General features: G+C 37.8%; 2 protein-coding genes across 7 annotated transcripts in view; both read right to left on the minus strand.

Moving 5' to 3' along the window:
- Positions 1-31,011: 31,011 nt before the first annotated feature.
- PTPRM (protein tyrosine phosphatase receptor type M) lies at positions 31,012-476,394 on the minus strand. Of its 6 annotated transcripts, XM_053979813.1 has the most exons (33): positions 475,958-476,394; positions 375,688-375,810; positions 341,185-341,450; positions 329,009-329,087; positions 325,936-326,051; positions 310,062-310,236; positions 302,191-302,484; positions 242,842-243,150; positions 239,633-239,742; positions 237,154-237,355; positions 233,389-233,491; positions 206,673-206,946; positions 205,508-205,544; positions 200,292-200,366; positions 182,654-182,786; positions 125,027-125,178; positions 122,401-122,475; positions 122,147-122,173; positions 117,472-117,659; positions 92,341-92,428; positions 86,319-86,395; positions 83,505-83,541; positions 65,720-65,817; positions 52,755-52,871; positions 48,234-48,388; positions 47,766-47,901; positions 47,041-47,190; positions 46,399-46,572; positions 43,510-43,641; positions 40,335-40,460; positions 38,377-38,540; positions 36,164-36,299; positions 31,012-31,964 (listed from the first exon to the last, which is right to left on the minus strand). In XM_053979813.1, exons 1-33 carry the CDS (start codon positions 476,028-476,030, stop codon positions 31,911-31,913), a joined length of 4,455 nt encoding a protein of 1,484 aa, XP_053835788.1. In that variant the 5' UTR covers positions 476,031-476,394; the 3' UTR covers positions 31,012-31,910. The 6 variants fall into 6 exon arrangements, with proteins under 6 accessions (XP_053835788.1, XP_053835806.1, XP_053835798.1 ...); XM_053979831.1 differs by lacking the exon at positions 200,292-200,366; XM_053979823.1 differs by lacking the exon at positions 122,147-122,173.
- Positions 476,395-575,859: 99,465 nt separating this feature from the next.
- The window catches only part of LRRC30 (leucine rich repeat containing 30), a 1,029-nt gene continuing 172 nt past the window's right edge, over positions 575,860-576,716 (minus strand). The window contains exon 1 of the mRNA XM_053997463.1: positions 575,860-576,716. This exon is cut by the window's right edge and continues 172 nt beyond it. Coding sequence (XP_053853438.1) covers positions 575,860-576,716 — 857 coding nt within the window.

Below are 576,716 nucleotides of genomic sequence, written 5' to 3' on the forward strand. Positions count from 1 at the left end.
TTTTGATTCATTTAAAGAGAAATAAGCTTTGAGGTTTGATAATCAATATTACTAATTATTGTGATTAACTTGAAGGCCTTGATTTAAATATGGAAGGATTACAACTAGATTAAGACATAAAAATACTTTGCTCACTATAAGGAGTAGCAGATTTCTTTATAAAGCATGAGGTCTGTATATGGGTTGCCTTTATTGTAAGCAATAACTTTTAAAAATGCAAGAGTTTTTTCTGTCTTGTATTTTTCTGTGAAATAGTAAAGGATAAATTCACTCTAGATAAAGATCTAGATCCCTGAGAAAGTCAAAATTTACTGTGAAGAAAGTGATCTGTTTATGCATTTCAAGACCACTAGGTGCTGCCTATTCACTGCAGCAAATGTTACAGTCTCTTTTATAGTGAGTTAGAGGAATTATGTGAATTATTCATAGTATCAAACTGAATTTAAGACCTTTTGCCTCCCATTGTAATCCAAATAACTGAGAATAAAGCTAAAAAATATGGTAGAGGGCTTATGATGTCTATTCAAGAGAAGCATTTTCTTGGCCACTTAGTTTTGAGCCCTCAATAACTGACATGGTGTATAAAAGGTATCAAGAAAATCCTGCAAAAAGCCTTGGCAGTGTTTTAAGAAAGGAGAACACCTAAAAAGGCCTCTCGTATTCTAGTCTGACTGGCATAGGAGGGATTTACTGTCAGGCAATTACTGAAAATTGAAAAATGTAATTAAGGTTCACTTAAAAGTTTATAATCTCACTTTAGCTCTGATGCTCATTATCATCTTAAATGCGACAGCTATTGTTTTATAAACAACATGGGAAGAGCTGGTTTCTTACAGTTAACAGTCAATCCTTCCTAATACATTTCATTAGCTGCTGATTCTGTACATGCAACTGCAGATTAAGGACAGACAGGAGCAGAAGAATAGATTTTTCTGCTTGGTTATAATAGAAAAAAAAAAAAATAATGCAGATCTCTAGCTTTAAACAAGCCTGTCCAGGATAGTTGTAAATAATGCTTAAGAATGAAATGCCAAGAACAATCACAGCATGTGAGTCACCTATCTACAGACAAATGGAATTTCATGGCTGCATCAAATTTCATGGGAACAGTTGTGGTTTTGCTGTGTTTGACAAACCTGTATTTCTGTGTTCTACAAGATGGACTGCTGTATGAAGTTCAACACCAACTGTATGAAGTTAAACAAGGACCAGTGCTGGATTCTGCAGCCAGAGCAGGGCAACCCTGGATGAATGTACAGTCTGGGGAATGAGAGCAGTGCCAGGGAAAGGAACTTTGGATTCCTGGTCATTGGCAAGTCAGCAATGAGTCAGCAATGCCCTTGCAGCAAGGAGGGTCAACTCTGTCCTTGGGGGGCATCAGGGACAGCATTGCCAGCTGGGCAAGGGAGGGGATTGTCATGCTCTGCTCTGAGCTGGGGCAGCCTCACCTCCAGTCCTGTATGCAGTTTTGGGAGCTACAATAAAGGAAAGATATTGAGCTCTTAGAGGGCATCCAAAGGAGGGTCAAAAGGATAGTGAAGGGTCTTGAGGAGAAGCTGCATGAGGAGTGGCTGAGGTCACTTGGTCTGTTCAGCCTGGAGAGAGGAGGCTGAGGGGAGACATCATTGCAGTACAGCTTCCTCAGGAGGGGAAGAGGAGGGGCAGGCACTGATCTCTGCTCTGTGCTGACCAGTGACAGGATCTGAGGGAATGGCATGAAGTTGTGTTAGGGGAGGTTTAGGTTGGATATCAGGAAAAAGTTCTTCACTGAGAGGATGGCTGGGCACTGGAACAGGCTCCACAGGGAAGCGGTCACAGCACCAAACCAGAGTTCAAGAAGCATATGGACAGTGCTCTCATGCACATGATAGCACTCTTGGATTGTCTTGTGCAGGGCCAGGAGCTGGACTTCGATGATCCCTGTGGGCCACTTCCAACTCAGGACATTCTGTGATTCTGTGACTAGTTCAGAAATAAATATGGGACAAGAAATAGAATTAAAGAGCATTGATAGTTTGTCTATATTAGCATATTATGATAAATGAAACATTGAAATAAAATATGCAGTATGCAGAAAGCCTGGTTATTGTTACTATGTGTGTTTGATACCACTTTCTGTTTTCTAATGAAGAAGAGATGAAATTTCATTTTTCCTTTGACTCAAGCAGACCATTTTTCAGTAGGAAGAATAATAAAGATATGAAACTGATGTTGAAAAGCAGAACTAAGCATTATCCAAAATTTTGGAAAGATTTAGATAAAATTGTTCTCTTTGTTCTCTTCATGTTAGTGAAATGACTCTAAGAGTGAAGCTGTATGCGCATTATTTTCAAAGTCTGGAAAGAAAAGTAATGCTTGAATAAACAATGCAATAAAGAAAATTAGTAGTCTAGGTGAAGAGATTAATCACTTCTATAAAATATCTTTCTATTAATATTTCATATAAAGATTGTCATAAGAGAACATATATTTAGGTGACAGCCCAAGGGAGCAATGTCATGGCAAGAGTATGGGTAAGATTCTGAGGCAAAGTTTAGAAACCATGAACCCCCTGCATGTTCAGCTTTTCCTTTCCCCTCTTTTTATTTGCAAGGTGCAAGTCATATATCCCAGAACAATTTTATGATCCAGAAAATTTAACACGAATCAAAACACTCTCAGTGTTCTATTTTTCAGTGGTAAATCCCAAATCCATTTAAACTAATGGGAGGTTAGTTTTTTCCACCTGTAATTTCAGTACAATGAAAACCCATCAGTGTTTTGTTTTAACCACTGGCTGGGAAGTGCAGGTTGCTACAAGTTGTGTGGAAGAGGCATGATATTCCCTTCTATGTTTCTGAAACCCTTGTTTTTCACAGCCACTGCCAGGTTTGGGGCCATCCAGTCAGTCTTCTCTGCTGCAGATTTCCTCTCCTTTTTCAGAGCAAGAGACTTGGCATTCACTATTCATTCACACTGGCAGCACTGTGTAATATTCACTAGATAGAGTCAAAACAAAAATGTTACGTACTGGAGGTGGGAAGTGTCATGCTCACCTGGTCCTTGTCACTACTTTGTAGCGCATGTTTCGTTTCCCAGCAGTAAAAATGAGAATGATTTGGGGAACACTCTAATGGCTTGGATAATTTCCTTCTCTAGAGATCTGCCAGAAAAGCAGCTTTTTATCATGTCTGGGGTTTGGAAGAGACGCTGGGACAGAGACTGCGCCAGTGAACAGTGACCAGCTGTGTGGGGTCAAAGCTTTAAATTCTGAATTCCTGAAAACCATCAGTTATTTAATGGTGTTATTTTTCAGCTATGCATGCCAAGCCTGACCAAAGGACCTGCTTAGTGAATGTCTCTGTTCAGAAATTTGTGTGTAAATAGCAGACATGTCTGATCACACAGTTGCCCAAGTTACAAGGTGGAGACTTTTATTTGTAGCGAAGGTGTCTTCTTTATGACAATAATGACAAGATCACCACAACAAACATCTAATTTTCCAGATGGGACAGAACTTTACTTTACCTGAGGAAGGTAGAAAGGAGAATATATGGTAGCATCTTTTAAAATTAAATATATTTATATCAATAATTCATGTGCTGTAAAGTTCTTCTTGAAATAGTATATTAAATAACACTAATTTTCAAATTAACTTGGAAACCAGAGGACACGCAAGTGAGGATTCCCAGCTTCGTTTTAGAGAAAGGGAAGGAAACTTGAGGATGTACTTATTTGCTTAAATCCCATGCAATGTAAAAAAAAAAAAAAATTAACAATTAAAAAAAATTAACAATAACATCATAAACTGTCAATAAGTGTTACTTCTACTAGTGGAAAATAGAAACTTTTGAAACAGTCATGTTTATTTCATAGTGAACTGTGGGTTCTGGAACAAGACAGCTGTATTGATATGGTAGTGTAAGAATTCTCCAGTGGGTTTGATATAATAAAGCACACTGAAAAAAAAAGGTTACGATTCTCATGGGACAACCAGTGTACACACCATGTAGAATTAAAGTTAGATTTAAGAGGTCTTGAAATGCAGCTGATAGCAGGCTGTCAGAGCTGGGTGCCTTGAGCAGGTTCCAAAGGGGTCATTAAAGTACTTCAATGCTCTTTTTAAAATCAATTGTGTAGATGATGATACAGAATCCTCGCCTGGATGGTTTAAAGATGACATAAAGATCGACCAGGGAGTATAATGAATACAAGTTGCTTTACAGAGAGCACCTCATTACCTAATTAAATGCAATTACAGAGTCCAAAGAACTGTGATTCAGAAGAGACACATCTATAACTAGGAGTCATTACAGTTCACAACAGTCTTTGCCAGCACTGAGTATTCTTCAGTAGGGCTACCTGGTCTTGGCATGTGGTTTTGGCTGTCCACTGTATTCTGATTCACTCTTTAGAGGCCATCTCAGGCATGTCTGAATTGGATTGGATCCAGCTGATTCCAATTGGATTGGATCTTGCTTTACTCTCTCTCTTGGTAGATGAGGGATGCAAAGAATAGCTGAAAGTTCAGTGTAGGTGATCATCTCGAAATCAAACATTAAGGTTATGTTTTAGGACGAAGGAGCAAAGGGAAACAGGGAAGTGACTTTATCAATAGGAACGGCATTACTAGAATACTAGTCTTAAATTTTCATAGCTATGCTATGAAATGCATGTGGAGATATGACTGAAAGATGCAGAAAGGTACAGGGCAATGCCAGCATGAGGTCTGTAGATATCCCTGCTCAGTTTATTAACTCCTAATTCTTAGGGAATTTGAAAGAAAGGAGAATACCTTTCCAGCTGTAGCCTGTGTTCATAGCTTCACTTCCAAGTTCATTACTTGCTTAGAGAAAGTCTGGGCTAAAAGCATTCAGCATTGTTCTGAGACTCACACCTGCCTCTTGTAGATGTCAGCAAACCCAATGGGAAGAATGATGATGTCTGATTTAGTTCAGAAGGCTGAATGATTTCTTTATTATAATTATGCTATAATACATTAATATACTATATAAAAGAGGATACTAAAAACTACATGCTACTTTCTCTAACTATCATATCTAACTACTCACAACTCGTGACCCTGTTCTCCAGAGTCCAGACACAGGTGGATCCGATTGGCCATCAGGCCCAAACAATCCACCATGATCCAACCAAGCGATCACTCTGAGCAAACAATTCTCCAAACACATTCCACAAGAGAAAAACAAGGAGCAGAAATAGAAATTGTTTTCTCTTTCGTTTCTCTCTGTGTGCCTTTATGAAAAATCCTGAGAGAGAGAGAAATGTGCTTGCCACATCTACCCTCTCTCCAGTCTGTGCACTGAAGCAGTTTCTCTCGGTAGGCAGATAGACTAGGTGATCAGTGTAGGTCCCTTCCAAAGGAAATATTCTAATCTAATACAGACTATTCTGTTCTTCAGGGTCAACTCTTTTTCCTTGGGCTTCCCCCTCCCCCCTTGAGCTTGATTTTTAAGTAGTTCATATCCTGTGACTATTTTTAGTGAAAGCCTATTGGCCACCTGGAACAAATATCAGACAAGATGAGCAAAGGAGACTAACTAAATAAGTCCTGCAGAAGTAACTGCATAATACTGTGGGGTTTCTTTTAGAAGTTAAAGCTGAATGATTTTGGAAAATATGTTAGTCATTACTCTAAAGACCCTCTATAATTACCTTTTCATTTTCACTGACTTCACTGATAGCAGAGGGTGGACCACTAATGATCTTTGGTACATGGTGCTTTTTTCCTTTCAATGAAAGGACAATAGATAATTACAGCTTATTAATGGACAAGAGAACAGTTATATATATACAGGAAAAAAATTTTAGGGTCTCATTCAAAGATGCAGGGGGAAATTTTCAATGCATAGAGGCATTCTGTTTTATCAAAGGACTTGTTTATTTTCTTTCCTCTAAACACTGATTCTTTGGAAGCTCAGTGATGTTTTGCACGCTGCATTATTTTGTTATGTAGCAGTATGCAAGGATTTGCATCATATGGAAGGAGGAATCTGCCAAAATTCAAAGATGTTTCTGATTTGGTTTATTGACTCTAGTACAATTGTGTTGATCTTTTTCAATTAATTGCAGATTTGAAAATGGGAATTTGAAATGTGATGTCAAATGTCCCTGCCACTGGAAAACTCTTGTAATCTGTCAGCATTCTGGATGACATTTCAATGTGTACTTTTGCTATTTTTAAAAATCAATTTTTTATATAACTTCAGTGACAACAAATTTTATTTGAATTTAAATTGTTTCCAGGATATTTTATAAGTCTTGTGACTGCAAAAAATCATATGTCTCATTAATAGAGCTAGACCACCTGCCTTCTGCTTTGATCAGTACATTGGGTTTTAGGAAGGGATAAAACTGTGCTGTAAATTGTAGTTATTTTTTGCACTACAAACCTTTTTTTTTTTTTTAAGGAAGAGAAATATGTCCTTTTCCCCAGTCCATAACAAATACTGCTATGACTCAGAAGTGCAATTTGAGATTCGGTTATTCCCATTTCAAAAGGAGTTTTGAGAAGGGTGGATACATGGAAGATGCAAACAACAAATTCTGAACTGTAATAGACTGGGTTGTTTTTTTTTTTAATTTATTTTATTATGTATTACTAATAAGATGCACCACAAGATGGCTCTCTAACAACAAAAATAGTCACGAAATCCAGCGCTCGTTCTAAAAATAGTTACTGAGCTCTAAGTGGGAGCAAATTCACCGACACAAACCTGTGTGTGGCGCTGTTGGAACTGAGGAGAAACACTTTAACCACACGGAACAATGCCACATGGATCCTTGTTTTTTTTCTTGCAGGTTGGTATTTGCTTACAGGAAGCAAGTAGAATATACTAGCACCCTCTTAAAAGTTCAACAGCAAATAGCCATGGCTACAAGTCAACAGTGTATTTATTACATGGCAGCTGAGTGCAACAGCAGAACTCAGGGGCATTTTTAGCTAAGAACAATTTCAAAATAATTTATACCAAATTTTGTGTGAAAAAAGTAAAGTATTTGATCTTAATTTGCAGAATACTATTTTCTACTCTACTGTCCTTTTCAAAGGAAGATAAGCATGTTCCAAACTTCCATTTATTTAAAAAAAAAATGTATGTATGTATGTATAGCGCTATTATTTAACCAGCTTGCTTGCTGGAAACAAAAATTTGTATGCATGCTAAAGTGAGGGGAGAACTATGCATGTGGAGAATGAATAGCAAATAAATGTACATCAATGGTAACTTGTGTGCAATAATAGACAGAAGTGACTAGTGGGAAAGGCCATCTCCCAGGAAGTATGCACTGACTTTACTGAAGATGAAGCACCAAACTTTTGTATTCTTGTCTTTCATTTCATAGGTTACCACCAAAAAAACCCTGAGTTTTCCTGCCTGTAGCAAAGGCTGAAACAAACTTCAGATTTTTTAAAGGCAGCATCTGTTTTTGGAGATCCATTGAGTAGGTGTAGACAGTCCCAGCACAGGGCATTTCATGCCCCAGGCAAACAAAAGACAAAGACACTAGTCTAACCTTACTAGTTTAGTCGAGTCAAGCTCTCCTTGGAGATTAAGTGCAAATTTCACAACCCAGTAGAAGAAAGAGTTCTTGCTGAGCAGATCAGAACACGTGGAGGAACCAAGAGGAGAAAGTTGGAAGCTGACCTTAGCTGCTCCTCATCTGTTAGTCATGGCCAACACCTGCAACTCAGTAATTGCCCATGTGAGCACTTAGGAATTGTGTTAGGATGAAAATCAGCTTGAATTCATTCAGCTGCTTGAATTTTCCCATAGATGGAACAGAAGAGCCCCTGTAGCTAGTTACCAGCTCTCAGCCAGGAGTTATATATTATCCAATTCATAGAAGGCAAAATAACAGATTAGTTTGAACTATCTTCAGCAGCTTGTTAAGATAACATGTCTTGAAATGAAGTGCTCCCATAGTCAGGCACAGCAGAGATATGATGCTAGAATATCTTTTACCTTCATTTTCAGCTGCTAGCAGCTGCCTCAGACCCATACCTGACTGTGGAAAGGCTTAGGGGGTACTAATAAATCAAAGGCAGCCACAGATTTAATGTGTTAGTGGGTTTGCTGTGACTGAACTTGGGATAGAGAGCTTAGCCACAACTCAGTGTTATTATGGTTCTGATAGAGACCACTTCACAGAGGCTTGTGGTGCTAGTAATGAAATATAAGAGGATTACTGTTTTAGACAGAGATTTATATCTAGTCTTCCTAGTTCTAATAAGAAATGTTCCTAAGCCACATAAAATGGGATTTAAGACTTTTCTAAAGTTTAGTTGTGTTCTGAATGGGGACTTTGGTTCAGGGGAAGTATTTATAAACTTACAGATCCTGGAATGTCTGCTGTCTGAGACTCCCTTGCTCTCTCTATGGCTCCCTGTGGAGCAGTCCAGCAAAATTACTGTGATGAAAGTTCTGCCTTGCAATTCCTCATTCCTAACCCTGTCCATGTTTCTTATAAAGGGCTCTTGTTGCTGAGTTGGGCTCTTTGGTTATTGCCCCTTGGGTAAGTTATCTTTCACAGGGTGAGCTAAGGTCACAGACAATGCCAACAGAGTTCTCCTAATTTGTTATGATGTGACCATTGTTTGACTGCCCTTGTGAAATCATGGGATAGACTGTGTCTGTTGACTGACGCCAAGTGAGGTGATGCATTAGACACTGAAATGGCTGGATTAAACTGGAAGTCATGGCTGATTCCTTCCCTTATCCTGATCAGTCTCTTCATTGGAAGCGTAACCTCCAGTTACAATCCAGTTGCAAAATTTTATCTGATTAAAACAACCCATTGTAAGTGGTAATGAAATAAAAAAGCATCCCTAAATCTGTAGAATGGACCAGCCAGATTGTATCCATTGTTACAGAATCACAGAATGGATGAGGTTAGAAGGTACCATCCCAGGAAGTGTTCAAGGCCAGGTTGGATGGGGCCCTGAGAAATCTGCTTTCGTGAGTGACATGCCTGCCCATGGTAGGGGGGTTGGAACTAGGTGATACTTAAGGTCCCTTCAAACCCAAAATACTCTATGACCTTCAGGTCCTACCCCATTGCTCACCCATGTCTAGTCAGACCTTGAATTTCTCCACAGATGGAGTATCCACAACCCTTCGGGGCAACCAGATCCAGTGTTAGGCCTCCTTTGTGGTAGAAACGTGTTTTATCACATTCAGATGGAATTTCATGTAGTTTAATGTGTCCTTTGACTCTTCTCTCATCACTGTGCACCACTGACAGGAACCAGGCCCTGTCTTTTTCACTTGTTCTCATAAGATATTTATATAAATTGATAAGTTACCCCTGGGACTTCTCCAGGCTGAGCAGTCCCATCTCTCTCAGCCTTTCCTTATATGAGAGATCACACCATCCCTTCATCATCTTAGTGGCCCTTAGCTGGACTTGCTCCAGAAAGTCAAAATCTGTCTCCTACTGGTGAGCTCAGAAGCAAACCCAGCATGCCAGGTGTGGTCCCATCAGTGCTGAATACACAGGAGGAATCATTTACCTGCTGGCAACATTCCTCCTAATGCAGCCCAAGACACTCTTGGCCTTTTTATTGCCTAGGGTGCACTGCTAGCTCAGGGACAGCTTGTTATCCACCAGGAATCCAAGTTCTTCATTGGCAAAGCTGCTTTCCAGCCTCTTGCGCCCAGTGTGTGCTGCTGCCTGGAATTATTTCTCTCCATGTGTGGGACTTTGTACTTTCCCTTCATGAGACTTGTCTCTACTCTGTTCTCCTGCCAAAGTCCCTCAACAGTGGCACAACCATCTGGTGTATCAACCACTCCTCTCTTTTATATCATTTGTGAACTTGCAGAGGGTGAATTCTGCCCCATCACTGAGATCATTAATGAAGGTGTTGAACAATATTGGCCCCAGTATTGAGCCCCATGACTTGTGCCACTAGGGATTTGTCTCCAGCTGGACATCTACTTGGTTCTAGTGCTCCCATAACTGCTCCTCTTCCACTACAGTGAGTCTTCCTGGCCCCAGACTTTTCGTCTGGTCTTAAGTGCCTGGCATTCCTGAAGGAAAAGAGACTTGGGCAAAAAAGGCACTGAGTACCTTAGCCTGTCTGCATCATATGTCACCAGTTCCCTTGATCCATTCAGCAGTGAGACCATGTTTTCCATGATGTTTATGAACTTGTAGAACCCTTTCTGGTCGTCCTTCATATCCTTTGCCAGACCCAACTCCAAGTCAGCCTGTGTATGTCAGACTCTATGTTCCTCCTGGGGTATCTGCCTCTGCTTCCACCCCTTGTACACTTACCTATCATAGCCATGTACCTGCTGAAAATGCTTCAGCAGACATGGAGACAAGCAACAATTTTCTTCATTCTCCACCAGCCTTTTGCAAGACAGGTTGTGCTGAGTTTGTCAGCTTCTCCTTTCATTTGCTTGCACCTCTGGGTTTAGCATGGCTTTCACACCTAATTGCTGTCATCAGTTTCTGCCCCAGACCGTGTGGCATCACTGGACTTTTTTGCCTTTAGCTGTATTACAAGACCAATGTATTTTTAATATATAAAGGATAAGGATAAAGAACACAATGAATATATTGCACATGTTGTTTCATTTATTTCTGTTTAACAATTTGTTATTGAAACTCAAAATTACGAAAGTGACTTGGCCAGTCAGAATATGCAATCCACTGTATTGATCTTTGGCAAGTGATGGTTTGGGATGCACAGGGCACATTATCATTGCAGTTAGAATACCATGGAGTCAACTGGGAAAGACACCAGACAAAAGAAATCTCTTGATCTTGTTCTAGGTTAAAATTTACAAATATTTGCAGATTTAAATGAAGGAAAAACATTGTTGTTTTTTTTTTTTCCTGAAAGATTAAACTATAGAACATTAAAAATGAAAACAATAACAATGCTTTGGAAATAGATGTGTAACAGTATACTCAGTGTATTCTCAATAGTTAGCAATTTGAGTAAATTTAATACAAATGAAAATAAAACAAAATAAATTTTGTCTGTGGTGTTCAAATGTTCTACTGCTGTCTTGTGAAATTTACATTCCGTGACTCAAGTAATAATACTTGAAAGTCTTAAGTGATAAAATAAAAAACAGTGGCTCATACAGAACACAGAAATTGCATCAACATGCACTCAACAAGTACAGTCACGATAGGGAACAACAGGAAGGAAAATTATGGATATGCCATCATTGCTTTTAGAGACAATGTGGGGATGGGAAGACACCTTTTTGCAAAAATACTTCATTAAAAAAATATCTATTGACTTAGTCAGCAGTGAATAATCTTTTTGGTGTGTTAAAGCATCAACCACCATATTTCATCTTGTGAGATCTGTATCATTAATTCATACATGCCCTCAGTGCAATACTAGGTTATGTAGGTGCATGAGGTTTATCAAAGTGTGCAATATTTTCTTAGATCTGGCGGTCTCTGAGATGTCACACCACTAACTGGCATTAGAAAAGGCAAAATTTTTTCCCTCTCCATGTGGGGAGTTTATGTTCCTGGACAGCTGGCAGGACACCAGAGACTTTGATTTTCTCATTATTAAGCTGAGTGTGCCACCAGCACATGCCCAGTTTCAAGTGAAAGATGAAATTCAAAGCTCATGTTGATAAAGATGTTGGTCAAGAGATACACTGAATGGACAATTTAACTTCCAAGTATTTGTGCAGTTGGACCTGCATTGGAATCAAGGGTGCCTGTACGTCCTCACCAACATCAGAACTGTTGACTTCCAGTGAGAATTTGAAACACTGAAGGTCGGGCTGCCAACACACCATTGAACCATCAAAGCACATGTTCCAACAAGATGAAGATCAGCATCAAGCTGCCCTCCTGGTTTTCTCTTGCACTCATCCAGCTAGGAGAGATAAAGAATAGCCCTGAGGTTGTAGCACCAAATCCTAAAGTTCATTTCTCAAGAAAGCATAAATGTTTTCTAATGTGCACCATAAACTCCTCATGGGTGAAAAGCTGTCAGTGTAAGAATTGAAGTTCAAAATTCCCAGGCTTTAGCCTGCTTGCCACACAATATCTTTTTGTGTTGCATACAATTATTTTCCTACTGGTAAATTTAAGGACACACATATGCAGTGTCTGCATGTCCTGAAGTAGATTCTTGCACCTGGTACTGAGTATGGCAGGAAGAGCATGTTGTCTGGTTCTCTGTTGTTGTGCCAAGCTTTTCAGATGTTCCTTTAAAATCAGTGGTCTATCAAGGTGTGTTCAGTACAAGCAATGTATTTAGTTGTTTCCTAGTGAGGATGTAGCTATTAGTGCAGGTGGCAATAAAAATGCTAAAAAACAATGAAAAAATCTGTTCATCTGGCAACAATATCTTTCAGGCTTGTATGGTACCACACACACTCATAGCTGGTCTTCCAGGGCTAGTCCTCTGAGCAGGGTTGTGGCAAGCACATTTCTCTCTCTCTCTCTCAGGATTTTTCATAGAGGTGCACAGAGAGAAAGAAAGAAAAAAAAAAAAGATTCTATTTCTGCTCCTTGTTTTTCCTATGTGGAATGTGTTTGGAGAATTGTTTACCTGGGGTGATTGCTTGATTGGATTCTGGTGAGGATTGTTTGAGCCTGATGGCCAATCAGATCCACCTGTGTCTGGACTCTCGAGAGAAGGTCACAAGTTGTGAGTTAGATATGGTAGTTAGAAAAGTAGGTGTGTAGTTTTGGTATCTTTCTTTATATAGTGTATTAATGTATTATAGCATAGTTATAATAAAGAAATCATTCAGCCTTTGAACTGGAGTTGAACATCATCATTTCTTCCCACTGGGTTTGCCTGCATTTTACAATACTGGGTGCATGAACTCCTTAATACTGATAGGCAATCTGCAGCAGAACTAGTCCTCTGGAAGGAGTGACTCCCATGTCTTAGTGTGAATAGGGCTCGGCAGATCTGTATTTGCATTGTGCAGTTGCAAATGCCAAGGTGAAAGCTATTGTAGTGGTTAAATTTTGGCATGAAGGAGATTCCATAGCACAGTCATAGATATCTGTGCATTGGACCAAGGCAGTGTTTTCTACAAAATTCTGAAGTAAATTATAATGATAATACCTTATTTGCTTAATGTCAAGCTATCATCAATCCCATGCAAATTGTTAGCTATGCAACAAAACACCATGTAATTGTCACTACAATCTTAAGCCTCAGCAGTCTTGATTTTCAAAATACTAGTTCATCAATAAACAATTGTAAAGGCTTTAAGCTACAACAGGAATGCAGTAAAGAAGCTCTTTTCATCTGTGATGTCAATAAACTGAGATGAGAAAAGAAACTAGATTCATCCAAATGACAAGTGGAGATATATATTTTAACCATAATGAATATATGACATCCCTATTAATGATTTATCTGCTTTCAACTTTAACAAACAGTTCTAGTGATAACAACTAAATTTTTTTCTTTGCATTAGAAAAATAAACTGACACATAGCTAACATAGTCAATTAGAGCCTAGTTCGATATTCATAAATGCTAGCTTAGTGTATGGAAATTGTGTTGGTAATTACAACCAGAACTATTCATTTTCTTTTTTAAGAGTAGATATCTAGGAATGCCATTTAGTCATTACTCAGAATTACTTGTTATCTTTGATGAACTTAGTCTGTGCTTTCATCTGGTACCAGACTGCATGCTAATGCCAATCAACAGTGTAAATATGCAAAGAAAAAATATTTGGGATGCAAATTTTAAATAAGCTTGGTGTCATTTTCATTCTGATCCCATTGAATCAGAAACTGCAATGGCAGCACCCTCTTCAAAAATGCTACCACTGGGGCAAAAGGGGATATCATCATGCTTAGAGAAATTCATCTCTATTCTTGTGACAAGAAATGCACTGCAAATGGGCATTTTTCCTATCCCTCAGTCCATTCCATTTGTTCCTATTCTTATACCAATTTCGAGCCACTCACCCGTATCCTGCCCATTAGAGCTGGTTAGTACGTGCTGTTCATTTATCATACAGGAAACAGGCTGCTTCACCAGTCAGATATTTTTACAGGAAGGTATCCATGTCAGCAAGGCTTTTTCTGAAGGCTTGAAAAGCGAGAGAGTAGAGCCCTGTGTCCCATGGCAGCCTTGCCATCGCCAGGGGCTAGGCGTCAGAGACTGAAACCCAGCACTTATGTTTTGTGCAAACAACGGAAACAGGTTGTTTTTGTCCCTGTACAGAGAAAAATGCACAGCAGCAACAATAAATGTCAGAACCTGAAGAGCTGCCACAAAACAGAAATGTCATCCTCCGGTCAAGTTTTGGAGACATTTAGTGTGGGGATCTAACTCAGCATCAAAGACGCACGCGCGCGCACACACGCATATACAGAGAGAGAAAAGGATGATGCAGCTGTTTTTCTGCAACTGGATTATATATATATTTTTTGACATCCTTATATTTAAAATACCTGTCTTAAACTTTCCTGTAGTGTCTGTCATAAACCCCTTTAGGTACTGCAGAGGAAATTTTGAAACACAAATACTCAATAATAATAACAACAATAACAATAAATATGAACGTCAGAAAGACAGTTATTCCTATTTTTGACTTCGAAAAGTTCTAACACTTTATCTATAAACATCCCCAGTGTTTCTAACCTCAGTGCATTTATTTGTAGGGAGATTAATGCTCTTTTGAAGTTGTGGGTCATTTTTCAAAATGTTGGTTTCCTCCTGTTTTCTCTTCATTTTCTTCAAGATGCCTCTGCTCTACGGAGATGCTAGTTAGTACATTAGCTCTTTGCCTCTGAAGAGCTAGATGAAAGATTTTAACCTTTCACACTTGTCCCTTGTATTTACTCAGTCATAAACCACAGAACACCTACCAGAAAAGCAGGAGGAAACATAGAGCAGAGCTGGAGCACATGGCTGGATAATGTTAGTACAGCTGCGAGGGGAACACTCACTAAAGCCAGCAGATCTGGTTAAACCTGAGTTAGGCTTTCAGCACTGAGGTCAATGAATAGTCACAGCTGGACCAAAGTGAAATCAGGACTGAACCTCTTTTTTTTCTGCTGGTTGCAGATTCAGTGCCTCATTCTAGCAAGACTGTAAGAACTCTCTCCCCACCTTTGGAGAAAAGACATTAACCTTGAAGGATAGCTATTTGCATAAAATATGTTGCAAATACTGGATTTCTGAACACAGGCTTCTGTTACATATTTCAATGGAAGCACATTTAAAAAAAAGATGGGTATTTGGAATTGTCACGCATTACAGTGAATACAAATACACTTTTATAAATGAATAAAATGCTAAAGCTTCTTATGTTAGGATCTGTCACTCAGTCTCAATGGAACTTTATCCTCGTAGTAAAGGCTTAAATTTTCTACCAAAATAAATATAAATCAGCGCCTCATTCTAAGTCATTGAAATGGTGGTTTGCTTTGCTTTTCTTGACAAAAATCAGATGGGAGCCAGCTAGCAAGCTGGTGCTAAATGTCTTAATGGTCAGACTAATCACCTCTAATCATTTCAAGCCCTGAGCCACTCCGACATAAAAAGGGAAAATCCAGGCATTACTGTCTGCACCTTTCTGAGAAAAAGTGTCTTTGGGCGCAAAGCCCAGTAGAGGCCACAGCCTTGGAAAGAGGGGCCAGAAGAAATAATACAGTGAGTTTAGCCTAGCCTGAAAATGTTCTTTCTCCTGGTGGGGAACTCCCATGGCTCAGAAGAATGCTCCTGTGACCCTTCAGGCATGCTTTAACCTAACTGGAGAGATGCACATGAAGCAGGGGGAAAAATGATAGATAGTCCCTCCCGTCATGGTGGGTGATAGGCTGTGCAAGTTAGCAGAGTGGTGCTGATCAGGAGCTGCAGAAAGAAGGCTTTGAGTAGCTGTCTGGCAGGAAGAAGTGAATGTATTGTGTATGATGGCTTGCTCCCCGGAAGAGGGCCCTCAATCTCTTTTCCAGTGAGGGTCTCTTATAGAAAGTCATAGCAAATACCAGACCAGGCATCAGACAGTTCTGTGGTCTCACTGTCCTCAGATTTCAAAAATAGCGTGTATAGGCCATTTTGCTATTTACACTGGAAATCACAGCTTCCTAGCAGAGACTGAGGAGGTTAAGTGAGATTTTTTATCTTCTCTGGGAGTCCTGCTGGGCTGAGGTCCATGGTCTGCATGCAGGTGTTGATAGTGTCTCTGTATGACAAGGAGACAGCAGATAGAAATCAAAATGGTTTTTCATTGTGAATGTGCTTTGTGACCACAGCCTCTGCAGTATGCATGAACCATCTCTGATCTTGTAATAATAAGATGTAGAGTAAAATTTCCTTTGGAAAAAACGAAGTTAACAGAGCTTTTAAAGTCAAGTCTCTACCCTTTTACCCTGCTTCTTTCAGTTATTATAAGAGTTGATAAAGTCATATTTGCTTCTCCCCTTCCCTTCCTCTTTCTGCTCTTTCTCCCTGCTCCTCAAGCTCTGCTAGGACCCGTCTGCTGTGCCTGAAGTACTCTTGCAGCTGACTGCTTCCAAACAACACTTAGGAAAAAGTTTCTGGACTGGGACCAGAAAAAAGTGAATGGAAAGGAGGGGAACAAGGTATGTGTTACAGACCATTTGTTTCCAAACTTTTCTGTCCCCTACAACATCATGCAATGAGATATTGATTATCCACATTAACAGAGACTTAAAACAGCTTGTATAAAGCAAAAATATAGCTAATGCAAACCATATGGCAATTAGGCTACCAGAACATTGAGTGAAAAAATAATGGGGAAGGGAAATAAGGCCAGAAAAACTCTCAAGCCCCTTTAAACTGGGATTTCAAATTATTGATTCCACTCTGTCTTCTCTGTGGGCTTCCAGAAAAAAACGTTGTCCATGTTCAGCAAACAGCCACTGCAGGTTTTGCCCAGTGGTCAGCCTGAGGGACAATACCTGAAATCACAGCAGGTGAACACCTGCTAAGGCTTGAAACATCCCACCTGTTTAATGCCCTGGCTGAGAAATGAAAAACCTGGAATCAGAAAAAGTTCCTGACTGATGAACTGAAAAGGAGTGCCTTTGAGCAGTTCATTGTTTAGTTGCCCCATCAGGCTTCAAAGTGCTTTTCTCACCTGGAAGATAGACCTGAAGAAGTTCATTGACCAAGATGTGTCAGAATATCTCATTTGTTTGCAAGTTTATCCTGACCTAGTACACTCCATTTCTCAGTGAAAGGAAATAAGAAATAATTCCTATTTAAAATGTTTCTCTCAAAACCCACTGTCTGCTGAGAATTTGATCAAGGTATAAAAATCCCCTTTCTGTTTGGGAACATTAAGTGCTACCCTATGGGATTAAAAGCAAAGACTCTGAAATGCATCATGAGATGGATTCTGGGATTTCAGGACATGGCAAAAACATTTGTAGAACTTATATGCAAAGCTATTGGGAGGGAAAGCAGTAATAAGGACTCTTACAATGGTAGGACTAAAACCACCAGATTCCCCATGTGTTATGGGTCCCTTGGGATGTCACTTGTCTTAAAATCTAGCTTACTGATTCTCACTGTACTGCGGTGGAATGACTGTAAGAATTCTGCATCTTCTTACCTGCCACAGCTGTCAGAGTTTGTCTTCTGGTGAATCTAATATCAGACTGTTGTTCAGTAATGAAATATTAAGTGGAAAAGAACTCCATACATCTCTGGGCAATAGAAAACCTCACGGAAAAAAAAAAAAAAACAGTGCACGTTCACAAAGAACAAATTGTACCACCCAAGCTAGATTATTTTTTGATAGAATTACTAAATTAATGGATGATGGGAATGAAATCGATTAAGCGTTTCTGAGCTTTCAGTAAGGCTTTTGATATGGTGTGTCACAAAATCTGGTGTGAAAAATGAGTAGCCATCTGAGCTGCAAAGAAACTGTCATGGATTGAATCAAGGACTTAAGGGGAGGGAAAGAAAGTTCAAAAAATAAATGGCAATGACAAACCAGAAGGACGTATTTGCTCTGGGCTCTCCAAAATGTGGTGTTCATTTCACTGGTATTTCATGCCCTATTAGGGAGCTGTTACAAAAGGTGGAGGTGACAATAAATTAGGAGGTTCAACTGAGTTAGAAATATGAGCAAGAATTAGTAGAAAGATGAATTTCCCCTCAGCCTCAGATTCACTCAACATCACTGCCACACATGCACTCCAGACCCGCCAGAAAATATTGAATCACACCTATTATGGGAGAAAGGGAGGGAAACACAGCAGGACTGGACTGTGTGCCCAGAAGGAGTGGCATGGCAAGTTCAGTGCAGACCTTAGTGGAGAGACCTCTTGACCACCTGAGTGCATCCAGCTGGTGACCTTCTGGGCTGTGGGTTTGGTTCTCCCACAGCTTGCTTTGCCTGACAGCTGTACTCTGCTTGGAAGGTTGAAAAGCCAGCAGAGACCTCAGAGATGGGAATTGAAAAAAAAAGAAAAATTGGCAATCTGACTCACATAGCACAGAAAAAGGTTATTTTAAGGAATGTGCAGGAATGTTTCATATCATGTCACAGGAAGATCCTGTCTGCACACTGATGAAACTAGGCTTCAAATTCAGTTTTGCTGTACTGATTTTTACTCCAGTTTCTGTGTCTCTTCAATAATAACCTGGAGAATTGAAGGTGACACAATCAAGCTAAAGGACCAGCAAGGGTCCATGACATAGCCTAGGACAGATCCCTAAGTCCTGAGTGCCAACATCAGTTTTTTCTACCTGCTTATAAGCACTTAACTCCCTCCCACCCTCTTAGTATTAGCATTTACTTCTAAATGTTGTTGGATGAAACCACTTGAAGACCTGGAAAGCACCTTTTATTCCTGTATATACATTGTAGCAATTTCTGTTCTGAAGGTCTCAGACCTTCTGTGACTCGTTTTCTCAGGTGATTTCAGATTTTTGAGCAAGTGAAGTAGTGAGCATGAGTGATAGCAAAACTTTGCCAAACAGAGAGGCTAATTTTCTTCTGTTACAGAGATTAATGTGATTCTTTTTGGATACCAAAGAAATACCCTGGCTGATGAACTTTGCTCTGACACTGGGTGGGAATGGCTCCAGACTGTTGTTATTCTCCCTCTTTCCCCAGAATCGCTTTGCTCAGCAGCTATTTGTAGGATACTGAACAAGCCAAGGAGCTGTGCCAGTTCCTGCTGAGAATCAGTGATCAGCTCTTGTGCTGGGGGAAAAGGCAACAGGAACCGAGCCCTTCTGAGGGGAAAGCTGCCTTGTTAAAGACCTCTCAGCTGCTGCCAAAACCAACAAGGCAAATAGCCCTCATGGGCATCTGTGAACCCATGGGGTGGAGAGGTCTTTGCTGGTGGCGCAGTCCACTGACTGAGAACACCTGCGGTTTGAAGGAGCCAGCAGTCCTTTCTGATTAACAACCTCCTACAAAGCACATTTTCATCTAATTTACCTCTTTTGGCTTTCAAATAAGCAAGTAATGTCACACCTGCTAAGCAGCTAGAATTATGCAGCATCATAAATTAAACTTTTTAATTTGCCAAGATTCCTGGCTTATACCGTTTATCATTCAGAGTTATCCTTCAGAGAGGCAGGAGTGTTTCCTGCATGGCTGCATGTGAGAGGGGAATCTTTTTCCCTAGTCCTGCAGCACAAGAGGAGGCATGGGTGGCAGTGAGCAGGGGGTGCCAGCACTAGGAGCTCTCCAGAAGGATGCATCATTAGCACAGTCATTAACCCAGGACACTTGTGTGGCAGTGCTGTGTTTTGCACCATGCACCCCCACAGCTGCTGGAGGCTGAGTGGCTGGCGAGGTCCTTCTGTTTGGGTCCCCGTGGCGAAGACCAGAGCCCTCTGTGACTCAGGCACTTTTGGTCAGCAGGGCAGCACTGAGGAGCCAACAGCTTTGCTGCTGTCTGGTACTCTGAGAAGTCCTTACACACAGGAGCATGATGCTCACATTAGTGCTGCTGTTCCAGCTGAGTAGGCTGGCATCAACTTCAAACATTCTGCTGTGCAGGAAGGGAAAGTGTCCTTATGAAGCTGGGTATTTTTGGCCTCCCTCTTCCCATCCCTCAAGGCCCTTTGGACTCAAGGCCCAAAGCTCTTTAACACATGAGAGAGGGAATCAGTGAAGAGGATCCTTCTGTAAATGCATTTCACTGATGGAAGCTGGCTTTGGGAATTATTATCTCTTGAAAATTATTTAATGCAGTGAGTATCTGTTGGAAAAGTATTGATGAGACTGGGTTTTACATAAAAGTGTAAAGTGGTGCTGCTGCTCACCACAGGTTCCCTGGAGAAGAAATCAGAAATGTGGGCTAGTCCCAGGTCTGGTAATTCCAGAAAAAATGGGGTGACTGTACTGTCTTTTCCAGTGAAATTTTTCAATGGCCTTTTTCCTAAAGCTGATTCCTTCTTATTGTTTGGTGAATCGTGGTAGGTTCTCCTTCTCAACAAGAAATAGACCTATTCAGAACAGTTTGAGGTCAGGGAATGTGGAATGAAAACACTAAAATGAAAAAATAGTTTCCTTTTGAAGAAATATTTGAAATAACAATAAATTGGTTTTTGAACAAATCTATGAAGAGTTACCTAGGCAGCAAGTCATACAAATGAGTCAAACTGCTCATAAGCATTTAACCTTTTTCATAAGTGAAAAATCTGTATCAAATTAGATACAGATATACGTGGATGTCCTTAGGGAAAAGTAAATACATTTAAAGAACTTAACCCAAAAATAGTAGCACACATAGTCTAGGTGTTCTAGCATCACAAATAGATGCTAGAAGATGAGGGTGATTTGTGGTACCTTGCAGAGAGAGAGACAGAGAGCTCAATTTGGATGCTATCCCTTCTTTCTGTACAACAGATACATAGCTGCTTGAAAACAAGTTGGGAAGGAGCCAAGAAGGACAGCAGTCAAGGCATGAACTCCCTAAAGGGAAAACAAACTTCATCAATTGTGTTCAGCACAGCTCAGCTTTCCCTCTCTGCCGTTGGCTTTGCTGGGGCCAGCAGCTCAGCCTGGGGCCAGAGGGCAGAAGGGAGATTTCTTCTGGAAAGCCTTCTCCCAGTGAGATCCTGGGCTTGTCAAGGGAAGAGCAAAAGAGCTGTGAAGGCTCAGAAATGTACCTGCTTATATGAGACACCAAAACTGCTCTTTGCTATCATGCAATCAGGACAATTCATGGAGGTTTTGTTTGTCTTTCTGAGGAAAGACAAACTCTTAAGTTAAATGTGCACATTGCCTATGCAATACTGATAAAGAATCTTTTACTCTCTATCCCTGCTGTTAAGGGATATAAAAATCCTTTGTTTAAATGAAGACTACATTATTAGTGTTCACATCTAAATTAAAGCGTGGAGACCAAGTCTGGAGTTGTTACACACATCTCTCCCCAGAGGACTTAGCCATATTTAGTCAGTGTAGGGACAGATGTGGGAGGCTCAGGGTCTGTAATAAGCATATCCACGGCTTTGATGTGCTGGCACCACTTGGCCTTTCTCAGTCAGCAATGGGAATGCAGCTTATGGGCAGGAGACTGTGTCTTGCTCCAGCTGGGCCTGGAGCAGCAATGCCACTAACTCCAAGTCCAGTAGGAACAGCCCATCCCCACAGGTCAGTAGAGTTAAATGTCTTCTGGAAGCCCAATCAGTTGGATACTGCATTACCATGTGAAGTGTATTTAGAACTTCACACCTGCGAGTTATAATAAAAAAATATGCTAACATATACATCAACAAGGTGTGAAATGTGATGTTAATCACTTTCCCATCTATACATTTACTGACAAAATACACCACATAATTTATGGAATTGCTTTAGTGCTCAGACCACAAACAGCATCTCCTGATTGGTTCAGTTCGGTGCCATATGTTATAGAGAAAATATGTGTATACTCAACGAAGATGTAAGTTTTAAGGAAACCTTGAGGAAAATGATAAAATTATAAACATGTTTTCTGCCTGTTGAACACAGAATTTATATTTCTAATCTTATCTGAGTTATGTTGCAACAGACAGCTTGTCTTTTGTTTTCACCCCTTAAGGCTTTCTTCAAATATTCCCATACTAGAAATGTTTTCTGAAGCTCTACAACCAGACAATTAAGTGAGTACAAAGAGCACAATAATTACTTCACACAGTAAGTATTGTGTTGTGTGTGGTAATGCCTTTCTTCCTTTCAGTTTTTCTTATCTAGAGATAAGTTACACTGACAGACTGGCTTCTGAGTCCATATCCAGTTCAGTTAGGATCAGTTTTAAGAGAATATTGCTTCAGAAGATACATAAATGCAAATGCTTGAGGGCTGGAAAGAGTTAAAGTGATCTAGGAATTTTTCATTCTCACTAATTGATGAGAGCATTTAAATTTTAAACTCTCCTGCTATTATATATATATATATATATATATATATATGTATTTAAACTCAATTTCCTCAATTGTTTATGTTATATTATCATACAGCATGTTACTTTAAACAGGTTTCTCCTTTCTGAAAGAATTTATGTGTAAAATATGTAAGAGGAGAAGAGAGGTGATGGAAGCCCATCTTACAGGGACACCATCATTGTCAGTTTGTGAAGGCAGACAGATCTCTTCAAGATGACTCACCCCATGGCCATGGAAAAACAATTTTGGGGCAGGCAGGCTCCTAGCAAGGTCCTCAGATGGCCATGATGAGTCAGAGCCTTGGCACATGTGTTTTATTTGAAATGCAGATTTCTTACTATCCTGGTAGACATTGGCCAAGCTGGCCAAGCTTTTTTTCTTTCCTACCTCCTTTCCATAGAGAACTGAAGATGCATTTAACTGCTGCCAACTTTATTAGCTGATTGATGGTCTTGCTGGCTTGGCTGAGCACTGCTCTGGAGGTTAGGTTTCCTGAAAGCAGAAGCAAAATCCCCCCATGACCACTCTGGCACTTGTAGAACAAGCAATTTGTCTGACTGGCTGCTGTATGTATTAATATTTGAAGTTAATTTGTCTGCTTGAATAATCTGGTGCCAAATCATGTAGCCATTTATCAGTTGTAAAGAGAAGACACTGCTCTTGCCCAACCACTTCTAGAAAGTAAAACCACCATAACCTTGGTACATTTGACACAGCTGATCATGGAAAATTACACTGCAATATTGTTCTGACTGCTTGCTAACAAGAAGTATTTAGTAGTCTTATGTTCAAGGTTGGACTAAATTATATCTTCATTGTCCAGAAGAAATGTAACATATGAATTTGTAGTTGTATTAGCAGTGCCAATTATGCAAGGGTATCCAAGTCTTCCTAAGAGTCTCAGCTAAATGGAAATCTCATGCAACAAGTACATGCATTGCAAGAGAGCATTCTCAGCAGAGGTCCTGGGAGGGGAGAGAATGCTCTATTTAAAAGCATGGAAGGTAAACACCACCCAAAGCAATACAACTCTTCCCACCTTCATCAGATGATGCCCTGCCCCCAGCTGAACTGCTGACAGATGGTGGGATGGCAAACGGGAGAGCAATGCTGCCAGCCGGAATGTGAGAGCCTTCGCTGGAGGACATGGGTTTGGCAAAGCTGCCTACCAAACCAGCCACAGGATGACAACAGACTGATCCTTATGTGTTGTCAGATACCCAGAATGGAGGTCAGAGTGATTTGGCAAGAGGGAAGGCTGGCAATGGGAAGGGAGGAAGGAAGAGAGGAATGCCAACAGAAGGAGAGAGAAGCTCTATTGGACCAGCAGGCTTTGTCATCTGATAGAAAGACAGTACAGTTTAATATATCAAAACCTTTCATTTACTAAATCAAAGGCTTTTATTCAAATAAATTACAGCAGCATTATTGCTGGGACCTTTTGGCTGCCAGGCTGAGCCGTAGCTCCATGCAAGGCTGTGTAAAAAAGGCAGAAGACAGACTGATGTTGCATTTCATTTGTTGATTGTCATTGGAAGAGATACAGATTTGTGCATGTGCTATTTTCTTGCTAGGTCTCGACAGAGGTTGCTACAGTCAGGCTTGAAGAACCAGGATGTGAAAAGTACCTAGTTTGGGTGATGGCTTGTATTTTGCTCATATCCAACCAAGAAAAAAACCCAACCTGAATAAAATGAAGCAAAAGTATTGCAAGCCATTGGCAGATGGTTTTTTAACAGTGCTGCCTCTATGGATTTGCTCAAAATCTGGTTTTCAGATGTAGACTGTAATCATTCCAAAACACAGGGCTGCAATCCGTGACTGCAATTCAGTGTGGCTGAATCTGTGCTGATCCCTGTGTAACAGCAAAGCTATATTTTGGTTTATGTGGTATGCGATGCTGATTAAATTCCTGTCCATGCCCAACAAAGGTAATGTCCCTTATGACTGGGTGTGCAAGAGTTTCCCAGGTGTTCCCACCTAACTGTGCAGACTGGAGAACACTGAGATAATGAAATCTTCAAGGACCAACATAAAATGTCATCCCACTTCTCATGTGGCAAGGCAGTAACTATATTTCACTCCCAAGACTTTTCATCCCCAAAAGGTTTATATTATAGGCTGATTGTTATATACCATATAAATCAGAATTTCAAGAGGACACAACAGCAGGTTAGTTCTCTAGGCATTCAGCTCAGCTTTTAAGGTTACAGAGTGTAATGAGATTGCATACATAGCAGTGTCTCTTCAGAGGCTGTCATTGTTAACCTCACGTGTGAAAGGAGTGTGAAGTATGTGATCCAGCATGGTGCTCTCCCTTCTGAGTTATCTGAAGGTAATAGTTTCTGGAGGAACAACTCATCAGGGTCAAATGGCACCTCCTTGTACAGTGTCTACAGTTGTGCAGCCTGGAAGCTCTCAGGAAGGGCTCTGCTGCACTTGTAACATTCATTCATGGCATAGCAAAAGCACTGGCAGAGGGGTTTTAGTCATAGTAAGTGCTGGTTATAGACATTGTTTAAAATGGACAGAATACTACAGTACAGAATACTACAGTACAGATAGAGAGGGCCAAACCTCTGCCCCAAATTTTCTGCCACACACAACTAACTTCCTTGTTTTTATCACTTTGAATAAGTGGGCCAATCTGCTCCATCAGTTTAGGTTCATTTTTAAAATGTGCTCTTAATGACATACATCATGTGCTTGAGCACATACACAACCCTATTCATTTTATGACAAGTAAGCTCCTATGTAAAGTTTTTTGTGGAAGCATATTGTTGACTAATGTCTGGAGACCTTAGTCCTATGAACCTTTATGTGCTGTGGTGGACTGACACCAGCCAGCGGTTAAGTCTCCACAAAGACACTTGCACAGTCCTTCCAGAGAACAGCAAGGGCAAAAGCACGATAAACATGTGAGTTGAGATAAAAAGAGTTCAAGAAGTGAAGGAAAGTGGAAGAAGAAAGGGGAAAAAAAGGATCCAAACAATGAACGTAAAAGCATTCACTTAGCACCTCCCACAGACAGACCAATGCCCAGCCAGTGTCCTAGCAATTGCTTTCCCCTCCTCCATCCCCCTTTTGTTGCTGAGTGTGATGATGTGTTGTATGGGACAACACTGTCTTTGGTCAGTGGAGCTCATCTGTCCCTGCTGTGTTCCCTCCCACTCTGACTGGTCTTGATCACCCCCAGACTACTTGCTGGAGTAGAGGCAGAGTGAGAACCAGAGAAAGTCTTGATGTTGTGCAAACACTGATCAGCAATAGTTAAAATATTGGTGTGCTATCAACACTGCTTTATCACAAGTACAAAGCACAACACCATATGGGCTGCTATAGAGAAAATTAACTTCATCCCAAACAGACTCGATATAGCATCATGACAGGACATGCAGAAGGACCAATGAACTCATATATGTATAATGTGCGTATCAGAATGATTTTTTTTTTTTTGTGTATGTTGGACTAGACAAGAATATATGGATGTAAATGTTTGTAGGACTGGGAGTTCTGATTGCATTTACTCAGGCCTGGCAGCAGTATTAACGTATGTCTAGCATGAAAGACACTTAGGCTTTAATTGTGACCCCCCAAGCACATCATCACAAAACCCCTAAATTGCTAGAAATATCACAACTGTAGAGAACAATTAAAAATCTTCTAGCTGCTACTAAAAGCACATCAATACAAGAGTTTCAGAAGTAAAAGTACCATTGCTTGGAAAGACTGTCAGTGAATGTGAGATATTAATCTCCCCTGCCATATTCCAAACAAGCTACAGCAAGTATCATTCTCACTCTTCATATCCAAGGCCCCTCTTTTCTGTGCTTGTGTACATTGAATCCTACCAGCAACATTAAAAAAATAAAAATCATGGCAGAATGTTTGTAGACCCCAGCCCTGCCCCCCACCCCCTTCAGCCTCAGATCTTCCTTCCACTTCTCTCAAGTCATATTACTGAGAAAGAATAGCACATGCTGTGATGACAGGACTGGAAGGGAAGTGAGAGCACCAGAGGGCACTCCATCTTCCAGGAGGGCTCCTGGAGGTGGAGGTGTGACAGCCTTGCCCTGAAAGTAGGTGAAAAATCTAGAGAGACAGACTGGAGGAAGTGTGGGCAGCAGGAAGTGGCTTTCATGCTTGAAGCAGGTGAGTCCGGTGAGTCGGGAGAAATAACCAGGGCAGGAGCTGCCTCTCAGCCTTCCACAGAGAAATCTGCTTGGAAATAGCAGCAGGAGTGAAGAAGGCATTTTGCTGCTGCTGTTTATTGCAGTTTGCAGAGGGCTGATAAGGCCTTAGAAAGGTTTTTCCATTAAAGTGGGCTAGGATGCTGAAGGGGGATGCTGGCTGCTGAGCAGGGGCGTGCAGAACTATCTCCCTCATGCCAGTGGTGTATGGAAAGCTCCCACAGGAGGAGCATGTGAATGGCTGAGGCAATGTAAATGCACCCATCAGTTTATAATTTCTCCATATAGACAAGGTCTAAGCTACAAAAACCAACCAAACAAATGGGCTCCATTAGAAACAGCATTATTTTTCACATGATCTGTTGGGTTTTACTGGTAGTGCACCCCAAAATTGGTAGTGGTCATTGTCTTCCCTAATAAGCATCACACAACAAACCTAAGCTGTAAAATATATTTTTTTATCCCTAATTTAATTTTTCTTTTAATAAAGCCCTGTGTCTGGCATGAAATATAGGATGCACCAGATTTTGTAGGGCAAGGCTCCAAGTTGATAAAATAAGTGTAAAGTCAACAATAAATCCAAAATGATACGACGAATCATTCTGTTACAGTGATCTGCATATATAACTTGCTTCCTCTGAAATCTAATGCACAAATGCTTTAAGAAGTTACTTTGGGAGGCAGAGAAAAGTTTTCTGATTTCTTTTGAATCAGAAAACTAATGAGGCTGTAAAAGCTCAAGTAAACTTTAAATTTACGTACTTTCCTTGAATCAGTCTTGATATGGGGGAAGGAGCAGGGGAAGAAGAGACAAGACTCAAAACAACCATGAAAGGAGACTCAGCAGATGATCCTACTCAGTTTTGGAGTGAGTTATGCCAAAAGCTTTATGTTTGCTACTGCTATTACAGCTTCCTGAGGCCTTCCCAAAGGAAGACACTTGGAATAGCTGTTGCTGGAACTGTCAAATTATCTCCATTGCCACACCTCAAAGAACAAAAGTCTGTTTGTGTCTTTGCTACATGTTATTAAAAAATTGTGAAGGGGCTCATACAGTAAGCAGTTGGATGTGGGGACCCACATACAATGAAACAAAGAGAAAACATTTCAGAGATATTAAAGATGAGCAAGAACCAGATAAAGGAGATACCCTAAATAAAGATGGTCTTGATGACACATTACACCTTCAGATCAAGTCTTTGTGGCACAGACACCTTTTAGAAACACACTATTGTAAAACTGAGTAAGAAGTTTCTTCTATTTTATTTTTTATCTTACTAGCTATAGACCTTAAACTGTTAGTACTCCATGAATGTATCCTGTCAGGGACAGACTAATTTTGCTGACAAAGAAGCCCAGGAAGCTGTCAGGAGTATTGCTGTTATAAAGATACAGATTACCTGCATGCCATCACCTCTCTCACGATCCCCACTGCTACTCTTTTGGAATAGCTTAGCAAAAATCACCTACCTCAAGTCCTGGAGAGATGATGAGTTGGGTGATACCACAAATGGCAAACCATTCAAAGTATCTCTTTATTCATTTATATACCGCTTATATACTGGGTATACTGGGCATTGAAGAAAGCATCCTCCCTCTGTTCCAGACTGGGACTGATGTCTCCCAGATTCTGCAGCTCTACTGGGCCTGTATTTGTGTAACTTTCTTCTGAAAAGGGAGGTTAGATTATCAGTGATTTACAATGGCTGTCACTGCTGTTTTCTTTGTCTCCTCTAAAATGCCACCCTCCAGATAACTTTCAGAGTTCTGGAATATCAGCCCCTCATGTTTGTATCTTCTTTCTCCTCCTGATTCCTTTTATTTTCTCCATTCCTAACTCCTGAATGAATGGTGTGGGTTGGAGCACACTAGTCCAACCCTGCTGCCATAGGCAGGAACACCTTCCACTAGATAAAAGTTGCTAGAACCTCATCCAACACATCCTTGGATGTTTCCAGGAATGGGCATCTACCACCTCTCCAGGCAACCTGTTCCAGCATTTTTCCATCCTCACTTGAAAAAATTTCTTCCATCTAATCTAATCTAATAGTCCCTCTTTTAGTTTAAAACCATTACTCTCCATCCTATTGCAACAGGCTCTGCTGCAAAGTCTGTCACCACCTTCCCTGTAGACTACCCTGAAGTACTGAAAGGCTGCAATGAGGTCTCCATGGAGCCTTCTCTTCTCCAGAGAACAACACCAGCTCTCTCAGCCTTTTCTTATCGGAGAGGTGCTACAACCATGTGACTTCATCTGAAGTCCTCATCTGTTTTTTCTTCTTGGCAAAATGTTGTTTTGCCTAAGCCTGGATTTTTCTATAATTTGTATGGATTGATAGCTGTAGTATGAGAGTGAGGACACAAAGCTGCTTGATGTGCTTTCTTTGGCTGGCTCCAGTTTTATGGCACTGAAGTTCGCAGAATGCCTTTTGGAACAACATCAGACAGACTCTGCAACATAAACTCTATGTCAGAAGAACTAGGGAAAAAAAGACTAGTATCAGTAAAATAATAAGAAACATTGCAGAACTCTTTCCTCCTCATCTCCTTTGACCCCTTGCCCCAGCCCCCCAAGGCCTACCTGTGCAACATATGTCTGCATGAGTGCAGCAGCTGAAATAATGTCTGGTTGACACTGGCAATCTCTGTCCTTGGGAGAGGAATCCATGATTCTTGCTGCATTTCACATTTGGGATCACACTGCCAGCATCACCTTCTGTCCAAGGGCTCCATTGGCACACATATCTTAATGCTTTTTGAAACACTGGATGTGTCCATGTATATTTCAAAGGATAGATCACAGAACACAACTTTTTATGGTCCCATAATTATTACAAAGAACTGTGCTTGGCTGGCATACCTGACCTGTCAAGCTGGTTATGAGGAATATGATGTTGGAGGTTTGGATTTTGTTTCCTAACACTAGGGTTTTAAAATGAGTAAGAGCACATTCTGCAACAGGCTGAAATGCTACAAGGTTTATCCAGGGACCATCATTCTTCTCAGGACTGGGACTGTATTTCATAAGTTTTTCAGTACCGCTGTTCAATTTATAGCAATGGCCCATAGCTGGCAGCTACACTTTAAAAGAGATGCTTTCCAGATGCAGATCAAACCTGTCTTTGTGCCTTCAGATCTGAATTTTAGAGTGGTTTTGAACTGGGAGTTGACAACCTGTGAGTCATTCTGTCCAAGCTGGATCTGTTAGATTTAGAGCTTCTCAAAATATATCAGGTTGACTGACACATTTATATAGATACTGCCCCCATTCCAGACAGCTTAGCAGGATCATTTAAGAGCTGAAATACTGTGCAGTTGGCCACATTCTTGAATTGGGTTTCCCATAAAGCTTTGGAAGCATTGAGCAGTTGCTCTGCCTGCAATGTCTCCTTGAAACTTCTGGGTGAGAAAATGTTCTGTGGTTCCAACAGATGGCTCAGCAAGCCATTGCTGATTCATTCCCCCCTTTTGCTGCTCTGTTGCTGCAACAAAGGCAATTCCCAACATATTCACTGGTCAGTGCTTCCTAGAAAGGGGAACCATCCAAACAGCATGGAAAATCAGTACAGCCATTCTCAGGAGCTTTAATGATGTAAACCTGTCCACTGACAACAGCTCTAGTAACGGAGCAGTTCCATGATTTTTTTAGTAACTTCCCCACCAGCCATTCTAGTATTGGTGTCTTTAACATCTTTAACAGAAGGAATTACATCCCCCTCATAGCAGTCACACATCTCAAGAACAAGAGCAACCCTTCCACAGGAGCAGCAGGCACAGAGGGAATGCCAGGGAATGCCCAGGGCTGCAGAGGGTTGCTGTGACAAGACCAAGTGCTACCAGCACAACACCATCTCTTCTTCAGAGGAGGGCATCTTTCAGGTTCTGCATTTGTGCATTTTTAAGCATACAATTCACCTCTTTCATATACTGGCACAGCATATCTTACTCCACTTTGGTGAGCTGTATCCAGCTCCAGAGATCCCAGCAAATGCTACGAGAATTTGCTTTGTTCAGCCTGGAGAAGAGAAGGCTTCAAGGTGACCTAATTGCAACCCTCCAGTACCTGAAGGGAGCCTACAAGAAAGATGGAGATGGACATTTTACAGGGGGTTGTAGTGACAGGACAAGAGGGAATGGATTAAAACTGAGAAAGAGCTGATTTAGATTAGATATTAGGAAGAGTTTTTCACTTTGAGAGTGGTGAGGTACTGGAACAGGTTGCCCAGAGAAGCTGTGGATGCCCCATCCCTGAAAGTGTTCAAGGCCAGGCTGGATGGGGCTTTGAACAACCTGGTCTAGGGAAAGGAGTCCCAGCCCATGGCAGGGGGTTGGAACTAGAAGATCTTTATGGTGCCTTCCAACCCAACCCATTCAATGATTCTGTGATTCTATGATCTCGCTATTGGCTGGATCAACCCTGGATCACACAATAAACACTCACTGGAAGTAGCTCAGTATTTACTAGATTTAATGTAGAAAAGAGGCTTAGTTGGAGGCACTCAGATGCCAAGAGATATTAAATTAAACAAAATTTTTATCATGTATGTAATTATTTATTGAGCTGAGAATCCATACAAGATAAACAAGGTAAACAAAGTTTACACTATCATACAGTAAGCATTTCCAGGGCTTAATAAAAATGATTGTCACTCACTGTGCTTCACCAAAAAAAATCATTTTAATGAATAAATAATTTGATGAAATCAAAAAATATTTACAATATAAACAAATGAAAAAGCTTTGGATATATTAATCTGAGCATCCTGTCTTTTGCATTTTTAACTGCATTTCTATCAAGATTCTCTCTATGAAATGGTACAAAGTGGATAGAAATTACAACTCAACAAAGTTATCATGATTTGGTACATGTCTTTCTGTTAGTTCAGATAAGCTACATATGATTCCTTTATTATGCACATGTTAGAATACAAATATAACTAAAATCATATATTATCAAAATGCCAGACAGCATTCTCCACAGAACAGAAATGTACACTAGGCTGTGACAAGAACTGAGAATCACAGGCAACGAAATGTAACAGAAAAAGTACAAATTCCTTCATAAGAATATAGTTGTGCTCTCTTATTTACCAGAGGACTATGCTGCTTCACCACATCAATGGCTGAGTATGAATACGGTGTTCAAGGAGTGCCACGTGGTTCGGTGTAGGCTCACAGGGGTGCCAAGCAGCAGCTTCTGAGTGGGAATCGGGCAGTGCAAGCGGTTTTATAAACATCTTTTGGGGCTCTTAAAAAGAGCCAATTATACAAAGCAGTAGAAGCGTAACACTGAGAAGTCTTCATCTCATTTACACAGACATCATGAAGTGACTTGCTTTGTTTGTGGTAGTGAAAGGAGGAGCTTTGTCTGTGCTGTCTAGACAATCAGCCAGAATTCAAGTATTCTAAAGCCACTTCGTAGCAGAATTTGTATTGATCCTGAAAAATCAAAAGAAAACCACAAAGTCAATTACTGAAGAAACTTAATTAAAGAGGTCAATATTTCTCTCCTGTTAAAATTATTTACTATCAGCTGTTGTCAGTGGGAACCAATTTGCAAATCCAATTTATGTTCAGGTAAGAAAATCTTTATATTAACCAGACAATAGACACTATACATAGTAACTTATGGTACTGCTCATGTTAGATGAGTATTTAGCTGCTGTAAAACACTTCTATGAGAAAAACTGATTGCATGTAAGCAAATTGACTTGCAACCCTCCTGTCATCTGTGAAAATGCTCATGCAGCACTCAGTGAGAGTTGGACTTATTGAAATTCCTCCCTGGAAATGTTTATCTTAAAATAGACCCAGTGTTTAGTGCTTCCCAGATTGCAATTTTTATTTTAATGTCATTCAGACACTTGCTGCATTTCAGGGCAAGAGTACTTACTGTTGGTCCTCTCTGCAGCCCAGACCCAACCCACAAGACTGTGCAATAGCCTTGTGAGATGGGGCCTGAGTTAAATTAATTGGATTAATTCCAATTAATTTTTAGCAACTGCCAGTGATGCTCAAGTTAGCCTGGGTAACAGGAGAACTGTAAAGAGCCTAAGTCTTCAGGAGCCAGCCCTGTGCTTCAAACACAGACCTGCTGGTTTTATTTGTAACTGCTTGGAAACAGAGCAAGTCCCAGGGAAAGAAATCCCCTTCCTGAGGGGATGCAAACCCACTCTGCATCTCTGGGGACAAAGGGTCATGTCTTGGCCCCTTTCACGTCTTCAGTGGAATGGAGAGGACAGATTTGACTAACCTTTGTCCACTCTGAAACTTTTAAATGGTGCAGTCACTGGTGACTTCCCAGCTTTATGTGCATACATACCCCTCTCCTGTTTCTGTTCTTGCTACTCACAATGCTCAAAAATACTACAAATATTGAAATGAAAAAAAAGCTGAAAGAAATACTAAGTGCAGGTTCCCTGAATCTAAGGGCTCTGGCTTCTGAAAATTCAATTTGGGAACAATTGCCAGTTTTATGACTATTTCTGTTACTGAAATGCCTCTTTTGCTTATGCACTTTATTTGATTAATAAAGGATAACTAAGCACACATTGCCATTTAGGAACATTCTAAAGGATTAAATCTTTTGGCCTGTACTTGTGATTTTGGGTCACATTTTAGCTGAGAGTCCACTTAACATGCAAAAGGCCATATACTATTAATAAAATCAAAAAGCTATTAACAAGCATGGATAATTTAGAAGTTCTTTTGTATAGAAATGTCACATCATAAGAAAACAAGTCTTAGGTGCACATATAACCTAAGTGATGAGTGAGTTGTATGCGAGGGTTTAAAATCCTGCAATGTTCCATAAACTGCTTGTGTCTTCTTCAGAATGAGAAAAGAACAAAAAAAAAAAAAAAAAAGAAGAAAGGAAAGAACAGAGTATTATGTAAATTCCTTTTCTGCTTTTATTGCATATATATTTCTAAATAAATGCAAATTGTTCTATAACTACATAACAGATCAAAACAAGAGATCAACCACTCATCCATTTCTTCTCTTCCATGCTCATTTTATGCTGATTTACTGATCCAGCAGAATAACTGTCATTTTCAGTAAACTGAATACCTGTCTTAAAGAGCAGACATACCTTATTTCCCACTGTGTTCACTCACTAGTGTCCTTTGTACATTTTTATTATTCACTTGATGGTGGATATTAAAAGTCTCTTTAGACTAGCTAGCTTCAGAGAGGTATATTTAAATTTATTTTCTAGGACACCCGTGGGTAGGCCCAGTAACATTTCTCACCAAATGCTTCGGGCATTCCATAATAGATAGTTTGCAATATCATGTGTTACCTTTGTATGATAGTTGAAAAAAATCATTAGATTTCCATACTGTAGGGATGTGGCATTCAGATTTTCACACTTGGAGGAAAACCAAAGGTTTCAGTGAAATTAAGAGATGAATCTCTAAGTATGGATGGCAAAGACTGCCTTTTAACTAGTCAGAAAGTGCATGACGTGTATTGATAAAGCAGTCTTAAAACTGGTTTTTGTGAAACAATGTCATGATTTTGAGCATTTAATCTTTTACCATAAAATTTTACAAGGTAGATGAATATTACTGTTCTTCTTTTTCCAGTAGAGGAAACTGAGGCAAAGACACATTAATATAAGAAGGGTCATAAAGGATAAAGTCAGTAACAAGATCAGGAAAAGAACTTAAGTGTCCCAATTCCCTTTACCATGAAGCAATCTACATGGAAATTGAAACCTGGCTAATTCCAATATTTGTTCCTACGAGGTGGCAGACCACAACTGAAGAGCTGTCATTTTAACTCTGTGTCAGTGCATTATGTGATAATGGGAAAATTCCTGGTTGTACCTTGCCTTTATTCCTCTGTCTGTTAAAATAAGGAAAACAATACTGATCTCCTTCACAAGTGCTTTGAAATTTCCTAATAAAAAAGGCCCTACAAGGCCTTTCTATGCCTTCCAGACATTCTCAATACCACTCTCAATTTACTAAAAGGTACATTTTCATCTAAAATAACACATTTAGCTTTTTTGATTAAAAAAATTCTCAGCTGAGAAATGGAGACAACTGCCTGACAAATCTGGAGAACTGTCACAAATGGGAATTTATAGAGAGCATTTTCTTTAACTGTACTTCTACATTAGTAATTTTCTTTTTATTTCTATAAAATAAATGAATAAGAGATCAGAGAGTTCTGTGGGCTTAAGCTCTGGGAGGATGGAGAACAGCAGGCCTGCCAAATCCCTGTATAAACTATACTACATGAATGAAGTAGAAGGACATTTTTCTTAATGTCTAGGAAATAAAAATGTATGGTTCTCAGCACAATGATTCTTCTCCTGAGAATACAAACTAGAGGAAAAGAAGCCAATGAAGCTGCTCCCTCCCATCGCCGTGGAAGTTTGATAGTTTCTCACTGACACAAGACTCACAGTTCCACACTGCTGGCTCATGGCCCTGTGGTGCAGCTCGTGAACTCCCTCCTTGCTTTGCACAGCTGACAGCATCTGGCCTTTCCCCACGTGCCTGGCCAGAGCTGGGCCTAGGGGAGGGTTTGGGACTTCAGAGGCAGGCTAGGAGAGAGCACTGTGATGGGGAATGTGGTGGGAGACACTCTCCCCCAGGAGAGAGGAGGCACAGCCATCCATGTGGTGGAAAGGTGCCTCCCTACCTGCCTTCACCTGTGTGTCAAAGCCTTGCTCTTTCTGCCTATTCTCCCGTGTGTGCCACACTCAGTTCATCTGAGGGGGTCCTCTCCCAAAATTACAGCTGGTTGGACCAACTCAGTGAGATGTCTCCTGCCTCACCCTGGGCATGCTATAGAAAAGATGCTGAAATGACTCCAATTTGTTTAACCAGAGCTTGCAAAACTGGCTCAGATTGGGTTAATATCCCTAAAAGTGCCCAGATGCTGCTTCTTCCTGCTTGTGATACTAAATCAAATGCAGCTGCCTCTTAAGCAGCCACCTCTGCAGCAGGATGTTGTAAAAGTGTCTTTTATAGCCCAGGCTTCAGAACAGGGCATCAAGCTACACCCATCTCCAAGTACAAAACTACACACTAGAGTGTAAGAACCTGCTGGTTTAAGCTGTTCTGCAGCTCTTCTGGCATAGCAGCTGGCACTTCAGCAGTTCTCCATTTAGGAGAAAAGCTCATAAAACACTCTCTAGGAAAATAATTGCACATGGCCCCTTGTTTCTGAACTTCTTTAATCTTTCTATGAGATACAGCAACCATAATTAAATGCAATATTCTGGATGTCAAACTGAAATTCATGGCTTTGATAAATATTAGGCGATTAAGCTATTTATAAAATATATAATTTGAAAATCTGGCATTTAATTTTACATAACTATTATTTCTACCGTGCAAGGGCTGCTCTCCACTTGGTTCAGCCTGCTAGAAAAGAAAATTAATATGGATGTTCATCTGAAAGTTTAAAACTCTTAAAAAATTCAAACGAACAGAGACAAAGTCTCCTTGGGAAGAAAGCAGTGTAAAAATACTCTTACAAGTGAAGTGACTTCATTATCCCCTTTGAAAATGACTTGCTTGCTTTGTGAACAACTCCCACTGCAAATCCTGGAAATCTTACTGACTCTTCTGAGAAAAAGAACATTTTCTATTTAATGGTGCAGTTAAAAAAGCTCATACCAGAAGGTCCACCATGTTAGGCTTATTATTCCTCAGTGTCTTCACAGCATGGAATACGTCAACGGCCCTCTGATGTCGAAGCATTTCACAAACAATACTGATTGCACAAAATGTCCCACTGCGGCCACCTCCATTCCTGCAGTGAAAGCGATAAAACGGCTCCGTTACAATGGACTCTGTGTCACAAGTTTGTACAGCAACAGGGATGGCTCCAGAAGGCATGAGTTCCAGCAGGGAGAAACCACAGAACATTCCTGCCCCAAAGGCTGCTGAATTCTAGGCAAAACATGATTTTTAATTGGAATTGGCATGCTGAAAGATCTCAAAGCTATGATTCAGAAGTCAGCAGGCTGAAAGCCTGGAGGGAATTGAATGGCTGAGTTTTGCACCACCCTTCAGTGAACACTGGAGACAGCACAAAGAGGATGCTAAAATAAGGATAAAGTACTTTTAGTTTCAGTTCAACACTGCTTTGCATTGTAAACACACATGGCTGTAATGAGCATCAGGCCTGGAAATGCCACACAGAAAGCGAATCTTTGAGTTCTTTTATTCCAGATTCTGGTGCTTTCCTCCTGGACACAAAGGCATTTTGGAGGAACTGCAAAAGCACCAGAGGTCTCATTTGGGGGAGTCCTGGTGGCTGCACTTGGTATGGCACTGGGTGGTGCTGCCATGTCTCCCTGGCTGATTATCTCAGCTCCTGGCAGTAGGAAGAGGGGCTGGCTGCCTGGCAAGGACTGTTTCTAAAGGCAGATGTATTCCCCCTCCACCCACAGTTATCAGAGGATGAGAACCCGAAGCGAATTCTTAACAAAGTAGCCAGGCACAAATGTTCATATACGCGATCAAATACAGTATTTAATAATACTTTATCCCTGATTATTTTTAATCTTCAAGAGAATCTCTTTCTTTCTGGAAACCCCATTATTTCTACACTTATTCTAATCAGAATCTTTAGGCTGTGCTTCACTGGAAATAATAAACCTTAATAATTACCAGAGTGCAGACTAGTTAGGTAGCAGGTCTTTCAAACAAGCTTTGCAAATGGTTGATTTTCAAAGGAAGATACAACGTCGCACATCTGTCACATCCAGGCACTATGAAAAGAATGCTCTCTGCTGCCAAAACAGTGCCTATATTGTGGGACTGTTTGAGAATTTTAATTAAAATAAAGTCATTTAAAAGGATTATATTAGAGCTTTTTCTTTCTTTACTGCCTGGAAGTGACGCATGTGTGATGTTGTACAACTATTTAATATCATCAGCCACCTCAGAGATAACAGTAATTTGCACTTCAAAAGGGTCTTTTCAGCTAAAGATCTCAAAACATTAATTAATCACACTGCACAATGCTCCTTTGATGAAAGTATTATTATCCCCATACTACAGATGGGGAAACTGAAGAGCAATGACTTGTTCAAGGTCAGTGATAGTGGGAATTATTAATACATTCTTAGATTTTCCTCCATCGTTCTGACACAGGATCACACCTTCTGAACATGGTTTTCCTGTTAGCAGGTCCCTTCTCTATCATGGCAACATCTTTAAACAGATGTTTAGAGGAAGACAAATACAACGTCAACCGCTGAAGACTCAGCCTCAAAACATCAGGTACTTCTGAGGGCAAAAGCACATACAAGTATTAAACTGTATCAAAAGAAGGATGGTGGCAGAGTGGATGAGAGTCTGCATCAGTGGAGCACAAAGTCACAGGAGGACAAAAATATATACCATTATTAGAGAAAGGTAAGGCAATTACAGGATCATTGTAACTGGTCTATCATACCACTTTTACTCCTGTGCTTTATGCCTGGAAAATGAATCACCCCTCCAAAACTACTTATTTCTATGGTCCTTATCTGCAGAAATAAATGGTACATTGTTCTGAAGGCACATTTTTGATTTACTGCGAATAAGTATGCAACTTTCCCATTTGCAAGAGTCACTGGACATTTTTATATAAAATAGAGTTAACTCGAACCCATCATCTTTTCATAGGGCTCTAACAAAGGACAGATGGGGAGACTCATGAATCTACATTAAAATTACACAATTCCTCTTGCATTCGAAGCTTTTAAATGAGCAGTTGTATTATTTATTCAGTTACAGATTAGATAGATGCCTCTTCACCTCGTTACAAATCTTCTAAAGCCTGGCACAAATTTGGTGACAGTATTCCCTTATTCCTCTCTTCCGTTTCCAGTACTTACAAGCAATGTACGACTGTGCGTCCCTCTCCCCCGTTGTATTCCTCCTGCCACTTATCCACCTGACGGATGAGCTTCAAGAAGGAGCGTTTAGAAACTGGAGTGTCCCTGTACATGGGCCATCCCAGGAACTGGAACTGCTGCACCATCCGATAGCCATCCTGGGGCTGCAGAGATCCGGACAAAAGCAGGAAAAGTAACAGGATTTTGTTGGCACGTAATTTAGGTATTTGCAGCACTAAGGGAAGTTGTTGAAGCAGATGATTGCTGACAAACTGCTAATGTAATTTCAACTGCCCTTGAGGATTTATGACTTTCAATTTCCAATGGATTTATTAGAACAAGAGTTTTAAAACAGACTGCTATACAATAGACTAAAATATAGCAACAGTACATCTGCACAATCAAGCAAATAATTAATTAATAAGATAGGAGGAACTTGGTAGGAAAGACACAGCTGTGACTTAACTTCAATTATATACTGTTTTCATATATAAGCTTCAGTGTTTTTAAGAACGTTTATGTGTTTCTGTCCTTTTTTTACAAGAAAGGTCAAACCCTCTCAAGATATTTTGAAGCAGGAAACATTAAAAAAACCAAATGGAATCCTGAGATGTTTGTGGCTTATAAAAATATCTAACTACATTTTATTTTATTGTGTTCTACTGCAGCAGTCAGAACCCCTCTGGTGAAACGCTACTGAACGGTTGCTTTATGGTGATTTAAAATAAAAAAGGAGCACAGAACAAGTGATAGTGGCAGAAAACTACAGTCCTTTGAAAAGGGCATAATAAACATGCACATCAAAACTGGTTTTGTAGTCTGGAGTTTGCCACTTCTGTGCAAAGTGAGGGCATTTTAGTGCCACTCCTAAAATGAACAACACACAGAAATGTTGACATTATATTTTATTCTGTAGAGTAAGAAAGAGTTAACAGAGAGGATGTAAGATTAACACGATATGGGAGTAAACAAAACTGGATGCAGCATTAGGGTGTGCTCTCTAATTGGTTTTGTGTGCTTTATGTCACACTCTAGAATCTACTGATTTCCTGTCCTGTTTCTTTCAGCTGATGGACCCTCTTCCCAAAGCAGATCAGCCAGACCCAGTGCTTGCTGAACGTCACAGCCTGCTGGAGACTGTGTTTTTTATATTGTCACATTTACTGCAAATGCCAGGCCTTCAAAGTATTAAAGAAGTATTTGAAGCTTTAAAATCTGCTTCCCTGTGTGTATATTAACATGTTTTTGGTGTCTTTCCCTGTCCAGTGAGCTACCAGGTCCCAGGGAAGTTCTTGATTTTTTTCTGAAGGGAGTGCTGCTTATTCCTAACTACAGTTTTTTGGTGGTTGATACGAGTCCATTGCAAAGGCTCCCTGAATGGGAACAGGTACCTGGTCTGTGGTGGAATCTTTTCCCCACTTAGCTTTGAAGGACATGCCTTGTTTAGTCTTCTGTCAACTTTATGGGAGCATAAAAGCTGGATACAAGAACAATCTGCTTGCCCTTCTGAAGTGGTTACATATGTTATGAAGTGTGGTTAGTGGGAGAGGATCTTCACTAAGAGGCTGGGATTGCTATTGAAAACCATAACTAGCATTGGTGCACAGCTTTCTTCGCATAACACAGGATACAAATATACAAGATGGCTAATTTCAGACTATTGAAAACAGCACTGATTTCAGCATTTTTTGGATATCATAAAATCTGAATAGTGCATTTATTTCATTTGCATTTAACAGATTTGAGATATGTATTAAATTTTTTTTTTACTTATATTATACATAGAAGCCTTTTTTCCTCTCCATGACTGTGCTGTGACTCAGTATTGCGCCATTGCTTTCAAATAAATATGCTGAAAAATGAAGATGGTTCTATGTGAGTTTAGCTTTCATTTCTATGATTTGAGTAGACTCAACTCATCTACTGAGACAAAATTGTTTTGCAAATAAGATCCTTACTCTGGCTGCATTATAAATTCTGAATATCCGGCTGATGATGTCTTCTTCTAAGTCAGCCGATACAAACTCCACCTGAATAGGACCATGCCGGTGGACTCCATTTTCTGGCCAGTACTGAGGACAGAGCTATAGGAGACCATGGACAAAAAAGAACACAGTTAATCACCTTAAATTTCATGTTGCTTCAACATACTTTTCTGTATTTTAATCTGTCACACATGTACTACTGGAATTCTTGCACAGTATCTTTATAAAATACACGATGCACCAAGTTCGGTTTTGAGCACTCTGCTTTCATAATGCTTTTTCATGTACCTAACATGCTGTTCCTTGCTGCTGTACTTTCAGTGTCTGGTGTTTGGAGTAAAACACTTCTGACACTCAATGTTAGTTCTACAATATATTAAGACAAGACAGGGAGAGGCTGACAAATATTGTTGTATCTTGGAGGCAGTGGAGGCTAAAGACCAAAGGCCTGGGACCTCCAACTGCCCTGAATAGTTGCTAATAATTCAAACTGCATGTGACTTATACTAGGAAAGGTACATAAATTCTCAAAACTCAGGATTTAACTTTCACATGTTTCACCCGTGACCAATGATATTGGCTAATATTAGCATTGCATTAAACTTTCAATAATTGCTTACTTTCATCTTATTAGCAACACCTGAAAATATTAATTATGCTTTCTTCAGTTCTCAGAAAAAATTACTTCTAGGTATCTAAAGATCACAAAGTAAAATTACTATTATCTTGCATGGTTTTAGTGTCTAATAATATGACAATGGCTTAATCCAGGAACCAATTACCATCTGTGTTAATACTTTAAAGATTGAATCAACACTTTGCAAGAAGGTTTTTGAAGCTAGAATCTGCCTGTCCATTTTTTTTTCATGAAAATCGTAATGATTTTTTTTTTTTTTGCCAGGGATATTTAGAGCAGTTCGAGCATGTAGCTTTTGTAAGCATCCACCAAAATTAAATATGAACTCATTAAATTTTGTTTGCTTGCAGAAGCATTGATGTCATATTTGGAACTTTTTATTTCAATCCAGTAAAACAGCTGTCTTCATTCTGCTGCATTACTGTTGGTGATCCAGAGCTGAGCTGACAAATCACATTTACTCCAGATGTTGCTTTGCATTTCTTACAATACTTAGTCCTCAACAAAGCTGTTTAGAGATGACTACATTTTAGGAAAACATGATAATTTACTACACCAATTAAAAAAGAAAACAGGGTCTGATTTACAGGAGATCACTTTAACAAGTTAAACCCAGAAATTTTAAGCAGGAAAATATATTTTCGTTTTTTTTAACCCTCCCTATGATGTGGTCTGCTGAGACAATTGCTTTCCAAATATTGTCTAAATCTTACACAATTTTTTATTATGAAATATGCTGGTGTACAGGATAGCAAAATGCAATGCATACAACTGTTGCAAATGCCAGTGCTCAGATCATTTAACATGTGCACAGTTTAGTACACATCTTTCAAATACACAGGAATACAGTTCTAACAGATCTCTGAAAAATGCTTAAATGATAATAAGCAGAGCTGTTTGCTGGGGCTGTTTTAGGAAGCTATGATTTTCAAGTTCTAAAGAAACCAAAAGCATTTAAGTCTGCACATTTTGTATGCAAGTGATGCTAGCAACTCTCTTCAAGTCAGAGCCACTGTGAAGGGTTGAATTTCATTTCCCAACAGAGCACAACAATCCACATAAATGGTAATATCTAAACAGAACTGTAAACACTTCATATATACATAAATAATAATCATAACAGTAATTATTAATAAATCTGAATGTAATGTGTGTTTTTAATAAGCTTTGCCCTCTCTCCACTTCTGTTTGCTCTGAGGGTTTTGAGATTTATTCCTAATGAAAAGATTGTTACTCACATTAAGAGGTAAAAGGTTTAACATACTGCACAGGCAGGTGCATTAACTGCATATCCCAATAGTTTTTAAATCCTGTGAGGCTAATACATGCTTGGAATAGCCATGCCCTATTGTAAATTCAAAACACAGCCAACAAATTAAAAAACACTCTGTTCAGCAGTCCCTAACAGTCTGTCTCCCTTGAGTCTTTCCTTATTCACTCAGAAAATAATCTTAGATTCATGAATAAAAGTTTTGTCTTTCATTTCTATTTTTCCTCCCTGTAGACAGTGCAGGGCTTAGAATCAGAAATTCAGTCTTTAAAACAGTGTGTGGAATTCCTACATGTTTCTTTGAAAGACCAAAAGTAAGATCAGTATCTTTTAAAAAAAAATTCTACATGTTAAAAAGAAGAGGAAACATTTTTTAAGTATATGCAATACCAAACAAAGGTAAAAAGATTCTTGATCATTAAATGACCTGCAGTCTGCTCTAAAAAATTACAATTGCTCTTAACCAATAATTAACAAATATTTACATATTAAGAATCCAGATTACCACCACATTATTCCAGCAGAGGGCTGGTGCAGTTTGTTGGAACTAAGGAAATTATATCTTTGTAAGAACTTGGAATTGTGCAGTTGTGAGCCAGGCTCTGGGACACTTAGTGATTAATCCTAGTGATTAAATTGCCAACCAGTAGGTTCAGTTTTCCAATTTTCTGAACAACATGTACAGCATGTGCAACTCTTTTGTAAGGTAATTACATTCCCCTACACGTTTTGTTGCCCTCTTTTCTGCTCCAAAGGACACTTAGTTTCCAATCTTTAGCTCCTCTCTCCTAGTTTACTTCCTATCTCCTTGCTAATGACATCATTTTGTACAACACGCAGCACAGATTTTCACACTGGGAACACCAAGGTGACTGACCTGTTTCAGGCAGGCTAAGGAATAGCTGTTGGCTTCCGTTTATGATTTTGTCCACTAGAGCATTTTTCAGACTTGAGTCAGAATTCTACAACCATAATTTTTGGGTTTTAGCAGCCCTTTCCGAAACATGTTCTCTTACAATAACTTATAGGTGCATGCACTTAGGTGTGTGTGCACTAACAGTTTGGAGGAAAAGCTGCTGATTTATTCCTCTTCCCCTGTGAGTATCTGCAAGCTACAAATCAGTGTTTTAGTGTGTAAGTATTTAATGTTGTTTTTACAAAACTAATTACATCCTAAAGCTGTTCTGAAATGCTGAGGCACCAGCACTCATCTTTTAAATTAAGCATTTTTCTGGACTTACTTGTGCAGGATCCACATCATTCAACATAACTACTGAAGTGCAGTGATAATCTAGGACCAGCCTCCAGAAATCTTTGACGGTATTTGGTAAGGGATGCTGTGTAACTATAAAAGCTGATGGTTGCTTGTAGCTCTGCAAAGAAGTAACAAGATGATGAGAAGAATGGCAAGAGAGAAAAAATCCATTTAGCAGAATGTCAGTCATAGCCCCAAAACTTCAGGACTGAAAGCATTATTTCTATTTTCTGTATAATTAATATATTGTTTTCAGCTCTTTCCTGAGATCTTATATGCTTCAAAGTTAATAAACTGTATTTGGGCAGGATATAACTTCTGCAAACGTTATATTTCTAAAATGTATTTCATGCCACAGGCATAAAATAAAATCATCAGAAGCTTTTGCTTCCAATGTAACTCCTACAAGATTTTGAGCAACGGGTTTGTTTTGAGCTGTTAATGGACAGATTAATCTCAGCTGTTTGCATTTAGCTCTAAATTTGAATGATGCCTGTGAAAGGAAATATCTAGTTGTTCTTCAGAAATATTGTTGAAATTCTGGTCTATCTGACAGCAGCGAAGATACCCAGGGGATAAATTTCAGTGCTCTTTGTTTCTTTTAGTACCAGAGTATGTCATTGACTGAGCTGTTTGCTGGAACTTTTCCATTGTGGATCTCAAACCAGCATTTTCACTTACATCCTTCTGAGTGTTGAAAGCTACCATGGCCATACTGGGGCAGTTGTTGGGAGAGGGTGCCACTGCCTTCATTAAGGAGGGTGGAGAAGTCTCTACATGCCTTGAACTGAACCATTTGCAGATCCAGTCAGATCAGCTACTGCAGGCAAATGGTTGCATTCCTGGGGCTGTCCTGTGCAGGGCCAGGATTTAGACTTTGACTAGGCAGGTGCCAAGAGGATGGTGCCAGACTCTTTTTGGTGGTGCCCAGAGAAAGGACAAGGAGCAATGGCCATAAGATAAACCACAAGAAGTTCCAACCTCAGGGTGAGGAGGAATTTCTCTATACTGAGAGCGACAGAGCACTGTAACAGGCTGCCTAGGGAGGTAAAGGAGTCTCCCTCTCTGGAGACATTGAACATCCACCTGGACACGTTCCCGTGTCACCTGCTTAGGGTGACCCTGCTTGGGGGTCAGACCACATGATCTCCAGAGGTCTCTTCCAACCCTAGCAATTATGGGATTCGGTGATCCTTGTGGTCCCTTCCAACTCAGGATATTCTATGATTCTATGATTGTTCTTTTCACAGACAGTCACTGAAGAAACCACAAAAAATGATTCCACTGTGTTTTGGGTACTGATGCAGACATGCAAAATTTTGGTTCTTTGTTTCAGCACATGGCAACCAGTAGGTAATGATGCTGCTCCTACATTAGGCAGATGCTTTCTATCCTACAGGTACTGCCTTGCTGGAAGGTTCATGCAGATGAAAGATGTCCAAAGGGGTCTCCATTAATCACTCAATTAGAAGCCTCAGCAGTTTTTATGGGAAAACTATTCTCAAACTCATTCTGATACTGAGTAACAAAAACTATCCTTGCTACCCCTTTTTCTTGAAGTGAGCTCTAAAACGCTTAAATGAGGTGATTCAACAACACCTCAATGGATCCAAGTGGAGAGAGGGAAACAATCTTGCTTGCTGGAGATTGAGTGTTCAGAGAGATGGACAAATGTTTGCTCTTGTCCATCAGTGCAGGGATGCTGCAGAAGCATGCTTCAGATGGAAAGCAACCCATATCACCTCCTCCCTTGGAGCCTTTTGCCCAGACACAGGTCTGTATGTAGCCCATCATTTCAATAGTGAAGAAGGGAAGCATCTTCAAATAGAAGCATCTTATTAAGGCCCTGCTCTTTCTGAGCATTAGTTAATTCACAGAACAAAACAGGACTGAAGTCTCCAGGAAAGAAGACAATGTAATGGCACAGTCACAGACCGCAGATTAAGGCAGCTCTGTTCTAATATGAAATGTCATTGACCTACCGTGAGAAGCTAGACAAGTCAATTACACTTCTGTTCTCAGTTTCTCTATATAGATAAACACAAAGACAAATTTTCCTACATTTTCACAGGAGTGTTTTGAACTTCAGCTTATTTTAGGAAAAGGCTTTGAGAACTTGGAAGGAAAGAAATGAAAAAACTGCAATAAACTGTTATTACTCTAGCTTCACTTTTTAAAAAGGCCATTTACAATGTGTTCCTCCCTTACTAACCTCTGTTTTCTTGTTGTTTATGTGTTTGACAAACGTAATGACTATAGCTGTAAATTGTCAAAAATAGGCTATAAATATCTACAGACTGTAAAGGCAGTTTAAGTGTCTTTTTACTGTTACTCCATTACAAGGATTACAATTGCCATAGATGCATTTGGGAAAAAACTCCACACACACATGAAGAGGAACCATTCATTCAAACAGAAATAAACAGGAAGGTCTAAAGTAATGGCTTGTGTACTATCTTGTGTTGACAGACAATTATTTTTTTTGTTAATTACCATTTAAATTATAAACAGAGGGAACTGAAATATTGCTGCAAACCTTATTATTCTATTTAACTGCCTGTATCTCTTAATAGGTAACTCTTGTTTTCCTAGGCCAGATGGTTAAAAATTCAAGCACTAGGGAGAAATCCAGACACATTTAATTTATCAGAACTCCCTGAATTGCTCTCTGAGCATGGCTTTGGAACCTTGGCTGTGACATAACATATGTGTGATCCTAAATGTACTTGGGAGTTTAAAGATTTTGTGCCATGCTTCTGGGAAACAAAACAAGCTAGAAGGTTTTCCTTCTTATGCTGACTCCATTTTCTAGCACGGCTCAGTTTGGAGGGCTGCTTATTGCCGTTTTATTATTAATGATGTGGTGGAGACTTACATCCATCAGTGCAGCATTGATGTAGTTACTGCTTTCCCCATCTATCGTGATGAGGAAAGGCAGGCATCTGTCTGGAGGCAGCACATCCATACAGCGATTCTTTTCGTGGTTTCGCGGCAAAAGAGCGATGCTGCAATCTTCAACACGCAGCGTTGGAGTCACCATATTTAAAGTCTTTCAAAGAGAGTAAACAATGCAACGGAAAAATTAACACAGCAGTGAAAGCAACACAAAATATTTAAGAATAGATCAGCTCAGCCTTCAGCTTCAGTGGGAATCAATATGCAGAGAAATGAAAACACATCACAGTCAGCAGGGTTTGGAAGCAGAGAAAGCCTGGAAGCACACGATTATGAAAAATAATCTCAAAGACAGCTGCGGAATAGCCTGCCTTCTGGAGAAAGGACAGTGGAAGGACTGACATGCTTCCCTTGAGTAAGAAGAATATTTTACTACTACCCCACTGCATTATTTTATGATTCAGCATAACTCAGTAGAGATGCGTGACATGCTATTTTTCCCTTTTTTGCCGTCTTTCCCTCATAGACCTGTTACAAAATTCATATGGCTATAAAAACTTAAGCATAAGTCTTCACTATAGCTGAACTCTACAGCTTCTAAGCCATGTAAGCCACTACTTACCCTAAATTCCTCTTTGATCTGGCTCGAGTTTGTTTGAGGATCTAGTTTATTCATTTCATAGTAAGCAGACCTAACTTGAGAAGCTGGAATAGATGTGTCCCCACAAAGACAGGCTTCCAGGATAGCATCATGGATGAATACATATTGTTCCTGGTTAAGCAATTAAAATAGATAGTTACTGACATGAACTGCATAGACCATTAGTATTTTGGTAAATAAAACATAACAACTAATATGGTTGCTACTTCACTCTTCAGTTTACCAGCACTGAAGCAAGACCAGAAGCAACAAGCACAGTTAAAAAAACTTTATCTCACTCATTCAGAAATGAATATATAAAGATTGGCTTAAACTAGCTACAAGTAGTTAGAGAAGTGCAGTAACACTCCATAACAAAACTCATAATGTTTCTGGTTTCCTCATTCCCCTGGATGGTTCTGGAGATGCTAACATGAAAATAAGCCTCAACAGATGTACTCCAGAATGAATCCTTCCCAGAGAGGAAACATTCCTGATTTTCCTTATTTTTTAGGAAATTGTGAACCTTCAGTGAAGCATAACTGTGTGCTTGTCTGGGCAGGGGCTCTTCAGGTTTGTGTGGAGATTATTTTCTTCATGTGACTGAGTAAACAACTTTCTGCAGGGTGACAACTACGAAGCTCTATCTTTATGGGCCAGAAGAGTCTTTTTTCTTGCAAAGCTGTATTCCAGTAAAGAAGCAATACCTCAGTCTGCACCATGTTAACTCTCCGGGATCGAAGCTCTCTCACGCAGTTGTAGATGTCTACAACGCCTTCTCGTTCTGCCATATCTAGCATGATGTCAATGACAATGAAGCATCCAGTTCTACCAGCACCAGCACTGAAGTAGAAGAAGAGCACAGTTAATGTGCAGCAGTGTATCGGAAATGTAAAAGGTGTAAGGGTTCATCTCACAGCTGCTTGATCAATTGGACAATTACTGAAATTGAGCTGGGCATTTGCAGGACTTCAGACTCAGCTTTTTTACTCTCATTTATATATTGTCTATATGTTTGTTATATATACCATATACGTATTCTTGTTTACAGATAATTTTTGAGTACACCTCCAGTGGCTTCAGCAGCCTGTGTGGGGGATACACAGTAAAGGAGAAGCAAAAATAGGTCTTGAGTTTAATGCAAACCACAACAGAGAGATTTCTGTTTTACCTACCTGCAATGAACAACCAGAGGCCCAGCATTTGGTGGACTCTTGGATTTGACCTGCCGTACAAATCCCAGCAGGCCCGTGGCATGGTATGGGACACCATGGTCTGGCCAGCCCGTGAAGTGGAACTGACGTATTTCCCGAATCTCATGAGCACCTCTCTGTTGAAAAGACAAGGGTTGAAATCTTCAAAAGCCTGAGCCTTGCTGAAAAGCACCCTCTACCAACACAGTCTGTACAGACTGCTGCAGAGCTTCCTCGTAGAAGGAGAGCAAGCTCAAAGGTCAGATATTAACTGGTTTCAAAGCCTTCCAACAAAATTAAGTAAGTAAGCACTAGATTGGTCAGAAACTTTTAGCAATGAGAGAAATGCTCATCTCTACATTTAAGTACTAGGCTGCTTTGCAAACTGTGGCCTTAAGATGCATGCCATGTTCACAGAACAGGTCAGCAGCAAGGCTGAACACAGAGCACAGATGACTTTTTTATTCCCACTGCCCTCCACAGGGGTTTTGCTGCTGACTTTAGGGCACTACAGCTTCAGCATAATTTTCCTTATCATTTGTCTCCTTCACTGGTCTGAAAGAAAAAGCAGAATAATAGGAAATCTTTCTGCACCTTCAATCATAGGGGTTGTGTTTGTAGCCCTCCACATGCTCACCCTTCAGGTGATTTGCCACAGTCTACAAGGACATGGATATGGTGAGACAGGTATGAATGAGAAGCTGATTGTGTAAGTAATTTCCCATGTGACTTTGGGGAGCAGTCTGGATATTAGAAGTGTGTATGATAAGTTTTATTTTCTTACAGCTTGTATTTTCCCTTCCCCCTCTAAAAATGTAGCTGCCAGTATTTTATTCTCCTTAGAAATCCACAGACTGGAGGCCATCATACACAGTTCATATGCAAACAGCAAAATTATGGCACATCATGTCTATGCTGGACTAAATGTCAACAATATTAGTAACTGCTAGTTTACAGTTTTTCTTCTTAAAGATGTTATTTCCTGTCTTGAGACGGTTTGCATATAAAAGATTTTATTCTCTTTGAATAATAAGTGATATAAGCTTCCTAAGTTACTGCTATTATGCATGAGTCTGGGATTTTTAGTGGTGGAGAAATTTTGGACATGCCAGTGCTACAGGACTAGAGAGGACTTAGTGTATGTTGGAGTCTTTGATGCTCTGACAGCTCAGGCTGGGGGTCTGTGGAGACAGGGCATCTGCTCAGAGGAATATCTCATCTCCCCTGGAAACTGACACAAAAAGGCAGGCAAGGTAGATGATTAAGAGCATATGAGGCAGTGGTGTGGACTAAGGAGATCACACCCTTGAAACAGAAATTATCTTATATCCTAAAACCCAATTTTAAAGCATAATGAAATCCAGGAATAGACCAAACAATCTGCATTTTAATACAGTCTAGCAAACACATTTGAATACAATTTGGTCCCTGCTCTTTGGGGATTTTAGAGTGTGTTAGTTAACACATCTCTGCTACTGTAAGCAAAGCCTTCAACTCTGTAAATAGCTCTGCTTAGGTGAAGGTAGTGCCTCAAACACTTATATTGCTTGTAACAACTGCCCATGACCCCCAAAGAAACAAAGATGCCATAGAAAAAAGCAATGCCATGACTGTACAAGCTGAGGACTGAAGTGAGAATCCCATACAAATTCTTCAAGCAGTATACAGCTGAGATTTTTAAACTATTTATGAAAAACAAACTGCCCCTCCAAAGCAATGTGCCTGGCTGCTACACATATCAGGTTATGTCCTGTACATCCTCTGCCTTAGTTGTGAAAAGGCTGTCTGTCAGGCTGACTGCATTTTTGTCTGTCATTGTTAACAGCTACTTAGGAAAGGTTTTGCATATAGGATACTTTTATAATGAGTTTTCTTAATATATCTACAAAGGAATGATTTTTATATCTAGCTTTCCTGCTGGTTTCTAAACCCAAAATAGCACACAACTGCATGAATCATAAAAGCATATACTCATCTGGGAAAGACTATACATCTGAAACAAACAGAAAATGGTGTACAGTGCTAAACCCTAGGATGTTAAAGAATTCTACAAAAACTTATGCTGCTGCTGTATGTTACTATTCATGCATGACTTACTCATCTGAGTTAACTGCTGTGCTGTAAAGAAACTGCTCCAAAGGAACTGCTTATTCACACACTGCAAAGCATATCTAGGAAACAGTCTTCAAAATCAGACTGCACTTTTGGCTTCAATTTTCTCAGCATTATCCCCCTATTACTCAACATCCATTTAAAAAAAAAACCCAAAAAAACCAAACGAAGACTGAAGTAAGTGATCAATTTATCTTCAAGCAAATCAACTTCTAAATTGTACTTTATGGGCAGGTATGAGATATTCATCAACAAACAGAAAGGACGGTTAGAAGGGACTAGAGGTCTTGGAGAATTTGATTCCTCTGATTTTTTGAACATTTATGAGGTACCTGCAGGCTACAATTAGATCCTTCTTACCCCTCCTTCTCATCTCTACCACAATGGACAAGGCCAGATCTCTTAACTCCACCCTTGCAGTTCATATGTGCTAAATCTTTAATCATTCTGGATTTCAGATGCTGTCCCCAGAACTCACACTGTACTGACACAGGAGGTTAGGCCACCTAAGGCAAAGAACTCTGCAATTTTTTTCCTGTTGAATTACTGTAGTTCCTGTTAGTGAAATCTGCAAGTCCTTTGGAATGGAGGCTCCAGTGTTAAGTGTTACAATACCACCTTTCAACTAGTATTATCTGCATGTTTGGTTACGGTGCTCTCTGTCACATCATGCACCTTGACTTTGGGATGGGGAAAAGTACCAATCTCAGTACATCAAAAATATAAATTTGAGAGAATTATGGTGAAAGAGATGTACAGACTTGATGTTCCAGTACCATTGGAGGAGTTAAACAATATGGAAAATAGAGTAAAAACAAATGTACTTCACTCAAACTACAGTGACACTGCTTTTAGAGGCTTACTGAAAAACTACCAACTATTAAAAAGCAGTGTCTAAATGAAATCTTTCCAGATGGAGATTTTTAAAAAGAAATAAAATGTTTAGTGCCTTTTATCTCTATCTGTTCTAATGCACTTATTCAAGACAGTTTGGTTATGTTCAACTGTAAAATCCTCTAGGTCTTTTCTTCAGTCCCAGTTAAGAAGTGAAAAGCTAACATCAAAGCATGAGCTTAAAATTTGCAGAATAGAAATCAACCAATGCTTCATCTACTTCAAAGTGCAGCCAACATTTCTCATCTATTTATTAAAAATACCTAAATGCAAGGAAATAACAGGCTTGAGTGAATTCAGTCTACAATATGTATAGTGGTAAACATGATACAATATTTCAATTCATTCAAATCACGTAATTCTATTATCATTACCCTCAGGTTGCTGTATTGATGCATATTTAAGTATTAGATTGAAGAATAAAACAGGAAAAAAAACCCTAATTCCTTTGTTACTCTGGATGTGTGTACAGAGACCCTGTGGGGTAGTCTTTTTGGCAGTTTCAGGTACGTGGGTGCAGGATTCTTTGATGCTAAATATTATGTTCTTCAATCCCATAAATGAATTCTAATTCATCATTAGAGAGAACCAATAAATCATGGGTACTGCAACTAAATCAAAAGCAGCTTTCTAAGCTAATTAGTTGAAAATCTACTCATGGTGATGGAGCATTACTTGGTGTGCCATTAGGAATATCTAGTCTTACCAAGGAGGCCCTTTCCTTGGTGTTCTGCAACTCAAATGGGTCCTGATACATACAATTAAAACATTCCTGTTCTTCAATGAATTCTGAATGAAACTGCTGACTTGACACAAAATGCATGGTATGCTTCACTGTTGACTGACCCTGCGTGTTCTCGCTTTCAGTGAGTATCTTATTTGTTATTTCTGTGTTTTCCATATATTGCAGCCGGGGAACTGCAAGTTCTACAGGCTACAAAGCATCAAACAAATGCATGGCATTACTCTAACGAACAGTAATACAGCATGCTGACTGGAACTCTCCATGTAGGGATGAATTCCATGTGAAAAGGGGAATTGCCTTGAGAAGAACAGTCATTTGTTACAACTCTGTCTCTGCAGACCAGGCGTGCCCTGGCCCAACAAAAAATCGTATTCTCTACCACAGACTTCTGAATAATGCTGCATGCAGCCTCTGGTACAGACAGAAAATGATAGTGGGGAACGTAAGATGGGAAAGCAGCACAAATGTGTTTTTCAATTGATTGCTGGGAGGGAGGCTTCGATTTCTCCTAGGTAAGGAACATCACTTTTTCTAACTCAGGCAGGGGCCAACAGTGATGAAAAGCACAGAACAGCTGCTGCATTTGAAGAAGAAAAACACAGATTACCATAAGAGGGCGGTAGTCGTTTACCCGAAAATACCTACAAACCCAGGATGACAGTCAAAAGATTTAACTTTCCCTTGCTGAATCTGTATGTAAGTTACTTTGGCAGATACCAATGTATTTAAGAAAACTGAATTTGGAAACTTACCTTTTCTACAGCAAATGTTCGAATCACATATTCAGCCAGCAGCTCCGTTTCTATTAGGGTAACTTTAATGTCTTTATATATCTCTGTGTCATCTGGCCAGTACTTGCAGCATTTGACCTTTAAAAGATACAAAAGAAATTAAGGTTCATTTATTTTAGAAGGTTCATACAGAATCCATTTTGCATTCTGTGTAATGATTTCTGATTTAAAGTGCAATCATGCACAGAACAGTCACATTTTCTGCACCTGTAAATGTTTGAGGGACATTGCCTCTTCTCTTTTTAAATCAGCTTTCAGAGTTTCACATGAGCTTTGTGTTGTGCTTAGTGAAGTAAGGCAAATTTGTTTGGAGCACAAAGGATATTTATGCCCTGCACCGTTTTCTGTTGTGGTAACTGTTCATTTCCTGTGCTTTCCAAAGCAGAGTGTGCCCAGAAGGACAAATACCACCGGAAGTATTTTCCCCAAGCTCTACTTGTTGATTTGTCTCAAAAATACTTTTCTACCTTTTAAAATAAAAGTGTTGTGCAGACAGGAAGGAGACCTCATGGCAGTTCACAACTTCCTCCTGAGGGGAAGAGGAAGGACAGCCACTGATCTGTTCTCTGTGCTGACCAGTGAGGGACCAAGGGAATGACCTGAATCTGTGTCAGGGGAGGTTTGGGTTGTTTATCTGGAAAAGGTTCTTCCCCCAGAGCATGGCTTGGCACTGGAAGAGGCTCCCCCAGGGAAGTGGTCACAGCACCAAGCCAGACAGAGTTCAAAAAGCATTTGGACAGTGCTTTCAGGCACACAGTGTGACTCTTCAGGATGGTGCTGTGCAGGGCCAGGAGCTGGACTTTGATGATCCTTGGGGATTCCTTCTAACTTAAGATATTTATTGTATGATTCTCTATTTTTAGAAAACCACCTGTTTTCTCAGATTAACTTTCCAAAGGAACTGATGAGAGGTCAAATAGCAAAACTCAGTGCATGAAGTCAAGAGCTGAGTTTTATGCCTGGGCTTTAACTATTATAACTCCACATAGCTTAACTACTAATTCATGGGATAACTCTAAACATTATGGGTAGGATTCATCTCACTTAGCTCAACCTAAACTGCTAGTTTTTAAAAGTGGGTGTTTTGAGGACTGTATATGATGATGTAGATTACTGACAGACTTAAGAATTTTCTCCTCCTTCCCATTTGTGTGGACAAAGTGGTGGGCTGGGAAGCTAGCACATTACTTACATCTCTCTTTTACTCTGCTTTATCATGGTAATAGCTACGCTATCACCACTGCATCTGGCCATCATCCAGTAGTGCAGTACATGCTAGGAGCGGCATCTGTTATACATCTGCTGCATGGAACAGTTTCTCTCCTTATCTCACCAAAGGGAAAATTTAAAATTATCTTTTAATACATGTAAATCTAGTTTACCTAAATATGCACTTAAATGAGTCAGGTAAAAAACCTGAGTGCTTTAAATATTCAACGGAAAACTGATAGAAAAAAAAAATTAAACTTCATAACTGATAGGAGTATTTCTCAGACCTATTTTCATGCAAAAATATTTGGATTACTACCATGTTTAATCCTGAGCAAAAGGTAAAACAGATGAATGTGTGTATAAACATACATTGAAAACTGTAATGCAGGATTCAAATTATTTATTTATACAAACTCCAGGTTCAGTATAGAAAGGATTTTGCAGAGAATCAAACCCTGTTCTGTCAAGAAGAAAACACATTTTCTTAAGCGTTTGTTTCCAATGTTGCTGATAATTGTGTACAATCCTTCTTTACTGTCTGGATAGATGGGAGGTCTTGCCACATAACAGTAATGACATTGGCTGATAAAATAAAAAGTTTGTCCAGGCAGGGTCAGTAGTTCTGGCCCTTTTTCTGGCTCATTAGCAGGATAAAATTTAAATTTGAATCGAACTGAGTTGAAGGGCTGGCAAAACACAGCCCCACATCAGGATCCTCTTCAGAGAAAAAGAGTAGCCTGGTCAGAAGCCCTGGCTCCCAGCCACCAAATTATACAAGCACCCTAACAGCTTGTTCCTGCTTACACAGCTGATGGAAAGCTCCTAGAGCAGAGCTGAAGTTCAGGTTAGCATTATAAGCAGGTTTTTATTTATTTTTCTGTGCTTGCCTTCAGACCTAGTAACCACAACAGTATTGGCTAAAAAAATTTCTTTATAGTCTTCACATTTCCTCTGGTATTAAGGGTGGTTTCAGGACAACTGGCAACACCAGAGTTCCCTTCCATGGTGAGAGGCTTGGAGCTGGGACCCTGGACAGTGCTCGGCACTAACAGAGCAAGGGTAGCAAGACTGCTCCCCCCACCATGCTCCAGAGCCAGAAAGCTGACAGGATGCCAGAGAGGAGAAGGATTCCATCAGCCAAGGACCAAGCTGAGGGCCATTCCCAGGATCCCTAACAACAGGCTCTCTGACAAATGAGTATTCATCTCTAAAACATGTCTATCCAGTGTAAGCAATGAATAAACATTGCAAAAGCATTATACATTGCTGCAAGCAGTTTAGTAGTTATTGCTGCTATCTATTGTTGCATCTACTTGATATTTATTCAGATCTTATTTTGTTCAGATGTATTTCCAAAAATCCTCTCATAGAAGCTAAGTGAAAAACATTGAATGCTCATTGTTTTGTCTGTGTTGTTAAAATAATCCAGAAAATTCACATTGTTCAAATCCCTCAGGCCAGCAAACTGACCCTTTTACAGCCATTGCCAGAAGCACTTAGAAACAGGGTTTTCCCTCCTATGGTTAAGATGACTTTTTGACTCTTCATGAAGAGTTAAGACAATTCACACTGCCTCTGGGCTGGAGCAACACACTGACAACCCCTTCTCTGGAGCGGGTTCCCTTTTCCTGCCTGTTCACATATCTGTTCCATAGGTGGAACCTGAACCACATGGAGAGGGCCAAGGCATGTAGGAAGGGAGCAGCTGCAGCCGTGATCCCAGGCACAGCACTGCTCATCAGCACGTCTCTTGCTTGCTAACTTTAGCCTCGTTTCTTTCTGATGGGCGCCTGCCATCCTTGAAACAGCTCTAGTTTAGCAAAATAAACAATTGTGGAGGGGCTGGGAAGCAATCTTTGCTGAATTAAATTGCTCTTTCCTTGAAGGAAAACATACCTGTTTCTAACTTGGTAAATCCAGACTGTCTGGATTACGGCCAAGAACTAGGGACAATTCGGAAAGAACAATTTAGAACAGCACGGTCTCCGTGTTCTTATGCCTCAACTGCTGGATTTGATTCCACTCTTTTTTAATCCTTATTTAAGATGATACAGTGGAATAATTAGGGAAGCATTGGGAGATGTTGCACAGAAGTTATAGCCTTTGTGCCTCATGCAGCTTGGGCCCGCCAGGGATTTCTTACTCTGCTGCACAGGGGATTTTGGGCACGGAGCAGACTGGAGCTGAGCAGAAGGATCCATGACAACACAATTTCCTGAAAACTCTCCCAAGTGGAATAGGGGCTGTGAAAGCCATAGGAATTGTGCCAGAATTCAGTCAGAGCCACAGACCAACTGATGATTCACTCTCTAGCAGAGGAAAAAAGACCCAAACCCAACTTTATTTTAATTCTGGCTTTTCTCCTACTTTTGGCTCTTGTTCTGCAATGCTCTGCATGTGCTGAGCTCTGGACTTGAGAACTCAATGGACACCTGGCGAACCAAAAGTCAAGTAAATTCATAAATATCCATCTCCCCTCCTCTAGGACCACCCAAATAAATGCAAAGGTGTCTTAAAGACAGAAGTAGATTAACTAGTGTAAATCAAAATCACATTTATAAATGCTTATTGGATCAGGGCCTTTATTTGTACAAGAAAAGACAATTGCAACAAAATAGAATATGGTTTTACTCATTGAATATGAGAAACACTGCTGGTAGCATATGTTCAATTTTTCTTTTTATCACAGCTTTAGCTACCATATCTTGACGAATCTCTCTTCCATTTTATAAACATTTGGTACGTGTTTTACAAAAAAGTCTTACTAACAGAAGGTTTAACTAAATAATTGATACATAATTCCAGAACTGAATATTAAATGCACTAGATCTCTTTTTTCCACACAGTTGCTACCATAACAGTAAGTATCGTCCACAAAGCAGAAAACATAATTTTGAAATCTCATCTGAGCAGAATTATAATTGAGAGTTTGTTCACATACACCCCACATTTATATCCTACCAACATGCCAAAAAATACAGATGTTCATCACAAGATGAGATAAAAGGATGATTGCCAAAGACATAATGAAAATGCTCTGGTTTAATCTATTCATCCCAAGGTACACTGTCCAATTGTTTCAAACATGTTTATTTTACTAATAATTTTAGAAATGTGGAGAAGAGAATTACCTACTTCCACCCTCTAGTTCCATCCCTCAGTAAAATAGTCTAACGTGTGGAACTTAGAATTAAAAATGAAGGTGGAAAGTTGTTGTTGCTAGTTCTGAATATAACAAATAATGTAGGCCGTGGATGGCTAATGAACACAAATTGTGACTTCCAAAGCTGTATATTTAACCATTTGCAATGTGACACGTGTAGCTAAAGGCAGTAGGAAAGTCAGGACAGTAATTCATTTACCTAGAATGTTGGAATAGGAGTAATATTACAGGCTTAATATGTGAGCTGGCTGTGAAATACACTTTGCAGTCCATACAGAACAGTTTAAATAACACTGATTATTCAAAGTTTCCAATTGCCTTTGATTCTGAAATATTCTTAGCAAAAGGGCGATATATGTAACTGACTATGCCCTGCATGGATTGTCATTAGTGAAGAGCAGTATTATACATTCTAATCTAAAATTAATCCTGAACTAAGTAATGATGGTAAGTCACACATAAATTTTGAAGTGAAACCTCTTGGCTATAAAATGAAACAGCCAACCATGCTCACTGGTACAATTTTTAACAGATTTTACAGATGCAGCTCGGATAACAGATACTTTTACTTGGCTGACTTGAAGTAAAAGAACATCCAATAATTGAAAGTATTTTTATTTAAATACTTCTCAAACAAAAAATGTATTACAATATAAGAACATTTTGTATGTTATAAAACAACCTTTGACAGGAGATAAAACCCAGTCTTTCTTTTTTCCATTTTCTTTTGTTTGCTTTTGAGCAAGTCTGTTATTAATTTTATACCTCATTCTACAGTTTTCTAAAAGAGGTGTGGAAGACTATTGAGAAATACAATATTTGAGATACTGTTTGGCACCATCAGATGAATGGGTCTCTGTGAAGTCAGCCAGAAGTCTTTGTTCAGAACTGCCAGGGTGGGGAAAGATGTCTCCATGAATTTTACTAGCTCAGTCTAACTTCTTCCTGGGATGACTCAGAGCTGGCATAGTTCTCCACCTTCTGCTGCCCTAAGCTGCTCCAACAGTGCAGCCCTAAGTTGCCTGGTGAGTGCACTCTCATTCAGCTTCTACCCAGAAGAGCTGGCTTTCTGGACATGTCCAGCAGCAGCCATAATCGAATGCTTTCCACCTGAAAAAATGAGTGTGACCCTTTGTTCTTAAGACTCAGGTATTCTGTTAGCATGCCATCAACCTGGCAGAGTGGGTTAGATGAAATTAAGATAACAGGCCCAACCCATGGTGTGGCCTTCTTTTGACCAAAAAGAAGATTTGGTCTAGAAGAGCTGCTTTAGGGTAAGGCAACCCAAGGTAAAACTGTTCCAGCGCTCCTGCCTCCATTGTTAATACCAACAGAGGAATATGGGTTGTCTCTGTTTCATTGCTTATGTTTAGGCAATTGTGTGCACCTCAGTACAGCCCTGGAGGAGAAAAGATGAGCACAGAATACATGAGAAGGGTGGTCCATGCCAAGATGAAGGATGGTTAGATAGAGCTCCTCAAAGCCTATCTTAATTCCTGACACAACTGTGAAATCATGGGCCTTCTCTCAGATCCTGTGCTCCAAGGACCTGATGTGTCTGCATCGAGCAGCCCAGCCTGTGCTCTGAACCATGCTTCCCTTCCAAGATCAAAATCATGCCATTAGCTGGGTACAGAGCACCATCTACTTAGTGGATTGCCTTCTGGCTCTAAAACCTGATCAACTGATGTTAGCATCGGCAGCTCTACATGGTACTCTACTAGGTAAAGTAAAACTGTGTCAGTACCTCCAGGATATTTCTCCCTTCACAGAGAGACGGAGAGATAATTTCAAGAGACTGCTGAGGCGAGGAGACTTGCAGTTATGAAGCTATTTTGCTAGCTCTGACATTTCAAGTAAGAATGTGAAGCCCCCCCTCTTAGCAAACTGCACCTAAAGTTGCATCCTACACCTTGGTGGCACTTCAGTTAGTCCAACAAAGGGGTCAGTGCATTTGTGTATCCTTAAACCTCTTTTGTTCGTTTCTCAAAGTGAATTATCTCAATTGGATTAGTAAGCATTAAGATATTAATCTGTTTTGATTAACATTCTTTGAAACATGGCTTTTACTGGAGATGAGAATGCAACAAAACACTGAGAGTTGAAGCCACGCCTGCTCTGAGTGACATGGGACATTGCTGAATGCCTCTAGTTTGATGTTCTGTTTTGTGATGCTAACATTGCTAACCTGGGCACATCTTTTTTAAACAATTACAGAGTCCTTCCTTCTCTTTCCTGGAGAACAACAAACTAAATTTTCCCTAAGGGCTTCTCCCTTATTATGCATAATGTAGTAATATAAACTTACTATTTCTGGTTAAAAATCTAGAAAGATGAAATCTGTTGTGATGACTAGAAAGGCTCACTGACTTGAAAGATTAATAATAGTTTTAAATTTTGATTGGTGTTTCTCGGGGTCTGGGTGTCGGGATGACCCCGGAATGTAAAAGTCCTTGTTCTCCCAGCCTGTGCAGCCAAAGAAGGAGTTGGAATGCGTAGGATCAGCTTCTCAAGGTTGTTTATTTTTTCTTATCTATAACATTCTTTCTATGACCTGCTGAGTTCTGTCTAGCAAGTCGGCCATGGCATTCTGCGTGCCTCCTCGGGCAGCGTTTATATTTTATACTCAAAACTACATGTACTATGTTTATAATAATGCGCCAATATCTATCACTTATGTTAGATAGTGTGTCTCTACCTTAAACCAATAGAAAAGTGTCACCATCACAGCAAGACATGGAGGACAAGAAGGAGAAGAAGGTCAGGACAAATCCCTCCATCTTGTCCCCTGAACCCCATTGTAAAAAAACCCCAAAATTCCACTTTTTCACCCTGTGTTAATTCAACTACTACACTACTCAAACCCTTGTGACTTGTAATTCCTCATACAAAGTTGGCAGCTTTTTCCACGGGCTAAAATCGAAGCCACAGGTGTTTTTGACTTTGTGCCAAGGTCTCTGAGCCCCCTGCCAAGGTCTTGAGACAGCCAAGGCAGCCAGAGGGATGTCCTGGACTCTGACAGGTTTTCTGTTTTTCTCATTGATATTCTGTAAAAGTATAAACTGTCCTCTACCCAATAAGAGATACTGGAATTACAGTGAAACCGGAAGTATAACAACAGAATATAATACCTTGTGCTGATGTACCATAAGCACAAGTCCCATTTTTGGGGGGTAAACAAGATTAGGAAAAAATAATCAATGGATAGGGAAGGACAGTGTTTATATATTTAAGAAGTTTGGACTAGAATTAGCTTGAGGAAGTGAATGGATTCATATAACAACCTTTCTCCTTTTATTTAGAAGCTGTGGTTTCTTTCTTTCAGTAGAAAAGTTAAAATGAAACCTTAGTCACCAGTATGCATACAAACTCTTTGGCACACCTCCTAAGGAGCATTAGCACCAGTATCCTGAATTAATTCCAATGTAGGTAATTTGGCTTATTACATTTAGAGGCAGTTTCAATTAGACAGAGTGTTCTTCCATTTATACGAAATACAAACGTGCTGTTTGTGAGACATGCTGAAGAGTCACTGTGTTTCACCTCTGCAAGATCACAGTATTGGGTGATCTGAATCTTAAATACAATTTGAGTTCACCTTCGTTTATTAGAAGCATCTTCTTCATGGAAGATTCTCAAAAACTTGTAAAATGTATAAGTACAAATTTGTAATAGCTTTGTGATAAAAAAAAAAAATCCATTTTCATTCTAAGCATATGTGTTAAGTCTGTTGGAAGTTTCACACAGTTTTTTTGTTGCTGAAATTTCCAGTGAAGATTTTGTTTTTTTCTTTTCATCTGTTTCCAGTAAGAAGTCTTTGGACAGGGTTTTATTTAGCAGTTTTTCTTGGATGTATAATCTCTGTTGGTAACACAAATTATTACGTAGATCTGAAGAATCTGGTTCGTCATAAAGACTTTTGGCTTTTATTTGTTAAGGAAACACCTGTTTAAGAAATGTCTCTTGAATGCTGACCAGTGCTGCACATCCTGAGAACCCAAAGACATGAACATATGACCGCTTAGGGCTGTGACCATACAGGCTTTCCTAGGAAGAACAACCCTTTTCTGACACCATTTATCTCACAAGTAATGCTTTTTATAGCAAGCCAGCATCAAGGAGATATTCCCTCTGTCAGAAGACTGTTGTATGAATCTCCTCGATGTCATGTGGAACTCTTTTAAGCAGGAAAAGTCAGAATTATCCCCATTTTTGCAGAGAAGTGCCACATATATAACACGTCAAGCACAGGTCCAGGAAAACAAGCCAAGGAAAAGTTAAACCACCACTGTATTCTTCCTTTTCCCCTATGCAAATACAGCCCTTCTGGCTCCTGGGAGGGAAATGTCACCTGGGAAGAGTGTGAAATGACTGTTAGGAAAGCATACCACTCCTGAGGGATAAGATGGCAGGGAGAGGCAGTTTGGGTAGCACAAAGGTGTGAGCACAGGCATAGGGGCTGTTTACCAGATCGTGGCTGACCTTCATTTCCCTTTGTGTCACATCCATTCTGTTGTAGTCAACCTTGTTCCCTTTCACAAAAAGGGTCTTTTGTGTGCTTATTAACACTATTAGCACTGGCTGTTTTCTAATTCCGAGTAATAATTGAGAAACTCTAATTACTGTAATTACCACGCTCCTGGGGTGAGGTTTTATTTTTTATAATTATTTATAGTGATTTTGTTTGTGAATACTTTGTTATATTAAAAGCGTGATAGACAATCATAAGTCCTTGCAGTGCATTTATTTATAATCACCTCTACTGAATTTTGCAGCATTTTGAATTTTTCAGCATTTATTAATCAGTTATTACTAAATTTCTTCTGTCTGAAGCAAGTGGGAGAGAAAGTGACTACTGAAAAATGACAAATAAGGTGTCATACCAAGTTTGAGTCCGCCAACTAGTACCAACCCAACAAGAGCAAAGATGGAGGTGACAGCTAGATGGCACAATTGAATATATTCTAAATTTTCCCACCATGCCTCTTTAAGGAAGACAGAAATGTTTCAATGTGTGCAAACACTGAAACAAATCAAGAACCACCTGAGATTTTGGACAGCACATAAACACCTTGATCACATTCCATTGCTTGTCTGGGTCTTTGGGAGTTTGCCCTCCAGAGTGGTCTCTTGGAGTAAGCAAGATGTTCTTCTGTGTCTCCTTTATGATCACACCATGTGATCATAACATCATCACACTGCTGGATAAAAATTTTTGTTTCTTACAGAATAATCCACCAGATTATGCTAAATCTCTCAGGTAAAGATGCTCCTGGAAATTACACTATCTTCAGTTCCTCTACCATTTACAGATGTGGCCTCTTGCATTAATGTAATCCAGAATACATTACTTTGAAACAGCTTGTTGTCACACTGATGTAATTATACCAGTCTTGATTCTCCTTTATGCTTTTTATCCACTAGTGTGTGGCTTGGAAAACTCTGACTCGTGGATCATTACCATTAATTACTTGCCATTTTCTTTTTGTGAACTTCATTGTGAGTGAAAAGCTGTTGATCCCAGCATGAAGAAGACAGAGACCTTTTTTCAAGGTTGCTTCAAGGGCTGCTTATTTGTTTAGGGTTTTTTTTGATAAAAGTTGTTGTCAACCTAGGCCAACCTTAACCAAGTGCCACTTCATCATCCTTTATCAAAGCACTATTCATGCAACTCAGCAATGCTTTTTCTAAATGAGAGACCTCAATTTGGTTTTTAATAAACAGTCACATTCTAATGAGGTCTTCATAAAACTGACTAAATATGTTTAGAAATCATTAGCTTAAATTATCAGTACAAAAGTCTCCTTAGGGAGCCCTGCAGATTTTGTGGTAAGACTCCTGGCAGATGGATTAGTGTAACAGCCCAAGCTAGTTCTGAATTTCCACACAAGCAGTGTAAATGTGAGTGACTGGGTAACAGGCTACTAGATAAAGAGCTAAATGTCCCTCAGGTGGGTTCATTAAAGAGAGAAAACAATCAAAACACATTTCAGTGCCATTTAAATACCAGGTGCACAGCAGTCTGCAGGTGCCAGAAACACTGACAAGGGTCCCTCACTGGAACACACAAGAGCTTAAAGGGATGTGCAGTTCTGACAAGTGTGCCTCAGATAATGACAGATATTGGCAGATGTACCCGGACCCTGCTGGAGGGTAATGGGGGACTGAGTCATTTGCAGCAGGTGCCTGCATTAGGGACAGCCTCATGGTGATTCCTCTAGCAGCAATTAAAACAGTCCTGATGCATAATGCTCCAGGGCAAGAAGCAAGTTCCTAGCACTGATTTAATGACTATCCAGCCAGTACTGGAAAACAAATACACATACGCCCCCTCAATGATTAATTCATGAAGGCTGTACATCGTGTGGGAAACATGTTAAATTTTGAAAATTCCTGTTTCCTGAAAATGCAGAAGAATTTTCCTCCTTGGCTCACTATGGGTCAACATGGTTAAAAAGTACAAATAAGAAACCCCTATCAATCTTATAGCAGTGATAGAAATAGAAATAGAAAACCTCAAGTTTGGGAAGGTTATAAAGGTAGCCCTACAGGAATGCTACCAAAAGTCTATTAAAATCATTACTACTCAAGGTAGCACAGAGTTTGTAATAGGGGTTGCGGGACAGATGGTGTGTTTGTAATTTGCCTCCTTGTTGCTGATGATTCCAGCTCTGGGAGTGGCATAAAAACACCAATGGAGGAGTGAGTGCATTGTTCTGTGGCTCATACGATTTTATTTCCATTAAAAGCTCATTTCAATTTCTGCTCTCTGATTTCACCTATGCTGGCCTCCAGAGGAAGTGAGAACAAAGTCATTTCTACCACTGCCAGAAACAACAAAGCTGCAGATCTGTATCCCACTAGGACTCTTGCACCCTGAAGAAATCTCCAGGGTGGCAAAAACCATTCCTTGCTGCTGTGAGAATGTGCTGTGCACCTAAATGCTGTGAGCAGAGGCTGCCAGCACTGGCACCAAGACTGGTGTCTCCCTTGCTGACATCCGACAGTTCACTCTAATTGGTGCTTCTAAATACTGACTTTGGGAAAACAGCATGTGGTTTCATGCAGAATGCTGGTTTTGCTCTCAGGCTTGTTTATTCATACCCAGAAAACATTCCCTTTTAAGTTGCTCGCTTGGGCACTTATGAATGTGTATAAAGCTTTAACAAAGAGGTTTTCTGAAGAGCTTCCTATTCTTACAAATCCACCCATTTTGAATTGATACGTGACCATCCAGCTATTTCTACTTTCTTCCTCACTCAAGGGACTGCATTTTTAAAGCAGCCTCCATGATTCCTCTTTGTCTCTGCAATTAGTACATGTGTTCCTGCAGCAGGTGTTAATTGCAGTCACAATCCCCATCTTTTTTACATCTAAAAATAATACTGGCACCTGATCTGTAAGCAGGCTTGAGCACACAGATATCTAACTGTTAGGATTTATATTATCAGTTCACAAAGGACATATGGAAGAATAACTGAGACTGTGAAACTGGACTTGCTCAAAAGGACTTCAACTCACACCACATAAACAGTGCTCTCTCCTAATGCAAATGCCACAGGGCAGAGGGGTATCAGACACTCCACCAGTGTGTAATTAAAAACATCTCTTAAAACTGTGCTGCTCAAACCAAGCTGTGTGCACTTGACTTCTTATTTCAACGATTTGATTTACAATAATTGCAGTAGTTCCCAAAAAAGCAGTGCAATTTCTTTTTATATCAAATGAAAGCTATATGCCAAATTCCTAAGCAAATTTTCTTGAAAAAAACATGCCAGATGAGAACTAAGACAGCAGTGCACAGACAAAGCAGTAAATGAAAAGACTCACTTACTGACATTTGTGTGAAACACAGAAAAAGGTTCCATTCAATACTTGCTGAAAACAAAATTAGCCAGAAAGACTAGAGTAGGAGGCCTACTTTAGAAGCTACCAAGCAAAGAAAGAGAAGTACACAGTATCAATCAGGTAACTCAAGCTTTCCTTTACTATCCAGCTCCTGAACATGACCTCCTGATCAACAAACAGTGCACAAATGTGTAAAACTAATTTTTTCTGTTTTAGTCCAGAAGGCTTTCAGGAAATAAAACCCAAACAAGCCAGACCAATTTAGACAAATATACCAAAAGCATTTTCATAGTTTAACTACTTTTCTCAGACATCTGTTTCAGAATGACCCCCCTCCTTAGCCTTCCTTAAAAAAAATAAAGAGATTATTCCATACCTTGTCCTGCAACAAATTTACTGATTTTCTAAAGAGAAATGGTATCTCTGAGATATGTACAAACATATGACAACTCCCCTCTTTGTCAGTCTTTGCAGACTGCTGTACAGAATGCAGCTTTATCAGTTTTTCATTGTGCTAATGGTAACAAAGCCAAGCATCCAAGGCATGTTTAAAAATAATTGATAACAAACCTCTCAGCACAGGCAGTCATACATATTTTATGTGCTATACTTAGTATGTAAGAACCTTGTTGGTCTGTTATTTAATTTTGAAAAGCAAACACCTTGGACGTCTTTCATCTTTTTAAGTACAAAAAACACTTACCCTTCCCACTTCTACGAGATTAGTAACCATGATTATGCTCGCTGTGTTTTCATGCCATACCATTCTCCAGAAGTCATATATTGTCTCCTGCATTGGTCCTGAAACAATAAATCATATGAAAGGTTACTCTCTGAAAGTCTCGTGATTGGAAGCTTGTCCCTGGGGAACTTTGTGAAACTGTGACTGTACACATATATTCTTATCACTATCATCATATTTTTCATTTAGGGTCGGTCAATTCCTTTTCTGTCATCCTACCTATCTGCATTTAAGTATTTTTCTCCTGAAATAGTGCTCTGAAAGAAAGTTAGTTCTCCAGCACTTAGGTATTTATCTCCATAATACCCAGAAGTGGAATTATAAAAAATGGGTAACATCACTCTTTCTTTTAGCAATTGGATGATAACCTAGGGAAGGAGTATTTGGAATGAAATGAGCCTCAATGGAGTATGTGGCCTTTCCTGGTTTCTAATATTTTTCTTAGTATATACTATTCATCAAATTAGCCCAGCTCCTAAATTGTAGTTCCTGAAGTGAGACAGAAGTTATAATTTTTTTTTGCTGCAGTGTATCACTTTGCAAAACACTGAGGAAAGCGGCAAAGAAACCTGACGTGCCATGGCAGCAGATTCTCTGCAGTGCCTTCCCCAACCTGTCTGCTTCTGTTCATGAACGTACAGGGCTTCCTCCAGCATCGTGCTGAAGCTGGGTACCAGCTCACAGGAAATGCTACAGAAATGCAAAATGTTGAGAAAAAACACATCTCTTTGCGTGCACCTGGTCCTGTCTGTTTGTAGCCTACACATCTTACTCATGGTGCTCAGTGTGCCACCCCAATTTTAAACCAGTGCTTTAAAATCACTGAGCCAGTAAAGAGTAAACAATATAAACTATAAGCTTAACATCCATACTGAATCCATTACTGAACTGTCACATTGCAGTAAACAATTAGGGGCTTATTTAGAGGAATGACTTAAATCAGCTAATTGGAGAACAAATGGATAATGCATTGCCCTAATGTTCCTCTAGTAAAGAAGGCAACACTCTTCAAACATTACCAAACCATACACCGACAGATTTGGGCAGTTTGGCAGTCATGTTGTGTACTTTGATCTCCCTTTGAAAATAAAATCTTCACTCTGAAATCAAGCATTTTAGTGGAAAATGTAGTAATATATTATTACTATATTGTCACGGCAGAGGGCTTGGACCAGATGGTATTTAAAGATCCCTTCCATCACAAACTATTCTGTGATTTTGTGACTCTACGGTATTAGAGGCAAGCCAAAACCAATTCACTAGGCAAATAACATCACAGTTATGGCATAACTTAGATCTGAAATTTAAGAAAAAAGGTAATAGACTAAAACTCTTGAATTTTTAAAAAGCTGTATTTATTTACAGCAATTCCAAATTATAAATTTTCCACCCATAATTTGCATAGATCCTTTAAAGAAGCTAAGAAGCTATGTATTCTCCCCCTTATTTTATCTGTCTTTAAAAATGATGCATATATTATGATTTTCACAGGTCTCCTTATAGTTTTTGTTTCCTTATAGGTTTCCTTGAATTGCTTTCATTGTTCATGTAACAGGAGAAAAATCCATTTAAAACAACAAGAAACTATGACTGTTAGAACACAAGAAATGTCAGAAGGCCTTAAGAGTAGAATTAACAGCAGAATATCAAGCTATAGTTTCTTAAAGTCCTAAATTCAAGATGATGTTATAACTGAAACACCTTTCTTTTCTTCTTTAAATTAACAGCATAGAACAGGTGATACTTTTGTGAGATTTCATTCTGAATTTCAACCATAGTTTAATCGCTCTCCATCGTATGGAAATTTACAGCAAGTATTTTTCTTCTACCTAAGTGTCCTGGATATGTGATACAGTCATGGCCCAAGTGCAATTTTGAATGTCACAGTAATGTAATTAGTATATATTCTAGTGAAAGTTTAGCTTGTTTGTGTTTTAATGTTCTAGGATTCAATGTAGCTTTCTTTTGCAATTAAAGTCACGACAGCACTAGAAAGGTTTTGTGCCAGCCTCTCCTACTGATTATAAGGAATCAGAGTATTCCACTCACTCTAGGAAAATACTGTCTCTGTATAGCTTCTCCCTTCCCCTCAAATCTGAAACAAATATTCAGCTCATTTACTACTGCTATTATCTTTCAAAAAGCATAGCTAAAAGTAGGATTCGGGAAAGGTGGTTTTCCACAGAGTAGTGTCCTGGAAAAAGCCTTCAACTTCATGACACATTATTAACATTACACTTGATCAAGGACAAAAAAATAACAACATTATTGCTTCAAGAATTCTGGTTTAATGGAGAAAATCTAGATGTCTCCCCTGCATTCTGTCTTCACAGGACTGTGTGATGTTTCAATAAATTTAATCTGAGCATATTTTTGGTAATGCTGCAGGAAAGGTACATGGTCTATGCATCTACACAGGTCTTGTCCCCTTGCAAGAAGCCAGAATCTTTGAGAAACTGTGGGGCAATGTAGCAAGTTTCTTTATATATTAATTCTGTTTTCTTTCCCACAGATTCACTTGAGATATGAGACAGTTGGGCCCTACATTGTAACAGTAATTTCTTTTTGACAGCTCTGGGATAACCTGCAATAATTTAATCCCAATTTCTTTTTTTTTTCCTACAGACTGCATAATTTGTGCTGTGATTTAAAGATTCCTACACTTCAAATCCAGAAATCACAAATTACAACTGGGAAGAGATCCTAAACACTAATTTATTCCTGTAGATTATGAATTTGTCATTCCCTATAAAGAAAAAAAGACAATAAATTATAAGAAAAAGAAATCTTTAGGAAAAGTAATGTTGTTTTTTGCAGGCCAGAGAAAGAGCTGAGCTATAACAAGTTTTTCAAGCTTGATTCTAAATGTACTTCTAGAATAAATGTCCTATTCTGCAATGCAGAGTATGCTCTTGTCAATTTTACTATCCAAATAAGACAACCATAATTAAAAGTGCTTGACAGGATTTCCTGCTCTCCCTTCATATTCTCACACATTTTCTTGCTTTTTGGGTTCAATTCTTACATGTAGCCTCCAAACTTCTTTCAGGTTCAAGACAATGAAAAAAAAAACCCACCCCAAAACATACCTTAAAGTCTTAGAAAGTAATTCTTCTATATCCCATTTTTCTTTTCTTCGTGACATTTAAAAAAATATTTTCTGACATATTAAAAAATGATTACTTGTCTCCAACAATAATTGAAAAGCATTAGAGGCTAGGTAGGGTTGTGGGATTTATTGTCCTGAAGAACTAAACAATTTGATTCCAGAGACTTGTGGAAGGAGGAGAAAGAGGCTATAATTGTTCTAAGCATCAGCTTAACAGATGTGTGCACAATAGGCAGAAAGGTTATTCTCAGCAGTTGCCCCCTTGCAGGAGGAGAAAGTCTGAAGAGAAGGTACTGTGCTACTCTACAGAATGCCTGCGGCACACCCCATTAGCTCCACAATACAGTACTTGGTATCAAAGATCTCTGCTGTGAAAAAAAAGAGATCACCAACATACTGCAACCAGAAGATGAAAAGCAAAGGAAGATAAGAAAAAGAAATCAACCCTCCAAACCCCTAGCTAATTAAATGCATTATTGAAAAAACTCAACAGAAACAATTGTTTGTGTATATTACAACCATTGGTTCTATTACCAGCAGTAGTTAGTTGCTGCTCTGGGAACAAAAACATATTAAGAAATGGAACATTACACAAAACATAGGTTTTATGAATGGTTTAGACTCTTTAAAGCTGCTTTTGTAACCAGAGTTTTCTAGTTCCTCTATTTCTGCTTCCTGTTGTGAAACCCACTTCTAAAAACTGGTATTGCTACTGGGGTATGTGATCAATTTGAATGTGATGAACTAGCCAGAATACAGGAAAAAGTGTTTGGATGTAGGGAAGAAGGAAAGCACATGAAGAAACAAGTAAAGTCTGAATCCTGAAGCATACATAGCACTTACTCACACACTACTTCTAAATCTGTGGGTCTTTTTTAAATTTCTCAAAAAGTAAGCAGCTTAGACAAGGAACAAATAGTTTCTAAAATATTGTTCTATCATAGAGTATCAAATGCACAAGCTAACATTTGGTCCACCTGAGACCAAATTCAGTGATAGATATTAAAGCTAGAAATGTGCAGAAAATGAACAGATACCCTTAAGCTCCAGAGGCTCCCCAGGGATAGTGCATGGGCAGTGGGAGCCATAAAAATGTGCTGATAGAGGCAGGGGACTGACAAGATGCAAGACTTATACCTGCAGCAGTTAAATTCCATCTTGAAAAGAGAGCAGAAAGGCCTCTTACAGTGAGTAGCCACAACCACACTGTATGAGGAGGTGATTAGAAAGTGGTCCATTCACCTGCTGGTTAGTGCTGTGACTGCCTACAGCTGGATTACTGAAAGACACTTAGCTAATATACTTATTTAGAGGGAGCTGCATTTTAGCTCTCATTCTTTTACTATATATGTTCCCTTCAAAATGAACTTGAGATACAGTGAGTGTTTTCCTATTAAGAGATACAGCTGCACGGCAACAACAATAACAACAAAAGCCCAAAAGCAATGATTCCCTTTGCAACTACAGTGTCAAAACCCCCCAAACCCATTATGTAGCAGAAATTGTCTAAAATACACTCAAAATCATAAAACCAGAGGGGAATACTGGGAGAGGATGTAGTAGATTAAAACATTCAAGAACTCTTGTTTTCCTAATAAACCTTTTGGGACAGATGTACCTGTTAGTAGGATAATTCATTTCACAGGAGGAAGAAATTTGCACTGCCAGTCCAGAGATCTGATAATCCACAAGAATATTCTATTTGCTCTTTTAACCATGCTAGAATTTGGAGATAAATACCCCTTCAGAAAAAGGTATGTAATAAACTGCAGCTAATTGTCACTTTGCACTATCAATGTCACTGACTGCAGGCAAGGGAACATCTCCCATAACTGGAATACATTTTCCCCTACTCAATAAGGCAATGTGCCCAAGATTTTTACCAAAAGGAATCTGCAGGTGCATCATTACGTGACCAAGCTTTCATGACTGTTCAGTTCTGTTAGTCTCCCAGTTACCTCATGGGAAGCTCATCACTGGTCAGCAGCTCTGCAAATCTGGACACCTCCTTAGGTGACCGGGTGTAGGCTAAGGAGTCTTAAGATTGAATCCTACTTTTTCAGAAAGTAACCTGTCTTCTTTCTATCTAAAATAGTCAGCTTACTATAGAAAAAAGGTACAGATCCCAGTTGTGCTGACTTAGCCACTTGCTGGTTCAGTATTTTTTATAATTCCATGGCCACACAGCAGTACAGCTGTTGCTGAATCATCTTCACCTTCCCAAATGAGCTGGTTTCTGAATGGAAGGTACTTTTAAGATCTGCTCAACTGCTGATAATCTGATTTGTCAGGGACAGTCTTCACCATGTGCTTGTTGAATAGTTATGGTAGCATGTGTTGAACTTTCACTCACGCTTCCAGGAGCTCTTAAGGATTTAATGCCTCTGTGAAGTCCAGAACAAAATTATGCTAAAACTTCAAAAATTCAGGCAAAGATGATGCAATCTTTTCTCTCTCAAAATAGGTTTAGACACTTGTTTTCTACTGCAACATACACACTTTAAAGGTTTACACAAGAGCATCTTCATAGGCACAGTATGTGTGCTCCTATTATATAAACAATTTTGATATATGAGATAAAGCTGAAGTCAAGTTATCACTACACCATATGGGCCCACTGCTCACCGCTAGCTATCAAAATGCATACAGATCAGTCTTTTGTGTTTTTAGGTCTCAAGAAAATAATGATGAAAGAGAATCAGGTCACATAACCTGGAAGTCTTCTAAATGCTTTAATAAAGTTCTCCCAAGTCTGTTCCAGAAACTAAAAGAGCTTTGAGGGTAAAAGGTACCCCAGTGCCATCCACCTGTTCACTTCTACTGAAGTCTCTTCCAGGCCTATCACTGTAAGAATTAGCACACTAAAAAGCAACAAACATTTGTACTGGCAAAATTTGGCCACTAATGCTTTGGTGGTATTTATTAATTGCTCGTTTCTAGCTGTCATACACATTTTATGCACTAAAGAATCTCAATGAAATAAATAAAACCCCTGTAATGAGCTGAAAAAACCCATGTTTTTGCTTTTATCCCTTTATTTCATTTGAATTCATATTTAATTCCAATGTTGAGTGTGATGACATTTGAAAACTACTTTCTAACTTTAGCCTTACTTATGTAGTATTAATTACTACATAATCTTTAACAGGACTATATTGTAATTATACAGCTATGATGGATTTCCTGATAAAATCTTCCTTAAAAATGTCTCTTGCCTTGGAAAAAATATAAATAAAGTTGTGGATGGCTTACTAACGAGGCTGGTTCCCTGTATGTCTGTTAGACCAGCAAGGATGCCTGAGGCTATGGCTACTCTCATGTGAGGTATGGAAAAATCTTCTGCCCCAGTCTTAGACCTTATTTTAACAATTCTTTCATTGTAGTAGTTTCAGAGAATGCACAGAGAGAATCCAACTGCTTGCAGAGGCAGTAATGGCCTCATAGTCAGCTGAGAAAAGATACCATTTTGTAAGCAAAAATTCTACTAGAACTTAATTCACAAGCAAATAGAACTGTTTGTTTTCTCTTGACACTAGTTTTAACCCAGGCTTCAGAACACACCATGCATATCAGGTATATCTGAGTTGCAGCCAGTCTGCCATTTCTTTTTTTGGCCTTTTGCAATACCACCTTATAATGCTTACCCTCAAAAAAACAGTATGCAGCAACACTGTTCAACTGTAAGTCACCTCAGCTACACTCAAATGGGTTAATCAGGACTGAGATACAAATTTAAAATATGCTTTTCATTATTTCCTTACTTAGATGGATTGTCAGTAAGAAACAGATCTGACTAAATCCTGTTAGCTGGACATTTTTGGAAAATGCTGCTTATATAGCAAGCTGAAATGCTTTACTGGGACAAATCCTGCCTAGTGCAGCTACTGGCAATGTAGAGGCTTTCTACTGTATCCTTTGCTCTGGAAAAACACAGCTTTCTCTCATTACCAGCCAAGGGACAGCACAGTGAATAGTAATTGGCTGATTTTCAAGCACAAACTGAATCCTACCTGCTTTGAGCTAGCCAGTCAGCCAGCCCTGCTGCCTGCACACTGCTATATGTGAAAATTGGCTTTCAGAAAATGAAATGTTCAAAGTGCTTTCAAGTCCCATTAGCTTTCAACAAGGCTTAGATTACTAAGTGACTGTGGAGCATGTGGAAATTTTATGTATAGCTCCCACGAGACTGACCAGTGCTTTGGCTGGCTTTCTATACCACCTACTCCTATATTTAAGGAGTCAGCACTAAACCTCTTACAGTAAGAAGAATATTGCTATTTACAATGTACACTAGTGGGGAGCCAGAGTCCCACTGTTGTATGAAATAATGCAAGTGTTTCACAAATAGCTAAAATAAAAAAAACCTCTATTCTGAATTCCCAGATTAATATAGAGATACTTAAAAATATTATCCTTTGAGCAATGATAAAACTGATTACTCCAGAGATTTTTTCCTTTAAAATTCCTCATTTCATAAAACTAGATAATCAGTTTGAAAATGCGTATTTTCTAAATGTATGTATATTCACATACACATCAACTGTTGGCAAGAGCTGGATAATTCTTCTTGTTGGCATTTCCTCTGATCCTATTTTGCAACGATTCTGTGGCTAATCAGATGGAGGAATGTGGTATTTATTCTCTGGAATATCATATGCCATTTTCTTTATTGATACAGATCTAACTGGGCTGGAACAGTGCCCATCTCAGTGCATTATTTTGTCTGCATTATGGTACTATCTAGAAATCTCCAGGCTGGGACTGGAGCTCCATTGCAGCAGAAGTGCATCACATACATAATGCCCATGAATACACAAAGGTGTTCATGCCCTCACAGTCATAAGAAGCCAAACACACCTTGAAAGACAACAGAAGCAAGGTAGGGTTTGAATGACCTGAACAGTCTTGGTACAAGACACAGCAACCACAACATGACAGCTTCTACCGTTCCTGAACAATCTTACCTGCTCCCACTCCATGTTAGTATTTCCACCATTTTCAGAAACAAGTCATTGCTGAATTTATTTTAAAGGCTGTGACCACACTTTATTTGTGCACTCTTGACAGGTGCTATTTAAGACATTTTTATACCACTACAGCTAATGCTGCCAGCTAAGTTTCCATCTAATAAAGTGTTACACACTTATTGATTGACATTTCTCCACGGTTAGATTTCCAATACTAGCTCAGTTTGTTCTATTTGAACAAAATAAAATGAAAATGTCATATGGCTTTCCAAAGAATAAATAGCACATTTCCACAACACCTTTTGACTACTCACAGAAGTACTGCAGACTAGTAACAGAGGAAATGGCAGCAACAGAAATTGCCCAGATTTACACAGTTAGCCTGAGATGAGACAAAGCTGAATGCAATAAAAGCGGTGTACATAGTACTACTACTGTCTATGTATGCACCCTTATGCCACTCAAGAAAGCTACTTTTTCTGATCTTAATTGCAGAAACTAAAAAAAAACAAAAAAAACAAAAAAACAAACAAAAAAAAAAAAACAACATCAAAACAATCTAGTTGTAGTTGAATGTTCTTCATCCAGTCTAATTGAAGAACTCTTTCTTTCATATAATTTGCTTGCCCCACAGCAGAGGTGTTAAATGGTCTGTTCCTCTCATTAACATTTTCTCAGACTGCGTAAATCCAGTATCTTCCAAAATCTGAATGACATGTAGCACTCCTGGGGGTTAGGAATTCCCTAGTGAGGGCTATGTGGAATACCTGAATAATGCCAGAGCCTTGAATCTTTACCTTGCAGCTTTCAAGACAGCACTCTAGACAGTGGCTTGCAGAGAGTGTGTTTCAGGTTTTTATTCTATGAAACAGAAAAGCTTTGAATAATGTAATTGTGACTAGAGGCCTTGATGTATTTTCCAATGGCTTGCACTGGCTACAGAGAAGTAGGTCTCACTCATACATGGACCTTCTTTCTCTCTATGTACTACAGATACTTTAATTGCTTAATTATAGTCAAGCATGTGAGAAGAATGATGGGTGACTCATTTGGGAACCTGAGACACAGGTATGAATACATCAGATGGGACAGCAAAGAGAGGTATTGGCTCTCTGCCTGAGGTCACAGCTCTGATTGAAGGGTTATTCCAGGAGGCTTAAGACCACGGTTCAAACTTGAGCTGTCTTTGTGAGAGCAGTCCAACAGAAAGTTTCAGTTGCTTAATCAGTGTTTTCCACCAAAAAAGCTGTTTATGTTTCTAATTTGTGCATTCTTAAAAAGTGTCATTTGCATCATGGAAATATGAATACCTATTAATCACTCATTCTAAACAGCTCATCTGAGCTTGGAAAGACTAACACATACAGATTTTTTTTTTGTAAAAAACATGCTGCATCTAACATTTCCAAAACAAAAATCTTAAGTAATTGACTTGTTGGACTGGGCTCTTCATATCAACTTGTAATGCAGAATCAGTTTTGATGATGGATGAGAAGTTTAAGATCATTTTATCCCCTTCAGTAGAAGGTACCTTAGGGAATGGACAAAAGAACCTAATTAGTCTTTTGCATTTCTACTTTCTATTTCCATGTTGAGTCAATCATAAGCATCAGACTGTAATAAAATCGTCACTATTCTCTAGCTCAAAAATACGAGTTCATTTTGGCTACTTGTTTCTTTTATTTTTCCCCAAGGACTTATTGTGAAGGAATGTTGCTCATGCCTGTAAGATATTCAGATGCTGTATTTTTTAAACTTGTACTGGGAGTTTAAGTGCATTAGCATGAACACTTTACCTAGATGAACAAACAAGATAATTTAGTCTACATTAAAGCATAAGTAAAAATGCTAGAAAAAAACTTCATCATAGTTTTATTGTCCTTAAGTATCTCATCAGTGAGACGTATCACTCACAATCTATTTTTATATTTAAGGGTAGAGAACATCAGTACATTTATTTCTTCCTCACAGAAATAGTCAGTATCAAACAACTATTAGTCAGATCAAGATATGTACAAAAGTCATTAAAAACAGATGTTATTTGATATTTTAAAATGATATTTTTCTTTTCAGTGTCAAGATAATTATGATTAAAAATCAAATCTATTTAACCAAAAACTCAGGACTATTATTTGTTGTTATTTTTGGGGACCACCTGGTTATTTTCATCACTTTGAGTAGGAAAAGGCAATGTTAACATTTTAGTTCTGTTTTTTCATTATATTTTATGGGAGACTGCAGTATTTGATGTACATTGTAAACAACGAATGCCATTCTAACATGCCAAGTATTTGTGCTCAGTACAGACATAATACATGAACATGTTTGCAAAAGAATGAGATTTAGAAGCAGCAGAGGGAATCTCCACAGTCTACATCTGAATATGCAACTGCATGGAAGATTACAGATGGACAGGGAAAGAGATTAACCTAATAAGCTTGTATCTTTTCTTGTTTTCAAAGGCAGTGCTTCAAAATCACCCGGACTGTCATGCGCATTGGTGGCCATATCAATATACTGATTTCAGCTGCCACCAAAGGATACATAAGAGAGAAAAGACAACAGACTTCAAAGATTTGGATATGGGCACAAGACAAAAACCCAAACCAAAACAAAAACAATCAACCAACCAAAAAACACACCAAAAAAAAAAAAAAAAAAAAAAAAAAATCCCAACTCCCCAAAAAATCCCAGACCACACAAAACTGCCAAAAAACCCCAGCCTTATTTGTTACTTGATACATTTATTTCTGAGCTACATTTTGTTTTGTAAATTTGCTACACTACTTTTTTTTTAATCTAGCAGATGAAAAGACCAAAAGCCTGCTTCCTCCAGACTGCTGAAGACCATCTGGTGAATAAACTTCACAGAAAAAATGATGCCCTGACTATGTGATTTTTCTGACAAACTGCATTTCCAGGCCTCTATTCTGCTTTAGCACTAGGCTTCACTCATTAACAGGTGTGTTAACAGGACCCTGTCTAGCACCTCTGGGTGCTAGGTACTCTCCCCACCAAGCCAAATTTATGACTGATCTTTTGTCAAAGATGGAAAACTTCTCATCACAGATCAGCTTTTCATAATTTGCCTTCCTCTAAAATACAGACATGCAGGTGAATTTGTACAGCTGATGCTGTACAGATCTTCCTTGAATAAAAAATGGATTCTAGTGCATAATATAGGCAATTAGTAGCCAGAGCAGCCCTAAGAGATGGTGACCTTTATAATGTTCTTTTCTGGAAGTGTTTGGTTTACAAGGACAGTGTGCTCAGCTCTTGAGTTTCAGAAAGATGACAATTTCCCTGTTTGCAGAACATATCTTAAGTTACATATTTTTGAAGAGGACAAATATATTACTTTTCACAGAATCTTCTATTTTCTACATTACAATCAAGAAACATTTTCCTTTTGCCTTATTTGCCCCTAATTATTTACTGCAGACTCTCATTTCTCTTACTTCTTTATTCTGATATGCAAAGATCTGTTGTAACATTTCTAGTCTGATTTTCACAACACAGAAATCAAACCAAGATCTTATATTTGACACAGAGATCTATATATTCTCTGAAGTCCTTTACATCTGATTTACTGAAGCTCAGTCTGTGTGGGGAAGTGGATAGGAAGAATTGCTTTTTCTTCCTCTGTGGCTTTGACAATGGACTACAGAAAAATCATCATTTTCTCAAACTTGTTTCAAAAGTTGTTGTAAATAAGCCACATTGACAAGCAAGTGAAAGAACAGCCTGCATGGGATTTCGGAATTTATACTGGCAAATAAATACTAAATAATTATTTATATAGTATCTAGAGCTTGTTTGTACTTTCAGAGAACTTCCAAAGGTATATGAAAGGTGGGCATGTATTACATGCAAAATGTAGAAACGTGAAAAATGCAAGTGCCTTCACCTAGCAATGAACCTATCAGCAGTTTTCTAACACTGCTCCTATTTCACTTGGTCTGTAAACAAAGACCCAGGGAAATGAAACACTGCAACAAAGTCTAAGTCAACTTTGTATCAGAAAACCATGCTAGCTCTGCATTTACAACCTTCCACCTGAATGGGGTGTCTCATTCCCTGCACAAATAAAACTACCTAACAGCTGATTATGACATGGACACAAAAATACAGAAATGATGAAAATGGTGAAGGACAGCTGTTCTGACAGTTATCACTAAACTCTCCTATTACAGATGAAGACGCAGAGAGAAACTCTGGTATTCTCGTGTACCATAAAGTGGTAACTTGTAAAAAGCATTGACTTTGATGGTTACCAAGTTTTTAGTACACGCTGTTTCTTTTTGTCCTCAACACCAGGAAAAGTACAAATATTTAACAGATAGTCAAACATAATAGCAATCATGAGTCTTTGGTGGGTAATGGTAGCAAGTGAGCTAAGATGAATTTACCATATGGCTTCACAACATAACCTGTAGATGTTACTCTCACACATAAAGGCTCTATTCTTTCTGTACATGTTTAGGTAGGGGCAAAAAGTAACTTCTTTTTCATTTGTCACCACTATTGCAAAACAGGTGAACTTGGTTCTATAAAGCCTCACCTTTCCAAAGGGGGGGGCTGAGAATGGGCTCATCTCTCTGACTGAAGACAGATGGCTTCAACCGCCATTTTAATGTTTTGAAGATTAAGAAGTAAAAACAGCAGCAAAACCAGTTGGATCTTCAAGATTAATACAGGTACACAGAATTCAATCGCTTAGTATATATATCATAAAAACAGCCTGGCTATTTTCAGTCCCACATCCTGCAAAAAATGACAGCATCTATGAAACTGAAAAATTGTGGACAACTCTTTTGCCTTGCTGTTATTTAATTCTCCCTGAAGTAATTTCACATTTTATTATTCATCTGAAGGCTAAAACCACAGAAGCAAAAGTTTCTTTGTGAAGAGAAGTGTGGAGCTTCCACACTGCTGTAGTTGTGACAACTTTTTGTGACATAAAAACAAAAAAACATGCCAAGGAAGTTAAGAATATTGATTTTCAATGCATTATTTCTGCTTCAGATGCCTAAAAGGGAAGTTTCAGTTTGAAAGAAAATATGTTTTTGTTTCTGAAAACTCTTATTAAAATGTTCACACAGCACATGGAGTTGTGCGTGGAAGAAAGACAAGTATTTTGCAGAAAAGAGAAAGACTATGAAAGGGGGTTATTAGAGAGGAAACATTATGCTGTTGGTAGTGAAGACTGTAAACATTTTCCTTGTAAATATTGATTTTCAGAAGTTTCTAACTTATACCTAAAACCTCCTCCTGACTGAAACTTGGCTCTATGTCTCTCCATAACAAGCAATACAGAAAGCAATTTTGCATCTGCTTTACAACTGGATACAGAGGGAAAAAAAGAAACTGAAAGGCTACACTGCAACATTGTATCTAAAATTGTTTTATTTTCAAGAGTCACTTTTTACAGTCATTAAGATATGCTCTGAAGTATTTCCACAAAACATCTCAGATCCAGCTGCTCTGCATGCTGCAGCAAGCAGAGACAATTTGAACTGTGGGGAGCATTCAAAAATCTAAGAAGCACAAAAGAACATACTTTGTATATAAAGACATGCAGCCTGCATGTGAGATATCTGCTGTTTCACACGACTGACCTGCTTGAAAACCTGCCCTGGTGGAAATGGCCATGAGTGACGCTGTAGAACTGTGCTAACATTCATTTGTCACTCATCATTTACAGCTGCTGGTGCTATGGAGGAGGAAGCATCCAAAATCCTTGATAGAGACTCACTAAAAGAAGCTACAACATAGCTCAGTAAACTACCTGAGCTTCAGGAGACACAGAACAAATAAGTACAAACCCAATTATTTTCTTCCTGCTCAGTAATCAAGGTGAGACATCCTAGATCAGAAGTCATACAATAGTCAGAACATCCAGCACTCTGTGTGAGAATAAGAACTGTACAGATATTCAACCTAATGCTCTCACAGAGGGACCAGGTTAAAATTCATTGATTACCTAACTCCTGCAAAATAATAACTCTTAGCTGCCAGTAAATTGAACAGATCATACAAGAACATTATATTCTCCTATAAAAAGAAGAATTATATCTATGGGAACAAGGGATATATAAAGCAAAATAATGAGTTTTAAATTGCACCAGCCTGCTGGTTCTGCATGACCCAATATGCTGGCTTTTGACGAAGGATTCTTTTTAATCATGGTGACTCAGGTGCAGATCCCATCTGTTGATGCCAATTACAGCAGATCACCAAAAGTCTTTATTAGCTGTAAATTCAGTCTACCACTCACATTATACTTATCACATAAAGGAAAATTGGTATTGATTTAGTAATTGAAATTGCACATTCTGAATGTATTACTCTTAAAAGCTGAAGTAAAATAATTTTTAGTATTTAGTTGAGAAAGCCTCCATTAAGAAATTCTTTTAAAAAACGTTTCCTCCTCTAATTCAAGGTAGCAGCAGGATGCTATGAATGCCAAGGTGGAAAGCTACCAGTCTGCACGTCAGACTCTGGTTAGTATGGAAGACAGTAACACTTCAATAAACAGGTGATTAGGCAACTCCCAGCTCTGTTAAAAGCAGATTGGTAGTCTATTACAAACTGATTAAATTTGCCACTTCTTCACTTCAAACAATTATATTTGCTCATTAACACTTGATATGTTGAATGCAGCTTAAGAACATAGGAAAATTAAATATCAATCATTCTAACTCCTCAGAGATTTAAAAATGACTCACATAATGATATTTTCCTTCAAAGAACAATAGGCATGTGCACCTGTGAAAGCTGCTGTGGAGGAGAAAAGGGAGGATGAGAAAAGTTATTTAAAGATTGATGAAAAGTAGCTATCAAGGGAATTGAACATGCAGCTTAACTGTCGTGCTGCACTGATGTGTTCGTACATACCTGATGAAACTCTGTTCTAAAACAGAGCATGAACATCGCTGGCCACAGCACAAGCTATGGCACACGGCATGCTTGTTAGGCTGACCTAGAATAGAATCATGAAGTATCCTGGGACCTACAAGGATCATCAAGTCCAACTCCTGGCCCTGCATACATCAGCCCAAGAATTCCACCATGTGCCGGAGAATGTTGCCCAAACGCTCCTTGAACTCTGGCAAGCTTGGTGCTGTGACCACTTCCCTGGAACATATGGAGGCATACTTTGACATGTGAAACAAATGTGTTTCTTTCATAGTTAATGTTGAGTCCTAAAGGAGTTCTGGGGATTATTCCCAGTTACTTTATCACCTTTGCAAAACACAGAGACTGCATCTTACTGGAAGTGTGCTTTGTCAGGAAGCCGGGATACTGGAGAGGAACACTAACTAGCCTTTAAACAACTGCATCTATCAGGATATGGCAGAGAACCATGAAAAGCAGAAGAGTATTTTTAACCCTATTGTGATGATGGGAAAGCTAAGATAGAGGAGGGAAAAGAAACTTTCTCATGATTCTTCATCGGGCCACAGACAAAACCAGACAGAACACACAAACTTTTGAGATTACTGTTCTTCATTCCTACAAACTAGAGGTACAAACTCTCTTTCCAACTGACCTTAAAAAATAAGATGTTAAAGATGTAAACCACAAAAAACACCACAGCCAGATAATTTTGAGCTTGCTGTAAATTGCATGCTTATTTTAAAATTAATTTTACACTCTTCAGAGAATCTGTTACTCATTACACCATGGGAGGAACGGGTTAGGCATCCCTACGTGCACTTAGCTGCACCTACATTGAAGATACTGCTGTGACGCACTCCCAAAATTGACAGCTGCAACAGTCATATATCCTTTACATCTTGGAAGAACATTCGTTTCTACTCCTCTTATTCTCTTTCTTGACTAGGTATGACATCATATGAGGAAAAAAAACCTCTTGACACCATTTGAGGAAAACACATGGCAAAGAAACTGTTGGGACTTGCTGGTGGTTGTGGTAAACAGACCTTCAGCACATTATTCATACATAATTTCATACTTGGTTTTAAGACCTGAAAGTAAAAAACTTAAACTTGATATTTGCTATTCAAGTATTATGATGATTGTGATAAAAATGATGATAAAATTATGATAAACACTGTGATAAAACAGTATTTAAACTTTAGGTGGGGACCTATGAGAAAGGTATCTAGGAGATCTTCTGGTGAACTTCCTCATGAAAACTTACTGCAAACTACAAGTTAAAGGCCAACTGTTTATCTTTTTATTTTATGTTTCAATTAAAAGTGAAAAACAACATCATTAGGTAAATGTTAAACGGAACAAACCATTTCGTCTTTGAAGAGGAGGGTGTAAAAGTCCAAAAGGAATAAATCAAACGCTGCATTTTTGTTCCTGTCTTCCTATCTGGCTGAAACCATGACACTGGCTTGTCTGTAGAGACTGTGGACTAAGGAACATGGTGGGTGGGCAGCGGAAGTGGAAGATGAAGCACTTTTACATGGCTCATATTGTAAGATCAGAAATTCTGAAAGTATAAAACTCTGTTCCAAAAGTGTAATGTTGACACTAGTGAATTGTTTCTGGAAATAACATCTGTACCCTGCCTCACTGTCATCTGACATGAAGCAGCACCACATTTGAGACTGAGGTACAGCAAAGTATAGATATGAAACCTCCCACTGGTTTAAGTGGGGACTGGAGGCAGCTGACTCTGGGATATTTAAGAAACAAATTACAGCAAGATGCCTTATTTGACATGGTCAACATTTTATTTGCTTTGATAAAAAAACATTAAAAAATATATGATCTCTAAATCCAACTCATGTTAAGATTATTCTGAGCATATTACACCCAGTACTCCAGCTGGGTCCCTTTAAAGGTTAAAATAACATCTGTGAGTGGAGCTCATCTTTTTTAGATCCATGGGTGAATGTAGGAAGCTCTGTCACAGACTATCTATTACAAAAAAGATTCCCTCCAATCAGTGGAGGAACAATCAAATTTTCACACACGCTATCCAAGCATAGGTAGAAGATTGGCATATTGTTCAATATTATGACTAAGTATTCACAGAAGACTCATTCTTCCCATTTGTTCCAGCTCTGAACTTGACCAAAAAAATAAATAAGGACTGCAACAGAATGCACAAATTATGTCTTTGAAGACAAGTACAAATTGAAAATTAATTTGTGTGTTGATAAAAGAATAGGCTCTTTTTCTCAAGCAAGCATTTAAATGACGGCCTGTAAAACTGTCTCTGTAGAACCCTGCGATGAATCCTCCTGCCACTGTTTAGATGTCTTTTGCTTCTCTACCAGAAGTTGCTAGCTGAAGAGTTTGGTATTTTAAGGACCTGGAGGCTAGTTATCATTGAACAATTAAGAGAACATACATTTTCATGACAATGTCTCTCTGAACAGGTACAAAACATTTCTACCATGACTCATTTCTTTTTTCCTGAGTAACATAATGCTGAGTAACTTTGAAAAAGGATGCATTTAGCTTTTTTACTCAAAACCTATTTTAACACAAAGGTAAAGGACTGCTCACTTGAAATACCTGAAAATTTGGTAATAATTCAGTTTCCTTGCTTCTACCTAAGTGATTGAGCCAACTCTACCCTGGATATTGACTGTGGCAAGAGTTCACGTTAGAGAGAATGAACTGCAATCCAAGTACCAAAACCTCTTAGCCTCACATAACAGGAAGGAAAGGGTGATAAACTTACCTTGTGTAGCAATGTAGTGATTTGGTCTATGATAACCCTAGAATAAATTGAAAGGAAAAAAAAATTCAGCAATTTGCACCTTAGCTATGTTCCTATGAGTGAAACTTCATTTAGGATAGTATTCAGTAAATGTCACAACAGTACAAATAATGTATTAGATGCAAAAGTTCTTTTCAGCTGGGGAAGGGCAAGTGAGAAGGGAAACAAAAGCAAATGTGTTTTCTGCAAAATACTTAAGTTGCAGCCTCGTACATTAGGGGCCAGAAGTAATATGTTCTTTCAGTCCCTTGTTGGCTCTGCTGAAAATGAACAGCATGAAATCCTCTCTAGCCCTTGCAGTTAATGGCACCAGGTGCTCATAACGTCTGAGATATACCTTCACCTATTGCTGTTGACTGTAAAGCCTGTCCCTTTTTTAACAGTTAAAAAATGTCAGATTCGCATTCAGCCTGGGGAAGGCAGGAGGGCATGGTGTTCACTCTGATCATGGTGGTTTGTTTATGTTTTATTTCTCCAGAGTAAAAAGGACGGTAAGTTCTTTGATTAAATCATTTGTTATGAACATACTGTTTCAAGAAGAACATAATACAACTCTGATGACAAGAGCAGCTTAATCACAAGTTGGCCAAGCAAGAAAGACCAATACTCTGTGCATTCTTTGCAACATGGAAAAGGTTGCCAAAAATTAATGATAGCATTTTTACAGTATTTGAATTTCTGATGTGATGGGACTGTCACCAAATGTTTAGACCAGTATGCTGATCAATCCAGTTGTAGGAGTGTTAATATTTGAATAATGGTTATGATGCATTGTCAGTTATCAGCAGGAAGAACTTAAGGCTGTAGCAAGCATGCCATTGCAATTTCCTTGTGAAAGAGCAACAGGAAATGCAGTGATACAAGGTGGGAATGAATCAAAACAACTGAAGATACTTTGAATATTACAGAAAGAATAACATGAGCTACAGAACTGATTTCTTTACATGACACTGAAGCAAAATTTGGAAGTCTGTGAACTGAGAAGTGTTCAGAGAGCTACAGAGTGAGGGTTTTTTTTCCTGCTATGTGTTACCTAATCCTTAGTGCCTGGGATCAAACACTTCCATTTCCCAGTGAAAAAAAGAATGGGAAGAAATACATCATAACCATTGTGTCTATGATGGTGCCATTCCCTTATTAACGTGTTATACTGACAGCATGACGACTCCAGTAATAACTGCATGCAAGAGCAAAATTAAAGCTGCTGCTGTAGTAGAAAAACCAGTGTTTCCAACAGAAACCTGACTAGCAAGATTATAAACAAACATGCTTTGTTTTGTGGCAGAGTTGTCTTTGGAGGATGCCTCTAAGCTTTGCAATGAAGCCATCTGCTGAGGATGAGGAAAAGACATTTTTTGTTTGCTGGCATTATTTCTTCTAGGACTACATTCTCTCCATACATTTGTACTCCATAAGCAAAAAAAAAATAGTTTCTATGCAGATAACTATCAGCATTTTATATGAAACTGTATAATCCAAATCTTTATTTCTCATATCTCATAATATTTTAGAGTAAGATCCAAATCTGACACAAGGACATACTACTAGCCTAAAATGAGAACAGTCCTGAATGCTGGAGAAAATGTGAAAGTGAATTAAAATCTAAGTCCCCAGTGTGAACTCTCTCTTTCCTTTCATGACAGATTACTCTCTTCAGAGATTAGCATGGCATATAACTAAATATATTTCCATATGTGCCTTCACTGCTTTGTGACTGTGCTACTCTTTCAAACAGCAAGGGACTGAGCAGAAATCTGAGCTTAGTCTAATGATTCTTGAATGTGCTTATATAAACATCAGTAACAAGAGAGATCTTCAGAAAGTTCCCTCAGACTTCATACTGTTACAACTGAAGTACCTACTTTTCTTGTATAGCTCTAGTTCCTCCATATTCTGAGAAAAAAAGTATCTGTTACATTCCTGTTTCATACTAGTAATTAAATTTGAACTGCAAAATCTGACACCATTTTTTCAAAGATGTAACTGCTGAACAAGAAATCTTTAGCAGGCACAGTTTCCCATGAAGCAACAATTGTTTTACTTAGCCTAAAATCCATGTGAACAGTAAAATTACTAACTTTGCTATCCATAGACTTCTGGCTTTAGACAAATAATATTGGCTTTTTAAAGATTTTCAATTCTACATTTGAGCTCATTCTTTCAGCCAAAAACACCTTGTCTCTTAAAGAATTTATTTTAATGTAAAACATTAAGTTAACATGATGCAGAATGAACAAAGAAGCCACTTTCAATAATTAAACAGCCTACATATTTAATGAAATGTCTTGCTTGCATTAGAAATATTGGTTAACAGCTGCAGAATATACTTTGAAGGCGACTTAAAAGTGCAGAGATGACAAGAGACTGCAAATCTCTGCATTAGGCATTACAGAGTTTTGTCACATTAATATGCAAACAGCTTTCTTTTAAATGTGGAATGATGCCAAGCTGTTGACAGAAAGAAAAAAACAACATTTTTCCAGCCCATATAAGCACCAGCAGGCAAAGTAGCCATACAGCGCTCCTGGCAAGCTTTCAGTCTAGTGGCAGTTGGAGGAAATGACTAATTTCTTTTACTGATTGACAAACCTTTGAGGCTTTTCTCTTCCTTCAGTGCACACCTAGCTTCCAAAGATAGCACTCTCCAGTGCTGAACAATGTTAGCAGCTGTTATTAGCTGTGGTATCTATTATAAATTGTGAATACTGTGAGAATAAGAGTTCCCTCTTTGACTGAACACAACATTAAGCTTGTTGACTACATCAGGATACGCACATCAATGTAATTCCCATTGATGTAATCGGAACTTGTTTCTCCTTCAATAGGCTGCAATCTCACTCGAGAATGATCATCTGAAAAGGGAATAATGGAGAGGAAAAAAAAATAATTAAAAATATATTCAGTAACACAGGCCTAATCAAAATATTCCTTTATAGTCAAACTAAAATCTTAGCAATTACAAGTTCATGCTTATTTTGTTGGACATGAAAACTGTATCTACATTTAATTCTCATTTCAGTCATTCACAGGCTTTCCAAATCCCCTCTAGTTTTCAGTATGAATTTCTTAAATTTTGTAATGTGAAACCCATTATAATTATCACTTTTGCCTTGACTCCCTGCTTTTGTCAATAAAATAACATTAACTTGTCAAAGGTTTATTCATTTGGAAATGCTTCTGCCAGTACTGAGGGGGAGCTGAAGTCATTCAAGACATACTGAAACCTCAAGAGTTTTTGAAGGAAACTCATTATCTTTTCAGTAACACAGAAAGCAAAACACAGTAATGGCAAAACCCAAGCAGTAAGACAATGGCTTTCTCACTGAATTTTGCTCCACTGTGGTGTATCTATCCAGGACTGTGAAAACACTTCCAACTTTATTTTCTAAATTCTGCTGCGAAACATCATGGCATGAATTCATCTCATGACAGCTGCCTCATCTTCTCTATGATATAGCAACTGCTAGAGGCTAGTTCCCACTCTGCACAAGAATATCTGTAAGCTGGCAGGGATCCTTCTTCTCTGAGACTTTGTAAGCTCCTCTTGACTCTCTTAGTTCAAAAGCAACAACGAACAATGGCTTTTTCTGAATGCTGCACGAGTTGTAGATAAAACAATTTGAGGGTAGGATCTCAAGGATGGAGAGATGGTAAGCAGCCACTTTATTGCTACTTTGTTTATGAGGTACTCTTGCTAATTAGATACCTGTGTATTATGGTTTGCTGCCTGCCTGCTGAGCTGGTATTACTTGCAGCTGATGATAGACCTTCATGACTGTTGTTATTGTGTTGCAAATGTAAATAATCATTAAAACACCCAAAACTTGCCAACCGTGTTCTGAACAGCTATTTCTGAAGCTTTAAAATTCCTAAAATATAGCAAACAAATGACAGAGCATGAAGTAGCTTAAAAACCCAACTTCATTATAAGTAGCATAATTTCGGCCCACATTACAGTGGAGGAAAACCAGGGCAAGTGCTTCTTAAAATAACGTTGTTTCAGAATTACAAGTCAAGAGAGAAAGTGGTCAAGGTGAATTCTTTACCTCTTCCTTTTATCCTCCAAGTCTTAGAAAATAGAGACCTCAGAGCCTCATTTATTTCCCTGGGATTCCCTTGAGAGAGAAAAAGGGCATGCTACAACCCCAACATAGTAAATCAGAATAAATTAAAATTCCATCTCCAGGTTCCACACAGGTCTTACATTTCTATTTTCTTGGAATTATTTCATTCAACAGTCTTCAAGAATGAGGTTTTCAAACATGCCGGAGTATTTGAATCAGTTATGTTAATCAGGTCAGCCTCTTCACCCTCTTTATTCATTTTTCCAAGAATAAAAATTTATAGAGCTGTGACTTTCCATTACGTAACCCCTGCTTGTCTGACTCTACCAAGCTATGCTTATCCAAGTGCTTTGCTATTCTATGCTTAATTAAGCTATTTATCAGTTTCTTCAGAACAGAGGTTCGGCTCACAGGACTTTAATCCCAGACATCCATCTTACTTAAGAAAGATACTAAGGAACTTTCTAAGCTCCAGCCATGGCTGCTGCTTTTACAGTTTTGGGACCTGATCCAACTTCTGCTAAAGTCACCAGACTCAGAAGTCAAGCTTGCTTGGAGTCATGGTGTATCTTCATCTATATTTTCATGATTTCCCACATTGTTGCCTTACAGGCATTCTCACCAGGACAATTCCGGCTAGTAAAGATCTACACTTTCACATTTCTTGAATCACAGAGGGCAAGGTTCAGTTGTCTAAGCACAAAACATCTCATGGCAATTTATACAGCCACCAGGATATACTGCCTAGCTTTCACTGCCACTGTGGAATAACACGTCTCCCATATGTACTGTGCTACATTTGTTGGTCTTGCACAGATGTCTCGGGCCACCTGAAATGGCCTAATCACATGTCTGTATTTAGGTAACTGAAACTCCTTTTTGATCACTTGCCTAGAAATAAGTTCCATATTGGACAAAACAAGCTTAGCTTTTTCCCTCTAAGAAACATCTTAAAAATGTAACTTCCTGTAATTTGACTGATTTATACAATCAAGCAATATGCAGTATCTTTTAATTTCCATTATTTTGTTACTTTTCTTACAATAACTCTTTGCATTAAGCAAAATAAAGAAGTTACTTCATACCTGCATCTTCATATAATCTCTTTCCCTTTTATCTTCTCATGTGAATTTTTCTTAGTACTGCATTCTCAGCTAAGTTTCTGGGAATTCTGGAGGTAATGGACTGTCCAATACCCGTTTATCTGCAGTGGCACTGGAGTGACTCCCTTTTTTTTATTGCTTTGAGAACTCAAATTAACTCCTTACTGCATGGGCTTGTTAAAATCAAAGAAAAATCCTTATGTCAACAGAAAGAAATGTTACTGTGTCTGGGCTTTGCTTATGTCAAGCAGATTTAAAACTAAGAAGTACATGAGCCATATTCTTCAACATGTGTGTTGATTCTTAAATAGTCTCTAGATTAACTGTCTATGTTTTTAAGGTATTTTTTTCCTTTATACTTCAGCTGGTCTTGACAGTTTATGCAGCTTTTAAATACTCTTTTTTCTATCTCATTGTTATTTGGATGCCCTTCCATTAGGAGATCTAATTTAACTTTCCACTGATCACTTAAGCTTTCAAAATTATTTATCTTAGAATAAATTTGTCTTTGTGGAATATGGTAATAGGTAACAAATATAAGCATTTTATTCTCTCTTGCCCCATGTTACCTACAACATGTGTATGCCAGCCTGCAGACTGTGATCTCTAACAAGCCCCATGAGCACCTGGTTGATTAGCATGCCTAGCCAATGACCCTTTCTTGGGACATACATTCCTGATTCTCTGCAAATCAAACCTTCTATAAATGTCTCACCTAAAATCTTTAGCTGCTTTTAAAAGCTGTGATCAATACTCTCTTCTCATTTAGTCAATATTGAGTTAGGTAAAAATAAATACAGAACCCCCCCATTCTCTCAAGGTCTCTCCTGAGGAAAAAACAAATAAATTTTACCAAAATCCATGCCTAGCCCCACACAGTTATGGCAGAAACATAATTTTTCTTAGGTGATGAAAGATTCATTTAGCAAGTTCATGCTGGGTATAGTTTGTAATGAGAACACATGAATGTTTTTTGTCAGTAAAGAAAGAACATGTTTTCTTTGGGCGACTGGACTGTGATCATGATTCAACTTTTTGTAGCCACTGTCATAAAGTGGGCAGGGCACACTTGTAGCCAATTAAATGTACATCACTTGGGTAACATAAAGCATACTACGATTCTGACAAGCTCCTGCAATGCTGGATGCTTGTTGCTATTGTTTAAACTCCTTTTGAGAACAATAACAAATACAAGCAATAATATAACAGTAGTATCTTGGGAAAAATTAAAACAAAGAGGGTAAATGGATAGAAAAAATATGCTATGCAACAAAAATATACATTTCATTATAATCATGTACCCATAGTTAGCAGCATCTAAACCGCTGTATTTTTAAATGTTTGAACATAGCATAAAAGAGCAATTTATTAAAATGCTTTTAAGCTAAAGCATATACTTTATACAATTATCTGGGACAAATTTTCAAATGTAGACCATTCAAATTGTACCCTCAGAGTCTGAGAAATGCAATTATTTATCTAGGAGAAAAACACATAAAATAATTAAAAAGTTAACTACCCCATTTGTATACACATATTTAACAACAACAAATTGAATGACAAACTGTGGGCAGTTTCAACTTTTCTTTTAAGATAATGCCTTTAATTCTAGTAGATCTTAATTTTATCTTGAGTTGTCTTTGTTTTCACAGCCACATAAACAGGAAGTGTTATTGATAAAAACTCCATCCAACTCTCTCCCTCTGCTAAATACTGAGGACATTTCAAGTAAATTGAGATCTAAATGTCCTGAGTTATATTTCGCTTCTTAGAAAGCCTTCAGTATCACTTGTAATTGTCATTGATTTGTGTATCTAATATCTTTTATGTGTTCTCCTTTGGCTATTCATCACTTGATTACCTCAGACATAAAGCACTAGCAACTTTCTACGACCAAAGGGTGTCAAAGTTTAAGGCAGTGTCTAACATGACATAAAAAGAGGGGAGTGACACACTACCTGTCTACAAGGGAAGATCTATTGTAATAGGCTTGGACTGGAAAAAAAATCATAAAGCAAGGATAAGCATAAGACTACTTTGTATTTCTTATTTTTGGCTTTGATATTTTTACTCAAATGATTAGCTGTTACTCATATAATGAATTGCTACATTCTCACAAAATAACAAGTTTGTTACACATTAAATATTGCTGGGAGGGAAACAAGCAAAACCGTATCTAGTTAACTTATCTGGTTTTGCATACGCACCAGCCCATCATGATAACCACATTTCTCTAGAAGATTTAATTTCCTTTTTCAGTATACAGCACAGTGTACACCCAAAATACACAGCGATACTATCATGTCCACTCAAGACCATGTGGCAGATCATCTCTTGCTGAATTTGCCTCTGCCTCCATGTGCATTTCCTGTGGGTTCTCATTCTGCAGCAAGCAACAGAGCTGTTTTCTCTTTGCAGACAGTCTCAGCCTCGCTGGGCCCTATTCATGTCACTTACTGTAGGTCACTAAGTTGGGAGCTGCTTTCTCTAGACACATGCACTGCAGAGAGGACCCCCTGAGGAGGTGACTCGGAAGCATACAAGTGGGCTCTATTTCAGGACGATTTCTCTGCAAGACCTGTCCTTTTCTCTTTCAAGTCCACATGATTCACTGATGAGGAAACCTAGGCAGATACATGCCTGGACAAACACCTAGGATAGGTGCTGAAATTTGTGCAAATACGCACTAACATACCCCTTCCAAAGGATTAATGTTCAGACAATCAGCATGGATTATTCTTCTCTGCTGGGTTCTGTATGATATCTGAACTCAGCAGTATCATTAAATGATCCCTCCTTAAAGACCACCCTTCATTTTCATGCTTACAAAACAAGGTGACGGCTGCTTATTTCTCTGCTTTTACCTGCTCATGGTTTATCTGGCTGGCTGTTAAAAACACATACACTCCCCATCTTAAATTTTAAAGTGAAAAAACAGGAAAAGATAATCTCCAACATACACACTTTAAGTGCAACAAGAGCAGTGTGTAAATAATATAATTTTATTGAACTTGATACATTTCCTGCCTCCACGTTCATGTGCAACATCTCTAGTCACAATGCTTTGGAACTCTCATAATGCAAGATTTAGGGGTCACTCACCATAGCCTGTTATCATCTCCTCAAGTTATTTGATTATTAGTGTGTCTAATCCTTTTTAAGCCTGGAATTTTTAAGTAAAACATATGGGTTACCTTTTTTTTCTTGAAGTCTGTCTAATACAAGCCAGGAGAGTTGTCTCTGTTACTGTGGAACACTTAAGCACCAGTACTGTCTGCTCCTAAAATAGCCAGAACCTAATACCAAGGTATTGATGTGATCATGGGTAGTCTTGTGCTAAGCTGACAGGAACAGTTTGGGACCTGTTAGAGCTGAGTACTGGTTAAAGGTGTTGCTCTCCTTTAGCCATACACTGATCACAGGATGGAAGGTAGACAGAAGGGCAGTTGAGAAAACACATTAAATCTGACAGTTTTCTCAAGGAAGAAAAAAAAAAACATTTTCCCTCATTTTTATCTTCTTAATTAGGGAAAAGGAATACAAGCCTGGTGAGAGCACAAGGCTGGTGGTCATTCTTATCCAGATCTGAAGGGAGTTAATGAAGTGCACAATTATGCTGTCAACACTCACATGCAATGATATTCCCGTATCTATTTTTCATTCTGTTCTCATCTTTCTTAGCTGAATCCCATGGTGCAGACTGTCCTTCAAAGAAACTCTAAAAAAAGGAAAGAAAGTGACATTAAGAAAAGCATGCAGCAACAGTTACCTTATGGCTAAACGAAAGAGAAAGGCAAACAGTAGTTGTGGGCATTGTTGTTGAAGTCTCATTTAAATGATTCATTTATTGAGCAAAAATATGAGTCTACTATTTAAATGGTATTTATGCATAGCTCCAGATGTTACTTAAAATTTGACATGAGATTATCTGTATAATAGCAAGAAGAATTATTTGCAAGTGAAGTGCTATTAAACCTTTCCAAATCTGTGTTCTTGCAACACTAAGAGTCCTTCACTTGTGATCTCCAGATTCCCCATATAGTTCTCATACACACACATGAAGCTGAAGCAGCTTCATCATCAGTGTTGGAGCTGCTCCAGTATTTGAGTGTAGAAATTACAGATTGTACTGGTATGTTTTATTTTTGACATATCCCAAGTTTCATTTACTTGCTGGTAAATGACCTCATGGATCAAAACACACACAGGTATTTAGAAAAGCATGGATTCAACTAGCATATGTGTCTTTTTTTCTCTTAAGCACAATTTACAACACCACTATGATGATTATTTTCTCAGAGAGTAAAATCAATGTGATTTTGTGAAAGATATCTCATATTCACCAAACTGCTGTCCTTTAGCTAGTAAATCTCATGTAAATAAGAAAGTTGAAGGTGCTAAAAGTTTATTTTTACATTAATAAAACACAGAAGCTGCCAAAAGGGCAGCAAGCAAGTTGTTATGCCCTATATGTCCTGTGCTTTCTGTGGTGTAAAAGAGCATTTGCACAATCTCCTAATTTATGCACTGTATCCATAAGTCATATGATGGAGATACATTTTAAAATTTTGTATTGAAATATTAATCTTGTGTTAAAAAATACTTTGTTGCCAAGCAAACTACTGGAATTATATCATGATTATGACCAGTCCTAACTCATGTTTTCGTCTTTTTACTAGACTGATCAGTAGATTAAATCTTTTGTACCACACTAAATAGAGAAAACACTGTGAAGTTTGTATCTCTTGCAAGATCTCAAGACATTCTGAGTGTTTAAAACAGATAATGTTTATAAAATCATCTACTATTACTGTCTTTTGCCTTCAAATTTAAAAAAAAAATTGTTTTTAGAATCCCGATGTTTCCAATAACAAAGTCAAACCAAACTCTTGATCTCTTGCTGAAGTCAATAGGACACAAGGATATTCAGTGTCTAAAATGGTTATTCTTTTCACAAGTTTCTTAGAATGCTTGTTTCCAATTTATGACCTAGAAATTCCTGGGAATACATGGACTACTTCTAAAATGTTTATAAATAATAACTCAAGAAAACTGTAAGCCTTGTCAGTGGCTTCAATTTGTTTTTCCTTCATCTCTCCACACCTCCTTTGAAAATTTTTAATGGTTTGGAAACTGAAATTATTAAAACGTATTAATACAAATAAATTTTTCCTTACTCATAACATACTATCATTGGGTACAGCTCTGAGAAACACTGATTGCTACAAGGATAGAAGAGTGTAACCCTGTGAATCCTAAGATGATTTACAGCTTTGGGGCTCTTTGCCAAAAAGGCGTCAATCGTTATCTGATTATAGATTTGCCAATGGCATCTAAAGCAAGCAGGCCCTCCAACTCTAGAGCACTCTCAGCCCAGATTGGATGGAAATTACTCTTCTAGTAAGTCTGACCAAACTGCATAAGGAATGACTCTCCATGGGCAATGATCTATGCCTCAATTACTTGCAAAGTTCAGACTCTCAGACAATGCTGGGTGATGAACAATTAAACATGGTTAAAGGCAAAGTAGAAATGGAAATGGTCAGCAGGAAAGCTCCAAAGACACAATAAATAAACAATTCATTTGATCGAAAATTTGATGTGAATTTCACATTTCAGACAGCTAAGCAGACTACTGAAAATTCTAGTTTTTTTACAGTCCTTCTCCTAGAGACTAATGCACAGAATTGATCCATAAGAGACTACCAGCAAGTGGTTTTGAGTTTAATTCAGTAAGCATTACATGGGCTGTTACAGAGAAAGAGTCCTGCCGACACAGCTTCTGAGTCTACACCTTGAAATACAGAAGACCCAAATATTCTCCAAGGGACATCTTGTTTCTCTCTGTCCCACTAATGAACTTTTACAAAATTGCTTTAAACCAATCAAAGGAAGTAAATCTCTGGAAGCAACTGGGAAAAATTTAGGTGGTGCTGAATTTAGGGAAGAAATACACCGGGCAATGTACTGCTTTCGGAAACTCGTCTGCGTCTCAGATGCAATGTACAAGTTCTACTTCTCCCAAGTGTTTGGAACTTCTGAAAACAATGATAACTTTAATGAGCCTTATAGATAAACCATCTTCTAAAAATTTATCTGCAGCAAAGATAATTCTATTCCGTAGAACATATATATATATATCAAACCTCACAACAGCAAAGACCAGGAAACAGATTTACATTTCCAGCTACTGCTTACTGACTTCACTTTCTTTATTAAAAATGTATTACAGAAAAGTAACTTCAGATATTTATTTTTGAGTTTTTGTCAATAAATTAGTGAATGGAATAAAACATATCACACAGGGAAAGTAAGACACGATTTATGTATATCCATTTTTCTTTTTAATTCATTTTGGGATACACACTGGTATTACGGTGAGAGGAGCACAGCAAAGATAACTGAAGGAAGAGGTATTACAGTGCAAAAGCATAAAAAATCCCAGTTATTGTACAAGACAGCTGGAGTGTCACTTCCTAAATTCCCCGTGTGCTGCCATTACACAAACTGCAACAGAATGATAATCCACAATGTATTGTAAGGAGAAATCTCATTTGTCCCACAAGTAAAGAACAGAGCAGATATTTCATAACAGATGATCTGTCAAGATCTTTCCTTACTTGTGAGAAATACATGTTTCATTACAGAAATTTTTTAAATCTCTTTTCTGACATACCACTCTCCAGGGATGCTGCTGCACAGCAGCCCACACATTATCTTTGTGGCTATTCATTCTAATTCATCCTTAGAAGTTTCTTAAAACTGTGGACTGTTAGGAAGAAATATGGCCCCCAAACACTTCACCAAATGCTTGGCAAGGGTAATGGAAAACCAAAAAATGAGTATAGGACTTTTTTCAAATAATTTAAAATAGGTATTTCTTCAACTCCAAACCACACAGAACCCTGACTACCCAGCCTCTGTGATCTTCTTGAAAAATGAAATGCTCTTCCACCCAGCTGTTGTTACAGCAGACATTTCAGTATGCATGTCAACTGCCATTCTGCTAGTAGAAAATATTACAATAATTAGGATAAAAACACGTTCTGAAGAAAAATTAATTACAGAGAAGTGCTTTATATGCAGCATGAAAACTGGTCAGTGATGCAGCAGTAGGATCATCTTAGGAGAAATGTGATACTTTTGTGTGGTTTAACTCAATACTGTAGTGGTTTCCATTAAAAATTAAATATTTGCCAAGGGCTAATTCACTGTGACCCTCACACTAGAAAAATAACTGCAATATTTCAAATGAGAGGGGGAGATAATCATTGCAAATACAGATTTTTTTAGATTATTCCCTTTCCTAATTTAAAATTCGTAAGGCAAAAAAAAAAAAATTGGAAAGGATCTATATAAAAGTACAGTTTGAAGAGGCTGGTATGTGGAGAACAGGGTGAGATCGTCAGAACAAAATTTGTATCTCTGTTGATTGTCATCTTTGCCAACACACTTTCTATCCCAGATTTCATGCTTCCAGATAAGGATACTTAAAAAAAGAAATCTTTCTAAGTGCTTTAAGGTCTACAAATGTAAAGTGTGGAATTACTATTTTTATTATTAGTCAAAAACCAAGCAGCAAATTTCCAAAAAATACTTAGTAGTTGCTAGGTGACAACAGTGTATTCTCTTACGATTTCATTTACAAAATGCAAATTCTTATGTAAAGAATTGAGAAGTTAAGGGTATCATAAATCTCTCTCTGCCTACTTAATAAGCAAGAATATTAGTTTTAGGTACAAAGAAATGCTATTGCACTGTGTAACAGTCTTAAGTTTGACCTGTGGATTTATTTTTAAATGTATCAGTCTTTATGGTATCTGATTTTCTCTACTGACTCTGAGTTTCTTCACTGGTAACATTCATTTCCCATTGCCATTTCTAAGTAACCAGATTATGATGCATTTTTACAACATTAGTAATTTGATGTATTCAGTTACAAATACCTCTGGATTTGTTTTTAAGTTACATGCAGAGAGTTATGTACACTGTCTACTTTAAGCCAGACCAGACAACTAACAGTGATCCTAATGGAGGTCCTTGTCTAAACTCAATTAGCTAGAGAAGAAACTTACATTTCTACAATAGCCCTTTGAGTTGCAGCTACATTAGATGCCTAAAATGCCCTGAATTTGATAGTGAAGATTCATTACTAGTTTAACACTAATGCTTGTCCATTTTATATGTGGAGATTACAGATGGGATAAAATGCATCCATTAAAGTCTGAATTAAGATCCTAGGGTCACATTAGACTCTTTGTATTTACAAACCCTAGTAAATACACATTTAAGCAAGTCCATAAATGTTTGGAGGACAAGGATCTTCAGGTTCATTTAATGAACACTGCAAGATTTGTGAGTGCAGTAAATCTGTCAGTTCATTGGATTTTCAGTATTCAGAATCTGCTAAATATCTGGCATATTAGGATGTTCTTGTGATAACAACATTAACTGTTTTGGTTTTTTTAAACAGAAAATTGAAATAATCAAGTTCTGTTTGTTGGTAACTCAGTATTTGGACTATTAAAGAATTAAAAAGGATCTCTGAAAGTTATGTTAAAAGAAATCTGCTAGTCACTTTGAGGGAAGCTTTCATAATTGAAAATGCATCACCTGTAGCTAATAGATCTCCCCAAGTGTTTGTGAGCAGTGGTAAATGATTTCACTGATGGCAACCCACAGTATGCAAGCAGCTCTTCATACTTCAGTCATTACTTTGGTCACTGAGAGCATCTGTGGATGACAGCCTGCCACTAGAGAATATATTCACCATCAGCTTTTCCTTCTCTGTCAGCTTCAATCACTGAGAATTATGTCCAGTTTTCAAATAATGGAATTTAAAAAAACATTTTACTGTGCCTGCCCTTGAAAAGTGTCTGTTGCAAGAGCCAATGTGAAAATCTATCTCATCAATGTAAACTGGCTTCAGAAGCTATAAAGCACTTACTGGTGTGTTACTGTAGCCGAAGTCTGAACACAGAAGAAAAAAAACCCGAAGCCCAGTAAAGACTGTTGCAAATATTATGTTATTGCTAAAACTCCCTTGCTGTGTTCAGATTTTTCTGGTAAAATTAGGCTGATAGTTTACATAAGGTTTTCTATGTGTGATATCTAAGATGCAGATCAGTTTTAAAGCAGATACAGCGTTAATAGCCTGAGATACAGCAGCTATCTAGTACTGTTCCCAATGGTCCTTTACATGGTTGTTCCTCCTTGAACTGATGAACAAAAACCCAGAAACACCCACTCAAGGGTTTGCATAGCCAGAGGTAGGAAACAGTCTTTTCTTTCTCAGGTGAATTTGGGTCAGTCTGCATTACACATGAGAAGGGAAAGCAAAAGTCCTTCTGGTCTTTTGAGACACTAAACATCATACTCACTGCCTACATTAAATGCTGAAATGAAGGGGAACTCTTACCTCCTCCACTGACTAACTACAGCATGCCTCAACACTCGGATTTCAAAACAAGGACTAAAACCACACAGGTAAGACAAGATCTGGTACTAATTCTGTGATTACATTGGTGTGCTCATTTTTCAGAGGCGGTGCTTTCAGTCAGTGCATTTCCTAATATGTTTGTATTTTTAAAGTCACAGGCTTTTCTATTCCCTGGACAACTGGGCAGTCCAGTCAACCTATAGAAGCATAAGGAAAATATACAAAAATGATCAAACTGCTTCAGTATTGTACTATGAATGACATAGGTACCTGCACCACTTATCATAAGTTAGCTCTAGTTGACAACAGCATTGGGAAATATACATGAAATTCAGTTAACACTATAGGACACGAGAGTAGCTCACCAGCTCACTAGAACAGAGAAGTAACTTAAGTGAAAGTGACTTGTCAGTCACTGTAAAAATTGTGAAGATGTTGCACACCTTCAGGAATAGCAGGTCGTGAGTAGCGGCCGTGCTGAAGGCTGGTTTTTAGGTGCTAGAAGCATTTGAACAAAATAATCAAGAATAAGTTTTTTTTTTTTTTTCCTACCTAGTCCTATATTTGACAGTGTCTAGAGTTGCTTGGGGAAAGAACCCAGGGGATGAGGTGACCTGAGACACTGCAGGAGAACACATGGCATGGCTGGAACCACCACACAGACCCACCTGAATTCCTTCCTGGAATGTGTCCTCTCCCACTTCCATGTGGAATGGAAGTTGTGTGATTTGTAAAACTGCACATATTGGTGGCTGAAATATTTTGGTCGCTTAGTACATTTAGTCTCCAATAACCAGTTGTCATTTGATCTTAAATCATGACAAGGCTGCAAAAACAGAGTGTCATAGAATACTTCTGTAATAACTAACGAAGAACTACTTTCCACATATTTTTAACCCACCCTATCTATGACATCTGTTGGTGTAATTTATTTTCTTGCTATCTAACACTGAAGATAATACCTGAAACTCACCTGTAGTATTAAACAGCAGGAATAGAAATCTTTATATATTCTGCAGAGCAGTCTGAAGATTTCACAGATTACCTAGTTTTGATAGGCTTTCAGAACTATTTCCATTTTACCTACTTAAGTTTTAAAAACTCCATTACTTTAATTCCTTTAAAATTCTTTAATACTACCATATAAGGAAAGATTTTAGAAATATGGTGAATTAGTAAGAGGACTGCAATACAGCATACAATTAAAATTCTAATTTAGAAACTTATTCCCTGGCATACTAGACAGCAATAACTTAACCTCATTAATCTTCCTGATTTATCTCCAGTAGAAAAATATAGTATGCTGATAGGATTTCATGATTCTTTTTTATAGAAAGGACCCTCTGGGTACAATATGCACACTTGTACTGTAACTAAAGTGCAGGATACATTATTTTTTACTTCTGTGTAAAGGAAAATAAATTTGGTCTCAAGCAGTGCTTATTTCCTCATATTAAAATGTATTTCCTGCTTTTAGAGGATTTAATGAATACTTTTCATGTCCAGCATGTGGGGTTTTCTTATCTTCCCATTCCTCCCCATCTTTTTTTTTTTATTTTCTTCACACAGTATGTAATTAAGAGCATGAATCTGAGCAATTCTCATGACTGTAATGTCTGTAAACATGAAGTGAATGAACACAGGCTACTCTGAATACCAAATAGTTCTGTGCTTTAATAGGGAACCAGAGAAAGACTTGGACCACCACACAGGCACAATCTATCCTCTTGTGAACAAAACTATCTGCATTATTGTTCATTAACTGTGTCATCTCCTTGCTTCCTCCCTATGCTGTTCCAAAGGATGTAATTCCACATGTTAGTTGTACACACATGAGTAAAAAATGATGCAGAGTTGTTTATTTCTTAATGAGAAATCCTACCCACCAGGACACAGGTATTTCTTCACTACAAGGAGGATGAGGCACCTGAACAGAGAAGTTGTGGATGCCCTATCCCTTGAAGAGTTCAAGGCCAGGTTGGAAGGGGCTCCGAGCAACTAGGGAGAGATGTCCCTGTCCATGGCAGGAGGGGAGGAACAAGATGATCTTTTATGCTCCCTGCAACCTAAACCATTCTGGGATTCTATGATTTACACAAAAGAAGCACGACTCCAGGTCACATACAGTCCACTGAATGTGTAGGCTAGGTAAATTCTAAATTGACTTCTTTATACCATCTTTGGAAGGGTAACATGTAAATACCTCAGAAGGACTTGGACAGAAAGAAAATACTCACCCTGGTTACTATGACATGGTTTGAATGAGGCCAAAAAAAAGAGGTGTCTTAAAATGTTGTATGAAGGCAGAGACATTAAATTTGAACTAATGTAGGTCTCCAAAGTACCATTTTAACCAGATTTTGCACCTCTTGTTTTTAATTTCCAATTTATTCAGGAAATTATTTTTCAAGTCCCTTTCTGCCGAGTGAAGCATTCCTGCCACAATGCTACTTAGACCTCAGAGGTACATCACTCCTAGATTTTCTTTAATGTACTCAGAATGTTAGCAGGCAGATGGTTTCTAAAAACTGGTTTTATGTACCTGACAGCTTTGAGAAAATTATTTGGAATCTTTTTGTGCACTTTAAATTTTAATTTTAAAAACTAATAAAAGATGTAAATATTTTTTCTGAGTCTAGTCCATTTTTCCTCCTAAAGATTAGCACTTTGATATTTGATTTACGCTACAAATAATAAAAGCTTTCCCCAGGGAATGGTTTCAAAGAGCTAATGAAATATTATTAAAGTAGAGCATAAAGATACAATGTGCTGTGAAAAAAGAAGGCAAGGACTGCACATTTTTTCTTCCTACAGTAAAGAGTTTGCAATTGGTTTAAAATATAATAAAAAAGAGAAAACAAATTGAAGAAAAGAAAAAAGGAAATTAAAATGAAAAATTCACAGTGAGACAGAGAGGGGGAGGAGAAGAAGAAAATACAAAAAAAAATCAGGTACCAAAAAAATTCAGGCACCAAAGTCTGTATTTGACTGAAGTGGTAAGCTTTGTGTTGCAGTTATTAAAATTTTCTTTTCACTTGTGTTTTACATAGTGATTGATGAGAACTATTTCACTTATTGCCTAGATACGCTATGCAATGAACAAAACAAGGCTTAAGGATTCCAAGAAACTTTTCTGAAGTAGGAAATACCTTCCATGGGAAAATACTTATTTTCCATGACTTGACTGACACTGTAAGCCTGTGACATTAATCTTTGAGCAATTATATTATTTGAAAAGAGACTATTTAATACCTGTGCCCTTCTACTTACTGAAGATTATTCTTAAGAGAGGTGATCAACATTAAACTGGTGGACACATACACTGATAAGAAAGGTGACTTCTGACACATTTCTAGGTAATCCAGTAATATTTTTGTCTGATTTTATCTGAATACATCATTGTAATTGAGACAGTGCTCTGAGCTCAGAATTCGTAAGAACTGCCTGACTTTAAATTATCAGCTAACTCAGGCACAGAAAACCTGATATGATCTTCAAATCCCCTGTAAAAACAAGCTGTTTGTGATTTAGAACCACACAATTTGGAAAAACCTTCAATGTTATAGAATTCCCTGAAGCAATAGAAAACATATGGAAAAACGAAACAAAAGCAAACAAATGTTGAATTTGAGAAGTGAATAAGCCCCTCCCCTATCTTCATCCAAGCTGTAACGTACACACAGCTGATGTAACCTTTCAGAAGTGATAAAGCACCCCTCAGATTTGGCTCAATAAGTGGGCCTCGAGGGTTTCCATGAGTGTACCTCGGCTGCCCTAGTTAATATAGTTTGAATAGAAGATAACAGAGAAACAAAGCTCACATAATAAGATTTTAATTCTGCTACAAGGCAACACTGACATCACATTTAACTACAAGATAAAAGCCAGAATACACTGGCGTGCACAGATGGAACACAAATATTTTGCACACTGTTGTTTTTCCCTGTAGATAAGATAGAACTTTTCAAGGGAAATAAGAGCAGTAGGGTGTGCTAAAACAGATAAAGGTCTACTTGCAGTGCCCTTTCAAAAAAAGGATAGCACTCCACTGTGCTGGCTCATTACATTTTTTGATCTTCACAGGAAGCTTTGGTGCCTTGATGTCTACTTTGCTTGTTTGCAAATACACTATTTGCTAGCATATATAAAGTCAATCAGTCACTCCTCTGGGCTTGACTTTTAGGCCAGCAGTTTCCTTGTTCTAAAGAAAAAGATCTATCTAAAAGCTGCATGTCTGTTTACCACTTTTCCTGGCTGGCATCCAGTCCCTGAGCTGATCATTTGGTACACTTTTTGCTTTGGGGAGAGCAGTAGTGGGTCACAGTAAAGCCACTGAGAACTTCCACAGCAATGGGAGCTCCCGCTACTTCACTGTTCAAATATCCTGGCTCTGGGTTTTAAAGTTATGTTCCCTTTTCCCTCTGCAGGCTCTTACTCTGTAATTGCTTCCTGTCAATCATCTTCCCTTTGGACAACTGCACACTTACTGGAAAGGTGGATAAAACCTTCAAAAACATGGTGTTGGTCCTAGACGATTTCCCATCTGTCTGAGAAACTACTCAAAGAATAATACAGAGTATTTAAGAGCATATAAAGATAATCAGCATAGAAGTAGAAGAGGTAGTAATGGGATTGACAATGACGACAAGTGTTGCTGTCAGTTGTTAACCTAATTATTTTTAGTTTGCTCACTGTACACTGAGAGACAGCAGACCTTCAATACAGCCCCAAGACTACTCGTTAGAACAAACAGTGTCTGCTTAGGCACACTAATGAAGAGCTGCAGCTCACCAGCCTGAATTGCCTTATTTTGATGTTTGAAATGTATATACAGCACTTCCTCATTCCAAGAGAGGTAACCATGCAGAAGTTCATCAACCAGGCTTAAAACCAGACAGTTCACTTAAATACATAATGCACTGAATCGAGGCTATTCAAACGACCCAGGCTCAGCTAATGGATAATGTGTAGTGGAAGTTCTCTGTGGAAGTTAACAATGAGGGAGTGACAAAAGGGGTTGCTGTTCCTAAATGCTGTTATTTGAAGAGCAATTCTGCATCATTCATCTAACATCAAGTATGTGATACTAGTATATTCTCAGTAGCAAAATACAATGCATATGTGACAGTTCCACTACAGCATGTATTTACAGGAGCTTATTGATGGACATTTGGATTGTCCAGTTCTCTTTCCATGTAATCAGCTATTATATTCCTGATGCCCAAGAGAGAAATACTCAAAAGACCTTTGAAAAGACTTCTGAACTTGTCCTGACCTTGTGCAATACAATAGGGACCTCTGAATGTCCCAGTGCAAATATCTCTTTCTTCTTCTATATCACTCAACAGCTACATTCAGAGAATATACTCTGCAAGTGAAGTAAGTACTGAACTAACTAAAAGAAAAAATCTATCTCCAGCCATAATGATGAAGATGGGAATTTGAATCTCATTAGTTACTTACTGGGCAGATGTGCAACAAGAATGTCTCTTCTCCTCCAGTTTGGTGGTGTTTTAAAATTGCTATGTACAAGTAACAGCACAGTTTAGTAAATTAACAACCCAAATGTAATACTCACAGCAAACAGACTCCAAGAAAAAAAAAAAAAGAAAAAAAGAAAAAAAAAAAAGGAAAAGTAGCATTTTTTGACAGAACAGTCTTTTTCCTAAAGGACAATATGGTGAGGACATGAAGTAAAGAGAGCTACCTGAAAAGTTACCAAGTCTATGTTAACACAAATGTATTATGAGGCATGAAACTTAACAAAGAAATAAAGGGTTAGTCACGAAGAGAAAATCAGTGCAAAATATTGTTTATATTCAGAGCCTTAAGAACAGAAAAGGAGCAATCATAGTTCTGCACTTAGATCACACCTATTACATTAGTCTGTGGATTTTTTCCTGGGGTGCAGGACTCTTCTGAACATGTCACCTAGCTACTCTTTTGTTCAGATTCTGATCTTGCTGAGTATCAAAACATTTCTTCAGTAATGAAGATTGAGGTTTAATGACTTGATGTGTAATTTTGGCTTCTGCAATCTGCTTCTTGATTTTATCTTTTGCATAAACTGAACAAAACACAGCAATTTATCAGCTATCCGTGAACATTTCAAGATTTATATACATTGCAGCTCTAATTTTTATTCTACATTTCCTTTCATTAGAACACTGCACTCAAGCTAGATTCATTGAGGCAAGCCAACATTGTAACAGCTCTGTTGAATAGCAGCAGATGCCTTAATTTTCTGCATCCCTCTATAAAACAAAACTTTTAAAAATTTGAATCTCTACATAAATATTTCCCTTAGAAGACAATACAAAGATTCCAGGCATCTGTTTCTCATTAAGCCAATTACTAGTAAAGTCCATATTTATTAGATTTATTAATAAACTCTATGAGCCAAATTCTGCAAATGGAGGAAGATAAAATGATGAAGAGTGAGCTAGACAGACAAGAGTGACCTGGCACTGAAATGTTCCAATCCTGACATTAGGTGGAATAATCAATATCCAATCTAAATCTCCCCTGGCACCAACTTGACGCTGTTTACTTTTGTCCTGTTGCTTGCTAACTGGGAGAAGAGACCCACCCCCACCTGGTTACAACCTCATTTCAGGTAGCTGAAGAGAGAGGTAAGGTCTTACATGTCCCACTCTGGCTCCCTACCCTATGTCAACCTGAATCTTAGTTCCATAAGAATATATTTAAAAGTATATCTGAGACAATACCTCAAAAGAGTATGGTTTGGGGTTTTTTTTGTATTAGGTACTTGAATTTGGAAGCTATCATTCTCTATAACTTCACTGGAATCATAATAGCTGGCAACTAAACTTGTCATATCACTTAAAACACAAACACTTAATATGATAGCAGATCAAACTTGAATTCTGACATAAATCAAGATAAATTTTCTGTTTTTCATTAGAAGATGCTGAAACTTTTCCAGGCGTGGGCAGAAACTGTATGGTGAATGGAGTACTTCACTGCTTTATGCACATGAATTTCAGCTTAAATGGGATGTGTATTAGTGACAATCAACATAGTACTTTCTATAGAGTACTTTTTTCCTTTTTCTTCATGAAAACAGAGAGGAAACCAATCTTTTTAGGAATTTTTTTTCAGTATTTTTGCACTATTAAGCTTGAGCACTCCAAAACACTGCTATTCCACACTAAAACACTCATATGGGTAACACTATCCAAATATTTCATGACACCAAAAAAAAAAAATCATCTTACTATTACACTTCCAGATCTGTCAGTCAGGTTTCCAGGGACTCTGGCAGGGAGTGAATGTAAATACTGATGAAGCACAAGCAGACCTCTGTGTCAGTTAGACAAAAAACTTAGTAACTCCTTTAGTTTCTAGGCCCTTGGAAAAGGATTATTTAGAAAATATTCAACCTGATCCCCTACAAGATATTTAAGGCAACTCCACTGTAGCACACGTCAGCTAAAAGAAAACATACTCCTAGTTAAGTCAAAATGAAAGACATACTTCCCAACTAGACTGTCTTTCTACCTCAGCAATGTTCAAATATTGATTAATGGCAGGAATAAAGTGTTTTTAAAAAAGGTCATAAAAATAAGAAACACACAGTCTCAATAGCAAGAAATAAAAAGCAATCCACAAAATAGTTAAACTTCAAAGAAGCTGTAAATCCTGCACATAGCACAGCTTTTCTAGCTTTGTGTGCCAGAGATACATGTGCTTAGTAAATACCAGTAAAATAAACACAAATGCTGTGCAAAAAACTGACAAATGGAGGGAAAATATGTCAATCTCAAACTAGATCTACAATTAAACATATAAAAAGCATGAGCAATTTATGTGATTTTCTTTGTATTCAAACAGTTTTCTATGTTCTAGCTACTGTCGCTTCTATAGACTTGATTCACAATGTAACCATCAAAACTCAAAATTCAAGCTGCTGATGTAGTGAAAGAAGAGACAATTAAAAAGTCAGTGGCAAAACTGAAATGTGTAGAAAACTACTAGGAAAGCAGCAAGACACCAAATTTTCTTAGATTTTAAATGTATTTCCCAGTGCAATACCAAAGCAAATGCTTTGGTGTGGTTTGGAAGCTCAACCTGTTTAACTTCGAAATTCAGATAATAGTGCCCCTTTTGCTCTCCAAAATACGAGAAGAAGTGGTTTACTGCCCACACTAGGAGTTTCATTCCACTACCTCAATGTACTCTATATAATACAACTCTCTTGAAAGGGTCTAATTAATGGAAACAAGACACTTTGCAGAATAAAGAACTGCTCAGAATAAAGGCTCAAGGATTAGGCTTTAGCATAGCAACTACATGCATTTTATATAAAAGTATTTAACAACTGAATTTGTTTTATTTTTCCTCTTTCCCTTTACAGCACTATCAAGCTGCAGCCCCAGTCCCCAGCAGTTCTGCAGTCCACCAGTAAGGCAGCAGACCAGAACAACTAGTAAAAGAAAATAACTAGAAAACACTGAGGATGCTATCTGATTTAAGAAGCAGTTTGTTCTTTATAAACTGATGTTAGTTCTATAAAACTGACTACCAGCATGGGGGAAAAAAAATATTACTATTTCACATCACACTGTTTGCTGTGTATATACAGGAGCATTGATTTCTTTTTTTTCCTTTTGATGTGAGTTAACAGCCATACTGGGTCAAACCAGAGGTCCATACAACTGATTCGTTTTTCTACAACAAAACTAGTTGCAGATGTTTACAAAATAGTATGAAGAATAGAGCAAATAGGGAGTGAATCTTTCCCCAGCATACCCTTTTAGCTTCTAGCAATCAATGGCTTTCCTGAGCAATCTCTTCCTCAGCCAGAGACTGCACGCAGCCATTGTGTTTAATAATGAATTTTTCTAGCCCATTTTTTAACCCATTTATAATTTTGGCTTCACAGCATCTTGAGGCAATGAGCTCCACAATGTAATTATGTACTGTGTGAAAAATATTTCCTTTTGTTCATTCTAAACCTGCTGCTTAATAGCTTTGTTGGGTGCTCCTGATTCCCTCTATTATAAGGAATAATGAATAATTGCTGTTAGCACTGCAGAAGTAACACTGATCTCTGGCACAGCTCAGAATATCCTAAGGGGGTATAACAGCAGCCAGGAATGAGTGATATTTCACTGCCCTGGAAAGAAAGTAGAGACTTGGTACTGGACCTGATAAAGTGGCTCTGTGTCACTTTTAAGGATTTCCTTACTCATGTAATCTTTACATAGTTTATTATGCCAACCTTAGGGAAGCTGTGTACAACAGTGTTACACAGAGCATAAAAGCTGGAGTTGAAGTATGAGTGGGTGAATGAGCAAAATGATAAACCCAAAATGCAGAGTTTTATTTTACTTTTTTTTGTCCAGATTGACAACAGACACCAATGAAAAACAGAAACAGCTGCAGATAAAAAAATCAAGGCTAAGTGAACAAAAGCTCAGCAGATATCACAGCCTAATGCAGCGGACACTGTTCTGACATACTTTTCAGGCAAAAAATACACTGAAGTGTTCTGGCAATGACTAATGGTTGACAGCACATGGAAGAGCAATACTGGGGTCACAAAAGACTGAGGAACTGTTGCATGCAGACTTTCTCCAGATTAAAAAGCATGTGTCTCAACTTGACAGTCATGCTTAGATTCAGAGGACTTTGGAAGGATAGAAAAATCTAAAAAGAGCTTTGCACTACAAGCTTTTCCCCATCTATTTAAGTCTCCTCTGTTCTCTTCTAACTATTCATGTGGGGTTGGAGGTGGCTGCTTTTACTGCTATTTCCTGAGTAGAGGATGCAGGATCTGACCTACCTTTCTAATATTTGTTATGTCATTCTGGTAATCTGTTGCTTGGCCATCATTTTTGCCAAGGAAAAGCAGAGAGATTGCTCATGTAGATATTTAGTGTAAACAATCGGAATGGTAATATTATCTCATATCAAAACTCTAAGTTCTGTGATACAACCAAGTATTTCAGCATCAAAGGCAAAGTGTTCCTGTGGTCATCTCCCAGACTAATCAGAAACTATGCTTACTTCAGGAACCAATACTGTACTGTGTGGAAGCTTTCACCGTCCCAAAGCAAGCAGTAGGAGGCATTCTATTCAGAAAGGAACCCTTTATGTATAGGACAGGGACAAAGATCTACAATTTCACAAAAAGAGCTTATGCTCCCTTTACTGCAGGCTCCCTTTGTTAGCCAAAGGCAGCCATAGCTATGTCTGCCTCTGAACAGCCCCAGCCCATGCATCAAGGAAGGTCCTCACTTCTTTTTATTCCCTTTGGTGTGTGGTGTAAGAGCAGAGATTGCCTGTCTCTTGGAGACCCAGACCTCTCTCTTGCAGACACAAGAACTTCTTTTCTGTAATATATTAAGAACAGTTATTATAGCACAGGCAAACACCTTAAAGCTAGATGAGTAATAGCTGAACTCAGCTGATTTTAACAGAAACATGTGCCATTTATTTTTAACACAGACCAAAGCAGAGCACTGCCAGTCATGAATCTTTTTAAGATCTTAAGGGGAAGAAACTGCACCATTTCTGAGGATGGATATTCAAGCTTCTTCACCATTATATGAGCATGCCTATGATGTCCCTTGTGTGGCTTCCATTTGTAAATTGTAAAATGTAAAAGAGGAAAGAAGGTATATTCAAAGCAACTTCAAAACAGTCCCTTAAATCCCTTTCAAACCAACTGAACTTAAACAGGTGCTTAAGGTCTTCCCTGTCTTGGCTTCCAAATCATGTTGTAGACCTAAACCTTTCAGCTTTTGTGTGTGGATTTATGTCAAGTGACTCTGACTTGCTGTTTCTGTCTTGTGAAGAAGTGTCAATATTATGGCTTTTCATCAGTCTTGAACTGAGCTGCACACCCAGAAACTCCAATAATTTTACATGGTTGATGCTGCCATAATGTCATTTCTGAAACAGTGACTCTCACTGACGGTATTTCACAAGTCCCCAAAGCCAGCCTGCTTTTCCTTCTGCTCACCTCCTGGTCTGCTTTGTTTCCATGGGTACTCTGGACTTCCCATCAGCTTTGCCCTGGATTTTCTGCCCATCGTTACCCTGCTAATCTTTGCCTGACCAGGGTGCCTGCATCTTCTCACAGCTGTTTAGCAGGCCATGTCCCCTGCACCTCTGAAATGACTTGCTGTGCACCCAGGTGACCTCACTGTTAATTAATAAGAGAGATGCAGAGACGTGCAGCTCAGAAAATGGCTCAGCCCCACAACAGTGCAGGCAGGGGCATCACGGAGAGCCGGTGTGATGGGTAAACCAGGGGAGCAGCTATCACACAGAGACAGAGGCAATGGCAGGAAACCAGCAAGAGAGAATGGAAGCTTGCCAGCCCCCTTGTCTGCCCAATTATGACCTGGCAGATTTCCAGTGGACTTAACACTTCCCACAGACTCTTTTGGGCCCATCAAATCAGTATGCTGTAACAAAACAAAACAAAACAAAACAAAACAAAAACAACAACAACAACAAAAAATTCCTGCTAGAAAATGATGAGCATCTGTTCCATTGACAGGACAATCACTAAAGCACTACAGGAAACATGCAAGAAGTCGTCTTGTATTCCAGTTAGAAAATGTCTTAAAAGATACTCTGAGCCACAGGCTACATAAAAATACAAGTTTTCATTTCCTGAAAAATTTGTAATGGCTACTTTAACTTATCTAAAACAAATGCATTATAGAAAATATTGCATATTTTACATAGGCTGTGGATAAACTGATCCTAAATGAAAACCCCAATAGCTAAATTATGCTAATTTGATTTCAAAAGTGTTCCTCTTACTTTACAAGTAATAATGCTCTGGTCATGAGACCAGCAATGGACTGAAATGCCTAATTATTTGTAGTGAATAAATGCAATCTGTAGAAAACACATAGTGTATATATAATTAATAGATTATAATTGCATTTAACATCATCTGCATAATTTAAAATGGAATAACTACATGACTGATTTTTTATGTCTTTTTAAAGGGCACTAATAAAATATGAAGAAGGTAAGAAGGCTTATATGAGTAGGAAGTAATGAATAATATCTTGAACATTAAAGCACAATATATTATTCCGTGCACATAAATAGGACCAATTCATTTTTGCAGGTGCAATGGGAAAAGTACGGTACATCAGCACTTTTTCAAAGTAAATAATATGTTAACTGAAGAAGGGATTACAGATTCTGATCAAATATTCAATATCTTACTTGAATAATTAATAAGTCAGGCTGGTGCAAATATGCAGCAAATGGCCTGCAACGTTTCAAAAACTTTTCTTTGTTTCAAATCATACTTGTCACTAGCATTTAAAATGTTTAACCTATCACCTTACTGTTTTGAGCATTAAAGCCATTCTTGCAGATTTCCCTCTGGAAATTCACACTATGACTGAAATGACGTTCAGTGACCTAATTTAGTTTCCTACTGTCGTGTTCAATAGCCCATAACAATACATAGATTGGCTAAATCTGAAATTAAACCCCGATTTCAACAGGTACAGAGAGCATAAATTTGATACTAGCAAAAGCATAGTAGCAAGATCAGCTGGCAAAAATGACTTCACTAATGGACAGTCAGAGTAAAATACACTGAGAATCTGCTTAGTACAGTTTGACTTTCTCAACCTGTGGCTGCCAAAGGGGATGAAGACAAGACCGGCAGGAGAATAATGTTCAACAGATTTCACATGCTAAAATAGTGAAATGATGTGTGAGTGTTTGTTATTAATAAGAATATACCTCTGTGTACATCCAAACATCTAGGAAGAAAGCAGTATGATGGAAAAGGTTAATTCTTTCCATTAATATTATATAACTCCTCTGTTAATTACTTGGACTTATCACATGTGGATACAGGATTTTCAACTATCTGCTTGGTACAAAGTTGACAATAATCACTGAAACTTTGAAACTATTTCTTTTATTGCTCTAATTTTACATTGCACACACCTACAAATATTTCAAGAATAAACTGAGAAAGATTTTGCAATGTCTTCAGAGAATAAAAGATCCTAATGATGGAGTCATAGGTCAGTAAAAAGGGGAGGAAGATTAAAACCAGTTTTGAAAGACTGTTGTGATGGCTGGACTCAAGATGGGAAAAAACCCCACAATCTCCTAAAGCAAATGGAAACTTTATTAGCATGGGATAATGAAGTGCCAGAGGCACATCCACAAAACTGCATGCAACAGTTAAAATTACCCATTTTAAATGCTTATGCAGACTCACTCATTAAGGATCAGGAATAACATCAGAGGTGCTTATCACGCTTTAAATTTGCCTTAGATTTTCAGTCCAGCTATGCTGAGATACAAAACAAATGTCTGCTAAATATCTGATCATGGAAAAGACTCCCAGGGCATCTTCAGGACCAAGAAAAATAACATGTTACAGCACATTTTTTCTTGTTGACATATTTTGTACTCATTCATATGTTTGGCTCAGCATGAACCAGGACTACCAGACTCAGTAGAAGCAGTGAATGATTGAGATAGCTGCCAGAGTTTCTACATAAGAACAACCTGCACTTGTTTCTCCATCCAACTGATCAGCTTAAGAATCTATATGTCATCACTTCTGAGTGGAGCAACATTTTTGAGTGGATCAATACCACCAGTTTCTGTTTTAACTGTTTAGAGAGATACAATGGTCATCAAAGACGACCTTAAAGCTACCAGGCTTTCCTTAAAACACGGTCTAAACTTTACATACAAGACTAAGTATGGCAGACTTTCATGAAGAAAGACATTTGGCTGAATTAGGCATCCTTGTTCTTGTTAAGTGTCCTTGCCGCCTGAGATCACACACAGTTCACACTCTTTAGGCTGCTGAGAAGAAGAAAACAAGAGGTCCATACCAAGTAAATCACAGACTGATCAGTACCAAAAATAGCTGAATCACAGCATAAGCAAACAGCTGCCCACACCCCACTGAGAGTAATCCTAAGGATACTGGAAGTGTTCCTCTTTATACACCTCTGCAATTTTATTATTCAAACAGATAAACGCACAAAGCCTTTCTAATGAAGCCATGACCTGCCTAAATCTATTTTCTGTGATAAGAATAAATTCTAATTAAACCTGCTTAAACAAAACAAATTAGAGAGCTGTTTCTGCATATACATGCACTTTCATTTAAATTGGAGGAAAATGCATTTAGGAAGAGTGGGAAACTGTGTGATTTAGAAAGTTGTGGGACATCTTGATCACTGGGCAGTTAACCACACTGACATAAGGCAGTGTCATGTGTATGACATTAAGCACTATGACAGCACTTCTCATCCATGTGAAATCTGTTAAGAAGAGAAATTTAGGGTGATAAAGGATAGGTTGAATTGCATAAAAAAGGATAGATAGAATTGCATAAAACTCGCTGACAACAACAGACATTCAGCAAACTAAATGTCCTTCCTCTGAATGGAAAAAAATCCCAAACCGCCATTCAGTTAAAATTGTTGACAACTGATTCTTGATGATCAGCAACTGGAAGGCACCCATTCTTCTACAAGATTTAAATGGATATTGCATGCACTGGAAAGCTGTCATTAAACACAGGCTATTCACCAATGTATGTCATTTCAAGTTTGGGATTACTTTATTTCAACAATTTGGTATTGATCTGGAGTACCTTAGGATTTACAAACCAAAACATGGTTTGTAGATAAGGCAGTTGCTTGTTTTTACTATTTCTTTCAGCCTCCCTACATATGATCTCCACAGTACCAAGTTTTTCCAGTGCTCAACTATCTGGGATAATCCCAACCAGGAAAAAGTTACCTGGCATTGTTGGAAGGCTTTTGCAAATCCCATAGCAGTGTGAAGAAAGTGGTTATGTTGAAAAAAGTTCTTTGATAAAGGAGGAGTACCTGCCTCGTGTAAAGGACCTCTGTACCCCATTTTTTGGGGTTATCCCTTGTTGTGTATGAGAGAACAGTTACATAGTAATATATAGCTTAACCATACCACAGCAACTTCCCAATATTAAAGATTAACCATTAAACTGGGCATTCTGTGATTGTTCTGAGCTCCATCTGAACAGATTAAACTTGAAAAAAAAATAATAGCTGTGATCTCTTTGGATGAATATTTCTAACAGTGTTTCATGCCATTTTCACTGGACAACTTCGCACTATTTCACTTCTATCTCTATCTCTGTTACATTTATAATCCCTAATGAGTTTTCCTTACAAAAACAGAAAGAGAGAAATAGTTACCTGGTCCTGGTTCTTGAAGACAGAGATGCTGTCCTTCCTGTATTTACACTGTGGATTAATGCCCCCATCCTCACCCAGTGTTCCAGAATCTTTCTGTTTTCTGTGTAACTTTTGTCTTGTGGGATAGAAAATAACCTGCACTAATTATGGTATTGACTGTGTCAGCTGGTGTTGCAGAATATCAAATAAAATCGAGAAAAAGGTGTGATAAAAATGTACAAGTTGGTGGTGAGAAAGATTAGTTGGAGTCACAAGGAACATGCAGGGAAAAACAGGGCTAGCTGGGTCCTAACAATAGCTATAATAACGTAACATTAAAAAGATACTCCATTTTCCTACTATTTTCAAGATTTCAGAACAGGGCCCCAGAAGCACAAGTCTTAAAAGTGTCACATGGCAGCAAATTTGTCTTCCAGCCGGGACCAAAGAGAAAGAAAAGATGCGACTGGAGACTGGATTTGAGTGACAGAATTCTAGTCTGTTATGGCTTTGCATGACAGCAGAAAATGGAAATTATGTCAGACTTCTTTCAAAGTCAGACATTATTCTAAGAGTGGTTTGGAGAAAAAAAATGTCAAAGTGGGCACCTATGGGGCAAACATCTTTCATGAAAAATTTCCTGCTTGTCTGCAATATTTTCTGCCTCTCCAAACAAGGATCTGTATTTCTACTGGTTTTAGAGAGTTTTCCCCCTATTTTATTTCTTAAAATAATTTTGTATTTATCTCAGATATTCCACTGGACAATCAAATTTTTTCAGTGAGTTGGGTTTTACTGATTACCACATCTACCTTAGCATATCTACATTAGCATATCTTCTGAAGTTGCACTTAAATGAATACACTGCTATTAAGACAGAATTTCTTTCATACCCCCAATTATTTTCAACACTCATCTCCAACTTCTCTTTAAATTATCCATCTTTTTATGATATTTTTAAATACTATTTGAAAATACTTTTACCAGTCTCTAACAGGTACTCAGAAGTGCTAAACTGAAATGAACTGTTTAACACACATTAGGTAATATGTTTCATGTTCCTGACCTTGACAGGCACCCATAGCCTGTATTCATCTATTTAACTATGATAATTTAGACATTAGTACAGTTACATTGGTGCAACACATCAAAACGAAGGCCATGCAGCACAGAAGGAACATATTCAGTGCAGTTTATCTTGACAGTATATAACATTATTGTATTTTAAATAGTATTGGTTTAATGATGTAATTTCCAGACTGAAACAGTTAACTGCAAGAAAACCTTGAGAAAGGATGTGCTCGACAGAAGGGGGGGAGAGGGAAGGTGAGACAGATGATAGGGAGGAAAGCCTTAAAGATAAAGCTACATGGAGGAACCTTTTTTTTAAATTCTGTTATTGACACAGTCCTGTTAGCGACAGTAAGTGAGGCTGATCTGAGCAGGACACCCTTTGCAAATCTCGGCTTTTCAAAGGAACCTCTGGTTTTGAGATAATGGAAGCTCAGAACTCCCTGTCATGGAACATAATGTGAAATTGATTTTTCAAGGCTTTATCTACACAAAGTTGCACTGGTTTAATTAAAGGTGTGTTTCCAAATCAATTTTGTTAAACCAGTCCAAGCTCCGGTGTGGACACTCTGAAATTGATTTGGAACTGTCTTATGTCAACTAACCTTAATTTGGCAAAGAACTACTTTACACTGAGTAGTCACCAATTTAAGTTGATCCAAAACCAGGGTTAAAAATAAGACTTATGTGAAATTGTAAGACTTTAATGAATTTATCTGCTTCTGCCCTAGCTATGCCAAACCATTCTGACCTCCAGTAGCCTAATTGATCTGTTTAGGAAGCAGATGAACTCATTACTTGGATTTATGGCCCTTTGACAATGGACATTTTTGAAGAAGGATATAGTGAAATCCCTGTGAAAGCACTGAGTCTAAAACCAAAAGGTGACATATATAAGGAGGAAGACGTGATGAATTGAGGAAACCACATTTCCCTTTTCTAGTTACTTTGTTTCTTTAATGCAGAAAGAAGATGAGCAAGGAGGCTCCTTCATGACCAGTAAAAGCTCTCCCATGTAGTACTTGGGAACAGATTAAATAATCCACAATCAGTGTAGGGGTACTTGGGAAATCAGGCCAATGAGATCCTGTCAGTCTAACATCTAACACCACTGGAACCAAGCGAAAACTTCTCCTTTCTTAAGGGTCTGGCAGGGGATAGAAAGGACTTTAAAGATCCACTGCAGACTAGCTATGTGGAAATTTCCCCGAGTTTCAGGATTTCTGCACAATCCCGATCATTCGTACTCCACTAGGCTACAAATGAAGGTCTGCACTGAAGTCCACAGCTTACAGAAATACATTCATGTTCTTTCCACACCTGAGAAACAGATGGGAAAGCAGCAGTGAAGTCACCACTGGTGTGGCCCTAAGGACATGTCTGCATGTGCTCTGGTTCTACAGACAAGCACAGTATCGGTCTCTCCTGCCAAGAGCAAGGGCCTGATCCTGCTTGTGGGAACAGGAGCCTTCTCCCAGGAGAACAAACGGGTAAAATCCTGCAAACAGGGTATTTCTCCAAGTCCTCGACTATTGGGAGCTATAGGCACCCAGTAACCCAAGTGGGTAAATCCTAATGCAAAGCTGAGCAGTGACCAAGGAAGTACCAGCCTGCCATTGCTCAAAGAGGATTCTTCAACATTTATCCTTTGTGTCAGTTATGCTACACCAAAAACTTCTGCATGACACCAACAGGACTTAAAATTACATATATGTGCTTAGATGGTAAACTATAGCCTGAACGATTGAGAATAGTGACACTAATTATTAAGTTTTATTTTAAAGCACTTAAAATTATGCATGACAGCAAGTGCTCTGTATCCTTACACTCCTCTGAAGAGCTCTTAATGGGCAATATGCTACTTTACTTTCTGTTCTGTTCCATAGATTTATTTTCATAGTGAATCCTGTGTGAATTTCCCCTGAATCAAACTCTTTCCCTGGTGAGACTATATAATCCTGCTGTCTTGTTAGAGCAAAAACCATCTATGAGACACTTCATTCAAAACAAATCCCCTGTCAAACTATTTCTTCCTTTTCATTTGGACATTTATCCTCCTGATAATACATAAGGAAGAAATTCTTTTGTTACCTAGTTCAAATTTGTAAAGAGGACAGTATCAGTCTGACAGAAATGTAAACAAAGAGATTTGCAACCTTTGCAGTGCTAGAATATATTGGGCAGTCATTCACTGCATCTGGAGGAAAAACAGCATTACTGAAGTTCAATGGAAAAAAACCCTCAAATATATGGCTAGTTATAGTTCATTCTGATTACAACGATTTCCATATATAAAGAGTTTTTCAGTTCCAGCTTTACTATTTTAAGTCCTCCTTCCCTGCCACTATTAACAAACTGCACCCTGATGTATTGCATCTACTGGCATTAGTCATGACTACACCTACTGTCTATAATGGGATGACATTCATCAGCCTGGTAGGCTGAAAATTAAGTGATTTTCCTGGAAATTGCTTCTCAGCAGAATCATTTGATCCACAGTAGTTAAAAAGCCATGTCATTGGCTGCACTACAAATTCCATTTTACGGTCTTGATTTTATTTTTTTTTAATAAATTAATTGTAGTTTTCCTCTAGGCTTAATGTTGGTATAAAAGGTTTTGGCTGATGAGCAAATCTTTTCCAAACACAAGAATTTTCAATTCCATCACTTTTAAGTAACAGTGGCATAAAAAAACCTCACAGGAACAAACTTCTTTAAGTCAGCCGCACAAATGAAAGTCGACAAGTGATTAGTCCTCCTGGGAATGAATTGTTTTCTATGTTCCAGGGGAAAAAATGTCATCAGTGACTTTGGAAGTGGCCTGAAGCATGAGTTTCGGAAATCTAATACTACAAACACCAGTTTAAACAATTATATATTTAAGCAATTTTTATAATGTGAAGTTGGCATGACAAAGCGTGAAGTTCAAAAAAACACTCTCTCTTGTAAAATGCAAGCAGTATGCACACTGGTAAAATCTCAGCATCAGACTCATATAACCAACGGTGCAGAAGACATAATGATCAGATCCTTAGACCTGACACTTACTTCATACTCCTCTTTAAATCCATAGCCTTCTGCACACTTCATCTGGGTGATGTGCTGCAGCAAGTCAGCTACACGGATGGCTGGATGGAGCTGTCCCGTCTGGTAAGGCACATCCACTGGATCTCGCTTCTTGTAGGTATGGGATTGGACCAGGCTGCTTGTGTCACTGACCATCGTGTGGGTTTCATCTACAAAAAGAGCATCTCATCACATACTGGCTCATTTTCACTTATTAGAAGAAACAGAAACAAGGAAGATTTCTAGAGGAATGGCAGAAATCTGACACCATCAGCACTGGTTCTGTCTGTGAAGGCTACACCAGAAGAACAATAAATCCATGAGCAGTTTACACACGGAAATCGCAAGACTGATTGGAATGAAGCAAAGTCCATAGTTCTACAATGGAAGCATTGCAGAGCAGTCCAAACTCTAATATTGTTTGAAATGTTGCTAGCTGATTGCAAATAAATTTTAAAACAGGCATTTTGTTTTAAACTGCATAGAAGTTTCATTCTGAAACTTCAACAAGTCCATTGGAATGAAACTGGACTTGTATTTTTCATAGACTACTAAAGTGCTGTATTTTACACTGCAAATTTAGAGCAAATGTTTGGAGTGAGCAAAATAAAAAGATGCATAAAATGGCTTATGGTTTCATCAAGCTAGGACTGCAATGGAAATGTAGATCTGAGAACGACACTTGGAGACAAACTACAAGAGGACAAATGCAAAGGATCATCTGGTAAGGAAAAAGGTCTTGACTGACTGATGAACATGCTTTAGGACCACGGTGTATCATGAGCCACCACATTAGGCATGGAAAGTTATATGTCAACTGACATGCAAGCCAACAAACAGGAGACCCCCGTGGGCTGGTTAAAATTTTTATGAGACACATACTTCTCCCAACCCTCCACATCTCTTCCATGGGGCAAATGGGCAACTTACCATTGATTGGCACTTTTAAGAAGATACATATCAGGAGAAAAAAAGAGGAGGAGAAAAAGGAAACAGGGCATAAGCAACAGTACTACATTAATAATTACAGGTAATTTTATGTTTTTAATTTAGTCTTTACAGAATGATTCCCTAAATGAGTCAGATTCTGATCTCAGTTTCACAGTAAAAATTATATTTACTAAAACCAAGGTATACTGTGAGTCAATTCACACAGATGGAACTGAGATCAAAACCTCTACTTATAAGTAAACAGATGTGAAAGTGCACTCTACCTAAGGAGGCAATATGACTTGCTTCCTGTATAGACGGAATTCTAAAAACTTATTCAGACTTGACAAGAGAAAAAACCCGCCCCAAATTCTAAGGTCCAAGAATCATCACAAATATTTAATCTATTTACTCAAATAATAATTTTATGTATCTGAGAGTTTTTTAATTTTAACCAAAATTGTTAATACGGTGCTTTGATTTATTCAAGCTATTCCTCCCTGAGTGAACATTGAAAAAAATTACTAAATCTGTATCATATTTATAAAATAAGGCATTTATAAAAAAATATTACTTTTTAAAATAAGATATATGAAAGGGAAGCATTAAAATAATATTTCCACATCCGTAAGTTAGATATATTATAGCAGAAAGTTCCACAAATATGCTGTATGAAAGGGTCCCAGATTCTCAAGTACACACCAAAAATATTAACACACCTTGGTAAAGGTGAGACTCTGGTCTTAGTTGTACTATTGAAAACTGACATTAAAGCCAGAAAGCTCAGTGAATCATATTTCAAAGATGGTTTGAGGCCCTCTCAATTCCCACTAAGACAAATGAAATCCAGTCCTCACTAAGCATACTGTCAACATGAACTGTGCATTGACACCAAAATCAAAAACAGCAGAGAAAAATGTATGGTTATGAGTATGGCCATTTCACTCCTTTTCCTGTCAGTCTGCTAATGTGGTCTAATGCAGAGGAAAGGGATTAATCTTCTAGTAATAAAATTTTACAACTTCTGTCTGATGTGGTATAAAATTGTACTGCAAAGCACCTCGAGATGCATGGCATGAAGCGTGGTATACAAGTGTAGGTACAGTATGTTGCTGCTGAAATGGCACCTGAAAACTACAAGGTGGCTAAGACACAAAAGACAAAAAAAAAAGTGTAAAAAGTTGATAATGGTTTTTTGGGTTGCTTATTTCAGTTTTAGAAACAGGTTAGAAAACATGAGGTTTTTTTGTTTTTTGTTTTTTTTTTTTTTTTTGCAAACTGCAAAATTCTTTGCAACACAGACTGTTAGTAACTAAGATGAAGGCAAAGTATCAAAGTCTTGTACTATGCAAGCATCAGTTTAATAATTATGAATCTCTTTCCTGCAAGCTCCCTAGTTTTAGACTAATTTTTCTCTCTCTATTTCTTTATCTCTTATAGCTGCCTTAATACAGAAGGAGTTATCATTTAAGCTTTTTAAAATAAAGTGGTTTTAATCCTTGGTTTATATAGTACACTAGGAGCCACACACTACAGGTTTTTATTTTGCCTCTGAGCACTGCAGCATGAGCTTTTCAGGCTGTGACTTCTTCAAAGGGTGAGCTCCTCCAGATGCAGTGTTCATGTGCAATGGGAAGTTTGCCTGGCTTAAATACTCCTACAGCTGCAGTTGTCCTACCGTACACTTAGAGCTATACAGCATTTATTAAATAATATATTTGGAAACAGTAAGAGTGCTGTGGCTTTTCTATCAGATTTTGAAAGCTGAACTTAACCATTCACCAGACTTGTACCTTTCCTAGGAGGTCACACAGAGAAGATCATGTAGTTCTAACTACAGGCTTGATCCTGCAGGTTAACACAACTTCTTCGGACAGTGGAAGACAGCAAGAGCAGGTATTACTAATTAAAACCCTGCATACTTTGTTAACAGCTGTATTCCTCTACCAGCTCAAGCATAGTTAATTTGGTTTACCTCAGATACAACACTATTTCTGTACAGAGGGTCATAAACACATACTGGGAGAGAGATCTAATCTGAATGGAACACTGGTCATAAAATGGTATTAAATTTTTAACATGTAAAGTTAAAAAAAATATTTATTTCATGCAGTGAAATAACCAAAATAATTTCTGAGATGAGTAAACACAGATTTGCTGTAGTAGGCCATAAAATACATACCTAACTAATTAGAAGATTTTACAGACTTAGTAAAATCAGAGAATTTATTTTTCCCAGTGTGTGTTTGCCTGATAGCTGAACTACTTGCATAGAGATTATTTCTTGGGGGAAAAAATAATTTTACCATTGTTATTATATAGAAAAGGATCGCAAAAATAACTGAAGAAAGCATTAACTACATAATACAGACAGGAAATCTCAAAGTTTTTCTCCTGATAATAGTACTTTTCTCCTTGCCCACCCACAAGGTCATAAAGAACATCTAGTGCATGAAGTGCTGAATGAATGCTAAAGCACACAAAAAATCGAACATCTCAGGCAGTTAAAAGGCACTGCAAATTTCATTTGCATGCAGATTATTACATTGTTACAGTCACTACCATTACCTTCTTCCAGATTTACATAATGTATAAAACCAGCAAAGTTCCTTCTCAAAGTTTTCACATCGAAGTGCACTGAACTAAATATTCCTTCACAATAACAATTTTCAAGATCACTTCCTAAACTTTTACTTATATGCTTCAGTCTATGTAAGCCTGTATAATTTACAGTTCAAGGGCAGGAATCAGTTAAGGGGTCTTCAATTTTTTACAGTGATTGGAAGAAAAAAGAGGAGAAAGGAGAATACTTGTTGTGAAAATATAGATTGGAAAACAAGTAAATGAATAGGCTTAACACTTAAGGAGTTTGATTTCCTGCAACAGTGCACTGTTATGTTTTGAATTACTATTTAAAAACTGCCCCTGTTTAGTTTAAAGCTAGCACGGGAAGGAAGTGCAAATGAATACAAGCCACAAAGGGGTTAAAGATAAGCACTGAAAATGCAATAGCGCCTCATGCTTACTTCTTATCACTGTGCAGAAACCTCTCTCTTTTTGACATTGGACAATAACAGATTTTCCTACATTCCAAGTGGAAATGCTTTACATTTTAACTGTATGTTTTTAACCTACAGTTTTACTGTTTTATTTCATCCCTGTGACACCTTGTGCATAATAAACTATATACTCTAAGTGTCATGTTATGATTTTGCTGTTCTAAAAACAACCTCCTCTCTGAAGCTTCACTTTCTGACAAGCACATCAGAAACTCTGCAGAACTGTCAGAAGGCATGATAGCTGGTAGATGGTCAGAACAGTATTTTGTCTGATTTTCTGTATCCTGAACAGTTTAACTAGGAAAAAAATTATTTTTAAGAAGTGACACCTTCTTAACACCTCTGAGATAAAACAGAAAAAAAAAATGAGGAAAACTATTTCAATTGCTGTGATAATCAAATTCTTTTGTGTCACTCCAAATACATGCATAAACATTTCCTTGCAAATCCACTTGTTAAAATAATTTCTGTCTTTTCTCCCCTGACTTGCATTACGACAGCAGTAATCAAACCTGACAACTGCCCTTAGCACCTCAGTGTAGCCAAGTTTACCACCCCTTCCTTTAGCATAAAGCTCCAGCATTTTGCATACTGTTGTCTGCTCCCCAAAATCTGCAACTTCCAAAATTACTGCAGCAATGAACTTTGATAAAGGGAAATGTTCTCACCTAAAATTGCAGTTGGCACAAATGGATCTGTCATACATCATAAGCAGGTCAATGCAGGAAAGGTAAAAAGAGAGAGAACAGTAAATGATTGATACATGTTCCCGAGTTTTCTTTCAGAAAGCTGCTGTTAGCAAATGGTATGTTTCTTATATATACATTAAATGTTGATGGCAAGAAGTATAATAACATAAATATGTATGCTTTTATTATGGAAAGGTCTACAGAGGGTGGAAACCAAGAAAAAAACTGGTTACCTGGGTAATAAGAATTAGGCACGGTTGTGCTCAGTGTGTTAGTTTTCATTGTAAATGAAGATGGTGAAGATACAGCTGCAAAGAGAAACAAAGCTGGTTAGAGACAGAGATATGATACTCAGCTACTTAAGCTGAGTGACACAGCAGATGGTATTGACTTGACTTAGAGTTGATCCTGCTGTATTTCTTGCACTGGAATCAGGACCTAGGGAAAACCAGGCAAGTCTAGTGAATGAAATAGCTCACTGAATTTGATCAATTCTCTGAAAAGAAGTATTGTTGTAGAAAGCATTTTGATTGCTGATGGGAAATATACTTCTGAAATCACTAGATTAGACTGAATACTGATGCTTGAAACAACATATCACAACGACAAGAGGTGTTTTTGACAGAAGCTTTGATCATTAATAAGTTTTCCTTATAACACTGTAAATACCTTATGCAAATATTCTACTGTAGTTTATTTTTTCCTCTCCTTTTTTTATTTGATTTGTTTAGACAGGTGGATAGTATGCATAGAGATTCTAATAGACCCTGAATATTACTCTTTGTTTAAAGGTGGTTTTCAGGGACTGATATACGGACCAATGCTCACAGTGGTATTTAATCATAAACCATTTGTAAAACCAATGGGAACAATTAAGTTCAGTTTGCCCTGTTCAGTATACAAATATCATGCAAATTACCATTGTAAACACAGATACATTTAACAGGTAGGAGTTAATCACAACATTTTACAGGATGTTCAGCCAAAGAGTCATCAGAGGCTTTTAAGCAAAGCTCCTTGCAAATTCCGCCTTAGCTGCTTGTCTACACATCTCAAATTCAGTCTGACCAGTGAATGTAAGCATATTCTGGATACCTGTAAACAGACTAACAGGAATGTGTGAAACAAAACAGATTTGAGGAATACAGGATCTACTAGATGAGGAGTGAGATTACTCCTGCTGGCTTTCATCCATCTTTTTTCTAGTTGATCTTTCAGGGCAAACAGTTACCAGCCCTTGTTAATATGGGGACATCTCAAAACTGATTTAAATAATGCTGATAGTTATCCTTTATCATATAAATTATTATATCTGAGACCATGTTCCTTCGATTATGTCTCCAGAATGAGGCGATTACATTTCCTTGATGTTCACAACAGAGTGATACTTCTTTTGGGTATGGATACAGAGATTAGTTGAAATCAGGGCTGCTGCAGGTAATAAAACTTGCTAGGTAGAGAATGCAGGCAGGGTAGTGAACTTTCATAGGAAGTAGGAATGTTCTAAATCTCTCGTGTACAAGGTCTTACACAAAGATTATTCCTGAAGACTGTCAGGGTGCACCTTCTGGTGACCACGTTTCTTATGGGAAGTCTAATTAGCGGTTCTAGGTTCCGAGCAGCATAAAATACTTGTTATGGCAATAATTTCAAAGAGGTTTGAGGTGGTTTACATAAAGAGGATTTAGTCCCAGGAACTCATTGCAGCTTCATTTGTAGTTATGACCATTCAGTAGCACCACTGGAAAACTGTACTATGATGATAGAAGATGAAGTAAAACCTCTTGATCTCTTCACAGAAATAAGCAATCTCATTAACTGCAAGGGTATATTCTCACCAGAAAGACAGGTCTGATTTGAAAGATCTATTTCAGACCAATTTCAAAAGTAACTCAAATGCAAATTAACATTGCAAATTCTGAGCCTAATGCTGCTGAGAAAAGTCTCACTGTATAAACCTCACACCGTGTTTGTACAATTGAGCTCATCAAAAATAAATTCTTAAGCATATTATTAAAGCGTGGGAGCTGGGCCTTGCATACTGCTAGTACTTGAAAAAAATTTAAGCTTTGACAAATTCTGAAGATGTTAAAAAAACCACTGTCATACAAAAACCCCTTAGGTTCCTTAAGAACCAAAAATAAAAAATAACTTTTTGAACCCAGTCATTCTTTTAAACAATTATAAAAACCTATTGTTTTTTCACGGTCTCTGCTTAGTGCCAACCCTCTGACAGAAGTGAGACCTTGACTAAAATTGTAATATAGGAAATTTTATAACCCAAATCTTATTTATTTTCAGGGTAGATCCAAGAAGACCCAGGATATTAGAGAATCTCTTATGAAATTGCAGAACAGATACGTCCACTGAGATTTTCCTTTGTACAAGCAACAGAAAGAGCATAATCTAGAATTGCAAATAGTAAAACAATCAGATTATCATTATTAAGTTGTTATATTCAAAAATAAGTTTGTACTGTCAAAAAATATGTGAGCAAGGGAAGCATTTGAGGGACAGCATGAGAGATATAAAATTTTCAACATAATGGAGACTGGAGAAAGGTAAAACTACTGCTTCAGCAATGTCACTGTTCTTCTGCAGAAGAAAAGGATGGACAGAAAAAGGCTCAATTATCCTTATTATTTTTAAAGCAGTCTATACTTGACGTCTGACTGTCTTGCTCATTTGAATAGACACTGTAATGTGCTGCACAGTGGGAAACTCTTGGTCCCATGGATTTTCCATGACTGAGTAATGAGGAATATTTTAAAAACCATTTGTACCTTTCTTCCACCTTCAGGAAAAAAAAAAAAAAAAAAAAGAAAAAGAAAAGGAAGGAAAAGAAAAGAAGAAACTTACATCTCCCATTTAGATTGTGCGTGTCCATGAAAGAGAAAGCTTCATCACAGTTGGTGCCTTGCTCAGTGTAGCTTTTATCCATTGAATTCACCATCACTGTCATTTCCTGCCGAGTACTACTCAATGTCTCTTTCCGCTTTTTAGCCAATTTTCTTAAGAAATGAATGATGAGGGGAAAAAAGGAGAAAAACAACTCTCAGTAAGCAGACATAGTTTTCATGCCGTTTACATCAGTACTGTAGTTTGTGACTATATTATTAAGTAACATTTACATTTGTTTCTGCATTTCTGGAACCCTAAATTTATTTTACTCTCATCTCTTTCAGTCTGATAATCAAGGGATAGTTGACAGTGCACTGACACGTGGTCAACAGCACCTTAATCCTTGGGGACCACCACTGAATTAAAGGGGACTACTTGGATATGAAGGTGATGTGAACTACAGTATCAGAGGCTACATCTGATTAAACATATAAACAAAAATGAAAAGACAGATTTCACTGCGACTGTGAAATCAGTACCACTGTTCACGTGCATAGAAGAGTCTGGAGAGGTTTTATTGAGACCCTGTGTAACACAACAATCTAGTTTATATAATACTGTATAGTCTCTGTTGGAGCTTTGAATACACACTGCACACTCAAGAGACATCTCAAATTGACTTGTATTCCTAATGACTATTTTCTGTTACTCCTAATTTCAGGAGAATTAGTCACATGAATTAGCTGCTTCTCAGCAGGAGTGGTCTGTCAGAGACAAGATCTTAAATCTGATACTACAATAGTGATTCATTAAACTACAGAATTGCCTCGGATGCATATACCTCTTTAGTTTTTCTAGATCTGTCTGCTTCAGTCTAAAGTCTCACTGTCTCCCCCATGAGTTATGCTTAGCTATATCAGAAAACAACATGTCCAAAACTCTTGATTTTTCCTTCAACCTCTGTGAGGCATCTGTGATCCTGATGAGAGTGGATCCCATGACTATTTGGCTTGTTTCCCTGGCCCAGGACACTGTCTGAGACCAAGCCTTTCTCCAAGTTCTTGCCTTGAGCCTTAATTTAAATTTTCCAGATTCCTTCTGAAGACTATCGTCAAGGTATGGGTTTAAAAAAAACACAACTGCTCCACAGACTTTACTTGTCCTGTCTGTTAATTTAATGACTTTTCCTCTGGAAAACACAATGAGACTGCTCATATTCATCTGCCAGAACAATCTTTTACATATCTTCAACTAGAAGTTACAGGAGCTTATTATCTCACCTAGGTTCCTTTTACTTCTAGAGGTCGAAAGTATCAAGCACAACAACTTGTGTATCAAACACAACTTGTGCTAACTTTCAAAGCCTTTCTGTTTATTAAAAGATGGCTCCCACCACAGGCAAAATTTTACACTAGCCTCCCCTAGATTTTCAAACATTTGTCTCCTCTCACGCTACACAGGAGGGGCTTTCTGTAACTCTCCTGACTGATATCTCACTCTTCCACTTCAAATCACTACTGCCTCAGCCTCCTCATGCTCCCCATCTATCCACCTGTTATCCCCTACCTTTCACCTAGATGAGAAGCCATTTGGGCAGGAGTTGTGGTTGTGTTCTGTACCAATGTGGTACCAAGCTCAGCAGTATCTTAATCCATGAATAAAGGTCAAAATGTCTTTGAAATTAAAGGCTTGATAACAATAAAAGCAGGACTAGCAAGTGCAGGCATGGTATTAAGTCACTGGACAGATTAAGGATCACATTTGTCTCTCAATAAGCTGACAGATTGCCACCCCAATCCTGAGGGCATGTCCCCATGACTGAAAGTGAATGAAGACACTGCCTTAAACACCTGCTGCAGCACTTGCAGCAATGAGCAGTGTTATGCCTTTGCCCATCCCAGCTCAGGAGGCACCTGTGTTTGCTTGAGCCTTTGCTTACTCTGTAGACTTGATAAGGAAACTGGTTCTTTATTACTCCACAGTGCATAAATGCACAAGGGAGCGTGGTCTGAACTCTGTCATATCACAGACAGTTAAATTTAATTCAAGTACCATAAGTAAACCAAAACTCTTAGATCTTTGCATCCTTCAATCTCCCCCCTCCTTCATATCTAATTGTAATGAATAAGTAATATATTATTCAAAGTAGAATCTGAGACTTATCACCTAATACATGAATAACTTAATGGAAGTCCTTTGTAAGGACAAGCTTATCAAAGTGGTAACATGAAATGGGTATTTTTTTTCCTCTTTCACCCTTAGATGACAGTGCATTTAGATGGCAGTCATGCATGATTCCCCTTCCAATCCTTGGGTCCCATGATCAAGCTAAAGAAGATTTATTTTTTAAGACTATAACAACTGTACAGTACTCCTCAATTTGAATCTAATTCTGGAAATAGGTCTTGTGGGAAAAGTTCAAATCTGAAACAACTTACAGGAACAGAGCAATACCAGCCAGACTTCTGTACTGTGAACAAAAACACCCACTGGACTCAGTCACGTAAACTTTAGCTGAATATAACATTTCTACAATCTGCAGTTTTTAGATTTCGCTGAAAGTGTTGCCAGGGCTGCAGTCTCTGCATCTCATCCATTCCTTGGATCTCTCAATCCCCAAGAGGGTCTAGCTATACAAGATTTAAGAAACTCATAAAACCGTGGCTCCTCACATCTCCACCACCACTCATACTCTTATACTTGAAGTAAATTTTTGGGGGAAAAAAAAGGTTTAAATATTTGATCATCCTCACTCATGGAAAAGACACTTCATAGCTACTATTTGATGTTTCATCCTTCTTAAAGGAAAAGAGATCTACAATCAAAGGGAAAACATAAAACAGATGGAAGCTGCTAAGATTAAATTATTTTTTGTAGGGAAAGCAAAAAGATCAGCTTATCACACAAATAGTGTTACCATTACTATATGAGGAAAGAGAATGTGCTATCTCAGTCCCAGGAAAGAGGAGCCTGATATTTAGAAAAATCTCAAGACTAGCTAGGAACTGTTGGAATTTCAAGGCACAAGAAATAGCAAGAAGTGAACTGGTGCAATGATTAAAATATGGTAAAATGCAGAATAGATAAAGTATGGACTTCCCCTGCAAAACTGTGTGGGATTTTGTGTATCATTTACTCTGCTCCATTACAAATATTAATAAAAACAGTCCAGGAAAGTAATAAGCTAAACAGCTCATCACAATCTGTCCCCATTTTATCTACCATGACAAAACTCTCCAATGATGCATCTTCTCCTGTACAGTGCCTCCTTGTTGAAAGGCCCACTCTATAAAGCCTGTGCAAGCCTAGCTCAGTGTCTCTCTCAAAACCCTCCTCCGTGACTTCTACCTCAAACCCTCCAAGAAACCAACACCAATAACTGCTAAGTTGCTACTACATTGTCAGCCTCTTTCTAGCTCATTTTCCATCTCTTTTCCTGTATCCCTTTTCTCTGTTCTGTCTTGACTTAAATATCAAATTCTTTTGGACCTAGCTTGCCTTTTCTCTTCCGGCTTAAAAAGCACTGGGCACAAAAATGAGGCACAATGGGACACTGCCAGAGTTAGAGGAACGTAACAACGTAAAAATGACATTTTAAAAAAAATTGTCACTGGGGTTGAAATGAACTCAGGCCCTGCCAAAAACATGCCTTCCATTTTAACCTAGGAACAGTGAGAAAAGCATATTAATTTGAATCTAACAAAAACTTCCTGCTTCCCCATTCCATGCCGAATGGTACTCTCCTTTCTGTATCAGTAAACCTCCCTTCTCAGCAAGCAAAAAAAGGAGAACAAGATGCTAGCACTTTCCACAGCTCCAGCAACACATTACCATCACCAAGATATTAATAAACAAAGTGAGATGAAATTTGTAATTGTGCTGCTTAGGGAGTTGAGCTGAATTTTTTTCTTTTAACTAATGCATTGATCTACTGCACTTACTGTAACTCAAGATAAAACAACTGTTTCTTACATACTTATTGTTTCAAATTTTACTTCTCTGCTTGTGGACAAATCACAGAAGTGGTTCAGATGAAGAAAGGATTGGGGGCTTCCATGTAGCCCAGTAGTGCAGTGCACTTATAGTTGCAAAAGCCTTTTAAGAGTTTGCTCACCAAACCTCTAAAGGAATCTAAACTACAGTAAGAATGATCTTTTAGTAAAATGCTTTAGCAGCTGGTTAGAAAGATGTGATACCGAGCGTAGGGTTAAGTGGTCATTTTTTCACATTACTAGTGGCTATCCTACATAAGTGCATGTTGTTATTTGCACTATTTACCATATACACTCTGACCTAGAAAATGCCCAGAATATTTTTCAACAAAACACAATTTTTTAAATTGTAGTAATAATTAGAAATAGGGTTAAAAACTTACAGATTTATCTCATGAGGCAGAGTGATTGGATATTCACTTAAGGCGAAATTCAGTGTTGAAAGATACAAAGGCATGCATATGGGAAAAATAATCCTAATTATACACACACAATACTGCATCTAAATGACTTCATAAAATACAGAAGAAAGAAATCTGATAGTCACTGATTCTTGAAGACAAGAAGTTTAACACTATGTACAGTCAAAAAGGCAAAAAGAAGTCAGAAATATCTATGTAAGGGATAGAGAACAAATTGGAAAATGTGATTAAACAATTGTATAGATCTATGGAGCTTCCACATTTTGAACACTGCATGCAGTTCTGACACATGCCTATCCAAAAAGATTTTCACAAAGAAGAGAACATATACAGAGAGGTGATAGGAAGATCAGGGGGGCAGATCCTAGCAGAAGAGCAGTAATCCTTCCATAGATAAGGAGTTCTTAGTTTAAAAAGGAGGCAGTTGAACTGAGAATATGATAGAAGTATATAATGAACATGAAGAAAACTGAGAGATTACAAAAAAATTTGTATTTCTTAACAATGAAAGAACCAGAAGCAGAGAGTATATATATTTTTTAAAATATAAAAGTAAATATTTTCACAAAACCCAGAAAATGCTCTGCTCTGCCTTGCCTTGAGTCCCGTGTGCATTTTTGGGCACCACAATATAAAAAAGACATTAAGGTATTAGAAAGTGTCTAAAGGAGGACAACAAAAATGATGAAGGGCCTTGAGGGGAAGCTCTATGAGGAATGCCTGAGATCACTTGGTCTGTTCAGCCTGGAGAAGAAGACACTGAGGACAGACCTTATTGTGGTCTACAACTTCCTCATAAGGGGAAGAGGAAGGGCGGGCACTGATCTCTGCTCTGAGCTGACCAGTGACAGAACCCAAGGAAATGGCCTGAAGTTGTGCCAGGGGAAGGTTGGGTAGGACATCAGGAAAAGGTTCTTCTCCCAAGGTGCTTGGGCATTGGAACAGGCTCCCCAGGGAAGTGGTCACAGCACCAGCCTGACAGAGCTCAAGAAGTGTGGACAATGCCCTCAGGCACATGGTGTGTCCCATGCAGGGCCAGGAGTTGGACTCGATGATCCTTGTGGCTCCCTTTCAATTCAGGATATTCTATGAAAATTTTGTAACATATCAGCACTAGGACTCGTGATATCGAAAGTTAGTATTGGTGAAAGAAAATTTGATTAAGGGCTGAGTGGAGGACAGTGAATGCATTACCTTTCTTTCACTCTGTTTCTGTATTCATCTAATGGTCTGTCACTGGCCATTATCACAGACATAGTGTGGACATTTTTTTCAAAATTTGATTCCACAATTTTTTTATTGTATTAACAATCCCTTCAACAGATAATGCAGGAAACAGGATTTGAATACATTATTTGCTTTTCTAACCTTCAGAACTACTCACTTTTTTTTTAGTCTACTTACAATACTAGCTGTATTAATCATTATTATTATTATTATTAGTAGTAGTAGTAGTAGTAGCAGTAGTAGCAGCAGCAGCAGTAGTAGTAGTAGTTGTTGTTGTATATAAATTAAATTAATTACCTTGCCCATCTATTTTGGCTTCCTAGGATATGCTAAAAGAAAACTCATAGCTAATTTTGGGAAATCTGCTTCAACCTGAAATAATTTAATAAGCATAACTGATTCAGCAACATTCAGCATGAAGATGCAATGTGATAAAAGCTCTCCACAGGAAGTGAGTAAAAATGTGCAAAGATAACAGACTTGTTCCTTGTTTATTGATTTTTTATACATTTTTCCAACTTATGTTGAAATTATTTTTTCTTGAACAACAAAACAATTCTTCTCAATAACTGTGATTGCTTTCCTGTCCTCAACAATGGGTCCGCTAAGGCAGAGACAAACCCACACATCACATATCATCGTGAGAATTGCATGTGTGTGAGCTGGTACACATTTGTTAACACTAGGTATTATTCTAATCTGTATTAGAAAATTCAAAATGCTACTTTCTATTTTTAGAATTTATTTTTTTCTTTATTGGGGATACTTTGAATCCCCAATTTGTACTCTTTATGTTGCTTTTTATTGTTAAAAAGTCCTTTTAGAAAACAAGCTTTCAGAACCTGAATATCAAATCCAATTCAATCAAAATGGTAAATTTCTTTAGGTGTTATTAAAGAACTGTAACTACAAGTAATTAGTATTTTAGTCTACATTTCTTATCAAAACAGCAACACTCTGCACAGAACCCTTTCTATCTCCCCCAAATGGACTGAGCCACAAATATGAAGCAATTGAAATGAAATAACGAAATGAAATAGAAACAGTGTGGCATTAGTGATAGTAAAGTCACCTGAACTTCTGTCATTCAATTTAACATTTATATGTCTTATATTGAAATGCAATATGCTCAAGACTTTAATTTCACAGTGACATTAAACTGTGTGTTCTGACAATATTCTATCAGACAAGAAATAAGATTTGGAGAAGTATTTTTAAAGGCACTACAATTTGCAGCAAGAACTAGAGAACACTTAATAAAATATTTTACAAGCTGTCCCCACTTCAAGGACTAACATTTCTAGAGAACAACTTCAGGAAAAGTAGTTGTTAGGAGAATTATAAAAAAGTGAAAGGTGGGAGGATAACACTGAATTGTGTAGTTCCTTGCTTATGATCTCTTAGTATGCAATCCTGTATTAGATTATAAATTATTCTTTGTCCTAGGAAGTTTAACATCTATTTTGCATTGACATAGAACAGTATGGAAGACTGATTTAGAGATTACAAATATTTTAATATAGCCAAGGGTGCATAAGCCTTTTCACGTCATGTACAAAGGCGTAGTTTATTATGATTTCTTTTAGGTGCCTTCTCTTTGTTCTAATTATCAGCTTCCTGCTTCAAAGCAAATGCTAACATTATTCATTTAATTTTCATCACGCTCTTGCATTCTCTGATAAAGAAAACAGAACAAACTTTAAGAAAATGCTGTGATGATGCTCAAATTCTGGAAATGGTGTTCTTGATACCATAGAATTTAATTTTCATCCCTTTCATTCACTATGGCTTTCATTTTTTTGCCACCAGGACATTGGATGAAATTTCAGACCAAGACATTCCAATACTACCAGGACTGACTGTAAAGAGAGAAGGAGAAAAGAATACAAGTAAAGGGGTGGGGAGAAGGATTCCTTTGACTTACAGAGATAAGGGAATTGAGTACAAAAAAGAGTGCAAATGTTTTACAGTAAGGTGGAGGTTAACAAAACTGGCTTTGATTTTTATTACAATAAACAAAACCAGTTTTGATTCCTGTGGTTCTTTCTTAACTTGGCTTTTTGCTAACTGCCTGTAAGAACTTCAGTGTTCTTTTTGCACTTTTTTATTACTAGAAGTTTAGTTCATTAACACCACAAGAGATAAGAGCCAAAAAGTTATTTGGAAAGATGCCAGTATCACTTGTAGCTCACAGGGAAAGTATGGCATAACTTGAGAAACAGTGGCTGAGAATATGGAGATGAATGGGAAATGAGGAGGAAAAGATGACGGAAAAGTAAGGTATAGCTGCAGTCAGAGACACATATCTCATCTACTTTTGCTCCTAAGCATTCTTTCTTGAATTCAAGTGCCCAGCACATGCTTTGAGATTTGCTTACAGTGACATCATAAAAAACTCTGCTTAGTTGTTTCTCAGTTTCTGCTTTGTATGAACTCCACATCAGGTTATCTGAGTTTCTGCAAGTGAGGGTTATAGCATCAAACCCAAGAACACCTCAGGTCAAAGGAGGCACTGCACTGAGAGACCTTGCTGATGCAGAGGAGGAACACTGGTGATTGACCGACTGCAAAAAATGGAGCTATGCCTTGGTGCACCAGATTAATGTAACAACATTTATTTGAAATGGGCTGACTCTTGTCTTAGCTCTCAGATAAAGTTATATTTGTGATTACAGTTTAGTTCTTGCATGTCCACCCAAGAGGACCTCGATGCATTTTAGCATGATTGATAGGTTCTTCAGGGAAGGCTCTAGGCTATGGCAGTAGAAGGGAATTGGAGAAGCTATGGCAGAATTCTGTGTCTGCAAAGCTGTTGGCTGCACTATTTTTGGCTTAAGTTAGTCACTGCCCTTGGTCTTCAAAAAATGCACCCACACAATTAAAAAAAATTCCAACAACCTTCTGCCTCCCCAAGAGAATAAAACAGTAATGAGATGTGAGCAGCAATATTTCCCATAATTTACTATTATCTAATCTTGACCACGATCTTGAATACTGTAAGCAATGAACTGGGCAATACATTGTCCCATTCTTAGCTAAATTACGGAAGGAAAAATGAAAAGTCACAAATTCTCTCAATTTGTTACAAGATTTAACAATTTTGCAATATGAATTTTTATTTGTGGTTTGCTTCTTATGATCCTCAAATTAAAAAAGAAAATAGTGAACACAATGTTTAACTGACCTATAGGTCCTCCTGAATTACTGGGGTGTCTAAAAAACCCACACAGAATATTAAAACTTGGGGGTTTTTTCCCCACAAGTTAATTACAAGGCAAATGATTATGAATCTGTTCATTTCACTAAAGATTTATTTACTCAAGTGATTAGAGCAGCCATGTAGAATTATTTGCAAGATAAGGATCAGGGTGCCACTTGGATATGGAAGAGACCAAAGTGTGGCAAATCCTTCATGAGCAAAGGGAAGAACCCAGCAGCCCAACTGCAATGCTTGAAGGCCTTTTTGGTAGGAAAGGAAATGGACTTTTAAATGTTAAGTGACTGAGCAGGGAATTCAGTCTGGACTTCTCTCAGTAGACAAATCCTGGACAAGGAGAGAGCTGTGCTAGCTCAGCCTGGATAAGAAAATGCTCACAGGGGATTTTAGTGTTATTTTAACAACCTAATGGGAGCATATAGGGAAGACAGAACTAGACTCTAGGAACAAGGTGAAAGGACAAGACACACTGGACACAAATTGCAATTTAGGAAATTCCTGATAGAGGAAAGTTTTTACCATTGGAGTAGTGAAAAAGTGGAACAGGTGCTCAGAAAGATGGGATCTCAATCTTTGGAAATACTCAAAACCCTGCTGGACAATGTCCTGAGCAACTTGATTTATTCTAAGCCTGCTTTGAACAGGAGGTTAGAAAAGATGACCTCTCAAGTTCCCTTCAGATCCAAATTATTCTAGAATTCCCATTAAGTGTTCTAGGAATAGGGCTTTTTCATAAAAAGGAAGACATGGGGATTTAAAGCATTACAGATTTGAACACAATCCTCAATTGAGCCTTTCCTTTGAATAGTCCTACATGTAAGATGCAGTCACAACCAATATAGAATAATACTAGCAAAATTACAAACACTCAAATAATTAAATATGATGATAGATATAAATTCATTTTAGTTAATGATTTAATTCTTTCAGCATTATTCTCTGCCGCTTGTACTAAACCACCTTTTAACATAAGGACTGAAGCTTGTGTAAATATTTTTATCAACAAAGCTTTTTCATTGGAGAGCTAGTTATATTCACATTGAACTGCATAATGAGAATGTAAAAATTTTCCATGAAAAAAGACAAATTATGTTTTGATTCTCTAAAATGGCATTAATAATGTGTTCTTACTTAAATGAAAATGAAATGTTCAATTTTCCATTATGTTTTATTTGTATTAATTTCTGCTACATTAATTGTACATAAATGTAAAATGGCATTACACTACTTTACAGGCTTCTATGACATTATTTCAAGTTTACTGAAATTAGGTATTTGAAGTCTTTGAAGAAATAGTTTTCTGAAATGTATGGTCACAGGAAAATTACATACCTGACCTTTCCTTTTGCCTGAGAATACTTTCTCCCCCACAAAAAAGAAATAGCATTCTCTCAGCTAACTCTTGTTTGAAGAACATGAAATGAAAATTTACATGGAACACACACTTTCTCTTTTGTTACCATATATGGCATTTTGCTTAGACTCACAGACTCATTAAGGTCAGAAAAGACCTGCAAGATCATCAAGTCCAAGCTCTGACTGACCACCACACTGTCAATTAAAGCACAGCACTAAGTGGCACATCCTGTTCTTTCTTGAACACTTCCAGGGATGTTGACTCCACCCCTTTCCTGAGCAGCCCATTCCAATGCTCCACCTCCCTTTCAGTGAAGAAATTCTTCCTGATGAACCTGAACCTCCCCTGGCACAGCTTGAGGCCGTGTCCTGTTGCCTGGGAGAAGAGGCTGAACCCCACCTCACACCACTGCAGGGAGTTGTAGAGAATGACAAGGTCTTCCCTGAGCCTCCTCTTCTCCAGGCTAAACCACCCCAGATCTACATTTAAACAGGAGTACCTAGGTTCTTTTGTATGTAAATTAATATACATACCTGATCTTGTTTCAAAAGCTAAAATTTTAAAGGAACCTATGTAGATGAATGGAAGGTGTGTATATCATATTGGGCTCAGAGTATTTTCTCCACAGTAGTGTGTAAATGCATATTAAAGATAGTGCATAAGGTAGAAGAATGCCCTATTTATAACATATTGTAAAATACATATTTTGTATTTGACATTGCAATTCCCCTTTGTCTCAACAGCTTTTCTTTTTCCTCTTTGCCCTCATCATATTATCCTGTGATCTGAATTAAAAAACTAAACAGACAACACCGAGACCTACTCAGGAGGAGGTAGTTGTGTGATGTGTAGTGCCAGACAACATGAACATGAAAGCTTTTCACAGGAACACATCCATGACAGATTTTGAAATTCTCTTTCTGAAACTAATTACTATATTAGAAAAGGCTGGCTAATGATGAAAGAAAACACCTTCTTATCCCATAGCTGTCAGGTTTAAGTAGAGCCTCACACTCTCAGGCATAGTATGCACTGTAGGTGTCCAGAATCCCTCTTCCACAAACCAAAGCAAGAGGCAGTGTTAAACTAATGCAAATTTATTTTGAGATGGTTTTGCCCACACCAAATTTTTACCGTGTTTTCTGAGGTGTTGTAAGCATGAGGAATATGAGGAATTACAGAGATGTATGGCAGATGTGTCTGTTAAGATACATTAGCCTCTATCTATGAGGTTTGCTATGATATCATCAAAGTACTTAAGCATGGCCAGGCAAATGTCTTTCTTTAGAAGTCTATCTGCCACAAAAGCATTTCCTTACACAAAGAGAAAATCTCTAGTCCCACAGTGCATCGCTACCTGAGGCTGATCTGGGTATGGAACAGCTGTCTCTAGGTGAAATATCTTGTTGCTTGAACTATGGGGTTAGAAAGTTTGTCTTGCAAATCCTAGTGGAGGAAGCATATCCCCAGCTGTCTACAGCATCTAACAAGTTAGTTCTATGCTTGCAGAGGTTCAAGTTAATAGAAAGCAATAGCAACTGTGACAATTTTAAATACAGGAGATGTATTTAGGTCTTTATAAAGATCCCTTTCTCACTGGCCAGAAACTAAGGCATTTGAGGGCAAATTGTCTGCTGGGTATACAGCAAAAGAAGCAAGCTCGTGACAGTCATGGTCCTGTGAGGCCAGACTAGACGGGGCTTTGAGCAAGCTGATCTAGTGGAAGGTATCCCTGACCATGGCAGGGGGTTTTGAACTAGAGATATTTAATGTCCCTTCCAACTCAAACCATTCTATGATTTGGCTTTATCAGTATAAGGACATAAAATGTCACCAAAATAAATAACTTGAAGTTCTCTGAAACTTCCTTTAAAAGGGATGTTTAGCATATTTTAAAGGAATCTTTAGCGTATTTTCTAATTAGGTATATGTAAATATATTGTATATATTGTATCTATTATATAAATGCATGTTGACATGTAAACATATAATTAAATATATGTAGTGGTGTACTGCAGAATCAAAAGGAAAGGTTTTGACAGGCTTAACCTAACACAACTCATTCACTGTTTTGCTGTATCCAGTAGTGGGATACAAAAGAACAAAAGGCTTTCTGCTGCTGAGAAATTCTGTCGTGTTAGTCCAGATGTTGTGTAAACAGATAAGCATCCTGACCTAGCTCCTGCGTAAGTCCTGTGGTGGCATGTACTTTTCAGTTCATGATATAATGCCCTCTGTGAAAGACAGAGTTCCTTGCTCACATTGACTTTTGATCCACAGCCCTCACTTGAATAGGAAATTTTTGCCTCTTTGTGTCCTAATACAATCAGCAGCCTGTAGAACATACTTGCTAGTGCTGGAACTGAGCATTCACAAATTTGCACATAACTTTTTCTGCACTACTTACACTCTATCATGTGCCTTTCACTTTTTCAAGCAATTCCCTCCTTCAAGACATCTGTAATATTCAATATACCTCAGCAGTTCAAAATATCCAATGCAAAGAGTTTTAATCAGTCTTTTAGGAGCCTATCTTTCTTTGCTTCCACAAGAAGTATGTGTCTCAATGGAAGTTGCTGACTAAAAGCTCAGAATAGGCAATGTTCAGTCATGTAACAAAATTTCTCCTAAAGGGCTGCTGAAATTGTGCCATCCTCTTAGGGCAGGTAGAGTAACTACTGGGATGCATGAGGATACACCTGGAGCATTTTTGGAAGTGCATCAGTGCTCCGTGCTCACTGTGGAAGGCACTAAAGAGTGGACCTTAGCAGCATGTAGCTTGTAAACCATTCAGTGCTCTCCCAGGCCATGGGTATATCATTTAATTGGCAGTGGGAGCGTGGTGGCAGGTGGACTGCTGCTAATCCAAAGGCACGAGCAGAGGAGGAAGCGCTCCAGCTGAGACCTTGTGTGGCTGACACTGTTTGGTCAGCCCAAGATGCAGCTGCACGCTCAATCCAATTCTATCCCACACAGCAGAATGTGACTTCTGGGAGAAACTGTCATCTGTCCCCTGTATAAAGTGCTAATGAAGTTGTCCAGCCCCTACTTCTCTTTTAGCAGGTATGTGTGCTGGGGCCTTTTGTGCAATGTTCAGTGGCTCATAAGGAAGATTTTAATGTGAGGCTGTATGGCAGGGAAGGCTGATTAATCCACTTTAGGGGCTCTTTGCAGCACACTGGAAAGGGCAGCTGATGCAGCTGCATACCATGGTGGCTTTATGTAAGAACATTTCAAATATTTAGATACCTTCATTTTTAATTCTGGCAAACTTGAACCTATTAACACCAAAGGCTTTCTTAATTAAAAGATGTAAGAAAGGTGTCAAGGAAAGCTTCTCTAAATCTTTCTAATACAATTTCATCTGAAAACCACAATTGGTTTTCCAGCCACAATAACTTTAACATTTGAAAAGAATTTTAATTAATGATTGCATATAATACAGGATTTTCACTCAGAGCTTTGCCACCCACAAGCAGAATGATAATCCAAAGACTTTTGAGGAATCTAATTTTGCATGGCACTACACTACCTTTAAGTCTATACCTCTGTCACAGACACACAAAGGAAAAGTGAATGCCTTGTACTCATCTAATTCTAAATTCTATGAAAATACACTTTCAAAGACAGAACAACATCTTTTATCCTTGGAAAAACCTGAAACTTCTAAACAGAACTTGCATGGTAAAGTTTCTTTGAGCAGAGTCAAAGCAGGAAATAGTCATACCCCTTCCCCTGATGAAATGATGCATCACAAAAAATAGTATATGTAAAAAAGAGAGCTGCTAGGTACTGAGCTGTTCTTCAAAAGGCTACAACCTCAAACAACTAAAAAACTACTGTATCATTAAAAACATCAATTAGAATTTGCAATTTTAAGAGTAATGATACCTGCTGTTTTTACAATACACAGTCCAGTAGTTCAAATATACTGAAGCATTACAGCTTACAGTAGTGATGTAATACAGTAAATACACTGAGATTTAGAGATACAGAGAACTGTCTGAAGGGAGGTGGCCCTGAGGCCATAAACAGAACTAACAGGCTTTTGTGTTGAAAATAACAAACTATTCCTTTGCAATAACAGACAGTGGTTAAGTTTCTAAGCTATAATCATTTACAGACAAAGGATACAAACTGTAACAGTTGCAAAGCAAACTGCTTGCTCTTTATTAAAAAAAAAAAATCAACAAAAAACCCTCATCATAATTTGTTAACAAACAAAGCATACCTCCTTGACAAAACTTAGATGAGTTCCATCAAAATGATTCTACACCCCTGAAGAATGAAATAGTTAATAATATCCCTTCTGAGATTTTAATGAATAATATAGCACAGAATTTGCTGTCAAAGCTCTTCATGGTTTGGGAGTGGGTACTTGAGAGGGAGTAACTTAGTGTCTGTAATAAACTGTAGGTTAGGTCAAGAGACAGGTCTGGGAAGGAGCCCCATTAGCAGAAATCAGGAGAGAGAGGTTATAGGAGATTAAATTGCAAGACAATACTACTGGTCAATAACATTTGGGAATATGTGGATATTTTATCCTCTTGGAGAACTTGCCAAATCTTTCTTTGCATTAAAAACAAAAAGCAGTGAGCAGGAATCCTTCTAAAATAGTATAGCATTTACTGTGGAACAGATTCTTTTCATGTTTTGGTACAAATGTTGGTATATTTTCTAATGCAACAGGGTAAGTAAGCCATAATAGAATATATAGCTATGTAACAATACAAAAGTGAGTACCTGAAAAAATCTGTAGTGTTATAACTATTTTCCAGACCTAGTAAAATATGAATACACAATGGCAAGTTTCCCACATTCATAAACTAGATCACAGCAATTTCTCTTTAACATACTGTGTGATTCAAATTATAAGTACCTTAGGATCAGATGTCAAACAAATGTTTTGAATAGACTGATGTTTACTAGCCTATCTAGACAACTTGTTCAAAAGGAGTGTCTTCCAAGGGAAATTACGAGACTCCTTAGAGCCGACTTCAGTAGACAGTTATGTGAACAAGGAATTCAGAACAGTACATTCCAGTCCTGCCCTTGGAGAAAGGAGTGCTCTTTCAAGAGGTTACCAGGCTTCCACTTGCTAACTTTTACTTGTTTGAGACCAAATGTAAAAGCAGGAGCTCTTGTACATCCATTAAACTCAGTCACTTAGTAAACTAAGTAATCAAATCCTCTCAGTGAAAAGATGACCTCAGTGCTGCATCATGGGCACTTGCAAGAGCATTATAGTAATTAAAAATTACCCCCCGACTGAGGGTAATGTGGTTTCATGCAAGTCACTGCATGGAATGACATTACCCTCCATCAGGGGGTAATTTTTAACAGTCATTAGTCATCTTTAAGCTTACAAACACTGGATAAAAAATAGTACTGTGATAGTTTCTTCAACAGCAAGGAAATAAGCAACTTGAAAACAGATGAGTGGACATCTGTGCAATTCATTAGGGACACGTTCACTATTTAAACAGTGCCCTCCTTTAAAGCACTGCAACACTATAAATAACAGTAAGAGTGGGCAGTGGCATTGCAGTAGGATTTTGGCATAGGTGAATTACAGGTGAGGAGACTCTAGTTGAACTTAGATGGGAAGTTATGGTAGCAAGAAGCTAGATAAACAAGAGCTTTCTCAAAATCCAGACTCAGAAATGCAAGCTGAAGAAGATACACAGACATCTAAATCGAACACTTGGACATAAGTCTGGGTAAAATTTAAAATGCCAGTAAACCAGCATTTTCTCTATCTGACAGCTGATTTCAGAAATTAGGTAAAGTTTATGAATTATTGCCATGTGCAGGTAAAACTTAAAAAAAAAAAAACTCTGACAGAAGCAGACAGAAATGTTTGCATAACTTGGAAAATTATGTATTGAATGTCAAAAGACCTACAGATAGCAATGCATTAATATTGTGGCTTGAATCTGACAAGGACAGCTTACCGCCCCTCTGCAGTCCCAGCCTGAATTTGTCTCTGCCAATTCTTTATTTTTTTTCCACTAGGATCTATGAGGTTCGTGTTCCTACACAATAAAATACTCTCAATGCTGTTTTTCCACTTTGCTAATATCACTCCTTTCACTTGAGGAGTTTTAAATATTTAATGGAGTTTTGCTAATTAAAACTTCCATCACCCCGTGTGAAATATGTATGGTAAGGGGACAGACAAAAACCACGTCACTCATCAGTAATATGGATCTTGGAAGGAAGTTAGCAGTAGGCTGACAGCAGTGCTATTCTTTCCACAGAAGATGGAGAAGACTGTTCCATTCAGCAGACAGTTGAAAGGATTTCAGCAGGATGAATGTTATCACCTAAATGGAGGGTTGGTCCAGGAAATGGAAGCTCTGCATTTTTAAACAACTCTATTTATGTGCAACACATCTAATGGATTCAAGTTTTCTATGAATTAATGTCCTGTGCTCCCCAAGTACTGTGCTCCCAGATCTCCTCTGGGTCCACAGCACCTGCTCCCCAACATCTCCCAGCTACCTCTCCTATTGATATAATGAAGTAAGTAGCACTAATTGCTAAACAGCGAGAAGGCTAAAAATTGGATGTAATTTAAAAGTGTCTCCAAGTATCTGTAAATTCCTCATTTAAGATGATCCAACAGATGGGCAGCGTCCCTCAGTGCTGCACTGGGACAATGACTCAAAACAAACGTATGGATTTTCAACTTAGCTTAGAATTTAAAGAGACGTTTGCAACTTAAACTCGATTCAGGGTTATGTCTGAAAGTTCTAAGCTGTAAGCAATCACATGATCACAAGGTTTATGGCAGTCATTGATCACTCTCACTGACAGAGTGGGAGCTAAGCATGTCTTGCTGTATTTATTATTTTATCCCCTCCATCTAGTGCCCCTCTCTTAACTTACCCTGCCCACCTTTTCTGCCTGGTATTTTGGATTTCAAGTTCAGCAGTGGTAAGATCTTCACTAATTAGGTGTTTGAACATCTAATGTAAAAGTGTGACATGAAATAGCTTGAATGGTCTTTAGGTATTTTTTGCTAACAATTTAAAATTAAGTAACAGGCAAAAATATCATAGTATGTAAGACCTAAGCTCAGTACCCTCTGGAGGTTCCCATCTCTCTCTAGTATCTTACAATGGAAGCCAGGGATAGTAAAATATTGTGTTTATTTATTTAGGATTTAAACTAGAAGGAAATAATCTGACTCCAATGACTCTAGAAGTGAGGGGCACATTAATACATCACTTCTCACCTGCTCCAAGTAGTTCAGGTCTCAAAGTAGTTTGGGGCACAGGCAGATTGGCAGACACATTCATAATATTTTATTTCTGCACTCATCACAACACTTTTCCTTTAACTGCCAAATAAATCGCAATGACTGGCTTAGGTTCACATGCCATACTAGTGCTTCCCTGCTAATAAACCAGGTCCTAAAAAAATCAGTCAGAGTAACCTCCTGGTAATTTGAAGAACTATTTTGCATGCATGTGAAATATTTTTATTTGCTTCTTGGATCTAATGCATTTGTTACATGCAGGTACTGTCAATACCACATGAGTTATTAAGAAGCAGGAGATAAAAATAAAAAGAAATAAACTGCTCAATTTCTTCTTCACTGTGTGTCCTCACTGTACTGTCTTTCTACTGGTTTCATAAAGAAAGAGAAGGGGTGTAATGGTTAATCTATTGTTTATTCAAAACCACCAACAGAAGTTAATAGACAGTTATAAACTAATTGAGTGCGTCTGTAGTGCTATCTCCTCATTCATCGCACTTATTCGATTTAGCTCTGTTAGTGTTCCATATGGTACAGTGCCCCTGCTGCTAGGAACAGTCATTCATTGCAAAAAAAACCCCTGTAACAACAGGAAGCTAATAGTTTAACTGTTCCTCTAAATTTGTTTGACAAAACTGACATTTAGTACGCCATGTCACGTTGTCAGTAATCTGCAATTTACCCTTAGGCAGGCAGTGGATGCTCATTTTATTTACCTCTCGTAGTTAAAAGCATAATTAATATTCTACTCTGAAACAAAGATTAGAGATTTGACAAACACTGCAATTTAAATTCTCCATTATAGCAAACATTAAAATCAAACATCTTTCACACACACCACTGCATAAAGGACACGTGTAGCTGTAATTTAACTTTTTAGTCTTTAATACCACAAACTAATTTCTGCTGTCAGTTTAATGAGGTGGAAAACACAAATCTTGTTGCACTCTGTGCACACAGGCTGGGACAGTTAGACTGCAGAGAGCTTGAATCAGTTTGCCTCACAATGTTTCAGTCAAAATCCCCAAAGTACTGTGAGCCTAAAAAAGAAATCGCCTAAAAAAAGACAAAAGGCTTCACCAAGTATTTCAGGAACAAAGATAGTGTAACACCACAGCAGTTTTGTTTAGCATTGCTGAAAAACTTCCAAGAACTGTGGTGAGGGCTGTAACTTTGCGTCAGTGCTACCCGCAGCACAAAGCCCAGCTAAATTCTCCAAAGATTGCATAAGGCTGCATAAGGCAGGTGTGCTTCCCTCCCTACTGCCTGACTTCCTTCACCCCGCTTTGCACACAGCTGAGGTTAGGCAGCCATTCAAGTCATCTAATCACGGGCTTAAGGTAGAAGCAGTCTGCAGTGATTCCTGACCTGGGTCAGCTGCCAGGCTGGAGGCAGGGGCTTGGCTGGCATTGTCCCTGCCCCCTTCCCAGTACCTTCTCTGCCAGGCTGGCATACTCCTCCTCCTTATACTCCTTCAGCTTTTGCTCTGTGCCCATGGATTTTACACATATAGCAAATGCAAACCCAACTGCAGTGCCTGCTGCTCCCAGTAGTTATGCTCTGTGTGCAAGTCTCACACCAGGCTGCTCAGTGGCGTCTGTGGAACCACTGATTTATTGTGCCAGATTCTGCGACAACAGGGCACATAATCAGACTGGCAAAGTAGGGGGAGCTCTCAGAGAAATAAATGACTGAGGTTTTAACTCGTGCTAATTTCAATTGAAATTCTAGCTCCATAAATTCTGTGTGACTGATTAAAATTATTAACATGTAGAGCACCTTTAGGCAACCATGCTGGCTCATTAAACATGGAAGCCTAGAATTATCTTCCACTGTAACAAATGTGCGTGTAGATGTCTGTGTTTCAGAGACATACATCAGGAATTTTAAATTTTTTTTTTGAGATTTTCTTCACAGAAGCAGTGATTATGCCAAAACAAAAAAAAACAAAAAAAAAAAGGAAAAAAAAAACAGCATAAATTGAACAAAGAGGCTGCTGTTACTGTCTTCTCAATCCATCCTATGTAGTAACCCACTGACTCCTGACTCCTTCACAAGACTTCATTAGTCACTGCCAACTTCAATCTGCTTCAGTTATTTTGCATTCAGCTCCCAAAGGAAATAACACTCTCCCCACTGATCACAGGCTAAACTAAAGATAAAGTGGCTCATTTTATAACACATCAAGCTAACATGTCCTGAATCACACTAACATTACAAGCCAGGAAAGAAATCTCTGGATACATCTGACCATGTAACAATATTAAATAAAAGATATGCACATTTCTAACACTGGGTCTCCAAGTTTTAGATGCAGAGTGGTTGGTGTCAGCATATTATTTCTCTCCTACATACCACAATGAATGCCTGCATGTAAAAAACCAATCTTAAAGCAGTATTATACTTTAGAAGAGCGCTGCTGATGTACTATCTGAGATTCTGTGAATAAATTATCTGAATGAACAAATATTTGAAAAGGCTATAGTAATTGCATGGAAGTTATTTAGATTTTTATTTAATCCTAGATGAGATGCAGGTTATGAAGATGTATAAATCAGGAGATAAGCAGCAGAGCCACAACGGTCAGAATGACAGCTGTTGATAAAGGGAACCTCATTAATCATAATGTAAGAATTGCCAACTGTTCTTATATCCTGCTTCCATGAACTTCTGGATGTTTTAGGGAAAGTGTAAGAGACACCATGAAATGAAAATGTGGAAAAAACCTGTTTCCAATCCCCCATCAGCAAGAGATTGTTCTAGATTTTGAAATGTCAAGTTTTACATGCCTTCCAAAATGCCTCTTTTAGCAGTATTTACACCTGAATTTTAACAGGTTTACCTCTAAATATTCTACAAGTCCACAACGATGTCCAGTGCACCTTTGAGTCTTACTATAATCTTAGTTCAAGCAGCACCTGTTTCATAGTATAATCAGTTTCATAGTATAATTATGCTTTCCCTTCTCTTTTAAATGCAGCTTAATTTAAAAACTATTTCCTCTGTGGTTGTATTAGCTGACTTATGGAGAATAGAAATTACTGGTACAATTTACAATTAACTGATTTGTTTTTACTGTACCTATTTTTAAGTTTTTCCTTTCATGGTCAATACCCAGTGTTTCAGTCCCTGCTTATGTACCTTATTCTGTACCTGACTCTGAAATTTCTTCCCCCCTTCATTATTTTCTTTTGGATGAAGATTGATCAAATTAGGAGCAGTTTAGAGGTTTACAACTCAGATGCTCATTTGGCCCTTCTAGGTTGAATTCTTTCATTATTTTATGCTAAATTGGATTCTTCCACTCTGTTTTGAGATTGATTGCAACACAGACTCTTGAGAAGCCACTTAAAAGCCTTTTGTGTTTCTGAACTGGTCTAACGACAATGGATGGATTTTACAAGAGCAAATTAAGACAGAAACTTGCATGACAAGATAATTTATTTCTTTCCAAATTCTAAATAGCAACACTTGACACTGTTAACTTTTCCAGGTAAATGGAAAGACAAGATGGCTTTCAAAGAAAATCAAAGAGGCACAAGCACATGTTGGTAGCTCTCTCATGTAATTAGTGTGTTCCAAAGGCTCAGCATTACCATAGCAAGAAGAGGAAGGGGCTTCTTCCCTTGGGAGTGTCTAGAATGACATAAAATCCATTCCATCCTCAGGGCATCAAATTTTCCATAGACAGGGGAAAATGGGAAAGCCTGACCTTCATTTGAAAAGCTAATAAATGTATAGGGAATGCTCTCAGCTTTCTTACTTGTGTCAAAAGTGAAGTCTCTAAGTGTCAAGGTATGGTAAAATCTGGTTTGTATCTGTGGTGGAGGTAGAGATAACAAGGTTTTCTGTAAACTATTCTGGGCTGCTTTTGTTTGCCTTTTGAATTGGCCCCTAGGGTCAGCCTAGCAGAATTCAAATAAAAAACTACCAGTGTTCTTACCAGAATCTTTGTGATTGTGTGGTGAGGTTTGCTCTGTGCATCAGAAAAGTCACTGCAATTATTTTACCTGGGCTTTGGATGGCCCTCCCTCTCCATAAACTTCCTTGCTCTGATTATGCTACATTAGTTGGAGAAACCAACACAGGTTGTCTTTCTCAGTCAGGACTTTTCTATAGCTTCTTAAGAAGGAGAAAAACATTGAGCACATTGCATGCACTTATTTGTTTTTTTCTCCTTGCCCTACTTTTAAAAGAGAAATAAATATACAACAATTGCTGTGGCAACAGAGCAGCGATAATTCAATCCCTGGCATTTTCATGCTCTTCTAAGTGATATGCTCTAATCAAGAGACCTTTAACTTCTGTGAGCATGGTCTTCAGAAGACACAAAGACAACTGTGAATAAAACATCCAGTTTGAAGGTTCTGCTTGAAAAGCTCCTATCTCTGAATGATGCCTAAAATTTGTTTCAACATTTGCACTCGAAATGCTGAGATGAAATTTATGAAGAAAAGTCTAGTGGATTCTAATTAACACAGATTTCTGGGATTTGTTTTTTGCCTAATTTAGACAGCACAACAAAAGCATGTCTTATTTCCTGAGTCATTCAAGAAGCTCTTGACTCTACCTGTGCCAGTCTTTTGAGGTATAATCAACAGAATTCATGGGAGCTCAAGAAATCATAGAATACTTACTGATAATGTCTTTTCAGCCTAGTATGAGGGAATCTACCATCAAAACATTCAGCTTACTTTCTAACTGTGAGCCATTGCAAATGTTTTGCTAAAACTGACAGAACTAACTTAGATTTATAATCTTTTGCCTTAAAGCTTCTTCTCAAAGAAATGCAATTTTCTCAACATGGAAAATGTCACTTAATATAAGCTCCACTTATGAAACTGAAGTTCATTATACACCTAAAATGAGACTCTATCATATTATACAGAGTCTGCCAACATTATGTCCACAGATGACTAGGTAGGCAATTAAATATGGAAGCTAACTGAATAAACAGAGGTATTTTTGACAGTCTAGATCACAGCTAAAAAATGTCTTTTTTTTCTGATCTGTCAAATTATTTTCATACGTATGTATAACACAGATCAGTATATATGTATCTTTCTGCATTACCAGACTAATGGTACAGGGCAACAAATTATAACAAGGCTTTCTGTATTTCTCTTCTATAACCTCTTAAACAACCTTTTCCAACTATAAACTCATATTATATGCTAAAAGACAGTTAACTGCCTTTACCATTACATGTTTAATTTGATGATGCATATGGCTTCTTTTTAAAACCTTTCCCACTGAAACTAATTCATTCCATAAAATTAAATGTGCTCTAGGACATTGCTGAGTTGTAAATTGTTTTTTTCCTTCAAAAAAGTCTATTAAAAATATTTGAATTGGCTCTGCCATTTACATTTGGGGATAATGAGTGAAAATTTTGCATTGGTAACTAACTATATGAGTGGGACCTATGTGTGTAAATGCTTGCCACATCTCAGGAATCTGTCAAATCCTTTATGAGAAAATTTGCTGTTATAATAGGTATAGGTTCTTGAACTTCTCTTACAATACTAAACTATTCATTCATCCCACTTATCAATTCTTTTAAGAGCATTTAGGAATTGAACAGATTTTTCCACACACTCTCTCATATTCCTTTAGAACATGTGATTTACAAACCCAAAGTCTTGGTGAGAAGTGCACAGAAAGCTCTGAAGGAAGTGTTTTACAATCCAGAAAGGCTAATTTACACATCTATCACTGCAATAGGTAAGTCAAAAGCACTTATTTATTGTTCAGAAATTTTGGAAACTTTATGATTTAACTGGTTGTATCCTCAAAGAATTGGCACAATCGGAGCCATGGTATTATTTTAAGACTTCCAGAGGTGATTTGTGTCAGTACAAATATAAACAAAAAATCTTGATTTGCTGTGAAGGTGGAATTATACTATCTATCAGTTCACTGCTTTATCCCAAGAAGGGTGGGAAATTGAAGCTGTGCTGATTGGATTGGTCACAGATTTGCGGTAGAGAGCGACATAGTTAAAGTTTCTCATCAGAGGCCTCTTCTAGTGTAAATACATTTCTATTTTATCTCTAGGTGTTTCTAAAGTTCCTGGGATTCTGTAGCTTTCTAAGATGCTTGGCAGCTAGTTGAAAGCTGGAAAATTTGCAAAAAGCTCTTGCTAGTAAAGTCCTACTGTGTTTAGGCTGTGTATAAACTGTGGAAATGTTTGTGTGTCTGTGATGGATGAATCATTAGGTAGATAAAGCTAATTGAACAGTATAGAACTGCTGTGCTGAAAAAATTAATTTTGCCTGTTTCAGATAGCACCAAAATGTATTTCCTTGACAAATGAGTACAGCTGTGATGGTTCAGTGTACAAGGCTCCTGCCAGATTTCAGTCTTTAAGGGATGCTGTACCTCAGTTCTGTGAATGCAGCAACTGTCAGCATTTGAAAATAATCACTACATTCCACTGGGCAAGTCATGAGGTTTGAAGTCCCATAATCCAGCAATAGAGCACCATTCCAGAGTCTCCAGCTCTGAGGTCCCCAGCATAAGAAGGACCTGTAAAGTGAATCCAGAGGAGGGCCACAAAGATGATGAGAAGGCTGGAGCACCTGTCCTATGAAGACAGGCTGAGAGAGCTGGGGCTGCTCTGAGAAGAGAAGGCTCTAGGGAGACTTCATTGCAGCCTTCCAGTACCATGGTGGGGGTGGGTACAGAGAGTTGTGGCATGTAGCGATAGGAAAAGGGGTAATGGCTAAAAAATGAAAGAAAATATATATAGGTTAGATGTTGGGAAGAAATTCGCCACCTAAGGGTGGTGAAGCACTAAAATATGTTGCCTGGAGAAGCTGTGGATGCAGGCAGTGTTCAAGGTCAGGCTGAATGGGGCTCTGAGCAACATGGTTTAGTGCAAGATGTCCCTGCCCACAGCAGGAGCATTAGAATAAGATGATTTTTAAGGTCCCTTCCAACTCAAGCCATTTAATGATACTATGATTTTGCTTTTTTTGGCTAGAATACTTACCTAATTGACAAGTAAATTCAATAAACTCTGAAGTATTTAACTTGGTAGTATTTGGGTCAATAACAGCAGCAACCCCACTCAATAAAAGCAGCAGTAAAGTTAAAAGCAGGACAGGTACAAGCAACCTCAGAAATTAGGTATCTTTTGAAGTTTTCATATAGTCTTTTTGAATACTGTAGCTATCTCCATTACTAGACTTGAGCACCACAGATCACAAAGAACTAAGGGAATTCAAAGGAATAAAAGTAACTTAGGATGAAAGAAAGTTGAAAAGAATAAATCAGCATGCATGGAATAATAGGCTGAAGATGATGTATAGATATGGAACTTCCAATCCAATAACTCTTCTGAATCAGATGCAAATATAATTCACGTAAGTATTAAATGAACTGCAAGGACTGACCTTTCTTACCACACCTTCCATTCAGCTCACTTTACTGCAGATACCAGTCTGAGAATCTCCTTTCATCTCTGGATCTCTCCCTCCCTCCTTTCTCCCCTCCTGTACACAACCCCCACCCCAGAAAACTGTTACTGAATCAAGGTATGCTTGTCCCTTTTTTTCCAACATTTTGTAGTCTGTAAGCAGCCATTGTGCTTTCAAAACTAATCTTCTTTCTATTTATATATCAATAAAAGAAAGCCTAGACTGCAGCATTTCACTAAACAACTTCAGGGATTTGAAAAGAAAACAAGCCTATTTCACTTGTCAAGATTCAAATGTCAAGATTCAATTCACCCTGCCATGTTATTCAGCACACACAAAGAAGGGATAAAATATATCCTAAAGTGTCGTGAGCAACTACCAATCAAAAAATGTCACATTTAGGTAGAGAGCTATTGATAAACCTGGGGGAAGAACAGGAAGAAGTGGGTACTAATGACAACAATTATACACATACACACCCCTGAGGGGCAGGAAAAAAGCGATAATTAAGACTGTAATCTGTGTATCTACAATAACTATGAACTGACACTAAAGCAAGGGAAATGAGTTTGCTATTGTCTCTGTTAGCATCCACAATACAGTGATAGCATTTGCCTGTGTTCTGTTCCTACAAAAATAGCAATGGCAGTTGAAGTAAGTGGAGAGACTGTTTGAAGATTTTTCAAGTTTTTTTTTTTCCCCTTTTTTCTTCTATCTTGGAAGAGTGCCTCTATTCTAAGGAGGTGATTGCAAAATAATCTAAGGAGGACACTTTCAACTTCAACACCAGCCACAAGAATTCCTCCGTGTCTTTTTTCTGCCATTTTCATGACAGTATATTTACTAAGAATGAATTCACAGACATAAGCCAAGAAATAATAAATCACTCCTATGTATATAATGAAGATTGGTCTTTAAAGCATAATTTTGAACAGTCTGCAAGGAGCTAAACATTGGAGAAATGCCTTTCAGCTATTAAAGGTATGCTCTATATAATTTGCAATATTTAATTAGTTGCTTATTTGTCACATAAAAAATGCTAGCAAAAACCTCTGCTGTTTTAATGCAAAGATATTTTGATCACACAACATGTTTTCAGTACACATATACTGTACAACTCAGTGATTTATTCTATTCTTGTTTGCATTGTGTTGTAATGATTCCAAGCAGTTCAAAGGAGTAATCTAAATACTGCAAAGCACATAGAGATTCACGATTATTTTCTGCTGTCAAAATATCTACCTTTAACTTAGCTTTAGATTAGCACAAGACTGTACATACAGGAGAAACAGGAGAGACTATCTGGAGGAAGACTGCATGTCAGCTAAATAAACAAAGATGGAATCAGAGCAACTTGCTTCTATGAACCAGTTATGCCTTCTCCTCATCACTGTGAAACCTTCATGTCTGAGTGACGATCCAGGACTGCAGGAACAGTGATTATAACCTCTAAGAACCCACATATCAAAGGACAACACTGACAACCAGAATGCCATGCCACCTCTTGGTCTCCTAGACAGCAATTACTATGCATACTGTGCATGCTAAAAGGCATTCTCTATGAGATTGCCTTTTTCTACTATTAAACTCCACCATCTCCTCCCCAGTACTACAGTCCCCACTTCATCCTCATTTCTCTGTCCTCCAGGAATTTATAATGCTTGCTACCCATCAGTAAACTTCATTAGCACAATTCTGGGTCTTTCTGTGACACAATAAATAATGGCTGATGAGTCTTTAGAGCAATACTTAGGAAGCTTCTATGTCAAAAAAAGGGTTTTGCCACTAATATAACTAATCATTGCCATCTCTCCTTTGACCACTTTGTGTGATTCCATTTCTGTAATAATTGCCATCCTGCCCAGTTCAAATGGTACTGCACCTGTTGTCTTACTGAATACCAGACAGACTGACCAATTACATTCCTAGAAGAAGATGTGTAGGAGATCATTTATACTATTACATAAAAAATTCCTATTAATTTAGCATGACCAGATTTGGAAAATCTACTTTCATATGATTTACCTTTAATTTCTTTTTCAATTAATTTTAATTAAAAAATGCTCTAAGGTCTTTAATAAAAGTAGGATTATCTAAGACAACAGTTGCCCATGGGGTTTTTTTCTTGAAGACAGGGGCTACATTCAGTATTTTCCACTCACACGCAACCATTCTGATTCAATAACTCTATTAAAAGCTTTTGCCAGTGGACCTGTCATTCCATCTGACACTTCTTTTGGAATTTGAGAAGGTGCATCATTTGATTCCTCCAGCTTGGGACTCTTGAATTTTGCTTCCACCATGCAGTGGTAATTTCCATTTAAAAATTAATTTTCTCTATTTTACTTTATTTTATTTATATGTTAATTTCCATACCTTCATTCATGGCAGTCATTCTTCCCACAGTCATTTATCCCCAAGTTAACCACGATCATAAGATATAAACATAGCCTTTGTTCAAGGAACTCTTTTCAGCATGGAGACCAGGAAGAAATAGCATAAGAAAGATAAATCATGCATGCAGAACAGATATTATGTTGTATGGCTCAAATGATTATACTCACATCTTTGATGATTTGCTTGGTGAGTTATGTAATAATTGAACCTTATGGTAATAACCTTAATTCACAGCTAAAAGAAATTATTTTTGAAGAATACTAATTGTGCTCATTTTGTGGTATCAATCATCCCTATGCCTGAGTTTTTACTGATTTTACATCAGTGCTGGTGCTCTGATATAAAATATCACGCTGCTCTGTTCCAGAGAGACACAGAAAGTCTGACTTGTCCCAGGACATGCAGGAAAGGTTTTAACAAAGGCAGAAATTTTAACACAGCCTTGGGATACAATTTGAAAGTAAGTCTTCCTTCTTATTCTATGTCCTGTCATTTAATATGAAGTTACACGCTTACTTTAGTATCAAGAATTTCTGGTCATAGCTGAAAGCACACTTAACAAAGAAGTAAAAAACCTTTGTATATTATTTATCATCAGATTATTATAATACATCAATAAGATGCAGCCTTAAAGAAGGAAATTCAGTTCCTGACTGTAACAGGACAGACAGTTCTAGAGACAGAGAAGCATTAATGTCAGAATTGTCAGCGTACAAAGCACTGGCAATAGCTTATCTAGACTTTCCAGATTGAAAAAAAAAAACAACCCAAAACTCTCTTGAACTGGATTAGATACAAAGAAGGAGTTCTGGGTTATCCAGAGCAGAGGCCTTTTTTAACAGAGGAGAATTTTCAGAGAGCTCATGTGAGGAAATGAGTTCCCCCTAGGACATATACAGATATTACATAGGACAGACACATGAAGACCACCTATATCTAGGAAGAACTTCATGTTTTTGTCAACTAATAATGTGGAGATAAAGAGAACCATATAAATTAGAGGTCAATCTTGTCATAAAGAAAAAAAAATTCTTATGAAGTGTTTGTGCTGGAAGTAGTCAAATATGGACCAAAGTGGTCAATGTATGGACCAGACTTCAGAGCAGAGGAAGCTTCCCAGTACATATAAAATTTGAAAGCAATTTTATGACATTATTATGGAGAAAGTGATAGGATTTGATGAACCTTCTAGATTTAAGATCCTACATTCTTAGAAGTTTATCTGATGTGCTAATCAGAATACCAGGAGCAAAATTTTCATGCATGACATTGTGCACATGGTTTTCTAATGATTTATACAACTTGGCAAAGTAAGACATTCCATATCAAGATGAAAGGTGCAATCTTTCTGTACATAAAATTTTTGTGGAAGGATAAATTGTATATTTTTCTGTTGGAATTTCAGTGGGAACCACTATTTGGGTATTAAATAACCATGCAAATTTGGTGCATTTTAACGAAGTTTTTACACTATTACAAGTTATTTTCTCGATAAATCAAGAAAAAGCCACCCAACATGGGCCAAAACTTGATAGTACATTACTAATAAAGAGGCAGTCAACAAAAGTAGAAAGAAGGCAGAACATAGATAACATGTTAAACCTTTAGCTTGTGACTTAGCTTTTACTCATCATCAACAATTTTTGCAACTGAATTAAACTGAAAGTAAAAGAACCTAAAGGAAAAGTGTTTGGGTTACGTGGAGCTGCCCATCCTGGTTAGGTGGAGGAGCTTTACAAAACAAGGGCAGATGCTACCTGCTCACTCTATACTTCCCTTGTCTGATTTATTCCAAACAGAAGACTTGTAGTAAGAAGGTAGTGAGTACGACTCTCTGTGACAGATTTCAGCAGAAACATGTCTGATCTTCAGACAGATGTGAGTGCCCAAGACAGTAGCAGACATAAACAAGGTATGAGTTAGGCAATGCTGATCACACTTAAGGTTCAAATTCAGTTCCATTTGCTGCACAAGGATGTAATTTAATGTGGTACATCAAGGGACATGTTATGAACCCCTGCATCTCACAAATGCCTTGTCTGAAAGGTCAGGAAAACAATCTCTATTTTTAGAATGGATCATACTGTATCATACTAGAATGTGATCTGTGTATTATTAGTTTTTAAAAAAAGGTGCATATTAGGCTGAGAATTGCATATTTACAATCATCACTGATTTATTACTGAGAGTTACCCACACTCTGCTGCCTGAGATAGAGTGTGAAGGGAGGTTGCTGATTTAGTAATACTGTAAAAAGGAAACCCAAGACTGAATCCAGCTGTATCTGAACAAGAATGTGCTTCCTAAGCTGAAGCTTTGGTGTTTGGTCTTACTTCTAGAGTTTTGTGCCTGTATTAAAGAGCTAAAGTGGATTTGGGATGCATACAAAGATGTGATTTAGGCCTTCCATGACTAAGCTGGCTATTTTTTCACAGGAATCAAGGAGAAAGTTCCCTTCTTACTCCTCAGGAGCAGAATGAGAGGATATTAGAAGCAGAACAGAATTGTATTTCCACTGCCTTTGCAGTGGACAAAGATAATCTGAGCTAAGGCTGGTTGTAAATGCTTTACTTCTGAAATACTTAATATAAAACAGTTGGATCAATAAATTTTGGATGTGTTTTTCTGCTTTCACAGTGGAAAACTAACATAAAATTGACTTAACTGGGTAGTTAAGTCCAGTTAACAGCTAGTTTGAATCTCCAAAGCATCACAAAGCAGTTGGAGTGTACTACTGAATCTGGCATTTGCAGTTTTATTTTGTCTTTAATAGCAACATGCTAATGAGGTTCTCCTATGCCTAAAGTATATTTGTTTTTAACATCAAGTCTGTCTTGAAGTATTTTGGGATAAATTTATGATGTTGAATTGGATTTTGTGATTTAAAAAAATCCAATTAACAAATAAAATTCGTTTTCTCCTATGAAGCCCTTTTTCCCCCCAATAAAATCACACAGTTCATATTTTATATAGTTAATATGTACACATGGTATCTTAGTTTTTCAATTTTTTTTCCCCCACCTCTTCCCACCAATGGCAGGAGCAAGCAGCTATTTTTTCCAGATGTTGCAATTTAATGCTGAAGAATATATCAAGTGCTGGATTATGAAGTCTAGTGATTCAGATATAAAATGGAAAATGGTTTCTCAAATGTATAATTAAGAGATGGTAAAAAATAACCCTTAATAGAGGATATATTTTAAAATTTGCCTGAGTTATGTACTTTATTTTAAATAGGGCAGTTTTTAAAGGTCAGTGAATGTTGGTCTTTAATAGGATTATAGCAACAGGGGGCAAATTGCAGAGGCAGGTCAAGATGCAGGAAATCTGCAGGACTGTCTGGATGATGGACCCTGAAAACATCTTGTGAGATGTCTGCTTACATAATGTATTGCCATGCAAGGGTCATTTGCAAATTAAAAGCATGAAAATGCTGATGCTACTCAAAACTGTATTAGCAGAACCACAAGACTGCATGTGGCCCAATTAATCTTGTGAACTTGGCATTAACATATTACTAGATCACAATGTAGATTACACATTTATGGGCATATCAACATCCAATGCTGAGTAAAGTATGCCCTGGAGGACCTCTGAGTGTAATTTTCTTCTTCAAATAAAAACAAAGGTTTCAGAGCAATGGCCAGTAGCACCTTCAGGCTCAACAAGAAATACTGTGATCATATTACTTCCAGTTGCCACAAATAGCTGCTTCAAAATTCTAACTCCAGTTTCAAATTAAACCTATGATTACAACAATTGAAAAAGAGAATCTGTCTAGAAGGAATTATTCACGACATTTGGAATTTAACATTTACCATGTACACATGATGGGGTGCTGTTGATCACTGAAGGAAAGCATACCCATATATCCATATGCTATTTAAATGGTCTTTACGTTCCAAATTAAACAAACAATAATGACATCCTGAATTCCATGGCCGAGTCCTGTGATTTCTAACACTGCCTGTAAGATTGGTACTGCCTAATATTACTTTCCAACTTTACTGTTGATTAGTGAAATACTGAACAGATGGGTAACTATCAAATCAAAGGCTGAGAAGGAACACAATGTATGAGTCTGGGATCTCAGATCATGCTTGGTATAATCTTGATATAATACTCTTAATATACCTCAATGCAAAGATACATTAACTCTTTCTTGCTCTAAAGTGATTATCACTCTTTTTTTTCACTATTTTTTGAATCAAAGAGCCTCTGGGCACAACATAACTGCTTTGGGAGTGGGTCACTGAAAAGCAGACATTCAGACCTCCCTGACCAGTTTCCAGGTCCACAGCCACAAAAGGCTCCAAGATCTGCAATGATGAACATGATGAACACACCACTTGCTCTGTATGCACATCCATACATCTGTATGCAGATGTATACATGGACTTACTGCATGGGCAACAATCATGCTCAGTGTTTATAGAAACCTTCAGGCAGTCCAATGACCCGTGAGACAGACTGGCCAGTGTCAGAGAGTCTGACATAATTTAGAGCATGGAAATTTTGTCTTGTCCTTAGTCCAGTTTAGCTCTAGAAGACCACAGAGTATCTATGATGCTCTTCCATCTAGAACTGATAACAATTACAGATAAAACAGGAGACTTGGAAACAATTTTAGGGTCCTCTCTTCTTGTGCAGATCTTGAAACTATACTGAATTGCACCAATATAATTCCTTTCACTCTTTGTGAAAACAGGTTTCATGGAAAAGGAACATGGAAAGATCTGGGTCAGGAGTCCCATAGTATATGCTCCTTCAAATCAGCTAGCATGGTTCATTCTGGAGGAGAGCTCAGACTCAGGATACATCCAGTCCAGAGCTATGGGGATGAAAAGATGTTCTTTCCATTGCACTTTCACAAGAGCTTCCTTGAACACATACAGAGGACTTGCTGAATAACTGCAACACAACTGATAAGATTTTTCACATTTCATTTAGTGAAAAAGCTCCATGTAACTCAGCTGTAAACTGATGACACAGACTCATCATCTAATAAAAAAAACCAGAGGAAGTAAAGGTTAAAGGTACTGTTCGGGAGGGATAAGTTTCAAAATAATTTTTGAAAGGTCATTTGGAAGGACAAAAAGTTGCTGAGGTTACTTCCTACTTTATTTCTAAATATCTTAGGATGTTCTGCTTACAGAATACATATCACAGCTGCTCCTATCTTTTGTCAGAATGATTTACTGTGCCAGATTCCAAACACCTGTGATTGCTCTATCAAATGCATTTCTGAATATAACAGGACATTTTGCTAGAATGGATCCAATGATTTCCATATGACGATGTGATGTGGGGATAAGTGTCATCAGACCAGCTGTCCTCACAAGGTTTCTTCCACCTTAAATTATTCTGTAAGCCTGTATCTGCTTACCTACTGATACTTCTAAAGCCCAGAACAGCCTGAACTTATCAAAGAAATGGCTACAAGTAAACCAAGAATTATAAAAAGGCTTATCATGAGTTTCACTGCTCCTCTCTAGAGGTCTGAATATATGGTAGGAATTGGTACATAGCTGATACTTCAGACATGGGGGAGAAAAAGAACTCAGAAAAAAAATTCCCTGTAAGCTACAAAAAAATGCCTATGCCATTTTCAGACTGAGCAGACAATGAACAATTCCTCTGCTGCAATCACAGCAAAGAAACAATTGCTACTTTAGCAATAAATAATAATATTTAGCAATAAATAATATTGCTCCTTTAGCAATAAATAATTGCTTATTTAGACCATTGCTACTTTAGAGAAGTCAAGGTATTCCTGTTCACAAAGCAGTTGATGTATATTGTTTCCATCATATTGTGTCCTTGTAATTCATAACAGAACAGACAAAGAGCATTCTATTTTTTGCTTTCTTACTTCCTAATGGGACAGGTGTTAACTGTGGCATTACATAAGTTATGAAACATTATATATTTGTTTTGGATTTCTCTTTTTTTTGCTGTACATCTGCTGACATTCAACTCCATTATTAAAAATTCAGTTTATACTTGGCTGGCATAAAAAATATGAACATATTTGATGTGAAAATACCATTTACACAACTGATCTTCAAATAATTAACTGTTTTCCAAGCAACAGAAAAAATAATCTCTGTGAAAACACACTGCAGCTTTGCTGTATCACCAAGTGTTGTGAATATCTCCAAAATGAGGGGTTTAGCAAACAAAAAGGAAAAAGACTGAGGACTAAGTCTAGCTGAAAGATGAGATACAGCCACCTGACTTTAGAAATAGCCTATTAACTGCCAACTGTATAATGAGTAAATATCAGGTGAACGTGAACTTGCTGACAGTTACGGAGAAAAAAACAGTTGTGTCAAAATAAACGGGTACTACAGAACTGACATGGTAGGCTGCTTTTCTTAATAAGTTGTGCTGGCTGGATTTATCTTTTCTGCAATTTACCAGGTCTCTTCAGAAAGATGGTCTGTTTCTTTGCTAAAAGTTACCTAGCAAATAGTTGCCTGAATGTGAGGTTCATCTGCAGCTCTGGTTTATCTTAGATCTGTTTGGCGTAACTGCATATGAGAGAGTAATCATTAGGTGCCTGAAACAGTGCTGCATCTATCTGAATGGAGCAAAAGGGAAGAACCTTCCTTAAGAAAGCGAGGTACAGTACTGATAGTCAAGAATTCTCTGTTCTTGGAGTCAATGCTCTTATATTTGGATGAAAGTTGACCCTTGAATAAACTACACTATGTGCAAGCCACACATACGTGAAAAAAAGAACACCTGATGGCTGAGGGACACATTCAGCTCTAGTATTTTTTTCTTTTTTAATGTGAAAAACAGACTAAGATACAGAATTCCGCTTCTAATTTTGCTTCTAATATTTTTTGTGAAACACTATTCTTTTAAAAATTGTTCATGGAATTTCTTCCTGAGATGCAGCTTTCTATACTGCTGCATCAACTCTACTTCTGGAAGCTCATTCATCTATCACACCTTTAACCTTGTTATCACATGTAACCAAGTAAAGGTAAGAAAAATGCATTTTCTGAAGATGAACGTTATCTTCAACTCCAGGACCACTGAAAGACTCAAAGTACAGTGCTCTTTCCTTTTCTTATGGCTGCAACATCATTTTCTTGGGAACTACTCATCCTTCTTGCTCCTTGTAAACTCATTTAACACCTGAAAATGCCACAAGATTACGGTTTTTTACCATTATTTTTCCATGTTGACGTGAAAATGCCATTTCCTTTAACATTGTTGCCAAGAATGAAAAAAGATTTCGAGGCCTGGTTCAGTATAGAGTATCAGTATTCACATGCACATTTCTGGCAGAATTTGCTGCAAAATTATGGGTTGGTTTAATGCTATGGAATAGAAAAATGGCAGCTGCTGCTGCTACAATAAAGGGTAGCAAAAATTCCAGCTGTGGATATGCAATCCCTCTTTCAGTGTAATACAAGAAATGATATTTCCTATGACTAAATGCAATGTGCAACTTTGGCTTGTTTCTCTCTAATCTCGTGTTTTCAGCTACTTAACTTTCTTCAGGACTGAAAAAAACAGATGCTCAATGCACCACTCCCACAAACAAAAGTATCCATGCAATAATTAATGAAAGCTGTGTAATTTCTTTTTTCTGTTTGTGAATCAACCCATAATTTCAATCTCTTCTGATTTCTGTATAAACATTTATTTTTAGCTTCAGAGATGAAAAGCTGACTGGCTTGGTAAAGAGACATTCAAAAGAAATAAGGCATAGGAAAATTTAATAGCTATTAGATATAAGCATAAAAATGCCATCTGTATATAAACTCCAAGCAGCATATAAGAAGAAAAAAAAAAAAAAAAGCTGACATGTTTGAATTGTCTGTATGTCACTGGTAAATTAGCTACTGTAGGAATTTTCCAGTACTAGTAATAAAAGATATGACACTGTCTTATCGTGGAGCTGATAGATGGTGAAAGAAACATAACACAGTCCTGGCCCATTAGATTTGCAAAGACAGAATTTAATAACAGAATGTCTTGTTGCATTATGTTACAGACTTAACCACCAAAAACTGCAACTTCAAATCTGGACCATCCTGAAGCTTCTGTGGACCTCTGCCACCTCCTTCTTCAAAGCTTTTTATACCGTTTATGGAGAAAGAGTAAGTTACATTATCACAACAAACCACAACAGGTGACAGGTCTCAAGTTCCTGCTGTAGCCATCTCCACTTCAGCAATACTAGAATGGTGCCATGTGGTACCAGCTAATTATTTTTCAGGTTGAATGGATACGTGTAGATGTTAGGCTGTAAGAGAAATTTGCCAGCAGCTGAGGCACTGTCAGATGAATGCTTTTCCTTCTACTGAAAGTGCTACCTCTGTCTCACAGGTATTTTCCTTCACTGTTTTGCCTCCTGGGATGTTTCCTCAGCTATTCCTTCTGAGGGCACATTTGTTCCTTGATGAAGCATATAGCTGTGTCCCAGCTTATGGCTAAACTGAGGAAACCAGGATTGCTCATTTGTCCCAGCAGACTGGTGCATACTTCATCCTGGCTCTCAGGTGAAACTGAGAATGATTACCCCAATGTCCAGAGCATTTGGAATCCAAATTAACCAGCATACCCAAAAAACTAGTGCATATGTTGTCCATCTGTCTTGCAGTGGAGCTCCTGCAAGAAGGACTTAGTGGCCAAGGATGTGCTGGTCTTGCAGGAAAGCAGCAGAACGTGAGTGGGATGATACTGCCCATTTGTTGCTAGCAGTTCACAGTCATTTATCTCAAGTCTTACTATCTGGTGTTCACGTGCTGCTTCAGCTGTCTCCTGTAGCAGAGATATGGAGCTGTAACTGCCTCACCTCCTGAGACTTGTTACAAGCAGAATGAAACCCTGAGGCACCGTAGCACCAGCTTCCAAATTTTCTTCTCAAAAAGTTTTGCTGAGTTACAAAACACCATGTGAAGAGCTAAATTGCTCACTTTTTGAAGTTCATCCATGCAGAGATACTAATACAAAAGGAGGGCGAAAGCTTGTTTGAAGATGAGGTCATAGCAAGCCATGAGCTCTTCTGCAGTGAAGTTTTATAGCTTGTTACATCATCTTAAACCCATAAAAAGCCTACTTCAGGACAAGAGAGTGAATATCACTCATACTGTATTACTTCCACAATAGTCTGTACTAATGATGTTATTAGAGAAAAACACAGGACTACATCAGCATCCTTAATTTTGAAAGCTTGTATACGTGGATTATCAAAATGTTGGCAACTAGATGTTAGTAAGACTTCATCCAAAAAAAGTCTCAAAGTGTCTTCTTCAAAGCTTGATAAAAAGCCACACCTCAAAAATCAACAAACGGAAAAGACTCCAAGGAGGCACTTGTTTACTAAGTATTGGGACAAAAACCAGAGGAAGTTCATAGTGCAGAGCACATGTACACGTACATTTAGAGAGCTTCAGATTACAGCTTGCATAGAGGGACAGAGGTATGAAATACCTGATACCAGTACTCTGGCACTTCACTTTCCTTCACTTCACATTTTCAAATGATATAAAAATAGACTTGCATTACTTTGACAGGACCAAGGTTCTTCAGTTTTGATCTACATACAACGACATTAATAATAGATTAAGGGCTGCTATCAAAGCATGATCACATGCTCCAGAAGGAAGAAACTACAAAGTATAGCTGTCGAATCACTCTCACTAGCTAAAGCAAGGGCAAACTAACTGCATCTGAACTTCTAGGACATTTGCTGGTCTATTCAACCTCTCTTTAACATTTCATTCCTGACTTGCATGCACATGACACAAACTAGCATTCTCCTTCTTACTGACCTTGGACAGATAAGGAAAGCAAAGACTTTTTTCTGTAAAGATGACAGTATCATAGTAGGACATAACTCAATAAAAGAAGCGCCTGCAGAGAGCAGGAGAAACTGTGACATTAATATTTTGTTAGTTGATACTGAAGAAGTAACATGTGACAGGTTTAGTTAGTATCTCAATTCAGTTTCTCAAAGATTACTCAAAACTGAGGGGATGGTATCACTTCAAAGTGCAAAAACTAGAAGCAATCATTTAACGACTTATTGTTTCCTTGCTAACTATGCTGCTATCTTAAATATGCAAACTAGTCTGTTTAACCTGATTTTCAAAAACAGCTGTTTTGATTTAATTTCTGATAAGCATCCAAAAGCAAAACAAGCTACAAAAAAAAAAAAGACAGTCCTTCACTGTCTTTCCTTCTGTCAGAGTTCACTGTAAAGTCTGCAATGTGGACATTTCTCAACACCAAAGAGAAACCAAGCGCACAGAACCTCGTAAAATTGCAACAAATAGCTGAAATTTGCATGGAGATCCCCTCTGTCACAGACATGATCTGCATGAATATTTACAGAGAAACATAGAATTGTGAAGGCTGGGAAAGACCTCTAAGATCATCAAGTCCAATGGCAAAATCCTTGATCACAGGTACTCTGGAGGGCAGTGAGATATGGGCAAGATGAAGACAGGCCAAAATAAATCTGAACTTTTGGTGACTCATCAGCAATCATGAAACAGGACAGTGAGCTTTCCTGCTAAGTTTTGTTCCTGGTTAGCTACTCCAATATATACACTTTTCTTGGCTCTCAGATGATGCAAGAAAAGTATTTCCTTCAAAGGAAATTCACAAGTACCAAAGTAACATCAAATGACTCTTGATAGTGTATTACAACTTCTTGGACTACTGCAATTTCTTACCCATATTAAAAAACCTTGAAAAAGAGAACTGATTGGAGTATAAAGGTCTAAATTTTCCATGAGTAGAAAAATACAAGAGATATATTATGAAGATTACACCCTATAAATTAAGCCTGGATTTTCACTAGACTCTGGCAGGACACAGCAGAAGAAAAACCCATTCTCCCAGGAAAGTCTACAAAATGAAAATAAACCCAACATAAAAATAGCAGAAACATATGACCAAAATTTTAACCTGTTGTCAATATTTTTAACGCACCAGGCAATAAAGTAGTGATAGGAAACACAAGAGATTAAATTACATGGAAAACGGCACTTCTCAGATGAACCTGTTTACAACAGAAGAAAATAGTGACAAACCTGATAGAACATTAAATGGAATGAGCACTAGGACCAGAGTAGGTATTTCTTGTGGTACTAAAAAAACAGTGTGAGTCAAAAATAAAAGGAAAATAAGTTTTAATATTTGCATCCTGTATTAAGAATGTGCATTCCTTTGTAAATAATCAGAATGGCAGTTAAATGCAGATTTTGTAGCTGAAAGATGTGATTAACCAAGAGTGGCGTAACGTGGAGTGCTCGTAGTGGACAGTAACCTTTCATTTAAGATTGAGGTTAACTTCCATTTCTGAGGGTCACTAACTTAATCATACTTGCTTGAGTTAATGTTGATCTTCTATAATCATAGCAAAAAAAAAAAAGTAATGCTTGTCTGAATGGAGCTAATTTAATCATATGACCTTCTCCATCTTATTCTCCATCACCCTATGGCTATATGACTTCTTCTAACCAGACAGCAAATTACTGGACTCTAAGTGGCACAGTATGCTTAGCTAATTTACTCATACATTTCTGAAAATTATGAGATGCTAAATTAGTGCATTATACTGTTTTACTGTTTCCATACCTTTTATCAAAAGGAACTTACTATTGCAGTATCTGGGCTTTACATAATGAGATCATTTTCTTTGTTAAAAGAGTAATCCAAATGCCAAAGAGTTCAAGCAGTAAAGCTTGGATGCTGATTATTGCTACTGTGGGAAAGGCAGCTCTGCAGCCACTGGAGTGTCAAAGCAGCTACTGTCAGAGAAAACACTTTACACCTCCCTTGGCGCTTTTGCAAGGGCTACTCCTAAGAGAACATGTGTTTCTGCAAGTGTGTGTTGGTAACCCTGACTTAGCTGGTGATGTCTCCATCACTGATTTTCAGGTACTAATATTCCAGCAACTTATATATTCTGGCAGTGCTGGCTCCCTGTTTAGAAACATAAAGATCAAATCTTCTCAAATCCAAGAGATGGTAAAGGAATCATGAAGCACTTAGCCTCTCTGACTATCAGACCTCTGATAGCTCTGATACCACTGCTTTGCAGCAGTTAATAGCAATCAAAATGTAATTAATGTGGAGAATATGGTACCCGAAGAACTTTCATCAGCACTGGTAGCAGAAACCAGACTTCTTGATTCCCATGCTCCTTCCATAACCTATTTGGAAGCTTTTTTTAAAATCAATTAGATTTTTATGTCAGGAAGAAGCTTTCTGGAAAGAAGTGAACAACAGGATTTCTGAAAGGATAACTTCAAACAATTGCAAAGCTATAAACTGAATACTGGTCTGAAAAGTTCTGCAGAAGTATTAAAATTACAAAACCTCTGGAAATTGGAGGAGGGGAAATTGAAGGGCAAAGACAGACTTTCACTGACCAGCCAAGTTTTTTATCTGGCACCACAGCTCCCTCACTCCTCAGTTCATTTCTCTTATATTGAATGCCAGCAGTTATAGCAATATTTAGAAATCATCAAAACTCACTTTAATCAGCTATTAGATATAGTAACAGCAATAATATTCACGGTGACTTTATTGCCTTACCAGAACTGTATCTCTCTTTGTATTTAATAGAAAAAATGTACCACTAGGCCATGGATAATTTTCAGAAGTCAATATATAGGACAAAAGAAATGTCCCTTATGAAACAAAATGTACATTCTACCCACGTATGCCTTGCAGCATCACATATTTATATGAAACACAGTAAACCAGCTAATTTTTTACAAAACACAAGACAGTGATTTATTGGTCCTTTGTCAAGCTGCGAGAAAATCTGAAGTCTCTCAAATTTTAGTCTCACAGAGTTAGGTTTTGCAACACCCTAGCAATTCTGTCCAGTTGAATGTTGCACCTGATTCCAGGCAGAACACAACCCTCTAATCATCAGGCACAGAGAAGATGGATCCCTATTCTTTAACCTTCAATTAGCACTTAGCTACAGTACCCATGCCGAGGCCAAGATTAGCCACAAATGCTTCCAGGGGCACCGTACCCTTACTGGTAACCTCTGCACGTAGAAAATATGTATTTCACTCAGAACCAGCAAGTGGAAAAATATGTAGCAGAGAGGGTTGGACAGCATATAATTAAACTTGCTTTGCATATTAGGTGAGAGACCAAAGAAGAAGCCATCACTCTCTGTCTGCGAAGCACCTCCCAAGGCTGCTGCAGCAGAACCACAGAGCTTTGTAACACCACGTAGGTACAGGCTGCATGTGATCAGTGAAACACAGGCTTTGTGTTCTGGCAGGGCTGAGACATCCAAATACATCCAAATGTAGGACCAGATTCTGCACAGCGCTTAAGTCAATGGGAAGTGAGGGTATTCAGCACTTAAAGGAATTCACACAGCAGGCTATCAGAGCGAGCCTTGTTTTAGCTATTTTAGGCAATCAAATTTAAGTGGTTATGCTGGGTTTGTTTTACTCATTTGATGTTGACTTTATCATTCCAGGATTTAAATGCAGTGAAGCTTTCCACTGCCTAGTCAAATTACCAGATATAATATATGATATTTTCTTTAAGGATATGATTTTAGGGAGCATGCTGGTTTCATTACATTATACAGTGGGGGAAAATACATATTTGTAATCTTAAAAATCTCATCTAATACAAAGCAATCACACCCTGAACAACTAAAGCAGTATGCTTTACTGAACCTTTCAGTGCTTTTTTCATGTGTATGTCAGCATGTAAAACTGAATGAATCATCATGGACTCACGCTTACTCAAGCTATGAGTGTTTTCTGTGAACAATACTTTCAACTTCTGGAGTCTATGTCACTGAAAAGTCAACTAATAGTGATGCTTAGCAATTAATTTATTTCAGGTATGCTGTAAGAACCATAATCAGCCATAAATCCTTTTGCCCTATTTGCATTTGCTGAATTTGCCTTAATTATACTGTTGCCTAATTATGAAGCTCAGTCTAGAGGGGAACTCGCAAGAAGCAATGATGCAGAAAGCAGAGGACAGTTTATTCCACTTCATGGATTTACAACTTTCTGCTACCGCAAACCATTTGGAACAGACTCTATTTGTGAGGTCATTAACATGTAAACAGTGTCACACTGAAGATGCATGGCAATGACCTACCATGCTAATGAAAAGTGATATTGAGTTTGCTAATTCAGATAAGGGTACACAGATTGCCTTTTCTCTAATGTGCAAGGGCCTGTCACAGAAATAAATGCATGGTCCTTGTTGCAATTAATTTGATTCTTGTTCTTTTAAAGCTTTACTTGTAGATTTAATTAAAGCTTTCATGCAGCACACACTTTCAGGAAGTATCTATGTTTAATGGCTTTTTCTCCTAAATTAAAGAAATGAGTGAAGGTTAAGATTCAAAGAAGAACAAGAGAGCATAAAATGAAAAGCTGTGCTTAATACAGTAAGCATTACCTTGTTTTGACATAAGCAAATATGCAGTATTTATATACATTTCTAAAATTAGTGTTATATTGCAGCTTTCATGGTGAAATAATTTTCAATTGCTTAAGATAATTTTTAAGATTTTTGAATATAAAATATTGCACACTATGTTTCAATCTGGAGATAAATATTTTAAAGGCCTAAATCAGTTTTTAGATAAGAAAAAAAGAAACAAATAAAATCAGTGTATAGTTTTCCCAGGAAACTAAAGAAACAATCCCCAATGCAAAAATCCCCAAAGAAAATGCAGAGCACAGAGAATGAAAATAAGGCAATCCTAAAGAAATATTTTTCAGGGCATGACAGACATTACCGTATCTGGGGCAGGGGTAAAGGAAAAGGGGATAAAGAATAGGAGTAGTAAGTGAAAGGAGGAGCAGAGTAAGAAGAGAAACAGATGAAAAAGTAAATGGCCAGGAGAACAAGGAAGCAGGCTTAAGAGCTGGGCACATTACTGGACAGAGGTCTGGACAAGACACTTCCATGAATACTCAGTACTACTCCCTCAGAATAGGTTTAAGATGCTTTGCATTCCATCGAAAGTTGAAACTGCATTTACCTGTTAATAAAAATATATGCTTTCTGTTCTTGCTGGGAGCACATTATTATCAATATGCAACCAATGAATTATGTTCTCTAATTTATTTTTTTAGAGCACAGAGTAGGTAATCCTTTTGGTTTACTAACACTCTTATAGGTTTCTCTTCTTTTGTTAGTTTAAATTATCTTATATAACCTTAATCGTATTAAAGTGCAGACATGGTTCCTCCCCATGTAGGTAAGCAGAAAGGAAAGTCCTTCTGCAAGGAACACCTGGATATTACAGCTAAGGAACAGAGCTGTAATCTACCATGTATCAGAAACATGACAATCTGACCTGAAAAAAATCAGTAAACACAAAGCATGCAGTATTTCATCTGCTTTCAAAAATACACTGTAAGCCATGAACTTAATTGATCAGAAGTGACCTTTCCACTGACAACTGCCAAGCAGGACCATAAATAGCAAAATACAAGCCTTTATACCTAAAATGTAAACAAAAACTATGTAGCTGCAGCAAATATTGTAAATTGCATTGTTATACTCAATAAGAATGTGTTGATGAAATCCATACCTGAAGGTTTTATTTTGGACTACTGACATCAACACAAGAGGAAGGAACACTATCACTTTGAAATAGGAGGTGCAGAGGGGCATAATTGCTCTGAAACAGCTGATTCTCTCATTCCTGTTCAACTGTGAAATGCACAGGTTGGCAAATGTTTTCCTTTGCCTTTCCTTCAGACAAGACATGTCTCTGGTAGCTCCAACCTTTGTTTTCATGATCAGAGGAATCATGGAATGGGAATGAGGGAGAGAAGCTACCTCCCTCTGCATGTGAACCGAGTATAATCAAGACACCACCAGACATTTGGTTCAAAATCTCACCAGGAGATCTCAGTTTAAACGCAGAAACAGCCCTGAGCTACAGCCACTAAAAAGAAAAATAAACGTGCGTCTTTATGTTCACCAGCTCAGTACTCACAGGAGCAGATATTTCATAGCACAAGCCCTACAACACTCTGCTCTGCTCAAACTACTGCTTCTTTTTATTTGGATCACTGTGTCTGGTTGGCACAGGAACTGACAGAATTGGGCAAGACTTTCTTGACAGTCTTAGAGATTTTTCTCAGTAGCATACACTAAATGTTACAGTCCAATAATAATAGCAGTAATAACAAATCCTTTCTTGCACATCTGTAAATGAAATGGAGTCATGATTCTAACATGTTAAGATAAATCTCATAAAAGATAGATACTTTTGCAACAGGGTGTCTGGAGCTGAAGAAATGCCAGGCAGGCTTTGCTAGATATGCAAGCACACAGCACAGTCCATTCCTCTGGTTCCTTGCTTGATGAGTTTTTGTGGTGTTCAGTTTCAAAGCTGATGCAGCCTTCCCAGCTACACTTTACAAGTGCAATATTGCCCTGAAATTAGGAAGGACCCTGGTCAGATGGAATCCTTGCATAGACTCTCAAGCGGAAACAGAATGTGAGAGTCATCAGGAGTAGCAGAAGAAAGCACCTAAGATATGGTTCCTTATTCTCTCATGCCAGAAATATGTAATTAGTGCAGGAAATCAATGACCAAAAAAAATGACAGGAAGAAAATTTGGAAATTAATAATGATTTTGGTGATCTAGACATCACAGAAAGCAAACAGGCACTGTTCTTTCCTTTGGGCACCTGTCAGTCTACTCTTCAAGGGAGCTCAAGGTGTACTTCAGGTAAGAAAGGAAATGTAAAGGTAAAAGTAAGAAAAGAAGCCAAGACTAGAACATTTTCCTTGTGAATTTAACACTCAAAGAGTGATGGATGCTGCCTTGAGGTGGATCATCATTAACCTGGCCATAACCCCTGCAGATAGGCTCAAGAAATATACTTCAGGTGAAGCATCTCCCAGGGGATTCAGCGATAGAGAACAGATTTCAGATAACAAGCTATACCAAAAAAATATCACTCAGTAGAAGCTATCACAATACTAATGACTGCAACACCTCAGTGCCCTGTGCTGGCATCACTCAACAGACATCAACATCTTGTTAGAGCTATTCTTATCTGCACCACGGAAGTGACTAAGCCTGTGGCTTACTGGAGCTACAAAGTCTTAGGGTTAGATTCACTGTATGATTTCTTCTACCCCTTTTTCTTTAAGCATTTTTCTTCTGCTTGTCCTCTTGAGACCAGGAGAAATACAATGCATCCTTCACCTTATTCCCTGTAGTCCCATTTTTTGCAGACATATTCTGTCAATCAGTTCAATATTTCATAATGCCATTTTGAAAACTAACACTTCAATCTTTTAGCAAAAATACAGGCCAACATAAATTATGAAGTGAGTTTTGGTCTTAAACGCAGCATAAATTCTCTACTTTCTGTTAACACATTTACAATCACATAAACTGTAATGGCAGGTTTGGCTTTTAGAGAAACTAAGATTCCAACACCATTATTCCCTTGTAAAATAAATACTAAAATATGAAACTCATTTTCCTATTTGTGTATTTACAATGGAAGTATTTAAATTAATTTTTGAGGTATCTGTGTACATAGAAACGCAATTTCACAGTAAAAACCACATAAACAACACCTTTTTTTTCCTGAGAGAAAAGTCTGAAACAAAGTGAATGAAAATTATTCACCTTTTACTGTCTTTGAAAGTATAATTCAACAATGATGGCTGATAATGGCAAAATCTCAGTTCCGAGAATGACTGCTGTTGACAGAAAGCATGATTGATTTGGGAACAAAATTTTTAAGAAAACTAAAATCCAGTGTCAACAGGCAAATTAAAAATTGATTCAATACACGGTTTTATAGAGAAGACAGGCTGCTCTGGTAACAGTACCTCAATAAGAGCCACATGGGATGGTAACACAAATACTCAGATACAATGGTAAGTTCTTACATACACTTAGCTGTCACTATCATCTCTTTCTCTCCCAAGTGCATGTATCGTGTCTCAGTGTTATACATAAAAAAGACAGGCTTTCAGGCTTATCCTACAGGAGTATATGGATCCACAATTTCTAAATGCAATCTCAGTATTCAATTCAAATCCCATGTATTACTTTAGAAAACAACACAAAGCTTTTAACATCATGGAAAGAACAGAGATGTCTCTCTAGGGTGCATAAGTATTTATTTTTTCTACAGTTACATACATTGTTTCCCTCATGAAATGTCTGGTAGCTTCACCAAACAAATAGTGTCCCCTCTAAGGACAGAAAAATCTCCAAACCTCAGCTCATCTGCACTTTTATTGCTTGACACTAATGGATAGTAATTACAGATAGTAATTTGTGTCGTGGTTTAGGAATGGCATTCTCCAGTTTAGTGTTCCCACTGAAACCACTCCAAATCAAAGAGACATTCCTTCACTCCCAGCTCCCCACTCTCTCCCCCTGGGGTGGTCAGGAGAGCAGAAATGGAGGCACAAAAGGTAAAGGTTGAGATAAGAACAATTTACTGGAAACAGCAATGAGATAAGAAAACAAACAATAACAGCAACAATACTAATGACAGAGGGTACAAGAAAGAGGAAACAGAGACATGCCCCTGAAAACACTGGCAGCTCCCTAATACACTTCAGAAAGAGACAATAAAATAAAAAAAAAATACAGTGTGTTAATGTTTATTTACATTTTTTTCTACAGTGAAATGGAAATGTAAGCCTTGGCTATAAAGCAATACAATCAGATCCAAAAGAATCAGAAAATACAAGGAACCAGTGTAAGAAATAACGACTTTAGATAGATTAAAAAAATATGTCATGTATTTTAATTAAAAATAAAATCCCAATTCTGACCCTGTTTGCTATCTGTGCATGAAAACTAGATATTGCGTATCTGTACACAAAGCATACAGCACATAGCACAAAAAATGTGTTTTTAGTAATGGTGATTTAGTAGAACACCCTCTTTGCCTTATTTTGGACACTAAATATTATCCAAAGATTTCAGTATGTCGGCATTGTAGACTTTGCAACATTCAACAAAACTCCTGGGATATTCCCATATCATTTAAGTCTAGCTTACAAGACAATTACAGAAATCCACCCATATTTTTGGTTACAGGATTCTACGATACAAGCCTATGTAACTCTGAATATTTAAAGATGCAGAAGAGATCACAGGTGTAGTCTAACAGATCAAACAGCTCAAATACATTCGTGTTTTTCTGTTCAATCTCTCCTCCACCTACAAGATACAAACACAATCTTGTTTCTGGTTCTAGGAGCAGCTACAGATGAGAAAACAGGACTGTTTCTAACCTCTTTCACTATTTTTGAATTACTACAGAAGTTTTAAACGTGATGACCGCATATTCTCTGGCATTATCCAATAATCACCCTTAAGGGTTTTGACAGTACTGATTTTTTTGAGATATTATTAATTTAATTATTAGGATCATTTTGCAAATCTAACCTTGTGCTTTCTGCTCCAAGTACTAGGTCAATGGCAGTGGGACTGAGCAAACAAACTAAAAATTAAGTCTCTATACAGAGATACAGAAGCCAACACTGAGTATCTGTTAGTGAAGCAGGAGAACTAAACTGAGAACAGACTGCCAGGCTCCTGAGATCAAGCTAGATACACAAGAAAAGCATACTGCAACTGGGCCCCAACCTACCAAATTCTCGTGAAAAGCAGGATATGTTTTCATACACATTTATATGAAAAAGCTCAATGTTTGTGGAATTAGCTTTCTTGCAGGAGGAATTTTGTCCCCTGTGTCACACATCAAGTACCAGGCAATAGAACCTGTAGTCCTATACAGTCTATTACATTAATATTTTAATATAGTATTAGACTTTGGGATTGAGATTTCCATATAGACGATGCACCTGTGATGCACTTCTGTACTAGGGCACCTAACTAGATTATTAGTGCTGGGACACATAATAGCAGATTCCACACTATTAAGATCTTAACATGATTAGCACTGTATAAGAATATTTGGTAATAATTGTCTCCTATTTTCCTACTTCACCTTTCACAAGCTGAAATGACATGTGAAAAGGCACAAAAATATAATAACATTATACACCTAACTGCTGTGCAGCACTGTTGTTGCATAAGTACTTAATTTCAACCATAATCATAACATATCATTTTTATATCAAGTTCAAACTGAGGAACAGCATCAAAAGCTGCCTTCACAACTTTGCATTTTAATTTGGTGTACATCCTACTCATAGCAAAATAATGATATCTTTTATAGAAAGGAACTTAAAAAAAAAAACTACAGTCTGTAACTATCTGCCCAAGAATCTGGGGTAAATTGAACTGGCCAAACTACCAGGCAACAGCGTCTGGAGTAAAGTCTGATGGTCCAAGCACTCAGTTTGTTTTTCTGATGCTTTAATTTTCATGAAATGTAGTTGTTAGCTCTTGACAAATGATTAATGACCTCCATGGGCATAATCTTCATAAAAAATAAAATCTCAAATACAAAAAGCCAATGGTCTGCACAGTGGCTGGCACTCATTGTCACCTCAGCAACAGGCTTGCCTAACCATAATTACATAACAAAATACTAATGCACTTTTCCTTCTCCAGCCCATGGCACAGGGGTTTTGCCCATCAGAAAATGTGTCAGGAGCAAGGAGTTGTGCCAGTGCCACCTGCCATGCTGAGAACATCACTCATTGCCAGTGTAACAAATGACACCATCTCCATTCTTCTTTTTTCCCACCTGGAATCAACTGCCAAGCCAAAAGACCTGCTACAGAATTAATGAGCGCTATGAAATTTGCTCTAATCTTAAGAACAAAGGAAGTCATAGAGGACTAACTATGTCCAGACAAAAAAAAAAATCTGCTGCCTGACTGAGGTGAAAGGTAAAATTGCACCAGATGTCAGGAATGCAATAGTGGGAGGAAAGACTGGCAGAAGTACTTAGGCCCATTAGAAAGAATTCTCAATAGCAGTACTCAACTCTTTTTTCTGTAGTATCTATTGACTGGCTAACTAGTAAACACAAGATAAAATAGAAATAATTCTCTGCCAAATATGCACAGCTGTAGGTCCACCTCTGATGATTCATCAGCAGCTCTAGGCATCTGCCAATTTTTTCTTTTTAAATTTTAATTTAGGACGGATCTAGAAGTGGCAGAGATTGCAGTCTGCTAGGGAAAAGGAGCCCACAGCACACAAGGAAAGCAGCACACAAGACAATAGTAACTATTTCAGTGCATAGATGCTCACTTGGATGTTACAGCTTGCATTTACAATGACTAATCAGTAAATTTGAATATGATACTCAGTATAGAAGTGGTAAATTAGCAGTGGCAGAGTACTTGAAATTATGTTTCTCAAAATATAGAACATTTTATAATCCATACCAACTTCCTCAGCTAAAAATAAAACTGTAATGAATCCTGCATTCATCTAAGATTTCCACCAATTTCAGTGAAATTGTGTGATGCGTAAACAGGTGGGGAATTTGGTCCAAAATATTTCCTCCTACTGACTGCCAATCTTGACTGCACTTTTCAGGGCTCTCACTTTGCCAGATGGGGAACAAAACACTATGAGGTCAAAATCCCACATTTTCTTCTGGAAGAGTTAATCAAACCAATCTACAAAGTTACTGAATTTGTATCACACTAACAGAAAGATCTTTTCTTGAAGTCACTAGGAGAGTACTTCAAATAATCCTGAGATGTCCTACTCCATCCACTATTATCAGTCTCTGTGATTGCAAAACTAGGAACAAAACCTGTTTGCAAAACCTAAAGAAACCATTTCAATTCAGGCATTTTCCTTTGTCTGTGGAAAAGAGAAAAAAATATAATCCAATTTATCTAAATAATGAAACAGTGTTTCATTAAATGTTCCATTTGTTTCAATTTTGTTTTTGACTTAGCCTTGAGACATGAATCATATTAAAATATAAATTTATTTGCTTATTAAGGCAAGACCACGCTACATTTTATATTCTTTTGACATTTTGAAGAACTACATTTAAATGTTCCCAAACGGATTTTTTTTTAAAGGTGTATTTAATGGAAAATACGTCTTTTCATCTCAGCAACAGAAACAAATTTTGGAATACTGTATCTGTGGAAGAGCTATTTTTTTCTGATCTCCACATTAATACACTGCTTCAAACAACAGTTTAAAAAATTGCACTATACATAAAGTGTCAAATAAGGTAATATGAAATCTGAATTACCAACCACATAAGCAGTTTCCATATATTGTGAAGTCTTAGAGAATTTCAGTTATGAGGTTTAAATTTTAGCTGCTTTAATTAATTTGAAGAATGGTTCTGCTTGGTTTCTTGAAGATCAAGTGTTCAAGATAGAAAACATTTAATAGTTTTTCCATAAATTCTATAAATGAATGTTTGATGATTTTTCAAAATATGAACGGAAAAAATATGAATTTAAGAAGTTTGAAGAGCAACTAGAGGGAACATGATAAACTTTATATTGCATTTAAATAAAAAAAACATTACTGAAATGTGTTCCTTTCAAGAGCATGCTACCACCATATATACTTAAAAACTGATGCTAAAATTTATCTAATGCAAGTAACACCCCAACTTCTGTAACTATGTAAAATATCTCATAGGTTCTTGTGACTTTTAAATCTAGTTTTAAAGAAAACAGATAACTCCTGGACAGCTGATTTTTGTTTCTGGCCAACAGGATTATACAAGATTAAATGCATCTCATTTTGCAACTAAGCAAGACCCCTAGTATTTTGCTAATCTATTATGTACTCCTTGTACCTGGAAAGCAAGAAAAAGTGAACAGCCTTAGAAAGGGATTTTCTAAATTCACAGAAGAACCCTTCTCATTCATCACCTGCTGACAACAGGGAATGAAGCGAGGCTTTGGGTAAATAAAGAAGCATATAATGGTACTACTAAGGACTGTATTAAAAAAAATTGTTGGTTATTGAAAGTTATGCTTCATCCTGCCCTCATTTTTTAGTCCTCTCCCCTTTGAAATTCACTCCAGAAATGGTAACTTATGATGTTTATGCATGATAAATTTTTCATAAAAAAGTAGTAGTATGTACACAGCAACAAATGGAAATGCTTGTACATGTCTAACCAATGCTGTAATTTCAACAGTACAAATGAGGAGGAAAGTAGTAAATAAATTCTAAAAATAGTTATTTAGGCATGAAAATTTCTCATTGACATGGTAGTAATATTTATACCTACTATTTCTCAAATAAGAGAATTCTTTACATAATGTAAGGACTCCAATGCACAGTATGAGACATAAGAAACTCTTAAAAAGCTAAATATTTCATTACATTATTGACCATGTTGTTTTTATCTCGGTGAAACTTTTACAAAGTATGTTTTTATAAAGGAACTTTCAGTATTAGCATTCACTACTGAGGCATGGAACAACATGGCAGATAGTGTGTCTCTGATGACAAAGAAGTTACTTACAGGTAATAAGTGTAGGAGTGATAGCTTCTTCTGCCATGATGGTGGAAGGATTAGGCAGTGGTGGAAAAGATGAAATGGAAGGAAAGAAAAGTCAAATATTAATGTATGAAAAATCAAGATGAAACTGAGACCTGAACTGGTGACACAAATGAAAGGTAGCAAGAATGTATATCTGGGCATATCATGCAATGTTTCTGGAATAGACAGGTGACACATCTAATCTCCATAAGACTTTGAGCAATACAATATATAATGCATCTCCAACTGTTAAATCACACCACCTTAAGGTACACCTACTAAGCAATGTTATGTATTTAATGTCTGTTCATATCTGCATACACTACACACACAAATATTCCCAATTAAAGTGATAAATCACTTCTGATTACACCTCAGCTGCATTAGGAATAAGGATATAGAAATTCTAGCATGGTGTTAGAAGCTTAGGAATAAAGAATTTCAGAATACACTTTAAGCAGCTCCTCTTCCTGTCATAGCACTGTAGAATCTTAGCCTATCCCTTTTTTTTTTACTTAAGGCAGCGAGTTCTGCCTTTGAAAGGACTTACTTCTAGAAGGGGAAAATCAGCTCTTTTAATATTTCAATTTTTAAATAACCTTTTAAATTCAGAAGGAAAAGATACTTACTGTCATACAAATAAAAATCTGTCCTTCTGGGCTAAAATTGTATTGGTGGTATTTCTCCATGTGGCAGAGATAAAAATATGAACCGATCCTGTATCCATGTTATTCCTGCCCATGTGAATGCCACAAAGATCAACTTGGGAGACCTAGCACCACCACCTTGACAAATATGGGCTCTGTCAGCCTTGCATAATCTCTTGGACAGACAGATACTCCACCGAGACATGCTCTGTGTGAGCACAAAGTATAGAAGCCCTCCAGCTATGCTCTTCTGCTTTACATCCTTCCCTCTCTCCCTCAGTTATGAGCCCACTACAAGCAGGACTGCAACCCTCCAGAAAGGGCAAGTTTCAACCCAAATGAATTCCATATATTGAGTGCAATTAAAAGAAGGCTGGAGATCTTAAAACATCTCTGAGCATAATGTCAACTAGCATTCACATGTTGGTAAGATAAAAGACTGAAAGGAACCATGTAGGCATTTGTAATTTTTACAGCACATGCATACAGCCCTTTGACTACAGAGGAAACATGTAAACAGGCCTTGCAAAGGACTATAACTAATGTTAACTTGCCTCTGGCTACATGCTTCAGGCATCCCTTTGAAAACTAGGCTTTCATCAAATTTTCTCTCTCATCTTCTTTGTGTGAAGATGCCGTTAGAAATATTTCCCAGTTTTTATTCCCATTTTTCTGATGCAAACAGTATTGTTCAAACACAAGACACTACACGCTGCATATTTAATCACATGGCACATCTGGAAAATGTATACCTGCTAAAGTTGAGTTTTAAAAGATAACTAAGAATTGAGTAGGGGGCAAGCTGCAAAACAGTTGTAAGCCTCTTTGCATTCCATAGGGAACATGGGATCGGGTCCTATCAAAGCACTTACCTGCACTATAAGCAAGTGGTTGTTTTCTAGTTCAGTCATAATTCTATTTCCCCCTACCTTTCTTTTCAGAATTACTCATTCTCTCACTTTGATTTAGAATCTCATGACATTGCCAGCCCTGTTTCTTGCCATATGTTTCCATGAGAGAGATTTAATGTAATTAGTACAAATGTTCTCATACTTCTAAAAGATGTATAATAATTTGAGAAACAACAATAAATACAATTAATCAGTGAAGCACTGCTGGTACTTATATGCAGAATTCTGCCAAATATGTTATAGAGATAAATTATTCCTTATGAAAAAAATGCTGAAAATCCAGGAACTTTATTGTGTGTAAATGTCCCATTAAGCATTTGTGTAACATGAGAAAAATTGGAAGTCTCAAGCTCCAGCTATTTTTATATTGCTACAGTTGTGAGATTTTCCATATAAAAGTCCTTGAAAAAGAGCACCAAGGTTTTGACTCTCAAGAATACCATACACTGAAAGAAACAGGTAAAAAGAGTATGTTAAAATCCTGCAGAAAGTTTTGTACTTGCAAGTTTTATACAAGCATTTCAGGCCACATGCTAAAGCACCATCCATAACTGAATGGATTTAGCTTTTTTAAGTAATATGGACAAGCTCAATTTTTTCTCCTACATAATGAATACAAACTAAAGTTTCTGTCTGTGTATGAAAAGTCTTTTAAAAAAGACTGATGGAAAGATTTTGGCCAACTTAGGCTGAATTTTCTTATGAGCATAGCTCTTCAGTGACTTCCTGGTAGTAAGGTTATTTTATGTCAATAAACTGTTTCGGCATATACTGGCAACATTATGAACTTTAACTCCTTTAGGACTGAATACATAAATTAATTTCATGAATACCACTTGAAGAATAAGGCCCCACTATAAAATTTACCAAAACAGCAGAGGAGGCTGGCTGCAGAAGGATTAACCCATCAGAATGGAAACTTTTGGAACTGTGTCATTACTTCAGTGTTTTCTTCCATCATCCCTCATTTATAGTTGGCCTACAGGGAAAAACGCGGTTCAGGGAGAGGAGACTGGAATTTTCCTTCAGCCTTATTATCTTCAGTTTCTGTCCTAAGTGTTTGAAATTGTTGGCAAAGGTGTATGTATAACTGAACAGCCTGATTTGCTATCAGGGAATGGGAACAATGTGTTCCCAGCCCATCTCCACTGAGTGCAAAACCCTTCCTTATGCACAGCCAAGAACCAAGTTCTCTGACTTAAACAAATACCACAATTACATGCATTAGAAACTCATGGAAGGCTCAGGCACAGGGATAGCTGAAAACAGAAACTATAACTCGGCAAAACAAAATAGCCTTTTTATGATCAGAAAAACTCCATTCTACAACTGAATCAGAAGCCAACGGACTAAAATTTTAATAACTGCTTCGTTACTGCACTCCCACTGCAGCAACAAAATGGCAGTCCCAATGGAAACAGCTGCCCCAAAGACATATAAAGTGCTTTTAAGCAAATGTTGGACCACTAACTTACCAACTTAGGCAAAATATAAAAATTTAACCTAAATAGAATATTAAAAAAAAAAAAAAAAAAACCACAACAGGAACGGAGAAAATAAAGCAGTATGGGTCTAATTTATGTTAGTCTTGATTAAATTGCTATTGCTGTTCCAAAGGTTGTAGCAACAGTACTCTCATTTTCACTGCTCCACTTTAAGTTGAAGTTACTTGGTGCATTCTTTATTTTTAATGTTTTTATAAAATCTTACGCAAGTACATCAACAACTGGGTCTTGCCCAAGATTTAACATTCAGGATCAGATTCAAAATCCACTTTATTGTAGATCAATTCTAGGGAAATTTTTGGATGTCTTGTTTTCATCTAACTTTGTGTTAATTCTTATGTGAGAGACACAGAGCAGATCTGAGGAGAGGAAAGCCTACTGGCACTATTCTAATTTCACAGAGAAGAATCATTTAATTGATATGACCATACTGCAGTTAGGAACAGCTTGCAGGTTCCTAGATTACATTACACAACACTTTATGCAGGAATGCTAATGGATAAAGAAAAGATAGAACAGAATGGATGAAGAACTATGAACAACCAAGTGGAGAGATAAAGAGGAAAGCGCTAACAGTCCTCCCCTGCCCCAGGTGCCAAGTTTACAGATTTGGTTTACTTTAGTCAAAAGCTGAGTGTCCCTATACAAAATGCTTCAATATCCACCATGTTTCTACCCTCACTAGTGATTCCGAACCATACACTGAATTGCTAGGCCACCTCATCTCTCTGGTTTATGATATAACTGCTTCAGAAGACAATTATATAGTGAAATCAGTAATTCTGCTTAATGACTACTAATATTTGCAGAACTTCTTTACATACTGTTTTGATAATGGGTGTTTCCAAAGCACGTCTCTTTTGCACTGAAAACCTCCTTGAATGTTGGTCTTCTCTATTTGGCTACTGAATTAAAAGCTCAAGAGTCTGATCTGTGAGAATCTGTGGTGCCTGGCACCAACCAAGCAAAGAATGGTTGTTGAGTGAAATGGAGTGGCTACTTAAGCAATGTGCTGGACAAAATCATGGTTGTAACACAAGTGAAACTGCTTCCAAATCTCTTGACAATGGAAATAAATGGTTTGATATTAAGTTAATCAAGTACTGTGAAGCTCCAGGGACAGAGTCTGTTTCATCTACCGGTACGATCTGAAGATCAAATACACAAGCCTCTTTTCTGTGGAAGAATGAATAACACATTTGCTTTGGGATATGCCTTGGGATAGCAGGATGTGAATGGCATTTTGCTGTAGCCAACTCCAAACAAGACAAGTTTCAAATCATGTAGACTCAGCATAGTGAAACCCACCATTGTAGCCCAGAGAGTCTGCACATAATAGTGCAGAGAACAAAGTGCTTCTCGGGGGAAAGGTGCCACTGAATTACAAGGTGCTATTTTATTTTTCACTCAGATCTTTACACCAGTAAAGCTCCTGATAAAGTAAATTAAATAAAATGATCAAGAGCAGAAGTCAAACGGCTCACTAGCTTGATAACACTGTTTCCCAAAGTAGCACCTAAAATATTGCAGAACTGCAAAATCACTACAGTCACGCTAAGCTTGTGGCATGATTTATAAGTTTTCTTCAAATGCATAATGTATACACAGTAACTGAACCACGGTGAAACCATAGGGGCCCTCAGCAGCCTAGTGAATTAATGCACCAATAACAATCTATTGAATAATCAGTTCATCTTCTGCTTAAGTCATGAGTGTAATTGTATTCAAGATCTTCTATGCTACAGCGGATGCTTTAAGAGGCTTGGGACCCAATATACCCACCTCCCGAAACTCTCATTAAAGCCTAGTCACATCCTGTTACACAAATGAACCATCCTTACTTTTTAATATTCGCTTCAACTCATTTCAGTTTGTTTTGTTCAAGGCTGCAGCATCATTCTGAGACATATTTAAGTTATTGGTATCATTCTTTCTGTACTACACAATGAAATTGTGTGTATTTGGCAACAGAGTTCCTGGACTTGTATATTCAGTAGTTCCATCTCTGTCACAAGCAGGTTTATTCCAAAAACCAAGGAAGCTTACATAATGCACTTTTTCTCTAACAACAGAAGTACTATGAATAATAATTACTCCACTGTGGTAGACAGAAGGAATCAAGTATCCTTCTGCATTAATGCAAACACTTAGGATCTGAGCTCTCCTGTTTCTAATAATTAGATTATCAAAGAGTTTTTCTCTAGAGAATTAAGCAGGAGCTGGCATAGCATCCATTTAGCTAGAGACCCTGACACCTTATTCACTTTGAAACTATTTGGATCATTTTGCAATGTTCTCCCTTCAAGATTAAGAATAACTTGTCTCCCTTGGGTGAATACATTCTACCTTTGGCAGAAACACTTAAGGAGAGGCTCAGAACTGAACAGAGAGAATAATGAATGTTGGTCAGGTATTGTGTGAAGAAGGATTGGCCAGAAAATCCAAGAAGCCTTCCTCCCTGCATGCCAAGTGTTGTGTCTGGCCCTAGGGAGGAGTTTGAGAGTTCAGCTGTTAAAACTGAAGGTATGAATGATGCAAGAAATTGGAAGTGGGAAGAAAAAAGTACTGCAAGGCCAGAACAGACTTCAACTGTGTTACACTGTACTTTATTGAGCAGACTTGGTTACTGGGTCAATTCCATTGTCCCAGTCAGACTCACCCTGGGGCTTAAGTCCCAGTCTCTTCTGTATGGCAGCTTTTGAGTGCTTTTCATACCTCTTGTCACAACCTGGCCCCCAGCCCTGGCCACAGCTCGCCTTTCTCTCCATACAGCCCTTCCATCTCATGGCCCTGCCTCTGCCTTCAAGGAGAATGAAAAGCAGCTACTTCTGTTGCCTGCCCTGAGGCACTGTCAGACAGCTGCCTCCTTTGCTGTGCACCTCCACTGTTCAAATTCTGGAAGAAATTCAGGCAGCTCAGGGGTTTGGACTATCTCAGACCTGCCAAACTAGTTAACATACAATTAAATCACACAGGGTTGGGATAAGCCAAATCAGGCCAGGATTGCTCTCAGAGGAAAAAAGGGGATAATTCAAGTGGAATAGCAAGGAGGTGAGGGTTTATGGGACACAGTAAGGAGACTGTGGCAGAAGTGGAAGGAGAATTTGTCACTCAGTCCCTTTACACAGCACTTGCACATTCCCAACCCCACATCTAATGGGCAAATCTCACACTGTTCATTACAGAACCGAAAACCTTAATTCTATTTGCTAATTAATTTCTCCCAATCTAGACTAAGCTTCTAAGATCAAATGGAGTTTTTTTCTTATCTGTGCCACCTCCCTAGCTATAGTTTTCCTGGTACTATTTTATCTGTTACAGTGTTGAGAAAGACAAACAGTTTTAAAAGCCTTACACTTCTAATAATGTAGCAGTTTTGAAATTATATTCAAGGCAAAACAATCTCAGTGTGTGAGTGTGTTGAACCAGCATTTGGAAACATTCAGCACCACTATAACATTTTCCATTGTTTCAGGAAATGAAGGTTATGCAGAACAATACAGACCTCATTTTAGAACAAATTACCTTAGCTCTAGCTCCTGTTTGACTAAGGATTTCTTTTACATGCAAAAATGAAACTACATCCAGCATCCAGCTGATCTGTCAAATAGGGTGAAGACTCACACAGGACCAGATACTCTCTGATTATTAGAGTCCATCATGCAGTACTGACGTAAGAAGTGCTAGAATCATTAACCTCGAGTTGTTATATATAAAACAGAGACACAAACATTAATTCTCTGTGGATACGAAGGTGGCTGGATACTTTTACCAATATCAAATTGAGTACTGCTGTAGGAGATGCAATATGAATATGGACATAGAAAGCATCCACTAATTGCTCACCTTTTCTTCATTACCAGCACAACTCCCAAAAATATAATGACGAACAGCAAGATGCCTGCAATGACTCCAGCAATTTTAACAGTATGGTCTGTCTGCTTCTCAGGCTCTGGGTCTGGTTTTCGAGTGGCAGCCCCTATGGAATTGACAAAAGAAAAATAGGAATGAGGAAAAGAATAAAGGTGTTATTCTTTTGATGTTTATACACTTAACCTACTAATGTCATTAATCTTATCCAGGACCAACAGATATCAATGCTTAGTCTTTTAAGAAAAAATTCTCTTTCATATGCATTTCCGGGAATATAATTCTTTATATTGTTCCAAGACATTCTGCAGGACCACAATACAGGTGGGATACCACTGCCAGCCCTGACCCTTCACAGGAGAATCTTTTCACAGATTCACAAATTTCTATATTTTTATTATCTGTGTTGGCTCCCTTTTCTTTCTTCCATTTAGAAACTTGCTAACAACACAATAACTATACTAAGCCTTTATCCAAATTTGATTTGCTGGAACATTTTCCTCAATTATTTTTCATAAATGAAGCTGTAATTCTGTAACATATTAGCTTAAACACCTGGAAAAGTGAGATAAGCTCATTTACCATGCATTTTACCCACAATTGTTTTTTTACACAATAGGCTTTTTTTTTTTTTGCCTTTGGAAATCTAAATCTAGGTCACATCTGGTAGGAAAAAAGACTCCTTCTAAGCAATTTATTCACAAAGTGGGAAGCAGCTGATGATCACACCACTGGCACCTACATTTAATATCTGCTTAAATGAGATAACCAGTGCCTTACAGAAGCTACTGTCTTAGCTCCTCCAGCTTCTCCATTAAAAAAAAATAACATCATTTGTACTGTTTACTGTATAATGTGATGGAACGTCAAATCCATGTCTGATGAAATATCCATTTCCCCTACTAAATGAGTTCAGGATGAAAAAATGTTAAGGAAGCAACATTCAATTCACTAAGCTGATTTTATTTTTTTATAGACTTCCATTTTTTTTTTTTTAAATCAAAATGTGGCAGCATTCATCATTTGAGGCACCATGCCATAAAGCGGACACATGGATTTATGGATTGCTTTCCTGCAATAGCTTTTTTGGGAAGGGAGAATGAAGAGAAAAGCCTAAGTGAAGTGTAATCTACAAGACCATGTTCTTGTACCACTAACTGGGATTCAAAGAGGATTCTGACAGAACCAAATATATTTTACTTGTTTCTTCACTTTCTCTTTCTGGAAAGGAGGTAAATTAATGACCAATCTACATGAAGAGCTATTTTCTGAAAAACAGAATGAAAACATTTCCAATGTTTCTTCTCAATTTTAACCAGGATATTCTACGATGAAGTGTGCTTCTGAGTGCCCACAGTTACACTTCTGGCCTACATCTTCAATACTCCTTGCCAAGAGGAATGCCAGAAAAACCTGCCAGGAAAGGTGATAACTATTAATCAAATAATATCTAGAGCTAACTGCAGGAACCAGGATCTCTGGAAAACTCTGGCCAAGGTACTTTACATGAGTGCTAAATCAGAGAAGACGATGTGCTTGCTGTCCCTGTGCCCAGTCCCACAAGAATATTAGTTTGATAGAAATACACACACACTTTTCCGAATTGGTAAAATCCTTACTTTGTATGAATAAAGGATGATTCATACTTTGTATGAATAAACAGTTCTATTTTTATTTTCCTGTATCTTATATAAAAAAAATTAAAAATTCTATACTGCTGTACTTTTCACAGCACTCAAAATTGCAGTAGATATTCAGAAGACGTCTAGAGCATGTTCATGCATAAAGCAGCTATTGAGCTGCACTTGGCCAACAGGAAGCAGTGAATCAAGTATGATGCAAAAGGACTCCAAAGCTCTCTTTTAAATCTAAAACCCAAGAAAGAAAGAATATTAAATCAAGAGCAAGTAGTATCTTTTCAGATGTAGCTTCTAAGACTAGTTCCTTCCAAAGCCTATTCTTCATTATCTCCTTCAGGTTACCCTAGCCAACTGGAATACTCACCAGTAATGACTTGCTAGAAACAGTTTCTGCCTTATGGTTAAGGCTTCCAGCATTAGTTTTGGGAATATGAGTGCTAAACAGTGAAAGTAAGTAAAGGTACTATCACAGTACTATCCAATATGTTCTATCTCAGTGCCATGTCACTTTTTAGCAGATCATGGTCCTCAGTTAAGGGAACCAGTTACACTTAAACTACGCAGAGGAGATAAAATCGTATTCAAAGCACACCCATCTTCTGCATACGATACAGCGCAACCTTCATGAAATGCCTTCCATCACACAAAGCATTATCCTGTTGGGAGTATTGAACAAGCTGGCGAATCCACCACTAATGCAAAATCACAAAAGAAAGCCTACACAGGAAATGGCACAGAGCCTAACATCAGGACACTCAAACTCCCATATTGCATCATTTATTGATTATCCGAATGAGGAATCATCTCAAATTGTCTATGAAAAGAATTGTAATGCCGAGTTAAAAATAGGATACAGCTTCTCACAGTGATGGACTCAGCCTTACTCACAATAAAGGTTAAACTTCCTTAAACTGGAAGCATGATGTTTAACAAGCCTTTTAAAAACCCCTATCATTAATTATTATAAAATAATACTGGCATTACCTCAATTCTCCTTTCTTTCCATTCAGCAGCTTATTTATTTGCTGACAAAATGTTGCTTCGCTATTGTTCTTAGTGGTTTCCAAAATCTATTTGGGTAAATGAAAAGAACTTTCATCTTTCTTGAACATTCCTTGAGTCATTTAGCATTAGACATTTGGGAATACCTTTCTGCATTTTATTTAATGCTGCTTATTCATTTAACATACCTCAGTTTTTCTACAACTGGATTTCAGAAAATTGCTGTGTTCTAATGCACTCTTTATACTCCTTAGCATTCTGTTTGGTTTTATTTCAACATCAGATGTATACTGGAAATTTTTTACTGTGTATTGTTTACAGTGAAACATGCATCCCTTTCTTCAGTGAAGTGTTCAGCTTTGAACCCTTTACAAGTTAAAAGCCATTCAAATTTACATTTTAGCACTTATCGAGACTGAAATTTGAGCTGGTACTACGTCTTCATTCAGTTTGCTTTTGTCCCACTGAAATTCTTCATAGTCTCATGTGAATTCTGCTAACTTGTACCATCTAGCATTCTAATCAAGAGCTGCTGCCCTGACACTGACTCTTCCAGGCATTTAATTAACATACCATACAGTATTTTGTATTAAATACTAAAGTGCATTAGCTATGAAAAGCAGTGTCACTTTACTTCTCCCATGTTTCTGTCTGATAGGTAGATGTTGATTGAATGATATTTGCCTCTAACCTCATAATTCTTAACTGACTTTTAACCCCTATTCACACAGGCAATTGCACTGGCACCATGGAGAGAAGGGTGACCTGTCCCTAAGGGGAGCAATGCAACTCAGGGCAGTAGTTCTGAAATTCATTTTGCCTCCTGAAAAACTGCAATGTCCATTTGTGCATTTGGTTTTGTTTGTATGTTTTCAAGAGAGATGTGGAAAAGTACTATTGCAAGCCTAAAGAAAAAGAGGTGTTTTGATTTTTCTCCTACTCTGCTGTACTGACAGATGCTAAAAATACTGAGTGAAATGTAATCTTTCATTACCGAAACAGTGTTACCGATACACTATTTTATCATGGTGATCTAGTCTTGGTGGTTTATTTCTTTATTTTATTACTGTACTTGCAACCTCTTTGTCTGACACAGTAATTTTAATGTCCTTGATTGCCCTGGAGCCTTTAAGAATGTATAACTACGAGACTAATTCTGTGCCTTCAGTAAAATATCTGTATGTAATGCAAATAAATAATTAAGCTGATGCCAACAACTGAGCTATGCCCACTGCATGTTCCTCGCAACACTGGACCTAATGACTTGGATTTTTTTGTTTGTTTTACTTTAAAGATTTTGATTCTACCCTCGCATATGATGACTGACTTCAAGCCTTGCATTAAAAACCCCCTCACTTCTGTTTTCTGAGATTGTCTGGTCTAGTGGATCTGCAAGAATCGAGGCTAAACTGACATATACACTGTGGTGCACCTCTGGAAAGACAATAGGTCACTAAAGAGCAGTGAGTGCAGGATAGCTCAAGGGAGCTGCATAGAAAATGAAAGGACAAGGAGATGTTTCCTGCCAGTTTAAAAAAGATTAAGGTGCTGACTTTGGAAAGTCTTCACTCGATGAAAACAAACTAGAGTGCTTCCTGCCAGAAGTGAAAAACAGAGAAACACTTAAAGATAAACCCTGAGGTGCTGCAAAACCCAGCAAAGCATTTCCCCAGGCTTCCTGTGCTGAATACAGTGGAAGACAGTCACATTGCTTGGTTCCATACCCTTAGATATTTACTTTTCTAGTTAATATCAGCAACTAAAATTTCCCTTTTACTGAATGACTTCCCATTCCTTGTGGCTCTCCCAACAGAAGCATTTAAAATGGGAAATGTGCTTCTTTTCCTTCACTTAGAAAGAATGGCATTCAGCCTGACTTTTCCTCATGGATCCGGTTTTGTTCCATCCTTTGCAAGCCTCAGTGATAATATTTTTAAGTAGTACCCATGAAACATCCAAAGATAGTATTTCACTTAGTTTTTACTCTCAGACCTATTCCATTAACCTTTTCTTAATATTGGAATCTCCTCTGAAGTTTAGTCATTACTCTGCCAGTTCATGGCATCTTACTTCCTCTTCAGAATGAGAACTGAATTATATTCTAGTTGCTGTAGTAGCATCTGCCAGAGTTTGAATTCCTAAATGACTTTGTGCAGCTAAATTTCTATTTCCACACAACAAGTTAGAAAAACGTGTAAAAAAATTCCTACTCTCTCTTTGAAGTATTTCTAGTTCTACCACTTCCTTTGGTGGAAAATTTTCCTTTCCTTTCTCACTCAGACGGCACAAGTATCATGTTATCATCAACCTCAAAACTTCATAAAGAATAATCTCTTGAAGGTAGCTTATGGATAGAAAAGGTTGCAGCAGAACTACTTATCACTCAAATAAAAGCTAAGGTGAATGAATTATGTGAGCAAGATAATAATTCCTTTAACTCTGAGGCAAGCATTGTCCTGTTTTTCAAGAAAATGAAAATATTTTCCAGTAAAAGAAATGGACCTCTACGAAACTGAATAAACTCTCTTTCTCCTTCTCTCTTTGTAACTGAACAAACTTTGGACTTGCTTTTCAATATTTCTTTCCCCCCAAAAATGTACTTAGAAATGATTGACCATTTTAGAGAATAGAATAATGAATTAAATAATCCTGGCTCCAAATTCTAGGCACTGCTGGTTATACTTACAAAGAGAGAGGTAAGATTTAAGCTGTTACTAGTAAAAACTACTTAAAGGTTGCTTCCTCTAAAGCAGTCTTTTAAAATTCCAGATGTTTTTTCTTTTATTTGAGTCAAAAAATAATCCCTTCCATTAATCAACTAGACTAGTTTCATTTTATTTCTCCCACTCAAGGCTGACCGTAGTTCCTACCTTTTGTACTTCCTTTCTCCAGCTTTACACTCTCTAAAGGTACTTGCTTGATAAGATGCTTGCAAGCCTTTCCAGCTGCATTTCATCCACAGGTGTTCCAGTTACTGATGTCATGGCTAACCTTACAAGGCTTTAAGGTAGTAATACAGTTAGTCCAGATCATCCTATTTTCCAGTCAAATTTGAAACCAACTTTTGAGTTAGTAACTACCCTGTGATTTTTTTATGCAGGCAGTGAGATTCAACTATCCCATCTTAGCACCTACTTTTGAGTTATTCCACAGAGTGAGTCAGGAAAATGAAACATTATATCCATGTGTGACAGCTGCACCGTGATGAGCTGGCAGAAATCATACAAAATGGTACAAGGCAGAAGAGAGGCAGAGAGATATGATGCTTCCTTGGAACACCCATCACTAGGCTCCTACTGCCACAAAGTGAGAAGACTGAAAAGATCAGAGAACTCGGCTTTGAAGACTCTACCCATGCTCTCCTTGGACAACATGAATTACAGAGGCTACTATCATTATTACTTCCTATTATTTGTATGACAGTAGGAGCTAGAAGCTGTAAATCAGACTGGGAGCCCCACTGTGCTAAGAACAGGGCAGGCACACAGCTAAGTAATCTTTGCCACTAAAAGCACAAAACCTAGCTGAGCTAGGCTGTAGGAGGCAGGTGCAGCAATCACAGGGGAAAGGGGGAGCAAAAACCCATAAAAGACGCATTTGCAATACCCAAATAGTTCTACTCTTCCTGCTCTTTTAACTAGCTGGTATCACTCAGCATTTCCAGTTAGCAGAAACAGATATTCAGGAGTTATTTGAGGAACTTACAAATGTTTTAATTGATGATGCTGGTTGGGGTGTTTCAAGGAAGGAAGCAACATAAGGTTCATTAACATAAAGGTTGGAAAAGCAGAGTTCCCAAAAGTAAAGGGCTGAGATAAAAGGCAGTATGACAAAGTAAGAAAGAATGCTGATATGTCTGTCCTGGTATGAAAACAGGTGCTTCACAGAGGTAGGTCCTTATAAATGTCAAATGACCAACAGGAAACCTAATCCTGAATCACAAAACACACTGCAACAGGGCAGCAGTGCAAAATGTCCTATTCATCTCACCCACAACTGCAAAAAATGGTACCCTTATTTATAAATCTGTAGCAGCAGCATTACTGATGCTGTGAGAGACAAGCCAGTCTGACACGCTTTCAAGTTCATTCCAGATGCCAAAATTTGAGCCTGTCTTGGAGAAGACCCAAAACACATACAGATCTGTAGATGAAATGAATTACCACACTGGCTCTTCTGTTTATACTGTAAGTGACTGGCATTCAGTCCTCATCTGCTAGCCAGCACGTATTCTGCTAACAAAGTCTTTGTTTTATTATTCTTGGTAGAAATCCAGCTAGGAGAGTGAGTTCTCCCTTGCCATCCTCATTGTTAGCTTTCCAATCAGCGCTCCTCGTTCTCCTTCAAAACTGCAGGTTTTTGTCCATATGGTAGAAGTTATGAGGTGTTGTTGGGCAGGGTACACTTTGTGCCAGAAGGTGGTTTTGATCAGCATTTTTTCAGTTTACTCTCTACTCCATGTCTTGAATATATTAGTTTGGGAAATGTCACAAGAGTAAGATCTGTTTACTTCTCTTCTTACAATATTCTTCCTTTCTGTTCCTGGTTTCTCTTGGAAATGCTCATGTATAAACTGCTTTTTCTACATGGCAGAGACAATGTTTTCTTTCTATTTTGCTAAGCACAGGAGTTGAAGTGTTCGTGTTTAAGTGTTGAAATCAACACAGTCTGATTTTCCCTCCTATGACGTGCCGACCACTCTATTTTTTTTAAGTCTGGGAAGGAGGGGAAGCAGCACTTATATTTTTAGCAGGAGAGTATTTTCTTTGTAATTTATGATCATCATCACAATACACATTGCTGTGTACAGATCCTCTTTTTCCAGAAAAAGGTTTCTGTATTTCCCTAAGACCACCATGTTGATCTGGTATATTTTTTATTTGGTGTTTTTTAAATACAGGAAAATACAGACTTGTCAGAAGTCTGTGGTAAGAAGGGAGTATCAATGTAAGGCTCTGCTGTGTAACAATACTTATGAATTATTAATTTTGTTTGTGATATTCTTTAGGAAAATGTAAATATAAGTGACAAAGAACTGCATGAAAAGACATGCAAAGAACTATTTCACTGATGAATACGACTCATTTAACTGACTATCACATGAACTGTGTCTCTCACTGGTGGATGATTCATGTTGGTGCATGTGAGCAGAAAGACTTTTTTGGTTAAACATCTGCATTTCTGGTTGTCAGGAATAACAACAGTCTTTACAAAACATGCCTAAAACAAATAACGTTCCCAGTTTGACTAGTGGTCTCATCACAATCTATTATTAACAGGATTTTAATCCAGACTATTTAGACTGGATTTTTTCCGGAGACTGTGTTTTCAAAAAAAAAAACAAAAAACAACAAAACAACAACAACACAAAAAAAAAAACCACACAAACCCCCCCGCAAAAAAACACCAAAACCCCCCCCAAAGCCCCCCCACAAACATAAGCAAGTGTTGATAAACAGCTTTTATCAATAGTGTTGATAAAATTTCTCCTTTGAAACACAGCCACCATCTTTTCTACTAGCTCTTCTTTGCATTTTCTTTTAAGCAAAGAAACTTAAATAATTAAAATTCAGAAAAATTTTCCTCTCTAGTGAGCACCCAAGGAGTTGGAAGCCCTCATTCATTCAGGAAAAAAAGCGTAAGCCCTCACACTTTAACAGCACTGAGATCATTAAGGGATGTTTAAAGCACACTCAATAGCTGTACCATAACCAGAAATTATTAACAAGTCTCAAATATATTCTCCTGGAAGTAAATAATTTACTAAGGAAAAAAAGTTAAAAGTACTTGGAACTTTAAGCTTTCAAATGGCTGTAAAAGCTTTAAAGGGTACTTCCACACACTTTAGTCTATTTTATGAAGAAAAAGGGATGGTTACATATTTATAAGTACTCTCGATGTGTGGCCAAAGAAGTGGCCACAATGGTGCACACCATAGACCTCTATGCCAACAAATGGAAAAACCACGGCAGCATATCTGAAAACTGCTCCCACCACTAAAATAAAAGTTGCAATCCTCCTTACTTCTGTGGAAATATGAAACTGGGCTTCTTTACCAATTACTCTCTGACTACAAAACACAACAATGACCAATATGACAAGACACACATTTCTAATCAAGGTTGACTGAGGAGTAATGAGAGTATACTTGCATCAAATTAGCTGTATGCATGTAGGTACCATACTGAATCAGGATGAGGAGGTCTGAGAAAAGAAGCACCAAGAAGGGCTGAAACTGAAGGTGTCCCAGTACTTTGAATGTAGGGCTTGTTGCCAGCTGATGCTCTGTGAAAGATGCCCCAGTTGCAGCCATTGGAAGTGCAATTGCATCTTATAGCCCTGAGTTCTGTGAACAAGAAGTTATAAAGGTACACAGTGTACAACTATGGTAGCCTTTAGACCTAAAATGTTGGATTTTATGGTTCTCTACACAACCTCAAACCAACAGTACTCATGGTAGAAGAGTAACACTCTCAAATTAGCTCTACGGAAATGAAAGCAGACAGTCTGGATTGATCCTGTCCATACCTAATATATTTTCTAAGCAAGCCAGCAACACTTTCAGGCCATTCCTATAGAAGAAGTGGACAACTTATCATCAGTCCCACCAAGGATATTTGACTTTCACCTATTGCTGAAGGAGACATTTTGTTGACTCCCATGTTTTCAACACTAGATCTACTCCTGAAATTATATGGAGACATGATAAGAAATACCAGACACCACTGAGAATTTATTTCATCTGTTTTCTAGAAACAGAGGACTCTGCCCTCTTCAGGGGAGATAAAATGCGGTTCTCTAGTACTCAGCTGGCTTATATCAAGCAGGGAAGACATGAAATCATATCACAGTAATGTTTCTGGAGCTGACCTACTCAGGGTGAAACTCAACTACAAAACTAGATGCTTTTGGCCTGGACAAACACAGCTGTTTTATTTTCCATCCCTGAATGCAAGGGATCCCATCCAGCATGGGAACAAAGCAACCTGAAGCTATGGGCAAGAAGTAGCAGAGTGAGGCATCATCTTCTGATCTCACTGTCAACCAAGGACTTAAGCAGAGGAACACTAATGAACAGTTCCAAATGGAAAGTCGGTGAAGGCTTGGTTACTTTGCCATTAGGAGGAGAGGTACAGAGACTAATGCCCTCCTGTGGGAGGTCTGAACACCCAAGGATGTTTTAGTCTGTGCTGCCACTGGCTCACAGATGAGGCTGACATTCCTGGTGACTTCCACTACTAACCTCCCTTCACACTGCAATCCTTATGAAGGATTCTTCAGAAATCCTTCAAAAACAATCACACTTGGAATTTACTTCTCATTTTTCAGTACTTATACATTTTCCTGGAAGAAAACATAACATAGTTCATTCTACTAACAAATAAATGGAATTATACATGTAATGATGCATGAAGAAATATAAAAATATGTTTGTGATAAATTTATAAAAAGTAGGAAAAAGACTCAAACCTTTTTTTCTTTTAAAGCATTTCAGAGTCAATGCTGTTTTAAGGCAGGAAGGTCAGATAGAGGAACTGGAAAGGACAATCAGCACAACAAAGGAAATATAATTTCACAGAATTCTAAATCTGTCTTTGTGCTAATACAGTGTAGCAGTTCTTTTGTTTTTATTGCAGAAAATTTTACAGTATTGCCAATAAACAACCTATTCAGACTGAAATAATGTTGAATGTACCAATATTCTAGTACAGGGACAAGAATAGACTAGGCCTCCTCTGAATACTTATCATTGATTTACATTTTGTTTTTCATTTTTTTCCTGGAGGTTTTAGGGGTTAAAGGAAAATCTCCACTTGTCCTACTTGATAAAGAATGCCTTGAACAGTAATTTTTATAATCAGCTCTTTTTACTTTTAATTATTGACACATTCACTCATAACCAGAAGTGGTCTAATTCAATGACAGCCTACTGAAAAGTGCAACTATTTTGCTTCAAAAAGGTTTATAGAATACTTTGTTTGCTTCTGACCAATTAGAATTAATTATTTCTCCTGTTTCACTTTGTGCTTCCAATATGAACTCAGAAGTTTAAACAGAACCTGAATACTTATTTTTCTTCTTGACAGCTTAAAACCATGCAAGACACCAACTTCTGTTCACTTTTATGGAAAATTGAGACTCAACTTCCATTTGCACTGGAATTTTCTATGTACACAAAAACTTCTTAGTGCTCAGCACTGACAGAGAATCAGATGAAAGGAAGGAAATGAAAATTCAAAATTTTTAAAAAATGAAGACATGAAAATGCACAGATACGCCTGAGTGCCTTTCTCAGAGCTCTAAAATCATTGGTTCTTACAGTCAAACTCCCATTACTGCAGAAAAGAACATTTTCAATACATTGTCTGAAGAAGGTGTTAAAAACTCGTCGATAACTACAGTTATGGCTTGCAGTGTTGAATTGTTACTCCAAGCAGACAAATGTAGCTTAGATACTTACTAAGATTTATTTCAATGAAACTGAACTGAGCGAATTGCTGAAACATTATTTTGCCCAAGACAGTATGTTCTGTAACTTCTGCTTAAAGTTGACAGTATTACTCTACTCATTGCTGCACTACTCTGTTTAACTGCAACACATTTGAATGCTCACCTATACATTTAAACAGAGGCAATAAACAAAATATTGCCTTAAACATTTGTCAAACTCTCCAGGGGTACAAACACCAGATTTGCAGACTCCAAGATTGTTTTACCCATAACTGGTCCCACATTTTATTTCAACTTAAAATTCAAATTGCATAGCATTTTATGAATACAGTCAAAAACTAGAGATGGGAAACATTGAAATTCACAGGGTTTTTTAGTTACTATTTATATCTCTGAGTTTCTTTGTCTTTCCTTGTCTCTCCTTAATTTTTCATTGTGATACATACAAAACATGTTCTGTTTCAAATGTAAAAATCAGAGGCATATTTTTTTTATACAGAAATTAAATAGCACACTATATGACAGCTATGCTCTAAAAATTACCTACTGGTATTTTTGCATTGTTTCAGGTTTTATATTCTCTGTACATTGCTGATGTTGAAACATTTCGAAGCAGGTGTGATACTGACCAGTACCAGTACTAACAGATGGCAGAGATTCCTTCAGTTTGTTAAGAATTTATCCTGGTCATTGCATTCATATAATTACTTTCATGACTGGATTTTATGCTTCCATTCTCTGTAATGTGATTAAGAAAAACTCCCTCTCCTCCCAGCCCAACCTCAAACAGCCTCACAGATATCCTGACATAAAGATTACACATTACTAAGAGAATAAATTCTTTTTCAAGATAGGATGAACCAAACAGACCCATCTTGCATTACATTAAATTTGGATTATTCTTGTCATGAAAGAGATATTTGACACTTGGAATATATTTTTCTCCCAGGTATGAACTGGAATACTCAAACTTCCAGATGGGTTTTGTACTTGGGGGATGCAACACAGCTCCTGCAATGACTATTACTTCTGTGGTAACCAACTCCCCTGAATAAAAGACAAACTGTTTCTACAGTGGAAAACATACCTAATTAGGCTACTTGTCCTTCCTAAAGGGTAGGGAAAGGTTAATACTTTCTTCTAGCTCATGGGATCTTCTCCAGCTGTTCCTGTCCCACATCTGTAACACAGTGGCTCTGGCGATGCAGCGCCAGGACAGCTGAAGAACCCAAACCCCTTGGCCAACCAGAAGCATCAATGGCTGGAGAGAAAACTGCTGATATGACCCTCTGCAATTTCTCCTCTCTATTCTCCTACTTATGCATGGGAATTGGACAGGTCCCACTTCCAGAGAACATTAAAGCAACTATTATTTTAAAACAAGAAGTGGAGTATTTAATATAACTAATATAATCACACTGATAATAGACTTCTAATCAGGTTGGGCTCTTTATTGTGTACAGATGGCAATAGCTTGTATTTGTATTACAGGTTATTTCAACATTTGGGAAATGTTATTAGCATTATTTTTAGGCCTTCTTTGTCTTATTGTTTAACTTCAGCTCTTCTTCAGTTGCTCTGTGGAAAATGTACTTATGCTTAAAAGCATAGATGCTTTGGCTGCACTGTCTTACAGAAAGCCTGACATTTGACTCTGTAACGTACTAGGGGAAATAAAAGGGAGAAAAGGAAACAGCAGCTCCCATGGCACTCCTGTATCCTCTTAACATTTTCTTGTAACTATACTGTTTTATAGATGAAACTGTCACTGCAAAAATGACAAATATAACACATAAAAGAACAAAAATGGGCAATAAATCACAAGTGACACCTCAGCCCATTGAAATGCATTCAGCCAGTACTGCAGAAAGTAGGAACATTTCCTTGTTTTGCATTCTGCCCAGCCAAGCAAGAGGACCAGAATCCTTGAACAACTGGTACAACAATTGTTGGGGGCCATCACATAAAAACAGGCTTAGAATTTCACTTTGGAGAGTCAGATCCATTCTCATTCTGCTCTCCTTGACACTTGATCTTGCAACAGCACTGCAATGTGGCTTTGACTTTACAGCACATAGGTGCATATTCTCCCCTGGATAACTATCCACACCTCCAACTAATGCAAATGTTGCCCAGAAGTAGCAAGACAAGGATAAACTTCTAAAATAGTGTATTGAACCTGCAGACAGATACATCTGCACATAGGCTTGTTATTACAGACTCAACTAGGAAATTGCCTGAACTAGGAAACAGTGGGTTCTACATTGCCCAAAATAGCACTTCAAGTTTTAGCACGTCAGAATACATATAAATCAATGTTACAGGGTCCAGGATGGAGGAAAAATGAATGTAAAAGTCTGTCCAGCACATGCTGTTATACCTCAGACGCATTGTAAAGCAGAACAATCGAGGTAAATAGCAAAACACTCTTTCTCAAATTTATGCTGTTGGTTTTTTTGTTAATAAACAAACTGTGTTTTCAGTAATGCAGTACAAAACTGGAGTAAATCTCCTGACGTAAAAAAATACCATGAAGTTGTGATTTAATCAATCAAAATTTTCAGTTTATTTTTTCCACTTTTACAGTGGAATTGCTGAGAACAGAATGTGACCCAGAACACTGCAATAAATCTTGCTATGTACTGAATGCCCATCTTAAGAAATGGGTATATTTTATTATGGTGCTGACTTCATAAGGGAGAAGAAACCGACTGGGATTATTTTATGACTGCTTTTAACTTGTTTATAAAATATGGTGATCATCTAGACCTTAAGGTATGTAGGATAAAACTAATTTATCTTTTAAGCATTTGCCCCAATCTTAAAAAAAAAAAAAATCTGCCCAATTGTTAAGTATCAGTTACTTTACAAAACTTCTGACAGATCTTGCTGCATTTGATTTGTACCAAGAATTTAATGTATGAAGAATGTACAATACAGAGCTCTCTCTTGCAGCTGGATGTGTAATTACAATGGGTCATAAAAAGGGCGTTCTATGGAAATCAGTCTTAATAATATCCAGCAAAGTAGTGGCTGCTCCACTAAATCACAAATGGAAATACTTTAATTTAAATACAAGTAGCTCAGACATATTTCAACAATTAAGAAAATGCCTGACAGAATAGAACACCCTAATCATGATTCCACGCATGCTGTTTTATCAGAATGCAGAGAACAAAACATATGAGGGCCAAGTGAATACCAAATATGGCCAATTTAAATCCATTAGATGAAGTGTCTCTTACAAAATACTGAAACAAACTGCAAATTATTTCAGTCTTTCTCAAAAAGATGGATTTTTTAATTCAACTTTGAAGTTAAGATCAAACAATCACATTTGTATGTGGTAAGTTTTTTGATAACATTCTACATGATTTCAATTGTATGTTAAACTGTATTTGTTATGAAAACATGGGGACAGTATCATAAGTACTACTATGCTTCATGCATACATGATCTTTTTTCCTCGCAGACAGGTGTAAGATATTAGATATTCTCCTTCTGTTGAAGGACAAGGTCAACTGAGTGGATTTCAAGTTACTTACTTTCTGTAAGGTAACACTGAAAGTTAAACACTATCCCCCAAATTTGAATTCCTTAGCTGCTACATTACTGGATCACTGATAAAAATGTATTGACTAAACACTAATTTCCCTATTTTGACTTCTAAGAGTGCAACTGCTGCTTTTACACTAGGTTATCTTATGCTATAACTCAAGGACAACTACACTGTAGGTATTTAGGTGCAACTGCAATGAAAAGTTCTCTTCGCTATGGGCTGCAAAGGCAACCTGGAGTGGCTGTCAAGATATTTAGGGCAACTAGCCGGTAATCCTATAAATGGAAGGCCTTGTATTTTTATATGAAAAAGGAAGGAGAAAGGAAGGACAAAGAGAAATTAATAATGCATTGTTTATCAACGGCACCAGTAAGAGGTAAGATGAATTGGTGACAAGGATGGAGGAAATGAGTGCAAGCAGAATTGGCTTGAAAGCTGAGCTGTATTATCATGATATTTGTGAAGAGGAAGACCTTTCAAATTTGGTAACGATATTCAGGAATGCAGCCAAGATTTTAAATTTTCATTATGCAAGAAGCATCAACTACCAATGTAAAGAAACCCGAAAATGCCATCCTTGACCTTCCCACTGCTGCTTACGTATCTCCTCAAATGCTAAAAGATGAAAGTAATTTCTTCATCTCAAATATAATTACTTTGGTTCTGAGCAAAGAAGTGAGTAAAAAGCACTGAACAGAAAATGCTAAGTGACATTTAACAGTTACAGCTGTAGGGCTTGTGGTAACTACAGTTAGAAACAGCCCTGTACTTTCACATAAACAAATCCTTTTACATGTAAATCCTTTCCACAGTCTTGAAATTTACAGGAGAGAAATGTGGGGACAATGTGTATCACTCTCAGCTCCCTCATGTGTGGTCCAGTTTCTGTAAACCTCCTTTATGAAAACCTTTGTTCTCCTCATGGGTACTGCAGTACTGCTGTACTGCCCTGAAGTTGAAAAGCCTGCCCTAAGGACCCCTAGACAGGATGTCTCCCTAGAAAAAGAGGAATTCTTGTTGCTGTCATGGGACAACCATGTGGGCTGGGTGAGGTTTCTTTGCTTGTTACTGCAGTTGTGGCTAACAAGGAAGAAGATATTTCTTTCCTTTTGAGCACAGTCTTTCAAGCGTGGGGTGGGGGTTGGGAAGATGATGAGGGTATTCCAAAGGCTCTCTAATACCTTTCACAAATAGCTATAAATGCTGTTGGCAGGTATAATGTGATACGTTCTTTTTTCACTACAAAATTAGATTCTGGTAGAACATTTTTATTTTCTTTTCAAGAAAAAGGAAACAAATTTCACAGATCTGACAGACAACCACAAACTGCCAAAGCCACCAGTGACAAAGCAATGAAATAAATCCTATGTTAGCCAGCTATCTTATGCTAGGCATATCTCTTTTCTCTTATTGTTAAGTACTGTGGCCATCTTCTTGTGGAACAGGCGTATCTCCAGTGTTACCAATAACTGCCCAGTTTTGCATTGAAACAAATAAAAAACCCCAAAACATGAGAAGAAAAACATTTCAATCTCCACATGGAAAAATATAGAAGCTTATTTGAATCCTGTGATAAAGAAATCAAAACTTGTTGAATTTCAAGGATATGGAAGAGATCCTGTCTCTTCAATGTTTTATTTGAATTGTCAAGTAAAAATTAACTGAGGCATAAAAATGTATGCAGGCACAGCTTCTGCCAAGCAGCAGTAACAAGAACAAGCTACTTAATGGCATCATATAAGTATGTTATTCTGGTTAGTTCATAGGTTATTAGAAATTAAAAGTATACATGCAGCAATTTTGTTTTGATTGACAAGGTAACTTGGGCCTTATGGATCACTCAGCTTTGCTATTATAACACATACCCCAGAATAAAAAGCTAGAGCAGACATGTCACTAATCCTCTTATCTTGAGATGGATCATTTAACTGCCTCTTATTTACTGTAGCAGTATCCAGATACCAGACATCTGAACTCCTCTCTTGGACACCCTGGTAGCAACATGGTAACAATGTGCTTTCCCAAGGAACTATGCCAGTATTCTTCAAAAAGGCCAAGATTTATCATATGCTAAAAGCTGATGGACTAGGTTTACTTCCCCCATTAGATATTTAATCACTTCAGGTTCTAGAGTTTTTAATGCTCTTTGGTTCTCTTTGAAAATAAATATGTTTGCAAATCCCTGAAAGGTTTTAGGCACAGGTTTATTTTCTAACAAAATCAATCATTTCCCCAGGTTCATAAAGGTTTTCTAGCATATTCTGAGCCATCCTTCAAGCCATATAGAGCGTAATAATGGCTCCACTTGAATACTGAGTTTACTGTGACAATTAGATTTTAGATCCTTAAGTCTTGCTCATTCTCATATGTCACATGCTAGGTTGTTTTATTTTAATCCTAGAACTCATGTATGACATAATAAAAAGGAATATTTTTATTTCTATATTTTAATTTAATTCATATTGAAATGTTGCCAGAAAACATAGTCTTCCTACCATTACACAGGAAAAAAACCCTGAATCCACTAATACTAGATCTTTGTCCTAACTTGCACATGCAACTTTTGAGCCTCTATTATTTAGAAATTCTAGTGTCTTGATCTAATAACAGAGAAAAAAATAAACAGGTACACAGATATATATCTATATTCAAACTTTCATTTAATTTATGGATGGAGCAAGACGAGATCTCTTTACAACATGAGGCTTGAAGGAACATTCCACAGATCACACACAATGGGCACATGCAGTGGAGTCGTACATACAGGGATGTGTGTGTGAGTTTTGGTGCCAAGCACACCACTGAATTTAATGGAGCTGAGGAAAAAAAATTATAAACAGAAAGGAACTTTTAACACAGGAAACTGTTTATGAGCAGAGAAGGAAGAAACGGTCAGGGAAAAGGAGCCAAAGAGAAAGAGACAGAATGGGCATGGTGACTTATCTGTACTTGAACATCTGACCTGTTAGTTGGTCGTCGCCTGCAGCAGGGGCGATGCGAATGTATGGTGTTGTAAGCTGAGTCACGATTATCGCAGCTAAGGCAAAGGAAGAGTTCCAGGTCAGCATGCATGAGGGAAAAAAAAGCCAGACTGAAGCTACGCCAGCAAGAAGAATCCTGGTCAGTTGTTTATTGTCTGAACTTCACAAATAAAAACCAAAAAACTCCCACAAGTTCCTTTTCATCTTCAGTTGTTAGTGTGGTTATTCTGCAAATTAATAAGCTGTTGTGTGTGACTTTCATTCAGGAAAAGGACTCGAAGCACATTATTTACTGCATTTGAGGAAACTGGAGACTCTTTGGCTCTGCTAGTCAGGGCGCTAATTTTTCTAAGTGAAAACAAGCTGATTATTCAGAGTACTCTCATATCAACTTCTCCACATAATTTGAGCTAGTTTCATTTTTATTTTCCTATTTCATAATACTACATTTTCCTACCATTTTTAAAAGACAGTTTTTATGTAAAGCATTTTTGAGCTAGTTAAGATTAATTTTTCTTGTACCCACTTGGGTCACTGTTCTAAAAATGCATGCACTACCCATATACTTAATGTTCAGCATACAGAGAATGACCGCTGAGAGGTGGCACACTTTTATTAGGTAGGTGTGTAACTGTCCCAGGTCTGAGTTTCAAGTTCACAAGAAAAAACTGAAAACCCTGACTTGTTTGTGCCCTGAAATATCCAGACTTTTCTAACACAGTTATAACAACGACTTCCTGCTACAGACAACTATTACTGTGGCTCACATTAATAAAATTTGTTATTTCTTTGTTTTCCAGCAGTTCTATGATTGCCTCTAAATGGTTAAGCACGCTGTGATACATATATATTAAGGAATATTAAAAAAATTAAAAGGTCAGATCCAACACGATGCAGCTGGAGAATGATGCAAAGAAAAAATATTGGAAAATTAAGGACAAAATTATATGAAAGATCACTCATTTACATAGAACAGCCTGGGTGCTATTAGAAATGTGGCAGCGAGAGAGGAAAATAGATCATCTACCATCTGCAGACAATTAAACTCAAAACTGCTGCTGCATAATATTTGGAAATATCCCTCAGCAACACTGAAATGCAGTGTTGATAGTAGCTTCTAGAGTACTGTTGCTATTGGATTTAAAATATTATAATATCCTTTTCTCTCTCATAATTAATGAAAGCCTTCCAATATTGCAAAATTAGAACAATGATGCCTCCCTCTTGAGAACTGCATTCCTAGGAGATAATCAAGATGTTTCTATCCAGACAGTGTTGTAAGTCATATCAGAAAATATAGTCTTAATATAAATCACAAACCACCACAAAGTTGATAGTAATAAACTTGGAGGAGTTTTGGAATGTTTTCAACTTAGTCTGTTGAGATTTTACAGTCATTTAGCTTGAAGAAAGAGTAGGAATATGAAAGCTATATTTCAAGCAATATATGACAACCTTTATTACCACTGGTACAAAAAGCTATTCCGGATTTTTGTTTGTTTGTTTGCTTCATTATCTTGTCAAAAATAATGGGAGTGGAAACCCTGCAGTCTCCCCATTTGTATATACACCAAATAGTCACAGAGGTCCCAGAAGCCTTTCTCTACAGAAAACTGAGATCAGGAGACTCCACGTCATAATAATGTGCTGCATGATCCTTCTACTAACAAAGTCACTGGCAAAGGCTTCCACTGACTTCATCAGAAGCAGAAGGAGAACTTTCAGCTCTACAAAATCAAACATTCTCATCCTAATTTATACTTGTAATCACTGCAATCAGGATTTTTATATGATCTCTAAAAGAACACATTTAACAAGAGATTTCGTTTGTAAAAATGTAATGGTCATAAAACAAGATCATTTTTTAAAAGGGTACAAACTGAGGTTGTTTAAAATACACTTGATGAAATGAGAAAGTATTATCTAGCTACTGAACCCATACAGGCATTTGACCCAATAGAATTAGGCTGCACTTTTCTGGAGATAGGCTGTACTCTTCTAACAGGAAACCTGTCAATATGATAATAAGCTATGCTGCACTTGGTCTCTGATGCAGCAACAAGGTTTAATGTCTGCCAGTTGAGCACATGCATTATTCCTGCTGACATCAACAGGAGGGAAGAGGGTACTCAAGGTACAGAACAGTTCTGCTGAATCTGGGACACAAACATTACATTTATATTACAGTTACGTATTTTTATTTTTACAAAAAATTAAAAGGTGTATGGTGGGCCATGGAATGAACACTGCATGACAGTGATAAAACCAACTCTCAGTGACCTTAAGAAGGTCTTAAGGGCACCAACAAGTTTATTATCTGGAGGTGAGATAATTAAAGGGAATGTAACTAGCAAGTTACATAGCTCTGCTCGTGAAATGTTCTGAATCCCCATATTGGTCCTCAGGACAGACTTCAAACAGGCTAAACACAGTGAAGTGGCTTGACCAATCTCAGGTAGCTCAGTGGAGCAACTTGAAAGTTGCCTTGAGTGACCTTGATTCTAGGAATGGCACAGGCCTGTGTGTCCAGTAAAATACTTAGATGTCTATTTTAAGATGGAATAGTTGTGAAGTAGTCAATGAGATTATTCTCTGTGTGCAAAAGTAAGTACATGATTGACTTGATTAGGGCCTAGCTGGTCAGAACATGGTGCTAAGAACACCAAGGTTGTGGGTTCAATCCCCATATAGGCCATTCACTTAAGAGCTGGATTCCATGATCCCTTGCAATTCAGAATATTCTGGGATTCTGTGAAACCATATGGCTTCTCACATACATAGTAAAATCCACATTGTGTCTACTGATTTCAATGGCCTACACAAGGCTGTAGGTATTTTCAGGATCAGACCTTAAGTCAAAAGAAGATTGCACCAGTTTTATACATGAATGGCCTGAACCACTTCCTCTAGCTTTAAAAACCACTGAACATGAACTTGTGAAGATAAGAGAAGCCCAGATTACAAATATTTCAGGAATGTTACTGGTACGTGAAAACTAGAGGTAGTACTGCAGAGAGTTCCTAATCTTATTTGTCAGGAGCACTACAGCACATAAATAGATGGACATAACAAGCACATAGAACTTAAGTGGCTTACTATCTAGTAGCTACACTGTAGTCTCAAAGCTCAGAGGAAAATGGTGCAAGTCTAAGAAATCTGGCAGAGTGGTCAGAGCTGCCGTTACTTACTGGGGTACAAACAGTGTGAATGCACTGAGCTGTACCAAGCTGTTCATGGGGATTAAACAGAAGGAGAGGAGACTGGGAGAGGACAATTTTATGTCTTGTCCCAGTGCAGGTATAATGATTTCTGACCTACACACACAGAGAATTTTTGCTGTTTTCTTCTAATGCAAATGTGAGAGGTCCAGAGAGGGCACAGAATTCTGCTTTTCCCTTAAGTATCTCTGTTAGATCCAAAGGGAAAACATCTGTGCAGACAGCTACTTTTAATACCATATTAAAATATGTCATGGTCTCCACTTAATCTTTTTAAATTAATACAGATTAAAAATACAATACAAGCATTCAGTTTAAAATCACGGAAATCAGTGCTTTACTGTAGCCCCTCAAGAATTTTGCACCAGAGACTAAAAATACCATCAAAGATACCTCTGGTTTAAAAAAAAAAAGTCCTCACAGTAACCTCCAACATTATTTTATTATGAAAAAATCTAAAACATGCTTTCAAAACAGGAATGTAGGGAGATTTTTTAAAAAATAAAACCTGCATTTCTCATATCTCCATTGCCAAATGGGTTAGCTCAAAGTAGCTTGTTGCTATGGGAGCTATTCCAATCCACAAAGTTACCCTCGCTTCTCAAATGGGAAAGTAAAAATTTTCAGTCAGTCAAGTAATTTAAATAGTTGAACATCCATTAGTGATCAGGAATACAAATCTTCAAAAAATTTAAAATCCATTCCTCTAATCATCTATTATGATTTCTGATGTAACCTAGTTCACTCCTGATATCTCTGAAGCTACTTGAAAACAATACAGGATTTCACTTGCGTCTGGAATTAAACTCTCATCTGTATTATATTTGGGTTGAGTTCAGATTATTTGAAATATTTCTATGGTTTAGTACCAGTCAGTTAGTAAATTAAACTACTTCCTTTGGTTTGTAAAAGAAAAGAAGCCAGGAATCAGTTCAAAGAGCCATAAAAATGTCACATTAGGGAGTATCCAAACTTTCAACAGGGGTAACTTTATGCTAACATTTCTGTTTACTTTTAAATTACGACATTCTCATCCCATTTAGACTTAGAGGTGGTGATGAAATTGTGAAGTCTACATGTAAAGGAAATCATGGTGGAATCAGTTCCATTAGGGATAGTCACTGAGACAAGCATGATCTCCTGCAAGGTGCAGTGGTATAGGGATGAAGCAGTTTTTGTTTCATGCTCTTGTCAGGTGCCCAAATTGCCAGGTGGTTTTACCTGTTCCTACTCACAGCAGCACGTTCTTTCCTGCTCCTTTACTACAATCTCCAAGTAAATTGTACTATTCCATCACTTCTTTTTCAGGCTTTAAAATTGCCACCAGCTAAAGGTACTAAGAAGGTGAGACTACAAAGATAATCACAGACAGATCTAGCCCCCAAAGATAAATAGATCACCAGTGTGTTTATGTTTCCCCGTTTGAAGACAAAACCTATAGCCAGTACTGTCTCAACTATACATATTTGTCTCACAAATGGTAGTATCATCTGCTGACAGTCAAGTAAATATAGCTGATCTGTCTCATTAAAATGAAGAACATGATTTCTCTACTTCTCTTTTACACAGCAATTAAGTTAAGGTAATTGCTTACAAGTAAGGGGCAATTTTTCACTATGGATGTATAAGCAGGTGGTATGTACTCTGCAACTGACAATCTTACAACTCAATCTTACAACATACATGTATGTATGTAAGAACAAAATATTTATTGTGAGATCATATAAAAACCCACAGAATATATTTTAAAAGCCCTGTGTTCAAGCAGACAAACAAATGTAATTAATACATTTATAATTACAAACAAACAAACAAATGTCCTAAATCTTAGCTAAGGATGCAAATTATTCTATGAAAATTCTATAATATGTTTAGCAATCTGTTTTAGCAATATAAACACTTCTGGAAGTTTCCAAACACCATGTGAGGGGAAGGTCAACAAGCTGAAGTACAGAATATATGACATAATCGAAACATACCTTTTGTGGCTACCCTGACGCAGTCGATTTTAGTTTCCTGTGTCAAACAAAGAGGAAAAAGGTCACATCTTGTGTTTCTGGACAGAGAAAGTCATCCATTATTCTAGTCTTAAAATTACTGATAAAATGTCAGAGCAGAATGTGCCTCATTCCATATTTAACTGCTTATTAGTTAACTCAAAGTGCATTCATAATATGGACAAGCACTACTTGGGTAAGGTACATAAACATTTCACTTAACATTCCTCTGAAAGTAGAAAATGTGAAAGATATTTGCAGGAGCACAGGCAAGTTTTCTGCTTTTCAACTCTGGCAACATAATGACCTTGGGAGATTTTTCTTTTTCTTACAGAAAGTATAGTTTGAGGCATCATGTTAGACAACTTTAGGAAGAAAAATTAATCAATAGTGTTTCACATTTGTGCACTGTCGGTGCACTGTGAATGAGGGAGCATTATGGTTTCTGGCAGAAAACATTTCCAGGCTGTCAGCACAGACAGCCAAAGCTTATCAGGAATTGAAGGGCTCTGGCTAGGTCTGTCCAGGAAATGAAAAACAATTCCAGGAAGAATTAGTCTCATGAAACATGATCTGTGAGGATCTTTTTACACACTTTTCATTTCAGTTCCATCTACTTCTTTTTCCTTTTATTTTGTTTGCAGAAAGGGACAAAAAAAAAGAGTGATTTCTAATTCAATCACGGCACCCAAGTGAGAAAAATGGAGAGCAAGATGTTACAAACTAAGGTAACAGGACTGGACACGCTTAAGACAGACGTGCTAAAAACCCACAATTGTGTTTGGCTTAAACGTAACAAAAGAAATCACATTTTCTTGTTCAAAGCAAGAAAAATAACAAAAAAGAAGAAAAAAAGCCAGTCAAACACAATCACTGGACAGCTTTTAGCTAATAAGACGGAATGGTAACATACTACTTTGCCTGCTCACTACTGACAAAACGTGTGGTTTTCCCCTCCTCTTTCCCTAACCTTTAATCATTAAGCAATATTGTGTTAGGAAAACTGCTATTTTTTAAACTTAGTGTGTTAAATTTCACGGTTACTTCATTTTCTCATTAGCAACTAAATTGGGTATCCTGCTAGTTGATGCCAATCATTTATTTACAAACAAACACTGTTTAAAATCACGTCTGTTGCAAGACCTACCCCATTGGCTCTGCTAGCAGCTTGAAAATAGATGCTGTAGCTCTTATGAGGAAGAAGAGGAGTATTCCAGAAACCACTGTAGGTTTTGTTATCACCAACAGTAAAAGGCTGAGCAGCTAGTAAACCATTGGCTGGAATCTCTGCAGCGAAGTAGTACTGGGAATTCAAGAGTGAGGCATTCTGGAAATGAATGGGCACTGGGTAGCACTTTAGGATTTCAGTTGTCTTTTTGGTCCTCCGTGGGCGCTCTCCCTCAACAACGATTTGATAGACACTGAGAGTGTAGAAAGGAAAGAACAAAAGAAACAGTGGTTATTTTAAAACTTGGGCAGTCAAACCATCCTAAAACTATAATAGTGTACCAGTATTTACTGGAAAAAAACAACTGTTAAAAGCAAAGAACACAGGAAAAAAAAAAGACATTTTAATATTCAGGTGTATAAATTTGTGGAATAGATTCATGCTTTCAAATTAATTTTGCTCTGGAAAAACAAAAATAGCCATACATATCACAGCTTTTCACACAAGTGAATGCACAGCACATTTTCTTGTTCAAACTCTTGTACAGAAAAAGTGTGTTTAATCAGTGCTAAATGTGGAATTAAGTATTATTTTGTTTACAAAAGTGAGCATAAAGCTATAGAGTCCCTTCTCTAATCTGTTACCTTACCTAAATGAAATTAAATTCATACTAAGATAAAAATGAAGACATAATTACAGAGAGACAGGGACCAGTATTTGCTTAACTGTTGACATTATAAGTATTGATAAAAGCACAAAGTAAAATTTCAGTGGCATATTGACTATTGCTGAGCAAGTATAAAACACTTTTTGATGCAAGTTATCACTCAGCAAAGCACTTTTGCACATCTCATAGATAACCGTATTTTTCATTTTCTGAATTCTGCAAAGCAAGTCAGTTTGCACTTGCAGTCTCTGCTGTACTGGGACCTACAGAGAACAGTCCATCCCTCTCCACTGTAAAGGTGCTATGGACATTCAAACAGGAACAAAGAAATTGCAATTTCTGCTGTATATGCAAACAGTGTAATCATTATACCCTGGCAGTTGCTGTAAAAGACTGAGTCAGTGCTTTTAAATTTGTGATATGGGGAAGTCCATGTCTCTAAAGAGGACTGGCTTACAAGTTTATTGCTTCACTGGGGACCAGTGATTCTTAATCAGTATTTGTCTCCTGGAATCCTGAATCCCAGTAAACAAGTCAGTCTAGATAATTGATGTCAAAGTGGCAATGTGTCCATGTTTTTGTGTATCATCTACATCCAGTAACAATTTATGATCTTTCAAGTTGACAGTTCATAGAAACCAGCAATCTCTGCATAGGAAGTTTCTTAAAGATGAAATATCCAGAGCCTTCTGACGTGTTATTGTTCCGACATCTGTAGGTAGAGAATTATGTTTACAGAAAATTCTGCCTGAAGTACAGGGACACATGAGCTGAGCTTCTGCAGGACCATCTCAGTCTGGACCCAAGAGGATTTTATTGGCTTAGTCATATCCCTGCACAGCTATGGTTACTTCCCATCTGAAGGCAAATCTGGCTTAGAAATAGAGGGATGAACTGTCCAATGACAGGAGGGATGGTGCTTTAAGCAACCTGGAGGGCAAGACATCCCTTGACCAGATTAGGGGGTCAGACTAGATAATCTTTAAAGGTCCCTTCCAACCCAAACCATTCTATGATTCTGTGACACCACCATTTAAGGTCTGCAGAGTCTTTATAGTCAAATAACACCAAGGGGCAGAAAATGGCAATTTTCTTGACCATCTTACTGTTTTTTTACCAGACTTACTGATCATGTGCCACAGACCTTCTTGACTGTATTTTTACGATCTAGCATCTCCAGTGGGAGATGCTGGACTTCTGTGCTCACAAAAAATGTCCAGAAAATTAACATGGAGAATGTTGCTTTTCATTCTTATGCAATAAATACTTTTCCTTCTGCCTGATTTGACTTTTAATATGGTGGAGCTTTAGTTCAGTGTTAACACACTTAAGCCTATCTGCCTTGATGAAGAGGTCTACGCATCTACAGTTCTCAGAGAATTGAGCAGAAAGAAGGTGTCCACTTTTAGGTCAACCTAATTGCTTCCCAGACTCCATTGATTATAATAACTAAATACTCAGCTCACATGTAGACATCTTGAAGTGGACACTCAAATTTAAATGTTTTAATTTAATGCTGAACTTCATGAAGATATCTAACCATGCATAAATTTAGTACAGCCAGGGACACAGGAATGTCTTGAGGGTTCACTTGAAGGCCTCTGCTTGTAAATTTTGCTTCATATCAAGCAGAAACGTTTTCATTAGCTGATTAATTCCATGCTGAGTAGTAAATGAAGGTCAATCCACAGCAATCTTTCTTTGATCCTGTGGGAACTGATTTGTAAAAAAACTAACCATGGAGTATCTACATTACAATCTTGTTTTTTTCTTACAAATCAATTTTTGACATATTTTTCACAATTAATTTTCTAGAACAAAAGAGAGTTGCTTAGAACTGGGATTCCAAGCTACTTTGAAGACAGCATGTTGCCTCCTCTATTAATTTGCAGTGAATCTACAATAAATACCATTTGTAAACTTAAATGGAGTATTGGAAAAAATGCAGAAGATGATGTAAACATTTATTCTTACAAGACAGTGAAGCTGGATATGCTTGCCTAATACTGCAGCAAATACAAGAATCCTACAGTTTCACTACAGCATGATGGATAGTAAACTAAGTTACTTCTTTCTTGCAGCAGGCCTGAATATAAGAGGGACTTCAGACCTGATGAGATAGTATGATTTGTTTCAGTACTGGCTGAAATGAGGATTCTCTTAATTTTTCACTCTGTGATTAAAGCTAAAGACAGTAGACATTTTAGAAACAAATCTGTCATTAAAATGCTTCTTTTCCTGTGGTAAATCCATATTTATTTATACTACATGCACTACTCCTTGTATACCTTTTAGATGCCTGCCATCTACTCATTTTCAGATACTTTAAAGAAAGAAGTAAGTTAAACTGGAGCAATTTCAAACTCAAAATGTCTCTTAATCCTTACTCCACAAGACAAATTAGATTTGCAAGCATCTAGACCTCAAATCTATTTGCTCTTTAATAATTTAAGCACTGAAAGGTCAAACAACTCTTTTCTGTTCCCCTTCATCAAAGTCCAAATGCTAATGAAAAATAACTAAATCCTATCTGCTGGCCAATTTCCACACACTGCTGTTTCTCTGATGTAAATTAACACATTATGAGCACCTGGGTCAATGGAAACCTGACAGAATTTTACCAGTGATACTTTTTACATTTGTACAAATGAGATCATCTTGCTAATGAATTTTACAAAATTACCCCAATTACAATTATAATCCAAAAGCTTTCTCTAGGTCTTACAATTAATATTACTTTCTTTAATATGTAACAGCTGGACTACGCTGAAAAGGGTTCAAGCTCAGTGAATTGAGCTAGCACTGTGCCACTCTTACATATTAGCCAGACTTCTGGCTGGTCTGATGTTGCATTATTCCTTTTCCACTCCTCTACGTTTCAGAGAATAAAGTCTTCCTACCTGTAATCCAGAAAACAAGTTCTACACTACAGTGAAATGTGCCAAAAGCATATTGGTTATTGGCAGCATTTAGACTGATTTTCCGGAAGCAAAGAAATGTAATTTAAGTATAATTCATGTTCCACAATTCTACTATAGAATTTCAATGCCTTAGAAATTAAATACAAAATTAATTTTTATAAATAAATAGTTCGGTGTTGCATTGAGAAAGGAACACATGGTAGTTATTTTTAACCTAGGATTCAAAGGATTCAAATTTGGAGATTAAAAAAGATGTATGGAAAAAGAAAAAAAATTATATTATTCTTACACTGCTTTTTATTCTAACAATTCCAAACCAGTTCCAAATTTAAATGATTATGCAGAGATACAGATCTGAACACAGTACTTTAATTTTTGTTAGAAATTAAACATAGCAGGTCTCTCAGATATTTATTGAATTTGGATTGCTTAAATTGGAATGGTGTGTCAATGTCTGATAAATACACTATTTTTTTTCAGAATTGAAAAAGAGACATGAAAGCAGAAAGAAAATGTATTAGCACAGTAATAAAAGATGCTCAGAGTACTTAGACAAATGACAATTTCAAAGAAGACTTGTATATATGTAGTCTTAACTACATGAAATGATAGGTTTTGGTAACCTCCTGAATCAGGACATTACTCCACATTAGTGGAATGCTGCAAATCGAATTTTAATTAATCGAAGTCTCATTCAAAGTTACAGAATAACTTTCCAAGAAGGACCTATTGGATGCAAACGTGAACTTCAGAAGTCTTTATACAGGAGTATGTACAGGTACATACTTAACATGTACAATCTAGTCATTTATTGAAACTTACTAATCTATAATTACACCTAATTCCATAGTAATTCCAAACTACAAACAAAGGGAAAACAAGCTTGATTACTTCATTATTGAACTGTCAGCTCTATTTTGTCTCTCTGAAACAGTCTTGATGCTTTATATAACTGAAGCATTGAAGAAATTTTTAGAATTAATTTCACAGAAGGGAGATGGCCTAAGGAACTGAATAGAGACAAAGACTATCTGAATTTATTTACTAGTCTTAATACAGCTGCTGTGTGTGATCCTAGCCAAGCCAATCAACTGTTACAGGCCTCAGAAATCCAGTTGTAAAATTAGAATAAAACACTTTCTTATTCCTGCTTCAATTGTTTAAAATGTCTTCAAGATCTTATTATCCTTGATTTCTTTTTGCCCCTAAGAAATGCACAAAGCCTGCAAAGCTCTTAAGGTCCAATAAGAGTGCCCTAATGAGCTGTGTAAACTGTTGGGCTACCTCTGTAGACTGTCATGGTAACACTCGTGAGCCTAATTTGAAGTTTTCTGCTGACTGTTTTAAGTTCAGGCTTTATTAGAAATATAGGAAACCAGTACTTTTTATAGATCTATTTCTGTATTTTGACCTGCATGCTTACTTTGTTTTAATGCTTACAGACTCAAACAATAGAATAACCCTTAATCTACATATTGACCACTGTTACTCATTCCCACAGCCCTATTTATCTGCATGCTACAATCACTTTACTGCATTCTTCTACTAAAATACCAGTTCCAATAGAGGGCAAAATTAAGAAACCCAAACCCCACCCCATTATCACAGCTCTAAATCCATGAAGAACCTGATTGCTCAAACCATAAGAGTCCCCAAAGTTTGTAGGGTCCCCAAGGTTTCAGCATCTTCTGTAGACCCTGAAAATTCTTCTATCATACTGACATTAAGATTTTTAAAATGTATCAGTTGTTTTGTTCATGTTTTGCATCTGAAACTTCATATATCTTTGCTCGTCATGTGTTATGCAGGTTTATTGCCTAACAATGCTTTCTGAAAAGAATACAGACTTTGGACAGTTTATTCTATGTAATATGCAACATAACTTCATCTTTGTCATCAGTTGTCTCTGGCGTGGTCATATCATATTTATATGGATTAACATTCGAGATACATATCTATTTCTCCATGCCCTTATAATGCACTAGATTCTTGTAATTCATCCTGTAACTTCAAATTTTAAAGTTCTAGAAATTATATGTAATTATACATATGTAATGCACCTTGAAATGGAAGAGGGAAATTACTCTTTAAAGGACAGGAATTAATAATTTATGGTTAGCAGGCAAATAGAAAAAGGCTACAAGAAATTGCCACTAACTCTCTTCCTACTGTGCAAGAGCCTGTACATTTATTATAGGTGGATTAAACAAAGGTGATGAACAACCCCTGATTTATCAGGTGTCTCACCATCACAGCTACACAGGCCTTGCCAGTGGGTCAGGAGTTCTAGCAACACCTAATATACAGTGAATAAAATATACTCTGTGTGCAGTCATTTCCAGAACAGAATAAATGCCAGAGAATCAGCTGAATAGCAGTCCTGTCCTGCTGACCACTGTCCCTGTGACCACTCTGCATATTTTATCAAAGGGGAGGCACACGTGGTTCAACTGTGGACTAGAGGTAAGACCAGGAAGTTTTTGATTAGCAGCAGGACAAATGAGTATACCTACTAATGATGGACAAGACTGTTTAAGGTAGACACCTCTATTTCAGGGATGTTTTATTTGGGGAATCAGAGATTTTCTGGGCTTTATGAAAATACAGCATCGCTCACTATAGCTTCTAAAAAAAGGTGAAGAAGCTTAAAAAAAATCCCTCGTAGGAACATAATGTTCAGATATGAAAATATAGAACTTAGAGTGAAGAAAAACAAGCAGACTAAATAAAACCTCTAAACTGACGTTGCTGTACCAATGCCAACAACAATGCCAACAAGTAGGTTTAAAATCACACACTAATATGCAATTTATATGGGGGGAAAAAAGTGATTTAGGCAATGCTGCAAATAATATGCGCACAACACCTAATCATCAAAATTCTTGCAATGGTTCCCATTTAAGCCCTTGACGTACCAGTTTTAGAGGTATATTGCCTGTTTCTTTGGGTGAGCAAAGGGAATCTTAAATCCTTATAGCTTTTCCGAGTGAAGGGAGTCTTAAATCCTTCTATATTTTTGTTTGCATCTTTTCTTGAAGCTAGGAGGTTCCATGTAAACAAAAGATTCATCATTTCTTTGGCAGGTTTTTCACTCTGTGGAACAGTTGTTGTCTCACAAATGTAGAAAAGATGCTAAGTAAATAAAATACTTTGCGCTACCAGCTTGTTCAAACTTGAATGGAATGATTCTACTTTCACACCTGCCTTCATTTACTAGCTTTGCAGGCCAAGAGATAGGTCTGGTTAGATTCTCCAAGGCAAGGCCTATCTTCACTCTCAGGAAATACTATTACTGGCACCTGAAATTTTCAGCCCATGGGGAAAAAATAAAATTCAAGGAATCTTTTGGAATCAGAACTGGCATGAACACAAGAGAGACTAATATTATACAACACCTCCGTTGTCATGCAAGGAGCCCTATTTCTCAGATCAATCACAGCAGAAATAACTAAACGGCTGTAAAGGAGGAGATAAGACAGATTAGGTTCAGTCCCTAGAGATAGTGCCAAATGTAAACTCTCAGGTGTCATAATAAGCTTTATCTTCACAGACCCAAGTCCACTGGGGAACAGTATCCAGGTTTTAATGTAAAACTCCTAAGCTGCTTTGTGACTGCCCAACTCTTTTGTATGGATGGTCTCAAAGACTTAAAAGTCAGTGTTTACAAAGGAGATTTTCTGGGAAAAATACATCCAAGGAAACCTCTCCTTAGCATTCCTATGGTTTTATAAAGGAAATCCTGACAATTTTTCAAATGGAAAGCATTATGTCACTGGAAGCTAAAGGTATTTTGCTTGTTCTTTCCTCTAGGGACAGTCACCAGGGAAGGATATGACAACAGATTCAATTCTCTTGAGAAGGAAAACATCTGCTACATAGTATCTCAATTGCAGAAGAGACAGATAGGCTCTGAAAACAGTAATTAAATGGCCACCATTAAGTTCCTAACACATTCAAATTCTTTTTTCCAGGTGCAGAAGAAAGAATACATTTCTCTTTTGCAAATCTGGACTCCCTAGGATTGGAGGGACACATTAGAGCTTTAGCTCAGAAAATTGCACAAAGAAAATCTGCAAGGAAAAGGAGACAGTGAGGCATGCTCCTTCCAGTTTCCAGTGGCGAGATGGGTGCCACCTAGTCCTGATGACATTGGGTGTTTGACTTCTTGTCTCATTTCCTAGTACAGAGATTCATTGTTTTTGACAATCTAAGCACGCTTGTCAGGGGCAGAGAGTGTCCAGCAGATCTTCAGCCTTGTAATTGCAGGCAACCATAATACCATTCAGGAAACCTTTCTAAAATGTTTCTGCCTTTAGATTCAGTTATCACAAATGACAATCCAAAATGCAGCTTTATTTTGTTAGTAGAGAAGGGGAGAGAGAGAGTGAAAAATCTTACAAGGATTTCAGTTTGTAATACTTTGTTATTTAGCAGGACAATAAAGATTGTGGCAGTAGATGATCTGTGCTTAGTTTTACAACATATAGCCTGCTGATGGACTGCAGCTTCAGTTTTGTCCCATCCATCCTTTGCAAAAAATCAATAAATTCAATACATATGCTAACCTACACTTATTCAGAAGAAGTATTAGCTTACTACTGAAATAGCATATTAAAATTCATAAGACCCATTTGCCCAACAAGTATATAAGTGGTTGGTGGTTATACTTAACACCAACAATAATTACTGCACAAGAGACTGCTCTGTTGTTAACTGAGATTTGTGAACCGGCAAGGGAATCAAAACTGTTCTCTCAACCCTCCCAACCCCCCTAATCTTTGATAAAAGGATAAATATTGATGACATGATATTTTTTTCTCCCTGAGGAAAAAAAAAATTAACCATTGCATGGTTAATTATTTGTAACTATTTAAATCCTGGTGCCCAACTAGGACTTGGGAGTGTTATTACTGCACTGGTCTACAAGAGTGATTGTCATAATTACCACAAACAAGATGACAAAGATGACAGGATGCAACTATGTTTTCACAAGTGTTATGTACATTGCTACACCTGAAATTCCTTAATCATCAGTTTCCCTACCCCTATTCTCCCAGGGGCTGCGTACTGCTCTATACTGATATGATCCATCTTATGACACACAATGTCTTAGCAACTCTGCATACTTAGAAATAACCACGTAATCCTACCTGACTTTTTCTTCTACAAGGTAATAACACACGCCTCTTTGTTATTTTGCAGGGGAAGTATTTAATTATTGTTCTTCTGCTGAAAAAATTAAATGTTCTAAAATATTGCAGGCCACAAAACCCCCCTATGATCAGAAACATACTTTTTCTGAAACACTTAAAAACTTCATTGTGGCTTGTACTCTCCATGCTTAATATAAATTTATGTATTTGGCTGCTTTTTCTTCAAACTCAAAAATGTCAAGAAAATACATAAATTTTGTACGTAGTCTGTAGACCTGCACAATACAAAGTGAGTACAAAATGTATATAAAATTAAGCCTGCTTAAAACAGTACTGTTTCACAAGGAGTTCAAAGTAGTTTTCTACAGGTTTCTGCACGTGTAAGTAATATGATACAAGAGAGCATTTGGCTCTATTTTCCTAATTTATTTCAGCTATTAAATGCTGGACAAGAAAAGGACATCTTTGACTACAGAGCTCCCCTAATGTGCCACAGACAGTATCAATGAGATCAATCTACTAAATACAGGCTGCAAGTGCAAACTAAGAGGGGCCCCAGAGTCCTGGCCATGTATTTCAGCGGTGGTGGTTTTTTTCCCCTTGGGTGTTTTTGAGTATTTTTTTTGTTTGGTTGGAGGTTGTTTGTTTTTTTTTTTTTTTTTTTTTTTTTTCTTTTTTTTTTTTTTCTTTGTTGTTTGGTTAGTTTTTTTTTTCCCACAGGAAAAAAAGAAATGCTGCAGAAAAGCAATTGTGTATATGAAAAGAGAAAGAGACAAAACAAAGCTAGGAAAAGATTGAAATATTCAAGAATACAAAAGTTTACACAAGGCAGGAATGTACAGAAAAAGAAAATAACAGATAATGTAGTGAAAACAGCTTGACATGTATCATCCTCTTTGCTAAATAAGAGGTGAAAATAAAAAGCAGTAGGAAAGATAAAATAAAAATGAAGTCTATCTAATATAGATACACTTTAAACAAAGCATTTTTAACAACTTATACCCAGCTACTTTTTTATAAATTACACACAGTATGTTTGTAAAAGATGTTTGATTTCACAGTTATATTATAAAGTCAAATACCTTTTACAAACAAATTGTGCATAATTTATAAAATTAATTTATTTCATAATAGAGTTGAGAAATCATATTATGTACTTTCATAGGATTGGAGGGGGATTGTTATCCAAGAATGACTGCCTACAAGATCTCTTTACACTCACTATGATCTACTGAGCATTTTTTAAAATTGCTCTACCAACTGACACTTGGCTTCTTCCGTAAATAACTCTGATAAACATAACCTTATAATCTTTTTGGTAGGTATGCTACCATTAACATTTTGGCAACAATAAAACATCTCTGCTGACAGTTCTTTCATGTTTAAGGGACAAGAACATCCCATTTACATTGACCAGGTACTGGGTTTTTTAAAGGCCATTTGAAACAGAAGATGCATCAAAGCCTTATAAATTAAGACACTACAAGTTTTACTGCAAGAAATCCAGAATGTTGTAATCCTATCTCTATTCCACATCTGTGATAACCAGCTCCCACCTTCAATATGCTCAGCTCCTTTTAGTATCTCCCGAACACTGGCTGGAAAAGAGGAGACACATGCTGTGGCTGCTTCTGGGCTCCATCCTGGCTTGCTGCTATGTGAATTGTAGCTCTCTGCTGATGGCCCACATGAAATCAACTAACTCACCCTCCAACATAGCCTAACTCCTCAGATGCCAATCTGGGTCTTTCACAGAGATGCCAAAGTATGTGAGAAACTCACTATTTATGCAACATTCAAACTATTGCTTGAAAATTTCCAAGAGGTCCTCTGTTAGTGAGGGAAGGAAGGAACATACAGGCAGATGAACAGGATGATATTTAAGACTGGTGTTCTTATGAAACCAGGAAAAAATCAGGTGTAACTTTAACTTATTTATGAGTCAGAAAGAAAGTCAAAATCTTGGACATGTAATATAGCACGCAGAAGACAAGGAGTACTCCCTTTCTTCATTTTACCAGTGAAAAGTTTTATTCCTACTGAGTAATGACTCGGTCCCTCTAGGAAACACACTATTGATCTCACTCCACATGGCTTTATGCTCTTAATTTAAACCCAAGCAGCAATATCACTAACTTCAATGATGCTGGTCTAAACTGAACTAACCTAAAGCTTTATATCCTCCAGGGCTTTGAGACCGACTTCATTACCAAGCAGTACAAAACAGGGATGCCTCCTACTTTATTTCTGGTCTTCTCACAACTTGCCTTTAAAATGAATGCAAACCACAGAGATTGTGAGGTTACTAATCCCACAAAATAGTCCACAAAGCCACTATTCTGAGATCTTCTGGCAGTCAACATGGAAAAACTGAATAAAAAATAAATAAATAATTTTCAGAGAGTGAGCTATACATTCAGCTGTTTATTACAACACTCCTCACCATTGCCAAGTTGTTTACAATCATATATAAGTACTCTTTTTCTTTAGAATATTTCCAGTTATTTTGAGATACAGGAATGGAGAAAGCACGATATACTGACTTGGAGAAAGCTAAACAGATTGTCCCTACCTCCATCAGAAATAAAACTGCGCTCTCATCTGCATCGATCCCCAGGGTTTGACCTTCTAGGCCATCCTTCCCACCACTACTTTTCTGTAGCCAGAAACACACTGCAGTTCCTCTCCTGACTGTGTGAGGAGGCTTAGCTCTTCTTCATCTTTGCAACAGAACTCTCCCTTGGGGAAGAACGACCTACTCATTTCCTAAGCAACTTCGTTGCGTATAAACAACTAAAAATCATTTTAAAAGAAAGTTGCAGGTATGGATTTCAAGAGGCAATTTCTGCTGTTAACAAACAATGAACAAACCATTTCAAGTGCAGAGCATGTTCTGTACTATCCTGCTACTGATCTGTTCTTAATTTGAGTACTTTCTTCCAGTAATCACCTATTCAAAGCAGTGAGGTAAGAAGGAAGAGGGTGAGAGGGAGATGGGGAGGAAGAGGGATGCAGAGGAAAAAAGGGAGAGACAGAGAGGGAGAGGCAGAGGAGGTGGGAGACTTCTGTGTAAAATCCTGCTGAGAAGAAAGATGCCAGTTAATCACAAGTTATGTGGGAAGTTTTTATAATGAAAATCACCCATCATCAAAATTATCTAGATTTATGAAATACTTCTCTCCAACCTTGTTTACAGATATTTATATGATAAGACTCTTTCCATCTTTCAAAATTTGTATTAAAATACCTTATTTCCATCAGAGTAGCTTAGAGTAACTCCCACAATCCCCTTGGTATGCAGTGTAGCACAAAGAAATAATTTTAGTTTATTCCAGTTTAAAGGACAAATAGGAAATCAACTTAGATGTTCAGATTTTTGCATTTGTCATGCTGTGGAGGTGTTTGTGCTTAGCAGAGCTCAGAGGACAGTGTGTAACTCTTAGTACAAAGAGCTTATGACCTCAACTGGTCTTGCTCATAAAATATAATAATGAAAACAGTTAATAGCTGGTCTTGCAAAGACCATTTTTGTTAGATGCCACATGTCTGATATAACAACATAACACTGAATATTTCAGTCTTGTAACTTTAATTTCTCTTTGTCCTGGCTTGATCAAGATAAGATCAGTTCTAAATTGCTTTGGAATATTAGCTGGGTACCATGAATTTATTTTTCAGGCTCTCAACCATAACTCATTACAGGGAACTTGCTTGGCATCAGTAAGTCACTATGGCTTTTGTGTGTGTGTGTGTGTGTGTGGGAGCGTGCGTGTGGCTCAATACCCTGCTGCTAGGCTATTTAGTGATAAAATCTGATACAATAAAATATTAATTACAGCTGAAAGGTTGGGTGAGAAATATGAACTCAATTACAGTCCCACATTGTGAACAAAGGGCACGGTGAAAAAATCCTTTAGTTATAGATGTTTGGGATAATAAAAGAACAACTAGAACATTAGACTCAAACTGAGTGCTCCCTAAAAGGCCACCTGTTATTAATCTTCACATCAGGCATAGAATTTCAAGTAAATTAGGTCAAGATGAAAGACTTTTGCTGCTGATTTTTTTTACTTAACTAATTTAAAGCTTTATCTGAGTATTTTTTCTTTGATGTTACTGCAATTTAGTAATTAGAAATTTGTAACAAGCATAAGGACACACCAATTGTAACGAAAGTTTAGATATCATATATATTATGCAAAATGATCACCTTATATTGTGGCAAGAATTAGCAGTTTATTCTAGAAGTCTTCATTGCAGTCAGATTGCCAGTTTCTCAGAACCAAATGTAAGATGATGTGGTTATACCATCTTAGACAGCCTCTTTTTGGTTTGTTTGTTTTTCAAAAAATACCAGCAGTGGAATATAAGTTATTCTAAGACTTCTTAATACATACATTTTTGTTTATCTGTTTGATTTACCTGAGTGTGAAGTCATATGCATTACCAAAGACCTAAAAGAATGTGACCAGATTGCAAACAAGCACAACTGTGATCCTAAGTTAGTGCAAATCAAATAATATGACCTTGAAATCCTATGTTTAATAGCGAATCATAAGAACTAAGAAATCTTATCTATTACTGCAGGCTAAAATGTGCCATTAGATCATAAAATAAGATTCTCATTGTCTGATGAACTGTGTTCTGTATTAACATTGTTTTCTATTTCAGCAAATTTTGCTGAAACTATGGCAATATATTTTGGTACCAAGCCAGAAAAGAGACTTCCAATGAATTTACATTTATGATACTTGGAACAATCCAAAGACCATTTCAAAGCTTCTTAATCAGCTTTATTCTTTGCTTAATTTCTTTTTAAAAAGAACACAGAAAAATGATAAGTTCATAAGTATAAGATAAAAGTTTCTTGGTACAGCAAGCAAAGTGCTTTTATAAGCCAGTATTACACCATTTAACTCACCAGTTTTCAGGTTGCCAAAGCCAATTTACAGAACAACAGGAAAGCATGGAAAAAGGAGTAAAGTCTTGTCACAGTTTAAAATAAATTAAAGAAAGCAAAACTGTCTAAAAGAATTAGTCTAAAAAAGAACAAAGTTAGAGGGGATCTGAAGGAAATATTCAAAATGGAAAGCCATATCAAGGCTGACTGTTCCTTTCTTTTCAATCTGTCACAGAGAAAGGAAATGCTGATGCACAATGGTACTGCAGTACAGATCAATGAGGAAGATACAAAAGAAAATTCCAGGAGTCTGAATACATGCAAACCAATATGCAACAGTCTGCAAGATCACACAGCCCATCTTATCAGAATCAGAAGCATCACTTCTGCAAGTGTATGCCTAACTTTCTGATACTCAAAGACAGCTCACTGCTGCTTGAAAATTGTTTATGACTGGAATGCAAAGATTCATTACAACACACCCTCAGCTCCAGCGAAGTTGTTGATGGCACCTAAACCATCAGATTTCACCTGGTTCCATCCTGCTATGTGATGCAGGGAGTAACAAAGGAACAGACTAGGTATTTTTCTTATTATAGAATAAGATGGAATGCTGTTACCCTGTCTCACAAATTATGTAGAAAATAGATCTAGCAAGGTCTGAATGACCAGTTTACTTGGATTCTCAAGAAAAGAGGAAGGTCAATTCCTACCTAACAGAGGCAATTGTACTTCTTTAAGTTTAAATGGGATGAATATGTTATGTCATCTCCACTAAACAGTTCTGAGATTCAAGCATCTGTTTTTAAATTAATACTATAATATGTTGTTTTCATTCTACAGTCTTCAGAGTAGCTGGATATGATACAATAAAATACTCTACTGGAGTTAAAAGACACGGAGTAACACAAAAACCCAGCAGTCTTCATGCAAGAACCTGCCCAAGTAATACCTACTTTCAAAGAAATCTAGGGCCACTTTCAAACGAGATTTCTTCCTCAATAGCCATGAAGAAGATCAATAGCTACACAAAGTTAAATCAAAAGAGCAATGAAAAAAAACACCTTGAGAAATGATGTGATGTCCTTAAGGAATAGGAACATTCCCTCAGATCTAAATCCATGCATAAATGACAAAGACACTGTTGCTCAGTCTCTTGTATTCAACTCCCAATTTATGCATGTTATATGTGATGCTGCCTCCTAGAATAGTGGTTTTCATTCTGTTCTCCACAAACTTGTAGAAAATGCAGTTTGCAGAAGGTAAGAAAAACATACAGCTTAGGGACTTCAAATCACAACAATTAGATCTGCATGTACACTGAAATATCTTCAAGGGTTTATAGATTAAAAAAGTAATTTTATTAAGAGAAACTGATTATAAAGATTACAATTAAGTGATATTCTAGTTCAAATTTGTCTAGTACACAACAGACTACTGCAATGCTGTAACTATGTCCTGTAGAGTGTCCATGAGGTGTGGACAGTCTGCAAATGCACCAGTGTTCATGGGCATGACTATGGCCAGTTGCAGAGCTTTTACTTATGAATGTGAATTAATATGCACATGCAAATTGATCAAGGAGCCTGGATATTACACAAAAATTAAGAAGTAGGATTTAGAGCAGGAGATCTGCTAATGGATTAATAACACTGTTAACAGTAAATATATCCTACATCTTCTACAAAGCTGTGCACTGGAAATTGACTACTGAATTGAGCTGAGGAATTAAGAAAATAGATATATCAAAATGAGCAGTTTATAAGTAGAGGGAGAATGCTTATTTTCTCCCTTTATTCAAGGATGCTTTGCAATCTGCTGGTTTGTGTACAGCACAGGAAGAAAAATATTTGCTGAGGCAGCTGACTGAATACACAAGCCAATTTCAACAGGTTTTGTGATTCAAAGCTTGAAAACTGTTTACTGCTCATTAAAGCACTCACAGTGGATATGAAGTTTTTCATCTATTCAGTGAGAGGATTCAAAGTAGAGCATGGAGAGACTAGCTCAAACAGATCCACTACAGTAGTTTAAGATGTGGTCTCATTTGTTCATTTTCTCCTGGCCAGATGCTTTGTTTACATGGGAAAATTGGTGGGAAGCAGCACATGCCTGGGCTTCAGTTGCAACTGCAGAAGCCAGTGTTATCACTTAAGCACCCAAGGCACAGGCACATTTTCTCCTGCCAGCTCTTCTGCAGAAGAGCAAGACCACAACAAAAATAACCACAACAGAATTCTCGCCTCTCAATGCTATCGTCTCTTTCCACAACTTAAATGCAGTGGGTTCTGGTCCAGCAATTTGGAAACGGAGATTACTGTCATTATCATTTTCATTCTTTCTTCCCTACAAAAAAGCTCTGCAGGGCACTTTAATCAGCAGTGCAAAATGATGCACAAAAACAAGTCAGTTTTTGTGGCATTGTCCCCAGTTTTCAGGACTTCTGTGGATAAATACAAGGCTGACCTTCTATTCTGTCAGTGAAGGTATAACTCTTCCTCCTCCCTGCACTGGGAATGACTCTGGTAGGATTAGGTAGCATAGAAACCTTGGCAGCATGACATTGTACATCTCTTCCCACAGGAAATCTGGCCGTAGATAAAAGATTCTGCACAGTTCAGGATTAGCACAACTGTTAAATACAGATGAGATTTTGGCCTTGTGCTTCTACTACCCTATGAGGTTAATCTTGAAAACAGCTTCAACTCCAGATGGGACAATGCAGTTAATTCATCTGTCCTCATCTGATTTCCCCATGGAACCTTCTCCCTAAATTCAACATTTTTATAATGCCTTACACATCTATCTTACCACTCTCTGATGCTGTTTTAGGCTGAGGCTTTTACACTTCTCCTGACTAAAGAGCTGCTGGTCTCAGTTGTAGAGCCCAGTAAGTGACTCTAATGTTTCTTTGTGTCATTTAATGTAATCCAGTTGAGCAGATTAGCTTTTACTTAGCAATGCTTTAGAGTCATGATGCTTGTTGTAAATGCCAGTGATTTCCTTTCCTACCTAAATGAACAGTATAACAGAAAGTTTACATGCTAATATTCAGCAAAATGAATAGCCCTTCAGCATCAAGTATGGGGAATGACAGTGTTTCACTTGGAATGCATCTATAGCTTTTCCTCCTCTATCCATTCAGCACTCCTCTTTATCCTTTTGTTTCCTTTAACATTACTTAGTATCAAATAAAAGCATTTATCTGATTGCTTGCAATGCGTGATCAAAATGCTTTAGTACAAACGGCTCAATGGTTTAGAATGGTTCAATGAAAAATTTATACTGAGAGCTAGGAATTGCCCCAAATTACTTTGTTCTGAAAACCACAGTCCTCCTACTGTACATTTAAGTATTAGCAACATGTTTTTTTTAATGCAGCCATTTAGTGTTTGCTAGTGAATAAAGGGCTCATGCAAACTTGCTCAAAATGCACAATACTAAAGAAAAATTCCTAAGGTCAATGGAAGTATGGAAATGCACCATTGTCAAAGAATCTGTAGAAAAGCCAGTTAAAGTGGTACTGATTACTACTGTGTTGCAACTTAAATTATTAGAAAAAGCCCGCTGACTTTTTTGCTCCTTGTCACTCAGACAACTCTGATCCATGTGATAATCTTGACAAAAGTCTGTGCTCTTTTGGGGGTTGTCATGTACAGAACACTGAAAAACATACTTTTGGCACCATAGTGCTATGTAACTTTAACTAGCACCACCTTCTTGACAGGTACGTATATCTGTTCTAATTCACCACTGCCTAGAGTAATATATGTGGTCTCTGAACTAAAATTGCCCTCCTTCCCCTCTGAAGTTTATTCCTCTGATGCATTTTTAGAAAATAACCATTTCTTCTCTTGGCCTTAACTGGCTAGTTCTCTCAACTCCTCCATATGTAACAACAGGTTTTCCATGATCATTTATGCCAAAACACTCCACTGTTGTAGTGCCAGTACAGAATTGATATTTCTTGATAGATCAGAAGAAGGCATAGGAGCTCACACGAGGTCCTGCCAGTGTCTTGTACAATGATGCTGATAGCTTGTCACCTTTGCTGGAGACCCCACCTGCTGAGTACAGTCTATTTGCCTATTTCACAGCCATGCTGTGTTTTGATGATTCACAGTCATACTGTGAGCCATACACACACACACTTTCTTCTCCTCTGTTATTTCCAAAAATGAGCCTCTATCTTACAACATGCATGCTTCTTATTAGCTCATAAAAGGCAAACTTTGCATCCTACATCCTGAAGGCTATTCAGTGTTTTCTGTGCAACATTCTAATCCAGTGCTGCAGGCAGGATTACTGCCAAATGGATCAAAATGTTTTATATTTTAGATCTATAAACAAAACAGGCACTGGGTCACTTCTCAGTTGATAATTCAGTATGTTACTATACAGCACAGTGAACATGTACATGTATCATAGTCTCTGTTTCAGAGCTCTCATGAACCACTTAGAAATACATATTTAATTCAAATACTTATGAAAGAAAAGGAACTGAATCTTGAGAATCACAAAACCCAGAAAGTATATGGCATAGCTAGAGCATATAAATATTGATGTGCAACACTGCCAAGGCTTCAGCACTAGCAGGGGCTAAGCGGACAGGGCTTCCAGTACGACCTGCAAGCCTGACCTGAGCACTCATTTAGTCAAACGAGTGAACCAAGAAGACCAAAGGTGACACCATACTTTTCATTTGGGACACCTCTCTTTGGCATCTAGAATTTGAGAGGAAAAATACCGATGGGATTCAAACCTTCACAAAAACAAAGAACTGAGGTAAGATGACAAGCTACAGTAATTTCACATGGACAAGGATATGGGAAGTGCACATACACAATACACATTAAGGTGAACAGTGAAAGCTCCCGGAGAGAGCAATGGGTTATACGTGTCTGACAATTCCTAACCACAGTTTTACAGGAATTTAGAATAGGTCACTCAGCATTGTGGGTACAACTAACATACATGTGATGCTGTCAGAACATTACTTTGAAATGTCTCCACAAAGTACATCCCCACATAATCCTGTTCCACAACCACCAGGGTAAACATAAATGGCCCACATACTATGCCTTTAATCCTTCCACAGCACACAGTAAAATGAAAACAAATCCCTGGCACACTTCAGTAAGCACAGAGCAAGAGCAACTCTTTCTCACATTTTCAAGGAGTGCTCTGTTGTTCTGCATTTGAACTTGGGTATGTTTAAACTGAGTACTCCTTCAAAAATCATGCAATGCAGTAATTTCCACTGATGTCCATAATTCCTTCACTGTGGTCCCTATATTAAACACCTCCTTCTCACAAGGCAAGGACCCAGAAGGACATTTGAGCCCCCCTAACACACTCAGTGGAAGAAATATGCCTCTACAACTCCAGAGGGCTACTCTGACATGAAGCTAGGATAGCACCTCTCACCACACTGTCTCTACGGGATAATCAATGCCCCTAATCAAGGACCTTCCTGAACTCAGACAGAAGTAGGTGATTACATTTAAGGACCTAAAATACACTTTATTTAGGATTTTTACTGTACAGGTCTACATCTACTTAAGATACAAGTGTTTGAGCTCTCTCAGGAGAGAATGCGACATTCACACCAGCTTTCTCCATAATAGCCAAACAACTCCAGCAGGTTTGCAGAAACCAGAGGCTGGGTTAAATACTGTTTTCAAACTGAGAGGCTTTCACCACACTGCTCCCACACCCCAACCATCTGTACAGCATTACTGTGGTCTCCTGCTGAGGTTGGCCTAGCATGAAAACACAAATACAAGAAAAATCAGAGAGCCAGGAGAGTGTACATGATGAAACCTGTCGAATCAAATGGAGACTCTCTTTCTTCTGTCCATTATTTTTGTTTTTATTTAAATACCATCTAAATTGTAACACACCAAAAGTTCCATGAGAAAATAACATGGACTTCAGGTATCTTGTTTGCCTGAGAGGAGCTTCAGGAACTCTGTACTTCTAGTTAGAGGTTTCTGCTGCTTTATTGGAAACATATGATACTTGAGAACAGGTTGGTGGCTCAGACTTGCTAACACTGAGCTGCTTAAAATCCATCTAAGCTATTTATGCAACACTGTCCTCCCTGTTAAATTGCTGGAAAGGTCCCCAGCAGGGCTGTGGCACCAGCCCGCTACCACTCTCCCCAAAATTCCCAGACCTGAACCAGGGCCCATCCCTGAATGGCAATCTGTTAAGGGGTCCTAGTGCCTGGGAGCTCTGCAGTATGAATATAGACTGGTTTTAGCCAGTTGGCCTCAGCATGAGAGAATGGTACTGGACATACAAATTTCACTGGTAAATATGCACACCTGAAGTCTGAGCTCAAGTACATTAATCTGAACACTGAGTAGCCATCCCTCTCAAAGGGATCATGAAAATATGACCCCATTCTGTTCCCTGAATACTCAGAGACTGAGCTGTTCATTTTAGTAAGTAGATTTAAGAAAAACATGTTTTATCAATTCTGACTTAAGTTGGCAATCCAGAGCCAGCAAAACAAGTGTGAGTTCCATGAGTTAATGATTCACTGGTTGAACTGTTGATGGACTTCAGCCTTCATGAGGAGATTGGAAAAACCCAGTGCTTCAAAGGATCTTAACAAAGAACTGGTATATATGAACTGGACTATCACACTGTCAGAATGAGAGGTAAACAGTCCAGAGAAGACTATCAGAAGGGATTTTACAAATATATGGTCTCCACTGCAACCTACTTAAGGACAGCATGTAGAAGGAATGTAAAAAAAAAGAGCAGAGCCTCCTAACAGTGCAGCAAATTTTTAAGTTGTTAATTATAACCAAAATCTGCGAGAAAGTATTAGTGAGTTATGAAACTGTAATTAATCTCTTCGCAGATATGGAATAATCTTTTCTCTCTTTTATTCTTCAATTGCACTAGCTTGCTTTACTTATTATGGATTAATTTCTATTAATTGCTAAATGACAGGTGTCATTACATGCTGAGTTCTCAGTGAGACAAATTAGTACTTGAAGAAATCAAGGATCAATACTCCTTTTATCCAGGGACTATGTGAGAAGTCACAGTAAAAGGACCATGGAAATTTCTGAAGCAGTTAACAGGACATGTTAAGCTGCACCACGCATGTCCAGGCAACAGGTACCATAAATTCTAGTTCAAGTCACAGTAAAAAATCCAAGGACAAGTTCTACTGCATAACAAAAAAGAATTACAGCAGTTTATAGCATAAGCAATTACTGCACTGTTCCCTCAATGAAACAGAAATTGACCCTTCTGCTGTAAATAATTATACTTGTTGCTATAAAGAAGTGACAATTATGGGCATTAATAAAACCCAATCCCTTCTCTACCAGAGACATCCTCAAACAACTTTACAGGTTGTAAAACTATGATTTGGAAAGAGCTGACCCTACAGCACACAATTCAGGCCTTTATGTTTACAGACCCTTAAGAAATAGAAAGGATGCTCATAGCAAGCAAATCAGAGTTCCCTTCATGCTCTTTAGAGCCAGTAGTCTCAAGTAATTTGAAAGGCTGTATTTTGAACATGGCATTCCAGAATATTAGTGAGTTAGTAATGCTACTTAAACATGTATAGTTACATTATTTCAAATGCCAATTTCTTTATGATAAATACACCCAATATCAAGACTGCTTTATCTGTGAGCTCTTGAAAGGCCAGAGTTCACTCTTCATTTTATTGAGAAGCTTTCCAAATTCTGCTGATTAATGTACAGTTCTGATACTTCTCAGCTGTGTCTACATGGGTTTTTCTTTTTTCTCATTACTGTGTTACCATGTAATGCCACTGGGAATAGAAGGAAATTACAAAAACATGCTAGCATTACATGCAAAGCAGGAATTGTGAGAGGATATAGCTAAAAATGCAGATATTGCAATGTCCTTATTGGCATGTGCTGTTGCCATGTTTTTGCCTGCACAGAACACTAACATCACTTATTGTGCCAATCAGCATTCTCCCATTTCAAAACTCATTGCTCTCATATCCTGAATTTATAATTATACTCATGATGTCTGCCTTCATAATTCATGCACAGTAATTAATTCTGCACTCTTACTATGCAACACAGAAACTCAGACAGAGATAACAGGAACTTTGAGAAGTGGATTGTAACTTTGAGGCCTGGGCCTGTGGCTACAACATACTCACAAGAGCAATGCAAGTGTCTCATGAACTTTTCACAGTAGTGGAAAGTATCCTGAAACTTTGGTATTCAGAGTGTTTGAAACCTTGCTGCTTTCTGAGTTCCAATGATATCTGCATGTGATTCCAAACAACCTGCCTGGCTTCCTAGTTTTTGTTTTTAGTTTTTTCTCCTGACCAAGTGAGTAATTTTTGTAAAGCTAGTACATTTCAAGAATAAAGGCAGGCAGTGGCTTTTCTGGAAGGCTCTCAGATTGGAGAATCCTGAAAAAGTTCTCTCAGGCTTCAGATTACTCCATTTCTTCATATGGAAGCAGATGGACAGTGCTGCATGACCTAACTTACGTGGCACAAGAGTGCCAATGCCTGCTGCCAGCTTATGAGGAAGGGAGTGGACAAAGTGACAGAGAAGAGGTGATGGGCAGACATGAGGAAGGCTGATCCTCACAGCACCAGTCATGCTGAAGGAAAGAGATGAGGCCCTAAGACAAATCCTCCTGCCCTGTAATGTGTGTGGCAGGCATGGGAAGGCAACTGTGACCTCTGCTTGACGCATAGCATGAGGTGGTTCTGTGGGGAACTGCTGCATTACATACAAGTCTTTGCATTTCAAGGTGACCCCGTCAGATTAACTCACTCCATTCTTCTACTGTCAGTGGGTAGGAATTAGGTGTCCCCTCTCATTAATTTAAAAATTATTACACTCTGAGTGCTGTTGAAATGGCTAAGCTACATACAGAATTAAGTATTCCTTGAACTTGGGCTGAAAAAGGTTTCTTTACACCATTTCAACTTCCTGTAAATCACGCTGTTCCTATGTCGGGGACCATGTGCAGACAACCTTCATTCCAGCTGTGACAATGAACCAATGAATCAACATGATGCCTTTAAAGGTCTGGATAAGCCAATAAGAAATGTACATTCCTGTGAAATTTAGGCAATCTCATGTGTCCCTCTGATGATGTAGTAGAAAGGAGTGCTTATTGCTTTAGATAACATGTAGTTTGAAATTTCTATGGTAGTTTCCAGTTGTACTGCAAAATATTATTTTATTATGGCCTTTTGAAGTATAATAAATGCTACTTCTTCGAGATAGAGAGATTAAAAGTATGTGTCAAAATTAAGCACTTCAAGTAAAGAGATGTTTGCTTTATTTTCCCAGTAGAGTTCTTATTTATGCAATTGGAAGAAGTTGGGCACACAGGTGATAAAGGGCATGCATGGAGACTGCATTCACTCTAGAATGTTTAGCTTTCAGCTTACATAATTCAAAGTTTATTTCCTTCCTTCTGTATGTTTTCTTTAAGATATTTTAAAATTATACTACCTGGCAACTGCTGCAATTCTCTCCCTCTCATTGTGTCTGGGCTTTGCAGCCCCAGATGCAGCTGGACTGATCCCACATACTCAGAGCACTCGGAGCGGGAAGTACTTTGGTGTCCCAAATGCCAAGTATTGCATCCACAGGGATTTGCTAGCTGACACATTTGGTCATCCTGTTCTTTCATTTCAGACTGGAATAGGGAAGTACCAAATGTCTGTGGTGTCTGTAAGAGTAGAAAGGTTGGCTGAATGGGCCATTAACTGGCCCGAAGAGTTTAATGGGACAAATCCAGCTGAGCCAAACTCTGTAATAATGTAGTATGAAAAACAGATCATGAGGCAGAGTCGAGTCTGAATGGTCTTGCCTTCTTTCTTATCCATTTTGCTCCTTTTCCAAGTCTGCTCCTCACAGAGACTTGCTATCACCAGGTAGCTCCAGTGTTATCTGAGCCAAAATCTTTGGGATGTTTACTATTACGACGTTTTGAGGATGTGGCACAGAATAGCAGGAAGAGGGTGGTATGGAGACAGCATTTTGCTGCTTATGTAAACAGATAAAAGAAGTGGAAACACTTGACCTTTATCATGGCAAGACTGAATAGAAATAGGTTCAACAAAGAAAACTTCATTCTCCTGCTGAAGCTAAAACCTTGCAAGACAACTTTTTTCACAGGAGGTCACAAGAACCTTTTATAATGCAACGTGACAAACAATCTAAAGTTCTTTCTAACATAGATGAATGAATAAATAGCACTAAACGCATGCAGTAACCGAGCATTACAGTTATCATTCCTGTGTATGAGTCAGATCTTTGCAATAAATTAGCATTCCTTGGCTGAGTATATGGCACTGACCAATTTATACATTTGCAGAAAATTTGGCCCCAGGGTCTTCTAAACTTTAGGCTAACTTGCCCTGGAGAAGTAAAATATACAAACAGTATTGCCTTGGAAGAGTGAGTCCCCCCTCAACAGACGTTGAAGAGCCCTCATAGAAAATATATTTGCATTTGTATGCTTTTTATGCAAATTCTTCAAAACTTTACGCACTCTTAAATTCAAATATCTGAAAAAAGAGAGTTTCTGCAGTAAGACATATATTACACAATTTCCACAAAGGGATCATCTTAAATTAAACATTTTTTGTTTCATTTAAGCCTTGCAAATTACAATAATTCTAAAAGTCAAAATAGCTTAGCCAGCTGTTAAAGAAGTACATACATTCATCATTACTGAAAGCATTACTGCTTAAAACATATATAATTCCAAAATAATCTCCTTGAAGCAAAGACAGTAACAGCCATAAAACATGCTGGACCTGAAACCTGAGAAAAAGCAAGCAGTATTTGTTATATTAAAAATCTGACAAAATACATTTCAATCATGTCCAGCCCTATGAATTCTAAAACAACCTGGAATGCCATTTGGCCCTCATGATTATTGTGTACTTAATCATTGTAAACAGAGCTTTCCGAACATTTCTATAAACTCTGTTTTTGTGAATCAACATTTAAGCAATCAGCATTACACCTTGTCCCCTTTGATGTTGTGCTGCTTGTGTACAGCTTCTAAATGGCATACAGTATCAGGATTTTTCTTATTTAAGAAGAGAAAAAGAATTGAATCACAGGAAAAAAAGCTGGACTTCAGAATGACCTCAGGTATCAGCTTTGTTGACGTGAATGGCAGAATTTGTGCTCTCCTTTCCCATCTCAGGAATTGAAGAATTTTATGTGTCATGGTTGATGTGTTGATCAATAAAACAACAACTGTCTTTTACACTGAAAGTTTAGAGCAGTTTCAGATATCTGCATTAACCAAGCTGGTAGCTGTAGCAGAATCAATAGACAAGGCATCTTGCCTAGTGGTGTGGATAAATGAAGTATGACTAAACTTTCAACACCCAATGAATACAGATAAAGATGATAAAATCCATATGCAGAATATGTTTTGCAAGCAGTGTGCTTGGGAGTGGAATGCACTATAAAATGTTAGAAGTATTAAGAAATTCTAACTTTCATTTTCAGTCTGCTTCACTCAGCATTTACACGCTAAGTTTGCAGTCAGGCTTTATTTTATTTTAAGACCTGTTGCAAAGGTCGTCGGTAAACTTGCTGCTCTGTGTTCATCTGTCAGTTCTATAGCTTCATGTCACTTTAAATCTCTCCTCCTATTTCCCTAACCACTCATCCACATATTTAGCACACTTTCATCTCCTAATGAGCTCCTTTCTATTGTCAGTGAAGTTTCTGTTATGTCACTACTGCTATAGGAGCCAGTCATCTTTAGTTCACGATGCAGATAAAAAGAATGAAACCATTTTTTTTTTAATAGCCTAATACATTCATGTTTAAACAATGACTCCAACTTGTATAATTTTCATCCAGATGCTTGAATTCAGAAGGACTACACTAGAGCTTTGTGAGATAAAGTCAGACAAATATCAAATAATTCTGTTTCTATCCAATCTGCTAAATCAGTTTTATTAAACGTGCTCTAATATTTGCTGCTTTTTCTCTTGGGTGGTTCAGACTGACTTCTGTTACATTTTCTTTTTAAAAAGATGTCTGAATGAATGACTGGATAGCATTTCCAAAATGCAGACCTATGTACATATAGTATATATAACTAATACTAAAAAGTCCTAATTATATGAATTGTGTGAATATTCTGAAGAAACCCAAAGAACATTCATTTTCTTTTATGCAGATACAAGCATACCAGATCTGTATTTCCCAGATGAACAGAAATTATCAAAAACTTCAGCATCAGGATGAAAATATATGATGGCCACTCAGTATAGATGGAAACACTTCCTAAAGTAATGAAAGCATTAAGGAGGATACACAATTGGCCAAAAGGAAAAGCATCCTATAGCTGTGAGTACAGAGCTCATTATTGGTTCTCAGTTAAAATAATCTAACAATTTCTCTCTCTTCCTCACTGAAAATCAGGCATCCTTTATACTAATCATGAAGAACTTATACAGTACCATTACCATGCATCTGGCAGGGAGATGAACCTCTGAAAACTGGAGATTCATTAATGGATACTATATAACACTGAAGAATCCAAGATACTGGTTTTAAAGGTTGCTTGTTTAAATTACTATTTCTGATATCATGGTCAAATAATGTAAATTTATGAATGTTACAGTACATACTGTTTAAATTGGCTAACTTAGTAAGAGTTGACTATGTTAAATCTGTGAAGTAAACAAGAAGACTGAATATTAAAGACAGTAGCTCAGCATAAAAAATGTGATATGCCCTTGAACTTATAACACTGCAGTAAGCAATTACCTTAAAGAAGCCACCCACACAACAGAACTATGGCTTTGTTCCTTATCTTCAAAGAACAAGCCACTTGCATCTGGATCAAATCCTTTAAACAATACATGAACACTCAACATCAAAGCACTTTCCTTTTCTTCAGTTATTTAATTTAATTACAGCTAATACAGACATGAATTTAGACACTGATTGCTGTGTAGAAAATCCCCAGAAAATACGTTCAAGAAATCAATCAATTTGGTTTTTAATTTCATAAAGAATTTTTCACCCAGTACCTGACAGGAGCGCCTCTGCTCTGTGCAGGTTTCAGCAAGACTGTCACAGTGCTGTCAGTTTGATTCAAAGGTGTTTCAAGTTCATATGGTGGCATAGAGGGTGCTAGAATAAGAAAAGAAAAGAGGCAAATAAAATCATTATTCCTGTATTTCTTCTTTCAAGAGCTGTATCTTTATTTGAATATGCAATTTTAAAGGTTTCTTCAAATACTAAGACCATACTACAAGTCTAAGATGCTTTCTGTTACAATGCAAGTGTGAGACAACTGTTAAATAGCTTCAGAAAAAGAAAAAAAACCCAACAAATCCCAAATAAAGAAATACCAGCTCACTCCCAGTTTCAAGACAGGAAACAGAAACTAGTGGGAGTAACTTTGCAGAAACTATTGAGAATCCATGCCTTGGAAATGAAAAGTTATCTTAAGAACAGCATCTGCAAATGTGCATGCTGAAGTGACTATTGTTTTTGAAACTGAGCCCAGCTTTCTCAGTATCACAGCTGTATCAGGATATACTCTCATAATTTGTTTTTCCTGGAATTTTAACTAGTGCTGTAACTGTCTTGGGTCTATTGTCCACCAAGACAAGAATTTATCTTAGTCGGAAGCCCCACTCAGCACTTTTGCAAACTGTCTTCATTAAAGATTTACAGTTGTGATTAAAACAAATGATGCCTCAGTTACTGCCTTTTACTGTTGCTGCTTTCTTCACTGCTATCATCTACTACATTTGTATCATTACAACAGAGGGAAGACTACTCAGTTAATTGGTTATTTGACAGGCTGCTGTATCCTTATTGCTCACTTGTTAATGGTGATGCACAATTAAGAGATTTAAAGGCTAGAGAAGCAAAAAGTGGTCATTGCAATGGTCTCTTCTGACTGCAGGAATAATGCAGGGCAATTAACTTCGCTAAACTAATTCCCACTTGAAAGGGAAAACATGTTTGGGAAAACATCTCCTCCTTAGAAGATTCTTCCAAAGATTGATTTAGTTCATCTCAATTCATTCAGTTTCATCTTACTGGATACTTTGCATGTACCATACCAATCGAGTTTATTATGCCCCACATACAGATTGTAACAACCTCTAGGAAATTATTTTCAAGTGTATTTTCCAATAATTTTCATTTTTTTCCAGTATTATCTACATCTACTTGAAAGGCAAATGAATTTCTCTCTCTTTATCCATAGTGCCCTACATATCCAAGTAAGGATTGCGTGAAGAATTGCACTGTACTCCACAGTTCTTCAGACTGCTGGGAAAACATTAAAATCTTCATTGCTTTGCATTGCTATTCACCAGTTTTGAAATGTTTCACAAATAAAAAAAAATAGTCTTCAAAAACCTCCTTGTATGCTGAGAAGGTTTTATTCCGTTTACAATCCTCAATATAAGGCACAAATATTAAGACTAATCATTTTAAGTAATTTGGGTACCACTTAAGTCATACTATTAAACACTACTTTAAAGGTTCAGGCACACTCTGCAGTTTTGAATATTCAGAACTTGTTCACATAATGTCCTATTCTCAACCTGACCATCCTGAAAACAAGAATGGACAGGAACTGTATCTCTGAAAGTTGTATGAACTCTGAACATTTTTTGAGTACTCTGTCATTTCTTGTTCTTGTTCTACTCCCCACATCTTAGCAAGTCTTTTGATTTTCTCCATTTATGAGTCCTAAGTCCCTGCTTGCTCTCCTTACTAATTTTACTATCCCTACAGAGACCAAGACTGTCTCCCTGTCCCAGATATGAGTTGTGGTTCTCCCAGTCATAACCTTTAGTCCTGGCTACTTTTTCTCTTCTTTGTCTACTTTAGGACTCTTCCTCCTCCACACTGCCTACATGTAAAGAAGGAACTTATTAGTAAACAGAGAAAACAAGAAATATTCATGTAATAGTAAAATAAAACACAGCAAATATTTCCAGTACATAAGAGTACTATTCAAAACCATTGACAGGAAATTTGGAGGTTTTTATTCAGAAGAAAATGCAGTCCAGAATTAGACAAGAGTAAAATGCAAAAATGAGTCAAATTGCACTTAATCTGTTCTAAAAAATAGTGACACCTTTCATCCAGAAATATTCAGAAGTTCTATTTCACATCTGTCCAAAATGGAGAGCACTGTCCACATGAAAGAGCCTCAAAGCTTTCCAGGGAGACAATGAGATCACAGCACTGCAAAGAGGGTTCCATATTCAACAGCTAAAATGGCAGTTGCAACTTTTCAATTTTATTAAAAAAAACCCAAACATTTTGTTTCTATTTTAAATTAATCAGAGATTGGTTTTAATTACCTAAGGACAAGGCATAAACGCTTCTTGTTAGTACAGTAACTGAGGAAGCAATGAGAGAGTGGGATGCAGACAAGACAGTTTGCAGAACCTTGCCACACAGAGATTTGGAGGTTTCCCTCACCCTCAAGCACTCCTGAAATGCCTGTTCCCATCAATTTTTGTTGAAAACAACAATTCAAGATCCAGTACTATTCCCAAATGTCCAGATTCTCATCCATACTCAGTAGTCTCCATTCCTCATTCTAGTAAGGGGTGATCTCATCACCCTAACTGATATAAAGTTTTGCTGTGTCAGAAATTGATTTTTGACAGAGAAAATATCTACTCAGTATAGGAGTAAACTCCATCTTTACTGATCAGTGTTACTTATGTTTCATGTTCCATACAGAGTTAATTGTCTAACTTGAAAATTAACAACATTTTTGTTTCTCTACAAACAGCTGTGTTGGCAGTAATTTCCACCTTGCATTAGCTGTCCTCTCCAATAATAAGATAGGCAAAATCATTCTGTTTCTGGTAAACACTTTTCATTTTTTTTCATTCCAGTGAGGACAGAAAATGAGAGATGGGGGAGAAGAACACAGAATGACAGTAAGAGAAAAAGAAGATTTTGTACCCAAATGCTTTCTGGAAAGTCCAGTTGCCCACAAATAGGTAAGGCAATTTTCTATAAATATTATCAAGGGGCCAGTTTATTATTGAACTGCCAGTTTAATTCTGAATCACACTGTAGAGAAGTGAATAATAAAGGAACTTCAACCATAACTTTCCCAAACATTTTGTCATGAATTAGATAAGCATTTTGGAGGATGCAATAATATTCCATCCCCTCAATGAAAAGTTCCTCTGCCTCAAGGGAGGGCTTGAAATATTGGTCAAGGATCTGCAGAAGTGACAGATTCATGCTGCTGTTATCTGAAAACCACTAGTCCTGATGTTCTTGTCTAATATAGTTTCCTATCCACTTCAGTCCCCATGCCTGTTAGAACACAGGCAGCCTGGCAAGCTAACTACAGTTTCTAAGAGAGCTCTAGATGTACAGCATCTCTGCTCTACTTTCATTGTTCATGGCTCATTAAAGAGATTTTCCAGCACTGTTACTGTTCTAATTTAGAATCATGTCAAGGCTGACTAAGCTCTGAATGAAACCCTCATCTTCAGGTCCAAAAAAACCCTATGCTAAATGTTGCAACTGCAGCTGGCACTGGCTGCAAACACATAATTCACAGGGGTTCCTTGAGTGGTATGTTACAGTTGAGAACAGGAATTTCAAAATACTAGCTAATATTTAAGCACTTGGAAGTTCTTCAGGGATGGTAATATATGTCACTTTGACATCTTCATGGAGGAACGTGTTTCTTCCCTTTTTCAATTTGCGGCTTGTTAAATTCTAAAGAAGTAAACAACAAAAGAATTACCCAACTCATTATCATAAGGAAATAATATTCTTTGATCAAGTACCTGATATTTTAGTCGTGAACTGATTTGTTATTGGAGGTCCGAAGCCTTTAGCTGTGCTGGCTCTGATGGTGAAAGAGTAAGTAGTGCCAGGATACAGTCCAAAAAAGAGATAGTGCGTTTCATTTCCTAGCTTTGAGACTCTTCCACTTTGATTGGATAAATCTATTTCTGGGTCAAAGGAACTGACTGCCTTGTAGGTGATCTGCAAGAGAATAAGAAAGTTATAAACTGCCTTGAGCAGATGGACAGAGATTGCATCTTTATCCAGTAAACCCTTTTGATGTATGCGCTGTCAGACATTTTATGATAAGCTATCTTACTCTCTTATACTGTTCAAATTCCAAATCCCAGGAAGGAGCACAGGAACTGAGTCGTAACTTGTATGAGTTATTACTTTTATAGATATTGAGACTTAGAGGCAGCTAGATTACAACTCTAAAGGATGGGTTCAGGCTTACGTTAATTCCTTCAAGATGCTGCCTTTAACAGTGTCACATTTTGAATTCATCTTAATGTTGGTTTTGATCAGCACCAGTAACAAAACCAAAACAAATGGGTAAAAACTGAGAAGTGACCAAGAGGGCGTGCAGCCCCCCAGATCCAGCTGACTTTACTATAATTACACTTTGCCCTGAATGAGGTTATCTGTTAAAGACGATAAGGGCAGCTTAAGGCAAATTTTTCAGAAATTGGGTAAAGCTTCTATTTTAGTCTGAAGCTTAGCTATTACAATTGCTAATTTGGATTTTTTCAGGTTATCGTATTGTACCTAGGTCAGATTCTCATTTGGAGAGAAGATAAATGTTAAGTAATATATGCAGTGTATATTGTATCCTCAGTTCCTTCCTTGATTCAAACAGTATTTTTAGTTTTCATTAGAAATGTTAATGTAAGTTCACAGTAAAATTTGATCCAGACTTCTTCTATTAATTACTGATTTCTATGCACCATAATGAGAATTTAAAAATATGAAAGCCGTTTAAAAATATGAAAGCCATTAAAAAAACAGAAAAGTAAAAATGATTCACCCCTCCTTTTTGCTTTTAAAGTTTCATTTTCATGTGAGTAATTCCACAACCCTTATTATATAAAGTGATAATTGCCATTCTTTTTGCTAAACTTATTCAATATAATTTTAATTAAGAGGACCCATAATACAGTACATAGACACATCGAAGTGTCAATGTTACACACCTTAAACACTTGCAATTTCCTAAAACCTCTGACCTAAAGAAAATTGATTTTTATATGAGCCATCTAATATAACATCAATGAAGGGCTGAAAATTAGTAATAAAAACTTTCATACTATTCAGATAAACCCCAACCTTATTACAGTAGATACAGGCATATCCTCTACAAGTCCTCATCCATAAACTGAAATCAAAGTACCTTAAAAAGCACCCAACTAACCCTTCTAATTCTATCAGATGACAGAAGATTAAACCACCAACTGTCTGAACTTTTATCAGGAAAGAAATTAAGGTGGCATATTGCTCACATGAATCTCCCTATCTCAATCCAGCTGATGGAGTCATGTGTGTGTACACATTTAAGGAGGAACTGCCTGGATACAGTGGGTGTACTCCTCAGCAGTGGAATTAGACACACAGGCACGCTCCTAGGTAGAAACCAGATCCACCACTGTGTGTTTCTATGCACATAAATCTAACAACACTTACAACATTAACACTTAATTAAAACATGCTGATCTCTGAACACAGGCAACTGTCATGGTAGCTAGAAAGTTGTTAGCTTTACAAAAAATCAGCTCATACTTTTTCATAACATTTTATCCTCTTACAATAAAGAAGTTTTCAAAACAGTATCAATAGGTTACTATTCAATTTAACTTTTCTTTTACACTGTGTTTAGGTGGGTTTTTTTAAACAAAGCATTTCAATACCAATTTTGTAGTAAGGTCAGGTAAGAAGCTTAACAGTGATTACTGTCTGACAGCTTAATCTGTGCAGCCTTTTGTCAATTTTTCTAAGAGGTATTCAGGCAGAGCTCCCACATGAGAAAAAAAAGTGATTTTTAGACATCTAACAACATACAATTTTGTTGAATTTGCATTTTTAAAAAGCTAGATTTTTTAAAATTATGCCTTGCTTGTTTCTATTACAACAGGCTTCCTATAATGATGCCTATCTAAATGTGACGTTGACTGTAACCACTGTCTTATGTCTCTAATTTTTTAAGGAATTTGCGAAGATCTGTCTTTCAATCTTTTAAATATTTGATCTAGAGTACTACATAGAATGCTGTATCATGGTTCTACATATAACAGATTTCTTAAAGTTGATAACTTGAGGACGTGCTGCATCCTGTGTAATTCACTCCTACATCATACCTACTTTGAAATGGCTACTTTTAAAAAAATTAAATTAGTTTTACATAAACTGTAAAAAATGTTTTTTTATGATTATGCACTTTGGAAAATCAAAATTAGACATAAAACATGGCAAATTTCTAGATACCTCATACAAAGTAATCACACCATATGTTTGCACTGGCTCCCTCCACTGAAGAAAAATCTTCTCTTCAAAGGTACTTCCTTGAATGGATTCAAGTGGCACAGCACTCGGGACTAACAGATTAAAAAAAAAGAAGTGGTTTTAAGAAAAATCTCAGAAGGACATGCTCTGTTTAAATATTTGTACTGCTGAGGCATAAAAACCATCCCACCATAATTTCCCCAAAGACTGAAGCAAAGGCCAGGCTAGCTCAGGAGGAGAACGATTTATTTAACAAGACAGTGCCATTATGTGACACCTTCACTGTAAGAACGAATTAGTGAGCATCACACATTTCCTGGAAACCTCTACAGATAATTTAAGAAAAGGACAAATCAGTTTTTTATAAGGTAAAATCTACACAAGTAAACACAAGTAAACAAGTAAAATCTACTTGTGATATCTACTTATCAACAATGTTACTTCCCAAAGTGGAAAACATATTAGACATTCATATATGAAAATGGACAAGCATTGAATAACAAGGTATAGTTTCACAGGAAAGTTATATTGGAAAGATGAGCCACATATTGCATTGAACAGCAATGCTCACTGACAGAAGGCCTGAAAACCTACAACAGGAGGGACATAAGAAAAGTATGAAACAGTCAAGGTAAAAATATGACATTATTAATTTTTCTTAAAATCTCTTAATGTGGAAGAAAGACCTGTGAAGAGTCAGGGATGCCAGAAGGTTCTGATGAAAGGTGTGCAAACTGCTCTCAGGTATCTATTTTTGTTTCCCATTTGTTCTGCAACCATTGCCTTATCCCCAAGACAACACAATTTTTAGAGGACAAATGTAAAAAGCATGTAGATTTTATTTTGTAACAACACTGGCAAAGTAATGCAAAAAAGAAAAAACTCCTGAAAAATGCACACAGGACTGTTGTGAAGCAACAGGTATTATGGCATTAGCACTTCGACACAAACTCCACGTGCAAATCCAATAGAAAGATACACATAACATTTTCTACTTGCCACAGAAAGAAGGTGGAAGCCATTTGCTGCAGTGGTTGAAATAACTTCTCAGACCCCTTCCTGAGATTTACTCAAATGGTTAAGGAATAGAAAAATCTGCAAGCAAGACATTTGGTGACTCCTTCCTGTTGGCACTTCTGGTACAGAACTTCCTCTTTATTTCTGCTATATTTCCATGCTGTTGCTGTGGGAGTTCACAAGGTTTAAGGCTTTTTGATCACCACTCCATAGCTCTCCAAAGAGCTCCTTGCTCTACCAAGTGGAAGCTCCAAGGACACAGGCTGTGAACTGGCTTACCAGTCCTGTGTGCACCAGTACAATGACACCTTTAGGGCAATCTTAATTCTGGGCACTAAATCTTGCTTCCAAGTAGGAGAACTGGCAAAACTCACTTGGAATCATGAGAGTAACGATTTATGTGTAAAGGAAGAGGAATTAAATATAGTGTAAATAAGCTGGAAGTAGAGCAAAGCACTGTAACCTCTCAAATTATCTGAAGGTCATAGACCCTGAGCAGCTGTGCCATACGGGGCAGATTCAAACACTGGCAGAGGTAACCTGGAGATGTACTCAAACTCAACTGTACAAGGCCTTGAGCAATCTGCTATCACCTGATCTTCTGTGAGCAGATGGTTGGACTAAATGAGCTCTGGAAGTCCCTTCAACAAAGAAGATTGTGTGATTTGAAAAATTATGATGATTATTTGGGTCAGTATACTCTGTTGTTTAACATTCAGACTTATATACCTCACTGAATGTGTAGAGTACACGAAAAAGTTGTCTTTTTTTTCAAAGTATTCTCTCAGACAGTGACACTGGTTTTTAATAGGTTGTGAAATAGCATGAGGTTCCAGAGGGACAGGAACAAGAAATTTTAGATAAAACACATAAACATCCCAGACAACAATAAGCTCTTTAGTGCTGTCATCCTACAATTGAACCGAATTAAATTTAGAGCATGACAGCACAATTAATTCTAATTAAACATTTCTTTTTGTTAGCTATGCTTTGCTGAAAATGTTGCATTAGTAACTATATATTCCTAAATTGTTTAATTTATTCCCTCATATATTTTGATTAGAAATTAGTACTACATAAAACCAATGCAGCATGTATTAAATAATTTAATAGGCTTAAATGACAGACTTCAAGTATTTATTATAAAAGGAGCTCATCACTGCTGAAATTTAAACTAGAAATATTTCCATCATTTTTTAAGGAAATCTATCATTGATGTGGAAGAAAATACAAATCCATTTCTGATCAGATTTCAGACGATAAAGATGGAAGGTGGACAGATCTGTGATAAAAAGCAATGCCAAGTCATCTGACAAGGTTCCTTTGAACTGTATTCACTTAAAAGAACCAAAACCAAGGTCAAAAAAACTAAGGTACACTTGTAAGGGGCTATATATCAGCAGAGAGTATTCTGGAAAGGTGAAACTGATTCCTGGTGCTTGACCAATTCAACAAGGAAGTTGCATTTCGGTATTGTAGCTAACAGCTGCAGTAACTCTCTGCATGTGTAATCAAAATAATATCACAGAAGACTTGGGTGGATGCAACCTTTTTAACCTTTTCATGCAACATTATTAGAGCATTGCAAAGACACATTATCCAACTCTGCTGTCTCTGTCTCAAAAAAGACATTAGCTATTTACATTATTTATTTTATTTATTAATAATCAAAATAGAGTACTTTTAAAGAGATCTGAAAACCCTACAGGAGTTGAGAATTATTAAAAGGAAGGAAATATCTGTATTTTTCAATGTCTGTATATGGAATATAGCATCTGAATTAGCAACTAATAGTGTCCAGTGGTTAGAAAGCCAAAGACAGAGAATCTGAAACTGCAAATCAAATATTTAGTGCAGAGCACATCACTCAGTAGAGGAGCTTCCATGAGGATACTGCTGACAATCACCTGGAATTTCTTCAAACCGATACTGGAACTTTAAAGAGGCAGAACATAGTTCCAGCAGAAGTTACAAGTTTAAGGATGAAATGATTAAACTATCGTGGGATGTTACAGGTTATGTGAAAGATCACTCTAATAATGGAGATTTACTCCATTAATGGTGAGGTCAGTGGAAGGTCTGTTACAAATTTTAGTGAAAGCAGAACATGCACTTGCACAGAAAATTTATACCATCAGGTCATATACCATGTATATGTAAATACAAAAACTCACCATCTTCATCAGTTTGCACTACAAGTTCTTGGCTTTCTTTCCGTCCTTCGGGATTCATTAATACTAATTTGATGCTGACATTTGTGTATGGTGATAGGTTGGTAATTGTGTGCTGGGGATGTGAACTTTCTGTGTCCCAGCTGACTTCCTCTCTCACTTGCTCCTGTCCTCCAGCCTGGTAGCGGTAATGGACTGTGAGGTTGTAGCGATGGCAACGTGTGACATTATATCCAAAGGGCTCCCAGCAAATAGTGATCTGTCTAGATTTGATCTCCACAACCTCCAGTCTTCGGGGCCCACGCATCGGATCTGCAAAATTACCAATATAAGTCTGGTGTGATTACTTATTCATAGTATAATAAGTTGTACAGTTCTACAAGTACGCCAGAGGAGCAGAAACAGAAATCCATTGCTGTATAGAATCATAGTATAATAGAAGTACAGTCTCTGAAAAAGCAGGGAAAAATGGAGAAAAGAGTGAGAAGTGTCTGCTGAAAAATGAAGAGCAAACAAAACACTAAAAAGTTCTTATGATTCAACTCAAATTGCATGATACAGCTGAAATGACACTTTTTAACCTATTTGTTGCTTGCCAAAAGTAAGCATGTCCAATTTCTTTTGCACAAGTTATTTGTATTAACACTTTTAGAGCAATAACCTGCACAAAACAAGTATCTAAAAAGAAAATGTAATTTCAGGGTAAACTTGCAAATATATGTTGATTTTCTTGCAGGACTGTTTATACAAAGGCTAGATAGATGGTTCTTCAGCTATTTCTTATTCATTTGTTTTTAAGTTAGACTGAATGCAATTACTCAATCTCTATTTGTCCGGGACATTAAGTTAATATTCCAATTTCTTTAAAATAGACCATAGGGTTGTTTTCCACAAAAACATTATCTGTTAATAGTGCAAATACCTCAATTTGTTATAGTGGTTTAGCAAAGACACAAAATAAACAAGATATTCTCCTGCATCTGCGCTTTTCTAGAGATCTCCCAGATGAAAATGAGCCATCAATCAAAACTATGAAAATATATACACAAGCACCAAAGATTGTGGTTGATAAACTTAAATTTTCTTCAATCCTACTGGTCACAGCAGCTAAGATAGAAAAGTGCATTAAAATTTCCACCATATTACAGCAGAACCACTGAGCTGACATACCTCCATATTTTCAAAACACTGTCATTAACAGAGCTATTATACATATTTAGCAATAATCTGGTTTTTTTTCATATTTGAGTCCTCAAAAAGATTAAAGACAATGTCAGGCTTTATCCACTGCTTCACTAGTTAAACACTTAGAAGACTTTTAATGAGTTAGAAGACTCTTGTACGTAAACAAATTAATATGCATCTTCCTCCTTTTATGTTTATTAATCAACATGTCTTCACTAGGAATGTTCTAAACAATTTACACAGGATTTCATCTTTTTACTTTTTAACATAATCCCTGCATGCTTGAAATATTTGTTCAAAGATGTTATTCATCTTAACTCCTTGAAGAAAAGGTGTTAAGAAATTGCTTGTTCTAACATCTAAAAAGCAGGTTATTTTTTTCCCCTTTTAAATCATCCAGCTGCTTTTTAATTTTTTTAATTAATTTTCACTGTCAAACAATGTTGATAATCACTATAGAATATTTGGCAATTGGTGAAAAATGAAAAAACAAACCAAATTCTAATCCTGGTCTCCTTTCTAGCGACTTGACTGAGAGGTAAAAATGTCCCCAATAAGGATAAATCACTATTGAGCCATTTATCTGCTTCCATGCCCAGGCATCCCAAATAAGAATTCTGGCATCTGGGAGCTTTGCCACATTTCTGTTGCTACAATCATTAAAATTAATATGAAGCAAACCTCAAGGACTGGCATATGGACTCTATAACTTCCTAAACATTTACTTCTGTGTAGTTCAGACTTAAACTTCATGGAAAATGAGTTTTCCTATTTTGTTTTTTTAATTTCATTCCAGCTTCTAAGAATTTCTTGTTTTAGGTGACATGATGAACAGCAAAGGATATTTGAGAGGTATTGTGTAACTGTAATTGTATCTGAATGGGCTAAATCGAAATAAAAACCCAACAAAATTGAGGTGACCCTGATATACAACATTAAACAACTGAACAAAGCTCCTGCTGCAAGAATATGGAACAGCCTGCTTAGTTCCACAGTGGGCACATCAGAAAATTCACAGGGGAGCTGAGAAATCATTTTGTTAGAGACATAAAACTAATTCATAGCATTTTAGAAGAAAAATTGAGTGGCTGTACAAAATACCTGGATCAAAACCTAACCAAGATTTCTGCCCAGGAGGAAGGTATTCTTATGTCATGTTGCCTTAAGAAAAAGAACAAGTTAGCCCTCTAGTTAAATCTATGAGAATGACAGATACATTTTCACCTCCAACAAAAGAGACAAGGGAAAGAAGAGTTGAGATTGTAAAAGAGACAATACAGCTTCCCTTGATATTCAAAGGACAAAGCTCATCAGACAAGGCTAATACCGTGGTTGCTTTGGCTCCTGACTTGATTCCATAACCTATAGCATCAGACAGGTACACAGCTCATATCTATTTTTCCTACCATTCATTCAGAGATTACACAACTAATAGGGGCCTAATGAACCCTGTTGTCAACAAGTGCTTTTACCCTACTTTTAACTAGGAAAAAAAAAACTGGATAAGGTAACAATGGAATTTTGGGATTAAAAAGAAACGTGTGGCTCAAAACAGCCCTGAAAAACAGCAGTTAAAAAGCTATAAAACTAAGTTTCTAGCACCAAAAGTTATAAAACTAAGTTTCCATTTGATCAATTTAGCAACTAAATTGAATTTCTGTGGAGGTACCACTGTATATGACAGAGGAAATATTTCACAGAATAGAATCACAGAATCATCAAGGTTGGAAGAGATCTTTAACATAATCAAGTCCACCTGTCAACACAGCACTGTCACTGTAACCCCTAAACCACTAAACCACCTCACCAAGTGCTAGATCCAGATTCCTCTTAAGCACCTCGAGGGACTGTCACTCCCAACATCTCCCCAGGCAACCTATTGCAATACCTGACCACCCTAACTGTGAAAAAAAAAATTCTGATTATCTGTCTACCTATCGTCTGTCTATCTATCTATCTATCTATCTATCTATCTATCTATCTATCTATCTATCTTTAATGTAATATGGGTCTGAGAGCACAGCACATCACTTCTAATACAGTGGAAGGTATATGCTCTTCATCAGGAAGGACACAGGATGCTTGGGAAAGGAAACTGCTAAGCAGCACTAAAAGAATGACAGCTAATGACTGTGATTTAAAAGGGAAAGCTGAATTAATTACTAGGGCACGATGACTTCATTTAGTTGATTTTATTTTCTGCAGGATTTATCACTTTCCCATGGTGAGGTCCCAAGTTTAAGTGTAGAAGCAGGCATCCTTCAGAGATGCTGCTATTGGGCTCATGAGACTTGCACTACCTATCCCTGTGAAGTGGAAGGTTGTCATCCCAGCAATGGTCTGTTGTTGTTACCTTGCACCAGGTATGGTAAGTGATAGCTACACAGAGAAGTGTCATTCCACAGTGCTGCTGATCACAGCTGAAATCACACCTTTTAGAGCAGAAGAAGAAGGAGTTCAACACACGACGCCATGAGTGCTATTTGCTAAGTCTCTGCCTGCTCCTTACTTGGCAAATGCCCACCTCCAGAGGTTACACAGCCAGATCTCTCCACCCACTGCAGTTTTCTAAGTGAACCGAGCCTCTGCTGCTCCTCAGTACTCCAGCTATTTTCTTACTTCTTACTGGTACAAATCATGAGGCAAATGGGGAAAATGAGGCCGCCCGACTCGAAAGAGAAGAGGTTTTCCTCCCAAAGGAGCACACTGCCTGTCAAGCCTGAAGCCTAGCCAGGTAGTTCTTTACCCATTCCCCTGCTGGTGCCTGCAGCATTTTTCATACTGCTCTCCTTCTGCCAGGTTCAGCAGGGAATCAGGCAGTGAATTCTGACAGTTGCAGCTCTGACCTGAGGGACCAGCAAGCCTGGTTCTAGCCCCTGGCACTTTAGCATCCCATTTAATCGGTGATCCTGGCTCCTTCTCTGCTCCACTCTGTTTTCCTGAGAATATGGAGCACAGACTGACAGGCAGGATCAATTTCCATTGCAGCTGCAATTCACAGCTCATTTCTCTGGAACTTCACTCTTTACCTTTTACCATAAGTACAATGCTTTTTCAGAAACTCAATTTCAGAATCACAGAGACATTTAGGTGTATTTTTAGCATCTTGTCATTGATCATCAAAACTTAGGTTTGGGATGAAAACTCAAGACTGGAAGATTTGTCTTTTCATCACAGCCTGCACAGACCTTCTGAGATAAGAACAAGAAAGGAATGGCATGGTGATTTTATGCCACTCCATTTTACTCCAGTAGCTGCACACATCTGGTCTGTGTTAGATACTATTTGAAAGGCACCTAACAATAGGAATTAAGAATTTATTTCTTGTTGAGGCAAACTATTAGTAGAGTTGAGCTATGCAACAACTCTCAGGACTGAAATTTCAGATCAGACTTTATTGTCCTTCCACAGGAAGTATGGGATAAATAGAACAGGAAAATAAATACATAATGAGAACTGAATATTTAAGATATTATCCACAAAATAGCTTTTTAAAACATAATTAATGATAATTAAAAGTAAAGGCTTCACTGATTGCCTAAGCAGACTTGTTCAAAACACTTAACATCTTTTCATATCAATTCCCTCTGAGTAAAGTGGGAGCCACAGTACTGTAGCATCAGTATCCAGTGGTGTCACAGAGAATTTCATGAATGCCTGCAAGGAACTTGCACATTACAGTGGTGGAGACCACCTACAGGGGAACAGAAAACATGGCCTGTGAGCCAGCTGCTATCAAAGTAACAACATTTGGTTTGTTTCTAGAAAACAAATCTCCTTCTTTATTTACATCTACAGTCAATGCCAAACAAGAATATAGGTAAAATAATTTACTTGTTTGGCTTATCCTCATTTGATTTGAAATCGACTCTACACATGACTACTAACAATTTGAAGTTGTTTGCAAACTTGGTAAGACAGTTCTGTAAAAGATCATGTTCCACTGTGATGGTGTGGTTTTTACACTACTATTATTTTTCATCTGAGTTCTTCAACAACAGATTGAAGTTCAAAAAGAGCTCTTCTTTGCTCCAAATGCCACATGATTTATCTGATCTGGTAACAGATCAGGGTTTTTCAAATTCCAGTTTGCCAAAAACTGCAGAATGCAGTTGATGAAAGAAACAATGAGCAAGATTTTGTGTGGTGCAATTTTGCAATTTTTAACACATTTTTTTCAGTCAGATTTGTTAATACAAAGAACTGCTTTACAGTTAGGATTAGAGGAAGAAAAAGAACACTTTAACCACATGATTTTTCATACTGTCCATTATTTGAGTTATAAAAGAAAGTATTCAAACAAAGAGAGGCAAACAAAGAAACAAAGGGACAAGTGACTCATGAACAGAATCAAAATCCTAATATGATGATGGTGGTGTGATTGTACTGCCTAGTCCCACTATTTAAAAATTAAAACAAAGACAAAGCTGCCAGTGTGCACAAAACTGTTGAAGATCCAGAAACAACCTTTAAGTTAAGAGCAGCACATTAGAGGTTGGTCATTTTACTCATCTAAGAGCACAGAAGGAAACAACCAAAAATGTTAAAAACCAGCCCATAATAATTGTAAATTTGTGAAACACTGGTGTCGTATGAAATACCTCTACTTCCTGTCATGGAGCAGCCATGGAAATTGATAGCAACAGTTACTAAGGTTATTCAGGTAAACGCAAAAGACCACAGAAGATATCCAACATCTCCACAAAAGATTTCAAATGATTGTATTTAAAATTCTTACCAATAATTCATAATACTAATGGATAACATTTCCAAAAGAATACATTTCTGCTTTTGCAAAACCAGATGCCTCCCACAGAAAAGCAGCACTTCTATCAGTCCCTGACACTTGAAAAAATGTTGGGATGCAAGACCTGCAGAGTTTCAGTGCTAATGAAAGAAAGAACGAACAATGAGACAGCAAAACTGAAATCGTAGTCACCCAGAATGCCACAGAGGAAGGAATAATCAGGTTTTCTTATATATATAAAATATATGCTGAAAACTAGACTACGAATGTTTGTGCCAATTCTGGGCAAAATGGTTTCTTCTTAATTGTATTATTTTTAGAAAGATTTTCTTATTTTTTATTATATTCTTTAAATTGTATTATTTTGTCTTCCACAGTCACAATGAGACAGCAAAACTGAAATTGTAGTCACCTGCAATGCCACAGCGGAAGGAATAATCAGGTTTTCTTATATATGTAAAATATATACTGAAAACTAGACTACGACTGTTTCTGCCAATTCTCAGCAAAACGTCTTCTTTTTAATTGTATTATTTTTAGAAATATTTTCTTTTTTATGATTATATTCTTTCAATTATATTATTTTATCTTCCACAGTCACAATGCCAGTAAAAGAAGATGACCAGAAGGATGTACATACTCTAATGTCAGCGTACTAGCTTTGAGCAGCAGCCTGTGGGGATCCTTCTGTACCCTCGTTATTGCAGACTCAAGAGCACTGAGAAGCAGGAATAAGCCTCCTGCACACATTTCCCTCAGCACCTTTACTATCATGATCAGCATCCACAGTGTCACAATGGTCAGAGAGAAGGTATCAACAGGACTAGATTGAAGTAAAAAAAAAAAATCTCAGTGTACCCGCTACCACAGATAGTTTTCTTTCTCTGGACTAAACCACTTCCCATCATCTGAGAACTGGGAGATTCACATTTAGAGCATGTGCCCATACTCAGCCTGTTTCCTGGTCAAGATGCCAACTGTCTACGAGATGAAAGAGAAAAGCCAGCATCACCCAAAGCATCGCCCAAACTGCCGTGCTGCCAGAAAATTACAGCGAATGCCATTCTTCTTCAGCATGGAACCAGATGCAAGATCATGCTTCCACTGATTTTATTATATATACTCTAAGTATTGTGCAGGTAAACCTTATGTATCTGTATCAGGTATGACAAAACATGTTCCCCCAGTTTATATCCAAAGAAACTGAAACTGAGAAGAAATTGAATTGCCTGCTGAAGGCTGCAGTTCATCAGTTCAAAAGCCACAGAATCCTAGTTCTCAGTCTCATTTCTGACCCATTAGAACACCACATTGAAATGTGCTTTTTTTCCTCTGTACTTTGTGGCCAAAAGAAGTTAGTTCCAAAATGTGTGAGCTCAGAAACCAATAAAATACTCACAGCAACAAAATGAATAGGCCAAGTTCTCATAATAAGCCAGCTTGAATCCTCACTCACTTCACGAATTCAAATGTGAGATATAGTAGAAGTCTGCTTTTACCAGGAAGGGTCCTAAATACTAGCATCACATCATTACTAAGAGAATTTTTCTGTGCTATTTCTACATAAGACACAAGCTAAGATATAGGAATTGTTGGGAGAGAACCATAATATTTAGCCAACTATAGAAGATTAATGGAGAGCAAATTCTAATAAACATCTAAGGCATCAGCTCACTGCTTACAAAAACTAAGTGTAGATGTTGCTTGAAACCAGATCAGGAATTTTATTTAAGTTTTTAGTAATATATTATTACAACCACTTGACACAGAAACATGAATGAGTGATAAAATCATGCAGGAGAAATTTTCTTAACTTTTTATCTCTTCTCCAATTCATAACTACATGTATTCCATGAGGCCTATGTCTTCAGGCTGACATTCACAGTAGCAAAATATATTGGTCTAATCATCAATAACACCCTTTTAATCATCCATTACATCATTTTAAAGGTAGTAACATTTCGAAGTGTTGATTTCTATATAGTATTTTTTTCTAGAGAGGGCTGATATGAATAGTTCACTTTATAGTAAAATTTAAATCTGAACCCATGTAAATTGAATCTAATATTTCTTTATGTTGTCATTTTATAGGTATACTCTGAATGGTAAATAATTTAAATTCTAATACATTTAAATAAGGTATGAAAAAAACATCATTTGATATATTTTTGTCAAATTACCTACATTACATGATTACTCCTCCACAATCAAAATCAGATTTTAAGTATGAATGATACAAACAAGATTACATTCCAAATCTGCAACACAGATTTTAGTTGCTTGTTTAAAATGACATACCTAGCTATTCAGTAATCACTTTATAATAACCCCTTTCATTTCTAAATCTTCTTAGCCATCAGCCACTAGTGAGGAAAATGCTGGCAGTGGTTTTTACAACTACACATTAGTTTTATACTTCATGACAAGCTAATTCTACAGAGTTTGAAAGACAGACAAGCATATGTTCTTAAGGTATTCTTTCTTTTGCATGAAGAAAGCACACATCTAACAGAGGAATGAAAAATAAAGAGTGCAGACATATACTTTCCACTTCACACACATGGCAGTAACAATTTATCCTAACTTCACCCTGGGAACTGCCATGAATATGTAAATCAAGAATTAAAAGGTGGTGACAAATAATTCTTGGAAGAATTGCCATAGTAAGATTGCAAATAAAATGCCTACTTCTGGTAGAAGCCACCTTTGATAGATCTACCTTTGAGAGATGCTGGATCAGAATGATCTTTGAGGAAAATTGAAGTCAAATGAACTGTGATGTATATACTGTCCCTCTTGATTGAGCCTATCACAAGCATTTAAATTTAACCCTTTGAGTTACCACATGACTGCTTTACAGTGTCATTGTTGTCCTTTTCTATAACTTCATCATTTTTTAACACAGCACATCATCATCTGCTGACCTGACACAGACACATTTAGGTAGACATGCACCTCCACACCTGTGGCACCTTTCAGAAGCTGGAACAGACTTACAAACCAATTTATACAGAATGCAGATCAGATGCTGTTCAGATTTGAGAAGATGCAGGCAACACAAAGGAAGCTGAAGGCCTGAGGAATTGCTTTTGTGGCCACCTTCTTCACACATTTACCATGAGACACAACTGTGTTCAGTGAACATAAAACCATCTGGTTTCCTTGGTCAATACACAAACTTTCAGATATCTTAAGGAATGGTGCAGGTGGATGGCTCATAATTAAGCATATTCACGAGAACAACAGACACAACTTGACCACACATGGTAAACAGGGGAAATTACATTGATGTAACAAACACTCTTCTACTCACTGCTCAAAAAATGGGAACCCAGGAGAACATTATAAACATTTAGATGTTATAGTGTGAGGGGAGAATCCAAAAGAATTTTTGTAGCCCATTTTCCTAGAAATGGCTGGAATACATCTTACATTGTAAGATGGTAAACCATTCTCTCCATATGCTAATATGGTACATGTGTTTTTTACAGTGCCCCAATCACCTTCTGAGTGTGACTAGTATTAATGGCAATGCCATACACTGTTGCTCTGCTGTGTGACAGATTAGCATGCTCAAAATCCTTACATTTTATGGTACAGCTGCCTGAGTTACCCCTAAAGCCAAACAGAGAAAAGATAAACCATCGTGTAAATTAGTGAAGGTTTCAGCTGTTCAATACCTGCCCTGAAAGTAGTAGCCCAGAGACTGTTTATTATGTTGCACAAAAGAATAAATGGGCAATGCTGTTTCACAGATCAGTCAGAGTAAGATGTAGCAGCGTGTTCTGGTTATCACTGCGGCCTATTGCCACTGACAAATCACTTCATCTTAGAACTGTTACATACAGCGGTGGTAGCTAAATTGGGGATTGAAAACAGAACCTAGATTGAACCTTGATGACAGGACAACATGGTCATATAAATCTACGTACAAGAATCTAAGTAAAATGTCACCAATCAATGTTACTTATCTAAAGAGAGTATTTACCATTCTTTCTAATCTGACATGTGCAATGAACCTTAATCAAATGATGTACAGTGGGATCAGTTCTGAAAAATAACTCTCAAATGCATAAACCTGATGAATGAATCATATTCTCTTAACAACTGGTAAAATAAACTTTGAGCTTACATATATTTCAAAGGGGTACAGAATATTCTGTCTTCCTACTACCCTATTATGTGCTAACTACTATAAACATGTAAGAACTGTAAAGTTGATAAGATCATCTGTTTAATTTGTGACAAGACTCACTTCCTGAAAGAATCTTCTATGTATTTGCTACTCAGTCCTCATGTTAGGTCCATCCTCAGGACTTTTATAGGAGCTTCATCCAAACCCAAGTAGTACTGAGTAATTTAAGATGTTTTTTCACCCACAATCTCAAATACCATCTTTGTCTTTAATACTGTCACTAACTAAAACATTTGTCTTCAGTATCAGTTGCAACATTCAACTGTACATAGTATTTTATAAATTAAAGTTTTTGAAAAGTCCCTACATTAAGAGGATACATTCTTGATTTACTGGTTGAATATATTCAAACTTTTTTCCTGCTATATCTAGAAAATACTCCAAGAAATCCCGCACATTGCTCCCTCTCTTGTAGATGTCTTTGAATTTTCCTGTAAAAGATCAAGAAGTTATTTACCACCAGTCTTCTTTGCTATGCCACTCCCCATAAAAAGCAAACATAAGAAACTATGCTTGCTGATGAAGGGAATTAATATTGTTACACTGAAGCATGAAACACAGAAGAAATCAACCCATCATTGTTAATGATACATTTTAGTAAGACAATAAACTGCCAGTGGAGGAGAAAGGAGAACAGCTGGGAAAAGGGGGTGTACCGGATGGTAAACTGCTTCGAAGTTAATTCTTTTTAAGATTTAACAGAGTCCTAAGATTCCCACAAAAAGGTATATGACTGGGAGTTTGATATCTGCCTCAATACAGAAATATATATTAAAAAAAATATGGATAAAAAATCACAAGCATGGGATAAAGAAAAAAAGTAAGAAAATAAATATTCTTTTGTGTAATGTGTATCACATATTAGTCAAGCCTATGTTATTTCCTTTAAACCATGCTGTATTTCCATACATGATCTTGAGCCTGTTTTGTTTATTTCCTTTCTCTAGTCCTAAAGATTAAACATTTATCAGGACTACATTTCCCTCTGTTGCCTCCAGCATCCTTTGCTTTAAACTCTACATGTCACTTTGCATTTGGCTATGTCCTTTTGTTTCCTTCCCCTCCTCTAAACTTGGTCCTGTCAAATGGATTAAAGAACCTGTGCATTTATGCCAGAACCATAGCTGACATGGAAGAGCACAAAGCAGCAATCAAATATTCAGAAAAGCAGAGCTGATGGGAGGTTGCTGAAGTACCTGTGAACATGAGCAAAGGAGAGGGGCCAGGACTAGATTACAGTTTCACTGGTCCAAGGAAGTTGCTCTTCTGTTGAGACAGAAAGAGATTGCTTTGCAGATCACTCAGGAGCCCTGGATCACAATTTTACCACACAACTTGAGGAGAACAGAGTAAAAGTGCAGCAGATATAAGATGGTGTGACAAACTACAGAGCTGCATGTGACAGCTATTAAATAAATCTGAAAACTATCTAATTCTATCACCAGTGACTTGGGATTCAAAGTCCATTAAGCACTGTTTTTTTCCAATTGAACTGAACTAATGGAAAATAATTCCTATGCTGAAAAAGGTCATACACCAAGTAATAAAAACAACTACTGTACAATCACTATTCGTAAGTTACTCTAATTTGAATTTATAAATTGATGACATCTGTTATAAATCATGCAGTTTTCTTCCAAGCACAGAAATTCCTCATTGTCAGCTTTACCCTGTCTTTATCACAGTTATGAAACTGAAAAACTCAGGATAATAAGTTACACAGAGTTTGTGAAGTGCTGAGAGTTTGCGAAGTTTTAATCTTTCAGCATGCTTTTCCTAACAAAACTGGAAAGAAAGTAAAGAGGAAGCAAAAAATCATAGAATCCAAACCTACAGAAAGCAACGAGTACCTACAATATCTCAAAAACAGCAGTTCCCAAAGTTTTAGGTCAATGAATAACCACAAAGATGTCCTTATTTAAAATTGAAAATAAAGTTTTAAAGCAGTTTTAGAAAGTAGGAAATATTCAGAAAGATATAAACCATATATTTTAAGAATCAAAATTTGCATTTGCATAATAGAAAATATAAGCTCTTATTGTAACTCATAATTTAACCAAATGAGAAGGCAACAATAGAAGAGCTCCTGCTTTTGAATTTGCAGAATGGTGCAAGGGTCGTCCACTATAATCTTGAATTATGATGATGGTTATTTTTTTTGTCAGTAATCTATATGCAAATAAAAATGGTTTGCTGGATTTAGTATATATATCCACACAAAAGCTAGAATATTTTACAATGCATAACCAACTTAAACTAGAAATTTCTTGATAACTGAGCATCTGGTTTATGTTTGTTTATGCCTGCCAGTAGGACAACTGCATTTTAAACTGTTTCTGTAGGAACAAATAATTTCATTGACTTGTAATAAGGATTGTGATATTTAGAACTCCATTTCCAATAGGTAATCTATGAAAACAGATAGTAGCCATTAATAAGGTATTATAAATATTAATTGATCTTGCTGTACTAATTCATAGAATCATAGAGTTGGAAGGGACCCACAAGGATTAATCTAGTCCAATTCCTGGTCCAGACAACACCCCAAGAGCCACACCTTGTGCCTGAGAGCACTGTCCAAATGCTTCTTGAATCCTGTTAGGCTTGGTGCAGTGACCACTTGCCTGGAGAGCCTGTTCCAGTGCCCAGCTACCAATTCAGTGAAGAACTTTTTCCTGATATCCAACCTAAACCCCCCCGGCACAACTTCAGGCCATTTCCTCAGGTCCTGTCACTGGTCAGCACAGAGCAGAGATCAGTGCCTGCCCCTCCTCTTCCCCTCATGAGGAAATTTTAACTGCAATGAAGTCTCCCCTAAGTCTCCTCCTTCTCCAGGCAGAACAGAGGCCCCAGGTGTTCCCCTTATGGCTTCATCATCTTTGTTGTCCTCCTATGGACACTCGAATAGCTCAGTATCTTTCCTATACCGTGGTGCCCAAAACTGCACACAGAAGTCAAGGTTGCGCAGTACCAGTGCAGAGTAGATGCAAACACTCCCATGAGGTTCTCCTGACTGGATCTCAAGGGTAAAACCACACACACAAAATGGAAAAGAAAGTCACAGAAAGATAAAATCACAGAGACTCAAAGTCCTCAAAAGCTTGTTTGCCAGATCCAATCCATCATCTAAAGTCTGTGTGGATCAGTATTATCCACAGAGGTAAGTTTTAGTGGCAAGATCCCTGTACTGGAAAATTTGAAACCTTGGCTCAATTTCTGACTTAGGTGCTTATCACTGTAAGATCACAGAAATCCCATTCAATAACTCCAATCTAAATAACTAAATCCTCTGTGAAGTACTTTGATATTTATAGAATCATAAAACAGAATCATAGAAAAGTTAAGTTTGGAAAAGACCTCTCAGATCACTGAGTCCAAGCGTTAATCAGCGCACTGCCATCACTACACATCATCCCCAAGTGCCACATCTACACATCTTCTAAATATCTCTGGGATGGTAACTCCATCACTTCCCTGGGCAGCCTTTTCCAGGGCTTGACAATCCTTTCTCAATTTTCTTTTTCCTGATACCCAATATAAACCTTCCCTGGAGCAACGTGATGCCATTACCCCTTGTCCAGTCACTTGTTACCTGAGAGAAGGGACTGAAATCCCCTCCCTAAACCCTCATTTCAGGTAAGTGTAAAGAGGGATAATGTCCCCAGCGAGCCTCTTTTTTGCCAGGCTAAATTATCTCAGTTTCCTCAGCAGCTCGTCCTAAGATATGTGCTCTAGACTGTTCACCAGTTTCACTGGTGTTACACTGGAAGCAGATATTGTTACTTTTCCAGTATTCTCTGAAAGCTGAAAGAAAAGCAACATGAAGATCAGGGTATCTCTAGCTATTCAAATGCTGATGGCACTTACCAACCCATACAACTGTGTGATTTTCACCTTTTGTGCCTCCAGTTCTCAAAACCCTGGATTAGGAAGGTGGAGGAGAAAGTGGGTCTGGTTTTGGAAAGTCTTGGTGGGCGGACTAAACTGGGGAGAACCTTTCTCAAACCATGAAACAGGTAAGTTAGGATGGTGTCCTGGGTCAGCTGCCCTATCTCTAGGGCAGCCTCTGTGAAGAGATGCCAAGTTCCAGCTGGCTCCAGCCAACACACTGCAGGACATGGCTCTGAGGATGGGTAACTTCACTGTTTCTATTTATCTCTGTTTCTCACTATTCAAGTCTATTTCAAATCACAAAAAATCCTATTAATTCTTCCCAAGTTGAGTGTGTTTTGCATCTGATGGTGACTGACAAGAGATCTACTTCTCTTTACCTTGATGAATGACCTTTTCCACCTTATTTTGTCCCTCATCCTGTTGAGGAAGGACTTTGAGATAGCAACATAGCCAGAGCCAGCCAAGGTCAGCCCACCACAGATTAGTTTGGTATTTTGACTATTTTCAGTTGCATTCAGGTATAGTGAATGTTCCCTGAATGCAGAACACAATATCAAGGCCTCCACAGACAGCAGCCTAAAACAGACATGAAATTTTGCACTACGAATTTTTTTTTATGTTTAATTTTTGATGAATTCACACTGCATTAAGTATTGGAGCAGAAAGCAATCGTTTTAAACTCTATCAGCACTAGCAGCATGTAACCATAGTAATTAAAACAATATTATTTTTTAAAATTACAAAAGACTACTCAAGACACATGAAAAGGAAGTACCCAAGAAAGAACATCTTTCTTCCGATAACTACAGCTTGTTAAGTCTGGAAAATTATTAAGACAAAGACATTCTTTACTCTTGCTAAACAATTAGTTAGATATGCCAGAGAGTAATGATTTTAATTAAGAATTAAATTAAACAGGAGTTTCCATGGACAGAACTTTCAAGAAGCCTTAAAGCGAATTATTGTTAGATGTCTAAGAATATTTTGGCTAGAATTTTTCCTTCCCTTTGTTTAAATGAAGATTTCACTCCCTCAATTCATATTTACAAGTTCCTAACTGGGAAAATACTACACCACCAAAACAATAGAAAATTCATTCTTTTACTAGCTAAAGCAAGGAGTGCTCACACGATGGTTCAGAAATATGTAAATGCACTTCAGCCCTTCCACTGAACTGAACATCTAATGCTACCATAAAGAATACAGGTGAACAGGGGTTGGAGGGACTGGTCCCTCATACTGCAGTCCTTGCTTATGACAGAAGAAAAAACTCAGAAGGTAACAGCAAGGAACCACTTCAGCATTAATTTTTATAAAAATGTTTAGCATGGTATAAAAGCATTCTTGATTTAACTCACTGATCTGAAACTTCCAACACTGGCTTCTGCCAATAACAAAAAAAGATAAATTCTTGGAAGTGTTACAGTTGTTCAATATGGCAAGACTATCCCTGCAGAAAATCTGCTTTCAATTATGAGCTAAAGTAAGAGAAGAAAAGTCTTTCTGCAAGCCCAAGTGTAGTTTTCTCTCTGAATTCATGAGTGAATTCAACCACTGCACAGCCATGATATGTGGCTGTCATAGCAAAACTTCTGTAGCTCAGTACACTGAAGAAAGATCTGCAAGTTCAGAAGACATGTATCATCTGCCCTTTCCAGCATGCTGCAGAACAACAATTCCCCACAGGATCATACAGTGCACAGGACCCCTGTATGGGGGATTCCACTTACAGCAAGGGGACCTGAAAAGCTCCCAGACATACCTGAGGCCCATTAGTGAAAGCAAATTGGCAAAGGCCTTAAGTTTTGTCTTTGTTGGACAGAAGTGTGGATGACATATTCCTGGTAGGTGAAAGCAGTTAACAAAGACAAGTCTCATGTGTTCTCAAGTTTCCCATCAAATACCAAATTGTCACTGAAGTCAAAATACAACACTTCCACTACCAACAAGAGATTGGAGCATTTAAGTTTAACCTCCTATCAACATTCAGGATGATATCCTATCATCTTTCCCAATTAGGGTTGTGTTTGAGCATGCAAATGCTCTGGAAGAGATGTTCACCATAGCATTATCATGTACCCCTGTGCATACATCCAATATTATGACATGTCCTATGCTTTAGATGTATCCCAAGAACTTCCATCCTTGCTGTCTCGCTTTCTGAGTGACAGGTGCAGTACAAGCTGCTGGCTGACACAAACAGGAAAACACACTTTTGGTTTTCTTCATTTCCCTCCACTGCCCTTGGCAAAATGCAGCAGGAAGTGGAGATTGGAAGAGAGGCTTCAGCTATTCTCAGCTGCCTACAGGAAGCGTGGGGGACCCACAGCAGACAGACATATAATTGGATAATGAGGGACCCCAAGGATGCAAGAAACCTTTGGTTATTCCTACAGCATGCAGAGACGTTTAGCAAAATCTTCAAGTTACCCAGACACCCTGATAAGAAGCAGAAGTGCCTAATGTCTCATCAGGAAGTCTCTTCTTGGTACTAGTTGACTGTTTAGCTTAAGCAGATTCAGGGCATATGAAAAAACAGATGAATAAAAACAAAGTTTGATGATATGAATCGGACTTTGGCTCAGAATGCCACCTATCACTAGAGGGAAGCACTATGTATCAGTGCTGTAGGATAAAGACAAAAACAGGTAGTGTTTATACATGCTGTGCAATGCCACCTTACATATTTTAAGAGGGCTTTAAAACCACAAACAGAAAGCTTAAAATCTGAACTTATTATTATGGCGATTTTCCTTTCTAGCACAAGGAAGTCTAAAGCATGCATTTTTACAAGTTTATGCCAAATCACTTATCCAAATTTTCTTTAGATAAATTTGCAGTAACAAGACTAAAAACACATAGAAGAAGTTAGGTACAACTGGCAGTACAAACCCTAGGAGACTTCTGGCAGCTTTACAGGCATTAATTACGGTCCATACAAACTTATCCCCATGAATTCACATAAAATAAAGCACTAATTCGATCTACAGTTTTCAAAGGCATGAAAAAATGACTCAAGATTCAACCCTATTGTTTATGACATTGCTAGAATCTCTTGATAAAGGTAAAGCCTAATGCTTGTAACTATAGCCACATTATTTTTTACAATATGTTCAGCAGGTCATATGATTACCTACATGACTGCATGTTGTTGAAACAATTTTGCTCTCAGTGCAACTGAAAAGCTATTTAAAATTCAAACAAATAAACCCATCAGATTCAAAGACTTGGCAACTCATTTCAATTTTTAAAAACAGAAATAGTTCTACATAATGATCAGGAAATCTACCTCCTAAGTCCAGAGAGAAACATATGGACAAGAAAACGAATACAGCAATACTATGGAGACAAAAGAAATACGTGCAGGACGGCTGTCATATATATATATATATATACACAGTATTTTATTTTTGCCTAAGGCACTGTCTGGAATATTCTGAAATAAAATACCTAATACTTGGTTTAATTTTTCTCCATTTATTTTAAGGAAGAATGAAGAAGAGCATCTGAAACATTCTGAAGGCAATCTACCAAAACCACTAATAGAGAGCTCCCCATGTAACACCCAGCAGTCAATTATAAAGATCACTGTACATACAAAAGCCATTATGAAAACATAACAGGAACAAAAATGCCTGACAGCATCAAAGACTACACTAAAAATGCTGAATTCCTTTATTTAATTGCAAGAGTTAAAAGAATTTTATTCTTTCTCATTAAAGCTACAGAATTGCAAAACCAATGATGGTATCCATTTCAGCTCTCTTGTGGTTCTCTTGTGTATGTCTTAGATATTACATTTAGGTTTAGATGTAGCTGTTTGTCCACCAGGAGAGAAATTTAGCAGTTATCTGCAGATATCTCACTCCTGTGTGAATATATTTTTACATGCATTTAAGTCTGGCAGTCCATATGGTAACACTAATGACTGCTGTTTCTCTTTAAAATACATCCACATATCCAAAATTTAAGTAAAGCCATGTCAGTACATTAATTTTTATCAGGAACCCAATTATGAAGTAATATTAAAAAAGATGTATTTAAAAATCTAGTATCATTTTCATTCTGGAAAATAGACAAAATAGTTCATGAATAGCTTTTTTTAGTTTAAAGAGCAGTGGATAATTATAGAAGTTACGAAAAGAAAGTAAAGAAAAATCACATACTGCATCAAGATGCAAAGTAGAGAAGAGCAAGGAGGGCATACTATGGGGACTTAGGTCAGAACAGCAAAATACTCTTTAGCAAAAACATGATTTCACAAAATACAGGACTCCTGTTCTTGACTCCCATCAAGTTTATGGCTGTGATCTCATATGAGATATTTATTAATAAGCATGTCTGGTGAAAAAAAATTGAGCTTTTTGTGTGACAGCTGGTCTACAGAACTGTCTACAGAACTGTCCTAAGTCACTGCAGACTGCAGATCACAGCTAGTCCTCGGTAGTCCAGGCACAACCGGCCAGAAAAGCTGCAATGGCAGGAGGAGACATTCCCAAGTGCTGGGGAACTGCTTTCAGCAGGTACAGGAGAGAGCATCCTTGCTGTTGAGCAGAACTTAAACAGCAGCAAAGACAAGGTTGAAGTTTAAGGAATGGAAGCTGCTGGCAAGATTCCGGAGGAGGAAAAGTTTTCTATACAGAAGAACCATGCAAAAATTAGAAGATAAAGGAAAGAAAAAAGAACTTTAATTACCACCTTTACGTAGCAATTATTCCAATCAGAGAAGTATATGGATAGCACAATCTATACAATCATTATGATGTGAATGGTCATTGCATTTCACTTTGAGCTTGTTTTTCTAGATAAAGTATTTTTACAAATACTTTTATTTTCTGTTGTGGAAACAGAAAATGTAACTCGTATAATGCAATATCTGAGGTGGAAGAAGAGCCAAAGCCCTTTGTATAAATCAAACTTTCATGGCTTGAAGCACAGGGCAAAATGGAGCTGGTAATTTTTAAGCTTTCCTTTCCTTTTGCAACTGACTCTACTTTCTAAAAAGTACCTGCTTCACTTGCATCCAAAAGAAAAACAACTTCATTAGATGGCAAATGGCTCCCCTTGTGACCACAGGCTAACATTCCAATCTTGTATTATAGTAAAACATTGCCCATAGTAAAACACACTCTGTCATTTTTGGTCAGGCAGCCTAATATCTAATGTACACATCCGGGGGCAGAATTGGCCACCTGAGTGCAAACGAAATAAATCTATCCTTTCAACAAAAGACAAATTACAATGCTACAAAGCTAAGCCAAGCATATTGCCTAGGGTATCTGCAAGGTGCTTGCAGATTGTTCACCTACTAGTTGTAAAGTAAAAAGATAGAGTACTGGAAGTTCTTGTCCTACACTGATACAGCAGACCTGAGGCAATAGAATATTAAAAAAAAAAAGAAAGCAGTACATTTCAAACATTTTTCAATTAATTTTGTTTTCTTTGTTAAGCACATATTTTCACTTAATCTTTCATACCAGTATCTTGTGTGATTAAACACACAAGATAAAAATCCACTGTCATTAATTATTTGATGACTACATAGATCTCACAAAATGAAAAGTTTCTCTGATTTTTGTGGTACGTTTTGGATGTTTTGTAAAAATCTTAAAAGTACACGAAGAAGGGTTTATCCCTTAAAATCTAGGTAGGTATAGCCTGTGATACAGAACAGCATTATATGTGAGCAACACTTTCATTCAAAATAATGCATAAGCATTTAATATGTGGTGACCTAAGGCTTGAGCACACAGTTTCTGGTTTATCCACAAATTTCTATGTTTTCAGGAGTAATACAATTTGGCTATGGTTTATTCTTTCAATAGAACTATGAAAGCATTTCTTATCTAATGAAAGTATTTACTACAGTGCCCATCTTTAGGAATAAAGAGAAGCCTGCATGAGGTGATTTAGTCTCCACAATCAGGAGACATCTCTACCTGGGAAAACATTTTCTCCAGTCCTCACATGCTTTGCTGACTTGCCTTCTTTGACAAGTTTGTGACTCCTAGCAAATGGATTCATAGTAGATTTGTTGATAATGATATTTCTGGCTTGAAAATGCTCCAATGTCATGTTTTGGTAACTCTGTCAGGAAACCAACCGTAACCCAAGGATTTGGAATGTATGCAGCACGGGCCTCAAAAATCCATATGGCAACTGGGCTGTTGTGATTGTCAAGCAATGAGCCTGTCCTACCAGACTGATGACAAATTTAGTCTTCCAATCTGTCATGACATTTTCCTGGAGTAATTCAATTTCTGTGAAGAAGACAGTTTTCCTTGGTCATTTTCCTGCAAGGTAGAAGGCTGGCAAAGTAGAGACCATTTGTTCAGCTTAATATCCACTCTGAGATGAAATATCAGATCCACATTTATCCACTGGGCAAAAGGTTTAATCTACATGAATCATATGGCTTCCACATGTGATAAAAACCAGGACATTAACTTAATAGATCACCCTACTGGAAAATGAAACAGCAATGAACAAAGAATGCTGAAGCCTAAGATTTTATGATTGATTTCTAGGTTCTCCAGGGAGTCTAAGTTCCTAAGTGGAGTATAGAAAGGACATTATCACCACTTGCAGCTAATGCCATAAAGCTACAATAATTGAATGCAGTATTCATTCCCTATGCACAATCTTTGCTTTGCATGCATTTATCAAGAAAAGACAATTTCTGGAATACACTGATTTCTTTCCAGAAGGCATGGAAATATGAGCATATTCTCTCTTTTCAGTCCATTGTAGAGCCTTCCCTAGCAGTCCACTGCCTAGCTAGTGATACCTAGAAATACAAGGTGAAAATTGCTAAAAAGTCTCATGGCTTTATTTTCAGCTAAGGTACTATTATGAAATAATATCATTATTAAATAAGGTGAACCAGGAGCCTAAGTAAAGGTCTGTATGAAGACACAGCATCTATGGCAAAAGCTTCTCATTTATTTGCAGTTTAGATGAGGAAAGCAGGCAATAGTTTCAGGTTCATTTAAAAGACAGGTCCCAGGCCAGTTCTTTTTATCAGCTGACATGTGGAGTCTCAGGCAGAGCACAGCTCTGCACGTATATTACACCTTGCTTTACTTTTGCAAGAAGAATTCTGCTAAAATATCCTGACTTTGTGTTTTAGTCAGTAAAAGGGTATAGTTAGAATCAAAGGTCAAGTGTGCCTGCTTCAAGGCACTGCAAGTGCACACACATGCTGGTTGTAAGCTGGGAGCATGACTGACATCTTCTAACTGTTCACAGAGAAACAGCATGGTGTTGCTATAACCCACAATTTGTAGATGAGAGTTGTAGCAGCTGCCGATGCATCTGGCAATACTGGGAGCTGGTAGTGATAGAGTGGCTCCTGTTGTCACAAGAGAAGAGAGGAAGTGAGACTTGGCAAGTGACAGAAAGACAGCTCCCAAGGTGAGCAGATCCCAGTGTAATGCAATGAGCAGCTGAGGTAGTACAGGAAAACAGACTGCAGAATCAGAGCTTTCTTATACACTAGAGGAAAGCTTCCTACTTAATTTAATGCAACACTTGTTCTTATCTTTGATTGCAAATTACATGTTTAGAACTCTTTTTTTCCTGTTATTGCTTGTGGATTTGATGAAGAAATGTGTTTAGATTTATCCTGTGTTCTCCTTTTCTGTCTCTCAACATTTTTTTTAATTTTGGAGTATTTGTTTGAATGACCACATAGCTCTGGTTCTCTTTCAAGTGGTAACTGCTAGGAACACTGAAACACAATGCAGTGCTTTCCTTATGCCATAATTAAACAAATTCAGCTCTCAGAGCACAATACAGAAGAGACTGACTGAAGTAGAGAGAATACATTTTGTATTCTTAATTGCAACTTGAAAGAAAAAAGAGAGAGAGGGGATGTAAGATAAAACCAAAAATAAATGAACATATTATTGAAGGAATAAAGCTCATAAGCAAGAACCACTGTTTTTAACTTTTTCATTAGTTTCTCACATACTGTGTTTGACAGAATTACTGCTCTGCTTGCTGACTTAATCCGCTCTCCTCCAGATACTGACAGCAATGCCACTGTCAAACTTAACACCTGTTTTTCATGACCAAACATTGATTTTCCATCTTAACACCAACGTATTTCATAAGATTAAATTGTTATCATTATCAGCAAAATATTGATTAGACTGAAATCTCTACCTGTAAATTTATAGCCTTAATTTCCAGTAGAAGCCTGCATTTCATCTGTTATCTTCAAGCAGATGAAGATGTAAAGGAGTTACTAACATGTCTCAACCAAAATGTGAGCTAGTTTCTCATGTATTTATTAAAGTTCAGTGAAAACAATGAATAAATAATTACTTCTATATAAAAGAAGAGGGAAAAAAAAACCCCAAAAACAACCAAGCACCTGTTTAGGGCCAGACAACAGAAACTTTAATTAATTAATAACATAGGCTGTTAATTAATTAATATTAATTAATAACATAGGCAGAGGTCCACAAGGAAAAAGCCCAATTTTTCTAGTTGTAGAGCAAGAAAGAGGTTAAAACACCCCAACATCAACCATCCTCTAAGCCTCTGTACACTCAGCCTATTACCAAAGCCTTTTCTCTCTGTCTCTGTTGTACTACCAAAACATGACTTCAGCCCCTTGGTTTCTGAAGCCAGTTATCCTGGATAAATGGCACACTCTCTGGCAACCATATTTCTCATATTGCATCGGAAATAGCAGAATCGCCTTCTGCCATTTGTGCTTTAATCTGATATATCTTTTTTCAGTTTGTCATGCATTGTTTTATTATATTTACCCTCCTCATCATTGGGAGATACTAATTTTCCCTACATATTTCCAGAGATGAGATCCTTCCAATTCCCTCTTCATTCATTAAGCTTGCATTAATTATTTTTTTTTGTTTCCACTGCTCACCCTTGGCCTTTGACTGTTCTTTCTGTGAATCCATGTTTTCTCTCCACTACCTTTTTTGTGACCATTTTTGTATTCTGCCCCTCAACACTTTTTCCTGCTGTTCTTCAAAGCCAAGATGATGTTAGTTAGCTACTGTGGAAACAACTCACAGCACTCTCCTGTAAAAGAGTCTGCAACAAGCATTGTGCTTTATCATTTCAGCAGGTGCCTTATTTCACACAGGCAAGTTGAAACTTGGACCTATAAACTTATGGCCATTGAAGAAGAGGGTTGGAAGCAGCTTTTTAAAATGCAGAGCAATTTGTCAAAGCAGCCTATGAATAAGAGCTCTTCTGAGCATTAGAAACACACAAGGACACCTTCCAACAGACAGAATCACAGAATAATGAGGTTGGAAGAGACCTCCAAGATCATCAAGTCCAACCTATGCCCTAACACCTCAACAAGACTATAGCACCAAGTGCCATATCCGGTCTTTTTCTAAACACATCCAGAGGTGGTGATTCTACCACCTCCCTGGGAAGACAATTCCACTACTTTATTATTCTTTCGGTGAAAAATTTTTTCCTAATATCCAACCTATACCTTCCCTGACATAGCTTGAGACTGTGTCCTCTTGTTCTGTCAGTTACTGCCTGGTGGAAGACACCGACCCCCACCTGTCTACAGCCTCCCTTCAGGGAGTTGTAAAGAGCAATAAGGTCACCTCTAAGCCTCCTGTTCTCCAGGCTAAACAACCCCAGTTCCTTCAAACGTTCCTCCCAGGGCTTGTGTTCCAAGCCCCTCACCAGCCTTGTTGCCCTCCTCTGGACGCGCTCAAGCATCTCAACATCCTTCCTAAACTGAGGGGCCCAGAACTGGACACAGTACTCAAGATGTGGTCTCACCAGTACCGAGTACAGGGGAAGAATGACCTCCCTGCTCCTGCTGGACACACAATTCCTAATGCAGGCCAGATGCCATTGGCTTTCTTGGCCACCAAGGCACATTGCTGGCTCATATCCAACCGGCTGTCGACCAGCACCCCCAGGTCCCTTTCCGCCTGAACACTGTCCAGCCACACTGTCCCCAGCCTGTAACGCTGTAGGGGATTTTTGTGCCCAAAATGTAGAACTCGACACTTAGACTTATAAACTTCATGCTGTTGGACTCGGCCCATCCATCCAACCGATCTAAGTCTCTCTGCAGACCAACAGATCGACACAAGCTCCCAGCTTAGTGTCGTCTGCAAATTTACTAATGAAGGACTCGATGCCCTCATCCATGTTGTCTATAAAAATATTGAACAGAACTGGCCCCAGCACAGACCCCTGGGGACACCACTGGTGACTGTCCCCAGCTGGATGCAGCACTGTTCACCACCACTCTCTGGGCCTGGCCATCCAGCCAGTTCCTAACCCAGCGAAGAGTGCTCCTGTCCAAGCCGTGGGCTGCAGCTTATCTAGGAGTGTGCTGTGGGAGACAGTGCCAAAGGCCTTGCTGAAGTCTAAATAGACAATGTCCACAGCCTTTCCTGCATCCACCAGATGGGTCACCTGATCATAGAAGGAGACCAGGTTGGGCAGACATGACCTACCCTTTGTAAACCCATGCTGACTGGGTCTGACACCCTGGCCATCTTGTAAGTGCTGTGTGATAGCACTCAGATGAACTGTTACATTATCTTACCTGGTACTGAGGTCAGGCTAACTGGCCTGTAATTACCAGGATCCTCCTTCCTACCTTTTTTGTAAACGGGCGTCACATTGGCCAGCTTCCAATCATCTGGGACTTCACCAGTGAGCCACGACTCTTGATAAATGATGGAGAGCAGCTTCGCAAGCTCATCTGCCAGCTCCCTCATCACCCTAGGGTGGATCCCATCTGGTCCCATTGATTTATAAAAATCCAGGTGCCCCAGCAGTTCTATGACTGCCTGTTCTCAGATAACAAGAGGACCATTCTGCTCCCTGGCACCACCTACCAACACCTGAGGACAGTTGTCTTGAGGACAAGCTGTCTTACCACTAAAGACTGAGGCGAAGAAGACATTAAGCATTTCCACCTTTTCCTCATCTTTAGTTACTAGGTTGCCTGCCTCATCCAATAAGGAACAGAGGTTGGTTATACCCTTCCTTTTACTATTAATATATTTGTAAAAACATTTTTTTATTATTATTTTTAACAGAAGTTGCCAAGTTAAGTTCAAACTGAACTTTGGCTTCCCTAATTTTTTTTTCTACATGCCCTAGCAGCTCCCTTAAATACTTCCTGAGAAATCAGTCTCTCCTTAAAAAGATGATACATCTTTTTTTTATTTCTAAGTTCTTTCAAAACCCCATCGCTCATCCAGACTGGCTGTTTGCCTTGTTGACTCATATTTCGGCACACAGGGACAGTCTGTTCTTGCGCCCTCAAGATCTCTGCTTTGAAGCTTGCCCATCTCTCCTGGACTCCTTTGTTTTCAAGGGCTGTTTCCCAAGGAACTTTCTGAATAAGTCTCTTAAATAGGCCAAAGTCTGCCCTCTGGAATCCAACGTAGAGATCTTATTAATATTCCTCTTTATTTCACCAATTATTGAGAATTCTATAATTTCATGATCACTGTGCCCCAAGGAGCCTCCAACCTCCACAACACCCACCAGTCCACCTCTATTTGTGAACAACAGGTCCAACATAATCCCTCCCCTGGTGGGCTGGCCCACCAGTTGTGACAAAAAGTTATCCTCCACATACACAAAAAAAACTTTCTAGACTGCTGTTTTTCTGCTGTATTAAGTTCCCAGCAGATTTCTGGTAGGTTGAAGTCGCCTACAAGAACAAGGGCTGATGATCCTGAAACATTGTTCAGTGGCTTATAGAATAAGCTGTCCACCTCTTCATGCTGGCTGGGTGGACGATAGCAGACTCTCAGTAGGATGTCAGCCTTGTTGGCCTTCTCCTTAATTCTTACCAATAGGGACTCTACTTCATCATCATTAGTTTCAATACCTATGACATCCAAAACTTCCCTAATAAAAAGGGCCACCCCTCCACCTCTTTTCCCTTTTCTGTCTCTTCTGAAGAGCTTGTAGCCATCTAGTGCAGTGCTCCGGCCATGTGAGTCATCCCACCACGTTTCTGTGATGGCAACTACACCGTAGTTCTGCTGTTGCACCATGCCCTCCAGCTCTTCCTGTCTGTTGCCCATGCTAGGTGCATTGGTATACATGCACCTCAGCTGGGCCACTGATTTCTCCCCTAACACAGTCTTACCATCCTTGGGCCTGCTTCCAGACAGCCCAGGTGCATCCCCTTCCCCCTTCAGACCTAGTTTAAAGCCCCCTCAACAAGGTCTGCCAGGTCATGAGCTAAAAACTTTCTGCCCTTAACAGAGAGATGTATCCCGTCTGATTCCAGTAGAGCAGGTGCCGTAAAAGTTGCCCCATGATCAAAGAATCCGAAATTTTGCCGATGACACCAACCCTTGAGCCACTTGTTAATAATGCGAGTTCTCCTATTTCTTTCATCGTTTTTTTCTGCCACCAAAGGGACTGAGCAGAACACTACCTGTGTTCCTGCCCTATCAACCACTTGACCCAGTGCCCTAAACTCCCTTTTAATCGCTTTGACACTCCTCTTTTCAATCTCATCATTGCCAGCCTGGAGTATCAGCAGTGGGTAATAATCAGAGGACTGAATCAGCTTGGGAAGTCTCTCAGTAATATTTTGTACCTGAGCCCCAGGGAGGCAGGAAACTTCCCTGTGGGATGGGTCTGGTCGACATATGGAGCCCTCTGTTCCCCTCAGAAGGGAATCACCCACTACGATTACCCTTCTTTTCTTCTTGTTGTTAGAGGTGGTAATCTGTTTTTTAGATGAGTCATAATTGGGTGGTTCACTGGGCAGGTAATTTTCTTCTAAATCATATAGCTGGCTCTCTAGATCCAGGGCCTCATATCTATTCTGAAGTGGCACCTGGCTAGGGGATGGGGGGCAGAAGTGATTTTTGTTATTACCTCGCCAAGCAGGGATGTATTTCCACTCCCTTTCATGTACCAGGTGCCCCTCTATTGCCTGAGAGTGAGAGGCATAGGAGTCCTCTGACTCTTGGTGAGCCTCCCTTAAAGATGTGAGGGCTGAACTCCACCAGTCTATTTCCCTTTCACTATCCCTAATACTCCTTAATCTTTCAACTTCCTCCTTAAGCTCGGCCACTAGTGAAAGGAGGTCATTCACCTGTTCACAGTGTAGGCAGGCCTTCTCCACAACAGCCCCTGAAGCCACTGATAAGCTCAAACACTCCGGGCAGGAATGGGTCTGTACAGATGCATCCTTTTTGAAGAGCTCCACCTGGTCACATACATTTGTACCAACCAGAGATTTTGACCGGGTTAAAACCATTACTAGGAGAAAGCCTGAAATCAAGCAACCAGTAAAAACACCTCACCTGACTAGCAGGGACCTGCAACCTTGCCTGCTTGCCCTGCCTGCGCGAACTGCTGTGCAAACTGCTGGGACCCTGTTTGCCTGCTCCTGTTCGCCGCGCTCCCCAGAGGTCTCTCATAACGAGTCACTTGGGAAGAAAGGAAGCTCCACCTCCTGCTCCTGAATGGCTCACAATGCACCTCTGAGATGACCAAGACTGATGGGAGATCAACGGTACCTTTTCTTCTCACTAGCCTTTAAAAAAGAATTTTTTGCTCCTTTAGTTATAAATCATCACCATCTGTATATAGAAAAAACAAATGAGGCATTTTCACAGGGAACAAAAAGCAATTGGTGTTTCCAGAAATTATACAGTTCTGATTTAATTGATTCAAAATACATTTAAGAAATCAAATTAAGGATCAGAAGTTTGACTTCTTTTTCATCCAAACCTCTGGGTTTGGTAATTACAATTGAACATGGAAATGCATGTGAATGTACATTGTGTGAACCTTGCAAGTAACAAACACGGACTTATAAGGTGAAATTTATGACTTTATAATGCGGTTATTTTCATGAAACTTATATTCCAGAAGAATATGAAGTCTCAATACTTCAGTGCCAAGATACAGGAATACATTTTTGACAATGCATGACATATGACCCACTTAGATGATGAGGTAAAGGCTAGGGATGTTGTCTGCCGAGACAGGATGCTGAGGGGTCATAGAAAAACTTCCACTTGGATTGTGCATAGAGACCACAGAGTAATACACATATGTATGCAACAAAGTCCAATCTGCTGTAAGTTTCTCTATGCAGAGATTTTTTTGTTTACAACCTATGAAATTCTCATAGGCTGCTAAATCTTGAAAAGCAGATGTTATCTTCTATGGAGCAAAGACGATGATGGTTAAAGAGTTATCCAAGTTTAGAAAACCATCCTCTGTACTTTCAACCCCTGGAGATGAGAAGGAAACATATGACAAAGTTGGTCAAATCATTAAATACAGATGCCTGCAAAGACAGAAATCAGTAGGGTGCAGCAGAACTGTGCAACTGCCATACAAACTATTGTAAAAAGAATACCAAAGAGAAAAGAGGTTTGGTATCGAACAAAAAGGAAAAGCAGCCAGAATGGACATCAAGACAACTAAGTATGCAATGCTCCTTTTGTATGAGTATCCACTACAAAACTCAACTATGACCTACTGTTTGTCAAAAATGCCCATGTGGGGAGACAAGACCTTAGCTTGTAGTAGGGAAGAAGAGACATGCTGAAGGGTAGTTGGATCTAAGCTGGGTATTTGCCCACCTTGGCCTGTTGGTCACCCTGTTTACTTGAAAATTGACTCTCTGGAAAACTTGCATGAAAGATCTCAAAAGAGCAAAAAAATGCTGTATGCTTTTTTCCGAAGGTTATTTCTAAAACCCTAAAGGAAGACACATGAAGAATTAAAGGGCTCTAGAACAACTAACTAGACTATGTGCAAGAAACAGAACTCCTCCTCACCCCTGCCAAATTAGCAGAAGACAAAAAAAGACTTGCTAAAAACACATTATACAGAAAATTAAAAACATTTTATTTCTTTGACAAGGCAACAGGCCTCAAGTTTGGAAGCAGAGTAGTGGACACATATGCTTTGACTTTATTAAGGCCTCTAACACTACTTTAAGTCAGTTTTCTGTAACTCAAAGAAGCTAAGGAAGATTAGCCTAAATCTAAATGTTACATTGTGGACTCAAAAGAAAAATCCCATTGGAAAACTGCAATGAAAATGTAGTGATCTGGTACCCTGCCAAAGTGTAGCTGAAAGGCATCTGTCTAGGATCTGTAGCTATTAAAAATTATCACCAGTGGTGTGTGCAACAGCAAAGCTGAGAAGATCTCGGCCAAAAATTCTGGAAAAAAGAGAGGAATAATCCCACCCTACTACCAACCATCACGATACTACTCCTTAATTAGAATTTTGAGATGCTGCCATGATGCAGGAACAGTGAATTGCACAAACTTTTTAAAATCATTTTTATTTAGCAGTATCATATGTGAAAAAGGTAACACTGTTGGGACTACATAGGACTCAACTAGAATGCCATGTTCAGGTAGTGGATAACCTTTTCTCTGTGTCTGCAGCTGAAAAATTAGATTTGCATTGCAGCACAGAAGATGGAGCTTACGGATTAGAAAAACTTGTAACTGCATGAACTGCTGCAGTGGGTGGGATGAAGAAATTACAAAATCTGATTTCCTTAAGAACTTTCAGAAAGGTGGTCAAAAAGATGTCAAAAAGAAGAGAAATATAGTTGACATGCTTTATAACATATTTTCAGACAGGGAGGAAAGAGAAGGCCTCTTGAAAGTCCTTCCATTCTAGGACCCTATGAAAAGCAAACCATGGGGACGCACAGAAATGGAAAAACATACTAAACTGTTTATTTAGGGTTTGGTTTGGCTTTTTTTTTGGTCATAGATTTTACTAAGAAATATTCAAATATTATTACTGCACCATTATTTTGAAACATAGCTCTCAATTACTAATGTGATTTGCTTTGGGCAAGCCTCTAGGAAACTCAATTTGACACTGTTTGCTTGAATAAAATTTCTTAGTAAAGAACACGAGAAATTAAAAAAGAGAACAGAGAGAGCTGCTTTCTTTCCAGGCAGAAGTTTGCCACTAATTGTTCCCTCCCATGCTTGTCTTTTGAAATCCAGTGTTATGTATGGACTAAATACCTAAAACTTCCAGAAATCTAGACAGAGGAAAGTGTAGCTTCCCCACCGGCAATACCTGACATCAGCATTAGAAAGAAAATGTTACTGACTCCTTTGAGACAGCAGTATGTGATGAATAGAGAAAACTGAGAGCTCCAGGCTAACAGGTGGAATGCAGCAATCTCTTCTACATTTTGTGACTGTAGCTCCGGAATTCTATCCAGAAATCAAGATTTAATTTTGGCATTAAGAAGACCTCACAAAAACCCCCCTAAACCATCTTGCATTTGATTGCAATCGCAGTGATGACAATAGCTTGTGTACTACACATTGTTTTTTAATCTGCCAGTAATTTAAAACAATAGCTTCAGGAAACTTAAAATCCAGCTCTGATGTCAAGAAATCCTGAATTCTAAAACCTGTGTACACATCAACACCCTTAACTTCTTGCTCTTGTTGACTGGCTAATCTCTCTTCTTCCCAAGGCAGCAGTTGGTGGCCGCTTGGATGTTAAACTTTGGGATATAAGCCCCCTCTCTGGGGGCTTGTCTGCAAGTGCAGGAGAATGAACACAGAAGTGCTTAACTTGAATGTTCATTTACAAATTAACACTTCTCTCTGCTAACAGGAGGTAGTTCACCTAGAAATTAAATGGCATCCTAGGTTCATCCAGTTATATCTTCTTCCTCTCCTAAAAAAGCTTAAATGTAATGATGTCATGCCCATGAAAGTTTCATTTCTTTTGATAAGTAGGCCAAAGTAGCAGATGTCTGGTTTAGCCTGGAGGAAAGCACATTTAATGGTGTGTGACAAATAAAAAGAAATAAAAAACCAAGCAACATTTTTTCAATACTGCCTACTTTAAAAGTGTTGCTTTACTGAATTATTTAACTTGTACATCCCTGCTAATATTTCATTAGAATAACAGTAATATTTTCTCATTCAGGACTGGGTATTAAAAATCACCACCGTGACCTGTAATATACTTTATAGTTAGCTCTTGATTTTATTAAAGTCTTGACCCACTACTTACCTCCTGAATAGCCATCTACCAAAAACTGGACAATAATGGAGTTAAAAACAAGGAATCAATTGTATCATTCCTTTCAAGCTCTCCACACGTGTGCGCTGCCAAATCCAGTCGGCTCACTTGACTGGTTTAAAATGCAACGCTGGTTTTCCAGACAGGATAATGGACTAGTGTATAAACAGATTTTTTTCAGAAAACCAACAAGGCAGCCCAAGAGATAGAAGTCTTTAAGGGAGGGGAAATAATTTTTTGAAAGGGAAAAGATGCTTTAGATACTATATTAATGTAGTTTGCAAGAACAGTCTATTAAAAAACCCACATAACACTTTTAATATATTAAAAATAATAATGTTATAACACTAAATGATCAACAAAGCAGACAATATTCTACCATTAGGGTCTAATCTAACACAAATGATAATTTGTGCATATTACCAAAGAGTTCAAATTATATAATTAATCAAATCTCTACATATCTCTGGTAAATCTCTAGCCTTTCATTATGGATAGTCCATTAAAATATTTAGCATTATACAGAATACCATTTCAAAATATTTCTTCCATATTAATGTTTTTGCAATAAAAAGTCTTTAGTGTAGTGGATGGGATTCTTTAATGCATTTTGATTAAAAAAAAAAAAAAAATCTCTTCATTATTTATGCAGGGCTCTTGCACACACCGTAGTATCAGACAAACACAAAGGAATAGGACAAATAGCACAGACCTGAAAGGGACAACACTCCACACCAAAACCTGTCCTCTGCAGTCTGTGTGCAGGCTACATTCTTCCACTTCCCTTTTCACACAGTATAAACATTTAAAACATCTAAGTGCATTTCTCATACTTTTCATCAGAAGTCAAGGACACAGAAACAAAATCTGTCTTTCACTGCTCCACTGCATGTTTTTACATTTCACAGAAATTCTTACTCCAGAAGTTTCTTTGGAGAACAGGGTGGAAAAGGTGAGGTCTTATTTTAGGATGCTTCAGAAGAAGCTTTAAGAAATCAGTTGACTTTCTATTTACTGTTAAGAACGAAGTAAGGGAAATAGTGGCAGAATTTGTGAATAACCCCGTGTTATTTTGCCCATTACGTGTAGGGAATGTTATATAGGGCATTCTTGCAAAGCAGTGATTAGGGTCAGTGTAGAAAGAACTGTACACATTGTACTCGTGATTACACACACAGTTTGTGCCCTTTCATACTGTGATTTAGTCTGCAGTGGATGCTCTAAATAAGATGGTAATTGCAGATTTATTGAAAGGAGACAATTTCAGCAGTTCAGTGAGCTTATCAGAATGAGTTTTGCAGATGAAACTGCACAACATTTTTAGAAATGAAATGTGAAGGACAGAGAGGAGCAAAGTCTTGTTCTTCAAGGCTCTCGCTGGTTACCAGAGCATGCAAGGCGATACTGGTAATTGACAATTTTTCTCTGGATTTATAGCAACATATTACTGGGATGCAACATAAATACCGAGCAGTCACAGGGAATGGTGCATATTTTCCATAGTAGAAGGTTTTTTTGACAAGATCTACAGACTCACACTCCTCATACATAGAGTTCCTCACTCAGAACCCACAAGCAAGGAACAGGTTCCCTTCTGTCAAGCTCTTGCCTTCATTATTACCTAATTTGATATCAACTTTCCGCATTTCACTTAGCAGTAAACAACTGAGGCATAATGTCCCCATAAGAGGCAATTATCTTCACAGTGCTAATTGCTATGTAATATTTCTGCACTTTAAGAGTAACAGAATACAAATGTTTGCCTTCTGCAGAAGCAATATGAGGATGGAAAAGCTACTGCACTAACCTATCAAGATTTCACCCACACAAGTAAATAGCAAATTCTGAAAATATAAATGTATGAACAACAAATTCATCCATATGATTTACTTGAGTATGACTCAATAAACTGCTTCTGAGCACAGCTGAGTTGCCTGCTACCTGAAATGTTCTAGCGTATCTGATCTGTAGATGGATTTCAGACAAGATGGGCTCTTAGGAGATTCTCTGTCCTTCTGGACTAGAAGAGAGACCAGGAGGGACATACAAAGAATCTCTAAAGATACTCACTAGTTGCTTGTGTTTTTTATGTATTACTACTGTTTCTCCTACAAACAAATATAATGTCTTTTCTTCTGTAATATTAAATGTATAATGGGAAAAAAAAAAAGAAACAGTAGATTATTATACCTAGTCTAACACACTATCATTTGAGTAATATTAGCTTTACTTTTGCTAATTTTTCTGTGGTCTATCATGACTATGTGGAACTGAAAGGAGTAGAAAAAAAAATAAAAGAAGATAATCAGGGAGGCAACTCAGATGAAGCAACAGGAGAAGCCATGTTTATTCCTTGGTTTATGACTTCTTTCCATATCCACTACCACTGTACTTCTTTTTTCTATTCTTTATGAAGAATGTAAACTAACAAAACTAACTACACAATGATGGAAAAGAAATACATTAAGTACTAGATTTATTTCAGTGAAGTGTAATATTAAATGTCTGTAACTAGAAAAAAATTCAAGGTGTGAAATGAATTCACATGAACAGAGACACAGACTAAAAGTTAGCTTTATGTTTCAAAAATGGCAATGAATTAAGACAAGTGAAAATCCTAGAAGTACATGATTATGCAGCTCTTTCTCATTCTTCTGTGCAATTTTACTCTGCTATGATCAATATTAAGCTTCATAAGCAAAGAAAATTTTTTTTCCCAATCACAATATGGGTTCCACACTGGTGGAAGAAATGCTTTAGGGAACACACCCATTACCCTTTGCAAGTTATTAATGTGCTTACCTGCTTGGAAAGTAGTGCTAAATGATTAACAAAACATGCCTTCCTGCTGCAGCTCTGCGATTTTTTCATCACCATCCCTTCAGCCATTTTCAACAACACTTAAACAGAACCAATCACCTCTTAATGATGCTTTTTGGATGCTAATGTTGGCATGATACAAGACCACAGGACAAAAGTCTACTCTCAACTTCCCCTGCTGGGGCTTAGGAATGCTGCTTTAGTTGAACTTTCTGGACTCGGAGCTGCTCCACCTTTGGCCCCACGTGCCTGGGCAACACCAGCAGTCACGCTCTGTAAACTGCATCTGAAAGCACCATTTGCTTTCAGAGCCATGGATCTTCATGGAGGTAACACAAATGTCCAAATTCAAGTTTTTCAAGCTTTTGTGCAACAGAAAGCCATGGATAGGTGCATGAGCAGTCTTGCAAGTGGACCAATCAAAAAAGGTTTCCCTTCCCTGTCTTATGGGTTACACCCATTTCCAAAGACAGGAATGAAGCTATGAAAAGAACCAGAAACTATTTCTGTTACTATTACTCATGGAAAAGACAGCCTTCCACCTTGAAAAAGAAAATCATGTGCTTTGTTAAGTATTTTGTGAAAGGATAGTTAAAAAATATTTGTTTCTTAACACATTCATAGTTCTGTATGGAGAAGATTTTTTTTTTCTCTAAGACTTGTTCTAAAAACAAAATATAAGAAATTAAATGAAAATATGATGATGAAAAGAAGATTTTTTTTTTCATCTATAATTCAAAAAAGTGGAATTTTTTTCTCAAAAAAATTATTTAAAGCTTAATAACAGAACATTCCACCACCTTTCTTCCTTACCCATTAATTTCCCCATAGTGTGTTATCAGCTGCTTATTGACTTTTTTAACATCTATTTTGCATTGTACAGGACTTCACTGTCGACCTCCTGCTGCACACATCTGATAGACTGCAATTTCCGTGCTATGTAGGAGTATGATCTGATATTGGTAGTTAACACAGCAGCAATATTAGCACCTTGCTAAATTGGCAAAGGCTTCTTATGTAGTGCTCCTCTGCTAATTCACCACACATTCCAATCAGGAAATAACAGTCTGAAAACTATTCACCTACATTTTACAGTTCATCTCCATACTAAAATACTTGATGATCCTCTGAGGGGGCCTGTCAGGGCATATGCTATCTAAAAATTTTGCAATCTGCATAACCAGGCATGAATGGTAGGTAATTTTGCAAAAATATTCCAGAACAGAGCTGAAATTCTGTCTTTTCCAAACATTACCAAGATATTTGACAGCATTAAAAATTAAAATGCTTTATTTTCTTATAAAATTTGCATCATATTTGAGTTAGTATTAAAGAGGTTCATCCAAATAAGGATTTTAGTTTGTTAATATGCCCCAGAGTCACAGCATGCTCCTATTACTTCAGAAGCCATAAAAATTAAATTACTTTTGGGCATTATCTGACTTTGCTCCTCAAAATTGCTCCTGTAGTTTGTATACAGGTCATAGTGACTAGAGAACTGAGTTTTATTTTGTTTTGAACATTTCTTGATTTCTTAACCAAATACCTTCAGACAGGAGGCAAATCTGATTACATAATGAAAAATGTACTGAACAGACACACAGTTAAGTAGCTGACATCTGGTTTTATGTTTCAGCACCAAGTCTGGCAATGCTAAAGTTTCTCCTCAAACCTCCAGAGCAGAAGCAGTAATCCCAAAATACCTTTTAGAGCCTACTGCTCAGGAGGTGCAACATTTGTCAAAGCTGTTTTTAACCAAAGCCATTTTTGGGAATAGAAAAATTGTGAACATAGCTCTTCCTTAGGACAATAAGCTTTTAAAGCTTTAAATATCGCTGGAGACTTGTTCATTTTTTGCAGGCCTCATGAGTAGGATTTCACAGCTCACATGAAACCACATAAACCCTTAAATTTTGTTTCACTACTTTCTACCAGGTTTAACAGAACTATAATTTGGGTTAGAGGGGCCATATTCAAGCGTCCACAGACGTAACATTCCACCAAACCACCTCAGACTAAGGCTGTGGAAACTACCCTGGGTTAGATGATCTCACCATGGATGCCTGAAAAAGCAAGAAGCACACCCAGCAGCAACTGAAAAAGACTGGAACAGTTATACTTGTGACTTTCAAGAACAGAAAGTCCTCACGATAAATACAGAACTGGCAAGACTGAAATCTTAACTAGTTCAGATAAAACACTCTCTGTTTTATCTGAGTAAAGCCCTCTGCTCAAATTTGCTTGATATTATCTGAAAATTTAGGGAGTGAACACAGATTTCACTCTAAATTTCTTGCTAATCAAGAAATTGTCTGATTAGCATTTGGCCAACTTGTACCTTATTCCTCAAAAAACCAGTCTAAGGCCAGAACTTCAATTAAACCAGTACAGCCTTACGGGTATATCATAAGCTATAGGGCCAGTCAAGTTTGCATGAAAATGAAAGATTCAATGAATTATCAGAGTATTGATGAGATAGCTGAGAAAAAAGCTTTCTAGGTAATATAAAATATTTGTACAAATTAAGCCACTGCAAAGTTGAAATGGAAGGTGCAATATGGATGTAACAGAGAAAAGACAGCCTGTGGAGAAGGCTCAGGAAGAAATGCCAACTCATCCTGAGGGATCCAATGCACAGTCTCATGCAAACACTGCCATGCAGGTTCCAGACCCAAGCGAGCTCACTGGCAGCCAGCTCAGGTCTCAGCACGGGTAGGCACAACCAGCTTGAAGTTGGATAATCTACCTTTGGATAACTGTGGGGTTCAGCTTCCTAGCAATGTACTTTGTGATGGCATGTCATTATAATTAGACTTGCTGTTGCTGGAAAAACAGTAGCTAAGAAATAACCAACCCATGGCAGTAAATGCAAAATAAGTATTTAGTGTTGTGGGTTTCACCTGGAATTTCCTCCTAGTTTATATGTTACATAACATGGTGATTTCCTTCAATGTATACAAATAAAGGTAGGCAAAGAAATAATCACATATAATTTTTTCTACCTGAATTTCTGAAGTTGTGTACAACCTCAAGAGGGTTCTGCTTATAAAACAATCTGAACCCTTTCAGCAAGGCTGGATGTTTGGTGAAAAACTGGAATGGAATGGAATGGAATGGAATGGAATGGAATGGAATGGAATAGAATAGAATAGAATAGAATAGAATAGAATAGAACAGAACAGAACAGAACAGAATAGAATAGAATAGAATAGAATAGAATAGAATAGAATAGAATACTGTGTCCCTAATTAGAAATATTTTTTTAAACTGTAAATTATCTGTCTAGAAAAAACAAATTAACCTGGTAAGACACTGGTGCACACTAACATGAAAAAAGCTTTACCTCTGTTCATTACTCAAGAAAATTTGTATTTTAGAAACAGCTGGATATAGAAATTTGTATGATGACCATTCCAAGAATTGAATCTTCAGAAGTTATTGTTTATTGCCTAAGGGCATGTGCAAGCACTGAGCATTTTCAGGATCCATTCTTTCTCACACAGAAACTTAACTCAGCTGGTAAACTCTAAAAAGCAAAATCAACATAGAAGTACATTTTCCAAATTCTCACCTGTTTTTCACAGGTAGATCATCTTTTTCCCTGAGTGATCTCTTTATGGTTTATTTCTTCCTTTCTTAAAATCATTCACAGTTATCTGACATGCCTTACTAATACCTAGGAACAAGATATACATTATATTTGAGCTTTCAAAATTCTTCCTACTGTTAGTTTTTTTACTGTCACTAAAACAAAACTCGTTTAAAACTGTAAATAAATAAAGCACACCAGCTATAACAGCATTGCCTTATTCTATACCAAATATAACTTCTGTTATGGTATGGACCAAAAATTGCATGGAGAACCAAAAAATTTCACAGTGTGAGTATATCTGGATGTTTGTTGCTTATCAATCAAGCTTTACCATATGGCACATTTTTTGTTTGTGTGGTGAACAATCAGTATCAATTATGAGCAGTGGTTATGGCATGTACTGTTTATGTGAAATTTAGGAAACTCTTACAATATTCATTTGAAGATATTTTTTCTGTTGAACTATTTTATGTACAATACATTTACTATTACAAGTGTTTCAGAGTAAATAGGGTAAATATGGCTTAACATTTTTATCACCTTTACTGCAAATGTCTGTTCTTATCACAGTGTCTTGAAACAAAAGCCATCTGATGAAAAGCCCTGGTCTACTGCTTGATGCTCCTGTGGGCACTGCTGGGTTTCCCATTGCTGGGTAAGAGCTGAGAGGAGGCCAATCTGAGCTCTGAGACCTCCCACGCTTCTCCTGAGGTGTTATGGTGAGAGTGCAATACAGGACTGTGATGTGGCTCTTCCAATACCCACACCATTTTCTACCTGCAGACATGATCACAAGACAATGAGGAATTTTAGCCCTGCTCACACCCGGAGGCATTCTTCTCCTAGCAACACTTAGCAGACCTAATTTGGCTTAACAGAAATCTCATCTATCCCCCCTACTCCTAGCAAATTACATTTATTCTCTCTCCCATTAGTCTTGAGTCAGCAAATGCCCCTAACCCCCATTGTTCTGAACTGAGATTTCACAGACGAAACAGTCAGAGGAGTCTTGCATTGTACTAAGAAGCTGCAAGTGTGGAGATGAATAAGGATTGCTTCCTTTGTATGCAGAATTTAGCACAGGTCTGAACCATCTGCTAGAAGATGTATCCAAAGTAACTGAGTGAAAACCATGTGGATTTACAACATTTTTAAGTCCCAAAGCATCACTATCCAATTCAGTCTAGATGACACAGTTTACCATAAACCCTTCTAAAAATCACCAGGATCAGCATTTCTCAGTGGAAAATTCTGGGCTTCCATCAATTATTTCTCTGTGATCCTCAGCAGGTAACTGAACAGACCTCTAGTCAATAGCCTTATATGCATTATCCAGGGTGCTGTATGCAGCAATGGAACAGCTTTTAAAATTTTTATGGAGATCTACAAATCAGGTACAGGGGAAAAAACCCACGCTCACTTAACAGTGTTTTACCCAAATTTAAAGCTATCTTATTTATCAACACAATCAAAGTACAAACAAGGAGCTCCAACCTCCACTCTGTCTCCAAGAGTGATTTTGAAATTAAAGACTGCATGAGGTTGCAAGCCATTTCTGGGGGAAATATCCATTAAAAGGTAAGCACTACTGAAATACCCCTCTGCCTGCAGTTTTACACAAGAGATGTCTGTTACCACTATCTGCATTGAAGACCAGGCAGTTTTGAAACCCTCTAAAGATCGGGGCCTGAGACTTCTCACAGTAATAGAGATGGTAATTACTCTGGCAATAGCAAAGCTGCTGCGGAGAAGACAAGGCCCCAGAATCTGGAATTCTGTCTTCAGTCTAGCAGTCAGCTCAGCACTAACCCATAAAACCATGAAAAAGCCAGGAGAGGACCACACAGCATGGTTTTTTCTGTTTCTGTTCTTCTTTTTTTTCCTTAACCTCGTGGTTAAAATGAAAACACTATACAGATAAATGAATCAAGCACAATGAAACAAAATCAAAATAAATCAGAATAAAAGCATGAAAAATACAAGACCCATAAACCCATCATAGATTTATTTTACATGAGTTATTACGGTGAAAATCAGGTGGTGTAATTAGTTTCTACGTCATTTCTGCTATGTGTTTTCGAACCACACTTAACTACAGGTATCATTAAAGTTAAGGAATTGCTTCTTTTATGAGGAGAGAAACATTTGCAGCTCTACAAACCACAGACTAGCCATCAGGGAAAACATACTAACATCTGAATTTAATCATATGTTCCCTCCATCTAAATGAACAGACTTCAGAGAAGTTTAGTACCAATACAGTAGTATCAGTCCAAGATGTGGAAAATACTCTTGTGGTTAAAATATACTTAGATGAAATATTTCAGAGAGTTTTGTAGTTGAAACTGCCATTTTCATATGCCAACCTTCCCTGAGATTTAAGTCAGTTCATAAAGAAAATGAAAACAGTTTTTCCATCTGCTTTGCTCTGCCCAATTTTTATTTGCCGTTTGCAGGCATGGAAAAGAAAGTTGATTTTGCAACATGAAATACTATGTCTTGCAGATTATTGAAAGGATCATTACATATTCCCTCCTTTTTATTTCCTTTTGCTAGTAACACTCTTCCAAGCAGTAACTATATTCTGTATAACTGTATCTTGACAGCAGATCTCTACACAAGTCAACATTTAAGGTATAATCCATGACATTTAAGATCTGCAAGTGCTGTTCCTACCTGATGATGATCCTGCTACTTATTATAGCACACTCTGGTTCTATAGAAAGTGGCTGAATAACTTTGCTTTTTCCAAGAAAGGATATTGTAACACTTCTGTATTTCCTAAAGATCTTTCAATCCATGACATAAAATAAAATTCACTATATATCTGCATGGTAATAGGATTTATATAGACTGTAAATCTCTTTTCATCTCCTTTTAAAATACTGATTTCATGATTCTTTCTTAAAAGACTAGGCACCAAAAATAGCTTTCTCTGAATATCTCTGAGCTCTCTCAAAATTTGACTTTCAAAAGCAAAGCAGTGAGACTGTGTGAAACTGGTCTGTGAAAAAGCAGAAGGCCTCCAAGCAAATATCTTGGCTTTTGTCTCTCTAATCGGAAAAAAATCTATGGCTAAATCTACTTGGATGTTTGGTTATTCAGCTGATAAATTTCAGCTCTACATTTCTAGGGAAACCATGAAACTGGAGAAAAAATTATGGGAAAGCATATGTGCTGGGGCTGGAATCCAACCCTTTGGGAAGCCAATACTCCTCCTTATGTTTTTCTGCAAAAATACTAGCTGAAACAAGTCCAAGAACTATTTCCTAACTCTTCTCATTTCTAGGGATTTTCCTCACAATTTAACACTCTCCTATTCCAAGACACTAAGGCTGTGTTGTCTTCTGACAGATGTCCAAATTCCTAAGCTTACTCCTTTTCTGAATGTGCTCTGAAGTCCAGAATGATGCTGTCTGCCAGTGGACCCTCCTTGTACATGGGGTCACAACGGTTTGTGTCAACTAGAGTATTACTAAATGGATCCCAGCTACTCCTTTGCATCCAGAAATGGTTTCATGCTGAAGTTAGCACTTTTTGAGCAGGTTCACTATCTCTATGGGGAAAAAAACATTAACTGAATAATCCAAAACATGATGTATCTCTAGAAAACTGTGCAGAAATGCAGCTTTAATTTTTCTAAATCTAATTTCTGAAAGAGCAGCTCTGTCTCTTTTGGTGTTTATCTGAATCCCTGAAGGAGTCAGTGCTCCAGTGAAGATGAGATTGATGACTTGATAAAAGTGTAATCCAACTAAAGAAAAAGGTTCAACACCACAAGTTTCAAAAATTCCTAGGATCATAGAGAAACCAAATGGCACGTACATAACAACGACAGATGTCCTTTCAATGCTGAAACTTTAAGTTAAAAAAATATCCTTTCTGGTTTGAAAAAGCATCAAAGAAACTGTCAAGAGTTTCTTGGATCAAATTCAGCTCCGAAGCAGCTCTTTATTTTACAAGGAAGATTAACCAGATGATGCAGGACATTCACATTTCTTTGATTCTTTTGACATTATTCCCTTTGGGATTTCTCTGATCTGTTTCACAGGGCAGTTCTGCTTGAAACACCTGAAGAGTGCTTATGCCAAATATAATTCCTCCACAGGATAGGAAAGAGCTTCTTCTCTCCTACTGACAATCCCTTTGGAGACTTCTTCAGACCTTGGCTGGCCAAAGACAATAGGTCACAATGGAAAGAGACACTTAGCCAAAGTTTCAGGGAAGTTTCTAGCCCCGAAAGCAGAACTAAGAAGAAATGGAAAGGATCAGAACACAGTCTATAAAATCTTAGCTCAGCTGTCAGGTGTCCAAGGCTGGGAGCATTTTTGTGGTTATTGTTATGGCCAAACCTCTTCTATCATGTGACAATTCACATCTCTTTCTGAAAGTATTGCAAAAGAAAAATAAGTTTAATCATTTTATAAACAAAGCATTACAATGTCTTATCTTAAATAATGCATCAATAGCCTGCATTGTTTAAGAATTCTTTTGATAATTTTTGAAAAATTTAGAAAAATTTTAAAATCCCAAATGTATCAGCAACTTTTTTTTGTTAAAACCTATATAAAGTTGTGGGGGAAAAAAGGGGAAAAAAAGATACTGTCCATTAGAGCATAAACTCTTAGTTGTTTTCTTTCTAGCATTTTCATTTCTGATGGACAAGATAATAAAGTAAAGCAAACCTACAGCCTGTATCTTAAGATAATTTTCATATCTTTACTCCATTCAGTCTTACCACACCAAACAGAGTAAAATGGAATAGCATAAAGTTTACCACATTTTTACAAATGTGCATATTTACTTCAGCTGGACTTAAGTGTAATTTGGTTCTCAATGCTATGCTTTAAATAAAGGGGTTGTGTAAACTAGAAGCAAAATACGTAGCAGAGGAAGAAAAGTAAAAAGTAAGGACAAAGGAAGCTGTCACAAGAAGAAACTAAGTGAAATTAAGTGAAAAAGTATATAGCACAGATAAGAATAATCTGTACTTTGACCAAACATCCTATATGCAAAACCTATGCTGATCCATGGAAAAAAAAAACCCAAAGAAGAAAAAAAAAGAAAAAAGTGGATATATAGGTAATCTGTATGTTCTATACTGATTTACCTACAGCAACATATTACATATATTTTTGGGATTACAATTTAGTCTTTTTCACACTAATTGGGAAACAGAAAAAGCCCATCTACAAGAAGGGTCAGAGTACAGGCCTCCCAGCCTGGCCTTTGCAGATCAGATCATCCATAGTGCCATCACACACCACAGGACAAGCAGAGAACTGGGTCAACCAGTTGGATTCCCACAGGGTTGGGTTTCTAAACCAAACATGGGTTTAGAAAAGGCAGGTCTTGATTCACCAACCTGTTTGCTTTTATGACAGTGATATGCTTATGAGCACCGTCTACCTAGATTTCCAAAAAAGCATTTGACACCATCTCAGGAATAGTGTGGCGAGCAAGAGCAGGGCAGTGCCTGTTCCCCTGTACTCAGCACTGCTGAGGCCACACCTCCGAGCGCTGTGTTCAGTTTCGAGCTCCTCCCTACAAGAAAGGTACTGAGGTGCTGACGCATGTTCAGAGAAGGGAAACAGGGCTGGCAAAAGGTCCGGAGCACAAGGCTTATGAGGAACAGCTGAGGGAGCTGCAGGTGTTTAGTGTGGAAAAGAAGGAGTCTCAGGGATGACTTTATTGCTCTCTACAACTGCCTGCATGGAGGGTGTAGTGAGGTGGAGATTGCTCTCTTCTGCCAAGTCTCAAGTGAAAAGATGAGAGGTAATGACCCTAAATTGTTCAGATTAGACACTAGAAAAAAAATTTTCACTGAAAGAGGCATTGGAATATGTTGCTCATGGAGGTGGTGGAACCACCATTCTGGAAGCATTCTAGAAGCAAATTATGTGGCTGCGGCACTTGAGGTTGCGGTTTAGGGGGGATTATCTGGTGCTAGGCTAATGACTGGACAAGACATTCTTTTTCAACCTCTATGATTCTGTTACTGTCTGAAATCTAATGAAAAAAGACCCTCCAGAAAACCTCTCCTCTTCCATTAAGAATTTTTAAAAATAGAACACAAACAAATCCAATCCTTTGGACAAAATGAGAGAATTATTTTTATTTTCTTCTAGAACATTAAACTCTGCTGTTAACACTGTACTGTTGTCAGCTTATTCTTAAGCAGCACAATTCCTTGGCACCTCTCACAGCATTTCAAATCAGTTGCATAAAATCCATGGCAGTTGACTTCAGAATTTGGACTTTTTATTTGGTATGGAAATTCTCTTGCTTATATTAGATGTTTGGGCAACTTCTGTCTCCACTAATGGAACAAACAGTATCATCCTTGAAAAAGCTACTGAAATCGAGCTGAGTCAGTGTGTTATACTTTAACCTTGGCAATGGCCCGTCTAAAATTAATGGATACAGTTTGGAAGATTAAGGCAACAGTTGTCTTCTCTGTTTAAAGTAAGACCACATTCTGCTCAGATTTAGGAAGTCGAAGCACTATCTTGCATTATATCACAGAACTTAATCAATAATGTCCGAAAAGACATTCAACTAGACATTTCAACTACATCTTATTTTAGGAAAGTAACGGTTTTTAGTCCTTCATCAATAGATATTAGGACTATCACTGTTCAACAGCCTGGGCAGGTCTTTACATATTTGATAGGAGCAAGTGATCTTACCTTCATTCTAAAATGCTTTATCCCTCAAGAGACTTGTGGGTACTAACAAAGATGCAGTAGGTTAGTCTTCCTAGAAGCATTTTATCATTAGTGGAAACAGAACAAAATTTAAAAGACAAATTTAAAATAGGAAATAAATAAAGGAGTCCTTTAAAAGATAAACAAAACCACTTTCTTTCGCTCCTGCTTTCAGTCAACCTTTTATGACGTCTGTCCTTCCATACTGCCTACAGAAGTTACCAAAGATACAAACTCAGTAGCACAATCACCATTCCTGATAGCCTATGTAAAAGCTGGAGGCAAGTTGGAAACTCTTAGTTAGAAACTCATATTTCTGCTGATTCTTAGAAAATAAGTTTATGAGAGTTTTAATATTTATTGTTTCCATAGGCACTAAGCTGTCTAAGGAACCACAGCATTTCCTTAGATTACCCATAGCAATTCTGGGGCAAAATCAACAGAAAGTTTATTAGGAAAACATTGACAAAACCTTTTCAAGTTTGATCATAGGAAGCAAAATTTGTCTAGTCTTACTGGCTGATATTTACTTTTGCCAAAATAAAATGACCTGAAATAACAGCATGATGGCAATACAATTATACAGCATAATCAGATTGCTTATTAGTACCTTAAAAACAAACATTTCTTTGTTTCCGTGATTACTCCTGATAAATACCACAGATTTGCCTCAGAATGTTTTTTTCCAGCAATAGAACATTAGTAGTGAGAACCAAAATCTAGTGTTGTTTCACTTATTGCTTTATCTGTGTTTTTCAGGATTATGCTTACATAACCTATTTTGTTATGTGGCTTACACATAAAATGCTACCCAAAAACTGGAGTTTAACATAATGAATAAAACAGGAATGTAATGAGAATGAGGAACAATATAAGCAAATTAAAATGCTGGAAATCAGCAAAAAATGCAGCCCCAGGATTAATGAGTACTGGATTAATGAGCTTCAGCCAAATAAAAACTTTCACAAATGGAAAGGACTCGAGGTCTCCTAAACCTCATCCAGAATGCTTCTATCTGAAATAATCTTTCTTCTTTCCCTTCTTCCCTCCTCAAAAAGAGACAGAGTCCACATTCACTTCTGCTCCCACATCCATCCCAGAAAGCCACTCTTTTTGCCTTTTGTTTCTCTGTATGAAGAGCTAGGATCTGTAATGTGTACCACTTTTTTACAAGTTTTGAGCTGTGAACAGGTGAAGGCTTATTGACGCATGACACCTTCTGTATATTCCTGCAGGTTGTCTCATTCTAGAGCATTCCTGAGTTGCTGCACATTTCAGCTTCTGTTTTATACTGGAAAAAGTGATTCCATTTGTAGTATCAACTTCTAATATCAATGCAACACTGCTGAAGCCTTTTTTCCCCCCATCCCAAACACAAAATCGGTAATTTTTGTAATTGTGGAAACATAAAATTGAAAACAGGTAATTTTTTTTTTTAATTTTATTTCTTTTTTTTATCATGTGCCCTGCTCCTCTATTACAGCAATGCAAAATGGTGATTTGAATACCTGGAGAGTTTTGTATCAGCCAAGACAAACAAAATCACTGCCAGTTTCTTTTAAAACAGTATCTGAATAGGATATATTCTTTCATATTTCATACTGAAAAAATCAGATAGTTACTACTACTACTTTAAACTATACTCAATGCATTTTCTTTTAGCCAGGCATGTTAAAGCAATTAAGTTACTTCTGAATTCATTTGCTAATCTTGTATTTAATGTTTTGCATGAGAAATAGCACAAGCAAGTGTATGCCTAGAGACACCAGTGCACACAGTCGTCACACACATTTTATCATCAGTCCCTTACCAACTGCTTGTGCAACACTGCAAATTATTAGGAACTTATTCTGAAATGGCTACTCTTCCTCTTTCATCATGATGGAACCTTTTAGCAAACATAGTTTAGTGTTTGCTGAGAATGAGTTTAAAATTAGCTTATCCATTGTTAAGTGTCTTTCCATCATTGTTTAATAGCTCCACCATCCCTTCAGGGCAAAAAAATAATCTTGTGGGGGAAAAAAATGAAAAAAAAAAAAAAAAAAAAAGAAAAAAAAGAAATTGGTTATTTGTGCTTACAAAAATAAGCGTAGATGCATGTGTTGTAAATCTGAAAAATAAGTCATTATTTATCTACAATCTAAGAACTTCATAAAGATTTGCTCCCATCAGTTGCTCAGACATACTAGATACAACCATTTTTAATCAAAGTAATAAGCTAGCTGCTATGAAGAAATAATTAAATGTTTAGATGGATCTGGGATTTACTAGTACTTATGGAATTCTCTGAATGTTACTTTTTTCTTCTTTGTGCATCCTTAAGACATTGAAAAGGCAGAACACTCTTGCCCTGCCATTTCAGCAATTCAACTTGTCAAATCAATTGCTATTAGATTACAATTGTTACAGAAGACATCTAGGGCCATGCCACTTGAAACTTCTCAGTAACAGAAGACAGCTCAAAACATTTTAAAGAAAAAAACTCTTATCTGATCCACTGTAGAACTGTCCATCTGTAAAGCTCCAAATGCAGAATAATCTAATTGCAAATCATATCATTTTAACAATCAATGCAAAAATCAGTTTGTGAAGATTAAAACCTGTTGCTTGCATGAAAAGAAGGAAGGCATACGAACTGGTCTCAGCAACTTGCAGTAACAACCAGAAAGCAAGTACTGCAGAGCATAAAAATGAATGCAGAAAAGTACTTTCATGAGAGATTTTTAGGATTTTAACACTGACTGCTTCCATAGGCAATGATATGTAAGTGGAGAGATTTACAGTAAAGTGACAGTACACACAGCAGTAAACAACCACTTTGAATTTTAGTAGACAGTCTCTGAAAATAATCATTATGGAAATAAACTATTTTCAAGGCACTTGTTTTAGGAACGCAGTACCATACTATACACTAACTGCTTAGCAGAGATTGTGTCACTGTAACCCAGAATGAAATAAATTAGTTTTGGAAGATTCATGCCAAACTGTTCTGTGATGTTATCAGAGCAGTAATAGTTCATTGTTTTAACAGACTCATACGTAAGATGAAAGTAATTATTACTCAGTCAAGAGTCCAACCATATTTTGAGATGAATGCCATATACATTTCGTTTAAAGAATTAACAGATAGTATATTAACAGGAATCAGAGTGCAATTAGACCTGTGCCTAATTAACAGTGATAACTGAAGCACATAAAACACTACTGTAAATGCAGAGACCAAATGAGTGTATGGAAGAAGAATGACTTATCTAATTCCTAAATGAGAGTGAGTCTGAGCTTTGCTGTTGCCTTTGATAATCTGGTATCCAAACTTTTTAAATACTACTCCTTGATGGTGCTCCCTTTGAAAGATGAAGTAGAAATGAACAGAGTAGCCTCATAATGCTTTTATTCATTTTCTTTGAGACTCTAATACTGGAAAGCAAAAGGTCCATCTCAGTCAATAACTGGACAGTTTGAAAATGAGAATATGCTGTCACTTCTCCTATCAGAAACAACTCTGCTCAAGACTAAACAGGATCTTGCTAAGATGGGCCTTAAAAAGATCATACTTCTTCATAAACAGCCTCAGATACAGACTTACAAAAAGTAAAGCTTAATGAACAGTCTGAGAAGCCCCATCTGCATAATATTACTGTGAATTACAGCACAATTCAACCACCAGAATTTTTCCTCTCCTTTTACAGTAAGTGAAAAAAATAACAAAAGGATTTTCAGTTTCTTTTTAAAACAACTAACAATGCAATGCTGTTTTTCAGTGAAAGGTTTTTTGACAAAAGAAATGCTTTCATTGATTACCCTGAATTACAAATTATAGCTCTCTAATTTTTCCTCTTATAAATGAATACTCTTGACAATCTAGCCCCACATGTCAGAAAAAAAACTGAAACATTTATAATGGAAATTTAATTATAGTACAACTTTTGCTAGTCATCATTCCAAAGTCACCCATAATTATGCTCAGGTCATTTAAAGTTATTTTTTTAATTTACGTGGCCAAACGTGCCAGTTACACATTGGTTCATCCTCTCAAATTCAACACTATACTACAGTAATTAAGAAAATTACTGATTTTTTCAAAATTTTTTAGGCTAACTGCCAACAAAACATCTGCAGAAATAGTCAAAACAAAGAGCAACTGACAATTTGATTTTTGTTTCCAAAGAACATAAACTTCAGAAATGAAGTAGTTGTTCATAGAAATGAAAAGGCACTTCTGCATGTCAAGAGTAAACACTTATTATTACCTTTCTGCTTTACATGCATTTTTCCATACAATAATTCTAAAAGTTAACAGTCCACTATAAACATGATTTTCTACTGCAAAATTTCAGCACCAAAATGCCTTCAGAGAGCTTTTTGAAAGTACCGAATAATGGAGTAGGAAATGAAACTGAATTCTCCCTTTCCCAAAAGAAAGCCCTTTTCTCTCCTTCCAGGAAATGGATCAAATTTAATGAAATGAGTAAGCATGGACTAAATGCAGGGATAGTTGTTAATATATTTTAAATAATAAGAAGGGTGCTCAAATCATGGTATAAATTAAAAGACAGCTAAATGCAGACATCAGAAGCATAAATTTGAAAACGGAGTTGTTGAAACTATTTGAGAAGGCTGGGCATACTGAAATGCAAGAGCCATAAATCATTAACTTTACTGGCAATTAGATTTTAATCTCCACTATTTGTCTTTTAACACAGTACCTCATGATAATCCTAAGCAAAGCCTTTCCCAATTTTATTTCTTTTTTCTTCTTAGAGATTTAAGTTAGTATTTCTTTGCTGAATTCTTTACAGTAATTTTTTTTTTTTTCTTCCTGGGCAAGAATTCACTTAGCTATGTAGACATAGAGTAGGGGAAAAAAAAAGAATACAGAGCAGCTTTCCTCACTTATATGTTTCTGGCCTCTTAACAGTCCAGAAGAATCTCAGCTCCATGGGGATGCCCCTCTCTGCCTAAACAACACACTTAGCAGCAATTAGATGGATCATCAAAAAAACCCTCTTTTTTTACAGCTATAGAAGCTGAGGTCTAGTGCTCTGTGAACTGTCTCAATTTTGGTTTTGTTGTAAACAGAATTTTGATGCACACTTGCTCACCATGAGAGATCCTTGGATTGTAGGACAGAATTACCTATTTATAGCACTGCAACAGCCTAGTACTCTGAAGACGGAGTATTTTTTTCTCCAAAATCAGGATATCTCTTTACCAGGATATGCCCAGATTTCAGGTCTCAAACTTGACACATAACCTACAGTCTAGGCAATAATGTTGTAATTGAACTTCCCATAAAAAGGTATTATTAAAAAAGCCAGAACTCAGCACCAGCTTTTCTTCCTGGGAACCTTTAGGAGGTTAAACTGAATTCTGCAAATGACTCTACCTTTGCAAAACAAACAGGTCTGCAAAGTCAAAATGCTTCCCAAGTGCTGAAAAAACCTGGAAGCACCTGAATAGTGTAGTTGTTCATCTTCCCTTGAAGTGAGGTAAAATTAATATAACATTCTTTCTAAAAACCTTTGATAATTATGTTTTTTATAATTTGAATAAAACCCCAAACTACTAAAACGTTTAAAAAACTACAGCATCTCTGTGTTTCTACATCATTCCTGGATGTTTCATGCTTCATAGATACTTCAATAGAATTGTGCAGTTATGTGCTTTTAAAGCTGGCCAAAGCTGCTGGGCAAGATAGCATACGGTCTAACAGTCTCAAACAAAAGAGTGAGCCTTAAAATATTAAAACCAAGGAGCATGCCTGTCTGTTCATCCATTCCCATCTTTCAACACCCTTTAAAACCACTGGCAAATTTCATCCAAATAACTTACTTAAAATTTAAACTGGTTTGACACAGTACTGCCAGAATTTAATTCCAGAAGATGAGCGAGCCAAACTAGTGCCTCCATTCGGGAGGCTCAGGGCAGACAACCAGAAGTCTAACATCAAATACTCCATTTGACAACAGATTTGTTGTTAATTGGGTGCTCCCTCCTGCCATGCAGGTCTGTCATAAGGAAAAATGTGATTACTTTCATAAGGTGGTGATATTTAATATCATAGATGTCTATGGTACATCTTATTTTCCTGATTCCTAAATCAAAAGGAGTTATTAGACTTGGCTCAGAAGTTCTTTTTTTTTTTTTTTTTTAAGAAAGAAACCTGACCTTTAGAGCCTAAATTCTCTTTGGCCATAGGGTTGATACATTCATATGTATATATGAAGGAAAAAGAGATGGGGATATATGTATGTGTCTGTATATACACATACACACTCCTTGGCACACACAATAAGTTATTCTTTTAGACACAAAATGAAGTAAATATACACTGGTCACTTCAAATGTATAGAAGATTTTGCTTTGGTTTTGGATAAAACCAAGTCAGAGGAAAAGTCGTACTTTGCTATTTCATTTGCTAAAGCTTTTGCCAAAGGATTAACATAATTCAAAATTAAGTTGGCCTGTGAGTGAAAGACAGTATGGTATAACTGCATGTGAGAACTGGAATAGCTTATGTAAAAATAGGCCTCAAAAGAGGGGAGAAAGTGCTTAGCATAAAGTTGGTAAGGATAAATTTCAAGGCACCCATGAAACTTCACTGAAAATACACAGAATGCCCTTTCCTGTTATTTTTAATTGTTTTAGTAACAGAGTACCAATGTATTCATTTAAATCTGCAGTAATAATATACTTCTGAGAAGAGATATTCAAAGCATCTATGAAACAGCTTGTATTTCATTTGTTCAGAATGGAGTAATACTAAGGAATGCCCTGTAAATACAGAATTTTTTGCAAGTATTTATTATTCACCACTTTCATTAAAGCTGCCCACATGGCAGTCTTTTATTTATAACCAGTATATTCCCAGCTTGCTGGGTTTTTCTCACTCCATAACAAGCAGTTCTACCTGAATTGAAGTTGGGTACAATAATTGTTTGAGTGTTTTTGAGCTTATCCTTGTAACTAACAAGAGACTGCAACAAAGACTGGAGATGAAGATATGTCACAAGAGAAATCATATTATCTAGTTTTCCTTAAGGGTCATTATGTTTTACTCACATTGCCTCCACCTGGCAGATGTGAAATTAATAATTTTGCCCCTCAGGTCTGCTCTAAGTTAGTGAAGGTTCATTTGTCTCAAAGAACAGGTTAATTTCTTCCTCTGCAAATGTTTTGAAATGAGAATCTGTTAAAGTGAAGAAACAAGTCACCATTTATATGTCTGCTTTTCACACAATCAAAGACATGGCAGTTATTTTTACATACACTCTTGTTTCCATCCGTATATTAACCCAGCTGTAACTGTCAGGAAAGAGTCCCAAATGTTTCTCCTTATTCTAATGTGCAGCTTCTCAAAACAAACTGATCTGATAAGTCAGGTTTCATGCTCTGTGTCCTTACCAACACTAGACTGTGTCTATATTCCTCTCATACTTCAGCACATGTCAGAAAGAGCCAACAGACCTACATACTTGCAGCAGTTTTCCTGTCCTCTTTTTTCCCCTCCCCTTCATGTGGTGGAGAGTGAAAACGTTCTAGTTCTCAAGTGAGATCTCTGGATGCTCTATCTAACCAAAAACTATTTATTTAGGGACCAATGGAGACACGAAAGTGCAGCTATTAATAATTTCTATATAACGCCAGTTCTCTTGGTTGCCAGTATTAGAAGTTTTTGTGTTCGCAGGCTGAAGATTCACTGAATGGAGAACCAACCTGTGATTTCTCCTGCAAAGGGAAGACACATTTGATATGAAGGGGCAGATACTCTCATGGTGTTTATTTCCTAAAAGAAAATGTTCTGTTTTCGTTATGACTGGCAACCACAAATCTAGAGAAGCAACTAGAACAATGCAGTGTAACCCAAACTTTTGTCTGTGATAAAGTCTTCCATCACACCATACCTCACTGTTTACACAGCTTCAGACGAGGACAGGAATATAGTGAAAGATCATGATCTGCATATTAAAGCAGAGTCTAGGAAAATTTAACAAACTCCATGGTGACAGCTTCTCTTTCAAGATTCTGACAAAAATTTGGAATCACAGAGTAGCTGAGGTAGGAAAGGTCTGGTTCATCTGGTCCAACCCTCACTGTGCACCACCCTTGCTCTACCAGTGCCAACTACAGCATCTTGTCCAGATAACTTCTGCGTATCTCCAGTGCTCTTTACTCACTTACAAAACCATTTCACCACAGAAGGAGTTTGGGTTCATCAAGTATGACTTCTTCCCCTCTGTGAATCCATGCTGACAACTCCTGATCATATTTTTGTCCCTTGTATTCCTGGAAATGGTTTCCAAGATTGGTTGTTCCATCATCTTCCCAGGGTTTATGGTGAGACTGTGCAGATTGTAGATTTTTGTTTGGTGTGTGTGTGTTTTTTGGTTTTTTTTTGTTTGTTTGGGGTTTTTTTTGTGTGGTTTTTTTTTGTGTTTTTTTTTTTTTTTTTTTCCCCTCCCCAAGAACTTATAGGACTCCTAGGGGAAATTCTAGACTGTGAAGCAATGAGGAACAGAACTGGATTTAAAGAGATTTTTATATGGGAGGAATTTGGATTATCTGGGTTTTTCCCAACCCAAGATTCCTGATAACACAAGGGGAAGCTGTTCTGTAACACGGCATCAGAGAAGTCATCTCAGTAAGCAGCACCTTGGGCACTTGTTTCCAGGCAAGTGGATGCCAAAGAAGAGCTTTCATACATTAATCAATGCTGAAAACCATTTGTGTTTTCTGAAGGTCCCCTTCCAAGAAGATGACTTTCTGTTTTGTTTCCCCATAACAAGTAAGTGACCAGTGATACAGACACACACATGAACATATATATCTCACTATGCAGTATTTTCTTGGAATTCTACTAAAAACTTTCAGTTTATCTCCTGCACATCTGAAAGCTGCAATTCACCTGCTACAGTGCAGAAAATCCAAATAGCTTTTACCCTTAGGAGAAAGTGACCTTATATGAGACGGTTTGTTTATCAGAAAGGCATTAGAAAAAAAGAACAATACAGTAGGATCTTACTTCCATAATAAAACCATAAATAAAATGTAAGTTCACTGTGGACTCTAGTTATGATAAATCAATGCAACTTTCTACTAAAGTTTATTACAGTTTCAGGTTAGGAATGGAGATATCATGGCACTTTTCCATAGAAAATAAAATGGTGCAATATCTGCACCCTACTCCAAAGGGTTCAGGTGTCTCTGACCTGAGGTCTAGCTCTCATACAACACAGCTGCAAAAACCTTGGTTAAAACTTCTGAAGAAAATTACTAAGAGAAAGAGCTGTGGAAAAAAACTGCAGTATGGCTGCAAGTTGACATTTTCCTATGATCACAAAACTAAGCAATGTTAAGACTCTGTTACTTGTCTGAAAAAATCCTGAACCTCTTCATAGGCAGCTCCCCACGGTATAGCAATGAGAAGGAATAACTTAATTCCCAGCGGCACTAAGATCCTTCCTCTTTTCTTGAGACAAAAAGGTCAAGAGATTGAAGTCGTGAAGGACAGAGAAAAGCAGCTGCCATTTCAACCTAGAGAAGTTCTTAGGAAGGAACTCATCTTTCCTAATAGTGACATAGAATGGGGAAGGGCATGGGAATCAGCAGTAAGCACCACTGAGTTTCAAGAAAGGCTAGGGTAGGGACACTGACAAAGGGAGAGATTAACAAGAGAATTAATAACAAAAGAAGGTGGGAGGTTGCAAAACAGGGAATACCAACTGCAAAACTGACTTATTATTCAGAATGTTGTGCACAAGAAGATACAGACTGTCCATTCTGTAGGACCTAGACAGTGCTCTATGTCAAGGGGCAGGATGTCAATGGTGGCACTGAGTACTGTCCAGCATACCTGAGCACGCTGAATTTAAATGCAGGGTTCAAGACAGTTCCTGGCCTGTGCCATCTGCCCAGAGATATTTCTGCCTGGTGCAACCTGATGCAGGTCTGAACTGATCAGAGGGAAGAGGATACTCATTCTATCAGTGTATTCCGACACATGTAGATTTTTTTTTTTCACAATGCCAGTGGATGCCAATGAGCAGCACAGAACTAGTGAAATAATTTTGACACCTTGGAAGATTAACCAGCTCAATGCAAAGCAATGAGTGAACTGAGAAAAACAAAGATTATTCTTTTTCAAGAGAGGGGATTTAAAGAGTTCCTCTGCTCTGTTCTTCCAGATTGTAACAAGCCTTCTAGGAGTACCAGACATTTTACAACAAACCTGCAGCAGTGTTTTAAGAGCTCAGTTGTACTGGGAGTAACAGCTTTCCTCCTGACAAGCTCAGGTGACGGGATAGAAGAGACAGCAAAATCAACGATGTTAATTAAAACATTCCTGTTACTTCTTTGTATCAAAATTATTGGTTAAATTGACAGTGATTGTTTTTGCAAATACTCCAGGGTTGTAATTGTGTCTTAGCACAAAGAAGTAGAGATCTGACTGTTAAAAAAACTCCACAGTTTGGGGATAATTCATCAGAAGATTCTTTTATTTATTTTTTAAATTTCCTTAAATTACAGTGGAGTTTTCTGGTTCAGTAAAGGAAAATATGCTAATTTTCAGAAATTATGCCAAATGTCACAGTGAAAAAAAAATTATGAGAAAAAGAAAACAACTTTCCCTAGGGGGCCTTAACAATCCCCTCCCTTAGCAGGAGGGAGGATTTTATTTTAACTTTTCTTCCTAAGGTAGCTGTCTTTAAGACATATCTATTCACCAGTCGATGCAAGGAACAACATAAATTAGAAATAACATCTCCTAACAGAGGGGCTATGGGAAAAAAAAAAAAATTGCAAGAGCTCATTTAACAATTCTGCATTATTCAGGTGTGCTTTAACTGGGGCACTGTTTCATCACCAGAATGCAGAGACACAGACCAGATCAAGATTTGTATCATGCAACGAATGTCAAAGACAAAGCATGCTGCAAAGCCCTGAAATAAATAAATCTACCCACAGAAATACTGATATGGTGTCATGGTTTGACATGGAAGTGAATTTTTTCAGGAAGTTGGGTCAAACCAATCAGTGGTCAGGTTTGGATATTGGCACCTGGAGTGACCACTGAAGGTATGGACATGCTTCTGAGAACACAGGGGGTTAAAAGCAAGAACTCCCAGGGGAACTGTCTCTTTGTTCCGGTCGTCAGAGAGTGCAGACTCTCCCCTGCCTGGCCATGGGCTGGGTGGGGGAGGGGAAGCCATATGGCCTGGTCAAGGTAGACCAGGGGGCTGAAGGACTGGAACCGAGCCAGCTCCTGCGGACAGAAGGGTGGAGAGAAACAGAGATGCCTTTGTTCCACCCCCCCAAAGGGAAAGAGACAGAGAGCCTGATGGCACCTGGAGATTTGCTGGCAGAGGAGGAGAAGGGGGGGGGGGGGGGGGGGGTAGGAAGAAGATGGGGAAGATGCCCAGTGTGGGAGTTGGGAGTTCTGGGCAGAGATTTCAGCTGTCTGGGGAGTCTGAACTTTTAACCCTATCCTGGAAAATGAAGGCTTTGTAAAATATTAATCCTCCTCAATTTATAGTGGAAGAGAGACAGTCTAGGACCTGAGATGTTAGAAGAAGAAATTTTTAGGTGGGAGGAGATGATGGAGTAGCTTTTGTCTGGACTTTTCTTGTTAGCCATAGACTGAACCAAATTCTCCTGCAATAGAGACTGCATTTTAGGGGGATGCAGTGGTGAACCAAGGAGACCTGCTTCAGCAACCGCCAGCACAGGAATGGCAAGAACAGAGAAAAGCTGAGGAGGGAATGGTGATGCCCTCTGTCTTCGGGAAGAAGATGATCTCTGTTCCTGGACCCTTGGCCCCAGGGGAAAGTGGGGGGGACTGTAGTCCCAAGATGAGAAGCTGAACTGTTGTATCTTTGGGTCCGTGGCAAAGCATCCTTAAAGGAGCCCTATGAGCAGTCTGTCCATGCACGGTGGTGAGAGCACTGTGACATGGAAAGGAGAGTGTCACACTGGCAGATTTTTCTCTGGGTGGTTGCCATGTGTGACATGGAAACACAGGAGGTGGCAACTGTGTTTCCTGGGGGGGGGGGGGGGGTCAATGGTGCAAGAGAGACTCCTCTCTCCCTTGATGGACTGAGTATTGATTATCTGAAGGGTGGCAACTTGATCAGGAATCCCGGGTGATGTCTCACTGTGGTTGTTTTGGAAATTGGGTGGGAGGAGGAGTGTTTTGGAGGGTCTTCATCCTGGATTTAGTGTGTGTGTCTTTTACAGTAGTAGTAGTTTAATAAAGTGGTTATTTCTCATTTGTTATTAAGCTTGGGCCTGCTCTGCACTGTTCCTGATAACATCTCACAGCATTTCTATTACAAAGGTGTATTTTCATGGGGGCACTGGCATTGTGCCAGTGTCAAACGATGACATATGGATAAGAAGAAACTACAAAACACAGTCTATCTTATTAATCCTTCAACATATCTACTTCACTTTTACTATGGACAGTTCCACTGGTTTGGGGTCAGATTGGAACAATCAGGAACAACAGTGATAGGAAAAGGGGAAGAGTTTCAAACTGGAAGTAGGGTTAGATCAGATATTAGGAAGAAATTCTTTACTGTGAGGGTGGTGAGGCAGTTGGAACAGATTGCCCAGAGAAGCTGTGGGTGCTCTATCCCTGCATTCTGTATTCTAGGTTCACAATATCATATGAGATGGTTGTGGGGAGAGGGAGCTTTCAGCATAGGAACAGGTGATTTAAATTCCAGACAACCTGGGAAGGCCTTCTTTTCACACCTTTAAATGAGAAAACCCATTCTTTCTAAGTCTGACAGAAATGTGGCTCACCATGGCCAAAATCCATTAAACTACTTCAAACCTGAACTCCACATTCTAGGTTAAATCTAATCCAGACTTCAACGTAATTCTTTGGCTTTCTGAGAATTACACTGAAAGAGCACTTGCATTATGTTTCATCAAAAGGAAACAAAGCACTTTCTGAAGTGACAACTGCTCCAGTGAGTGTGATGCACCCAAGTCTGGAGAGATTTTTTTTCTTTGCATTCTAATTATAGATGCTTTTATTTAGTAAAGTTACTGATAAGACTTGTCTATTAGAAGCCTCTGAAATCTCATTTTGCTAAAATGAAAACATATTTCAAATGCTTTGGAGAACTATTAAGATTATTGAATGCCTAGCATACTGCTTCAAGTCTCCAAGTGGTTCACTATCTTCCCCTAGGGAACAGGCAAGCAGCATGCAATTATCACAGTAATTAAAAAGGTGCAATGATTCTTCTCTTAAAGACTCCTGTTTTATTAATTCTATGGTAGGCTTTGGAGACTGGCATTATTTTACTCCTACCCAGCTTAATTATACCGTCATTAGTTTATCAGCATCTCTTTTTAAACCCTTGGGCCAGTTATTAGCATGTCACTTGCTAACAGTTAACCAATAACCACTACACCTTCAAAGCAGGGTCTTCTGCTATAAAAAAAAAAAAAAAAAACCAATTTGTACAGACAGATTTAATATCATCATTCAATTTACATTTTTCAGTCATTTAACTTTCTGCTTTTAATTTAAGAATGTTACTGTTTAGCTTAATGAAAACACAAATAATTCTGATGTATTACAAGACACTACCAGGTAATAAAACACTTCCAGTACACACTGGTTTATGAAACTGAATGCCTGTTTTAATACTCAACAGTATGTACCACTGAGAAAACAGAAAGCAGATGATATTCTTAAATATTAACTAAAACTGCGGATATCACTCTCTACTAAGTCTGGTTAAATTTCCCTCACAGCAGCCTGTTTGGCACTGCATTTTGGATTTGTGACGAATCCAAGACTGGTAACACAACACAACCCTACGGGACAGGCTCACTTACACAGCACCCAGTACTGCATTACTACCTGATTATACAAGCAGATGAAAAAATCATTAGAAAAACTTTTTAATTTTAAAATAACTGAAATAACTGTGTATTAAATATGTACTTACCTTGTCTAGACAGACATTTTACATTGTTATGAAGGGCACAGTGACCCAGAAACCCTCCTGAAGGGAACTATACTTCATTTTTATGCTCCACTTTTGACTAAGCTGAAGTTATCTTAGCCTAGTAGAGAAAATCTTATAAATACAAAATACTTAACTTTATAATTTAGCTGTACTGCTTTTGGGTACTTTTCATTAAATACTTTTTTCCAGTAACAAGAGGAAGAAAAAATGCCAAAAATAACATCAGAGAGTTAGTACTTGTATAAGTTTGCATCTTTAGAACATATAAGTGGGATTCTGACAGCAACTATATTTCATTTTGTGTTTGACATCACACCAATTCAATTCAACTGAAATGACATTTACTCACTGACAGGTGGCCAGGTGACTTTACAAAAAGTATATGCAATGGAAACATATTTTTTCTGTTGAAGTACATAATTTTTTGAGTTCAAAAGGCAAGTAAGACTAAGTAATCCCTTAAAAGCCTAGGAACAATGAGCTAATACCCCTTGCTACTCCCATTTTCTCTAGCTACACTCCTGCCTATCTTCCACCACCTTTACAGCAGCAAAGAGATGATTCAAAATATTGGGGAAAAATAGTAATTACCAAAGAAAATCCTGGTCACAGTATCCTCTATTATTTTCTGAGTGGCTAAATCCCAAACTACTATCACTGCCAGTCTTACTGAAAATTATCCTACAATTGCTTCTGTGTAATAGGTGAATTTTGTATGCTGTTACAATCAGAGGTCAACTCTATTAATTATAACATCCAAAACAGGGGCCAAGATTGCTACAACGCACCAGAAATTGCACTATCTCATTTAGTCAAGAGACATGCTGTCAGTCACTCAAGAAAGTGGTCCTTTGCTAAACCTCATCTGCTAATTGAGACTCAACAGTGAATGCTTTTGCTGTTACCCAGGATCTCTTCCCACTTTATCTACAAGTTTGATACAACTGACATTGAAAAAAAAAAAGCATGCACAGTCATTATTTCATCTACAGTCTACAGTGGCACGGAATGTTGCTTTCAAGGTCACTGTAGCTGGAAAATGCTAATATATTATACTTAAAACCATTCAGTCTTAATTACTGCAACCTACTGGTTTAAGACAGACAGTAAAAACTGCCAGTGAATTAACTTATGTCTTCAGCCCTAGAAAGATGCTTACAACTTTCCTATCACCTTGGAGTACTCACCAGCACATTTTGTTCTTGTTTTGAGAGCTGGGCCAGGAGATCCTGTTCCTCCTTCACCTGGTCTTGTAAGTAACACACTGATTTCATATTCTGTATCAGGATCCAGGTGCCCAATCTTGTAGCTTGTGGAGTCCACGGGTTGTATGTCATACCAGCTTCCACTTGAAGTTCGATACTCAACTTCTCTTTGGATAATAGGTCCATCCCCATTGATGGAATTGGCATTCAGCTGTATCCAGAGGTAAGTTGCACCAACTGAGGACAGCTGAGGTGGAGCAATGGGGACTGGTGGCTCTGAAAAACAGTAAGATATGATAACAAGCTATGATTACACTTCCATTTTTTTTACTTCTAAAACATTCAAATAAGCAAGGGTTTTGTACTACATTAGAGGTGACTGCATAAAAACATGGATATGAAGAAATCACCACTACAATTGATTTATTTTCATTAACTGCAATATTCAGATTCATTTGCTTATGCAGTTGGAGATTTTAACCTGAAGGTTTTGGTTTAAACCTCGTAACTTCAAATCAGGTGCAAATGGAATTCTATTCACTCAACATTCCATGGCAACTCCCAATTTAAAAAGAAAGATAATCTCAGGTTTTCTCATACAAATACAGTTCATTCTGGATATTAATATTAATCCTACCCACAACTAATGTTTTCAAGCTATTTATGTTGTAGCCCATCCTTACACATAATGAGAACAGAAATTTCTGCGCAGAAACAAAATGAGTTTTTAAAATAATTATTTTTCATGTACTTAAATATTCAGCCTTTATATTTTCAGACTTCCATGTAAGTGGAGTAAGTACAGTAATTTTTCATGTTCTATACTTCAGTTAAATGAAAGCTGGGGGATTTCTTGAGTTTTTACTAGAGGTCTGTTTCTACTTCATGTAATGGCTATTTTCACTAACTACCACATAGAAAGGGTACTCTGTATCACAGAACAAGCATGCATGTGATAACCCGATAGTTTGGATTCTGAAGATTTCAAAACTGACCAAAGTTTTAAACTCACTTTAATTTACTCTGAGATGGGCATCTTATTTTAAATTAGACTGCAGAAATAATTTGCAGACATCATCTTTTTTTAAAGGTAAATAACAAATTTTTTTTTCCCTACTGGTTAAATTACTCTGCTTTTTCATGCATTCTATCTGTCAAAAATTCGCCTTCCTGCTGGTTAAATATATTCAAGTAGAATGGAATCAAGCCATAGTAATAAGACACTATTTGATCCAATATTCTATTCTATTCTTAACATATCTATCAGCAAACACTGTCACCTTCTTAAGGCTACATAGAATATGCAATGAACACAGGACATCTGTCTTTCCTAAGCTTTCGATTCAGATTTAGCCTCTTCTGCTAACCATTTCCCTCTGTACTGAGATACAGGTAGTCAAACAGACAAGAAGTTGAATTTATGTATTTCATCATTTTGTCATGCTCTTCAAAGTCACAGTTAAAGCAAAGAACATAAAAGAATGAAACAATAGGGAGAAAGGATCTCTGGGAAGCATTCAGTATTTCCTGAGAAATAGAAAAAATGCTATTTTAACAAACACATAATTATCCTATGCTATTCCACCTTTTTTCATTTATAGAAAGAGTAACTCAGAGCACTAAGTACACTGAAGATTAGCTGTGCCTCAGATTGATGGTGTTTCTAATTAGCAGGGTACACTTGTATGCAAGCTTCGATCTGTGCAATCTGTTAGCAATTGCTGAAATACAACACTACAAACCAGCAAACACAGGCGTCATCACTGTGTGTTTTCATCTTAACAAAACTAAGTGATTACTATCATGAAGAACACAATACAAAGGGCAACAAACCAGAACATCTCCAAAGATATCTATTAAGCATTACTAATTGGAATAGATATAATAATAGCTATAAAAATATTGTGGCAGATTCCAGGACACAAATATTGTTTAGATATTCAAATCAGCAGTGAAAGCATAGTTTTATGTCAACAGCAATATATGGCAAACTGATGTAATTGCTGAGTTAGAAACATACTGTAGCTTTATTGAAACTATTCTTCCTAAAGTATGTAAAGTATGGCTTCATACAGTGATAGTATGTCTGGAAACAGTTCCGACTTGACTCAAAATGATTTAGCATCAATTTAAATCATTAGGCTGTTTTGTGAACCAAGACATGAAATGGAACTTTTATAGAGGATCCTAGGGCATTTACTTAGCCATGCTGAAAGAACAGTTAATTACGTTCAAGTTTCAAATGCTACTAAGGGCTGTTGAAGTGCCATTCAAAATGCAAACTCAGGAGTTAGGTCACTAAGGTTAGTGGTTACACCAATTCATTCCAAATATTACAAGTACTTGAAACAGACAGTATTTTATTGTCTTTTTATACCTCGGGGCATGTTTTTCATTTGGCGGGAACCACAATGAAAAGGTTAATTAAAGTTACATTATTTCAGCAAAGCCTGCATATACTGCAATTTCATACTATAAACATAGTTTAATACCAAAAGTTACCTTCTCACCAGAGATCGAGACTACCTAAAATCAACCTTTCATTACAAATATGATGCTCATATTAAGTGACTGGTTAAAAACATGTGACTCAATTAAGCAGACCCTCTAATACAAACACTGTATAACCAAATATAATTAAATTATTTTAAGACTGAAGTCTGAAATGTATTCTTCTGTCTTTTGTTTTGACAGAATGATTTAATATTTTTAGGATGCTGAGGAGTTTGAATCACTTAGGTAAGTATCACACTGCAGCACGACTGTCCTTTACTAAAAGCAGTTTTACTGGCAGCCACTGAGGTAGTCTCAATTAAATAACATGCAAATTAATACCTTTATGAAACAGTACAATAGACTTGATATTTCAGCGCTGTGTATGTTCAAGGAAGGATTTTCAACTGACAGCAGAAAAAAGTTTGTAGCAGTAGCTATTTAGTACAATGACTTAGCTTAAAGAGGAGTTCTTCCTTGCAGATCTCCTCCTGAAGCAAGTAGACAAATATATTCAGTACTGTGAAGCCCTTTTAAACATAGGTTTTTAAAATAGAATGTTAACTGAAAAAAAAAAAAGAAGGTAAGTGAATCCATATTTCAAATTTTATGCTTTTTAGACTTCAATCCTCCTCTTGAATTCTCTGACAAATGACAATGGGCACAATCCCTTAGGGAAAGGAAACAGTGGCTACCTTACAAAGTCAGAGGTCTGTAGGGGACAGAAAGCTTTAAGCAGGTGCTCTCAGGTGACTCTACAGAAATAGATAATTTGTATTAAATATGAGGAAAAGACAGACTTTATGATAAGGAGCAGCCCTTCTCTTACACAGATAATAAAACCAAATGTAGCCATATATGAATGTAAACTATTTATTCTTATGCACTTTTTATTACTTGAAAACACACTTGAAACTGCAACTCCTTCATTTAAACTGCTTTGTTCTTAAATTACACAGATTTTCCAAACATTTTATACAACATCTTAACATCTTTTACTCTGCAGTTCTTATCAAATTTTAATTGGGAGGAGAAGGCATCACACTGAGATGCCACTGGAAATAATATAAATCTCTAAGATTTAAGTGAGTTGAAGAAGACAAAAATAGACATTTCTTCTCAGCAGCTCAGAAGCACTATCTTAAAAAATGACAAGATCTACTTCCTAACTTTTTGGAAATGCATGAATGCGTGTATGTTTACCTTCTCTTCTTTTTTCCCCTCTACAAAATCATAGAATCGTGTTGGAAAACAGCTCCAAGATAATGCAATTCAAGCTCTGACCAAACACCAAGATGCCAACTAAACCACGGCACTAAGTGAATGTTTTCAGGGATGGGGACCCCACCAGCTCCCTGGGCAGCCCATTCCAATGCTTAACCATCCTTTCAAGGAAAAAATTCTTCCTGATGTCCAACCCACATCTCCCTGGCAAAGCTGGAGTCTATGAGCTCTTGTCCTCTTCTCTGTTGCCTGGGAGAAGAGGCTGAGCCCCACCTGGCTACAACCTCCTGTCAGGCAACTGTAGAGAGCAATGAGGTCCCCTCATCTGCGTATGCAGCTTTTTGTTCTTGCACTCCTCAATATCCACGTTGTTAATCCGTCACCATTTTACTCTCGAAGTACAAGGATTCATCAAGATGGAGAGCTGTATACTAAAAGCACACAAATGGTAAGCTCATAGGTCTTGATCCCTGTGCCTGGATCCAGCCTGCCCCAGAGGAGCTCAGATCCCCGCTTGCAATTAAATACTGTACACTGTATTTAGAATTTTGGGGGAATTTGAAAGATGAACTCAAGGAAGTCCCAGGGTCTTGCTGGGTTTTATTTAGCAGTTTGTTAACTAACTGTATTTGAGAACCTATTTTCACAGGAAGAGAAAAATAGCATTTTTGACATAACTAGTACCCTCCTGAAAAAATATTACTGCTTCAAAGTCCACAGCCTTCAGGCACTTTCCTATGGCAACATCACTAAGATGGATGAACTGTATCAGCTCTTCTATGTGGAGGTTTTCTCACCAACTCCAGGCTGAAGCACACACCCACACTGAAAAATACAAGTCTCCAGTCAGTTTGCCAAAAAATGAGCATATGAAACTGGACTTCATTATAGGAATTGTTGGGCGACAATAAAAATAAGTCCTAATGCCAGCACTGTTGGTAAAAAAAGGGGTACAGACAGTGATGGATCCAGCATGAAAGGTTAGTTGGAGAGAGCAAAAAACAGATGCCAAGTATCTGTGTATATTTAATGCATGAGAACAACTGATACCACAGGAAAGTAATTGTTAATATTTTCTTACTATGTATTGATGTCAAAATTACTTTGCCCTCCAGAATAAAATCTTTGCTCTAGAGGTCCTGAAGAGGTTTGTTTCTGTTCCCAGTGTTAAAAAGATTTTCATTTGGAAAATGCAGGCATTTAGGTTGCCAGCATTACAGATGGCTACCTTTCTCTGCCCTTGCTTAAAAACCTAGCCAAACTCCTTTTAACCAATTTGACACCTAGGTTTACCTTGTTTGAACTCAATAAGCAGTCTGAACTCTGTAATAATCTGATGTCTGCTAGACAGGCTCATTCTGTTCTCTTAAATCTAATCTGTGTTGGATCTGCCCACTATTAGGAAACTTCAACCTAGGGGCCGTATGTAGAACTCTAATTTACTTCACCAAACACATTTAATCAATTCCACCCGAGTATTTTCCTTTTGCTCAATGTTTGATTACTTTTATGTCATCTATTAGATACCAGCTGATGTTTTTTACAATAAGTGGGTTATCTGACAAGGCCAATTTCATGCCTCCCATTAGATGAAATGACATTTCAATCTAATTCTCTGACAAACTTAGATGAGGATACTGTGCCGTTTGAGCACATACAATGACAAGGCACTTGTCTTTTCAGCCTTTTTTATCAGAACAAACACTCAGGTAAATTGAAAACCTCCCCTTCAGGATTTATTTAAATAGAACAATCAATACTTTATTATACCATCCTCTGAAAAGCATGTAAGTTACCACAAACAAGTTTTCAAATAAAACCCTTTCTTTCCTCCCCTCTTTTTAAGGCCAGACTAATTGTTCACTGACAAGCTTTTTCTCATTAACTAGACAATATTCGTGTTTATTATTATTTAATAACAGTACAGACAGCTCTTTAATTGCGATTTTCCCCCCATCCATACTGCTGAAATTTTGCTGTAACATGCCCACTCAGGTGAAAAAAGAAGATTAAAAAAAAAGAAGAGGGTAAGAACACCTGGCAGTTTCTTACATGTCTTTCATTTTCAAGATGTCATTCCTATTCCTTTGTGATTGCAGGTTTGATTTGCAGCACCTGAAACTAGCAGCCCTTCTGCTCTTTTTCAAGAGTTCTGGTACCTCATCTCCAGTGCCACACAATATCATGCCACAACAGCACTACAAAGCTTAAAGATCTTTACACACATAATTGGAATCTACTTAGAGTAAGTTCCTATTTAGTGAAACTTTGTCTACAGTGAAGTGGAATGAATGTTGTACAGAGTTCTAACCCACTCTACTGTGCAAACACCTTGACTTGAAAGCAAATATATTTTGAAAAAAGCCCTATTCCAGAGCAGAACTTTTTGCAACTTGAGTTACAGGTTCAGTAACCAGAATGAAACAGACCATGAAAGAACTGATTCTCTTCAACTTAGGAATGCTCTGTTTGACTCTCCTGTCATTCTAGCAATGTAATCCCAAGGAAATTCTTCTTAAGGCAGTTTAGTTATACAAGTGTAAATGAGAAGAGAATTAAATTCATTGTTTGTAACAAAGAGGGGGAAGTAATTATACCACTGTTTTTACATATACCATTATTAAGCCATCAACAATTCACAAGTATAATAAACATTACATGCAGTGTGGGCATATGTACATTCTTCATGATTTACAGATAGTAATGAATTAAAAAATATACAGCTGCACTGAAATCAACCTGTTATCTTTGAAGAACTGATATTGAAGAACACCTGCTAAAAATTAGGAAATACCATTTCTTAATTATACGTCATCAATAAGAAAGCGTACTTATTCATTAGCCCCTAATGCTGCTGTTCTGTACAGTCATCTAATGTTTTACAGCACAATGCTTAAAATGGGTCTTTTTAGGTCAGAAGGAATGACCTGCAGGTGGTCTCATAAAAGCTCCAACACAGGCAATGGGGATTACCATAATTACTTTGCCACTCTACAAGCAGTTAATGGGATTACACCCTAAGGCTATCCACTTGCTCAGAGTGCCCAGTGCAAATCTTCTGAAAGAATCTGGGTAAGCACAAATGCTTTAATGATACGCTTCATAATTTCATCTATTGCACCTCAAAAGAAGCACTAACAAATTAAAACACCCTGAATCAAAGAGATTGAGAAGAAATGAACTCCTTTAGCTTCCTGCACCTCTCCTTATTGATGCAGTAACTCCTCCCTCTGCCTCCTTCAGGCAGTGCTCGTTCCTCTTTGTTTTCACTGGTGCTAGGTCTGAAAGATGCTTCATCATTCCTACTGTGGTTATAGCCCATGCTTCCTTTCTTTGCTGATTTTCCTATGTATCTATTTTTGGCCATCTACTTTATTTTCTTTTCATGCTTGCACTGAAATAACCTCATTTTTTCCACCATGCCTTATAATTATATTCTCATCTCACCCACTCTATTTGTTTCTTTTTTTATCTGTCAATTTAAATAGCTCTTCTATGTTTTCATGCTACAATTTGTTTTGTCTTGTTATCTTCATACCCTGGTTATTTCCAACATCCTTCTTTTGTCCTGTTTCTCTTCATTTTCTCTACAACACATTCACTAAAACCCTATTCTTGCTTTTGGAAAATGGTTTATTCTTCATTATGGCTTTCTTGCATACTCTTCTACTGGTGACAGATTATTCCCCATTCTACCTACACCTAAGTGTTCCCCGAAGTTTTACACCCCTCCTTATACTGAAATATGTGTATTTTATGTGTTCACTGAAATGTAAATCTTGCATATTTTGTAGTAAGTATATTTTTAGAATACAATCTCCACAAAGGGGGCAAGTAGCCATTCCTATGTTCATACTTTAAATAAAAGCTTGTAAAGGTGTACAGGTCTAAACAGTGCATTTTGGGGAAATATTTAGAACAGCAATCAACAAGTACCTAGTTAATTAGCCCTGGTTTCTTCTATCACTCCCTTGTTACAGCTGGCTAGACTCTTAAGATTTACAGAAATAAAATCTATTTACTGAACCTCTTATCAAGTTCTAACAGGCTACGGGTGACATTCTTGCTGCATTAGCAACTGCAAGCCCTGATTCCATACAGGGAGCATGCAAACACTGATCTGTATGGTGAAGTACCTTTGACTATCAGTTCTGCATAGTTGGATACACCAACTCCTCCTTCCGTCCGGATCATGCAGCGATAGTTGCCAGCGTCCCGCTTCGTGGCATTCACCACACTAAAAAGAGCTACAAATTGTCGGGCACTGAACACTTTTATGTCCTTCAAAGGTGCATCCCGTACATAAATGCCCTAGGCAAAGAAAATAAAATAAAGAGTATTATTAGTCATATTAAAAAAAAAAATACTGACAACCCATTTTACTTCTTTCAAGTTCCCCAGGAGGAAAGGAAAGATAGAAGCAGAAGTCTGCATGTTACTTTTACAGGTGTGACAATGAGACTGTTCTGCCTTCCCATGTTAGTTAAACCATTCATCATGAGTGGGCAACCATTAATCTGTAACAGCTGCTTTCAACTCTTTATAGATTAACTAATAGAAAGATTTGAGAACAATGTAACATTTACTTGCTTAGCTTGTTTTACACAGATACTTAGATTTATTTATTTTTTTAAAAAATTAAGCCCAGCATAGTCAGTCTGTGCTTTCTCTTCTCTTCCTGTATCTTCTGCTTGGGATATGCATTTTTCAGGGAGACATCAGTGGATGGTTCTCATAACAGCACCCACCCAAGGGGTTATCAGACACTCTGGTAGAAGAGACTAGGTAGAGATTTATCAGGTAAATGACCTGAAGCTGTCTCCACCTCTCACTTCCTCAGCATGGAACTGGAAAATGGGCAGTTTTTATTTCAGTGCACTGTCTTGCTGTCAATTCAACACATTACATATATGGCACAAGAAAAAGAGTCCTGTAACAGCTAAGGAGCACAAGGAGTAAAAAACGGAGGGGGGAAGACAGAAGAAGGCAGAGATGATAACTTGCCACGTCCTTTGACACAAAGATAATGGCAGAGAGACTTGGCTCTCAAATCCTCATCAGAACTCATGCTCCACCTGACCATGAAATAGGATATGTGCACTATGAACACTCAAAAACATGCAGAAAATGTGTAATGATTGAATTATTAAAGCTGGATGGAAAAAAAAAAATCAAACCAACCACCAAAACGTACTGACAACAAACGAGAAAGATGCACTTTTCATACAATGATACGTATTCCAACAAACTGGAACATGAAGAGAAACTGGAAAACCCCAACCAGCACTTCACAAAAATCACTGTCTCCAGGAAGGCACATACACTATCAGATGCTACATAATAACACCAGGTATGTTTAGTGTGTTTCTCTGACTTGAGGAGCTTCAAGCAGGTCAAGGGTCCTGCATTATCAAGCTCCTATAAAACAACAACATATTTGGTGATGTCTGCTCTTCTGCCCTGGAGTCTGTAGTTTCTCCAGCAGAATTGAAGACATATAGAAAATACTGATCTAATTTTACTGTGATCTTCTCTGCCACTAAATTGGCAGTATCTTTGAAATACAAGTTATAACAAAAGCGTTTTAAACAACAGTCACACAAAATTAAACTCATCCATAAACCACAAAACCAAGTTGAAGTTAATCATGCTGTTATACCAAAGAAGCAACATAATTAACAATGAATCCTGATTCTAATGCACAGTAATGTAGAGTTATTTCCTCTTCAAAAGAAAACACAGGTGATGTAAAGTTTATGTGAAAGAAAAAAAAAGTCTGTAAGATGTCCAAAGAAGAGTGTGCTATCACGCCTTAAAAATTACTCAGTTGTAAATTATTGAGAATTACTTCAGGTAATTGACAGCTCCTTAAGATTCCTTGAAGTTTGAGCTGCTGATAAAGCAGATTCTGTGACGTGGCATCTCAGTTACCAAAACCTAAACTTGGAAAGAAACATTTCAAACTACTATTTCAAAACTACTATTTTTACTAGTGTTTCCACTGTAAAATCCTTCTAGCAAGAATGGCTGCAGATAACAGGAGATAAGCAGTGGGTTAATTAGGAGTTTGGAGAATGATTATTTCTTAAAAGCCACATTATTTCTTACCTAATACAATAACTTAATTAATCCTGATAATCAGAACTGCTGGTCAATCACAAGCCATAAGCCAGTTTTAAAGTATGTTACTACAGCCTTCAGGCTCTTGAAGGATCCTGTACATACCCAAATCTCATGGTTACATTACACCCATCCATGTCACTATTCCCATTTTTCTAGCTGCAACATCAGGAAGGCATGCAACATGCATGCAGGCTATTTTATCCTGTCAAGAAATAGGGTAAGTTATTCCCTAGGGAAAAACATACTGCCACACACTGATTAATTCTAGCACCTAAACTAGCTCAGCTCATTCAGAGTGTGAACAAGCTCCTCTGCTCTACAGCCTGCACAGTAAACCCTCCCTTCCATGCGAGGAACCTGCATCCACAATTTACCAGGACTTTTATGAGTTACCATACAACTGAAGAACTGTGTAAATATTCAAAAATAACAATTTCTTTCTGTTCCCACGGAGAAGGAGATGAAGGGAAAGGACTAGGCAATGCCACTGTAATTTCTGCCTTAATGTGCAGTTCATGAAGAGGGAGCAATCATGCAAGATATGATGCATACACACTCCCTGCTGGCCCTACACAGAGAACTGTCTCCTACCACACCATCCCCTAGACCTCCAAGTGGCTGGTAGGAATCCTGAACTTCACAGTCTGGGTGTTCACAGAAACTGCCAGCAGTCATTGAAGGTAACTGCTCCATACCCAGCCCATTAGGATGTATTTCCCATCTTTTTCATGCATATTTAGAATGGAAATTGGAGCTAATCAATGCACTGTAGCAGTTACAATAAATTACTATTTCACTTGGGTCCCATAATCTTTTTCACCTTCTGCTGATTCTCAAATATACTAATCTCACCTGATTTTGAATGTTTTAACTGCTGTTCTACAACAGAAAATCTTAGTTTGATTAAATAATTTACTTACATGGCTTCGTGACACATGCCATTGATTCACATACCAATAATTTTAACTGAAAAAAGAGAAGCCAAATCAGACTTCAGGAGGCCCACATCACTTGCTCTTATGAAAAAGCTAGAGAAGCCTTATATGTAACTCAGCTTGGCTCCACAGAGGATTTGAGCATATTTTCCCTCTACCAAAATCCAGGTGAGAAAAGGTTATTAATGGTGGCTTCAAAATTCATGAAAGAGCTCTGGAATAAAAAGCCGTTGTTATTATTATTACTGTAACAAAGCTGTAAAATATTATCGATATTATTATCAATAAAGATTATCCTGACTGACTTCTCTTGAACATTACAAACTCATAGAGGCAAAGTATAGAGTGTCTAATTTTATGTTAGAACTCAAAAAGTCCCAGAGAATCACTAGTATTCTGGCAGTGAAATCATGAATGCTATTTTTTACTAGAACTCAAAGGAGAAGAAAAAAGCCCAGTTTTTTTCTTTAGTCTCTTTGGGGAGATATATTTTCAAGAAAAATATAGTGTCTGTAACAGACAAAGACAAAGAAACATAATTGCTTTACGTTCCACAAGAAAAAATAGAGCCCAAGAGAGCAAGTTTTCCCTCCCTTCTGGGATGACAGCAAATGAGTAGGAGAATTGCCTAATTGATTTAAGCCTAAGCATAAAGCAACAGTAATGAAGGTAATGAATTCAAGTATAAGAAAAGTTCAATCTATAGGCATTGCAGAAGACAGTTACAAAGGCTGCACGGAAAATATTAAAGAAAAAAAAAAAAACCCCACACTTACAACTTCTCCCAAACTCTTATTTCAGCAGTGGACAAAATGGCAGAAAACTATTTTTAGTCTGAAAAATGCTATTTACAATTTGATGTATGAATACAGAATCATTTCTGTTGTAACAGGACCCACACATCCAGCTTCACTTCCTTTATTTGTGGTTCACGTTTCGTTTCCCCTGATGTACTGCAATGACTTCAGTAAGTTACCCAGGTATGGTATCTTGTTTCCAGTATGTAACAGGCCCATTTCAGCTCACTGTATGATAAAGTACAAGCTCCCAGTGCTGAGTGCCAACAGCCATTTCATTTAGAATAGCTAAAAATAACATATCAAATGAAAATTTGTTTATTAAACATACTAGCACATCCCGCTAGAATTTCTTTACAAAAACTATTTTTAGTAGCCTTCAGAAAAGTATGTCTTCATCAATCACTAATGCAACAATCTGAACTACCACAAATAAGAGTTCACTATGATATGCTGTTTTACTAGCTGTAAAAACTTTAATCTCAGGTTTTCTGAGATTCTGAAATTTACCAGTAGGTCTTGCAAACACTCACTTTTTACATGAAAGCCTGAGTCTCCCCAAATACATGATATTTTATTGAAAAATAAACCAAAAAATTACAAGTCTATAATTTACTAATCCCATTCCAGAAAGGAGGATAAAATTCATGATTTACAATATAACACTACGGTACTGGTATTAAGACTTACTAGCACAGGTTGTTGGAGCAAATTTGTAGCATCCTGTTTTCTGGGTGGGGTTTTTTGTTTCTTTGTTTAGTTTGTTTGGTTTTGTATAATATAATTCAAAGATAAATACGGTTCTTTTAACTTTCTTTACTTTAGCCCTGATTTGCCACACAAAAATCTGAGGCTTTACTACTGATTAGGGCTGTTAGCTTTTCCTGCCCCTGGGATTTGGAGAACTGTGTGAACAGGATACTTCATTCTTTACAAAGAGGAAGCTGCCATGATCATTTAATGTTAGACCTGCTTGGACTACAAAGGCCACGTCCCCTGGGCAGAGCTATCTCACCTCCTTAGAATACAAGAACTATGGTCACAGAATAAATACTGAGATCCAAAAATGAAAGTAACAGATTCCATTGGCTGCTGATGAACCTGTGCATTTTCAAATGCTCAGAGAAAGCTTTCAAAAAATACCAAATACATATATAAAAAATGCTACTTAAGCCAACTAATGAAAATACATAACTGGTAAGTTATTTGTAAGAATAAATTTTCTATTAAACAATAAGTTATTTAATATATAGGGATATAAAAATAAGCTTAATTTAACTTCAGGATTTACACTGCTTGGAAAACCCATACTCCTAGTACCAACATATTAAATGCATATACAGACAGCTAAAAGAACTTTAAAATGCACATTATTTTTCCATTTTAGGCAAGTTAGAATGAAAAGCAATAGGTTATAGTTATTTAAATTACACTTACTGGCTCTTCTAGGCAATGAACTAACTCTAAGTCTTTTAAATGAACAGCAATTTAGCAGCAACAATCTATATATTAAACCTTTCAGAAATACTTTTAACAAAAACATAGCAGCAATTCAAAGGTATTGAACTTCTGGGATGCTACATCCAGCACTACCAGCAATAATCACTCTCAAGGCACGTATCAACAATTTTTGAGAAGAGAGTTAAAAGGAAACATCGGTCACCCTCTGTCCATACAGGTAGATTAGGCAGCTTTTCATACTTTTAGCAGAAGAAAGGGTTTGCATTCTTCCAAATATGCACATTTATAAAATTGTGATTAGAGTTATACCAGTGGGATCTCAAATAAAACCAGCAAGGCCAGAAGCAATTTTTGTTTAAAATATGTATAAAATCTAAATCAAATAGTAATTAATACCTCAGGAAAATTGCTTTGCAGAGTTCATATAATTCCAGTAACTAAGATGGCTACCTCTGAATTTCTAGATTTGTGTTCATAACCAAGACAACTGTCAGTCTAGATTAGAGCCATCACATATCCTGTGATTATCCTGTATTTATTCCATCTGTCTAAGTTAACAACTATATTTCATTCAAGTAATAAGGCCATGATAGAAAAAGATTATTTTTGTCCTATTTGGAATTATTCTTCTATGAGAGAGAATTGCACTCTGCAGGTGTAACTAATGGGCATTCAAGCAAACTATTATTTTTATTATTATTATTTTGCCTTTCAAGAAAGGTTCCTCCTTTCAGTAATTTAATGTTTGATAACTGAGCCTTTTCTTCAAATCACATAGGCCTCCAGAAGTCCCTGTTTATTATGACTAAACCTAAACACTGGCTGGAGCTGTCAGGTAGTACTGTAAAATACTATTTAAGTTACACATTGAGTAGTCACATCAAATATTAAGCACTGACATCTATTTGAAGACACAGTTACAAACACAGAAAATAAAGAAAGACAATCCATTTTCTGAAATAATTAAAATCTGTGTAATTTAACCAAAGAAGTTACTCTCCACTCATGTACTGAAATTATTTTGTATCATTCTGACAGGAGAAAATCTGTTATCATTACACAGACATTTTAGAAGTAAGAAAAATCAACCCAAAAACTAAACTCTTGTTCAATCTATTTCTTATTTTTACTTTAAATTCCAGAGCAGCTAAGAAGAGTTTATCTCCTCTAACAATGTGCCAGTGCTCACAAAATATGTAAAATTCAAAATCTTCTTTCCATTCATTTTTAATAGCACACAATAGAATATAAAATGAGTTGTAGGAAACGACAGCCTCAGAAACATCTGGAGAAAACAAAATACCAGGAAATTATCTATATAACAGGGAGTTTAATACTTTGGATAAAAATTATGGCAATGATCCATATATCTACTATGCATTTTGTTGAACTCACAGACCTCTGTATTTTAATTCTTTGAAGTACATAATACTTAGTACTTCTCATCATCCTTCTATTTTTGTTTAAAATTCCAAGAGCTAGTATGAATACCTTGCTAAAAACTGAAGAGAAGATATATGGGAATTTAAATACTCTGGGATTTGGTATTCTGCAGATGCCAGGCTTATGGAGGGGCTAGAAAGGAGCAAAGTGATGAGGAGAAGATGAGGAAGCAGAGTTTATCACCTTAATTTTCATTGGTACACACCATACAAAGCATAGTAATGCAGGTCTTTTTCTGCCTTTTCTATGCAACTGCATAACAGGAGACTTAAAAACCAGTGCACTCATGCCCCCCATTCCCTTCACTGCAAAAGTGTTAATCTTAGGAAGAAAGGCAGCATGGGAAGAAAAAACTCTCAACATGCAAGTTCTGGGGCCATCCTGAAGTCTATTCCAAAGTTTAAAACAAGCAGAATAGCAGACAAACGCAAAACGACACAGAGTCCTACAAAGCAAGTAAGGAAGAAGCAGCCAAGAAAGAAATACATACAGCTTTGAGGATGACAAATCATTAGGGGCTCAACTACTGCCTCCTGCATAGATTCTTCCAAATGGGAGGAATGAATAGTGAGAACAGAGGCTGAAAAGCTGTAATAAACCCCTCAATGTTGACCGTGCAGTCTATGAATACAGACAACCATAGCAGTAATAATCAGTAGTAAGGAAGGCACAAGTTGGTTCTTGTAACAGGGAAGCTGATATTGAGGGGTTTTGGCTGGAGGGGTTTCAGTCTTAATTACTGAGACAGTCACACTAATCAAGTCACAGTTTAATAGCACCCTCCCCCAACACTCACCTTCCCCAGTGGTCTGTTTCCTTCCCATCATGTTCTCGTTGGATTTAATTTAAACTTTACTTTGGTTCTCCTTGCCTCAAAACAGCTTCAACAGCCTTTATTCTGTATTTTTTTAAAAAAGCTTCTCCTCAACTCCAATTTGAACAAGGTACCTTCCTCCCAGCAGTAAGTTTGTGCATTTTACCTACAATATTCATGGTAAAAATTACTGTTTCTTCCTCCCAAAGGTCCAGCATACCACAGAAAACTTACTGAATTTATTTCATCAGTTCCCTAATTCTTGTGTGTCCTTGAGTGATTCTACTGTTGCTGAACAGTGTTTCATATCAAGGCAGTCTTCAGGATCCAGAAACAGGCCAACATCCTGCACTCTTCAAAGGAAAGCTGAATTTAACCAGCCCTCTGTGGCACAGGTCAACTGTTTCATTATCTTATGTCTGCTAATCACCATTTTATGATTTAACACTCCAGAATAACTGGAAGACTAACACATCACAATGGGTTTCTTGGGTTGCTTCATTTTTTAAATCAGACAAGAATTTCAAAAAGGTTTGACCTTTCAAAAAGGTTATCCTTGATAAAGGTAATCCCAGAATAACTTTTCTTATGAGTCAGTTCATCATACGAGAATATATATATGGGTATGGAGGAAGGGAAAGGTTTATGTGTATCCCCTCTGAATTATGTCCATAACTGTTTGCAGATAAGCACATTTTCTGCAAATCAATGTATGTAGTTTTCATTAATATTTAGTAGCTTCTGAATACATATCAAAAACAGGAAGAAAAGGAAGAAGAAACAAGAACCTGTTACCTGTTACCACAAGTATTTTGTCCAGCATTCAAGTTTTGTATCACCCTTGTAATACAAAAATAGTAACAGCTCTCTTGCATGGTACTTCTGACACCACAGATCTAACATGCAAATGCAGAAGATCAAGATCCACTAATTTTTCAGGTTACTTGCAAACAAACTTTGCCATGCTTTCCCCAGGTCTCTAAAGGTTTTGCACTGTTGTCCATAATGAAGGTCCCAGTGGATTTAACAGAGTTTACAGTGTAACTCTAAAAGCAAAACTTCTACAGTTCATGAATGTTTCAGATTTACTTTTTCTTTCAAATCTCTTTTGGACACTGGAGATTACCAAAGAGACAGCAGATGAGGGACCCTATTTTTGTGATAAAAAGGCTTTTTCAAACTTTAATGCCTCTATTAAACAGACCCCATACTCTATTTTCAGACCCCACACTGCTTTCACAAGCAGGAACAGTTGGGTATACTAGTTGGATGCCAAATGCATATTTCAGTGTCACAAGCACACTCCTGGCAGAGCAGACTCCATCTCTGCTAGACAGGTGATGAAGGAAGGCTTTGGAGGACACCATCCATTATCACTCCTTGCAACCTGATGGATGACCAGCACTACTACAGAGGAAAGCACGTGTTTCCTCTATCTACGCTACCTTTTTCCTACTGCATCAAGGGCTGCTTAGGGTTTTAGGGTTTTTAATAAAATATTCAAATTTGCTTATATCTCCTTAAGTTTTTTTTTTGGAATCGTTACCAGCATGGTCTGTTGTGCTTATTGACCTGAAGAGTTTCTGATTTAAGGGTTTTGAGTAATGTCATAACATAAAACTTCACAACTTTCAGTTAAGTCTTTTCACCAGAATTCTATTATTTTGGGTAACACTTCCACACCATTTAGGAGTGATGGGGCTGGTACACGATGATAGATGTGACGTTTATTCTTCCACCTACCCCTATCAGAATTACTTTAGTATTAATAACAAAATTCACTGACATTTCTTTATGGTTACCAACATTTGGCTTTTTTGTGCCGTGTGTTCCAGTCTGGGTGGATTGGGAGGCGTAGCCTGTAGAGCAGTTTTGCTGGCCAGGTTTCCTCAATGTTTCTCCAGGAGAGAATATAAGGCTTATTTCTGGCTCCACTGTTACGGTGGCACCATCTCATAAGAATCATGGAAGGCTATAGATTCAGAGTAGCTGCTGCACCACCAGGCATTTGACTTTTTCCAGCTGTGCCTTTCACTGCTCATTTTACAAGGGAAGAGTACACAGCACCTGCTGTACCATTTAGTGCTGCTGAAGGTAACCTATAGCAGAAAACTTGGTGTCCAAGGGGGAAAGCCACCTTTAATGGACATTCCCACCACACTCCAAACACATTCAGCTGCATACAGCTTATTAATTACATCACTAGACTCAAAGGTTTCTGCCACCTCCAAAACCTCACCAAAGTCAAAACACTTCACAGATAGATCAATTTCAAGATGACATTTTGCTTCTTGCTTATGTTCACTGGGATTTATCATTAACAGTCCACAATTAATTAATTTCTCCTAGTCTCTGGTATCACTAAATATTAAAGATACAGTAAGAGAAATCTTAGCATCAGAGAAGCATTAGTAAAATCTATATTCAGACAAGAATAAAAAATGTAAAAAAGTGTATTATATGCATCAGATAATTCACATGTAAGGCAGATAATGGAAAAGGTTTCACCAAAGATCACAGCTCCTTAGATGCTGGCTAACACAAACACAATACATATCACAAGCCTCCTACACTCTCTTCTTCATAGCCATTCTTCTGCCATATGGTAAGATTACTGTGCAATTACTGAAAAAACCCTAAAACTAATTAATGACAATTAATAGAAAATACAGAATATATACTGTAAAAAAAGCACTAAATATATACATGAGTGGCGAAGGGGACACAAATTAACATTCCAAAATCTGGAAATAATATTAAATAATCACCAGAATTTACAAAATAATAAAGATTTAACTTTCACCTATGCAGTAATGTAATGTATAGTGTATCTTTCTATAGGACATTAATTGTTCTTCTAAGAGTAAAATCATCATCTACTAAAAACATATCAGGATGCACATGCTTCAGGATGCATGCAATCTTGGCAAAATCTTTTGCTGACTGATGTCATTAAAGCTCTTCTCAAGGCAATGGACTCTAGACAATTTGCAGTGCACAAGGCAGTTTGATCAGTCTTAGAAGACGGAGATATTCATGAGCAGGTGGAAAAATGGTCTTGTGCACGCCTGTGGTACACAAATGCACCTACTCATCAAACAGCAAATACTTTAATATTCAAAAGAACATCTTTAGGCCTATCTCATTGTACAGTTTACCTTAATAGTTCTACCTGTTTGTGTTACCAAGATATAAGACACACGTATGATATAACAGTTAAATTACTGCTTCATTATCAAAATGGCCAAAACATTTTTTTCCTCAAGTGCTTCAAAACTTGGCAGCGAAAATTATAATTATGGGAAAGTCTCAACAACAAAAAAATCTTATGGAAGTCCAGAACTTCATTCACCTTCTGGGTTACTGTATGCAATTTACATAAACAAGCACATGCACACACAAACACAATTTTGTATATCCTATAAATCTATTTGATTTTCATCATCTGCAAAGAGTAATTTCACTTGTTCTACATTCTTACAAGGATGATTTTGATATCTGTCATTTGGGTATGTTTGTATTCCTGAGGAAAACAATTTGCTTTCCAGAACTCCCTCTGACACAGGACTATATCTCTTCCTTTGAAAAAGTAATAAATAATGCATACAGGTAGTTTTGTATATAGATGAATAAAATCTTTCATAGTCTTCACACCTTCAGCCAAAGATTACTGAGGATACAGAAAAAAAATACACCGAATAAGGTGAAAGACAACTTTCAAGAAAGACAAAAAGAAAAGCCAAATCCAGGAAATAAACGATTTACCTAAGGTAGAAGAGAGATTGGCCATTAAAGTGATACTGTTCTTAGTTTCTTGGCTGCAAATGAAGTAGTACACATCCTGCATGCATAAACCAAGGTATGAAAGATTTCACCCTCTCCCCTTTTATCAAAACACATCCATTAGTCTCTTTCTACTGGTAAATCTGATGATGCTGCTTACTACAGCTGTCAGACATATCCTGAGATCCTATTGTTATCTGCTCACCTGGAACAAATTTCTACTTTTAGTTCCCTATTTCTGCAATACAATTTACGTGTCTGAGAATTGTATTTTAAAGTAACTATTTACATTTCAACTGTGTTTTAGAATAAAGCCAGGAAAAATAAATTACTGCAGTGAAGTGATGACCTGTCTTTTTCATCAGCTATAGCTTTCCACTCTTTGAGGAACCTCTCTCAAGAAAGGCTACTCACACTGAGTCAGAGCATATGTCTGAAAAATGCAATTGCAATACCAAAAGATTGTATTTGATATTAAAATGGAATTTCATTATATTTGAGTATGATTTGACAGCATTTTCCTGTAAATAATACTGTAGTTCACTCTAAGAATAAGCAGCACATAGAAGCAACTGAATGAACCCACTGCAAATAATGAGGAGCAGCAGATGAGGATGGGAGAATGAAGAGATGGAGACAGGCTTAAGAAGCTAAGGAAAACCAAGCCAATTCATTGCAAGCCAATACACTGCACCAAAAGCAGGTTACTTCCTAAAAGGAATTCTGTGCCCCCTCTCCTATAATTCAGATTTGTGTTTCCTATGCCAATTTACTGGACACTAACAGGCTTTTAAGAAGACTGTCTCAGCTGCTTTCATTTGACCATTAATGGTTCAGTGTTGCACCTGTTAATTTCCTTCCAACAGGGGGAGCACAGGAATGACATTTTTGCTCAACCATTCAATGGGAGAGAAAGAGTCATCCCATACTGGTAATAACCTGTGTTGTTCACAGATGTGAAAAAGAAAATGCAAGCAGATTAGACAGATTTTTTAATTGTAGAAATTCAGATTTATTTTTAAGGTATGTTTACATTAAGAACATAAGCTGGTGGAGATGTGAATTCATGAACATACAATCTACCAATGACCTTATTAACAGACACTCATTACAATGACAAAAACAAACTTTTATGATAGTATGTGGTTTTCTCAAGTCCTTTCATTTGAATTTAACCTGAAACGGTATCACTGAAAATACCCACAATTTGCTGTCAGATTATCTGACAAGCTTGTGATCATAGCTCATGAACTAGGGAGTATGGCTGCCTAGTGGAATGAGGAAAAATGTTCTGCACTATGCAGTAGGTAAACAGCTTTCTGTCTTCCCTTTCCCAAAAGAGTAAATACTGATCACAGCATCATGAAACGAATTTCATGCCTCAGTGGTCTAATCTGGGCAGCTAACATATGAATTGTGATTCCCTCAAGGCCCTTTCAATTGCAAAAAGTTCTACAATACTCCATAAATTAAGAGACTTCATGTTCCATAGGGAATAAGACTGGGAAAGAATTGAAAAGAGGAAAAAGAAAAAGTGAGGGAAGTAAAGTATGATTTATGGATTTCACTTAGGATTGCTTCAAGGCCTGGGCATTATTGGACTTAGAACATGTAAGCTGTTTCCAACAAGTACTTAGGAAAGATATGGAGACTAAAATAACGAACCAACTCTCAACTATTTATTTGTTTTAAAGAACATATAGCCCTCACAGTCCAGCAGACTGTAAAAAATAAAGAATTTGTTCGTCAGATAAATGTGTACCTCTAAACTTGAACTCTGTTGCATAGAAGGAGAGAAGTACTAAATAAACGAGGCAGAAGTACAGTAGTGAAATCCTGCCACTACTGGAAACTGCAGAAATGTCACTGGATTCAGTGGGTTTGTGATTTCATCCCGGCAATTCACCTGCACTTCAGACTAACAATGTGAATCTGAAAAAAAATGACAGGTACTGGAAATCATTTGGGAGCAAATTATCTCACAGTGTTCTGAAATTGTCAAATCCAAACAGATTAGGTCTCCTGGCAGAAATGCTGAAAAGCCCCTGATAATATCACTCAACTGTATTTATTTATTTATTTGCTATTATGTACCCTTAAGGTTTTTTAGGTGTAATGAAACAGACCACCAGAAGGATAGTCGAAAAGGCTAGTCTTAGTGGTGAACAAACTAAGCATATAATGGAAATTGCATGATTTGTTTGCAGCACCACTAAAGCCTGAACCCCTCTTACCTGAATGCTAGTATAAATGTTCCCAGGGAATGGTGTTAATTTTATTCTGGCTGTAGTGTATATAAGAATGCCTTTTATTAAGATGTTTTGTAGTTGAATATTTGGTTTAGTGCTACTGGGAATGCAAGGATCATCATTGTCCATTTAACCAGACACATGATGTAGAAGATGCCACGTTTCCCTGTTTTCTGACAGCTGTTACTGATAGCTGCACTGCACTCATAGTCCTGCAGCAGTGTCATGAGATGTCATACACAGGCATATACAAAATTCCTCAACATCAAATCCCAAAACCAGAGAGTCAGGTGATGAATGGATGCCTGCAAGGGCTGGCGATCTGTTACCCAGTAATGACCTAGTGTGCTAAAATACAGCTGATCCTGTATGGAACTGTTCTCTCATAGCCTGGCTTTGCAGCATCTCACACATGGAGCTGTTTGATCAGTCTTACTGTAAGTTGCAGCAGACATCTGTGGAAACCGGCAAACAAGTGCAAAAATAAATCCAAGCTATCCAGGAGATCCTGTCAACTTCTAAAACATTCTTATGCAAAGGCACACCTGGAATTTGCAGAACCTTAGGCTAATTACCAGGGGGACCTATAGTTGTACAGGCAGAATAAATAAACAGTGGTCCTGTAGGAAGATAGAATTCCTTTAAAAGTCTGTCTGTCACTACTTTTTTATCGTTCATATAGAAAAATAAAATCTCATAATCATGTATAAACAAGGAATCAACTCAATTAAGCTCAGATATTTTGGAACTGCTATGCTGTTAATAAAATAGTTTTGTATTTCATAAAGTCTAGAAGGGTATGTAATTTCTACAATAAAGAAATAACATTCTGCTGAAGAATTATGTGTGTCCTAAATTCTGTGAAAAAAATTAAAGGTGAAATGGTACTGTCATTTCAGTTTGGAAAAACTGAATGGAATGAGGATCTCTTGATATTGAATTCTACCTTCAGATTTACAGTAGAGCATTACGTCAAAGTTCAAAGGTTCTAGAAAGGATATAACTGATGAAATAGCAACCCATTATTTTCCCCAACATGCTAAACCCTTTCATGACTAGAAAAGTAATTCTTTCAAAAAAATCTTGGTGGTTTCAGAAAGACACGAGTCTAATTTACCAATTCAACAGTGAATATTGTCTTTAAGGTGCTGGAGCACTAGAAAAATATCAGCCTTGTATCAGCAAGAGGCTGGAAATATCCATGTAAACCCAAATAAAACCAAAGGAGATCTTCATTGCCTTCAATGTATTTGATCAGGCTCTTTCTGAACAGACAGAACAATTCATCATTCATATACAGATAAATATGAGGCTTTGCTTTTCAAGTGATTTTAATTTTTTTTTTGTGCTAGGTTTTTTTGTAACTACTCAGTTGTTTAACCTGACACACTTAAATAATTTACAAAATCCAAATGCAGTGGAAAAGGTTAACTGTAGTAAAAGCCTGGAATTGTTTAAAAGCATAAATAGAGAATTTAATTTCTAAGTCCCACCTGTTACCACTGCCAATTTCACCTATCCCTCTTTCTCCACTTACTGTAGCTTCAACAGACTGAACTTCTCAGATATTGTTTCACTTATTTTGATTGTCCTTACTTCCTTCTAACAGAAAAAAGTCTCAGATCTGGCATGCTGGTTTTTATGGATGGAAATCACTGCAATCTGGACGCTGCTGTATTCCTAATGCTAAGTCCAAACACTCACTATTGCTTGCTGCAGGGAACAACTGTGTACTAACGGCAGCAAGACAGCCATTGAACTTGCACCTCCATTATTAAAAAAGATCAAACAAAAAAGCATGTTTTTGATACAAGGCTACACATATGAGTAAGGGAACACTATCTTTACTGAAAGAAAATTGTTTGGAGACAGACTTTAAATCAAGATCTGACACCCATCTAGAAGCTACATTAGTGATTCAGTAAAAAACAATGGACTCACTGAATATAAGTAAGATTCTTTGGCTTTAAGATACAGAAGGTCAGATTTGACTGTTATACACAGTCTTCTCTACACCTAAACTGTAAGAATGGAATTTTAGCTGAAAATACTAAACAGAGACAGAGGTAAGCCAAGAAAATCATTATGCATAATACTGTAGTTAGCCAGCATAGACATTATAAGAAAGTAATCTGTTCTTCCTTGGGGATTTAACCTTTACTCATGATTGTCAGATGTAAGGAAAACAGTACCTTTATTTTCAGTAAGTCATTCCACTGAAACAAGGCAAGAAAATCTCCCAGTAGCACTTTATACAAAAGAATACCTACCATGGAGCAGTTCAAAGGCATTATAAAATCAAATATTGATGAAATTGAGAGCTCATAATTTTTCATGTTTTACATTTCTTTCAGACTCTCTCTCCTCTCTCCAGATACCAATATATTAGGAAAAAAAGAAATTACCTGTAACCAGAGTCTGTCACCTGAGTCTGTTCCACCATAGGCAGTGCACTGAAAAGTAGCAAACTGTCCTGCATTGACTTCCACACTCTGAAGACGCAAGAAATGGGGAGTTTTTGCTGTTGGAAAAGATACAAGCATTAAAATTATGCAAGACCAAAGTACTGGCTATAAAAAAAATATACCAAGGAAATTAAATAGTTCTGCTTTAAAAGGCTCAACTCACTTACTACACATTAGATTCTAGGTTGGTTTACTTCCATGCCTTGGAAAGAGCAGAATAGAAAGGTGCTGTGTAATTGTTCCTGCTTTGTAAACTATCTTAGCTCAGCATCCCTCTTGAAATAACAATCTATTTAAAAAGATCATATTGGAAATGAAAAATGTTTTGAAGACAAACCTATTAGGTGCTTGCACTACCAACCAGACAAGCCAGTAAGAAAAGAAATGATGTTATCAGAGGAACAGGTTTTTCTTCTTAACTAAGTACACTGTCTATAGAAGAGATCCTTTAGAAATGCAGCCCACCAAACAGGTACAATAGTAACAACCCTCCTCATCAACTCCAGCTGTGCTCTTTAAACACACTACCTTTCATCAGCACTGCAGAAAAAACCCAAAACAGAACACGTATTCTCCATATCAATGCTTATTTTTCATTTAGAAAGATAAAATAATCTCAGTAAAAACTAAAGCAACATACCTACAAGCAAGCTGAAACTAATATTCAAACCAGAATTATATCTGCTGAAGTAAAAAAGTGTGTGTATTTTTGTTTTACTAAAAAGAGTCAAACATGAAATATAGAAAAATATAGATATTTTATACAGAAACCTATCATTTAAAGCATAGTATTCCCCAACCTACTCAAACCCTATTGCAGCCAAGCAGATTTCTTGCACTGTCTATACTAATAGATAAACCAGGCTTTGAATATTGCTTTTCAACATGAAAATCTTAGTACTAGCAGTAGACTGGCAAACTAAACATCTATTTTCTAGCAGAGCATTGCAATCATTTAAAGTGTGGATGATATTTTCTTAAAAACCCTTATTACTGGGAGAAATTGCATTTTTAAGAAATTTATAAATGGCTAGCTTCACTAAAAAGTTGCTAAATGTCCAGTGCAAGACAGCATAAGAAGGAGGAGATGGAAAAAAATAGCTCCAATTAGTATCTAAATATGGGATAAAATATTTTTGCAACTATCCTTACAGCAATTTATTACACATACAGCCTTTTTTGTCTTAAAACATTTCCCAATTAGGGCAGACAGAGTTTAGGCCAAAATTTTCCACTTCTTTGCCTATAAAACTATTAATGTCAGAATATCCAGTAAAATTCTTCAGTATGTTCCCCATTTCTCACCTGTAATTTTTTTTTTTTAAACCTGTTTTTACCCCCTTTAATTTTACTGTTTCCTTGGTCTTCTTAAACTCTAAAAAACTAGCTTTTCTGAATTACCAAGTGCAGCCTAAGTGGAGAAGAGCACCGGGCTTTAAAAAGAAACACACATACACACAAAAACATCTATCACAACCCATTCCTTTAATTTCTATGTGCCTACAATCTGTCTTCTGCTTGGTCTTTGTACTACCCAGGCAACTGCCTATCAAATATTTCTCCCATTTCTGTTTTGCTTAAAGAGTTAATAATTCCAGAACCATTTTTCTGGGAATGTACAGAAAGAATATCATCATGAGCTTTACAAAGTTTTAGACACAGAGTAGTTTTACTTCAATTTTCACACTTTTTCAATTTTCTTTAGACAATTTAACTGGTTTGATGTCTTAATTTCTAACATTTTAATTACTTCATCAAAGAACTTTTCATTAAAGCTTTTGCATTTCAGTACTGTTATGTTAGAATTCTACATGCTATGGGCTATAACTTAGTCTCCACACTAACAAGAATTATTTGCAGGTTTTGGGAATTGACTGGTACATACACAAACATCAAACCTCTCAAGATCTGTATAAAAAAATTAGTAAGCTGCTGAAATGCTGCTTCAGACTTATCCTGCCTGAACCAAAGATATAAATTCAAAATGCAGAAGCACCTATACTTTCTAACAACATGAGAGCCTGCAGCATTTATTAGAAATAAGTGACTCAGAAATAACAGCTGCTGATTCTGCATAACTGTCTCTCCATTTGAAGAAATATGTGTGTCTTCCTGCCATTAACTCTAAAACCATTTTTATGAGGTGCTTTGATACTAACTGATAGAGCACTTTTTATTTGGAATCACAGCTCTTTCTTAAAAGCCACAACAAATGCATGCAAGTACAATATGGTATAAGAGGAACAATTAACACAGAAGTTGGTGTCTTCTTCCCCTCTCAGTCATTTGGTCTACTATTCTATGTATGATCTTAATACATCTTATTTAACAAACAGCATACATGTGAAGTAATGTTTTATATAAGTAGTCTATTTAATTATATCTAGATTACCACATTAAAGCTTTATTTTTCAAGGTCTGACTTGACAATTCAGGATAATTAAGTATTACATATCCTTAACAATGAGATAAAGAAATATATCTGAAACATAAAGAAGCAAAACAGTGCAGAAACTGAGCCATGAACCTTGGGAACTACCCTGAGTAACCTTGTTTAGCAAAGCTTCACTCCTCAGCCAGCTGAGTTTTCTTCCTTCTAAGCCTTGGAAAAAATAATTTTATACAGTCAGCTGTTGTGTTGTTTATCTAATGTCTTAGCTTGTGGCTGCACTGAATTTTTGATGCAGACAGAAACCTCATCAACAAATCTTAGAATCACAGAATCATGATGATTTGGTGATTTTTTTTCTAAAGGAGTTGCCATATCGCCCAGTTTGGGTTTGGGACTCATTCTAAGTGCTGTACACAAGATGGACATAGCAGAGATGTCTTTAAAGACAATAAGGTGCAATGATGCCATGTTTAGCAACACTTCATATATATATTCAGACTGTACCTTTGGCAGTGACATTGTTTCCTGACATTTTCCTTGTCTTTTGCTCCACATTTTTCAAAGCATAGTAGCACATTTATTTTAGAGGATCTGGCTTTACAACACAAGATAGGTACTTACTACATGGATGTCCTAGAACTTTCACTTCATCAATAGCCACATATCCAGAGTGACCTGAAGTAACCACTTCGAAAACAACCTGAGAAGCAGGAAGAGAATTTCAGTTAGCATCTTTGGACAACAGGGAATATAAAAATAGTTTGTCATGGAAAAGTACATCAACTCTTTCAATATGTTATGTAAAAGTACATAAACTCTTTCATATGTTATATGTGTTATGGCAAACAAAACACCATCATAAAACCCTCAAAATGTGCTGTTCTTATCATTAAAATTAACCAGACCTTAAATTACATTTTTTCATGTTTACATCATTTTTGGAGATTTGCAAGCAGGATCATCTAGAGCTCACAGCAGAAATAAAAAATCTCCCCAGCTGGTCATTTTTTAGATAACTACTTTGGCAGACCAAAGTAGTTGGCAGACCAAAGTAGTTAACTAATAAACGCCTTAAGTATTAAGAGCAATATTTTATTTTCATCTCCTTGTCTTGCAGAATGAACAGCTTTTATTTTAAAAATTACAATTTTGTAGTATACAGAGATTTGCAGGGTATCAGACTCAAACATACCTATTTTCAGGAATTTATTTTGTGTGGTTTTAATCTTCCACCGATTGCAGTGAATTAAGCAAAGCAGATCCATTTGCCACGGTTTGTTTAATGGCTATAAATAGGTCACAAAATAAATGGACCATTCTCATCGTTTGAACTGAGTACACTCTAAAGTAAACCTCTCCTAAGTTTGTCAGCCTTAGTTTGAACATCCCAATAATGTTTATATGGAATAGGAGAAAATATGCCAGTAATGTTAGCAGGTACATTTCCACACCAATGCTCAAGAAGTTCATGCTAAAATCCAGGTTGTGATTTATTTTTTTTTAGTACTTTACTTTTCTCAGGAAGTTAACTGTAATTGGTTTTTGTAACTCATCTCTGGAACCACCCTGAGGAAGCTGAAGTTTAGAAACCATTTTTCGCACATATGCTGTTCTTAACCTTGGAATAGATGCACACACTATAGACCATATCCCTTACTGAATGATACAAAATAAAATATGTTATGAGGATAACATACAGCTCCATAATATATCACAATTTCCTGATGTTGAATAAACACTCTCAGAACACCAATTCTAATTTTAAACAAACCTTGCAGTGAGAAAACCTTTCATGCCCTTCTGCCTCTGCCTTCTCCCTTGTTTTTCATTGCTCTACCTATGGACACCGACCTGCTGTTCTCTCCCAGATTTCTTCTTCGTAACCTCTGTCCATTTCTCCCTCCCAGTCTCACTGGAATAAAATTGCTGTAAACATGGCCTTAAATCCACATGGCTGAAAAGGAAAATAATACTTGATTCATTCTAATTGTGCCTCTCATCTACACAAAATTTCAACCTAAAGCACCGGTGTTGCCACTACATGAATCATGCAGCAAGAAAAAACCACAAGATGTCAATGAGCAAAGTCCAAATGCCACCAAAGAAATTTTTCAGAAACAAGTTCTGCAAGAAAAGGGTTGCTGAGTTGGCTTTCTAAATGCCAGATGGCACCCTACTGACTCTTAAAGTTGGTATTATTGATCCACAGCAACAGGCTGAACAGGGTATGGATTTGGGTCCCAGCATTTAATAGAACATCCAGAGCAACACCATTCAAAATTTCAAAGGATCACTTTCCTAAAAAGAAGAAAAACTCCTGATGGAATTGCTCCTTGGGAAGAAGTTCTTAAAGAAGAGAAAGAGCAAAGACTCAAAGAATAACCTGCATTCAGAGACCTGAAATAACTTTTCTAACCATGATTATTACCCTCATCTTAAAAGCCTTGAAAGGGAAATAGAGAGGTGTTGTGCACTAAGTAACCTGAAGTTTTAACAGCAGTGCAAGACCCAAGAATGCAGCTCCTGTTTTCATTCACTGAACTTTGTAAGAAGAGAAAGCATTTATCTCTATTAAGAAATATGACAAATTGCATGTTCTTCATTTGTGTTACAATCTCTGAAAAAAAAGTAATTATGCTGAGGCCCTTGAAAAAAGGCAGAGACTGCTCCATCTCCTGAAGAGCTACCGAGCCTATTCAAAAGACCACAGGGTATGAGAACCCAGAAACCTGCAGTTGAGGCAGGGACATTACAGCACAGTAGGGGAGTACAGGGAGTAGACAACCAGGTCTCAGAAACGATGGAAATGTTTCCCAGGGAAATGTGCTGCAACAAAGTAAGTCCCTGAGACAACTGAATCTAGGTGTGCATGCAAAGACCTGCCTCTAAAATCACAGAGGGCTGGGGACAGTTACTTATTTGTTTCTTGTATTCCCCGGTGGCTTTGAGCTTTCTCTGTTAAGAAGAAAAATACATTAACAACTAACTTTCTGGGTTTTACTGAAATATAATCTTAAAAAAAAAAAAATCAACCCTTTCTTTCTTATGGAACACTTAGCATAAGAGCAGCTGCACAAAGCCATCTGAAAGGCCTACCTGATCCATGACTGCATCACTGCAGAGTAAAGTATTTTTTTTTCTTCAGGTTCTCAGCTTTCAGACATGCTAAATTCTGAAAATATCCTGAGGAACTGGCACATACACACCTGTGGAGCAGCCAGCCAAACCAGTCAGAAGTTTTCTGCTAGTAATGTTACTGCCAGACAATAGGGACTTAACTATTTTTTTAAATGCTGCATAGGAATGTCTTTTCTAAAGAACCACCTGACTTACAGCAAGACCAATAACCTGAGCTTTAGAAATGAAAACATTTGCAATACCTCAGTAGATCACAAAATAATTTCTATAATTCATAACAGGAGCTTAGCTCCAGGTTCTCTGAGAGGCTTTAAGTACCTCAGTATTGTAATCTACTCACAGCCATAAAAGCTTGTGGATTCCTATTCCTTCAGTTCATACACAGAAACTAGAACCTTGAAACAACTGAATCAGAACTGTCAATGATAACAGCAGAGAAAAACTCAACAACTGATCAAAAATACCCTGCTGTATCTCTAAACAAAATACCAAAAATGTCATTCCACAAAAAAGCCAGGCAGCGTATCAAGAAAATGCCAGTTGGACATACAACTGAATTACAATTATTGACATAAAGAGAGTAAGTTCCAAAGAATTATAAATTGAAATACTGTCAGTTTAGTTGTGCTTCCATTAGAAGCAATAGTCAAATTGGTATCAACTTTAATGACTGTAACTTTTAGTCTCTTCTGACATGGAATATGCCATTTTTAGTAAATAGAAAGAGGCAGTAAAGCCAGTAGTGACATACCATTGTCAAAGAGAAATACTGATTCATATATAGAAGGAAAAAATATGCACAAATACAGACTGGTCAGAATGGAATGACAGCAGACCTGAGGAGAAGGACCTGAGGGTGTTGCTGGATGAGAAGGTCAAAACGACCCAGCCACATGCACTTGTAGCCCAGAAGGCCACCTGCATCCTGGGCTGGATCAAAACAGGTATGGCCAAAAGGTCAAGGCAAGTGATTTTTCCCTCTCTACTCCATTTCAGTGAGACCCCACCTGAGGTACTGCATCCAGCTCTGGGGCCCCCAAGAAGGGCACAAACCCTGTTGAAGGAAGTTCAGAGAAGGGCCACGAAGATGGTTAGAGGGGTGGAGCACCTCCTCTATGAAGAGGCTTAGACAGTTGAGGTCATTTAGCCTGAAGAAGAAAAGGCTCCAGGGATCACAGGATCACAGAATGGTTTGGATTGGAAGGGACCTTAAAGGCCATCTTTGTCATGGGCAGGGACACCTTTCACTAGACCAGACTGTTCAGAGCTCCATCCAACTTTGTCACATTATGGGATACCACATTACAGGTGTACTATAACCACATATACATACTGGAGATCTTTCCAGGGCCTTTCAGTACCTAAAAGGGACTTAAAGGAGAGCTGGAAAGGGACTTTTCACAAGGGCACATAGTGATATGACAAGGGGCAATGGCTTTGAACTGAAAGAGAACAGATTTAGATTAGATATTAGTAAGAAAACCTTTACTGGGAGGGTAGTGAAACAATGGCACAGGTTCCCAGAGAAGCTGAGCCCCACCCCTGGACATGTTCAAAGATAGGATGGAGGGGCTTTGAGAAATCTGGTTTTACAGAAGGTGTCCCAGCCACAGCAGGAGTTTGCAGCTAGATGATCTTTAAGGTCCCTTCCAACATAAATCATTCTATGATTGTATGAACGTGACAGTTTATTCCAAGCGTAGTAATATAATCCCTCTTCTGTTTACAGGCTGTAAAATACCATCCATTGCTGTATACAAATTCAGTATTTTGTTTTATTTGAATTGATGAATGAAGATTACGGACTCAAATATCTGATAACTAAGCATTTTCCCCTTTTAAATTAAAAAAGTAATTTGATCCTATGCATTACAGGTTTTGGAAAGTCCTGGTAAGAGTGCTACACACTGTGACAGAGAGACCTGAGAAACACTTCTGGTAGCCTTGAAAACCTTACAATAGGGATGTCAAGACTCTTCACAAATCTGGATCAGTTTTCCTAGTAAATTCATTAGAAATGAAACCTAGAAACTTATTTCACGTCCAATTTTCTCCATAATTTTCCATTTCAAAAGTAGTTTCGCCTGCAAGCACTAGCTTTTTTACTGCCACCTCCAAACTTTGCTTTTTCTCATGGCTGATGCAACACCTGCAGGCAATACAAAAGACTCCAGTCAAAACAGAGAAAACAGTCCAGCAACGTCAGACTGGGTGGCCCTTGGATTTTTTGCCTATTATTCCGCCACCTTATCAGTCCGGAAACAACTGGTTAAAACACAGAATTCATTTGCTCAGGAAAAACTGCTGAACGCTGCCCTGAGAGCTGTTTTACACCATTCTCCCTGCAGCAGGCTTGCCAAACAGGAACCAGGGAAGCAGCTTAGCACTGCACTGTCCCTGATCCTCCCTGCTTCACTGAAGAGCAAAATTAGCTTCTCATTCCTGCCACTTCCCCTTGCTACATACGAACAAAGAAAGGGGGTCTGCTCACCAACATAAATGCTTACTGCTGAAAATGTGCGACTCAAGATAACTCGTTTGTTCCAAATAACAATAGAAATAAACAGGTTTTGTTGCCACACAACCTCACTCTGTAAATTCCTGCCTTTGTTGCTGCAAAATTACAACACTTTCAGTCAAAAGGTGGATTGTACCTAATATAAACACTGTCCTTCACACAACTTAAAAATAGCACTTTGTAAAAACAAAAAAGGAGTACTAAGAAAGCTGCTTAAGCTCAGGCTGCAATCCTACCCCCCTGCATCCCCAGTCAGCAGGCAGTGCTGCATCGCACACTGCACTCTCCTCTCTGCCTGCTTTGTTTTACTGCACAGAGCACCTTTCTCTGACTGTACTGTACAAGGCACTGGGAACAGGTTCTCTCCAGAAAATTGGCTTGTACCCTGTGCGTTGAATTCTTCCCCCCTTTCTGACTCATCCTAGGTCTACCTGCCTTTCACAACAGCAGCAACTGCTTTCTCATCAAAGCTGTGTGAAGGGAGGTTCCTGACCTGGTCCTTCCCAGGCCCCGCAGAGGTCCATCACAGCTTACTGACGTGGGCTGCCTAAATTGTGTTCAGGCCTCCTTGGCTGGGAATTCTCTTCATGCCATTTCCCTCCCCACCTCTCACTGCTACATGACTACCACGTGGCACTCACACCTGCACTCAAGCACATGGAACAACATTTTGGTGGCTGCTGCCAATCCAAAACCACAAAGAAACAAGCAAGCCAGCCTGAAAACTGAACTCCTGACTGTTGCCCTGTTCTTTTAGAAGTTTTAAAGTTCTTTTAAAAGTTTTCTATACCTTCTGATGTTTACATATTTCTACTAGAATTTCTCACACACTGTCATGTAAATGATTGTTTTGCATTCTTTTTTGTGGGAGAAGAGAATTGATGGACTGTTGGTTTGACCAGTGTGTTTGGAGAGGTAGCAATTTCATCCTCCAATCCACTGTGACTTTTAGAATTCTATCTATTGCAAAGTCAGAAATAAAGTTAACTTCCTTTTACTCTTTTGGTCTTAGAGGTGTGCGTGAATTATTTCATGTTGTAGGGCAACAGCTGACATTAAGGCTTTTTAAGTCTTATTATTCTCTTTCTGTTTTTAAACTAGTTGCTATCTTGTATTTCTCTACTGAAGGCCCAAATGCTTTTCTGGTTTAGGAACAAGGGACAGGAGCAAATAACAGAGCCTTGTGTCTATGACAAAAAATGCATGGCTCCATACTTGTGACCATTTTTAGACTGCTGGGGGTTTTTAAATTTAGGTATGTGGTTTGCCCTGGCGCATCTTTCTCAAAATAGTTATTCCCAAAGCACATAAGTCAATGAAGAAGAGCTATTTAAGATGCCTGACATGGGTTGTTTTTCAAAATGCAATATGCATTTCAAAGTTTCTCTGGAGTTCAAAGCACAGTTCAGGAACTGTATGTGTGCAACTGAATGCAACACACACAACACACGAGAATGTGAGCCTGACTTTTCCTGCACAAGAAGCTTAATGCTCTGGCCTAGATGAAGATTTAAGTACATTGCATGAGCCAAACTCCAAGCAAGACATGTACAAAGCAGGTTATGAAACAAATGTATGCTTAAGTCCAGATTTTAGAAGTTAGGTTTGATCTGCTGCTTCTTATTCCCTAAACTCCTAATTTACAGGGGAACGTGTCAGAGTGGCGAAGGGTAAATCTCATCTCTGTGAAGTGATACCATGTAACTCCTTTGTGTCTTTACTAAAAAGGATCAGGAATTACTGCCAGGCTCTTACCCCATTTTTTCACTCCAGCTTCGTAAGATTTTACATTTAAAGATGATGCAGTGGCACAGACAGTTGTGTTACTATACTGGAAGCTATTTTTAATCCTTTCAATTACATTTCTGGATTTTATATCTGCAGCATTTGTTGTTTTATTTAATCAAGATTTGTTTCAGTTCACTGCTGCCATGACTGATTTCCAGCAAAGTACAAAGCAAATAATTCAAAATATAAAAACTGATAGGGGGACGTTGTGTGACTTGCAGTGGTGCTGTGCTAAATTGCTTGCTTGAAAGGTTAGAAACAGGGAATACAATCCCCTCACCAGACTCTGCTCAGTAGTAGCTTTTGCATATTGTGATCTTCCAAAATGGCAACACTTCTAAAATATAGAATTAATTTTAAATATGACTAATTGGTCTGAGAATCATTAACTAACCTAGGGAAAACAACCCTGAAATCACCAGATTGTACTACTGCTAAAAAATCCAAATGAGAAAAAACATAAAAACATTAAAGAAAATAAAAATATATGCCAAAAAAACCCCACCACCCTCTCCTCAGTAGATGAGGAGCCTTTTCATGACTTGTATCTCAATGCATCAATTTTAGAGCCTCTCAACCCACTGAGACTGCTCCCCAAGAATCTAAAAACAATCTTGCCATTTACCAGTAAAATCTATGCTACGTTCAATTCTCTTTTTCCATATACATTCTAATTCTAATCAAGTTAAGAGGAGGGCGAAGGTCTCAGGAATTATGTGAAGCTTTGTTTTGTTTGCAGGCTGTCTCCAAAGGCACAATAAACTCCTTGATGTTCTTGCTTAAGATGCACCAAGTAGACAATAGCTCAGAAAAGCAAACAATTTCTCCTGGGCACAATGTTAAAAAGAGGAAGGCAATGCTTCCTCAGGGGAGCACTCCTAAAGCAATTTTATAAAACAGAAATAAGACCAGTACCTGCAGAAATACACCAGCTACTTCGAAACAAATAGCTCAGAGACCAACAGGCACAGCAGAAAAGAACAAGCTGTGCTGATTATCTTGGACTCAGAAGGTGTTTGGCAGCTTGAACCCATGTTACTGCAAGCACACTGTTATCACTAACTGGACAGCAGTGCAGACATACCCTAAAATCAATGGCAGATGTTAGGCAGTAGCACTTAGAAGATCATTAATTATGGAATTAAATATATCCTTAATTGTCTGAATGCTTGACTATTTAAATAATCAGCAAGTAATCAACAATTAATGTTGTTACATGCAGGTTGAAATTGTGATTTGTGATATATATGTAGTAGAGCTTACCCATGGGGCGCAACATTCACAAATAACTACCTGGCAAAAAGAAAAGGGTACATTAAAAGAAATTAATTATTTAGTTCAAAGACTGTACTTCTAATGAGTTGATTCTAAATAGAAACCCAACCTGAAAAATATTTACAAGCTGGGGCAACTGGTGCTCTAATAATAAACTGTTGTTAATTATTAAATCTTTTGAACACTTTGATTGTATATGTTCACAATACATGGTTTAAACTAATAAATCTTTAGAAGTTGGATTAAAATTCACTCCATACTACATAATCTGATTTGCAGTCAGCTACCATTTACTGGGAGCTATTTTGCCTACATTTTTCAACAGCAAAACAGACACAACACACTGTGTTTGAAAAATATTGAATTGTATAAATATTACAACTCTGAAATGTTATCATATATAATTTGTTCTCAGAGTTCTGTAGTACATTTTGGTTTCATTTGCATCTAGACATCTTGCAGGTGTTTTGCTAAGGGAATGGAATTATAAAACATTCACAGATATGGATGGCTACACAGATGATGTGATTTAAAACACAACAAAGACAATCACACAATTACATTGCTTTGTCTCTTCACCTATTAATGTCATCCCTTCTCTTGGAGATTACTCATTAGGAAGCTACCAACCTTCGTATAAGAAAAGTTAAAAAGGGCTCCATCATTCCTTAAAAATCTTCTTAGGAGGCCTTTCTCAATTATGCTCAGTAAGGTCAGACAAACTCAGGAAATCACTGTGAGGAAGTCTTGTACATTTTGGAGGGTTTGTGTGGAACACATGCATTTGTGCCAAAGGAGGCTGGAGTTTCGAACTCAATGAATAGCAGCTCAGGGAACTGACTTGGTACTATGTTATATATCTATTAGGTGAGCCCTGTGCCTTCCCCACTATTCCTGCAATCACCTGAGCTGTCACCTAACTTGGAGCCATATTCTCACAAGATCCACGTATACCACTAACTTCCTGTCTTCCCCTCTGTGAGCAAGAAAAAGCATGAAAACTGATGAAAGGAGTTCAGAAACAATGAAAAATTGCAAATGTCAGCACTCAAGTGAGGAAATTGCATCACAGATCTCTGAGAGAATGGAGGCAACCAAAAACGAAGACAATTAACTGTAAACTCTTAAAATGGTGACAGCACTTCCTCGAGAATAAATGAGCTTATTTACAATGAAACCAGTGAAGCTACAGTATTTAACACTGATTCCCTGCTCTGCCATGGATATTAACATAGCATAAGATCTTTTGGCACATCAGCTAAATTGCAGTACCTAACCAGGTACTATTTCAGACTATATGCAGCAAATGCAAAGAAAATTACCTACTATACTCCACAGTGAAAGCAAGATTATGAAAAAATGTCAACATTTCCAGCAGCAAGGAGAGCACATGGAATCCATTAGAGACATTCTCAGGAATCTATTATACATCAGCTGATGTGTGGTAATCTGCTAAACTGCAGTACCCCATCCAAGCATGTAAAGGTTCACCTACAAGAAAGGGTGAACAGTCCAGATGGCAGGTCTTGAGGAAAAAGAGGATGGGAAAGGTTATCCTTCTGTTTCTATGGCCAAATACCGTATGTATCATATTGTCAGAAATCTGACACAGATTATTATTATTAATAACATTTGAAACTGTCAGAGGTTGTGTGTATTTTTAAGAACATGTTAATTTACCTTAAAATTAATAGTCAGAGTTAAGGCTCCTTGTACTAAAATTCCCCTGCTCACATCAGCCTTTTGATTGAGAGCTAGAGTGAGACTTTGAAGCACAACCCTCTTTTTTATTGACTGCTGATTCCAGAGCAGTTCTGCTGCACAAATACCAGACTCCTTTCAGAAGACAGAAAACTGGAAGCTCCTCTAATTCACTATACAGATGGGGACATTTCAGACTTTGGTAGAAGTGACACAGTCACACATTTACTCAGTATTCAGTAATCCTGAACCACCCACCATGTTCACAAAACCTTCCAGTAAATTCCACATTATAAACCATTGAGTTATACACAATGTCAGCCACAAATTTGTCTGTGGGATGCTCTATCCTCTTCTTCCACCATCCACTGAGGCTAACAACACAGACTGGTCCTCAGTATTTCAGTGAAGATAGAAAGGCATTTTGGCAGCACTGGAAGGCATTCTCAACACTGGCATCAAATTGGCAACATGAGGTCTTGATGTAAGTCAGAGAATCATGGGAATGTCCTGAGTTGGAAGAGACACTTAAAGATTATGGATACCAACTCCCTGTTCCTCACAGGACTACCTAAAACCAAACCAAATGACAGAGAGCATCATCTAAACACTCCTTGAACCCTGACAGGCAACAAAATACACACTTCCCTTTCACCCTGAGAGATGCATGACTAAACCAAGTTTGGACTTTATGATCAAGATATAGCCTTATGCTCCAGACAGTTAGGTAGCACACAGCTTCTCCCACACAGCTGAAGTGAACCTCAGCTCTGCCAACATGCCTGTTCTTCTCAAAAAGGCACGAGAGTATCACCTCATCAAGCCTGCAGACAATTATAAAAGATCCACATCATGAGGTTTGCTGAGATGTCCGTAAGCTTTCCCTGAATACTCTCCAGGAAGCCCTGACAACGCAGTTGCAGCAATTCCTAGGACTCTTAGGTAGTACACTGGATGCAAAGGCAGACCCTGTGAATACCAGCTATCCAACCCAGGAACACACTATCAGAGGCAAAAAAAAACGAATAAATGTGCTCTTTTGGGTCTTCAAGTATTGCATGCACTGCCAGGCACCCCACATTCTAAGAATAAAATGTTCCTGGCCCTCCAAACTCATATTTCTGAGTAGGACTTTCTGCTTCACTGTGGGTGAAACAAGCATAGGGGAAAGTCTCCAGAAAGTTCTTCAGGTTTTTTTTTTTTTTTCCTTAAAAGAAAAAGGGTTTGAAAAGGACAGATTGAGTTCACTTGAGACATCCTCACAAATCAGATGCTGCAGCCACATAAAGGAGCAACCTCCCAGGGTACCTGCAGTAGACATTGCCAAACTCATTATTACAATATAATGGGACAACAAATACCTGGTTACCTGAAAGAGCAAATGCAGGAACTGCAACAAGACTCTGCTACATGTGACACTAGTACCTGGGGCATTGCTGTAGGAATCAGGGTGTCCCAGTCTGGAACAGCATGGTGGAAGAGCAACATTGTACCTCCTAGGGAGGTCTATAGTCAAGGAACTTGACATCTTTGTCATGGCTTTTCTTCAGAAAGCTTCAAACCATAAGTATGGTGACAGTATTCAGTACGGGCAAACAAATAAAATACAATTCAACTTTCCAAACTTCAAGTGAAGATGCAGGAGCCTCAGTAACACCTCTATGCCACTGGTCTGCTCTTATTAAACTAAGTTACTTGTTTGTGGAGACAGACTGTATTTTCATAGGAGGAAGGAAGAAAAACACTGAACTACTACAGAACAGTAAGTAACTGTATAATCTAAACCTTCCTACAAAAAAGCACTGTCGTAAGGGACTGTCAAGTGAAACTCCCCTGAAACTTTAGGATGCACTCAAAATCCCATTCCTCTGACAGATACTATTATATTTATGATTACTACTGGACAAATGGATATTGCATTCAGAGTTAAGACTTGAACTGAGGGTTCAAAGGATTCTGCTAGTTCTAAAGCAACAAGTATTGCTGATCTAAATCAAACTTGAAGACTGTACTGTAATAAAATCTATTGGCATTCAATTCCAGCATCCCTACTGAACTGAAAGAACAAGTGAATTTATTATAGAGAAAAAGAGATAATTGACTGAAATCAATGGCAAAATTTCTAGATTTTTCCAGCATAATTAGTTCATCCACCTTTAGAGCATATGTGCATTTCACACACTTCTATAAATATACATAAACATAGAAAAACAGCCATATGTATATAAAAACAAACATTTAGCATCATGTACAAAAATGTGATTAAGATGATGATCAACTAGAAATACTGAAAGTTATTTTGATTTAAAGTTAAAATGAGGATTAAGAACCAGACAGCTATTATGAGAAACAAAATTTCATAGAAAGTAAGACATACCTGATAAAAATTGGGCCAGAAAGTACTAATTGCCAGCTCTGCTCTGCTCCAAGTGGTAGTGATAGATGTGTTCCAGACTGGGTTACCAACAGGACCATCATTAACCTTCACATATACATTCAAAGTGCCAGGGCTGGCTCCACTCTTGCTTGAAACATAATAGTGAAAATCAATACAATGTGTATCATTTTCTTTCAGATGGGGCATCAGGAGATGAGCTTTCTGTCCTGCAAATCTTCCAGATGTATTCAACAACATGAAAGAACCTGCAAAAACAAAGTGACTGATTCAATTTCTGCCTTATTTTTCTCTTCTTAATATGGTAATATCTGTAACTAAAGCATAATATAATAATAATAATAATAATAATAATAATAATAATAATAATAATAATAATAATAATTCAACCATTTTTCTTTGCTTCTACTAACATAAGAGTAATATGTATGTGGTAGGTATTTGATCTCAAATTTCTTTTGCAGAATCTCAACATTCTTTTGTAAAGCTAGTAAATATTACAATCTTTTAGTCTACAGGCGGGGAAAGAAAGAGACAAAAGCCCCAAATGCTGAAGCGACCTGCACTGCAATAAACCTACAGATGGTAGTACAGAATCAACTGTAGGTTGTTGTAGATGTCGGCGAACCCGATGGGAAGAATGATGATGTCTAACTCCATTTCAGAAGGCTGAATGATTTCTTTATTATAATTATGTTATAATACATTAATATGCTATATAAAAGAGGATACTAAATACTACATGCTACTTTCTCTAACTACCATATCTAACTAACTCACAACTCGTGACCCTGTTCTCCAGAGTCCAGACACAGGTGGATCCGATTGGCCATCAGGCCCAAACAATCCACCATGATCCAACCAAGCGATCACTCTGGGTAAACAATTCTCCAAACACATTCCACAAGAGAAAAACAAGGAGCAGAAATAGAAATTGTTTTCTCTTTCGTTTCTCTCTGTGCACCTCAATAAAAAATCCTGAGAGAGAGAGAAATGTGCTTGCCACAGCAGGTCTCAGCTATCTGAGTGCTTCTACATGCACGGTCTCTGCTGGATTTGCCTGGCAAGGCTGTTGGTAGTGGGGGAACTACAGGAGTGGCTTCTTGTGAGAAGCTTCCCCACATGTCCTACAGAGCCAGTGCCAGTCAGCTCCAAGACAGCCAGCCCCACTGCTTGCCAAAGCCGAGCCCATCAGTGATGCTGGCAGAGCCTTTGGGATAACGTAATTAGAAATGTGGGGAAAAAAAGAAAACTACAAAATTGTAGCTGAAGAGAAGACTGAGAATACGTGAGAGATGCAGCCCTGCAGACACCAAAGTCAGTGCAGAAGGAGGGGGAGGAGGTGCTCCAGGCACTGGAGCTGAGATTCCCCAGCAGCCCAGGTGCAGACCTCTGTGAGTCAGGCTGGCCCCTGCAGCCCGTGGAGTCCACGGATGGTTCACCTGCAGCAGCCTGTGGAGGGCCCCACACCAGATCAACCAGATGGTCAAAGGAGGCTGTGACTTTGTGGGAAGTCCACACTGGAGCAGGTTTACTGGCAGGATTTGTCACCTGGTGTGGGACCCATGCTGGAGCAATCTGTGCCTGCAGGACTGCATCCTGTGGGAAGGGACCCCACACCAGAGCAGGAGAAGACTGTGAGGAGTCCTACTCTTCATGAGGAAGGAGCAGCAGAGACAAGCTGTGATGAACTGACCATTTCCTGCCCCTCTGCACTGCTGGGAGGGAGGAGAGAGACAATTCCAGAGTGAAGTTGAGACCAGGATGAAGGGGAGTGTACTTGGTGTCCAGCTGGGGTCAATCCAACACAAGAGTTGCAATGAAATTTAAGAGTATTTTATGTGTTCGGATGGTTGGATGCAGTATGTGATGCAGACAGAGTCTAAAATATTCTCAATTCCTTAGCCTTCCTCTAGCTAATCACAAATTAACTACTTCTCTAAGTGTGGCAATTGTCTCCTGTCCTCAAAAGGTGACAAAAGAATGAACAAATGCAAATACAAGTAAACCAGTAAGCTTTACAGGTGAAAAAAAAAAGGCTGGGGTTGAATTTTATATGATGGTCACAACTTAAAACAGCAAATTAAAAGAAATGCAAAAGTATTCAATTAAAGTCACTTTCAAACAACTCTCACATGAGCAGCTAGTCAGTTTATACTCTGTTTTTTAGTGCCTATTAATGTGTTTCATTGAAGTGTACCTTCAAAATAATGATGCCACAGAACTATGGAATTTGAAAGACTGTACAGACGTTAGAAAAATACAACATGATTTCTGAGACATTGATATTTATGGGTTGAACAAATGAAAAGGAAGGAATTCTATTAACAGATAACCTATGGTATCAAAAAAATTCAATATCTACTTTGGAAAGAAAACATATCAATAAAATGCATGAGATAATTTAAACCCTGCATTTTTCACAAGTCCAGAAATGGATATGTTATAGTTCCCTGCTACAAATGCATAACTAAGTGTTCTTAGAAAAATGTAAGTACACATACACATTTGTCATGTAATTATTAGAAACCAAGTTTTAATTTTTTTTTCTTACTTTGATGGGTGACAATACCTTCTAATGAAATTCAAGTAATTTCTTGAAATGGAATGTTTGAGAACCTTTGTCCAGACTGCATCTCTATGTTAAACAGGTTTAACTATTCAATAATAGTAGTTTTGCCGTTGCATTTCAATTATTTATCAAGTATAATTTCCTTTCTAGACAAGTTCATAAAATTGACAAAAATGGAACTTACTTTTAATACAAAGAAGTATAAATATTTTACTTCCTAAAAGGCGTTACTCTGTATTTAACTCACAGTCTGTTACTATAATATACTGGGGAAAATCATTTTTCATTGGTAACATAAACAGAAGTCACTGAATATGGTTTTTCTCTTAAAACAGGCAGGAAAGAAACTAATACTCCTTCCATCAATTAGTACATGCTCTGCCATTCAATTAATTTATTTACATTTAAAATATAAACCCCTTAAAATAGGTATAATTTGCTAAGTTATAAGAGCAATACTTAAAGCATTCATGAATTTACTACAAATTAACTGGCAAGATTTTTTACATGGAAATTATCAATCCAACAAACAAACAACAAAAATCCCCACAGTATACTTTCTGACAGTGGATCAGCTCTCTAGAACAGCTTCTCATATACTGGGGCTCATAAGAAATACATATTAAAAATAACTGAAACAATACACTGGTATATCTACAAGGAAACAGTTATCTGCCAGAATTGAACGATTCCACAAGAAAACATTTAAAGTTATAATCAACTGAGAACTCATTCCTAAGAAGAAATATCAAGTGCGCATCCTACTATAAATACACTAATTTTATCATACTTATTTAATTTCTCTAAGTGTACTTCCATGTTTAAGCACATGGATGATGATAATTTCCTCAGCCAAAAAGTTTAAATGGGATTTACTTGGGTTTAGTCTTTAGGGCTATGTTTAGGCGCTACATGCAATGTAGTAAAACCTAATGGTGCTCATCATTCATTAAATTCAGGCTTCTTAAGTCCACAACCCTGCTGAATCACATGTATTTCAGTGTTATAGCTAAGCAGTAGTTTTCCTGAAGTCACCATTGCTGTTTACAATTCCTCATTGAAAAATGGTTCAGCAGGTATTTGGTTTGTGTAAATATTAATTCTAAAAAGATGCAATACTTGAAAAAAGAAAATACGGATTTGCTCCAGAGTAAATGGGCAATTAAATATCCTGGTCATTCTCATTAGCATAAATCAACTTTCTGTTGATTTTCAAATTTCTTTCGGAAAACAAATTTTCTGTGAAATACTGGACACAAAAAGATGGTCAAAAGATAGAGTGGCAGAACTAAAAAAAAAAAAAGTTTAAAAACGAAAATCTGACACTTGGAAAAACAACATACTGTCCTACAAAAAATGATGGGAATGGCATAACAGAGATTTTCCAGTCACTTCTGCAAGTTTTCACCATGTCACCTCACCTTGTTAAGAGATCCTTTTTATACTGGGAATGTCAAACACAATGAAATTGAATGCAGTATCATTTTTCATGCATGAAGAAAATGTGACTAATCAGCAAAGAAAGTTACTTTGTTGATTTTTCACCAGTCTTATACATGGTTGAGAACAAATTATTAGTCTTCCCAATGAATATTAAAAAAGTACTGGTCTTTAACTTATTTAGGCATTACTATTGGTTGATTTGGACTCTCAATATTTGGAAAATGTGCTAAATGATGGAGAACAAAAAGTCTGATTTTAAGAACACATATTCTGTGTATTACTTTATTAACAGAACACCCTTGAGGTGCAGACAGGTCTCATAAATGCTGTGACTGGGCAGTTCATAGAATCACAGAAAGGCTTGGATTGAAAGGTACATACAAAAGGCTACTTTTTTTAGCAAAACAGGATTCCCTAAATGCCAGCCAACCCTACAGCCATCATTCACAATAGATTGCAACTATCTGATTGCCCAAGACTAAGTGTGGAACTATTCAAGACACTGGAACTGCTGTGCATGAGCAGATGAATTGTGAGGCTCAAGCATAATGAGTAACTTTCAGACAAGGCAAACTCAGCAGAAGTGTTCTTTTATTTACTGTATTCCATAAACAAACATGTGTACAGTCCATCTTGGAAGTACTGCAGAAAGCAAAGGACCTGAATTTAGGAACAGTCCACCTTGCACTTTAACTCCCAAAGCTTGCAAAAAAAACAGGCTTTCTCTTCAGTACTTTTTCTTATTATTTACTAATATTATAGAAAAAGGAAAATACATTTTCAGGTAACATTTGAAAATTACAGGGCTGCTATAACTCTCAAAGCATGACTAGCAGTCATGCTAGTCAAGAAGCTGGAACTTTCACTCAAATGCACCACTTCCAGACATCACCCAGTAGAAATGTGCACACAAACATCAGAGACACTGGCACCCATGAACTGGCATAATGAGGTGTCCCAAAATACACCAGCTGAGAGTCTTCCCTTCAGTGCCTCAGCTAACACCCATCAGTTCTGCTCATTAACTTACAAACCATTACTGTCTCCAGGTGAATTTTAAGTCTTCTTTTGAGCAATATTTACTCAAATTTAACATGGCAATTTCAATCATTATTTATTACCCATCCCAAAAACATCATTAATCTCAACTTTCAAGCTGTTTATCTTCCAAATTTGCAACGATTCAAACTCTTGGAAAAAATCCACTGTAACTCCTGTGTATTTTTTTAAAAGATCAATTCACTTCTACACATAATGCCAGCTTTGATTTAGCAGAACAATTAATAAGACTAATAAGCCTTATAATTCTTTCACTAAATTCAGTTCTTAAAATTCTTCCTCATCTCACATGCATAGACACATCTCACATAATTTTGTTAGAAATTGCTTTTATCAAGCTTGGACATTAAATCATATATTTCTGAATCCTGTATTGTTTGCAGCCCCTTTTTCCAATAGCTGGTATAAAGAAAACTAAACCCCTGCTTTCTGATTAATGCTGTTTGTTTATTCAAGCCTTTTCAATATTTATTGATTTTGACTACTCATCCTGTAATCTGCTTATTTGTTTTCTTCATGACTACTCAATGTTTTCAAACACTGTACCAACATTTTGAAGGCTACTTCTTATATAACTAATATTATCTCTACAAAAAAGCCAGCAATGTATAGTAGGGACATACAAAGTTCACAAGCTATTAGAGAAAAAAAACTGTATGTGCATAAATTCTGAGAGAGTTGTCTCAAGTTTCAAATTCAACTTCTGAAGCAATCATTGCATTTTAAGAAAAACAGAAATCAAAGTAAGATAAGACTTGAGGACAGGCAGACCCAAGGAGAGTTTTAAAACACAAAGCTTTACAACAGCATCTCCCCAGGTCTGGCACAGGCAAATTCTGGTTGAGCATTCTAAAGCAGGGAGTAGGTATATATTTGAAACACTTAACTAAAATGAATTTCAAGTAATTAAAATTAGAGGACAGTCTGGATCTTTCCAGAGTCCTAGTATCACGGAATCATTTAGACTACTTTTGATATAGAACAAAGTTAATGCTTAGTTTGTATAAAACCTTCTGAAGGGTGGGGAAAAGGGATCACATTTGAACTGCAATTCCACTCGTGAACACAAATGGGAAGTTTTGTGTTTGGTTAGTTTATTTGTTTATAACAGGAAACCTGACTTGCCGAATAGAAGGAAATGCATCTACAAGGTAATTCTCCCTCTGTTTGATACGGAAGGTCAGGTGTGGTGTGGACTCCAAGGAATTGTGCCACTCCTCTTGCCCCTGGAGAGCCACCTTAGATGCAGCCCAGACCTGAGGCAATGGAGCAGTACCACCACAGGGGGAAGGTTTTCTTCCCAGCCCCAGTCACTCAGGAAACCCACATCAGCCATCAACTGGGAGAGTTTTTCACTTTTAAAGGAGCTGTGCTCCTTTTGTGTTTCAAAGAGGTAAGTCCCATGCAGGGCAATGTTCTTTTTTCATTTCTGTCATCCCAGATTTTGTCTATCCTAATATGCTCTGCAGCTTCACCAGTATCTTCTACAGCCAGTGGGAACTGTGCTACAAACTGCTAAGACTGAGAACCGATTTCTAAAACACGATAAAAAGCTTCCTCAACAAGGTATGCATAGTTTTTTTCAAATTCTCTCAAGAATCCTCATGATGCAGTCAGCTGGATATCTTTAAAGCTGACCTAATGTATTTCACCAGCTATAACATTTTTTAACTTTTATGCTATGACTGGATTTCAAACATGCCAGAGCTTTGAGACAGGTCTGTCCGCACCTTTTCTTTAAAGTGAACACACCAAAAAATACCAAAAGGGCTTGAAAGAAATGATGTTTTATTAGAACATAAACTTCAAAAACTGTCTTCTTTCTGAAAACCCAGATTCTTTTGAGAGAGAGAGTTAAAATACAGCCATTTGAAAACAAACACATTTTCTGGCCAACTACATCTTTGCAACAAGGGCCCTTTTCCTCCAGACCTGCTTGGCATACCAGCAATCTTCAATAGCCCTTATGGATTCAACAAACTCTATTTGTTCTCCTCTAGGTTAGCAGAAAAATCTTCCCTCTTCTCATCATGTCTGGACTAGTTTTGTGTTTCTTCCCCATTACTCTAAGAAAACTTCCCAAGTGTAAGCTCCCCAGTTAGCACATCTATTACTGCCTATCCTTTTGTTCCCTGGAAAAGCTTCTCCCAAGGCCAGATGCTCTCAAAAAAGAAATCCTTTTCTCCCCTTCTGAGAACTTTCCCTAACCAAAAAGCACGCAGTTACCAACCGTGGACTTTACCACAGCATGTAATATACATATAAAAAATTATTTTAAAAGACACCTTGAACCACTCATTGTCACACACAGAATGACAGTATGTGTATAAAGAATTTTTTGCATGTCCCTTCTGTTTTCAAGGAAATGAGATGAAGTTTTGAACGTCACAAACAGAATAGAACTTGTTCAGCACAAAAGCTCTCTCCCTGCCTCAGAGGCTACATTCACAGATGTTTCCTTGCCTTGTTTGTTCCTAATAGAGCACAGCTCCACTGGTTGATTGTTTAGCCTGTGTACCTGCATTGAGATTGGAAGAGGTCTGCTAGGCACATCTGCTAGATTTACCCTGAACAAAAGTAAGGGAAGTCAAAATACAGGATGCGGTACATAAAGGATTAAAGGGTAAGGATAGAAATAGCAACAATCAACATTGTAACAGACAAATGGGCCTTGCTAAAAAAAAAAGCGAACCCTTAGGTGTACAGTTGAAGGAGACTGCAACTATTGCTGAAACCACAGCAGCTAAAGATCTAACACTTCTATGAAGAGCTTAACGTAGTAAGTGAATTGATTACAGCAGCATAAGAGAACACATCAAATGTATTAAAAGCTAAATAACTGAAGCAACTGTTAATGAAGAAATCCTAGTAAACATGGATGAGGTTCTGCTAGCTGGATTTTTTGCATAACTGTTAAACAAAATGCTGTTTAACTTCCTTAACAAGGATGTAAAAACAGATGTAAACCTGTTTCTGGGAAAAAATGAAATTATACAAACACTGGCTAAAAACCCACAAAGCATATGAGTAGCCAAATCTAGGCTACTCTCGGGAACCAGGGTGAGTGTTCACCTCCCTGCCTGACCAACACAGGGCTGCTACAGTTCCATGTCCCCAGATCCAGCTGTTGGTGTTCCCAGCACTGGCAGGCAGATATACAGTGAGAGAGAATGAGAGAAAGATGGCATGACAGATCAAATACAGACAGAAAAACAGTGCCTTTATCAGCATCCCTGTGAACACACAGAGCACTCACACATAAAGCACTGACAGCCCTGCCCTGTTCCTCCTCTTCAGCCTAGGGGAATCTCACTCTGCTAGAGGAACCCACACCCTGCTCCTCCCCAGGCTCTGGCCCCTACACCCAAAAGCCCCTGACTTTCATGGTCCCTCAGCAGCTCCTGGCACTCAAATCTCTTCTCCCCCTCTCTGGTTAACTTGTTTTGAAGTTTATGAGCATTCACATACACACTGAAGACCTGAGTGCATGAACAGACAAGATGGTAGAAACTGGGTTTAGTAAGAAGGCAGGACAGATTGCAGTAATCAAGCACCAGGCAGAGTCTCAGCAGCATGCTGAGCAGTCAGATACGTACACGAGATGAGACTCATTTATCCCTTTACCCCTCTATTTCTCCCATGCTTGCTCCTTCCCAATCCAACTGACTCCTGGCTCCTGCCTTTGGTCCCCAGATTAACAGCTGCACATGCAGTGAGAGCAGCACACAAAATGGCAAGCTGCGTTTTCCAGTGAGCCACTTACCCTATCAACTTGCATTTTATTATAACTTGGCATTCAAAGCATGGGCCAGTTGTTCTGTCACAGAAGATAAGTATCTGTAAAACTAACCAGCACATGCTAACAATTATTGCTGCTGCCCAGAAAGTTTCTCTTCTTTTCTAAGCACATTCTCTTTGCTGCACCACCAATAACATTAGTCATTATTTTTGTAAACCATTCAACCATGCAATTCAGCATTTAAGAAACAATACTCAGGAGATAAGCAGGAATCAGCTTTAACATGTTTCAGGGGAGCTTCTGGGGTAAACCAGTTACTTTTCAGATAAAAGCTTTGCAGAAGTAAATGTAGAAAGGCTGGGGGAGAGGGGATCATAGCTTGATCCATGTTACTCTTATCTGAAAAGGACCATCTCCAAGAACAGGGTTAAGTGCTACTGGTACTCTTCTCCCTTCCCAGTGACAGGTTGAAAGGTTTGTTAAACACAGAGGTTAATATAAAAAGCTTCTGAAGGCACGAAGACAGTGAGCTTTACAACTTTTACAGAGATACAATTTTCTTTCAGCTTTAGGTTGCTAGGTTAATGTTGGGCTAACAATCACACCTATGTATACTCTTCCAATTCTAGATCATCCGAGCAATAAGTTACTTCTCATTTAAAAGCTAACTGTCATTGTGCTTTCCTCACAAAGTGTTTCTGGAAACCATTCTGCCACCTGGCTGATTAATGATTTCTTAACTACTGAAAGTTGTTGCAACGATTAGTATCTGCAGTAACACACCACATACAAATGACTTGCATCTTCTGAATTTCACTCAAATGTCTGACAGTTTTTCACAGATGTGTAAGGCAGAAAACAAAAACTACTGTAGTGCCTAAATCCCGTAATAACAGAGAGCCTTATGAAATCTTGCTGGACAGACCAATAATTATAGAAGCATATTAGCCTCAAGGGCTTTTCTGTTACTGGAGTAATTTACTCCTGGTTTCGTAAGTGTGAATAAAGATAACTCACAAGAAATTTTCCTTATCTATTTAAAAGAGTAGGTTAAACATTGCATTGTCATCTACTGTACATCTGTGGAATTTTGTTTTTATTCTATCCTCCCCTTTTGAATCAAAGCACCCATCTTTGTCTCATCTGTTCAACACACTCATCTGACAACTCCCTTAGCATGGGCCATGTGTTGCTTCAATTCTTTTACTTCCACATAAAAAATCTTGCTCAGAAATTTGAAGCTCGACAGTATAATTACAATCAGACTGGCTTCCCTAAAACATACTTTTATGCTCTGTTTTTCTAAATTGAATCACTCATTGAGACTCCAAACCACAAGTAGTGGGTTTTCTTCCCCAGTTAAACTACAAATTACTTCCGATTAGTATTCACAGCAGTTTTCTTCCACAGAAACACTTCAGAGACCTTAGACAAGACTCGCTCAGTAAAATTTTAAGCACATCAGGGCCTGTGCTTCACTGATGAGCAACAGGATGGCTCAGGACCTTTACTTTGAGCTCATGTCCCACAGGAACTCACTGCTATACCAGCACAAAGGCACACATATGCACCCCATGGCAACTACAGGACAGTTTAAGCCATAATGGATCAGCTACTGCACTTTCTGCAGGTGAAGTTATATACTTTAGTCAATTTATACTGTATCAATATGAAAGCTTTAAAGCTGATGGAATAGCACATTCAGTTGGGGCTATTACTTCTATCTTAAATAAATCACAAACCAAACAACCCCCTACCCCCATGAATTCGGTCTGCTTTTAAAATGAAATTTAATACTAGTTTACACCAAGATTTATACCTGTCTGTGTGTGCATTTATCAGCTTGGAATATTGCCTTAGCTGGGCTTTGTACAGGAATTAGAGACCCATTACACCACCATTTCTCCATTTCTTTTTTTTTTTTTTTTTTTTTTTAAATGCACTTAGACCTTTGCCACAAAAACAGCTGACAGCATTTTCTACATATTGGTATATAAAGCCATATTTCACTTAGGTTTCCTCCTCTAAGGGATCCTGTTACACTTAGCAATGACAAAGAGAAGAATTACATATCTTAAGAATTCAGATTTGCTTTTTCCTACCTGATTTTCAAATTCTAAAGCAAAGAAAAAATAGAGGTATTTGTTATCCAAGGTATAAGTTATGTGAATGAGTTCCACTACATGAAAAATTAAAAAAAAATATTTAAAGCATAAAGATTGTCTTTCCTTAAAGAATATATTAAACTATTCATTCAACACCATGTCAGCTCTAAAATAAAATTCTTTTTGCAAAAAACACCTTCTTGGCAGGAAGGAAAAAAAAAAAAATCCATTGTCAGCTATTTTATTCTTGACATGGTAACCACTACAGTACAGCCTATCTTTAAAGGCTCTTATCTAGACGAGATTACATCACAGACTACATCACAGAGAATGAATACTGTGCAGGTTGCCAATTTATCTGTGTTTATTCACACAATAATTTCCTTCACTGTGGCAACCGGCAGACTTCCCAAAGCCGTCTGCAAACTGATAAAATGGGAATTCTGCTTCACATTCTTTTAAAAATGTGAAGAGGCTTTTTCCAAGTCCCAGATGGAATTGGTTTTAAGTCTTGTATTACTATGGTTATTTTCTATGTCTTAGTTAGTCTCCTTAAATACAGAAGAAAACATTTCTAAATCATTTAACTGGTGTATATAACAGTTAATATATTTACCAAATGAACTTCATGTTGGGCTTTTTGCCTGTGCAGTCCCATGGAGGATACTGTTTAATGTACTTATTTTCAAGTTCTAGTCTGCTAGAGATGCATTAAAGATATTAAATTGGGCCTGATTCATCACTGAAATAATTCTTCCAGTTTCCATGAATCACAATCCCAGGAACTGAAATTGTCATTCAAGAGAACAACAGAATCAGGGTGGGTTTTTTTTCAAAAAGGGAAAGCATAAGACTCTAATTAACACAAGGGTTTAACGATGTGCTTAAGTACCATTCAGGAAAGCACTTAAGATACTTAATTTGTCTTCAATAGGATTAAAAATTCAGAAGGTACATGCATAGTATTTCTGCAGGATGCCTTCTGGAGTTCTGAGATCCTGCTACTGCAGGAACCTGACATTCACAGCTTTATTAAAAATTGCTAATTGAAATGTCACTGTATTACAGCACAAAATTTTCAAAAATTAAATTTTATACTGAAGGTGGCTGGTGGTCTGCAAGAAAATTAAAGGATTTGTAGCAGTGCTCAAGCAAAAAAAGTTTGGACAACACTGACTTAAACTCATGACTATTTTTTTAGCCCAGAATTTAATCCAGAAGTTAATATTCAGGCACGTGACTGATTTTAAAGGGAAAAGAGAGATAAAGAAGTGTTTTCACTACTGTGAAAAGGGAATGTGGGTTTACATGTATTTAAAATAAGCTGCAGAATAAAGAACAATCAAACAAAAGCCAATCTAAAAGAAAAAAAACATTCTGCACTTTTCTTCTTTGTTGACTCTGTCTTACATTTAAAAGCTTCTAGGCCAAAACTTACAGGACAGTAAGAATCCCCTGGATTTAAATGCACATCAGTCAAACAAAAACTAGGAAACTAAAATTAATGTTTTTCTATCACGCTACTCTTTTCTGCAGTCCTTTTGGCCTGGCATCCTCATGACCATTCTGCTTCTCTGTGCTGCCCATGGAGCCGTGTCACTCCCTACTGAAGCTTTCAGGGGTGTCTCCCATAAAGGCTCAGGCTGCAGTTTGCAGCCACTGCTCCATCCCTTCCTTGAGGTGGCTGCCCCTGCCAAGCTGGGCCTGGCTGTTGGGAGACAATCCCCATTTCAAATGTTTTTTTTTCCAGTATGAGGAGCATGGAGCAGCCTTTACCAGCCCAGTGCCACAGGAACCCATCCCACTGCGATGCTCCTGCAGCAGGGAGATGAAGGCTGACCATGGCACAGCCAGGTAGGTGTTACCACACGTATACCCCAATGCTCCTGCCTGTCACTCAATATTCACTTGTTCTACATCAACAGCTTCTTACTTCTGGCCCCCAGCATTAAGAGCAAGTTGCTGTGTACAAGCAGGCATCCTTAAGCTGAGCCTTGTATCAAGGTAACCATGAAAACAAGCAGTGCAGGCAATAGTTTGGGTGCATGTCAAACCACTCACAAAGGGATGTTTCTGTATTTAAAATACTGAATAAAAAATTGAGCCTCCAAACTGACATATTTACTGTGTCTGACTGTAGTAGAAGTCTCGATTCCATTAAACTTCTGTTCATTGTCGGCAAACATGAACCCTTATAAATGTATTTTCTGAAGTACTACAGACCTTTTATTGTCATTATGTTCAAAATCTGTTTCATATAACCAAATAAGCCATACTTCAACAGCATTTTATGGGACAAGAATTCTATTATAAAACATAACCATAACAAAACACATGACACTAAAATATTAAAGAGAAATGGAAATTTCACAGCAAATAACTGCTAGACTCAATTATCCTTTACAGTAAAAGGAATATTTTCTGTTTCATTCAGACTAAAACTTTGTGTCAAAAGCAGAAATGCAAAACTTAGTGACATAATTTCATATTTAGGCAAGTAACAGCTTTACCTGAGACATTGTAGGATTCATTTTCTCTCACCTCACCTGTTGCCTTTTTTATTTTGTCTATAATTATTTAATCTAATATTATTTTGGTTTGATTTACTAAACTAAACTTGCAGTTCATTCTCCTAGAGTTTTTGCTATGATCCCTTGAAACCTGGCTACCTTTATTCTTTCAACATTTTCAAGTGTTTTATTGGTGAAGTTTCAACTAAATGTACCAAATGTTAAAGTCTTATGTGCAGTCAGCGCAGGAAATCATACCAGTGGCAGAAAGGAACATACTCAAACTAAAAACTTCACTTCTAAACAGGTATTTTTTTAATCAGCTATAATTACAAGCAATACCTCCAACTCTAATACTTAGTCAAGAGAAAAACAATACAGCCCCCATTTCTCAGTGTCATTTGTGTGTGTTAGACAGTACTTTGTATACAGAAGCACTGAGACTCCAGGCTATATATTCGAACCAAAATGGAGATCAAATTGAAAAATACAGAGTAAAATAAGAATTAAAAAAATAAAGATTTTGAAAATTGATGGCAGATATGGTACTGTAAATACATTTAAAGTTACTTTGTAAGTTCACTTGTTTTGAAACAGAAGTCCATTCTTCCAGCTTCCTTAAGTGTCCTAAGGCCCTTCCTCAGAAAAGGTGGAAAATAATCTATAAACAAAATCACCCCTTTGGAAACACCCACTCTGAAGCACACTGAAAAGCCCAGATCCTGAGGCAAAATGGATTGTTTGCTAAGACTGCTGTGTTAACCTCAACACTGAGATTGCCCACTTGCTCACTCTGTTGCGCTTATCATATTCTTCTATTCCTTCTTACCATCTGCTGTACACAGGAGGAAAGTGGAGAATGGTCTCTTGGAAAGTGAGTGCACACTTAGCTAGCAGATGTCAGCATCTATTTCACATGTTGCACAATTAGCAATCTGCAAATTCAGAGACTGAGGTTTAAAAACACACTTAAAATATCTGAATAACAATTCTTATAAAGATATTCCTCTAAGTGCGGGGATATTTTAAACACATATTCTGAAATGCCTGCTGACACACAGAAGTTGCTACCTGGAGCACAAAAACCAGATATGTACTGAACGCTGTTTATGCACACAATTAATTACCTGTAATGCCCAGGAAGCTGAGCACCACTGTTTGCATTTGTTTCAAGTTTACACTAACTTTTTTTAACTAAAGAAGTCTATTGAAAATGAATCCTCTTTTTACTTGCTTACATAGTCCTCTTGATATACAGAGGGCTTTTTATCATTTGAAATTTACTTATTTTAAAAAGAAAAAAAAAAATACAGTTAGGCAGCAATATTTCCCATTTCATAACACTCAAACTTGATTTTTTTGTGGAGATTGTAACTCAACAGACATTGCAATATAATGAACCATTACTAGACAAATGCATCTAGGCTATTCCTAGTCTTTGCTCATCATATTTGATAAGGCCTGTCATGAGACAGCAGGCAAGACTCACTAAGCTTTAACAGAATGTAAGTTAATTTCCTGAAAGAATAATTTAAGGGAGATTTTTTTATTAAACCCTAATTACTTCTACTTCATTATCACTTCAGTAGGTGGATTGGTTGATATCATTATTGTAATGGAGGTCAGTGAGAATTAATCAGCCCAGTCTTACAAATATACCGCTTCCTCTCATCTTTTTATAAGTCTGTCACCTTTTCATGTGTTGCAGTAATAAAATTCAGAGAGGTCATACCAGGAAAGTGAAAAAGCAGTGACTGAAAAGGGTCAATGGTAGATAAGCTCTTACTGCCTTTCTAAAATAAAAACTTCATCCAGAACTTCCTAGAGTTGTGTGGTCTGGCAATATTGCTAACATAAAATAATTTAATGTTCAACCTGCTTTAGCAGATGAGAAGAATGTGTTACGAGTGCCTTGATTTTGTCAGAAGTCAGGGGCAAAATTTCTGCAGTATATTCTGACACTGGATACTTCAGGAATGACCTACAGCTTACCAAGTCCAGCTCAAGCAAGTAGACAGGAATAATCTTGAACTTTCGTTTTTTCTAGAATGCTATTTTTTCCCCAGCTAAATATTTTCAAACACGATTAATTTAAATTATTATAATTTATAAGCCCATTTCTCTGATTTAGAAATCTTTCCACTTGGCTAAAAAATTGCTGCCTTGATACCCTCTGAGTAAAATTTCATCAACAGTAGTCCATAATAACTACTTCCAATCCTTCAGAATAAAGAGCAGAGGAGGAAACAAAGGACTAGGAAAATAATGAAATTCTACAAAAACCTAATTCCTTTGAAAACTAGAGTTGCTGAAAAAGATTTTTTTTTATTAAAAGATAGGATTCTTATGAGAGGATAAGTTGGTTTGAATTTGGTTTTTGTTTTATTTATTGTAGCTAATTCCCTGTGTTATTATTTTAACAACTACTGGCATTTATTTCACACCTACAAAAACTGATCTAAGATTCTCACAGTTTATCTCTCCAATTCTTTATTTAAATTTCTGAAGTTTCTTGTCCTGTCACATTCTACTTAGCTTCTTTGTTCCATCAGGGATGCCAGCTTCATCAATCCCTTTGGTTTCCTCCTGATCATCTCCCTTGCATGCCCTCCTTCTGACTGAATATTCAACAACCCAACCTCCTTTCATTATTCAACAACATCAGTTTCAAGAGCATTCAATATATTAACACACTAAAGAAGTTAGTTGATGAACCTTGCTGTTTCCTCTGCCTTGAATCCTGATTCTTTAATTTCTATTAGTGGGGATACAACTATCATAATTTCTAAAAATACAGGTGCATCACATACATAAGCATTTGTACTGTCTGGTTTGTCCTAGGTGCCAGGAACATGGCTACATGGTAGATGAAGCCTTTGAACTTCATTAGAAGTACAATTCTACAAAAAGCAGCATACACCTGATCTAAACACACAATTTGGGTCTTAAAACCACAGGAGGCATTCACACCCTTACATCCCTCACTTACCTATCTACCCATTAGGTGTCCTAAATTATTGTGTGAAAAGCATTCTTTAGATGTACTGGTTTTAATTCTGCATTAAACAACCAAAATAGTACTTCATACCTTTAAAATCTCAAATTATTTTCTAGCACACGGAAAAACAGTGACTGAGCCAAAATACGAGCACTTCAGATATTCTCTATAGCATTCTTTTCATCTTGTGGAATCTAAAAAGATTTTTTTTTTTTTTTAACAGTGAAACACTAGTTCAGTCCATTAAAAAAAACCAAACTGAAAACATTGAAGATTTTCAGAGAAAAAATGTTGCTTAAGGGTTTTCAAACAAATCATTACTAGGCATTGCCTTTTTAATCAAGCATGAGGAGGAAAATAGAAAGTATTTTATTCCCTGTAACAACATAACACATGCTCAAATACTTAGAAACATTGTTTATACTTCAAGAGAGACCTTACCTCCAGAAATAACTAAAATTTTCTAATATTTTAGCTTATACGCATGGGGAGATATAAACTCTTATTTCCCTGTAGCTTGCCTTTGTTTACAAATTTGCAGCATAAAACAAAGTCATTCTAATTTTAATGGTTTTTTTTTTAATCTAAGCTAGAACAGCAACTGTAGATTTTCGTTTTAGTTGTTTGAGAATAAAAATAAATGGCTACTTAGTATTGTAATTACTTAACAATGATTCTGATACTTCAGTAGCACAGATAAGTAGCATTTTTGGGTTGGATGTATCACGAAAGCTCAGCTAATATAGTAACAGAGCAATACAAACATTCACTGTTTTTAAAATACTTGGCATTTTAATAGAAAATCCAGTGGAACAATTTTGAACAGTCTACTTAAAGCTCGATACTTACATAATTTTCCTTATCCTCCTGCTTTATTTTTCCACCGATTTTCACATAAACATGCTACAGATTTTAATTCTCAAAATTGTTAAATTGATCCTAGGTAAGAAGAAATTCCCAAATCATACCAATCATCCCAAAGATGCTGAAAAGCATGACAAGTGCCCATGTACATCTTAATGGTGACTTGGTTTCTGAAATGAAAGCCTTGGAAATGCCAAAGATAATCTCTCTTCAAAAGCAATCTTGAAAACAAATCTGCATCGCCTGATAATACTTAGAAATTTTAAAAAATATACTTAGTACTGTTGGAAAGTACTATCAGAATATTATTGTTTAATTAACCAGGAGAGAAAACTTTCACACTTGACCACTCATAAAGTGTTCTGCCTCTGAACAGAGGATGAAGAGGAGTAGCTCAGGCTTTCTGAAACAAAATTCCCTGAAGAATAAAAAGGACTTTTACCAGCCTTGCACTAATATAAAGAGAAACTCTACCTGAAAGTTTACTGGAGTGAGAAAGATAACACATTCTAAGCAACATCAACATCTGTCATCTCATGCAGGAATACATTCACTGTGGCTGGTGCATTTTCTTATAAGCACTCAGTGCTGAGTGCAAATATTTATTATAAGAAGTTTGTATTTTACCAGTGCCTCCCTCAGTAAAGTTTTTTATATTTCAATGAACAGGTTTGAATCAGCATTGGTGTTCTGGAATGGAAAGCAATATAGGCATCCTGATAGGAATCATAAACTAGCTTAAGTATTTCCCATCTTTATTTCACATTCTGCCACTCTTTCATTATCTCAAGTGAGTCACTCAACCTGCATAGGTCAATTAGATTATCTGTAAATTATGCAGGACACCACACAGCCTCCTGGTTGTTATGAGGTGTTACTCATGTCTGGAAATAAACATTTGACATTTTTCGATAAATAAGAGTGTAAATTTTATTACTGCCAGCTAACAAGAAATTAGCTTATGAGGACCATGCTATGTGCTGTTTGCAGTTATCTTGCATGATGAATGATTCTCCCAAAAAGTCATCAAAGATCAATGTCACTTTTCTCAATCCTTGCCCTGTTTTTCCTGTTTACAAGCTTCTACATTACTATGCAAGAAGACAAGCAAGAAACAAGGATAGTAACTGTCAGTTCACAGAAATGCGGATGTCACATCCACAAACGTGACATCCACAAACGTTGACATCATTTTGTTCTGAAAAGTAAAACAAACAGCAATTTTTTAGTCATGGTTACTACGTCCTTAATTAATTTTCTTACTTCCCGAAAAGCAGAAACAAACTCCCTAAGTAATACTGAGTCCAAATACTTAGCTTACAATATACTACTATTTATTTGACAGATACGTTGAACTGAGCCCATTGAAGCAGTTATACCTGTTTTACTGTTTCATTATTACTACCAGAAGCAGCACAGAAAGACTGTTTACTACAAAGTAGTAAGCAATATTTGGCATTAGCAGGCATAGAAGATACCGAGGTCATCAACTTTCAGTAAGGGAATACACTTTGATTGGCTGATTTGCAGGAAACATTCTGTTACTAACAACTTCTGGGCTTTTTCCCCAGAAGAAAAATTCTTGTTTTATTTATTTAATTCCTGTTCCTGTTTTAATTAAAACAGGAATAAACTATTTTTCAGTTTTGCTAAACAAACAGAAAAAAAGATCATGCTGACAGAAGAAAGAAAAGGTCTTTTCTCAAGGGACATTTCTTAATGCATAACCTTCAGTAACCTTTAGCTTCCCCAGGTACAAAATTTTTTTGAAGTCAAAGGCCATTGTTTTTCTAAATGGGCAAAAACCATCTAAACTATTATGGATACCCAGTCTCTTCCACATCAGCCAGACATACAGAAGCTACTGTAAAGCATTTCAAGGCCTACCTCTGTAGCCAAAATTGCTCTTTAAGCCCAACAGAGCCATACTGCTACTGAAAGTGATTCATATATTTATACCATGCCTTCCTGTTTCTATCCTATGAGGTTGCACAATAAACCCAAGTAAAAACACAACCAATGTTTCCTCTGTTATTGGTTTTTTTTTTACTGCTGGAGATGCATGAAAAGACAGTGTTGGATCCCCAAAGGCACTCCCAGACCCTACTATCCCACCTTGTACCCTGCCACCCCTTACCCTTGTTTTAGCATCAGTCCCTGCCCCAGCAGTGCTGGAGGTGTGCCTGTCTGAAGCTCTGCCTCTGGCCTTTGGCTCCTGCTCCAGCCCTCTAGTTGGACCCTGGACCTGGGACTTCCCCTTGGATTCCACTAGCATGGCATTATTCCTGTTCCTGCTGGCTGCATTTAGATGCTGTGGAATTGTGCCCCATCTGTGAGGGCACAGCCACTGCCAGCCCTTGCTGCTCCCTAACAGAGGTAGGAAGGTGTTGCTTAAGGTAATATGTGTGAAACTACTGCCTGAAAGCTAGGCTTCATCTTAGCTAATCCATAGGAAATAATTATAATGTCTGTATTTCCTCTCCAGTTGTACAAACCTTAGTAAAAAAGTGAAATCCTAAGCAACACTGATATCTAACAAATCCTGTCTGTTATGTGAGATAGCACTTACTGAAACAAAGAGCTATTGCTTCAGGTCAAAAGCACTTACAGCAAAGCTAAGCATTTCTATCACATTTTAATGTTTGCAGTGTCACAGATAGAGGCATTTCATTAATTTCAGTGAGTAAACTTATGCAAGAAATCTATCCCTACCCTGATAATGCTGATCCTTTATCTAAGTTAGGAAAAAAAAATACTGTACTCACAGATCTCACACTAATGACAGACCAGGAAAACTGACAGGGATGAACTGAGAAGGTATACCACCAACACAAGAAAGAAACAGCAGTATGACCTACCTATCACATTTTTTTCAAAGGATGATCTTAAAGTACACGAAAATAGGAGGTGAATGCTTAGCATAATCGTGAAAGGCTTCTAAAAGCAGCAGCTATTCCACTCCATTTCAAAATGAAGAAAGGTAGATTCATTTGACATAACCCAGAAAGCCTCATTTCAACTTTATATTCCTTTAGTATAAAAAGAAAATACCAGAAAACACCCAAAAGAACTTCTCTGAGAGCTTCAGTATGCATCAGACTTGAATGAATGTTAACATACACTCTTCAAACATCTTATGGGATATTTCACCTTTGAAGCATTCCCTGCCTTCTAAATTCTGTTCTAGCAGCTGACCACACAGCACGATTTACAGACTTGCCCACTCAGACCACAACATGATCTTTGCCTGCTTCCAGCATAGATTCTTCTGACTCCCATCACAAGATGAGACAACATTTATTAACTGGATGGTGTCTTGAACTAGACTTCAAGGATGACTGCTGACAGACAGTACCTACCACAAGACCAGAAAATATGTACTTTTCCTATTTTCTAAGCATCCTTTTTCAGATGTATATTGTATTTGCTCTTTCCCCACTGATGATTTTACTCAATATGTGTACTCCCTTGTCTTCCTTATGACCTAATTTCCTACACTTAAAAACAGTTTTCAGTTTGCTGCATGCTTAAATAACAAAGTGGTACTTTACAGTATGATGCAGCTAATGAAAAAAGCCTAGAACTCCAAGAAGAACATACCTTCAAGCCCTAAGTCTGAGCAACATTTCAGTTCCTCTCTTGTCTCTATTGAAAAATACTGCAAAATACAGAGGGGAACTGCAGGAACCTCAACTGTGGCAATATCAGCCTGGATCTGCTGTCAGCCTATTCCAGCAGCTGGCATCCCACCTGTGCCCAAAACAAAAGAGAGCCTTGAGAAGATAGCATCTACTAATCCTGAATCAGGGTGGTCTGAGACAATCTAGAAGCCTTGTTCGTCTTTCCCTGTCCTTCAGAAGTAAAAAAAAGTTTTATAGAGGCAGAAAAACTACCGCTCCCAGCCATATGGACCACACAACTTTACTGCCTTGAATTCTTCCCTTTAGCTATATGTGTGGTACCATTTAATAACTGTTCTACATTTGGTACACCAGTATTTAAATAATATGCTACTTCATTATACAATTGTTAGTATGAAAGTAGTTAATTTATTGTTTTAAAGGCTGGGTTTGGTTTACTGGAGTTTAGGGGAAGGGGGAGGGTTATGGCTTTTTGGTTGGGTTTTATTTAAAGAAACTTAGTATTCCACTCTCACTGACCAGAAGTAATACATATGTTTGAAAAGTGCTGTTGTTTGAAAACACAGAATATTAAGACATGTAGCGTCTTTCATTGTAAAGAAACAAAAAACCAATGAACAAAAAAATCATTCTCCCAAAGGAACTTAAATAAAATTAGAAATGTCAAATTGAGTCTCCCATTTGAGACTCAAAGTAAAAATACAAACTATGTGGAATTGCAAAATAAAACTACATTTCTGTAATGTAATGGAGTTATAACTATGATCTCCCAAATTAAGTTAACACAACTATACAGAACAAGCTACTCTGTCTTTGTTATTCCTAAAAACGGATGTGAAGGCAGAGGTATGAGCAGTAAGAGAACAGGAGAGGAATGACACAGAAAAATAATTTTATCATGTACTCTGCATAGAAGTTCATCATTATTTAGAATCACAAATTTATACTCCCAAAGTACTGTGCAGTACAATTTAGTTGTGTAGAACATTTGGATATATCTAGACTAGCATAAGAAGATAAGATTCAGGTGAAGTCCATGGCAGTAATGGACATAATTAACTGGAATTCTGCTTAAGCCCCCACTGGACACAATGTTGATTTCTTTAGTCATTACTAACAATTAACATCATGTCTAAATTTTAAGCATGCTGTCCTCATAACTTCCATAATGAAGTGTTGTCTTATTATAATAAAACATTTTAATAAAAAAATTAAAATTTACTTAGAAATTCCACTCCAGTGATGAGATACAGCTCTTGTAAAAAACTCTAAGAATATTGGAGGCAAAATACTTTTTGACACCATAACAAAGAATTTACTGAACAAAAAAAAAAAACAACCAGTAGCTAAAATTTTAATTACCATGCTATAATTAATGTGTCATGTATTATCAACTACAGAATTGCAGACAAAGACTATCAGATGAGGGCAAAACCTGGTGCTATATGCTGTTTGCACTTAATTAGCAACCGAAAAACTGCAGAAAACTTTTATCAGTTTCTAAAGACATGCTTTTTCACAGTTTAATCTTGACATGGAAGGGGCAGGTATGAAGCTTCACATTGGGTATTGAAGTATTGAAGAATGCCTTGGAAAAAAGCAGACTAATATTACTTATCTTGAATATAAGTAATGCACCTGTGCATGGAGAAGCCAAGCGAGACTGAATCTCTTCATGTGTTAGTTTTCAAAGTAAAGGCAACCACCTTGCTCGCAATATCCTGTGGCTCAGCAGATATATTGAAAATCAACATGGTTATATCCAGTTGCTAGTCAGCCCTTCTGGAGTCAAAACACACACAGCCATAAATATTAATGTGTGTGCTTTTCTAGACCTATCTTCAAGTGTTCCATCAAATTTTCTTCAAATGAGGAAGAACATAAAGGAGCACATTTTAATAGGCAAAGCAAAGCAAAGCTCAGGGAACTATTAGGTAAAAAAGGATATCCCAGAATCCTTTAGGGAATTGAGCAGTCTGTACTGCCCTAGACTCTGCATCATTGATATGTTTAAATGCAGTACACCAACAAAGCTTTTGCTTGGAAATGAATCCGTGAAAAATAACAATGCTTAGAAAAAGCATTGAGAGTTAGAGGTGGCAAAGAGAGAAATTTGGCACACAATAAGCAAACATGACAGCTGATGTAAAATGTAAAGTCTGTATGTGGCTAGAGGATTCAGCACAATTTAGAGAGGCACTATGAAGACTTTCTGAACACAGAAATCTCATGCACATACTGAGATTAAAACAGAAGGATGAGAGAATAAAATTCGTGTAAATAAATATATTCTTCCAGGAAGGGAGGATGGCACACAAACTGTACAGAATAGAACTGTACAGAATTGAAGTAACAAAACTCGAGAATCTCAAAGTAATAAAACTGAGTAAGTGTTTCAGCAATTAAAGGTTGCTTCTATTGTAAAGATCTCTCACTTAACAACCATAGTACAAAAATTAGAGCTTCTGTTAGGCTTCAGCCTTACCACAATATTGAAAGATTCTTGAAAGGCAAAATAAAGGAAATTCACACCATCAGTAAAGCAGATTACCTATTAACACACAAAACAGTGGCCTCAGGTTACATGATTTCAGATGCTTTTCTTTTCAATATGAAGAAGATTCACCAGTGAAAGAAATTAGGCTAGCTGACATTATACCAAAGGATTTTCTATATTCATTATGCTATATTATGCTATATTACATAGCATAGGCTTTATTTGACAAATACAAAAGATAAATAGCAGCATCACTGCATTGCACATTTTTATTTCCATATTACAGGTGGCAAAGTAGCATTAGTAGCTTTTCCAAAGGAGTATTTTTATTTGAATGACAGCAATATGGGTTAATAAAGATTTCAGGAGCTCTTTGGGAATTTTAAAGGCAAATTCATTAATTGGAAACAAACCCACAAAACTTTTTATTTCTGTCAGGATAATTTCACATGTGCTTTGCTAAATATCTTTCAGTATCTCATAACAATTGTAGATTTCAGATTCCAGGAATAAAACATTTTTATGATGATTTCTTTATGACCCACTCACTGTTGAGTCAGAACATCACTGCAGTTCAGCAAAGCTGACCTCCACCATATCTCTAAAGGAGAGTAACTTGGTAGGAAGGGATGCATTTAGTCTGAACCATAATACTACAGAGAATGTCGGCTCAGAGTTGGAGACATTTCCAATACGTTCAGGCTTGAAGAGGAGACAAGAATGATGAAACTGCAGGGGAGGCTGGACCAGGTTAATTAACACAGATGTGTATCTTTAGAGAAATATTGATATCCTGCTGGTGCTGTGCAGTGGTGAAGACTATACCTGATATAAATCTGGTTTACACATGTAGAAATACTAATAATTGACTTTATCTATTAAAGGTGCACATTCTAATGGCTTTTTCTTTTTTCATTTTTTTCCATTTAACTTAGCTTCTTTACAGACTAGCACAGAAGTTAAAATTACCTGTTTTAATGTTTTATTTTAACTTAAACATACAACTGGATGTAGACACACTAAAACATGGGCAATTTAAATTCAAGAGGGACTACAATATATCCTGGCAAAATATAGCTTTTTGTTGCTGTACCTAAAATAATAATTAAATTCTTATTAATTATACAATTGTTATTACTGCTACACTAAAAAACAGGGAAAAAATCTGCCATGCACTCATAAAGCTACTTCCATTTTGCAAGCCAAGTAAGTAAAATGCCTGAATTGAAATTTCTCCAAAACCTTTCTGCCTTCACAAATGCTCCTCACACTAAAATTAAACATGGCAAGAACACCACAACATACGTAACACCTAAATGTGATTGCTGAAAGATGTAACACATCTTTTTATACAGGGTATATCCATTTATTCCACTGTAAAATCTGAAGCTGTGGGCTGCTTTAAATTTCACATGGCACATAGTACTCATGAAGGGAACCTGATGCTGTTGCCGATCAAGTCTAATCCAGAACATGACATCTTCTTTGTTTCTGACACATAGTGATCTCTATAGCTGCTACACAATGAGCTTCCAAAACACAGGTAACATCTTCACCTTGTCCTGCCTGATGCTTTTTAGATTAATCAGTTCCCAGAGGCACTAGCTCAAGAGCAGGTGCACAATATCCAACTGATCTCCCCAGAACAGGACCCTCGTCAATTATCATCCTGTATCTTCCGAAGGTGTTTCATTTGATGTGTGGCTGCTTAATAAGGAAACCTTATAAGGAAATGCCAATAAAAGCATTAAGTTTTATATCCCTTTCCTCAGGTTCCCTGCTAGCTCTAACAGAAGCATCCTTCCTTACCTGGGATACAGACAAGCCCAGAATCCTCCTCTGAAAGCCTGTCCTCTCTTTCAGTTTCTTCTTGGGATACCACTTGTAAGAAATCATGACACCACCCTTTTAATCAGCCCTTTCCTAAGGTGTGAGATCCACTGTATATGTGCTGTCTGCCACTCAAACAGTAATTGCCTTTGATTCCTCCTAACTGAAAACTGCTAAAATACTTTACACATAAAAGACTGGACCAGGGACCTGCTTCTCTTTGCTTTCTGCTTTCCTCCCAGAGCCTTCTGAAATGCCTGACAAATGTAAATTTCTCTTCTACAGATTTATTTCTACAACAGCCCATGTGCAGAAAGAGGGCTACTGACCAACTTAGGTTCTCATCATTTCCTTGAACCTTTAAGCTATGAATGTAAAAAAGCTTCAGAAAGAAGCATCTCTAAACTCCTTTGAGCACAGGCCTCGCATAAAAGACATTTGCCCCTAGCAAATTTCCATTCCCTTCCTTTCTTTTGTAGCTCTCAACATATAAGTAAGGGAATACATTAAGGATCATCCCATTGTAACTGTGTCTTTGATCTATTTCTTGTGGAACTGCATGCAGGAGAGAGCCATGCTGGAAAGAACAATACCTGACTCCTGAGTTCGGGATGGTGCTACCGAGCTCAGCTGCACATGCATCCTGCACTGGGACAACCCTCCTGCATGACACTGGGACTTACATGGTGCTCCAGCAGAAACCAGAATGACACAAGAGTAGACTGTGACATCTAGAACAGGTAAAGACTCTAAGAGTATGGGGGAAGCAGGAATTCAAATTTGACAGAAAGATGTTCTTCCCCTCTAAGTCATGGGGAAAAATGAAATGGTAAAAATTTAAACAGACGTATTTGAACTTAATGCAAAATCACAGTATATGGATCTACTGGTGAGAAAAGTACATCCATGGCTTCCATGTTCTAACACGAATACATGTGTATTGAAAAATGTTTTTCAAAACTGTTACATGTGAGAAGCACAGAAATGTGATCAATTGCTTGCAATTATCACAAATATTTGATGTTATTAGCTGCTGCAACATTATGACTTGGATAATTACCTGCATCTGCTTTCTCATTAAATGACTGTGTACATCATTACATTTTCAATGAGGTCCAGACAGCATTTTTTTTTTCCTTTGTGCTACTGAAAAGCAGTTGATTGGAAATGTGACTTCTAGAGAAAGCATTATGTCAGCTGGTGAGGGAAATAAGTATATTGCTTTAACACTGAGAAAAAAAGCACCGAGCTCTTTAATTCAGTTCATGAAGTTCATGTAATTGCTTCTTCCCTGACTCTTGAGTTCTGCAAACAACTATAAAGGATTAAGACTTTGTCTGAAATTCTAGGAAATCAAATTGCTTCAGATACCAAAAGACTTACACATAAAATAAATACCAATCCATCCATTCTGCTTGTGCACTAACATATCACTGCTGCCACATTTCCCACATGACAAACTCCCACATGACTATCCTCAACTTGGGAGCAGAAGTGTAGACATCTGGGAGCACTTGAAGCCACATGCAGCATTTAATGACCTCTGCCTCAAATCAGTGACCTTTTGGCTCCTCCTATTATCGTTGCAACTAGACCTGCTAACAACACACTATCAGTTTCAATGCCTGACAACAAATTAGGTGCTGTCAAAGGGTATGAAAAATCTCACATAAATCTAATTGAAAGAAGAAATTCCTCTTACATTTCTGAAAAAAAAAATCTTTAAAAAAAAATCTTTAAAAAAAATCCCTAAAAATCTCTAACATTTACTGTCCTAAAGAGTTGTCATGGAGTCTGTCTCCAGCTCACTGGCATTTTCACTATGCCTATGACTACGATCTTGTCATACAGACAAACTGTCTTAAAAGCTAAACTACTAACTCAGATAACAACTGACTTAGGCCCTGAAATGGAGGCAGTCATGTTCCACACTTTAAAGCCTGCAGATGCAAGGAAAGGTTTTGATCCACTCTTTATTAGTTTCTAAAGGGCAGGATGGATGAGAAGAAATCTAATGGGATAAGCATAAGACTGAAAGAAAAGCCCTGAAGACTGCAAGAAATTAAGAGGCTTTTTTTCCAGTAGATTAATTACTAAACAAGAAAAAGCTTATTTAGGACTATTCTGATTATTCTCCTTTCTCATGATGTTGCAATGCAGTAAGTGCAGCTCCTAGAGGAGCACCTTCAGACTCGCTGTTTATTCATAGGCTTTTTACTGGACACAGCTTTGCTTGAACTGGTAAAGTATTTTCACTCTTCAACAGAGGAAAACAGCCAGGCAAACAAGCACAAAAATTGTATTGGTACTTAATACAAGCCTCCTAAAACTGGACCAGAAACTGCAGTGGTTTCAGTAAGACACCCATGGCAGGGTGCAGTAACATGCCTTCAGCACAGAGTGAGTCCCTAGGGAACCCTACACTAAAGCATGTGCTATTTGGTTTATATTACCACAGTCTCAAATTACCTAGATTAAAGCATCCTGAGGTTCGTCTGCATGTCTTGGGCATATCCCCAGGAAAGAGAATTCATCATGTGGTCTTTTTCAAACCAAGAGCCCTTACCAGAAGTAACCTCATTCTTCTTTTCCAGACAATTTTCCACTTGAAAAATGCCAGTTCACTCCAAGGTATTGTAAAAAAGTATGTTTTAATCGGCTTTACAACATGAAGCACTTTGTCTCTCTCCTGTTGGGATTCTCTTAAACTTCCTCTCTCCTGTTGGAATACTCCCTCATCTAAATGAACTCATCATGAGGAGTCCAGGAAGGAAAAACAAACACATGAACAAAACTCCAGTTATTGAGAGTACTTCTATTTTAAATTTAGCAGGGAAATCTGAAACTAGATTCTGATGCACTTAACCAGCAGGAGAGTGTCTGGCACTATGGGTGGAAGACAGGGAGGGAGATTGGGTTTCTGATGTGTAACAAAAAAGAACTTTCTTATCTCAAAAGTTTTCGCTGTCAAGAAATCCATTTCCTACCCAGCTCCAGTGTCTAGCTTATTATGTTAGCTGCTTCTCAGCATACATTATGGCAGATGTTAGATATAACACCAGCAGGAAACATGTAATCACAGCAAGGTAAATGAATTAGGTTAGAGGACTTGCTTACCATTCTGTGGCACTACATGGTACTACTCAGAATTACCCTCATCAGTCAATTTTATCTTCCAGGTTGCTTTGAGAATACTCTGGTTTAATGAGAAGTGACTTCCCAGATCTTTCATGTAGTTTCTGTCTGTCTGTCTTCTACAGAAGAGGAGAGTTCCTCAAATATTAAAAAAGTGCTGTAATTTATTGTATCACCGTATTTCAGTCAAACATCTTGAACAAATCTTTATCAGCTACTGGTGCTTTTAATATACTGTCTCCCACTTACTTCCATGACTTGGAGCATGTTCTGCAATGTTGCACTCAAATATGAGATGGCTGATGGAATGTGTAAGAAAACAAGAAAACTGATCTCCTTAAGTTACAGTTATGAACACTACAGAAAGCATGTTACTTCAAATGAAAATTTGCAAATCAGCCATCTGTGTTAGGTATTATTACTTCATAAACCACACTGTTCATATTCAAAATCATTTGTTCTAAAATGTGCAAACTAAAAGTCATATATGAGAACATCTACAACAAAGGGTTAAGTATATCATTAGCACTAATTTTCTGAAAGCTTAGGCATGCAGGCAAAATACACTATAATAATTTGTCTGCTTCACCTACTAAGCAACCTAGGAACATTCTCCATCAGTGATTCAGAAAGAGGGATTCTGATGCTGATTAATTACTTCCCCTTGCAAGAATGATAGATGCTCAATATTTGTAACAAACCCAGAATTTGTGCCAGGTGCTGAAATCTCTAAATCAGGTCAGAAGTTACAAAAATGACTGTAAGATCCATACAACAAACAATACCTCAGACACAGCCAGTGGCATCTTCCTTGTTGTTGAACAGACCTGTTAAGCACACCACTCAGTAAGTCTTTAGGTGTGTTTTTAGAGTAGCCAACCCCTCCAGTGCTGGCACTGTAGCCATGGCAGCACAGGCTCCCTGCTCAGGTGGTTTGCTCTGTGTGACCTCCATGCTGCTCCATATTAGCAGCAACTGGTGTTAACTTACACAGTAAATTGGAAGCTGGAGCTGCTTGCCAAAAGGCATGCTGTTAATGGCTGCAGTTATTACCTGGGTGTGCAATAAAATAACATGCTGCTGTTCCAGGTCTAGAAGATTCTATGAAAAAATTTAACACAGTGAGCAAGCTGCGACTCCCACACTTTGATAGTACTTTATATTATCCCCAGATAGCATTCAAATGAATTAAAAATGCAGCTATTTAAAGTAATATGGGGGAAACATATTACCTATTATGGGACTGAGTAAGAAACATATTTCATTTTTTTCAATATGAATGCAAACGGAAGAGAAGCATCCCTGCTAATATACAACAAAAAATGCAATGCAGTGCTAAAATGTGCTTAATGATAAAGTACAAAATCATAGAATGATAATTTTACACAGTAAAACATTGCAGTTGGCTTGAACTCACACTTGCCAACTGATCACTTTATATGTCTTTTAAAATGGATCACAACTCTTCTATGCACAATTAAACAACAATGTACATTTTTCACAAAACTACTTCACATTCCATAATAATAAATACTCCTCTGAATCACTGCCTTGTTTATAGAATATCTGCTAGCTCTGCATGTCTGGTTACTAGGTATCAAAAGGCCATTTTAAACAATAATATAAGCATTATAAGCATTTTCTGCAGACACTGCATAGGCATTAAGCAGCAGCACATATTCAGAATACAAATAAGCATAGTAGGCCATTCAAAATATCACATACAGCCATGAAAATCATATGTTATCACCTCAAATAGCACAAACAGAATTCTCATCCTGGCTTTGACCAGCACTGTATTAAACACAGAAAGCTTTATTGCAGGAAGCATTCTTTCAACACAGTGAATGGCAGCCTGTGAAGATTTGATTTATATTTGGGTTTGAACTGTTTTAAAATGAATGAAAGGTTGATGCCAGTGACTTGTTGCAAATGCAGTGACATCCCCTCAGAGATATCAAACTAACCACTGCATCAAATAAAAATGATACTACTGTCCTTCAGAAATCAGCTGGAACTGCGATACACCATGGAAAGATTCTACACAACTGAACACAGTGTTTAGTAAAAAATACATGGACATGAACAGAAATTATATCCAGTAAATGACAAATCACAGAAGACTCCTGACAATACTTCTAATTCTTAGACTAATCTGTAAAATTTTAATTGCATTGTTGTCAGCGATGACTTACTGTAGCAGTATCTGAACTAACACAATGCAGTCAAGTATCTCAAAAAAGCCCCAAAACAACCTCTTTCCATGGGACACAGTCCTTCAGGAATGTACTGCTCCAGCGACCCCACAGGCCATAGGTCCTGTGATGAAATTTGCCCCTGTGTGGACTCCTCTCCATGGGCTGCAGCTTTATTCAGGAAATTTCCACCTTTTCTTGGTGTGGGGTCATGCACAGGCTGCAGGTGGATCTTTGCTCCACCATGGACCCTGATGGGCTGCAGAGGAATTTCAGCTCCACTGCCTGGAGCACCCCCTCCTCCTCCTCCTTCCGCACTGATCTGGATGTCTGCAGGGCTGTTTCTCTCACATATTCTCATTTCTCTCTCTGACAGCTGCTGCCCAGTGGCTTTTACCCTTTCCTCAACATGCTATCCCAGAGGTGCACCAGGAGCTCAGTTGTGCCCAGTGGTGGGTACAGTGGCTGTGCCCAGATGTGTCCAACACAGGGCATCCCTGACCTCTTCTCACAGAGGCCACTCCTGCAGCCCACACCTTGCCAATAGAGTAATCTACTGTTTGGGCATATTCTTCTGAAGACATTATTACTGGGCTAAGCAACCAGAGGGCTTACAGTTAGCTGTAATTGTAAATCTGTGTTATATAAACACATTAATATCAAACTGCTGTAACTGTTCCATAGGATAAAGCAAGACGGCATTAATAATGACTAAGTGTTTCTGTAATTACAGCTGTGAACACTGTTTTAAACACACATTCTTGGAAGAGAAAGACAAGGAGAAGACAGGCTGAGAAATGGGAAGAACTACTCTTCCAAACAGCATTTACTCCCTCTGACTCACAGGACACTTAAAATGGAAGAGCAGTGGATTAACAACATTCATTTAATTCATATGAATATATACAGAAATTCATACATGTCCTTACTTTTTGGGTCTATTTAACACAATTTCAGATTAATACTTACTCATTAAATGCCATGCTCATATTTATCAAGGAAATTAGAGCACTAGCATCTTACTAACTTTAGTGGTATCTTCCTATTTCTGTGCTACAGTAACAATCCAACAGAGATTTAAGTTCACTATAAGAGGCACTTCTGGGATTTTTTATTATTACCTTTGATACGGTTTAGTAATTTTCATCTAAAACAAGATCTCAAATATTAACAAACATGTAAACTGTGTGTACATAAAAGCGTGCACACATATGCATGAATATTAGATGACATTTCTTTTGTCCCACTGAAATAACATATCAAGCCAAAGTATTTATCTATCTGAAGTGCGGCTATGCTCTCAGCACTCTCATGTGGATTAAAAGAAATCAAATGCTGTAACTTGTGTGCTTCCCCCTGGCTGCCACGAAATTATAAAAAATATTATATATCGACATCAACTCCCTCACTGGAGCATGTTGCCTGAAATTAGGAATGTTATGTGCATTAATTTTTTCTTCTGACAAGGGAGTACAGAACTGAGAGTTCTTGTTTCAGTCAAGTATTACAACATTGTTGCATAAAGTATTTTGCTTTCAAGCCAAGAATTCCCCACAAACCATTAATTTAAGATGTTCTATTCATTATCATCTGAAGTTATTTCTTCCTAAATATGTAGCTCAGAAACTGCTGACAAACTACTTGAAATCATTTTTTAAGTGTATCACATAACCCTCTGGCTAAGGCTAACTGAAAACTAATTAAAAACATTAAGATGATGATTTGAACAAGAACAGGAAAAAACTGTCTAGATGAAATTATGAGGAAAAATTAGATACCACTTGACTAAATCGTGCCGTTAGACAGAGTGCTTCACATTTGCAAAAAATGAGCATTTCTTTCCCTCTCAAAGGGGTTTTTGACCTTTTAAGGCACCAATATCCTCAACCCTCCTCAGACTAACTCGTTCATCTTCTGACCCAGTGCTCCAAAAGAATATTTCTCTTCCTTCACGGGCAGAAAGAAATCTCCCTAAACTGTAAATAGAACTTGTTACCAAATTAAATGGATTTTTACTAGATCATCAGAACATTATTTCAGACTTCTGATAAAAATGCAAAAAGACAAGAAACAAGTTGTATGACATCTGATAAATAAAATTACATATATAATTTTCCTTCTACAGACATGCCAGTCCCTAGTCTAGACTACTGCCACTGAGAAAAAAACCCAAAATACCTTCAAGCCTGCGGTCATCAGAGAAGAGAACATAAATTTAAATCTCTTCTATCCGCAAATAAGACTGAACATCACATACTGACAATGTTTTCACAAATCCAAGTGGAGAGAGTAATGAATGAAATTTGGAATAGGAAGAGAATTCCAGTGGTGTGACTGAAAAAAAGAATGCACATCTTGTACCACTAGCCAAGATGGCTGATAAACTATGTCTGTTATCTCCAACTTGAGCAACAGTATCAAGCACTAATGAAATAGTTCAGAAAATGTCTAGCAGTATATGCCAAGACCACTGGGCGAAAGCCAGTTTTAAAAGGAATTTGAAAGAACCTCCTTTATCTAGGTCGATGAACTCAATCTGGTATAAAGATCCAAATGGCAGGACTTAGATAAACTGAACATCCATCTTGAATTTGGGAGTCCTGCATTTGCCAGAGGAAACAAAGTGTAAAAGGTACTTCAGCCATGAATCTTAGATAATATGTAATCCACAACTCAGGGTGACACTGGTAAATCTACGGTGAAGAACACTGAAAGCCTTTCTTTCACAAGTGAATGATATCTATGGCTGATTGTGCATATCATACATTAGCACGTTTATTGCTACACTAATGATGAGTGCATATGTTCAGGTTTTGTTTATACTGCCACTTCTGAACATTCACTTTGTCTACTTCCTACCTCCCTTACTCAAAAATCAGGGAGGAAAACTTTCTCGACAACAACAACTTTTGAAGAGATTTGATATAAATACTTAGGTACATTATAGGTCCTTTAAAGACCTCATTGAAAGGGATGTGAAATACTGGGACATTCATCTGCAGTGCTTTTAAGTGTTATGGATATATTCATACTAAGTTATGAGACTAATTCAGAAAAAGTCCCCCAATGCTACAACCAGTGATTTTATCTACTGGTCTTTTGGTTTTGCCAAAAGGTGATAGTCACTTGAGGCTCAGTCTAAAAAAGCCAAAGCAGATGCTGAGCTGGCTGCAGGCAATCTTATCTCCCAGGAAATGGAGATCTATACACAGGAGGAAGTTCTAACCATGCCTAGCTAAAAACTAGAAAAAAAGAACAACTGGTAAATTTTAGGCTAGTGAATAGTTTAAAAACAATGGCCAGATTTTACATATTTCTGTGGGTGAAGTACTAAGGCAATGACCATATTACTAGAGTGAGTTTACTTCGGCACAATGCACAGGTTATTGCTATGGAACAAGGTCCAACTCCATGCAGTGCAAAAAATACATTAAATAATAGTATCACAACTATCTTTTAATATCAGTGAGCATAATATCGAGATCCTTTGTTTTGGGATACCTTTGCTTTTTCGCTCTCCTTCTCTCTAAATCTTTTTATAACAGATTTTGATTATTATATCTTTCAGTGAAAATACCTAAGTGTATCTTCCTTTTCTCTCTTACTAAGCCCTGTCTGCCTGTTTCTAGTACTACTTCAGATTCATTTTCATGTCACCCTTCTGTTTTCTTTTGGCCTTCCCCAACAACACCAAGTTTTGATTTCTTCTTTCAAAACTTTATAATCCCCAAACAAAGCCAAACCTTTGATTTGCAAAATATCCCTCACAGAAATCACCTGAGTATTCCACTTAAACAGATTCAGATGAAGCAGCATTTTAAGAACAGTACTGCTAATAAATGCTAGACAAACACATAATCTAATGTCGAAGAGAAACAAAGCAAAATAAAGACGAACCCGATGGCATCCCTTGACCCGAGGAAGGCTTCATTGGCGCATTCACCTGATCCCAGTTGAGATCATCATCATCTGACTGACTGTAGCCACAGGAACTGAGAGGCTCATCAAAAGTGCAGCACCCTGTTAAAGAAACACAAAGGTAAAAATTAAGGCATGCAGGTAACAGATTATGAATCTCCAAATCGTAATAACTGCAACATTACTCAATGTAGGCTGCGCCATTTTTAAACATCTTTTAATACAAATTACTATCTATTTACTAATCTTCATCTTCTGAGAGGGCATAAAAGTTTCTTCTCATGAAAACAAAATCCTAAGGGTAAAAAAGAGCAGATTTAGAACTGCAGACAAATTTTCTCTTATGATCCAATCACCAGGTATCAAAAACAAAAGCAGTAAAAATCAGAATATTAAAAGACATGATTAACATTCTTCAGGGAAAAAAAAATTGTCTGTGCCCAAGGACCTACATTTTAGAAGAAAACTCTTAAGGGTGGGAGCACCAGCTTTCATTCCTGTATCCTGGTTTCCAAGTAAGGGAAAACCTAGCTGCTCCCAGGTGTGCTGCACTGCGAACAGCTACCAGCATGGCTGTTTGTGGGATCAGTGCCTCTGGCACAACACAGCACATCTACCTCAAAATGACAATCTATGCTCAGTCTCACAATCTCTGAAAGAAAACAGTATTATTTCCTTTTTTTTTTCTCACTCTCTTCTAAGTAAATTACTCTTCTAAGTAAATTAGAAGAGAGTAACATGGTATAAAAACTCACACTCCCCCAGGCTGCGGTAGGGAAAAAATTAATGCCCCAAATTTAGAAGAATGGAGTTTAACATTATCCACAAGAAAATGGAAAAGCTTTACTTTTTTTTCCTGTGTTACAGAGGAAACTTCAGCTTTTTTATGCTGTTATCATCTAACAGGAGACTAACACAAGGTTACAAAATTCTGTTTTATTTGATGTTTCACTCCAGTGAAGAATGACATCTTTCCTATTTTGGAAAATAAATATCACTCTAGTCAGAGATATTTCTGTCCATATTAAAGGAAATTCTGCAGCTGTTCAAACAAAACTAAACTTTAGGGCTATTCATCATCTTTGCTATCTGTCCAAAGGCACAGTAGGCTTAGCCTTGCCAAGTCGTATTAAAATAGGAAACAGACAAAATCTAGCTTAAAAATTACTTTTAAAATCTGAATTTTCCTAGAGAACTATAAATGGCATTACAGAATATCATACTGTCCCTTTTTCACTAGGATAGAATTAATTTCTTCCCAGGGCTTAAAATCATGACACTTATCAAAAAGGAGAAGAGAAAATTCCACTACACCTGACAAATACCACCTAACTGAAGTCCAGCCTTCCTAATAACTAGGCCAAGTGTATATTTGAGATTCATAGCAAGAACTTTGCAAACATATAATCTTCAGCGGGAATTTTTTTATATGCAATCACTGAGAATTTTAATTTTTTCTTCTCTTAATTATGAGAATATTACATTGGCCTTTACAGACATACCATGTGTGCCCTGTCCTTGAATACAGGTCATCCTGTACTAGACTCTGTTCTAAAATACCTTTCTATAGGAAGTCTCCAATACATCTAAGTATATGAGGGAAATTTGCACATCTGGAAACTGCTTTTTTTCTGTACAAATTTAAGTGCATAAGATTCAATTAGATAATCCAATGGGAACAGAAAACCTATTAAAAAACTCACAACTCCAAACTCCAACATTTTGCCTCAGTGTTAACAAGAGATAGAAACTCTCTCTCTCTCCTGAAGTCAAAAAAAATCAGAAATACATGAGATTTTTATAGAGTATATTAAATAACATCTGCAACATTTCCAGTGGGAAGGCTTAGAAATTTAGGCAGTCATTTACACATTTTTTCTAGTACTTGAATTACTTGCATAAATATTACTTCAAACTTCATAAAATACACCACAAGCTAAGTTTCAGACATACAAGCTAAACATCAACTTTAACAGATATATTCGTACTTTTTTATAAAAATAAAAAAGAAAAGTAGTTTCCTTGCCAACGTACTGCTAATGATAATAGGACATAAATTTAAACACCAAGTTATGCAGTCGGCATTGTAGTCAAGCTTGGCAAAAAATATATACCCAAATGGAAGTTGGCATAAATCAGGGTTTACAATTCAAACTAAGACCAATGAATATATGGAATAGCTCCCACACTTTATTACATCAAACGTATCTCTAGTGGTAAGAGGACAAAATAGTACAAAGTGTTTTCTTTCTCAAATCCAGAAGCCCAGCCAAGCACTGCAAAACATCCAATACTGGGAAAAATGCAAAATGGTTAATAAAGGCTTCTACTATTCTCATGAATTAGGAAGATGTCAGAAACGTGGATAAATGGAATGACATTTCTATTTGTCTAGACATTTGCCTCTCAACACAGGATCCTTTCTCACTGCTTGTTTTTCTTCATTTTTTCTTGCAAGTCTATGGCTAAATCACACTCTCAGTATTTCTTTTTCCATCTTTGCCATTTACATCCTTTGTTGTATTGCTATTACTATAACTTCATCAAAATGGGTATCAAATCTTCATGTCTGTTACAAGAAGAGTTTGAAAGAAACTTCTGAACTCCTTCAATTCCTAAGCACCTTCCACCCACAACTAATAAAGTTCAGCAAGTATCACTACAAGTAATCAAGCTGAACAGCCACCTATCCAGAGAACTGACCAGCATACATTAGATCTTTAATAGCACAGATGTCAAGCCATGTTTCTTTCTGCAGTGAGACACTGAGGATGAAGATGAATACTAATAAAGGCTTTGCACAGCCATGACTTTAAAGTCTTTTGAAGATTAAAATAGCATACATGACATATATAGGTGTTGGAAATAAAGTCAAGCTTGTAACACAGAACATCTTAGTGGAACAAAACAAACAACAAAAAACCCGCTTATCCAAATCAGCCAATAAACAGTTACTGTAAATTAAGAGTTATCGAAGATTCTAGTGGCTTACAACCAACTCCAGGAAGTTCTGCCTCTCACATTTGACCACACTAGAAGATGAAGTTCTTGAGAAATGGGTCATTAACTTTTGAGAAACCCCTGCATTTGCCTCTGCTGGAGTCCTCCTGGCTGCTACTGCACTGCTTCGTCTATTTTCTAGTCATGCTTCTCTTACTGTGCAAGGTTTTCAGCTCATGAAATGGACCCATCACATCAACAAGGACTGGTAAAATCTGAGCAATTATCAGGTCTTTAATGTCTCTCATCATTGCGTTGTTTTGAAACACGAGCCACTGCCAAGACAGGCCGCTGTTTATAATTCACCAGCTCACTTGAGAAATCTGCTCAGTTTTTGCTACTAGAATTGATAATAATAATCAAAATACATATTGGCTGTTACACAGTTTAATCAAGCAAAGCAATTTCCCTGCCTGTTATACTGACATCACAGTTTGAATGGCCAAACTGTATTTTAAAGGATGAACTCTATGCTGACTGAAATATTTATAAGTAAAACAGAAGATACATATCCCATTAAGATTCTTTGGCTTGTGCTGCATTTTATAGGTATTTTTAGATTCCTAAGGGGAACTGAATTGACAAATGCACAAGATACAACACAGTCTATTACAGCCTATGGTTCTTTCAACTGCAATTATCCATTTAACCATCATGAACCCAGTTCAATATAACTACGCCATTGTCTGAATGTAGTCCTTTTTGGATACTTCAATTTTAGCTGGCTAAATTACTTCAGATCTTGAAAATTTTATGAGCTTAAACAAGGAATATAATTTAAGATGAAAGCAACCAATTAAAGTAAAAGGGATAAAGAATGTACTGTATTTTTCCTAATTTGAATAAATTTTTATTCAAACTATTTTGTGTTTTAAAGACTCTTGACATGTGTTAGATAGCATTCTCAAAGAATACCTTAGCAAACAGTAGGACACTACAAATCCTTTAAGTGACAAAAAGTAACGTAGGAAAAAAAGCTCTAATTACACTGGGCACTGCTTTATTTCTGTTGATTATGATATACTTCAGGCATCTCAAATCAATATGTACTGTCCATCAAAAATTTGCTGCCAAGTGTACGAGTGCTAAAGCTAGTAAAATTCTTATGAGTGTCAGTGCTAGCACCAGAAGGGAACATAAGTGCATACCAGAACTGATGCAATGGTCCTGCTTTGGGGTGAAATCAATTTTTTCTTTGCGGCAAAGCCATATGGCTTCTGATCTGCCACAGTACCATGAATTCTGCTGCAGAATACGTGCATCGCATCCAGAAGATAAATTTATTGAATCCCCCATTTTCCTAGTATTCTTCTTTATCTCATTTTAAAAGTATTCTGAATTCTGCTGTCTCTGTTATTTTTGGTTTCATACTGGACATGGGGTTATGTCAATTAACTCTAAGTGCAATGCAGCTATAATTTGAAATAAAAATTAAAATGTTGATATCTGATCTGAAAGTTGGGATGCCTAGACCACATTTCCTATCAGGAGGCTTGGATATTGCAGGGAAAAGATTAATCTCCTGTTAAGGCAATTTATCTTCCCTTTCTGTCTACAGCAAAGAAGAAGCCTCTGCCCAAACCAACAACATTGCATTCCTCAACTGACTGCATTCCCTCCTGTCCTCATGAACGTGCCTGCATCCAAGAGCAATGGACCAAGCACATCACCAGGTCAACATACCAAGGCAAATGAAAACTGAAATAACTAAAAAACCTTGACAAACTACAGTTGTTAAGATTGTGAATGAGTCAGCTTATCCTGAAGGGTTACTGCTCAGGACAATCATCCTATCTAGACACTCTGATGACAACAGAAAGTGATCTGAGAAACGCAGCATCAGGAAAAAAGCTGACAAACCATCCCATCTGAGAATAACCAATTTCTCCTCTGGGAGAAGATAAGAAGTCATAAAGAGAAAAATAAGCCATTCTCAATTATAAATTCACTAACAGAGAAAGCAACAGTGGGAATAAATGTACAATTTTAAACATTAAATAAATTGAACTTCTGCCTCTAAACCTATACCACAGGTCTGGTCTGCTGTATAATTTTTACTATAGATGGGGTGATGTCAGAAATTGCCTAGTTCAAAACCATTTGCTTCTCTGAAAGCAATAAATGGTTGAGCCAATAAAGGTTCATGTAAACTAACTTCAGCTAGGTAAATGGATGGTTTAAAGAACTTATTAGAAACTGAGCACAGTGGTCTGCTAGATTCTACTTTGTGTGTAGATTCTCAGCAAAAAAAAAGCTCTACCTGCCCTTTCAAATGTGTTACAGTATTACATGTTGAAAGAGCTTTCCAGACATGCTAGCTCAGAGATAGCCAGTAAAATAAACTCTTCTCTGTGTGCCTCCAAAGCACACACAGAGATGCCATGTATCTGCTGTGACAAACATGCACCTAAAATTCTTATCCAGGCTTTACAAGTGAGCTTTCAACAGTGGGTAGTCTATTTTAAAATTGAACATTTATTTTCTCTCAAAATATTCCAAGGTTTGGTTTTTGGTTTTTTTTTTTTTTTTTCCTACCAAAGACAAGTGTTCAGAGCTCTAAAATAATTCTGTAATCTATATTACTGGTCAGGGAGCCTGAAAATCCATGTGCTGCATAAAGCTAATCTCATTTAAAACAGTATCTACCTTTTGTCAAGTCTACATATGTATGGGAGTGAGAGAGAAGAGCAAAAGGAAACAGACTTTACAATTAGAGACCTTTTCTGATTGTGGTTGTGTTCAGAAGGGGTTTTGAAAAAGGTAGAGAATAGAAGAATTGTCTGAAAAAATCTCATGAGCCAGAGCAAAGACCACAATGTAAAAGTATGTATTTAGGAACTAAGAAAGGCTGATATTAATTCTGTCCCTAAGGGATAAAGATATACAAAAATTATATAAAACTGCGCAAAGACTTGTGGAGAAGGTGGTACAAGAATGCTAGAGAATTCCAAATTTATGGACACAATTGCAGTAGTACCACAGGTGATGACATGACAGCATACCAAAAAAAAATTCAGCTAAATGCTTAAAGCTATTATTTAAGAGTCCTCAAAACTTCACCACACATTCCTAAAACATTTACAGTTGTTCTCCCTGTTCTCCCTCCACTTACCTGACAGAAACTGAATCAACGTAAATGTTGTCAAAAATGTTTCAGTTTTGGTGACACAGGATAATGTAGAAAAGTTGAATTTTATGGAAAGCATATTTGTCAGTTCTAATTTCCCCCAGAAAGCTGCCATGCTTAGGCAAATAAAATGGGTTTTAACAATTACATTTTCCTAATAGATACTGAGAATAATTCAGAATTTGGGTTCCTGGACTTTAGTGAAAAGCCCTGAAAAACATTTCCTCTCAGAATGTGCATTTGAACTCCTTTGAGCTACCAAAACACAGAAAAAGAAACCACTCACCAAAGCAAGACAATTAATAAAGGATCTTAAAATAAAATTCATTTATCTTGTGTAAGCAAATAAAATCTGTGTGTTTGTGCCATTTTTATATCAGTGAATATTTATGAGACCCATGGGAAAATGGGTGCACATTAATATTCTATGAGCAAACTTACTTGTGGCATTATTTAATGGCAGGGTGTTCGATTTCACAATATTAGTGAGAGCTTTTCTTAATGTATGGCATCAATTATACAGGCAAGTGCACATACATGCTTACATACACAAATTATAGCCCTGCTGCAGTTGTCATTAGTTAGGACATCTACCAAGAGAAATATCTGAGTGTTCAATCCCATAAAGAGCGAGCAGGATTATGTAGAAATGTATTATGGATACTCTGTTTTAAGAAGTACTATTAAAACAAGCATATTTGCAGAAGTCATCAGATTTTATGCTTTAGTTAAAGGGAGGATATCATGCTGGGTGTTAAAAATAACAGCTCTTCTTTCAGTTTGACATGAGTTAATAGCAAGAGACATTTCTTGTATGAATAACTGCTATGGATAAATTTTAGTGGCTGTTGGGGGGAGGGGGTTGGTGGGATTTTTTTGTTTGTTTTCTTTTTTTTTTTTTTGGTATATGTATTGTTGTCCTTTTAAATTACTATTTTAATGCCTAAATCAAAATCTAAATTAGCAAATTTATTTTACTTTACAAATGCATGTTATGATAACTTTCTTAAAAAAGCCTTACCAAGAAAAGCTCCATGTGAGAAGTACTTTGGAAAGACTTTCCAAGAACAACTAAAAGTATAAATTTGTAACATCTTTTTAAGCTACAGATGTATACACCTTATTAAAAAGATCACACTGGACATACCAGTTGCAAAAGGGAGACAGGTGATTTACATCTTTATTGGAGCTGAGTAAATGTGATGAAATTCTGGACTGTGGTCAGAACCACTACAAAAATTAATAAATAAAAGGCAGATTTCTCATATGTTTTGCATTTTGTTTATCACAAATACATGACAAAAATTTGCTTCAAAATGCAAAAAATCTCTTGTATAAACAGCCTGAAACATTTCAGCATAAAGCTTTGACCTACAAATAACTAACAAAAGGAACCTTCTCCACATACTTAAAACAGAATTAAAAATTCAAATTATATTCTGGCAGTGGAATAAGCCTACTGAGAAAAACAAAAATGCAACTGCACACCACCTATTTCATACAGTTTATACCATATGATTTATTTAATTTATTTTTATAGCTACCACCCAGGAGTGCACAGAACCCCTTTATTAAACATGTAAAAGCATTCAGTCAGTCCTGGCTGGCAAAGAAAGCAGATGCTATGGAACAGAGATATGGGAGATAAATATGGGAGAATTCTTTTCCCCATTTACTTGAAATAGAGACTAGTAAGGATGTGATCAGGAGGGTGGGATGCACACAGTGAGTTCACATATACAGAAGGTAACAATTAGGCATACTTTCATTTGACACCATGCAGCACCTCTTAAAGGATTTGACATGACACCTGTGTTTTGGAAATCTACAGTAAAACCCACAACGATGTCTCTGTACTCTTTTCTAGGGAAGAAAAGGAAGAGGGGTGATTTTCAGTGCAGCTCCTGGACCACACTGCCCCTTCCAACTGTGACTTTGAAGCAGCAGTCTGCAGCACTTCACCCTTCTGTCAGCTGAGGGACAAGGTACATAGGGATCTCTCTTCCACTCGGCATCTATTTGTGGTTTCTTAGATTGGTAACAGATGCTGCCCCTATTAATTTAATTATTATGTGGAATGCCTCTAACCTTCTCACATTCAGATTTTATTGCAATTTTATCTTCACTTCTCTTTTCAGTATACTGAGGAGAGATCTATCACCAAAATATGCCCAAGCATGTGCAGATGCAAGGAAAGAGAAAAACCTAAACACAGTAAGAAATTACTAATTTGGTCTCACTCTTTCTTGGTTTCATTTACTCTTACAGCGCTACCAAGACCTAAAGGCAAAATCCAAAGTTGTTTCATTAGGTGAAGTGCTACCCTAACAAAGGGTAAACTCAAGAATCACTCACCAGTAAACTCTCAATATGGTATTTATGAGGGATATAAACAGTTGTGCTGATCTGTTGAAGATAAGCAAATTCCAGCAAAATAAGACAGCTGTCTACTTTCAGTAGTTTCATATGAATTCCAGTTTTTTAACTGATTATCCTCAAAACTGCTTAGTCCTTTTTATTTCACCTCACCCAAGCATCCCAGCATCTTTATAACTCACTAAAACAGCACAGAAAGATTCACCCAGGGAAGAGGAGAGAAGAGGAGGGAAAGGCATTTGGAAAGCATCACAAAACTGTACAAGTGGAAAACAATACAGAACTGCACAGACAATATTAAAAAAAAAAACATATATAATGGAAAGTCTGAAGCGAAATAAAATGCAATTCATAAGGAAGGAAAAAACCAGGGTGAGGAGAACTACTCTTTTTTTTCCATCCCAGCTGGAAGGAAGAGCCTTGCAGCCAAAACTGATCATAATACAGAGTCTGCTTATCTCAACACTCTATTTAAAACACAGTATAACCTAAGAAACATACAGTCATCAAAACTGTGATTATAAGACAACACCAGACCGTTTCTCTCTAACATCTGTTCAGGAAACACCATATTAGATTTTCAGTTTGTCATGAAGAGAAACCTTTTCCTGCTACATCCATCTTAGGGCTGTGGGGAGATACAGCCTAATAAAAGACAGTCAAAACACCTTTTCCACAACCAGCCTGCTAGCCATTCAACTCACAAAGCCATTAAATTTCTGATCCCAGTGGAATCTGTTTTTCACTAAGGCACTTCTTAATAACTTCAAAAAACAGCACTTCTTTCTTAAAATTACTAAAAATCCAGCACCTTCATTCTTAGTTAGAAATTGTGCTATTCAATTCCCCCCACAAAGCTTTTCCCCATGTTATAATGGATAGGCAGGAATTAATGGATTTGAATGGAGGCAAACATAAGTAACAAACTGAGCAGCCATTGGTCTTTTGTCTGTGGTTGTGCCAAGAGCCACACAAGTTTTCACCAAACAAAGAGTGATCAGCTCCATTTCATGCTATGAGACTACGAAAAAAGGACTATGTTGCTTCAACATATTTATCACATAAATTTAGAATTCAGATTGAGCCAAAGGACACTTGTTCTGACTGAAGAAACCAAATCAACGTGTTACTTTCCAGGTCAACATGGCTTTGTTCATTCCTTGTCTTCCTGCATTAGGTAAATGGACACACATTGACAAACAATCCTTATGTTCTTGCAGGCTAATCAAAAACTGTGTAACTGTATTTGTTAACAGCACAGATTATATCTGAATAAAAAGCAGATAAGAAGCTACATTCTGATTTTAAAGCACAATCTAATGTTTTTCTAAAATAAATAAATACAAGAGTGTAGAACAGTTCAAAGTCTTGATTAGGTAAAAGCCATCTCTAAGGCAGTGGACCCACTGCAAACTTTAAGATACCATAGCTGAACTGCTATTACAGATAGAATATCCTGAAGGGTAGCCCCAAGACTCATTTCTCCCCCAGATTTCACAGTTTTTACAGGCAGTAAATACTGCCTCTGAAGTTATCAGATAGTAGGACTGAAGACAACCTGTTTTATCAAAATTCAATTTTGATAGCTGAGAGATTAACTATTACTTCATCCTACTATCAGGACATTCCGAGCTGAGTAATTTTTTGGGCTTGCTTTTTTTTTCCTCCCTTGATCTTGTCAAAAAACTACTATAACATGCTATTTATCTCTATATAAAGGGACTTCTTTGAGAAACCTGACAGCATTCTTTTCATCTGCCAGTTGAGCTTTTAAAATGTATCTTCACCTTTAAACTCTTCAAGCTAAAAAACACAAGTGTACTTGAAGCTCAATCATCCTCCCTGGTGCTATACTCATTTTTAATGAGCCTCTTGTCTTTACGTCTCCCAGCAGACTCCACAAAGCAATCTCAGGTGCTGTGAAACCAATGCTTGATGCTCCTCCAAACCTCTGTCTTTTTGAGCCTGAAATCTTCCTGCTAAACCCATATGGGATTGATGGGCCATTTCAGTCAAACCCAATTTCACTTATTTATCACAAGCCTCTACTTCGAAACTCTGCTGTGGATTGCTTGTAGTCACAATCTGTTTCCAGCTTTGAACTTTAAAAAGGATTTAAGCAGTCAATCTCATATCATTATAAATCCAACATGCATTACTTGTGTATTGATTGTGAGAAAATAGAAGTTTGAAGCTTGATTTCAGGGCTAATCTTTCCATTTGCTTGATGAGTTCTGCAGTTGTTAGAGACACTTAATGCATCCTGTTATACTACAGCATATTAAGCTCAGCTGAAAAATACAGTCTATTTACAACACAGCTCTAGCTTTAAGTAAAGAACAAAGGCAGTGTTAGTTTTGCTAGTCTCAAGAGGTTTTTCAGCGATGTCACAATTAAAAACAGAAAAAAAACCCTAAACACTTCTATGTACTAATAATGTTCAGATTCATTTTATAAATCTTCCTCATATATCAGAAGTTTACATTCTACTTCATCGACGGGTAGAGCAAAATAAAAAATAGAACACATTGGTACTCATTTTTGTCCTTACTAAAGTACTTTGCTAATGGTATTTTTCCCTATAAATTTTGAGTAAAATAGTTTATCATCTAATTAAACAAGCTGCTTATGTTCTGACTTCTAATGTGTGCACTGAGACGTCTGAGAACAAATGCCATAAAAGAATTTTATGTAGATCAAACTTTAAATCAGACACTGAAGCCCCTGCAGCCCCTGTCCTGCCTGCTAACCTAAGAATCCTGCCACTCTTTTTTTTTCTTTCTTTCTAATATCTCTGGGTTTTCCTTCAGGTGAGAAAGGCTGTTACCATTCTTGGTTTTCTTCTTAAAGTCCCCAAGTATGAATTTTCCATGCAGCTACTGTGAAGTGCTACGGACTTTAGTTGGCTGATACAAGCATTATTTCTACAACCATTGATACAGCTCTAGTCGATCATTAATTCAGGAAAATATTCATCTCTAGATTAGTTACTGCTGTCATTACGACTCTGTGACCGGATGAAGGAGAGCAGGACCTCCGCCTGGAGGTTTTTACCTGTGCTGCCCTGTGAATTAACCTGTAGGAGGTGACACAGCGATGAAGCAGTCAAAAACCTCCAGCAGGCAACTTCATCACATGGGTAATTAGTTCACTACATCAATAATGCCTCCAGTCATTAGCAGCACTACAGCTGAATCCCAGGTCTGCTTGCTAAATTCAGATAGCACAACAGGCTTTAACTGTGCTATAGGTATAAATAACTTTCTATTTTTAAATGCAGATAGCTACTGCTTTTTTTCCCTTGGTTTTAGTCATTATCTCTTGCAGTAAATGATACTTTATTTCATTCGTCACATCTATAACCTTCTTTCAGAAGCAGAAAATTCATTAATTTTAGAATCCTCTAGTATTTTCACAAGGTCTCATCAACTACAAGAGAGACCCACATTTGACACTGCTGAAAACATTACTACTGCAACACTGACATGTCCAAGCTTAGATGACCCAAGGAGCAAACTCCTGACCTCCCACAAAGCAGAATAGGGCACTATCACTACACTACCCAGATAAAATAATTACTTTCAATTCTTGCCTATAAAAGGATTAAGTCAGTAGTAAACTAACTTAAATGTTGAACTGTAACAAAAAGAAAAATTTGGGCCACTCAAATCTTCAATCTGATTTCCAACCTTGCTGAAACCATTTCAGGTTTGTGTGTGAGTGACTGTAATCACCTGAGTATGAGCAACTCCAAAAAACTGTCAGGTTGATTCAAATTCTTTTTTACTTTCCACTAATTTTTGTGCCTGATGAAAGGGATGTTTCTTCCAGGTTGTAATGCTGGAACAAGCATCTCTGATCCTTTGTGAAAAGCATCTGATATTCCTGGGACACCACTATGTTACACTGGGAAGGTCATGCCCTCTCAGTTGCCAAAGTTTGCTTCAGGATAGGGATAAAAATAAAAATAACTACATGTATGCTCATGTCTCCATACAGTATAGATCAGGGCAGTGTGATTGATTTATGACAGATGAGGCTAGCTCAGAGGTCTTAGACTCAATTACTTGAAAGTACTGATACAATATTGCCATTACTTGTTATATATGGTATATATACATACATTTTTATGCATGTTTTCAAGTATCTGTCTTGATTTACCTTTAATCATTTATTAGCCTTTAAAACACTTGAGCTTCCAGGGCAATTTTCACATTTTTTCAAATGCATTTCACTTAAACATTTAAAAATCTTTATTAAACTTGTACTTGGTCTCGGTATCTGAAGTAGCAAAGAGTTAATCAGATGGTAAGAACTGTGTGTCAAGTGACAACAACCAAATAGTTCCTGAGTATTTGTAAGGCTGGAGACTCCACAACCATCACAGGCAATCTGTGGCAGACTTTTGTCACATCTTTCAGTTTCCTGATGTTCAGAGGGAATCTCCTGTATTTCAAGCTGTGCCCATTGCCTCTGCTCCCGTCACCGGGCACCACTGAATAGAGCCTGGCTCTGTCCTCTTTGCACCATCCCTTCAGATATTTATAGACATTGATAAGCTCTGTCGGAGCCTTCTCTTTCCCAGGCTGTGCAGTTCTAGCACTCTCAGCCTCTTATTATAGAGACATACTCCAGTCCACCATCTTTGTGGCTCTTCACTGGATGTTCTTCATGTCTCTCTTGTACTCTTGCCCAGAACTGGGCCCACCACTCCAGGTTTGGCCTCACCAGTGCTGAGCAGAGAGGAAGGATCATCACCCCAGACTTGCTGGCAATACTCCTCCTAATGCAATCCAGGATACCACTGGCCTCTACTGCAAGGGCCTATTGTTGGCTCACGGTCTGTCCGGTGTTCACCTTGATCCATACGGCCTTTCATGTAAGGCTGCTCTCCAGCTGGTCAGATGCCAGCCTGTACTGATGTCAGGGATAATTCCTCCCCAGGTGCAAGACTTTGCATTTTGCTGAACAGTTCTTTAGTGTATCAGCCACCCCTTCCAGTTTTGTGTCACCTGCAAACCTGCTGAGGGTGTGCTCTGCCCCTTCACCCAGATCATTAATGAACGTGCTAAACAGGACTGGACCCCTCAAGTCTATCACCAGTCACCTGCCCCTAACTAAGACTACGTGCCACTCACCATCGCCCTTTGGGTCTGGCTGCTCACACAGTTTTCTGCCTGTCCACTGTCTGCTCATTCAGCCTATACTCTATCAGCTTCTCTGTGAGTTACTGCAGTCAAGGTGGACAATATGTGGTGGTCTCTTCTCATCTATCAGGCCAGCCATTTCATCATAGCTGGTTATTAAGTTGGTTAAGAAGGTCATCATGTTGGTCACTTCCCCTTGGTGAGTTATGATGACTCCTCCTGATCTTCTTGTCCTTCATATGCCTGAAAACAGTTTACAGAATTAGTTGCTCCATCACCTTCCGAGGTGAGGCTGACCTGTCTGTTGTTTCCCGGATCCTTTTACTTGCTCTTTTTGACATTTGTTTTCCTCTAGCTCTCAGGCACCTCTCCCAGTTGCCATGATCTTTGAAAGGGTATGAAGAATGGCCTTGTAATGACATCACTAGCTCTCTCTCATGCATCCCATTAGGTCCACAGGTCCAAAGGAACATCCATTTAACTCTCCAATTTTACCAAAAATTAATTCACTTTATTCTCAGCCTGAATTGAGGTCTGCCTCAATTATTAAACAGCAGTTCTCTACAGCATGTTTCCAAACCTAGATCAAATCTTGTAAATACAATTTGCTGAATACATTCTAGATGTAAGGAATTTCAAAGGTGAGCTCCAAAGACTTAATGGCTCAGAATAGTTCTTCTGAGCTTTCTTGAGTTTGTGGTCATTCATGAGTTGAGATATTGCATGAGCTAGATCAAGTATTCCAATGGCATAATAACAATGCTAAGTGTTCCTCCTGTTTCAGATACTTCTGATCACACATCACAAATCATGGCTTCCATGTCTTTCTCAATCACTGTCTCCTTGATAATGTTTCTTGAGGCTGGAAGCACGTGTCATTTCTGTGTCAGAATATACAGTTCCACCTTACTAGATTACTTATCTCTCCTCTGATCATTACTTACCATGGCACTAAACCTGTTGTCATCCACATGCTTTTATCAGTAATGACTCTGTATTTCTTCTTCATCACTAATAAAAAGGTTAAACATCATCAGATTTAAAATTAATCCTCAAAGGACCTCCACATACTCGACACTGATTACCTATTAACCATTCTTCTAAAAGACATTTGATGTACACTGATGATTCTGTACCATTACAATTTCTAAATCAATGTCACATGGCACCAAATCAAGTATTTTACAAATATTAAATGTCACATAACCCTGAAAAGTTAAACTTGTTAACTCAAAACATCACGTTCTCCTGAGAAAAGATCCATCTCTCAGAACTTTGTATTGAGTGAAATTACCCAAAGAAGAAATACAGATACGTAACACAGTTTATTCCCAGGCAGCCATGCTACACTGCAGCAAATTAATGTCTGTTTGACAGACTTGGTCATCCTATTCACCTTTTTACTGCTTTGTCTTACGAATTTCAAACGATTCCTGACTTACTTTTTAATACACATCCATCTCTCTTTCCCTGCCTTCCTCCACTTCCTCTCGATTTTTGTAACCTATTTTACTCTTCCTCCTGTCTTAACAAGCATACACCAAACAATTCTATTATTGCAATTAGTAATATTCTGCATATATTTTCTTCTACTTCTTCCAAATCCATATTAGTTCTGCTTCCAGAGTAATTGCCAATGAATTGTGAGGAAAAAATGTCTTATTCTCATGATAAACAAGGACACAAACATAGCTTCACAGTTTTATGATGCTAAACTGCCATGGTATGTAAACTGCCAACAACAGCAGTAGGGACAATATCAGGCAATTCCTAATCTATAAAGGAGTTCTAAATTGTGAAGCAAGGAAATTCTTTCACAGATCTATCCTTTCTTAAAAAAAATAAACAAGAAAACAAACCAGAAAACCCCAAGACTTAAACATAAAAACAGCCAGACTTTTTTATATAGAACCTGCCACTCCAAAACCTGCTATGAAATTAGCAAATAAAGCCATACATTCAGAGTAGTGATGCAAAACAACCACCTATTGCAGAAAATATCCTCACAATCAGTGAAGTCACTGCTCTTTTTAAATAGCTCCACTAAGATGGATTGAGACTTTCAAGAACACACACACACACCTTTTCACACAACTTGTTTTATTCACAATGGTAAAAAAATTGTGACATAACTCACCTGTGTGTTCTGGGAAAGCTGGTATTTTATTTAGAAAGGCATTGATTTGCAAATAACAGGGCTAAAGAAAAAGAGCTAAAGCAAGCTAAATAAAGGACTAAACAGATGTTCATGGAGACAGGGAATTCTGCGCATGAGAACTTGCTGGGAAAAAAAATTATATTAAGTTTTTGTTCTTTAAAATTTAGATGAGTACTTGCAAGATGAATGGCCAGCTTCACTGTTTTTAATAGTTTCTATACCTTAGAAGGTTATTTTATTGATGTAAAATTTAAACCATGGTTGACAAAATGCACCTCTGCTTCTCCACAGTTGTGAAAGTACTACAAAATAATGGATCTCCTTCCTGCAGAAAACTGCCTCATTTACAAGATGAGTGTCCCGCATTTTATGCATACATTACATTCAGACATATTTTCCCATGTTCCTTGGCAGTTTTTAGTTTTTTCCTTTCTCCCTGTAGCCTCAGGTAAGCCTGAGAGCAGCCAAGAATTAATTTAACAATCAGAATGAGACAAAATTTGTATTTCTTATTTTTCTTACTCTTTCTGGCACATTTACCTTCCAATTTTTTAGGGAAGTATTTTAGTCTAGCTTCAAATTCATGAATAATGTAGACTTATTTAAGGTAAATGCCGTACTAATACTATAGTAATTTTCCTCCACTGATTTGCAGCAATAGATCTGTTCTTCAGTGCCAAAGGACTAGTGGCATATATCCATACTCCAATCCCTTCACCTTTTTTTGGTTTTGAGGGGGAAGCTGTTTTGTTTTGTAATGATTTGTTTTCCCAAAATAAGCATACTGAAGAAATGGCCTATTCAGTCCATCCTTGTAACCAACCATACTTCAGAGCCAGGTAGATGCAGGACATGGGAGTAATGGGGATGTTGCACATTGACTCAGCTGCCCTCTGATCACATCCTTCCTTGCTAAGAGAAGGCACTAGAGTCTCATTCTGTGCCTGCTTGCTGTTGATCATAAGACTTGTATATCTACAATGCCCAAACTCTGGCATTTTATTTGTAGGGAACTATTCCCTGTGTTACAATATCCTCAGCATTATGAGGTGCAACTGTCACCCATGAAATGTGACAAGAAACGAAACTTGAAATCTTTTTTGGTAAAGCAAAACATGGTCACTATGAAGGTCCACACCCAACAGACAAACAAAAAATAAAGATGGCTTCACTATTTTAAAAAGGACCACTATCACATTGATATATACATGAAGAGAGTTTCAAGATAACATCTCAAATTAACACCGCTGCAGCAGTTCTCACAGATGGCAGATCAACAACAGCTTCTGTACTGTAAATCCTTTACTAAAAACTGTAAATCCTCGCCTTTAACTCTCTTGTAATCATCTTTGTTCATCTTTCACTACATTGCCAAAAGCCCCTAATTAGTATCATCTTAGGCTGCCTTTCACTGCTCCTCAGCCTAATCATTTGACTAATTACTAGCACATAATCTCAGTGTCAGGTTAGAAGATGTTTTTTGAATGAAGGTAAGCATATGGAAGAAGTCCCTTAACTGGGGGGCATGGAAGATAGCCTGTGTTCAGCTTCAAGACGATCCTGAGTAGCAGGTAGGCAAAACTATCTAGCTAAGAGCTTGGCTTAAGGAAAGGAGAGGGGAAGAAAGATGCAGACACAGCCAACAGCAAATTCACTAACACAATAATCCATAAAGGCCAACAGCAAGAAGCTTTTACTGGAGAAGGGAAAGATTGCAGTCTGAACATTCATTCTAGCATGATAGCAGGGTATGTGACTTTGGATTTTCAATGAGTTATACAAAGGAATACTGGCAAATTCTGCAGTAACTAATGGAGGAGGGGAGGAAAGCATACAGATGTGTTTCTTTGCGAAGGAAAGAAATTAACACATCTGATTTAAGGACTATATTGAAAGGACCAGGAGATAGTAAGCACGGATAACAGAAAAGAAAGTATCAGGGATGTACCCTAAAAAAAGCAACCAGAATAATTAACCAAGGAGCATGGGAAAAGCAGAAACAAGAGTGCAGAGAACAACACTTAAAGAGTGCCCTGTCCCCCAACTCAGTGAACACTGATGTAACACCTCAGCATAATATATGCACTAAAGAGTAAGGAGATAATGCAGGGAAGAGGAAAAGGACAGGATTAGGAAAGGAATCTGTTCAAAACTCTTCTGCAGAGCACAGACCTCACACCCATCCTGTTACACTGACCAGAGCCACAGATGTGGATTCATAGTACAGCCAGACTCTCCAAGTTGATGCTATAGGTCTGATGGAAGCCACATTCCAATAGTTAGTCTGACACCCCTTAAATTGTAGTATTTCAGAGCTTGCTATGGTAAACAGAGGATGAAGACTTTACTCTGTAGTTGGCAACAGTGCTGCAACACATCAATCCACAGAGTTCCTCCAGACTTGGGTTATGTCCAACAGCAAGCACATCCCACCCTGCGGAGTCACTACCAGGCACTGCTGTTCCTCCATCCCCTCAGTAATTCTACCCATCTCTGGTAGGCCCCTTCACAAACAGAGATGTGGTCCAGAAGCAAATGCTCACTCTAAATCATCACATGCCAAGGCCTGGAAATCAGAGTTAGCGCACCATAATTTGTTTCCCATGGAAGTCTTTTGTGGAGTACCATTACACAGGACAAAAACCAACCAAACAAACAAACCCCCACAAACCAACAAACAAAGACAAAAACAAAACAAAAAACCCAAAAAAACTCCAATAATTTTCCTCTTTATTTAACTTGTTTCTTAAACTATCATACAGGCTACATATTGATCTTAACAAGGGAAGGAAAAACTGAGAGACCTGCTGCACCTAAGGGCTAAATAGTCTCAGGACTGCACTAGAATTTACCTGCCCTTTACTTTGGACACAGCTGCCTGGTAAGAAAATCAGCTCCCTGACAGCCCTGGCCCCCCACCATATAATCCAGTGAACAAGCAGTACTTGTACTTCTAAAGGGCAATCATAGCATGGCTTCCTATTTAGGGTTGGTTGCTGCTATTTATGTCTCTATGCAAGTTTGTTTTTAAAACAGCTTTGAAAAATCTCTAGTTTATATTAAATGTTTTGTAACACATGTCAAAACTGCAAGTCACTGAACAGTAGCAGAAAGCTGACAGAGAAGATGCAACTTGCTCAGTACAATTCTCTGAATCTGCTAAGCCAAAAGTTGTTTAATACGATTTATCACACCCCGGAGTGTAGTTAAATAATTGTGATGGATGGCAGCATGTCTTCGTCTTTTCCATTTGTTAAATTATGATAGATGAATTATGCACATTAGTGAATTTCAATGAATTCTTTCTGTTCACCACGCCTGCTTCAAGAAAAACATCCAGTCAATGAATACTCTAAATCCATCTCCATCAGAACCGTACAATGTTCTAGTATTATGATAAAGAAGCTGAAGGCCAAAAATGCTTCAGAACAAGTCCCTCGACATTAAGAGCAGCAATAAAGGTATACATGTAAGGTACCTAACCCTTTCTACTATCTATTTCTTAAATAAAGTAACTCAACCTGTATCTGGTAAAAATGTTTGTTATTATCACTTCATCAGAACTTTAGGGGAGGGAAGACTATAATGAATTAAGCCTCCCAAAAGACACACACATGTTTTTTTTCTTCTAGCAATTAGCTAACATGGTATAAAAGTCACATATTAAAAAATATGTAAAAAGCAATTCTTTCAAAAAAAAAAAAAAAGTAAAAACACATTGCTAAACATAATAGAATATTTTCTAATAACAACTTCTCTTAAGCAGCCATTAGCTAATTAAGCAACTGCTAGGTAATTATCTGGTTTTTGACAACAATCTCACAGATAATTCTAGGATGTACAGCTTGTCATTTTAATGAAATCCCAGAGCACTAAGCTTCAAATAAGAAAATCCATACCATCTACTTTTTCAAAGGGTTTTTTATCCTGCCACAATTTTTGCATGTGACTGCATCTGACTTGCAGCTATTTTGGTTTCCATAACCAGTAGAGCACTCTAGCAGAACCTTTATTTGGAATTTTTCCTTTAACTGGATTGGTCTTCATCTATTCACAGGTGTGTAACATCTGAAGTTCTTGAGAGAAGACTATAGTAAAAATGACTGATACAGATTTTCTTCATATATGTCTCCACACATAACTGTATATATTCATGAACTACCACAACTCAAAATGTCTGATAGATGCACTACAAAATTAATGGAAACCACTTCTGATTGTGGATGTGCTGATGTGCACCAGGAGAAAGTCTAAGAAACCTGTGGAGGTACATGAAAGACAAGTCTGCAAGAGAATCTAGTCAAGATTTAAATGTGTCCCTTAAGACTTATAAAAGAGGAAACAAGACCAAGAAAACAAAAAATATTTTATTTGACTACACGTGCCACACATTTCAAAGACTGCAGGGTATTTACTTTAACTGCTGGTGAGGTATAATTGAAAACAACTGAAGAACAGCATTTTGTATATGATTCACACTACAAGAATAAGGTACCTTCCACGGTAGGTTTTTGTCAAAAATAAATGAAAGGACTCAACTTAGAACACCTATTTTAAAGATTAAGGGAGCAGGGAAAAAAAAAGGAAAATAAAAAACCCAAACAACCGGACTAATAACTTCACTAGCAAGTTTCTCCATCTTTGATGGAAGGACTTATGAAAAGTTTATGAAAGTACAGATATGAGGCAGTAGCTCTGTCAAATCTCAGCAATCTGGTCTGACTGACAGGTATACAGCTTCACAAACACATCCTGACAGTTACACACACTGCAGCACAAGGAATCTTATTTAAAATAAAGTTTGCAAAAACTAAAATGTGACATTTACAAGATTTCTGAGCAAAAAAACCTCAGGGACAAATTCAATCTGTATTACCTTCATTTCATCCTAGCCTTCCTTGAATATATTGTCCCAGGGTTGTACTTCTGATGTCTTCTATCCAGATATAGACCTAATGCCTAAGAACTACCTTGTCACTTTGTGTCTGCCAGGAGCTTTCAAAAAGCATTTTTATCTTAAATGTGAAGTGTTTTCCTGCTGGCAAAATGGCATTACATCTTGCAGAATTCTTCATTCATCTGCAGCAACACCACCTACCATGGAAGGTTAGATCTGAATCATCTACCTTAAAGGAAACCTGACATTTCATTTCAGAGGTTCCTTTTTGTCTCCAATTTCAAGCAGAAAGTAGTGTACATTCAGAAATTTCAAGCAGCTGTGCACCACTGCAAGTGCCACAGAACTAAAATAACATTTCTCAGAATTAGTCTGTCATAGTTTAAAGCATTAAAAGTGTTAAGCAATTCTCAATTGACAATATAATTACAGCGTGCAGCCTCAATGATGCTATATAGTTAAGGATGAAAACGCTATTGCAATCTAAAACGCTGTTTTCAGTTTCTTGAAACTTTCTCATTACCCTTCCTTTAAGGCACACCTGACGGGGCAGACAGAACTCTTTTTTTGACAAAGGCCTCCTTCATCATTCCAACTTTTATTGACTAAGCAAGCCCCTGTTCCTCAGCGATATGAATGTTCACACAGAAAATAGAAGAAATTTCTAGGCATAAATATTACAGAAAAACAATTAAGTAAAATCATTCATTCTTGCCCCACTGGGTCTTACTTGGATGACAGAAGCCGTGCATGTAGCTGAAAGCAAGTTACAACAGCAGTACAGACACCGTGAAATAGTGAAAATGCTCCTGAATTGGGTGTAGTACAATTTGGAGAAGATTTTAACATGAAATTCAGTTGTTATTTGCTGTCCCACAACACCAGACTGCCTAAACTCAATGAGTGACAGAACTTCACTCTGCATTCCTTAAAGCTATGGCTGATGACCCCAAACAGGATTGCATTTGACTCCCTGTGTGTATCAGGAAGATCCAATGACAATCCAGCATTTCACTGCAGCACCCAAAAAGCACCACAGTTAAGCTCTTTAAGTATTTTTACTGGATTTGCACCCAACGCTTCTCACTTCAGGCCCTGAAAATAAGACAGATTATGGCTCATTGACAAATCATGTTCACTGCTTGCTCTGCCTTGTTCCAGGACATTTGTGGCAGCAGTCAAGACACACAGAACAGCATTGCTTGCCCCTCCTTGCAGTAGCCTACAGTAAAGGAATCCAGACAGCAAGTTTTCTCCTTTTCTTTCTCCTTCATCTCTTTTTAATATTCAACAATTTCTCACATTTCTGTAACTTCTTCTTGGCTTTCTCAAGTGTTTATTCATTTACAAAGTCCCACAGTGCAAGTAGTTGTCAGCTTGTATAAGGGATGGCATTTTTCCCCCTCTAGCAGTCATCTCCAATAATTACCAGTCAATAAGCAAAGGATGTAGATTTAGTCATATTAAAATTCTTCCCAGAACATGCTGCAACTCTTTCCTTACCAAGACTGCCTTTTTTCAATTGCCAAGGTCAATTGAAGAACAGAGGGACAGAAAAATCACCCACCATTCTTTCCATCCCACCACATCTCCACTGTATTTAACCCAACAGACAACAGCAATTTATCATACAACATGTGCAAGATCATGAAAACATAGATTTTGTTATTTAACTTCCCATTTTACCGTAGATACTGAAATAGGTCCCTGGACTATACATAGCAAGCATATGTGCTGAATTTTCATTGATATAAGAATATTAAATCCTCTCAGATTTATTTATCTATCTTCAGAGGATACATTATTTCTTCCTTTTCCCTAACACAGACAGCAAATATCTTTAATTTCTGTAGCTGAGGTCCCTAAATGTCAATAAATTAAGTGTTTATTCGGAAGAACAAGAGAGAGTGAAACAGAAAGATGTCGTATAAAAATAAATAAATAAAAAAATAAATGGGAGGTCTTCTAGGCATACTGAAACTGAGAGCCAGTGATCTGAATAAGCAAGTTTATTTCAAGACTAATTAAAAAACACCACTAGCTTTAAAAATAGAAGTGAACGTCCTCAGATCCTTTCTTTACAGAAGGAAAATTAAGAATGCAAAGAGACATCAAAAGAAACATGATCAAAAATAATTATTCAGCATATCTAAAAGCAATAGTTGAAAGAAATTAAAAGAAACAGAGAAATTTGTGAAACCTATAGAATGAAGACAGAGAAAATCATAATTATTAATAGAGTGACTGCAAATTTTTTATTAAATTTTTATTCCTTTCCAACTTCCATTTACATAGCTCTAGATAAGTTTATTTTACGCAGCTTTTAAATAAAGCTCTTGAGAGAAGCGGATATGGGTGGAATAAAACCAGCAAGTACCTTCTCCATCTGCAGTGAGCAATCACTGAAACATGCCAACATCAACTAAACAGTTCATTATTTTACCCTTGAATAATATTAAATAAAATAAAAATAAAATTAACATTCCATCAATTCCATCAAAGTGTATTATGTGAGTTCTATAATGAATTAGTAAAAAATTCTTCCTTCTTTTTATGTACAGTCAGTGTCAATTTTTCCTTCTTCACAAAAGCTGGAGCCTTAGGAATTATTTTCATCCCCTGCAAATAATCTAGGCCTCTTTCAATACCTGTTGCATTTCTCTGCAACAATTCATAGGCTGAACACTTGCAGTGACAAACACTAGGCCCAAACTTTTCAGTAAAACAATAAAAAGAACATGGTAAGTAAATATAATAAAATGTTTTCAGCAAATATATCACCCCCTTAAAAATGAAATCCTCAACAGATTCTTCAAAAGAGACCTGATTATAATTTTCAGTCCTTCTAAACAGGTTAATTTAATATATAGTAATATATTATTATATATACTACATGTTATTAATATACAGTAACAAAACTGGACACTAACTTGTTCCCCAAATACTGACAGTTATTGTTCACATAAATCATGGTCATAAAATACACCTCAAATTTAGCCTAGAAAGCTGTATCTCCTCTTAGTTTACCTGCTTTTTCCCAAAAAAATCATGTAGAAACACCTCATATATAGACAGATGTCAAACTTTTATACACGTTCCTGAGAGAGGCTGTGAAAAAAAGTCAGAACAGTCTTTCCAAAGATGGCATCCACAAGGTGAGAAGCACCTGTGCTTCAATGGATCAATGGAGTGAGAAGCTGTCAATGGATCACAGCAAAAACAACCCAAGAAGAGGCATTTCCAGTCCTTCAACATAGACACATCTCTCCAGTAATTTCAGTTACCAGAGAGAACTATGAAATGCATAGGTTTCCATATAATTCATGGGTTTTTTAATAAAATGCCGAATTTTATCCGCACCATGACTCTTCTGAAATAACTTACACAAAGCCTATGATGCCATTTTTAAAGCATAAAACAAATACAGAATTTTGCAGCTTATTTAGTGATAACAACTGGACATTACTGCTAATTTCAATCCAATTGATAAAAAATAAATGAAATGTTAAAAAACATAATTAAATGTAATTTTACAAATTACATTATATTTAAAATAACTACAACTGCCTGAAGAACTTACAGATCTGTCCTGAATAAAGATCAGAGTAGTGACATAAATGTTAATTCAAATGGAACCTTTTTCAGCGCAATCAAGCTTTTAAGAAAATTAGTTAAACATTAATTTTGTATCAACGACTAATAAAGTTTGAATGTGATCATACCTTCATCCTTCAAAACTAAAAATGAAACACTCACATTATACATATTTTTCAATGTAACAATCATTTATTCCTCCTGTCTTGGCAATTTGCAAAAGGTCAAGGTCAGCTTGTCATACACTATGGAGAAAACTCTTAGACCATAAATTATTAAAGTGAGTTACATGACATTCCTCATGAACCTGAAGTTATTCCCCACTAAGAAGTTTTGCAGAAAAATATTAAATTGCAAGATTTTGTAACTACACTTCTTCCAAGCTGTAAATGCTTAGCCTTTCAAATACATTACGAGAAACAGGGGGGAAATACATCCAAAAGGAAAAGCACTAACAGAAAGGAATTAGTTTTTAAAAATTCTTAATTCTCCCTGTGCACTACAGAACATCAGAAATCCATTCTTTGATGATGCTGTAATGAAAGTAAGTTGCTCTGGTAATATATACAAAGCCCCAGATAAAAGCTTACAGGATTAAAGGATTACATGAAGGTTATTAAAGGGGTTTGGAAGGGAGGGAGCAGGATGCACGCTCTTTTAAATAATGATCATCATTCTGTTCAGAAACATGATAAGTTTGGGTTTAGGTTGTGTTTTAGCTTTAGTAATAAATGCTCTATTTACTGTCTTTTGAGCAAAACCAAACCCGTAATATGTACAGAAACAAATGCTGAACTTGGTCTTCAAATACAGAACATTTGTTTGCAACATAAATCTGTTGCATTGGCACAGCTTCATTAAATAGATGTTTCAGTTCCGAACTGGCACATTATATATTGCATTTTTATCCATAAGACTGTCAAACACCATATTTTCAGTATTTCTTCCTATGCAAAAACAGATCTAAATGAAAAGCTGATATATCAGTGTAATAAATTACACTGTTTATTACTTCTAAAATAAATACTAGACTACTGTTAATTTACTCACATTATCCATATACATTATGCATGAGTTTCACAAAGTTTACAGCTGACCAAGATTAAATCCACTGTGGCCTCTTAAACACTTAATATTGAAAGTAAATGCAACTCATCATATGAGCAAACATCTTTTACGAAGAACCTGGAGATTTCTCATACATCTCAAATCACTGGGTTTTAGCTCATCCCCAAAAGAAAACGCCTTATAACTGCCTCCCAAGTGGGAAATCTTCAATATTATTTGGACTTACTAAAATTATTTAAAAGACACTGGGTGCACGATACTCACTAGTTTTATTGACTTTTGGTGTAGTTGAACTGACTTTACTAAATATAAAATACTAGTCTCAGACACATAAGATATTAGACTAATGGGCTATTACTTTCTTCTAATGAAGCAGTACATTTTACAATTAAAGCTTCCTTGAGAATTGTCTAATTTCTTAAAACTGTAAAAAAAGTAGGAAAAAAATTAAGTCAAACATTATTTGATTCTAAACAATACTGATGTTCCCAGTGAACTGGGTATAGCTGGTATAGAAAAAAATAACTAGAGTAATTGAAACAGCACTCTAGCTCTTTGCAGCTATAATGAAATACTTGACATCTCCTTGGGGACTCATTTGTTCTTAGTAATTAAGCGTAAATTGAAACCCTTGCTGAGGGCAAATCTGTAAACAAGTATTTACCGTAGCTAAGAAAACAGGGTAGTCCATCTGCTCTGCAACCAGCAATTAATAGCCACTTAGAATCATGGAACAGTTTGGGTGGGAAGGGATCCTTCAAGGCCATCTAGCCCAACCTTCCCACAATGAGCAGGGACATCTGGCTGCTTAGAGCCTCACCCAACCTGATATTTTCCTGGGATGAGACATCTACCACCTTTGTGGGCAAGTTAACTTTTAGGGTAACATAGGGACTTAAGCTCAAATATTTGGTCAGAAATCAGTAAATGCATTGCGTTTTACATGCAACAAATCTTGTTCTTTGTTATGCAGGTCAATAGGAAACAATCAACTGAGATAATCACTTTCCAAAAGCAGGTTATTTTGCAAGTTCACACAAAAAACCATTTTACAGTAACGTATTTATTCTACATTTCCTAGCATATATCAAAGTACCTGTAGTGGTACAGGTACAGAGTACCAAAAGTGGTAGAGGAAACAGCTGAAGACTTCATGACCAGGTTTTTTTGCGAACTTACTTTAAAATAATTAATGTAAAATATATTCAAAAATTATGCAGAATTTGAAAAGATCCAGAAACCAAAAACACAGGTAACCTGTCTTTGATGTCCCAGTTACAAGGCATTTGACAGCAACATTTTAAGGCTTTTTGACAATCACTAAGCTATCTTACAGACAACACGGGGGAAAAAAGGCCAGAAAGTGAATATCCATGAGAATAATGAGATCTATGAGTAACCTGGATAAAGTAATAGTTTTACAATTAATACTGAGCATATTCATGGAAGCATTATTCAAATTATCAATTTTATCCCTCCAATAGTATTAACTTTTAAGCTATTATTCTAATACACCTGCTGGAGAGATATTGGTAAGTAACCATGGATGGGTACAGAGGATTTAGAGGAATAATTTTATTAATGTTACTGGGTGCTACTACTGTAAATCATAACCAGAAAAACAGTAATAAACTCAAAACACAGATGCAATATGTATATAGTTTTGTCTCCATTTATAATACACTAATCCACTACTAAATGTTTGTGCTGCACAGCAGTTGCACAAAATCCTATCTGTGACAGGAACGCTCATGCAGAAAATGTTAAAACGTTGGTAGGAAAATTCCAGGCAACTGAGAATGAGATTTCTAGATTTCCACCTCAGCAATTTCTATATACCTTACATTCATCAAAATAAGTAATAGGCTTTATGCCCACTGAAATTATCAGATATTCATAGGTCACTGTCACCCATTCTGCTGGTAGGGAGAGACTATGAATAGACAGGATGGAGAGTATAGGCAAGTCAAAAGGATGGTTTTTCCAAATCATCATTTCAAACTCCTGGCACAAGAAGAGCCATTAGCAGCAATACCCTCAACATGCCAAAACCATCTTCAACACTAACCATTAAGAGAGCTAAACAGTGGCCTGATAAAAGGGCACAAAGCTGAGCTGTTCATTCTACAGCCACATGCTGCCTTGGAGGTTTTCTCTGCTACAGTCCCACATTTCATTTAAGCTCATTCTTCAGTGCAAGTTCAAATCTGTATCCCAAGGATTTTGCTAAATTTTTCTACAGATGGGCAGTACTCACTACCTTGATGCAGCTTCTTTTGAGTAGTTTACGGAAACACATCACTGTAGTAGGCACAATTCATAAATTATCTTTGTTGTGTTTTATACCTATCACTTGCAGTACTTGCCCAACTTGCTCCAGTTATAAAGCTTCATACATATGGATAATGCTCCTTTGTATGTGCTAACAATACTGGCAGGTTTTCCTTCAATAAACCACTCCAGATGTTAGTCTCAGTAATTACGTCTGACATCTCTCAGCTTTGGTAATGAAATACTGCTGATACAATTCCTTGTTTGTATTTCTATGGCCCATCTTCAGACATAAAAACTACAGAGTTAGAACAGCTACATCAACGAGCACAGAATGAAAATCTACTGAAATGAATACACAGCCATGGCTTGATTAGCATAAACAGGATAAATATGGAAATACAGTATTCAACAAAAAAAACCTATCAGTTATACAGTACATTTCACTTTTCTGCCTAATAAAGTGCAGTTTAAAGTATTATATATACGTATGTATGACCACACAAAATTACCACCGTTATCAATATCATGTAACATCATATAAAATATAACCTTTCTTGCTGCGAATTATCAAAATCCAATTTTACACAATAGATCTGCTGCCAACAAGATATGACAAGAAAGATGCACAGCGAAATTTCTAACCTGAGAAGTACTTATTTCAATACTTATATTACCTAACATATTATCACATCAACTAAACTGAACATTTATGGTCCTTAGGGAAAAATGTAGTTTAACAATTTGCATCCAAATAGCTTGAATTTTGCAGATGTGGTCTTAGAGAATGAAGATTTTAGAAGGTATATTATAAATGCTCAAGAAGTCATCATAGGCTCATACAGTTCTCACAAGCTTTTTAAATTATCACATTAAATGTCATCTCTAACAATAAAGTAATTCAGTCAGTACACAACTAATACCGATGCCCGAAGTCTCTAGTACTGTCAATGTTGTATGGGACACACAGAAGGGAATTAAAGCAGAAACTGATTTTTATAAATATAAATTGAAAATAAACACTTCTTACAGTCCTAAGCTTTTGCAGTTGTCATGCCAATATTTCTGCCAACATTATTTTACTTCAGATAAATTACAAAATAGTGTTGACACCTTGTATATGCTAATAGCTTTCTGATAGTTACACACAATAAAACCTGGCACATTACACATACTAACTACTATGACTGCCCAGCAAGACTAAACCCCATCACTAAGTAGCAACTTTTATAATCTATCCATTAGCACAAACTAGCTCTAATTTTTTTAAAGTAAGAATAATGTAAAAATCACTTCAACTACTGACTTCAGTAGGACTGAAATTAAGTCAAAGTCACTTAAATCAGTAAAAACATAAGTGAATTATAATTTGAAGTCTACTTAATGAAAGTCAGGAAGCTACTAATATTGCAATTCCACCATTTTCATCACATAAACCAAAAACTTCAGCACATGAAGCAATGAAAGACTTCCCCACAGGCTACGTGAAGTATGAGAAATGGGATGTTTCCCAAATAGTATTATGACTGCTTATATTGTTATTCTGTCACTTCATACCGTAACTGAAAATCATTCATAACAACACACAATTACAATAATGATGTCCCATCACTGAACACTTTGTTTACATTAAGCATGAGCAAATGTTTTGAACAGAAATATGTGGCTGCATATACGGCTGCCCATCCCCACAACAAAACAAGCAAGAGATGCTTAACAAAGCACATGGATGTTCTTCTATAAAATCAAGGTCATCCAAAACAGTTAATGGGTTTGGACTTCTCCAAAGGTATTTTGAGGTATTTAAGTCAGCAATTTGTTTGTTTAACTATAACATTCCATTAATGATCAAACAAGAAACTAGTTTTAACTGGCCACCCATGACAAAATCTCACTTCTGTAGCTTACTAGTGAAGCAATAATTATGTTTTGTAAGAAATAAGGAAGTATATTTTTCAAAGGAATTTATGTATTACAAAAAAAAAAAAAAAAAACATTTAAACATCTCAGAAGAATGAATTAGGGCTTGCCCCATCCAATGAGAGAACAAAGGTCAAAAGGAGTCAAAGGCCCATTGTCTGTAATTCTGAACATCTCCACGTGCCCATCGCATGAACCCTGTTAACCAGAACTACAGCATTTAAGTGGAAGAAGTGAATCGGTGCCAGTGCTGTCATTCATTACAAGGTATATGAAATATACCTGAAGATAAGGTGATTTTATTTAACCTAGACTGTGCTAATTACTTGACAGGTCATTTTCTTTTCCTGATAGGGTGAAAAGCTCAGCAGGCTTGGAAGGGAGTGATTTCAGCACAATATGAACAGCGTATTTTAGGGAGACATTAGGAGCAATGTATCACATACTTCAGATGATTCAGAAAGTACAAGTAGGAAGGTGTTACAGACACTTCAGATTTTAAGACACCACTGCTTTTTCTTGACTATAAACAGAGAATAATCAAGCTCACAAATAAAAAAAAAATTAAAAGCTGGACATTTTAATTGTCCAGATTCAATAAACTCCCTGTTGTTTTCTTCTAGAAAAGTCTGTCTAAAGCCTAAAACCAGTCAATAGGAAAGAGGTGATTCTGGGATTACCCTCTGCGTGAGTACAGTTGAACTTAAAAAGAGTCAGTTCCTTACAGACAGGATAGCAAGCCCAAAAGGGCACTGGTACAGGCTTTTCTAAGACTAAGATGAATGATTTCATGACCTAGGACAAAGCTGACATGTTGGTAAATGAAATTCAAAGGCAAACTTTCCCTTTGTCCATGCTCATGACGCATCTTCAAGGTACACAGTGGAAAGGGATAAACTGAATCTCTTAGAAGCAGCAGTGCAAAGTGGCACATCAGAGGCACAGAACTTTGTCTTCCTATAGCTGAGGCCATTGACCTGTGTTTTGAAACATTCACACCATGCAAAACAAAAATGTCAAATGTTGTATGCTGACTGTAACATGTGAAAGATGAACCATGGGAAGATAAAACTGTGACAACTATTCTTTGTGGAAAAAAATAAACTATGTGTTAGGAATATTTTACTATGCAGAGTGGAAAAAATCATTTTAAATAGTGTTGCTTTCTGTTACTTCTCTGAGAGGAGAATTACTTCCAGCTGAAGAACTACCTACCTCCTGATCTCTGTTCTTCAAGTAAAGCCTTCCACAGTACTAACACTGTAGATGAAAGTGTGCTTACTTAGGCTATAAAGAGCATCATTATTTTGACAGGAGTTGCTACATAACAATACACTTGTGCTAGACTACTTTGCTTAATTGAGATCTAAAGGCTGAAGTCATGAGAGAAAAAACATTAACTCCATTGTATTCACGAGAAGTGAAGTGACTGAGTGCTATGATAGACACCAATTTCTACAGCCAGAAGTTTCTGTTACAAAACTTTTGATGTGTGATTCCTTTCAAATAGGCTTAAGAGTAGAACTTAAACATCTCAGTTCAAGATGGGCCTCTAGGGAGAAGCCAACACTCACCACTCCAAAATTCCTCACAAAGAGGTAGCTTATGCCATGCCTGGATGTACTTCTCAAACAAGGGATTTTTTTCAGTATCAAAACATTACGAATTCAGAGACAGAGACTAATTTTAATTGCTCTCATGCAATACACAACAAACCTTTAGAAAAAGATCCTGATTTTTCTAAAAACACAGACCACACCAATCTTCCATTACAGGCTATAATCTTTGCAACTGGCTCAAGCAAAAGCCAGTGTTAGAAGTCAATTAATCTTTCAAAAGCATCATCACTGCTTTTTACCTTTTGAACCATGTAGGAGAGCATGCACAAAACAAAGTCAAAGCCTTCTCCCTCCTGGCCCATGTGGCCCCTCTTTAACAGCCAGCCTTTCTTTAAAAAGGCAGGTGGTACTTAATGCCAAGGCTAAGCTAGCTGCATCCAGACAATAATAACTATTTTTATTACTTGTTATCTGAGATAAGAAGATTCTGTCATTAAAGTGTTCTCTTAGCCTGTGTTTATTCCTGCTCTAGTATACAGGCTGAGACTGGGAAAGCTTGGAATTGATCACTTCCATTTGTTTTAATAAACTGCCCTACTTAACTCTCAAGACTGTATTGGCTCCATTCTCTAAGAGGTTTCAATTATGGTGATTAAAACATGTCATTTTTATATTACTTCTAATTGCTATTTTTAAAGGAAGCCTTAATTTATGATGTATTTTCTAGCAAACCACACAGACGCCCTACGCAAAATATGAAGATATAAATCCCCTGTTTCTGTTCTCAATGGAATAAATAGTACTTTGAACCAACTTTCTGTACTCTCAATGCAATGTGATGCAAAGAATTACTAGCAGTGTCTTTCTGTACATGAAAATATCTTGACAGCTGCACTGCTTGAATGTTGTTATGTATTTACATTATTATATGTTTCCAGCAGGTTTTAAGTACATTCGCCAAATAAAATTGTTAATTTATTTGAACCCTGGCAGTGCTGTATCCATGCCAGCTGAACACTGTTACAACATACTTGTATATGCTTTAAGGAACAACTCTTGTTTACTGCAGGGAGCCTCACAATGTTTTCCCCCACAGTGAGTGTGCAGAACATGATCCAACCCAGAGGAATGGGAACATGGCAGCACCATGCCAGGGAAACTACACCTTCAAGTAAGGACAAAGGTGCAGACCTTCTGTAACAAAGCAGTCTCCTGCAGCACTGAATGACAGCACAAGTGACAGGTGAATACAAAGATCCAAACAAGAAAAACTGAAAAAGCTCCTGAATAGTCTCAGGCTGGAAGTCTGTGACAGAAGTAGAGTTGAGCCAGGGCAGAGGAGAGGTCTCATAGCATCAGATTTTGAACACCAGGAAACACTTATCTCCTGTGAGAGTGACCAAGCACTGGCACAGCTTGCCCAGGGAGGATGTGGAGTGTCCCTCTTAGAGATATTTAAAAGCCATTTGGACGTGACTCTGGGCATCCTGCTGTAGGTGTCTATGCCTGACCAGAGGGATGAGATGATGTCCAGAGGCCCTTTCCAACTTCAGACATCTGAAATTTTGTGACTTATGTTGAGGCAGAATATAGGCCAAAAATAATGTCTGACCCAGGATGTGGCTGTTACATAGACATGACAGTAAAACCTATTTTAAAATGTCTGTTATAAACCTGAAAATGTTGTTCACATTTTGACTGTTATGAGATGCATACAGTATTTTACATTACCCCAAGCAGATGACATTAAATGATCATATAAAAAAAAAATCTTATTTTCAAGGCAGCTGTAAATCCCTGTGCAACTTAGCTTCTCTAACTCCTGCTACATTTAGAGGCATCACATCAATTTTTACTAACTCACTTTATACAGAACTGAAGCACCTAACAAAATATGAATGAAAATAATTGGTAAAAACTTGTACCTTGCAGAATATTTACTATGTGTTTATGTGGGAGCACCTTCAGAATAATGAAAATCTTAATTTTGTTGACTTTTAATAATATGGTATATTTTAGTCTGAGTTTTAACTACAAGTAAAATTTATTACTTTTCCCTTTGATTTATTACTTTTCCCCCCTTTCGCATTTACTTTCTGTTTCAATATTTCATAACATGATACAGAAATTTTAAGTCTGACCATGGTAATTAATTTATTATTACACAGCATTACCATTTATATTCTAAAGTCAAACAGCTAGCCAGTACCATGCTAAACATAACCCCTCTAACTAACTTACTGCATGTTCACAGGAATATTAAGTTTAAGAATCTGTTTATCAGAAAATGTGATTTTCTGTAGACACAGGAAATACACTTTCTTTTGCAGCAGTTATTCACCATAAAGCAAATATCGCAACCTGTTTTGCAAGCTGTTACCCTCCTACTTGAATTACATCTTTCAGCTTTCTGTAGCTGTCATTAACTTTGGCCTCTTCTTTATCTTCAATCTGAAGTTAATTCTCTGGCCAGCATGTTGCTTGCTGCTTTGAGGGATTAAATATAAGGGTTTATGAAGAAAAGGAGCTTTTCATACAATGCTATTACACCATGATAGCATTCACATAAATTATAGACTCTTGAAAAATGCACATTAAACATATATGCTGTTCATTTAAAAAGAAATATTATCATATTGTAAAATAATAAAAAAGGATTATTTTAAAGCACTCAATAAACATATATGCAATCCTATTAAAAGAAGCAGGCAGTAACAGACCCACGTTGTCAGCACAGCACACAGACACTGGGAATGCTGTCTGCTGTTCATATCCCCTGTACCATTATTGTTTTGAGACAGATTCAAAATTGTACCTAAATTTTTACTTATAAAGAAAATTCTCTTAAGAAAACAACAAATCTAGAAAAGTAGTCTACTGTTGCAGGGTTACAAATCTGTGTTGCTGTAGTACCAGACATCACATTTCGTCTCACTTCAGCTGCTGATGAAGTGAAACATTTACCCACAGACCTATTTGGAAATTTAGGACAGTAATTAAATGGTTTATGTTAACTATAATAAAGTGTGTTTATGCTAAGGTCTAAGATCTGTCTAACCAGTGAATGCAGTAACACAGGAGAAATTTTGTGCATTTGTGGACATTTCTTTTCACACTACTTCAAAACAGAAACTCACAGATAATTCTAACGTGATAAAAATACCAACATACTTAAATTATTTTTTAAATGGAGCAATTCAGCTAATCTAGCTGAGTGCACAGTACCTCAGGCTTTCCAATTACAAACATCTGTGAAAATCTTAGAAAACTGAAGTACCTGTGAGATACTAACCACACTTAACCAGATGACCAGGTCATCAGTTAGGAGTAATGGTAATACCACTCTCATTTCCCTTCTCAATATGTCTTCTATTCCATAAAATTAAGAACAATGTTGGAAGCTTCAAGAGACAACACTTCTAGCAATTTAGCTACTGAAGTATCTCCACAGTTAGAGAATTTCCCACAGCATTCTTCCAACATCTATCACTGCCTAATACTATACACTTAAAGCCCCAAATTCTGCATAACAAAAAATAAAAGATGCTACCAAAACTACATATCAGTCAATGTAACAGCAAGCCTGTCTCTGTGGAAAGAACATGATGTACCATGATTCTGTTTCACTGAAAAGCACGTTATGTGCAAAAAAGAAAGTACCTATCTCAGTACTTCTACAAGCAGTAATCACTCAGACATGCTCTCTTTCCTCAAATGCTCTGAAATACTAAAATAAAGACTGTCTCTAACTTCAGTTAATTTGCACTGGATTACAGCTGAGAGACTTAAGTAAAAAAAAATATATTATTAATATTACATCTGTTACAGATGGAATAAACATGGATAAGCATAATCTTTTCATTGTTATATGGAACCACAATCCACCAGCAAGTGTACAAATCCGTGTGATATCCCTGAGTGCTGGATTTAAATTGGGGTCTTGGAGAGAGGTGAAAGATGTGCAAGAATTTAAGCACACAAAGAATCCTTAGCTGACTAAACATATAATCCAGCTTCTGCAACTCTCTTTCAGGGATAAAGCACATCTTTATTTCAGTATAATCAACATAATTTCTCACCTGTTCCTGAATTTCCAAAGAGTACAGAGGATAATCACACAAATGGCTGCAACTGGGCCCTTGGGAACCTGCAGCTCAGCACAGCACACTGCAGTGTTCTTCCCACAAGCTCTCCATGAAAACCAGAGATGAAGGCTTTCCTGTGGGCTAGCTGTGAATGCAAAACCCCCAATATATACTTATATATGTGCTCAGCAAAGAGAAAATAACTGTCAGCAAAAGCATTTTTGTTCCAGTGCAACTGTACATACACTGGATTCAGCACTGCAGAATTAGCAGCCTACATAATGTATACAGTTCTTCATACTTTGAAATAGCCAAATACCCATAACTTACTTTTCCAGATCATACTATTACCCTTGAAAACATTTTTAGTTCTATAGACTTTGACTTCAGATTTACAAAAAAACAAAACCTAACAGTAGAAGCACTTCCTCTGAAAGAGTTCTAGTAGACTGACACATTAAAGATTATGAGAGATGCCAAATCATCAGACAGAATGAAGAGCAGATGCCCTAATAGCCAGAGATCTTTTGTACTGATCCTGTTAATACAAAATCTCTCTCCTTTCCCTAAGTATCCACCACTGAACATGCAGCAATCTTCCAAATAGCTCTTCAGCTCACCTTCCATTTTAAAACATGCTGAATATGCAATCACAAAACTGCTGCTCTGCCCATCCACAAGAGATTTTACTTGGCAGAGTACTTTTCACCTACTTCACATGCACAGGCTAAAGGGGAAGATGGCAAGCAGTCCATCACTTTTACATTCCTTGTTTTCCTTTAATACTTCAGATAATTAATTCTGAGCTTTTTTTTTAAATATAAGTTACAAAAAACCATACTTGTCTCCCTGCTGACTTGTATATTAGACCAGTCTTTATATTTGCATTCAATATGTGTATTTATATGTGTATTCAAGAGGTGACAGACAATATACAATCAGTATGGCTCACAATGAATGGCAGAAACAACCAAGGCATGGAACTAAATTGACAGCATATTGCCCCATAACCTAAAAAAGCTAGCAAAGTAACACACGCCAGCAATACCTACCAATTACTACAGAATCACATGATCAATTATGTTGGAGAAGATCTCTGAGATTGCAGAGTTCAACCTATGACTGGACACCACCCTGTAAGCCAGATCACGGCACTCAGTGTTCTCCAAACACCAATCAATCCAGTATTTCTCCAAACACCTCCAGGGATGGTGTGTCCACCACCTCCCTGGGCAGCCCATTTCAATATATCATCAGCCTTTCTGTGAAAAAATTACTCCTCATGTCCAACCTGAGCCTCCCTGGCACAGCCTGAGGCCATGTCCTCTTGCCCTCCCTCTGGCTGCCTGGAAGAAGAGGCCAACCTCCACCTGGCAACAACCTCCTTTCAAGTAGTAGCAGGGAGTGGTGAGGTCATTCCTGAGCCTCCTCTTCTCCAAGCTAAACACCCCCAACTCCCTCAGCCATCCCTCAAAGGACTTACCCTTCAGACCCTTCACCAGTTCTGATGCCCTCCTCTAGACTTGCCCCCACTTCTCAATGTCATTCCTCAATTGAGAGGCCCAAAAACTGGACACAGGACTCAACCAGAGCCAAGTACAGGGGGAGTATGTCCAGTATTCCCTGGAAGATGGGGCAAAGACAAAGAAGAAAAGAATTCTACTGCTAAATGTTATAACTAGTATGAGCACATGAACAAAGCCCTCCAGCATGTAGTAGAGAGGGCTTTGAACTTCAGCATCTGCTCTTCAACAGGCAGCCTGCTGAAAGCTATGGGCAGGCCTTCAACTGACAGGAATGAGGAATAAATGGAATGGGAAATAAATGGCTCTTTGTTTTTTAACTAAATTGTTTAGTCAAGACCTTACATATACTGTTATTTATTGTGGGTGTTAATTGAAAAGGATAAATTAGGTATGATTTGCCTAATCATACCTAAGTGTGATTCACTTAGGTGAAATCACCTAAGTGAAAGCCAACAACAAGGTACTCAGTCACTTTGATTAACCAAGCAGCATTCACACAGTACTTGTCTCTGAACAATACAGTATGAGCATTGGCTCGGCCTGTATGTGAAATCCTAAACTGTTTATTTAATCATTATTTTGAAATAGGCATGAAGCACTTGAAACTTACAGTACAGGTGTAACCATGAACAGTAAACAACCTCCTTATAGAAAATAGCAGCACAAGGGTCTAGAGGACAGTCTATGTGCTACACAAAAGAGCAGATGAATTATTATTGAATTAAGTTTGCCTTGAAAGCGTATCCAAAGAAGCCCCGAGCACCAACTCCTCAAACCAAAATTCTGCCTTTATAATGCTGATTATCTACTGACAAATAGAATACTTCAGAAATTTCTGTCATCATTCCTCTTGGCTGAGTACTAACTTCATCTGAACAACAGAAGTAAGTTGATCATAGTTAGTAATACTACATGTATAAATCCTTTACTGACTTGAAATAGTAATTTTAAAATAATTTCATAGTCCCAGATCCTAAAAAAACTGTAGGTATTGTAAGCTTTTAGACACTAGCAAATCTATGTAGCACTCTTCAAAACCTAAAAAATTCTTGTCCTTTTAAATAATTAATTTAGACAAGAAGGTTTTCTTTCATCTCTCTATACCACACCTGAGTCACAAACTGTTTGTGGTTGAAGCTAAGCCTGACACTTGGCTCTCAAATGTGGTTTTGAGAGAATTAAAAAACAACAGCCAAAAACAAAACCCCCAAACAGACAACACTGAGGAACAAAACATTGCAAGCTGGATTTCTTTAGAAAGGAAGAAAATAACAGAATCCAGTTAAGAACTTCCAGCCTAGTAATATGAATACAGAACACCACAAGAAGTATCCTACACCCTGGAAAGGCTATCCAGTGGTTGGGAACTCAGAGAAGGGAATAAAATGAATCAACTTCCAAGCACAAATTTGTGCAATTGCACATTCCCAAAATTAAGTCTACTAAAATATTCAACAGATTAAAATGATCTTGTGAGCACTGAAGTTTCAATCAAAATCTTAGTGGAAAAACATGAGACAGCAGTAAAATGTAAACATGACACAGCACTGTTCGCTAAGCCTGCTCTTAATGCTGGTAGGAAATATCCAAGAGAAGTGTATTTCATACAGCAGAAAACCTAAGGGACCTTTTAGCCCAAGGACAATGAACCACATCACACAGCACAGAAGCAAAGAAGGCTGGGAACAGACTAAATCCCATGCCTTATTCTCAGAGCCAGTACAACAGGCTTGATTCAATATCTATCTAAAACACTAGCTGAAGGAAGCAGGTAAAAGTAGGGTGACAATTATCTTAATGGTCACCACAGAGAACATGCTAGCACTAAACAGCCCACTGACCCATTTCCAGGGGTACATCAGCACTTCCTAGGCTTGTGCTGGGCACCCGACCAAGAAACTGCTCCAGCCTAGAGCGTGCTCAGTTCTCTGAGTCAACAGTGGAAGTGGACTTTGCACAGGATGCTGCATTTTCTCAAACAACCAGAGCTTCACACTCAAAAATTCAAACTCCCAGGTAGCCATTACCTTTCCAGGTGAGACTATTAGTGTTTTATAAAAATACTCAAACAGCCCAATTACCTTATAGATCACTCATTCTCACCCAGTTCCTCTGAGGTAACAGATACGTTCTAGTAACAATTGCCCTCTCCTCAGAGAACTGAGAATTCATATGACAAAATTTACTGTACAAGACTGTTAATATTGGTACTTCTCCATTTCCATTCATCTGTTCTGCTTGCAGCTTTACAGATGGAGTGCAACATCTGATTTCTTCCCACCTCACCTCTCCTTGTGGGATGAAATCCTTTAATTTATCATATTTGCTGAAGACATTAATTCAGTATAACCAAGGAAAAATTATTTTATTATCTATTTTTCTGTGTATGCCTTATTTTATTAAGAGGAGAAAAGTCTAGAGCATCAAGTAAATACCTTGAGGAAAAAATACAAAAAAATATTTCAAACAAAATAATTTGCCTCCAGAACAAACTCACCTAGTTTCTCCTGGAAACTGAATTTTCAGTTTGTTCTGTTTGAACAGAAGCAAACCTGGAATTTGTTAGATAAAGGAAAAGTGGGTCAATCTAAATCTCAATTCTTGATGAAGCAGAGGATGGCTTAGTGCTGTGTGTTAGGATCATAACCAGTTGCAAGTTTGTCAACTGCAGTTTCTCTGACAAGGGCTGGTAACAAGTCAACTTTTATACTTTTATCCCAAGGCTCAGAAGAAAATTCCTGAAGGAATATTTAACTGACCTCACAGTGCTAACGCAGTCCACTCTAAAGTGATAAATGACCAGCTCTATGGGGCTCCACTTAGAAGAACTTTAAATAGCACAGCTGACCACTAACACTAAAAGGTTCTTTAGTTTTGACCCAAACTTCTCCTGTGCAGATGCAGGAAAAGGGAGGGGGAAGAATTTTATCCTGAGGGCAGACGAGAGATGCTGACTGAAATCTTAAATGATACTTCCACTTAAGACATTAGAGAATATACATTTTTATGTTACTGAGAGCAATAAATATACTTACTGCATGTTTAACCTTGACTACTGAAGTTTTTCTCAAACCACCATGGTAATACATAGGCTATAAATTTTTTTCCTGGTGAGACTGCTCAAAGGTTTCCAATTTAATTAAAATTGTTATTGATTTATTATCAGTTCCAGTTGACTCCACTCTGTATGTTGGTAGCATTTATTTTTTTTTAAGAAGTTTGGTGAGGTTTGTTTTGTGGTGGGGTTTTGTTGGGGTTTTTTCGTGTGGGCTTTTTAAACAACAATTTATTAATAGTGTTATAATCAATAGTAGATATGTAACTAAGCCATCTTTGCTTATAACACTGAAAGGATGCACTTCACTCATTTGAGTCAAATTATTTTTTCCTGCTGATATCAGAGTGCACTAAATCATAGGTATTTTCAGAGGGTCAAAAGATATCTTTAAGAATATCTAATTTACAAATTACAGAACTATGTCATGCCAGCTGTAATTTTATATGAACTCTGAATTTCTTGTTGGAAGTGCTGAAAATAAAGGACAGATTATCCCTAAGACAATAGTTTCATAAGTCTGATGTATTTAATAATGATCTTCCAAAGTAATCTCCCATCTCTATTTCCCCTTCAACCATATACAGCTATCTACCTCTGAACGCAAAATCTTTGGCCATAACTACATAAAATACAAATGTAGAAAAGGTATCTATTAGGGAAAGTTGTTGATACCCAATACATTATTTCACAGGTATGCACTATGTGAACTTCCAGAAGACAGTGGAGTATTTTTTCCCTGAATGAGTGAAATGTAGCATCCACCCATTCCTTAAAAAATGCCAACAAACAAACAAAAACCCCCACCTATCAAAAAGGCTTTCACTCAAAAACCCCAACAAACTCTGTGAGAGAAAAGTAACACAGAAGTTATGGTGATGTTACTCTACCCATGTTCTGCTGGACTCAAAAGCGTCAAAGTGAATAATTGATCGACTGTGACACCACAATAGCTGCGACTACACAGCAAAAGAGAGGGAAAGATCCCTAAGGACCAAAGTGCACATCTCTGTAGTGGGAGCAGCTGTAATAAATCTAAGCTGACAAGTATTCAGGGACTGAAGCAATGTTCCATCAAGTATTTTTAAAGTCAGTTCCACACAAGTCAACCCAGCTTTGCCTGGAGATTTATCAGACATTTAGCTGGTGCACGTGATCACTTGTTAAAGTGAATAGGAAAGCAAAAGAAGTGGACAAATGAGAGATACTGGACCATGGCACAATAAGATTTTAATGCCTAAGGATGAACTTTCACATTTCATTAAAGTTTAGAAAAATCTAAAAAACTGTTCTCATGCCTTGCATTTTTAAAATATCCTTTGCTTTCCCCGAAAGGTTTTCATTTAAGGAAAAAAAATGAGTAACTATATTCTTTATTTTCCTAAAATTATAAATTTAGGAAATTATAAATTTAGGAAAACCTCCAATCAAGGTTCCTGAATTTTTTTTTAAGTTGCACATATAAGTTGCTCTTTATGTCCTAACATAGTTGCACATGTTACATTTCTGAGGTTTTACAGAGGAGTTTGTAAAATGCTGCTGAGAAATCCAGGAAAAATCAAATAGAAGTAAGACATTTTACTTAAATGGACTTCAGGAAACAGTTAAAGCCATGGAGTCCCTGTTCAAGAACCACCATCCTCATTAGCAGACTAAGTCTCTTAAATACTGGGAATTCTTCAAAACACCTATCAAAAGGGACAATTTGACAAATCCTGAGGTCAACAAAAAAACTCTAACATTTGGCAGCAAAAATAGATATATCACGTATCCAGCTATGACAGGTTGACTCTATCCTTCTTCCATCTGTACCTCCAGGAGAAATGTGAGCAGCCCTCGAATGCTGAAACTCAACACAGTTCAAATGTAGACACTGTTAACCAAACTCTGCTAAGATCAAACTTTCCCCAAAATACAGAGAGAAAATTATAAAGCAGGGAGTGGAAGAAGGATATGGTGCAGGGGATAGAGTGATATACAAAGGAATGGGGGAAAAAATCAGCTAAAGGTCATGAAATAAGATGAAAAGAAAGAATTCTGTACCATTTGACAAAGACCGTTCAGGGACAGAGGAGCTGAGAATCAGACGTTCTCCAGCATGAGCCCTGGCTCCATCCTTCTGTGTGCTGGTCTGGTAACAACACAGTGCAAGCATGACCCTGTTCATAGTGTTAATGGTAATGCTTTGGGGTTTGGTTTCATACAAGTGAAATGTAAAGATGCTGTGGAAAGTCTTCACTGTTATTCTAGACTGGAATAGACTGTGAGGTTCATGTCTGCAAAATTTTGTGGATCTGAGTCAACTGGCTCAGGGATCCAGGAGTCTGAAGGTATTTCCACAAAAAGTCTCTGAATCTCACTGCCAGCAGGAAATTCTTTGACTGTTTGATTTATTTACATCCACATTTTCATATCCAAGTTTGATGACAGCCATCTACTGACAATGAGGTTTACAGAGTGAACATAGATGGATAAACTGTCACACAAACTGACATCCACAGTTTTACTCATCTGATGATGGAAGCTGGCACCAGTTCATCTGTGTGAATGAGAGAAGACAGCACAGGGTAGAGATATATTGTGAGGGGCTGTAAAAGTCCCTGAACACAAACACAAGGAGTTCATAATTGATGAGGTAAAGATGTAAGAGCCAGATGGATTTCTATCACAAGGTCTTTTTCCATCCTCATTTATGCTCTCTTCTGTAGAAGTCTGCGGGAGTTGCTGGTGTCGATGATGCAGTGCTACCCTACCTAATACCCATTGTGGCCAAAATGCACCACTGCACCTGGAGCCCTCCTACTGCAAACCCTATCCCTCAAGAAAGGGCATGCAATTCTAACCCTGCTAAACCAAAACTTTTGCAGTTCACAAAGAAACAAAGAATACAGCCAGATGATAAATTCTGAGTATCAATCTTTTTTTTTTTTTTTGAAGCTTTTGATTAACTTTAAAATTACTAAAGTGAATAGTTTCAGAATTTTAAAATTCACAGGTAAGCATTTTCAAAGATCAACTGCAACTATCAAACCAAATTATCATAGAATGGTTTGCATTGTAAGGGACCTTAAAGATCATCTCATTCCAACCCCCTTGCCATGGGCAGGGACACCCTCCATTAGACCAGGTTGCTCAGGGATCCATTAAACCTCACCTTGGACACTTCCAGGAATGGGGCATCCACAATTTTTCTTGGCAGCATGTTCCAGTGCCTCAACCACTTCATAGTAAAGAATTTTTCTAATTTCCTTTTTATATCCAATCTTTCAATTTAAAGTCATTATCTCTTGTCCTATTTTTCAAGACAATTACATATCATTACTAATTTGACCTCTTTGTTATTCCAGACCCTCCAGAGTTACTGTATTATTTATTAGTGTGTGTAGATATCAACATGCAAAGAATTTTTTTTTTCATTGAAATACAGAATTACATGCATTTTAACTGAAGCTATGGAGGGACCAGGGACAGATTAAGAAAAAGCAGAGACCACCCATTTATTTCTGTTTTATAGGAACCCAGTAATGAAAGTGCTACTGACACCATGCAGCTGCAGCAGTGTATCTGAAGAGGATTCCCAATGGATTGAACTGCAAAAACACCAGTGAAACCACTCACTGCCTCTCAGCTCTCTAAAAGCCATTATTTAAGTTAGTAATTTACAACCTCTCTATAATAAAGAGTCGACAGTAACTGTATAAGCTAATTCATCCCATACTAATGAAGGCAGCCAAGAAAAATAAGATGTGTGACCTTACAAGAAGTCTCTTGCCATTATCAACTGGAAAAGCTAAAACAACTAAAATTAGACAAGTTGTGTGATCTCAACACATAAAGTCAAAAGAAATAATTCAATTCCCTTGTTCTTTTGACTGAGTTAGGGTGCTTGATTGTATGTTAACTGAAGAACTTACTTTCCATGATCTGTTCTAACTACAAATAGAAGACAATGCTTCCAAAGAAGCAAAGAGCAGGTATTGAAATTGATTTAAAAATTAGTTTTAGCTCTTTGTCATGCTTGAAAAAATCTGTGACAACTCAAGGCTGCTGTCATTCACAGAAACACAATAAAAATAACAAAATAGAGTGGCCAAAATTAATTTTAAAAGAAGGAATATATATAAATAATTTTTCTCTTTTTCAGTAGTCCGTTTTACAAAGGCTGAGAGGCAACATGGACATTACTCCAGCTACTGCAAAGCAGAGAAAGCTGTAATAAATTTTGCACTTGTTCTAGAGAGGTTAGAGGATTGAGTCCTTATCTTAAACAGCAAACATGATTAATTTGATTCAATGGGACTACTTGCATTAGCAAAAACATTTGTATATATGCCTGTTTTCAGAGTAAGACCTAAAGCAATTTTGTTCTCCTTGACGTTCTTTCATGCAGAGGCCTTTTATTTTCCATATACGACACTCATATTTTATACATGGCAGCTTGGAGAGCACCACTTTCATCAACCTCGGCACCCTTCTTAAATCCTGTAATGCACTGAAGCTCGTGTCGGAATATGGCAATATTCTGCACTTGAAATAAAGGACGAAGTTGTTGTTTGAAAACACAATTGAAAGGAGTGAAATAAAATGCATCATTTGGTGAAGAAACAGAAACACATAAGATTCATGCATCTTTCATGGTTTTATATCACAAGAAAATGCTTGCAAAGTACACACAGATTGTGTGAGCTGGACTCAGATAATTTAGGATTAAAATCTGAATAAAAATAAGTAAAATAATTATCTGAATAAGCAAACATTAATAGGAAGTAATTTCCTTCATTTTCACTTCTCTGGATAATTATACCTGTGGGCTATTATGAATAATTTATGAGATGGCATTCGGTTTACATGTAGCCCTGAAAGTCTATGCATTTATAATATGATCATTCCAAATAATTCTGGGGCAAGCCATGCCTGGTAAGCGACTTGTGCTCAAACAGTCTTTCAGCCTTAGGATACTTAAGGCTTCTCTTAACAGAGCAATGCACACGAGAAAGAAAAAAAAAAAAGGAAAAGTATTCTTAGTTTGTTTAATCTCTCTCCCACAAGTGACATTCAATAATTCATTAAAATCTTGTAACTCCAAACTTCCCTTAAGCTTTGCGAAATATTGACTAACTACTTTATATATTGATCTTTACAGTGATTAAATTTTTAAGGCACTTGAGACTAAGTTCTGGTAAGGACAAGATCCTCTTTTTCCCAGCAACACACAAATTATGTTGTGCAGCCCAAGCCCAAACCATTCTAAGCACCCTGCTCTAGTTTTAGAAATACAATATTGTTTCAAGAACAAAAACCCAACTCATAATTCCAGCATAATATTTTCTGACACAGTGAAATATATGGGGAGCATTTAAAACAATTATACACCATTCTATTTAAAATCCTATTGACCAAAAAATAGTTCATTGTACGCATACTAAAAAAAAAAAACCTAAGAATATGCAAAAAGCCGACTTTTTTTGGCCACAGTGTATTTTAGTCTTGACCAAAGATGAAAGAGGCACTCGCTTGAATACAATAGAGCTACACATTCTTTCCTTCAAGATCACTGTGCAGATTTGTAAACACACAGTACTTTGTCTTCCAGCATAAGTAAGCTATATTTAATGATTAGAGGACTACTGTATGAAGAGATAAACTAGAACAAAAGACATTCTGCAAAACACAATTCAGTCTTTATGCATAAATTAGCCATTCACAATACTGGCGCCTTGTAACAAATTTTGGCCTTTAGAGTAAAATTTTTATAGCTTTCTTTGTTTCCAACACATTTACTGTTTTTTTGAGCACATTTTACTATTTCCTTTTTAAGATGCAGTGGAAATAATAAAACTCAACAACAGAAACTGAGTATTTCAAAGCCTCTAAGTCTATTTATGAATTTTTCTCCACTTAAACTGTGTATCTCCAAAATATGTCTATTGTGTTCCTATACCCTTTAAATTCAGAGATTCAGAGATTGGAGTTTGTTGTTTTACCCGTATTTCACTTGTACATCCGAACCGGTTTTCAAAGTGCACTACAATGTTCTTTAGAAATAAAAAAAATAAATAAATAAAAATAAAAAAAAAAGAAATAAAGAAAGAAAGAAAGATGCTCCTGACAACCATCCAACCATCCAAAGCACTGACATAGCTCCCTCTTCCACCCACTATGTTTTGCTAATTATATCTCAACAGCTCAGCTCTCTCAAGACAGAGAAGGAAGCAGATGACACTGTCAGTATCAGTGCCAGGCAAGTTAGGGGAAAGAGAACATAAGCAACCAAGGGAACCCCATGAGGGAGGAGAATCAAGAGATGCTAAATTTTGTAGCAACTACCAAAACCCAGTTCAATTGTATGTAAAGATGACATGTGCTTCAAACCTGCTCTGCAACCGTTGTATGCCAAGAACTACCATGTGTATTCCTTCTGTGAAGAAAAAGGGTGGTTTGGACACAAATTTGGCATCAAAGATGTGAGAACAAAAAAATGTCAGTTCAAAATAACACAGAAAAAAAGAACTCAGAAGTCTCTTCTTAAAATAACTTCCCTTGTATTTGACATCCTCCATCTCCTGCTACCGCATACTTTTGCTTCTTTCCAACAAAAACATGACCTTTTGAGCTTGGACTTCTGCATCTCTCATACCTTCTCTTTTCAAGATCTTCCAGTAACAGTAAGCATCTTGTCTACCTCCAACCAGAGCCACTTTCAATCTCAAAGCAGTTTAAATTACTGAGCACATACCAAAAATTGTGATTTTTATAAACAGAGTTGGCACTACATCAGTAACAAAACTTAGTAACCCTTAGCCCTGCCTGGAAAGGGCATTGAGCAATACCTACCCTACTTGGAAGCTGTTGATATATTTGAGAAGTACATCAACTTCCTTTTTGAAAAAGTAAAGGTCACTGGCCAGAGAACATGATTCCAGATGTCCTTTCTTGACTTTATTGTTTTCCATTCTGCTGCAAGAGTGATTACACATAAAATTTTCCTTCCATAACATATGTTACATCATATCCAAGCATATGCTTAAGTTACTTGTAATGCTGAAGCACGCTATCTAGTTTCATAATCAAAGCTCTAGTATCCCCTTCATCATAAGTGAAACAAACATTCAAGATTCTTAATATAGAGACCCAATCAAGGGAGTCAAGGGGAGAAACAAACAGAGCTACACAGCACTTACTTATGATATGAGGAAAAAATAAGTTAATTTTGAATGGGGGAAAAAGCAGCAACATCTAACATTCTGCTTTAATTCTGAATCAGCTATGCAGGCAATCAGATTTACGCACCCCTCCCTGGTATCTATTGCCAATGCCACACAGGAAGAAAACCTCCTCGTTATCAGTTATACACCTATAATAGCTACAACAAATTTCTGTGGGTGAGACATCCCTGCATATTACTTTAAAGACATGAGAAGGAGAGAGAGCGATGCTGATCCATGTAATGATTCTCATGACTGTATACCTTAGCTGATGTCATACCCTTCTAGCAGAAAGGGCATGTCAAGAGGAGAAATTGTAAGACCAAAAAAACACCATACTCAACCATATCCTAGTAAATGCCACTATAAAAAGAGCATTAAATACAAAGATGATTCAGGGAAATTTGGCTTAAGTGAATGCCTGTTGTGTTATGTGGTCATAAAAAAAAAAAAAACAAACACAATACGGCATCTTCCTCTATCGCCTTGTACTTGCAGCTGAAATGAGAAAAGTAACATTTGATGCCAAGCATCTTCTATTTTATATATGGCCCCAAACAGTGTGCAAGTTCTTACTAAAATACTAATTTTTCATTCTTACTGAATAAGTGGACCTTCAAGAACTCTGTTAATCTTAAACATTCATGGCTATTTCACATAAAAAACTCCAGTAAACTGGATCATCATTTCACATTATATTTTACCCCTGAAAAAAGTATTGTCGAGTCTCCAACTATCTATGCTAGAAATCATAAGGAAGCAGGGCAATATCAGAAAGCATAGAGGGGTCCTGTGAGTCCTGAAGATCCAGTTAAGTGCCAGTCATTGGTTGAGCATACTCAGACAAGTCAGCTCCTGAAATGAGCCACAAATGGACAGCAAAAGCCAACAAGTTTTTGGATTTGAAGCATGGTAATACCGACCAAAATAAGATGAAGGCTGCTTTAATATTTGCATGTAACCTTTGTCTTCCAAACAGGGAACTATTTAAGAAGGCGGTCACAGGGTAAGCTTTTGGTAGCTGAAGACTTCACAGAAGTTTTATTTGTATGGGGTACTTGATTCATGTGCCTACAGAAAAATACTATACTTCAAACTTTCCTGGGAGTATAAACCAACACCAATTTTTGCTACCTCCTTAAGAATTCAGAATTATGATTTTGACAGAGACTAGTTTTGCTTTCTTGTTTAGGTATTATTCATTAAAGAGGGTAATTTTGTAAATCTCTATATTCTCAAAGTTAAACACAAATGCACAAGTGCAAGAGAATCATGCGCATCTGACTGAAACATCTATGATTAAGCAAATATAATATCCTGCCCTCATTTCCACATTTAAGGATAAACATGCCTTAAAGCAGAGGAAAAAACAGCTAGTAGACAAGAAAACATTTTTAATTCATGTTTGTAAGGAAGTAAAGAAGAAATGCTTAAGGGAGGATATATTTTAAACCAAAAGACAGTCAACACAAAAAAGGTTTGACACATTTATGGCATGCAGTATTTTACTACATAAATACTCAGAACTAAAGCAAATAATTTACCAAAAGAAATTCAGATTTTCCACATGGGAACCTGGTGCTGTATCATCACATATGAAGTTTAAATCCTATCATGTACTCCTCCTCAGAGTACAAATGTCTGGAATAATACAATCTGAAATAAGTAATTATTGTAATGCAATAAGAAATATTATCTGCAGAACTCTTGCTCAGAACCCTGTATTTTAAATGGTCTATTAAAAAGGAAAGCTGGCTTATCTAGAGATCAGTCTTTCAAATTAATACCTTTTATGTTTTAAATAATGTATTGTAGCTAAGTAGCAGAGAAATTGGAAAATTTATGAGTAACATTACAGATGATTATAAAAAGTTAACCTTTCCTTTTTTTTCTTGAAGGAATCTGGCATACCGTTCATTTTTAACTCTCAGCAAAGCATCTGCAAATGCTCATGGTATTCCTTTTTATACTTAACAATTAACATCTTTTCTGCATTAATACTAAACATGCAGTAGCATTATACTTTTAGGAACATATGATTTTACATGTAGTCTCTATCCATAAAATGAAGCTGGAAAACCAAATCTCTCACAGTGGTCAGGATAGCTCCATAACTCAGTGTAATGAGCTTCTCAATGTAATAACAGACTTTATGAGAATTTTCATATTTTCCAGAACCGTGGATTATAGATAAATGAAAGATGTAATATCTAAATGAAAGCCTGCAATATCTATACAAAGCCCAAACCTTTCTGTGTCTTCACAATTTGTCCCATGGCAGCTCAAGTGCAAGAAGATTAAACAGCATAAACATACAGACACCTGAGAATGAAGATCTAGCCAGACTGATATATTTGGCACATAATTTCCCCACCAAAAAAAATAAAAAATTAACCTCATTGCGCATTTTACAAAGGAAAAAGCACTATATCTTGCAGGAAGGGAAAAAAAAAAAGAAGGAAAAAAAAAAACCAACTAAATGAAAAAAATATGACCAAAAAACCCCAAAAACTCAAAACCGAGGAGCTTAAGTTTTTCTCATATTATTTCTTAAGATGCATCTCTTTTAGAGTCAGGAAGGATACAATGATAGAAGGCAAGAAGGCACACATTTTTGTCCTGTAAAGCCAATATAGCTCTTCATGATCTTTGAGTAAATGGGCTTGCATTGCCAAGTTCTTCAGCAATCAAAGTCCACAGCAGATGAGCTTCTTTTGTTTCCCATTATTTTCAACAACACAAAACCTCACACATTCACTTTATGACTGAGCAGGCTACAGTTAGTCTGGTCTTCAGCTTACAGACAGACTCCCTCTGCTGAAATAAACCTCTAAAACTTGATTTAAGTTTTTCTGAACTGCATCAAAAAAATGCATTACCACAGCTCCATACAATGTTCTACACCACACACTGAAGCACCTGCAGGGACAAGCAGCAGAACATCGCAGTCTCATTTTCTTTTAATTCACCCTTATCATTGCCATTTGTACCTTCAGTGGGTTTGAGTAGATAAAAATTATTTCCTATTCCAAGGGACTACTTTCTTCCCCTTTTCCAATTATGACTTCAATGATACACCCATACTCAAAGCATGAGAAAGACTATTGGCTAGAGATTTCTAATGGGTCCAGGATTTTTGATAGTGGTACTGTGATCATAGTAAACTCAGAAAATAATGACAAAGCAATAAATTAAACACCAGCACATTCTTGAGTATTTACGCTTCATTAAAAAACAAGAAAAAAAGTCCAACCATACAAACAACAACGAAACAAAACAAACAAAGCCAACGAAACCCCCAGCACTTTATCCTGAATGATAGTGGCATAAGGTCCATGTCAATTAAATCTTAAGCTTTCCTTTCATGTTCCAGCTGTTGAGCCTCCTATATAATTTTGGTAGAATATACAGCATATAAAATGAGTAGTGGAGCTTGTATTTGTATTCTGTCATTCTCTATTAGTGTTGTATACAGAAAACAAGACTCAAACAGTTAGTGATGAGTGAGGTGAAGAAGGGAAATGAAAATGTCAAATGCAGGAAGAAACTGTTAAATGGCACCAAGTGCCTGGGTGAGGTGTTTGTCTACCCATGTGCTGCTTGTCTTTCTCAATCTATCATCAGAAAGGACAAGGAACCTCAGGAGGAATGAATGTCCTAAGTCAGAAGGATGGAGTGGGCTACATCCCTGACTGCCTCAGGCAATAGCATGCTTGCCCTAAACTGTCAGTTTATGGTCTTCACTGCAGTCTGCCTCCTGTCAATGTAAAATTCAGAAATTGAAATCCAACGTGGCTTGTAGCCTTCAAAAATAAAGATTATACCTTCCCCCCACCTCCCCACCTCCCAAAAAAATGACAGAACAATGATTACAGGCATTTTCAGGGGGGATCACAGCAAGAGAGGGGACAGATACTCAAGTACACCAACTTGTCCCATTTTTCACACAGATTCATGCTGAGAGATAAGAGACTGACTGGAAACAGCTGGCCCAAATGACCATCTGACCATGCAAGAGAAATATAGGCTAAAATTCGAAAGGAAGTCCTAATGAAAATGTAAAAGAGAGAAGCAGCACTGTCATTAAGAAAGGAATGAAATAACAGAAGCTGATAAAAATAGTTAAAAATGAGAAAAGACACAGAAACATGTTGAAGTTTTTACAAGTCATTTCATCTCTCCTGCTTCATAATAAGCAATGAGATGACAAAAGGGAGGCAAGCTAACAGGTAGCATACTCATTTGTTCTTTCTGGGCAACAAGTCTGACTGAAAGACCACAGGCCACCTACTTCAAAAAACAGCATGATCATGAGCACACAATGATAAGCAGTTTATCCTAATTCTTGTCTGCTTTTTTTTTTTAAGTATTTTTCTTTTTACATGTGATGCTGGGTGTTTGAGCATATTACAAACAGAAGAGGTCTATATGAGTGTTAAATTCAGAATAGCTGTTTCTCTTTTACATCATGAAAGCATACTAAGAGGCTTATATCCTACTTCATCAAAGAATAGTGATTCAGAGTTTATTTTGTTAAATCTTTCCTGTAAGTGAGGATTTTAAAGAGTATTTTTGCATTTTCTAAGAATAATTTACAAATGAAGACACATTATTAATATTAAATAGTGCAGAATGTTTAAAATAGTAACAGAAACCATGATTGTTATCCCTTGGTCATCCACAGACACAAAGCCAAAGCCCAGATCTGAAAGTATTTTATTAAGAGACCCTAAAATTCACAACCATTTATTGTAGTCTAAGCCACACTAGGGTCTTGCACTGAAATTATATATTACAGAGTACTCATTAAGTACACAGTTAATTAATTAAACCAACTGCATTTTATTTAAGATGTCCAGTAAAAACTTTCACTCACAGCCAGTTTACAACTTGAAAAATAATGTTATATAACTTGTACACTCAGAAAAAAATCAGTAACACAAAAATTTGTAAATTTTATATTCAGAAGCACTCCAGATCTACTACTTATTTTATGGAACCTCACATCCAGGCTATCATCCAATTACATGTCACCACAGTAAGATCATAGTTTAAAGCATCTGAGACCTGAAGTCTACATCCACATGACAAGGATGAATGTTGTAATCTTCTGGGTGTTACATACACATATTTAGAACTAGATATTGGGCTACAACAGAGTCTACTGCTACTCCAGCAAATCTAGTGTCCTCTTCTCATAACAAATCACCAGAGCCCAGGCAAGCATATGCTGGTAATTTATGAACAGACAGTGCAGGTGAGAGGGATGCTGAAAACACATCAGTTCTGGCAATTCATGCCCAATTTGCCAGGTGCTTTAAGCAGGAATCAAAACAACCTGTACCCAGAACAGTCTTTGCTGCCTTAAGGGCAACTATACCAGAATCAACAAGATTTTTTTTAACAGCCTCCAGAACCTTAAGTAGTAGTTGGCATAGGTTACACCTTGGCAAAGGGGCAGGCTTTAAAGCTGATACAGAGCTCAAAAGCTGACTGTGTAATTCTGACAGGGTTCTGTGCCAAGCCAGGCCATGTTTTCACCTTCTCCCCCACATGATGAGCACAGCTTCCAACCTAATATCCATATATAAACAGGAAATAAAACAGTTGGTGGAAGACTGTCACACAGCATGAATATCTGTTCTGGATTCCTCTAACGGTGTTGTTTAGTACAAGCCTGAAAAAAAACATACAGCTTAGTTTATCAACATATGTATTACTGCAAGAATTTTCAACCTATTTATAGGTATTAAAAGATGCAGAAACTGCTTAAATGGAAAGTAATTCAAAGAAAGGGCTATTACACAGTGCTTTCAATTTTTTATGCTGTTATTCTGTTATTTGATCCCATCAGGAAATAGCAGAGGACGATGGAGCCTTCAATTTTTTTTTGTTTAGTTGGGTTTTTTGTTTTTAAATGCACATTTTCCCAATATCTTGAATTGTAGCTTTTTCCGCTTACAACCTGTAAGATAAATACAGTGTGAGTGTATCTCTATCCATCTCCATCCTCACCACTCAATAATTTGGTGTGATACCAGGTAACACCATTATATATCACAGAATATTCTGAGTTGAAAGGAATCCACAGACTCCTTTAGTCAAACTCGTAAGTGAAAGTCCCACACGGGGATTGAACACTTTGTCCTTCACCCCCTAAAAAAAAGGTTTAAAAAAATTAAATATGATTATCCACCTTCCAAACTCCCCAGTCTCTGACAGTTCACAGGCTGGAGTGTTTGGCCTTTCAGCAGCCCCTCTACTTCTCACTGTCTCTATCTCCTCCCAGGACTCTCTTTTGCACCAGCACAGCAAAATATGGTGTATAAGGGTCACTGATAACATTTAGGGTAAGAGGCCATGGGAAGAGACTTCTAAGGAAAAAATAATTTTTAAGGAATCCCCTAAAAGTGTCTCAATATTCACTTTCACAAACCAAGAGAAAATGTATTTAACACTGTGAGATTTGCCGTTCTATCTCCATCAGCACGATATTCTCTGTGGGAAAGAAGTGAAAGAAACAAGACAGGAGCCTTAGAGGGAATAGAAGTAAGCAGCCTCAGTGACTTATGACACAGGATTTCTCTCCTAGCAGGACTAATCTCCATTTACTCTACCAGGATGGAGCTTCTTTATGGAACACTTCATCTACAGCAGGGGATTATTGATTCACCATCCATCAGAGACAAATTTTATTTTTTTTTATTTTTTTTTAAGCCAAATAGCTTTGAAGATAGAGTTCTGCTGGATACATGCAATAAGATTGCTTCTTATTTAGTGGCTTATTCCTAGCTGCAGAAATAACATCCCAAATTTAAAAGTAATTCACCCTCACCCTCATCTCACCATAACTATATATCTGTCTTAACAGTATGATCATCACTGACCACAGGTCAGACTGCCTCAGGTCAGGTGAATTTGCAATGATCCTACTATATAAAAATTATTTAATTTGAAGGGAGGAGAAAGTCCCATAAGATACATGTGAAAGACAAACAGCTCAGTCTTTCCTTTTAACTCCATAATCATAGAAAGAGCAACTCACTCTCAAAACAGCCCTGGTTTTCTAAATGAAAAAGGGACTCTCACCCCTGGCCCCAGAATGCCAATCAACAAAGCCAAGAAAGGCTTTCAAATAGCCAAATGAGGAAATGTAGCTTTTTTGTTCATCTCAGTGAAAAACAATCCTCATGTTTTTTTTTTCCAGTATATGCAGATTCTGATTATAAAAATATTCTGCTGAGATGTTTACATATTTATTTTTAAATAAATTATTATCGATCAACTAATCTCCAAGCCTGGATCATCTCTCCAAAGATGTAGCTAGGGGTTCCTATTAGGAAAACTACAGCCAGCCAGTGCATAAGGGCACATATTAATAGACACAAAACTGAAAATGCACCCACACCAATTTTCAATTTGAACTCACCATGGTGTTGCTTTTACCCCAGCAGCTCTGATAAGCTGCTCAAGGTTCTAGTTAATAAAAGGTCACTCTGTAGCATTTTTTCCCCTTATTTTTTAATGTCAGAGAAATCCCCAGGGCGCTTGCGAGTTGCTCTGCAAATGCCATAACACAGAATGGAAGAGAACAGCTTTTGGGTTGGGGTAGGCATCTGTGAGAAACCAAACCCTCTTGATCTCCAAGGTGACTGTGAAGATGAATTCACTGTACAGACTCATGCAGACAGACAGAGCTACTGAGGACTATGACAGTCTGCTCTCGGTGCCCTCACACAAAATCTGCAGAATGAACACTGCTTTTCCTTCTACCTCTTTGTAGCGTACACTAACCCACTAGTGTTTCACCAAGTTGAAAGAGATGGTTGCATGAGCTGGAGAAGAAAAGGGCTGAAAAAGCACAATTAGACCAGAATCATTCGAAAAGAGTAACTTGGAAGGCAAGCAGTTCAGCACAATAAAGTAATCACTTCCAGACTGAAAAGTCTCACAGAATAAAACAACTAGAGTGCTACATGGAAACACTGCACATCAGGAAGACTGTAATTACCCTCTGAAGAAATTACAGAAGGAGATTACAACAAGAAAAAATGAATTAAAAGGTAAAGTCAGCAAGTTTAAAGATTAAAATCATTACTTTTTGCAGAATGAAGAAAACTTTACTATGCTTTCATCTTTGTAATATCAGTAACAGGAGGTGGTTATACAAAATTATGGAATCCATGTAACTGGACATCACAGCTGGCGCATGTCTAATCTACTCCAGTTTACACTCACTATTTCTTCCTATGATCTCCCACTAAGGGCAAGGAAAAAAATCCACACACAACAAAAAGAAAGGGTTAAGGTACAAAACATTTCAGACCAAAGTCAGAAAGGCAACATGGGAACTATATCAAAGTCTGTTTTGTGCTTCACATCACCATGGCCAAATAACAATATTCATTTTTTTCTTATATTACAAACACCATAATAACCATCCATATCTGTCTCTCCTGCACGTTAGACAGCTGATCATGAAAGCACAATAAGAAATCACTTTACTCTGTGCAGAACTCCACAGCCCATACACCAGAAAATGCAGCTTCACTGACTACCTACGGCACTAATACAATCCCAGAGCAGACTGACCTTTATTTCTCTGAAAGTTCCCCTTTCTTCAAAAGAGACTCAAGTCACACTACTGCAAGTCCAATACATGTGATGCTACAGCTGGAGCTCCAGGAACGTAACAGATGAATGATTAACATGGTATTTCTAATTTCCTAGGCATATTCCTAAATTGCCATTAGCCCAAAGCACAGAAGAAAAATATTTTCACAATGAAATTATTTTTTGGGCATTTGTTACCACTGGCAAGAAATTCACATAAATGGTCAATTTTTACACCATGCACATATAATTAAAAATTAATAAATATATCTTTGCTGAACGGAGCTCCCTCATCTCAGACAGCCAATTGCCTTTATATATTTACCTTATGGTATTTTGGGTGTTTTTTATGTCGTTCAAGTTTTTAATTATCATGTTTGTTCTAATAGGGTTCTGATTTGAAATATCTTTAGGTCTACCTATAAAAAGTAATATGTCTGTCAATAACAATTTCTGCAGAATTAATGCCATTATACTCAGTCTAACTATTCAGAAGTGCAGAGGACCACCACGTGAGTCAATGGACTCAACAGGTAACACAGTCTAATAGTAAAATGTTCAATCAGTTGCTGCTCTTTTCCAATTAAGAATAACAAAAACTGAAATAGTTACATTATTATTAAGAACAATAACAACTGAAACTGATACAAATAAAATTCTACTTGGTTTTGGCTTTGCAGGGTAGTTCGCCCTTCACATCAGGTGATACATTTCAAGGTAAGAAAGGAAAGCAAATATGTTTGCTTCTCTCCCACCCACCTCTGTACTGCATCCAAGCAGGGATCTGTTTGGCCCTAACAAGGACCAGGACAGGACTGCCTTCTATAAAATCCCCACAACCCTTGGAAGAGGCAGGAGTAAGGAGTAAGGCAAGAGTACATTGGAGTATATATTGGAGTAAGGCAAGAGTACATTTTGGCAAGTGAATTTATATATATAGGTCACGATTGACCTGGAGGCTATGTTGTTTTGGCAATAGAATAAGGAGGAAGCCCTCAGCTCCTCATTTTCTGTGAGGTTTGAATGCCAGTCAACTGACCTAAAAAGCAAAATATACTGGAGAGGCCAGTGAACCTGAAAGCAAAAGCAGTGGCCAACCTGCGACAAGAAGTATGTTAATATACTATATTATACAGATATAATTTGAGCATTAGAAAAAGCAGGCAGAAACTATCTGATCACAGTGGACAACCTCTCCCAACTCTGTGCAGCACAGTATTTCTTGAAAATGGAACTTATATTGTCAATACAGGGGAACTGGAACTCATTCCTGCCTGATTGTGATTATACTGTAGACAAGTTGCTATCTGCCATTCAGTCCTATATGATGTCTCTACCCTTCCTGTCTCCACATGGGAGGCAAACAGGATTGCAGAGTTTATAATTTCAGCCACTACTGCACTTACAGTGTTCTTCTGAAAGAACTACTCAATCAAAAGGAGAAAGTACCTATAAATCCTCTTTTATCTCTATAATATAAGAGTACAATTATCTGCAAGTTCAATATACTGTGTAAGTTACAAATTAAATCAACTGCTAGCATTTTGAAGAGTACTCATTTTTAAAGGCTCGTGCTTCAGCACAGAAATGAAACACCTCATTCTAGAAGCTTACAAGGAATGTAAAAACTCCTCTGGTTTAACAGAACTACTGTGCTTTACAAGGATCAAACATTTTGAATGGATTTTTGCATTAATAATAACAGTAAAGTGCATCTAGAGTAATATTATGAAAAATAAAACCAAGTTTCTTTCAGTAAGAATTTTATATCAGATGTGTTATGGCAGCATATTAAGTGTTTCATACAACAGGAAACTATAAACACTATTGAAAATAACACAGCTATTCCTTGAATTTATGTGAGTTATGTGATGTTTATCAGCTTCTAAGTACAAGACAACAGAGCTTCTGCTTGATTTTAAGAGTATCAGCCACACACCATGTTACTGCTTTGGTTTACAGTTCTATCACCATTGCTGTTAATGACATTGCAGCCTGATCCATCAGTAGCTAATCCTGAGGTTTAAACAAATGATTCCCTATTATCTCTTGGCCTTAAAATGTGCTGCATCAGAGATCTGATGGATTAATGAAACACTGCTCCTGCTAATTGCTGACACAGGAATATTTAGGGCACTGAGGCAACCACATGAATAAAAATAATAAAAAAAAAAAAAAAGGCAAGAAAAAGGCTTCCTAGATTTCCTCTGAAATACATTAACCAGTCACAGAATGTTGCGAAAAATCACTACACCTATGCTTAACCTTTATAAAACTTTATGCTGGATCCCTATGAGAAAGTGCTGGACCATTTGCAAGAGTGCAATGATCAGCCTTACTTTTATGGCCATAAAAATATAAGATGGGTATTAAAAAACAATTTCACTCAGCAGAAATCACAGCTTTTCCGCTGAACAGTGTGGTTTCATTGTGAAAATCTATGAGAGAAGTGGAGGTGTTTTGTTAAGTCCCGAAATACAAAGACGCCTGAACTGCTGATGATCAGCGTACTGAGCTCTCACCAAGTTATCAAAATAAACAAAATGTGATGGAAATATGAGAAACATGCAGATTACAGGGCAGTATACAACAGATTTTCTTTCTGCTAAATGATAAAACACCAGACATTTTCTGTGAGCCATCAAACACTGATATGCATTTTCACCTGCAATACCACAAATGTTAGAAACAGAAACACAGAAACAAGTGAAAAAACCCTTACAACTTGGTGAACATAAAAGATGGTCTGCGTCCCTTGGACAAAGGCAAAGCATTAAATTAAATTACTATTCAACAACAGTGAGACAATATGCTTAAAAAATTTCCCTTGGGAGGACAAGGCAACACAGATGAAACATAAAGAGAGTTGACCAGAAAAAAAAAAGATAACGTAACATTTATGTGTCTTGCTTCTAAGACAAATAACCAGCAATTAATGAAATAAATATATCAACTAATTCCTCATGATTTTATGCAATGACCTCAACATACAGACATCCACTCCTAGATTTCAGCTAATGAAAAGATAACATAACACAAAGTTTCCAGCACCCTATGCAGTTCAGGACTTCCAAAAGTCAGAAACCTCTTGAACTGCCAATATCTGCAGGTCAAATGATGCAGCATCACAGACAGGCAGCATTTCTAAAGAAAGCAAGGGCATGTGCAGCCTGTGCTACACCATCCCAGCCTCCCACAGCCTAGACACAGAGCTGACCTGGATTTTTAACTTCACTGCAAGACTGCTTTCACACATCCGAAGTGAAATAACCACAAATACCACAGCATTTAATGCCTGGGTATCCCACAACCATTATCAGTGCCTTTACTGTGGTTTGCTCCCCTGACCAGAAGTCGTGGAAATTATTCCCCACCACTAGTAGATTACTGCTCATAAAACTCATTCCTATGAACCCAAAAACTTTAATTCAGCAACAGAAATCCTGAGAGAGCATTTCCATCTTGTCTCAAAAAGCATCTGAGTGTTAAAACTCCAGAAAAAGCAGTATTATAGAGATCTTTTACTGATATGATAGTTAATGGAGCTTCTTGTCAGTGTTTTGAAGAATGTAATTCTAAGTGAAACATAAAAAGTATTTTTAACTTAACTCCTTAACTGTTTAAAGACAGGAAGGTGAATACTGCAACACACAAAAGAATTGTGTTGGAATTCTGATTTCGCTTACCATATGCATCACTACTAAAATACCATTCACATGCTCTTACACATTATTTTCCCATATTTTTTTGCTGCTTCCCAAATATGAAACTCCATCCGTCTTAGAAATCAGTATGAAATATCATTAAAATTATCTATTGCAGTATCTGACTATATCTGAAGATTAAAAAACGTATTAAGATGCTTTTCTCTAAGAAAAGAGCCAAAAGACTTGCTGCTCTACATTTCTGAATAGAGCAACACTACAACAGGATGAAAAAGAATCCTGAAGTTACACTAAAATGCTTATAATGATATTCATTAAAAGTTTAACACTTAGAGATGGCTAATGCAGTAGAAGCAACCTCCAAATATCAAGATTCCCAGCAGTATTATAGTATATAGTCTTTTGCCAGAGGTGAATACCAACTGAGTCCCACAACTTCTGGCTGTCACTTTCAAGCACAAGCAAGTCAGGAAGTAAAAAAGGATTATTGGAAAATGGAAGATTATTGAAGGTAAGACTCAACAACAATGAACTAGTACGTTGAATTTACACAGAAAAATGGGTTTGAATTTTGAAGGGATCTTTCTCCTCTATTTTTATCACCTGAAATTATTCCCCTGGTGCTCTGGTATTAAAAGAGTATCTAGAAAACAGCCACTAGACTTCAGTGTATGCTGCAGTTCAACATTATGTCATAGGAACTGCTGCACTCCAGCAGCTTTTCTATCCCAGCAGCAGAAACCAGGATGAACTCCTACATTTTGTTAAGAGCAAGGAAAATGCATTTTCCTTCAGAGAGTAAGATAATGCAGCACTCCTTCTAAATATGCATTACAGCTTTTGGTTTCCAGTTCCCTTTGGCTGTAGCTATGCCAACCGTGGTAGAGATACCTCACACCAAGCCTTTGCTTTAATGACTACCTGCAGTGTTCCTGAGGTGCGAGTACAAGAGCCAGCAGGTGCTGGCGAGGCTGTAATCACACAGTGTAGAACTGGAAAAAGACAACCCAAGTTACTAAGATACTCAGAGACATCAACCACTGCTCTCAGCATGTGATTCCAGCAGATCACCTGCAAGCCAGAATCCAGAACCATTCCCAGCTTTAACCATGCATTATGTGCCTGGCCTAGTCTCTAGAATACAAAACCGAAAGATTGGAATTGCTGCTTACAAGCTATGGAAGTGGTTTCATTGTATTATGATGTTCTTTACCACTTCTATGACATTTAGAATCTTGAGGTAATGGTATTTTCATCTTTGTACCATATTGAACTTTTAACAGATGCATATCTTCAATACATGAAAAGCCAGGAACAGAAACTTATTGAAGATATTTTAGGTATATCAAAGATATCAACAGATAACCTCATCCCATGTAAGTTTTTTGCAATTTTAAAAAATGTAGAAATTTCAGTAATACTCTAATTCACTTTCTAGCCTATGTCCAATTGTTACCAATTACCTAAATAAATGCTTACAGTGAACTGGGACTTCTTTCCCAGACTACATTTCAACTAATTTTAGGAGCAATTATTTTCTATGCCTCTTGCTGTGGGAATAGTGGCATAAACAATTACAACAGTGAATGACTAAGTAGGCAGAAGCTGATGGCAGTAAAGCTTACAGTCCTATAAAAATCTTCAGGAGCAAAAAAGAGAAGGAAAAAATTTAGAAAAGGGATGCTGTACAATGTCATTGAATTATAAAAAAGGCCTTAAATCAAATCTTGTAATACTTAGATAAGGTGATATATTTTACTGTTTTAAAAGCTCATCCCGTCTCTTTTTTTTTTTTTCATTCAACAGATAAATTAGTAGAACACTCCTAATGTCTCACTGCATTTTGGCTAATCTTTCCTAATCTATAAAAGCAGTTAGCAGCAATTTTAACTGAAATTATCAACTGAAAAATAGCAAATTTGTTGTTTTGCAAAGATCAGGTATTCAAGGGTTTTCTTCCAATACAAAGGAATATCCCTTATTTGCTATAATTCACTTTCAGATCACACCATGAAAGAGATACTTTTTCCACATGGGAAACATTTAGTTCTTGAAATCCATCTGTGAACTACCAAAAAGATATTATTTCTTCTTCTTTTACTAAAGCTCTGTCAGAGCAAACACATCATCTACTAATATTCAGACTAATTACTTGTGATATTATATCTACTCCTGACTAGAATGGTTACATTTTGATTTTAAAAGCTTGTGGCTGGAATACAACCAACCCAGTATTATTCAGCAATACTGAACCACAAGATATGTAGATGAAACCATTTTGGGTTTTTTTTATCCCTCTAGGCCAGTAAAAGCTATTTAATTATTTAAAATTTCAATTTAATTTTTGAGGACATATACACAGAGTGAATCTTCAGAGACAACAGTAGTGTCTCCTCTGCTTAATTTAGTTCCTTATATTAGTATTGCAATCCTAATGTTTTCATTATATGGGCTTTAATCTACTGATTACTTTGTTGACGTAGGTTTATTAATGAATAGGCTTAGTGCCCCCAGTTAATGCCTTTAATTATTGGTTCCTTGCTGGACTTTTCCTTCCTTTTCTAGCTGCCTTTGGTAGGCAGCCTTCAATTACTTTTTTAGTTTCTTCTTGCTCTTTTCTTAAATATTTGCTTCTGTAACAACGAAAGTATATTTACACCAGCAGCACACGTTAAACACCACTTTCACAACTGGCATTCTTACCAAGGTCATTACATTCAATATGTATTGACCTTGTTCCCTTGTCCTTTGTCACCTTCGAGAGTGATGCTTTCACAGCCAGACCCTCATTCACATGCTCTATTCTCATGTCGCCTCTCCAGGTTACACTGCAGCTCTTGTAAAAATCATTGTGTTATACAGACCACAGAGTGACACATCTGTTGACTCAGATCGCCTCTGATTTTTCCTCTGTGGCAGCTGACTGCCAAGGGCTCAATGAGTTATTTGTTAGGGGGAGAGGGATAGAGGTGTGGGGATTAGCAGCACTGAAATTAATTTTGAGTCAGCTACTTAGGAAAACACTTTTCTTGTTGCATTATAATCTGGCAGGGCTTTTCAGCAGGGGATGCCTAACTCTGAAATTGGTTGATTCTGCAAAACTACACAACACTGACCTTCACAAAAGGACGCAAAATGTTCCAGTTCTCTCGCAATTTTTCAAGGCGAGCACGGCTAGCAAGGAACAAGCAGATCAGGAAGGCCTGCAGCTTTCCTGAAAACCGCTGCCAATACAATATTTTTGTTTCGTACACTAGGTTAATAGTATACTTCAGCTGCTAGTCAGGTAGATATTCTGGCATAGTATTTTATTTCAACTGTCTTATCTTGTTTATCTTAACTTCTGAACAACAACAGCATTCTGGAAGTAAGTCTAGCTGACCCTTGCCATTCCTGTCTAATAACAAATTAATTCTGTTCCTAACTAAAAAGTACAGACCTCAGAGTTTTCAGCTTTCTCATCATTCTGGGTGAAAGAGAAGCAACCTCACTAAAAGTAGCACTCTCAGAAAGAAATGCAATTTGACAGGAATGCAACCAGCCTTCATAATTATTCTTCTTTTATTTTCTACCAGTCTATTTGGGTAGGTTTTTTAACTACCATGGAAATACATAATCCATGCTTTGTCATACAGATCTCCTATGTGTTTTTAAGCCAAGACCACAAAAGCAGTGGCAGACCAACCAGCTAATGATATTCTTGAACTTACAACCTCAGGCAAATGACCTTCAATGCTGCAAAACATAATCTTCATCAAATCCAAATAAAAATAATAATTAATTCAGTAATGTTAACATTCAGAAGCTTAAGAACTGTCCTGAGGACACAGCAGAATGTTAAATACACTACGAAACAGCCTTGAAAGAAACACAAGCAGTGAAGAGACAAAATATCTTTCTCAAAAGCCCTCTCCACTGCACACCACTTGAAAGTGAATTTAACGTGTATATTTAAGTTTTATCAAAGTTGAAGAAAAATCAGCACTTTGGCTTCTTTCACAATGGAACAAATACAAGCTCTAGGAAATAGCTCAGGATTTCCTGCCACAAATTGTCGTATCTCATCACAAATTCCACAAAGCAGGGTCCTCATGTTTCCCTCATTACCGCAGCTGTTCCCTTCTGCTTCCCACTAGGTGTGACACAGAACCCCGCCGCGACGGTTCCAGGCGGCCAAGCAGCCAGGCAGGATACAGCCGAGCACGGCAGCAACTGCTCCCCGGGCACACACCAACTCAAACCTCGCTCCTTTACTCCGCCACAAATTTTCACACAACTAGCAGGAACTAATTACCTCTTCCTCTGAGCTTTTTACAGCTGTTAAATGTGAAGAAGGAGGTTCCAATGTTGCAATGAGGGGCTGACAGGGCAAGAAGCAGAGAGCAGTCACATCAACTTGGGACAATACGCTGCAGATCTGGCAAAGCTAAAGCTTTTGTTTCTGACTCAAGGGTTAGATAAAAAGTGTGTACAGCCAAAATAATCCATTCTTGATTATGCTTGGGATTTCCTGACCTTTGTGTTCAGACAGCACACTTTCTGACAATAGGGTGGAAGATTACCAGCCAGTTTTCACTGCAGTTGCATCAGTATTAATCACACAGTGTGTAATCCCATGCACCTTCATTTGCTTCCAATGCATCTCCCTGGTCAAATTCCAGAGGAAGTTGGCTAAAACTGCCCAGCTGTAACACTAAGGAACAAGCATGGCCTGATGAACCTGGTGAAGTTACTGTCTGCTTTGGATCATCTACTAGGGCTAAGAAACTCAAACCCAGAAAATTCTGTCAGGTTACACAGTTCTTTAAACAAAGATGTAGCTTTTACTAGCTTTAGCCTCCATTTATTCAAAATGCTAAGAAAAGCGTCCAAGGCTGCAGATGTTAGCTGTGTCAAAAGACAGGAGTGGTATTCTTCTCATACCATGAAAAAAATTTATTATTTTCTCTATAAATGAGGATGTTAAACAATGATTAACATGTCACAAGCAGGTCTACTAAGATCACATAGTTTAGATTTTCCAAGACAGATGTCTTCAGCAATTTCTGAAGTTCATGAACAGTATTCAGGAAATAACCATGCAAGAACTGAAGTCCTGAAATACCAACAAATTTCAGGAAATAAAGCTGTTATCAGTAGATAAAGCTGGAATGACACAAAAAAAAAAAAGGAAAAAAAATGTTCAATTATATCAAATTACCATAAATTAACACTAGTTTATGGATATTACCTTAAAAAAACTGAAGCATGTGCTTGAAAGCAAATTTATCAAAATGTAAATTTTGATGTATTTTTTTCATGAGGACTTTACAATAATGTATCAGAAAAATCAGAATAATTAATTTAAAAATTAAATTTGTTAATATAACTAAAATCTATTCAAAGACATACAGTAACTGCCTGGAAAAAAAACCACAAAACACTAACTAAGTGTGTAGTGGAGGTCTTAAAAAAAATATTCAATAGGACACTGCGAACAACCTTTCAGAAAGCTGCACTATCCCCAAACTGAGTTTGATGATGGTGGAAGACTGAGGAAGAAACTAAATAATAAAGAGCATTACATCAGCAACATTCACAAAGTCAGACACTAGTATAAAATCATTTTGACAAACACATAGAAAAACTTGCACTTAGAAGAAAAGAATGAGTATGGAGAACAAGGGCCTCTATGCCAGGAAGGAAGGACAGAAAATATCAACATTTTTAAACACTTTTATAAGTGTTTAAAAACAAAGACACCAACCCAAACAAAACCCAGACAATTAAACAATTGTGCGTTCTCTATAGAACCATGGGACAAAAGAAACAAACGTGCACTGCCTGGACATTAAATGCTGAAGTTCAAGGAGGTCTTAACTGGGGGAGTTGCTACAGCCTAGACTATGAAGGCAGACAGACCAACCCACAAACTCCCACCCCAATCCCCTTCTGGTCTTACAATCTACACATCACGTAAAAATTTCCATGACCCTCAAACCAGATTAGCTTCCTTTAAAAGGAAAGAGAAACAAAAGAAGGAAACTGGCCTTTTAACAGGCAATTAATAATCTTTTACCCTTTCTGGTTTTGTTCAACAAAACTTTTCAGTATCAAATTATTCTTAGGCCTGGAACACAGGGACAGTTCTTGCCTAGTAAAATCAACTTTTCACAACAGCAAACTGTGCTGATTTTCTTAATAAAAAAACAATTTCCACAAGATCTCTGTGAAAGGATGAAGACTACTAAAATTTCAGTAAAGCCCTAAATCAGGATGCAGAAATGAGATGTGTGAATACTATTATGCAACAAAACACAGAACAACTAAAGGCTATAAGAAGAGACAACCCTTGAGGTTAAAAATATTTAGCTGCCAGAACTATGATTAGTAACCTCTGGAATTTTTTATGAACTCTAGTAGCTTCCAACATTGCATAAGGCACTGTGCTGTACAGAAACCCACCACTAAATATGTGTTATGATACATACACAAATTTCTGCTTTGCCAAAACAGAGTAATATATATTTTTTATCAAATCACTAGCAATTTCAGAGGCAAAGAGGTATAGAAATTCACTGCAAGAATTTTGTAGTAATGGCTATTTGATTATGGGTATGAGAAAGCAGCACACACTTCCAAGTTTCTACATACTGTTATTATCCATTACGTGACTTCAGTAGTACCACAGCAGACCTTTTATTTTATAGTATTACTTGGGGGTGTGGGGATATGATCCTAATTTTAAGATAAAAATTTATTACAGTAATTTTAAAACGTTGGGCACAGATAGCCAGAAAGCCAACTAACACCAATGAGTAGAAATTACAAATGAAAGACATACTTGAAACTTTTTCTCTTACAGTCTTTAAACAAAGTAACTGATAAAGGCCCACAAAACATTAGCAGAAACAAGAGAGCAACACAAGGAAGGCTGGGTTCTCTCAAAGGTGAACATTTATTCCTCAAATCCAGCACTAATAAGACTATAAATTGACAAAAACAACAAAAGGAGAGCTATGAACTCATCAAGCTGGGTTCCCACTTAGCGTGGGTTGACCTTGAGCTCAAAATTTCCTGTTACACAATCATAATGCATAAGGCCTGGAAGACTTCTGTGTGAGAAAGCCATTAAGTGCAGATTTTTTATGACAAAAGCTCCACCACACTCACTCAATCTGCCTTAAAACCACCTAAACAAAGCTTTAACACAATTTGGTTAATAATGGTAGATATGGGAATTCTATTATTGTATTTTAGAGAAACAGAGAGTCTCATGGAGCCCAAATCTTGCAAGAGCATGCACACTAACCTGCAATACTAGCATTTTACATATCCAGAAGAGCACTTAAGTTGTTTCAATTAATACTCTTTTGTAAATTATTTAACACTGTAAAATACACCTATCTAATTTATCAAAATGGCTATTATATTTGAATTAACTGAGTTTCTTTCAACACTGTCATTTGCAATGATCGGTGTCTGTGTAAGACCAACCCACACCCCAATGACACTTGTACATACAGCAGGAAGTTCACCACAGGATTTCAGATTTCTCCTTTCTTCTTTTACAACTACACTGTGGAGAGGGAGATACTGAACATCAGGGGCTTGCATTGATCAGATCCCTAAACTGCCCAATCTAATACGCAGACAGAGCATTGTTCTTGTAAGATTTCAATTTCAGAAGTCTGCATATCTTTAAGAAAATAAATCCTCTGCCATGCATGCACTCTCACGGCAGCTAAAACATTCTCTTTTTGCCAACATCTCCTCAATGTTAATCCAGTGATTTCATCAGTGCCAATAATATTCGATTGTTCATCCCTCTGCAAGTCTGTGCAACTAAATTGTTGGAATTGTACCTATTGCCTATGAGCTCACAGGTCACAATCAGCCACCTGAGCAAATACTCTACTTTCTGGTTGACTTTACAATTCACCCAACCTCTAATCCAGAAGGAATTCATCCCAAACACTTTGCAGCAATACTAGCAAACAGCTACAAAATGCCTTACTGCATTGATTCCCAAAAGATTCAAGGAGAATGAACCTGTCCCATTTCATATTCCTGATTTCAGAAGTCTTGTGCCTCACTTCACAGCTGAGGAAAGAGTGTCTGACCTGGAAAATAGCACTGACTTTCCTTTAAATGGGAAGAGAAGCTTGTAAAAGCTGGCTATGCCCTGAACACATGAGCAGAATTGTAAGTACACTGCTTCATGGATAACAGGAGGTGACCAGTCTTTAGGTTCCCAAGAACATTTCGGAGTTTAGCTAACGAAGTCCCTGGAGAGGTGCTCATTTTAAAAAGGCAAGTAAATGTAACAATATCTCAGGCCAAGGTCTGCTGACTTGAACAAAAGTGCCCTTACTTCCACAGCAAGAGGTCACTAAATGGATTGTCCACCAAAGGTAGCCCTGACAAAAAGAAAAAAAAAAAAAAAAAAAAAGGCGAAAAAATAAGAATCAGGTGAGTGACTGAAAGACCCCACATAGCTTTCAAAAGCAGTTGGAGATGGACATCATGTTCCCATTTTCCCATGGGAACTGTGAATTCACCTACCATTTTGACAGAACACTTAGAGCAAAGAGCACATGTCCAGATGGACATTTCAGACATTACCTGAAAGCCTTTTGAGGAAGATTTACACTTTTCTCTGGGGTGCCCCTTGTTAATATGACTCATTCTTAGAAATAAGCAAAATGTTTTCATCTGCTACATTCTACTTTGGTTTCAGCCTGCTTGGACACAAGTTCTGCTCAGCACAGCAGTATCTTCTTATCCTGGCAGCAGACTTCATGATACTTCCCATTTGTTATTAAATTCCATAGACTAATTTTTGCAGAAAACAGCAATGCAAGACCAGATGAAAGTGGCTGTTCCTTTTACTGCAAGGGAATCTAATCAGAGGGGTTCTGGCTCCACTGGAGACTAAAAGCAATATATTAGGTGAGAGAGTATTTATCCATTATCTGAGGGGAGCAGTGGCAAATACAGGTACAAATATAGGCTCTGAGGATGTTATCACCTGTAGTCATAATAGCTGAGCCTTTTTGTCAGACATAAACTTCAGCTTCTGAAGTCTTGGGACGCTAATTTTTAATGGATGAGGGGGAGGGAAATGATAACCTAAAGGATTAAAAACATGAAGCCAAAGTCAGGAACCTTCTAATGCTGATACTACAACCAAAATACTCATCAATAGAATACAGTATCACTTTTTGGTTTTGCTAGATAACTTAGCAGACAATTTTGGCGGAATAAACCAAAGAATCATTACAAGGAACACAAGCATTAGTGAAGCTCTGGAAAATCTGCCATTTTATACAAGAACTATGAAGTCCAAATAGCTATTTATTTTAGAAGGTTTCAGAGGCAATTTACTCATTTTCTAGAGAATTTAAACAATAATAAGACTCCTGATAATAGGCAGTTTCTTCATGTAGCAAAAAAATGCATAATGAAATACAACAGAGCAGAACTTCAAAGTGTAAACAAGCTCAAATTAGAAACAGATATTCATTTAAATTATCTAAGTGACAGTAATTTAACACTAAAATCCACATCCTAGGATTTGTATTCTCTAGCCATCAGACAATACCTTTCCACAATACCTTCCCCCATACAGGTCCAAAAAATAGTGTGAAATGTAATGGGAAAGCATGTGTAGGCAACAGAGGAAATTAAAATTTACAAATCTATAAATTAATTCAATTGTTATTGGACCTTCTTACAGATGAGTCACAGCACAGACTTTATAGCTTTCAGAGGAAAAATTAGAGAAGCTGAAATTTAAGAGTTCTGTACCAATAAAGCAATTAGCATGTGAAGAAATTAGATGAACTGAATAGGCAAGAACCTTTTTAAATTGCAGAAAATTATCCCAAGTTTGTGCATATTCAACCAGAATAGTTTCTCACATTACATTTTGATCCCTGTAGTAAAGCTTCTAAATACTAGGTATCTCATTAGCAGGTTTAATAAGGAATTTAAAGAGGAGATGGGAATATTGAAGGGAAAGCTTCTGTACTTTTTAAAATTGGAATCCTAAATAATGTTGTTTCATTTGGCGGAAAGGAAAGAAATCCTAGGATATGTAAATCTAATATTCTTCCCATCCTAATAGCCTTTCTGCTGCCTTCTCCTTGCAAAAAAAGGATGTACCCCATATAGTACCTTCAAACAAACAAATGAAAAAAAAAAAAAACAAAAACACCAAAAAATCCCACAAAAAACAAACCCCCTCCAAAAAACCACCCTGAGGTCAAAACAAAATTGAAAATCTGATTTATAGGTGGGATGGGGGTATATTCAGAATCTTAAATTTTTCTTTTTCTTTTCTTTTTTTTCTTTTTCTTAAAAAATCATCATGCAGCAAAGGAATTTAACAGCAAACATTTCAACTGATAAGAAACCTCAACTACAAAATAGTTCCAATAACTGCAAGCCATCCTCCCAAATACAACATATCCCTTTTTATGAAGAATATTTTAGAATCTTAAACACTTCTCTACAAACCTCAAACAATCCCAGTAGATTTTGTTTCTTTAATTTTCTCTTTTTTTTTTTTTTTTTTTTGAAACTTCAGTAAACGTTCCCTGGGGCAAAGCTCACACAAAAACTACAGAATGTCTCCTGGTACTAAACCTTCTGTGAATCAAGCTTTTAGATACTTGCAACGCTCTGGCATCAAGACGTTCATACAACTCTGAATTATTTATTCATCAGTCTTCGTGCAACTTCCCAAACACCAATGGAGACCAAGACGATTTCAGCTATTTGATGTTACATCTTCTCAAGTGGCAGAAGAGGCTGTAAAGCACCCCACTGCTTAAGCCTGCCATCTCAGTTCCATTAGCAGTAAAGACCTCTCTATTCAAACTGCTAAGTAAATCCTCTGAGAGCCGGGGGACTGTTTCATGCTTGAAAGCAACTGTTAAGAATTTGACAACAACCAAACTGTTCCTATTTAATCCTTCTCCCAAGGTAAAAAGAATTATAGGTAAACATATGCCTTCATTATTTGCTTTGCTGCATTTCAATACTCAATCCCACACAAAATTGCCAGCCAAGGATTTAATGCAATCTCTTCTGTATTTCAGAGCTATTGCTTTTACAGAATGGAAAAAGCTTAATAAGGGCTGTAGAGTTGGATGGCAAACAACTCTATTTTCTATAACACACTAGAGATTTTGCAGAGGTAACGTTAATAATGCAATGAGTTTGAGAATTTTTTTTCCAAGTTCGAATTTTCAGGTAAACCAGAGCAGTTGTTAGTTCATTCAGTCTGCCAATCATTGTTTTTCTCTTCAATTAAAAGAAACAAAATTGATCTGTTACAGAGTACAACTACTCTAGTTTTAGAACATACACAGATTTACATAAGCTTTCTTTGGGGTTAGTAATATGCCTGTTAATCAAACAGTAGACTGTCGAAGAAAGCTTCTTAGATACACTCTGGAATGTATTAAAATGAAAATTTCAAGCCTTTGGTCAGGTTTAATTCAAGAATCAAAGTACTTCAAACTTTTTCAAAGAGACCAACTCTGTTACTTAGTGATGTACAGTGTTCTCACCCACACAATCACTGTCTAATCCTTCTTCTTTATGAACGAAGATGAACCATTACATATAGAGAATAATGACCGAATGAAAATAAACACACACACACGTTCCGTGAGGAGAAAGTGTATTAACCCAATTGATATTTCTTTTTAAACTGGGGGTAAAAAATTATCCCCAAAAAGCAGACAACCTTTCACAGGAGTTTATTTGGACTGCATTCTTGTTTGGAGACAAAACGAGGACCAGTATTAAATTGAGGAGTATATTTAAACAGACAAAAAAAATTCATAAATTTAAAAGGGAGGCTGTGGGCAATTCATCAGGCATTAGAGACCAAAGGCTAAATCCAGGTTACTCATTAAATTTCATAGAGTCAGACTTAATATACAGCACAGCAGATGTATCATTTACATACAGTACAACAGACAGGTCCAAAATTATCTATACAGTTAGTAACAGTTGTATCCTCTCAGAGGATTTTTATGACAAAGATAAAGGAAGGTGAATCTAATTAACATGGGACAACTAATCACTGGAAAACCTAAACCCAAAAATCAGAAACTTGCAACTTCAATGCTTACACTAAAAGTCAAAAACAAAATTCCCAAATTATTTCTCATACCATGCATCACTTATCATACCCCACTTTCTAGTGGGTTTCCCACACACATCTTAGTGAGCAAAGCCTCTTATTAACTTTAATAATACTTCCTGCAAGTAAACAAGGAGGTCATGAAAACAAACAGGAGACTTGAAGACACTCAGACAGTTACTGTAAGGCTAATTATGCTATTTAATGGAAAAGAAAGCCTTATTCCTAGCCTAATTTAAGCAGCAAGAAAAAGCCACCACTAGCTTTGAAAGCTGCAGCTTTCTGCACCATTCAATTAGGCTTTCTTCTTTTTTCTGCACATTCACACATTAAAACTTCTTGTTCTTTTCATAAACATTTAAATAATAAATTCCCTTTTCTGCTCTGTACTGCTTAAGGAAATGGGCACAGTACAGCCTTTATATTACTTGTATGCTTTTCTGCCATGTCAAGTCTCTACAGATGTCCTGGTTGTGCTTAACACAGTCCTAAAGCACTGCTGAACGCATTATGGCTGGAGCAGCAGATTAAAAGGAGTACCTTCATAGTTGCTGCTTTTCTTTTACATCTCCTCTTTAGAAACATCTAAAAACAATTTGGCATTAAAAACACCATTCTTTTTCCTTTCTAGCTCATGGCTCTGTTCTAACCCATTCTTCCCTATACATTTCAGTACAATAGTGCACTAAGTTACTATCTTTTGAAGGGAAAAAATAAAACTAATAATATGTCATTTTACCCCCATAAAGAAGTTCCAAGTGAGGACTTGGGTGAATTGACACATAAGTAAATATTTTGAGACTTCTTCAATACATTCAATATACTTCAGGTTTCTTGTTACTCTTCTCCAGAAATGCTGCTCTGCTTAGGAGCTTGCTTGTTAGCAAAATTCTATTCCTTTGGAAAAAAGTGGTGAAATAAGTGCACAATAAGAACAATCAATGTTCACAGCAAACTCCTTCATTCAAATGGAGATGGAAAAGAAAAGTAGTGCTGGAGAGTGAATAATCTTCAATGATCTTCCTCAGGTGGCTTTGCAAAGTTTTGTACATTTGTTCCATACTGTATCGTAAGTATTCAGCATCACTAAAAACACTGCACAGTGTAATAGCAGATTTCACACACGGTAATCAAGTACAGAGCACAAAAGCAAAACGTGTCTTTGTAAACAAATATAAAGAATCGGTCATTTAATTTCATCCTTCTTGACATACTTGAAATTTTATGGTTACTGCCAGACAGAAGTGTCTGCTACATTATAAATAAATAGGAGATAAAGCTAATCAAAATCTGATCTAGATGCACTTTTTAAAGAAATTGCTCTAGTAACACTGCTCTGGTCAATGATTTGTTCTCTGCATTGTCAGCCTTGTCCCTTATCTGCTTGTAGGCTTCTCTTGGGCCAAATGCATCTACTGCTCTGGTTACACAGGACTGGCCATGATGCTTCTTGGATTCTGAAGTACTGTCCTGCTTCTCACATTTAATGGTAACAGCTTCCTTGCTTTCCATCTTCTCCTGTTCTCCTTTCTTTTGTGTTGTAGTACAGTTCATCAATTGCTCCTTTCCCTACAGACGGCAATGGGGGACAAGAAACTTGGGAGCTAGATGCACATACACCCATCACATGTATCCCTCCTAAAAATTCAACACAACAACTCATATTCAACATCTGTACATTTCTCTCTGTAATTATAATATTGTACAGTCCAAAAACAGCCTAAGCACTAAATGATACACTGTAGCTGTTGCTAAGGCAGCAGCAGATTTACATGGGTGAAATCTAGCCATTTTACCACCCTAGTAAATGACCAATAGTTAAGCTGCTTCTCCATTAAGGCTGCCATAGATTAAAAAAGAAATAGAAATCTTCATTTGTTATGAAAACTTTATAAAAAAAGAAGTAAAAGTCCCTACAGTAAAAAGGCCATCTATTTTCTAGCTTTTAGACCATTTATGACATTGTCTTTAGAAAGTGCAGCAACAACTCACGGGCTATGTGCCCAGCATTCAGGGAAGAAAAACAAACCCCAGACCAGTCGCGTCAAAACTGTTTCATAACCAGTTTCACTGCACGCCATCATGCTTTATCTAGGTTAACTGCATTGCAGGTATTCCCAACTTGGGGTAGTTTTAGGAAAATCCTATCTCTGTCCGTCTTTAACTGAATGGAAGTACTCCTAAGAGCAAGAATTTACAACTCTCCCGCAGAAAAATAAATGAACAGAGAAAGCAGAGGTTTGTTACTGCTTTTTCCTGGCTGAAACTGATGAACAGTAAAAATAACGAAGAGATTTTATTCTGAAGCAGATCAGAAATAAAACTTCGCAAAAACACTCTACAAGTCTAGCACAGAAGTCTCCACATATTACCCAATTATAATTAAGACCAGCTGTGAGAAGTTTCACAAACTTCTCCAGAACTTATTTCTAAAGAAGTAGTTGGGTTTGTTTGTACACAGTTCTTGAAAAACAGAAAAGAAACTCTCAGCAAGATTGTGTATCCAAAAGAGAGCACAATATTTCATACTCCAACACAGAATACCAAAGCCATAGCAAATTACTATCAGCTTAAGTGTTTTTATTAAAATTTCCTGTAATTATTTAATAAAAAATTAGTGGCAAATTAGTACATCACAGTAGCTGCATTACAAGACAGTGATATTGAAACATGATAGTTTAAATGAGACTGGTAAAAATATACTTAATCAGAAGATCATTTGCACAAGAATCTTCATAACTGGTTTCAGTCCTGTTTCATTAAAACAAAGAATTAAGCTAATTTTTTCTGCTATCTCTCCAGATCAGTCCAATCTACGCATACCAGATAAGCATTCTAATCTATACAGTGTAGTATTTGAGTGGATTTTTAAAACTTCTACAAATTTCAAATAAAATTTGCTTTCAGGAAGTTTACATTGAATAAGCTTCCCCTAAACAGAACATGCTTGATGAATGGACACAAGTGTGAAAGATAAAACTATTGTAAACGCCAGCGTTTAATTTTTGAAAGAAATAGAAGTATGTGCATATTCACATTTATGTTGCCCTAAATTCATTTAGAAACCAAGTTTTACATCCATGGAGATTTATCCAGCTCAAACACCTGAACTTCTCTTCCCTTCAGTTCATGTAATCTCTGCATTGATTAAGGAGAAGAAAAAATTCTACAGAAGGGACATATCCAATCACATAGAGGCATTTTACCAGAATGCTTGCGGAAGACAATAAAATCGTGTTTCACCATGACTGACAGCCTTCAAGAGCTTTTGAGGCATTCATAGTTGTTATGACATATTAAAAACAAAAAACCAAAAAAGTGCTGCATTAATCAATAAGGCAGATGATCCAAATTTCCTCCATAAAATGAGGAAACTTATCTTCCTTTGTCATGTGCTCTGAAATCTGCTGAAAGATAGCTATAAATGATTAGTGTGGAGAGAATAAGCACATCTTTTCAGCTTGGCACACATGCTAAGTATTTTTTAACCTTAAATCATGTGACATAACTACACTTTTTACCTAATATGTATTTTTATATATGTACCCTTGCAACAATATTAAAAATATTAAAATACCTCTAGCTTTAAATCAGAACATTTATTGATTTATTTATTAAAAACTGGAAATATTTAAAAATTAACCTTGATAATCTTATTATTACAATGAATTAAGAGCTCACTATGAACACATTGACAAGGAGTAATGAAGTTTTGCTTATTCAAAGGTTTTACTATTAAGTCATAAACATTTTGCTCATGCATATAGAATTTTGACTAAACTATAACAATATGACCAAAATATCTGAAAATTGGAAAAGCACCAAGATATAATCCTTCTCTTCTTAGATGATTGTCAACATTTAAGAAATGCTCAGGAAGCAGAAGTTCAGTAGCAAATATTAGCTAAATCAATATAATTAAAAGCTGTTACATTAGAAACCAGCATTTACAGTAATCCCTAAAGGGATTCTATTTCACCCACATCACCCTGAGAGAGCATCTAGTTTTCCTACTGCATCCAGCATAACTTGAAAAGAAAACAATGAAGAAATATTCCAATTATAGATGCTTTCTTTACCAGGAGTGACACACACAACAAGAATTATGTCCATGAAGCAGAAACTGCTTGAGAGGAAATGATGGGAGATCTAATTAACATAAATTTTCAAATAGTCTGAGAACTTAAAATAAAAAAGGGGGTGAGTGCTATTGACTCTATTAAAATTACACACACACTCAAAGCAGCATACTCTGTGATTCTGTATGATGCTCCAAACAGCACATGGGCAAAAAGTCTGGTCTCTATAAACAACTGAGTCACAAGCTTCAAAGGGAGCTAGATAATGCAGTATGCTTAATATGATTGCTTTGAGATATTGTGAAAAAGTAAATAAAGAATACTGCCTTGCTTCTGTTTTACTAATTCATTCCTCTGAAACACCTTGGTGCAAAGTGAGAATACATCAGCACAAGAGTGCCTATTACAGCCCTAAGCACCAGCACTTGAATTCAGGAGATGAGAACTGGACTGTGTAATACCACAATGAGGAGAAAAGAAGGTTAAACATTAAAAAACTAGAAAAAATTAAACAGTCAAAATAGCTGTCACATTTATGCACGCTCATCTAACTTCGAACAGCTGTGGCAATGTAATTCGCACCAACAGCAACAAATTCTTGTCTCTGTGTGTATGTCTTCTACACTGTCTCTTGGGTTTTTATTGTTGTTTCTTCAAGTTTGTAAGATGCCAGCATCAGGAACAGCTACTGCAAGCCATCCTGTAACAGATGCTGAGGAGGAAGGGGAAATCTTTTAAAATAATCATCATCTTTTGACCAACTCAAAAGATTTTCTTGAATCTCCTGCAGGAGACAATAAAAGTGAAATGGAGTGTAATAACACACAGCATAATGAAGTCAGAACTTGAATTCCATTTAAAATATGACATAAGATATGCATACAGAGAAAAAAAATCCCAGGAGAAAGAATTTACAGCATAAGGCGCCATAAAGACTGCGTAGATACTTTTCCTAGTGCAGTTGGAGTACCTCCCAGCTGGGCTGCCTGCTCTGCTTTGCCAGCACTGGTGGCTCATGCTGCTATTTCACACACACAGCCTTTCCAGAACCCCCTCTGCACAGCTGGTACAGAACTGCCAGTACAATGTACATTCACACCTTAACCCAGATCACGTAAATTTATTCATACGCAAATCCTAAAAGCAAGATAATACTGTGTTTTTCAAATAGTTAGCCACATTGCCAGTGTCCATTCAAAAGGGATTTAGTGCCATCTGATTTCACACACTGTATGAGCACTCCTCTCCTGATGTTTATAGGTGCAGCATTACTTGTTCTTCATTCAGCAATAATTCTTGATCTGTGCCCCAGAGATCAGAGGAGATCACTATCTAATAGTTCCAGCTAGCCTTAAACTACATTATGTTACGCATTTGCAGCAAAACCAATTAACCACTGGAATTCTACTACATAATAAATATTTAAAGTCAAAAGATAATTTAGTCAAAATATATATGGCATTTTCTGCAAAAGACAGAATTTTAAATAATTCATTCCACATAAATGTACCCATAAGAAGCTATACGCAGAACCACTGCAAGAGCACCAGTCCAATCACACATTGCCCAATGCAAAAAAACCCAAGAAATACCAAATAAGTAAACTGTACAATCATCTGCATAAGATCCAGAATCATATTTCAATCACTGAATTTACATACACCATAGAAATATTTTTCACTGATGAAGTGACAGTATGCAAGACTGAAGCATTTTCCCCACATCTGCCTGAAGAACTCAAACGTACCATATATATACAGACCTTTTACAGCTGCAGAAAACTCAGTTTTAGTAAGGTACTAACACATTGAAATTCTATAAAATAAGTATAAGACTATATTAGCTTAAGTTCATTAGTATATAATTCATACATCTATATCTATATCTATATAAAATGACGTCTGTCATGACATTGACATTCCAAATAATCCCAGACACAGATCTACTGGACTATTTTGAAAGATCAGTTATTTGCTTCGTGCAATCAGCTAGCTTGGGAAAAGGATAAAGCACCATGGTTATATTTTTTTAAACTCACCATGTGGGGTTTGTTTGCTTTAGTTTTTAAGTTATAAACACTATGGCTTCTGAAGGATGTCAAAAAGAAAAGAAGAGCAAGACATTAGCCTCAAACTTCTCCCCAGTACAGTTTTGCCAGTATTGACAGGTCAGATAACACCAACTAAGTGCATAAACAAATCTATTTTCATTTCATGCTCAATTAAAAACCCAGCAGGTTGCCCAGACTGACAGAAGTGTGGAATTTTTCTTTTTAAAAAAAGAAGTTTCCTAATTTTAAAGATTTTTTTTTTTAAGTGCAGACTATCATTGAAAAGAAAGATACAAGACAGTACCAACTTATGGTCAATATGCATACAAGAACTTGAAAAATTAACCTCACATATGTTACAGAACCAAATCTACCTACATGCATGCGTAATCAGGTGCACAAAAAAAAAAAGCTCCTCAGACAGCATGCAATCTGTTTAGCTGCAACATACTATAACTAGTTTTCATGAATAACCTGAAAATTTTGTTGCTGCCTGTTAATTTCCTTTTTCCCTTTCCTATACATAACAAATGAGATAAATACTTGTGTTCCACATTCCTCATACATTTGTTTTTTTCTTTCTCTTCTGCTTTGCAGTTTTCCACTCTGTGTTTTCTATTCCCTTTCTTCTCCCAGTTCTGTTTATATACCCCTTCTTTCTTCTCCACATTTCAAATACCTCTGATGTACCAATAGCATCATATCCGAAAAATTTAAATATTCTAAACAATGTAATTACAGCCAAAAATATGTGGCACTGTTGTTGACATTGCTTGAAGACTCATGCATCTCTGCTGGTAACAGCTTTCAGCAGCAGCCAAGCTTCCCATAGCCTAAAGCTCTCTTCTCCTCCAAGCACCAAAAACCCAAGGCCAACATCACATGCACAAACCACTGCACCAACATTTTTGTGAAGGCATTCTAGTCATCAGCTAACAATGAACCAAAGGAATAGTAAAATGGAAATGCAGTCCACCATTCATGCAGGGATAAATTTTAGTCCTACAACAAGTAACAGTATGTGGTGTAAAAAAGCCACTGTAAAATCAGCCAGAACTTACAAGCTTCTGTTCAAAATGCCCCCCTCCCTCCAGCAAGCAGCACCCCACCAACAGCCACAAGTACTACTAGAGCAAGAAGGATGGGACATTAATGCAGAAAAAATAAAGGCTAAATGAAAGTAGCGTGTTGAGTCCTGAGAGTGTCAAATAATGAGACTGCAAACAGAAAAAAATACCAGAAATTTAAGAGGTTTGGTTTGTTTCATTGTTTTAATTTTCATGCTGGCCTGAGTAAAATGCTAGCTCTGGGGAAATGTTCATAGGTATCTTTTATTTACACCAACTCCAATATTCATAATGTTGTTGACAGGCAAGTGTAAAGTGGTGGTGTTTTTTAACTCCTTCGTTTTCTCTTCCTTTGAACTGACAATTCTTAAAATTGGCATTTATGTGTCCATATGCATGGACACAGAGATACAAATAACAGCAGCTATGTGACTGCTTGCAAAGCATGCTACTTAAGTCTTCTGCATTTTATCCCCTCAGAAGACAAAATCAGCATGCTGTTACCTAAACCAGCAGTAACTGAATTAAAAAACCCCTTTGCAGTATTTTAAAGGACTTTTTAAAAACCCCAAAACATTTTAAACAGTGCAAGAATTGCATCTAGAATCTTTACTTTATGGTGTTGATTCTACATGGTATTGAGCCTGTGGAGATTCCCAAAACACAGAAAGAAGAAAAGAAAGAAGACAGACATTTATTTTAGTAATTTGTGAAACCTCAGCTATCATACACCAGCTCCTAATTAGAAGTCTGACATAGTAATTAATTTAAACACCGAATAGCCTACAACCTTATCACTGTTCAGTGATTACTAGCAAGATGTTTTTACTGTGATTATGAACTCCAGAATTCTCTGAAAACATGAACTTTAATCCCCTGGAAATGACCATCATGTGTCATCTCATTACTTAGCACATTTCTGGCAAGAACAAAATTTATTGCCAAAAGGATAAATAAGGAAAGAGAACAGCAATGGAGACTTAAATTACATATGTCTGAAATGAACCAATACCCCCGTGAATAGCAGCATGCCTGGGATCTAAGGGGATCTAAGCATGTCTAGCCAGGCCCATTTCTCTGAGTCTTTTTTTATTTGTTCTCCAAACAAAGAGAAAGGTTCAGGTTTCTACAGCACTTGGAATTCATGGAACTCTACTGAAATGGCTGCCAACAATAGCAAAATGAATTAGGAAACAAAAAAAGTATAGGAAAAAACCTTCAGACGTGGTATAATAAACTCTAGTTCTTCTGCATCAGGAAAGCATGTTTATGCTTGTTGTTCCTTTCCAAAAACTCCTCTAGAGGCATCACTCATTCTTCCTTCCACTTCCTTAAAATTCTCCACAGTATCACAGTTAGAGAGTAATGACCTTTCTTTCCCTGACAGTGTTATCTAGGACAAAACTCAGTTACAACTCTGTAATTCTTATCTTCACCTATGGACTTCTCTCCACTGAGAATTTTTTTTTATTACATTGTATTCACTTTATTATTTCTGCAATTTGGGGTTGTTTTTTTTTTGTTTTTTTTTTTGTTTGTTTGTTTGTTTATTATTGTCCTGTCTTTTCTTTTTGCTGAACTTTTTAACTGAAAAAAGCACCTTTGTCAGGGGAGCTCTAAGTATTCTCTGTTATTAAACACGAATGCCGTCACCATAGAATGAAAACTTCTGTTATTAAAGTAGTTAAGTCTATGACTTTAAGCTACATGAATCTGAAAACCAAATTAAAATGTTTTCTGGAGCAACAGTCTTCCTTGATACAGGTCATCATTTTATTATTTGAAAAAAGAAGAGAATTAGAAGCAGTCACTGTTATAACCATACTCACACTGAACAAAACTAGGACAGACAGCAACAGGAGTTTATATTACTGACACCCTTTAAAAGTATTTGTCAACACTATGGAAGGGTATTAAGAAAGAGCTTCCTAACAGATGTATTTCAAACACACTGCATTCAGAAACCTAAAAGAAAAATTCTTTAACTTTTACCTTTTTAGATTTTAATATGCACTGGAATATTTCTGCTTGTACAAAAATACTACTCTTAACTTACTAAAACAATTTTAGAGGTAATATTTTACAAGTTCATTTAATGTAAAGGGTCTGCAGAACGTCCCTCCACCCTTAAAGAACTCAAAACTCAACTGGACAACCTGAGTAACACCACCTGGCTTTGAAATTAACTCTCTCAGCACTGAGCAGAGAATGAGATGGAAAACCCTCAGAGGACTCTTCCTACTTCAATTGTTCCATGACTTCCCAAAAGCAACTGAAGACTCTGCAGCACATAAATGCAAAGCATTACTGTGGATCTCTTTAAAAAAATTTGCTGCTTCTACCAACATGGGATCCTGAGTGGGACAGCATTTCTCCAACTCCACATCTACATTTCACAGTCTCTGAAAAGCTGTTAGACCAGCAATACTCATTCTTCAACTAGTAAGTGCAAACCAGAGCTGTGTTACTGCTCCTCCTCTTGGTTTCTAGATCTGCTTCTCGGAGGCAAAGTCTGTCAAGAAATATCCAGGAAAACCTGACAGCAAGATCCTCAGAGTTGAGCCTCATTTGGCAGAGACTGGCATCTTCTGGTCCACCTTCTACCTCCATCTGGTGAGGCTGCCTTTCAAGATTACAAAAGACAGTCAAAACACAACAGTCACAACACACAGTGAATGCCACTGTTGCCAAAAGTCAATCATGAGTAAATTTCTCTCTTTTTAGGTCTAAATGCTAATTGCTCTAGCGCCAGATTCTACCTGTCACTGCTCAGAAGCAGGTGATGTATGAAGTAGCTATCTACTCACTGCAGTGCTCATCATAATGAGAATATGGCTCATTTACAATTTTTGCCTATTAACTTCTGGTAGCACACTATTCATATAAACCAATTTGGCATAAACATCAAAGTTGTAATGTATGCATTTCTCTTTCATCTCCTACACTGCCTTTTTTTTTTTTTTTTTTTTTTTTTTTTTTTTTTTTTTTTTTCCCTTTGGTAAGGATTCTTCAGCACCTTTAACAAGTAATTTACAGAATGGGCTGCTATACAGAGCCACGGCTGGGAGATGCACTAACCCATCCTTCTAAACAGCACCCAACTCTGCAGATAGAGACAGAAACAATTTCACTCAAATTTACACACTGACTATGTAGGAGACAGGCACTAGAAACAAAAGCTTAAAATTTAACTTTTAAAAATATTAAAAAAACAGAAGCAGAGATTTTTCATCATTTGCATTTAGTCAGCAAAACAAAACTGTCTCTTCCTAACACTTTCTGACTTCATAAGCACATATTTATTTCCCAGTACCAAGGGGGTTTTGCATGCAAACACTACAGGAAAATACTTTAATACATAAACTATGTAAATGAAGATATCTTTCCATTTCCTAATGCTATTCTAATTATGAAATGGTTTAGGATTAACACTTTTATTTCTAAGAGATTTTCCTACTTGAACCTAAGTTCTTAACTGTCTTTTTGAATGTTTATACTACCTAAGTAAGTAAAAAATACAATGGAGTTACCCAGGTTTTAGCATACAAGGTCAAACCCACCACATTTTCAAGAGCTGCACACTGCCTCTGGCAGAAACCATTAACTGGAACTTCAGAAAATAAAATACCCATAATGCATCTAACTAGTTTTGTTGAGTTTTTTGGTGCACTTTAGATAAACAATCCTGCCATCAACAAGTCTAAACTACTGCAGGTAATACATTCAGGCATTATTAAGAGTTCTGAGTCTTTCACAAGAACATTCTTAATCAATAAAAATGTCAAAGCCGAATCAGTTTTGCTTCTTTCTTCTCCTTGATTACACCAACTCAGAAACTCCCAATGCTACAAATTACCACTTCTAACCCTTCTCCTATACAGCAGAATCCCTATTCCTTTACAGGGAGGGTCAAGATGAAACACTTGTGATGCAGAGCTGAAGCCTTGCAGTTCCCTATTTACCAAGCCCTCCAGACAAGAAAACTGGTGCATGTGAGCCAAATCCAAGTGATGCTAATGCATTAATGACTGACATGTGGCAGAGGCACCGACACATAGATGCAGCCTGACATTAATGGAGAGATTTGCCTGTGGTCATGCACAGAGTGGGGGGGCAAAAGCAGACCCACCTGCCTCATGTTTTAACCTGAGTATGAAATCAAATGTCAGAGAAGATTAATTAGATGCCAGGAGTTTTATTCTTTTCTGTTGATAGAAAAAGCACATTTCCATAATGTGAGGAAGCATTTATGTGGATAGCAAATCAGGTTGACATTGAGAGAAGGTTTACTTTATTGTGAATGCTAGCTATGTGGTGCTTGTCAGTGCAATTACTTTCTACTCAAGTGGTTTGCTTTTTAACATTTTATTATCTTAATAAAAACCCTGGAAGCAATAATTATTTATTATGCTAATTCTTCAGCTTTTTTCTTATTAAGTTCTGCCAGACCATTAAAACTTGCTGTTTTCCAGAAATAAACCTAATTTGTTAATATTCAGCCAATTATGGAAAAAAAGAAAGAAGGCAAAAACAATCTCTTTACTGGTAATTAGTTACTAACCAGTCAATTTGTACGCCTATCAGCTTCCCCATAAATTCTATTTTTATTTATTCAATACCCAACATTTCCAATATCATTCTGATCGAAAACAACTTCAAAACACTAAGTCCACTGTAGAATTTTTTATAAATAGTGATTTAAGCAGTGAGAGGCAGCAGGGCTTTAGACCACTCTGAAAATGCACTATACTCAAGGACTGCATTTTAATTATGGAAACCTTTTAGAACATCCCTGTTTTATTAACAGTAAGTGAAAGACTATAAACAAGGCTTCAGTATGCACCACTTCTTCTCAATCCTGCCTAAAGCCCTCAAGGGGAAAGAGCTTCAATGTGCTTTCATTTCTCCCCCCTAGCATTTTTAACTCTGAATGCCTCTTCTCACCAGCTTTAAAATTCATTTAACATAACAACCACACAGTTATGCTTTTTTCTTCCCTTTTTTTTCATATACAAGTGTTCCCTCCTTTAGGAGTAAACACCAAGGCCACAGCTCTCAAACTCCCATGGCATAAATGCAATATAGGAGACCATAAGCAATCTAAGCAGAAAAGCACTGCAACTAAATGTACCTTGAAAAGCTCTTAGTTTGCAATGCTTTTATAAAGCTTCACGTCCATGCACAAACTGTCCCTACATTTCACGTAATGACGGCAGTCGTAATCCCTGGAAAACTTCTGGAACAAATTCCCTCGCTCAGAGCTCAGCTCTCTCTGAGCCAGCACAGCACTAGCTTCTTCCACGGCAAGGATGCAACGCTCCAGGGTTTCTCAGAGCAGCTCCCCCAGCTTCAGTGAACAATTCAAACTCCTGTGCTGCCACCACACACAGGAGCAGAGCCAGGCTTCTCCATTGCTCCCTACTTCTGAGACAGCTTTCTCCTGTACCTCCCACTGGGAGATTCTGCCTGTGGCAATAGAAAATTACCTATTAATATGTAATATATACCATAATTAGCACTGTAAAGCAGGTAGTTACCTCACAACTATCCTCCCATCCCCTCTCTCATACTCACAAAAGTTTATTTACACGGAAAAAAAAAAGAACAGAAAAAGAACCCCACAAAACTGGTGAAGAACATCTGATTCTTTTTATTTGTGTTTTTTAAAAGTTAAGTTCTAAGATTAAGCTTTTGCTTCTGGCATTTGTCTCCTACACAGGAAGTGTGAAATTATAAGTGAAATGGCTTCTCTCTGCCTCTGTAGGGCTGGATGCTGTTTGGAATGATGGGTATAGTGCAGCTCCCAGCTACAGCTGTATAGCAGCTCACTCTCAAAATCACTAAGTAAAGGTGTTGAAGAATCCCTACCAAAACCAATAAAAAAGAGAGAGAGAAAGTGGTGTACTAGATCAAACAAAAAATGCATATATATACAACTTTGATGTTTTTACCAACAAACTCCTGGTCTTTTGTACAAAAAGAGCATGAAGAAAATCACCACAAGAATGCTACTGATGTTCAGTACCACTTGTTATCCTAAGGGAGAAAACCAAAACCAAACACACCCCACAAACAGATCAATCAGATCTCTAAAAGTCACCAAGACTATTTAACAAAATCAGAGTAGAAGCGAACTCTTTATAAAGTACTTTTTAAGCACAGAGTCTAGAGATAGAGGAATTAACTTGGTTTTCTGTACATGCACAGTATTATTACTTAGTCCCTCCCAGGACATCAGGTTAGGCCTTTAGGGTTTATAACATTAGTTCAGCCTTTCTAATGAAGTGTGTGCCTCAATGACCTGACTCTTTTACAGAAGCAGCAACCTGATTTGGAAGTCATTGCATTCCTAGCCATGCCTCTGACTAAGCATGTAAAAACCTTCGAAGTTCTCTTATTCCTGGATCCCAGAACTATTTCACCTGCAAATCTAAGCCAGTGCAAGTTGTGTTTGCTACCAAAAGGTAGACAAGGTCAATTGTGAGTTTCAGCATGATTAACCCTCTTCAGCAGAAATTTAGAATGTAGAGCCCTTGATTTTTCATCTCCAGATAGATTGCATTTGATTAAGTGAATACTATATTTTTTTTAACATATAAAAATTCCCTCAAAAACTATAGTCACCTACCAAAACACTTCAAAAAACAAATAAACTTGGGAGCTACACAGAAACGCCTAACAAATTCAGACTTCTACGGAACACACCTGAAGACAATTAGTTTTTGGCAATGACTTTTGGCTGCTCTACTCACCATACCAAAATAAATATACAGTACATAATTCGAGAGAACCAATGAACATTGAACAGTCCAGTGCTTAAGCCTCTGATTTTCTCTCTCTTAGAACAGACACCAATTTTTTTATTATGATACTCTAAAAAGTATAGTACTAAATGTGATGCAGAAACACTAAATGTAATGCAAGAATAGAAACAGAAAAAGCTCTTTAAAAACGTAAGATGGTGTGACGCAAGCTATACAGCCTATTATTTTCATTTATTACCCATGCACATCAAATGGCATTACTTTACAATAGTAAAAAGCAAAGCCATTAAGTACATAGAGAGCTCTGAGCATTTCAGGTGTGAAACAGACCAGTTTCTCCCAACAGCTTAGAGTTCTGTTGTGCATAAAGTGCGGAGAGTAAAACTCCATACCACTGCAACTCTATCTTGTGTATGCACAGGAAAGCTGCAAATTTTCTCTTAAAGAAAATTAATTGCCCTGAGTGCAATATTCCTATATCAAAGGCACATTAGCTCACAGTCACCTTCCACATCAACATAAAAATTTATCGTAAGTGATGTCAAAATCCACTAAGTCCCACTCTGTTTGTTTATTACTGATTCATTGCTGGAGGCAATTAGTTCCATCTCCAACTGGGCTGCATTAGCTGGCTGACTCCAGAGCCAAGTCAAAGTGAGGAGCATGAACCAGCTCTGAAAATAGATAGATTTGAACAGAAACAGATGAGGAGTGCTCACGAAATCTATGGCACAGCTGCATGATAAGGCATGTATTTTCCATCTCTAGGTGGGTAGTGAGTATCTTCAGAAACAAAAATAACTCAAGTGACTTAAGAGTTCATCTACCTGAACTATTACAGGAACATACCTCTACTAAATCCAATATTCCATTATACAACTGAAGCCATTACACATTTTTGAATGATTTAAACTATTCTCACATAGGGGGACCTGCACCCAGTGTGGGTACACAAGATCAGAGTAATCTTTTTCCAGTCCAAATCACGACCTGACCTCAGCTAATCTTACTGCTTTCAGATACCTGAGACGCTGTTTGAAAACCTTCAGCTTTTCTTAAAAGTCACCCTGCCTTTCAAACTTATGATTCTATTGATACTGTAGAAGCCAGCAAAATAAATCAGCTGCAGTCTCAGAGCTACGTAGTGCTGAAGACTCCAGTAAAATTTGCTCCCATCATTAAAGAGACGAAACAGAATCCAACCGTCATTCAGCTTCCCATAGCTCTGTGATCTAATTCTACACAAAAGGCTTAATAAGGTTTAGGCTCATAATACAATTAGTAATTTAGCTCACAAATTAGACTATCTATTAACACTCCAGCAGAGACGTCAGCTATATGAGGATTAAGAAGGAATCTGCTGCTCTCAATATGGGAGTGAGAACTTGAATGCTTTAATAGACCACTTCAGCTTCTGCTAATGCGAACATATATTCCGTTGTAGAGGATGATGTGAGCATGGCCAGCAGCCTGCTCATATATTGAAATTTCATTAATAGGAACCACAATAATAATTTGCACAGTAAGTACAGAGTGGCAACTTCTGAGCTCATCTTAAAGCATAATTTTAACTAGTAAAAATATGTACCGGTAGCATGAAATACACTGCATATGCATTAGAAGTGCACATAGAAATAAGGCCCAAAATTAACAGATCAACATGGACAAACCTAGGTCAACCCAAGGTATGGAAATTATACTGTACAATATTTAACCACAGTATTTGAATAAAGAAGCAACCGTCATCCAAATCTTTGCAAACCATATTTATTCTGTATCTTGCTGCATCAAAGGAAATATAGGTTAGATATTAGGAAAAAGATTTTCATGGCAAGAGTGATAAAGTACTGGAATGGTCTGCCCGGGGAGGTGGTGAAGTCACCATCCCTGCATATGTTTAAAAAAAGACTGAATATGGCACTCATTGCCACGGTTTAGTTGAGGTGTTAGGGAAGGGGTTGGACTCGATGATCTTGAAGGTCTCTTCCAACCTTGTGATTCAGTGATTCTGTGATCTATTAAGAATGGAAGCAGACATATGTAACAAAAGATTCTTTGTCATCTTCTCTCACAAACAGTGCCGGAAAGATTTTTAAAAAGAGCTGGTATCTCTAGCATGCTTCTTAATGGCACACTGCTCACACAGAAAAATACTCCAGGTGAGTTTTCGAAGGTAGGCTAAAAAACCACTCTACTTATCATAAGAAACTAAAATTTCAATTACTGTGTTTAAAAAGTGCTGCTCCAATTTCCAGGAAACTATACATGTAACTACAAAATGCCAATATTGGTGTGTTCATGCTGACTTGTGTTAAAATCTGAATTACTTGCAATAACAGGAGCTTTTTCTAATTACTTTGACAGTATGCCCAAAACTGACTGTATTCAGCTTCAGGTTTTAAGCCTGTGTTTGTATAATTAGGGCCAGCATTACTAATTATTTTTAGCTTGAAAACAAACAAACAAAAAAATTTTCATCAGTTTACTTCACACTCTAGTAAAAAACATTCACACCCAAGTAATATTATGAACAACGTCCATCTGGCCTGAAATCTAGATCTGGCCACTGTATCTCATTCCCCACCAGCACTGCCTGCTGTTGCTATCAAGCGTTCACTGCAAACGCACTCACCGCAAAGCAAATCTTAAACCTCACTCATTCACAGTACTTACTCATAAGCACATGCTTTGCTGTCATGTGTGCTAGCACATGCATGGGACCGTTTTGGTCTTATCTGTCTCAAGGAGAAATAAAAAAGGCAAACCCCCTAACTTGTTATGTCTGATACTCAGGCAGTCAGGAATTGTTTCCCCAAGCTTCCACCACAGCCACGCGGAGGCTCTGCAGCCTTCTGAAAACATGCACATACTTCTCCAAACTGGAAGGGCAAAAGTGCCCCACAGCAACACAGGAAATCCACATCAGAGCTGCACATCCTGCAGGCTCAGCTCTCTCCCCAGCTCAGTCACTGCTGCCCAGAGGATGGTACAAGTTTTTCGAGGAGAAGTTGCACAGAGACCTCATAGCAGCTTACCAGTATCTGAATGGGGCCTGCAAAGATGCCAGAGAGGCACACTTCATCATGCAGTGTAGTGACAGGACAAGGGGAAATGGCTTCCAACTGAGAGTAGATTTAGATTATATATTAGGAAAAAATTCTTTACGGTGTGGCTGGTGAAGCACTGGAACAGGTTGCTCTGAGAAATTGCAGATGCCCCAACCTTGGCAGTGTTGAAGGCCAGGTTGGACAGGGTTTGAGCAACTTTGTCTGGTGGGACGTGTCCCTGCTAGATGAAAAGAATTTTGAAACTAGATGATCTTCATGGCCCTGTCCAACCCAAGCCATTCTATAATTCTATTTGTGAAACATAGTGATGAGAGCTGACATGAACAAAGAAAAGGAGGTGGAGAGAGCTCAGGAGGTGGCAGGTAAGCAACGTATTCTTAAAGGTGGCCTGGCAGTTAACAGCTTTGTTAAATATATGTTATATTTTCTGTGAAATACATTGTGCTAAAGCACAATTTTAGAACTGAGAGCAGGTAAAAACCCTCCCTCTTCCTCTGCACAAAATTCCACAGTACACAGCTCTGGAAGATTACTGTAATTGGCCAATTCTTTCTTTTATTGCAAGACCACTGGGCAGAGTCAAAGCACTGAAATCATGGGAATTGGGCTACTTATTAATGTCACATATTTGCTCAAAGCCAGTTTCAAGCATACAGATCCCTTTTTTCAAAGTCCTCCTCCCAAAGGTCTAGAAATACACATTTTTAAATCCTGGCATACAAGCAAGAATTATTTTTTCACTGCTACAAATCTAGCGTGGCAGACTACAGTTTGTGAAGACTTCAACAGACTGAGTTCTGAAAACGTGAGATTTCTCACTCACAGCCAGTGAGTGGTTCCCAAACAGTTGTTTGAAAAGCTGTGATCCACCCACTATGTGAATTGATTTGAAGCAAACAGGCATGTCAGATACTGCTTGACTGAAGGAGATTTACTGTGGACCAGTTCATGAAACCACAAGTTTATGTTCATTTTGAAATTAAATGTAATTCAGATGAAAATCAGTATTCATTGCTGTTTTGGGGTTGGGGCTACACATCAGAAACTGGTTCCATTTTTTGCAATGGGCCAACAGAAATTATAGGCAAGCAGTAACTTTAAAAATGCAAGTTTCCATGTTGCAGTGTAAACTGCAACCCAATCCATATAACCAAAACCTCTCAAGTAGTTCCTGACTGATGCCAGAATGACTTCACAGCTGCTGCTTTCCACTTCCATTCATCAAGTCATTACAGAGACCATCCAAAATAAAAATTTAGACCTCCAAAGGCTGTATCTCTTTCTCCAAAGGAATCAGAGAAAAAATGTCAAATGCAGCAGAAAATGCATGCACTGTTTACATTCCCTAATTCCCCTTGAGTTGACCTTGGCCATTCAGCTAGATAAAGCCCAGTCAGTCTTTTTCTGAAATTCTCAGTCTGAACATATGCTTCACCCTTACTCCAAGTCAGAATTAATATATGCTCTTCAACACTCCCAATTCCACTGCATGACAGAGGAAGGTACAGGTGAATAAGGCTGAAGTTCACAGTCAGCAATGATCTGCCACTGAATCAACCCACAGGCACTACAGTATGTTTGTCGGTGATTGAAAACAGAAGTAGCTGAGGAAAATTATTTTTAAGGGGTTATTTGCCCACATGGATAACCTTATGCTATATACTGGGCTAAAACTTCAAGAACACTTTAAGGCTTCTTATGTTTATACTTTTCTGTGGCCATGGAAAGTTTTTAACAAGGGTAATATGTAAGTGCCCAAAATTCAGGATTTCAAAGAAGTACCAGATTCTCATGGACAAACTTTGCAAAGAGCAATTGTACATGTAAGGATCCAGCTCTGAAACTTCTGCAAGACTCATTTAAAAACCCCTGTCCATATCTGCTGGTGGTGCATGGCTGCTGCAGAAGCCAGGGGTTTTACTTGCCAAGAGTGTATTTCAACTTGTCTTGGGCTTCTGGGCCCTACGTGATTTCAATTTGCTCTATATTTGCTCAATATTTGCTCTAAAGGGCGTGTGCTTGTCTCAAACACTCCTAAATAAATAAAACAAACACCTGCGTTTTCCAAATCCACAAATGAAAGTGCTACGCCAATTCACACAAATCCCTTACTAACCTAGATTTATGGAGGCAATTCTAGCAACAATCCTTGAAGTTAAAATAAATAAAACACACCTCATGAACTTTATATGCAGTCTTCAATCCATGTGCTTTGCTGTTGCCATAAACAGCAGGTACTAACGTTGGGCAACACATAGGCTCCCATTCCACATTTTCACCCTTTAAGGTTTTAAATAGATACTAACTTTAGTTGTCTTTTGGTTTTGTTGATTTGCCAACACAAGGTCTGTGATGCTCACAGACCTAACCCCAAAAGGCTTCTTTCCTGTTTAGAAAGTTGCTTGCAAAGGTTTTCCCCTGAGCTAGGAGCTAGGACAGAGTCAAGATGACATCTCTCAGACACAGTAAAAAGGGCATCAGCTGCACAGTGCCTCAAAATTATTACTGGGACAACAATTTATCTTACATAACTGAGAAATTACTTCGGTATCAAGCTGTCTCTGCAGAAGTTAAAAAGAAAAAGCTTAAGTGATGTGTTATGTAAAGTGCTTATATTAAAGTGTTGAATGCAGTGCTTTGTAAAATAATCTTCATCTACTCTGCAGAATTCAGAAAAGGTAGCATGAAAGGAAAAAGGCTATAGCTGTTTTCAGTCATTAACATAAGAACTACCCCACTGAGAACTATGGCTCCTGGAAATGTCCATAACTGCCTCTATCTCCTAAACATGTGACAGTATTTAATGATGTTTTTGAGTTTCCAGGGAAAACTGAAGCTAGAGGTGGTGACAAGCGGCTGCCGTAGATTTTCTCGGAATTGTTTTGGGGTTCTGAGCTATCACCTTCCTTTCTTTTAATGTTTTGTAAATGGAAATTTCCCAGATTTCTCGACCATGTGGAAAGAAAAGAAAAAAAAAAATTCCAACTAGTCTGGAAGATCTGAGGGTCTATGAAGATCCTCATCCATGTCACAGTCAAATGCCAGAGCAGAGTTAAATCTGGATCTCCCACACCTATGTGGGAGTTCTGATCACTAAGCAACTATTAAACTAGAAATTTTTAAAAATGTATATAAATACATATGCATATATACACACACACACACGCGTATGTCTTCTTCATGCTGTCCTCCAGGGGTGTGGTTCTTATTAGGCAATGTCATCCCAACACAGAACCAGAAAAGTCTCCAGGCTCAGAAAGTTCCAGAGGGAAAACAGCTCCTTGGTTAATATTTTATGACACATCTTAAAACAGTTAAGGAAAAAGAGGTATTACACTATAGAAACACTATTAACTTCCAAATTAATCATCAGAACACTGTTGTTACTGAATTACACCAATTGACAGAAACATCACAGCAACTACAATATTCTTTAATATAGTCCCAACAGGTGTGCAAACAGTGTCAAACACCTTGAAACAAAAATATTTTCTTTCAAGTTTCTGCCACACCTTTGAGCACACTCTGAGCAGGCTGTACAGTCATTAGGAAACATTGCACTTCTCACAGTGAATGAGAAGGATGGAAAATGGAAGAAGCAACAACAAAATTTTTCAAACAAAACAAGTATCTAAATCATGTAAGAAGAATGAGCAACTATACCAAACTAAGCAGCTACAGAGGAAACAGTTATGTCTGCTGTGGCAATTGACTTTCATGTTTGATTTCAACTGTTCACTGAACAGTTTCCTAGAACACTAAAAAGTCATGAAGGTAAAAAAAAGCAGAAGTGAGACAAACAGAAGTTTCTATGGAGGTAGAGGACAATGTGAATCCCTTTAGGAAACCTTCACCTCTCCTTGAGATATAACCTGGAAACAGTCTTTTTGTCAGAAACCATGAGAAACTACGCTCAAAAACTCCACCCTCAAAATCTATGTAGACTTGGTAACCAAAACTTTAAGATGTGCATATAGCTGACCATTTTTTGGTCACAAACTACTGCATCAGCCACAGAAGAATGACTAAGCATCAGCTGCCAAAATAAGGAATTATTTGGCCACAGAGGGAAAAAAAATTACAACGCCTCTGCTACCACCTCTGCATCAAGTACACCATGAAAAATGCAAAGGTCTGCTAACAGGTAGCAACTCATCAACTTTAAGACAGAGGCATACAAGCTAGTACACAGATTACAGGCATATACGTAAGTATGTAACTGCACATATCAGGGGTAGAAGTTAGTCTAATGTATATTCACCAGAAAAAAAACCCAAAAAACTTGAATAGCCACTCAATTTATCTGTAACAATCCATCAAGCAAACCTTAAGTATTAGGTTACTGATCCACTATTTCTCCATCTGAAAGTACACAGAAACTCCTGTAATATACTCCTCAATCTTATGTTAGAATCTTATCAGCACAAATAAACAGTTCTTTCACTTAATGAGCCTACATTTATGTGCTACAGAATTAAAACAAAGGTCCACTGACAAAAGTATTCTATCCACTACATTATTTATAAATAGTCCAAACCATATTTGATTTTAGAGTTCAGGAGAAAAGACATGACAGGATTCAAGATAATAAAGCGCAGTCTTTCTGAAAGTTTCCCAGAAATAACCCTGCCTTAAACATTTAAAAAACCCAAACAACAAAACAACAAACAAGCAAAAAATCTCCTCAAAATATGAGTGGTGGGAAAAAAAAATCTGCTCTAAAAGAGGTATGTGATGCTCTATTTCATTCTCCTAGAAGACGAAGAGCTGAAGTGATAAAAGAGGTAATTAGCTGTTAGTTATTCCAGAGCAACAACACATTTCTAGTGATTAACAAAAAAATGCTGTAAGAGATGTTTTTAATAGCTTAACAGTGAAGAAGATTAAAAAGACAAAAAAAAAAAAAAAAAAAAAAAAAAAAAAAGGGGGGGGAGCAATAAAAAAGCTAATCTACCCCTCAAAAAATTCCACTCTAACCAAAAATTATTGTTCTAAAACAGAGTAGATTACACACTGGGGGTGGGGAGGGGAAAAACAAACAATCATAAGTAAAGCATTGGGTTTATACCATTTTGCAGAAAAAAAATTAAAGATTCATTAACATCATTACATTTAATCATATGTGTAAAGATAATCAATCATTGCTATGTAAAGCTGTCAGAAGACATATCTGAGCCTTGAATACATTATTTAAAAAAATGTGTTGAAAGATAATAAAAAATAAGAAAACATGAATAATTATAAATCCACTCCTGTTTTCCACAAGTAATTCAGCTGCCTTTTAGAATTCAGAGTATTTTTTTTTTTCATTGCCTTTTCTAGTGACTTTCATCTCTTCCATTCTTCCAGCAAATGCTATACCTTCTTTCCCACCTTTCCCCCCAGGACACATGAAGCCTAACCTGTTTTCAGAACTCCTTCCTGCTAACATTGCCATGGTTTTGTCTGTACAACTGTATTTGTTACTTTTCTTTTTTCCTACCATTGCTCCTTATGTGGCAAAGGGTCACTGTTGAGTCAGACACTTCTGGCTGAGACACTTCTTTCCTATTCTCTGCAGACACTGAGCATGGGTATGTATCAGAGGCATAAATACACCTAATTTTTATTGTTATTACTCTCAGAAATCTGGGCACAAAAAATGTCTTTCCTTCAATTTTAGAGCATATGTGGCACCTTACCCTCTGTACCTCCCCATAGCATTAATGGAAGCCACATGGTTTGAAAAACAACATAACACCTCCTTATGCCAAAAGGAAACAGAATTCCACTGACAACATCAGCAATATCAGCAACATCATCTCCATAGATAATTATTCTGAATGGATCAGACAGGTTCTTAATAGGTTGTGAGGAGTCATGTACTCCCTCAAAACTTAAGGTTATATTTTAACCATCTTGATAGATTTTTAAAGAAAAGATTATCAGATCTCTGCAGCAATAAATCTTGCATTTAAAACACTAGGAAAGTACTGACAATTTCTCTTTAGTTTCATGCATTTTATTATGTATTTTTGTCATATTAGAGCATTCATTCATCTTTCTGTTCAATACTAACACTTATACTGAAATCAGCCTTTTTACATGTAATTAAAAGTTCATTTGTATTGTAATCAAACTGATGCAAACAAGCCACCAATGTATTAAAATTCTCTAGGTCACAAAAATCCATCATCTGTTTTCACACCTCCCCACCTGCAAACACACCTACATTCTCACAATGCCTAGCTTACAGCCCTTTCTCTTTCTATGCTTAGAAAAATGGATTTAGAGATGCAGCTACACCTAGTGATCAGCAGTAGATCACAGCAGGCAAAACTCTGGAAGACATGACAAAATGATTCAGAAAAAGGTATCTGAATACATTTGGGTGAACAGAGTGACACAGAAAAATGTATTGCTGAAATTTTTTTTGTTTCCAAATATATGACCACATGCTCCAAATTGGTTTCAGTGTCTCAAAATCGTGTTTTAACATATAATATTACATATCAGAAGTAAGAGAACTGGAAGTTATCAACAAAATCAAATGAAATTAAATGAAATAAGGAGAAGATTCTCAATTTTTCTTAAAGAAATAGAGCAGATAATTCAGCTGCATTCACACATTAACAGTTTGTTCCTGGGAAAATTTTCAAAACTACCACTTCTTTACACAAGAGTCATAATTGTGAGCTAAAAGGTTCATAATTGCACGTCATTTCCTGGGGAAACATCTTCAGAATTTAGTGACATAGCATAGTAAGAGTTTGACAGTGATACTAACAAGCTTTTAAACACTAAGAGATATCTCTCTCAAAAAGCCTTTCCTTTAGCATAAAGTTGCAACACGCGAAATACAGGATCGTGATCACAATGTCACAGATCCTGACCCCGCAACATCATTGGACTTTGTCCCATCAAGCCTACATTTATTGTCTTCCCCCCAGCTGAATCCAACGATGCACACTCAAGGGGGTTGTCTCAGCAAGAATGTGTAGAACTGGCCTGGCCACCAGCAGCTCGCCTGTTTGACATTTTTGCTGACCGTGGCAGGGTGTGGGTGAGCGCACATGAGAAATAAACCATCCCCACATGTCTCCAGGTCAGACTCAAATGACATTAGCGAGGTGGAGTTCAGAAGCTTGCTCACTCTACCCTAACATGTTTTGTGATTTGCCTGGGGATTAGATCTCACTAGCTGCCAATCTAGCAACTTCTGTGAGCATTGAAGATACTGTTATTTCATATAATTGTATGTGCTTGTATTGTTTCAGGACACTGTGATTTGTTTTCCTCATGAATTCTGACAACTGCTAAATCACGAGACCAAATTAACACCATAGCATTTTTTTCACCCAGTGTTATTACATCTTTGCAGTATTTTGTAAGATTTATTTTTAATTTCTAATGATGTTTCATTACTATCTTTTGAAACAAAAACAGCTAAATAAAATAAATTTAAAAAAAAAATACCCACTACACAATTTCTTTTTTTGATGAACTCTGCCACTTCCAAATCCCTGACTCATTTTTACCTAGAGCATTCCAAAGCACATCCCAGTTCACATGGGAACACAAACTTTCATTAATTTGTTGTAACTGCAAAATGTTAAAAAAAAAAAAAAGAACTAAAAAACAGCATCACATTTAGAAGTAGATTTTTCAAAATGCTTCCCTTAATTTGCTGGAGTATTTTAAATATGAATAGTCTTAGATGTAAAACAGAAATCAAGTCATTCACCTCTTCACCTACCAGCTGTAATAGCAGCAGCAAAAATCTCTTAACAGCGGGAAGTTTGGTTTGAGAATCTTCCCCCACAGCTCTCACTGTTTAGTGAGGCCAAGTCCACACTATGACCTGTAGCTGGAACAGTTTTCTAGACGAGCTGACAAACTGCATCAGCCACTAATAAAGCTGCATCTTCACTGGCATATGTTACTTCCCTTAGAAGATGCAGGAATACAGACTTGATGGATGTGTGGAGAGAAAGGAAAGCAGGTGGAATAAACAATGCAAACAAAAGCAGAATTTGCTGAAGTGAGATAGAACTACACTTGAAGCTCTTTGTTGCTAAATTGATCAGAATAGCTAATACAGACTTTCAAACAGAGATCCTGAATGCTCTGAGAAATCTTTTTAAACATAGCTAATTATATCAGAAACTTCTTGTTTTCTAGGTATTGCCAGGAGCTTCATTTCAGCTAGGATAGGGCCTATGAAGACTTAACCTATATTATTTCTTTTCTCTGCAGTCACCAAACATCAACATGATCACAGTAAGTTTCAACTTCAGCATGCCAAACTTCCTGCTTACATCACCTTTCTGGAAAATGTGATCCTTCTCTTTAAAGTGCCTACACCCAAAAATGAATAGATGAGTCTAAGGTACAACATCTATTCAGAATGCAAGGTTTTGTATTTTTCATCCAGGAAATAGCGTGAGAATTACTATTCTTTATGTAAAACCTTTACTACTCACTAGGAAAAATAATTTTCAAATTTTTTACAGCACTTTTCCTCCTTTTCTTCTCTTCATAATGGCCACTAGTCCTGGTTCATTATAAATGGACTCCCACAAGTATTTTTAGTCAGTCTGTCCATCCCTCTCACTGCAATAGGACTTATTCCTTCTCAGAGAAAAACTAAAACTTTTTAAACCAGTGCCGTGAAAAGAGCGTTGATATACAACCTTACTGCTTTTCACAACAAAAGAGAATATAACAGACTAATAATAGCCCTCCCTCTGTAAGAGTCAGGCTGTAACCAAGAAACACCAATTTCAGAATTCAGGCTGTGTGCACATTTACATCTACCTGAATATGAATGCCTTCATAAAAACACAGTTTCCAAGTTCTATTACGCATTTCCTTGCTTTCAATTCCAGCTCCCTGTTTTTGTATTTGACAGAACTCTTCCCATCCATACTCTTAATTTTATGGAGATCAAATATTTAAGTTTACAATGTCTATTACAATATTTAAGTTTACAAATCCCTTACAGGAGTGAATTGCTTTCTCTAGCCTGAATAATCTACCAAGCAGGTGGATGAAGGAACATGGTGGAGGCAAGTGGCATTTTCTATGACTGAACACCACTTTTCATGAACTTAAGTAATATTAACATTCAGTCCTCAATCAGACCAATTCAGTAACATTTTGCTAAAATTATAAAAAAAACCCCAGCTAAATTAGGTGTGCTATAGTTTCTCAGAAAGAAACTAAAAAATAGTAAAAAAAGCCAAACCCAAAACTAATCTTGCAAAAAGAGTCCAGCTACTTTTAAAAACTTAGGATAAGCAGTACTGTCCATTTAAGACATTTCAGTAATATCTCTTTAACTCAGTTCTTGAGATCATTTACTTCTTGAACTGATGAATCCAGAATTTTAAAATCTTTAGTTAAGGATTCAGAGAAAATCTCATTGTTATTAACTGTTAAGCTGCTTTCAAAAGATTACTTGAAAGCTCCCAGGCCTTAAAAAGCCAAGGTCTGATCTTTCAGTAAGATTATTTTCTAAATAAGAAACTCAAATAAGACAATAGCTGAACATAACATTAGAACCAATCTCTGTGAAACAAATCAGTCCATTTAGAAAAGGGTAAAAATAAAAAATGGAACTATAAATGCCACAGGCACTTAATTCACACACTGCTATTCTTTGCTGAGAACATGTGTGGAGTTGGTTTAGTTTCTTTTTTGTTTGTTTTTAAACTTTTCATAGGCTAGTCATGCAATTCCCTTCTAATATAAGGGACAGCTATTATAAAAGATAACTACCCAACTCGAGGATGGATTTTTCTGTCATTTAATTTCTATGATGCTCATGCATCAAGGCTTTAACAAAAGAAATAGCATTTTTCCCCTAAGCAAAAATGATACCCAGACACAAGCTTCATATGGTAAATTACAAAAATGGAAATTTCATCAATTTTGCTCTAAGTCCCGAGAATCAACATTAAAAAAAATCTGTACATGCATCTTCACAAGTAATCTTTACCTTAACATACATATATATATATTTATATACACATGGAGAGAAAACTGGGCAGATTCTGCACTCCATGCCATCTCACTGAAATGTGTGAATAGCAGCCTCTGTTACTGAGTACCTCAGAAGGTGTGGAAGTGCACTCTTGGAATACCTGTATGCACAAGTCATTGGTGAATTGTTTGTGGCTTACAGCACTGCTCTCTCCACAGCACGTCAGGTAAATGGATACGATGGATACAAACCAAACAGTAATGTGGGATCGTTCTTCAGCAACACGAACAGCACTTCAGTGCTGATCCCAGTACAGTATCAGCACATCACATGCACAAGCCATTTAAATGTCCAGAACCCCAGCTTAACTTTAAACAAAAAGTAAGACAGTTTACGCAGGTCAGCAATGAGTTACAGATTTATCTTAATAAACCAAGTGCTCCCATTGAAGTCTCGACACTAGACTTCCAACATTAACGAGTGCGTATAACTGAGTCCAGTTTCATAATTCGCTGCACAGCATACTCTCCTTCTAACAGGAGATCGGAAAATATTTCATCATTGTTACTTATCACCTTGGAACTTTTCTACTCGGAGATCTTCTGTCTCATCTACAGTAAAAATGCTCTCAAGAAGCTAGGGGAAATGCAGCTACGTATACAAGAGGTCCCTGGAACCAAACATAAAACCAGAATTTTAATTTTTTTTAAGAAGTTCTAAACCAGACCACCAATTCCCAGCCATAAAACTTGGTTTAGCTACATTGCTCCATAGATGCAACACGTAATGTTCAAAATATAAACTATTCTGCAGCCTGAGCAACAAGGAGTCAGAAGGATTGCTTCCCACCAGATCAAAGCACACTTTGCACGAGCTGAGGACCAGATGTCTTCAATTTAACGTGCTTTCAGTTGCACTAACTTTATGTTGGGAACAAAACACACCAAAAAGAATTCTGAACTTAGTCTGCAGTGCAGCACACAGAATTATTTCACAATCCAAATTTCTGTCTTAAAAATATGGGTTTCTCCAACATATAAATAAGACAGGGGTGCAGGCAGGGGACTCGAGACCAAAACCTGCAGGTTTGGGGCTTCGGGGAACAGAGGAACGCCGCCGCTGATGGGGCACTTCGCGGGGCTCCCCGTGGCTGTGAATGCTGGCACCCACCAGACGCGGGCAGTTTCTGCCCTGCCCTCTCAGGCGACGCTCTGGGGGCTGCAGAGAGCGCGGGGCCGGGGCTTTCCCCCGGCTCTGCCGGCGTCTCACAGCCGCACCGCCGGGCAGCGCCGAGGGCGGGGAGCGGCGGGGGTCAGTGCCCAGGCACCGGCGGGCGGGCAGAGCCGCGGGGCCCCGCCGGCCCCTCCGGGAGAACCGCAAGCCCTCCTTCCCTCGTCGCCAGCCGCGGCGGGCGGAGCGCCGGCGACCGGCTCACCTCGCCCCTCCGCCTCCCGTGCCGGGGCAGCGGGAAACTTTCGGGAAGTCAGCGGCGGAAAAACGCCGGAGCGAGCCCGAGTCCCGCCCGTCCCACCAGCCCTGTGCTAGGGCTGCCCGAGCCCCACCAGCTTCTCGAGCTTCCATTGGGGCGCAGGGCCGCCAGCGAAGCGACATCCCGGCACCGCTGCCTCCTCGGGACACTTTTTCCACCCCAACGACACAGCGGTTCCAAAGTGTCAGACCCGTCGGGGGATGGGGATGGGAAAAAAAAGAAGGAAAAAAAAACAAACAGGAAAAAACAAAAACCCAAACCAAACCCCCACCGCCTCCGAAGTGCCCGCGCTCCCCCCTGCCCCTCCGCCGCCTGGCCCCCGGGAAGGCCGCCCGGCCCCGGGCTGGAGAGCCGACTCCTTACCTGTGAACGTCTGCGCTCCCGCTGCCAGCAAAAGTCCGGCCAAAGTAACCAGGCAAGTTCCAACTTTCCCCATATTTCCAGCCCTTCCTGCTCCGAATCCAGCAAAGTGCCAAAGTGTTTGCCAAAGTAGGAAGCGCCCCTTTCGCCCCCCTCCAGTCCAGTGGGGCAGCCGAGGAGGGGGCAGCCGGACTCCCGCACTTGGTGCCCCGCGGGCTGTTCTTCCCTCCTCGCCCTCTCTCCGCTCTTAAGGGCAGGGAAGAGGGTGCGAAGTGGCCGGCGGCCGCCTACTCGTCTGCCTTCCTCCGGCCGCACCGCTACCCCGGGGGCCGTGCGGGCGCCGCTCGCCTCCCCCGGTGCCCGGGGGGGGCACCCTTAATCGCGGAGACTCCTCGGCCGGCGCCGCCGCTAGTCCCGGCTCAGCTCGGCTCCCTGACTGACTCGCGGTCCCCCCCGGCGGGCGGGCGGGCTGAAGGGAGCGGGGAAAGTCACGCCCAGCCGCCGGCGCCGCCGCTCTCCCCCGCTAGAGGGCGAGGCGGCCGGGCCCTGCCGCCGACAGCAGCTCGGGGGCGGCCGCCGCCTGCGGGGGCGAAGCGCTCGGGTCTCCTTCCCGCCCCGCTACCCCGAGCGCGACTCGGCTGAGGAGGTGGTGGCTCCGTGCCGGGCAGGACGATGTCGAAAGTTCGCGGACAGCGCGGGGGGAACAGAAGACGGAACCAAGAAAAAAAAAAAAATCTCAGCCAGGCGTCTCGGTAACTTTGCCGCGGGCCGGCCTCGGCCAGAGCCGCAGGCGCTGAAGTTGTGGCCACCGCGGGTCCCTGACCCGCTGCGGCGGGGCACCGCGGGAGCGAGCGGGGTCCGGCCCCGGGAGAGCGGTCTCGCCCCCGCCCCGTCGTTCTGGCGCTGCTCCGAGCACCGGGACAGGGAAAGGCAAGCGCAGGAGAGAGGAAGAGCGCCGGCTTTCCATAAGCGCTTCGGTTTGTTTATACAGGCGGTCTGGAGCCTGTCGGACGAACTAGTTGGAGGCCACCGCTCAACCTTCCGCGGAAACCGCAAGCATGAGAGCCCAGCTCGCACGGCGAGCGGCTGATATCGAGAGAAAATTGAGATGTAAAAGGGTTGTCCGGGCTAGCGAGGAGCGGCACTGTCGTGTACATTAACTGCTTCGCATTGCCGTGCTGCTCATAAAACTTACTCTCCTTGCCTAGCCCTGGTTAAGAGCCACCCTTCGCCCCTTCGGAGCGTTTCGGGAAGGGATCTCTGGAGAGCGCCCAGCCCTGCCCCCGGTTCAAGACATGGGCGCAGCTCTTAGTCCTGCGAGTGAAGAATAACGTCAGGAATTAGCAGAGTTAGAGAGGGAGTGATGGAAATAAAATCGCATTAAAATGGCAATTATCTCTCATCATTTGCAGCGTGTGACTTCTGGCATTCATCTCCGCGTCACGTATGAAATACAGCTGCATGACAGCCGTCTTCCCGCTGGGGCTCTGGCTCCTGGTGTCCGTGGCACTGCAAGGATGTGTTTGCTGGTTTTAAAACTAAAGTGGAGTTGTAGAGGTGGAAATGTTTTTGATGGTTCTCGCTTTCAAATAAAGGTTTACCTTTCAAGTGCAACTGTGGCCAAATTTAATGCCTTGTTTATTCCGTGTGAGTTACTAAAACGATAAAACAAGAATTTAGATAATGCTGGTTTTAAGAGCTTGAGCTCAGGTTCTAGGTTCTGATTTTTCTCCAGCGCAGGTCTTTTGTTTTCCGTGCTGCTCTTCAATGTGGTTAGCCGGCGCTTTCAATTTAACTCCAAACTCTACCCATCCCCCATACGGCCGTGCGAGCTCCAACATATTTAGTGATTTGAGCGTATTCTGAACTATTTTCACATACAACACATTAAGTCCGAGCTTGGGCACGCAGCTCTATCATTTCCAGTGATCGCCCAACCATGCTGTTTTCGGGACGCTGCTCTGTTATGTTCCAGGTAATCTGGGACTTGCCGCAGTCTTCGCGAAGGGACACGAACTTCGGGATGTGTAGGGCTACGGCAGCTGCCTCAAAAGTTAACGCAAGGGGGCAGAATAGCATTAATTGTTGTGTTTCCTGACGTCAGACTTCTTCTTTTCAATAGCAAGTATTCTCTTAGTTTATAGTTTGCCTAGAACTTCAATCTTCTCCCGCCCCTCAAAAAAGACGCTGCCTTAATTCCCCGAAGTCTTGGTAAGCTATGGGTGTTTTACACGAAAAATTCCATATTTTTTAATTTTGATTTTTTTTCATGGTTGCATAATTGAGTTAATTTCTATTTTCTTTAACAGCTGCAGTTATAGCTTCCAAAAATTAGAAAGTATAGTTGGTCTAGAAAATGTGTTACCTTTGTAGCACAAAACTTTAAAAACCTCAAGAAGTGTCATAAGTAATTTAACTTGCAATGAAATAAACTTTAAAATTTGTCTCCTGGTAGGTCTGACAACTAAAAATCCAGAAATGAGCAGTTACACCAATGTTTATGCTAATGATGGCCTCTCTCGGTTCTGAATGTCCAGATGCACATGAAATCGTATCTCTGATCAGCTGTGCAGTGTGGTAAAGTGTGGTGTTCAGACATATAAGAGTAGCTCTCCACCCTGTCTTTGTTACGGGGAATTGGAAAAATCCAAGCCTATACCCACAGCTATCTGATGTTAGTTTAGCGAAGATGAGATAGAAAGTTGCTGAGTTCTGAGGATTACAGAAGAGCATTATAAGATTTTGGTCACAGTCACAGTGGGAATGAGGCTAAAGTGCTTGACCTTCAAAGACACAACTGGTCTGCTTTAATTACAGCAAATCTAAGAAACAGTTGATCTCCAGGGAATTGCTAAGCCAACAAGAACAATAGAAAACACAGGTCATGCGTGGCTGATCAGGAATTGTGAGCTGTGTTCCACTGTGTTTAGTACTGGAGCATGCATGACAACTGTCCAGAAGCTGTACAAAAAGAACTGGAGCATCAGGAAAAGACTAGACAAAGCCCACTGGTGGTTTGGTTCCAAGAATGCATTCAAGAAAGTTCATTAAAGGCTAAGCTGTGGCTGGAGAGGGGATTGGAAGCATCTGCATGGGGGAAAAAAAATAAAGTACTTTGCTGATTGTTTTTCACTGACAAACAGACACTTTAGATACCTTGCATCTGTTCTTGAACTGGATCACCTCAAAGAAATACCTATTTATAGTTCCCTACACAGATATACTTCAACTGAGGACCACAGGAGTTCCCAATTATCACAAATAAAATTATTCCTGCTGAAAGGATTCAAAGCATGAGACAATAAAACATGTAGAATAAGGAGAAAATCTGGAAATGGTTGTAACTAATTTCTAGATTTTAATGTACATCAACAAGAAATGCACATAACCAGACTTCATTGCAAAGATCTTGTTTTATTTTTAAATGTGAAAATTTTATACATCTCACTGAGGGAAAATTAAACAACCTGATGATAAATTATGAATAATTACACTGTTTATTACATAAACTTCACTGTCAGAGCTGCCCTCTCTTCAGTAATCATTCTCTTGCAGAATCTTTTCCCATATTCCAGATCTCTGAGCTACTTCTGGCAACTGATTTTTGAAAATTTCAAACTGAACAAGAACTGTATTACTGGTTAGAGAGGTCTGATGTCCAAATACTTATCATAATGTGGAAACAGGTCTGCTTGATATATGTCAGGAAGAATCCTTTGGATAGGCATATATCTACGCTTAACAATTAGATAGATAGTGTTTATCTATTTAGCTGTTACCTTTAAGATGCTAGTGATATTTGCAGTGCTTTTCATTCTGTATTACCGGCGCAAGAACAAGTAAACATATCTCGAATTCTCTAAGGCATCAAGGCCACCCTGCATAATCTGTAGCATGAAGTCACCCTTCCTATAATGATACAAAGCAGGAACACTCTCTTGCTCATGTTACAGCAGAAATAGAAACGCAAAGACTCATATTCAAATACTGGAGGAAGGCCCAAACACCCTGCCATTTTTTGACCTGTGACAATGCTGATTAAGTGGCCAAGAATGTGGGCTACACAGCTGTCACCTGATCTTTTGGTTCAGTAGCAGATAACATCACTCTCACAGCTCAAAGCTATTTTTTGCACTATCAAGTAGTTAGACAGGAGTGATTTTCACTAGCTCTCTCCATCTTGTTTTTAAAGCTCAGACAGACAAGCTTCACAAATCTTTCAATAACACTGCTGTTTAATTATAATGAAAAAGTAATTTTCTTCCTGGGACAGGGACACATTTTCTTAGTTAAGTACAGCTAGTGAGTGAAAGTATTATTTGCTTTGTTAGAAAAAAGACAGGCAATGATTCCAGTTCTCTGATTTTATCAAAGCTACTTTTCTGCTCAGTGAAATTCCAGAGGCAATCTTTGCTCAGAAGAACTACTCAAAAATAACATCATCTCTGTAGGTCAAGAAAAATGTGCCAGAAATTTCTTCTTTTTGCATTTGAGGCTTTTTCTTAAATACAGAGCAGCTAATATTCACTTATCTTTAGGTAGCTTTATCTTCTCACCCGGAGTTTTACTGATGCTCTTTACCTTTTCACTGCTGATTTTTGTCTAAAGCTACAAAAAGAGAAGTATGTGTGCTTATCTATGTGCCAGGATTTATTGATTGCATTATACTCAATTATATTCTGTTTCATGATATTAACGTGTATTATAGCATCTGTAGATGCTATAATGTTTTCGTGGTTACTGAAGAGCTATTTCAGTTTAACTGTAACTCCTCCAGTGTTTATTCAAAAAAGCCTCCCTGTGCCTTTTTTTGAGGGGTAGGGTGAGGTTCTAATAATGTCCTTAAAAGATCACATCCACTCCATACCTTGTCTTTCCCTTCCTCCAAGGAACCACAAAGAACTGCTTGGAATCTAAGGTCAATCTAAACCAATCTAAGCAGCTGCAAAAGTTGCTGCATACAAAATGTTCCATCTTCAGTAGAGGCTTATTATCTTTCCTGCTTATTGCTGCTGGGGTGTGCTGGCATTAGAACTGATCCCTGATCATTCCTTTGGCATTGAGATAACACTTATCACAACTGTGACTGCTCCCTATCAGATATTGCCATGTGTAATATGACTGCATCCTTTTTCCTTTCTTTTTTTTTATTGCTAATCATTTATGCAAGCAACAATGATTATCCATTTTGTCCCAAGAACATCTTGCCTTATTCACTTGATCACTCTGAAATTTTGTGGTAATTAAAACCAAAGTCTTCTTTGTTTCCAGCTGCTAAAACCCAATGTTTTTTATAATAGCTGAGGAAATTTTACATGGCCACTACTGGCTTTGATATTAAACTATAGTTGGAGCTTGAGAGAGAAAACACATCCAGATCTTTGAGAAGTATTTAAAACATTAGAGAGTAGCAATCTTTAATCAGAAAATGTTGAAATAGAAGTGAGAAAAAGGTCTGAAGTGTCCAAGTAAAACAGTAGGGGAACTTTAGGATCTGAATGTCAGGAAGGAAGCAAAGAACAACAGAACACCACGTACAGAGATGGTTACTGCTAGTTCAAGCAAAAAAATAATTAACTGGATTGTAAAAGAATTATTTCATAATTGTTATAATTATATAATTATATAATTATATAATTATATAGCCTAGGCAGGTAGAAGTTTGTAAACTCGTAACATTTTAATGCCATGATCCACATAGTCTCCTCCTACCACTCGTGTGATTTGTACAGACAAGGAAGAAACATGCACCTCATACCACATTGTGTTTGATGTATTTCTATGTCTGCAAGTCAAATTGTGTGTCACCTTCTGAATGTCAACATTTTATTAGAAAACTATTGTGTTTAACTATCTACAAAAACTTAAAACCGTTGTGGCCTTTAACTCTACTCTTAGAAAAATATCGGTCTGTATAGGGTATGTGAGAAGCAAGTCTCCTCAAATTTGAGCTTTCTGTCAGGGAACGAGAAGGGTCAGCTGCTCCCTAAGGGATGAGGAGCCAGGTCCACTGCGATAAGACAGGTCCAAGATAAAGCCCAGCATAAACCCACACACTGGGTCATCAGTGTCCGTGGCCAGCCCTATTGAGACCACTGCTCCTACACCATAGCTCCAGCAGAAACTGAAGGCCCCAGGGGAGCTGAAATGGTGATTCTGGGACAAATGGGCAAAGGGTATGGAAGAGTATTCCAAGTGAGGCTGATCAGAATCATTACTGCACTCAAAATCATCTCACTTTTCACCTTTGCATCTTCAAATGTATTACATGGCTTTTAATGATTGTTCTAGCTTCTGATACCTTGTAAAGAAGTACCTCCACTGTTTTACTGCTTGTTCTTAGCTTCTCCCAAAATGTGCATGTGTCTCTGTCCTCATTATCAGAAGATACATACAGGAGGTGAGGGCAAAGTAGTCCAAGTATGAAACACTGTTAAACAAACACCTACCAAGAGTGTACAACCTTCAGATTTGTGTGAGGTTGAATAGGATTGGTCAGGAAAGAAGCAGAAACACAATTGATTAAATGCAAATACTTGCAAATATTCATATATTCAGTCTTCAAAGTCTGTACAAATACCGACTGTAATATCATCTTTGTCACTCGTTGCTTTGATCTTGTCATTCATCTGGGTTAACATCCTTTTCTATTACAAATTTAGGCTTAATTTCATTGTCTTCAAAGTTCCATAGTGTTCCACCTCTCCCTTCTCATTTGAACTTCAAGTTGCTATTCTTTCTATTCAGTGCTTCTATAATCAACCGTGTCAAAGAGTGAAACCAGAAGAATCGAAATTTAGATGAGCACTGTGAAGTAAGCTAACTTCTCAGTCTTCCAAGACAGAGTAATTGTTCCAAAATAAATTAGTGCTTATTACATAATAGAAGGAACACACATGGAGTTTTACCAACAGAGCTATATAATTTTATTTTTTCTGCTAAAAATATTCTAGTCTATCCCTCTCCATAGATAAATCATTTTCTAGAGGGGGTTTCTCTGCAGGCTTCTGTCAGATGGAACATTCCCTTCAGGAGTAATCCCTAGGAATGCTTGGCAAAAGTTTGGGTTTCAGACGTCCTCATAAAAGGCAAAGAACTGAAGCAGACAACTGAAATAGTAATGTCTAATGCCATCAGTGCAAATATTGACTGATCATATCTGCAAGGGCCCTTCAGATGGTTTTTCCAGTTGGGAAAACATATTTCTGACATCTTGGGTGCATTCCACCAAAAATGCACAGAAGCAAAAGCCAACTGAAAAGCCCCATTCAGTATAAGGTTAGTGTTCTTTCTGCCTGTGAACTGCCCTTGAGTTTGTTCGCTCATATGTGTTTTTCTCATTTTTCTTCCCTAGCTCTAAATTAGCATCAGATAATAGGATCTGTGCCTTGGCATAAGATTAAGTTTTCCCAAAAGTTCATTTTCAGCTAATTAGGAGTTTGTGAAACAGAAGAAGTGAAATATGCAGCCTCTTTGGTTCTCTTTGTGGGTCTTAAAAACAGTGATTGATGGATGGAATTCTCATTCCTTCAGCTCTTTATTATTAACTCTGATTTAGCAATGTAACATTCATGTTGTCAACAGCACCTCCAGACAACTTCCTGCTATTACTTTGATGCAATTGTCATATGACATGCATGAGACATTATTAAATTGGATCCTGTTGGAGCAGGAAGTTGAGATTCTTTTTATTCCTACAGTTGTAGTTGAGTGGAAGGATGTGAACTTTATATCTTGTCTCTCAAAAAAAAAAAAATCCTGTGAAGTCTACTTTAACAACAATTTATACTCCTGCAAAACACTGCAATACCATCTCATCAGAGGCAATTCTAAGCAGGCAGGCCCAGTAGTCAGTGATGCAGAATCCATCAGAGGCAGGATATGAGCATAGATGTAAAATATAACCTCTCACACCACCACCTGTGCTGAATGCAGGTTTTTACCCTAATACGTTAAAAAGTTGTTGAGAAGTAAATTATATGTTATAATGATGGCTTCTCTAAATTACAAAGTTTGTTTTAGTCATTTGTAGAATTTAGTTTCTATTTGTAAGTATTTGAAGGATTTTTTTTAATGGTGATAGTGTATCAGGAGAGGTACCAAAAAGTTGGAAGGTTCACATGTAAAATCTATTGTTATTTAGTAATTTATTCTTATTCTTTATTTTTCTTTTTTTTAATATCTGCTTTTTTAGAAAGGCAAGGAATATATTTTGAAGTACTTATGGTTGAACTCTTGTTGGTGTTTGCTTGTGCAGAATGATGAAGAGGCGTGAAAGTTAAATGTACTTCATACCATCATTTTTTCCTCTTGATTGCTTTCATACCAACAGCAGATGTCCAGTGAAGGGACACAAATATTTCCCTTTAGCAAGTCATTCCACTGAAAATAATGGAAGCTTATTTAAATAGTGTAGCTCTGAGGAGACAAAGGGGGGAGCAAACACAGGAGACAATAAGAGTAGAAATGTGGTCAGACAAAGAATGACTTTATTTACATGCAGTGAATTTTTTAACATTTTACACATAATAAAATTAGTAGCAAATCAACTACCCATTGATTTGTCTAAAGCATTGGGAATGATAATTTGAAATTTGTTGTGGCTATGGATGCTATTGATTCTCCTGCTTTGTGCACTATTGTGCTAAAAATCAATTACTTAATATTTTACATTATACTGGTAAATTATTTTATTAAGTCTAGATTAAGAATTATGATGGGTATAAATGTATGTGCTAAACCATAATGATGAAATGGATTCTTCTCACAAGTTTAAATAACCATTCTGATGAGAAGAGTGATTGCCAAAATAAAAGCATGATAAATAAAACTCAGGAAGGCTTTGCAGATCTGAGGAATCATTACATATTACTTTGTTTTTCAAAATGAGTTCTGATCCTGCTTTTGCTTATTGTGCAGAACTTAGATTAATGTTAATGGGGATTATATGCACAGGAAAGCTGCATTGGGGAAGATATGGGGTTTTTTTACCCTTACACCTCTACTAATGGGAATTACGGCTGTGGTCTGGGGCAAAACCACTACCCTTATGAAAAAAGTCGAGCCACATTTGAAGGACTTACAGCTCTCAAAAAGGTGAATCTCTGTCAAGTAAGAAAATGTTTTTCTCTCCCTTCTCCCTTGCAGTGATCAGATGTGAGCATTGCCGAGGAAAAGTTTTTCATGTTGAGGAACCAATCAGACAGATTCTAAGTCAGGGGAAACTTTTCACCAAAAATCCTTATTTTGCTTACAGTACAAACAAACAAAAAAATTAATACTGCTAAAGAGCAGGCACCAAAAGGTTTTAAGACACCTGGATTAAAACAATTCTGTAACATCAGGGCTATACCTCTGCCAAATTCAAAGATTTGGTTGAAAACAATGAATTGACAAAGCTCTTCAGAATATAATTTAATGAATTAAGTACAATAACCTTTGTGGTCAGAAGCATTGCAAATACAACATAAAAGTTTCCTAGATTATAGTTCCTTCTTTCTGAGCATCAAATGCTTTGGAATAATCCATATTATTAGGGGAAGTAACTGCTTCTGTTACTGGAAGTAACAGCTTAACATCCCTGAAATGCCTCAAAATCAGGGAAGCACAGCTTATGGAACAGAGTAACTGGGGAAGAACCCAAAAGAAGAAATCAAAATACTTTTTATTTTCATGATCACACTAGTAGAAGGACAAGCCTATGCCTGATTTGTCTGCTTTAATGTTTTCACGAGTAGTGCTGTTCCTATTTGAACAGCAGTCCTGCTCCCAGTGAAGCCAGTAGTAGCAGTGCAGCTCCCTTAGCACTGAGGCTGCACTCCAGGATGCTAAGCACCATCCTATCCTTGTCACAGCTCCCCATTGTCCATGTTGATTTTGATATGCAGCTGTGCAGAATGAGGCAAAGATGATAGTGAAATGCCAGAGTGAGGCCTGTTTGTTCTCTTCATACAGAGAACACACAAAGTACCCGAGTTCCCCATCGTGACTCACGGGAGCTGCCGCATTTTGGTGACTATGGAGCTGCCTGAAGCAGGTAACCAGCATGCAGCTCTTGTACAATGTCAGCATGTGAATATGGAGCAATAGACTGTCTGGTTACGCACACTGTAAAGCACAGCTCTGTCCTAAGGCCATTCCCCACACCATGGACATCTAGTTTGGCAAAGAGCAAGTCGTCTTCCTGGTAGGACTGACACAGCTGGTGGCTTTCGTAATGATACAAAGACAGCTTGTGTAAACCTGGAACCAAGGAGGATGTCTGGGGAGACTTGAATCCATGTAGAGTGGGCAGTATTCCTGCTATGGATTATATTCTCTGTTAGCTGAGATGATCTGGAAATTTTTTGCATTATTTTGTCACCAGTTTGAGGAACAACAGTCTAAAAATTGTTGTGAAATTATTCAGCATGAGTGATCTTTACAGTGCATTTAGCCTTAAGGCTGTGTCTGAAGATGCTCTTACAAGATAGCACAGAGGTAGATGTTAAAGACACCAAAAAGAAATAGCCTATTTTGTTCATGCCTTTTTCTATGTCCAGTTTTGAACTTTGTGTGTTTGGCTCTGCTAACAGTCACTAAGTGCAATGGTAAAATAATAAATTTGAATTAGAAATGAAATCTGACAGGAGTTGGGAGGCAATGAAATTGTAAATATGAATGACTTACTAAATTAGTCAAACTTCCATGGCATGTCAATATTTCTGCTAATATTAAAAATAATGATTTTACAAGAAGGTAATGTAAACAATGTCACATATTTGTAGCACTCATAGTGCCTGGCACGATTGAGTGAGAAAGCTGTCAGTCTGCACATCACAAAAAAGAAAGAACCAAGAATTATATATAATTTGTCCTCTCATAACTTAGGAGTATTTTTGCCCACTTATGGGCACTTACTTTCTTCAAAACTAGTGCTTAAATCTTCAGTCATCGTAAGTTATATTTTGACCTTTATAAATACCATTTTGACATAAATGTGCTGCAGCTTCTTTAATCTGTTGCAGCTCACTTAGCCACAAGACTTTCTTCACTAATAGCAGAACACCAGATGTATTAGCTGCATCTGTCTTAGAGAAATCTAAGTGAAAATGTCTCTCGTAATCACTGAACATTTTAGGTTTTACTGAGAAGCAAACATTTCTGGGCTGCTCCTGATGCCTTTGAGAACAGTTTTTCTCCTTTTTTTTTAATTCTTCTCTGTGATTCAGTTTCAAAGCAGAGACTCTAGGAGAAACAAAAGTCAGGGGAAGGAAAGGAGTGGAAGAGTAGCAAAGAAAGAAAGGAAAGGTGCAGTTAAAAAAAACCTCAGCATGTAACAGAAGCACTAATGAAGTGGGATACCATGAAGGAATTCGAGACCCAGAATAAAGGGACTCAGAAAGAGATAAAACAATTGTGTCTGACACAGAAAGGTGGAACTTACCAGTAGCTAACACAAAAAAGACATTCAGAATAAGAACAGACTGCTTATACCTCTTGGTCCTTGCTGTCTACCCCATTTGAGAAATATTAGTGGAAGAGGGCAGTCTACAAGACACAATGGAAGGTGTAGAAAGCTGTCATTATGTATGTGCATGTTATATGATTGCTGATCTCGATGGCACCTTTTTGAATTCACTGAGTATTTCAGGTGGGAGAAATCAGAAAATATATCGGTGACATTATTTTCATTCTGTTCAGAGTGAAAAGAAACATCAGTGCTTTCATGTGTAAGTATGTGTAGTATTGGTTTTGTAGTGAATTACAGTCTATAAAATGCAAACTATTTAAAAAACTTCAAGTAATTAATGTTATGGATATTATTCATACATAAATAAAAGTTTGCAGAAGACTGATCCAACATTAAAAGTGAAGTTTTAATGCATAGAGCATTAGAATGTTTTCAAATTCTTCAAATTGTGGGAAAATGGAGTTTTTTCAGAAGTTACAATGAAGTGAGTAGTAGTTTTATCAATTTAAGAGGCCTTCTTTGTACTATTTACTGAAGGTATTCTTGGAGTTTGTGTTATGTCATCCTCAGTAGCTGATTTGCTTGAAAAAGACATTTTATGCTTCTCTAGTCAAAAATATAAGTATTAAGAACCACTAGTTCTGAGCAGTAATTTTACTTGACACAAGACTTCTGGTTCATCCTCAAGGACCAGTTCTAGACAGATTTAAGTGAAAGAATTGGTGTGAGTGGTGATGTTTTCATCATCACTGAACAGAGAGAGATGAATGTGGTACTGTGAAGAAGAGAGTAGGACATTGTTGCATAATGAGAGCTCAGGAAGGAAAGAGGGGACTTATCAGTCTCAATTACAAATAACAAATCCCCCAATTTAGAGGAGAGATCAGATCAGGAGGAAGTGTCCAAAAGCACCCGTGGGTTTCAGAGAATCTCACAAGGTAATCTCAAAGGCATTTATTTTCTGAACTTGAATTCCAGATATTTCTGACACCTGGAATTTGAAGGGTATAAATTTGATCTGCAAATCACTCTCACAGTGCATGACTGGAGGGCTTGGGAATGTGCAGATGCTTCAGTAAAGAAGACTGGAAGACTATCACTTTTTTAATTAGAAAAAAAAAAAAATGCTAGACTGCTAGACAAAAAAAAAATCTTTAGTTCAACAGTGTTAGTTTCAAACTAGGAGCTTGAGAAACTATAAGAGGACTCAAAGCAGAGGCAATTTGCATGAAAGCATGTGAAAGTGAACAGATTACTCTATTTGCACCAGTTTAACGAAAAATGAGGTTAATTTGTAACTGGATAACTTACCCCATATTCCTGTCTAGATGTATGTGCTTATGTACAGCTACAGAAAGCAAGCATATTTATATGGGAATAGTTAAAACAGGTATTTGTATACATGACCTGCACAGACACTCTTGGCAAGATCATTTGCTGTGAAGATTATATTCCTGCTGTTCAAATGAAGATCTGATTTCATTTAGACAAACCTTTCACTGCTTTTTAATAACAGATGAGAGACAATGCTACACATTAACTATATGGCTAAAATGTCACACATGCTGAACAGAAATCATTGTCAAAGCAAATGAGCATTTGGATGATACAATGATAAGAATAATGTAATTAAATTCATTTTCATACCACTGATTTTATCACCCCATTTTCACACTGTTCCTTCTAGCCATATGCTTTGTTTCCATCCAAATCTGCTCATTAGGGAAGAGTGACTAACATTTGTTCCAGACAATGCCGAAATCAGGTCCTGGGCTTGCTGCAATGAGGTTTAATTCATTTGAAGAAATAGTAATGTAGTAAGAAAGAAGAGAGGGAGAAGCTGATATAAAATGGAACAGCCCATGAACACAGCTGGGTAAAGAACTGGAGAGCTGAGAAGGCAGATGATCAAAAGGATTTGGAAAAAAAAATTAAAGTAGGGGAAAATGAAAAAGACATAAACAAGGATGAAAGGAAAAGAAGGAAAAAGGATAAGAAGGGGAGAATGAAAAGGAGCCTGTTAATGGTAGCTGGAGATAAAAGGGGAGAGGGAGGATAAGGCATAAAATGAGACAGAATTTAATTATGCATACTTTTCTTTAAATGGCCATCTAGCCTCTAGCTCTGTGGGCCAAGTGTCTGTTTCAGTTCGATTGGTGGAACAAGCTCGTTGTGTATCACAGCTCAAATATTTAGCAGCAGTGGTACACTGAAAGGAGCTCACTGTTTTTATGGAGGCACTACGCAGGATGCAGTGTTGGGGATCAGACTGCTAAAGGAGCAGGAACTCAAGTAGCAATACTTATCCCCAGGGCCAGGCTGGCAGGATCTCACATGCATTCCTCTGCCAGTGGGAAAGTGGCACTTGTGAAGCTGAGGGCTCCTTTACCTTTCCTGAGGGTGGAGATGTGTTTTGACTGTTTTGCTTGTCAGGACCCACAGGGCCAAAGTACTTGGTCTACTTGAATATTTCTTAGAGTTTTGTGTACCTGCTTGACTGTAGCACTGCATCAAGCTGTCTTATTTGCTGCAGCCCTTGCATCCATGTCTGTGCCTCTAAGTGCAGAGGCTTTCTGGTGTGGTTTTGGCAATGGGTTCCTTCCGCTCCCTCAAAATTAGTCATTAAGAGGGGAACCAAGGAATCATTCTCTGATCAGAACTAGCTGGTTGTTGTTACAAGCCAGGCAAGAGTTAGTATTCAGCCTTTTTGAGTTTAGCATTTTTAGGATTGGAATATTGGTGTTTCATTTAAACTATCAGCATACAAAGGATTTTCTGATGGCTATGTTTATAAAAAGTTGTGTTTAGGGAAGTCCTGAAGATCACAGATGAAACTTTCAGCTCCATCCTTAGATAGAGGGATCTGTCTTTATCCTCTTGAAGCAGTATGCTAGGGCTTGAAAGGAGCTTCATACATTCCTGTAGCAATAGCTGGTCAGGGTGGGGACCACTGCCACACTAAGACTGACCCCTCCAGCTGAGGTCTTTCTGGGAACAAACCACAGAAGAGCCTCTATGAGATGCACCTTCTCTTTGTCCCAAATGTTCTCAGGTCAGAAACTAAAAATAGTTTATTTTCTCCTGTTCTGCTCTTTCAGAGAGGAAACACCATTGTCAAAAACGTTAAAAGAATTGCTCTAGAATCATGATGACTCAGAGTATTGAACTGGTCTTCATGATAAGGATAATAAGATTTTACATTTTGAGGCCTTTTTTCCAGTTCAATCGACATCAACAGTCTTTGGATCTATTTTTCTTTTGATATCTCTGCTACTGTTGCAGTACATTACTTTTTGATAGTGGGGGTGGGGGGATGTCTTGCTGTCTGTTGCCACCATGTAAATAATGTGTAGAAATGTGCAATGCATTTCATCTCTCCAGGTGTGTATAATTTATAATAGGACTAAACTTGCTAAACAGTGAGTTCATGACATGCTCTGGCCTCTTGGTCCCTCAGCAGCAAACCACGGTGCCCTTTCTGTCTATACAAACTTTATTTTGATTAGAAAAGTGAACAGAACATGGTGCATATTTATGACTGGGACTCACATGACAGGACAGGATGACCAGCAGTTTACACATAACCAGAAATGCCAATTTCCTTCTTTTTGTCCAAAAGGCTGCTTTATGTAAAGCTATAGTAACTTCCTTTAAGGCTGTAAGATTTAAGGTTATTTCAGCTTTGCTTTTTCATTAGCTTTCTTTCCCACTTACTGTGTCGTCTCATTTTTCTCTCTTCACTTCTTGTAGCTCTGATTCTGTCTTCTTTAAGAAAAGGTTTCTAATAGCATCCCACTATATCCTACATGAGTTCAAGTCCATTTGGCTTAGAACCCAAGTGCCAGAAGGCCACTGGTGGCATTTTTAACACTCCTTGAGATTCATCTCCTCTGAACCTCTTCTGAATACACGTGCAAGGTGGGAGTTTAAAAGGTCACCTAAGGCTAGTGAGATAGTCACATTATGTTAGAATACAGTGTGTATGTTACTACCCATTTCATGGCAAGTTGGTCCTGCTTTGGAACTAAGGGAAAACCACAGAGAAAAGACAGAAGCCACCTATTGTCCTGAACATTGAGAGGTCTAAAATGCTGGTGGTTTTCTACATTTTTGTCAAGGTGCCATCTTTTATGTAAGTCTGTATCCTCGGTATATTCTTACATACATGTATAGTCATAACATCTGACTTGACATGCACCCCTTTTCATGTATATTTGGGGAAAATAAATATGTCACTGCAGGTGGGGGAGAATCAAATTTAACCAACAAAGAGACAGATTTTTCCAACATTTCAGCTGTTGGAAAAATAATTAGCAGCTGTCCTTCATTTTTCTGCTACTGAGAGGAAATCCAATAAAAGAATGCTCATATGACATATAATATGCATTTAAGAAACTTGCATCCAAAGCATTTTTATGGACATTATGGCTATTAAGCCTATTGGTTTGCTCTTTCACTTTTTAAAAAAAATAACATGAAGAAAAGACAAGCAAAGGGGACACAGAATGTTAACTTGCCCTCAGAGCCAAGTCTAATTTTTGTATTTAAGCACAACCTCTCAAGGGACTTCAAAGAAAGCTTTACACAGTCATCTAGAGAAACAACTAAATTGAGTCAGAAAAAAGGGAATCCTCACATCTGCAGTTCCTGCTTTTATCAGTATTTAATCTCTAGACATTTTGTGGAGAAAGAACTGGAACCGAAATTCTCTGCAGGTTTAAAAGGTACCACCCTCTTGCCTATCAAATGATCCTTTAATTTTTTTCTTTCTCTTTTTTTACAAACAATTTTACCACAGGGATTTAGAGATTCATCTTTTCTTCTGTAAACCCTGGAAATAGACATTTCAACAATTCATTAGTTTCCCTCAAAAAACAAATTCTCTTCCATAAATTGACTATTTTAAGTAAAAGCTGTTTTGGTGTTTGATTCTTCCCACCAGCTTCCTTATTTGTAATACCAGCATGGCTACATTGTTGTATTTTAAAGATCATAAATACTTATTGTTCTTCTGCAAGAAGGAGAATAGAAAATTATTCTTTTTGCTTCAGTCAATAAGAAAAGGTTCAAAATGACTCACACATTTCAAATTCAGATTTCTAGGGGTTTATGGTTTTTTGTAACAAGTATAAAACAAGCCTTAATAGACCTTAAAAATGTGAGTTCAGATGTGTTATTAAATATATATTAAGGTGAAAGAATATGGTAAAAATGTTATTCAGTAAAGGAATAAATGCATTTTGTAGAAACAAGATGTAGGCTGTCTTGTCCTCCAAAATCTACAGCCAGCATTTAATCAAATTTCAAAACATTTACAGAAGCAAACATATTCAGTGATCTGTATTGCCACCAGCCTGTGGTAAGTAAACATGAAGAAGGAAATCATAGGCTGTTAAGATGGAAGTTGATGTCAGAGAAGAACTAAGGCAGCATCTGCATTCCCAGATATGGTAAAATAATTTTAAAGCCATTTGGGTTTTATTCTGCTCTTAAAACTATGCTATGTCTTGAATGGAGTACAACACTGGAGAAATACTTTTTAAATCTATTTTTAGTACAGAGGATGGAGTTACATCCTTCTTTGTTCTCCTTATAAAATCCTAGGATTATTGTAGCTGCTTCAGCCAGCTATTGGCTTAGCTGGCTTCTGCTCCAGCCATCATGGAAGGAGTGCAAGTAGGGCTGCTGTCAGTCAAGAAGGCAGTGAAATGGTTAGTTTGAGCCTCTGTGTCTATTAATCAATAACAAGTAAATAATCTCCCTTTGAATGATTAAAACTGATTTAGCACTCACTATGACACATTTTCTCAAAAATTATGGGATTATTACAAGGAAGGAGAAAAATATAGGGCTATGTCTGCTAAGAAGTTATTCAGAACTTTAGATGTTTTTCATTCCCAAGTTCTGCAAATGTTCTTTGCAATATCAATAAAAAAGGCAAGCTTTGATATGCTTTTTTAGTAGAATAGTATTTGTAGTTACATAAACATAACTGCTTTTGGTGAGTCATGAATGCCAGCTATCTGCTCACTAGGTGGACCATTTTGGCAGCTGAATGTGAGTTAACTGGACTGCTTCATGTGTCTTTGCTGACTCAGTTCTGAAGCATGCCAAATTTCATTAACAGGTACCCAAAAAATTAATCTGATTTTTTCATTCTTTTCATAATTATGAAAAATTCATTGTCTCTATGTAGTGGCAGTCTGCTTTAAAAAATGGAAACGGTGAAGTTAAAAGTTATTTAGGCATGAGTGAAAAGTAAAAGTAAAAAAAAAAAAAATTGCACAGAGAAATTGCTTTGCAAAATTGATGTAACTGTACATATTTAAAATTGTACACAAATTTTACATAGTAAATCATTTAGCACGTTGTTTCATTTGCTTCATCCAGCTTCTTACTCAAGTCTCCCCTTGTTCCCAGATAAGCTTTCAGGAATAATAAATACTCCCTTAAGGGAAAATGTTTTAAAGCAAATAACAACTGCCAAATAATTTATCACATGTAACCACTGGTCTCCATCCTTAATTACTAGCATTTCATTTTAGTGCTTGTTTAAGAAAAGTTGAGCTTAATGTCTGTTCTCTGTATTTTTTTTTTTTTTTTTTTTTTTTTTTTTTTTTTTTTTTGGAAGAGCTTCTTTTCATCATGTATTCAGAGTTTGAACCAGACTGTCCTTTTTTTGTGAACAAAACCATTTCAGTGGGAATTTGCCTATGGGACCCTGTGGCAGAGAGAATCCTATTTTATTCTTGGCATGAGACATACAAAAGAAGTTCATATTTGGTTCAGGTTCAATAAACAATGGTGCTTATTGGTACTTATTTGCATGGGGTAAGTTCTATGCTTAACTTTTGGCTAGTTCAAGTTTTGCCTCTGTTCAATATTTCTTTCTTTAATTTATTTAGTGCAGCGATATTTGGATGGTGTTCTGCTGAGAACTGAAACAGAATGAATAGTCTGACTCCTTGTGGTTTCACTGAAGTTTTTTCAAGGTCATAACAGTTTACTAAGACATGACTGCCTCTAAGATCCAAGTTACCAAGAATTTATTCCAGTTTTAAAATGGTTTGGCTTTAAAGAAAAAAGAGAGAGGAAATGCCCCATGCATTTTAATCTAGTTTATTTCACTGAGATACTGAATAACAAAAGATAATATTCTGCACCCATCAAACAGATACAATTCTTCTGATGTAATGGATTTGTGTAAGCAAATGTCTTCTAGCTTTTGGTGTGTATGAGGAAGGAAGTTTTAAATGGGTCATTTCAAATGGTGTTATAAATCAGTCTTGATTACACAAAAATAAAAGATGTGCTCCTCTACTTGCAGTTTATTCTCTTAAAGTCACATTGACCTCTGGAGTCATGGAGCAGAAAATGAACAAGAGTAATCCTGTCCATTTGTACTGCTGATGTGTTTAGCTCACTTTGTTAGCTCTTTAACTAATAGATGATACTGAAAGCTGGACTCTGCAGTGATCTGAGCACTACACATGGCTTAAGGTGGATACAGCTCCCTGGACAGATTTAGACAGGATTTAGTCTGTAACATGTAGGGAGCATGCTGACTGTCACCTCATCTAGGTGAGAAGTGGAAAAGACAACATCTCTGTTTCTGCCTAGGCTACTTGAGTCTTGCTGTGATGCAAGGGTGACAGTTCCAATATTCAGAAAGACAGTGATTGACCTCAGCTACTACACACCAGCACATGGCCACACAAGAACTGCATCAGCAAGAGATGCCTGAAATTGCTTGAGGCCTCTTGCCCTTGACTTGCTCCCACTGTTCCCTTGTTCACTGATCTAAATTTCTGATCTTGGAAATCGTGAAATTAAACTTGTGTTCTCTTTGGGGTTGCAAAAGGGCTCTTGGCTACCTATGAGCTGTTACACACATACCTGGGCTTGCCTTAGGTGTGGGTATACACCTGATCAGGTGGTTTGTGCCTACTTAGCAGTCTAAATGTGAGTACAAATTTTCACAAGGGCAGGGACTAAACTGACAAAACCCCATCATTTTCATCATTTAAGAGGACTAGACAGAAAACTTCTTTTTAACATAGAAGTGGCAATGTAGCCCTCATTTGAGTGGCTTGCACATGAAATAATAAGACACAAAACGTTGCCTAGTCTCTGTGGTAGAGCTGTAGAGGGGAAGTGCACTTCTTAATTTGTCCCCTGAAGCAGCAAGATCTATAATCAGGTAGTGAAATGTTTTTCTGAATAAAAACTAGTGCATTTCATTCAAAGTATATTATAAGATAAAGCTATTTGAAAACTGGTTACATCATAATGAGCATGCTTTATGTTCAAAGCAGAGGGAGCAGGGCTGCATTTTAATCAGCAGTGAAGTTAGATTAGTGGATTTTTTTCTCTGAATGTAGATATTTCTAAAAATAAAGGAGTAGTTTATTTTTTTTGTTAAGGAAAATCATCTTAGCAACATTTTTAATATATAAATATGGGAAAAGGCAGTGGATATGCCAAGGAATATATTAGAAGTGAAGCAGTAATAAGTTTTAGTATCTACAGATATATGAATTAATTTTCATTTGTTTGTATCTCATACTATACCTTTCCTTAAATAGCTTGAGGATTTATCTAAAGTGGTTGTTCCAAATTTCCTCATCTATTTTCACCAACAAATTCTATAGCAAATATAGGATCATGCTGTTATAATGAGTAAAAAAAAAAGAAAATCACTGGCTGGGCTCAAATATAATTGAAATAAGTCCAGTGTCTGTCTTTTCTTTATCACAATTTACATACTGCAGGTACTAATTTCAGAAAAGAAATCATTAAAATACAAGTAAAAAATTAAAAATATGTAAGAAATTAGATCAAAATAGCTAAAGTATTTCACAGAACTGCAAGAAAAAGATGAATTGTGTTTTGCTTTGTTTTCCGAGACTGTAGGGGAGACATTATCCACAGAATCGTAAGAAATAGAGCCAATATAACCTCGATTTATTCCTAAGAGAAGGCTATGTTAGGAAATGACAAGATAATCAAATCTCCACTCTAAACAAATAGGAACATTCTAGGCACAGTTTTGTAAAGAACTAAGGGGCAATATTGACAGCATAAGGTTTTACTGGGGAAATGAGTGCAAATCTCTGGAGGACTAGAAGAATTCAATGCTAACTGCTGTGAACAGTGAAGGTTTTCCTTAGAGAAAAACACCACTGAGAAATTATGATTAGCTGTTTCCTAATGTAAGTTTGAAAAAATTAATGCAGAAAACAAAAGAAGGTAGTGTGGTAGTAGAAGGCTTCTTGAATGACTTATTGTCCAATTTTAAAACACTGACAGAAATTAGTAGAAAATTCATATTCAGTATTGCTTACCTCTGTTGTTTATTGCTTACTTTTATAGCTACTTCCTCTACTTACATAAGCAGAGCAATTTATACCCTTCTGGCATTTATAGATTTAAGTTCTCTCATTTCGAATTATTCATTCTTTAGAGACTGAAAATCAGCAGGCATTGTGGGCAGTCTCAGAATAGTATCAGGCACAATTGCATGAAGTGTGATTTGAAGTAGGACCCAGGCCTTGGAGTGTGAACAGAGCTCGTTTGTGTCCTGCCTGCAAAAAAAACCCAATATATTTAAACCATACAGATAGCTAACAAGCCCTACAGATAGCTAATAAGCCCGGCAGATAACTAATAAATCCTACAGATAGCTAACAGGCAGCACAAGTGTTGCCCATTGATCGCAGAAGGAGTCAGCATCTGGCAATGCTGACTGTTTGCTGTGCAGCTCGAAGTGCACGTCGCTCTCTGGAACTTCAATGCCCACAGCAAAGCTGTAGGAAAAATTCTGCCTCTCCCAGTGCCGGGACTGCAGCTCAGATTCCTGCCTCTGATGGTGGAGGCCGTTCCCACCAGAATCTGCAGCAGAGGAGAGAGTGTTTGTAGTTGATGACCCTGCTATTAATTGATCCAAGTGCTAGTTTGCTGACCTGCAGGCATGCAGTCATCTTGTCCACGAAGCCTGACTTTTACCCTGCACTAACTGTGGGATTCCTGGAGGCAAGGTTTTAAGGAAAATTCCTGTGAGTTGATGTTTATTGACGTTTGCCGTGAAATATCACACAAACTGTGTTTGATAGACACATTTTTATAGATCTTGAATTAAAGTGAAATACCACACTTAAAAATGCAGTGTTTTGTTTGTTGTTCTAGCCTGGTAAGCAGAGTTATATGCATTAAATGTATTTTTGGGGTTGTAGGCCCAATCTGCCATCCAGAATCCTGCCATATTAACTAGTATTCAACTTTGTGTGCAGACAGTTCATGGGAGCTGTGTGGAACAAGCCTGTATGGAACTGTGCAGAGCAGTACTTAATCTTAAAAAAATATGTGCAAAACATTTGTTAATGTAATACCAGTTATACCTAAACTAATGTAAATGTTTGCATGCAAGGTGATATTATAAACCTTATGTGTATGACACACCATCACCACATTTTAAAAGATGAGTGATTTTCAAGAGAAGGCAAATTTCTACCAACCAAAACCAAAAAATCATAGAATCATTGAACAGTATGAGTTGGCAGGAACCTTTAAAGGTCATCTAGTCCAGCTCCCCTGCCATGGAGAGGAGCATCTTCATCTAGATCAGGTTGCTCTGAACCCCATCCAACTTGACCTTGAATGTTTCCAGGAGTGGGGCATCTGCCATCTCTCTGGGCAACCTGTTCTAGTGTTTTACCACCCTCACTGTTAAAAACAGGCTGAGTGGTGACTATCCTAAGGGAAAAAATCCATATACTTGATTTTTGAATGCAGATAATTTTATTACTTCTCTACTCAAATCAATCAAAGCAAAATAAGTCAATGATTAAATTTGCAAGATGGTCAATTGATTGGTACACTTTTAATACACTACATTAAATAACCACATGTCTTTCAAAGCATGCTAAAATTTCCTGATTTCAGTACATCAGCACTAGTAAAACACTATAATATCATAGGAGGCTTTTCTACATTTCTTTCTTCCAAATTTATAGAAACTGTCTCAAGTCTTCATCTGTCCAAAAATCTCTACAATCAATTTTAATTTTATTTGTTGGATATGTGCTACACTTTTCATATCAGTTTAATAATCTGAATTTTCCAACTAATCAGCACTGCATGCTCTAAAGAGGCATTCCTACCATGTACTTCATGCAGTACAGAGCATGTTGAGTAGAGCAGTCAAGCCTTCCTATATTAGAGATATCACCAGACAGTGATCCAGATCACCTGCGGCTAAAAATATACAGTGTGAATCTCTTGCTGGAGGTCTTGGAAATAATCTGACTTAAGTTGTAAATTAGTTTTCTTCCAAAGGGCCTTTTCTATCACCAGCATTCAGTTCACAGTTCAGAAAGGAATTGCCTTTACACCCTCAAGCACAGGTAACAGCACTGAAAAGTGACAGAACATATATGGATGACTAAAACAAATCCTCTTGGCTGTTGCAGCTGCTCTTGTGTACATGTATGCCTGGAAATACTTGCTCTTCTATTGAACATACATCCTTTGTCTCAATCATATTAGCAAATCAAATGTCCTTTGAAGGATGTGAATATTACTTCAAATGCCTCATTTCTTTTTAAAGGTATAATTTTAAATATTAAATTTCTTTTCATCTCATTCTGTTGTGTTTCTGCTTTGGCCATGCCTGCAAGATCCTCCTGGAACAGATAAGATGTAATTTCATATGCTCTATAAATTGATTATGAGATCAGAACACAACCTAAAGCCATTGGCAAAAATCTAATGAACCTTCATGAGAGGCCATCATTTTTTAAATATTATGTAAGCTGGTATTAAAAGGCATTGATCTCACTAGAGATGCCTCTGGGTCCCTGCTTTTGTGAAAATGCTAAGGCCTTTGTAATCTCAGCCATTTGCTTCCCACCTCCCTGATGTCTCTTAGCTATTTTATTTTGTTTTACTTTATTAACTGTCCTGTATTTGAAAGATCATGACACAATAATCCATCATGTCTAAAGTTAACTACAGGTTTGTGAAAATCCAAATATGTTAAATCTGCTGGCTCTGTCTATACCAACAGTTATTTCATGAAATACTATGATTTGTCTGAGATGATTTACCTTTCACAAATCCACGATGACTCATGCTTATTAAATTGTTCTCTTCCAAACTGAATGAATATTTAAGGTAGCCGAAAATAGCATCTTAGAAGTTCTGCTACCATTGGATCAGGCTTTGACATACTTAAACTGACTGCTAAGTATCTTCCTTCGCTAAATTCCAGTGGGGATTTCTTTTTCAAAGTAAGTTATTATTAAGCCTGCATAAAGGTGGCAGAATCTTTCTCATGGATGTTTTTCTTAAGATTTACTATGGTGTTAATCACTACAATTTCTGAAACTGATCCATTTATGATCTAAGTTACTTCTCTTTCTTCTCAGCTGGTGAGACATTTTTAAGTGCTTATTCATGATATTTGAAAGCTCTAGCTATCTAAGACATATTATTTTCTGTTCACAAAGACAAGGCATTGGAGATACTTTTCTACCTATCTGTGGAGGAGAGAGAAAAACTTTAAAGCCCTGGGAAGACTAACTGTAAGACACTGATGAAACACTTTGAAGAGTATTTATTTTACCATCTCTCTTGATGAGTTCAAAATGTACCTGTCTTTAAAACAACATTTATTTTAGCATAACTATCCTAAACTCTCTTCTTTTTTTAAAAAAACCCTGCTGGTTCTTAGTTGATTTAAAAAAAAAATATTTCACTTGCCACAAACTTTTTTACGTGTGTTTCATATGCTATCCAAGTTAGGGAAAGGTTAGCAATGTATGTGAAATCAGTGCAAGACTTTTATCACTGTTGTTAAGGCCTTTTTATACAGTGTTTGCTTCTTCCCCTGCTCTGCTGAGTAAGTTAAGAACTCTTATTTAGTGCAGCCATTTTTGTTGCCTGCAACAAACCTGGAAATGAAACTCGAGATAATTTTAGTAAGGAGGTAATATAAAAGGGGGTCTTTATTTGAAAGCTGTCAGAGGCAGTTAGGGAAAGAGGTCCACAAAAGCCCACCCTCCCCCCAGGGGTGACTATAGAGTTACAAATATATATGTGAAGTATACAGAGAACATATGAAAGAAAAAAAAGGCAAAACCCAAATGGCATCAGTTTTATGTAAGCTGTACAAGAACAAGAAGGCAGAGCTGGAGTGGAAAGTGAGACAGCATCTGTTAGTCTCCAAGAAAATGAAAATTAATATCTTATGAATGAAAGAAGTAATGTTGGAAGAATGAATCCAAGAACAAAGAGTACAAAAATAAAGAGCAGGAAGGTGAGGTGACCACAGTACAAATGAAATCTTAATGATTTGAATTAATTTTCGTTTGTTCCAACATGCTGCACTGTTCTAATGATGAAGTTGCCAAAAATCTGGAATTGTTTCCAAAAGCCTGGGAAGCATCTCTAATTTGTGCACTGAAACATAGAAGAGCCAGTCCCTGGCACATGTAGAGACCAGAGACTTCCACTTGCAATGAGTTTCTCATATTTACGAATATATCATCTAAAGAACAATATTCACTCCATTAATTTCCATGTCAACACCATTCAGTAGTTCATTGAATTTAACTAGGAAAGCCAACAGCAACTCTGCCTCCTGCTTCCTCCTCCCCCAACATTCTCAGGTCATTTTTTCTTGTGCAACTTATTACTGTAGAAACAATCTTTCCTAAGGTATTTCAGTTTCAAGGGGCAATGCTATATTAAAGCCATTCTGCTTATAGAACATTTTGTTTCTTATTGAAAATGTCTTAGGTGAAATACACCATGACAATAAATGTTTTCAAGAAACAAATTCCCCCAAAACAAATGAAATGAGCATTTACTGTTATGGTGGTACTATCAGAGTTTCCACAATAACGCCATTGAAGGTCATGTAAACTTTCATATTGCTCATTTCATGTTTCTTCTAGTTCTACACCTATGTGTGTGTAAATTTGATATATTGTAGAAGTACAGGCCTGGGAAGATTCACATCATGTGATTGCTTTCATGGAGTTATCCAGTACCATCTTCAACAAAGGTGGCAGCTTTAGCTAAGAGATCCCACAGAGCCTAATTTTTAGGAAAGCTCCTTTTCTTAGAAATAGAAATCCAGTTTGCTCCCTGTTTTCATAAATGGTTAAATTTCTTCCTCTTAGACAAGTTCAGTCCTTCAGTTTAAGAATCTTTCTTTTTTCTTTGGTATCTATCCTTACAATAAAAGCACAGACAGCAACAAGGTCCACAACTTGGCTAAACTGTGCCTGCCACAACTTCTGTGCTTTCTTCATAAGAAAAGATCTCCTTTCATGGTGTGATTTCATTTTATTTTTTTTTTTCTGTGTTCCTTGTTCCTCTTAATCTTTGGTCTCTTAGATTTCACACTGATGCCTCTATATTCCTCCCCCTTCAGCTCATCTCCACATTTTCCACCTCTTCACCCTGCTGTCTCACCACCACTTTCAAAAGGTACCTGCACATCCACTTTCTTCCTCACCTGCCATTGTGATATTAGGCTTCGAGCAGCAGCTGGCAGCTTTTTCCTCAGCTTAATTAAAGGTCACAGGAAATATCTGTATTTGGGACCTCAGTACTCTAACTGCACTTTGAAAAGTGAGAGAAATTTTTGATATGATTCAGTGCATTAATAGTGCTGATGCTAAGACTCCCAAAGTGGTTGCCAGAATCCATGCAAAACAACACCCCACAGAATTAATATTTTTTCATGGATTATAACTATTTAAAGGTAAAATGCATGGAACAAGAAAAAAACCCCAAACTATTGCATATGCTTTGCTATGTGAAACTAGGTCTTACAGAGTAACAAGTAATTGTCATTTTGTTTTCATGAGCTAAACTTAGTTTTGCACCAGTGGCTCACAAAGCCTATGCCAAGTAAGATGTTCTCAGAATTAAGGAGGAAGGAAAGAAGTCTCTGGTTTGGGAGGAGAACACATCTATTCTCTCTCAAAAACATCTGAGAAACAAAAGATTCACCCTCTTCTGTTTAAAATCGCTTTCCAGCTGGATCAGTTCTAAGTGTCACACATTCCAAATGTGTTTCATATATTTGGACAGTAGTGCTTTAGTGTCATGAATCCTTCTGAATCATCTCTTCCAGTAGTACATCCAGAACTATCTTCCCCAGCAGGCTGAGAGCAGCCCAGTCTGGGTTTGTGTTGCCCTAGCATTCACATGTGCACATGCTGCTCTGGTGAGAACTGTACAGCAACAGGAAATTCTGCAGGCAACGTGAATGGCATAGGAAAATCCTGTCCAGCACTGAGTATCACAAACAGCAAATTAAGAGATGCTTTCAGATATAATATCTGTGAACCAAAGAGGGGAAATTGTAGTAATCACACATTGTGTTTGAATAGTACTTTGTATTGTGAGAAAGCTTAGTATAATGTGGTATATAACTACATTGCAGCAGGCCTGTCATTTGGAAAGTGGGAGGGAAAGAGTTTATCCTCTCCTCCAATCCATCCCTCATTTGAGTTTCTCTTTGTAAAGTCATTTCAATAGCAAGGAAAATTTCACAGTGCAGTAAGCATGAATATAATCAGCTTTCAATGCCCCCACTTCCACTGGATTTTAAATAGCAGATTCCCCTGAGCACAGCAGAGTTTGATCAGAGTGCTTTTCTGAAATGGGGGCTCTGTTGTTGATGTTCAAAGAAAAGCACAGTTCTTCAGGTATATACATCACCTACATGACTGAGACATTCCACTGGACTTGTCAGTCCTTGCAAGGAGGGGGGTCTTCCACGGGTGGGAAAACTCAGGACAGCGCTGTGTACCCTTGAGGGACTGATGAGCTGCATGCAAGAGGGAGATGCACAGAGTGATGTTCACTGAAGTACAAGCAGCTCTTGCCACCCAGCAGTCCTGGCACGGAACTGGAGATGACAATCCAGGAAGTCTGCCTCCACAGATGTGAAGTTTCACATACTTTAATCTTTTCCTGTAGATTTTATAAAATAAGAAGTATTAAAAGAAAAAGGCAACAATTGGAAGCTCCAGAAATAGTTTACATCAAAAAAATCCTATTTTGTGTTACGTGAGCAAAGTTTGTGCTGGATTTCAGTTGCCAAAGAGCATATGAGCTGCCTGTGAAATGTCCAACATTCTCATCTGGAAAAACTTTTAGATTTTATTCCTTTATTTGGCTTGAAACAGAGCTTTTTTGCTTTTGTTAAATCTTTAACTGAGGTCTGGACCACAGGAAAAGTAAAAGACAACATGCTGGCTAGAGGACATAATTTTATATTTTAGAAGAAGGATTTGGAGTGAAAACAGATGAAAGCTGTGGGGGCCCTGGTCAGATGGCAGTCAAAAAATCTCCAGGAGCCAGAAGGAGCAGAGTCCAATATATTTGAATCCTGGCTCAGAAGAAATCAATGATCAGCTGAAACTGGGGATGATACAAGGAAAAATAAAGGAACAAACATTCCTTGAGGTATTGCTTCAGCACTTTGTATAGTGAATAATGGAAAAATACCATCGAGAGGAGATTCTCATAATTCTGGCCTCAAGAATTTCTGTGTGTTCGCATTAACCACTGTCACTCTAGTGATATTTCTAAATAGAACAGAAGCTGCAGAGGAACAGAAAGTAAAAGATGACCCAGAACAAACAGGAAGACATGGAAAACCTGGAGAGAGAAGACTAAAGAGTTTTATAGAAATCTAGTCCATGCTCAGCACCAAATGGGAATTGGAGGAATAATTAGGGAGGAGGGGGACTGACACCCACTGGACGAAGTAAGCAGTCAGGGCAAAGGAAGAATTCAATACGAAGAGGGCCATGGAAAGGATCTGTTAGTAGAGGTCATTGTTTTTGTGAAAGCTAATGAGTCAATTAAAATACAGCAACTCCAAACGTGCTGCCTCTGAAGCATCCCAAGCCCTTCTTTAGAAAAGTCACAGAGGTCACAATTTGCAAAGGAACCTTTTTAGCTTCACTACACAATCTTAAAGAGGTACAGTCATTGCAGGAAACCAGTCCCTTACAAGTGACTTACAATGGTATCAAAACATGGCTTTACCATGTTAATTATACTGCTGTTACAGGTGTTCTTATTGCTATTGTTCCTAGCTCTGCCATTTCAGTAAAATCCTGTTTTCTTTGTCATCCAGGAATGGTCAGTGGAAATAGGATATCCTCCTCATGCCCTGGGGCACAGTCTTGCTTTCTTCACTAAATATTGTTCCCAGCAGCAGTTTGTATAATCATGAAAAACAGAACTGAGCCCTTACATGGCTTCTGTGGTCCTAAAAACACCATGCAATGGATATGACCCAAGGACTTTAGCTTTTACTGCAGTATTGCGGACTCATGCTAAGCTACTGGGAAAAAAACAACCCAGCCAACAAGAAGAATATAGGTGGACTTTCTGTCACTAAACTATAACCACATACAAAATTAACTTTGGAGTGTTATAAACAAGCCAGCTGAGCTTATATAGGGACTGAGGTGGTGGTGAGAGTGACTCTGTTCTTCAGTTGTTTCTGTTCTCTTTGTTCTGCAAAACTTGATTGCCAGGAAAGGGCACACGCTAGAGGTTTAATTTTATCAGCTAGTTTGTAACATTAAACAAAATTATTTAAAATTAAACAAAATGTCTAACCTTCCCTCCAATTCTTCAGGTTTCTATTGACACTTAATTTATCAAATTACTGATTTATTTTATAAATGCTGAACCTTCAGGTATGATATAAAAATCTTATATAAATGCACCAGGATGATGAGGAGCAGGGGGCGAGAAGGCTGAAGGAAGTTAGATCTGAACATTCATTGTTCTAGAAATTCATCACTATTTTGAAAAATTTTAAAGCTGTTTTCCACATGTGCTATTGTTGAAGCCTCTGTGTGTCACACCGGATGATGTCTTGCACTGCTGCACTGGGCTCTTGAAAGGAAATGGAGTCGTTCAGCCAGTCACTTCTTTTCCAGTTTCTATTGTTCTGTCAAGGTTAAAATTTTCTTTCCTTAAGGATCCCAGCTGTAAACAAGCAGCCCCTAACACAAATAGTCTCAAAAAAAACCTTGTAGTTTATCATTCAACAGCAATTAAACACCTGTTAGTCTTTTAGATTGGTGCCATAATGCACACTTCAGTTTAACATCACTTAGCATTGAATTTAAAGGACATTTCTTTCATTAAAAAGCTTTCTCACTACAGGAGAAAAAACACAAATGAAGTCTCTCTAGAGACATTTTGCTTTTTATTATTACTCAGAACTGCTTTACACTCCCACTCCTCCTCCCATACAAACTCCCCCCAACAAATGCTCCCAAACCTTCTTTACATGGCTCTGCTTATCTGGATTTTCTCCCTAAAGAGGAACTAAATAATCTTTATTTGTAGAAACAGTATTTGCTAGCGGAAGTAAATTTCAAAATGCATATTCACAAATATGTAATCATTGGCTAAAAATTTTGGACGTACAAAAATCAATATTGACTACAGCTGGTTTAACAATGCATTTTTTTAGTCTGTGCTGACCCATAACAACAGAGGAGCTTAACATATTTATAACACTCATACATTTTTAAATTAGAAATAAAAGATTTTGTATTCTGGTGCATCTGTATTTAATAGTTACAAAATGGTGAATGAAAGTTACTTTTATTTTTCCTCCAGTAGCATTTTCCTTGGAAAATGGAAACTGCTTTGCAAACCTAAAACTAATACAGACAATTTCTCTCTCCTTTCTTCTCTTCCCTCATAGATAGAATCCTCTCAGCAAAAACTCATTCAGTAGTACTACATTCTAAAGATCATTGATTGTTAAACTGTGTAACATTGTTTTTCTATGATATTTTTGCACTGAACACTGCAAAGACATGAATTGTTATTGCTAGCAATATTGCAACATCTCACACTGTTTCCAGTTGCTCATAAATTCTGTATAGCATCATATCCTTTTCCTATGGCTTTACATTAGCACTGTTAAAACCCGGAATACGGATTACTATTTTGGACTTAAATTTATTTTTTTCCCCTGAATATTTCCTAAATATTATTTTTCCTGAATAGCTTCTTCCATTAACTGAAGTGCATGTCAGATGAACAGTGGCCCAACCCATCTTGAGTTGCCCTGGTACAAAGTGGTGCATTCCCCTTTTGCCACACTTATGCCATGCTTTTGTCATAAACAAGAATTTTACGTTGACCTGGGTTGTCAGAGAACACTGAAGAAAAGATCAAGAGCCAAAGACAGTATTTTAGGTAATTCTGACTGTTAACCATTCCAGTGCTGATGAAACAATAGGCATCAGCCATGAATATAATGTGAACATCTGCCTGATGGCTGAGAGCTTTATCTCACAGCTTGGGAGCTCAGATGGATGGTGCTTGGAGTGCCACCTTCTTTTCCCTCCCAGCCCAGGTTAAATATTGACTGGCCTGAGCTTAAGGCTGTTTGTTATGTGTGAGCCAAGGTCATTATTAATGCAACAGCTCACAAAGCCCAAAATATGCTAAGCACTTCACAGAGATGTAGGGCAATCCAGGCCCCAGTCCCAAAAAGCTGATATGTCAGTGTCAATTTTAGACACAGGGGCCATTCCTCCCTGTTCCTCCTTCCCTCCCATTCCTCTTTCTCTGGGCTGTGTTACCTATCTAGTCACTTGGAAAATCAGAACAAGTTTTAGGAAACAAAAAATTGCCTCAGCATCTGAGTTCTGAAAACAACCAAAACCTTTGCAAAAGAAATGGGGATTAATAGCAGACTGTGGGTTCAGTTCCCTCTGGTTTCATGGTGAGTAGAAAACCCATTCAGCCATTTCAAATACTAAACAGATATCTGGAATCATGTCTGTCTGGATACAGCAATGGGCAAAAGTTCCCACACATTGTGGCAAAGGGGCTGGGGGAATGGCTGCCTCCATCACTTATAAATCCATCATTAAAATTACCTATTTTCAAAGAAGAAATATTGCAATATTACAAATATTATTTTTTAAAGCAGCTTGATAAAGACTAGTTCCAGCTTGTCTGTGAGACACTGGCAGAACCATAGCATTTTCAGAAAACAGGTTTTTGCTTCTCAGATGTTCTGCTTCTTTTAGTCCATTCAATGGAAATGACAGTTCAGGGTGAACCGGCAAAAAGTTATTTAGTCTAGATCAAAGGTTAAATTTTCAGCTCCCCTCTCTAATAATAAATAAAGTTTTGAAAACATGTTTTGGAAATTATATTTTGTGAAATGAATTTCAAGGTGGCCTTTTAGGGTAGTCAGAATTACAAGAGCCAATGTGACACACATTGGGTAGGAGAGGAAAAGAAAGAGCTCGTGTATAAGGGATTTAAGTAAGCTTATAAAAACAGCTCATGTTGAGTTGCATTTTTTCTCCAGCTAAATTCCTGCTCAGTTGCAGTTTACCAGTTAGGTTCTCCTCAAATTAAATCTACAGTTTTCTGTGCAAGGGAAGGGAAAAAAATAATAAATCAAAACTAATGAGATATTCTTTATACTATTGACGTCTTTATTTTTTCTTCCTGCGTCACTGCTAGATTTGAAAGGCAAAAACAAGGAGTGAAACTGAATGTGAAAAATGAAAACTGCCCACCTGGTGAAGAGAAGGGAAGGAGGAAATCAGAAGGGTGAGTTAGCAATTTCTTAAGCACATGCAATGTCTGTAATTTTCAAACTTGACAATTGCACTAAGACACAGAGAGGAAGGGAACTGATAGGGAGAGTGTTTGCTCTTTCACAGACAGACTTGTGAGAGAAGTACATCAGCATTTTGCCGAGGCTGTGTGTAGCACATGCACAGCTCAACACAGGCTCAGAATTGCAGCCACAGGAGGGAGGAGGATTCTCACCTGCTTTCCTCCCCTGCTCTCTCTGCCTTCCCTGCAGCAAGAATATTGACACGGCCCTTCCTTTCTCCAAGCTCAAAATCCAGTGAGTTAAAACACTTTTGATGTATCCACAAAAACCTATGTTAATACCTTTCTCCAGATTTTAAAATCATATTATCCTTTTCCCTTTTTTCGCTACGTGATTCTTTTGTCTCTCTCCTTCCCTAGCCCCTCCCTTAGCCCCAAGAATAACAGAGTGTCTAGACTGAGCAAACATCGAAACAGACAATGTACAGCTTGCTTTCAAATGCACAAAAAACCAAACCAGGAGAGAAGAGATAAAAACTCATGGGTTTCTTTTTCCCCCTCTCTAATCGTAGGTGTTATTATGACAATGTAGGAAAAATATTTTCTGATGGAGGTGTTATTTTTGAATTTATAATATCTATAAGTTCAGACTTCAGTGGTTGAGAAGTTGGCTCTCATCAGCTTCTGTGTGCAGGAGCACTGGCACATTAGGCAGAATGAAGAGTGCAAGGGTGCTGCTCTGAGCTGTGCTCATCCATATCATTACACATGATTAAGATCACACATAACCTTCTTGCAGTTCAGCAGGAAGCTATATCTAGAATTTGACTGTCACCAGACTGTACTGAATTTAGTGGGCCTTTTTGTTTCATTTACCTTACTGCTCGATTTTTCTTGTCTGGCAACTTCTGATTGTTATCCAGAGAGCCATTCTAATGTCTAAGAAATTAATTGATGCTATAGTCTTCCTAGCATTTGTTTTCAGCTGCTATACTTAAATGATTATTTGTCTGAAGGCTGTTCTTCACTTACAGAAATTTGAACAAAATTAACAGTGAAACCAGAACATTTTTTCACAAGTAAACCTTTGTAGTGAACAGAGAGACACTGAATATGATGTATAGCATTCTACATGGTTACCAAATTTGTCTTTAATGCAGGCATATAAATCTAAAAGTCTCGGCATTACTTCTGAGATGCTACATACTCAGTTCTGCATTTTGTGGGGGCTGCAGAACACCAATTATCTACAAACCACCAACTTGCAGGAAGATAACTCAAGTGAGTGTACTCAATCCATCTTTTCTATAAGACCAGGTATGTAAATATATTTGCTCATGACCAGAAAGCTTCTGTTATCCTGTTTTAGGAGATTTGTTTGCTGTTTCTGTCCATCTATCTCAACAATTAGCTCTCACTCTATAAGGATCATCATTTGTTTTGCCTGAGATGCATGTCTGTGGATGCAGTAGAGGATTGGTATACACAAGACATAAGAAGTGAAACATCAACCTGTATTTTTGATGAGGCAGTGCAGAAGATGTGGATTGGGGTCTAAATCCAAGAACAAAGAGATTTTGTAAGTAGCTTGGGTGAAAGAAAACTCTTTTCCTTGCACTTTCAGTTATTTTCTTTTAGGACTCAAAGGATTGCTGTCTGGAGCCATCAAAAATTCCTCTCTTATATGACGGATGAGAACTAGAAGTAGAACTTCTATTGCCAAATTGACTCATCCGGCTTCCCCAAATAAGAACATATCTTTGTAGCCACTCTTACTTTATACTTGGTGCCTATAACCTGCAACTGTGTTGTTAAGACCATGTGTCTTGTCTTGGTATGTTGGAGACTTTCCAGGAGACTCATACAATCAGTGCAAAAATACACTTTGACCTAGGACCCTCCCTGGCTTTCACTTTCAGGAGAATACCTGGCCAAGGTTTAAAAAGAGACCATTCCTCATAATAATTCATTATAACTTGTGGGCAGCAGCCTATATTCTTCTGGTAGCCATTACAAGTATAAAATACTGTACTTTGCAGCATAGAGAAAAAGGACAGTGTAGCAACTAGTGAAAAGAGCTGACCCTTCCATCAAAGAAAAACTGATTCTCAGTGAATTTTCATTTGTCTGTGTAACACTCAAGACACCAATTAACTACCTGTCTTTCTCCTATTAGCAATATCTACAGTGTGCTATGTAGGAAAAGAGTCTTAGTCAAAATTAACAAGGCACAAAGCACTGGTTGGATAGCAATTAGCAGACAGTGTCATTGCCATATCTTCCTAATAAGATGAAACAATAGAGAAGGAAATGTATTCAGCATCTAATGGATGCTGTAGATCAAATAACATCTCAGGGATTTCTGAAGCAGCGTAAACAGAATGGCTCCCTGTTGTGAAAAGTCATCTTGGATCAATGGTAGAACTGGAATAATCGCTGGCATGTAACTGATGTGGGGAAGGGAAAAATACAGCATACTGAATTTTGTGTTATCAAATGAATGGCTTAATTTCAACCTGCAAGAGTGTTTCACCAACTCTGTACTGGACAGGAGACAGACACTAATGGGGCTGGTTTGTTTTTGCAGACAGATATCCACGGTTCCACCCTTTCTCCCTCTTGTTGCCCAACCTCAGCCCAAGATCAACATGATTCAAAAACAGGTTTCATTTATCTGACATCCACATGTGCTCCTTTAGGGGATAGAGGCTTAAATAAATGGTCTGGGTTTTGAGGTCATCTCTGTAACAGGATTAAAAATATTAACTGGCTCATAAATTTGTTTTACCAGGGTAGCATTGCCTGACTGAGCCTGTATCATTTTTATTGCTAGCTACAGTTATGTTTATTGACAGACAAGGATTATAAAATGATGACACAAAGCAGTAGTTATTCTGAGATCCAGCAGGAACAATAAATTCTCTGCCTCCAGTTCTGGAAATGTTTCAAGGCTTTTTTCTTCATGAATAGTTACTCTATAAAGCCACCGTATTTTCTTGACTAGCATTACTCATTTTCTTCACCTGTGTTGCTCCAATCAGTACAACAGAAATGCAGAAGAGAGTGGTATAATGCTACAAAATTTACAAAGCCCTAAGTACACAGAGGTGGAATTATATTTTTCTGTAAATCTTAGTTGCCAACATCAATAGCAGAGTTTCTTCTGCCTAGGGATATTTCAGTACACAAAAAAAAGGAGCAAAAAGGCAAACAAGAAAACATGGTAAATATGATGAACTTCATTTGGAGAGAAAGAAATAAAGAACATCTAAGCTTTTAAATGTACAACAAAATGACACAAAATCAAACATACATCAGAAGTCTGTTGAAGCCCAAGTTTTCAAATGTTAGTTATGTGTTTTAATAACACTAAGAAATTGGAGGACATTTGCTGCCCAGTGCAACAAATGATACAGAGGTGGCCTACTTCACTTTCAGTCTATTTCAGATGTCAAGTTTTTCAAGCCTCTATCATTTATCTTATCTTCTGTTGCACTTTGAGTGTTTGTTTACATCTTTCCCATAGTCTGAAGCCTGAAACTTTACTCGAAATGAGGTATCACTGATCTCAATAGTGAGATTGATACTGAAACACGGAAGGGTTGAGATTGCAAAGGACCTCTGGAGGTCATCTTGACAATCTCTCTGCTCAAGCAAGGTCATCTCGAGCCACCTAGACCTTCTTACCCTTCACAAATGAAAATTAATTTGTCCAAGAAAAAGAGAAATCTTTTTTTTAACATAGTAGTGTCACACTGTTGCCACTGTCTTTGTCCTCCTAACAACTCCTTATACTGCTTCCCGAGTGTTTTCTCCCCAGTTTTATATACACAAAGCATTTATATTGCAATTGCCTGTGCCTCTATCAAATTTCCATCAGCTGCTTTTGGAACAATTTCCCATTTTCTGGAACTCCTTCCAAATTTGAAAGCATCCTCGTGATTTCATCATCCAGATCATTGATCAGCAAAGGATTGAATAAAAATGGACTCAGAAATACACAATTTTAAATGTCCTCCCGGTTTGACAAAGAAACAGTGATAGTTTCTCTTTGATTTTGTTTTCTCAAGCAGCTGTGAGCCTTCTCTGTGGTGATTTAATCATATACCATAATTTGCTTATGAGAATGCTCTGTAGGAGACTCAAGAGCCTTACTGAAGCCAAGATAGATCACATCTACTGCTTCCCCCTTATTCACTTATCCTGTCAAAGAAAGAAATTAGATTGCTTTGATACAATTTGTCCTTGACAAATTCACATTCACTAGACTATTATTACCCTCGAGGTGTTCATAAATTGATTGATTGATCCTCCACCACACGGCTTCAGTTCAAGGAAAATCACTTCAGCAGCATCTACTCTGATGTGTAGCTAATTGGACTCAGTTCTGTGATTTCAAATCTACTTCTGCAGGTTTGGTGCTGAGTTTCCAAAAAGGCATCCTAACTATCTTGGTCATGTGTTCTCTTCCGTCTGAAAGCTAACCAGGTTAAATGAGCTTTACCTGCCGTACTCAAGGGCACCAGAACTATGCACACAACCTGTGCTCATAAGAATATCATGCACCCTCTAAATGAGCTCTCTTTACTACAGTATCAAACATAAAATCACTGCCTGTTGATAAGAGTGACCTACCAGTTCTGGGGTTCATGCTACTGTGGTGCATGAGTAAGAATATTTTGTCATTTATGAAGAACAGAACGCAGTAAATGGTATTATTTGTAAACAATGTTTGCAGTTTATGTAAATGAAGCTGCATAGAATCTCCTTCATCTCCTTTTTTTTTCCCAGGAAGGGAGCAGAGTTTCAGTTTTCTAAGCTATTTGACCCTGAGGCTTACATTTGGAATTCCATGCTGATAGACACTACATAATTATTATTTTAATTGGAAAAGCCACAAAATATTCTACTGTGTCTCTTAATTCAAATGTTACAGCTGCCACATAGGGCTTAGTCCTACAATAGTTTCAGCACAGACTTACACTGAGCACAGTTGTCTTTTTGCTCAGAACAAGATCAATATTTTGGTATGGCATCCTCACAATGCAGAATTAGCTAACTGAAAGGCAGTTCGAACCCAAATTGACCACAAGTATGCTCCACTATTAAACACTGGAAATTTGACTTTTACACTTACAACTAAAAAAGAATTTATTAACATTGTTAATGTGCACAGAGACCTAATTTTCTAGTTCTTGCTTCAGCAAAACTCCTGCAACAAAGGAAGGGTAGTTTCAGTTCAATGTGAGATGATCTCAGTGAGTTCAGTGTGAGATGATCTCAGTGTGCTCAGTGTGAGGTGAGCTTTAGTCACAGTCTTGTCCTCATTCTTGTTTGATCTTGGTCCCCTGTTAAGTTCTGCCATTGCAAAACTTATCCACAGAAATTCAGTGAGATCACACTCACTAGGAACTAAGATTTTTAGAATTCCAGTACCTGTTTCCTATTTGAGAATCAGAAGAAAATTTTACTTTTCTACATCACTTTTTGAAGAAATGAGACACACTTTTAAGGGCCAGAGAAGCACCAAAATAATAGACTATTTGTTTCAAAGATAATGCAAAGCACTGAATAGGTCATTATGGAATAATTTAATTTGAAGAAACGTTACCACAGAGCAAAATGAATAGATTAATTTTGCTATTTGTTTTCTTTCTCTCTTTGGAAACATATAAAGATACCATTTGTAGAACGATAACATGTTTTTATTCCATCATCTACCAGTGCAAATATATCCATTTTCTTCATTTTATAAGCAGTTAAATTGCCCTGACTGTTTATACCCATCTGTGAAAAAAAGACATCTACCTTAAGATTTACCTGCCCCCTCTTCCATCCATCACTAAGGGCATGCTTGTGTTTGGCACAGGGATACAGCAGGATGCCTGAGATTGGTTTCATCCCAGCTTATATGTCCACATATTATTATACAGAGCCCTGCTGCAAACATAAGGTGCAAGCAAAACAAGTTCTAGAACACAGCACTGTATGTGCACCAGTAAAGCTTCCCTCTCATCAGCTGGTCTGGGGCCCAGGCTGCGATGGAGCTGGGCAGCTTCCTGTGCTTCTTTTACATGCAAACCTAGCCCAAGAACAGTTGCATCACTGTTTTCATGTTCCTGCTATTTCAAAATGCATTTCAGCTTAATTATGTATTAATTTGAATATGAGACTTGGATTGCATCTTAGTTCGCTGCCATAGTTTTATCATAGAAACAGCAACAAAATGACTTTTCTTTGTGGCTCTGTAAGTACAGCTAGCTAAGAAAATTGTTCCCAGGGATGTGTATGCCCCTTCTGACACTGCCAAGGTTACTTGTGAATAAGAATCATGTTTGTTTCTGCTACATCAGAAAACAATTAGTCTTCATTGTTTGCCAACCAGGAGTAATCAAAAGCAGTAGGGAAATTAAATGTATTTTCTGGTACATATGAAGTTATACAAAAACAAAAGCAAAAATACAAACTATAACAGGAGAAAACTCCTAGACTGCCTCTTGCAGGAAAATAAAGACCTAGGCATTTTACAAACAGATTTTTTTTTGTCTTTTCAGTGAAGACATATTTGATGGGGAAAACTCCAGATGTATGGTTGAGTGAAACAAAATAGTTTATCTGCTGTGGAAACAGTCAAGATCAGAGTGCATATACAAGAGCTGCTTTATTTGCTTAGGTTTGATTTGAAAAGGTGGTTTTAGCAATACCAACGGGGAAATTTAGCTCCTTTTTACTAGAATGGAGGAGAAGAGTATGGCTATGAGTAACCAGGAATGCACATTAAGGTACTGACACACTGCTCACCACTGTAATTACAGGATACACAATTATCTAGGTTTGAACAGAGAGTGGATATTGAAAGAATTGAACTACTGGCTATATTAAACTAGAAGCAGTTCTAGTTCTAGCAGTTCTAGAGATCTAGAAGCAGTAAAGGATTTATAAGTCAAAAAATTAGGCACAGATCTGCCCAACACAGAAAACACCTAGTTCACTGAGCAGAAACTAAAGTCCAGCTGGTCCAGAGAACCCTGAGCAGGTACCTGATTTTCAGCTAGTTAGCAAGAAAAAATAATCTTCAGGCTGTATGCCTAACCATCCAAGGGAACAGAGGCCTCTCCATGTATTTGGGAGCCAGAGCCTGACAGTTCAGGTGAGGAGCTGAGTTTTCTTCCTGAGAAATCAGAAGGAGATGTTCCTACCATGCACCTTTTCTGCAATAGCATCTACCCAAGAATTGGGCTCAGAGTCTTGCCAAGCCTGGGGGAAGAGGAAAGGGAGAGAAGAGGGGGAGCAGGGAAGATGGAGAGCAGATTTTAAAAGAAAACAAGAATACTGTGTATATCTGTGGGTCACAGTCCAGTCCCAGAGATGTACTCATATTTTAGAGGAATTAGACTATCTAGACTAGATTGGTGTTTGGATCTCAGTGTAAAATGAGTAAGACCTGAGCCAAAATTCCTGACAAAAAAGTCCAGCAAATTTAGATACTGCTGGCCAGCTGCCAAGTAGGTTTAAAAAAAAAAGTTATAGTTCTAGATTTATTTACATGAGCACTGCAAATGCAGTTCTGGAGAAATTTTTTGGGTTCAGCATCCCATGCTTTAGACTGTATTGCCAGATTACAAGGCTCTACACCAGCCCACTCCAGTCTACTGTGCTGCAACCGAGGTGAGGTTTTTTGTCCTGCATGTGGTAGGTGTTTGCCACAGGGACCCTGTATCCTTTTAACACTGTTGTAACTTCCTTTAACAGAGAACATTCAGCAATAGACAGGCTTTCAAAAAAATTAAACTAAAGTTAATTTTTTTTTTAATCACAAATTTGGAAAGGTAAATCTATCAATTTTTAATATATAAATTCACCATAGCAGAATATAAATTGGAAAAAACCCAAACACACTGACAGTCAAATCAAAATAATTCAGTTTGTAAATAGCAGGAGGACACAGACTGCCTTTCTTAGACTCAAATTCTAGGCTAGCATTATACACATTGTTAAAACTTCTTTCTATGTGTAAGCTTTTCTACAGAATTTATCCTGAAGTATCTAAACCTTGTGCAGCTGCTCCCTCACTGCTCTGTGATTATCTGAGAAGCCAGCTGAAAGCTCATTTTTAGGCTTCTCCTTTTTCGTGGGGTATTGCTTTACTGTAGTTATTTAACAAAATGCTGTGTGTGACAAAAAGAGTTGTTTCAGAACCTAAACAGAAATACCCTTGTAAAAGTATTTAAAGCCACAAGCCTGCCATTCAACTGCTCACCAGTGCTTGTGATCTCCATCCATGTTGCTCCCATGGGTGCCAGGGTGGTGCAGAGTTCCATGGTCACAACGAGGGATTTGAAATGGGGACAAAGGCATAGGAAATAGGAGAGAACACACTGGTAGTTGGAGTGGGTAGCTCAGGTGAGTGCAGAGAGGGGCTAGGTGAAGAGAAGGGCAGCACACAGCTGTGCAGAAGCAGCCCCTCTGCAGTATGGTAGGGATGCAGTGGTCCTCTGCTGAGGCAGCCTGGGCTGCGACACGGTGACAGCGCGTTATCCTGCGTTAACAAATTCCCAACACGCCAACCAGAGCTCTGGTAGGTCTGTCCAGCAGGCTCGGGCAGGAGCCAGAGTCTCCCTGCATCCAAGGGAGCTAGCACAGTCAAAAGCTAAGAAAAAGGGGGAAATACAAGAAGCTTTAGAAATCAGTAGATCTGCAGATTAAACCAGTGCAAGGTCCTTGTTCTGCTGCCAAAGCACATCTTTACCAGGAAGCCTCGTGCTGTTTACCTTACATACTGCATGGCAAAATTTCCTCTAGGTGACCACTTAGGGAGGTGAAAAAAATATTTTTTAAGGAAAAATTGCCTTCAAAAAAAGCAAAGCATAACAACTCAACAGGCTGGGAATTCTTAGGGACAGTCTGTTATGACAGATGGCTGCTTAACAAGAATGGTCTCTTGACCAGGTTTCTCTGTCTGCATTCCAGGTGCCTGCACGTAAGGAAGCAGATTACACGTGCTGTTTCAAATGTGCATCGATTTGCCAGTGGGGAGAGAGGAAACTCCATCTTTGATAAAGAATTTGATTTGATGATCATTTACAGACCACACCACATGAAGTCTTGACACTGTTTCTTCACCCTAATTACTTTGTGAGCCATCTGGTGCACCTGCTGTTGCAGGGAGGCAGGAATAAGAGTTTTAGACCCTCCCTCCCTTTTCTTTTCCTTTTTATCACACTGAGCTAGATCTTTTAGGTGAACATCCACCTGACATGGCCAGACAGTGCAGATGTAGACGCAGGTGCAAACTCGGTCAACCATGCCTCCAGATGGCTCTTACTTATTAAGGCAGCCAAAGTAATAACCACAGACAAAAGGCCTCCAAGAAAAAAACAAAAAAACAAAACAAAACAACAAGACCATCCTGCAGGAAAACACTAGGTTCAGAGATGGAGTTTGTGAGGATCCCAAAGAGGCAATCAGCTTTAAATCTATGATGGAAACAGAACTGGTCAAGTCCCCTTGAAATTTGGATGAAATGACAGACCGATAATTGAGCAATCGTGAAAATGGTTAAAATGCAATAGAGTCTCCTGAAGGCTGATTACAAAAGCATAAGTGCCAGGAGCTAGATGCCAAGATAAAAGCCATGGCTTCCTTTTCTCCTGTTGAGTTATCTAGTCTGCAACCAAGAAAGCCAAGAGACAAAAGCAACAGGATATTTTATATTCTGATTTCTTTTAAACGCTAGAGGTATCACATTTCCAGTGGCTGAACTCTAAGCAAACAAACAAGAGAACAAAATTAAGAAACTGTGCCCTCCCTCAACCTCTCTTTTTAATATATTTAATTACTGGTCTACGAAGTGTGAAAGTTCAAAGGAATGAATTTCAGGCTTGGGAAGCTGCCTCACTAAACGAGTTCATTTGGGCAGAATAAGCTCACAGGAGTCCAGAGGCTGCCTCTCCTCAATTGAATGAGCTCCCACTTGTTAACCTGAGTGCTCAGTAGGGAAAAGGCATCAGGAAAAAAAAATCTTTTTCAACCAGCTATTCCAACATACCTCCTTCAGGACTATCACATATGAGTGATAGTTTTCTGTTTGAGAGACAGCACAAAAAGGTCCCCTCCTCTTCAGTGATCATTCCAATATCTATGCTGCCTAAATGAATGTTCCACTGAGCAGAATTAATTGCTGCTTTCCACCTGTATTTTCTTGAGAGAGGTTTTGTGGCAGAGTGCCCAGCAGACACTGTGCTTCTGAGGACACTGGGGCCAAAAAAACAGCATGCAAAAGTGATGGGAGGTGCAAATCCACAGGCAAGACTCCCTTGGCCCTGCTATGCTGCTAGTAACACAAAAACCTTCAGGCTTGGCTGAGGAGCAGACTCAGCCCTGCTTCAGTCCCTCTGCAAAGTGAGAAGGAAATTTGGGGGGGTGGGGAACTTCACAGTAGTAAATCTTAGTGAGAGGTGGGATTGCAATGCACACAAGTCATGCTAAACTCCCCAGTTCCAGTTCACAATAACTCTGAAAATGGCTTAGGTGTATGTCTCCTCTGAAAGATGCTCTCTGAATTCTCCTGCCTGGAAGGGTCTTTAAAACCTGAGGCCTACGTGCCATTGGCCCAAAGACTTTCATCACCGTGAAGGCAATGAGATCCCAAACCTGTCTTATAATTCCTGACGTACACTAGACAATCAAATCGATTTCATCTCTCTCATGTATCTGAGCAACATTCTTTTGTCCAGCTTGCTTTCTTTCTCAGTGGCTTACTCAGATGCTTCTGAGGCAGATAAAGGTACAGTTCAACTTTTTAAAGAGTATTCCTCTCCTCTCCTCTCCTCTCCTCTCCTCTCCTCTCCTCTCCTCTCCTCTCCTCTCCTCTCCTCTCCTCTCCTCTCCTCTCCTCTCCTCTCCTCTCCTCTCCTCTCCTCTCCTCTCCTCTCCTCTCCTCTCCTCTCCTCTCCTCTCCTCTCCTCTCCATTGGGTCAGGCCCATGCACAAAACAATCACAGGCAAAGAGAAATGCAAGAGTGGACTGGGGAACTTGTGCCTTGACCCTTTTTATGAAGGCGTCTGTCAATGCCATAAATACCCCTTTGCCAACGCAGTTCAGAAACATTGAAAAGTAGTATTATTTCTAGAATTTAGAACTAAGAGTTTTGTCCTTGGACCAGTACCTCCTTCACAAACCCACAGCCGCGAGACAGCTCCCCGCCATAGGAGCTATAAATGCTGCATATTAAGCAGCAGATGGAGAAGGGGAGTGTAAGGAAGCAGTAAGAACTTCCTCACCAGCCTGATAGACGCTGTTCTTAGCAGAGCAAAACCTGACTGTTGCCAAGTTTTTTGCCAAGGTATGTTGGCAAAGACATATGAAAAGGGAGAGTTCTACTGAGATTTTGAAAGAGGATAATACAAATAAGAGATTAACTATATTCTTGATGATCATGCTTTTTCAAAAATTCTATTCAAAACAAAACACAGGGACAGCAAAGCTACTTCTTAAGTCCTGTACTTTGTTGTGTGGTGAGAACAAAACTTTCCCTAAACCCCCTGTTTTATTTATTGCTCATTCAGTTTGCTAGCCACATATAAAGCTAAACCTCTGCCATTCTTCCTGGAAATGAAGCCAGTTAAACCACTGCAGAGATATATTTAGGACAGAGGAGTTGTAGGGGACAGCTGGAGCATATCTTATACTCCTTTACTGTGGCACTGTTTACCCTTGTCACTGGGCCCACAGTGAAATATCTGGTACTCATATTTTAATGAATGACAGCCAGGCAAATTCCAGTCATGAAGTTGTGATCAGGTCTTCCTCAGTAAAACAAGAATTTGGCTAAACCTGTATTTGGTTTGGTCTGTAAATATATTGTCCTGTTAACAATATCACCAAAGGCAGCCTTAAAACTGGAACAATTTGTTTTTCTGAAATCAGGGCTTGCAGTGAGTGCTGGGATTTGGATGTAAAATCCAAGGACAATGTCTATGTCTTTTTGATGCTAAAGATTCACAGGGTAATTTCTGAATTCACTGAAGGGTAGTTATCACTAATGCTGGGGTTTGCATGGCAAGACTGCTCTGTAGGATGTTTTACAATGTTGTCTCTTTTCTGGGCTCACTGTGATCTACAGTACATGTTTATCAGTTCACATCCTGCATTCTGAACAGTCTGCATTGGCAGCAAAACAAATTTTATATCACTTATTAGTGATATAAATCAAGCGTTCCAGCATTTCATTAATGGCAAATCTGAGGCTCATAGCCAGAAAAGGGAACATTAGGATTCCCCTTTCAGGACAAAAAGATTATTCTTGCAGCATCTTGTCCCCAACTCCAAATTTCTTCTTCTCTGTTTTAAAGCTGAATTTCAAATTGGAAATGCAGAATGACAGTGCTAAGTGAGAGCCTTTGTTACACCCTGCCATATGCAAGAAGCAGAAGGAAGACCTTACTTGCCTGGCTAAAGCAACCCAACTCCATAAGACAACAGCGTAAGAAATGAGCATTGAAAATTACTCAGAAATGTAAAACTTTGCACAGAGGCAAAGTTCCCAGTGGTTTCAGGTAGCTGGGCAGACAAGCTCTCCATGCAGCAAGGTTTCAGGGATTGCACTGAAGCCTGAAGGATTACTGAATACAGGAATTTGCCCTTGGACACTCCACTCACACTGGATTTTCTGTCTAAACCCATGACTTTGTCTGGTGGATCCTGATTTATACCTCTATGATTAAAAGGGAGCTGAAGCCATCAGTGAAATGAACAAAGTCTTAGGTCAGTGGTGGCCTGTGTGAGAACTGCAGATCAGTCTGTATAACCCTGGCCAGTCTTTGGCATTTGATGAGCAAGTCACCTTTATTTATAACATGGTACAGCAGGATGTCTTGCTGTGACTGACTTACAACAGCTGCAAGGTCAGAAGTTTGATACGCTGAGGGAAAAGTGTCCTGGCAATGCATATCTGAAGATTGTGTTGAATCAGGGATATGTAAAAGGTTAAATGGGGTAAGTCTTGATTTTTGGGCTTTTTTATATCTCCGACTAGCTTTTTAGAAACACCCATGGAGGATCCTAAAGAGCACTTTCTATAGTAGAATGCTGAATTTACCCTTTTTGCCACCTTCTTTGACCTTTTTACCACCTCCTTGCTTCTGCTTTGTAAAATAAGAACCACTAAAACAACCCTATCATTAAATCCACAGCATCTATTCCTTCATTGATTCTTGAGAGGCGATAACAAGCTCTGCTAGGAACACATTTTAATAATTATACAGCTATTATTATCATTTTGGCTTTGCTAGGATTTATGAAAGATAAATTGTGCAATCTATTTATAAGCTTGATAAGCAAAGAGGACCTAGTGTCCTCTCCCTTTACTAAATCCATGGCAATCTCATATGCAGAGTGAAATCAACTAAAATCAACTAAAAGAGCATCAAACAAAACAATGAGGCTTCTAATTAAGCATAATCTTGCAGTAGGTGGGTGCAAGTAATACCTCAGCAGAGAAGGGAAAGAAAACTCTGTATTTTACACATAAATACAGATATTTCAGTAAATACTTGGAAAGTGATGATCTTCCATGAGTAGTCCCATCCACACTAACACTTATCCCAGGACAAATGGTGAGGGCAAAAAGCAACTCCAGGAATACTTTTGTAGGATACGATTTGAAGGAGATCTCTGTTTTACTCAGCTGGTTAGTTATGTGATATTTATCTGCTCATTTGCGAAACTGGATTTTGTAAGCAAAAACAAATGGCAAAAAGTAGCAGGATAGACAATGAAAAATGAAAGCACAATTTCAAGGATGTCAGAGCTAGGGCTGTAAGCATGAAAGCAGTCCCAAAGACAAGGCTTATGGATGGGGTCCAGATAACCGTTTCCTAGCAACAGGAATACTATTAAGGGAGATGATGAGGTCCAGTTTAATGCGTTTATCCAGTGCTTTGAAGGACAAGTAGCATCAAATTCCTCATTTTATACAGGGCTACTCAATCAGGTTCTGTAACCGTCTTTACAAGAAGAGTTTCTACAGAAATCAGTCCTGCATATATGCCTCTATATATCTGTATTCATTTATTAGTCCTTTCCTAGCAGAACATGGAAATAATCTTATTTATTGGGATACCCACTTTGTGTTGTTAATTAGATGCAAGACTGCAAATTAGTTAAACACAATTACAATACCTACAATACCTTTTGGTTTTATTTCTGGGATATTTAGACAGGCTCAAAAAAATCTCTCACAGTACTTACAAGTGTTTATTGTAAAAGTTACTTTATGGCACAGCTTTTATTAAAAAATAACCATAAAAATGAGAGGTTAACACCACACAAACATCTGTGAAGCAGTTTGATAACTTGGTTAAAAACATTGCATAATTCAGTAAAATTCTATAGAGTCATTGTTCAACAGCAATATTTATGTATACATTGAAGTGATTAACACCAAATCCAGAACTGAATCAAAATGTTGAGAAGCATGGAGAAAATTACATATTCAACAGCCAAACACTGAAAAAGTTAGTTGCTGCATGTCATTGTTCTTATGTCAGTGCAGTCTTACTCTAATGAGTTTCAAATACAGAAAATTAATGATCACCATATTCCAGGTAGCTTCCCAAGCCAACTGTATTGGGTTTTGTCCTGGTTTGGGAAATGGCCAGGCTTTGGTACGGGGGAGCTACAGGGGTGGCTTCTGTGACAAACTGCTAGAAGCTTCCTCCATGTCTGACAGGGCCAGTCCCTGGCAGCTCCAAAGCTGGATGTGCCACTGGCTGAGGCCAGGACAATTAGAAATGGCAATATTGTCTCTGTGATAATGTATTTAAGAAGAAGAAAAAAAAAAATATTATTGCACAGTTTTAATTGTGGCCAGAGAAGAGCAGAGTAAGACTCTGTGAGAGGAACAATTCTGCAGGGACCAAGGGCACTGCGGAAAGGAGAAAGAGGAGAAAGAGGTGTTCCATGAGCTGGAGCTCAGATTCCCCTGCAGCCTGTGGTGCAGATCATGGTGAGACAACTGTATCCCTGCAGCCTGTGGAGATCCATGGGGAAGCAGAGATCCACCTGCAGTCCATGGAGGAGCCCTGTGCTGGAGCAGGTGGATGCCCAGGGGAGCCTGTGACCCTGTGGGAGACCTGTGGAGAGAGGGGCCCTGCTCCCAGGCTGGAGCAGCCTGTCCTTGGAGGACTGCACCTGTGGAAGAGTGACCCACACTACAGCAATTTTGGGAGGACTGCTGTTCGTGGGATGGAGTCACATTGCAGCAGTTCACAGAGAGCTGTTGCACATGGGATGGACTCATGCTGGAGAAGTTCATGGAGAACTGTCTCCCATAGGAGCAGCCTCAGAGTGGAACAGGGGAACTACCCCTCTCCCTGAGCAGTGAGACAAACAAGAGGGGATGAACTGACAATAACCCAGATTCCCCATCTCCCTGCACTTCTGGGGTAGGAGATGGAATTGGGAAGGAGGGAGGGGAAGGGGGAAAGTGTTTTTAAGTTTTTTTTTTCTTCTTCTCATTATCCTACTCTGATTTTGTTAGCAATAAATATAATTGGTATCTCTAATTCAAGCCTGTTTTACCTGGGATGGTATTTAGTGAGTGAACTCTCCCACAAGTTAACTCATGAACCCTTCATTCTATTTTCTCTCCCCTTTCCAGCTGCACAGGGGAGTGAATGAGCAGCTTTGGTGAGTGCCTGGCACCCAGCCAGCATCAACACACTACATCAACCCTCAGGGGGTTGCCTTCTGATTTCCATGTCATATGACCTTTGAAAATTATTCTTCAAATTTTTTGAGGAAAGAGGACAAAACAAAATAGGATTTGGTAACTTTTATTACTCTGTTCTTTTGCTGGTCGGGTTCTAGTTAGTACCTGATATTTGTGGGTTTTTCAGCACTGTATCAGAGGTCTGATTCTCCTTTTTGAGCATTTGGCAGATCCCTAGATCCAAACAACAAATTATAAGTGCATTTATTTCTACAGCCCAAAATAAACATGATGCAGTCCTCTAAGATGATAACATGATGCAATGTTATCACAATGTTACCACAACCATCCTCTGGGAAATTTTCAAAGTAACCCTTGGCAGGCAACTGGTTTGGCATCTCTTGTTTCATTAGCCAACAGATGCAGTGGACTCAATAGCAGCACTTTTAGGCTAGGACTAGCAAAATTTCAAGGTTCTCTTATTATAGCGAGAAAACAAGTATATTTTTGCTTTCCCCCCATTTCCCTCAATGTGAATTTTTGCCCACACTTAAAAGGCAGTAGTCTCCACAGGGGCTGGAAAACTGATGCATCAGTATCCCATCCCATTTGACAGGAGATGTCTGGAGCAGCCTGAAGAAATGCTTGTAGGCAGGCTCTCCAGGTGGGCCTGCTGGGGTAGTAAGCTGCCTAATGGCATACTGAGCAGCTGAGCAGATGGGAGTGCTTGAGCCATCAATTCAGGTGACTCATAATGAAAATATCTGCATTTTCACAAGCTCTGGGGATCAGTCATGCCACTTTTTGGGTCTCTTGTCAGGAATGGAATGAGACAAAACTGGCAGCCATAGTGGAAATATAATTCCCCACCTAATTTGGCAGGCTTAAAAAGACAGAATCATAGATTATTCTGAGTTGGAAGGGACGACAGGGTCATTGAAGTCCAACTCCTGGCCCTTTACAGGACAGCCCAAGAACCATGGGCTGTACACCATGTGCTGAGAATATTTTTCCAAACCCTTCTTGAACACTATCAGGCTTGGTGCTATGACTGCTTCCCTGAGAGCCTGTTCCAGTGCTCAACCACCCTCTGAGTACAGAACCTTTCTCTAATATCCAATCTAAACCTCCCCTGACACAACTCCATGCCATTCCTTTAGGTTCTGTCACCACAGAGAAGAGATCAGCATCTGCCCCTCCTCTGCCCCTCACGAGGAAGTTGTAACTGCAATGAGACTCAGTCTCCCCATTTCCAGGCTGCACAGATGAAGTGACCTCAGCAGCTCCTCATACAGCTTCTATTCAAGGCCCTTCACCATGTTCATAACTTTCCTTTGGACTCTTTGTAATAGTTTTATATGTTTTTTTATATTGTGGCACCCAGAACTGCTCCCAGCACTCAAGGTAAGCCCATTCCAATGCATAGCAAAGAGGACAATCCCCTGCCTGTCGGGTGATGCTGTGCCTGATGCCCCCCAAGACAGGGTTGGCCCTCCTGGCTGCCAGGGCACTGCTGACTCATGTTCAGCTTGCCATCAGCTAGGATACATGGAAAGGGAGTCCCTTTCCATGGCACTGCTTGCCAGACTCTCATTCCCAGTCCGTGTGTACCTCCCCATCCCAGCTGCAGAATCCAGCACTTGTCTTTGTTAAACTTCATAGGGTTGGTAATTGCCCAGTCCTCTGTTTTGTTGAGGTCCCTCTGCAGGGCCTCTCTACCTTCAAAGGTGCCAACAGCTACTCTTATTTTGTATATTCTGAAAACTTATTTACCTTAGAGTCCTGTGTCCAAGTTGAAGATGTTGAGGAGAACTGGGCCAAGCATGAAGCCCTCCAGAACCCCACTGGTGACCAGTCACCAGCCTGATGTCACCCCATTCACCATAACCCCTTGTTCTGTGGCCACCTTTGCTTTTGAAAATGTCTCTGTGCTCTCTGTACACCTCTCTGTGGAAGTCTGACTAGAAGCCTGTTTGCATCAATAAAGGATGGGATAGCACCTTTACATAAAGCAAAGCAACAGGCAGCTGCTTTCAGACTGCATCATTTATAGAAATGAAAGCATGATTGTAATAAATTAATGTTTTTATCTTTTATCTTGCTTGAAGAAGGTTTTTTTTGTTGTTTTTTTTTGTTTGTTTGTTTGTTTTTCCCTGAAATAAACAAGTTATTTCTCTTAAAGGAAAGCTGAGATATCATTAAGGAACATACACAGAAAGAAACATTCCAGCACTGAAATCACTTTGCTACTTTGACCCCATCTGCAAAATACCTTTGTGTGCTACTTCTGTAACCCTTCCCACAATAAAGAAAATCCCTATCCAACACACCTTTATGGAGAGCTTTAGGCACTTTTAGTTTTTAGTGAATTTTTTTGGGACACCAACATGTAGACTCTGTCATCACCAACAATTAAAGGAAAGCCAATATCTTTTTGTAAGGAAATAGATTTGATACTTGTTAAGGAATCTGCCAGTCTTATTACTGTTTTTCACTGCTTTCAGCATCAAAAACAAGGATGTGCTACCATTTTATTTTACACCTGAGTACTTCCTCACAAAATTGTGGTGTTAATTTAAAATAAACCGCAGGAAGGAAACAGCTGCTGGAGGCCTGAAGAAATAAACTGTAGAAAACACACAAAAAAAGGAGTTTGCCTCTTTTGCTGTTTTAGTTAGGAACTGGGAGAGGTTGTTATGATCTGCTCTTCTTCAAGGCCTGATGTTTGAAAAAAATGACAATGCTTTCTACCACCATTAGCTGGCTGTGCTCCTTTTTTTTTTTTTTTTTTTTGTGATAGTAGAGGGAACCGAAACTTGGAAGATCTGAAGGTGTTAGGCTTAAGTCCCTGCTGAGTTGGATTCCTCACAAGAAAACAGCAAGGAAATGCCAAATGAAGGGTTTTCTGTTTGACATTTTACAGGTTGTTATAGAATAGTTTATAAAACATCAAATGATAAATAATCTTTCATTTCCTCTGTTAGCTGCCTAACCCATGTCTACCTCCTTAAAACATGAGCTACAACAACTCAACTGACAGAGCTTGCCTTTTACACATTCTCATGGAAAATCATGGATAGAAATCCTTACACATTTGATATGAACATTCAATTTAGCCATCTACATTTGCTCACATTCAGCCTTGTCTGTCTGGATCTGAGGCTGAATGCCACAATTTGATTGTGATGCCATTAGTGTTTAAAGATTTCAAGTGACTAAACAGTTGTATATACATTTTAGTATTCTGTCTAACTGCTCCTGCTAGGCAGAAGCAAGCACTGAAGAAGGCTCCAAATGGATTAGAGAATGTTAGAGCCCATTCTTTAGTATGGAATTCTTATTACAAGGTTATTTAGGGGCTCTCTTTTGGGGGTGTCTCTGGATTAAGGATTTATGGTGCTAGACCAAGGATTTCTTGGTAGGTACTTAGTAGTTACATATGTGCCATATGTTGTTGTTTTTGAAGTTTCCCTGCATTTAATAGCATTACTTTTTTGGCTTTTCCTTGACATTATTTGCAGTTAGGTCAGAGGTTCACAATCCTAAGGCCTGATCTGAAGGCACTGCCAATACAATAGTGTCTGAATCCAGTCCTTCTCAGTAAGCCTGTGTGAAATAATAACCAATTACCAGGTGAACTTATTCCATAAACAGATGTGGATTGCAGGAGACATCTGATAACATCAAAAGAAGCAATCACAAATTATGTCTTGTCAGAAGGCCCCTGGAAAGGTATTAGGGAACTTATGAAACTCATGGTGAAACTCCATCTACTTAAATCAGCATAGGATCATGTGAAAGAGGTCAGAATAGAAAAACCTCATCACTCCTCAGGCTGAAATGAAAATGGTATTCAACTAAACATTAAGCATTTCTACCCCAACACCTACTGAAAATGAGTTGGTTAATGATGGTCAGATAAGAACACTTCGTATTTGCCTGTCCACCTACAATGAAACAGATAAATGCATGTGTACATACCCAAAACCTCTGATTTGTATTTCATGTGCATTTGAATTCATCCTCTTTGATTACTAGTTTTCTTTTATCAAGCATATCCTGAGCTGTATATATAATACATTATAGTTTTAACCCTTAGGTGTTTGACAGCATTCTAATAGCAAAGGCCTGCTTTCCCCACTTTAAGAATCATATGTGTTAGTCAAGGTGGTGGGGGATTTTTACAAGCAGGAGTGTTTTGGAATAACAAAAAAAAAAAAAACGCTCCTTCTGCCAAAAAAATGCCTTGATTAGAATAGGCAGAAGCTTGATTTTCACCTGCTTGCCTCTTCTGTCTGGGTAGAGCAGGTGTGAAACACTCCATAATTGAGCAAGTGGTTACATCTGCTCTCAGAGTCCCACATGAAATTATTATAAAGAATTAAAGAATTAATTAACCAATAAGACTGAAAATAGGGCAGAGTGTTTTGCTTCCATGGAGGTTTGATTTTTTTTATGTTGCTGCTTAGATCAGTTAAAGATCTTCTGTTACTGGTTATGATCCTGTCCATGAGTCCTTCTTAGACACAAACATTTAATTATTTTATTTTTGAAGATTTTTGACAGGGAAATATCATTACCGATGCTGTTAATGGCAAATCATGGCAGATCTTCCGATGGAGTCCTTTCAGAAAGTATCACTCCATCACCAGTATTAGGCTGTGTCAGCTTTGCTGCTGCTGTGACAAATTTTAAATTTAATTTTGAAAAGCAGAGGAAGATAATGATTTCCAATAAATGCTGTGAAATTCACTTCCTATGGTAGTAAAATGAATGCAAGTTACTGCAGAGTAAAATTTATACATTTGCTGCAATTCACCTTTAAGGAATGCAAGAGGAGAGTTAGTGATTTTGAATAGTTGATGTGTTTTAGTTTATCGTTTGGAAGCATGCCCGTTATTCAGGATCACAGAACTCATGAATTGATGATCCAGAGGGAGGCTCTTTTACTATTGCATCTTCTGCGCTGCCTCTATAAATATCTTTTTTTATTATTATTCGGCAGTTTTTAGATTTGTTTTATGGTTCTGGTTATTAATGTTCTACCTCTGACTTTTACCAAAATTCATAGCTCTGTTAGAAGTCTGACATGTCTGCGATATTTGCTTGTGCAGATAGTTTTCTTGCAGTAAACCAATCTGCTGGACAGAGAGGGGAATATTCTGCCTTTGATAGTGGGTATATTTCTGATTACAGTTAGTGGGAACATGTGGCTTCAAACAAAACCAGCAGCCCCAAAAGTTTAAATTACTGCAGGTGTAAAGCATGTGAGCTTTTTGTATGTGATTGCATAGCCTAGACAAAGAACAAGTAAATAGCTACTGCTGTTTATTCCTACCAGAGAGTGAGGATTGGGCTTGAAAATCTTATGCTCTCTATTAACTTCTCTGGGAATGTAGAGGATTCTCCAGTCATAGAACAATGTGTCCAGCTCACCCAAAACTGCAGCTAAAGGAGATCAATGTTACCGGCACCATCGACCTTTTTTATTATTTTTACAACCTTCATAGTTTCTATCCTGAAAATGCTTTTGTGATTATATTGAGGTTCCCCCTTCCCTGCCCTTGGGATATTTTAGAGCCAAGAAGACACTAAAATCTTAGGAGATGTTATTTTGTATTTTACTTTCATCTTTGAGCTGTAGTGAAATGACACAATGCAATGTTGAAAAAGAGTCATCAAAACTATGGCAACGAAGACTTTCTTCAGCAAGATGTAGTAACTTGGAGTCTGCAACCTACAGCAAATCATCTCTAACAGACCAAACAATTCACAGACATTTGGTGAGTAATTGGGTAGCTGCTAGTACAGCAGCTTGACAAATGAGGCCAGTAAGGAACTTGTTTATGGTTGTGTGATTAAATTGAGATTCTTCTATGGTATATATAAAAAAAAAAAAGCAGAACCCTTTTAAAAAAAAAAAAAGAATAATCATCCAGAAGGTTAGATAGCTACTCCCCTGTAGGTGTGACTTTCAGAACAGACAGAGGTTCTGAGTTTGTTTAAGGTTATTTCCTCTCCAGGAAATACTCACTGGAGAAAAGGCATAAGGAGAAAATGCACTAATTACTTCTTACAAGTTCTTATGTCATTCTGTGGGTGATGAGGATGCCTGGGGGAGCTTTGCACCTGTCAGCTACGTTTATAACACACTTTTCAAAGGGAAAGAAAGACCATCTTTAAAAGCGCTAATGTCACATTTAAGATCCTCTCCACACTGGCCTTGTTTTACTTGCCTTCCAGCTCTTTCTACTCCATAAGGAAGGAGTATCTCTTTCAACAGACATCCCTACAGACAAGCAGGCATGAGAAGGTTGGTTCTGCAAAAAGCTGACAGTATGATCTGGACTTTCACTCCCATGGGAGCGTTGCTATTGACTTTAGTTGGACCAGGATTTCATCCTTGCTTGTGTCAAGTTTGGCAAGGATTACTGGCATGAAACTGGTCCTAAGGGGAAGAAATCAGACTGCTTTTCTACACAAATGCCCAAATGTCCAATGTGTATGAAGAAAACTGGAAGGATCATAAAATGATTAATATTTTAGACGCACTTAGCAGGCCTGATGATGCTCCCACTGAGGCGATGGAAGCTGACTTGAGGAGCGAGCATGGTGTGCCAACACAAGCACTTCACCTATGTCCCTTGTCAGGTTTCTTTTACAGCCATCACAAGGTAGCTATTTCTTCACTCTACAAATCCAAATGAAAGAATCTTGAGTGGCCCAGGAGACATTTAAGCTGGTCACTGCAAATTGATTCACACAGGTGTCTCTGGTGTGAGGATGTGCTACTTCTTAAGCAGCATGAGAAGGGGAAATAAAATGAAGAGGTTGTATGGCTGCTCTCAGGAGACCATCAAGCTAACAAGAGCAAATTGGTGTTAATTTAGCTGAGAAAAAAAGCCTCTCCTCTTTTAATGCTTGAGGATTTGAGATTCCAGAAACAGGCTGGGGAGGCAGGCGGTGGGAAGGAGTCGGCAGGGAGATCGCTTTTCCGTAAGCAATTACAGAAGTATGGAAATAGGTTATGGCAGGTTAGGGAACAAGAATACATAACTGAAAGAGAAACACAGAAAAGGAGAACACAAATTTGGGAGAACAGCTGGCTCTTTGCTGATTCAAAAGCATTTCTTTTGGGAGAGTAGGGCAGGAAATTGCTGCTTTGCTCCACAAAATTAAAAAAAAAATCAGAACCCAAAGAAAGCCAAAAGCTAAAACCCAGAAGAACTGCTCCCACTTTGCTGCAGGACAGATCCTATATCCTGCCTTTCAGCAGAGTAACATTAATGTGGAAACACAGTATGGCGTTGGAGATGTGTTACGTCAGATAAGACTAGAGCATAGCAAGAGCAAGCTGCAAGTTTGTCTTCATGTTAGCTCAAGAAAACTCACTGTAGCCATAATCCCATGTACAATTTGAATTGTGGAAAAAAAAAGCAGTTGCCTGTCATGTGCTCCCTTAGTTCCCCTATGTAGTTCAGTGCAAAACCCCTAAATAGCCCTGCCAACATGGGCTTGAAAGCATAATGTGTAAATGAGAGACTCTGGGAAGGAACAGAAGGTTAAACCACTCTTTCAAAGTTTTAGAGTGTGTGTGAAACCGTAGTTCAAGAAAGACCTTTCATAAAGATGAGAGAATATCCACCAAAGAGATACTTTTTTCTGGACAGCCAGAAATTTCTGATTAAAAGCTACAATTGAGAAGTGCTAGACATAACCTTGAAGAAGAGTACTGCTTTATATCTGATAACATGACAGTTTGTGTGGATTTTTAATCCAATATATCATGTATATGAAATAATAATAATAAAAGCATAGATAATTTTGAGTCCTTCTGCATCCAGGGTTATTGTTGTTATGGTTTGTACTGTCAAGATAAAGCAGAAACAAATGGTTACCCAAGTGCTTAGTATCCTTTGGGGAGCTAAAGAACAATTTTTTGAAGATGGAGAGCAGGACAGATTGGCGTGAGGTAAAAACACACCTGCTTCCGTTCTTTTTGTTGATCCAAAGTTTCTGTTGATTCAAAGGATAAAAGAAGTCCCCCGATGAGATGTGCCAAGAGACACTTTTAATCTTTTTTGCTGGGGAGCGAGAGATTCTACTGCCAATGCTTGCAGTATGAACTTCATTCAATGTTTATTGTGTGAAGAGAGAAGGTGAAGGGGTAGCTTTTCTCTCATACCTCAGACTTAAATAGAGGGGTGAGAAATAGAAACCTTAGGAAAAGGACATAGAAGAGATACAAGTACAAATTCATAGGATCAAAATAGTGCTGACATCTGTGGATCTCAGAAGATTTTTTTTTAATTATTTTTAATGTGTTTGATCTCCTAAAGAATGATTGGTTTATTGCAAATTTAACTCAGTGTTATGAAAAAGCAGCTTTCAAATGCCAGCTGATGAAACACTAGTGAAGCAGGGACCTGGGGCAGCTTCATCCTAAATTCAGGGCAGAATGAGGTTCAAACACACTAGTTGGTAGTTTTCATATCACTTGCCTGGTTACATAAAGGAAATTAATGGCTTCTTGTGACTCTCTTCTGTGGAAGACAGTAGTTGCATTTCCTTCAGTTTCCAGGGAGGTTAACTTGTGTGCTCATAAAAACACTCAACTGAAGTGCTTTGTGGTAGAAAGGGAAATTCGTGCTGAATCTAGATAGTTGTTATGCATTCTAATCTACTTGACCTGACTACGGCAGGAATGAAAGAACAACAACAACATAAAGCACTGAGCAATGAGCAAAGAATCTCTTTGAACTAGCACCCAACCCAAAAACTCTCCAGGCTTTTTCTCTGAAGACGTTCTGCCTGTCCTATACCTATCATATGTATTCTTTGTCAGTCTGTTCTTTGCTTCCCCCCTTTTTTCAGCATATGTTTTCTTGCAGCAGTTTCTCCTGCAGATACATAGTATTTCCAGCAGAATAAGAAGAGGTGAAGCAGTTCTGCTCCTCCTGGGTGCCTGTGCTCCATCTTTGGGATGGAGGTGAAACTGCTATGGTAGCAACTCCCCCATATGTGAGAGAAATCAGAGCCACTCACTTGTTTTCTTGCAACTGTATTGAAATGGGTAGCTATGATTAGACGTTCCTCCAGCTGCTGGTTTCTAAGTGGCTTAACCAAGTGTTTAATAACACAATTATTTCACTTTCAGCACTTTGGACTCAAAACGCTGACAATTCCAGAGTGCAACCCTGGTAAAGACTTTTTGCATTTGACTTCGTCAAACCTCTTGATGTAAACCTCTGTGTGATGCACATAGCTCCTTTGCATATGAGAGAGTGCCCCAAACACTTTATCCTAGGCAGAATAAAACAAAAAATAACAAAATAAAAATCAGAGACCAGAAAAACACCAAATACTTCAAAACATTTTAGTCAATACATTCTTGAGTGACTTTACCATTAGAGCTGGTTGGTCAACTAAATCACCTCTCGTGAAAGCAGCCTCCCGAGAGATTTGGATATATTCCTTAGTGAATTTTTTTTCCTAAAAAGTATTTCACCCACATATTGTTGTATCAGGCTCCAATGTAGACTTCTGCATGTTATCACATTAGAAGTAGGCCTCACAGTTGATAAAAAATTAAACTTACTGAAATTTCTGTTATCTTAGTATGCTCCATATACTCCTGTTTGCAAGGTACAGTTGGACCAGGACTCTTGAAGTAATTTGCATCTGAACGTCCTGTTTTCTGAGCTAGTTTTGTACATTATACCCAGTGGTATATTCTCTCATCTTTCAAAAAGGCTTTGCAGCCCCAAAATGTCCAGGAGTTTTACAATCATCTTATAACTTAATCTCCCCAGTTCCTCATTTCACTGCTCTCTTGAAGTATCATGTCTCAGCTTATATCCTTCCAACTTTGGATGAAGGAACAACACTAAACATCAGAGGGAGGCAAATACTGTAATGCTTTTATGAATATTCATCTATATTTTGAAAGGAACGCTGCATTTTCTTGGTTTTAATTTTCACGCCGTAAATTTTCTCACAAGTAATATCTGTACAGAAATATTTGCCGAAACAGCATATACCATTATAATAGCATCAAATACTACTAGAATGTTAAAATTCAAATGAATAATTGATATTCACATCAAAAAAACTAAATCAAAGAATTATCCAATTGAGGCAAGAAGGCACGCCTTGTGATCTCTGTGTTAAATTGGATCAGACTGAATTTCTTCTTTGAAAAGCTGCAATAAGCTTCTTGTGAATGGGCCTGAACTTGAGTTTCACTCAATGTAAATCATTCTGAATGACAAACAGTCTTGCAAAAACATGTTTATATACAATTTCCAAATGGAAAAGAGGCAAATGCATTGAAAAAGTATTCACCCTGAAATATTCTCCCAGCTGAGCTCTTAGATAAGTTACTGTCAGGCAATCCAGCATGGTGCTTTCCCTTTGCATTCCCTTGCTCTTAAATTATGCCAGTTTGAGGAGCAAAAGACTGTGCTTTGACCCTAGCATGTCAATCTTCTGCTTATCTGTGCAGAAAACCACCTCAGAGTCAATGGACTATCGTTATTTAAAATATTCTTTCACTTCCTGGCCAAAGTGTGCCCATGTAGGGAGTTAAATTATCCACGAGCATTTTTTCTTCACCCACTGACCTACATTGCTATGACCATTAGCTAAGGTGATGCCTTATTGGTATTTCTGCTCCAGTAAATGAGCATTCCCAGAGCTAAAATACCCTTTATCAAGACATTACAAGAAAGCAGCAGTGTGCATTAGAGTGGTCACCAGCAAGAAAAAAGCAGTCCTTTCCTATAGAAGATTTTACAAAATGCTGCCAGTGAGTGGGGAAAAAAAGACAATCCTCAGATGAGCTGGAACTGCTTTATTCCTCTCCAGGGAGAGATGAGAAAAGTCCAGTATAAGGGGGGTACAAGAAAAGTCCAACACAATGTGGCACTCCTGGGGTTTGTCTGGCTGGTTTCTTCAGTCAAAAGACAGACAAAGCCTTGCAGGTTGTTCATCAGCTTGTTCATGTAGTTTGGATCATTAATATACACTTACAGACTCTTTAATGAAGTAGGCTCATGAGAAGATGCAAAAATTGAAAGGGGTTGTACTGCTGGAGGTCCTGGGGTGTGCCCCTCCATCTGTCAGCTGCACCAGGAGAGCTGGACTGCAGCCAGATCATATTTGGTCACCTCAAGGCAGACACCATCTTAGAAAAGTCCTCCTGGAGAAAAGAAAGCTAAGGGAGCAGCCCTGCCAGGCTGCTCTGGGCAATCAGGCAAGTCAATTGCTTCCCCTGCTTGGCAGTGCTAGCTGAGAGGGCAGGTGGAAAGAAAGGAAATCCTAGTGATGAGATCAAGAAAGCTGCATCTGGAAGAGGTCAAAATGTTAGCGGGCATAGCAATAGGAGAGATGACTCTGGGGGGTGATATTGTATGTACCAGGAAATGCTCAGAATGAGGGGAATAACATCCGTCAAGCAGCAAGGGGTTTAAAGACTTATTCAGTTCATGTTGGTTTTTTTAAAAAAGAAGACAACCAATAAAAATCCCCTGTTGTACAATAGCAATAATAATTCCAAAGTTATGGAACACTTCACCCTAATCCTAGTGGCAGCTCAGGGCTGACATCAAAGTCCCCAGCACCACATGTGGCCCAGATGAGAAAGGTGTGGAGAAAACAATGTTGGTGCAATGCTTTGCTCCCCTGGTTATGATTTCTACAGTGTCAGTGTTCCTGCAGCTGTAGCCTCTGTGCCTCCTTGAGTCCTCACCCTAATCCTGAAGGCAGCTTGTGGGTAGAGGTTGAGGTGCCCAGCATTATGGGTGGCCCAGATGACAAGCCATCCTGCAGTGTGAGGTGGGCTCACTTTATATGCCTTGAGATGTGAGAACAGTTGTTAAAATAATGGACTGCTTGATCAGACTTCTCATGTTTTTTACACCATGAGCTGTAAATTGATTAAGGAATCTTGTTATTCTTTGGGTTACCCCATATCCTTTTTGGTGCATAAGTATAGGAATCCTGTCATATTCCTTGGCTTTTTTTTTACTTTTTTACATTAATCATATGTTACACATAATAGTAATCCTATGTTGAAATTCAGATTCAGGGCTCATGTCTCTCTAGCCTTTATGTCTCCCCATGAGCTGTGTGATATCAGGCTTGTTCATGAATCAGTCATAACACTTACAAAAATCTGTCTTTGCTGTCATTTATCTTACTTTTTTTATCTTGTAATATTTGAGCTAAGAGGAGAGCAGACAAACAGTAATACAAAAAAATCCTGCAACAAAATCCTGCACTAAAAACTCGTAGCACCCTATTATTTGCAGAGAGACCTTTCAAACATCAGTCTTTGCTTGCTGCATCTTTACATGTGTAGAATTGTGAACACCGTCAGTATTCCCAAATGGGATAATCCAAGAGACTGGTGGCACTTTGCTGCAGCTTTATAACACAATCCCCTTGGAAGTATTCAATGCATAGAGATGTTATTGAGCAGCATATTCTGGGAATTATTTGATCTTCCTACACAAAGGCAAAACCTTTTATCAGCTCAGATCCATCCATTATCCATTTCTATAAGACAATACCTTTCTACCTAGGTATTGCTTTCTGAAAGCCTGGCCATATTGTACAAAACAATAAACACTGGAGTTATCACTGAAAAGCATCTTTCCTGGCTTTGCCAGCAAAGCTTCTCCTCTGGGGAAATATGTGCAGACAGGATGCTCCTCCTTTTCCTTCCCACTGACCTCCAAGTCAGCAGCTGTCTGGGGACAAGGGGCCTCCCTGAGTATTGGGGCTGCAGTTCACATGGCCTTTAAAGGCTATGATTGGTCCATCTAAGGGCAAGTAGGTTTCATAAGTGTTTTGTCACCATGAAAATTCTGCATTATTTCCTCCTCTGCGCAAATATTATTGCAGTTTAAAACAACAACAACAATAACAATAAGCCACAAAAAAACCCCAAAATCCCTTTCTTATTTGTTTACTCATTGGCTGTCATGTATACAGGAACAGCCAATGTGGTCCCTGAGCTAGTTCTTCCAGTATCAGCACATCAGTATTCAGGAGTCCAACTGCTGCTCTTTGCAAATCCGTGTAGATGAATGCAGTCCAAAACATACAATTTAGACTTAAACATTAAATTCTATTTACTGTGTAATTAAAAGTAAGTCTTCAACAAAACAAAACAAAACAAAACAAAACAAAACAAAAAAAAAATATGGATCTGCAAATATAAACTTCTGGGCTTAATATGCTGGAAAAAGGGATTTTCATGCAGTTTGTATCTCTGAAATTTCCCTATTTTACATTTATTTCCTCTCAACACATGGACTTTAAAAAGTAGATTTTTGAGGCTGGATCTGAAGTTGTAGCTCACCTGAGTCATTATTTATAAAAATTTTGTCCAAAATTCAACAAAGTTGATGCCAAAGATTAAGTAACTAAAGCAAAGACCCTTCCAGACAGGCAAGACACCTTAGCTTGACTTCATACCTATAGGTACACACACCCATGCCCAAAAGGGCACTTGTGATCCTGCTGTGAAAATTGGTCTGCAGAGAGATGAAGGCCTTCAAAAAAGTTTTAATTTTTTAACTTGCTGAGTGTACCTCTGTCATATTTAAATTACTTCTTTAAACACATGCTAAGTTTTCTTTAGTTTGGGTGTATTTTGCTAATTAGGTTAATTTTAAATGCTCTGCTAAATGAACACAGTAAAATATGCTCGCTGCACAAATGATGGAGGAAGATCAGCAGTGGTGTTTGTTGTGCTGCTAAAGCACTCCCTTGGTCTGGAGAGAGGAACTGAAAAAAGATGTGTTCTGCACTATCATTAAAAACCTTTCAGCACCTGGAAGATTTGGAGGCCAGCCCAGGGTAAGAGTCAGACCTCTAGGAATTTGAACTTCACGCTGATGGAACTTGAGGAGCATCTTGACAGTGATGGAAATGAACCCTAGACTGAAAGCTGAAGTGGAGAGGAGCAGTTAAATTAATGCAGCAGCTATGCAAAGTACAGAGCATTGCTGGAGCCAACTGCGTCACAACTCAGATTGCTTGTGAAGGCAAGCCACCAGCAGTGCCACTTCCATTCTGGCAGATGGATGCTTGGGCAAGAAACCTGCATCCATCAAAATATTCTCTGTGCTTGAAAGCTGACCTGCCTCCTCAGAGTGCACTTCATAGGACATGGTGCTATCTGAAGCATGTTCTCTATCTGAAGCAAGTTCATGTGCAAAGAACAAACAAAAACTGTAGATAAACTGGAAAATGGAGTCCCAGGAGGAGTTGTATGCCCACACTGTTTTGTATGAAGCAGGGGAAAAGAAAAAGTATATATTGATTTTCAATGTAACATTTTGACAAAAATAAGAGTCTTTCTGTGGGTAGCCACTGCATTGCCTGAGCACAGGAAATTAAATCAGTTTGATCTGACTGATAGGAAGCCTGACCAACCTGCAATTTTCTCTAGGCATCAACCTTCCAAGCTGGTTCTGCCCCAGATACCACACTGCAGCTGTTAGCCACTCCTCTGGACATGGGGTGCACCTGGATCATTGCCTTCTGGCTCTTCACTAATTAATTCCTTCTTGTCCTGGATAGAGGCAAACCATTCATTTGCCCAAGAGCAATTCACAAGCATAATGAACTTGTTAGTTTGTGTTAGTCATTAACTGGGGTCTGCACACTTTGCCTGGTGCCCACAGTCAAAGCACACATGTGCACACACTCACATGGACAAGAATCTGAGTTGTCATCTTCCAGTGGCTAAAGGGAGCAAAGGAAGTGATTTCTCCTCACATCACCTCACATATGCAATGGACATATACAGCCTTTTGAGGGTTCTAGATCAATCAGCAGGCAGATGGGGGTCCCTCTTTTTAGAACCTCTCAGAGGAGTGACTGTTCCATCTCTCATCCATCAGAGATGATGAATCTATCGGTCTTTAGTTCTTTGTGGTACAAACACAGAGGAACTTGGTCAGGCATATATGTGATGTATCTGTGAAGGTGAAAAACTGAGAAGCAGTAAGACTATCCACCAAACTACTAATTAAGTATGACCACAAGCAACCCTGTATGACTTACAGGCTCATCCTAGGTCATTATGAAATTTTAGCACCCAGTCAGGAATAGTGAATGGATGCCTGGATTTCTATAGATAGAAACTGCTACTTTGGGTCCCTTTGGCTATCGTCTGGCCTGACGTTATGAAATCTAACTTTACAGATTCAGATGTATTTTGCATTTCCTTGGGTCAAGTCTGAATTTAATCTGCAGAGGAGAAAAAAAAAAAAAAAAAAAAAAAAAAAAAAAGCAGAAGCAGGACGATTATTTAGGAAACTGAAAATGCCAAGGGAGCTCTTGGATGCTATGTTTCTCTTCCCCATCTTACTGCATGCAAATAACAGCTTTCCTCACAATTTTTGACAGAAAGTATTTGGAGCACTCATTTTGACTTCCTGATTTGAGTGTGTGCTTGACTCTGTGCAAGTGGCTACAGTTACTAAAAGCGCTGAAACAGAATGCTGTGCCTCAACATGAATATTCAAGTTCTTTCAGAAGGACACTGCTAAGATCATTACAATTGCTAATTATAAAAGTGGTAGCCAAAACTCCCGCTTCCTTCTATTATTCTTACATCCTGCAGATGTCCTGATTTAGCCAGTTAATCATCAGATTCTCTTGGGAATCATCTGGTTGTTCAATCTTGTGTTTCTTATTTTTAAAAAAAGAAGCACTTTGAATTTTTAGTGTGATGTATCTTATTTTCTCAAATATTATGATTAATTACTTACATATGTATGTGATGTTGCATTTCTTAGATACTGTTCTTGGTGTGCACTTAAAGGGTCTCTGAGCCACATTTTAGTTCCTGGGAAACAGCACATGTTCCTTCAGTCAAAGCAGACATTTCATTTTGCCTTCAATCATTATACCACCTGCTCACCCTCAGCCACAGCAGCTCTTTCAACAGCTCTGTCATGCAGCTCCTGTAAGTTTTGTTTACATCTGAAAACATTGCTCCTGTGTGGCAGCACTTGTGAGACCTGTACCAAGCACTGTTTTGTGCTTGTGGACTGCTGTGATGCCCTTCTCTGCAGCAGCATCTTGTGAAATGATGTCTAGGGGAGTTGTCAGCAGAGTGAATGGTTGGCCAGAGTCCTCTGGCTCTTCCAGCACTTTTGTGCTACCTGTCAGCTCTAGATATCTGAATGCCTCCTCATCTTTTCACATGCTTTGATTTTCCCACAGCTAATGAGATGGCATGGGGCTGCCACACCATGATCAGCAAGGAAGAGAATATGATGGGAGGAAAGATCAGAAAGATCACCCATTAGGAAACCAGAACCCCAAGGCCTAGGAATGCAAAACTGCTGTGTTCCACCTACTGTCGCAAGAGGCTATATTTGTAAATCATTTATGCTGTATTATGTTTGCAACGCACTGGTGGTGTGGTATTCACTGCATGGCATAGTCTGACACTATGGAAACTCATATCCTTTGAAAAGTCCACTAATGGAGAATGGGAATAGAGATAATTACAAGAGTTGGCAGAGCTAAACCATCAGATCACAATAGCAAATTTGGCCACTGAATTGATTGGCAGCATGAGAGACTCTTCTCTACCAGAACAAGTTCTATTTTTTCCCTCCTTCTCTCTTTCCAACTGAGCTCAGCTCCATGGTTGCAACGGAGACCACATATTATTCGCTATGCCTAACTCATCTCTTTTGTGTTGATTTTCTTCTCAGTCAATTTTCTTTTCAGCAAACAGTGCAAAAGTTGTGTTTATTTCTTCTGTGTGGGTTAATGTACCTGAAGATAATGTATCTCTCTTTGTTTCTGCGCATGCACAACCTCTGTGCTGCATTACCACTGAGGATTCAAGTCCCAAAGTGAGGGTGCAAAGCAAAAATCTCATCATGTTCATGTTATTTGCTGATTTTTCAGTCATGCCTAAAACTACTGACAGGTCACCTTCCTGAAGCACTGGAGCTCACTGCTCAGAAGTCAGCCCCAGGGACACACTCCAAGCTCTTCAGAAGTGATAGCCAAAGCCATGGGAAGAGAGGATGCATGAAAATGGAAGAGGAATGTGAAAAGCAAGATAGGTGGGTAAAGTGGGTGATATAAGGGATAGTAGGAGGGAGGGAAAGAAGTAGCTCTAATGAACCTTGTGAAAAAGATTTCATACAAAGAGAGTATTAGAGAACAAATAGATGCCAGACAGACTTTTTCTTTTTTTTTTTTTTTTTCCTATGGATGACTCCAGAAGAAAAATACAAAAGCATGTATTTTGAATGGCTGATATTACTCTGGAATCCACAATATCCAGCTGTTGGGATGTTGTTTCCTATGTCTGTGTGAATTTATGATGCCATTGTAGAGAACAGATACTGAAATCTCAAAACAGTGGGGGCTTCCCCTTGCTGCCATCTTGCACTGCCTCTGCTCATCCGCATCAGTGTGAAACTCTGCTTATGGGGTTCAGCAGCAGGCAATGTCTGCCTTGTGATGGAGAAGATAACTGCACAAAGAACAGCCCATATCCTGCCCAAGGCCATCCAGCATACCAACGGTGCAGCCCTTACCCAGTCTCTCAAGCACCTTTTCTGTGTCTGAACCTCAGGAACAGCCTACTTCTCCCAGACCCATGTGGGAACCACAAGCTGCCACGTCTTCATGGGTGTAGAATGTCTGAAGCACCAGAGTGAGCTGCTGGGCAATGTCCCACATCAAAGTCAGTCTTTCCATCTCCTGTTGCTTTTATTCAGGAGTACTGAGGGCTGGAAACATACACAAGGGCAAGCAATGGGCATTTACCATGTCATGTGAGCTCCAGTCTACTGGCCAGTATAACAACAGGAGTTTGAGCTGCTTGTAGATTTTCTGCCAGGCAGAAGAGGCTTGGCAACCACCTAGCATACATCTCTCCTGCTGGACTGCTTGCTCCCACATTGACCATTCTATGCATTTCTTTTAACCTTGCCTTTGTGCAGCAGTTCACATCTGTGCTCTGCAAAATCAAAACCGTAGGCGGTTTTCTAAATCTTAATTGAATTCATTAGCCCAGATTCTTCTCCTGGTTACTTGAGGCAAATCCAGATGTTCTTCTAGGTATACCTGAGGGGAAAACTTTGTTGATAATGTTTTTGAACCTCTTTCTTTTGCTATAAACAATGCCCTTGGAACAGTTCTAAGCTGCTTTGTGAACTTATTTTTCCCCATTTGAAAGGACTGAATAAACTGAACAACTTGGCGGTGCATTAAAGCTTGTTTGAAACCACATACAAAAGAATTTGTGCAGCTCAAATGCCAGAGAAATGTGTTCACATGTGATTGAACATAATAGCCCAAGATTAGAAAATCTAGAAAGAAGCTAGGGGGGATTAAGAGCATGCTCTTGTGAAAACCTTGATAACTTCGGATGAAAGTCAAGGCAATGAGGTAACCAGAGGAGACTCGTTCACTGAATTCTATCACCCTACCACAAAATAAGCAACATAAAAAGAAGATTTTACTCATTTCACTTCCACTCTTATCCTGCATCTAGGCATGAATATAATTTTTTAAAGCCTCGCAGTATTAAAGCTATATATTTGTGTCAGCAAATTGAATACAATCTGTTTTGTAAATATTAGGAGCTCTAAACCCCTGGGCCAAATTCTGCAATGAGATGCACAAATACAATTCTGATAGTCTTCAGCTGAACATATGCATGAAACAACAGAAAGCATAATTTGAGTGAGCCAAGTCCATTCTTTTTTAGCAATATAAGATATTGGGAAAATACACTGGGCTAAATTCAGATCTTGGATGCATTTTTATAATTGAGATAATAGCACAATGTTACTGTAATTTTAAAATATACTAGCAAATAAGAGCAGAATTAGAGATGTTTGTTGTAGAGTCTAATGGAAACATTCTCCTTCATGATGAGATGCTGAGTCTTTAAAGAAAACTTTAGCACCTTCGTTCAAAAAATGAGGTTCCTACCCGTGCCAAGAGTTCTGTGCATTTTGACAGAGGACAACTGCAAAGCAGTAAGGCATCAAATAGGTCTCAAAAACTAGTTTTTCTTGTTCACTCCCCAGAAGGTTGAATCTGTGAGATCAGCTAAATTTGTGTGTGACTCTGTAGTTACTCCTTACTAGTAGGGTTAATGAATGAGTTTAAAATTTTCACTCACCATATCCTGAATAAACAAAAATTATATATTCTTCCTCTGGAAATTTCTTACAATTACGTGCCTCCATCTAATGGAGCTGGAGCTTGTTGTTCTAGAGCCACATCTCTATTCTCATGGTATTTAGAAAAACTTGTCTCTCTATGACCATTCCATACTTCTCTAGTTCTCTAAGTGTCTAGAAAAATATTAGTTTCAGAAAAAGAATTAAATACCTCTAGATGAAATTCAGAAAGCAAGCCATCTTCCATACTTGTCCTCTGCCCTACAGAACATTCTGGTTCACAGTTCTTAGGCAACAAAATGAAGCATCAAGTTCTGTTTTGCAATGACACTGAACTGGATGATTTGCTCTTTGGCACAGGTTTGAAGACAGGTTTACTTAGAATTTTTAAAATTTTCTTATTCAAGGAGAAAGATTTCCTTCTTCATATTAACTCATTTTGTTTTTTGCAAAACTAACGTGGATCTAGAATCTGATTTTAAAAACTGTGGTCAGGAGTTGTCTGATCTAGGGCTGGGGAATGGGTTCATCTCCTTTTATCTCTGTGATTTATATTGCTTTGTTGCAAGGAAAATAAAGTGTTATTACAATTCAATGTGTGTAACTACTCTCTGAGGAAAGGGCAACCTATTATGAAAAAGGCACAAAACTCAATGTAATTTGAAAATAACGCAGCATAACTGATATTTCTTTGGAACAGGCTTATATGGAAGGGAACCAGAGGTTAATTGTGCAAAATAGTATTACTGCGCATCCAAATGCCATTTCTAAATGTTATAGTACATTAAAGTATACTGCAGTGAATTAATAGTCCTAGCAGTGATGATAAGCATGAGTGGATTTGAGGAGGTATCCTGCAGCTGCTTTCTGTCAAATATAAGCAATATTAAGGAAACAAGGAACTCTGCTTTTGACCAGAGTTAATGAGACATTAGCAGTGAATAAAACAACTTTAAACCAAAACTTCCATATTATATTTTAGCAAAATATTGCCAAACAATTTTTTCAGTAGTGACAGAATGACTTTGCAGAGAAATTTGTCAAGCCTGTATAGTGTTTGGGTTGCCTTCTCATTTAAGGTGTCACTGATAGCGTTATCTCATGGTATGTAAATATCCATCCAGTCTAGCTTGGTGCAGCCTAATGATCTTTCCACACTTTGACATCACTGTCAAGGGTGCAGATTGGTGTAGTATTCCCAAGTTGTCTGGACTGATATTCAGCCAAAGTCAAGCCAGTGCCACTGAAGCTGAACAAATAATTCTTGCCAATGGTCACATCAAATCAACAGCTTTCAACTGCCAAGGTGCTATGGGAAACAGCAAATGGTGACTGAGTGTCTGTCCTGAGAGACCTGTAGCTTTCAGTGTCACCTGGCTCGTTATGGTAGAGGTCATCCTTAAGGGAAGTAACTCAGTGCTGTGAAAGGGTAAGTGAACTTTTCTAATAATTTTTCTAAGGTAGCCAAAGGACTCAGATGCCACTTACCTATTTCTTTTCAGAAAACACATGCTCTGCTTTTAAAAAATCTCCCCTGGAAAGATGCCAGAAATGTATTGGAAATTCTATCATTCCACAACCCCTCCATAGCACCAATGCTCTTTGCTGCTGGAGATCTGAGGGAAGGACAGAGGCAAAGGGCTCTGAATGGAATGTGTAGTGTTTCAGGATACATGAGATTGTATTTATAAACCAGATCTACAGAAAAACGGATTAGAGGAATGCCAACAAAAGAAGCAGTGTTCCAGGTGGCTACACTGCCTGGTCTCTGTAAGAGAGATGCAATTCACTCTGCTGCTCAGTACAGTTCAGAGCTATGTGCATCTGAACAGGGTTAAAGTTTCCAGAGATACTGAATAGAAGCATCACAAAACTATCTAGTGCAGGAATAACACATTTTGCTGAAAGAAAAAATGTGAAGATTGTTGTGCATGTTACCACTGAATGATTGCAGGGAGAAACTTAAATTTCTCTTGCATCTCTTAAGGAAAATTCTCTCAAGTAATGAGAGACAATAATTTCCTTGAACTTTCATGTATGTACTGATGTATTATTGCCTTAAGCAAAAAGGCACGGCATAAATAACTGCATTACAATGCAATGCACACTCCAGAGCGCTGTAATCACAGATACAATTGTAACAGCAGGTCTATGTTGTCCTGTTAAATAGAGATCTGTAATTCAGACCATGCAGAATTTAGTGTGGTTTGTATCTCTCAGGATCATAAATCTAAGGTGGGAGTTATACATTGCAACTTCATTCACTATGGTGATTGCCATCAACTGCAAGGATAAGCTCCTACATCAATTCAGTGCTAATAGGACTCCCTGGGTATCATCACCCAAGTGTCTCTGGCCAATTAAAGTTTTTCACTTAGTCAATCCAGCATGAATATTCTTTAATACCAATTAACACAATCTGCTCAACATGATGGTAGTTTTACAATTGTACAATTGCATTTGCACAATTGGAATACATATGGTACAGAGAAAACCCCACAGACTGAATGAAACATCATCTTGTTCGCGAAATAGCGTCCTGATATTTTTACATGTGATGTTCTATCAGAGAATGAAAGAATGCTCCAGGATAGCTGTTCAATTAAATTTCTTGTTTTCATTTCAGAAAGACTGCAGCCATATATTTTAGATAGTTCTGCTGTGCTATATTATTCGGACCAAAATATATTATTAAGGTTATTTAAAGAAAGTATCTCTTCCCTTTAAGCTGGTAGTACTGGGAGTGTTTGGGGGTATTTTTTTAACCCACACAATATGACTTCCCCCAAACAAGATAGTAATTACAGTGTAAAGGAGAAGAAAGAGATTTATGGTTTGACGACAGTGAAGGCAGTAATCCTAACAAATAGAGGACAGAGCCTAATAAAAAACAGTTATGATTTTTGCCTTGTCCCTGACTATGTAATTTCCTTGTTCTATCTGTGGGAGGACACACATTGCCTGAGCTGCTCCTGAGGCTCTCCAAAGTCATCTTTCACTCTTACATTTCAGCAGCAAGCACTTAGAGCAAACTTTCATTCTGTATAACAGCTATGTATTTCCTAAGAAACATCAGCTGCAAGATTGTTCACTGTGATTCTTGGAACATAAAAATGATTGTTTTTCATCGTAATGTTCTGGTCCAATTTAACCCACTGAGACCAGCAAATAGTGAGTGTCTGAAATAAATAATTTTCAGATGACAGGAGAAAAGTACTGGGAATTAGGAATCAGAGGATATTTGTTCTTGCTCTGCCACTGGCTGCCTACAGGACTTTGGTCAAACTGCTTTCTTTCTCATGTTTTCCTTCCCTGGTCTCACTACTTCAATTACAAGCTTTCTCTTTGAGTTTGCACAGACAGTAGCACAGTGCAATTCCATTCAACAAAGGGTACATTTACAAAACCAGGCAGGCTTTCTCAATCATTAGTTTTACCAGTCCTGTGTTGTCGTGGGGTTTGCTGGGGTTTTTTAAGCATGAACATCAGCTCCTGAAACCATATCTTTTTGTTTTGGGTAAAAGGAATTTTCTGGGTTTTGAGCCTGCTGTGGGTGCAGAAAGAGGCATGTTGACAGGGATGCTCACAGCCCCTGTGCAAGCAGCTGGGAATAGCTGATGGCAGCAGCTGGCACTTGTTCCTCCTCAAGATAGTTCCTTGCCCTGGACACTCTTCACCACAGCCAAGAGTGAATTCCTTCTCCTGACTTCAAGAAAACATTGCTTTCTTGGCTTAGACATAATTCAGACACAAATTTGGTAGAAGAATTACAAGGAGGGTAGAAAACAGCAAAAATGTAAAATCTCCCTCACGCTCAGATTGCACTGGGATTTGTAGCCAGATAGGTTTTTAGCCTGCTGCAGTCATTACCACATTTTGAGACCTCGGGTAATTTTCATCCATCACTGGATTGATTGAGACAGGGTGAATTTTTCTGCCTTTTCAAGGAACCTGGCTGGGTCACTAGAAATGGTAAGTTCAGACTGGCCCATTTCAGCAGGCGACAGAAAGCCACTTTAGACACTTATCCGATGACAATCTCATACTTTGCTTGATAAAGTCAAATCAGATCAGAGCACAGCAGAAAGCAGAGTTCCTACTAGATCAGTAGAACGGAAAAAAAATCTACTTTTGCTAGGCCTTTAGTTTCTGCATAATCAGACATTAGGCTGGGGAGTAGTGATGGAAAGGATTGAGGGAGTAGAACTCTGCAGGGCAGGGAGCTGGCACAGAGCAGCATGGCAGGGAAGGAGGAAAGAGCCTTCCAGCAGGTGAAAACAATTAGGGAAGAGACTGTGACCTACCCTGCACAAGTTATTAACACTTGTTCCCAGATGGCTTTTATTAATAAAATTATGGCCTAATTATGCCACAACACTTGAATTTTGTTTTACTTTCTGTGCTTCTGGGACAGGAAGCAAAATATATTCAGGAGAAATGAGAAGATGGTCCTGGAGACAAAAATTCCTGGCACTTTAAAGTTTGTTTTTTTTTTTTTTTTTAATACAATACAGCTACAATACAGTAGCGACTTTGCTCATGGGAAAGCAGACAAAATTGCAAAAACATGGAGACAGAGACTAGAAAAAAAGAATAAACACAATTAAAGAAAGAACAGAAATGAAGGACATAGTGCAGCTTCTTAAATTTTAAGGGAAAAATGTTATTGTCAAATACTGTGCATAACATGTGTGAACAATGAATACTTTCTAAATCCTGTACAGAAGCATGAAGGGTATAGAAATGTCTGCCAATATAGCCTTTCCTAAAAGATTCATGCATCCAGGACAAAATTATGCAAGCAGCCTCACAAAAGCCCGCTCTACAGAGGCCAGTTTTCTCCCCTCCTGTCCTCTGGTGTCACTGGAACAAGAAGAAAACCTGGGAAAAAAGTGGCTTTTTTTGTTCTCATCAGTGCAGTACACAGGCCTTAATTTATGAAGACTCATTCTGAATAGTTCTACTGTAACCTCAATGTACCTGCCAAAAGCTGAGAAAGTTTGAAAACACTGCAGGCTGAAGACATCCTCTTGTTTTTTCATTCTATTTATTTTTAGCTTTCAGGTTGTTTTTAAAAAGCCTTGTGTTGCTATGGTTATAACTGTGATGGTCAGAGGACATGGGTGAGCTAAAATTTGCAAGTCTTTACTGATGAAACTAACACAATGGAAAAAGGAGAAAGTCTTCCTGGTGTACAACCTCTCCCTATGTACTTTTTCTGACCATAGGGATTGGTCTAATAAAAGATTCTACTCCCACTCACAAACCTATCTCCCTGGCAAAAGGATTGTAATTCATTTACAGCTCTAAGGGCCTTATATTACTATTTATTTTAATGTTGGAACAATCCTGAATGATGTGCCTCTGTATTTGATAGTCTGAATTTGAAGCACTAAAGGCAATTTGTGACATAATTCACTCAGGCTTTTTTTTTTTTTTTTTCTTCTTTTTGGTCCCAAATGCATAGCTTAACTCACATAATCAGAAAGTGGATTGATAGAACCCATTGCAGCTTTAGTACTTGAAGATGCATTAGCAATTTAGGAAAAGGTATTAGATAAAAACACTAGAAATTTTAGAAAATGTTAATCTCTTCCTTACTGAAATTTACTTGCTTTGCCTGAGGCATCTTTCCTAAAGAAAAAAAAAAAAAGGAAAAAAACAAGCTGCATTAAGATTTAACTGCAGGATTGAATTTAATTTTGTTTTATCACATTTGTACACAGGAAATTCATAAGAATAACTAGTTCTTCCTGCAAAAGTATCATCAGAGAATTTTCTGACATGTTTGTAATTGTTTATGCAAAGAATGTGATGGAGAATGCTGTGTCCCAGCAGTTGTAAACAGTGCTAAAATCCAGTATAAAATAAGCTATTGCTAGTTAAAGTATTTGAGAAGACCAACCTACAGCACATTCACTGCTGCTTGTGCAAGAACAGCTCCTCTGTGAACATGAAAGAAGAATTTTGCTCATCTATAGTATGTAGTTATAAATTATTTACATTTAGACTGAAATCATGTCCCAGTTTGGTTTTATGAGAGTATTAAGCATGTTTTTTGATACTGGATAAGTAATGAAAAGTAATGAAAACCAACAATATTAAGGACATAGCAATATCTCCTAAGTACCTACCATCCAGTACACTGGATGGTACCTTGGCAGACATGGATATTGGTGAGAGAGACTTTACAGATTCAGCTGTCACTTTCTTGTATCAGCTTACCTTCTAAACCTGTCTGGAAAAGAAAGAGAATAAACTGCTGTTTAACATGCATGCAAGAAAATTTGTTCTGCTGCTTATGGCCATGTAAGATTGAAGGATTTCTTTTGGGTTTATTATTAGCATAATCAGAAACATTGCAATCCATCATTTTGTGATAATAATTCTTGTTGTTACAGGGGGAAATCAACAGAAGGATAAATCCTTTGTTCACTTCTACTAGGACAAAACCAAAATAATCATGTTCGTAACAGATTTACTCTCAAGTTTACATCAGGGTAAATGAAATCAGAAAACATTGCAAACATATGTATTATGGACAGTAATGGGTGCCAAGTGTAGGAAATGCAGCATTACCACTTGAACTCAGTTTTACCTTTCACAGTATTACTGGGCTGCTTTTTTGCTCATGTCAGCTGATCAGAAGGCTAACATCCTCTAGGAAAAAAAAAAAAAAACAAAAAACAACAAAGTGAATTTTATATAACTGACTTCTTTAAAACCTTGGATTTCCAGATTTCATGCTCCATCCAGTGTGATTTCTTATGAGATCCAAAATTCAGTACCTTTTAAATTGACAATATTATAGCTGAAGCAAAAGTTAAATAGAGCTCCTAGGACTGGATTAGCATTTTTTCTGGGAAAGAGGTAAGATTATATTAACAGATTTTTCCCAAGGACTCTGATACGTGTGCTTAGGGAGCAGGCAGTCTGAGGAGCAGTCAGAACCTCCAGAGAAGTGGTTCGTCACCACCTGGGTGGTACTAAATGTACCAGCTTGTTTAAATAGCAAGTGATTTTAAATATGAAAGGAGACTTCCTTCAAGAATTGTTATATTGAGCATCACAAAATTGCTGTGGTTTTCTTTTTTTCTCCCAGAGATCTACCTCCATATGTTTCTGAAAGAGCTTAGCATTCATGAAGCAAGAAATTATATTTCAGAGCATAGCTCTTTATCACTCACCAGTTAATGGGGCTAAGAAAAGATTCGAGTAGATTTTTCTGACTTCAGTGCAAGCTCCGAGGAAACAAAAGGAACTGCCTGGAGATGTTGTGAAGGCATAGTTATTTGATTACAACTTAACCTCTTGCAATCAGGAAGCAACAAAAGGACACACAGCATTTAGGTCATTGCATAAAATGCTGGCATTTGGCTGGTCATATTTCAACTGAGTTCTGAACTCTGAAATGCTGTTAGGCAAGCAACACACTGGAAGGAACATAGAGAAAGCACTGAAAAGTGCAAGAGACCAATAGCAAAGGAGAGCACATTTTAGAGGACATACAGTTTTCAGTTCCCTCCTCTGGAAACTGGACAGTAAAGGGAAGCAGCGATTCGACAAGATATTTCAAGGACTTGGAATTTTTCTCCATGTGTGTATGAAAGCACTGGAGAATTTAACTTCGTGTTAACATCCAACTCCTTTTTATGCCTCTTATTGATTGTTGTTACAATGTTGATGGTTGGCTGCTGAATATTCTTGGCTTGGGGGGGGGGGGGGGGGGGCAATGCCCAACTTCTCTGTTGCCTGACAGTCTCTGAGCAAACTGCTGCTTAGCAAAACTCACCTCTGTCCTGCTAAAGGTTGTTAGCAAACACATTCCCTCAGTTTCCTTCGGGTTCCATGTCTCAGTGAACACAACTGAAGGAAGGCCACACAGTGGATAATTATTCAGTGCATCTTGCTTATCCAACCCCGAATTTGATAGTTTTATGTGTTGGTTGGTTGGTCTGACTCTTGAATACAACATAGAATTATTATTTTCCGAATAGGTTATCTTCTTAAAAAATATCTTTTGATTAGGGCAAAGAAATGTCTCTTTTCAATAGCTGAGTTCAGTAACAGAAATATTTGCTCCCTCCCACTCCCAAAATTAAGTTTCAGGCATAAAAAACCCATGAAAAGATCAAAAGGTTAAAAACAAATTAAAACCTGTATCTGATAATTTTCAGTGTAGCTGTCACTGCTGGTAATATGTGAATCCTTTTGTAGACGCTCCTACACCTCTCCAGAATGTACATAAATGAATACCACATATAGCAAATAATCACATATGTTGCAAACGTGACAGTTTTATTAGTGCTAATAATGCTATTTTATACACTCACTAAACATATGGCAAGTTCATACTTTTAAATTGGCTAAATCTCTCTTGTTTGACAGTGCTGTACTTGCCCTGAATTTCCAGAATTTATTGTAGTTTGGGTCTCCCACCTTCAGGCAACCACTTACAAGTGCCCTGGAGGGGCTGGGTATTTAGCATTTCTAGGGGCAGCTCTTCCAAGGTAACTCACTTCTGAGAAGTCAAAGCCTAGCACATACATAGCACTGCCAGCAGCATAAGCACAGCTGTGGCAGTATTCAGCTGAAATGGGGAGAAAGGATGCATTTAAGGAGACACAATACATTTGTCTGGTTGACTTGGCATAACCTGATGCGATTTTCCTTTCAATTTGCTTCAGTCCCACGTGTAAGTCAATTGGAGGAGTAACACACGTATCTACAGCATCTGTAACAGCAAACTTGCTTGGACACTGCTAGTTTGTTGGAGGGAGGTTCTTCCTTTGATTGGGGTGTGTTTTTTAATGTGCAGCCTTTGCTGTGAGTTCAGGATAAGTGGCATCATTTATTTAACTTTTAATTGGGAGTATTTTGACCTGATGATGTCCTTATGGTTTGGCTGAAATGTGTTTCTGAACAGCAGGAATGTTTTCCCTGTTCTTAGTAAACTGAGAGCAAGTAGAAGAGAAGGTGGAATTTTGGAGTTTATAAAAACTTGTTGCTGCATGCCATCCTTTTACTGCTATAATTTCTGATGTCCCTAAACTCTCTGTCTGCACTGCCCACACCCAGTTTCAAGGCACACTGGAAAGTCTCACCTTTCAGTCTAAAATAACATCAGTCTTTTCCATTGCAAAAGTGATCAGGAAGATAAAACTTATAAAAATCAGTTCACTGGGGTTAAGCAGGTGTCACTCAGCTTTCAAATACCACGTTGTGAGGTTCCCATAAATGAAGGGAGAGAAGGAAGCTTGTTCTCTCAGCGTTGCAAAACCCACGCTCCTGCACTAGGAATGGGGAGGAATTCATGTCCGCAGGGGAGGCAGTTGCTGAGGAGCTTTAAGATGGTTATAGTCAGCAAACAGCACTCCAGAGCAGTTATTAGAAATATTTGCCTAGAAATCTTGGTGACTTAACCAATTTAGCAAAGATCTTGAACCTGGTTCTGGACACAAGCAAACAAAAAAGCCTTAATTCACTTATGTGCACAGAGTGAAAAAAAAAGGGGAAATAGAGCCTTGCACACTGACCTGGTACACTCAGTACGATTAGTGCAGAAATCAAGCAGCCTACACTGAGCAATTCTATTGTTTTGGGATCTGCAGAAATGGCTGAGAGTAGAATCATCCTCCTCCTCAGCCATCCAGAATGTTCAGCAAAGGAGCATTTTTGCTAATGGTATTTGATTTCTAATACCTTTTAACTTAGTAAGAATGGGGACAACCTCTAGAGACAGCAGTAAAAGTTTCTGAAATGTGGGTGATAAAGATGCTGAAGTCTGTAGATACATATGGTTTTGAATGAGGGAGACTGAAAACAGGAACAATATCAGCTGAGCTTACTTTTGGAGTTCTTCAATTATACTTTGTGAGGAAGAAGAAAGGAGAAAGCTTATTTTATGCAAAATCAGAAGAAAGCTTTAGGCATTTGATTTTTTTAAAAGTAAACCTTATATTATTATTATATAGTTAAAAGCTGAAAATGATAGCTTCTAAGAAACTTTTTTTCCCTCCTAACCAACAAAAAACTGAAAAAAATTGACTAAATTTAAAATCCCTCTGTATCCAAAGCTGAAAGCTTTGAATAGACTAGTAAGAATAAATAAAAAGTCCTTTTGCACTAAAGAATAAAAGAATAATTTTTGCAATTCAGCATATTTAAAGACAGTTACAAGAAACAGAAAATACGGGGGGAGAGAATGAGAGAAGTGTGAGCACACATGCACATGTGTGTATGGCTATATGCATGTGTGCATACTTGCAGAATGAATTAGGAATACATAAAAATTCAATATACAACTGACCTTACTGCTGCAATCTCAATAGATGAGGCAGTTGGACAGGAGTTATCAGATTTTAGCTGCCTTTTTTTCCACAAATACCTCATCTTCCATTTTTGTCAGGCGGGAACTTCCATGCTTATTTTCTTGGAAAATACCAAAATGCACATAGGAATATGTTGGTTTAAGGCATATCCATAATTTAGTAGTATTAGCACTGTTAATGTTGCCACTATGTATCTGATAAACAGATATTCTGGTTGAATGCAATGCAGAAGTAAGTTTGCTTATAAATCATAAAGATTTTATAAATCATAAAAATGGTGGAAACACTTCCATGGATTTCCTGCTAGAAGTGTAGCGATAAAACAACAACCATCACTGCCAAATCAAAGAAAAAAGAGCCCAAAGAAATTCATATTTTGCTGCATTTTGTTGATGTAAGGAAGTCTAACTGAAATGAACTGGTGGGAGTGGAGGTTGACAACATTTAGCATGCTCTGAATTATAGTCATCACCATCCTGGCTGATTAACACCAGAAGGAAGCTCATACCTAGAGCTAAATTAGGGGGAGGCAGTGAAGGTATGGCTGACACTCTCATGCAAGGCTCCACAAGCAGGAGAAATTATTTTCCAGGAGAATTTTAAAGTTTAACAGCAGATGCAAAGTCCTTCCCTGAGATAGAGTAATCCTGCACTGTAACACAGACTTGGGACTGGCAAAAAGGCATTTCTGCAGAAGATGACTTGAGGCCTTTGGAGATGGCAAATTGCACAGGAGTCAGAAATGCACCCTTGCAGCAGTGCAGGTGAACCTTTTGTTGGGCTGCTTTAGCCCAGGCATAGCCAGCGAGCTGGGAAAAAGAATTATTCCCACAGTACTGGAGTGGCTTCACAGGAAATACTGCACTCACTGCAGGGACATCAAATTGCTTGGCAGCTGGGGGACACGACATGTATGGAAAGGGAACTGGGGGTTGAAGGAGAGGAAGCTGAGTGCTAACTACCTTCCACTGCCTAAGGTGGAGTTACAGAGAGGAGAATCCAAACCCGACTCACAGGCACAAGGAGAAATAGAATAACAAGTTTGCGCCCAGGGAAATCTGGACTGGATATTAGAAACACTTTTCTGTGAAGAAAAACTGCTTAAGTCTTGAAGCCAAGAAAGTCTGTGGAAACTCCATCACTGGAGATTTTAAAGTTTGACAGGTAAAGGCCCTGAGCAACTCTAATCGCACTTTGAAATCACTCCTGCTTTGTAGCAAGAATTTGGACTGGTTGACCTCCAAAAATCCCTTCTGATACAACCTTCCTATGATACTAGTCTTCTTTGAAATGATTTATTCATATGGGTAATTTAACTGACCAGAAAGAAAGAAAAGGAAAAGTTTACAAATTCTATAAAACTGAGCAGAACTAATTAGAATTAGAAAACAGTTTCTATAAGCCTGTTCTAAACTCCTGATTCATATCCATATAGATAGTTTAGCCAATGCAAGAACTACAAAGACCAGTAGATTCACACACAGGAAGGAAGTTTAATGTAATGGTATAGTGTGGGTTAGTCCAAACACCAGGAGCAGAAGACATTTATATTTGCTGCCCTGTCACTTTCTGGAAGTTGATTAAACACGGTGTCTGAGTGCAAGTTTGCATCCTGACAGTCTGGCTTGGGGCATGAAAAATTTGAGCCCTAATTCCACTTTGAAATACAGTGAGCCTGTAAGCTCTCAGTGGAATAAGCATGTGGATTTAGGAGAGACTTGCCTATGCCAAGAGACAGAGCAGAGTTTTCCAAGCAGAGCTCTGCCTTAGGTCTACTACTCTTGAGACAGGAGAAGTGGATGAAGAGCACTTGTATTTCTCTCCTCACAGGAAAGAAACAGTCTAACACCAGCTGAAAGTGGGTATGGACAGACTTTTTTTCAGAAAGAGCTGGGCAAGGCAGAGGACACTTATTGTCTCTTTATACATTAGTACCAGTTAGCAAGCTCTTCATGGAATCAAATGTTTGCTCAGAAACTATTCACCCTCTCCCACCCCTAAGCCTGGAGAGTGTCTAATGTCTTAGGACATTTGCTGATTGTCAGTCTGCAGCTTTGTGAGGGGAGGAGAAAGTGAAAGGGAGGCATTCCCAGCTCTGCTGTGAGAGTTCTAAAATGGAATACAATTCTTTATTTTTTATTTTAAAGGGAAGAGAGTTGGTCACTTCCCAGAGGCCTATGTTTTGCAATTACACATACACTGTTCTGATAAAGGCTGGCTCTGTGGCCCTACCTTACATTTTTTGACTGGGTAACTACTTACTCAAAGACATATGCAAGCTGGAGAGCATTAAAGATGTGTTTCACCTGTGAGAGGGATGTTCACAGAAACCAGCAACCCCAAGCTGCAGTATACAGGGAGCATTATGCAGATCCAGCAACCTCATCCTTGCATGATCCCATGGCCACTGTGGACCATGAGGGGCAGGAGGAGGAGGTCATTAATTTCACTAGTACTGCCAAACTTTTTCTTCATGGTTGCTTCTTCAGTGCAGGGCACGAGGGAACATGCAGCACTGATTGAACATCCAAGTAGTGACAATGCTACAGAAGAGGGGTGGGAGTAATAGTTCCTGAATAGTTCCTGAGTAAGGACACGCTAGAGTGTTGTTGCTGGTAAACCTTTGCCTGTGGTAATAGTATTAATGAGTACTTAGTGTTCTGTGGCTGTCTTCTATTTTGGCAGTGACAGCATAAACCTGAACTAGCTCCTTCTCAGGAAATGTTAGTTTTATCTGTGGAAGTCTCTGCATACCTATCTCCAGTGTGTTTTTGGTTTTTTTATATTGACTTATCTTTCCACTTTATCTACTAGACAGCATACTTGCTTATGTAGCCAACTAAACAAATATTGTCCCTGTCCCAGACACTTGATCTATTAATGCCCTATGACCTCAATAATAAATTACTTCAGGTTTGTGATAACAAATATCTGCTTGGGCTGGCTACATAAGTAATACTGATTTGACCGTTTACAAAGGCCTTGTGCAACACTGCGAAATATATTGCATGCTTGTTACAAATTCAGAAGTATTTACTGATTGATGAAAGGTCAGAATCTAAAGTGTTAACAATGAAGTTACCTGAAATGAGTGTCTTTTTTCCAAGAAATATGGTCCGCAATGATTGCTTGAGAGACAGGAGTGAAATCCATGCAGTCTTAAATTTCCATTTACATGAAAGTAGGTCCTTACTTCCAGACTTCTATCAAATCTGCTTATGTTCTTCAAAACATGATGTACCACATCTTTTCTTTCACAGAGGTGAAGCCCTGAGCCCATCAAATGAGGCAGAATGTGAGTTAAGATAAGCAAGGATGTATTTTTAAAGCTTGCTTCACCAATGGGCTTCAAGCTGTAACTTGCCCCAGTTACTCTGACAACTTCAATCAACCTGGAAGTTCATTATTTCTTTTCAATTTATAAAGCCTGAATTCATATTATAAAGCAGAAGATAATCCTTATGAGTTAAGATAAATCCATAGGCTGTGCTTACTTTAGTTCTAATTAGAATCTTCACATTTGTTATGGAAAATGCATGTTGTATGACTTAATCTTTCATATTGACAACACTGACCATATTATTTCTGTATTATAAGTTTGCCTTCCACATATATACCAATATAAAAAGGATTATTAACTTAAATCCTGTATTACAAACACTGATCCATACAGTGAAGCAATTACATTACAGCAGTTTAATATATACAGGCATAGAGCTCTTTCTACCACAGTCAATAGCAATTTAGCCATTAACTTAAATGAAAGCAAGATTAGGTCTAAAAGAGGTAAAATGCATTTTTTATAGCTACAGTTAATGACAATGTCAAAGTAAAAATAATGAGTCAAATAATTCATTGTGTACAACTGCCACTGCTATCTAAAAAAAACCCATTCAAACCAAACCTCTTATTGTTAATGGCATTTATATCATCAATCAGAACATTTATAACATCTGGAGAAGGTAATAATTGCTTCAGCTTGGTTCTAAACTTTATCTCAGATTTAAGTCCAAGTAGTAATTATTAGGGGCTCACATTCATCAGATCCTCAGAGACATCAAAACTCTGCAAGGTGCTGGGACTTGTGCCTACCAACTCCTCACGTGTGAGGAGCTTGATGCAGTCAGTAGATGGTCTCTGAAAGCACCAATTGCCATTAGCTGGAGCTGACTGTCTACACAACCTGGAGTACTCACTAGTTCTCATTGAAAGAGGTAATTCTGCTTGATTTACACACACACACACACACACACACACACACACACACACACACATATATATACACACACATGGTACATGGGGGTCCTGTTGATGGCAAGTTGAACATGAGTCAGCAGTGCCCTGGCAGCCAGAAGGGCCAACCCTGTCCTGGGTGCATCAGGAATAGCATCACCAACCGGGCAAGGGAGGGGATTGTCCCGCTCTGCTCTGAGCTGGGGCAACCTCAAGTGCTGTGTGCAGGTTTGGGAGCCACAATACAAGAAAGATATAAAATTATTAGAAAGCACCCAAAGGAAGGCAATGAAGACAGTGAAGGCCTTGACTGGAAGCAGTGTGAGGAGTGGCTGAGGTTGCTTGGTCTGTTCAGCCTGGAGAAGAGGAGCCTGAGGGGAGACATCATTGCAGTACAGCTTCCTCCTGAGGGGAAGAGGAGGGGCAGGCACTGATCTCTGCTCCGTGGTGACAGTGACAGGGCTAGAAAGAATGGCACAAAGCTGAGCCAGGGGAGGTTTACATTGGATATTAGGAAAAGGTTCCTCACCAAACGGGTGGTTGTGTGTTGGAACAGGTTCCCCAGGGAAGTGGTCACAGCACCAGCCTGACAGTGCTCAAGAAGGGTTTAGATAATGCATTTGGGCACATGGTGTGATTCTTGGGCCTGTCCTGTGCAGAGCAGAGAGGTGGATTTCGGTGATCGCTGGGGAAGTCTTCCAAACCAGGATATTTATGATTCTATGATATACTACAGGCTGAAAGCTCTCACCTTGAAGACTAGGAACTGAGGTTCAATTCTCTTCTCTGTTGTGACCCTGATAAAGGAATGACTGGCCTAGCTCATAAACTAGCTCATAAACTAGCCAGGAGTGGCTGGTCCCTCTCCAATTGCTCTTGAAGCAATTCTATCACACACACACAAAAATGAAGAGGTGAAAAGTGAGCACAAAAGATCCTACCTGTACATACAGAAGACCTACATGGTCAACTATAACTCAGGTGAAGGAAGTTTTTTCTAATAACTCTCACAGATGTGTGAAACTCTCATTCAAGAGGAAATGTCTTTACCAATAAGTGCTAAGGCTTTCCAGCTTTGCTTCTCCTTAGCTATTCCAGGCAATCAGCTTAAATTGAGTATGTAGCAGCATTCTCTGTGATATGAAAAATTAGAATATTGATTTTCACTGGCTATGGCAGAGAAATGAAGTTGTGTTTCTCATAGCTGGTACTCCAACTTCTGCACAATGTTAGACTTTCTAATCACATCAGGGTTCTTGACAATTTGAATACAGGTTTCTGTATTCAAATAGAGGCTCCACCTCTACATGAGGTAAACCTGTGCAGCTTCGCACTTAAATTACTTGTAAAATCTGTTAGCTTCCTAGAATGACAGCTGTAAGTCTAAAACAAAGGCTGGGAACTACTAGGAAATATACACAAGACTTGGCAGAATTTAGAGTTAAATGCTGGCTTCCAGCTCTAAGAAGAATCCCAGAGGCTGTTAGGCATTTTGTGTTTTTTGCAAAACATTGCTTGTCTTTGCAGTGCAGGAGATGAGGTAGACAATATGAAGAAAATATGGCAAAATCCATTATACCTAAGAGGAATGAAAATGTCAGTGTTTTCTGCCCCAAGGAAAAGTTTGAGATTAAATAAGAACCAAACCTACTTCTTCATGTATTTGAAACCAAATATTAGCAAGAGGTTTTTTGATGCTTGAAAATACCTCTTTTATTCCTTTCTTATGGACATTGCTGAAGAAATGAGTGGGTGGTGATGTAGTCAAAGCATGTCTTGTTATTTCTAGTTAACTATATAAAGAAATCAAATAGCCTTCTTCAAATATATATAGGACATAAATAAGAAATTATTATTTTATTGATAGGAATTATCACTCAGCTGTCTAAAACAATCCTCAATCAAGTGATTTAATAGAAACAATATCAATATAATAAAATATTGTAAAAAAATATACCTCATAGTTTGAAAAACTATTCATGGGATTTTATTTTATAACTTTCCATGATTTGTCTTGAGTTTTTTTAATCTTACAAATGGAGACCAAATTCTCTTATGATAAAGTTCTATCCAATTGACATTATCTCTTAATTATTTTTGTAAAATATTCATTGCAGAATTTGTTCAAGTAAGAAATTATTGTTTCATTTCCATGATGGATGTGCTCATTTCATGAGTATTAGATTAGTGGAGAGTATACAATTTGTATTAACATGCATATGTCATTAAAGAATACATTGTTTTCCAGCTGTCTTCAAACAAAAGCAAGCCTATGAGATACTGATTTGCTCTTTCAACATCTACTCATGAGGATAGTTCCAGTTAATATTCATGTGAGTAAGGATTACATAATTCAATCTAAAGATTTTGCATTTATTTTCTTTTGTTTTGTCTGATTTTTCTTCCATGTTCTTTCTCATAGAAAACACACACACAGTTTTTTTCTTAAGATTGCTTTCGTAGTAAGATTAATTTTTATGCTAAATGCAGCCAGACACAGACTGAAAGGGCAACATTTCTTGCCTAAGAGGATGAATATTTCTGTGCTGTGAGGAAAATTCCTAGATTTTGAAGGGAGAAACGAACTATAGGTCTTCACTCTCTAAACCCCTTAATGTCAATTAACTCCTATAACAAAGAAAAGGACCAAACATTTACAGGGTGTCAAAAGGGCAGCACAGACTTTTAGAATTTCATGCCAAATTAGAAATTCCCATACTTTGCATGGTCCTAGCAGCCAGGAGGCTCCTGGCACCATGCAGTCATATTCCCATTTCAACCAGTCCACTGCTCCCACGTGCAGCACCAAGTGTTTTCATGCCTTGCGGCTCATTGAGATTTAGAATTTGGGAAGATGTGTGGGCTTCAGATGGATACAAAATCTGTCTATAACAGCAGGGGCTCACTTATGCTTCTAGCTTAAAGCTACAAGCAAAGGTGATGAGGAATGTAGTACTTTCAGTAATCCTTCTGCCCAGCAGATCTAGGCTGGGGTGTGCTGAATTTCATTGTGTCACCCTGCAAGAAACTCAGGGCACAAAGGAACCCTTCAACAGGACGATGGACAGCATCTATGTCTTACAATGACAGCAGAGCATGATTATGGTTTACCTCAATAGGAGGTGGGAAGAGCTCCTGCCTTCCACATTATAGATATAACTTTGGTTATTGAAACAGGATTTAGTGTCTAATTTCAAACCTATGATGTGACCTTGGCACTCAGCAGTCAGTCAATCCTGCTGGCATTTTGCCACCTTCTTTTTGACATAAAGTACTGGGAAGATGAGGTGCAAAGAAGAGAAATGCCTCAACCACCTAAGGGGATGCTGACATCCAGGATCTGAAGCCAGGCTTGCTTTGACATTGTATCTTCCATAAAGGTCACTTTTATTTCTTTGCTGCTCCCACACTCCACAGCAAGAGATAAAAATACGGTATGGGAAATCTCAGCTTGGTGGGAAGGTTTCCTACTACTCAGACAAATATAAACTATGTGCCAGTACCCACACCTCCCACATTCCTCCCATGTTCCAGAGTAAAACAGTGCTCTATGCCCAGCTCAAGCACAGAAGCTATGTGGGTCACTACCCTCACTGTTGGATTCAGGGGCACAGCAGTTCTTGCTGGCATCTTTGGTTCAGGACACAGGATCTGAGCTGTCGGGAATGATTCAGACACCCCTCTGTGCCCAGGGCTTCCTAATACCTGTGCTAGGCAGCTCCCATTCCCCTTATAGGACTCTTACCTTCCTGATCTGAAACACCAAACTATTTTTTTAAGTGGTACCAAATAGTGGGTTTCAGTTTCCATGCAGGTGACCAGGCACCTCAGGATTACACATTTTGGCACCAAGCCTATGATTTTTGAAAGGGCAGAGTTAAGCATTTGCCAGGACAGACATAAAGCAGTTGCAATTCCTCCATTTTTTTTCTTTTCTTTTCAGACTTTATCTTCAATAACATTCCAATTGCCTTGATGCTGGTTGATTTTAGTGGACACTTTCAGCAGCTTTCAGCATAGGACTGCATTAAAAAGCCAGCTCATGCATATGCAGTTAGTGGTAAATAAACAAGTATCTCACTAATTAAAACACATCTAGGAAAATCTAAACTAAATTAACACCTAAATGACAGGTTATAAGGAGGTAAGGAAAACACAGAAGTAATAAAAATAACTTGGCATAAAAATTTTAAAATTAATGGAGATAAACCTCAAGGCATCTTGCCTGAAAAATCAAACAAAAAAAAAATCACCGAGACAAAGTTATGGAAAGAGATAAAAGTCCATGTGTGCTCCAAGTGAAAAGACATGACAGAAACGTGCTCAGCTTCCCCAAGATGCTGTTAATGTCTGAGAAAAAACACTACTGAAATGTAACAAACTAATTAAATTTGGCATACATGGGAACAAATTGGAATAAATTATTATGCAAAAGCAAGGTTTTCCCTACATAAAGCAAATGCTAGGAGTTGTCGTGGTGGCAAATAAGGAGTGGAGTGAAATCAGGGCTGCCCAGGTGATGTTCACACTGAGGGACCCTGGCACAGAAGCATCACACTTGAGTGTGGATAGAACCAATCACAAAAAAATGGGGTAAAATCCCACAGAAAGAGAGAGGGTTGGAGGGAAAATTGTACCTGTGACTTCCTACAAAGGGAAAAAGAAACGGATGCAGGACTGCTAAAGCAACAGTGCCATCTGCTGCATACTCCCCTCTGAAAGCCAAATTATTTCAGGCATCTCCTGCTCTGCTGCAGAGATGGCAGCAAATCTGAGAGCCCCAGTGTAGCACTAAGCTGAGGAGGGCAAGATGAAATACAGCCTTCCCTCCGGCCCAGCCTATGTACCTAACTGTGTCTACAGGCCTCCTGAAAAAACATTTCTGGACTATTTTTGCTAGAGGCATTCCCTGTTAAAAAAATAAATAAAAGGTTTTCTCTTTCTCAGTGTAGCAGGACCCTGTGCTCAGGCACTTTTGAAAGATCAGTCCACTCTAAAGCTGTCCATCAGTGAGACAGGCACTGTGCATATGTAAGCAATCAAACAGCTGCAGTCCAATCCCTTTCCTATAATGTATTTATGTCACCTTGTAAAAGGGCTTTCTGTTACTTGTGCAAATCTGGTGTCAGTTTCAATCCATGTCTTTATACACAGTCCTTTTCACAGTGTTCATTACATCTCTGAATGCCTTTATACATTATCTTATCTGAAGCAATTATAACAGAAAAGTCTAATCAATATTATGAATTTTTTATAATGCTTTCCATCATAGCTCTCAAAACTCATTTCTAAATATTGAACCTGACAGAACTCATAAAATACAGGTGTAGCCACTCAATGCACAATTGTGGTGGATTTAATTCTATAACCCACATATTCATGTTTATGCATCTAATAATTTTAGTCTCTATTCAACACTCTTACTTTTTTAAAGGCTTCTCCAAAAGCATATCCAGGACAGATCAGGAATGTTTTTTTTGATTAAATGATTCCCTTACGTATGACCTCCTTCTGGATGTTTAACCTATTTCTTAAGGATGTTTTGCAGGAGGGATAGTCTAACATCATTAGCCTAGGAGGTGCTGATTTAACAGGCCCCATTAAAAAAAATCCCCCATACTAGGATATTTGGCTTCAAAAGTGTTTGTAGGCAAAAGGCTGTTCTTGGCATATTCCAGCATCTACTAATTTTCTTCATTAGACCGTTCCTCAGGCACCGACTCTTTTTGTACCTTGCTACTGGGTCTGGGCAGTTTATCTGCTGGGGATGTTCAACTTTGGTTTCCTGTTGATTTGCAGACTTTCAAGCTGTCCTCCATGTGTTCTGCTACTGTTTCTAGACTCATTAACGATGCACGGATGCAAGACTCCTGGAATTAGCCGGTGTGGGATTCTGGGGCAACAGATGCTCTGTGGTAACCCAGAGATGCTTCATATTGCAGACCTGATCTTCACAATTAAGGGTCCAAATTTGAATTTCAGAAAGAGAAAAGTTTGTGATGGACTGTTTGCTATGATGAGACATAAATTCTAGGGACCAAAGTCAGCTCCTGCATGGGTTCAAAATATGAATCCCAGTCTCGAGTGGTAATGAATGAACACATTCCATCACTAAAGTACCTGAATCTCTGCCTTAGCACACACAGGCTGCATCAGGGATGCATTTCTTCTGAGTTGGACTCTTTTTTGGCTTCTTGAAAGTTTATATGATTACTTTAGATTGGAATAGATGTAAGATCTGCAGACTTCACATTAATTATTAACCTCGGTATCCGACTCCTATATTTTAAGATCTACAGCTCTGAAAAAGGAGACACTGCTAGCAGTAGCTACCTTGGGAGGGTTGAAATTTATTAGAAATCAAACTAATCTATACTGTCTCCTGCTCAGGAAATTGAATTCTAGGAGTTTGTGAGAGTCAACTCAGAGTTTACTGAGACTCCTAATTCACATGGATGGGGAACATTTGCATTGAGATAAGAAAAATCTGTTGATCTGTTTCTTGTTGCAAATCAAATTTAGTCATACCGGAATCCAATCTACCATATTTAAACTGGTTAGCAGGACCTTCAAAAATGGAGAGCAGAGACTTTGTTCTTTAAAAATAGATGCAAGATTATCTATTAAAAATAAGAGACACTCATTTTGTGCATAATTAGCCAACAGACAGTTATAATCAAAGAGTAATAACAACTTCTCATTATTTGGTTATAGGCCTCTGCTGGCTAAGGTCCAACAGTGGCAATTTTTGAAAGAGATTTTTGTACTCATGAGCTTAATCAAAAACAAGACTCAGCTCTGTATTTGCCTCCACAAAGTCAATGGGCTAAACTCATCAAAGTCGTAGGGTTAAAATTAGCTCAGTGTGTCTTTGTTAAATTGTTTATAATGCAAATGGTGGCTATTCACAAAAGAAGTAACAGGGACTCTGTAGATGGATTTGTTTCTTTGTTATCTCACTGAGCAGCTGGAAGGTATCCCCATGAAGAAATATAATACATGACTTATTGTGGGCCTGAAAGGAGCTCTACCCTCCTATTGTGTAAACTCTTGGCTGTCCTTTTCCAAGAAGGTGATGGACATCTTTGTGCCAATGCTTATTAACTACAGTTAAAAACATTATTAAAAGCTCACAGATGTAATTTATTCCAGGTAGCACAATAAACCCTAAATAAATAAAATTGTGGTTATTCTATCTGAAGTCAGAAATTTCAGCATTTGCACTGCCTAACACCTGCTGGAGGAAAGTAGAACAGAACTTCAGTGAGGGATGGCTGTGGCAGCTGTGTCTGAGAAGCGAGGAATGGCTCTAACCCCTGCAAGCTGTGGATGAGCAGGCCCAGTCTCAGGTGCCTTTGTCACAGCAAATGCCTGCAGGGATCCCATTTGCCTAGGAACAGCTTTCCGCTGCCAGCAGCCCTCTGTGTGGGATGAAGACACCTGACACTGATGTTAAGTGAACAAAGCCTTTTGAAGCAACTGAATCCCAGTGCCACAGGCATGTTCTGGGGTAAAAGCACACGGAGGGGGAACTCAGACAAGGTTTGGGGGTGGTGTATTAAGCTGTTAGCAATATCTCTATGCTCTGGCTAAACCTGTGTGAGTGCTGCTCCAGCTGCTGCTGTGTTCTGTCAGCAAAATTCTTAGCACAGGCAAGGCTGAAGAGATGAACATTCCTTGATTTTCAGCTTTGCAAACACCTTTGACCAACATCTCAAAGTGTGACAGCCTGAGAGCATATTAATGAGCAGCTTCTTCCCAACGGGAACTGTAATATTGGGATTTCTTCTCCCCGTGTTGTTTCCTGCTGCTATCATGAGCAGTAACACGGAGGTAGATGAGCAGCTCAAAGGTAATTTAGCAATGTAGGCACCTAAAACAGCCAGGAGGGCCTGGGATATGGAAGCAGATATCCTAACCTTAGAATGACAGCTCTCTTTCATCTGAAGATGGGGTTATGAATACAGCATTTATTTTTGTACCATCAAATAGAAATGATAATACAATGGACCACCACTTCTGCTGTTATTCTGCAAGTACAGAAATACATAAACTGAAAGGCCAGAGGAATTATTCTTTTGCAGTTATCCTTAATTCCTCTGTAGATGCAGAGGTATAATGGGAAGCCAGAAATGGACCTCTACAGTGCCCTATTTAACCTATGGGAATCTTTCACTAGAAGAAGGTGTGGGCACATTGTGTCAGAAATTATATACAGTGATAATAATGTATTAGACAGGAGATAATGAGCCTTTCAGGGATTTCTAAATGTATTACTTGTTAATTTAGGAGGTACCCTGAGTGCTGCTTATGAGGTGGTACTAATTTAGAAGGTATCATGAGTAACTCTGCTTGCTGGAGGGTTGAAATGTAAATCCCATTGTGCAACAGGGAAAATGAAAATGCTCCTTCCATTAAGTCTGTGATCTGTCCTGCACTTGCCACAGGGAATAGCATAATTTAGAAAGCTGCCTTCTAGGATGTTGAACAATCATGCCTCATCAGTAAGATCTCTAGATTAAAAATGTGAACATTTTTACATTACTAGAGGGATTATTATATTTTGCTTAATATTTAATATATTTGACATCAAACTACCATGTAATGAGCATAATGTATTAATGTCCTTCTAGTCATATTATTTCCCTGCTTTTATGTAATAGAACTCTGTCTGCATTTGTTCAGTGATACTGTACAGTGGTTTGATTTATATTTTGTAGTGTCAGGCTGAGAAGAGACTTTAAAACTGATTGTCATAGTCAGTTCAGATCTACCCCCAAGTTTCTATGGATCCTGAAAGAGGAGGTTCTCCTTGGAGGCAGAAGAGTTTTTGTGTCCTTCCTTCAAATGTAAAACTGATGTGGCACCACCTTCCATGGAGCCGGATGCACCTTCAGGTACCCAGCAGTAAGCAACAACACTATTTTCTGCCCTGATTGTTTCCTTCCAGAACTAGTGAATAGATTTTACTATTATGCAGTTACTGCACCTTATGCCATAACACACTGTGTACCCTGTTCCATCCCTCTTTGCTGCTGCACACCTACAGCTCCCACTGTTCTCAGCAGTGCGGTGGAGCTGACAGGAGCTATTTCTTTGGTCCCGCTTTACTGGGGTGGATACTCATGCAAGGAGACCCTCTCCCAAAAAAAAAAAAAAAAAAAAAAGAGCACCTGACAGTCATGGCAAGGCAGTTCTGAGCTTCACACCCCACACACACAGAAGCAAGGTCAGTCCAAACCATGCAAGCAAATTTGTGCCTCCTTACTGGATCCTGTTGTCTTTCCTTTCTTTATTCTACTTTTTTTCCTCCAGTTCTGAATTTTAGGTGAGTACCTCTCTGTGAACAGGATAATTGTTACTGCTCTCTGTAATTGTGGCTATGCATTGTTGCTCCAGCTTCAGACTGCAGCTTCCCTTATATAGGAGTGACAAGAAAGAGAGGGAGGCAGGCATATTTTTACAGCAGAGAGGGAGAACTAGACATAAATCTCACTGTCTACAGCACATGGTAAAATCAGGGGCTAGGCAACAGAATCTGTTCTTGTTTTATGTGTTTCTAAATCATTCTGTAGCAATTTGACAACAGGGGTCCAAAATTCCTTACTTCCAAAGTAACAGGGACAGTGAATTTATGGGAGACTTCATGGGAAACAGAAGGGGATCTCTGGAGAATGTCAAGAAAGGACAGGACTTCTTGTTTCTTAATGGCGGTGCATGGACTCTTTCCTATGCTTTTAACATTGCAATAGCCCTTCAGGAGCTGGTTAAGATAAATGTCCATCTAGAGTCATATTGGAAGCTGAGGATTTAGGAGGTACAGGGACACAGAAAGATGCCACTAAGTGCAAACTGCACTCTGTTCTTCAGACTGGTTGCTGCTCCTTGAAGTTTATTCTCCATTTTTCACTTATTATTTTTTGTTTGTCTTTTTGGTTATCCCTCTGTGTAGTTAATGAGGAGAGGTCTCTACTAATGATTAACTTGATTTGGATGCCAAATCCAGAAAAGGAGGGTTAAATTGGCATCAGTCAAGCAGTCAATTTAATTAAAAATGTTGAAACTCATTAATAAGAAACAAAGATAGAAAACAAACAAAAAAAAAGGAGAAGAGTGGGGAGCAATAAGAAAAAGAAAGTATAATCAAAAAAGAATGGACAAATGAAAGGAAAAAGCAACAGAATTAATGGGAAAATGCAGCTAGCTAGTACAGGAGAAACTGTACATCAGTTCTCCTGGCTTCTTACTACAGTGATGATATGTCTGGCAACATCCTCTAAGGTTGTTATCCTTTTCCCTTTGTTCTCCTTGTATTTATTAATTATCTGATATTTTAAAATATTTGGTTGCTTATATCAAACTGTGGCAAGGCAACGGCGGGGCTTTTCTGCAGTGCATTTGCTGTTGAATATGCACACAAGCCTAAGTTCTCCTCAGAATAGCCAGCTGCTGGTTTGGGGAGTGTACAAGAGAGGAAGGACTGTTGGGACAGTTTGGTGATCATCACCCTGGCAACACTGGCAAGAGAAAAGTGGTGCTTGTCTTTATCCAAATCTAAACTGTGCTAAATTGATGTAAATGTGAAAATTACTTACTAAGAAAAGCTATTAGCTTTATGGAGAAATCTTGAAATGTCACTGCTTTTCAATGTATTAGCCTTGCTAAAGAATATTAAATAGCCTCTCTAATGGACACCTGAGACATCAGGAAGAATTCTGAGTGAATTTCCACATTCTCCCCTAAGGTTGGTGCCTATAACGATTTCGACATGCTGGATGAATTTTCTCACCCATACACTCCAATATCTGCATGCTAGTCCAAGAAAGATGAAACATCTTAACTGCTGTAAATTCATAACTTTGAGCCAAATGATAAATAAATTAAATCTATGTCTGGCATGAGCTTTGTGAAACCGAAAATTCACCAGTTTTAAGGGCATTCATTTCCTTTCTGTTTTCTAGTCTCTGGGGCATCATTTAGACCAGGACAATCTCTGTTCCTCTAAGTGGGACTAGAAAATGCAGTACCTGAAATCTGTGAGATACTGGCTTTATGATTTTACACAGTATAAGAGGAGGCTCATAGTAAAGACTGTTATATTTGCTTATCCAAATAAAACATGGATATTGACTGGCAGGATTAAAAGACATATATCAGCTTTTTACAATCACCTACTAAAGTTCTTCTGAAGTTAAATAAAGTTTTGAATCAACTATCTCTAGGAGCAGCCCAGAGAATTTAGTGTGAAGATTCCACTCGAGCCTCCTACAAACATTCAAGCCAAAATGGACTCCAGAAGGATCCAGATATATACATTTTTCTTAGACAAGCAGGCTGTGTAGAATTTAACTTCTTTTTTTATGGGATAAAAAACACATTTCAAATTGTTTACTCTGAGAGCTACCAAACTTTTAGTGACAGAAAAGGAATGTGTCTTCTTGTATGATTATTGATCAATTTTAAAAAAAAGACCAAATGTAAATTATTCTATATTTTAAATCCCCACATAGATTGATAAAAATGCCACAGAACTTTGTGATATCTACTGGTAAAAAACACAGAGGAAAACTGATGTGTAAGTAATTCAAAAGCAGCATAATTAACCATCAAATGTTTTAAGTCCCATTTAGATGCTAAATTATCAGCATTTTATTTGCTGCAGAATATGCTACTTCTCAGTTGGCTCATATATATTCTTCATATACTACATTGCAAAGCATGGTAATGACCTCCCAAATACCTCCAAACATACACACACACAAAGGCACACACACATGTGCTCAGAGAGATTTCATTTAATTAATTTAACTCAAAGTTAGTATTTTTATGGCTTCATTTCATGAATTTCATTTATGGCTTCGCGTAGGTAGACAGAACACACAAATGCCACTCTTCACAGTGTTGTTTTCAAACTGGAAAGAGAACATAAGTGTGCTGAAAGATATAGAGCACCCTTGTGCATAGCAATAGCTGTGGAAAGGCATTATCTTAACCAAGTCACACTTGGCTGAGTGAATTTCCCAAGTGAAGGTTTTATTCTTCTGTATTCTTCAGCTCTCCTATCAGTGCCATTCACAGGGCACTAGATTACTCTACACCAGAGAGACTTCTCTGTTTACACAAACAATTTAGGAACCAATAATAGCCTGTGTTGTTTCCTGTAGTGAAAGTATGTATACATGCATGGGCCAGTACAGAAACCTATATATACATACAGAGACTTTCATTATGTCAAAAAAAAAAAAAAGAAGGACAGAGAACGAGCAAGGAAAATATAATGATAATAGCCATGTTTTCTAGGTGGAAGCAATTCATTACTGTAACAGTTTTGCTGTTACTCACTTGGTAGTTTCTTTTAGCTGATTTCGGAATGCTGTTTCTAAAAAATACAAGAATTCTTTTAAACATGTCCTGCTTACACCTGTTTTGAGGTGGATCATTTTGATAGCTAGGGAGAAAGGATTTTCTGACATCAAAAGCATTTGTCACAGGGCAATGTAGGTGTGTTGCTGTTTCTCTGACACATCTCAGTAAATCTGAATGTTTTACTATGCTGAGAGATGGTGCTTTGCGCCCTCTGCACACATGCTGCAGAGGCAAGGAAGGCCAGGCAAAGGAAGATATTTGGTACCCTAGAGCTTCACTGACCTTACTTCACATGCTTAGATTAGTCTGCAGATGACCTAGAGCTCTCTGTATCCATCTCTCTGTATCAACCACAGGAACAGTGTCTGGAGAATAACCACTGCCTTGCCTGATACCTTGAAGGCAGGTGCATATAGCTGGTATCATGGGCATGACACCAGTTTTGGGTATGTTACTCATCCTGTCACCAGTGGCTGTGGAGCCTTTCAGGCTCCTCTGTCCTGCAACCCTTGAAGAGAGGGTGAGATATAAAACCCACTGTATGTTTTGATGCCCACCCACACCTGGCAATGCTACCTTGGCAGGAGGAGAAAAGCAATTAATTGCTTCTGTGAACATGCCAATGATGCAAAGGCTGGAGAGCAGAAAGCAAATGAAGCAATACATATTTCCCTCAGAGAGTTGTATCAAAAGATTAATTTTTGGTTTTTAATATCTGGGCAGTATAAATTAAAAGCAGGCTATCCATCAATGAATTTATGGTATCTGAAATTCCTCTGAGCCCTAGGAAAACATATAGCTCTGCCCTTTGGTCTTCTTTTCGCTCACTTTTTGAGGCAGCATAATTTGCAGTGACCTTTTCTGAAGCTGTTGCTACACTTCCTGCTTTGCTGGAAACCACCTTTTTAGCCATGCATGATGTGACTCCACATACATTGGCATATAGATTTCATGCTTTGTCATTTAAGCCTGCAAAATAATCCTGTGCTGTAGGCAGCTGTACCATTGCAGGATGCTATTGGTTTTGCTGGGCAGTGCTGAGGGGTGGTTTTTGAAGGCTGGTTGGCTCTTGTTGCATCACAGATAAATGCATGGAATCAGTGAAGGAGGGTCATCTTTTATAATTATTATTGGGCCTCTTACTTGTACAGAGGAATGATCATGCAATTTTATAAAAGGATTTTCGGACTTACTCCACATGTATGTATTAAAGCCTACCTCTCTACCAATATATCTAAAGCCTTATTCCAATTTAAACATTTACTGAGTTCTTAAATATGGGGTTTGCCACATATAAAATAGGAAAAGTATATCTTCTCATAAAATTACAAGCCCTTCTAGAGCCAGAATTTTCCTTCATCTGTAACTATTTCAAGATTTCAGCTCCAAAATGTGAGAATGGCAGAAGAACATATGACACAATAATATACATGTTTTCTTAATATATTATGAATTATGATATATTTTTATTTTTACATAATTATTTTCATGCATACTAATTAGAAGTGTGCCAGGCAGTTCAAAACACTCCTTGAATTACTCAAGAACTGCTGTCTGAAGACTGTGCAGCAAATTTACCCTTGAAATATGGTGAAATCAAATAATTTTCTCTTCCTTCCCTTTCCCTCCTTCCCTCCTCCCTTCCTCCCTCCCTCCTTCTTTCTTTCCATCTCTCATGTGATGAAGACCTTTTTTTCTTCATTGTTTAAGGAAATAAGCTGAAGTGTCAATTATTTTTCTACTTGAAGAACTTATATGCTATGTTATGTTTTTTTCAAGTAATGTTTACTATTGAAGTAAATAACAAGTCCAAATCCCTCCAAAGTCAATGTAATATTTTTTTCGATTTCTCCTCCTTCACTGATTTAAAATTATTAACTGAAAGATCTGGTTTCCTGAAGCCACCTGCAGCATAATAAGAAATTATTTCATTTATGTCCCAAAAAGTTTAAACTGCAGAATGCATATTCTTATAGTAAAATGACTAGAAACTGTTCTTTGTGTTGACAAAAAAAAGGATTTTGATGGAAATGAGAAAAAAAGTATGGAGAAAATGTTGGCAAGTTGGCCAAAATAAAAAGTCGGCATATTTTTTCAACCAGATTAATAATCACAAACTTTTAAATCTAAATTTCAAGATGTTTCAATTGGACTCTGAAAACTGTTTTGAAATGCCACTTCAGTCCACATCTTGGAAACTTTCCACATCTTGGAAATTGGTCTTTGGAGGTTCTTGCTGCTTTGCTCACGTAACAGACTGGTGTCTCTGGCCAGGTGTCATGCCCCAAGTGGCTGCTGGGACAAGGCAATGTATTTGGGAATTTACTGGTCACAAGTGGCATTAAGAATCTGGCCCATGTGCCAGAGCTGAGTAGCCTCAGACCAGTAGTACAAGACATTTCGGCCTTAACTTCCAGTCAGGTATTAGTGCAATACTTCAGGAGAATTTTTTTTCCTTTCAGTCAAGGGCTGAATCACTAACTTTGGTTAGGCCAAAAGCCTGAAGCCTTCCAGTTTTCAAAGGCTTTGCTTGTTGACTAGACTTTAAATTTTACACAGAATGCAGCTTTCTTTTCAATTTAAAATAAGAAGAGGTGGAGCCTTTTCACCACATCTGACCAAATGTACAACCAGTGTGCTTGATGACAGCTGAGAAGCAAATTCTATAGCCTTATTGTATATTACATTTATCCCAACCAACTTGACCCCTGACTATATTCTTTCTACTTCGTTCTTGTTTTTTGCCCTTTCTTTTGTCCACCTCAAGAGTTTTTCTGAGCACCTTGAGAGCCTCTCTGAGTGACAGCCATAGAAAAGCCACTGTGCAAGAAAAGGATTCTTTCCATGAGTGGATCCCACATTTTCCAGTCCTTTAGAACACCACTACCACCAAAAATAATAGATGCATCAAAAGATATGCTGCTGTGAGGCTTAGGATGAGAAAACACCAGTGCTTACCAGAACAAGAGTAATATTCTGCATACAGTTCTCTGAAAGGTTATAAAATTATATCATTTGATCACTTGTATCTTTTGATACACGCAGAAGTGGTACTGTTGTCATGTATGATGAGATATGACTAGAGGCCCTGCAGCCTTTCAGTTCCTTTTTTCCCGGTCATCTGCACAGCTAATATCAGATGACAACGCTGAGATCCACCAATTCTTTTCTAATGCCCCGCTCAAAACTAGAGCCGGCACGTGACGTTACGCATTCTATTTCCCTCCTGTGCCCTTGCTTGCTTCTTCTATCATGCTTCCACTCAGATGCAAATACAGATGCCATTATTTGCCTTTCATGCATATTTCTATACAATAACAGTGGTATACAGTCTTTTCTTTTTACAGGAAGAATTCAGAACACTACCCTCATTTGTGAGAGATAATTTTCTGTGTCTCTGAGAAAGGTATTTGCAGGGCCCTTGACTGTGGAATGAAAAAAAAAAAAACTAAAGCAGATCAGTAGAAATTATTTTCTTAATGGTAAAATCTGAATTATACATTAAAGCACCATTTATTCAATCAATTTTATTATTCTGTTTAAAAAGGCAGTCACTTTTATGTGTTTCATATGCTTGCAAAGGTTTATTAGCCTGAGTAAAACGTCATTATTATTCAATTGAATAATTTAATTTTAAATTATTGGCATTGCACTTCATATTATAACTGCTTTTGCAGATGCATTTGATTATGTCCAAATTTGCCTTTTAATCCTCTGTCTGGAGATCATTTTCTTGAATCGTTCAGTGTTTCTCACCCTTGTAGTGGTATCCTAATGAACACACAGAGCCCAGCCTCATATCTTCCATGTAAATTACTGTGCATACCTCTTCTAGTCAGATCATATCAGAGGCTATCCGGTGTCATATAATCCTGGGTACTGACATGTGGAAAATCTTTTCAGGTGATTAATGCCATAGGCATCTAATTTTCCTGCAAAGCAATATTGCAGTGTTTACGTGCATGCCAGACTTAGGGATATGAAATGGGCATTTAGAAAAGTTAATAATCTGGCCCTAATCCCCTCGCAGAATTATCTCTTGGTATTTCTAAAAATAATTGCAGCTTTATTGCTTGTTGCTAATGGAATCACATATTAATTTATTACATGCATTGTTCATTAAAAACTTGGAATTTTGCATGGGTGAAATAAATATATGTAAAGCTACACATAAAATACCTTTGCATTTGAAACATGTACTAAGTTATAAAAATTCACAAAATAATTGTTTTATTGCTTTGTTTTCTTAATGCTTGAGCAAAAATATCCTTCAAAATTGTTTCATGTTTGCTAGAGACATAAGATTTGTCCTTGACTGCACACTCGGAGACTTTGATTTCTGGGCCTAACACTTAAATTCTCAATTAAGATAAAAAATCATAACAAAACAAGCCACCACAATAAAATATCAGGGCAGGCAGACCCAGGGTAGGTCTGTGAGCACCGATTCCTCACTGCTGGCATTCAATATCACACCGATAATGTCAGTGTGACCAAAGGTGCTGTGTTTACTCACATGTACCTATGAATTACAAAATTGTCTGCTGTTATCAGGCTGCTTCTAGCTCTGCTGAGGAGTTTTTCCCTCAGCCTGGCATTGTCCATTAACTTCACTAGAAGCAGGATCAGCCTTTCGCAGCCTTTCATAATTTTGAAAAAAATAAGTTTTAGAAAATAATATATTCCTGAGATTTGACATAGGAAGCACTTTGAAAAGGACTTTGAATACTCATACTTAGCTCAAGAATTACAATTTCATTCCTCTCTTACACTGCCATTACAAGCATTTATCTCAACTGATTTCAACAGAGCTACTTCTGTTTTATGCTGGTGTGAGGGAACAAAAAACCCCATGTTGCATAAATTGTTAACAGCTCTTTCATACTGCCTCTTTATTACCAGATAAAACTTTGATGAAGGACATTCACAGAAGATCAATATGAGAAACCACATAAGACCTGACTTTTATACTATTGGCTGATACTGAAAATCCCAGAAATAACTATTTGTTTTTGAAGCTCTTACTTAAGGTGATGACTGGGTTGATGCTGCTTTTCCTGAAAGAAATATTTCGCATTTAGGAGATGTGCTGCCTCTTGAGTAAAGTTACTTCATAGCTTAGATTGAGAGATACGGGAAAGGAAAGCAGTTGTACATCTAGCAATGAGCAACTCCATCCTTTGTGTGAGGGAAGAAGCCACAGTCATTTCTCTGCTTTGTGCAGATGCTGCTCCCAGCTGATGTGAAGCACTGCTGTCAGCATCCTAGGAGGCTCCATGTGAAGGGCTGCTTGTCTCACCAGGGGAAGTAGGAGCTCTGGGGATGTTTGGGATCTATTTCCAAAGAACTGGCAAATTGCCTCATCACTGGCAATCTCTACCTGTAATTTATACAGACCAGAGCACAGCTGTGGGGTAAACAACAAGTGGTATTGAACTGACCAGTAATATATTGTCTGTGAGCTAATATAGCTCAGGATATATTCACTGCCAAAAGCAAACATTTTCCTTGAGATTCACTTGGACAGCAGTGTTTGTTTATGTCGTGGTTTACCTGTGTATGAAGAAGTGAGCAGGAGTAGAAATGCAATTGCAATCACAGAGAGAAAGTCTAACTTATATTAATATTTCTTCAGCCTAATAGCTGTCAAATATACATTTCTGCATTTCTGGCAGTCTGCTTTAATTTGTTTCTGTCAAATGAAGAGCAAATATTTTATCTCGACTGTGTTGTATTTTTTTTTCTATAAAAACCCCCAAGTACCACAGCAGTCAAGGTTAGAGAGGTGGCTATTTTTAGAAAGTTTGCTCTTCCCACACTTAATCAAGACCATCATACTTTACTTGTTTTCCTCCAACTATTACTAAAGCCACCCATAGCCTTCAAAATCCGAGCATTATGAAGTGGAAATGCCTGTGCAGGAAAGCTCTCCGATGCAATTGAGTCTCAATGACAGCCTAATGCCAAGCTCAGTGGAAGCTCAGTTGCGCTCCTTTTTGTCCCTGAGGTAGTTGAAGAGGACATCCAGCCCCCCCTCGACGACCTCGGGCAGGGGCCGGGACAAGGGGTTGTGGGCGATGTGGAGGCCTTTGTCCATGGGGTTCCAGGCAATGCGGCGCAGGCGGCGCAGCAGGTACAGGTCATCGGGGAGGGTCTGTATGGCGTTGTAATCAGCGTTCAGCAACTCCAGAGTGCTGATGTAGCACAGGGACCGTGGCAGACTGCGTATGTTGTTATTTTCCACGATAAAGATTTGCAGATTGACCAGATACTGGATACTCTCTGCGATGTTTTCCAGCTTATTGGACCCTAGGTGCAAGAAGTCTAAGCTCCTCAGGGCAAAAATGCAGAGGGGAATTTGCACAAAGCGATTGTTACTGAGGTTCAGTTTCCTCAAACTTGTCAGGTCGGTGAAGCTCAAAGGCAGTTGTGAGATGCAGTTGTGTGAGAGGCTCAGAACCTCCAGCTTCCTGCACAAGCTGAGCTCTGCTGGCACTTCTTTCAGGCAATTCATATTGACGAACAAGACCTTCAGGTTCCTCAGCAGCCCAATCTCCTTAGGTAGGCACTTGAGGCAGTTGCCACCCAAGTTCAGCACTACCAGTCTGTCCAGCTTCCCCAGCGAAGGAGGAATCACCACCAGCTGGTTGCGTGAAAGGTTCAGCTTCTGCACCTCATGCAGTCCCCACAAGAAGTCAGGTGTGCTGGTCATCCCTTTCATTATGAGGCTCAAGCTGACATAACGCAATCCCCGTTTCAGCAGTGACTTGGGCTCTCTCCCTGCCAGAAGGGCATCTTCCCATGCAGGCAGCTTCGGGCCTTTCCTAAGGAAAACCA

This window comes from Vidua macroura, chromosome 1 (genome assembly GCF_024509145.1).
Source record: "Vidua macroura isolate BioBank_ID:100142 chromosome 1, ASM2450914v1, whole genome shotgun sequence".
Lineage (NCBI taxonomy): Eukaryota > Metazoa > Chordata > Aves > Passeriformes > Viduidae > Vidua > Vidua macroura.

Bases quoted from the DNA above. Each gene is read 5' to 3' on its own strand.
- PTPRM (XM_053979813.1), bottom strand. From the start codon at position 476,030: ATGGGGAAAGTTGGAACTTGCCTGGTTACTTTGGCCGGACTTTTGCTG. The intron at 326,052-329,008 runs GTAAGTACCTAT...CTTTTCCAACAG, and splicing joins AGTTCTAGGACATCCATGTA to CAAAAACTCCCCATTTCTTG. The intron at 36,300-38,376 runs GTAAGTACTGGA...CTTTCACTGCAG, and splicing joins CGCACAGTCGTACATTGCTT to GAATGGAGGTGGCCGCAGTG.